At 48.7% G+C, this 576,716-nt stretch overlaps 3 protein-coding genes across 25 annotated transcripts; all 3 read left to right on the plus strand.

Annotated features, from left to right (window-relative positions):
- The first annotated feature begins 2,460 nt into the window (after positions 1-2,460).
- On the plus strand, positions 2,461-71,129 carry PLEC (plectin). 22 transcript variants are annotated; one of them, XM_029064013.2, is made up of 34 exons: positions 2,461-2,696; positions 37,240-37,301; positions 37,991-38,005; positions 38,602-38,691; positions 39,999-40,034; positions 41,364-41,441; positions 41,599-41,691; positions 43,768-43,934; positions 45,419-45,534; positions 45,689-45,795; positions 45,908-46,027; positions 46,504-46,599; positions 47,267-47,394; positions 47,835-47,928; positions 48,222-48,376; positions 49,382-49,697; positions 49,833-49,910; positions 50,406-50,567; positions 50,741-50,845; positions 51,154-51,249; positions 53,280-53,405; positions 53,718-53,870; positions 53,968-54,122; positions 54,251-54,377; positions 54,541-54,724; positions 54,809-54,966; positions 55,639-55,817; positions 56,057-56,195; positions 56,480-56,836; positions 57,107-57,190; positions 58,260-58,364; positions 58,765-58,863; positions 61,052-64,432; positions 64,849-71,129. In XM_029064013.2, the coding sequence occupies exons 1-34, from the start codon at positions 2,492-2,494 to the stop codon at positions 71,104-71,106; spliced, it is 13,824 nt and encodes a 4,607-aa protein (XP_028919846.1). In that variant the 5' UTR covers positions 2,461-2,491; the 3' UTR covers positions 71,107-71,129. The 22 variants fall into 22 exon arrangements, with proteins under 22 accessions (XP_028919846.1, XP_039767632.1, XP_028919847.1 ...); XM_029064030.2 differs by lacking the exon at positions 2,461-2,696 and adding an exon at positions 3,434-3,565; XM_039911699.1 differs by lacking the exon at positions 2,461-2,696 and adding an exon at positions 10,958-11,006.
- Positions 71,130-80,777: 9,648 nt separating this feature from the next.
- LOC103165878 (microtubule-actin cross-linking factor 1-like) lies at positions 80,778-116,503 on the plus strand. The gene is made up of 40 exons (XM_029062641.2): positions 80,778-81,104; positions 81,977-82,109; positions 86,148-86,522; positions 87,609-87,770; positions 88,538-88,698; positions 89,667-89,826; positions 90,940-91,024; positions 91,147-91,364; positions 91,445-91,564; positions 91,851-91,961; positions 92,250-92,471; positions 92,670-92,873; positions 93,763-93,994; positions 94,304-94,530; positions 94,956-95,078; positions 95,183-95,284; positions 95,411-95,512; positions 96,073-96,228; positions 96,571-96,726; positions 96,936-97,133; positions 99,024-99,152; positions 99,317-99,493; positions 99,789-99,944; positions 100,254-100,460; positions 100,555-100,674; positions 101,657-101,826; positions 102,049-102,208; positions 102,327-102,527; positions 102,998-103,123; positions 103,431-103,574; positions 104,570-104,758; positions 106,003-106,114; positions 106,925-107,091; positions 109,520-109,682; positions 109,941-110,095; positions 110,803-110,877; positions 111,916-112,033; positions 112,907-113,058; positions 113,439-114,269; positions 116,420-116,503. The coding sequence occupies exons 1-40, from the start codon at positions 81,028-81,030 to the stop codon at positions 116,501-116,503; spliced, it is 6,960 nt and encodes a 2,319-aa protein (XP_028918474.2). The 5' UTR covers positions 80,778-81,027.
- Positions 116,504-123,995: 7,492 nt separating this feature from the next.
- SUGCT (succinyl-CoA:glutarate-CoA transferase) lies at positions 123,996-449,089 on the plus strand. Of its 2 annotated transcripts, XM_029062275.2 has the most exons (14): positions 123,996-124,080; positions 129,053-129,104; positions 129,217-129,290; positions 130,403-130,488; positions 131,096-131,146; positions 135,495-135,615; positions 153,837-153,928; positions 163,862-164,005; positions 181,359-181,454; positions 209,638-209,709; positions 212,461-212,558; positions 231,783-231,885; positions 388,789-388,852; positions 446,740-449,089. In XM_029062275.2, the coding sequence occupies exons 1-14, from the start codon at positions 124,002-124,004 to the stop codon at positions 446,901-446,903; spliced, it is 1,296 nt and encodes a 431-aa protein (XP_028918108.1). In that variant the 5' UTR covers positions 123,996-124,001; the 3' UTR covers positions 446,904-449,089. The 2 variants fall into 2 exon arrangements, with proteins under 2 accessions (XP_028918108.1, XP_028918109.1); XM_029062276.2 differs by lacking the exon at positions 163,862-164,005.
- The last annotated feature ends 127,627 nt before the right edge of the window (positions 449,090-576,716 follow it).

Raw genomic sequence — 576,716 nt, forward strand, 5'->3', positions numbered from 1 at the left:
GTGGCGCGCCCGCCCCCCTGGACCCGTCGGGCTGCAGCCGCCCGCAGCGCACCGCGCAGCACCCGGGAGCCGCGCCAGGCACGTACCGTGGCCCGAGGAGGGCTGGTGGGGGGGGGGGACGGAACCGACCGGGGGTCGGGGGGGGGGTCCAGGATGCGGGCCCGGCCGCGGGGAGTGGGCAGGAAGCCGGTGGCCCCGGAGGCAGCCCCTGCCCGCCCCTTTCCTGGCACTGCGGACACTGCGGGACTCGGCGGGCGGGGCCGGGGGGCGGACAGGCCACAGGGGGAGGAGGCCACGGCGGGGCCGCACCGGGGGGGGGGGGGGGGGAGAGCGGGGGGACACGGGGGGGGGAGAGCGGGGGACATGGAGGGGGAGAGCAGGGGGACATGGAGGGGGAGAGCAGGGGGACACGGGGGGGAAGGAGGGGAGAGCAAGGGGACACGGGAGGGGGAGGAGGAGGGGAGAGCAGGGGGACACGGGGGGGGAGAGTGGGGGACATGGAGGGGGAGAGCAGGGGGACACGGGGGGGGGAGGAGGGGAGAGCAGGGGCACACGGGGGGGGAGAAGAGGAGAACGGGGGACACAGGAGGGGGAGGAGGAGGGGAGAGCAGGGGGACACGGGGGGGGAGGAGGAGGGGAGAGCAGAGGGACACGGGGGCGGGAGGAGGGGAGGAGAGAGGGGGACCACGCGGGGAGGAAGGGTGAGAGATGGGGGGAGAGAACAGGGCGAGGGAGAGCAAGGGGACACAGGGGGGAGGGAGGGGAGAGCGGGGGGGACACGGGAGGGGGGACAGCAGAGGGACCCGGGGGGAAGGAGAGCAGTGGGACGTGGGGGTAGGGGAGGGCAGAGGGACAGTCGGAGAAGGGGGACGGCAGGCCGCTCCCTCCAGGGCCGGGGGCAGTCCCGGGGGCTTTGCTCCCCGGCTGGACTCCGCACGCTACGGGCCCCGCCGGCCCCCGAAACACAGCTGCCATTGTGACGGGCCTCTGCCCCGTTCCCCTCTGCCCCCCGCTCCTCCCCCGCGGACAATTCGCCCATTGAGGTCCCCCGGGGTCTGGCCGGGCCCGGCCACCGGGCACACGGGCGGGCAGGCCGGGCCAGGGAGGCCGGCGGGGCCCGGCGACCCGAGGGCCGGGACGCGGGCCCGGTGGCGGCGGCCCGGGCCTCGGTGGGTCGGTTTCCATCCGGCCCCTCCCGGGTCGGGGCTCCGTCGAGGGCAGGGGGTCCGCGTCCCGGGGCCCGGGGGTGCGAGCGTGTCCCTGACGGTGCTGGGTTGAGGGCCTCGTCCCCGGACCTCCGCTCGGGCCTCTTTCCGGAGGATCCCCTCCACCCCCTCCTGGGCCTACTGCGCTCTTATGTAAGGAGGTGGGCACAGCTATGTGCCGCCCGCTCCGTGCCTAGGCCTCAGATGATGTCTGTGTGCCTGCCTGGTTGAGGTGACGAGGACGTGTGTGCGTGCGTGCGTGCGTGTTCTTCTGAGGTGATGGCTGTCTGTGTCTGAGGTGATGTGTGTGTGTGCATGCCGTGATGGCCGTCCGTACGAATCATAGCATTTGTTAAGTGCTTACTAGGTGCCGAGCACTGTTGTATATGTGTGTGTGTGTGTGTGTGCGCCCATCTTAAGGTGACGGGGGTGTGTGTGCGCGCCTGAGATGTGTGTTTGGATGTCCCTGGGGTGATGTGTGTGTGCGCCTGAGGTGATGGGTGTGCGCATGTGTGTACCTGGGGTGATGTGTGTCTGCGCCCCTGAGGGGATGGGTGTGTCACGTGTGTACCTGGGGTGATGTGTGTGTGCGCGCCCTTGAGGGGATGATGGCTGTGTGCAAGGTGATGAGGCGGGGTGTGGGGGTGTGTGTACGTCCCTGAGATGATGGGTGTGGATGTGTGTGTCCCTGACGTGATGGGTGCGTATGTGTGGGTACTTGGGGTGACGTGTGTGTGCCCCTGAGGTGATGGGGTGGGGGTGTGTGTGTACGTGTGTGTTCCTGAGGTGATGGGGGGGGGGGGGTGTGTCCCTGAGGTGATGTGTGTGTGTGTGCCCTGGTGTGGGGGTGTGTACATGTGTGTGCCTCTGACGTGATGGTGTGTGTGTCCCTGAGGTGATGGGTGTGTGTGTGTGTGTCCCTGGGGTGATGTGTGTGTGCCCTGGGGCGGGGGGTGTGTACGTGTGTGTGTGTGTGTGTCCCTAAGGTGTTGGGGGGGGTGTGTGTACTTGGGGTGATGTGTGTGTGTGCCCCCGAGGTGATGGGGTGGGGTGTGTGTACGTGTGTGTGTGCCCCTGAGGTGATGTGGGTGTGTGTGGGCCCCGGGGCGGGGGTGTGTACGTGTGTGTGTCCCTGAGGTGATGGGTGTGTGTGTGGGCCCCGGGGCGGGGGTGTGTACTTGTGTGCGGCCCTGAGGTGATGGGGTGCGGGCGGGCGGGGGGGGCCCGGAATGACGGCCTCCCCCGCTGTCCTCCCCCGCCCCGGTCCGGTGCCGGCAGGGTGGGCCATGTCCGGGGAAGAGGCGGAGCGGCGGGGATCGCCGGACGACAGCTCGAGCAGCGGCGGGGGCGGCGGCGGCGGCGGCTCCCCGACCCCCGGGGACACCCTGCCCTGGAACCTGGGCAAGACGCAGCGCAGCCTTCGCACCCGGGGCCCCGGGGCCAACGGCGGCGTCCTGGATCCCGCCGACCGCGCCGTCATCCGCATCGCAGGTACCGGGGACGGCCCGGGCCGGGGGGGCGGGGGGGGGGGGGGGGGGGGGGCGTCTGAGGCGAGGACGGGCGCGCGCGGCACGAGCGAGGAGCGCGCGCCGGCCGGGCCAGGGGCGCGCGCCGGCCGCCCTGTGCGCAGGCGCCGAGGGGCGGGACGGGGACTCCCCCCCCCGCGGCGTCCCGCGGGCCCCGCCCCCTTCCCGCTCGGCCCCGCCCACCTGGCGCCGGCCCCGCCCCTTCGCGGCTGGCCCCGCCCCCCGGGCTCGACCGCGCCCCCTGGCGCCGGCCCCCGTCGCGTCGGACCCCGCCTCTCCCGTGCTCGACCACGCCCCCTGGTGCCCGGCCCGCTCCGCTCCTTACCTGGCTGCGGGGCGGGGGCGGGCGATGCCCCCTCCCCCGTCCCCTCCCCTGTCCCCTCCCCTGTCCCCTGCCCCCCTCCCCCCGGCTCCGTTGTTGGACACCCCGAGGGCACGGCCCGGGCCGGGGGTCGCCGCCCCCTGCTCCCTCCGCCCGCCGGGCCCGTGGGGCATCCCGGGCTGGGGGCGGGGCCGGTCCCGGCCCCCCACGGTGGCCGGACACCGGATCCCCCTCCGGCCCTCCGCCCCCCGACCCGGCCCGGCCCGGCCCGTCCCCCCTCCTCCTCCCCCGGCCGGTCCCTCCCTCCCTCCCTCCGTCCCCCGCCGCGGCCGGCCGATCCTTTAAGGAGCGGACGAGGCCGGGCCCGAGGGCCAGACGGAGCGGAGGCCGGGCCCGGGCCGCCATGGAGGCCTGGGGGCCGCCCCCGCAGCGCCCCCGGCCCCCCCAGCCCCCCCAGCCCCAGGAGCAGGACTTCATCCAGGCTTATGAGGAGGTGCGGGAGAAGTACAAAGGTACCGGCGCTCGGGGCCGCCCGACCCCCCCCTCCCTCGCCCCGGCCTGGCCCGGGCTCGCCGAGGGCCCGGGAAGGGGATTCCCCGGGCTCCTGCCCCCGGACATCTCCTCTCCCCGGTGACCCCCTCGGGCCCGGGCTCGCCCCTTCCCCTCTCTGGCCCCCCACTACTATCCCAGGACTCTGTCCTCTCCCCTACACCTCTTTCCCCCCTCTGACCCCCCACTACTATCCCAGGATCGTGTCCTCTCCCCAACGCCCCTCTCCTCCCCCCATGTCCCCCCACTTCTAGCCAGGACCGTGTCCCCTCCCCTACACCCCCTCTCCTCCCCCTCTGTCCCCCCACTTCTAGCCCAGGACCGTGTCCCCTCCCCTACACCCCTCTCCTCCCCCCCTGTCCCCCCACTTCTAGCCCAGGACCGTGTCCTCTCCCCTACACCCCCTCCCTCCCCTCTGTCCCCCCACTTCTAGCCAGGTCCGTGTCCTCTCCCCTACACCCCCTCTCCTCCCCCTCTGTCCCCCCACTTCTAGCCCAGGACCGTGTCCCCTCCCCTACACCCCCTCTCCTCCCCCTCTGTCCCCCCACTTCTAGCCCAGGACCGTGTCCCCGTTCCCACATTCCCCACCTCGGGACTGGTTCCTCCCCCTGCTCCCTGACCGGTGCCCCCTTCCCCGCGACCCCTTCGGGACTGTCCCCCTCCCCTCTTCTATCTCTGGACTGTGTCTCCTCCCCCTCCCCCTCCATTGGGACTGGGACCACCCCCTGCCCCCCACTTCTGTCCCCGGACAACCGCCCCGAGTCCCACTGCGTCCGTCTCCCTCCCCCACCCCTTCCCTTCATGTCCACCCTCTCTCCCGGACCTTCGTCCTCACGAGTGCCCCTCGGGGACCCACCATATGGAGCCGGAAGGGAGATGATCCCACACCCTCTCCCCCCACCTCCCTTCTCCTCTGCCCTGTTGTGGGTCTGTGCGGGGGCGGGAGCGTGGAGAGGGGGGCTCTGGGCTTAGGGAGGCCGCGGACCGGTCATTCCCATAATAGGACATCGGCGGCGCGGGGAGGAGAGGAGGGCGGCGGGGCGGGAGGAAACGGGGCGTCGCGGGGCCTTGGGGTCGCGGGTTTGGGGAAGCGAGGCCCGGGGCCCCGGTGGCGGGCCCGGCGGCCAGGAAGCCGCCGTGTCCGGCGTCCTTGCCCACGTGGGACCCGGAGTTCGGCCGGAGGCGGGGACGCTGCGGCCTGGATGGGGAGGTCAGGCAGCCGGGGTGTCCGGCTGGGCCAGGCCCAGCCTCCTGGGGAACTCCGGGGTCAGAGGTCAGCGCCCGGGACGGCCGCGGCGTCGCCTCGAAAACTAGGGGAGAGGGTCCGGGAGCCTTCCCTCCTCCCCCGGGCCGGAAAGCAGAGGGCACCGGATCGCCCTCTGAGAGCGGGCCCTTGCCCTCGCCTCCAACCACAATTCCTGGGTGGAGCCCCGCCCCTCGGCCGTTTGCGTATCACACATAGTTGCCGCGTACGCTCACCTCCCAAACGGGCTCTCGCCTGCTTCCCTCCTGCCTGTCTCAGATGCTTCTGACCCCCTGGCGCCCACCACCGAGTTCCCCTCCCTTGTCGGCCCAAAGCCCCTCTCAGCTGTTCGGGGTGCCGGAGCCTCCCCCCACTCACTCATTCCCTCAGCCTACCCGCTTTTCGATGGTCTTCGTTAAGCGCTTACCGTGTGGCAGACGCCGTACCGGGCACTGGGGTAGATACTGGTTAATCGGGTTGGGTACGGTTGCTGCCCCACGTGACGTTCACAGTCTCAATCCCTCGTTTTACGGATGAGGTAATCGAGGCACGGAGAAGTTAAGGGATTTGTCCAAGGTCGGACGGCGGACGGGCGGTAGAGTTGGGATTAGAACCCAGGTCTTTCTGACTTCCAGGCCTCTGCGCAATCCACTGGGCCACGCCGCCTCTCGGTGTTGGGGACAGGGTGGAGCCCTTCGTAAAACTGGGGTCCAGTCCAGCTCTCTGCTCAGCCCAGTGCCATCGTCTCTCATGCTCTCCCCACCTCCGTTGCCGATCCACATCCCGCTCGCCTCCAGCGACCGTCTTAGAAAGATTTCCCTTCCGAGGAGCCTTCCTTGCTTATGTCCTCTCCAGCCCACTCCAGCTGTCTGCTCAGCCCAGTGCTTAGTTGAGGCAAAGACCGCGAGCTCAAGATGTCCCCCCCCCGCCCCCCCGCCCCTGTCCTGTTCCTTCCCTGGGCCCGAGGGAAGACCCGGCAGGTGAGGGGCAACGGACTCCTCTCAGCCAGGTGCCGGAAGGGGCGGAGGGACTCCGAGTTTCCGAAGAAACCTCTAGGCCCAAAGTTCTGTCCGCTGCCCGGGCTTTGGGCTGGCCTCCGTCTCCCACTCGAAGGGCACCGGATAGGTGTGAACTTGAAGCCTGGCCCTGTCTTCCTTTGGAGTCAGGGCTCATGAGTTCGAATCCCAGCTCTGCCACTTGTCGGCTGTGTGACTGTGGGCGAGTCACTTAACTTCTCTGTGCCTCAGTTCCCTCAACTGTAAAATGGGGATGAAGACTGTGAGCCCCATGTGGGACAACCTGATTACCTTGTGTCTACCCCAGCGCTTAGAACAGTGCTCGGCACATAGTAAGCGCTTAACAAATACCAACATTAAGTGGTAGAGCCTGAGATTAGAACCCAGGTCCTCGTGGCTTCCAGGCCTGTGCTCCTCAGCGCTGGGGGCAGGGTGGAACCCTTCACGAAAGGGGAAGAGGATGATTTCTGGGCTCCAGTCCAGCTGTCTGCTCGGCCCAATGCCCTCATCTCTCATGCTTTCCCCACCTCCTTTACCAATCCACATCCCGCTCACCTCCCGTGACCATCTTAAAACATTTCTCTTCCAGGAAGCCTTCCCTGCTTGTGCCCTTCTCAGTCTTGAGAATGCCAGATTCTCTAAATCCACTCCAAATGCCCTAGTCCTCGTTGATTCCCCTCCTGTCTCGTTCTGTGGACTGGCACCTGTGTTTCTCCTCTGCACTCCACCTCTGGAGTTGTGGTGTGAGCTTCACACCTGGAGATGGCACCAAACTCTTTATCCTTTAAGGATCGAGTCCTATAAATCCTGTTTTTCCCCTTCGTGTGTGTAGGTGGGTGCGTATGCTTGTGTGTGTATGCGTGGCCTATTTAGTGGAGCCCAGTCCTGGGAGTCAGATCTGGCACAGACCTGGAGGTCAGAAGATTCGGGGATTTAATCCCGACTTCACCGCTTGTCTGCCGGGTGACCTTGGACGAGTCATTTCACTTCTCGGGGCGGGGGGGGCCTCAGTTACCTCCTCGGTGAACAACGGGCATTAAGACCGTGAGCCCCGTACGGGGCAGGCACTGTGTCCAACCCGATTTGCTTGTAATAATAATTGAGAGATAATTACGGTGCTCGTGAAGCGCTCACTACGTGCCTGGCAGTGTTTTAATCGCCGGGGTAGATAGACATTATCCAGGATGGACACGGTCCTCGTCCCACATGGGGCTCACGCTCTTATCCCCGTTTTACAGCTGAGGTAACTGAGCCACAGAGAAGTGAAGTGACTTGCCCAAGGTCACGCAGCAGGCGTGTGGCGGAGCCGGGATTAGAGCCCGGGTCCTCTGACTCCCAGGCCCCTGCATTGTCCACTAAACTACGCTGCTTCCCGCCCCAGGGCTTAGAACGGTGCCTGATACGCAGTGAGCGTTGACCAAATAAGACAACGATTACTTGTCCTTCTCCATCAGACTGTCAGCCCCTTGAGGGCAGGAAGCCTATCTCTATTTTCTCCCTCGCGTGGTGGACTCTCAGGTCCCCTGTGTTGAGGCAAACACTGTGATCTCAAGTTCCCCACTGCCCTGTTCCTTCCCTGAGACTGAGGGAAGACCCGACAGGTGAAGAGCAAGGAACTCCTCTCAGCCAGGTGCCATAATGGGCGGAGGAACTCTGAGTTTCCAAAGAAACCTCCAGGCCCGAAGTTTTATCTGCTGCCAGGGCTTCGAGCTGGCCTCCGTCTCTCGCTAGGAGGGCACCGGACGGTTGTGAACTTGAAGTCCGGCCCTGTCTCCTTTCGATCTTTTCTTGGGTGGGCCCCCCTCCCTGTCGCCATTCTCTGTGTCTCCGGGGTCTCTTTGGTGTGCGTGTATGTGTTTCTCCAACTGCATGTTTCTTTGCGGGCCTCTATGCCAGTGCCCCTCTGCCAGTATTTCTCTTCCTGGGTGAGGTTGTCCTTGTGCGCGTTTCTCCCGTTCTTGTGTATGAGCGACGGTGCCTTTCCGCCTATGCGTGTCTCTGCCAGCGTTGTGCTCGATCATCTGGGTCTGCAGCCCGGTGCCAGCTCAGCTTCGCCTTTGCGCACGGGAGTTTTCACGCCCGCCTGTATGTGCCCGGCTCTGGGGCTATGCTAGAGTCTCCGTCTCTTGGCCCGCCTGTGGGTTTCTATGTGCCTGTGGCCCAGGCACAGAGACACGCATGCAAAGAGATGCTGGCACACGGAGTCCCCGCAGATTGTTGCATCCACTGCCCCCGAGGGAATGTAACCGGCGGGGACGAGAGAGTGCGAGGGTCAGGCCGAACCACTAGCGCCATATTGAATTCCTCCACGCGGGCCCTGGGTGGCAAAGTTTCTGTCACCGGACCCGGGCTCGTCCCGGGGACGGGCGACTCCGTCGTCATCATCAGTCACCATCGTCAGTCTGTGAGCTCTTCGAGGGCAGGGATTGCGGGTCGTTCCCGTGCTCTCCGAAGATCTAGTTCAATGCTTAGCACACAGTAGGTGCTCAATAAATGCCAATGACTGATGGACAGATTTGCCTGTGTGTTTCTGTGCCGGTGTCTCGTGTCTTTGTGTGTGTGATGCGCTGCGTGTCCTTCCGTGTGCTCGTCTCCCGTGCGTATGCCCCCGTGCCTTTTTGTGCATATGTGTGTGTGTGTCTCTGTGTCCGTGTCCCTGTCTCTGGCCGGTGACCCCCTCCTTCCTCTGGCTCCTGATCGATCCGCCGAAGCCCCTCCCCGGGGTCGCTGCGGCCAAAGATCCGCCCCCTTCCTTTTCCTCCCGCCTCCGGCCCGGACTGCGGCGCAGTCGGAGCGGGGCGGCCGGTGCAAGCTGCGGGGGAGACCCGGGCTGCGGCCCCCCAGCCCCCCGCCCCCCGAGGCCATGGATCCCTCCAGGGCCAGCACCGACCCCTCCAGGGCCATCCAGCATGAGATCAGCTCCCTCAAAGGTGCGGAGTGTGCGTGTGTGAGGTGTATCTGTGTGTGTGTCTGTGTATGTATATAGGGGGCTGGGGGAGTGGGAAGAGGGAAGGGCTGGAGCCGGGGTGTGGTGTGAGAGACCCCCCCGGGCCCCCCCCGGGAGTCGCCCTTCCCTCTCCCACCCCCCCATTCAGGAGGCCAGAGCTCCGCAGTGCAGCGACCCGATCTGGGCTCCCCACAGCTGGGTCTCCTCAGCTCCCGGGCCCTCGGCCGGGCATCGGCAGCTCTAACCGTGTTCGCCCCCCATTTCTCGCGCTGGAGCCGGTGTGCGGGGAGGTGGAGCGGGGACTGCAGAGGAGGTGGCTCCCGCAGCCCTCGTGGGGGGCGGAACCTTAGCAGGCGTGTGGGGTCTTGAGCCGGTGGGGCCTGGAGATCTGTAGACTTCCTCCAAATCGACCTGGAAGTCGGTGGGGTCGGGGCTGGAAAAGGGGGGACCAGAAGAGCCGGACCGGGGCAGAGTCTGGAGGTCCCCGTTTTGGGAGCTCGGACTGGCCCCTCTTTCCCTTCTCCCCGACCCGGGAGTGACATTGGGAGATGCCGCGCCTTTCCTCCCGTCCCCCAACCTCCAACGAGATAGGCTGGGGGGGGGATCTCCGTGTCGGCCCCGCGGGATGTCCGATGCTCAGGTGGGCTGCCGCAGCAGGGAAGTGGGTGCGGCGTGCTGGCACGCCGCCCTCGGGTAGGGGCTGAGAAAGCTTCTGTGTCCGCCCCGGACCCTCGAGGCCCCTCCTTCCCGTTTCTCCTCAACTGGGGGGAGAGGAGGGCGGGATTTCTGGCGGGCCGGGACACCTTCCTGAGCTAGGTGCTGAGGCCGGGCAGTGCCCGTTGGTCCCTGAACCGACACCTGCCCGGACTGTCTGGGGTGGAGGGATTCTGAGGCTCCTCCTCCGGCCCCACCTGCTCCCCGCTCCCCCCGGGTGGGAGCGAGTAGGGACCCCTGCAAGTGCTCGGCCCGACCTCCTCCCCTGGCTCAGACCTCTCGAGTTTCCCCTCTCTCACCCGGAAAGCCGTGGGTAGGGCCGGGCTCACACCCCCTCGGGCGGATGGGGAAAAAGAGGCACAGAGTTGCGGTTGTGAGAGAAGGTTGGGAGGGGTCGGGGGGGGGGGGCTGTGACCGGCAGGGTCATGGGAAGGGGATGACTGTGCTTTTGTTTCCTCCCCACGATTCTAGGACCCTGGGGAAGGACCACGGGGCCGAGGGCCGGTCTCTCGCTCGGACGGAGGGCGGGCGGGCCCGGGACTCCTGACCCAAATGCGTCCGGACCGCAGGGCCCCAGGGAGGCGCGTGGGGTCCCCACCCGGAACGCCGGGCCCTCTGCAGAGCCACCGGGGGCCGAGTGGGAGCTGATGGGTCTAGGTGCTGAGGTAGCAGCGCGGGAGGGGAGGGGAGGGGAGGGGAAGAAGAGGTCGAGGCTTTGTGGGCCACATGCCAGCGCCCAGGGTGCCTGCCGCTCACCGGGAGGGGGCGCTGAGGGAGGGCCCTGTCCACTGGGCAGGGGCACCTGGCTCCCTGTGAGTAAGTGCCACGCTCACCCTGTGAGGAAGGTGCTGCCCCCGGCTGCCGCCGACGCCCCAACCTCCCGTGGGCACCGCTCCGTCGGCTCCGGAGCTGGCCGCAGGGAAGGGTGGGGGCGGGGGGGGGTCCCCGAGGCGACGGTGACAGAGGCGCCACCGGATTGATGGGAATTGCTGCAGTGTCTCTCCTCTCCCGCCTCCCACCCCCCCCTCCCCTCCCAGCCGATTAACGATTCCGTACAGTAGCTCATTGTCTCGGCTGGGGGATGGGGGGGGCCTTCCAGAGTGCCGGTGCCGGTCACCCAGGAGACCCGGCGTGGATACGCGGGGGGCGGTGTGCCTGGCGGAGGGGGGCGGCCTTGCCGTACGGAGGCGGGGTTCCCGCTGGCCCACCCGGCCCGGGCCGGGGCCCGCGACGGGGCCCCTCCGAAAGAGAGGGCGTCCCGGGGCTCTCGTGAGGATCCCCCGGCGGGGCCGCGTCGTCGTCGTCGCCGCCTCGCACGGGGGACCGGCGGGCGCCGATACGTGCGGCGGACGCGTCCGCTCTACGACGCCAGTGACCGGGTTCGGTCTCTCGGGCCGCCGGGGGCCGGGCTCGGACGACCTGCCTCTTTGACCGCCATTCCTCTTTGACTGCCCCCCAACCTTGCCCCGTGGTCGTCGGACCCCGTAAGTGCCGTCTCCGTGGGGGCCAGGCGGACCGTGGGCTTCCGGCTTCGGGAGGGGAAGCCCGGTTTCCCCCGGCCCTGCATCTTTTTGGGCCGGACTCCCAGTTCTCCAACAAGACTGGAGCGGGACTGAAAAGAGCGTATAGTTTCCAAGAGGGGTTGAGAAGACTCAAAAATCAGATCTTTATGACCTATAAGGCTTTTGAAGCCGGCCGCTCCCAAGCCTCAGACCGCCTTCTTCCCTCGTTAAAAGTCCTTCCCCCTCAAATAGAAAATCTGGCACGCCGGACAGACTCTGGCGCCCGTTGCCCGCAGGGTGGGCCGGGGCGGGGGGCCTGACTCTTCGCGTCTCCTCCCCCCGGTCTTTCCCGGGCTACTTGGCGTGGCTGACTTGCCCTCTGATGGCCGCTGCCCTCGCTGCGAGATGGGGGTGCCCCTGCCCCGCCCCAACATCTTTTCTAGTCGCCCTTCCGACGGGGCGGCGAGCTCCCAGGGTCCCCCGAAACCGGGCGCTCCCCTGCCCGCTCCCTGCCCTAGGGCAGGGCAGCATCGGGGAAGTCGTTGGCACCGAGGGGTGGGGAGAGCTCGTAACCCCAGCCGTCGACTCTCACCTACACCCTTCCCCCAGCCTCTCCCGGGCCCCTGTCCTTCCTGCTCTGCCTGACCGGGCCCAGCCTCCAGGATGTAGGGGGTCAGAGAGCGAGTGGCAGGAGGAAAGGGACAGGAAGGGCTTCCCACTCGGTGGAACGTTAGGCTGGAAGGCGCCCCAGGAGAGAACCCCAGTCGACCCGCCCGATTTTCGTAGCGACCGACCCTGCTTAACCGCCAGGGGAGGTGGGGGTGGGGGCCGGGGAGATTGGGGAGCATCGCCCCCGGGGTGGCTGGGAGCCGGCGTCCCCGGGGACTCCCAGCTTGGTTCCCACAAGTGGAAAGTTGGGGAGCAGGTTCCCCTAAGTCTACCCTCCCGAGGTGACCTGAGAGGCCCGGGGGCGGGGGGGAGGGAGGGGGGAGGGCACGGGTGCGGCACCGGCGGCTTCCAGCACTTGGGCAGGCCTCTAGTCCGCTGCAGAAGGAGCGGGTGGGGGGCACTCTAGAAGGCAGGGTCCCCCACGCCCCCCGGGTAGGAGGAAGCAAAATCATAGATCTGCCACCCCAGTGACATTTCTGCCGCCGCCGCCCCCTCCTCCCCTCGCCCTCCTGAGCTGGGCATCATGGCTGATGCTTCCTGAACCCCCCCACCCCACCCCACCCCACTCTCCCCCACCCACCCCAACCCTGTGGTTGTGGGAACCAGCCAGGCTCTGACTTCAAAGTTTCCACGTCAGGGCTGGGGGCTGTTTGCGTGTCTGCTCCAGGCGGCGCCATGGTTACCGACTCATAAACTGACTCTCAGCTCCCCCCCCTCCCTATTTATAACTGGGCGGGGAGGGGCGGGGGAGGGTTGGGGGGGGGAGGAGGAGGAGGATTGGCCCGAATCCGTCCGTCTCTGAGCATGGCGTAGTAGACCCTGGTCATGAGTTCCAATCCCGGCTCCGCCGCTTGCCTGCTGCGGGACTTTAGGCCGGTCGCTTTACTTCTCTGTGCCTCAGTTCCCTCATCTGTAGTGAAGCAGCGTGGCTCAGTGGAAAGAGCACGGGCTTTGGAGTCAGAGGTCATGAGTTTGAATCCCAGCTCTGCCACTTGTCAGCTGTGTGACTACGGGCAAGTCACTTAACTTCTCTGTGCCTCAGTTACCTCATCTGTAAAATGGAGATTAAGACTGTGAGCCCCACGTGGGACGTCCTGATTCCCCTGTGTCTACCCCAGTGCTTAGAACAGTGCTCGGCACATAGTAAGCGCTTAACAAATACCAACATTATTATTATTATTATTAAAATGGAGATTGAGACTGTGAGCCCCACGTGGGACAGGGACGGCGTCCAACCCACTTTGCTTGTATCCACCCCGGGGCTTAGTACGGTGCCTGGCACACGGTAAGCGCTTAACAGACACCGCAATTATTATCATTATTCTTATTCGACCCGACTCCTCTCCACTGCACCCTCTCCAGCCGTGGGGGCGGCTGTGTCCTGGAGAGGGGAGGGGGCTGGTCTGGGGGTCCCCGACATCGTGTCGTGGTTGCCGAATTGGGGATGGGGGGACTAGAGAGGAGTGAAGTAGAGAGGAGTGAAGTAGAGAGGAGTGAAGTAGACAGTCAGGACCTGGAGGAGGGGGATGTGTCTAGCCAGCGGTCCCGGTCTGTTATGCCCCTGAATCCCCCAGCCCCCCGAAAGTGCACCCGCCATCCACGTGCTGCTCCGTTCGTGCCAACCCCCCACCCCCCTCCTCCAGCACCCCTTGGCCCAGGCCGGATCCGGGTTGACTTTCCTGGAGGATCCGGGCCCGGGGGAGCTTCCTCCCGCCGCCCCTGACAACCTCCTTCTCGTGGGGGCCCTGCCGGGGCAGCCGGGGGCTGGCACTGCCAGGGCGGCCGGCTTTAGGGGAGCACGGAGGACTTGGGCGGGTGTGGAAGGGTACCGGGGGAGGGGGGGCACGAGCGGGACAGCCGGCGGGGGGCAGGGACAGCCGGCAAGGGGCATGGCCGACCGGGCCGGCCGCCTTCCGGGGAGACTTTGACGCCCGGTTGGCAGCTGCTCGCACAACTTCCTCGGCCTGCCCGGGGGTGGGGGGGCGCGCGCGTGTGTGTGCGCGGGGGCGCAGCCCGTCCGCGGCGCCGTCCTGCAGCTCGGGCACAGGTGGTAGCTATTTGGCACCTCGGGGCCGGCGGAGGGGGAGGACGCGGCGTCCCCGTTCCGCTCCTAATATGGGCTGGCGCTGAAAAGGTTAAAGAGTGGCGCCCCCCGGCCCCCCGGGCCCTGGCCCGGGGCCAGGAATGCGGGAGAGGCTTCGGGGCGTCCACCCGGCTCCGGGGGGCTGCGGGTGGGACGGCAGAAAAAGGCCAAAGAGTGACGCCCCCGTGCGGGCCTCGGCGGAGCAAGGACCGGACGGGGAAAGTGATGCAATTTCTGTGGGGCCCGGGCCGGGAGGGGCCCCTCCCGCCCCTTTCCCGCCCCCGGGAAGGCCCCCCATTGGCTGCCCGGCCAGAAGGGGCAGGGCCTCGGGGCGGGGCCACCCGGAGAGCCAGCGGCCCGGCCCCCGCTCAGTGCAGGGCATGTGCCTCCCTCTCCTCGGACCGACTCGGCTCGCCGCTCCCCGCCGCCCGGCTCCAGCACGCCCCGGGGCGAAGCCGGTCCTCCCGCCGCCGCTCCATCCGCGCCCCCCGGCCCCGGGCTCCCGGCCCTCCCCGCCGCCGCCATGGTGGCCGGCATGCTGATGCCCCTCGACCGGCTTCGCGCCATCTACGAGCTTCTGTTCCGGGAGGGCGTCATGGTGGCCAAGAAGGACCCGCGACCCCAGAGCCTGCATCCGCAGGTGCCCGGGGCCACCAACCTGCAGGTCATCCGGGTCATGGGCTCCCTCAAGTCGCGGGGCCTGGTGAGGGAGACCTTCGCCTGGCGCCACTTCTACTGGTACCTGACCAACGAAGGCATCGCCCACCTGCGCCAGTACCTGCACCTGCCGCCCGAGATCGTGCCCGTGTCCCTGCAGCGCGCCCGCCGCCCCGCGCCCGTGACGGCGCCCCCCCGGCGGGGGCCCCGGGTGCAGGCCGTGCAGGGTCCCCTGAGCTGCCCCCCGAAAGGACCCCCGCCGGACGTGGCGGGGGGCGCCCAGGAGGAGCGGCGGGCCTACCGCCGAAAGGAGGAGGAGGTGCCCGAGCCGCGGGTGGCGCCCGCCTCCGCGGGCGCGCTGGCGCGGCCGGCCCCGGAGCCCACCCCCGCCCCAGGTCAGCGGCTGCCGTGGCTGTCGGGGAGGGCGGGACGGGAGCGGGGCCGCCGGAATCGGGGAGAGGGGTGTGAGTCCGGGCTGCGACGCCCCGAGAGGGAGAGGCGGGGACCCGGGCCCGGCGGGGCGGGGGCAGAAGGCACCTAGGTGGACGGAGGCGGGGGTTGCGGGTGGAGGCTAGGGGAGAGGGAGGAGGAGGAGGAGGTGAGGCGACGGAGGGGGAAGGACTCTGCCAAGGAAGATGGTAATGGCGTGAAGGCGGGGTGCCAGGCCCGAGGGGGGCAACTCCCACCAGCAGGGGGCATTCTGGCTCAGCTCTGAGCGGCCACCAATCCCGATGCTGGTTGGGGGGGCCTCTCTGGGGCCCGGCTGCGAATTGCACCTCCGGGCATCGGTGGCATTGCCCTCCGTCCCGCCCTCCCCCATCACACCTACTCCAACTCCAAGTCTGGACCGGCAGCGGATCCAGCTTGGCCCCGAGGGACAGAGCAGCCTCGGGTGCCGGCTCGCCCTTTGGCAGCGGGGGCGGGGCGGCACCGGGCCCCCTCGCCGAGGGTTGGCTACCCGTTGGGCTCCGTGGGGCAGGACCTCGGCACGGCCGCCGGCCGAGGCTTGAGTCTCGGGCTCGGCCAGGTGAGAGGCCCGGAGGCCGCCGGGACTGGAGCGGGTCCCGGGAGTGCGGTAGACCTCAACCCCACACACGGGAGTGCGTGTGTCCGAATGCCCCGCCCTGCCCCACCCTGCCCTACTTCACCCCCAGTCCTCTCTCCCTCGCTTCCCCGCCTCTGCCCGCGGTCCTGAGCCCTGCCTGACCTGAGCCTGCTCAGGATTATTTTCTGCTTCAGGGCACCCAGAGTGGAAGTTCAGAGTGGAGCCGGGAGTCTGGTTTTGAGGAGTCTGAGCTTGAAGATTTTGCTCACCTCTCGTTCCCCCGGGGCCCTGGCCCTGCTCCTGCCCCGCACTTGGGATCTCAGGGTGGGCAGTGCTCAGACCTAGTATTTGGGGGGTGCCCCGATCTCTGGAGCCTAGATCTCACCCCCCACCTCCAGCCCCCAGGGTGAGGGTCCTGAGTTGGGTCTCATTGTGAGTTTAGAAACCCCACGTGTCACTCCCACCCTTCCCGGGGTTCTCCCCCACTCATGGACCCCCCCCGCCTCTTCTGTCCCACACGTGGCTCCCGCAAGCCCCACCCCCAACCCCTCTCGAGACCGAGGGTTGGTTGTTCCTCGGTGGCGACAGCAGCGTCGTCAGATTTTGGCGGCAGCTTCATCTGGTTTTGGCGGGAACGGTAGCTTGGCAGGGCGGGGTGGGGCGGATCGGGTCATGGGGACCGGTCTGGGGACTGAGATGAGAGGAATAGTAGGAATCGGCGCAGCCGGGGGTTGGTGGGTCCATCTTGATTTTGGGGGTTTGGTTAGAGGATGTGATAGCGACTGTGGAGAGGAGAAAAGAGATGTGTTTGGGGGGTGTGGTTGGTTGGGAGATTCATAGTCAGCGAGGGAGAGGGGGCTCTTCCCCTCCCCCGACCCTCGTCCCCTCACCCTCTACTCCTTTGCAGCAGGGTCCCTTGGGACGGCTTGTGGGGCCTGATCAGGCTGGACCATCTCCGCCCTGGAAAATATTGGGGTCTGTGGTGGGGAATCGAGGCTCGGCCCCCAAACCGCCCCCCCCCGCCCCGCTCTCCGTTCCCGAGAGGAGTGCGCCGGCTTTAGTGGCAGATGCTCGTCCGTCCCGGGACGGCACCGCGACCCCTTCCTCCCACCCCCCTCGCCGTCCCCAGCAGACGTGGGGGCCGAGGGCTGAGCTAGAACTGCGGGATGCTCCGGGGAGAAGGAAGTGGTTGGGGTGTCAAACTCACAGGGCACGGGGAGATCCGCTTGGCTCCGATCCTGTCTTTTTCCTTTCAGCTTCCCCCTTCCTCCTCTTTCCACTCTTGCTCCGGGCCGCCGATGCGAAACTGGGGCTGGCCAGGCCCGGGTTGAGCCTGTGGGGGATGGGATTAAGAGGAAAATGTGGGGGCAGGGAGGATGCCGGGAGAGCGGGTCTTGGCTCTCTTCCCTTCCCTTGCCCCTCCGGCCTCTCCCAAAGTTTTGCTGGTGACTCAGCCCTGCGGCCGCCCCTGGAGCATGCTGTCGGCTCAGAGTTTCCAAAAGGAAATGAGCAGCCGGCGCTCTGGGGCTGAGTCAGGGCCCGAGACCGGCCTGGGGCATTGGCCCCAGCCTCCTGCTCCACCAGCCACACCCTGCCTGAGGCTGTCTGCCTGGGGGACATGTGCCCCACCCCCCCAGATGGCCAAGAGGGTCTGAACGATCCCACCCTGTGGGCTCCCCGCCCTTCGTCCCTCCTGTGGTACCCCCTCCCGTCCCCCTCTCTCCCATCTCCTTCCCTCCCATCCCCTCTCTCTCTTCCCTCAGCCCTTGGGCCCCTCTGCCAGGCCGCAGCCCAGATGTCCTCTTCCAAGCCCTTAGAACGGTGCTCCGCACACAGTAAGCACTCGGTAGATACGACCGATCGACGAAGCGTGCTGGGTCGGGCGAGGCATAACCACCGAGGAGCCCACTGGCCGGGGAGATGCCGGCGGGGGTGGGCCCTGGGGTCGGTGATCCCCAGGGCCGGGCCCGAGAGGGGTTATTGGCCAGAGAGACGCCTCTCCTGGCCGGGCCGGCCTCGGGCCCGATCTGTGGTGTGGTCTGCAAGCCGACGAATCTTCCTGCTCTCCAGAGAGAGTTGGGGGAGTGTTAGGGGCGGGGCAGGAAAGAGGGAGAGGGATGGACTGGATGGGGACCCCCTGTGGGAGCCGGGAAGGAGGAGGAGGAGGAGCCCCGTATAGGGGTGGAGGCCAAGGGAACCCCGGCCTGGGTGCCTGCCGTGGGTAGGGCTGGGAGCGGCCTGGGAGGCGGGAGCCGCCCCGGCTGGTCAGACTCGTCCCGAGGGCCCGCGGGACCGGACGGGGGGCTGAGCTGCCGGCAGGAAGGGCCGTGAGGAGCTGGAACCCGCCGCTGCTGTCTCTGCCGCCCCCATCCCGGCCGCCACTCCTCCCCTCTGAGGCACGGCTGTCTTTAGGCTCTCCCGCCTGCTCCTTCCCTCCTTCCCTCCTTCCCTCCCCTTCCTCTCTGCCGCCCCTCACCCCATCCCCGTGCTCTCCCTGCCCCTGCCTCGAGAGGGCTTTCCCCACCATGTCTTGGGAGGACCGCAGGTACTGCATGGAAGAGTTAATCCAGCAAGGCCAAGGTAGGGAAAGGGTCCAAGGCTCCACCCATCTGTCTGCTGGGGCTGAGCCCAGCGGCTTCTGCATCTTCCTCGGGGGGTAGCCCGTTGTGGGCAGGGATTTTCTCTCTCTCTTTCCGCATTGGACTTTCCAAGTGCTTAGTAGAGTGCTCTGCACACTGCAAGTGCCCAATCAATAGGATTGAATGAATGAATGAATGAATGCAGGAGTTGCAGGGGCCCGGCGGGCGGGGGTTTCCACTTTTGACTTGTTGTGCGAGTTTGTGGGGGTTCGCGAACGGGCCCCGGCTGCCTTGCTTTGCCCGGGGTTTCCAGAGATGCAGAAAATCCTTGGGGAGAGCTGCTTTCCCTGAAGCTCTCCGACAACCCCCCCACCATCTCCCCCCAACAGAAAATGCTCTGGGAGCACCCAGATGTTGCAGAAACCCAGAATTCTGGGTGGTCGTGTGGCGGGGTGGGAGAAGAGGAGCTTCTCAGTGGGAGGGGCCCAGGGGTGGGGAAGTTCGGGGTGTCGCAGAAGGAACAGGCCCCGGGAGGACTTGCTCTTAGGTTTATCCTTGCCTGGCCCCAGTCCGGGATATTCTGCAGAACAGAGGGTGTGGACGGAGTTTTGTGCCCCCAGGCGCCCCGCCCAACACTCTGCCCCTCCGTGGGGGCAACTGGACGGCAAGGTTGGACTCCCCCGTGGTTTCTGCTGAGGCTGAGACCCCTCCTCTGTGATCCATCTCCCCCGGCTGACCGAGGAGGGAAACCCGTCAACCATCCCTCCTCCTGTGCTTCCTCTTAGTCACCGGGCATGGGCCCTCGAAGGAACCCCTTCCTGTTCTCCAGCAGAACCGTCCCCCCCGCCGCCGTCCAGCCCCTCCCTGGGGCTGGTCTGGGCTAGGATAGGCTCCTCCCTGGCCATGGCCCCACGCTAGGTGGTTTTGCTGGAAGAGACTGGATCTGGCCAGTTGCGGGGGGAGCCCTTGGCTGCAGTTCTAATGAGGTCCAAGCTGATTTCCCGGCATTCGGAGCCTGGCTGGTCCTCTGAGCATCAACGGCGCTGTGGGCTGTCTGGCGCCTGGGAGGAGCTGGACTGCACTGCAGTGTGTGTGTGTGTGTGTGTGTGTGTGTGTGTGTGTGTGTGTTTGTGCGAGTACACGCAGGCTTGGGGGTCTGCCTGGGAGCTGGGAAAGAGGACTCGGAGTCTGAGCCCATCCCCATAGGGAAAAGGCGCAGTTTCCTCTCTCTCGTCCAGTCCCATCTCATTTCACATTTGGGGACTCGCCCCAGCACGGACCTGTCAGAGACTGGGGTTGGACTTTGGCTTTGGGGGTGTTTCAGTAACGGGTTGGTCTGTGATTGGCCAGTGGAGCCATGGAGTGCGGTGGATGAGTGGCGGCATCCGGTGAACTCCCCAGTTAATATTGGCCGAACGTCTGCAGCGGGCGTCGTCCAGGGTCCCCGCAACTTTTCCCGGGCAGGGCCCTGTGGGTCCTTACTCTGCAGGAGCTCTGGGGGACGGGGGGAGCGGGGCGGGGGACAACGAGAGCCTGGGAATGGTGCCCCGCCGAAACGGGCAGCTAAGTGGATTTGGGGAGGGGGCTTCTGGAGGGCTCAAGCCACCCTCGTGGTCCATGTGGCCATAGCTCCACCCTGCCGCAGCCCCCCGGACCCGGTCCTGGAGATAGGGAGAGCAGGTTCCCAGGAACACGGCCTCCTGGTGGGCTTCCAGTCCCTCCATCCCCCACTTCCATCCCTCTCTCAAATCCTGGCCGGCCTCTCCTTCCCTGGGTTTCCAGCCACGAGAGTTGGGGTTTGCTTCTTCTGAGGCCCAGGGCTCTCAGCAGGGGGGAGAATGACAGGGTGGGTTAGTGGACCCCAGGCCCGGCTGGTGCCAGGGAGAGTCCTACAGGCTCTTGGCCCGGCGAAAAAGTCACAACCCTCGCCCTCTGGAGCCAGCCCCCGGCCTCCCCGGTCCTCTGGCTTACATCTCTGGGACGAGGCTAGAAAATCAGTGTCCGGAGAAGTGCTCGGAGCTCTTATGGACAGATGGATCGACAGCTGTCACTCAAGACGTACATTCGGGGAGCTATTATTAGGATCAGGTGGCAACCCGTCCCAGGCCCCAGCCCCCTCCCAGTGAGGGCCCCAGGGTGGGTTTGGATGCCCTCACTCCTGGGGCGCGTCATGTTCTAACTCGGGAGGTATGACAGCGGCCGCAGGCTCTCGCTCGATATTTATAACCTGCAAATACCCCCTCCACCCCCCGCCCGCAATGGACACGGGGGACGGTGCTGACATTTCACTGGAGCCCTTCGAACTCTCCCGCACGCCCGGCCCCTGCACTGCGCCCTCCGCCGCTGCTCCCGGGCCCTCTCTCCTGCTCGGCGGGTGCCCGGCCTGCCCCGCCCCGCCCCCGCCCCGCTCGTCCCTTCTCCTGCCCCCCGACCGGGGCCACCAACACGTCGGTCCCCAATGAAGGTTGTGCCTGGTAGGTGGGGCTGGTTGGGTGTAAGGGGCCGGGGGGGCGGGGAGGGGGGCCGCTGCCCTCACCGCCCCTGCCACCGCTGCTTTGGGTCCCGGAGAGCCGTCGGCGGCGCCGGGCTTCGGCTCTTCCGGGTCCATCCCGGGCTCGGGGGGCTATAATAAGCTCCTCGCTGACCGACGCCTGTCCGGCCCGCTGCGGACTGGCCCGGCCAACCCGCTGGTCTTCAGGGTGGAGGGGCCCCCTTCTCCCGTGCCTGTGGCCATCCTTCTGGGGATCCTCTTCTGGCTAGCCTGCCCCTCCCCGGCGGCCTCCCCCACCTCCTCGCCCCGCGGGCACCATCTGGGCCGGGCAGTGCCTAGGCTGGCCAGTTGGGGCAGGGCCTGGGCTCTCCGTGGGTGGGGGGCGAGGGGGAGGGGCGGAGGGAGGGAGGGAGAGAGGCCTTCCTCTTCAAATGTGATTCTGATTATCGAAGCAGCGGGATGGAGGGGGCAGGGCTGGGCCTAGGACACTGGGGGAGGGAAGGGCGGGGCTAGAGCTGGACACGGGGGAGGGCTCAGGGGCAGCTGGCTCTGGACAGGGGAGGGCCCGGGCTGGATTCTAGCAGGGGCAGCTTGGGGAGGATCGGGGGCAACTAGCGGGCCCGGGACTCGTCTTTACCCAGAGTCGGGGCGGTCTGTCCCGCCGGCCCTTGGGAGTCGTGGCCGGGAGGGTCCCAGCACACACGGCCTTGGCCGGGCCTCCCTTCTCAGCGTCGGGTACCGTTGGGGTGGGGAGCGTGGGGGCCGAGAGGACGGCGGACAGGGAGGAGGCCGGTTGGCCTCGTCTTCGCCTGATGAGCCCCGTCCGTGGGCCGTGGGCACCGGGGCCCGAGGCGCCCGGGATCAACCCCGCTCCGGCCGTCCCCTCCCCTCCCCCCGCGGGGCACCTCTGTGCCGGGCAGGGGGTGGTTAAAGTCGTAGCTAACCTTGAGAGTCCACTTGAGAGCTGGCAGAGGGACAGCCGAGCTGGCAGAGCGGGAGAGCAGGGAAGGAGGGGAGGGCGTGCTCGGCCCTCACGGCCACGACCCTGAGGGGACGCCCCTGCCGCCCCCCGACGGGGGGGCAGAGCTGCAGGGGAGGGAGCCGGGGAGCCTGGCAGGCGGGCGACACCTGGCCGGCCCCGTCAGGATCTGCATTGCGGGCAGCTCCCAGGGCGAAGGGGGCCGGGCCCGCTGAAGAAAACTTCCTCCCCCTCTTCTCTTGCTTCGCCCCTTCTCTCCCTCCTCCTCCGCGCCCCCCCTTCCCGGCCCCTCCCTCTCCGCCCAGCTGGGAGGGCGCCCGGCCACTCCTTCGCTCTGCCTCTCTGCGCCAGCCCTGGGGCGAAGGCTCCGGCACCACCCTGCCCGCCTGGGGCCGAGACCCCTGCCCACTGCCCACACCCCATGGACCTCTCTGGGAACTTCTTCCCCTCCCTGGTGGTGGTGGGGCACGCCGTCACCCTGGTGGCCGTGTGGCACTGGCGGAGGTGGCGGCGGCAGAGCCGGGAGGACGCAGGTAAGGCGTAGGGCGGCCGGGCGGAGGCCGGGCGACAGTGGGGCGGGCACAGGGGAGGCGGTGCTGGAGGCGGAATCTCAGCTGGAGAGGGCGGCCTTCCTCCCTCCCACCCTCCCCTCGCTTCCTCCCTCACTGGCTCCGTTCCCCTCCCCTCCGTTCCCCCCGGCTGGAGTTGAACCCAGCCACACGTGCTGGGGTTAACCCCTCCTCTCCCGGCACCCACCAGCCCCCCCTCTGCGGGAGAGCTGGGGTTTGGGGCGTCCCGTTAGGGAAGGGGGAGCGGTCACCCCGTGGGTAGTCCCTCCGTGCCCCGCCGAGCTGTCCGGCCGGCTCCGGCCCCGGAGGGGCCGCGTGCCGGACCACCTGGGACTCGGGAGTGGGTCCCGGTACGGGCGGGAGGATGCTGACCCGGAGCGCAGCCGGGAGAGGGTGAACCGGGGCCCGCCGACGGATGCGAATGGGGACGTGGGGCTGGACCAGACCGAGGGCCGGTCCGTGGGGGTGGAGCGGCGGGGCTGGGGCCGCTCTGCGGAGAGCAGACCGGGACCCGGGAGTCCGAGAGCCCGGGTGGCTAAACGATGATACGGGATGGGCCAGGTTTGGTGGTAGGTCAAGCAAATGGAAACGAACAGCAGTGGGGGCCGGGGGTGGGGTGGGGAAGGGATGTGTTTGTGTGTGTGTGTGCGTGTGTCTAGGGCAGGGAAGAGTGGGCCTCAGCCTCCCAGTCCGTCCAGCTCTGCCCCACCCAGAGCAGAGCCAAGTCATTGTGACTGCAAACTGTATGTGCTGCTACTGGAGGATGCCGAGGGCTGGGCTGGAGCGATGCTAGGCAAAAGCTGGATTTCTGGAGCTTGGCCTGGGAACCTTGGTTAGAGCAGTGAGCCGGGCCCCTGGCTGCCCCGGGCCTCGGGCGGCGGGAGGTGACCCCGGTGGTCGCCGCTGTGCTGTCTGGGTCGGGGACCGGGAGGGACGGAGATGCCATCCAGGCTCACTCGCTATCTATCCCCCCCTCAGTCCCACAGCACTTATGTCCATGTCTGGAATTTAATGTCTGTCTAAAGCGAAAGCTCCTTGTGGTCAGGGAACATGTCTAGCAACTTATACTCTCCCACAGTAAGCACTGCATAAATATCATTGATCGATTGGTTGTTGTCTGGACTCCTGGCCGTGGCAGAGAGAGTCAGAAGAGGCTCTTCTGACTCTCCCTTTGCCTGTCTCCCTGGAGGTGGGTGTGGCTTGGGGCTTCCTACAGAAGGTGCCCTTCTTTCTGTCCTTCCCGACTTCCTACTAGCGGGCGGGGGGGGGGGGGGTTGGCGCAGTGGTGTCTTCCTAACCCCCCCGCCCGTCCCTCCGACATCCCACCCCGACAGCTCTGCCTTCGGAGGGCACAGATGCCGGCCTGGCTGGGCCTCAGGCTTCCCGTCTCCTCCCGTGGCCCAGGCGGGGCAGGCGCTGGAATGATTGATTGGCTCCTTCCCGCTTTCCCAAAGTCACCCTGAGCCGGTCTTGCCAAGAAGGTACCGGGCCCACCTTCCCGGGAATGGAGGATTGGGTGTCAGACGAGAGCCACCCGATTGGCAAGTCAGATTTTTTAGGGACAGCTGGACTGCGAGGGAAAGGGCAGGGCCCACGCCAGGGCCAGCCTCTTCCCCAGGAAAGGCCGTGCTTCCTCCCAGGGGCCGGGCGAGGGGCGGAGGTACAGTGGCAGGGGAGAGTCCTGGCTCGGGGTTGCAGCACCTGGATACTTCCCGTTAGAACTAGGGATGGTGGGGGGAGCGAATGGCATCTGGTGCAGGAGGGTGGGGCTGGGAGCCAGAATAGGTTTTGATTTTTGTCAGCGGCGAAAGCTCCACCAGATCCCCGTGGGGAGCGCATCCGGGGCTGCCCAGAGGGGCTGGGGTCTTCTTCCCCTCCTCTCTCTCGTCCCTTCTTTCCCTTCCATTCCCCATTCTGTCCCTCCCATTCCCACATGCCAGCTGTTATCAGCTGCTGCCTTCTCCCTGCCTGCCTAGCTCCTCATCCACTCACATGGGGTGCCAAAATGAAGACTGTTTTGTCTCTTCGTTGTCCTGGCTTTGCCCCGGTGTCTGTCACCTGCTGCCTTCCTTCCCCCTCGGGGCAGGGCGGTGCCCCCTTCGGGGATGAGAGCCGCTTGAGGGGGCGTGGGGAAAGGGCCTGGGTAAAGGCAGTGAGTGGTGAGAAGCAGCGTAGCCCAGTGGATAGAGCCGTGGACGTGGGTTCTAGACCCGGCTCCGCCGCTTGTCCGCTATGTGACTTCAGGCAAATCACTTAACTTCTCTGGGCCTCAGTTACCTCATCTGTAAAGTGGGGATTATTACTGTGAGCCCCCCGTGGGACTTGGACTGTGTCCAACCTAGTTTGTATCTATCCCAGCTTTTAATACGGTACCTGGCACATAGTAAGCACTTAACAGATACCATGAAAAAAGTCGCGTGGGGGGAAACGTGCCCACCCTTCCCTTTCAGGGATGCCCCTGCTCCCCCTCCCCGGTGGTCGGAGCCTCGGTCCAGGTCCTGGAGGTGGAATACTCTCTGGGAAGTGCCCGTGTGAAGCAGAGAGTAGTCTCAGAAGGGGTTGGGGTTGGGGTGGGATGTACCCCTCAAGGGTTCCCGCGATGGAGTACACAGTAGGATGCGTGACTCAGCTGCTAGTTGCTAGCCTGCCCGGAACTGGAGTGGGAGATTCCATCTCTGGCTTGCGGTTTTACTTTTCGTAGAAATTATCCCAAGTGGTAAAGCACAACCCAGATTTCCCCCTACCACCCTCCTCATCTCCCCTCCCACCGCGACACCCTTTCTCCTGGCCCCCACCCCTGCCTCTCCCCTTCTCTCCCGCTCCCGCTCTCCCCTACTCGTTACTTCTATCTCCATCCTTTCCGACTCTGCCTTTTCTGGAGTTTTTCCATCTCACCCCTCAGGCGTTGTTCGCCGTCCCTTCCCACCCCTCCCCTTCTCCAGATGCCCCGTGGCCAGGCTCCCCCACTCCCGTGCCCGGGCCTTGTGGTTTCCCCAAAGTTAGCATGAAGTGAGCTAGACGGGGCTCGGCGGCCGCTGCTGTTATCCCTCTCATACCCATAGGGTGTGGCCACCAGCTGTCTTCATAGTCTGGGGCGCAGCAGAAAACCAACCACCCCCTTTCCTGACCCCCGACTCGCTCCCCCCGCGCCTGTCGTCCTGTACCCAAATACGCATCTCCGCCCCCCACTGGACTGGAATCCCTTTACCCCCTTCCGTTTCCTGCCCGCAGTGTTCCCAGATGGGCCCTTCTTCTTTATTACCTTTCTGCTGGGGGTGAGGGCACTCCCCCCAGGAAGGTGCCTAGAGGGCAGGGCCAGGCCCAGAGGCTTGGAAGACCGGGGTCCAAGGTCCCCAAGAGGGGGAGGGTGGCCCTCCCCACCGGCGTAACTTCTCCCTGACTGAATGTGGGGACCCGCTTTCCCGGCTTCTTCCCTCTACCTCACCGGCTTCTCGGGCTCCTCTTGCCAGTTGAGGGGGTGGGGGGACCCCGGTCCGTAGACTGTGCTCTCTCTCTCTCTCTCCCCCCAACTCACCCCCTCCCTCGAGCCCGAGACCCTTGGCCGCTGCCAGTCTGGGGGACCCTGCAGCTGCGGGATGGGGCCAGCGAGGGCTATCCGGGCACGGGGCCAGTGGCTGGGCCTTGGCCGTCAGCCATGGCGCCTGGCTGCAGCCCATGTGCAGCCGGGGGGGCCCTCCCAGCTGCATTGTCTGTGTCCCGGAGCGCGGGAGGAGAGTGGTGGCCCTTTAGTTTTGCAGACAGTGGGGTGTCCCCTCCCCACTCTCCCCTCCCCCTCCCCGCCGCCCCCGGGGACTCCCCTTACTGGGAAGCCCTGGGTGGGGCAGGGCCGGAGAAGTCGGCCAGTTCTCAGGCCGGGCGCCGGCGGTTGGAATTCCCACAGAATCAGAGCTTTGTTCTCCGTGTGGGTGGCTGGGGCCGGCAGGGGCGGGCAAGGCCGGAGGGGGCGAGGGAGACGGCGGGCGGGCAGCGTAGGGGGAGCCGCCGAAGACCGGGGCCACGTGCTCCCGATGGGTGGGGTGGATGTCACGCCTCCGCAGCAGGCCCCTGGAGCAGGGCCCCTCTAGGCCCTGCACGTGTGTACCGTGCGGCCTGGCGGGAACAGCCCTTCCCGCCCACTGTCCTTCCCTCCCTCCCCCTCTTTTTCCATCCCAACCCCCCCCTTCTCATCCCATTCCACTCTCCTCCCCCTCCCTCGCTCTTTCCCATCCTCCCCACCCCTCTTCTTCCCTCCCTCCTCCTTCCCTCCCCCGTCCCACCCAGCCCGTGCCCTCTTGCCCGTTTGGCCGGTTGGGCGTTTCCCCTCCCGGGCGGGAGCCCAGATTTCTGAGCTTTGATCTGGCGACGGGATCCGGGGCCAGAGCGCCGCCGGGCAGGTGACCCGAGGAGCTCCCTGGGTTCGAGGCTCGGAGCGGAGGCCGGCACGGATGGGGTGTCTCGGGGCGCCGGCTCATCTGGTCCGGGCAGTTTGCTAGCAGCGCCCGGCTGGGAGGGCGGGGAGAAACGAGGAGGGAGGAGAGGAGGAGGAGGAAGGGGATGTGGTGAGCAGGAACAGGACTGGCCCTGCACACACACAGAGTGCGGGAGGCGGCCCCGGCACAGCGCGGCCCGACCGAGCCTGGCAGTGAGGGGGCCCAAACAGGAGGGGGAGGCCCGGTCTACCCCATCGGCCATGGCTGGGGCCCAGGCCCCTTGGGCGGGCGTCTCGGGCTATTACAGCTTCAAGAGGGAGATCTTATTGGAACGATCGGGCTGGCTGGACGGTGGCTCGGAGCAGGACAGGAAGGGCTACTTGTACCAACAGCTGTGTTGTGTAGGTGGGTGTCGGCCCGGAGGAGGGGTCCGGGAGGCGGGGCTGGTGGTGGGGGGCGGGAGGCGGGCCCTGGGGGGGGCGGGCCCGGGGAGGGGGCAGGGCCTCCGGCACCGGGCACGGCCTTCGGAACCGGGCACACCCGCTCCGGGCAGGGTGGGGAGCCGGGGGACCATTTGGGCCGGATCGGGGGTCTCGTGGCTTCCTTCTTGCCCAGCCTCTTGGACACTTTCCTCCTGAGCCGTAGCTCAGAAGGAGTTAAAGGAGGCGATGTGGGTGGTAGGTGACACTAGAAGGCTCGATCTGTTCCCAGCCACACCCCTCCTCTGCTTTCTTTGGTGACCTCCTCGCCTGGAAAACGTACTTCGTCCAATGACTGATTTCTGTGCCCCTCTCCGGAGCCCCCGCTCTCTCGGCCTGCCCCACTCCCCCGCCCGGTTCATGCTCAGCCCGTGGGGTCTGGGTCCCGGCTGTTACCCCGGATTCCGGGGGTTTTGTGGGGAAACGGCAGTGAGACCCAGGCCGCCCGGAGGGCCAGAACCGGGCCAGGATTGGGAGAACACGGAGAAGGGGCCGAGCCGGGGCATGATCTGGGGGGCAGCGGGGGGATTTGAAGGCTGGCCAGGTAGAATGGAGGAGACTTCTTCAGCGTGAGCAGTGGGCTTGGGGGGCAGCGGGTAACTCCTGAGGTAGGGGAGCCGTGGGATGCACTGTGAGTGTCCAATAGATACTTGTCGATGGCTCCGTCTGGCTCTCGAAGCCAGAGAAGGTACGTTGCCCGCCGCCCTCGTCAGAGGTGAACAGGCCTAGGAGCTCCAAACTGTCCCATAGGGTCTGTCTGCTAGGTCCCTGGTCTTCTCTTCACTCTGCAGGGGCGGAGGGAGACCGAGGCCCCGAGCGGAGTTACTAGGATCAGTACGGGTCTGAGCTCTGGTGCAGGTCTGACCTCCAAACGAGGCTGCTCCTCCCCTCCCTCCCAGCCCCCAAGGGGGTCTGAGAATCAAGGAGTCCCCAACCATGGAAACTAGCCCAAGCCCACTCCAGGCCCTTCTTCCCCGTCTCAGGCTTCCCAGCCCGGAGAGGCCTCTCTGAAGCAGAGGATTTGGGGCCGGAGCCTGACACTCCATCCTTGGGCTCGGACCTGGGTGGGAAAGGAGGCTTCCGGGACCTGGCTCATCCCCTTCCCCTGATACCATCTCCCTCCCTCCCTTCTCCCACCCGCCCTTGCTTCCTGTTAGGTTCTGGGGCTGGGGGCGGCTGGGGCAGAAACGGCAGGGGTATGAGGACTAGAGAAGGGAAAGGTCATCTTTGTCCTCATCCGAAGCCTTGAGTCCAGGCCCGTCTGGGTGCAGCGCTTGGCCGTTCCCTCTGATTCCAAGCCACCGACCCAGACCCTCCCCTCCCTCTAGGGTAGGAATAGTTTTACTTTGGGTTCCGATCCGGCTGGTACATTTCTGTCCAAATCTCTAGGGGAGCCTCTTCTCTCAGGGAACCGAGCGAGCGAAGCCAGGAGGGCGTCGGGCCGCTGCCCCCGGGATCCTGCGTGACGTAGTGGATAAAGCACGGGCCTGGGAGTCAGACCGTTAAGGGTTCTAATCCCGGCTTGCCACTTGTCTGCTGTGAGACCTTGGGCAAGTCAGTTCACTTCTCGGTGCCTCAGTTACCTCCTCTGTGAAATGGAGTTGGAGACTGTGAGCCCCACGTGGGACAGGGATCGTCTCTATCCCGATTTGCTTGTGTTCAACCCCGGTCCGTTGTATGTACAGTGCCTGCACGTGGGAAGCACTTCACAAATACGATAATTATAATTATTATTATTATCACTGTGGCGGTGTCTGGAGCAGGAGAGTTCACTTGGCCGTAAGAGGATTTCCGTCCGAGGGTCTAGCACAGAATGGGCGGCCGAGGGAGGATATGGAGGAGTCTGTGATAGATGATTTCTCCCATCTGCAGTCGGCTATTGCCCGGCTGGGGTGGGAAGCCGAGACCGTAACCTGGGGCGGAGGCCACCAGCTGCCCAGGAGAGGTGGAGAGAGGGGGAAGAGGATGAGCTGCCCTAGGGCTAATTGGCCGCCTTTTGGGCCTAAGAGGAACTTCCGCCTCGGCTGCCGCTGGCCTGGGCCTGCTTCTTTCCCCCCCCCCCCGCCCCCCGGTCTGGAGTTCCCAGAAGGTGGGAAGAGGAGAAGGGGATTGAGCAGGGACTCCTCTCCCTCTCACCCGGACTGCAGCCGTTGCTTCTAGAAGTGGAATGGGACAGGCCTGAGGTTGGCAGGGGCCTGGGCCGGCCCAAGCGGGAGCCTCGGGGACCCAGGGGGCAGGGCCGGGGAGGGCAGGGTTCTCTCGGCCCTCCCCCGGGCCCGGCTCCGGGAAAGGGGACCGCAGGGCCGGGGTGAGAGAGTGTGGATCGGGTCCCGTTCCCGGTTCCGTTCCCGGTCGGACAGCGACCTCTCCCCCACCGGCGTCGGAGGGGAGCAAAGATGTCTAGGGATGATGTAGAGGGGTCGGGGCTTCTGGGAGGGGGATGATCCGCTCACTCTCGGTTTAGGAGAAGCAGCGTGGCTAAGTGGAAAGAGCCCGGGCTTGGGAGTCGGGGGTCATGGGTTCGAATCCCGGCCCTGCCACTAGCCAGCTGTGTGAGTGGGGGCAAGTCACTACGCTTTTCTGGGCCTCAGTGACCTCATCTGTAAAATGGGGATGAAGACTGTGAGCCTCACGCGGGACATGCTGAATACCCCGTATCTACCCCAGCGCTTAGAAGGGTGCTCTGCACATGGTAAACGCTTAACAAATACCAACATTATTATCATTATTATTGCTAGCCCCTTCTTGGGGGCAAAACGGGTTCGGGGGGGCTCTCCGGTGGTGCCGGGAGAGGTCCCTCCCCTGTGCCTGGTCCTCCTCCCTTCCCTGGCACCCGTCTTTCCCCGCATAGGTCCATCCGGGGTCCACAGTGATGACGATGATAATTATAATGATCGTGTTTGTGAACTGCTTACGACGTTCAGGCACTGTCCGACGCACTGGGGTTGAATACAAGCGGATCGGGATGGAGACGGTCCCTGTTCCACGTGGGGCTCACAGTCTCCAGCCCCATTTCACAGAGGGGGTCACTGAGGCCCAGAGGGCAGGTTTAGGCTTTGGGGGGGGCAGCAGCCCACTCCCTGGATCGGGGCGCCCCCTTCTGGCCGATGCGGGCATGGTAAAGAGCCAGCCCTTTCCCGGGGTAGGTCTGGAGGGAGCTCCTGGAGGCCGGCCGGGAGGAGGCATCCCAGGCGGGGTGGGAAGGGCAGGCCCGGCGCCGAGCAGTGGCCTCGGCCCGGAGGTGTCAGGGGCCGCCGGCCTCCCTCGGAGGGGCTGGCGAGAGGGTGGGACCCGCGCGTCACCCAGCTGGATCTCATCACTGCAGAAAATCCTTGCGGTTTGGGAGCAGCTACATTCTTGTCTGTGGCCGGTCCCTAAGGGAGGAGGGAGAGCGGTTGGGTGGCAGGGAGGGGAGTGACGCAGAGGGACAGTGGGGCGGACCGGTGAGCGGGACTGGGGAGCTGGGCCGGATGACCCTCGACCTGGTCCTTGGGGCTCCACGCCGCCCTCCCCGCCCCAAGGGCCGCTCTCCCACATCTCCCAGGGCAGAGCCTCACCCAGAAAACTAATACCGGTCGGGGGGAGGCCCGGGCCCCTGCCCCTCCTCCCCCCGGCCACCCTCAGGTGTGGTTTCCTTCCCCTCTGACTCACGGGTGCTTCCCACAGACCCCTTTCTGGCGTTCCCTCCACGGACTGTGACTCACGGAGCTGTGCCGATCGCCCCCCCTCCTTTCCCCTGCCCCCTGTCCGGGGCCTCTCTGACTCACGGGCGTCCCCTCCTTCCCAGCCAGGATAGCCCTGTGGAGTTCAGCACTCCGGAGTTCAGTGAGTTGGGAGTTCCTGGGCAGTGAGCTGGGATGTGTGTGGGTCAGCCTCTTTCAGTCTGGGCACAACTGGTCCCTGTCCCCGGCGCTAGGGATCCAGGCTGGGCAAACTGTTGCCTTCCCCCATTCCTGCAGTGCCCTCCTTCGGGGCCCGCTTCTCCCCTAGACTCTCTTAGAAGTATAGTAGGGCCCTGGGAGGAGCTAGCGAGGCAGATCTCCTGCCCTCTGGACCCCCCCCCCCCCCCCGCCCCACCACCCCTCTCCCTGCCCCATCCTCTCCTGCCTGGCGGCCTGCCTACCTGCCTGCTGTGCTGGGGGTTGGGCGTATCCCTGGTGCCGGGATGATTCATCCGCCAGCTATGCGGCCCAGGCCGGCAGGGCAGTGCCGGAGCCCGGCTTCAGCTGGGCCCTGCCTCCGGGCCAAGATCCGGGTGCTATGGGACACCCAGGAGGCCGGGGACGGGTAATCACTGGGACGAGGAGCCCCTGCCCAAGAGCCACCGGGCGGGGAAGGTACGAACCCCACCCCACCCTACCCCCAGGCTCCCCGGCCTTGGTTTCTCTCTGGGGTTCGTGAAGCGGTAGTAGAGGTTTCTGTTAAGTGCTTAATGTGTGCAGAGCACCCTACTAACCACTGCCCGGATGGGGCTCACCACCCTTCCCTGGTTTCCCAGGTCCTCGCTTAGCGGGACCCTCGAACTTCAGGTCCCTTCACTGTAAGATGGGGATGCAACGCCTGTTCTCCCTCCCCACTAGACTGGGAACCCCATGTGGGGTCTGGCCCGATTACCTTGGATCTACCCCAGCTCTTCGTATAGTGTTGATAGCAAATAATGAATATTATTAGATCCCCATCGGCTGGGACACTGGCCCGTTGGGGATGGTGGGGTAAACTGCTTCCTGGGGCTTTAGGGGGGCACTTAGTCCCCCACGTCCCCAGACACATAACTGGGGGGCTTTGTGGGGGATGGACTGTGGGAGGAGAGTGGTAGGGGATGGGGCTGCTTTAAAAACCTGGGACAGGAATTGGGGCTTTATGGGGCAGGGGATTGGGCTTGGGGCGGTGGCAGGGAGTTGACCGCGGTAGCACCGTTCCGCACAGATGCCGAGAGGCTGCGTGGCCTAGAGGGTAGAGCACGGGCCTGCTTCTAATCCTGGTTCCTCCCCTCGTCTTCTGTGTGACCTTAGGCAAATCACTCCACTTCTCTGTGCCGGTTACCTCAACTGTTAAATGGGGATTAAGACTGTGAGCCTCGACTGGAACGTGGACCGGGTCCACCCTCATTTGCTTGTATCTACCCCAGAGCTTAGTACAGCTCCTGGATCATAGTAAGCGCTTAACAGATACGATAAAAAAAAAAATCTGAGGCGAGGGAAGCAGGGGGGCTGGGATCAAACAGATCCTGGAGCCGAAAGAAAGGCAGTTTGGGGATGAGAGGGCAGGATCCTATAGGGAAGAGGTAGAAGGGGAAGCAAACAGCCTCCTGACCTGCCTACTAGGAGCTCAGATTAGAACTGAGGGTCTCAAGTCCCTATCCTTCAAGTAACTTGCATCCCCACCCAACCTGCCAACTTCTGGGTAATTTCAGGTCTTCTTCTCTGGAGAGGTTTGGCATCAAGATAGTAATTAATTCAAGCTGTACCTAAAACAGGCGGAGCCACAAGAATATGGTGAAGGGCGGCGGAGGCGGCAGTGGCCAGCCTTTGAGAATCCCTGGTCCAGAGGGGCCGGCGGCCGCAGGCCCCGGCCTGAGCTCTTTGAGGGAGGGATGGTGCCGAGTTCCAAGTCCCAGAGTCCCAGGACTCTGACTGAAATCATCTCCCGCTTCCAACATCCGGAGATGCCCGGAGGACGGGATGATTTCATCTGGTTCGAATGGGGAAGGAGCATGGGAGCAGGTGGTGTAGGGAAAGAGCTCCAGTCTGGCAGCCGGAGGGCCCAGGTTGGAGTGTGAGCTTCTGCCACCCGCCTGCCGAGTGACCGTGACCGAGCCCCTTCATCTCCCCGAACCTCAGTTTCTTCATCTGCCAAATGGGGGTCGTGACACCCGCCTTTCTTACGGGCCTCACAGGGGTGTTGTGAGGGAAATATCTAAGTAAGCTGAGAGCCTTTGGAAAGAAAAGTGTTTTAGGAAATCAAGGGAGGATGATGAGGAGGCAGATCTAAGGACTCCAGAGCAGAGAGGGGAGGAAGGGGGTTCCACGTCACGGCCTGGGCCCCACCAGGCTACAGAGACCCCGAGAAGCAAGGAGAGAGATGGATGGAGCTGCCGATATTGGGGTCTCTTTAGCAGACCGTGAGTTTGGTGCAGTAGTAAACTCTGCCCAGATTCCCCCGGAGCTTTCCAGGGAGTTCCTTGGCATTGCTGCACCTGGGACCCGAGGCCCGAGGAGATGAGGCTTCGAACACCCGAGAGTCGTCCCGAGCGGCGAGGGGTCGGGCTCGGCAGCTGACCCTCGCCCTGGCCGATCTCCGGTCTGACCGAGCGTGCCGCTGCTCCGAGGGGCTCCCGGCCCCCACTTTGCTGTAGGATGTGGTTGGGGGGGACGACTGCGACCGGGACCCTCTCCCTCTCTCACCCTCGCCGCCCCCGTTCCGGCGGCCGAAGGGCTGTGGCCGGGCGGCCCCGCCCCGAATGCGCCGGGCTCATCTGCCCGGCGAGGGTAGCGAGGAAACAGTTAAGTTTGGGCTGCGGCTTGGTGTGGCAGTCGGGGTTAGGAAACCGTCCGGTGGTTTCCTGTTTCTGGCAAGCCGTGCGCGCTGCAAAGGCCCAGTGTGCAGCGTGCAGTGTGCCGGAGCGCAAGGAGCGGCCCAGCCTCAAGCTCCGCCCCAGCCTGCTCTGGACACACCTAGTACGGGGATCGGCCCCCACACCTCCGGTGGGGCATGCTGGATGGCGGGCGGGCGGGAGGGGGAGGCGGGGCTTGGGTACCCGACGGGGCAGGGCAGGGCAGGGCAGGCCCGGGAAGAGCAGAGAGTGGAGGGCAGAGCCAGCCAGCAGAACTGCCGTGCTGTGGAGTCGGAGCAGGCAGAGGAAGTGTTCCTGCCGTCACTGCCGCTGCCTCAGCCCAACCCAGCCGGTCCCCCGCTCCCCGGGGTCCTTCTGCCCGAGGGAGGAAGTGGCCGTTGGAGCCGAGAGTTGGGCACCCGGGCCCGGGGTGCGAGCGCACCGGGAGCGGAGGCCGTTAGCGGGACCGGGAGTCCGTCCCGGACCCAGCCCCGGCGAGAGCCATGTCTCGGCAGAGATTGCGGAGCCGGGAGCCCGACCCCCCCTTGCAGAACAGGACAAACTCCGAGGACAACCTCTACCTGGCCGTGCTCAGGGCCTCAGAGGGCAAGAAAGGTAGCGGGCGTCGGGCCGGGCAGGATGGGGGCCGGGCAGGATGGGGGCAGGGAGCTGCTTGCGGTCTCCATTGCTTCCTGTTGGGGAAGGGCAGGGAGCTCGGGGGTGCCCCTGTAGGCGGGGTCGGAGGATACCCTGTGAGGGTTGGGGGAGAGCAGAGACCCAGGAGGAGGGGCTGGGTTGGGAGATGTGGACGTCGGCACGGACCCGTCCGGGGCCGCACTTGGGTTTCGAGAGGGCCGCTGGCAGAGGGGCGCGGCTCTCTGGCTGTGGAGGTTGATCTGCGGCTGGGGAGGGGTCGCCGGCTCTGTCGCCGGCTCACTTTGCTGCCTGGGCAGTCTGCAGTTTCACCGCACTCTGGGATGGTGGTGGAGAGGGGGTCGAGGGGGTCAGCCATTCTGCGGCTCGAGGGAATCGGGATTCCGAGTCCTCCCCGGGATCAGGGGGCAGGGGCTGCAGAGCTTCCCCCTTCTAGACTGTGAGCCCGTAGTTGGGTAGGGATTGTCTCCATCTGTTGCCGGATTGTATTTTCCAAGCGCTTAGTACAGTGCCCTGCACACAGTAAGCGCTCAATAAATACGATTGAATGAATGAAAGAGGAAGGAGGATAAGGGGTTGGGGGCATGGGAAGAGAGACACTCGGGGATGCCCTTTGCTCTTTTCAGGGAGCCCTGTGCCTCTGGGGTTGGGGGAGGGGGCTTCTTGGAAGAGGGGGCGTTAGCCGAGGAGGGAGGTTGGCAAAGAAAGCCACGCTCTGCCTGGCAGGCCCGGTGGGATACGGGGCGGCTGGACCCAGGTCCAGCGGGTGTTCATGTGGGGGACAGGGCTGTGGTTTGGATGGAGGTCCTGGGAGGGGGGCAGGGCACCCCTAGGGAAGGAGGGAGGAAGGGGGCATGAAGGGGCCTGGTTTGGGCAGATGAGGGCATTGGGTTCATCGTTAGCCATGGGCAGACCCGTTGCAGTTCTCCCTCTCCTCGTCCCTGCCTCCTCCCTCTTGCCCCTCTCCTCTCTCTCTGCCTTTTAATTCCACCTCCCTCCAGGTCAGGATTTGGGGATTCCCGGGCTCCCCTCGCTTTCCCTCAGGAAGGTTGAGGAAGGCTCCCCGCTTGGGGTCTGGGAAAGGTCTGGTGTGTATGTGTGGGGCTTGGGGGTGGAGAGGGGAGGAGAGCACGCTGTGAGGGGCGCCCCTCAGGGGAGCCGGAGGCGGGGTCTGACTCCCTGTTGGGTGGCAGAGACCCTGTCTGATGACCCTGACCCCTCTGGGGAATGTGGGTGGGGCGGAGGAGACGCCTTAGAGAGGAATGGGGCTCTTTCTTCCCTGCTCCAGTCTTTTGCCTCCCCTCCCCCCGGCCCCAGTCTTCCCACAGGGCTCTGGGCTTAAGCATCATCTGCTCCTCTCCTCTCCTTTCCTTACTCTTGCCATTTTCACCCCCTTTTTCCCACTCCCCCCATCCCCGTCCCAAATTCCCATGTCTCCTGCCCTCCAACACACACTCCCCTCCCGTCTGCCCTGCTGGTGAGACTGGGCACTGTCCTCTTTCTGGGCAAAGAGCACCCTGGGAGTTGGGAGCAGCGGGATCGGCCACTCTTCTCCCTGTTTTCCAGCTGAGAGAGCGGACACTGAGGCAGGCTCAGCTCGGGGGCCATTCCGCCCCTCCGGACGAGGGTCAGTCGGTGGCGGAGTTCCCGGCTCAGGCTCTCGGGGAGACCCAGCCGGGCGGGATCCCTGGCTCTGCCCCCCCAAATGTGGCCGGAGGGGGCCCGAGTCCTCTGTCTCCAGAGGGGAAGAGGGTGCCTGGGCGTGGTGGGGGCTGCGTCTGTTGTGGGGGCGGGGGCGGGCTGAGACTCGCTCCCCGGGCCCTGGGCGCGGCTGCCGCCCGGGGCTCAGACATGTGCGTTCCCGTCCCGGGGAGCACAATGAGGGAATTGAGAGAAGGGCACGTTGGCCGCCGCCGCCCCCCCCCTCGTTCCAGCTCCGTTTCCTGGGGAATCCCGGCCTGGCAGCCTGGGCACGGAGGGGCAGGAGTCGCTGCCCTCTGTTGCCCGGGCCCCGTCTTAGCGGACCGCGTCTCCCCTGGTGCCCGGGCCCGGGGCCCTGAGACCCACGGGCCCCGAGACCCACGGGTCAGACCTACCCATTGGCCTTCAGTCAGCTTCTCCCACGCCCCCGTTCTGTCCGACATGGAGCGAACAGGGGCGAAGAGGGGCCCAGAGTGGGCTGGAGCCCCTCAGTCTGGGCCCCCTGGGAAGGAGGCGGGCCCGGGAAGCTCCAGGTGGGAACGTCTCCTGGCAGGCTCCCCTGCTGGTGCGGGTGGAGCCCCAAATTACAGGGCACAGCTCGGTGGGGGTGGCTGGCCATTCTGCCGAGATCCCGGAGGCGGCGGGGGCTGGGGCCGGGACTGGTGTAGGGGCACCCCCTCCCCGCCCCTTACCCTGAGTCGGGCCTGTCCAGGGTGAATCCCCGGCCCCCGCTTCCCATGCCCTCATGGGAAAGAACCCTGCCCTCGCCGCCACCCGATCCTTCCTCCCTGGTCCTCTTGTCTCTGAGCTGGCCTAAGACGTGAGAGAGGAGAGGACGTGGAGACCGGGATACCGCTCTTCGCTTGTGACGTGAATAACTGCGATATTTGCTAAGTGCCTACTATGTGCCGAGCACTGTGCTGTGCTCCGGGGAAGTTACAGTGCAATCAGACCAGTCACAGCTCCCGTCCCGTGACTGGATTCACTGGGGAAGGTCGGGGGCGGGGGAGGCTGGCACGAGATTTGGGGTGAGTTGGCACCAGGGGTTTGGCCCATTGCTCTCCCTGACCTGGTCTGCCCCGCTCCATGCCGCTCCCCCCTTCCCCAACCACCCCTCCCACCCCCCCAGATAACACATTTCCTGCACCGCCCGCAGTGACTCAGTGACTCAGCCGGCGGCTCCCCGGTCTGCCCCCCGCCCGACAACCCGGACTCTGTTGCAGCTGCTCCCCGTGCTGGGAGCCCCTCGGGCCTGAACCCCCCGCTGCCCCCAAAGGATGATGGAACGGTGCCCTCAGGCCTAACACCGTGCTCTCTCCCCCACAGACGAGCGGGACCGGGTGCAGAAGAAGACCTTCACCAAGTGGGTCAACAAACACCTCATCAAGGTGAGATGGCGGGCCATGGCCAGGGAGGAGGGGCCCCAGCTCAGGAAGGGCAGAAGCCAGCAGTGCTCCTGGCATGGGATGGGGCTCTTTCCCAATCAGCGGTCCCGGTCTTTATCGAATGCTTCCTCTGGGCACAGCACTGTACTAAGCGCTTGGGAGAGTACCAGGGAATGAGAGAAGCAGCGTGACTCGGTGGAAAGAGCATGGGGTTGGGAGTCAGAGGTCATCGGTCCGAATCCCGGCTCTGCCACTCGTCAGCTGTGTGACGGTGGGCGAGTCGCTTCACTTCTCTGGGCCTCAGTTCCCTCATCTGTAAAATGGGGATTCAGACTGTGAGCCTCACGTGGGACAACCTGATCACCTTGTATCTCCCCCAGCGCTTAGAACAGTGCTTTAGAACAGTGCACACAGTAAGCGCTTAACAAATACCAACATCATCATTATTATTATTAGACACAATTCCCTGCCTTCGAGAAGCTTCCAGTTTAGCAGTCCTCTTCTGCCAAGCTAGTGGAGAGAGATGGAGCAGGGCATTCTGACTCAGCCATCCCCCTTTCCTCCTCCAGCCTGGAAATGGCCGTTCATGCTTGAACTTGACGTTTTTTCTTTCCCTTTCAACTCTCTCAAATGCTGTCTTTTCTGTTCTCTGCTCTCTCCTCCATCTTTTCCCTCTGGCTTGCCCCTTGCAGCACTGGAGAACAGAGGTAGGTGGGGACCTGGGCCTCCTGTGGGTCTCTTTCCCGGGCCTCCTGGGCTTCCTTCTCTTCACCCTGCTGGGCTGAGGCTGCCCTCTGGCCTGCCTGCCTTTCCCGGGGAGATCTAGACTCTGGCTGGAATGGGAAGGGAATAGGGAAGGAATGGGAAGTGGGTGGGAAGGGATGGGGGAGGGAGAGAGGCCCCTGAAAAGGGGCCAAAGCCCGACTCCCAGGTGACTGTAGAGTTGATAACTTGGGAGAAAGCTTCTGTACACAGCTTTTGACCGAAGCCTGGGCCCTGGGGGCAAGGGAGTGGACTGGACTGGGCGCTCTAGGGGTCAAACCCATGGTTACTCCTGCTGGACTGAGGAGGGGAGCGTGAGAAGCTGCCCTGCTCCACGTCCCGAGACATTTTTTCCTTTTGCTTTGTCTTTCCCTTGGGCCTTCTGGCCCCTTTCTCTCCTCTGGCCTGGGAATCGCGGAGGGGGCCCTGAGGCTCTGCCTACCATGTGGCTAGTAGTAGTAGTTGGCTGCGATAGGACCCTTGGGCTGGGGTCAGACCTCTTCTCCCGCCCCCGAACTCATGACTTCCGGCTTCACCGTAGGCGCAACGTCACATCAGCGACCTGTATGAAGATCTTCGTGATGGCCACAACCTCATCTCCCTGTTGGAAGTGCTCTCGGGAGACACCCTGGTAGGTGGGCCCTGGGTTCCGGCTACTCTCCCCTTCCTCGTCAGTGTCTGTCAGTGTCAGCGCGTGTCTTCTGGGTTTCTACGCTTCCTTCTGGGGACCCTTCCCCAGAGCGTCCCCATCTCTCCACCCCGCTTCCCACCGCCTAGGTCCTGAGTCTCTCTCTCCGCTCCCACTTTGCTCCTAAAATCCTGCCCTCCTCTTTCACTCCTTTCCCAACTTTGCTCTAAAAAATCTCTCTCCCCACCCAACTTGCTCCTGAATTCCTCCCTGCCCCTTCCCCGCCTCACTCCTGCACCTCTCCTCCCCTCCCCGCCACTGCCTGGCTCCTGAGTCTCCCCGACCTTGCTCCAGTGGTTTCTCACTCATTGCCAAGTAATTGTCATCCTGGTCGTCGTCGTCATGACCGCCACCACCGTCATCATCATCACCGTCGTCATCGATCGTCATTATTGGCGGTACAGAGTGGGTGACTACTGTGGGTGGAGCACTGTGCTAGGCACTGGGAGATAGTACAGAAGGAGTAGAAGACGTGATCTCTGCCCTCGAGTTGCTCACCGGCTAATGAAGGAGACAGACGGTCATAAAACGATGACTCGGCCATAGTAAAAGGGATGTGAGAGTAGAACCGCAGCCCAGGTGGATAACTGGTCTGCCCACCTCTCCCCTCCTACTGGTCTCGAGACTAGAAGGCCAACCTCTGCCACCGGCTCTGGGCCAGCTGGGTCAGTGGGTTCTGGAGGCCGGGACGAGGGGGATTGGCCTGGGGGCCCGCCGGCCCCCGGCCCAGTTGAGCACCTGAGTGGCTTCCGGCACCGGGGTTCTGAGGAGATCTTCCTGTCCTTCCTGCCCCAGGCCGCTGGAGCCTAACCTTCCAGCTGGAGCCCAGGGCCCGGTCCCCTGCCTGCCTTCTTGCATCCCCTGGATGCCCTGGCCCATCCCTCAGGCCTCACAGCTCTCCTCCTGACCTTTGGCTTGATGGCCAAGCTGGGGCCTGGAGGTCAGCCGGAGTTGGGCCCCCCTTTCTAGCCACAGGGGACCACTTGGGCCAGGTAGTAGGGAGAACACCGCTCTGCCCCTGACCTCTCTGCCTCTCTCTGAACCACCCTTCTGCCCGCCCGCCCTCAAGGGTGGAATTCTCCCACCTCTGCCCCCCGAGATCCTCTGACCACCCCTGCTCTGTGTCCCTGCCTTCTGGATGTTAACGCATTAACCTCCCTGTGCTTTGACTTCTCTGCTGCTTTGGACACTGAACCCTGACCTCTGCCCTTTGCACTTTGCCTCCTGCCCGCACTGCTCCGGCCGGGCAGCCGAGGGAGCGCGACGTAATGAGGAACTTGCGTTTGGTGAGTGGTTCTGTCCCGTGTGCTCTCGGCCGGCGCATGTTCTCCTCTGGACATTGGCTCTGCCATTGGTTGGTCCAGCTATGATGTCACTTCTTGCCCCCAAGAGGACCTGTGGCAGTGAAAGGAGGTGAAGGAGAAGCTGGGAGAGTAGACCTCTCCCCACCCCCTTGCTTCTGATGGGGGGCATGGGGAGAATGACACCGTGTCCCAAACAGCCAATCGGAGCTTTGCTCGTGTCCTCTGCTAACCGACGGTTAGCTCTCTTGATCTGGCCTGTGTGATCGGATGAAGCGTGCGTGGGACCTCCCTGCTTTCCACAACTTTTCCCCGCGGGACCAGGGGCCAGATGGAGGAGAGGGGGCCGGGGAGGCGCGCCCTTAGCCTCCCTTGCTGGTCCGTGTTGTGGGGGAGGATGGGAAGGGCTGAGGACTTCCTGGAGGACCCCAAATTACCACTCCCCGGGATCCGTTCGAAGCAGGGGCCGATCCTCTTTCGGCGGGACGGCAGAGCTCTCGAGCTGCCTTTCTAGGTGGGGTCTGAGGCCCTGGGGTGGGTGGGATGAGACGGTTCTGTCCGGGAGTCTCCAAGGCCTCTGAAGCTGAGCTTGAGATCTGCTGAGATCCCAGGTGTCTGGGAGGAAGTGGACACCGGCTGCCCGCTGGGGGAAAGTAGGAGGGGCTGCGCTGCCTGGCCAGGCCGGGGCTTCCTTGCTATTGTCTGCCTCAGACACCCCTTCCTTCCCCGCTCAGGACCGGCCCAGGCAGCAGGATTTCCTGCCCCAGCCTCCAGCCCCCGGGCCTAGAGCGCTGCTGGGCCCGGGCCCCTGGCTCCCTCCGTGGGACAGAATTGGCCGAAGCTGGGGAAGATGACCCAAGGCCTGACGGGGGTGGGCCTGGAGGGGGTGGAGAGGTGAGATAGCAGCAGTCCCGTTCTCTCCACCTCGAACACCAGCTGGGAAGGGCCGCTGCTGTCCGAGATCATCCGGGCCCCGGGTCGGCTTCCGGTTCTAGGTGTGACTAGCTCTCAGTGAGCTCAAGGCTGTCCCTGTCCCCGTGGGATGGGCCCTGCCCATGGCGGGCCCCTGCTCAACCCTCGGCCATCCGCCTAGTGCCCGCGTGGCCCATCCCCTCTTTGCCCAAAGTCTAACTGCAGCCCCTAGATGGGAGACGAGCGAGTGTGTTTGTGATCTGGGTGCCTGCTGAAGAGAGAGGCCAAAGGGCATGACAGCCACTCTGGGGCGGCTAGCCCCTCCCGTCTTGGGGCGGGGGTTCTCATTCCCCCCCATTCCGTCTGAGAGGCTCTGACTCCCCCCATCTTCTCCTGTCACAGCCTCGGGAGAAAGGGAGGATGCGTTTCCACAAGCTGCAGAATGTCCAGATCGCTCTGGACTACCTCAAGCGCCGCCAGGTGAGCGATCGAACCCCAGCCTCCTGCCACTCTGTTCTCTACCAAACCCTGCCCCCCCCGTCCCCCTGCCCCACTACCCCTCACCCCCTGCCCTGCCATCCCCGCAGAGCACTGGGGCGGAGTTGGGGGCTTCTCAGTGAAAGCGGCTCGGTTTCAGGTGAAGCTGGTGAACATCAGGAACGATGACATCGCGGACGGCAACCCCAAACTCACCCTGGGCCTCATCTGGACCATCATCCTGCACTTCCAGGTCAGGGAAGTCCCCTGCTGCAGCAGGACAGAGGAAGGGGCCGCCCTGGCCCTGCCCGGGTGCTAGCTCTGCAACTCTTCCGCCTTGGGAGACTGGAACCGGGGAGCCACTCAGGGGGACCCCTCTGACTGGGGGTAGGGGCCCCATCCTAGCTCAGAAGGGAGAGAGGACGAGCAGACCAGAGAGATCTATCGCTGCCTGGCCCTTGGGTTCTCCCTCCCCCGACCCCCGTTGCCCCCGGGCAGCTGAGCTGGCAGAGCGGGTGGGATTTTCAGAGAGAACGACGTCAGGTAACGGGGGGCTTCCTACAGGCGAGTTGACCCTCCGCCTAACCCCAGGGGCTCCTGGGCTCCCCACGTAAGATCCCGGGCCCCTAGCCAGGAGGTTCACTGCCTCAGTAGCTCCAGAGTGGGGGTTAAGGGCCTGCTGGGAATCCTGCCCTTTTCTCCCCCCCACTCTGTGTCCGTGTTCCCGGCTGGCGCCGCCTGGCCTTTCCCGGGAATGGCAGTGCCTACCCAGTCAGGAATGTGCATAGAGAGAGAAAGCAGCTGCCACCCCCGGAGGGGAAATGTTTTGGAGACGCTAAGGCCGAGAGGCTGGGGCTGACTCACCGCTAGCTGGGGCCAGCCGCTGCCAGAGCACAGGAAACACATCTGATTCCTGTGGAGGGTGGAGTCCTGTTGGCAAGAGAGAGAGAGAGAAAAGAAAGGCATAGGCATGGGAGAGAGCGAGCGAATGAGAGAGAGACGTGGGCAAAGAGAGAAAAGTAAAGAAGGAGGGGAGAGGAGCCCGGGAAGCCGAGGCTGCGGGGAGGGAACAGATGCAGGGCAGTGAAGGGCACATGGTATGACAGAGAACCAGAGGCCTGGGGAGAGGAAGGGAGGGAGAGATTGACGAGTGGGCCTGAGAGAGCCAGAACACAGAAACGAACCCCGCCGGCTCATCTTTGGGAGAGAGGGATGGCAGGTGTTCCCTGGAGCGGTGGGCGGATGCGGGAACCCCGTGAAGAGCAGCGGGCAGAGCTGCCGGGAGTTGCCCCGCGGAGGAAGAGAGAGCTCGTCCGCGGCTCCTCTTGTAGCATCAGCCTATCGTGGGCCGAGGCTGTTTGAGCTCTCCGTCCGAGCTGACCCTCTCCCCTTCCCGGGGCTGTCCCCCCACCACTGCCCCTCCTCCGTTAGTGTTTTCCATCCTTTCAGGCGGACTCCTCTCCCACGGGCCCAGCCCGGAATCAATCACAGTCAACGGACGGTATTTATTGAGTGCTTACCGTGTGCAGAGCACTGTGCTAAGCGCTTGGGAGAGTACAGTACAATGGGATCGATAGACACGCTCCCCCCCCACAACAGCTGACGGTCTAGGAGGGGAGGGAGACATTAAAATAAATAATTTACAGCTATGTACATAAGTGCTGTGGGGCTGAGGGTGGGGTGAATACCGAGTGCCCAAAGGTCACGTATTCAAGTGCTTTAGTGACACAGAAGGGAGAGGGAATTAGGAAAAAGAGATCTTAATTAGGGAAGACCTCTTGGAGGGGATGTGACCTTAGTAAGACTCCCCCCTCGGGGAACTGGGGCTGCTGCCTCCCTTCCCGGGCCCCCCACCGCCCCCTACTCCCCATTCCCAGCTGCCAGCCAGCCCCCCCAAGGAGGATGAGCCGAGACTGTGGGGAGCGGTGAAAGAGGAGGGGGCTGGCGTGGCTCGAGGCTGTGGAACTGGAGGCAGCCGAAGCAGCGAGCCCATGAGGGTGGAGCCCCCGGATGAGATCAGAAGTTGGAGGGGGCTGAGGGGATGGATGGGAGGGACCAGGGTAAAACGTTAAAACAGGGCTTTGGGTTGAGGGATCTTCCCTTCCACCCTGCTCCCTCCCTGGAGCCTCGAGGAAGAAGGCCTGGGCTGGGGTGGGGCGGAGGAAGGGGGGCAGCACCGAGGCCTCCCTCCCTCCCTCCCCGCTGGCCTGAGCCCGGCCCCCGTACTGGCTTCACGTTTTCCCCGCCGCCGCCCCGAGTGTTGGCTCGGAGAGCCAGCGACCCACCGGTGCCAGCTCTGAGCCCCGGCCGCCCCCTGTGTCCACCCCAGATCTCCGACATCCAGGTGAGCGGGCAGTCGGAGGACATGACGGCCAAGGAGAAGCTGCTGCTGTGGTCCCAGCGCATGGTGGAAGGCTACCAGGGCCTGCGCTGCGACAATTTCACAGCCAGCTGGCGGGACGGGCGCCTCTTCAACGCCATCATCCACCGGCACAAGTAAGAGCCAGAGCAGGAGCGAGGACCACCTCCCGGGCCTCGGGGGCGTCTTCCACACTCCAGCCCCTGGGCTGGCCCACGTCCCCCAGAATGCTACCATCTGAGCTGGGGTGGGGAACCCCTCTTCTGCCTCGGAATCCTGACAGGGACCGGGTCCCTCTTCGTATCTGCCGCCGCCGGTGGGGAAGGGCCGAAGACAGTTCCGTGTCTGTTCCTCTGAACCTTGGAGACCTTTTGGAGAGCCTTGTGGGCGCCCCTTCCCCCCGCCTCAGATTTCTGGGGGCCCCAACGATCTTGGTCTCCCCCAAGCATCGCCTTAGGGTTAACCACACCGCTGTTGGGCCTGTGGTAGCTAGGAGTTCAGATTCTGTGCTGGGGGTGGAAGCGGGCCAGGATCTGGTGGGGGCTGGGGAGGAGAAGAGGACCCTATTCTCCCCCCCCCCCCCAGGCCTGCACGGGCTTCTCCCATCTGACTTGTTGCCAGGCCAGCCAAGCTACAGACAAGTCACGGCTCCTAGCGTTCCTGTCCCTGGCAGGGCGGGCCGAGCCGCCGCTCGGGAGAGGGGGTAAAGGAGCCCCGTTGCGCCTGTAGGCCGCGCGGGCCAGGGCAGGTTGCTTGCGGCTTGCCCCGGGCTATGAAAGCTGCACCTCGCTCCGCTGGGGCTTGGGACGCGCCTGGGCAGGGTCTGGCGCCCCCTCCCTTCTCTCTCCCCACCCTGGCCCCACGCCACTCCCGCGGCTCCCCCGCTTCGGTGCAGAGTGAGCGGGTGCGAGCGAGTGAGCGGGCGGACGGGCGGGCACCGGGGCCACGAGTGGCGTCCTGGCGGAGGAGCAGAGAGCGGAGCCGCGGAGGAGGGGTCCCGGCTCCGCGCCCGGCGGGGAGCCCCGCGTGCCGCCGCTCTATGAGGCCGGCTCCCCGGCGGCGGAGGCCTCCGGCACGGAGGGCCCCGGCCTGCCCCGGGGGCACAGAGACCGGGCAGAGAGCGTGCTCAGAGGCTCGCTGCACTCCGTGTGCTCCACCTTGCGCCTGCAGCAAGTACAACCCCCCAGCCTGCCCGGCCCGGTCAGGGGAGGGCACAGCACCCCCAGTCCAGCCAGTCACCTCCTCTCCCCAGCGTTCTTTCTCCTTCTCCCCGTTTCCCTGGCTGGGGATCTTCCCCATCAGCCCCTCTCCCCAACCCCATGCCAAGCCAACCCATCCTTCCTCTTCCCTTCCCCTCCCGACTCTCTTCTTTCTCCCTTCCTCTCCACCTCCCCCTCATTCCCCCTCTACAGCATGGGCTGTTGGCTTCAGGGAGCCGAGGGTAGGAAATTCTGCTTTGGCTCCCCCAACCCTCACCCCAATCTCATCCTCCGCCCCCTCCCGCCCACCACTCTTACCCTCAATCTCATCCTCAACCCTATTTGCACCCTCCACCCCGGTCTCCACCCCCAACCCCTGCTCTCTACCTCACCCGCTCCCTTTCTGTCTCTATTTTCACCAGGCCCATGCTCATCGACATGAACAAGGTCTATCACCAGAGCAACCTGGAGAATCTGGACCAGGCGTTCGGCGTGGCTGAGCGAGACCTGGGGGTGACCCGCCTGTTGGACCCAGAAGGTAAGACCCCGGGACCTGGGCCCCGAGGGCGGTTCCCTGCTGTCCTTCCCCTCGTCGGCCAGGGGTCCCGGCTCCCTCGTGGTCCAGCGCTACTGGCTGGAGACCTCCCACAGATTTAGTGTCCCTGACTCGGCCCTTACTCTGACTCCCTCAGACGTGGACGTCCCTCAGCCGGATGAGAAATCCATCATCACCTACGTGTCCTCCCTGTACGATGCCATGCCCCGGGTGCCCGACGCCCAGGACGGAGTGAGGGCCAATGTGAGTCTGGGGAGGGGGCGGGGCAGGGGGTCTCCCGGACCCTGGGGGAGGGGCGAGGGAGCCGGGCCAGCGCAGAGCCCCCTCCGTACCTGGGTTTGGTCTCCCCCGGAAGGAGCTGCAGCTGCGCTGGCAAGAGTACCGGGAGCTGGTGATGCTGCTGCTGCAGTGGGTCCGGCACCACATCGTCTCCTTCGAGGAACGCAAGTTTCCGACCAGCTTCGAGGAGATCGAGGTGAGTGGCTTCCCTCGCCGCCTCTGACCCGCCTGACTCCTCCCCTCTCTCCCAGCCTGGGGGCCCGCTCCTCGTCCCTCGGCTCACCCCGGGTCCCGCTTGCGGATACCCCAGACCGACCCTCTCCCTCCCTCTTACCCCCGGGTTTTCCGGTGCCCCCGTCGCGTCGTCGCCGTTGGGCGCGGAGCTCGCCCCTGGGGTCCCTCTCCTCTTCTGCTCCCTCTCGGGTGGTGGAGGGGGTGGGGCGGTACCCCGGGGGTTTGGGCAGGATTTGCTGCCGCTCTGCCCCCGTGCTTTCCGCCCCTTCGCTCTTGAACTCCCCAAGGTGCTCCCGGAGCACCGGTAGCATCTTGCCCCTGTCAGGATGCCAGCCTCTCTGTGGCTCCCCTGAGCCCGTAGGGGCTCAGCTACGGGGCGGCGCCCGTGTCTTGACGAGTCCCCGCTAGTCGGACTCTCACCCGCGCCGCTCTCCACAGATCCTGTGGTGCCAGTTCCTGAAGTTCAAGGAGACGGAGCTTCCGGCCAAGGAGGCTGACAAGAACAGGTCGAAGGGCATCTTCCAGTCCCTGGAGGTGAGGGGCTTGGTTTTGGTGGGGTGGCCCCCTTGGTCAGGATTGTCCCGTGTTGCTGCTGCCTGGGCTACCCCGCCCCCCTCCCCATTCCCACACACCACCACCGTGTTGGCCTCAGTGGCCTCCGCCAGTCTGCATGAGCCTGGCTTGTCTCTTCTCAGGTTCGAGGGCCAGTCGGGGGCAGGCCTGGGGCATACGGCCGGCTGGGCTCTCGGGCACCACTGGGACTTAGTCGAGAGACCGTAGGACCGGAGACGGCAAGGCACGGCGGCTTGGACTCTTGTCCTTCGCCAGGGTTTCTCGGCTCATCCCCGTCGATCCCCGCTGGGATACGGGCCAGGGGCGAGCAGCTTAGCCTCACTCCCAAAACCCTCCACCCTCCCGTGTCTGGAGCAAGGAACGGACTGCTCCGTGTTGGGGCGGGAGCACGCTCTCCGGAGGCAGCAAGTCGGGTGGGCGGGAGGGAATCCCCTTGCCCCGCCCAGGGTGGTGCGGTCTGCCTCTTAATGTTGAGTTCAGCATCCTCGTTGGGCCCGGTTGGTGTGTCCTCCAAGGACCGTGTCCCGACGCCTCCCGGAGTCGCCCGCGGAGCCTCCCCCGCGTGGTGCCCCCCGGCTGGGCCCGGGGCAGGCGCTGAGACCCCGACGTCTCTCCCTCGCACCCCCAGGGGGCCGTGCAGGCCGGGCAGTTGAAGGTGCCCCCGGGATACCACCCGCTGGACGTGGAGAAAGAATGGGGGAAGTTGCACGTGGCCATCCTGGAGCGGGAGAAGCAGCTGCGCAGCGAGTTCGAGAGGTGGGTGGGGCCGGGTGGGGAAGAGTGGGGGGCCGGGAGGGTGTGGTGTGCAGACCGAGCACCGGGCTAGCCCTGCGAGGGGGAGCGGGGGTGGTGGTCTGGGGCGGGGCGGAGCGCCCACGGCGCGGTTAATGGGAACCACACGCCGGTGAGTCATCGCCCCGAAGAGGAAACGGCCCAAACCCGGCGGGGAAAACTCAGCTCTCTAGTCGGAACTCGGACAGTTGAGCCCCGGTCGGGCGGGGGATCGCGGAGTCGGCCGGGCCCGGCCGGAGGGTGGGCCGGGCGGGTCGCTCCCTGGGGTCCGACGGGGGAGCGGGGAGCCGGGGCTGAGGGACATCTGGCAGGAGGTCCTGTGCCACTTGGGGGTGGGGGGGCGTGTGCCAGCGAGCACGTGTGCATCCTGTGTGCGTGTGTCCCTGTCGATTTGGATCCCACAGGCTGGAGTGTCTCCATCGCATTGTCAGCAAACTCCAGATGGAGTCCGGCCTGTGTGAGGAGCAGCTGAACCAGGCGGATACCCTGCTGCAGTCGGTGAGCCGGGGCGGGGGGGGGGCCGGGCTGGGAGGGGTCACGCCCGGCTGGGGGTGGGGCTGGGGGTGGGACTCTGAGTCCTTCCACCCAACGCAAGAGAGCCGCCACCCGGCCACGGTGGACTCAGTGCCCGGCCAGCTGGCGCCGAGCCCCGAGGTCAGCGGGTTCTTCAGGGTGGGGCCCCGACGGGGCAGCCCTCACCGCCACCCCACTCGCCCCCCGGGCCCGACGGGGTCGCCTCCCTCCTTGGGCGGCTCTCACCCCGTCTCGCCCCGTGCCCGTTGCCCCGGCAGGATATCCGGCTGCTGAACGCGGGCAAGGCGCCCCAGCGGGCGGGAGAAGTGGAGAGGGATTTGGACAAGGCCGATGGCATGATCCGACTGCTCTTCAACGACGTGCAGGCCCTCAAGGATGGACGGCACCCTCAGGGCGAGCAGATGTACCGCAGGTAACGGGCGCTGCCTGGCCCGCGGTGCCACTGACCAAAACCCCGGCATTCCCTGCCCAGCGGCAACTACCCCTTCTCCCTGCCCTCCCCTGCCACCCCAGGGCCAGGAGTTGAGCCTTCGGGAACTCCAGTCCCCTGCCAGCCTATGTCCTTCCTACCCTGCGCTCTGGAAGCTCAGGAAGGTCTTACCTTTTCCTATTCTCCTCTCTCCCTCCCTCCCCGTTTTTTCCCCCTATCTTTTCCTCCTCTCCTCTTTCCCCCTCATCATTCATTCATTCACTCAATTGTATTTTATTGTATTTATGGTATCCGTTAAGGGCTTACTACGTGCTAGGCACCGTAGTGAGCGCCGGGATGGATACAAGCCAGTCAGGTTGGACACAGTCCCCGTCCCACGTGGGGCTCACAGTCTCAATCCCCATTTTACAGATGAGGTAACGGGCCCAGAGCAGTGAAGTGTCTTGCCCAAGGCCACGCAGCAGACAAGTGGTGGAGCTGGGATTAGAACCCATGACCTTCTGACTCCCAGGCCCGTGCTCTATCCACTGCACCATACTGCAAATCACTCTACTAAGCGCTTGTGAGAGTACAAAATAATAGATGCGTTCCCTACCCACAGAGAGCTCACGGTCTAGAGTCGAGCTCCCAGTCCCCTTTCCCCCTCATTTCTTCTCTCTCCTCTTTCCTCCTCCCTCTCCTCCCCCTTCTCTTCTGTCTCCTCTTCCTCCTCCTCCATCTTCTCCTCCTCCTCCATCTCCTCCTCTTTCATCTCCCCCTCCTCCTTCCCCGTCTTCTCTCTCCTCTCTCCTCCTCCCTCTCCTCGCCCTTCTCTTCCTCCTCCTCTTTCATCTTCTCCTCCTGCTTCATCTCCCCGTCCTCCTTCCCCGTCCCGAGGCGCGGTGACTCTCTCTCCCCGCTCCTCCTCTCCCCTCGCCCGTGGGCCGCCCCCCCGACCCCACCCCTTCCAGGTGCTCAGCTCCTCCTCTCCCTTCCTCCACCCCCCAGGGTGTACCGCCTGCACGAACGCCTGGTGGCCATCCGGACCGAGTACAACCTGCGGCTCAAGTCCGGAGCCACGATGACCAGCCAGGTGAGCCAGACGACGCTGCAGAGCGCCCAGCGGCGACCGGAGTTGGAAGACGTCACGCTCCGCTACCTGCAGGATCTGCTGGGCTGGGTCGAGGAGAACCAGCGGCGGCTGGACGCCGCCGAGTGGGGCGTGGACCTGCCCAGTGTGGAGGGCCAGCTGGGCAGCCACCGCGGGCTGCACCAGTCCATCGAGGAGTTCCGGGCCAAGATCGAGCGGGCCCGAGCCGATGAGGTGAGGGGGCCCCTCTCGCCCCGCCGCCGCCTGGACCCGGCGGGGGGCCGTCGGGCTGGGGAGTCTCGGTCTCGGGGGTCGAGGGGAGGGGCCGGGGGGAGGCAGAAGTTCTCATAGGTGTCTCTGTTTGCTCAGAGCCAACTCTCCCCGGCCACCAGGGGAGCCTACAGAGACTGTCTTGGCAAGCTGGATCTGCAGTACGCCAAGCTGCTGGTGAGGAAGGGGTTCATGGCGGGTGGCGGGGGAGGCCGGGAGGAACCCACCTCCTCATCCCGGTCGCCCCGGCATGTGGGCCGGGCCCCTTCCGATCCCTACCTCTCCCCGCTTCTGCTCCTTTCTCTTTTCATTCAGTCATATTTAGTGAGCGCTTATTGTGTACAGAGCACTGTACTAAGCGTTTGGGAGAGTACAATATAACGATGAACAGATCCATTCCCTGCCCGCAACGAGCTCACAGTCTAGAGGTGGAGACAGACATTAATATAAATAAATTACAGATGTGGATGTAAGTGCTGGGAGGTGGGGGGGGATGAATGAAGGGAGCAAGTCAGGGCAACAGAGAAGGGAGAAGGGGAAGGGGGATGGAGGGCTTAGTCAGGGAAGGCCTCTTGGAGGAGGTCCCATCCCTCCCACCCCCCTCTGAGCCCACCTCTCTCTTGATCTTTTGCCTTTCTGATCACCTCCCTCCACATCCTCTTGGGGCTGCAGAACTCATCCAAAGCTCGCCTGCGCGGCCTGGAGAACTTGCACAGCTTCGTGGCGGCTGCCACCAAGGAGCTGATGTGGCTGAACGAGAAGGAGGAGGAGGAGGTGGCCTACGACTGGAGCGAACGTAACAGCAACGTGGCCGCCAAGAAGGAGAGCTACTCGGTGCGGCTGGGCCCGGGGGCGGGGCTGGGCGGACCCGAGGGGCGGCTCTAGGGCCCCGTCACGGACGGAGCCGGGTGGGAGAGGGGGCCGGGGCGGAGAACTGGGGTGGGATCAGCCGGGAGATGGCACGTTAAGGCGGGCTCTCACCTCGCCCACCTTCTGCTGCCCTTCAGGGACTGATGCGGGAGCTGGAGTTGAAGGAGAAGAAAATAAAGGAGATTCAGAGCATGGGAGATCGACTGTTGCGGGAAGAGCACCCGGGGAAGCCCACCGTGGAGGTCCGGGGGGAAACGGGGTTTGGCGGGGACACTCGCGGGTGGGGATCTGGGGTGCGAGGCCGGGGGAGGGCCCGGGAGGTCCGGCCCCTCGGAGGTAGCGCCGGACTCCCCGTTGCTTGATCCCTCTCCTGGGCCGGCCCCGGGGCCCGTCCCAGCTGCAGGGCAGGAAGCCGCGGGTGTGGGGAGGGCCCCGGGACAGGGTAGCGTAGCTGCCAGTGAGGGGGCTGGGGGCGAGTGGGGAACGGGGACGGCGCACCGGGTCGGGGAAGGGCAGGGCAGGGGCCCACGCTCCAGCGTTGCCATTGCAGGCGTTCCAGGCTGCCCTGCAGACCCAGTGGAGTTGGATGCTGCAGCTGTGTTGCTGCATCGAGGCGCATCTGAAGGAGAACACCGCCTACTTCCAGGTAACCGCCTGGCGGCGCCGCCATCCACCCCGGGGCGCTTCGGGAGCTCCCAGAAGGCAGGGGGAGAGAGCACCGCTTCCTCCCGGCCACAGAGCCGGGACGCACGACGGGTCGAAGCCACGCCGACGGGGCCCGGACAACTTTAGGTGCCGCTCCGTCTCCCCGATCGTCCCTGCGTTTGAGGCAGCTGGGGCCCGGTGAGCCGTGGGGTGACGGCTGTGGGGTTGGCGGTGCCGGGGAGAGCGGGGTGATTTTCTCCCCCGGCCCGATTTTCGGGCCGGCAGCCCCCTCACCCATTAGACAGCTGGGTCTGGACAATAGAAAGCATCCTCTGATGGTGAGTCGCGGGGCCCACGCAGGCCAGCCTCGCATCGCGCCCGGGACTCCGCTCGGGCGGGCGAGCCCGGGGGCGGGGGGCGGCCGATTGAAAGGTCGGACCCCGCTCCCTCCCAACGGTCTGCGGTGCCTCTGCCCAGCGACTAGAAGGGTGGAGGGATGGCAGCGGAAGTGTTCTGAACAGGGGAGATTTGGGCCAGGACAACAGGTAGCTCCGGTAGTAATAATAATAATAATAATAGTGATATTTGCTAAGAGCTTATTATATGTCAAGCACCGTAGTAGGCTCTGGAGGAGATGCAGGCCTCAGTTACCTCATCTGTAAAATGGAGATTAAGAGTGTGAGCCCCATCTGGGACAGGGGCTGTGTCCAACGTCGTTCATTCAATAGTATTTATTGAGCGCTTACTATGTGCAGAACACTGTACTAAGCGCTTGGAATGTACAAATCGGTAACAGATAGAGACAGTCCCTGCCCTTTGACGGGCTTACGGTCTGATCGGGGGAGACGGACAGACGAGAACAATGGCGATAAATAGAATCGAGGGGAAGAACATCTCATTAAAACAATAGCAAATAAATAGAATCAAGGTGATGTACATCTCATTAACAAAATAAACTTGATTAACTTGTATCTATCCTGGCGCTTAGAACAGGGAGTCAGAGGTCATGAGTTCGAATCCCGGCTCTGCCACTTGTCAGCTGTGTGACTGTGGGCAAGTCACTTCACTTCTCTGTGCCTCAGTTACCTCATCTGTAAAATGGGGATTAACTGTGAGCCCCACGTGGGATGACCCGATTACCCTGTATCTACCCCAGCGCTTAGAACAGTGCTCGGCACATAGTAAGCGCTTAACAAATACCAACATTATTATTATTATTATTATTAACAGCGCTTGGCACCTACCATAATCGTCATCGTCGTTCCAGGGTAATCAGGTCCCACGTGGGGTTCAGTAGAAGGGAGAACAAGTGCTGAATCCCCATTTTGCAGGTGAGGGAACTGAGGTCCAGAGAAGTTAAGTGACTCACCCAGGGTCACACAGCAGGAGAAGTGTTGGAGGTGGGTTAGAACCCAGGTCCTCTGACTCTTTCCACTAGGCCACGCTGCCTCCCAGTTAACGGTATTTATTGAGCACCTACGGAACCCCGTGCGATCGAAGCACGAAACACATTCCCTGTCCATAAGGAGCTTCAACTCTCAGTGCGGGAGACAGACCTAAAACTATTTACAGGCAGTGGAATCAGAATAAAGAAATGGAAAGCTGAGATACATTTATCCACTCGTGCAGAGGGTGGGTAGAAATAAATGAGTACGCGAGTGCTCTACGCCGTCTGAGTGACGTAAATTTACCTGACCTGAACTGGGCCTAGTTGTTTTGGTCTGTGGGGAAATCTTCTTCTGTCTGGGTTTGGCCTGGCTCACACCAGCCGCCCTGTACCCTGCCGGGCTCTGGCCCTCTGGGTCCAGACCGAGCTTTCTCCTGCCCAGAGTTGTCTTGACCTACGTCCGGTGCTTAGGCAGTGATAATAACGAGTGCTCCCGGGCGGGCATGCCCCAGCCCGGCCCCCAGCTGTTCTCGGACAGTTCCGTAGCGGCGCTCTACGGGCACGGGAGTCCGGTCCTGACCGGGAGGGGACCCGGACAGGCAGCTGGCCCCGGGATCGCCCCTGACCCCCTCCCGTCTCCCCAGTTTTTCTCGGACGTGCGGGAGGCTGAGGAGCAGTTGCAGAAGCTGCAGGAGACGATCAGGAGGAAGTACGCGGTGGATCGCTCCATCACGGTCACCCGGCTGGAAGACCTGCTACAGGATGCCCAGGTGAGGCGGCTGACAGTGGGGGTGCCCAGAGGGCAGGAGCCTCCTGCTTGTCTGGACTGGGGGTCCTTTTCTAACCCACCAAGTCCAGGTGGGTGATCCTGCCAAGCCCCTGGCCCGTCTGCTGATCCCATGGGCGTGACGCGAGCTGCCGTCCCTTCAGCATCCTCCCCTCCTCCCGGGGTCCCTTCTGGGGTTCACCCTCTGGCCACCGAGGTCTCGGATGGGCCTGGCCTCGGCAACGCCCGGCGCCCGGCGCGGGGCCGGAGCCCTGCCCTCCCCTGGGTGCATCTCATGGCTCTGTGTCCGCCCCAGGACGAGAAGGAGCAGCTGGCCGAGTACAAGGGGCACCTCTCGGGGTTGGCCAAGCGAGCCAAAGCCATCGTCCAGCTGAAGCCACGTAGCCCGGCCCATGCCCTCCGTGGCCGGCTGCCTCTGCAGGCCGTGTGCGACTACAAGCAGGTGGAGGTGAGGTCGGGGCCGCGTCCTGGGCCGGTGGAGGGGTTGGGGGCCGGAGGGGCCGGGGGACTGGGACCCGGCACCGAGCTGTGGCCTGGCCCCTCAGATGACCGTGCACAAGGGGGACGGATGCCAGCTGGTGAGCCATGCCCAGCCGTCCCGCTGGAAGGTGGTGAGCGGCGGCGGAAGTGAAGCCGTGCTGCCTTCCGTCTGCTTCCTCATCCCCCCGCCCAACAAGGAGGCCCTGGATGCCGTCCACAGGTAGGGGGTCGCCGATCAGCTGGGGAGGGTCGGGGTGGCGGGGGTTTGGACTCTGGGGACCGGGGCAGAAGGAGCGCGCCAAGGAGGGGGATGTGGCTGCTTCACATCCTGTGGTTTCCCTGCGCCAGGCTGGAGGGGCAGCACCAGACCCTGGTGACCCTGTGGCACCAGCTGCACGTAGACATGAAGAGTCTCCTGTCCTGGCAGTGCCTGACCAGAGACATCCAGCTGATCCAATCCTGGTCCCTCGTTACGGTCAGTCCTGGGGCCCCGGGCCTGTCCGCTCCCCTCACCCCCGCTCCGTCCCCCTGCCCGGGCCTCCCTCGCCCAGTGGTCTGCTTTCCCGACGGGCCCCTGCCCCCGTGCCCCGTGACAAGGGGCCCCAACCCCCACAACCAACCCCTCTGGGTGTCCACAGTTCCGCACCCTGAAGCCGGAGGAGCAGCGCCAGGCTCTGCGCGGCCTGGACACCCACTACCAGACCTTCCTGCGGGAGAGCCAGGATGCCAGCAACTTCCTCCCCGAGGACCGGCTGCAGCTGGAGAGGGATTACAACGCCTGCTCCCGCCACTACCAGCAGCTGCAGCTCAGCCTGGAGCAGGGTCAGCGGGGGGAGGGACCGGCGGGACGGGGCGGGCGGGGCCGGGGGCGGGCCCGGGCGCTGACGCCAGCGGTCCGGCCTCCAGGTGAGCAGGACGAGTCTCTGTGCCAGCGGTACATCTCGGAGCTGAAGGACATCCGCCTGCAGCTGGAGGCCTGCGAGGCCCGGACCGTCCACCGCATCCGCACGCCGCTGGAGAAGGACCCGGCCCGCGAATGTGCCCAGCGCATCACCGAGCAGCAGGTGCGCCGCCGCCCCGGCCCCGGGGCGCACCCCCGTCGGCCCTTGGGGCCTCTCCAACCTCCGGCCCCTCCTCACTCCTGCGGGGTGGATCGTGAGCCCTCTGAGTGACGGGGACCGTGTCCGCCCCGACTAGCTTGTCTCTGTCCCAGCGCTTAGTACGGTGCCTGGCACGTGGCAGGAACTTAACGGACACCATAAAAAAAAAAGCCTCTAGCTCCAGTGGCCACCAGTCTGGCCAGCTGTGGCACGATTTACCCCACTGGCCCCTGGTGTCTTTCTCTTACTGACTGTTTCTCTGATGTTGCCTGTCTGCGACGCTGACCATCTCTCTCTCTGACTCTCTGACTCGACTCTCTCTCTGTCACCGATCGTCTGATACCGACTGTCTCTCCGACACTGACTCTTGGACGTCGACGGTCTCTCTCACCCGTTGCCTCTCTCTGCGTTTCCTCTCCGACGGCGACCGTCTCTCTGGGTCTCTCTCACTCTGACGTTGACTGTCTCTCCGACTGTCTCTCCGACACCGACTCTTCGACGTTGACCGCCTCGCTGACAATGACCGCCTTTCTCTCTCTGCATCTCTCTCTGCCGACGGTCTCTCTCTGACACCGGCTCTCTTGCTGGAGGTCCGTCTGCGTCTCTGACCGTCTATGCCTTTGTGCCCTTCTGCAGAAGGCCCAGGCGGAGCTGGAGGGGCTGGGACAGGGGGTGGCCCGGCTGGGGGTGCAGGCAGAGAAAGTACTGGCCCAGCCGGAGCCCTCCCCCGGAGCCCCTGCCCTGCGCTCGGAGCTGGAGCTCACCCTCGTCAAGTTGGAGCAGGTGCGCAGTCTGTCGGCCATCTACCTGGAGAAGTGAGTATGTGCCCCTTCCCCCTGTGCCCCGCCCCCTACGCCCCTGCCCCGAGCCTCATCCACAGACCCCTCAGCCCTTTCTGTGCCCTGCCCCCTTCAGCTCACCTGCACTTCCCTACCTGCTCCGGTTCGCCCCAGCTTTCCCGGCCCCGTCCGGCTCACCCTAGCTTCTCTGGCCCCTTCCGGCTCACCCCGACTTACCCGGGCCCTTCCGGCTCACCCCCGCTCTCCCGCCCTAGGCTCAAGACCATCAGCCTGGTGATCCGCAGCACGCAGGGGGCTGAGGAGCTGCTCAAGGGCTACGAGGAGCAGCTCAAAGATGTGCAGGTCGTGCCCGCCAACCTCCCGGACCTCGAAGCCACCAAGGCGGAGCTCAAGGTGACCGGTTGGGGCCCGGCCGGGCGGGGCGCCGGGGACGGGTGGTCCGAGCCTCCCCTCCCCCTGATTCCTACCCCCCACTGCTCCGATTCCCTTCCCCCGGCCAGCCTGAGGTTTTCCCCAAGCCCCCTTCTCCTGCGGCTTCTGACGGTGGAAACCGTGCCGGCTGGCCCTTGGGCCCCTGGGCCCCTGGGCCCCTGAGCGGGGGGTCACGGGCGGGGGTGGGAGCGAGAGATGCTGGGCGTCCCAGCTGCCCACTGACAGCCGTGTCTCCCCGGGAGCAGAAGCTGCGGGGGCAGGTGGAGGGGCAGCAGCCGCTGTTCCAGGGGCTGGAGGACGAGGTCGGGGCGGCGCGCGAGGTCGGCGAGCGCCTGCAGCAGAGCCACGGCGAGCGGGACGCGGAGCTGGAGCGCTGGCGGGAGCGGGTGGCCCAGCTGCTGGAGCGCTGGCAGGGGGTCCTCGCCCAGATCGACCTGCGCCAGCGCGAGCTGGACCAGCTGGGCCGCCAGCTGCGCTATTACCGCGAGAGCGCGGACCCGCTGAGCTCCTGGATCCAGGACGCCAAGCGGCGGCAGGAGAAGATCCAGGCCGTGCCCCTCTCCGACAGCCGGGCCGTCCGCGAGCAGCTGCAGCAGGAGAAGGTGAGGGACGGCCGGGAGGATCGCGGGAGGGGCCGGGGTCCCGCCCGAGAGGCTGTGGGGAGCTCCCCGGTCGAGGAGAGGGCCGGGCAGGGGTTCGAAGAGGTGGAGGGGAGCCTGCGGGCGGGGAGACCAGTTCCTCGGCAGGGAGGTTGGGAGCCTCTGGCCCTCAGGGGATCGGGGACGGGGCTGGGGCTGGGGTCAGAGCAGGCGGTGAGAGGAGGGGCGGGTATGAGGAGTTTGCCGCGAGGCTAACAGGCTCTGGTTGTTCAGAAACTCCTGGAGGAGATCGAGCAGAACCGCGAGAAGGTGGATGAGTGTCAGAAGTATGCCAAGCAGTACATCAACGCCATCAAGGTGAGCCGGTCTTTCCCGTCACGTGCCCCGCCATCAGCCCTGCCAACCTCAGGGAGCGCTTCCCGGCCGAGGCCTGGGAGTTCCCCCGGGGCTGGGGACCTGGTGTCGGGGAGGGGTCTGCCTCAGAGGGCTTGTGTTCTACGGGGAGATGGGGTTGGGGGTCCCAGGCCAGGCCAGGTGGGCCGGCTGGATTTTGGCAGAACGGAGGGGGAAGTTGTGGGGGAGGTGGGGGACACTTGGGGCTCGAGACAGGTCGGGCAGGAGGAGAATAAGGAGGCGCGGCGGGGAGGAGGGATTGGGGAGACTCCGGAGGGGCTGAGGAAGGGTTGGGTGCCTACCCCACCCATTAGCACGGCGCTCGGCGTAGAGTAAGCATTTAACGGATACCATTATTGTTAGTATTCTCATTTTCATTATTCCTATGATCATTATCATCATGGGCGCAGTGGAGAAATTGGGCCTGGGGGTCGAAGAGGTCACGCAAGTTGGCAGGTCAGGGGCAACTGCTGGGCAGGAGCCGGGCCGGGAGTGGGCAGAGAGGAGTCTGTGGGAGTTCGGGCGAGAGAGTGCCGAGTCTGGGCAGAGTCTGCAATGGTGAGGAAAGGGGAAGGGATGAGTCTTGGAGTTGGGACAATCATGTGGATTGGAGGGCGGGGGAGTGGGGCAGGTGACGGGGCATAGGAGACAGCGAGAACTCCGGGACCCCTCCCGGGGGAACCGGGGCGAGTGGGCCGGGACACGGGGCGTGGGCTGTGGTTGGATGCTCCTGGAATTCCCTGAGAACCCCCAGCCATAGCCCAGTGGCGAGAGCCCGGGCTTGGAAGTCAGAGGTCGTGGGTTCTAATCCCGGCTCCGCCACCTGTCTGCTCGGTGACTTTGGGCAGGTCGCCAAACTTCTCCGTGCCTCGGTTACCTCATCCGTGAAAATGGACATTAAGACTGTGAGCCCCACGTGGGACAACCTGATCACCTTGTATCTAGCCCAGTGCTTAGTGCGGTGCTTGGCGCATAGTAAGCGCCAAACAGATACCGTCGTTATTATTATAACGCTCCCCCCCTCCCTCCGCAGGACTATGAACTGCAGCTGGTGACCTACAAGGCCCAGGTGGAGCCTGTGGCTTCTCCGGCCAAGAAGCCCAAGGTCCAGTCCGCGTCTGACGGCATCATTCAGGAGGTGAGGAGGGGAGACGGGGCTCACCCGGCACCCACCCTGTCGGGGCCGAGGTCACCCCTCCGGAGGGGGAAGGGGTGGGAGGCTGGGCGGGGAGAGGGCGCGGGTTCTGCACCGGAGCCTTTGGGCGGACAAGGCTGAGCGGAGGCAGACGCTCCGCAACGCAGCCCGTCTATGCCCGCCGGGACACAGGGGCATGGATGAGGTGACCTCTGGGGGGCCGGTTCGGCCGGAAGGGGTCCCCGAGACCCATTGCTCCCGAGCAGTCGGACGGCAGAGCCCGCTCCGGTCCCGTCCGAAGGAAGCCGGGATCCCGAGGGCCGGGGGGAGCCGGGGCCGGGCGGCTGGGGGAAGGGTCCCCTTTTGGGGAGGGGAGCTGACTCCGCCCCTCTGCCGTGTCCAGTACGTGGAGCTGCGCACCCAGTACAGCGAGCTGACCACACTGACCAGTCAGTACATCAAGTTCATCACCGAGACGCTGCGGCGCCTGGAGGAGGAGGAGGTATGGGCCGGGGGGGTGCCGGCCGGAGGGGTGGGGAGAGCTCAGTCTAGTCTTCTCGCCCAGCAGTGAGGGATTTAATATTAACAATAATAGTCACAGTCACGATGATAATGGTATTTGCGAAGCGCTTGCTATGTGCCAGGCACTGTACTAGGCGTATTTAGCGGATCTGCGGGCCCGGGGCTCCCGCCCCCTCGCGTCCCCGCCTTCCTGTCTCTCCCCCGACCCCCTGCCCCCGGGCAGAGTTAAGGGACGTCAGGTAGGCACGATCCCGGGGCGGGACGGCCCGGCCGGGGGTTCCCACTCCCTAGCCCCAGCGCCTCGACTCCACGGTCCCCACCCCCGCCGCCGAGAGGGAAGAGGTGGCGCCCCCACCGCCCAGGCACTTAGTACGGCTCCTTCTGCTTCCTGTCCCACCCGCGGCCCCGTCCGCCCCCTCGGGGGAGCTCTGCCGTCTCCTTTCTCCTGTCTCTTCTCTTCCAGCGCGTCCCCCCTCCCTGTGTGGTTCCTTCTCTCTAACTGTGGGGTTTGCTCTCGGACTCGCCGCTTGGCAGCTTGGTCTTGGGGGATGTGTGTGTGGTTTGGGATCTAATGGAGGGTTAAACCTCGGGATGACTGGCATTTCTGCAGCAGGTACTCCCCCCACGCATGCTCACCCCGCCCCTCCTCTCGGGGTCCCTCCCGGGGCCGCCTCTCGCGTCGTCCCCGTCGGCATCTTGACCGCCCCCCACCTCCATCTTTCACTTCACCCGGATCAGTTCCTCCCGCCCCGTCCCCCTCCGCTCTACCTCCTCTCCTGTTTCCCCCTCGCCCTCCCCACCTTCCCCTTCTCCCCCTCGCCCCTCCTTACCTTCCGGCCCTCGGCTCCGCCTGGCACCCGACGAGCAGCCTGGGCTCCCGTCACCTACTCCCGCTACCGTCTCCCTGCCCTCCCGGCACCGGGGAGTTGGTCAGGGAGAAGGGACCGCCCCCCCCCCCCCGCCCCCTCCCCGGAGGCTCCCAGAGGGTGGGAAGGAGGGGAGGGGGCTGGGGAATGGTCCGTCGAGGAGCTGTAAGGGAGCTTCGGGCCGTTTGGCTCCAGGGAATTGAAATGGCATCCTGCCCTTCTCGCCCCTGCTCTTTCCCCTTCCTCTGCCCCACGCTGCTTCTGCCCACCTCATCCTGTCCTGGTCCCCGCCCTACCTCCGCCCCGACCCCGTCCCCGCCCTACCTCTGCCCTGTCCGAAGCTCTCCCCGACCTCATCCCGCCCCTGCTGGGCCCTGCCTCGGTCTGATCTGGCCACGCCCTGGCCTGGCCTGGCCTGGCCTGTGCCAGTTTCCCCACCCGGCCCCGCCCCTGCCGGTGCCCTGGCTGTCCGCGCCGGGGCCAGAAAGCCTCTGGAGGGCTCTCGGTGTTTATCGCCAGCAGGGCAGAACCAGGCAGCTGGCGTGCGTACTCTGGGAATCCCTGGGGGACCCCGCCCCCTCTTTGCTCCCCCCGGAGGCCCGGTCAGCAGGGGCCGGGGAAGAGGCCGGTCCCGGGGCGCCCCCCCCCCCCCCCCCCCGCCCCGCCAACGCCTCCGTCCCTCTGTCTGTCCGTCCGTCATCCCATCGGGGTCGGGCGGCCAGGGCCGGTGAGGGTGGCGCCGGGGAGCAGGCTGCTCTCGGGCTGTTCTGTGAGCATGGGCTCGGTGCACGCTGGGTCTGGGGGCGCAGAGAGGGGTCCCGTTTGGCTGGGCCTGGAGCCGCCTGCTGTCCCGGTCTCCCTTCGCCTCCCATTTCACCGCATCTTCCCTCCCCGCCCGCTCTTCCCGCCGCGTTCTGCGTTCCTCCCCCTTCCCTTCCCCTTCCCCTCCTCCTCCTCGTCGTCCTCCTCGTCGTCCTCCTCGTCGTCCTCCTCGTCCTCCTCCTCCCTCGCCCCCCCGTCTCCTTCCCCCGTCCCTGCCCTCGTCCCGCTGTACCGAGTGAACCGTTAGTAGTGCCGTGTCCCTCTCGTGTGCGCCGGGCCGGGGCCCGGCCTCCCGCCCCCATTCGTCCTCCAGCGTCCGTGTGTCCCCGTCGCCCCCGCCCCGCCCTCTGTGAGTCGTCGCTCCCCGAAGCCCCCGGTCTCTCCCGGCCCCGCCGTTCACGTTGGTCTCTCTGTGATTCTCTCCCCGTCCCCCCGACCCGACCCCCCGGCCGCCCCCGTCCGGCCCCGCCTCCCGCTCAGAGAGCGGCGGAGAAGCTGAAGGCGGAGGAGCGGCAGCGGCTGGCGGAGGTGGAGGCCCAGCTGGAGAAGCAGAGGCAGCTGGCCGAGGCCCACGCCCAGGCCAAGGCCCTGGCGGAGCACGAGGCCCAGGAGCTCCAGCGGCGCATGCAGGAGGAGGTGGCGCGGCGGCAGGTGGTGGCCGTGGACGCCGAGCACCAGAAGCTGAACATCCAGCAGGAGCTGCAGCAGCTGCGGCAGAACTCGGCCACGGAGATCCAGGCCAAGGCCCGGCAGGTGGAGGAGGCGGAGCGGAGCCGGCTGCGCATCGAGGAGGAGATCCGGGTGATCCGGCTGCAGCTGGACACGACGGAGCGGCAGCGGGCCGGGGCCGAGACGGAGCTGCAGGCCCTGCGGGGCCAGGCGGAGGAGGCGGAGCGCCAGAAGAGGCAGGCGCAGGAGGAGGCGGAGCGGCTGCGGCGCCAGGTGCAGGAGGAGAGCCAGAAGAAGCGGCAGGCGGAGGAGGAGCTGCGGCGCAAGGTGCAGGCGGAGCAGGAGGCGGCGCGCGAGAAGCAGCGGGCCGTGCGGGCCCTGGAGGAGGTGCGCCTGCAGGCGGAGGAGGCGGAGCGGCGCCTGCGGCAGGCGGAGGCGGAGAAGGAGCGGCAGGTGCAGGTGGCCCAGGAGACGGCGCAGCGCAGCGCCGAGCTGGAGCTGCAGAGCAAGCGGATGTCCTTCGCCGAGAAGACGGCCCAGCTGGAGCTGAGCCTGCAGCAGGAGCACCTGACGGTGACCCACCTGCAGGAGGAGGCGGAGCTGCTGAAGCAGCAGCAGGCGGAGGCGGCGCGCTTCCGCGAGGAGGCCGAGCGGGAGCTGGAGAAGTGGCGCCTCAAGGCCAACGAGGCCCTGCGGATGCGGCTGCAGGCGGAGGAGGTGGCCCACCAGAAGACCCTGGCCCAGGAGGAGGCGGAGAAGCAGAAGGAGGACGCGGAGCGGGAGGCCCGCCAGCGGGGCAAGGCGGAGGAGGCGGCCCTGCGGCAGAAGGAGCAGGCCGAGCAGGAGCTGGAGAAGCAGCGCCGGCTGGCCGAGGGCACGGCCCAGCAGCGGCTGTCGGCCGAGCAGGAGCTGATCCGGCTCAAGGCGGAGACCGAGACCGGGGAGCAGCAGCGGCTGCTCCTGGAGGAGGAGCTGGGCCGGCTGAAGCAGGCGGTGGGCGAGGCGGTCCGGCGCCGGCGGGAGGCGGAGGAGGAGCTGGCCCGGGTGCGGGCCGAGATGGAGGTCCTGCTGCGGAGCAAGGCCAAGACGGAGGAGGAGTCGCGCTCCACCAGCGAGAAGTCCCGGCAGCGGCTGGAGGAGGAGGCGGACCGGTTCCGGGAGCTGGCGGAGGAGGCGGCCCGCCTGCGGGCCCTGTCGGAGGAGGCCAAGCGGCAGCGGCAGCTGGCCGAGGAGGAGGGGGCCCGGCAGCGGGCCGAGGCGGAGCGCATCCTCAAGGAGAAGCTGGCGGCCGTGAACGAGGCCACGCGGCTCAAGGCGGAGGCGGAGATCGCCCTGAAGGAGAAGGAGGCGGAGAACGAGCGGCTGCGGCGGCTGGCCGAGGACGAGGCCTACCAGCGGCGCCTGCTGGAGGAGCAGGCGGCCCAGCACAAGGCCGCCATCGAGGAGAAGATCGCGCAGCTCCGCCAGGCCTCGGAGAGCGAGCTGGAGCGGCAGAAGGGCCTGGTGGAGGACACCCTGAAGCAGCGGCGGGCCGTGGAGGAGGAGATCCGCGGCCTCAAGGCCGACTTCGAGAAGGCCTCGGCCGGCAAGACGGACCTGGAGCTGGAGCTGGGGCGCATCAAGAGCAGCGCCGAGGAGAGCCAGCGCAGCCGCGAGCGGGCGGAGCGCGAGGCGGAGAAGCAGCGGCAGCTGGCCCTGGAGGAGGAGCGGCGGCGCCGCGAGGCCGAGGACCGGGTCCGCGAGAGCCTGGCGGCCGAGGAGGAGGCCGGGCGGCAGCGCCAGGCCGCCCTGGAGGAGCTGGAGCGCCTGCGGGCCAAGGTGGAGGAGGCCCGGCGCCAGAAGGAGCTGGCCGAGGAGGAGTCGGCCCGGCAGATCCAGCTGGCCCGCGAGGCGGCCCAGAAGCGGCTCCGGGCCGAGGAGAAGGCCCGCGAGGCGGCCGTGCAGCAGAAGGAGCAGGAGCTGCTGCAGACCCGGCAGCAGGAGCAGAGCGCCCTGGGCCGGCTGCGGGACGAGGCGGAGACGGCCCGGCGGGCGGCCGAAGAGGCGGAGGCGGCCCGGGAGCGGGCGGAGCGGGAGGCGGCCCTGTCGCGGCAGCAGGTGGAGGCGGCCGAGCGGCTGAAACAGCAGGCCGAGGCCCAGGCCCAGAGCCGGGCCGAGGCCCGGGAGGCCGCCGAGCGGCTGCGCAAGGAGGCGGAGGAGGAGGCGGCCCGGCGGGCCCAGGCGGAGCAGGCGGCCCTGCGGCAGAAGCAGGCGGCCGACGCGGAGATGGAGCGGCACAAGAAGTTCGCCGAGCAGACCCTGCGGCAGAAGGCGCAGGTGGAGCAGGAGCTGACCAAGGTGAGGCTCCGCCTGGAGGAGACGGACCACCAGAAGGGCATCCTGGACGAGGAGCTGCAGCGCCTCAAGGAGGAGGTCACGGACGCCGCCCGGCAGAAGGCCCAGGTGGAGGAGGAGCTCTTCAAGGTCAAGATCCAGATGGAGGAGCTGGGCAAGCTCAAGGCGCGCATCGAGGAGGAGAACAAGGCCCTGATCCTCAAGGACAAGGACAACACGCAGAAGTTCCTGCTGGAGGAGGCGGAGAAGATGAAGCAGGTGGCCGAGGAGGCCGCCCGCCTGAGCGTGGAGGCCCAGGAGGCCGCCCGCCTGCGCCAGCTGGCCGAGGACGACCTGGCCCAGCAGCGGGCCCTGGCCGAGAAGATGCTGAAGGAGAAGATGCAGGCCGTGCAGGAGGCCACGCGCCTCCAGGCCGAGGCCGAGCTGCTCCACCGGCAGAAGGAGCTGGCCCAGGAGCAGGCCGAGCGGCTCCGCGAGGACAAGGAGCAGATGCAGCAGCGGCTGGCCGAGGAGACGGAGGGCTTCCAGAAGACCCTGGAGGCCGAGCGGCGCCGCCAGCTGGAGATGAGCGCCGAGGCCGAGCGGCTCAAGCTGCGCGTCACCGAGATGAGCCTGGCGCAGGCCCGGGCCGAGGAGGACGCCAAGAAGTTCAAGAAGCAGGCCGAGGAGATCGGGGCCAAGCTGCACCGCACCGAGCTGGCGACCAGGGAGAAGATGACCCTGGTCCAGACCCTGGAGATCCAGCGCCAGCAGAGCGACCGGGACGCCGACCAGCTCAAGGAGGCCATCGCCGAGCTGGAGCGGGAGAAGGAGAAGCTCAAGCGGGAGGCCGAGCTGCTCCAGCGCAAGTCGGAAGAGGTACCCCCTCTCCTCTCCTCTCTTCTCTCCGCTCCTCTCCGCTCCTCTTCTCCTCTGTCCTTCTGGCTCGGCGCTCCGGGGCGGGGGCGGGGGCGAGTCGGTCTTTCGCATGAGTGTTTCTCCTCCCTCCCTGCCGACCCCTCCTCCCCCCGCCGCCCCCGGGGCCGCCTGCTGACAGGTTCCGCCCCCCCCCCCCCCCCCCCCCCACCGGGAGCGGCGGCCTCCCTGGCCCGGGGCTCCGGACCCGGCGGCCGCCCGGCCCCGCCGCCGACACGTCCCCCTCTGGCGCCCGGCCTCCCCGCCGGGCCCCCCGGGCCTTTCGGTCCCGTGCTCCGAAGCACGCTTCCGACCCGGGCGGGCCGGGGCCGAGCGGGGAGGCTGAGCCCTGACCTGCCGCCTGTCTCCTCCCCCTCCAGATGCAGACGGTCCAGAAGGAGCAGCTGCTCCACGAGACCCAGGTGCTCCAGCAGACCTTCCTGACGGAGAAGGACAGCCTGCTGAAGAAGGAGCGGTTCATCGAGGAGGAGAAGGCCAAGCTGGAGAAGCTGTTCGAGGACGAGGTCCGCAAGGCCCAGCAGCTGAAGGGCGAGCAGGAGCGGCAGCAGCAGCAGATGGAGCAGGAGAAGCAGCAGCTGCTGGCCAGCATGGACGAGGCCCGGCAGCGGCAGAAGGAGGCCGAGGACAGCGTCCGGCGCCAGCAGGAGGAGCTGAGGCAGCTGGAGCAGCGGCGCCAGGAGCAGGAGCGGCTCCTGGCCGACGAGAACCGGAAGCTGCGGGAGAAGCTGGAGCGGCTGGAGGAGGAGCACCGGGTGGCCCTGGCCCAGACCCGGGAGATCATGATCCAGACGGAGGAGCGGGCGGCCCCGGCCCGGGCAATGCCCAACGGGCGCCCCGCGGTGGACGGGGGCCCGGCCCAGAACGGGGAGGCGGAGCTGGCCTTCGACGGCCTCCGCCGGAAGGTCCCGGCCAAGGAGCTGGCCGAGGCCGGCGTCCTGAGCGGCGAGCAGCTGGCCCAGCTGGCCGCCGGCACCCTGACGGTGGCGGAGCTGGCCCAGCGGGAGGACGTGAGCGCCTACCTCCGGGGCCGGAGCTGCGTCGCCGGCCTGCTCCTGGAGCCCACCGGCGAGAAGCTGAGCATCTACGGGGCCATGAAGCGGCAGCTGCTCAGCCCCGGCACGGCCCTCATCCTGCTGGAGGCCCAGGCCGCCTCCGGCTTCGTCGTCGACCCCGTCGGGAACAGGAGGCTGTCGGTCAGCGAGGCCGTGAAGGAGGGCGTCGTCGGCCCCGAGCTGCACAACAAGCTGCTGTCGGCCGAGCGGGCGGTCACCGGCTACCGGGACCCCTACACCGGGGACAGGATCTCCCTGTTCCAGGCCATGACCAAGGAACTGATCGTCCGCGACCACGCGGTCCGCCTGCTGGAGGCCCAGATCGCCACGGGCGGCGTCATCGACCCCGTGCGCAGCCACCGCCTGCCCGTGGAGGCGGCCTACCGGCGCGGCTACCTGGACGAGGAGCTGGCGGCCGCCCTGGCCGACCCCGCGGATGACACCAAGGGCTTCTTCGACCCCAACACCCACGAGAACCTCACCTACCTGCAGCTGCTGGAGCGCTGCGTCTCCGACCCGGAGACGGGGCTCCGCCTCCTGCCGCTCCGGGCCGGGGCGGCCGGGGGCGGGGAGCTGGCCTACACGGACCAGGAGGCCCGGGACGTCTTCCGCAAGGCCACCGTGTCCGCCCCCTTCGGCCGCTTCCGGGGCAAGACGGTCACCATCTGGGAGATCATCAACTCCGAGTACTTCACGGAGGCCCAGAGGCGGGACCTGCTCCGGCAGTACCGGACGGGCAAGATCACCGTGGAGAAGATCATCAAGATCGTCATCACCGTGGTGGAGGAGCAGGAGAAGAAGGGCCAGCTGTGCTTCGAAGGCCTGCGGGCCCCGGTCCCGGCCGCCGAGCTGCTGGAGAGCAAGGTCATCGACCAGGCCCTCTACCGCCAGCTCTGCCAGGGCGAGCGGACGGTGCAGGAGGCGGCCGAGCTGGAGGCGGTCAGGCGGGCCCTGCGCGGGGCCGACGCCGTGGCGGGCGTGCGGCGGGAGGGGACGGGCCAGACCCTGACCTTCTACCAGGCCCTGAAGGAGAACCTGCTGAAGCCCGAGACGGCCCTGGCCCTGCTGGAGGCCCAGGCGGGCACCGGCCACCTGATCGACCCCCTGAAGAACGCCAGGCTGACGGTGGACGAGGCCGTGCGGGCCGGCCTGGTGGGGCCCGAGCTGCACGAGAGGCTGCTGTCGGCCGAGAAGGCCGTGACCGGCTACCGGGACCCCTACAGCGGGCAGACGGTCTCCCTCTTCCGGGCCCTGCAGAAGGGGCTGATCCCCAGCGACCAGGGCCGGCGGCTCCTGGCCGCCCAGCTGGCCACCGGCGGCATCGTCGACCCCACCCGCAGCCACCGGGTCCCCGCCGAGGTCGCCTGCGCGCGGGGCCACCTGGACGAGGAGACCGGCCGGGCCCTGGTGGCGCCCGACGGGGACGCCCGGGCGTTCCCGGACCCCGAAACCCAGGAGCCCCTGACCTACGGCCAGCTGCGGGAGAGGTGCCGGGTCGATCGGAAGACGGGCCTCTTCCTGCTGCCCCTGTCGGAGGCGGCCATCCGCGCCCATCAGGAGGAGCTCTACACTGACCTCCAGGCCCGGGAGTCGCTGGAGAAGGCCACCGTCCAGGTCCCGGCCGGGAGCCTGAAGGGCCGGACGGTCACGGTCTGGGAGCTGATCAACTCCGAGTACTTCTCCGAGGAGCAGCGGCGGGAGCTGGTCCGGCAGTACAAGACGGGCAAGGTCACCGTCGAGAAGATCATCAAGATCATGATCACCATCGTGGAGGAGACCGAGATCCAGAGGCAGCAGAAGCTGACCTTCAGCGGGCTGCGGGCCCCGGTGGCGGCCAGCGACCTCCTCGAGGCCCGGGTCATCAGCCGGGCCCAGTTCGAGCGGCTCGAGGAGGGGGCCGCGACCGTCGAGGAGATCGCCGAGACGGACTCGGTCAAGCGGCTCCTCCGGGGCGGCGGCGCCGTCGCCGGCGTCCTCCTGGAGGGCAGCGGGGAGAGGCTGACCTTCTACGAGGCCATGCGGCGGGAGCTCCTGCGGCCCGGCACGGCCGAGGGCCTGCTGGAGGCCCAGGCGGCCACGGGCTTCATCCTGGACCCCGTGAAGAACCAGAGGCTGTACGTGCACGAGGCGGTCAAGGCCGGCGTGGTGGGGCCGGAGCTGCACGAGAAGCTGCTGTCGGCCGAGAAGGCCGTGACGGGCTACCGGGACCCCTACTCGGGCAACACCGTCTCCCTCTTCGAAGCCATGCGCAAGGGCCTGGTCCTCCGGGAGCAGGGGCTGCGGCTCCTCGAGGCCCAGGTGGCCACCGGCGGCGTCGTGGACCCCGCGCGCAGCCACCGCCTGCCCCCGGAGGTGGCCTGCCGGCGCGGCTGCCTGGACGAGGAGCTGGCGGCCGCCCTGGCCGACCCCGCGGACGAGGCCCGGGGCTTCTTCGACCCCAACACCCGGGAGAGGCTCGCCTACCGGCGGCTGCTGGAGCGCTGCGTCTCCGACCCGGAGACCGGGCTCCGCCTCCTGCCGCTCCGGGGGCCGGAGCAGGGGCCCGAGGGGGCGGAGGGGACGGCCCCCGTCTTCACGGAAGAGGAGACCCGCAAGGCGTTCGAGGAGACGCGGATCGACCTCCCCGGGGGCGGCGGCTCCTCCTCCTCCATGTCCCTGTGGGAGGTGATGCAGTCGGACCTGATCCCCGCCGAGCAGAGGGAGCGCCTCCTCGAAGACTACCGGGCGGGGAAGGTGACCAAGGAGCGCATGATCATCATCATCATCGAGATCATCGAGAAGACCGAGATCATCCGGCAGCAGAACCTCCACTCCTACGACTACGTCCGCCGGCGCCTCACCGCCGAGGACCTGTACGAGGCCCGCGTCGTCTCCCCGGAGGCCCTCGGCCTGCTGCGGGACGGGACCAAGACCCTGCAGGAGATCCTGGAGGCGGAGGGCGCCTGGCGCTACCTCTACGGGACCGGCTGCGTGGCCGGCGTCTACCTGCCCGGCTCCAAGCAGAAGCTGAGCGTCTACCAGGCCCTGAAGAAGGGGCTGGTCAACCCCGAGGTGGCCCGCACCCTGCTGGAGGCCCAGGCGGCCACCGGCTTCCTCATCGACCCGGCCCGGGGCCAGCGGCTGACGGTGGACGAGGCGGTGCGGAAGGGCCTGGTGGGGCCCGAGATGCACGACCGGCTGCTGTCGGCCGAGCGGGCCGTGACGGGCTACCGGGACCCGTACAGCGAGCAGACGGTCTCCCTCTTCCAGGCCATGAAGAAGGAGCTGGTCCCGGAGGAGGAGGCGCTGCGGCTCCTGGACGCCCAGCTGGCCACCGGCGGCGTCGTCGACCCGCACCTGGGCTTCCACCTCCCGCTGGAGACGGCCCTCCAGCGGGGCTACCTGAACCGGGAGACGTCGGACCAGCTGGCGGAGCCCAGCGAGGTCCGCAGCTACACGGACCCCTCCACGGACGAGAAGCTCAGCTACACCCAGCTGCTGAGGCGCTGCCGGCCGGACGAGAGCGGCGGCCGGGCCCCGCCGCTGCTCCTGCTGCCCCTCTCGGACGGCCGCGGGCTGACCTTCCGGGGCCTGCGGAAGCAGATCACGGTGGAGGAGCTGGTCCGCTCGCAGGTCATGGACGAGGCCACGGCCCTGCGGCTGCAGGGGGGGCTGACCTCCGTGGAGGAGGTGACCAAGAGCCTGCAGAAGTTCCTGGAGGGCACCAGCTGCATCGCCGGCGTCCTGGTGGACGCCACCAAGGAGCGGCTCTCGGTCTACCAGGCCATGAAGAAGGGCATCATCCGGCCGGGGACGGCCTTCGAGCTGCTGGAGGCCCAGGCGGCCACGGGCTACGTCATCGACCCCATCAAGGGCCTCAAGCTGACCGTGGAGGAGGCGGTGCGCATGGGCATCGTGGGCCCCGAGTTCAAGGACAAGCTGCTGTCGGCCGAGCGGGCCGTGACCGGCTACCGGGACCCCTACTCGGGGAAGCTCATCTCCCTCTTCCAGGCCATGAAGAAGGGCCTGATCCTCAAGGACCACGGCATCCGCCTGCTGGAGGCCCAGATCGCCACGGGCGGCATCATCGACCCCGAGGAGAGCCACCGGCTGCCCGTGGAGGTGGCCTACAAGCGCGGCCTGTTCGACGAGGAGATGAACGGGATCCTGACCGACCCCTCGGACGACACCAAGGGCTTCTTCGACCCCAACACCGAGGAGAACCTCACCTACCTGCAGCTGATGGAGCACTGCGTCACCGACCCCGACACGGGCCTCTGCCTCCTGCCCCTCAAGGAGAAGAAGCGGGAGCGCAAGACCTCCTCCAAGTCCTCGGTCCGCAAGCGGCGGGTCGTCATCGTGGACCCCGAGACGGGCAAGGAGATGTCCGTGTACGAGGCCTACCGCAAGGGCCTCATCGACCACCAGACCTACCTGGAGCTGTCGGAGCAGGAGTGCGAGTGGGAGGAGATCACCATCTCCTCCTCGGACGGCGTGGTCAAGTCCATGATCATCGACCGGCGCTCGGGCCGGCAGTACGACATCGACGACGCCATCGCCAAGAGCCTGATCGACCGGTCGGCCCTGGACCAGTACCGCGCCGGCACGCTCTCCATCACCGAGTTCGCCGACATGCTCTCGGGCACCGCCGGCGGCTTCCGGTCCCGCTCGTCCTCCGTGGGCTCCTCCTCTTCCGCCGCCTCCTACCCGGCCAGCCCCGCCGTCCCCCGGGCCCCGCTCTCCTCCTGGGTGGACCCCGCCGAGGAGACGGGCCCCGTGGCGGGCATCCTGGACACGGACACCCTGGAGAAGGTCTCCGTCACCGAGGCCATGCACCGCAACCTGGTGGACAACATCACGGGCCAGCGGCTGCTGGAGGCCCAGGCCTGCACCGGGGGCATCGTGGACCCCGTCACCGGGGAGCGCTGCCCGGTCGCCGACGCCGTCGGCAAGGGCCTCGTGGACAGGATCATGGTGGACCGGATCAACCTGGCCCAGAAGGCCTTCTACGGCTTCGAGGACCCGCGGACCAAGACCAAGATGTCGGCCGCCCAGGCCCTGAAGAAGGGCTGGCTCTACTACGAGGCCGGCCAGCGCTTCCTGGAGGTGCAGTACCTGACCGGGGGGCTGGTGGAGCCCGAGACCCCCGGCCGCGTGTCCCTGGACGACGCCCTGCAGCGGGGCACCGTGGACGCCCGCACGGCCCAGAAGCTGCGCGACGTCAACGCCTACGCCAAGTACCTGACCTGCCCCAAGACCAAGCTGAAGATCTCCTACAAGGACGCCCTGGACCGCAGCATGACGGAGGAGGGCACGGGGCTGCGGCTGCTGGAGGCCTCGTCCCAGTCCAGCAAGGGCTACTACAGTCCCTACAGCGTCAGCGGCGCGGGCTCCGCCGCCGGCTCCCGGGCCGGCTCCCGCACCGGCTCCCGGGCCGGCTCCCGGCGCGGCAGCTTCGACGCCACCGGCTCCGGCTTCTCCATGACCTTCTCCTCTTCCTCCTACTCCTCCACGGGCTACGGCCGCCGCTACGCCGCTGCCGGGCCCCAGGGCGGGCTGGAGTCCGGCCGGGTCCTCGCGCCTTGAGCGGCCGGGGCGGGCGCCGCGGGGGCCGGGGGCGGGGGCCGCCCCCGCCCCCCTTCCCCCGCCCCCGCCGACGGCCCCCGCCGCGGCCCCCCCCGCCTCTCCCCCGCCCGCCCGCCCTCCCTCCCGCCCTGCATGTGGCCAGGCTACCGGCGGAGTGCCCGGTTCCTTTTTTTTTTCTTTTTCTTTTTCCTTTTTCCATTTTGAAAGACTCCTTCCAAAGCGGTGCCTCAAGTTTAACCAAAAAGACGAGACTAATATATTAATATATATCTGCCCTTCTGACAGTCTGTATGGCGAGAAGGGAGCGCGGAGGGGCGGGACGCCCCCGCCTCCCCGCCCTTCTCCCCGCCCAGGAAATTCTCCCGTCAGCCCGCCGCCCCCTCCACCGGGCCGCGGGGTCGGGCCTCTCCCGCCCCGCCGACCCGACGGCCCTTCGGACGCCGCGCCCCCGGCCCCCGGCCCCGCCCGTCGCTCCGCCCGCGCCCGGCCTCCGGTCCGAGGGAAGAGGGCAGCCCCGAGTCTTCCGCCCGGACGCCGAGACCGCCCCGCCTGGACCCCCCCCCCCAACCCGGCCCCCCCGCGCCCCTCCACGGCGGCGCCCGGACCTTCCGGCCCGGCCCCCGCCCGGGCCGTGGCGGGGGGGACCGCCCCCCGGCCCGGGGACCCGGGGGCCTCGTCACCAGGACGCCGCTGGGCCCGTAAGTGCACGTCCGGCTTTGCGCTCTGCGCCCGAGTGACCGGGCCTCAGTCTGCTGCCGCCGGCCACCCCGTGGCCCTGCCTGCCCGCTCGCCCGCCCGCCCGCCCGCCCGCCCGGCCTCCCTCCGCCGCACGGTCCGTCGGCCGGGCCCGCTCCGGCGCCGGCCGGAGGGGGTGGGGGGGGGGGCGGGCGGTGTCGCTCGCCGGGCGGGATGGTCTGGGTGTCTCCCCGGGGGGGCGGTCCCGGCCCGGCCGCGGTCTCCCCTCCCCGCGTCGTCCAGGACGGGGACGCTCCCTGCCGGAATGCTCGGCTCCGGCCCCGCCCCTCCCTCCCCCCCGCCTCTCTTTCTCCCGACTGCCGGCCCCGGGGTCTCCCCCCGCCCCCTCCTCGGGGTGGCCCCGACCCCTTGCGGGGAGTCATGAGGCTGGGTCCTCCGTCGGCTCCTCGGCGGGGCTTATTGGGAAGGGAGCTCACCCCCTACCCCGGCCCCCGGCCTTTTCCAGCTTTGTCCCTTAAAAGGCTGGGAGAGGGAGAGGTGGGGAAAGGAGACAGAGTGTGTGTGTGTGTGTGTGTGTGTGTGTGTGTGTGTGTGTGGGAGGGGGTGTGGGTGAGCCTGCGCACGGTCACGTGGGGGCCTCATGTACGTGTGCCCTTCTGTACGTGTGCGTGTGCGGGCACGAGCGCGGGAAGCCCCAGCGGCCTTGCTCTCCTCGTCCAGAATCCCTTCGGCATCTCACTGAGGGCACTCGCCTGAGCGCTTTCCTCACCCGTACTTTCCGCGTCCCGGAGTCTCCCCGGCCGGCCTTTCCACGCCTTCTTCGGCCTCCCTCTCCCGCGTCCTCCCTCCCCTTCTTTTCTCCGGTGTCTTCTATGCCCGAGGACCCCTGCGGGAGCCCCCGGGGCGCCCAGATGCCCCGAGGGGAGCAGGGCACGGCACGTCTGGGCTGTTCTGGCCTCGGGGATATCCCGGGCTCGACCGGAGCACGGCCCTGCCCCTCGCTCCCCTCCCGAGGAGCGAGCCGTCTGTCGATAATATCTACTGAGCGCCACGCACCATACTAGACGCTTGGGAGAGTTCCATACGGGGGAATCGGGAGGCGCATTCCTGTCTGCGGGGAGCTTCCGGGCTAGAGGGAGCGCCGCCCTGTCCGCCACCCCGATCTCCCTCCCCCGCCCGCCCTTCCTTGGCGTTCGGCAGTTCTCGACGGCAGCGCGAGGGAGAGCTCCCCTGCCCTCAACCACCCGCAGCCGAGGGGCCCGGAGACGGGCGAGGAGTGGGTTGGGGTTGGGGGGGGGGGGGGGTTAGGCGGGGACCGGAGCCAGGCCCGCCTCTGGGCCGAGAGAGACGGAGAACGAGGCGGGGAGAGAGAGCGGAGCGAGGGGGCCGGAGCCCGGGAGGCTCCAGCGTGGCTTCGGGTGCGCGTGCCAAGCGTCGGCCATCCCGTGTTCCCATCTCATGCCATCTCCTGTGTCTGCCTCTGTTGTAGTGTGCTCCGCTGTCCAGGCGGCCCCGGGGGACCCCCTGAGGACTCGCCTCCGGCTCGGCCCCAAACGCTGAACCTGCCTCCTCGGGCCGGGGCCTCTCCGGCGCCGGCCGCCTCCCTCGCAGCGGAACGGGCCGCGGATCCTGCCCCGGCTGCCCCTCCCCGACCGGACCCCGGACCCCAGATTGGGCGGCCGATGTCGGCCCCGCGGGGTTGGCCCGGGCTCCCGGGCGGAGGGGTGTTTCTCCGCCCCACCCTCCTGCCCCGGCCTGCATCCCGGCGCTTCCTTGGTCTGGCAGCAGGGCCCACCCTTCCCATCCCGCATCTCATTCCCCCACCACCCGTGGTTTCCGTCTCCCCTCCCCGCTGTCCGACTCCACCCCGAGTCATCTCATCCGCCCTGTCCATCCCATCGGGGCCTGTGGGCAGCTGTCGAGCCGTTCGCCGCCGCCGCCACGCCCCACCACCCCTCAACCGCCACCACCTCCGTCGGCCGCCGTGCGCTCTACCGACCTGGGCGGCCCTGCGGCTTCCCCGGCTCCTGTCCCCCGACGGCTCCAAACTCCTCGGGGGTTGAGGCGCCCGGTGCCAGCCCGGCCCCGGGCCCGGCTTGGGTGGGCAGAACACTAATCGGACTGTACATAGCCTTTGGGCCCACAGTAAAGGAGATTCCAGGCCCGGCCTGGCGTGCCGCCTCGTTCTTCACCCGCGTCTCTCATCCGGGGTCTCGTTCTCCCTCCGGAGGGAAGGCCTTGGGCTTCTCTGTCCCTCCCCCAGACCCCCGGTCTGACCCCCCTCCCCAGCTGAGGGTGCCTGAATCCAGCTGGCAAGGGGGGCGGGAAGCCTCTCCGTGCCGGCAGAGGGGACCGATAAAGTGGCATTTATTGATCAGAGCATGGCACCGAACACTCGGTGGGTACGCTGGAGTCCGTGGACACAATCCCTGTCCTCAAGGAGTTTGCAGTCTAGCAGCTTCAGGCCAGGCCTATGCCCCAGGTCACTGGTAGGAGCTAGAACCCCCTGGTATGAAACCTATAAAGAGCATCTCTTCCCAGGGGCCTGGGAAAATCAGGTTGGGTCATTTTGGTTGAGGGGCAAGAGAGGGTGGGGAGGCCGGGAACCGGATTTGTCTGTGTGTACGGTGGTCGCCGAGGCGACGGTTCCCAAGAGTTTGCGAGCGCCCCCGAACTTGTCGGACGGTCAGCCTGGGTTCCCTTCTCTCTTTATCCAGCCTTGGATGGAAGCGGCAGAATCGAAGTTCATTTGGAACCAGAGTCAGGGCATTCTGGCTGGGCCTGTCTGACGCCTCTTTTGTCCTCTTTCCCCTTGGCTTTCCCCGAGGGAGCCTTTGACTCCTGCCCTTTCTCCTCCCCTCACCCCCCTCCAACCCCGAAACCACCCCCCAGGCAGAACTGGAGCAGCTTAGGGGGTCTGCTGCCGTCATTACCGTGAGCCTTATGTGGGACAGGGACTGTGTCCAACCTGATTAACTTGTATTCGTTTATTCAATATTTCATTCATTCAGTCGTATTTATTGAGCGCTTACTGTGTGCAGAGCACTGTACTAAGCTCTTGGGAGACCGCAATACAACAATAAACAGACGCATTCCCTGCCCACAATGAGTTTACAGTCTAGAGGGACGAGCTTGTATCTACCCCAGGCTTAGTATAGTGCCTGGCACGTAGTAAGTGCTTAATAAATACCATAGTAATTATTATTACTATTATTATTACTACCAGGCTGTGGGCTCTGGTGCTTTTCAGAGGCTTTAAACCCTGGTCATCCCGGGTTACGACCTCATGGAAGACCCCCCCCCCCCCCCCCACGGCCCCCCAGTTTCCCCTGATTATAACCTTCCATGCCGCACGGCCCAGTCTGCCAGTGGTTCCGGGGTGCCATTGTCCTTAGGCAGCCCTCCGGGACACGGACTCTGGCTCATCCCTCATGACTGCCCCAGGAACCCCACCTGGTCTGCAGAGCCCACTCTCCTTCCCTAGTCAGCAGCCCGAGCAACCCAGCGAAGGCTCTTTCCTTTCGTGAATTCAGGATCGCACTTGTGGGCCAAGGCAGAACACATCAGAACTGGGCCAAGTCTGAGACGTCCCCACATCTGCCCATCACTGCAATCCCAACGGGAGGAACGCTCTGGGCAGGGGATAGAGGAAGGGGAAGACGTGGTCTCTGTCCTCAGGGTGTCGACAGACCCTATGACAGAGGGCTGCAGATTCGGAGGTTAGGTGAGTCTAGATTTGGTCCGAGAGGTGACTGATCAGTACAGTGCTCTGCATTTATTAAGTGCTCAATAAATACGATTCAACGAACGGATGGGAGCCTTCGCTGAGCGGGAGAGACGCATCAGTGCCGGACTGGGGGGAGGTGGTATATTTACTGGACACTCGTACTCGGTACTTGGGAGAACACGGTACAGGAGGTAGGCACGACCCCTGCCCGCGAGGAGCTTACAGGCAAGGAGAGAGACGGGCATTAAGATAAATTACAGATGGGCATTTGCATAAGTGCTGTGGGGCTAGGGGCGGGGTGAGTGTCCAAGTGCTCAGTAGCGTGGCCGAACGGAAAGAGCACGGGCCTCGGAGCCCAGGAGTTGGGGCCCTGGATCCTGGGAGGAGAGCCTGAGGAAGCATCGTCAGGCAAGACTTGGAGGTGAAAGAGAAGGGGACAAGAGTCAGAGGCAACGTTACGGGTAGGGAGTCGGTGGCTGAGGGGAGTAGGCCAGCGACGAGAGCGTGAGGAGGTGGCGTTGGGTTACAGGAGATCTGATGAGCTTTAGTGGCGGAGTCGCCGAGTTAAAGATGCCGCAGGACCCATAGGTGGAGATGGCCCAAGAGACGAGGAGGAGTGGACAGTATTACTGTTATTCTTTTTTATGTTATTTGGTAAGTGCAAAGTATGAGTCAAGCACTGTTCAAAGCACTGAGGAAGATCAGAGTAAACAGGGTGACACGGTCCCTACCCCTCATAGGGCTCGCAGTCTAAGTAGGAGGGAGAACAGACACTCGATCCCCATTTTACAAATGAGAAAATGAGGGAACTGAACCACAGAGAAGTTAAACGACCTGCCCAAGGCCACGCAGCAGACAACCGGCAGAGCCGAGAGTAGAAGCCAGGTCCTCTGACTCCCGGGCCCCTGCTCCGTTTGGCCTTGCTGCTCCACGCACGACAGGCAACTGGCCGATCTGGGATTGAAGCGGGTCCTCCGATTTCAGGCCTATGCTCTTTCCGCTAGACCGTGTTGCTCCTCAGAAGTGCTCGGCAGCTAGGGAGGGGCCGGCAGCCAGGGCCCGGAAAGGAGATGCTTTGTGAGATAGGAAGTTGGGGCTTGAAAGGTCGAAGAACCGGAGGTGGGATGAAGCGGGGCTGGGGAGAAAGGGGCAGGGCCGGAGGAATGATCTCAGTAAGAGATGATTCTGCAGGACAGGCTGCAGGTAGGGGACCGTGAGGACCCGGGCTGAGGGAATTTAACACTAGGCTGGAGTTGGGGCCCTGCCCTGCCAAGGCCTATACCACCTGCATGCTCAGTAGCCGAGGAGATAGACCAGAGATGGGTTTAGCAATAGGGAGAGCCGCCGGCAGGGGCCGAGGGCGGGGAGAAGGCGGAACTGAGACAGACGAGATCTGGCGGTGGTCAGAGTGAGGCCTCCGGCAATACGGGTGGGCGGTCGCCGTCGGGGAGGTTAGGGTCGGAGGAGACACGGAGGGCTGGACCAGGGGCTGAAGGGAGAAGCGGTTGGGGTTGGAGAGAGGAGTCAGAGAAGAGGTAAAATCTCGGAGAAGGGAAGGGTGAGGGAGTTGGAGCAGGGTCTTCCTGCCGTAACGGGGGCTAGGATAGGCTGAACTGGACAGATCTTACAGGGGTGGGGCGTCTGTCTGGAAGTCTAATTGCCCCGGTTTAAAACGCTGCAGAACCTTGGGGGGGGGGGGTCTCAGTACTGGCATCAGGATGGGGCAACCTTTCTCCCTTCCCATGTGGGGTTAGGGGAACCTCAGCACCGAGGCGGGTTGTCATCTAGCATATCCCATCACCCTCACGGTCCCCGGAGCCTGAACACCATTGCTGGGGGCGGGGACAAGCACCGAAGAAGACTGCCAGCTGGGCTGGTTGTCTCTGCCAGCTGGGGTTGCCCAAATCCCCATCACGATTACACAAGAAACCGATGAACTGCCCACCCCGTCCCCTGACCAACGGGGGACGTTCCCAGTCCCCTCTGCCCTTTCCACTGAAATCTTCCCAACTCCTGATCTGTCCAGCTATCCCAGGAACCTCCCCACCTGCCACAAGTGACCCCCGTGTCAAGAGGCCAGCTCCACTCTTAAAAAAAGTAAATAATGGCATTTTCTAAGTGCTTACTGCGTGCCAGACGCTGGGGTAGAAAAAAGATAATCAGGTTAGGCACAATCCATGTCCCACATGGAGCTCACGGTATTAATCCTCGTTTTACAGATGAGGTAAATGAGGCACGGAGAAGTGAAGTGACTCGCCCAAGGTCACACAGCAGACAAGTGGCAGAGCCAGGATGAGAACCGGCTCGTGCTCTATCCACTCGGCCACGCTGCTTCTCTCTTCATCAGCTCCCCTCCCCGCACCATCCCACCAGCCTCAAATCCTCTCCCCACATGAGCCCTTCAAGCCCCGAGAAATGCTCCTCTCTCCGCACTGAGAAACCACTTTCTCTGGGGACTCAATTGTTTAGGCAATAGTATTGAGCAGTTACTCCGTGTAGAGCACTTTCCTAGGCATTTGGGAGACTACCAAAAGGTAGAAGATGGGATCCTTTCCCCAAAGAGCCTACAATCCAATGGGGGAGACGGACAAAATGCTCTAAAATGTTCATACGATGGTTGGGAGGGCGTCTCCTAGGGAGAACTGGGAAATCTGGGAAAGTCTCTCGGAGGAGGTGAGATTTCAAGAAGGTTTTAGAGGTGGGGAGCATGGAAGTCTGGCTGATAATAATAATAATGTTGGTATTTGTTAAGCGTTTACTATGTGCAGAGCACTGTTCTCAGCGCTGGGGGAGTTACAGGGTCATCAGGTCGTCCCACGTGAGGCTCACGGTCTCAAGCCCCATTTTACAGATGAGGTAATGAGGCACAGAGAAGTGAAGTGACTTGCCCACAGTCACACAGCTGACAAGTGGCAGAGCCGGGATTAGAACCCATGACCTCTGACTCCCAAGCCCGCACCCTTTCCACTGAGCCACGCCGCTGCGAAAGGGGACGGAATTCCAGGTGTGAGTCGGGGGTTGGAGGGTCCCGAAAGAAGCACAGAGAGGAGGAGACCTTTCCTCTCCAGGTCCAATAGTAATAATGACGATAATAATAATAATAATAATGGTACTTGTTAAACCCTTACTATGTGCCAGGCACCGTTCCAAGCGCTGGGGTGGGTACAAGTAAATCGGAATGGACACAGTCCCTGTCCCACGTGGGGCTCACAGTCTCAATCCCCGTTTTACAGATGAGGTCACTGAGGCCCAGTCACTGCCCAAGGTCACACAGCAGACAAGTGGCGGGGGGGGGATTAGAACCCAAGACCCTCTGACTCCCAGGCCCGTCGTTTATCCGCTAGGCCGTGCTCCGGGCGTCTTGTCCCGCGGATGCCAGTCCAGGTGCTGATCGCATCTCTCCCAATCTATAAGAGGAAAAACCCTCCCTCCATCTCTCCCTCCCTCCATCTTCTTTCCTTCTGCCCTCCCTCCCTCCCTCCCTCCCTCCACCCTGCCCCGTCCCCACCCGACAAGCCGGTGCAGGCAGCCAATCGCCGCTGCTCCCGCCGCTGACGTCACGGGTTGCCAGGCGGGTTCCTCCCGTGAGGCGCCCTCCCCGCTCCTCGCGCGCCACCTGGTGGTGTCGCGTTACTCACTCAACCGGGGCGGGAAAATAATAATATTAATAATAATAATAACGATGATGTTGGTATTTGTTAAGCGCTTACTATGTGCAGAGCACTGTTCTAAGCGCTGGGGTAGATAGAGGGTAATCAGGTCGCCCCACGTGAGGCTCACAGTTAATCCCCATTTTACAGATGAGGTCACTGAGGCACAGAGAAGTGAAGTGACTTGCCCACAGTCACACAGCTGACAAGTGGCAGAGCCGGGATTCGAACCCATGACCTCTGACTCCCAAGCCCGAGCTCTTTCCACTGAGCCACGCTGCTTCTCATAATAATAGTAATAATAATGATGGCATTTGTTCACTCGATAGTATCTATTGAGGGCTTACTAGGTGCAGAGCACTGTACTAAGCGCTTGGAATGGACAATCCGGCAACAGATAGAGACCAGCCCTGCCCATTGACGGGTTTACAGTCTAAGCCCTTACTATGTGCCAAGCATTGTTCTAAGCGCTGGGGGGGAATTCAAGGTCATCAGGTTGTCCCACACGGGGCTCACAGTCTTCATCCCCATTTTCCAGATGAGGGAACTGAGGCACGGAGAAGTGAAGTGACTCACCCAAAGTCACACAGCTGACCAGCGGCGGAGCCGGGATTTGAACCCATGCCCTCCGACTCCCCAGCCCGGGCTCTTTCCCCTGAGCCCCGCTGCTTCTCAAAATAAGGGGGACGCTGAGATGAGGCCTCTCCGCCCCAGCCTGTGTTGGGCGTAGCCCTTCATGTTGGTGAAGGCGGAGGGGGAATTTTATAAATCAGAGCCCTGGGCTGGAGTGGGGAGATGGGTTAGTCAGACCCCCGGCATCTTGGGGGGGGGGGGGGGGGTTTGGATTGATCAGGGGCCTAGGATTTGTGTGGGTAGATGGGTTAGTCGGGGCCCTGGGGTCTGACAGGGGGAGATAGATTATTTAGAGATGGGTTAGGTAGGGCCCTGGGGTCTGACAGGGCTAGATAGATTATTTAGAGATGGGTTGGGTAGGGGCCTGGGGTCCAACAGGGGGAGATAGATTATTTAGAGACGGGTTAGGTAGGGCCCTGGGGTCTGACCGGGGGAGATAGATTATTTAGAGATGGGTTAGGTAGGGCCCTGGGTGGTGCAGCAGGGAGATGGTTTGGTGCAGGCAGATGGGTCAGTCAGAGCCCTGGGGTCTGACCGGGGAAGATAGATTATTTAGAGATGGGTTAGGTAGGGCCCCGGATGGTACAGGGGAGAGATGGTTTGTGTAGGGAGATGGGTTAGTCAGGGACCTGGGGTCTGACGGGGGAGATAGATTATTTAGAGATGGGTTAGGTAGGGCCCTGGATGGTACAGGGGGGAGATGGGTCGGGCCCTGGGCTTTGAGGAGGGGAAAAGTGTTAGTTAAAGCCTTGGGCTATGGATTCTTCTTCTTCTTCTGGTATTTGTTAAGGGCTTACTATGTGCCAAGCACTGTTCTAAGCACTAGGCTAGATGCAGGGTAATCAGGTTGTCCCACGTGGGTCTCACACTTTTAATCCCCATTTTCCAGATGAGGTACTGCGGTACAGAGAAGTTAAGTGACGTGCCCAAGGCCACACAGCAGACAAGTGGCGGAGGCAGGATTAGAACCCACGTCCTCTGACTCCCAAGCCCGTGCTCTTTCCACTAAACCGCGCACTTGTGTCCGACGGAGCCCCTGGCCCGGAGGGCTGTCTCACCGTATCGCTGGCAGTCAGAGCCCAGGGCTGAAAAGGCCCTGGCCTGGGCTGAGGTTATTTGTCAGTCAGAGGGCTCAGGTATCCATTAGAGCCCTCAGAAACCTGGGGAGATAAGGTGGGGCAATATGTCCAATTCAGCTTTGCGCTTCTTTTCCAGATGCTTCTTTCTGCCAACAGGAGCTCACTGGAGGGACCAAGCCCCCGGCATAGAACCCCACCTCCCCCTTCAGACAGGTAGCGTCTCTGGCCCCACAGTCCCGCAGCTCCTCCTTCCCACCGTGCCCCCGTCAGCCGTCTTTTTTCTGTGGTGTTTGTTATATGCTTAACTATGTGCCGGACGCTGTACGAAGCTCTGGGGCGGATACAGGCTAATCAGGGTAGACACGGTCCGTGTCCCCCGTGGGGATCACAGTCAATCCCTACTTGACAGGTGAGGGAACTGAGGCCCAGAAGTGATTTGCCCAATGTCACACAGCAGACAAGTGGTGGAGCTGGGATTAGAACCCAGGTCCTCCGACTCCCAGGCCCTTGCTCCAACCAAGGGGCTGGGCTGCTTCTCATTTTGGGGGCCTCTCTAGGGGTCTAGGATGCCTTGAGGGAGAGAGGGGTTCTGGGCTGTTTTCAGGGCATTGAGGGGAACTTGTCATTCTCGATGGTGATAGCAGTCGTTGGTTGGGGGGGACTCATAGGGAGGGGAGTGGTCTCTGAAGGATTTTGGAGGACTGGGAAGGAGCTTTCCAGGTTTAGGACCATGGGTCCTTTGAGGTGCAGGATCTAGAGGGGTTTGGAGGTGTGGGACTTAGGGGAAATCCTAATAATAGTAATAATGTTGGTATTTGTTGAGCGCTTACTATGTGCAGAGCACTGTTCTAAGCGCTGGGGTAGACACAAGGGAATCAGGTTGTCCCACGTGGGGCTCACAGTCTTAATCCCCATTTTACAGATGAGGTAACTGAGGCACAGAGAAGTTAAGTGACTCGCCCACAGTCACACAGCTGACAAGTGGCAGAGCTGGGATTCGAACTCATGGTCTCTGAGTTGCTGGGTTGGGGTTTGAGTCAAGGCCCTGGGGAAAGTCTAACCCCTTCCTCGTCCCGACCCCTCAGGTACTGGACCCAGAGACAGTGGAGTGCCTGGGGCCTGGAGGTCCGAGCCCAGATCCTGGCCCTCCGCCACTGGCTTGATGGCTTGGAGCAGCAGCTCCCCAGAACCTCTGGAGAGGATCTGCAAGGGCTCCAGGTGGGTCTTTTCCACAACATCCTCTGATGCTAGATATTATTATTATTATTATTGTTATTATTATTATCCTCGCTAAGTGCTCACTCTGTTCTAAATGCTGAAGTGGATATAAGTTAATCAGGTCGGACACAGTTCGTGGCTTTAATCCCCATTTTACAGATGAGGTAATTGAGGCACAAAGAAGTTAAGTAACTCGCTCACGGTCAGAGAGCGGATAAGGGGTGGAGCCGGGATTAGAACCCAGATCCTCTGGCTCCCACGCCTGTGCTCTTTCCACTAGGTCACGCTGTTTCCCTATTTACTTGTATCATTATAATTATTAACGATAATACTATTGGTAGTTAAGTGCTTACTCTGTGCCAAGCGATGGGGTAGACACAATGCAATCCGACCGGACGCAGTTCCTGTCCCGTATGAAGCTCACCATTTAAGAGGGAGGGAGACCAAGTGCTTAAACCCCATTTTACAGATGAGGAAACTGAGGCACAGAGAAGTTGAGTGCCTTGACTAAGGCCACATACCAGGGAAGTGGCTGAACCGGGGTTAGAACCCCGGTCTCCTGACTCCCAGTCCCGTGCACGTTCCCCGAGGTCACCCTGCTTCTGAACCGCCATTGATTCAGTCTTCTGCTCAACTTCAGAATCAATCACTCAATCGGCGGTATTTATCGAGTGCTTACTGTGCGCAGAGCACTGTTCTAAGGGCTGGGGAAGATGCAGTACATTAGATCGGACACAGTCCATGTTCTACATGGGGCTCACAGTCTAAAGGAAGAAGTCAGTTCTTTCGGGTCATGCGGACATAGGAAATTGTAGCGTGCAACACATCATTATAACCCTAATGTTCACTCTGACCCTTCTCGACCTTAATCCTAAACCAAGCTCTTCCCCGAACCCGAACCCTTCCCTTAACCCGAGCCCCAATTTATTACAACCCTAATCCAAAATCCAACGTGAGACTTGGCTCAGACAACCCTAGTCCTATTTCAAACCCAAACCCGTACCCTGCCCCTAACCCTCATCTCGATCCTGGCCCTAACTAAAATGGTTACCCCAACCCTCTAGATGTAGCCCAAACCTTAATTTGAGTTTCTTCTAACCCTAACTCTAGCCCTCCTGCCTGAGAAGGAGTGTGGACTAGCGGAAAGGGCACGGGACCGGGAGTCAGAAGGTCATGGGTTCTAATCCCGGCTCCCCTACTTGTCTGCTGTGTGGCCCTGAGCAAGTCACTTCACTTCTCTGTGCCTCAGTTCCCTCGTCTGTAAAATGGGAATTAATAATAATAATAGTATTTAATAACATTGGTATTTGTTAAGCGCTTACTACGTGCCGAGCACTGTTCTAAGAGCTGGGGTAGACACAGGGGAATCAGGTTGTCCCACGTGGGGCTCACAGTCTTAATCCCCAGTTTACAGATGAGGAAACTGAGGCACAGAGAAGTGAAGTGACTCGCCCAAAGTCACACAGCTGACAAGTGGCCGAGCCGGGGATGCGAACCCATGAACTCTGACTCCAAAGCCCGTGCTCTTTCCACTGAGCCACGCTGCTTCAAAGTGCTAGGCACTGTAGTAAGCGCTGGGGGGGGATACAAGCAAATCGGGTTGGACACAGTCCCTGTCCCCCATGGGGCTCACAGTCTCAATCCCCATTTTACAAATGAGGTCACTGAGGCCCCGAGAAGTGAAGCGACTTGCTCGAGGTCACACAGCGGACAAGTGGCAGAGTGGGATTAGAACCCACGACCTTCTGATTCCCAGGCCCGTGGTCCATCCGCTATGCCAAGACCGTGAGCTCCCTGTGGGGCAGGGATTGTGCTCAACTGGATTAGCTCGTATCAACCCAGCACTCAGAACGGTGCCTGGCACATAGTAAACGCTTAACAAGCTCTATAAAAAGCAACGAACCCACCCCCTCACAAAAACCCCCTCACTCATCAGAGGGTGCTGTGAGGCCCTGGCCAGGAGAGGACCAGGGCTGTGAAGGGCTGAGTGAGGAGGATTAGAACCGGGGACAATGGGGGAGCAGGGACGTGGAGGAGCTGGGCGGGAGGACGGACGGGGCCTGGAAGAGGAGGGGCTGCCGGGCACACACTTGGCAGCACAAACTCAAAGACCGATCGAGTCTGCTGCTCTGCAACAAAGGCCCCGACGTGGGACCCGTTGGGCTGGGGGAAGGGGATGGGGGACCTGGGATCTCCCTGGAAGTCGAGGCCGTCCCCTCTCGCCCCTTCAGATTCGGGCTCCTGGTCCTCTGGGCAAATTTCTTAAAGTTTCAGGAGGGGCTGGAACCTCGTCCTTCCCCCCGCTGAAGGGATCCTCCCTCCTTCCTCCTGCAGCATTCTTCTAGCGACCCCCTTTTCCCTCTCCTCTTTGCCCCTCCTAGTCTCTCCCCTTCATCCCACCCTCTCCCTTCTCTCTGATTTGGCCTCCCAGGACCCACTGGCAGCCTGGGCTCCAAACCCTCCCACCCTCCTCCCCGCCTCTTTTCCATCTCTGCTCCCCTGTGCCGTCCTCCCGCCCCCCGCTGTCCCCATCCCCGTCCCCTCCCCTCCCGCCGCCGTCCCAGCCCCGCATGGCTGAGGCTCTGTGGCGGGTTTCCCGGGAAACGGGGAGGGCTGCGGTGGAGTTGGAAAGAGTTAAAGCAACAGGCCGTTTTGTGAGGGAGTGAGCGTGAGTGGTTGGGGTCAGGGGTTCGGGGTGGGGTTAGCTGGAGCGATTCAGGCCCAGGGAGGGGGCTGGGGTCAAGGAAGGGGGGGCTCCCTCTGTCTGGCCGCAGTGGGCCCTGCCCCCGCCCGCCCCCGGCCCCTCACCCAGGCCGGCGCCCAGCGGCCGGGTCCCGACGGCGGCTTGGGGACCGGTCGGAGAGAGCCCCGGGCCAGGCCGGACAGACCAGGGAGGGCCCGGCCTGCGAGCCCTGTGGCCGGTAGAGTCCTGCAGCGGGGTCCCTGGATGGCTGCACCCTGGGCCCGGTGGAGGAGGAGGGGCTCACTGGGGAAGAGGCAAGAGGCCCCCGAGCTCTGCGACATGGCCCTCTGGGGCAGGCGGTTGGCCGCCCGGCTCCTGGCTTTACCAGCCCAGGCCAGGACCTCCCACGCTGACCGCTAGGAGGTAACAGGGAGAGACAGTGGGGGGGCGAGGGGTGGTAGGAATCCTAGAGTCTCCCCCTCACCGTCTCCCACTCTTGGTCCCCCGAGCCTCTCCTGGACCTTCTGTCTGTCCATCTGTCTGAGATGCTGTGGGCTACGGAGCTAACCTATCTGTCTGCCTGACTGCTTCTATCTGTCTGTGCCTGTGAAGCTGGATCCCCAGCCTTCTCTGTATGGCCGGTGACTTCTGTAACTGGGCAACTGTCCACGTGTGTGTCGTGGTGCTCTGGGGTCCCCGAGAACCTCGTTGCTGCCGCTGCCTTGCTGTGTCCCGCTGCTCTCCCGGGGTGGGGTCTAGGAAGTGGGAGAGTCCTGAGGTAGTTGGGAGATCTGGGCCGAGGCTGGGGAGCTCTGGGTGGTGGGGGGTCCCGTCCCCGCTCGTTAATTGGAGTGCGTTGGCCCGGCAGAAGACATGACAGGAAGGACACGGAACAGGACAGGAAGCCACAGGATCCAGACAACTGAGGGTTTACCTTTGATGGACTGATCGATTGACCTTGCCCCTCAGCTGGTTACCGTTGGTCACCTCTTTGTCCTATTGCCTGGGAGTCCGTCCTTGGGTGATTGGATGTTGGAATTTCACACTCTGGTCGTCAGTCACCCTGTTTCCATCTCTTTGAGTGGGTATCTGTGTCCCCGAGGCTCTATGACACTGTGTGGCTGTCGTGCTGCTGGGTCAGATCTGCCATGTGTCTGTCATGGTCAGTGGGAGCCTGTCAGTCATTCCTGTGCCCTGCTCGGCCCTTCCTGGTGTCCGTGCGAGCTGGAGCTCCGGTCTAGCTTTCTCTCCCGAGCTCTGTCCATCCCTCTGCCCTCTGTGTTGCCTCCAGCCCCGGTCCCGGGTGCCAGACCCGAGTTTCCTGATGCTGGGGCCACTCGTCCTATCTATTGCAGGCCGGGGCTCGGGGCCAGCCAGCGACCATCATGGGCAACTTGGCTCCCCGACCTAGCTGCCTCGGGGAGAAGGGGCACCGCTCTGAAGAGTTCCTGCGGGGTGGCCGAGGAGGAGGGGGAACCGAACCGGAGCTCGGCCCCGCCGGCCCGGCTCTCCCGGACCCCCTGCCGCCGGCCAGGCTTGGGAGCCCCGTCCTGCCAGACAAGCCGTGGGGCTGGCAGGCCCGCAGCACACGGGAAGTGACCGAGGTGACGGAGGTGACGGAGACGGTGGTGACAGAGATTGTGGAGGTGACCCGTTATCCAGGAAGCGGACGTCCCACCGTGACCCGCACCGTGACGGTGCTGACCGAGAGCGCCGCGGAGCTGCCCCTGGTGAGGAGCCCCCAAGGGACCAACCCCTGCCCTGAAGCCCCGATACTGACCGTGCTGGTGGGAATGGCCTCCGTGGCGAGCTGATTCGGGGGGCTGCCTCAGTGGGTGAGGAGGGGGCACTGTGCCTGGGAAAGGGCTCTTGGTAGAGAACTGTCTCAGTGCGGTAATCTTGATCTCAGGGTGGTGGGTTGGGTCTTAAAGGATCCGGTCCCCATGGAAGTTTGGGCTTGAATCATGCTACCTCTGAGGAGGGATGGGGCGGGGTTCCGGGCAAGATTGTCTCCCTTCCAGGAATTTTTGCATAGAGACTGGAAAGGGTCCAAATTCCTGGACCCAGGTCCTTCTGTGACCCCAGCCCCAAGCCCAAGCCCACAACCTAGCCCACACCCAAGCCCAAGCCCACCTCTAATTGGCCTGAAGTGTTCAAGTCCTGGCTTGATGGACCCCGATGGGGACGCGGGCCTCACTTCTGCCGAAAACCAACCCGCTTTATCCCATGGAATGCTGAGATTTGGAGTTTGCACACTGATGGCCACACTTCATTTTCAATGTAGGAATGAAGTTGGGGCCTGGCCTGTAGAGGGTGTGGCTTACATAAAAGGATGGTTTTGTGCGATGGATATCAAGGATGGAAGCCTCCACCCTGGCCCTCATTGGGGGACCTTAAGACTCTGCCTGGGCTGCTGAACTCATCGGGGACGAGAGCCTCTAGCGGGGTCCCGGAACCAGCCCGGCGGCTTTGGTCGGGCAGGGATAAGCAAGCTCGATCCCAACTAGCCCTGCCTGTCTGAACCCGGCCCGCTCTGCCCTACTCGGACCCTCCTGACCAAACCCTGCTGTGCCACGTCTAGCCTGCCTAACCCGACCCTGCCTTGCTCTACCCCACCTCGCCCTGTCCAACCCTGCTTGATCCTCCCCCCAGCTCAGGATCTGTGGGATTGATAGGCTGCCACGATGCCCCAGGCCGAGCTCTGCCTTGGGCTCCTGGAGCTTTCCTGAGAGAGGAAGGCTTGGGGCCTTGAAGGTGGCTGCCTTCCCCTAGTGGGGATAATTGTGACTCGGGATGGGGGGCGTTCCCGTTTCCAGGCTCCCTCGCAGGTGGTCCTTCCCGCTGCGGAGTTCTCGGAACCCCCTGAGACCCTCGTGTCGCTGCAGGCCTGGTTGGCTGACATGGAAGAGCTGCTGGCTGGCCAGAGGCCCCTGGCCGCTGAGGTCAAAGTGGCCATAGCCCAACTGCAGGAGCAGAAGGTGTGTTAGTCGGGGAGCGGGAGGAAGGTGGGGACGTATTCCCGGAGAACCCCGTCTCCCCACAGCTCTAGCCAGGGTCAGTCCACTCCAGTTCTCCCTCCTTTCCAGACTTTGCCGTCTCCTAACCCCTGGGGGCCCCGGTACCGACATCTGGCTCCCTTTCTAAATAATTAATAATAATCGTGGTATTTGTTAAGCACTTAGTGTGTGCCAGGTCCTATACTAAGTACTGGGGTAGGTACGAGATAACCGGGTTGGACACAGTCCCTGTCCCATATAGCACTCTCAGTCTTATTCCCCATTTAATAGAAGAGGCAACTGAGGCACAGAGAAGTTAAAGTGATTTATCCAGCGGACAAGGGAAAGAACTGGGACTAGAACCCAGGTCCTCTGACTCCCAGGCCCGGGCTCTTTCCACCGGGTCTCGCTGCTTCTTAGATCCCCCCCCCGCTCCCAACCGGGGGCCTTTTCCAACCTCTCTCCTGGGGCTCCAGCAGCCTCTCCATTCCAGGGCTTTGTGAGGGGGTAAGGGAGGGTCAGAAGGCGAATTTAGCTCACAGCCTCTACCCCCACAATGGGCTGGAGGCTGTGTATTTGAAGTGCTTCTGATATTTAGGTGCTCCAGGTGACAGTGTAAATTTGTAAATCCCGTGACCTTCGACCCTATCCATGTGACTTTCCCTATGCCATCTGACTCCGAGAGCTCCCCCCTCCCCCCCCCCCCCCCGATTGCCCCGGATGAGACCCTGTGGCCCCGTGTCCCTTAGCTCTTGAAGCGGCTCCTGGAGGAGTGGAGACCCCGTGTGGAGCGACTGCTGCAGGACAGATGGACATCGCCGCCCAGCCAGCCAGATGGGGAAGGGGACAGTGGGACCCTCCCCAGTCTCCAGGGCAAGTGGGAGCTGCTCGTCCAACTGGCCGAGGCCAGGTGAGGGACCGGCTTAAAACCAGGGGTGGGGGATGAGTCTGGAGAGCGAGGCACGGGGTTGGAGCAGGAAGAGGGGAACCGGGGAAGCTGAGGTGCAGGAAGGGGGATGAAGAGAGGAGTATTTGTGGTCGGTGGAACCGGAAGGCAGGATAGGAGGATGGCTGGGGCGGGGTGTCTGGGAGGGAAAATGGGCGGATTGGGATGGACAGTGGCAGTGGGTGTTGTAAAGGGGTGGGTGGGGGGTTGTCCGCTCCCACTTTCCTGTAAAGTAGATAAAGCAGCCGCCCTGCTGACCAAACGGGAGAACCCTTGACTTGGGCTCAGGCTGCAGAGCCTGGTCCAGGGCAACTTTGGGGTTCGGCTCATTGCTCTGCAGCAGCAGGGGTCTGACTGGGAACCCCAGCCCCCGTGCCCAGCCCCATCCGCACTCCCCTCTCTGCAGTCCAGCAGGAACCAGGCATTGCCCCAACTCCCACCCACCCCTGGGTCCTTGGGGTCTGGGGTGACCCTCCACGGCCACTGCCTTCAGGTGGGGATCCCCAGGTTGCTTCGGTGACCCATACCGAGCGTGAGATGTCCGCTCCCCAGCACTTCAGAAAAGTAGGAGGGAAACAGTCACGGGGCCTCAGGGGACTCCCCGTTACTGGTCTGAAGCAGGAACTGTTCATCGGTCGGTCTCCCTGGCTTGTTCTTCTTTCCCTTCCCTCCTCGCCTCTCCTTTTCTTCCCCACCCACCCCTTCCTCTCTCCACCTGTGCCCTTCTCTTTCTTCCTCTCTCTCGCCAGCCTCCCTGTCTCTCCCCCCCCCCCGCCCCCCACGCTTCTCTCTTCTTGCCGTGAGCTGCTCCTCTCTCGCCCCAGCCTAACCCCGCCGGCCCAGACCCACAGCCTGGCCTCGGGCCTCCCAGCGCTCCGTCCTTTGATCGATCGGCTCTGACTTTCTCCCCAACTCTCTGCCTTGGTCTTCAGGCAGGGACTGTTGGAGCGGATCGTACCAGCCGCACAGAGCTTTCAGGCCGACCAGGAGGGCTTCCTGGCCTGGCTGGTCCCCACCGAGCGTCTCCTGGCCAAACTCTGGTGGGAGGACCGCGGGGCCGGCCGACTGCAGGAGGCACTGAAGCAGGTCCAGGTATGGGGTCGGGTCCTGGGACGGGATGAGGGGAGGGGAGAAATGGGGGCCCACCGTTCGAGAAGGAGGTGTCAGGGTGGGGCACTGGAGCAGATCAAGGGGAAAAGAATATTGATAGGTGTGGATTTTTCAGGTTTTCATTTGGGGGTAATTCTGGGAATTCATTTTTTTAAAATTTAGGTAAAAACTGTAGTTTTTCATTTTTTAGTTCCCATTCCACAACATCTCCCTGGCAAAGTGTCTCTTTGGCGACATGAAGCGTTGGTGACATCTAAAAATAATTGTAAATGGCGAAGTGAACACTCAGTGTCTCAGCTACCTGTCAGCACGCAAGGCAATGTTAAGGCCACTTTGCTCAATTTATCCAGATTAAAAATATCTGAAGTTAACGATATCCAAGTCTTGAATTGAAGGTAGAGCACTAGAGGGGAGCAAAATGGAAAGATGACATTGGCGTGCGAGATAAACAATAACTGATCACGCGATCAATCAATCAGTGGTTTGTGTCGAGCGCTTTTAGTGTGCAAAGCACTGTATTAACCGCTTTCCCCCGGAACCTCTGGAATTCAGAATCTTTACAGAGTAGGACAGATGGGACTCCATCCAGAAAAAAAAAATCTGGCCCATTTAAAAGTGACCAGATCTTCCCAAATACCCATGAATCATGGTATATTGAAGACATAGGAGATATTGCTAGTTCATCACACTGATACCCTACTGATGTAAGGTCATTTTGACAAGGACTACGTTAAGAAAATTCGAAAAGCGAAAAAAGAATGAATTTTTCTAGATATTTTCAGATTTTAATCTAATTTTCAAAAACGATTCACAAGGATCGAAATTGGGTCGAGTCAGGTAAAACCAATCAATCAATCAGTGGTATGTATTGAGCACTTTACTGTGTACGGCGCCCCGTCTTAAACGTTGGGGAGAATACCGTCCAACAGAGTTGGTAGACACTTCCCCTCCACACAAGGAGCTTACGGTCTAGAAAAATCCATACCAGAGGCAGTCGCGGTCGGACGAAACCCGGAGGACGGGAAAGGAGTGTGGGCCTCGAGGGGAAGGGCCGGGGGCCGCCGTGGGAAGTGACGGCTTTTCCGGCACCGGCAGGGCCTGTGTGAGGAGATCCGGGCGAAAGCCGCTGAGCTGGAGCGGATCATGGGCAGCGGCCAGAAGGTCTTAGAGCTGGTGACGGGTGAGGACTTGTGGGCCCGGGGCTGGGGCCGAGGGGTGGGGTGGAGCAGGGGGCCGGGAGAAGACAATTTTGGCCAGAGGCCCTCCGCACCGGCTAAAGCCGCAGCCCGGCTGCCGCCGCAGGGGAGGAGGCCCAGGCGGTACAGGAGCAGCTGGAGGCCCTGCGGGTGCGACTCTTGCTGGCCGGGCAGAGCGGGGCCGACGTTCAGCTGCGGCTCCACCAGGCCGTAGAGGCGGCGGCTCAGCTGCAACCGGGCCCGGAGCAGCCCGGGGCCTGGCTGGACCGGCTGGAGCAGGCGCTGAGGGCCGCTGAGCCCGCGGAGGCCGAGGACGTAGAGCAGGTAACCCGGTGCGGGGGCCGGAAGGGCCGGGTCCCCGTCGAGAGGGGTAGGGGTGGCCACTCCCGCCCTCTCTTCTCCAGTGGCAGGAGGCAGTGAGGGCAGAGCTGGAGCATCTGGCGAAACTGGGGCAGCGGCTGGAGGCCCTGAGCCGGGTGACCTTGGAACCCGAGGCCCTCCGGGCTCAGCTGGCCCAGCACAAGGTAGGCACCGTGGAAGCGGTGGGGGCTAAGGGTCCAGAAGAGGGCCACTCTGGGAAGAGGGCTGCTGTCCCAACCCCTCCCTGGTGGGGTCTTTGGTCTCCAGATCTGGTCAATCCCTGCCCCGAAGCTCTTCCCGTTGCTGCCTGCCCCTGCTCCACCTCATCCTCATAGCCCCAGCCCATTCCCCCAGCCCTCTTGTCTTTACCCCACTCCCCGGGGCCTGGGGTTCTGGGCTGTGGCTCAGTCCCATCCAGCCCCGCGGACGCTCTCGTCTCTGGGCCCCCAGCTCTTGGCGGCTGAGATCCTCCAGCACCGGGAACTAGAGGATCGGCTCCTACATCTCATGGACCTCGGCCTCTTGGGCCTCTGTCCCCTGGACGAGCAGCAGCAGCTGCAGGTGAGACCGTGCCCGAGGAGGGGGGTGGGGTCTGTGCACCCATGACCCTCACTTCACCTGATGGCTCTGTCCACCTCCTCGGATCCCGAGTTGGGACTCTGTCTCCGGAGTCCAAGTCCCAACATGTTGAAGGGCTGCCGGCTGCCGGCTGTCCCGCAGCCCAATCTGTGGTCCCTGTCTTGGGCCAGCACGTCTGGGCCCCGCTGTCCACTTCCCCACATCCGGGCCCCCGCGTCCCGCGCGCCCATCCATTCTGCCGTCGCTGTGACTGTACCCCCGTGTCCTCAGCCAGAGCTCACGGCCCTGCGGGCCCGGGCGGAGGAAGTGCGGCAGGCGAGCGCGGCCGGGGTCCTGCGGCGGGAGCACGCGCTGTCCCTGTTGGCCCAGTTTGCAGAGGCGCGGGATGAGCTGGAGCCCTGGCTTGAGCAGGCCCAGGGCCCCATCTCCCAGCTGGACCCCAATGGCGTGGACAGCCCGGAGGCCTGCAAGGAGCAGCAGGAGCTACTACAGGTGCGGGCGCCCGGGAGGGTGGTGCAGCCCCGCCGGCGAAATAGCCAGCCCGGAGGAGGCAGACCTGAGATGGGACTGGTCTGGGGAGGGGCAGTGGGTCTGGGCAGAGCAAGAGTGGTCCCGGGATAGGGAACGGGAGGCCTACAGCCCGGAAAGGGCAGATGACCGCTAGGCCCGCCCCTCCGTCCCTCTCTCCAGAGCCTGCGCGAAGCCATAGCCGAGCACCGGCCCCTGGTGGGGAAGCTGCAGCGAGTGGCCGGCCAGCTGAAGGAGCTGAGCCCCACCGAAGGAGGCCCTTTCCAAGAAGCCTGGCAGGGGGCCGAGGAGTCCCTCGGGACCATCCGGGCCCACGTGAGCCGGGTGGCCGCTGCCCTGGAGGAGACCGTGCCCCGCTACAGCCAGGTCAGGGCCGGGGTTGGCGGACGGGCGCGTGGGCGGGGACGGGGGGAGAGTGGCGGCCGAGGGCTGCGGCTGGGGGTTCAGGGGGTCCCCGGGGGCCCAGGCTGCTCTGCAGCAGCGGCCCAGAGGGGTGGTTTAGATGCCCGCTGGGCCCCCAGCGAAGCTGCGAAACTGCAGGTCCGCCTCATTGAAGCCTGGTGCAAAGCTGCTCTGGTCCCTGGAATTCCCGGGGGAAGGGTTGGAGGGCCAACTGGAGGGTCACCCCTTGAAACCACCCCGGCCACTCCCGAGGTGGAGCTGTGGAGGACCAACTAGCCAATCGGGCAGACCAACCCTTGGGGCTCGAAATGGGGCCGACTCGGCTCCTCGGCCCCTGATCCGACAGCCATCGGTATGCAGGGGGGCGGGGCGCCCGGCTGTCCTGGCTGCCGGCACAGGCACCGGCACAGACGCTGGCACCGGTTGCTCCTATTGCTGCTGCTGCTGCCGAAGGACCAGTCCTTGGCTACTTCGCGGTCAACTGCGGATCAGCCCCAGGGGCTCTCCGCCCCTTATAGGAAATGACCCGCAGCTGCTCTCAGGCCTTTCCGGCCCAGCCCAACCCCCTCACTCAGCCCCCCCGACTCTACCCTGGGCTCCACTCTGCCCCGGTCCCCTCTCTACCCTGGCCTGGCCAGTTCCAGTTTGGATCGGAACCCTCCTACTGCCTCAGCACTAGGCCAAGCGGCCTTTATGTTTGTTTACGTTTATGTTTATCTGCAGGGTACCTGTTTGCCTCAGCGTGGTCTTAGATCCCTGACCGGCTGCCCCTCCCCTCCCCCCAGCTCCCCTCCACTTTCCTTCCTCTTCATCTCCTTCTTCTCTCTCCTCTTCCTCCTCCTTTTCCCTGCAGCTCTGTGAGCGTCTGAGTCGGCTGGCAGAGCAGCTGGAACAGCTGTCCCATCGGGTGCAGGCGGCGGGCACCGTGCGGGCCGAGGCCGGGCGCATCCGGGAGCAGCTCCGGGAACAGGTCCGGCTGCTGGGCGACCTGGAACCCGTGGGAGCTGCCCTGGAAGCCGCTCAGGCCCGAGCCCAGGAGCTGGGGGCCGGGACGGCGAGCAGCAAGCCGGGGGCAGCGGCTCAAGGTAGGGGGGCGGGTGAAGGGGGGCAGGCTCGGCTGGGGCTCAGCTAAGCTGCAGCTCGACCTGGGGTGGGAAGTCTCGTGGGGCCACAGAGAGCACGGGGCAGGGGGTGGGCTGGGGTGGAGCTGGGCTGGGTGGGTAGGGCAGAACAAGACTAGGCCGAGGCCCTCCTGAGCAGCCCATTCCCCCGTCCCCCTGGGGCCACCTCCAGGGTCAGGCATCGGGGACGGGTCTCTTGCCTAATGGGCTGATCCCGGCCGAAAAGCACCCGGGCCCAGCGAGGGATTGGTCCGGCCCGGTCCGGTCTGTCAGCCCTGCAGGCCCAGGTGGAGCAGCTGAGGGGCCGCTGGCTGGAGGTGAGGGCTGAGGCCCGGGAGCAGGAGCAGAGGCTGCGGGGACTCCTGGTCCTGGCGGAGCAGTTTTGGCAGGGGTTGGCGGAGTTGGCAGGCAGCTTGGGTGGCACCCAGCACCTGGTACTGCACCTGGAGGAGGCGGGGCCTGAGCCAGAGGGTCTCCGGAGCCGGCTCAGCGCCATGCAGGTGCCCGGTGGGGTGGGGGAAGGATAGGGAGGGCAGTCCCTTGGGTGGGCTTTGGTAGCTCCACTCTCCATCCTTTCTCAGTCCTTGCCCGCATCACCACTGTCTCTTCCCTTTTCCCTTCTTCCTTTTTTCTACCCGTCTTCTCCCCCCTTCCATCATCTTTTCCTTCTCCCACTAGATTATCAGCTACTCGTGGGCAGGGATCTTGTCTACCAACTCTACTGTACTCTCCCAAGCGTTTAGTACAGTGCTGTCAAATACCCCTGATGGCTTCTTCCCCTCTTCTCCCCTCCCCCATGGCTCAGGGCCCTCGCCCGCCCCGCCCCGGCATGACCGTCCAGCTCCCAGGCCCTTGCTCCAGCCCAGGTCCAGCAAGGGGCGAGGAAGCCCAGGGACCATCCCAACCCATGCCCTCTTGTACCCAGGCCCTGCGGGAGGAGGTGGACGCGCTGCAGACCGATCTGGATGCCCTGGGGGCTTTGGGCCTGGAGCTGCTGTCAGCCTGCGGTGACGTGGACCGGCCCGAGGTCACCCGCAGCCTGGACGAGGTGAAAGAGGCAGGGCAGGGCAGACTGGACGGCGGGGACGGCCCGCTAGGCGAGCTGGGCTGGGACACCAGAGTGACCCTCCTCCTGGCTTCTACCCACCACAGCTCTACGCCTCGTGGCACAACCTGAGCCGGGTGTGGACGGAGCGGAATGGCCGGCTGGAGGAGCAGCTGCAGGAGGCATTGGGCTACCAGGAGACCATGCAGGTCGGACGCAGCCCTTAGCCCCTTTCCTTCTGCTCTCCACCCCACCACCTCTGCCCCTTTGATTTGACTCCGCCCTATCGACTCCTGTCAGTAACGATATCTCTCTCTCTCTCTCTCTCTCACTAGAGGCTCCTGGACTGGCTGGAAGGGGCCGAGCTGCGGATGGGGGAGGAGTTCCTGGTTGGGGGTGACTTAGAGATGGTGAAGCAGCAGCTGGACGAGCTGAAGGTGCGGGCGAAGGGGGGCCGAGGGCAGAGAGGGAGAAGCTACTCGGGGCCAAGGGCCAGGAGTTGGCTACGGTGGGGGAAGTGGGCCCAATAGAAACTCTGGAATTGCTGGGAGGGTGAGAATCTGAAAGGACAGAAAGGGAAGGAGGGAGAGCACGGGCCAGCCCTGAGAGATCTGGGGAAGCAGCATGGCGTAGTGGATAGAGCGTGGGTCTGGGAGGCAGAAAGTCATGGATCTCATCCCAGCTCCTCCACTTGTCTGCTGGGTGACCGTGGGCAAGTCACTTCACTTCACTGGGCCTCAGTTATCTCATCTTTAAAATGCGGATTGAGGCTGCGAGCCCTTCATGGGACAGGGAATGTGTCCAACCTGATTTGCTCGTATCCACCCCGGCGCTTAGTACAGTGCCTGGCACATAGGAAGTGCTTAACAAATACCATAATTGTTATTATTATTGTTATCTGGAGGGAGCTGAGAGCAGTAAGAGGTAGGGAGGGCTGGAGAAGGGACCGGAGTTAGCCAAGGCCCCCTGATCCCCCGGCCTTGCCCCCTGGCTCCAGGGTTTCAAGCAGGAACTGTACCAGAGCCGGGTGGAGGTGGAGAGCCTGCGGCACCGCCCGGCCCCGGGGGATCCAGAGAAGCCCAGCCCCCCTCCTCTGTTGGGCGATTTTCGCCAGCGCTGGGACCACCTGGAGGAAGAGGCTGTCAGCCGGCAGGTAGAGGCTCCCCACCCCTTTTCCACCAGACAGACACACGGACAGGTTCACACACCCTCGTGGGAGCATCTGAGCTCTTTCTCCCCACATTCCATCCTGCCGATCACCCACCCAGGGATGCTGAGACATTCTACCTCTCCACATAGTTTTCCCTCACCTGAGCCTTCTGCCCTCGCCCCTACAACTTCCCCTTTTTCTCTAGCCCTCCGCAACCTCCATTCCCTACCTCCTCTTCCCTCTCTTCCTCCTTGTCTTGCTGCTCTGGGGCTCTGACCTGCCTCTCTTTCCCATCCCATCTCATCCCACCCCATCCCATCCACCGTGCTGCGCTCCATCCCACAGCACCAGCTGGAGGCTGCCCTGCTGGGTCTCGGGCAGCTGCAGCCCCAGCTGGATGAGCTGGTCCAGTGGCTGGAGCACACAGCTGACCAGCTGCAGGGAGCCCCTTCCCTCGGCCTCGACCTGCAGAGCTGCGAGATCGAGCTGGCCAAGCACCGGGTGAGCGAAGGATGGGGAAAGGGGAGAGAGCGGGGCAGGGAGAACGGGGTTTGTGGAGGGCAGAGGGAAAGACCCCTTTCCCGGAGTCAGCCCCGCTCCGCCCTTTCCCCCATCGGGAAGGCCCCCTGTCCGGGGCAGGCAGAGGGCTGGTTGGGCGTGGGCCGGGGGAGCCCCTCTCCGAGCCGCCGGGACCCGGTGTGGGGTTGCAGGTCCTGCGAAATGACGTGCTGTCCCGGGCACGGACGGTCCAGTCCGTGAGTGAGGCTGCCAGAGGGCTGCTGGCCACCGGCCTGGGAGAGGCGGAGGCCGGCTTACAGCTGGCCCTGCAGACCCTGCAGCGGCGCTGGGAGTCCGTGCGGAGCGAGACCGAGAGCCGCCAGCTGCAACTGGAGAACAATCTGGGCCAGGTAATGGCAGGATCTTCGTCCTCCGACTCGACTCATCCCTCACCTTCACCTCAGCCGGGGCCCAGAGCCGTGATCTGACCCTCTCGCTTCGGTTTCCGGGGCCTGGTTTTAAGCCTTTTCCCCCTAACCTCCCAGTTCGGTCCCTCCTCTGATCTCGGCCCCCCGAACCTGGCTTCTTCCCCTTCTCCCCTGATCGCAGCTTGGGCTCCAACCTCAGTCCCCAGTCCTCCCACCCTGAGCCTCATCTCCCTTCCCAACTCTTAAGGGTCTTTCACTACTATGCTACCCAAGCATCTGCTATAGAGCTCTATGCACGGAAGGTATTCCGTCGAAACCAGTGACGCTGCAGTTCCCGAGATTATCCTCATCCCTAATTTTTGCCTTGACCTTGGCATTAAGACGGTGCGGGGCCTGGTTGCGATTTTTAAAGGACAGAGGACCGGCTCCCTACAGCCGATCGATTGGATTTATCGAGTGCCTACGATGGACAGGGCATTGTAGTGCCCGCTTCAGATAATACAATGGAATAGTGGTGGGCAGGGAAGGTGTCCGTTTATTATTGTATCGTACTCTCCCGAGTGCTTACTATAGTGCTCTGCTCCCGGTCAGCGCTCGGTATATACGATTGAATGACTTTGTAGACATGATCACTGCCCTCCGGGGGCTAACGGTCTTGTTGGGTAAGCAGATGATAAAATAAAGATAGAAGGAAGTTACGATAGAGCATAAAAATCCATAGATGAAGTGTCCTCATTGCCCACGCTTTGCTAATTAGCCAAAACTCGGGGCCTCAGTTCACTCTGGGTTTAGAGCAGCCATCTGGTCAGCTCCCGGATTTTTCCGGCCCAGTCCTGACATTGCTGGCTGGGCCCTGTTGCCCCCCGGGCCCACGGCTCCAAGTCGTCTTTTGGACAATAGCACTGTTGTGGCAGAGCCCTCTTGTTCCCTCTGGATAGAACAGGGGCCTGGGAATCAGGAGAACCTGGGTTCTAATCCCAGTTCTGTCACTTATCTGATGTGCCTGGCCGAGTCTCTTCCCTTCTCTTTCCCTCAGTTACCTCATCTGTAAAATGGAGATTAAGACTGTGAACCCTATGTGGGACAGGGACTGTGTCCAACCCAATTACCTTGTATCTATCCCAGCACTTAGTACAGTGTTTGGCACATCGTAGGTTTCTAACAAATACCACAATTATTATTATTGATCCAGGTTCGCTTCCAGTCTGACGAACCCAGATCTCTTTGGTCATCTTGGTCCAGGGCTCTGTTCTGGCAGATTAGATCAGATCAGTGACTTTTCAGGCTGCTCACCTAAAGTAGCCCTCGTTCCTGCTTACTGATGCTTCACTCAATGAAGCAGCATGGCCTAGTGGAAAACAGCACAGGCCTGGGAGTCAGAGGACCTGGGTTCTAATTCTGGCCCTGCGTCTTGCCCAAGGTCACACGGCAGACAAGTGGCTGAGCCTAGATTGGATCCCTAGTCCTTCTGACTCCCAGGCCAGCGCTCTATCCACTTGGCCATGCTGCCTCTCGCCACTCTTCTTCTTGCTGTGTGACTTGGGACAAGTCACCCGCTTCTCGGTGCCTCAGTTTCCTCCTCCGTAAAGTGGGGATTCGATACCCGTTCTCCCTCCCCCTTAGACTGTGAGCCCCGCGTGAGACAGGGACCACGCCCAACCAGATTGTCTCGTATCTACCCCTGCGCTCAGTACAGTGCTTGGCGCCTAGTAAGCGTTTAACAAATACCACAGTTATTATTATCAGCTGGGAAAGGAGTGAAGAGTGAGAACTGGGACGTAACGGAATAAGAGAGCAGAGAGTTCGGACCACGTCCCAGGCCCCGGCCTCAGCCGTCCACATCCTAGAGTTCCCCCTCTCCATCTTCCCCAGCTGCAAGATGTGGAGCTGGAGGCCTCGGAGCTACTGGAATGGCTGGAGCAGGTGGACGTGCGGCTCTTTCTCTTCAAGCCATCGTGGGGCCCTCCGGACACCCCCCAGGAGAGGCTGGCACTACACATGGTGAGCGAGAGCGAGCGTGAGCGGTTCTGGTGCTGGAGCTTCAGGCTCCGGGCCTCCTCGCCCAGCTGCAGCCCCGGGGAGCCAGGAGCGGGTCCTGGGGAGACCAGGCCCTCCCGGCCACCCTGAGAGGCCTCCTCCGTCACCCCCACGCTCCCCCTCCCCAGGAGCTGTGCCGGGAGCTGGAGCAGAAGCGAGCAGCCTACGAGGGGCTGCGGGAGCGGCTGCAGCGACTGGTCCCCGCCGGACCCCGCCCCCTCCCCAGGCCGGTGGGCACCGAACACAGCCTGTGGCTGCTGGAACACACGTGGCAGCGGGTGGCCACTCGGGCCGGGGAACGCAAGGTCAGCATGGGGAAGGCAATCGGGGCGCGTGGCTGGGCCAGCAGCAGGAGCGGGAGGAAGAGTACAGGCAGGAATGGCTGGGGGATGGCCGGGGGTCGGAGCCGGAGGAGACTGCTGGTCCGGGTGCTGGACGGAGGGTGGGTCTCCGGGTGGACCGTGCTGGGGCGGATGGAGCTGGGGACCCGGTACGGTCCCGGGGGTGGGGGATGAGGCCGACAACCCGGCGAGTCTTCGGAGGGTCGCTGGGGGGTGGCGAGGCGGGGAGCTGGGGCTGACGGGCAGGAGCCTCCCTCAGGTCTGGCTTTCCGAGGGCCTGGCCCTCAGCACCGAGTTCCACCAGCGGGCGCAGGAGCTGGTGCGCTGGGGGGTGCAGGCAGAGGAGCGGCTCGGCGCCCTGCCTCCCCCAAGCCTCGTCCTGGACACTGTCAGTGCCCAGCTGCAGGAGCACAAGGTTCGGGGGAAGGGGCTGGGGGAAGGGGAGGGGAGGGACGGGGGGCTCCCAAGGGTGGGAAGCCAGGTTGTGAAGGGTGGGCCGGCCAAGGGTACGGGGGACTGTGGCCCCGGAGGGACCCTGGGTGACCCCAAGGATATTGGCCAGGGAGCCAGAGGAGTTGGAGGCCTGCCTCGTTCCGTTCCAGACCTCCTTCCCTCACCCTCCTGTAACCCCACTCCCACCTCCGTCGCCCCCCAAAGCACCCAGAGGCCTGAAGGAAATAGGGTAAGCCCTGCCTGCCCAGGAGTTGACTCCTGGTACCCGCAGGCGCTGGCCCAGGAGGTGGCATCTCAGGGAGAGAAGCTGGCGGGGCTGGAGTCCGTGGCCGGGCGGCTGAAGGGCTTCAGCCAAGAGCAGGACTGCACCATGATCCAGAGCCTGGTGTTCACGGCCCAGGAGTGGCTGGGCCGGGCCCGGCAACGGGTGGGCGAGAGGGGCACGGCCCTGGAGGAGGCGCGGCGGCGAGCCAAGCAGGTGCCCCGGAGGGTTGGCGGGAGGGGGCGGGAGACTGTGGGGAAGCCACTGTGGGCCTTGGCTCACACCCCTCCCTCTGCACGTTACCTCGCAGTTCACCGAGTCGCGACGGCTTCTCCTGGACTGGCTCGATGAGGTGGAACCGACCCTGGAACTGCCCAGAGACTCAGCTCTGAACCAGGGGGAGATCAAGGTCCAGCTGAGCCAGCACAAGGTACCGGAAGCCCCGGCCTCCAGCCCTGCTCCTCTTCCTCATCCACCCCCGGCCCGCCTCCGACTCCCTCCCTGACCTCGTCTCCGATCCTGCCCCGGACCCGGACCCCATCCGTCACGGGGGCCTCGGTCCTGTCCCTGTGACTCCTCAAACGTCATCATCCGTAGGATCTTAGGGGGCTGTCTGGGGCCTGGGTTTCTGCCCATGTCCACAGGGACTATCTAGGGATGGGAAATCAGAGGCCTCTATTGGATCAACCACTGGTGGCAGAGAAAGAACCCCTTCTTCCCCAGGAGCTTTGGGCTGTGTGCAGAGGTGACGGAGGGAGAGTTTGGGGTCAAAACAATAATTAAGCACATCCCAGGGGCTAAACGCTCTACTAACCGCTGGGGTAGATATAAGCTAATCAGGTCTCTGTCCCACATGGAGCATAGAGTCTAAATGGGAGTTGCAGAACTGGTGTCCACTCCCCATTTTACAGGGGAAACTGAGGCACAACTAAGTGAAGCTACTTGCCCGAAGTCATACGGCAGACAAGTGTTAGAGCCGGGGTTATAACCCAGGTCCTCTGACGCCCAGGCCCTTTCCTCTAGGCCACGCTGCTTCTCTTAATAGACCTCACTTGGGGAATTTAAAAGGGTGAAAAAGGCCAGCTGAGGGCCATGATGGCAAGAAGCAGTTCTCCAACCCCAGGCAGACCTAACCGGAAGCTGTGGGGATGGGTTGGGAGGAGGAAAGGAAGTCTCCTGACCGCTCTGGACGCCAGGGCTCAGTCGGGATGGGCCCCGCCTGGTCCAGCGCCCTGATTGTCAGGAGGGCTGGCTTCTGGCTTCCCGTGGGGGTGGCTGGGAGGGGACGGGGCTGCCCCCTCCATCAGTCAGAAGCCCTCAGACCCTGCCTCGGATCTTGCCGGTGGCCTGCTGGTTTGGGGCGTCTGGGGTTAGGTCGCGGTTGCTTTCTTCCCACCCACGCACGCACGCAGGAGTTTCAGCGGGAGCTGCGGGGCAAACGGCCCGTGTTTGAGGCGACGCTGCGAGGGGGTCGCGCGTTGCGGGAGGGAGCGCTTCTCCCCGAGGACGCCGGGCCCCTCGATCTGCTGCTGGCCGAGCTCCGGGGCCGCTGGGACGGGGTCTGCAGCAGGGCCCTTGAAAGGTGAGACCCGCCGCGGCCTCTGGGGGAGAGAGATCGGAGGCCTGAGCTCCCCTGGGCTGGGCCCCTCCTGGGTCGGCTCCCCCCTCTGCCCTCAGCTCTCAGGGGGTTGGCCCCGGGCTCCGCCGACTCCCGGAGGCTGGGCCTCCTCCTCCTCACGGGCTGTGCTCCTTTCATCCTGGATCGTGCCCCAACCCAGCTGACTACCTTGCCCCCTCCCCACAGGCAGCAGGCCCTGGAGGAAGTGCTGCTCTTCTCGGGCCGCTTTGCAGACGCCCTGCCCGCGCTCATGGACTGGCTGTACCAGGCCGAGCCGCAACTGGCGGAGGAGGGGCCCGTGGCCGGCGACCGTGACTTGGTCAACCGCCTGGTGGACAAGCATAAGGTCAGTCCGGCCTCTGCCCTCCCCTCCGAGCCCCGCCCCGCCCCCCCCACCTCTGACTCCCGTCCGAGCCCTCCCCTCGACCGCTGACCCGGGCGCTCTTGACCCCGCGGGCCCCCAGGTGTTCCAGAAGGAGCTAGGCCGCAGGGCGGGCTGCGTGCGGCTGCTGCGGCGCTCGGTGCGGGAGCTGACGGGCGGCGGCGGCGGCGGCGCAGACTCCCAGTGGCTGCAGCGGCAGGTGGAGGAGCTCGGGCAGCGATGGGAGCTCGTGTGCCGCCTCTCCCTGGCCCGGCAGGCCCGCCTCGAAGGCGCCCTGCAGCAGGTATTTGTCACGCCCTCTCTAGGTGCCAGGCTCTGTACTAAGCACCGGGGTAGGTACAGGCTCATTCAGTTGGACGCAGTCCGTGTCCCACGTGGGGCTCACAGTCATAATCCCCATCTTTCATTCATTCAGTTGGATTTATTGAGCAATTATTACGTGCAGAGCCCTGCACTAAGAGCTTGGGAGAGTATAACAGTAAGCAGATCTCACAGAAGAAGGAATGGAGGGACAGAGAAATGAAGTGTCACGCAGCAGACGTGAAATGGAATTAAGGATTAGAACCCAGGTCCTCTGATTCCCAGGCCCGTACTCTTTCCACTAGGTCACGCTGCCTCTCTCTCCCCACTAGGCCAGACGGGTTGGGGGTAGGGAGGAGGTGAAACTCCGGGTTCTGGGTGGAAGGGGAAGAGTGATGGAGTGGCGAAGGCCCAGCCGAATACACTGAGCGCAGCCGTCCGGGTCTCCCCCAGGCAGAGGAGTTCGATGGGTTGGTCCACAGTTTCCTGGAGCGTCTGACAGACGTGGAGAAAACCCTCCGCCTGGGGCCTCTCCCTGAGGAGGAGGGGGCTGTGCGGGACTGTCAGAACCGGCTCCAGGTCAGCCCCGCCCTCCCAACTCCCCTCACACCCCAAACCACCGTCATCCATCCCAGGCTCCTCCCCTGGCCCAGCCGCAGCCCCCCCTTCTGCCCAATCCTCCCGAGCCCAAATCTCAGTCCTCCCCTTGGCCCCCTTCTCCCCCCAACCCCCAATCCCAACCTCACCTTCAGCTCTAACCCCAACGCCACCCCCACTTCACCCCGACACCTCCCCATCCCTGCCGGATCCAGGCCCGTCCCTCCTCCCGCACCCCGGGAAGCCCAGACCCTGTGGCCCTGGCAGTGCCCTCTGCCCATTCTGTCAGGAGCTGCTGCGGAACCTGCAGTGCCAGCAGTTGGAGCTGGAGTGTGTTACTTCGCTGGGCGAGGAGATCCTGAACGACTGCCATCCCGACGCCGTCATCACCGTCCGCTCTTGGGTCAGCGTGGTCACCAGCCGCTTCCAGGAGGTGAGGGCGGCCCCCTCTCCGCGAGCGGACCCCAAGCGAAACCGAGAGGCCAAGCTGTGAAGGCATTCGGTCAGGGTCACGTGGAGATCCCGAGTCACAGAGGCATTATGAGGATGATGACGGTGATGAGGGAGACCGCACGCCCGGAGGCCAGAACCGTCTTGGGACCCCACAGACCCGACACACAGCCCAGGGACCTCTCGATCCATGCCCCTGCCTCCCAGATTTACCCCTCCAGGACGCGTGGGTGTCTCCAGGAATGACATCTCCATACCCTTCCTTTTTCCTGGACTTTATCCCCCTGACGGTCAGGAAGTTTTTCCTTTGGTCCAACCAAATTCTCTCCTGCCGCGATTTAGACCCGTTTGGTCCTAGTGGACACAGAAGACAACTGGTCAGCGCCCTCCCCGTAGAAATCCTTCTCTGAGTTAAACTCCCTCAATTTCTTTAAACTTTCCTCATAGGAACCGTTTTCTGCCTGTAATCATTTCTGTGCCTTTTCTCAGACCCATTTTCAATTTCTCTCCTCCTGAGTAAAGTTTGGTGACCTAAAGCAGATCAGGATTCTAATAAAATCTGACCAGGGCAGTCTGTAGTTGGAGGATTATCGCCGAGGTCTGGCTCATGGCCCAGAGGCTAGAGACAGGACTGGGAGTCAGAAGGACCTGGGTTCCAATCCAGGTCCTGCCACGTCGGCTGTGTGACCTGGGGCAGATCACTCCACTTACCTCAGTTACCTCAACTGTAAGAGGGGGGATTAAGATGTGAGTCCCATGTGGGACAGGGACTGTGTCCAACCTAATCTGTCTGTATCCACCCCAGCACTTAGTACAGTAAGTGCTTAACAAATACCACTATCATTATTAGTATTACTATCATTATTATTATTATTATCATTCAGCCTAGCCCATCCCCAGATTTCCTACCTGCTCCTTCCCCCGGCCTCTCCCTCGACCTCCGTCCCCGCCAACCCTGACTCTAGGGTTGACCTGCAGGTGCTGAGCTGGGCCCAGAAACAGGGGCAGCGGGCGCAGGAACGACTGGAGGTGCTGGAGGCCCAGCGGGCGGAGCTGACCCGCCTCCTGGACTGGATCACGGCCGCCGAAGAGGCGCTGACCCTGAGGGACCTGGAGCCGCTGCCTGAGGACATGGAGCAGCTGGAGCGACTGCGCGCTCAGCACACGGTGAGACCGTGTCAACCTCACCCTAGCCTCTTCTCCCCATCGTCAATCAATCAGTGGCATTTATGGAGTCCTTACTGTGTGCAGAGCACTGTTCTAATGCTTGGGTGAGGTGCTCGCTGTAAGGGGGGAGATGTTAAATTATGGAGGTGTATACAGGGGCTGTGGGACTGAGGGTGCGGTGAATATTCAATAGTATTTATTGAGCACTTACTATGTGCACAGCACTGTACTAAGTGCTTGGAATGTACAATTCGGCAACAGGTAGAGACAATCCCTGCCCGTCGGCGGGCTTACAGTCTAATCGGGGGAGACAGACAGACAAAAACAAGACAACTTAATTGCAATAAATAGAATCAAGGGGATGTCAAGTGCTTAAAGGACAGTAATAGTAATCATTATATTTAAGTGCTTGCTTTGTGTCAGGCACTCTACTAAGCTCTGGGATAGAAACGAGGTTATCAAGTTGGACACAATCCCTGTCCCGCATGGGATTCACAACCTTAATCCCCATTTTATAGATGAGGTAACTGAGGCACAGAGAAGTTAAGTGACTTGCCCAAGGTCACACAGCAGATAAGTGGAGGAGCCGAGATTAGAACCCAAGTCCTTCTGACTCCCGGGCCTGTGCTCTATGCACTAGGCCACGTTGCTTCTCAGTTAAGGGGTGGGAGGTAGAGGAGGAAACTGCAAAAGAGAGTGAGGAGGAGCGGGTGGAGAAGAAGGAGAACCCGTCGCCCCAGTGCCTGAGCCCTTCCATTTTCTTGGGGTTGTCCAGTGGGCCTGACCAGGTCTGCTGTCCTCTTGCCTCTTCTGACCCTCCAGAGTCCCAGGGACCTCCTGTGACTTCCTTCAAATGGGTGGTCCCGGACTGACTGCCCTCCCTGGGCTGGAGAAAGCAGGAGCCCAGAGGGCACATTTCCTCTGGGGAGAATCCCCAGGCCCTGACTCTCTCTGACCTCTCTAGTCTGTCCCAGAGGGACCCCGGCCCAGACCAGGCCTCTCTCTCAAAGGGATCAGGGCAGGGAGAGTTGGGTGGACCTGGTAGGGTGCCCTTCAGCCAGCCCTGCCGTCTCTTCCTCCTCAGGCCCGCCGGACGCACGGTGGACCCCTAGCGAGTCAACCCCTCCTCAGTCTGGCCCCCTCTTCCCTCCCATCCCAGCCCCACCCCGCTTCCCCACAGTCCTTCCTTCAGCCCTGCCTCACACAGCCCATTCAAGCACTGCCTTCCACTCTATCCCCTTCAGGAGTTCACCGAGGAACTGAATCAGAAGCAGCCGGAGGTGGAATTGGCCATGAGGAGCTGCAACAGGAGATCGAGCCTGGAGGCACCCCTTGCCCCTCAGCGGCCCCCGGCAGGTGAGGTCCCTCCATCACCCCTTCCGTACCATGAGGGACCCTCCCTCTGTCGCTGGCACCCCAGTTCCCTCAATCCCCCTCCTCCCTGTAGCTTCCCGTGACCCTCTTCCTCTCCACCCTCCCCAGCCCCATTCCCTCCCCCAGCATCCAGTTTGGCCCAGGTCCAGCTTGGGACAGGACAGGGCAGGGAGGAGACCTAGATCAGACTTACGGGTGCTGCTGGAGGTTAGGGATGCTGAGTCCCAGGACCGCCTCCTGCCCACCACCCTAACTCTCTGCCCTTGCCCAAGAGGGCCCCAGCCATCGGCCTGATCGGGCAGGTCCCCGGCCCAATCCCAGACCAAAATGGGGTGGTCCTCTAGACATGGCTGAGCCCACCCGAACCTGGCTGGATTCTTGGGGGCTCTCCACCTCTTTGTCTTCCATATATCCCCTCTCCTCCAGTCCCTCAACCTAGGTCTCCCTACCTCTCTCTCCCCTACATATATCCTCCCTCCGTTCCCTCGTGAGCCACCCCACCCCCCTATTCCGCCCAACGGGCCTACCTACTTCAACCTCCCTGCTAGAGATAATGTCTTTCCTCCAGCCCCCTGACCTGACCTAGGAGGAGGAGAAGGGCACTGATCATTTTCACTAACAGACCCCCCTGGAGCCAGATGCCTGAGCGGGAAGGGGGAGGGGGTGGGACGGGTGAAGAGCAACCCTTGTGGGATTCAGTGAGGCCCTAACTGCAGAGGTTGTGTTGAGTGGGAGGGAGGGAAGGCCCCTCGGGGACCCAAGAGTTTGAATTCGGAGCCTTCCCACCCGCAGGGCGCCGTGGAGCGGGGAAGACGGGCTCAGCCCCCAGAATGCCGCTGCTGGACCTGGAGCCCCAGAGCCCCCTGGCCGCCCAGCTCCTCGGCCGCTGGCAGCAGCTCTGGCTCATAGCCCTTGACCGGCAGTATCGGTTGCAGGCGGCCGCTCAGCGGCTAGAGGAGGTGAGAGATGGGGGGTGGGGGGAGGGAGTGTGGAGGGGTTGGGAGCCCCTCAGAGGGGGATGAGGGACTAGTTGAGAGGGCACTTAAAACTGGAAGGAATAAGAATGGTAAAGAGGGCTAGGGGAAAAGGAGGGAGGAAGATTGAGGAGCCTGAGGGGGGCAGGAGGAGGTCCTCGACCGACAGGGAGGAAACTTAGTTGATGGCAAGAAACAGAGAAACTGAGCAGAAGGGTGGAGGAAGAAGGATACAAGGCTGATGGAAAAGACAGATCCCTGGTGGGGTGGTCTCACTCCACTCCTTCCTCCTCGCCGCCCTCCACCGACCCGGGAGATTTTTTTGGACTTCAAGTCCCCAGGGGCCAGTCAGGGCAGCCATTCTGGTGGGGAAATGGAGGGCCACCAGAGTAGCAAGGCGTCTTGGTACTAGGGGATACACAAGGATGCGCACAGGTGACTACGTGTGTGCTCTTGCAAGATTCTGTGTATGTTTGTGTGTACATCTTTGGGGTTGATACTAATGGCTCAAGAATCTGGGAGGGGTGGAGGTTGACCTCCAGCCGGCCCCAGACCGGGACCCTGAAGCTGGATTTGGTAACCCTTTCCGGATGGATGGGGGGTGAGTCCCGACCTGACCACCCCGAGACTCTGGGAGGAATGTCCAGGGCCGCTCCTTGCATGGCTATGTACCACGCCTCTTTGAGTTGGCCCCCTGCCCCGACCTCTTTTTTTTTTTTTATGGAATTGGTTAAGCATTTATTATGTGTTAAGCACTGTTCTAAGCTCTGGAGTAGCTTAATCGGGTTGGACACTGCCCCTGTCCCACACTGGGCTCACGGTCTACTTATGAAGGAGAACAAGTATTGAATCCTATTTTAACAGTCGAGGAAACTGAGGCCCAGTGAAGTGAATTGCCTAAAGTCACACAGCAAGCACTCGGCAGAGCTGGGATTAGAACCTAGGTCCTCTGGCTTTTTTCCACCAGATCATGCCGGTTCCAGCTTAGAGACCTGTCTGGGAATTAAATAGAGTCCTCGGACCTGCCCCGCACCAGCCGAACACTCCCCTAAACCTGCCCCGAACCCACAAAAGGCAATCCATTTGCTCGGGCTCAGCTGCAACTTTGTTTCTGGGAACCGCAGGTCAGGCCAGGTGACCTCGGTCTGCAGACCCTATTCTCTTCCACTCGGGGGGCAGAGTGGTAAGGGCTGGGACAGGGAGGCTGGAGCAGGATGGGGAGATGATGTGCAATCGAGCCAGGAGGAAGGAGGGAGAGGAATGGGAAAAGGGAAGAGGGATGGGGCTGCCTCAGTCCCGGCCAACCTGATTCATTCATTTCCCGCCGTTGAGCTCAGCTGCACCTACCCCAGACCCGTGCCCTCACAGGAACCAGCCGACCCCACCAGCCGCGCTGGTGCGGGTAGCCAGGAGTGGGGTCGGTTAAAGTGTGGGTCCCCAGCTCCGGCCCCTCGGCTCTCCTCTGCTACAAGTCCTGCAGGCTCGCCCGGCCTTGGTGGGGCTAATACTGGCCGAAGGCCTCCTTCCCCACCAGCGCCACCCAGAGCTGCGGCCCTGGGATGCCTCGTCCTCTTGCCATTCATTCATTCATTCAATAGTATTTATTGAGCGCTTACTATGTGCAGAGCACTGTACTAAGCGCTTGGAGTGTACAAATCGGCAACAGATAGACACAATTCCTGCCCACTGACGGGTTTACAGTCTAATCGGGGGAGACAGACAGATAAAAACAATAGCAGTAAGTAGAATCAAGGGGATGAACATCTCACTGAAACAATAGCAATAAATAGAATCAAGGTGATGTACATCTCACTGACAAAATAAATAGGGTAATGAAAATATATACAATTCAGCTAACGAGCACAGGGCTGAGGGGAGGGGAAGGGAGAGGGGGAGGAGCAGAGGAAAGGGGGGAAAAGAGGGCTTAGCTGAGGGGAGGTGAAGGGGGGGGTAGAGGGGCAGCAGAGGGAAAAGGGGAAGCTCAATGTGGGAAGGCCTCTTGGAGGAGGTGAGCTCTAAGTAGGGTTTTGAAGAGGGGAAGAGAGTTAGTTTGGCGGAGGTGAGCCATTCCCGCTGCCCCCGGCCCTCCGCGGGGCACGTGGCCTCCTCGGGCTGGGCTTAGCCAGGCTGAAAGAGGACCTTCTCAGGCTGGCCGGGCTGGGATTTAGGATCGCGGCTGAGCCGCGGCAGGGAGCGGGGTGAGGATTGAACTCCGGTCGTGAGAGGTCTCTCTGGGTTCAGATACGTATCTCGCCCTTTTCCCCTGCCCCATTTCCTGGCCCCAGTCATCCTCCGTTTCCGCTACGACCCCAGTCTCTTGCCGGCCCACCTTCACCCAACCCTCCTCTCTCTCTCTCTCTGTAGCCTGACCGCTGACCTTTGACTTCCCTCTTTCCTCTCTTCCCTCCGACAGCAAGAGGCCTTTGCCCATTTTGACTTTGGGGTCTGGCGACGGCGCTACCTCCAGTGGATCGGTCACAGGAAATCCCGCCTCCTCGACATATTCCGCAGCATTGACCGTGACCAAGACGGACGGGTCAGTCACCAGGAGTTCATCGACAGCGTCATAGCCTCCAGTGAGTTAGTTCGGGGGTGGGGTTTGATCTGAGGAGGGGCTGGGGCTTGGGACTGGGCCTGGGGTCGTCGGACCAGGCTGGGGGCGAGGCTGGGACGGATGCTGCCGCTCCCAGGTGCTTAGTGCGACGCTCTGCGCCCAGTAGGCGCTCAGCAGATACCGTTGATCGATTGATTGTTGGAGAAGTTCCCCTCAGCCTCTGTCCGGTGAGCAGCTCGACCTGTCTTTTCCACTCCTCCCGTCCCTGCCCGGTCGACAGAGTTCCCCACCAGCCTCCTGGAGATGAGCGCCGTGGCCAGCATCTTCGACACCAACGGGGACGGCTTCATCGACTACTGCGAGTTTGTCAGCGCTCTGCACCCCAGCCGGGACCCCAGAGGCCGGGGGCCTGACGCCGACCGCATCCAGGATGAGGTGCCGAACTGGGGCCCTTCGGGGCGGCTCAGGGAGGAGGTGGGGACCAGGGTAGGGAGGGGGACGCGGGCGAGGTTTCAGGGAGGGGTCGGTGTGGATTATTTATTTCCCGAAGATCCAGGGCAACTTTGGGCTGCCGGGGGCTGGGAGCGCGGGTCGGTCTTCCGGTCAGCCGGCACTCCGCTTGGGGTCTCCTCCTGGCTAAGGGAGGCTCAGAGCCTGGTGGGGCCTGGCTGACGTGGAGGAACTCCGTCCTAGCCCTGATCCTAGAGCCCGACCGGCCTGAGGCCTGACATCCAGCTCCATTTCTGGGGAGAGAGACAACCCTCAGGGGCGTCCTTCACACCCGGGCCCCGGTCTGACCGCCCCGACCGCACACTGCCATTTCCTTGGGGCCGATGGGCCGGGACACGTGCCCGGAGTCACGTCAGAAAGAGGGCCAGCCAGATGGGGAACGGCACTGGGGCTTGAGGCTACGGATGGGGTGGGCCCCAAAGCAGCCGGTGATGGCTCCATATGGTGGCTACCCCATGGGCCCCAGCCAGTGGAAAGATGGAGCTCTGCCCAGGAGCCCTGAAGGCTTCATCCCAGAAAGAATGCCCCGGGACTGGCCATGAGAGGAGGAGGCGGGGCGGGGAGGAAAGGAGGGAGGATTGAGGAGCCATCAGCCCAGCCCCCTCTCCCATGAGCACACTGTGTTCGCTCAGGTGACCCGGCAGGTGTCCCAGTGTAACTGTGCTCGGCGCTTCCTGGTGGAACAGATCAGTGCCAACCGCTACAGGGTGAGCCCATGTCCCTCCCTGGCCCTTCCCTTTACCCACTGCCCCCGGGCACTGACCTAAGCCCAACCCCAAACCATCACAAGGCAAGCATGGAGGAACCAATCCCATAGCGTGCATCCACAGGAAATGGTCCTGGGCCTGGTTCGGGTCACTCTCTTTATCCAGAAGGGATTGAGAACCTGTTCACCGGAGCTGGGGTGGGGGTGGGGGGAAGAACTACCCCCCTCGCCCGCTCTTCCAAGCCCCCCACCAGCGCGGGTGGGATCGACAGGACTTTGGAAGCAGGAATAGAATTAAGAGCGACCCAAGACAAGTGGGGAAAATTGTCCTTCAAAAACGATGAAAGCGAAGAGGGCCACATTCAAGATAGGGCCTCTGGGGATGAAAACCAACCCAAATCCAGGCTGGGGAGAAGTCGGCGAGGCACAAGCACAACAGAAACAGAGCTAAAGGTCTGCATGGACCGCAGGCTCAATCCGAGCTTGCGGAGCCATTATTGAAATAGCCCACGTGGGCAGAGTCAGACGACCGTTCTCTGCCACATTCTGCCCCGGACAAGCCCTGTTGGAATTTTGGCTCGAACCTCGGTGGTCTTACTTTACTCAGAAGATGGGAACACTGGAGCTGGTCCAGAGAAGTGACCAAAGTGATGACTGGACAGATTTAGGAAGTGGATCTCATGAGAAAACGGTCAAGGAACGGTGGGTGACTGGGCCGGAGTAGAGAAAGTCGAGGTGAACTGGGCCATCTCCGAAGGTTCCCGGGGAAAGGGAGCCGGCTAGTTGTTCTCCAGGTTCACAGAGTATTTGGGCCAGACCAGAGTCCTTTCTCTCTTATTCTGGGGCCAGACTTCTTACCTCCCTTTTCGTTCTGGGGCTGGATTTGCCCCCTCCTTCTCCTCCTGGTCCCCGAGGAGTCAACAGCCCTGGCCCCGGCCCCCTGGACCTGTTTGTTGTTCCCCCTCTCGGGCTGTCTTCCATCCGAGCTTCCCTCCTTCCCCTCTCTCTTCTCCCTCCGTCGTCTTCTTTCCCGCCCCAGTTTGGAGAGTCCCAGCAGCTTCGAATGGTGCGGATTCTGCGGAGTTCACTGATGGTGCGGGTCGGAGGGGGCTGGATTGCCCTGGATGAGTTTCTGGTGAAGAACGACCCCTGCAGAGGTGAGGGCAGATCGAACGATCAGCCGGTCGATGATATTGATCGTGAGCAGGGAGCTGTACTGAGCGGATGGGAGAGGACAGTACAACAGAGTTGGTAGACACGTTCCCTCCCCGTCAGGAGCTTACATCTCTAGAGGGAGACAGATATTAAAATCAGTAACGGATATAAGTGCTGTGGGGCCGAATATCAAATGTGTAAAGGGTACAGATCCAAGGGCGTAGGTGACGCAGACGGGAGAGGGAGTAGGGGGAATTAGGGCTTAGTTTTAATGAGGCTTTGATGGGAGAGTGGCGGTCTGTCGGGGATGAAAGGGGAGGGAGTTCCAGGCTAGGAGCAGGAGGTGGGCGAGGGGTCGGCGGTGAGGTTGACGAGAATGAGGTGGAGTGAGGAGGTTGTCATTAGAGGAGCAGAGTGAGCGGGCTGGGTTGTAGTAGGAAATCAGGGAGGTAGGGCAGGAGGGGGCGAGGTGAATGAGTGCTCTGAAGCCAGTGGTGAAGAGTTTCCTTCTGAGGCGGAGATGGGTTGACGGCCATCGGAGGTTCCTGAGGAATGGGGAGACGTGGACTGAATGTCCTTTAGGAAGATGATCCGGGCGGTGGGATGAAGGATGGGGGGAAAGATGGAGCTGGGGGCCGGGTCGGCTGGGCCAGAGGTGGGGGCGCTGGGCGGTTGGGGAGCGATGTGTCTGGCGGGCAGCGGCGATCAGCCCATCACGTGGACTCTCGCTGTCCCGTCGGGGACCTAGGGTGGCCGTGGGACATTCATTCATTTAATCGAGTTTATTGAGCACTTACTGTATGCAGAGCGCTGTACTAAATGTTTGGGAGAATACACCGTAAAGATAAACAGACAGATCTGTCCGTCTCTTGCAGTGAAAGGACGGACCAACCTGAAGATCAACGAGAAATACCTGTCTTCGGAGCGGACCGCCTGTTCGGCCAAGGCCCCGTCCCCCAGCCGCTCGGCCTCCAGCCTGAGCCTCTACAGCAGCGCCTCGGCTCCCAGCAGCCCCCTGACCCGGAAGGTGAGTGCGGAGCCCGGGCGGGAGGCGGTGGGCCGGAGGTGGCGGGGGGGACCACTCACTGGGCCTAGCTCTGCAGCCCTCCCCGCTCCCTGCTGGGAACAGAGCGGGCTCCTCGCACCCGTCCCCTCTGGGACAGTCTGAGGGTGCTGGGCCCCCAAACCTCTGACAGAGCTCCTGAGGGGCAGGCCCAAGGTCTCGACCCTTGACCCCACCGGCCTCGGGGCAGCACCGACCCGCCGTGGGCTGCTGCCTTCCTGCCGCTGGGGCCGGGTCTTGCGGGGCAGGGCGGTGAGCCGTGGGGGCTGTGGACGCTGAGGAGCCCGGGGTGGGCAGCGAGCGGTCAGTCCCCGGACTGTTTGTCGTCTCCTCTCCCCCCCAAGCCTCAGTTTGTGCGGCGGCGGCCTCGCTCCGGGGACAGGGGCCCGCGGTCCCGCAGCTCCCTGCCGCTCACTGGCACCGACGCGCAAGTCAGCGCAGCCCAGCCACGGGGGGACAGAGGAGTCGCGGGGGCGGGATCTGCGCGAGACCGAAAGGAGTCGGCGCGGGCCCCGGAGGAGATGGAAGAGTCAGTGCGGGGGACGGAGGGAGAGGGGGCTGTGGTGCTGGGGATCGAGGGGGCTCGGGGACCAGTGCAGGCGACGGAGGGGACGAGAGAGATGATGCGAGAGACGGAAGAGACGGGGCGGGCGACGGAGGGGACGGAAGAGAGGGGACGGCCTACGGAGGGGACGGGAGAGACGGGGCGGGCGACGGAGGGGACGGGAGAGACGGGGCGGGCGACGGAGGGGACGGGAGAGACGCGGCGGGCGACGGAGGGGACGGGAGAGACGGGGCGGGCGACGGAGGGGACGGAAGAGACGGGGTGGGCGACGGAGGGGACGGAAGAGAAAGGATGGGTGTTGGAGCTTACGGAAGAGACGGTTTGGATGACGGAGGGGACAGAAACGTCAGCTCAGGGGACAGAAGAGGTGGTGTGGGTGACGGAGGGGACGGAAGAGGGAGCACAAGGGACAGAAGAGACGGCGTGGGAGACGGAGAGGACGGAAGAGGCATCACGAGGGACAGAAGAGCCGGTGCGGGGGACGGAAGGGACGGAAGAAACAGTCAAGGTAACGGAGGAGGTGGTTCAGGGGCCAGAGAGGACAGTGCAGGTGTTGGAGGAAAAGGACGAGACAGTCCGGGGGACCCGGGGGAAGACGGAGGCGGCCCACGTAACAGAGGGGACGGCGCGCGTGACAGAGGTCGGAGGAGAGACGGCGCGGGGGACGGAAGGGACGGCGCGGCTAGCCGAGGGGACGGGAGAGGTGGCGGAGGCGGAGGGGCCGGGCCCCGGAGAGGAGGCGGCTCCGGGCGAGGCCTGCGGAGTCGCCGAAGCCGAAGGAGCCGTTCGGGTGGAGGCTCGGGGCCCTTCTGCGGGGGAGGATGGCACCGCCGCCGGTTCCACAAGGTGAAGCCCAGCCTCTGCCCCCTCGGGGGCCTGGGGAAACCGGTGCTCGGGGACGGGGGAGGGGACGCCCTCTCTCCGAGGCCCCGTTCCCTTCCCTCCGGTCCGTGTGCCCGGAGGCCGCACGGAGACCTCTCTCCCCCGTGAAACTCCGGCTCGGCCCGACCCTTGCTCTCCACGGGGACCTGGACCTCCACCCACGAGACTCGACGGCAGCGGGGCCCCTGCCCGTGCCACAACCGGGCCCAGGTCCCCGCGACGGCCTGGGAGTCCGGGTCCGGGATCGCGGGGAGGAGTGGGAGACGGCGGGGGGTGGGTGAGCGAGGGTCCCCCGCCTCCCCCATCTCTCTCTCTTTGCTCCCGCCTCATCCTTCCCCCGGCCCCATCCGCCCTGCATCTGTAGCACCTACCCTCAGGAGTCTCACCACCACAGACAATAAAGTCAGATTTTTTAAACACAGCCTGGCTTGGGGATCGGTCATTTCCCTGGCACTCGCTCCTCTCCGCAGTGGGTGACGCCCTGCCCAGCCCTCACCGGGCACCGTCGCAGGTTTGGGTCACTGGGGAAGGGGCCTGAGGCCCACTGGACACGTGGGGAGGCACTTGCATGGTCTGTCTATCACTCACGGGAGGGATTACTCACCCGGGAGCTCGGTGATGGCCAGTAGCGAAGCACAGATTGGACGAAGGGGAGAGTGAAAAGGGTGATAAAGGGCAGGCAACGAGTATAATCGGGCGCTCGGCTCCCGTCCGCTTTCACCAACTGAACGTCGGGTCGTGACTTGTGCTCTCCGAGCGCTTAGTACAGTGCTCTGCACATGGTCAGCGCTCAGTAGTTACCATTGATTGACTTGAAGCGAATGATGATATCTAAGCGCTTACTAAGTGCCTTGCACGGTTTTAAGCGCCGCGGTAGTTACAAGGTAATCGGGTTGTCCCTCGTGGGGCTCGCAGTCTTCATCCCCGTTTTACAGATGTAGAGTTAATCCCCATTTTCCAGTAACAGAGGTAACTGAGGCACAGAGAAGTGAAGTGACCTGCCCCAAGACACACAGCTGATGAGTGGCAGAGTTGGGATTAGAACCCATGACCTCTGACTCCCAAACCCGTGTTCTTCCCATTAAACCACGCCGTTTCTCTAATTATTATGGTATTCTTTAGGGGCTTACTATGTGCTAAGCACTGTTCTAAGCACCGGGGTAGATACGTGGTAATCAAGTCGTCCCACGTGGGGCTCACACTTTCAATCCCCATTTTCCAGACGAGGTAACTGAGGCCCAGTGAAGCGACTTGTCCGAGGTCACCGGGCAGACGAGTGGCGGAGTCGGGAGGAGAGAACCCACGTCCTCTGACTCCCAAGCCCGCGCTCTTTCCACTGAGCCGTAACGTCTGTGTTAACCAGACTGATGGATCTGTAGTCTCCCAAGTGGTTAGGCCAGTGCTTCGCACATAGTAAAGGCTCAATAAATGCCAGAGGTTGAAGGATTGAGTTGGGAGTCTCTTTTGTCGGTCCAGATGAAGGACTGGGATTTCTTGTTGTTTGACGACCTCTGCTGGGCTCGGGTGGACAGATTCTGCGGGGAGCCGAGACAGGGTGGCCCGGCTGAGGTGGGTCTCCTTGGATAAAGGACCCGTTTCCTTTTTTTTTAGGCTATTGAAGGGCTTACGACGCTTCAGGCATCGCAGGAAACCCTGGGGTCGATACGAGCTAATCAGATCGGACGCAGTCCCCGTCCCTCTTGGGGCTCACAGTCCCCTTTTACAGATGAGGTGATTAAGGCCCAAAAGTTAGACGACCAGCCCCGAGGTCATACAGGAGTCGAATGGCGGGGCCGGGATTCGAATCCAGGCCCCCTGACTTCCAGGCCCGTGCTCTATCCACGCCGCATCTCTCGTTGACCCTCCCGTCCCTAAAAGGAGACGCTGGCCGGGGACCAGTGGTTCTTCTGGTTTGGGGTGAAGTTGGGGGGCTCTGAGATATCCGAGGTTGTGAACCGTTGACTCGGGATTTGCAAAAGGGTTCGGTGGGAGATTGAGCCGGGGGGTGGTATCGTGGTCCCGGTGTTCTCTTGGGAGCCCCAGAGGAGGAGGATGTTTTTGGAATTTCCATTCTGGTCCCACACCTCATTTTGGAAGTTTAATGCAGTAAGTTTAAGGGTGAATCACCAATTTTTTGCATTTTGTGTAAAAATAAAAACTGAGCTTTTATTTTAGGTCTTTGAGAGACGATTGTCTTTCTACCTGCCGAGGGGGAGGCGGACATGCTTTCTGCCTGAGGGTAGTGTGTGTGAGGGGAAGGGAGAGAAGGACAAAATGACACGTTGGATAGAGCCGGTGAAGAGGAATTTGCAGTTGGCGTACTTATGTCTCTGACTCTCCCAAGTGCTTAGTGCAGCGCTCTGCATTTGGTAAGTGCTCGATAAATGCGATTGATTTGACTTTCTGCACTTAGTCCAGGGGTCTGCCCAGGGCAAGTGCTCAATAATACAACTGCCTGCCTGTTCCATTTGAAAAAACTGACAGGTTGCCTCCGCAGGCTTTCTGGGGGGGGGGGGGGGGGGGGGGAGGGGGGCAGTCGGGACGGGCGCCGGAAAAGAAAAAGTGGCTGGGGCTGCTGGGATGGGGAGGAGGAGGAACCATGCTAGGCGCAGCTCATGTGGGGGTTTTTCTGCATTATCCCCATGAGGGACAACCTTTCTGTGTGCAAAACGGTGTCAGGACTGGGGATCCCGCATTGGCTTTTTCAGTCACCCTCGTGCTCGTAGGTGAACTTCACCGACCGTGGTGTCTTCAACAGATCGGAAAGACAGCTACATTTTTCCGGGTAGCGGAGCTGGGATTAGAACCCAGGCTCTCTGACTCCCCAAGTAAGGCATTGCAGGCTAATGGGAGAAGCCCGCCTCCCACACCACAAGTCCCTCAGCTCTTTAAAATCCACCCAAAGTCAGCACCCCTCGTTCTTCCATCCGCCCTCAGTCGCCCTCCTGGGTTTAATAACGATGGTATTTGTTAAGCGCTTACTGTGCGCAGAGCACTAAGTAGCGACCGCACGGTAAGCTTGTTGTGGGCAGGGAATGTGTCTGTTTTATTGTTATATTGCATTCTCCCAAGTGCTTCGGACAGTGCTCGGCCCACGGTCACTGCTCAATAAATACGATTAATTGTATTAAATGTACTCCAGTGGGACTCGTCTGCTTCCACCCCAGGCTTTTAGTAAGGAAAGGCCGCACTGGGTTGCCTCTTTATCCTCTCTGGAAATGGAGACAACGGCAGGTGTTTTGGAGCAGACTCGGCCGCACGCTAGATAAAAAACACGACGAGAAACGGCTCCTTCGGTCCCAGGGCACGTGTGCGTATCCGTAATTCATTTATATTAACGTCCGTCTCCCCCTCGAGACTTTAAGCTCGTCGCGGGCAGGCTACGTGTGTCAACTCTATTATATTGGACTCTCTCAAGCGCTTAGAACAGCGCTCTGCATGCAGTAAACGCTCCATAAAAATGACTTGAGTGAAAAGTCCCCTATAGGGGCAAGGCCGGGCAACAGGGCGGAAGGTAGAAATGGCGAAGAGGGCCGGGAAGATGGATAAACTCGTGCTTCTTTGTGCCCTGGGAGCCTGGGTGAGCAAGAGAACCTGCCTACCACCTTTGGGTGGGTCTCTCTGAGGGGACACAGACGTGGAAGAAGACAAGAGCCCAGATGAAAACAAGCTGGTTGCCAGAAGGGGAGATGGAACGCAGATCTAGAACGGACTGACGGCTCGAGAACCCTCACGCTCGATACTCTGGGCTAATCATGTTTATGCGGTAGCAAGATGGAATACCTGAAATCGTCTCAAGTTTTCTTTTTTTTAATCCCATTTGCTCTTTTCCAGTCCGAAGCACCAGATTTTATGGCGTTGTCCTAAAACTCGGAGACAAATAGAGGTCTGGACCTAAGTGATTGAAGTTGGACACATCTTTTAAAAATTTATTGAAAATATGCATAAAGGGTACAGTCCTAATCGCTTCCGGGCCCTGGAAATTCACTTCTACAAATCACTGATTAATAGACATCACCCCTAAAAAACCAAACCCAACATCCCCCCCGCCCACAATTGGAGGGATAAAGTTGTCCTTCGCAACCTCGCTGCTGCAGATGGACTTCATCCGGTAGGACTTTTCCACCGACTTCAGTCGACGCAGAGGTGCGATGAATGGCTGACTCCGTCACCGTCAGCAGCTGTGGAACGTGCTACCTGGAATGTTGGGTCATTTAAAAAGCCACCGCCTCCCTCCATCGTTTCTCCGAGAGTTTCTTCTGGACCGGGTGGCGACGCCATAGCCCGGAAGGTGGGCCCGGCCGGCGAGGGCACCGCGGCGGTGTCGTGGACCGGGGTCGGGGGGTTAGGCGGATTCTTTCTAAGCGACGCGCAAACTGGCCAGTTCGGGGTCCTGCCCGAACCCAAAGACCCGCCCCTACCGCAAGGGATCTATGCCTCTGACGCCCCAGACACGTGATTCTGCCTTCATTTAGCTGGCGGAGGCCTCTGTGTTTCCACGCTGTCCGATCAAAAACTATCAGGGAGGACGGGTCCGTTGTTCCAATCCATATATCTCGGGGGGGCTGGGGATACAAATTCATTTAAAATGGTCTCAAAGTGAACACAGGGGGAGAGGGCGAGAGGAGGTTTCTCACTCGGAGCTGGCTCGACAAACGAGGTTTCCAAAATCAAATGACATTCCTGAGACTTGCTAAAAGCCGTGTTTCCACTGCCCTGTGAATTTTAACCAAAGGAAATCACGGTATACAAGATTCAGGCGAGCCACGGTGCACAGGAGAGTCTATTTACAAAATGTACCCATTTTTGTAGTTCCCTTCCTGGGACACATCAAATAAAAAACCAAACCAAACCCAAACAAAACACACTACTCCGACTCAGGGTTACACCAGGACACATGAACTGTTTTTTGGTACAGTGCGGAAACTCTTAAAAAATACTCTCTGCCGAAGGAGGTGACGATAAAAGTTAGACCGACAAATTTGATCTACCACGTCCAGGTGGGAGGTAAATAGCGAAATCTGTTTTTTTCAGGCACAACTCAAATGCTGGTGATCCGAGAACACGCTGCTTCGTTCTTCAAATCCGGTAGGCGCTTCCACTTAGCCAGAAGGAGAAACCATCCTACCGTTTTGCTCCTCCTGGTTCGTCAGAAGTCCCGGATGCAATTAAAAAAGCGGAATACAATGATTGCTACTGGCTCACAGGCATCCCACTGCCATCGGCTTCAGAGGAAAGGTCACGATCTCCTGTCCTTCGGGTGTCCCAACAGATGGAGAGTGTGCTTCACCTGAGCCGGATGTTAACTGAAATACCTCCCCTTTTTACCGGTGAAGGTTGTCTGCTCGCTGCTGAACTGGTGATTTACATCGGTTACCGAGACGGGCTCCAGGCCCGCCCAGGGATCTTCAAACATCGAAGGCCTGTAATAGTTCTCCACGCTGTCTGACGATCTCTTGTGGCCCTGCATCGCACCGAAGGGCGTAGAAGTTCTGGGGGACCCCTTGGGGAGGGTTGGGGGGGAGAAAAGGGGAGGGCGGGGAAAAAAAGAAAACGGGTAAGGAAACGCTTTTTATCGTATTCCAAACGAGAGAATCTTTCTTTCCCGGTGCCGGTCTGCAATCGATGGGGTTCTAGGTGGCCCAAGAGTTCAGCGGATGGGTGTGACTTGACCAAACATCGCGAGCCTCTGATAACCTTGCCTGCGAACATCCCGGCCTCCACCCCCCTCGCTCCATTTTTGGCTCCGTTCTCTGAGGTGGTCTTCCCCCGCCGACGAGCCCGTAACCGTCGGCCTGGGGCCCGGTTCTGTTCCCTGCTCTTTCTCCTACCCTCGCTTGGGATCTTCGGGATGGGAAGATAAGGGTGAGCTGAGATGCTGTGTTACTACACTCTTGTAGAGATCGCCAACAGCCTGTTTCCTTAAAGCAGAACGCGTATTATTCCCTGGGTGTTAATATAGGCCTCCTGAGCGACTGATGCCAAGCCACAACGGTTCGCGCTCTTGCGCTGCGTCGGTATCCCTTTCTTAAATGTTCCCCGACCGGACAGGCGCCGGCCACGCAACCAGAGGTTTTCGATGAAAGCTACAACTGCTTTTGCAAGTATTTTAAAAGGATCCGACCTCGTGGGCAGTCCATTCAATCGTATTTGAGCGCTTACTGTGTGCAGAGCACTCTACTGAGCGCGTGGGAAAGTACAATACGGTAGCGGAGAGAGACACAATCCCCGCCCACGACGAGCTCACAGTCTGGGGGTGGGGAGTTTTACTTTTAAACCCCAAATCAAACACACCCACTGCCATCCAGGCCTTTCTCTTTAGGATAGGGACCGTGTCTGGCCTGATTAACTTGTATCCACTGCTTAGAATGGTGCTGGACACACAGCGAGCACTTAAATACCATTTAAAAAAGTGTTCCCGAACTGCGGAAAAAACTTTTTTTCTCAAATTCCTCAGGCTACGCATCCGCTGACCACCCCAAGTCCTTCTGATGTTGCCTTACAGTAGATAAACCACCAGAGGAGGTGGGTTTCCTTCCTACCTGTCCGGCTCGCCACTCCATGAGGCCCTTTAAAACAGATTATTATTATTATCATTGTTATTATTTCATCCTACTGCAAGGTAAAGCAGCGGCAGGCCTGCTGTCAGACCACTTCTGGAAGGTTTCGGCGGGGGGGAAGAAGCGGAACGAAAGGGAAACGGAGGCAAGACCTTTGACCCTCCGCCCCGTCCTTTGGCTCTCCTTTCGTGGGCATGGAATACGCCCGTTTCTTCTTGCACTGTACTCTCCCAAGCGCTCAGTACAGTGCTCTGCGCACGATAAACGCTCAATAAACGTGAACAGGGAGAAGCAGCGTGGCTCAGTGGCAAGAGCCCGGGCTTGGGAGTCAGAGGACGTGGGTTCTGATCCCGACTCGGCCACCTGTCTGCTGCATCACCCTGGGCAAGTCACTCCACTTCTCTGTGTCTCAGTGTCCTCATCTGCCAAATGGGGATGAAGACTGTGAGCCCCATGGGGGGAGGGGGAGCAACCTGATTACCTTGTACCCTCCCAGCGCTTAGAACAGTGCTTGGCACATAGTAAGCGCTTAACAAACATCATCATCATTATCATCATCATCCCGGCTCTGCCGCCCGTCAGCTGGGTGACTTTGGGCGAGTCGCTCGACATCCCTGGGCCTCAGTTCCCTCATCTGTCAAATGGGGATGAGGCCTGTGAGCCCCAAGTGGGACAACCTGATGACCCTGTATCTCCCCCAGCGCTTAGAACAGCGCTCAGTGCACATTAAGTGCTTAACAAATGCCACCATTATTATTATTCCTCCCCGCCACCCACCAGTGTTTAGGACAGTGCCCGGCACCTAGTGAGCGCTTAACAAATCCCACCATTCTTCTTATTCCCCCCCTCGCCCCCAGCGCTTAGAACAGTGCTTAGCACATAGTAAGCACTTAACAAATCCCACCATTCTTCTTATTCTCCCCACCCCCCCAGCGCTTAGGACAGTGCCCAGCACACAGTAAGGGCTTAACAAATCCCACCATTCTTATTTTTGCCCCCCAGTGCTTAGAACAGTGCTTGGCACATAGTAAGCGCTTAACAAATCCCACTATTCTTATCATTCTACCCCCGACCCAGTCCAGCGCTTAGCACATAGTAAGCGCTTAACAAATCCCACCCTTCTTCTCATTCTCCCCTCCGCCCCCAGCGCTTAGGACAGTGCTTCGCACAGAGTAAACGCTTAACAAATCCCACCACGCTTCTCATTCTCCCCTCCGCCCAGCGCTTAGAACAGTGCTTGGCACATACTAAGCGCCTACCAAATAATAATGTTGGTATTTGTTAAGCTCTTACTATGTGCCGAGCACTGTTCTAAGCGCTGGGGGAGACACAGGGGAATCAGGTTGTCCCACGTGGGGCTCACAGTCTTCATCCCCATTTTACAGATGAGGTAACTGAGGCACAGAGAAGTGACTTGCCCACTGTCACACAGCTGACAATCCCACCACTCATCATTCTACCCCCCGCCCCCGCCCAGCGCTTAGCACATAGTAAGTGCTTAACAAATCCCACCACTCTTCTCATTCTCCCCGTCCCCGCCCAGCGCTTGGCACATGGTAAGCGCTTAATAAATCCCACTATTCTTCTCATTCTACCCCCCTCCCTCGCCCAGCGCTTAGCACATAGTAAGCGCTTAACAAATCCCACCTTTCTTCTCATTCTCCCCCTCCCCTCCCAGCGCTTAGAACAGTGCTTGGCCCCATAGTAAGCGCCTACCAAATCCCACCACTCATCCTTCTACTCCCCCTCCCCGGCCCAGCGCTTAGCACATAGTAAGCGCTTAACAAAATCCCACTATTCTTATCATCCTACCCTCCCCGGCCCAGCGCTTAGCACATAGTAAGCGCTTAACAAAAATCCCACTATTCTTATCATCCTACCCTCCCCGGCCCAGCGCTTAGCACATAGTAAGCGCTTAACAAAAATCCCACTATTCTTATCATCCTACCCTCCCCGGTCCAGCGCTTAGCACATAGTAAGCACTTAACAAAATCCCATCCTTATCATTCTCCCCACCCCCCGTCCAGCGCTTAGCACATAGTAAGCGCTTAACAAAAATCCCACGATGTTTATCATCCTACCCTCCCCGACCCAGCGCTTAGCACATAGTAAGCGCTTAACAAAATCCCACGATGTTTATCATTCTACCCCCCCCCCCCCGGGTCCAGCGCTTAGCACATAGTAAGCGCTTAACAAAAATCCCACCCTTCTTCTCCTTGTCCCCCCCAGCGTTTAGCACAGTGCTTCGCACAGCGTCAAACCCTTCGACGATCCCCTACTGAACGTACCTGGCGGGGCCCGGGCGGGTAAGGCGGGGAGCGGGGCCCGGGGGAGGGGCGGAGCGGGGGGAGGGGGCGGGGCCCCGGGAAGCGCGGGCTCAGCGTCTGCGCCTGCGCGGCCCCCCGGCCCCCCCCCGCCGCCACCGCCGCCGCCCCCTCCCCCGCCGTAGGGCGGCGGCGGCCTCGGGGGTCCGTAGGGCGGCGAGGGCCGGGGGCCGGGCGGGGCGGCGGCGGGGAGGCGGCCCCCGCACAGGTCTCCGGGCGGCCGCGGGCCCGGGCCCGGGCCGGGCGGGGAGCGGAAAGGCGGGCGGCGCCGCATCCCGCGCCTCCGCCGCTCGGGCCGCCCAGGCGCCCGCTCCGCCCGACGCCTCTCATTGGCCGCCGGACCCAGCGCCTCGGCGGCCCATTGGACGGCGGCCCCTCGCGCCGCTTCCCACCGGCCCCGGCGGCGCGCGCGCGCGAGCGCGAGGGGGCGGGGCTCGCGCGCCGGGGGGGGGGGCGGGGCTCGCGCGCGCGGGGGAGGCGGGGCTCGCGCGCGCGGGGGAGGCGGGGCTCGCGCCTCTCGGTGTCTCTCCCTCTCTACCCTCCCCCCTTCCCCCCTCCCCCCCCCCGCCCGTGGGCATGGCGCTGTGCGGGCTGCTGCGCCGCCTCCCCGGCCGCCGCGGCGGGAGGACGCTGGCCACCGGCCGCCCGCGCCCAGGTAGCCCCCCCCCCGACCCCGTCCTCGCCCCCCGCCCCATCCCCCGTCCTCGCCCCTGCCCCTTGCTCCCTGCTCTGCCCCCTGCCCCATCCTTGCCCTTGCCCCCTGCTCTTCCCCCATCCTTGCCCTTGCCCCCTGCTCTTCCCCCATCCCTGCCCCTGCTCTTCCCCCATCCTTGCCCCTGCCCCCTGCCCCATCCTTGCCCTTACCCCCCTGCCCTTCTCCCATCCTCGCCTTTGCCCCCTGCTCTTCTCCCATCCTTGCCCCTGCCCCCTGCTCCGTCCTTGCCCCCTGCTCTTCCCCCATCCCTGCCCCTGCCCTTCCCCCATCCTTGCCCCTGCCCCCTGCCCCATCCTTGCCCTTGCCCCCTGCTCTTCCCCCATCCTTGCCCTTGCCCCCTGCTCTTCCCCCATCCTTGCCCCTGCCCCCTGCCCCATCCCTGCCCCTGCCCCCTGCCCCATCCTTGCCCTTACCCCCTGCCCTTCTCCCATCCTCGCCTTTGCCCCCTGCTCTTCTCCCATCCTTGCCCCTGCCCCCTGCTCCGTCCTTGCCCCCTGCTCTTCCCCCATCCTTGCCCCTGCCCCATCCTTGTCCTTGCCCCCTGCTCTTCCCCCATCCTTGCCCCTGCCCCCTGCCCCATCCCTGCCCCTGCCCCTGCCCCATCCTTGCCCTTGCCCCCTGCCCTTCCCCCATCCCTGCCCCTGCCCTTCACCCATCCTTGCCCCTGCCCCCTGCCCCATCCTTGCCCTTGCCCCCTGCTCTTCCCCCATCCTTGCCCCTGCCCCATCCTTGCCCTTGCCCCCTGCTCGTCCCCCATCCTTGCCCCTGCCCCCTGCTCCGTCCGTGCCCCCTGCTCTTCCCCCATCCCTGCCCCTGCCCCATCCTTGCCCTTACCCCCTGCCCTTCCCCCATCCTCGCCTTTGCCCCCTGCTCTTCCCCCATCCTTGCCCCTGCCCCTTGCCCCCTCCTCCGTCCCTTGCCCCTGCCCCCATCCTTGCCCCTTCCCCCTCCTCATTCCTTGCCCCTGCCCCCATCCTTGCCCTTGCCCCCCGCCTCCCGCCCCCTCTCCCATTCCTTGCCCCTGCCCCCATTCCTGCCCCGGGCCCTGCCCCTGCCCCCACCCCTGCTCCAGCCTCTGGCCCTGGCCTTCCGTCCGGGTTTGGGCATCAGAGGTCGTGGGTTCTAATCCCCGCCCCACCCCTCGTCAGGTGTGCCACTTTGGGCCGGCCGCTTCGCTTCTCCGTGCCTCGGTGACCTCATCTGGAAAATGGGGATTGAGACTGTGAGCCCCACCCGGGACAGCCTGATGACCCCGTGTCTATCCCAGCGCTCGGAACGGTCCTGGCACCGAGTGAGCGCTTAACATTGTTGTTATTGTTGCCTCTGCCCCCACCCCCTGCCCGGGCTCTAATAATAATAGCAATAATGGTGTCGGTTAAGCGCTTACTACGCGCCGGGCACTCCACTAGGCGCCGGGGTAGATAGAAGCAGCGTGGCTCAGTGGAAAGAGCGTGGGCTTTGGAGTCAGAGGTCATGAGTTCGAATCCCAGCTCTGCCCCTTGTCAGCTGGGTGACTGTGGGCAAGTCACTTCACTTCTCTGGGCCTCAGTTACCCCATCTGTAAAATGGGGATTAAAGACTGTGAGCCCCATGTGGGACAACCTGATTTCCCCCGTGTCTCCCCCAGCGCTTAGAACAGTGCTCTGCACATAGTAAGCGCTTAACAAATGCCAACGTTATTATTATTATTATTATAATAGGAACAAATGGGGTTGGGCCCAGTCCCTGTCCCACGTGGGGCTCACGGTTTCCACGGAGGCCCAGGGAAGTGAAGTGATCTGCCCCAGGTGGCACAGCAGACAAGTGGCGGAGCCGGGATTAGAACCCAGGACCTTCTGACTAGGCCGTGCTCCGCCCCTGCCCCTGCTACACAGATGGGAAGGCCACTGGGGGGGCACCTGGGGGCATAAACGTGGGTGCGTTTTCACCTGCGCTTGTGCCTTTGTGAGCCTGCGTGCCCACCTGCCAGTCACTCTTCCTCATCTCCCACACCTTTCTGCGTCGCCCTGACTTACGCCCTTTGCTCTCCCCCCACCACGGCTCCACGGCGTTATGACTCCAGCCGTCATTTTATTTATTTATACCCATGTCTGTTTATTTGTCCTGACCTTCCCCCCTCCCACCCCCTGCCGAACTAGACTGTGAGCCCGTTGTGGGCAGGGACTGTCGCTGTTTCTTATCGTAGTGTACTTTCCCAAGCGCTTAGTATACAGTGCTCGGCACGCGGTGAGCGCTCGATAAATGCAATCGTGTGAATGAAAAATCCATCCGAAGGGTGGCAGCGAGTCTGTTTTACCATCGTGGGAGTTCCAGAGGATGATATATTAGTTATTATTATTATTATTATTATTATCAGTGTGACTTAGTGGAAAGAGCCCCGGCTTGGGAGTCAGAGGTCACGGGTTCTAATCCCAGCTCCGCCACCTGTCAGCAGTGTGACTTTGGGCGAGTCGCTTCACTTCTCTGTGCCTCAGTGACCTCATCTGGAAAATGGGGATTAACTGTGAGCCTCATGTGGGACGACCTGATGACCCTGTATCTACCCCTGCGCTTAGAACGGTGCTTTGCACATAGTAAGTGCTTTACAAATACCAACGTTATTATTATTGCCTGGAAAATGGGGGTTAAGACTGTGAGCCCCAAGTGGGACCTGATCACCTTGTATCCCTCCAGCGCTTAGAACAGTGCTTTGCACATAGTAAACGCTTAAATGCCGTCAATATTATTATTATTAGTATAGCTGTAGGGGAGCTTTTTTTTAAATTGGTACTTGTTAACCCCTTACTGTATGCTAAGCACTGGGGTGGATACAAGGTAGTCAGGTTGGACACAGTCCCTGCCCCTTATTCATTCATTCAGTAGTATTTATTGAGTGCTTATTATGTGCAGAGTACTGTACTAAGCGCTTGGAATGGACAAATCGGCAACAGATACAGTCCCTGCCCATTGACGGGCTTACGGTCTAATCATTCAATAGTATTTATTGAGCGCTTACTATGTGCAGAGCACTGTACTAAGCGCTTGGGATGAACAAGTCGGCAACAGATAATCACTTATAAGGCTCACCGTCTCAATGCCCATTTTACAGATGAGGTAACCGAGGGACAGAGACGTCGAGTGACTTGCCCCAGGTCACACAGCAGACGAGCGGCGGAGCCGGAAATGAAGGAGTCCGCTATATTGCTCCGTTGCGCTCTCCCAAACAGTACAGTGTGCTGCACATAGTGAGCGCTCAACAAATACTACTGATTGATTTCTTGATTAGATCCCAGGTCTTCTGACTGCCGGGCCCGGGCTCTTCACACTAGGCCACGCTGTTTCTAGTGTTCATGTCACTTCCAAGCCAGATCCACTGCAGGGGGTTGGTTTTTTACAAGTTTCTAATGTGGGCACAAAGGTAGCCACCCGCAGTGGACTTCAACCCTCGTTAATTTTTCCTACTTCACCCCTAGTTCATTTTTCCTACTTCACCCCTAGTTAATTTTTCCTAAAGTGATTCCGTGACAGTCGTCGCTCTCCTTCCGTGAAAAGTCCCTCTGAAAACGTGACGAGGTCTCCGTGACTAACTTCTGTGCATTCTCACTGTTGGAGAAACTTTCCAAATGTTTCCCAGACTTTCTAAAAAGTTTACCACACTCTGTGGGGCGGTTTGTTTTGTTGACCAACCTAGGAGTGTGTACTAATACCGCTAAGAGATCCACGGGTCAGCAAGACCCGAACTGACCTTTTCGATCTCCGTCAGTGCCCCTTTCCGTCCTTCTCTAGTTCTCCGGTACGGTTTTGTGGAAATCTCACCCGTTAGGGGAAGCTCGGCCTTTTGGATTCAGAAAACTGAAGGTGAAGGTTTTAGAACAACTTCCTTTTTTCTTAAGAAATGGAAATCTTTACAAAAAGGACGGTGCAGCCGCCTGGCCTAGTGGGGAAAGCACGGGCTTGGGATTCAGGGAATCTGAGCTCCAATCCTGCCTCTGTCACTGCTGTGCGACCTTGGGCAGGTCACTTCTTATCTATGTACCTCACTTTCCTCACCTGTAAAATGGATATTTAATCTCCATTCTCCCATTTAAGACTGTGAGCTCCACCGGGGGACTGTGACTCTGTGTGACCTGATTTTCTTGTCTCCGCCCCAGCGTTTAGTACGATTGGGTTAAGCACTCTGCTAGGCACTGGGATTGATACTCTACTTTTACCCTTATCCCTAATCTATTTTAACATCCATCTCCCCTTATGGATTATAAACGTCTTGTGGGAGGAGGGATCGTGTCTGCCAGCTCTGTTGTACTCTCTCAAGCACTTAGTACAGGGCTCTGTACACAGTAAGCACTCACTAAATACCATTAGTTGATATAAGATACAGACAGAGTCCTAGTCCCACTCCTTAGCTGGGGGATTGTTAAAAAAAAAAAAAGCTGAGAGAAAATATTTAGACCCGATTTTGACCTAAATATTGAAGAATTGACAATTATCCCTGAACTAAGCACACATCTCCTCTTGTTTAAATTAGAAGTTTTGGTAGCTGCTTGTTTTTAAATACCACTTCTTTGAGAGCTGAGTTTTTAAAATTCTTCAAAGTGTGGCCCATTGCTAATTAGCCTGGGAGTCAGAAGGACCGGGGTTCGAATGCCGGCTTTGTAGCTTCACTTCTCTGTGCCTCGGTTACCTCATCTGTAAAATGGGGATTAAGACGGTGAGCCCTATGCAGGACAGAGGCTGCGTCCAACCCGATTTGCTTCTATCTACCCCAGAGCTCAGTACAGTGTCTGGCATAAAGTAACCACTTAAGAAACACCATTATTATTATTACTATGATTATTATTATCACCCCAGCATTTAGTCCGGTGCCTGACATTAGTAAGTGCCTCCTTACTCTTCATAGATTGGAGAATAAAATGTGATTTTTCTGTTTCGTTAGGTCCCGCTAATGTGAAGCCCCTGGAAGATGTGAAAATTCTAGATCTAACAAGGTTTGTATTTAGGAATCTGGGTTCCAGGGCAGCCGCTGATTTTTAGGCTGAATAATCCAGTGTACGTCTGGTGAAAGAATAATGAATGCGGGCATCGCTGTTCACCTTGCAGAGTGCTGGCTGGACCTTTTGCCACTATGAATCTAGGAGACCTCGGAGCGGAAGTTATTAAAGTGGAAAGACCAGGTAAATCGTGAGTTTTTCTCTGGGAAAAGAAATGGTAATTCCGCCGTGGTACTTCCCAAGCATTTAAGGCAGACCCTTCCTCAATGCATACCTTTACTCAGTGCTTTGTACGGTGTCTGGCACCTAATAAGTGCTTAACAAATACCATTATTGTTATTATTGTTATTGCAATGGCACTACTGTTATGGCAGTTTAAAGATCTGGGTATGTTTGTAGTTCTCTTTTCCCACCAAGATTTTTTAGCCCTTAATCAATCAGGGGTATTTAGTGAGCTTTTACTCTATGCAGAATACTGTTCTAAACCCTTGGGAAGACACAACACAACAGGGTCGGTAAATGCATGATCCCTCCCCACGAGGAGCTTACGGTCTACAGGGGGACACAGACATTCAAGTGGATTAGGGATAGGGGAAATAGTAAAATGTAAGAATATTTATGGCCCCGTACCCTTTCCACTAGGACTCGCTGCTTCCCAACCTGGCCAATTGAGCTTCGTTCAATCAATAGTATGTATCAAATGCTACTCTGTGCAGAGCACTGGCTTGGGAGAATACAGTGTAGTAGACACCCTCCCTCCCCACAATATAGCAGGGAAGACAGACACCTAAGATAAATGATAGGGAAGAGAAGTAACAGGGTATAAGGATATATCTATATCTGATATTGCTCTTGTGCGTCCGCTCTCTCTCTCTCTCTATATATATATATAAACAGAGAGAGAGAGAGAGAGAGAGAAAGTACTATAGGGGGTGGGCTGAATCCCTAATCGCTTAGGGGGTGCAGACTCAAGTGCATTAGTGATGCAGTAGAAAGGAAAATACTGTGCGACATGAGAGATTGGTCAGAATAGCTTCATTCATTCATTCATTCAATCATATTTATTTAGCACTTATTATGTGCAGAGCACTGTACTTGGTACTTGAGAAAGGCAATAAAGAGAGACAATCCCTGCCCACAACAGAGATGTGATTTAAATAGGGCTTTGAAGATGGGGACAGGGAAGATCTGCTGGATAACAAGGGGGAGGGAGTTCCAGGCTGGGGTCGGAGGGTCGGGGGTGGAGGGGCTTCGTCATTTTGCAGAGACCCTGAAGGGAACCACTCTGTTTCCAGGATCTGGAGATGACACGCGGACCTGGGGACCCCCCTTCGTGGGGACAGAAAGCACTTATTTTCTCAGCGTCAACCGCAATAAAAAGGTAGGAAGATGACGGAGTCAGTATTTCCCCTCCGAAAGACACGATGAGCCTAGGTTTTCCTGAATCGCTCTATAGGTACAGTCGGGGTTCCGTAAAAGAACGGGCCACCCAGGGATATCCCTTGGAGAATCACCATCTCCTGCATTAGTAATCCTTAGCTCTCCCATAATGCAGATTTTTCACCGATCAGTTTGGCTGGGAGGCCATGGCGGGAATTAAGAGACGGTCTTCCGACCACGTGGGTGAGTCTACATAGAACGCGATGTCACCTTGGAAGAACCGGTTGTGACCACACACGTGGTGACTAGTTTAGGGGTCCGTGTGACACCACAGACTTTCCTTCTCTTGGGCTTTGCAGGAATAGGCCCCCCTCGGACCCTTTGCCGAGAACTGACTGTGCCTTTTAATTTGAAGGGTGCACTTGGTCAGGATCCAACTTTGTCCCAAAAGATGCCTGACGAAGGCTTTGCTCTGTCTTGACATTATATTTGTCGAATATTGCTGGAGAGAATTTAAAATGATTCTGGGAGGAAAAAGAATTAGTTTGAAGAGTGAATGAATCAGTGATCCTGGAAAACTCTAACTTAAAAACCCTTTTTGTCTTCAGAGTATAGCCATCGATATTAAAGATCCAAGTGGAGTGAAGATTGTCAAAGAGGTACAGTATACTTTTTATACAGGTAATTTCTTAGACTAGTTGCATGCAGGAGAATAACAGTGAGAAAACCCTTGGATAATTGGTTGAAGAGTCTCTGAGCCATAAGCGGGATGGCTTTTCCCCATGTAAAACACGAAGAAGGTCAGATTTCCTGCCCTGGCCAAAAAGAGCAAAGGAGGCAATTAGCATGGAATAAAAATAGAACAAACCATGTCAGTTGAGAAGCTGGCCTAGTGGATAGGGCACAGGCCTAGAATTCCCATCCTGGCCCCGCCGCTTGTCTGCTGGGCGACCTCGGTCAAGTCATTTCACTTTTCAGTGCCTCAGTTACCTCATCCATAAAAATGGGGATTAAGACTGTGAGCCCCATGTGGGACAGGGACTGTGTCCGACCTGGTCAGCTTGCATCTACACCAGCGTTTAGTACGGTGCCTGGCACATAGTAAGTGGTTAACAAATACCATAAAAAAGGAAGTCAGTGGCATTGAGTGCTTACTGAGCGCAAAGCTTGTACTAAGCGCTTGGAAGAGAACAATACAACAGAGTTGGTAGATACGGGCCCTGCCCCCCACCCGACTCTGGCTGCCTTCCTGCCCAGCTGAGGAGTCGAGCGGCGAGCGGAAGAAAAAGGGTTCGATGGGACCCTTGAAGGAAGAACTTATGTAACGTTATTTATTTGTATTGATGTCTGTCTCCCCCGCTCTAGACTGTAAGCTTGTCGTGGGTAGAGAACGTGCCTGTTTATTGTTGTATTGTACTCTCCCAAGCTCTTAATACAGTGCTCTGCACACAGTAAACGCTCAATAAATACGACTGAATGAATGAATGAATGAATGAATGAACTCGCCTCTGTGGGAGGAAGGTGACGGGGAGAAGTGAGAGAAAAACTCTCAGAGCCACCCCCACCCAGAGATAACGCAAAAGTGGGCAGAAGGGTGACAGAAAGATCAAGCCACATGAGAGAGATACCCAGACAGAGACTCTCTTTCTCTTTGCACAGTGTAAGGAGAGAAAGGCTGATCGGGGCAAAGGCAAACCCGGTGAGACAGATGGAAAATGGCTAAGGTAATCAAAGGCTCAATCATCAGCCGTAGAGAGAGAGAGAGGGAAAAAAAGAAGTCTCAGTAGTATTTACTGAACACCTTCTATGTGTAGAGTGCTGTACTAAACACTAGGGAGAGTAAATTAAAAAAAAAAAAGATGGTGTTTGTTAAGCGCTTACTATATGCCAAGCACTGTTCCAAGCGCTGCTATAGATACAAGGTAATCAGGTGTCCCAGGTGGGGCTCTCAGTCTTCACCCTCATTTTACAGATGAGATAACGGAGGCACAGAGAAGTTAAGTGACTTGCCCAGAGTCACACAGCAGAGAGGTGGCCGAGCCGGGATTAGAACCCACGACCTCTGACTCCCAAGCCCGGGCTCTTGCCAATAAGCCAGACGTTATCACTTCCCTTGGACTTCTCCAAGTGCTCAGGGACGTCTATTGCCTTCCAGAGAATAGTAGAATAGTCAGCCTCAGTTGACGGTTTCTGAATGTCTGTTTCAAGGGTACGCGAGGGTGATGGCATCTCGTTGAGCTGGAAGGAGCTCCCAGTGTATTGGATATGTGTGTGTGTGTGTATATGCGTGAGAGAGAGAGAGAGGAAATTTGGGAGGATCGGCCTGAGGAGAAAGTTCCGTTCTGGCTCGTGGCGGAGCTGTGGGTAATTTTGGTTCAAGCCTGGTGAAGGTGTCCCAGCAGAAATGGTCTTTTGCTTGGCCTGGATCCCTTTCCCACTCCCCTTCCTACAAGCAGGAACCTGGCCCGTCTTAGGAGAAGTAAGATTGGAGCCGAAATGCAAGTTTTAAAGGAAACTTGGCTATTGGTGCCCCCGGGATGTTTAGGCCTTGATTTTGTTGTCTCGTCTCCTTTTTATACCCCCATTATCCTCCAAAATTACAATAGATTTTTGTATGGGGATGAATAAGTCCCCCTGAGAGGGCTGTTCACATCTCTTCAGTAAGTAGTTTGAAAGGAAAGGGAAAAAAAAGGGTCCCATCAGCTAGTGCAGGGCCAATCGGAATACGTTTGAGTCTGGGAAGGAAATTTAGGAACTGCTGCTTAAGCGACACCAGAGGGTGCCCAAACATTATGCCTGGGAGTGTAGCTTGTACCAAAACAAGAGGTGATTTAGTTCTTTTTTTATTTTCTCAATACCAGAGGGAACAGTGGATGTTAAAAAAAAAAAAGAAAAAGAAAAAAGAAAAAAGAACAGCAACAACAACAGAAAAACCCAACAAAAGTCCCAAATGTTGGATTCCGATGGTTTTCTCAGCCAGATTGTGATAATTTGAGGTTCACATCACAGGGCCGATTTGCCTTTGAGTCTGATTCATGAGTTGAAACCACATTTTCACCTCATGTTGAACTGCGTCGTTTGTCTGTGAACATTATTCACGTCTCCTGCTCCCAGCCAGTTATGCCATTCATAAGTTATGTGCCGGGACTGTCTGAATGAGAATTTGTTTCTGTCTCCCCTGTGGAATACTTCCTGGCTTATATTCTTTCTTTGGCTCAAAGCGTTGCAAAACAAACTCTTCGCTAAGACTGGTGGTGGTGGCGATTGCTGATATAATGAGTCTAGTTCGTAGAACCCGTTCCAAATATTATGCCTTGCAATCAGCCGGACATCTGATCACTCCAGAAAAAGACTTCTCCTTCATCAGCTAGGCCAACTAGGGACAGGTCCCTTTAGAGGAGTTTATTAAATACGCCTCTACATCTTAATATTGTCACACCTATGGCACGATTGGAGATGTAGGTAGCGCTTTTCATCTTACCTTTCAAAGACGCCCCCCCCCCCCCCCCCCCCCCCGCTGCGTCAACTTGTTAATCCTCACGGCATCCCTGGGGGATAGGTTGACAGTAGACAGAGTGATTTCTTTAAATTCTGTTTCAGTTCACTTTTAAGTCCCCTTATGGTTTGCATTAAATGGCTATTTTTCTTTACTTATAGTTAAATTAGAATTCTTTCCTCCTTAATTTGTTGTACAAGAAACATCGTCAAGTGGAAAAAGCACTGAAGTGGAAGTCAAGTGATCCGATTCTGGTCTGAGATCAGACAAGGTGATTAACCTTTTTCCTGGCAGAGAAACCTCAAGTTCAAAGTAGGGAATCTGACCTAACGCTTTTCTGTCGAGTGCTTTCAGTCCCTTGTCATTGAATATGAGCTACAGTTCAGTGCTTTAGAAAAAACTTCGTGAAGTCATTTTCAAAGACTTCAATTTCTCAGGGTCAGAGAACTCCGAAGAGCAAAAGCACTTTGGGGTCAGAATTGGCATTTATTAAGGTTCCGTGTGTATTTTATGGCTGATGTACAAAATCTAAGCTAAACAAGACCTGGCCTGAATCCCTAGAAGTTTACAGTCAAAGTTACGGACAACAGAGAAGAGAATTATTCTTTATAATGAGAGACAAGATGTGGGCAAAGGACAGGGGAACATTACAATGAAATAGCGTTTACCAATTTTGTTAAATCGCATGTGCCTCGCTGACTCTCTCCTGACTCTGATTTTTCTGTTTCCACTCCTCCAAAAACCATTTGGACAGTTAAGTATAATTTAGGAGTTTGCATTGTTTAAGGTAAATGGCAGGGGTCGAGAGCCTTCATTCTTTTACTATCCTAACATTTGATTAATGACGAATTCGACTAGGTTACGTTCACCTGGTAATATCACATCTAAGAGGAACTTGAAATAATAATGACGATGGTGATGATAATAGAGGTATTCGTTAGGCATTAGGCCCCAAATACTGTATTAAGATATTCGGGTTCGGTCCAGTCCCTTTCCCCTGTGGGGTTCACAGTCAAAGGAGGAGGGAGAACAGGTATTTTATAAATGAGGAAACTGAGGCATGGTATTTGTTAAGTGCTGACTGTGTACCAGGCACTGTTCTCAGCCCTGAGGTAGATACAAGGTGATCGGGATGGACACAGTCAGTGTCCCACATGGGGCTCACGGTCCTAATCCCCACTTTACAGATGAAGGAACTGAGGCACAGAGAAGCAAAGTGACTTGCCCCAGGTCACACAGCAGACAAGTGGCAGAGCCGGGTTGAGAACGCAGGTCCCCCGACTCCCAGGCCCGTGCTCTTTCCACTAGGCCAGCTGCTTCCACAGATCTAGGGTTATAGAAATCATTTGAGCCCAGTTATCTACTGAAACACTTTCCTGGACGTCTGCGTTGAAACGAAGCCAGGGCCCGCATTGTTGACTGAAATTTCTAGCTCTATCATGTGAGGAACTTGCTTAACTTCTGGAAGTCCGGTAAACCAAAATCTGACTCATCTTTGCTTATCCTTTCAGCTTGCAGCTGCCTGTGATGTATTGGTGGAAAACTACGTCCCTGGCAAGCTGCTTGAAATGGGCCTGGGATATGAAGATATCAACAAGGTGGCTCCTCATATCGTCTACTGTTCCATAACAGGTATTCCTACCTTAATGCTATGCCGGATCTCAGGTCCCTGCAGCGAAACCGACTTCCCGTTCTCTCCTGGCTTTACCAGGAGAAAAAAACAACAAAAAACCAAACCTGGGCATGTAACATCAGATGGTCATGAATATTTCACCTAAAATAAGGCGATGATTGTCTTTGTAGACAGAGACCCGTGTCTAATTCCCACCTGGGTCTCTCTCCCAGTGCTTAGTACAGTATTCTGCCCGCAGTAAGTAGTTACTGCGGAGGTCCCCACAGTCTGAGAGGAAAGACAACTGTAGGCACAGAGATACATTTATTGGCACTAGGATGTTTTTGGAGCAAACCCCGTGCTCACGTTACCGGAAGACCTGGAAAGGGCCGGAAAGTTTTTCCAAAATGAACGGCACGTCTCCTGCGTAGGGAATCGTTCACAGAAGTTGCTATTTCTTTTCTACTTCCCTTCCGGTAGAAGTGCCAAGGAGCAGGGAAGTGGTCAAGCGGTGGCCTCCAGGAGAAAGTCGGAAAAGAAATAAAATTGAGAAATTGAGAGTTGGTAGTGTCCGCTTCTTGCCTTCTGGTCAGGTTGCAGAAGCAGCGTGGCCTAGTGGTAAGAACACAGGGCTGGCAGTCAGAGGACTTGGGTTCTAAACCTGACTCTGCCCAGTGCTCTCTGTGTGACCTTGGGCACGGCCCTTAATTTCTTTGGGCCTCAGTTCTCCTGTTCTCCCTTGCACTTATCCTGAGAGCACCATGCGGGACAGGGACTGTGTCCAACCCAGTTCGCTTGATCTTCCTCAGTGCTTAGAACAGTGTTTGACACATAGTAAGCGCTTATCATATACCATTAAAGAAAAAAAGGGTCATCCTTCTTTTTGTTCACCTAGCCCACCTTGGCCTCTGGCATGCTCTGGGCCTGTTCTCCACCCAGCCCCTGGTTCTAAAGGACCACCCCTCTCCTTAAAGGTAACTTTATCTCTGCCTTCTAAACCCACCTTAAAAATCCCGCCTCCTCCACGAAACCAAGTGAATGGAAGCAGACACAGATCCCAGCCGCCCAAAAACAACCAAATGATCATCCAGCCCTGACCTCCACCTCTTCCCTTCAGGGAAATAAAACGTAATATAAAATGGTTCTCATCAACGGAGACACAGAAAGAAAAGCAGAATCCCCTTTTTACATCCTCTCGGACAAAAGCTTCCCAGAGAAAAGGCTCGGGCCTCTGTTCTACTGTGCGGTATAATGCCCGGGGAATACAGTTCATAAGAACTGATGATGAGATGATGCCTGATGGCCTGCCGAAATGACAGCTGGCACAGTAGGGGTATCTCTAAGAGGTAGGATGAGAATTCAGCGTTCTCTTTGCTGTTCTTCTGTGCATTGGAAATTGACCCTCGATGAAGGGCAGCGGCCTTACGAGACCTCTAGAAGGGGTTGTGCATGGTTTTGGCCCCGAGCTGCTACATACCCAAGGGCTGAGAGAATATCCGTTCGCTATGCTGCTAATTCAGTCGTGAGCATTTTTGGCAAGGGGGATGATTGGCGGACTTCGGAGCCATTAACTAGGACAGGCATTTCAAACTCATTCCTGTGGAGGGGTTACTTACGTCGTTTATACATTCATACGTGGGCTGTGTTTTTTTGAACAAGCTGCAAATCATTAAAACGCTCAGTTGTGCCAGAAGGTGTGTTTTTTCCCTGTGCATTTTTGGATGGAAAACAATGGCAGAATTAAGGAACATTCTTTCGACAACTGGCCTCTGTGGGGTTACGGCGCAGTGTGGCGTATGAAGAAGCAGACGCACTCGTGCATACTGCTTTGGACCCTGTCAGTTTTCCTAGGCGCGAGGTTTCTCGAGGACACACAGTCCCCGCGTTGTAGGAGAAGAGCATGCGTGTTCATCGTCGACCTAGTGCGTTGCTATCTAAAGGAAGCCCACGGTTGGAGAAGGTCTTGTGGAGGGACGAAAAGGCAAGAGAGGGAGAGAGGGAGAAATAAAGGGAAAGACCGATGCACACACTCACCCATACTCTTTCATTTCACACCCTCACTCATGCAAACGTATACACTTTCTCGCTCTCCTTCACACATACACACGCAGTCACAGTTTCTTTCTGGCTCACACCCAGTCACTTGGAAGATCTCCTCTCAGCCAGCAGCAGTAGCAAGAGAAGCAGTATGGTGTAATGAATAGAGCACGGGCCCGGGAGTCAGAAAGTCATGGGTTCTAATCCCCGCTCCGTCACTTGTCCGCTCTGTGGCCATTACTTTCCTTCTCTGTGCCTCAGTTACCTCAACTGTAAAATGAGGTTTGAGACTGTGAGCCCCACGTGGGACAGGGACTGCGTCCAACCCAGTTTGCTTGTATCCACCCCAGCGCTTAGTACAGGGCCTGGCACACAGTAAGGGCTTAAATGCTGCAATTATTATTATTATTATCGAGAGATGCAGTTAAGGCTCTGTCTTTGTCACATGTGCCATCAGTCTCCAGCTCCTTGGTCTGGACGGGAAGGGTCCCTAACACTTCTGCTGCTGGGAGCGGCTCACCAGGGTCCCTGGATTGGGGTAACTTCAAAGGAGCCTCTCAGAAATCCAGGGAGTGGCCCCCGTAAACACCACCACAACGATAATAATAACGGTATTTGTTTGTTAAGTGCTTACTAGGTGCCAGGCACTGTACTAAGCGCTGGGGTGGATACAAGCAAATCAAGTTGGACACCATCCCTGTCCCACATGGGGCTCACAGTCTCAATCCCTATTTTACAGATGAGGGAACTGAGGCCCACAGAAGTGAAGTGACTTGCCCAAAGTCACACAGCTGATAAGTGGCGGAGCCGGGATTAGAACCCACGACCTCTGACTTCCAAGCCCGGGCTTATTCCACTAAGCCACGATGCCACCTGAGTCTGGAGCAGGAAGCATTCTGCCGGCCGGGGAGCTGAAGCGTCCGTCCGCTTGTCTGCAATCTCTAAGCTGTCCTCAGCCGGCCATACAGAACCGAGCCACAACCCACAGACTCTGGATTTTGCCGGCCTGACCTCGGCTCTCATCTAGAGAAGAAACTTTAAAGGTGGAATAGGTGAATTAAATGGATGCTTTAACAGACGAACGTGTCTGTTGTGTTGTTACGTTGTACTGCCACACACAGTAAGCGCTCAGTAAATATGATTCATTGACTGACTGAAACTCAGTTCCTCTATTTGGCAGATGACATAAAAATTGGGCTTTAGGAAAAAAGTTCGGTGTGCCCTAGCGGATTGGAAAATGAGCTCTACAAAGTTTAAGTAAATTCGATAGGAACCGGGCCAAGGAAGAAGTTAGGGATAAAAACAAGTCAAAACAAACTTACCACTATTGGATGGGAAAAACTTGGCTAGACCAATATTAATAATAACCATAATAATAATGGTGTTTGTTAAGCACTTACTATGTGCCAAGCACTGTTCTAAACACTGGGGGTGGATACAAGGTTATCAGGTTGTCCCAGATGGGGCTCACATTCTTAATCCCCATTTTACAGATGAGATAACTGAGGACCAGAGAAGTGAAGTGACTGGCCCAAAGTCACACAGCTGACAAGTGGCGGAGCCGGGATTAGAACCCACGACCTCTGGCTCCCAAGCCCGTGCTCTTGCCTTTAAGCCACGCTACTTGCCGGAAGGCTAGCCGAGGAGCTTGGGACTTTCCTTTTCTGAACTTTCTGTATTTCCTAACTACATATCATATATCATATCATAACTTTATAAAGTGGTTTATAGTTTGATTTTATATTTCGTTGGGTTTTTCTATTCCTTTCCTGATGATGCTCGGTATTCATATGGCCAGTCTGGTCAATTTGAGTCAGAATCGAGGACAGATGATCTCAAAGAACAGTTAATCCCGACGCCAAGGTCAGTCTTCTGGGATGTGACTGATAGCTCTGTGCCCAACGTCGTGGAGTTGTAATTTGGATTATTTTCCCCAAGGTGTAGCTCCTCCTCCTTGCTCCCAGTGAAGTTCATCTGCCATGTTTTGTTCCACTTAGCTTTCGGAGGTCTTTCTGCAGGGCATTTCCTGATAATTTATAGGGTTCTGTAAAGTAAAACCGGTCCTGGCATTGATCTCCATTCTTTAAACTTCTCCATCCTGAAAAGGGGCCATTTAACCAAAGCTACCTGCTTTGTTTCCTCTCTTTTGGCCAACTTTCTGTCAATGGCAGATCAACAGGAGTGTGGTATGTAAGAGAGTCAGGAAGTAATCCTAGGAGTCTACACTAGTCACTCTTACCAGGCCAAAATGCCGGAAGGCAGACAGGATCTTGGCAGCAGGACAGATATAAGAGAACTATAGGGAGACAAACTAAAACCTCGTTGCTCTATTTTTAGAACATACAAAAACACTTGACATCGACAGACCTGAGCTCAGACAGCTACTGAGGAGAAGCAGCGTGGCCTAATGGATAGAGCCCGGGCCTGGGAGTCAGACGGTCTTGCGTTCTAATCCCGGCTCTGCTCCTTTTCTGCTCTCTGGCCTTGGGCGAGTCACTTCACTTCTCTGTGCCTCAGTTACCTCATCTCTAAAATGGGGATGAAGACCGTGAGCCCCATGTGGGACAGGGACTGTGTATAGTGCCTGGCACATAGTAAGCGTTTAACAAATACCACAGTTATTATTACTATTATTATTAGTGACTCTACCCCAACTTGCTAGCCGAATCTACTGAATTGAACGGATTTTCAGCTCCTTCTCACAATGGCCATACACTGTGTTCTTCCTCCTTGCCTAAATTCCTTTGCTCCTCCCGGCCACCTTCTCCACCCTCCCCTCCCAAGTCTTTAGGATCCTTTCCCTCAACACCACCATTATTTACTACCGTCAGCTCCCTGGCCGCTTGGTAAGACGACAGTCGCTCTCGTTGAAATCTCGGCCCGGGGAACAGAGGTAATGCAATTTACGACAGAAACACATGCTCCCGAAAGGTGGAAATTTGCAGAACTTATCCTGGGCATTTTGAAATAGAAATTCTAGACATAGAGGTGTCTACTTTCTTGGTTTTGGCCTGGAGACGGATCCGGTGAATATCAGGCCGTTGGCTATAAAATGGCATGATTGACGACTCTCCTCGTGATTCTACTGAGTCTGTGCTCCCCAAGATTTCCGGTGGCCCCTTGAGAAGCAGTGTGGCCTAGTGGATAGGGCGTGGGCCTCAAAGTCAGAGGGACCTGGGTTCTGATCCCGGCTCTGCCACTTGTCTGTTGTGTGACCTTGGGCAAGTCGCTTAATTTCTGCATGCCTCAGTTACCTCATCAGTTAAATGAGGATTAAGAATGTGAGCCCCGTAGGGGAGAGGGACGGTATCCCACCCAATTATCTTGTATCTACCCCAGCGCTTAGTTCAGAATCTGGCACATAGTAAGTACTTTACAATACCATTAAAGAAAAAGAAATCTAATGGTCTCTTCTCTGTCTTTTCCCCTTGACCTTCCAATCACTTTCGAGATGAAAGACGTCCTCTTTTCATAGAAGCTTTCTCTGCATCCTTTGTCATTACAAGCTCTGTACTTGTGGTTTTCGGCCTACTTCGCAGACTGTTCCTTCTCAGTTTCTTTTCCTGGCTCTTTCTCTCCTCCCCCTTCAGTTTTGATTAACCCCCAAGACTCAGTTCTGGGTCCTCTCCTCTTCTTGCTCTCCAATCCCTATCTCCAGGAACCGTGGGGTTTCAACTACCACTTTTATGCAGATGCTTCCCAAATCTCCATCTCCAGCCCAGACCTCTCACCCACTGTGCAGTGTGCTATTTCATTGATGGTATTTGTTAAGCCCTTGCTATGTGCCAAGCACTGTTCTAAGCACTAGGGGTAGATACAAGGTTATCAGATTGGACACAATCCCTGTCCCGCAGAGAGCTCACAGTCATTCATTTATTCAGTCATATTTACTGAGCACTTATTGTGTGTAGAGCACTGTACTAAGCGCTTGAAAAGTACAATTCAGCAACAAGTAGAGCCAATCCCTGCCTATCAATGGGCGGTCTAGGTAGGAGGGAGTAGAGGCGTCTTTGGGGCATTTCTTTCTGGATGACTTACCTGCCCCTCGTGGTTAGTATGCCCCAAACTTACCACCTCACTTTCACTCCTATCTCTATCTTTTTAACTTTCTAGGAACATATCTACCAACTCTGTTTTATTATACTCTCCCAAACGCTTAGTACAGTGTTCTGCATGCAGTAAGCACTCGATAAATACTACTGATTGTTTGATTGGTAGAATTTTCTGGGAAAACCTGGTATTATCTTGGACCCCTCTCTTTCATTTTCCTTCCGTATTCAGCTTATCTCTACTTCCTGACAGTTGTTCTTCTTCCTATTTAATGGATCCATATCTATCCTTTCACCCTTATGACTTCAGCCTGGTTCACACTCTCTTCACTTGTGGTATTTGTCTCCTCCACTAGATTGAAATCTCTTTGAGAGCGGGGATTGTATCTATTAATTCTACTGTATGCTCCCAAAGGCTCAGAGTAAGTACTACTGATTGGTTGCCTTCTTCCTGGTCTCCTGGCATTCAGTCTTTCCCCTCTTCATTCAATTTCAAGTGTCAACTTTAAAAAATGCCTGTCAACATTTCTCTCTCCTCAAAATTCCCCAGTTGTTCTCCATCGAATCTCACAGGAAATATTATCATCATCCTCATCATCACCAATGGCATTTATTGAGTGCTTACCGTGAGCTTATTGAGCATTGTACTAAGTGCTTGGGAAAGTACAATCCAGAACTCCTAACCACTGGTTTTGGTGTTCTCCAGTGGGCTGGCTACTTATCTGGCTTTTCTTCTCTCCTGCTCCACTCCAGTTCATACAGTTCACTCCTCCCAAAATCACCTTGTAAGTATTCCATGTCTGTGAAGGCAAAATGTGTCATTTCTGTTCCATGACAAGATGGAATCCCTTACAGCCCTCGAGAATGGTGGCAAGGTGAATGGACAATGTGAGAGCAGAGGAAGAGGTGCAAGCTTTTCAGTAGTCGTGTAGGTGAGGATTTTAAAAAGAACTTGCCCTTTTCTCAAGTGACTCTTTTTTTTCCAAAGGGGGCAATCATGGGCACATTTCCTAGGCAGCTTGGTAAAGTGACTTATGTTTCTGAAAAGAGAGTCGTGTAGAAGTGAAAGGTTTGCATTTGAAAACCAAGTTCAACTCCTCTTTAGAATTCTCCAGGTTTCTTATATTTAATAATAAGGCTAATTTAATCAGTCAAGCATTATATATGATCTGACTGGGGTTCTAGAATTTCTGTGACATTTCTAGACATTAACGCTGCCGTCCAACTAATGTCAACCCCCCAAATTGTCTGTTCTCACTCACATGCAGGCTTTGTAGTAGATGAGAGTAACCTTAGAACTGTTAGGAGTTTTACGTGTAATGTATTTTGACAGCTCCAGGTTTGGGATTGGTTAAGTCTCTATGAAATTTGGCCTGTTGACAAAATGCTCTACTAGTCACAAGGGAGTTTCCAGTTGTTTAGGTTGGAGTGGTCCTGTTTAACCGTGGACTCAAACAATGAACAAATACGGGTTATGTGTATCAGCAGTAAAAGACAACATTGGCAAAGAGGTTCCACCAACCTCTGGGAATTTTTTTTTTTGGGGGGGGAAGGAGGAAAATTTATTTTCGCCGCATAGAAAGCAAAAGATGAAAACACTTTCTTTGAGGGGGAGAATTTAGATTTCACTAGCAGGATCGCTTGCCTTTACCTTGGGTTAATGAGAGAAGATTATACCCTACTCCTGCTCTTTACTATAAGCTGGTTGTGGGCAGGGGGAATGTTTCCCAACTCTGCTGTATTATAGTCTCCAAAGTGGTTAGTACAGTGCTCTGCACACACACAGTAAGCACTCAATAAATGTCACTGATTAATTAATTAACTAGACCCTCAACTCTTACCAACCATATCCCCTCTGATTCACTCACCATCAAAATTACTCTGAACTTGTTGAGCCGAAAGAGTTTTCTACTCAACCACTTTTCATTGCTTCCAGAGTCCTTTATTTGTTGTAAAGCATGGCTGAATGAGATAGGTTAAACAAGATGGGATCTAATGCATATTGACTTCACGTCATCGGTGGTAGGGAAGGGATTGGTCGTAACCCTACCACTTCTGATTCAGGCAGCTACATGAACCTGAGAACCTTTATTTAAAAAAGAAAAAAAATTGTCTTTAAGTGCTTACTCTATGCCAGGGACTGTACTAAATGCTGAGGTAGACACAGAGTAATGAGGTTGTCCCACTTGGGGCTCACTGTCTTAATCCCCATTTTATAGATGAGGTAACTGAGGCATAGAGAACTTACGAGACCTGCCCAAGGTCACACACAGACGAATGGCAGAGCCGGGCTTAGTACCTTGGTCGTTCTGATTCCCAGGCTCATGCTCTAGCCCCTAGACCACCCTGCTTCTCTGTTTCTCTTGAGAAACTCTGCATAGCCCAACTTGTTTAGTATTTGTTAGAGCCCAGGTCTGCTGAGGGTATCATTATTATTATAATAACGATAATAATAGCATTTGTCAAGTGCTTACTATTGTAAAGCGCTGTACTAAACCTTGGATTAGGTACAAGGTAATCAGATTGGACACAGTCCCTGTCCCTCACTGGGTTCCTTGTCTAAGTAAGAGGGAGACTAGGTATCGAATCTCCATTTCACAGATGAGGAAACTGAAGCCCAGGGAGGTGAAGTGACTTTCCCAAGGTCACACAGCAGGCAAGTGGCAGAGCTGGAATTAAAATCCGGGTCCTCTGCCTCCCGGCCCATGCCCTATCCACTAGGCCATTCGGCTTCTCATTGCTTTTGTAAGGCATACACACTGTGGCAAGAGGTCTCGGTGAGGTTCCTGGCAATTTTCTGGTGTATGATGTACACTTTTCTTGTATATGTATCTGCTCTGCCCCCTTTTAATCCAACATTGTGATTTAGTGAGTACATAGATTTTGGTGTTCACCAGTACCCAATTCAGGAGGTCCCTGGCTAGGATCTGGTAAGCAACAAGAGCAGTAAGATCAATCAGTCGTATTTACTGAGAGCTTACTGTGTTCAGAGCACTGTAAATGAGCTCTTGGGAGAGTACAGCACAACAATATGTCACCCACAATTCCTGCCTACAGCAAGCTTACAGCCGCAAGGACGAGTTCACAGTCTAAGATTCCTCAGTTAGCTTTCTGGACAATATTGAAAATGATGGTGTCTTTGAAATCCTGTGACATTTCCCCATTATTTTGTGTGGCGATGAGCCAATGCAAGCTTTGCTCTTTACTCTTGAATGATTGAGATTAAAAAGCTGGAGTTGTTGGCGAAGTTGGGCATATTGTGTGCATTTATGAAGGGCTTTCTATGTGCCCAGCATTGGGATATTTACGAGGTTGTAAGAATGGACTATTAGGGTGGATTTTAGGAAGACTCGCCATTTTCAAGTTTTTCAAATACCCCACAGAATCCTGGGTTAGATGGATCATCAATCTGACCCAGGAAGGTCTTTGCTTCTGGCTGTTATAAAATGGGGCTAGTTCATAATGCAAGTCAGCAAATGCCTCGAGTGAAAAAATGTCTTTGTTTCACCTTTCTGTTTCTTCTAAGCGATATAGAATTGAGAAGCCTCTGCTGTAGAGCAGAAAAAGTGAATAAGAGCCCATATGGGGGCAAGATTAGAAGTGTCCACTGGGTTTTTCCTCAGGAAAGGCTTTTTTAGTGAGCAGTTGAGCATTTTAGATACTACTAGTTTTTACTGGGAGGCATTGCTTTTGCTGAGCGACTATTGCTTAAATACTACTGAAATATTATTGAACGAATGAATGAGTCTTTTTCCTCCCGCTGCTTCACTTTTCCACTCTATTGCCTCGAGGGTCTCTCAAATAGACTGTATCAGGGAACCCCCAAAAAACCCAACATCTGAGACAAAACTGATGAGATAGGTTGGGTTGATACGTGAGAGAGATCTATTTAAAGACGTGAGACTAACAGCCTGTTTAAAAGGGCCAACGAGAAAAATGATTCAATAAATATTTATAGCTGTAGAAAATGCTCCCAAATGAATGAAAAGAAAATTCCCTTTATGGCTATGCGACATGGTAATTTAAGCTTCTTTTTGTTGTCCTTTCTGTGGTTTAGACCAGTCGTTCTCATGACCAGTTCTATTCAGCAGTGCTATTTTTCTTCAGAACTTCATTTTCTCTTGCAAAATCTGTCCAGCTTGCGTGTCCTTCTGGAAATCAGATTTTGTCAATCGAACCGTTTGGGGTTCTAACTCCTTGCCCTTAGGAGTGTGACTGTCTTCCGACACCACATGCTTTCGATTTTTTTTTTGTGATTCATCTTGGTATGCTCCCCAGAAAGGGATGGAAATACTTGGTATTGCATTAACACAGGTTCATTCTTCCTCTTTTTCCTTTTGGTTTCCCAGGAAGAGCAAACTTTATTACATTTTTAGGAGTGCCTTGCCCTGTTCCTTCAAATCATGAGCTATTGAAATCCATCAACTAACAGATGTGTAGTCAAGAGACTTGAACATATCATGGAGAGGTGTGTGGGAGAGCAAATTCTTGTCTTTGTGTATCTGGGGGGTGTGTGCAGACGAGGGATTTTGTTTCCTTTTGAAAAGGAAGCAGGATTCTCTTGAGGGAATCAAAGGGCTAGGTCATCCAGAGGGGAAATGATTCTCATTTCTATTCATGTAATGAATGTGTTACGTGCTGTGGTTTTATCCTTTATTTCTCTGAAATTCAGCTAAGGCATTCATCTGCTTTATCTTAGCTAATGCAAAATCTGTTTACATTTAGTATTGCTTTTGTAGTATTATTTTTATTAAGCACCGATACATTTTTTTTGCCGTGCTCTATGACCACATGGGGAAACCACGCCACTCCAACGATAAGCCTTTTGGATGGTGTATGGATCTTGGCAAACTTCTCTGGTGCAATCCGGGATCCATTCAGTGTGTGACAGCTTTTTTCTAATTATTGATTTGAGGTTTACTTGTCTTGCCATATGTCGTCCTCTTGCCAACTTCTCCTTCACGATGTTCCTTCTCATCTAGGGCCACTAGGATCATTTATTGCAATCGGGAGGCAAAGAAAGTTGGCCGATTAATTTCGTTCTAACCTAGATTCACCTCTTGCTTCAACCCGGCCTGACTCTTCGCCTCCTTCATCGGAAGGCAGTGAACCTGCCATTGTGGTCGGGGATTTTCTCCCAGAGATTGCGAAGGGGGAAGAAAAATGGTAGAGCGAATGGTAGTGGAGTAAATGGAAGGCAGTAGGGCTACTGACCTTTCATCTCCTGGGTAAGAACTTAAGAAATGTCATTCTGGGTTCACATCAATGATGATGTTAATAACGATGGTATTTGTTAAACACTTATTTTGTGCCAAACACTCTTCTAAGTGCTGGGTTAGATACAAGATAATCAGGTTGGACACAGTCCCACATGGGACTCACAGTGGCCGGGGGAACAGGTATGGCACTCTCATTTTACAAAGGAGAAGACTGAGGCACAGAGAAGTTAAGTGACTTGCCCCAGGTCACACAGCCCCTGTGGTAGAGCTGGGATTAGAACACAGGTCCTCTGGCTCCCAGGCCTGTGTTCTTTCCCCTAGGCCAAAATGTTTCCCCCTACTCTACGCAGCTCAGTATTCTCTCTCTTAGGTGGGGAACAGGATATTTAGAGGAAGTGTTTGAATGCTGCCCTCCTTACTATCCCTTCTAGTGGCTTGGGATTTGCCTTCCATGATGAATAACTTTTCCTTTCACATCTCTAACTTTGTCTGCAGTGACCCATTTTTGGGGCAGTCTGTCATGAATTTATCCTAATCTTTTTAGAGCCCATAGATATTTGTGGTTGAAATAACTTGCTGTTAATGTGTTCTACGAGTTTACCACCTTCCTATTGAAGATTTGGAGGGTACCACCTTCAGGGTTCACATGGTGGCCCTCGCATTTTGCATTTTGTTGAAAAATAATTCTTTTTTCTACCATCTGTTCCCTTCATGGCTTATGCAAATTTTAATCATGTCTTCCATTAGCATCCACCATTCCAGAGTGAAGAATCCCAACCTTTTCATAATATCCATTCACGTCGCCCTTTCAATGACAGATTGGTTTTCTAGATGGACGGTTTGTGCCCATCGGATCAGATATGAACCCTATTTCTCTTCGCCTCGGCAAAATACTCGTAGCCTCCCTCTTCCCTTTCCACTTTATGACTTCATCCTCTTTTAAATCACTACTCAGCCTCACCTCCTCCACGAAACCACCCCAGTGAATTCCACTAGCACAAACCCTCTTTTTATGTTGTATCTTATTTGCATATATGTACGTGGGTTGTACGGTTGTCTCTCCTGACTCCAATAAAGATTGTAAGCGTCTTTAAGACACAGGTATTCCGAGAACCTAATAGATGGAAATGAACACTAAGGGGGCTTAAAAAATAGCAATAATGGTATTTGAGCATCTGCAGTGCGCTAAACACTGTGTTAAGAGCTGGGCTGAATGCAAATTAAGGCAGTTCAATAAATAATAAATTCAAACACACTCCCTATCCCATAAAGAGCCCACAATCTTGGTGGGGAAGGACAGTCACGTAAAAAAGAAAAATAAATTATAGGCAAAGAGCCATAGACAGTGGGAGCAGTTAAAATGCAAGAAATGCAAGAATCTTAAAATGCAAGGAAAGCAGCATGGCCTTGTAGATAGGATATGGGCCTGGGAATCAGAAGGACCTGGGTTCTAATCCAAGCTCAGCTGCTTGTCTGCTGTGTGACCTTGGGCAAGTCAGTTAACATCTCTGTGCCTCAGTTATCTCATCTGTAAAATGGGGATTGACTGTGAGCCTCATGTGAGGGATGGACGTTGTCCAACCTGATTTGCAAGTATCTACCTCAGCGCTTAGTTTAGGGCCTGGCACATAGTAAGTGCTTAGCAAATGCCATGAAAGCATCAATATTGTCATCATCATCGATGTTTTTTATTGAGCGCTGATTGTGTGCATAGCACTTTACTGCGCACTTGGGAAAGTACAATGCAACAGAGTTGGTAAACACGTTCTCTGTCCTCAACAAGCTTACAGTGTAAAGGGGGAGACAGTCACTGATAAAAATAATTTATAATATAAAATTTATAGATATTCATTCAGTCGTCTTTATTGAGGGCTTACTGTGTGCAGAGCACTGTATTAAGCGCTTGGAAAGTAGAATTCGGCAACAAATAATGACAATCCCTACCCATCAAGAGGCTTGTGTATATAAGTGCTTAGGGGCTGAAGGTGGGATGAATATTACATCCTATCATTATTAAGGTCACATCTCCTCCAAGAGGTCTTTTCTGATTAAAGCCTTTTTTCCCCTACCTCACTCTCCCTTCTGCGTCATCTGTGCACTTGAATCTGTGACCTTTGGATATTCGATGTTCACCCCACTCCCCCAACCCCACAGCCCATCAGTGGGCAGGGATTGTCTCTATCTGTTGCCGAATTGTACATTCCAAGCGCTTAGTACAGTGCTCTGCATATATTAAGCGTTCAACAAATTCTATTGAATGAATGACATAGCTTTAATTTATATATTATAAATTACTTATTCATATTAATGGCTCTCTCCCCCTCTAGGCTATAAGCTCATTATGGGCCGGGGACAAATCCGCTAATTCTGTTGTACTCTCCCAAGTGCTTAGTTCAGCGCTTTGCACATAGTAAGCGCTCGATAAATACCATTGATTGGTCAGTTGATCTCAAATGGCCAAAGGTCAGAAATCCAAGTGCGTAGATGAGTCGATTGGTCAGTAGATCAATAAACATATAATCAGACCCCAGGGAGGGCCATCCTGATGTTCTTTCCTGCTCTAGGGTTCAAACCACTGGGGGTTTGAAGTGCTTATTGACTGTTGAGAAAAGCTATCCTAGTTTCCATTCTGGAAGTTGCCCCTTTAAGGACCCCCTTCTCCAGGCCGCTTGTAATTAAAATGTCCGAGTTATAGAGATAAGCCGGTATTGATATCTCTAGAGAAAGAGTCACCCACGGCTCCTCCTTCTTGTAGATAGCTGTGGCATAAAGATACCTTGAGAAGGTAAGATTATGTTCAGAAGCCAAACTTCGTCCTCAGGCCCAACCTCTGATTGTTCTGGGGAATACAAATGAATACAAATACACATGAAAATAATACAAATTAAGATCATCATAATAATTTGAATTTTTAGAGCATTTGTGTCTTTACATGGCTTTTCTCTCTTTTCCTCAACAACATTACTGTGAGGCGGAGAGGGCATTATAAAGAGGGGCATTGTAAGACTTCTGTGTGTGGAGCGCTTCCTCAGAATATCTACAAATTAGAGATAATTTGTGTTGATAATCACTGTGGATAGGGAATAATAATGTTGGTATTTGTTAAGCGCTTACTATGTGCAGAGCACTGTTCTAAGCGCTGGGGGTGATACAGGGTAATCAGATTGTCCCACGTGAGGCTCACAGTTAATCCCCATTTTACAGATGAGGTAACGGAGGCCCAGAGAAGTTAAGTGACTTGCCCAAGGTCACACAGCTGACAAGTGGCAGAGCCGGGAGTCGAACCCATAACCTCTGACTCCGAAGCCCAGGCTCTTTCCACTGAGCCACGCTGCTTCCGACTCTGTATCTGCCAACTCTGTTGCATTACACTCTCCCAAGCTCTGTACCCAATAAGCGCTCAATATTTACCATTGATTCATCAATTGATAATGAGAACAAGGAGAGCCAGAAATCAAGAGGTCTTTCCCCAGTAAGCCCTCATTTTCTCTTCTCCCCCTTCCTTCTGTGTTGCCTTTGCACTTAGATTGGCATCCTTTATTCATCACCCTTCCCTCAGATCACAGAACTTATGTACATATCCATAATTTATTTCTATTACCGTTTCCCCCTCTAGACCATAAACTCATGGTGGGCAGGGAACATGTCTGCCAACTCCGTTATATTGTGCTCTCTCAAGCGCTTAGTGTTCTGCACACCGTAATTGCTCAGCATATACAACTGATTGAGTTTTGTAAGTTTATTTTGGCTTTAGAAGCTTTATATCGGGTTTATAGATGTGACCTGAGAGAATGAGGTGAAGTGCACCGTTAGCATTGATTCATTTAATAGTGTTTATTTCAGATTGATTCGCTGTGAAACAATCCAAATATGACATTGTTTTGTATTTTTGTTGTCATATGAACTCTATGCTTTGGAAACAGTTGCTAGATGGATTGTCATATTCATTTAAACTTTCAGTTATCCACTGCTGATTCTGATGTGCTGGCTTTTTTTTGTTGTTGTTGTTTGTTTTATTTGAATACCCAAAATCTCAGCTTCCACATTGAGAATTTCTTTTCTTTCTGAAACCTGGACATCGGTTCATGCTTAGAGCCACAAACTTCAGTCGGTCAATTGAAATCTAGTTACCAGTTTTTCAGAATCCCATCCTAGCTGATTTGGTCACAGTTCCATTTCCAAGGTCATTGTGCCCAGTTGTTACTCTTGTCTCTTCAGGGAGAAATTCTGTCTCCCATTACCGATCGTGTCAATCAGGCAGTCATATTCATTGAGTGCTTTTTGTGTGCAGAGCACAGTACTAAGCGTCGGAGAGAGTATAGTGTAGGAGAGTCGGTAGACAAATTCCCTGCCCACAATGACTTTACAGTCTAGAGGGGAAGGCAGACATTAATTAAAAAAAAATTATGGATATGTACATAAGTGTTGAGGAGTTGAGGGAGGAGCAAATAAGGGACGTAAATATAAGCACAAGGGCGATGCCGAAGGGAGTGGGAGAAGAGGAAATGAGGGCCTGGTGGGGAAGGCCTCTAGGAGGAGATGGGACTTCAGTAATGCTCTGAAGGAGGTCGTCAGTCAAACGTGAATAGTGCCCTTCATTCCAATTTGTCCGAAGCGACATTCATGTTCCGTTCAGCACATTGTTAGCTCCCCGCAATGTTGATGCAAAAGCAAAGAAATGAAATGAGGAATTAAAAAGTCTAGCGTGTCCTTCGGGAGATTTCTCAGCAGCAGCGTATGGTGACAGCGGGGCAACGGAGTACACTCAGAGAGGTTTTCGCTCTGCGGTTGGATCGCCGAAGACAGGGCGGCGGGGCTTGTTTTTATTTCTGAGGTCGCTGAGTCTCAGGATCTGTGGAGACCTTCTTCTTGGCCGTCGGTCATCCGGAACACTGTCGTGGAGGAGAAGTGTTGGGCTGACTTCTGTTCCTTTGAAGCAGATGTCGTTTCCTTTTTTTTCATGGTATTTATTAAGTGCTGACTATGTGCCAGGCACTGCTCTAAGCACTGGGTTAGATAGAAGGTAATCAGGTTGGACACAGTGTCCCACATGGGGTTCCCAGGCTTAATCCTCATTTCACAGATGAGGCGACTGAGGCGCAGAGAAGGGAAGTGACTTGCCAAAGGTCACACAGCAGTCAGGTGGTGAAGTTAGGATTAGAACCCAGGTCCGCCTGACTCCCAGGCCCCTGCTGTATACACTAGGACCACACCACTTCCTTTGAGAAGATAGCTCAGGAAGGCATCCTCTTCCAAGAGAGGGCTGCCTCGTTGGGGGCTTAGTCTAAATGGCAGGGGAGGAGAGTTATTTAATCCCCATTTTTGAGGAGATGGAGGCACAGAAAAATTAAGTGACATACTCCAGCTCATAGAAGACAAGTAGTGGAGGCAGGATTAGAACACAGGTTCCCTGACTCGCAGGCCTGGGTTCTTTCCATTAAGCCATGCTTCTGACACATTCACAATAAATTCTTGAAAAAAAAACCCCACCAGAAAAGGGAAAACTATCATTACTGAATATCCTGTCTAATCAGCAGTATGATATAATTTGAAATGTCAGAAACATAAAACTTTCCATTTGCTAGGAAAGAAAATAAAACCTCAGCCAGACTCTTAGAGAGACCAATTCCCTCCTTATAGCTGGGTTCCCACACTCCAAATAGCAACAGTACATCGGCCTGTGAATAAAAAAATGCTCGGGACAAAGCTGCAAAAATGTGTTCAATATAGACTGCTATACAAATAGGGGCTAAAAGATTATCTAAAATTCAATCCAGATAAGTGAATTTCCCCACCGAGTAACAAGAAACACCTTTAGCTTCAGTCTCTCACCAAGAGGGAAGTGTTCAATTAAGCTCAGCCCACATCTTTATGTAATGAAGATTAATGAGACTCATTAAAGAATAGAAGCAGTCCTCTTTGAGAAAAGCCTAAATTAAAAAGACATAGCACGTGAATCCTTGCAGCATTTGAACTGCTGGGCATGTGTGCAAAACAAAACATGAAGAAATTTTTACCGCGTGTTAGTTGGAAGTAAAGGAAGTGTAGTTTTTTAGGGCGACATATAACGAAGTATTAATGAGGAGTAGCGTGGCCTTGCGAAAATGGCTTGGACCCGGGAGTCGGATGAACTGGGTTCTAATCCTCCTTCTGCCAGTCACCTGCTCTGTGACTGTGAGCGAGTTGCTTCGTTTCTCTGTGGTTCAGTTTCCTCATCGTTAAAATGGGGATTCGAGGTCAGTTCCTCCCCTGTTTTGACCATGAGCCCCATATGGGACGGGGACCGTGTCTGACCTGATGACCTTGAAGCTACCCCAGTGCTTCGAACGGTACTTGACCGATAGTAAGCGCTTAACAAATACCATCATGATAATTATCATAACAATCCTGGAAACAAAGGTGAAAGCAGAATATAGATGGGAAAGAAAGAATGAAAACCCGAGATAATGAAGTAAAAGAGAAGTGGACCATTTTTTTCATTCTCTCTTTGGTATCTATTTTGTCCTGGTGAAGGATCCAGGAGGGAAATGCCATTACTCCATTTTGCAGGTAGGGATGAGCAGGGGAGCAGAGGTGGCCGGGTGGAAGAGCCCTGTGACCTCCAGTCTGTAAACTCCTGGTGGACAGGGATCATGTCTACTTACTCTATCGTATTGTTCTTTCCCAAGCACTTAAGGTAATACTCTGCCCATAGTGGGTGCCCGATAAATACCACTGATTGCTCTCCCCCACTAAATTGTAAGCTCATCCTGGGTCGGGAACGTGTCAGTAATAGTGCTTTACCCACAGAAAGTGCTCAATAAATCCAACTTACTGACTGATCGATTTGATTGATTGCCCCGCGGCCTGGTCTCTTTTCTGAACAGGATCACGACTACGTCTGCGTGAATTGGATTGAGTATTCCAACTCAGACTTTTTATTTCTTTCCGTTTCAGGCTACGGTCAGACCGGTCCAATGTCTCAGCGGGCCGGTTACGATGCCGTCGCATCTGCTGTTTCTGGCCTGATGCACATCACGGGGCCCGAGGTAGATGCGGTCTTTTGTTGTATAATTACTAATGGGGGGTGTGTGTGTTCCCAAAGAAAAGGTAGTGGGTCTTCATTTCCCCTTGCTAACTCCTCCTTCCCACATCCCAAGAATTCAATCAGTCGTGTTTATTAGTAATAGTAACATCAGTGATCATAATGATGGTATTTGTTAAGCGCTTACTACGTATCAAACACTGTTCTAAATGCTGGGATAGATACAAGCCTAATCAGGTTGGGTACAGTGCCTGTCCCACATGGGGCTCACAGATTTAATCCCCATTTTACAGAAGAGGTAACCGAGGCACAGAGAAGTTAAGCGACATGTCCACGGTCACACAGCAGACAAGTGGCAGAGCCGGGTTTAGAACCCTAATCTTTCTGACTCCCAGGCCCGTGCTCTATCCGCTAAGTCACGCTGCTTCCCTACTGAGTGCTTACTACGTGCAGAGCGTTGTTCTAAGCACTTTGGGTGAGTACAATACAACAAGAGTAAAAGAAACGTTCCCTGCCCATACCAGCTTACAGTCTAGAGGAGTTAATCTATTCATTTGAATAGATAAATAATTTTTAATATATAATTTAAATATATGTACGTAAGTGCTGTGGTGTTGGGGGTGGAGCGAAGGCATAAGCACTGAAATATTTTCTGTTTTTGCCTTCATTGCAAAGCACTGTGGGACTTGTTCCTGAAAGAAAAATTAACGCCACTGGGGGAATCATTGATAAGTTCATGGTTTTCAACAATTTATTGCGTATTAAGTCATTATTGGGATATTTGTAAGAGAAAGTCAAAATATCCCTAAACTATACAAACGTGTTTGAAGCAAGGCATCTGAGGTAGGTTTGGCTCTGAATAAGTAAGACAACTTGTTTATAAGTAAATTAGACATTTTTGAAGGTCCTGGAGAAGTTTGCTTGGTAAGAGTAAACTGCCCTCCTTCTTTCAGGTAGGAGAGTGGAATGTTTACCTTTGATGTTTACTCGAAATACAAATTTCTGGATAGTACAAGTTTAGGGTCAGATTGTCACCTCGTGGTAGAGTTCTTAGTCTTCATAGCCTATGACAGATGGGGGTAGTAATTTTAAGAACAATCAGGTAGATGCTTTTCTACTTGTGGTTATTTAGGTGCCAAGCAAACTCCAAACTCCATAGCCTTTCTGAAAAGGTCTGCCCACATAGCAGTTTTTGGTGGCGTGGTTAAACGAAAAAGCATCATTAATCATCTCTCACTGAAAATAAACCACCGGAATTCTTTTTCCTGGGCTTTGTTGATTTGGGGTTAATGTGTTGGTAAACTGTCCACATAGCTCAAAGGGGTGTCAAGAGCTAATGATGAAATCCTGTTTATGGGTTTAGCAGTGTTAGTTTACTCCTGCTAACATGAGGTAATAAGAGCCTTTCAGGGTGAAGACACCCACTCAGAGGCCTTTACCCCTCACCTCTGGGTGAATAGCACCGAGATCTCCATTCCTTGGTGAAGCCTGTATGTTCAGAGGGAGAACAGCGAGTTCATGACACATCCTGAGAAGCAGCATGGCCTAGTGGAAAGAGCCCGGGCCGGGGAGTCAGAGGACTTGAGTTTTAAGCCCAGCTCTGCCATTTGTCCGTTGGGTGACCTTGGGTAAATCACTTAAACTTCTCTGGGCCTCAGTTTCCTCATCTGTAAAATGGAGACTCAACGCCCCTTCTTCCTTATGCTAAAACTGTGAGTCCAGTTTGGGATAGGGACTGCTTCTGACCTGATTAACTTGTATCTAACCCAGTGCTCAGAATAATGCTTGACACAGTAAATGCTTAACAAATACCCTAATTACTATTATTATTATTAGAGGAGAGGAGACAAGGCCCTGGCTTTTGCTCCATTTGGTGCCATCCTAGAGGTGGCCCAGCCCCCTAGACCTGAACATTTGGGCAATTTTCCTGAATTTAGTGGCTGCCCATTTTAGAAGCTGGAGAAAAGCTGGTGATCTTAAGGTTTAATGTCCTTCTCTATGGGCTAGATTGAGATTTAGACCTTCCACTGTCACCGGGACCCATGTTTAAATTGTTTTTCCCAGTCGTCTTCCCTGTCAGTGCTCTTTCAAATTAATTTAAAGACCGACTCTTATTCTCATCGTTTGTATTCTATTCTGTTACTCCTTTATGTCCTACAGACATATCCCCAATCCAACCGGGTTATGATCCTTGGAAATGAGATTGTGTTGCAGGGTACCATTACCCAGACACTCTTGTGTTGTAGTAGCTATTAAGTATTTATTAACTGCCTACTGTGTGCAAAGCACGGTAGTAAGCCCTGGGAAAAAAGTACATGGATGAGATATGGGCACAGTTCCCTGGCCCCCAAGGACCTCACACGCCGAAATTCTTGGTTAGAATTTCACTCCACTGGGCCACGCAACTTCTCTTAACCTTTTGGCTTCAAGTCTGAGGTTTGAAAAACAAAAGCGCCAGCTGGGAACCATTTATTAGAATTCAGCAGACTTGAGTGCTTGATATCCAAATAAGATGATGAGGATGAGAGCAGTATTTTTCCTTTCAATGACAGTGACAGCTTTATTTGCATCTTACCATTCAGTCAGTCGTATTTATTGAGTGCTTACTATGTGCAAAGCACTACCTCCCCCACCCCCCGATACTCCCGCTTTCAGCAGAATCCTCTACTTCTGGGAGGGTTGGCTTGGAGGTGTTTTTCGTGAAGTTGGGCTTTAGAAACAGATCAGTTCCACCTCCGGGTTGTTTTCCCTAAGGAAGGCAGGGAAAGCGAGTGTTGTATTGTTGTGTCGTACCCTCCCAAGCGCTTAGTACAGTCCCCTGCATCCCAGTAGGTGGTCAATAAATGCAACTGAATGACTGATAAGACTATTACAAATGCAGTTCAAATGCAGTCAGGCGTTTTTGACAACCACCAGCTTTCAGTCTTCCTTTGGAAACTCAGGGATGTCCGGGAACCCTCTTTGTCCAGTAAAAGAGTAAACAGAATGACTCCGCTTAGAACCCCCCGGAGAAGATTTGCAATGACTGAAAGACAGGCAAAGGTGCGATAAATAGGATCGGCGAAGGAGATCCGGAAGAAAATGAGCAAAAGAGTTAAGGACAAACGGAAGGGTACATTGAAGCCTCTCGAGGTATTAAATTCGAAAAGAAGCGTAGTTTGTGAGAAAGAATTCTGATAATTTTCCTAGACCTCCAGAGAGCGCTGTTGCCCAATAAAAAAATTGAGGACTAGGCTGTGTAAGAAAAAGAAAGTGAATTTCAGGGTTCAGAGTGTAGGCAGATGGGGACAAGAGAATGGGGACTGTATTTTTTTCTGAAAAACAGACCACATTTTAGACATTTCTATTTTCATATACATTGCAAAGATACACATTTTTGAAAACTGTGATCAAATAAAATTTTTTCCTTCTGCTTTATTACTGCAACTTTTGACTTGGTTAATCTCTTCGGTTACATTTATAAATTTAGGGCTGTAATGTCAGGTCGCTTTTTGCCACTTAGGGGTTTGCCGAAGAGTAATAGTATAATGTTGGCTTGAGCTTCTTGGAAGAAATATAAATGGCAAATTCAATTGGCAGCGACTAGCGTTCTGATTTTTATAATCAGACCCTCTCCCCATCATCACTGAAGTAAAATTGAGCTTCGTATAAGGACTTTTAGATTGTGAGGATTTTGAGGTCAGGCACCAGCTCTCTTTCTCTGTGGTGCTATCAATCAATCGGTTGATATTTATTGTGCGATTACTGTGTGGAGAGCACTGTGTTAAGCACTTGGGGGAGTATAGTACAGTCCGTCAAAGGGCAGGGACTGTCTCTATCTGTTACCGATTTGTACATTCCAAGCGCTTAGTACAGTGCTCTGCACATAGTAAGCGCTCAATAAACACTATTGAATGAATGAGTAGAGTTGGTGGACACGTTCCCTGCCCACGGTGAGTTCTCCCGTGCCCCCCTTTTTTTCAATGGTATCTGTTAAGCTCTTACTATGTGTCGAGCACGATTCTAAATGCTGGGGTAGATGCAAGTTAATCAGGCTGGATACCTATTCCACATAAGGCTCACAGTCAAGTAGGAAGGAGAACAGGAATTGAATCTCCAATTTGCAGTTGAGAAAACTGAGGCACAGAGAAGTTAAGTGACTTATGCATGGTCAGACAGCAGGTACGGGTACAATACTGTGTTTCCAGTGGATACTCAGTAAGTACTAATTGTACAATACTGTGTTTCCAGTGGTTACTCAGTAAGTACTAATTGTTGAGGTCCAGTCATGCTCAATCCATTTGACGCAGGGGGACATGGACTCCTGAATAAATTATAGGTGGAGGAAAGCCACAGAGTTTAAAGATATGTTCATAGAATGCAATGGGGGCCATAGGGGAGGGTTGAGTATCCAGGTGCTTAGGAGTTTCCCCGCCTTTCCTTGCTCACCTGTTTCCTCATTTTCTTTATCTTTTCCCCTCTTCCTCACTCTCATCTCTCCCCTCCCCTTTTCTACTCCTCCCCTCTCATCTCCCTTCTCCCCCACCCCCGTGTCCCTCTCACCTCCAGCTCCCTCACCCCTCCACCTTCCACACCCATCACGATTTTAGAGGTTTCAGTCCTGTTCCCGCTTGGTTTTGTCTCTCTGGACTGGGTGCTCCACCTCCCTGATCAGGTTGGTTTTCTCTCTGTTCTCCAGCTCTATCGTGTCTTTCCTAGGATGCGACAAGCAGATTGAGCTCTCTAGGTGCATCTATGCAACGGTTGTACATAGTGGCAGTCCTGTGACTTTTATAAATTGTTTTTTATATCCTTCCTGATGATGTTGTAAGAAAACAGTTGACAATGACTCCAAAATCTCTTTCTCGAGTCCATCTCATGCTCAGGGCCCATAGTCGCCTCTAGGGTTATTTTTTCCTAGCTGCAGTTTTGCATTTCCCCACGTTGAAACGCATTTATCCCTCTCCTGCCCACTTAGCTCTGTGAGATTTTTTTTTTTTGCAGTTGCTCCCCATCTGCACAGCACTTCACCATGCAGAAGAGCTGAGCGTCATCTGCAGACTTGAAGATTCCACCGCACACTCCCTCTTCCAGATGGTTTATAAAAATGTTAAATAGAACCGGTCCCAGCTCCAGTCTCCGGGGGAACCCCACTATTTACATTTCTCCATCCAGAAAAGTGACCGTTTATCCCTGCCCTTTGTTTCCTATGTTTTAGCCAGTTTCCTATCCATGACAGCGCATTCCATTCAGCCCTACAATGACTCACTTTTTTTTTTTTAAAGCCCCCAGTGCCAAACTTATTCGAAGGCCTTCTGAAAATCGAAATGTATTATGTCCACCGATTCCCTCGACCCACATGTTTACTGACCCCTTGAAAAAACTCAGTAATGATTGATTTCTCCTTACAGAAACTATATTTTCTTTTCTCCAGTAGGTTGTGTTTTTCCAAGTGTTCACTGAGCCCGAGCTTAATTTTAGATCTATCGAAAGACTCGGGGGTCTCTAATTCCTAGAGTCTGTTCCGGGATCCTTCTTCTTTATGGCAGTTATGGTGGCTATCCACTAGGCCCTAGAACAGTGGTTTTTATATGCATTATTGAAATGATAGGAGACATTCAAACTTCTGCTCTTGAGGTTCTGCAGACTCAATCAGTCAGTCCACGGTTTTTATTGTGAACTTTAAGTGCTGTGGGAGGGTCCAATATAACAGAGTCGGTAGACACGTTTCCTGTCCGTAACGAACTTGCAGTCTAGAGGAAGTGTCAGGAAGATAGCATCCGGTCCTGATGTCTGTTTATGGCTGTACCAAGTCAGCCCCCCCACTTCCCTTCCTTTTACTCCATTATGCCTTCACTCGTTCCCAACTTTTACTCTTCCCTTGTAGCCTCCTAAATCCCCGTTCTCTAGATTCTTTCGCTGGCCCTCCAGGTGTCTCCTCAATGGTCAAACATCAATCAATCAGTCCTATTTATTGAGCACTTTCTATATGCAGAGCACAGTACTAAGAGTGCACTATAGCAATATCACAGGCACATGGGGTTGAAAACTCAGGCTAGGTGAGGATTATAAGAGAAAGAGATCATGAGGGAGTAGTGGAAAGCATTTGTTTACTAGGAAAATGGTGAGTGGCAACAGGAAATAATAAATTTTCGGTAGCAGAGGTGAGGATGGTCTGCAGGGGGTGTGGGTCTCCAGCAGAGTCAGGCGAGGAGGAGAAAGAGGCATTTGTTTACTAGGAAAATGGTGAGTGGCAACAGGAAATAATAAATTTTCGGTAGCAGAGGTGAGGATGGTCCGCAGGGGGTGTGGGTCTCCAGCAGAGTCAGGCGAGGAGGAGAAAGAGTGGATAGACAGACCCAGGAGTTGGTTCACAATGCTGGAGGAGTTCCAAAGAGAACAGCCGATGAACGTAATTGTGGGAAGGGAGGAGGGTAGGTGGTTGGAAAAGTCTGGGCCCAGTGGTGATGGAAAAGGGTTGGTTTGGGGCGGAAGAGGAGAAAAGGAATATGAGCCATGTCTGCTCACCTCGGTAGCACCTGCTTTACAGACAACTCATTCGTACTCCCAATCTCCCAGTGTTTCTATCTTTCTCTCCCTCTCCTCTCCACCTGCCCGGCGGGAAGTAATAGTCCCAGCTAGAGTTCCTATAGAAGGTTGCTGAGGTGGTTTTGTGCTCTCTTCCTTGTGAGCTCACAAAATGGTGGACACTGGACACAGTACGTCACGAGACTGAGAGCCGGATGGCTTATCTAGAAGCAGGAAAGGAAGGAGCCTGGTCTGTTAGGACGGCTTCCGTTGGGACCGGTCTAAACGTTTGGTAATGCGGGGCCCAGGGAAAGCCCTATTGATCCATTCCGGTCAGTCAGCCCAGCCCTCATTTAGACCAGGTTGGTACTTCCGCCTGGTACGGTGACCCCCTAGAGTGAGCTTGTTATCCTGGGAGAGCCCCAATTAGGGAGCCCCACTTATGTGGGTCCAAGTCTAATACTGGGCATCGTCCCCCTTCACCCCATGGCCTACCCAGAGCTCCAAAGACTTTCGCCCAAGGCCGGCAGCCTTAGCTAACATGCCCCACCCCTGGGAGCCGGAAAGGGGCCAGAAACGAAGCGAAGATGACACTTGCGTCGTTTGTTCCCTGTCGGCACACGCAGCTCCCCGAACCTGGCCTACCCGTGGGATTCTGGTTGCCTTCACTTGGTCAGGGGACAGGGCCAGAGGTCCCTCTCGTTACCAACTTTGGAGCCCAGTGAAGACAAATTGCATTTCCCCCGCAGCTGCTGTCTGCCCAGGCAGCCGGACTGAGGCAACTGTGGGGCTGATATGCCTGACCGCCTTGTTGTAACCTCTTTCCTGGGCTGGGACAGGGACAAATGGAGTCCCAGTGGCATGGAGGTCAGTCAGTCAGTTGAGCACTTACTATGTGCAGAGCACCGTACTGACCACCTGGGAGACTACGGTACAACAGAATTAGCAGACGCCTTCCCTGTCAATAATGAACCTACCTCTGATATTGCTCTGGCTACTGGGCTATAGCTGACAGAGTCTAAACATTTTGACATTTCTCTCTCCGTTGTCCCCCGAGACAAATGACAGTCTGCTTCTCCCAGGCAGGCGTAAATATAACCAACTAGCCCGAGTCTGAGTCCCCTTCAGTGGGAAATACCCACAGGAGTCAGGAGAGTTTAATTTGTGACTTACCCGGCTCTGAAGAGATTCTCCTCAGAGTTGTCCAGACAGATGGAGTTTTAACAATCATTTGGAGAAACAATTTAAATTTCAAAAATTAAACCTTCGATTTTTTTTTTTTTAGATGTTTTGATTTTTAGAAAGCCCATTTTAGATTGCTCGGTATAACTCTGTCCCCAGTTGTCTTGAACATTATCGGTGGTTTAAATAAGTGCTTTCTGTCGAGTGTTTCGTTTACCGACACTATTTCTGTCAGCTGGTTCTTCTGACATCACCGATGCCATTTAGGGCTGTGTATGCCGAAGGTTCCCACTGCAGAGTAGAAGTGATAATACATCCCATCTTTAAATAGCTTATCTCTATATAGCACAACCACATCTTTGCATCTGGAATACTATTTCGGTTTCTTGGCATCCACACGCCAGAAAAAGGTCGACCGATTGGAGTGATTTCACAGAAGGGCAGCGAATGATTAAAGGAGTGAAAGATTGATTTAAGAGGAAAGATTAGGGTTGGTTAAATGATGGATGACTGATATGAAAGTATGGGATATTTTGGAAGGGCAGGAATCGAATATGGTATGGTGACATGGAAATGTTATCCACGTGCGTGGTGTGCTCACAATATTTTTTTAAATGGTGTTTAAGTGCTTACTAAGTGCCAGACACTCTAGTAAGCGATCAGGCTGGACATAGTTCATGTTCAACGTGGGGCTCACGGTCTTAATCCACATTTTACAGTTGCAGTTAACTGAGGCCCAGAGACGTGAAGTGCCTCACCTGAGGTCACCCAGGAGACAAGTGGTGGATCCGGGATTAGAACCCGGATCCTTCTGACTCCCAGGTTCGTGCTCTATCCAATAGGCCATGCTGCAAAATTGCCATCTTTTATCTACAGACCTGGGATGGATCTCTCTTGTCATGATTGGATCATGGGCTGGAAATTGAGGCTGCATGTGTGAGTTCCCTGTGGGCAGGGAGCGTGTCTGATGCTTCTTTTATCTTCCCCGAGTGTTTAGTGCAGTGCATCGCACCCATTTGGCCCGGCCTAAGTACCATTACTATTGTCAGTACAACTAGTAATAGCTGGAAAAGAAAAAAAAAAGATTTCCTGTAGCAGCCTAGTTTATCTAAGCCAAATATTCAGAAAAAGATTGATGGGGAATTTCTAGGTTGGTGAGAAGTTTGAATTTGTTGTTTGATAGATTCAGGTTCAGATTAAACACTTAGTTTCACTTCCTCCAAGAGGAAGATAAATCTGACCGTGTTGCATTCCTTCTCTTTCCTGTAAAAAATGGGAGAGACAGAAATCCCTAGAGAGCTTTGGAGTGCAGGGAAGTTCGTCGAGAGTCAGATGGAAAGTGAATACCTCCTTCGATTCAGGCTTCCCCTCTGGTGGAAATCTTTGGCTCTTTCTATTGATGAGGGGATCAGCTTTGGCCGTGACAAAAAGCACAATCAAGAGATTATTAGAGGAGTAACAAATCTGGGTGTGTTTAAGGCCACAAGGCTTTCAAGTGTCTTCTCAAGCATGACTCCGTTAACCTTGGGTGGCTGGGTCCCATTTTATAGGAAATTCCTCTAGATCTCGTGTTTATGTGGAGTCCTGGGGTTTCATTAGGGTGGGGGGAGGGAAGGATTTTTGTTCCTGGATCCTTTCCTTCTCCCTCTTTCCCCTCTCTGTAGCACGAGAGAGGGGAAGTAAACTGGGGGTTTAGGGAGAGGGGAAGCTGGATGGCCTAGTGGATAGAGCACAGTCTTGGGAGTCAGAAAGACCTAGGTTCTAATTCCGGCTCTGCCACGTGTCAGCTGTGTGACCTTGGGCAAGTCGCTTCACTTCTCTGTGCCTCAAGTTACCTCATCCGTAAAATGGAGATTAAGACTATGAGCCCCATGTGGGACAGGGACTGTATCCAACCTGATTAACTTGTATCTACCCCGGTCCTTAGAAGAATGCCCGACACATAGGAAGTGCTTAACGAATATCATCTTTACTGTTATTATTACGGTGATGAAGTTGGATGTATTACAGCTCTCCAAGTGGGAAAATGATCCTTGGGGTACCACTGCTGGAGGAAGGATGGGAGGTATTCGTATCTTCATCTACTCTTGTTTGAGTTCCTGTGTTAAACCAATTTGGCGTCGGAGATCACAAGGAGCTGACAGTCTAATAATCAGAACTCTCAGAAAGAAGCCCGATGCAAGTGAATCCATTTACTAAAGAGATGATTAATTGCCTGCTTTTTATTCCGCTCCTCCCCCCCAACCAGGATGGCGATCCAGTTCGGCCAGGGGTAGCTATGACAGATCTTGCTACTGGGCTGTATGCTTACGGAGCCATCATGGCAGGGTTGCTGCAAAAATATAAGACCGGGAAAGGCCTGCATATTGATTGCAATCTGCTGTCATCTCAGGTAAGGGTCGAAGAAGAATTTAAGTGGAGGCTTAAAGTGAGACTGGTGTGAGAAGGAGAGAGAGATTTGCGTGTGTAGCCGTTGGAAAATTTTCTTTGAAATCCTCTGTTTTTGTAAGTGCTTCATCAGTACAATATCTGTGAATCCAGGTTCCCATTCGATTGATTCAAGAATAGCCTGAGAGAGGAGTTTTTGCAGACCGCTTGCTCCTCGAGTCTCAGATAGGACCTGGAACAGAAAATGACCTTAAAAGATTTGCATTGCTCACAACATTTATTTGTTTATCCGTATCAATGTCTGTCTCCCCCTCCAGACTGTAAGCTCGTTTTGGGCAGGGACATGTCCGCTTATTCTGTCGTATCGTACCCTCTCAAGCGCTTAGTACGGTGTACATAGTAAGTGTTCAATAAATACCACTGATTGACTGATCGATCCTTTAGACTGTAAGCTCATCGCGGGCAGGGAACGTGTCTCCCAACTCTGTCGTGTGGTACTCTCCCAAGCACTTAGTACAGGGAGTTTGCAGGCAGTAAGTGCTCAATTGATGCTGCTGATGCTGGAGATGAGGTGAAGAACACCACCACAACTGCAATAGAAATCCAACGAGGCAGCGGAGCCCAGCTCAGGCCCAAGCGCCAGTCCTCCCTGAAGCTGCCCGGACCCTCTCTTGAGCACCCCTCCGAGATCCCGCCTGACCCGAGGAAGCAGGAGGGCCATTGTCGGCAGCCTTTTCTCACTCCGTTTCCCCCCCCCCCCCGTCCCCAGTCCCTCCTTGCCCAGCTCTTCCCTGTCTCGTGCTTCCAGTGCCTACCCTGGGACTTCAGCTTTTATTCATTTGTTTACTTATTTATGTAGTTATTTGTTTATTATATTAAGCGCTTACTTTGCTCCAGGCACTGTAGTAAGTGCTGGAGTAGATACAAGCTAATCAGGTCAGACATAGTCCTTGTCCCACATGGGGTTCACAGTGTTAATCCCCATTTTACAGATGAGGGAACTGAGGCCCAGAGAACTCAAGTGACTCAAGGTCACCTAGCAGCCAAGCGGTGGAGCCGGGATGAGAACCCAGGTCCTCCTGACTCCCAGGCCCGGGCTCTATCCACAGGGCTGTGCTACCTCTCAGCACTTAACAGCACTAATTTTAATTTGCTCCGCAACACCCCTGAAAGGTATGGTTCAGGTCTTATTGTCCCCATTTTCAGCTGGGGAAACAGAGGCACGGAGAGATTAAGCGACCTGCCCAAGGCCACACAGTAGACAGGTGACAGAGCCTAGACCGCAGCCCGGGAACTCCGACTTCCAGGGGTTCCGCTCTCCCATCTCTGCCACGCTGCCTCCGCTCGGCCCCGTTGTACTACGGTTGGGATTCCAGCCGGCCCGTGATCCAACCATCCAACGGAGAGTCTGATTTATCCCAAAGGGTCCCACTGATCAGAGTTTCCCCATCTCACTGGCTGGAATGTTACCTGACTCGACCTTGGGCTTGGTCAGTGATCAAAATTTTGACATTTGCCAATTGGTGGTTGGATCATTAGATTTCAGCAGCTTTGTTTTTGACCGTCTTTTCTGACTCTAGGACCTGAAGGCTCAGGTGCCCTGGAGTCCCAAGGCAAATCCGGGAGGTTACAAAGCCAGTGTGTCACAGCACACCAGCGAGGAAGAAGCACTGACCTAGAAAATAGGGCTCCGACAGAAAAGCCCTTGATCGCCATTCCTCGCTAATCGTAGCCATTTCTCTTGAGATAAAAAATTTACCTGATGGCACGATGAAACGAGCCAAGACATGTCCGCAGTGCTAAATGGGGAATTCCCTGCCAAGATTTATGCTTCTTTAAGATTATCTTTTCGGGACACCCAAGCAATTTGTGGCCAACATTGGAGACATTATACCGGGCTGGATGGATCTTTCTAGCTGAAACAGTAAAAGCGTGTCTTATTTCCACCATGGTTCCTAAGAAAACTTGAGCTGAAATGGATTCTAAATAGAAAGTAGGATCTGGAAAGATAGCCAGGGTAAAAGACGATTGAAAAAGAAGGGAGGAAGAGAAGGATAAAATAATCAAAGGGTTCAGTGGGATAATTAAAAAATTGAGGCCCTCCCGCCTGCAGTCGACTACAAAGAATGGGATCCCATCTGAGGGTAGCAAGGACGGGCAGTGCCGATGGCTGTCACTCCTGTGCTCTGAGCACTCTCCAAAGCACACAGGAGTATCAGAAATTCCCTACTGGGTGAAGGCAGGTGTCCATTCAGCTCCGGATTCTGTCTCTCACAATGCTTGGGATAACGGTATGATGGGTTTCTGCCTCTGAATTTCCTTCCTCGTGGTTAGGGATATGCACTCTCTAGCCCCCAAATGGTCTATTATGGGCCCCGTGGTCCGGAAATATTTTTAATCCCTTCTTGTACCTCCTAGCAACACTTTCAATTCTCCCCCCTGCATCACTCCCTCTCATAACACATAATAGTCTTTTCCTCTACAAAGTGGTCCAAGCCCTCTTGAGTCTCTTGGTATTTTCTGGCCGGTAGATAAGTTCTGCCAACATTTACCGTATCGGACTCTATGTTGTTACTGCCTGCAGAGTGAAAAAGTTCTTACTTTCATTTGACTAGAAACTCACACTTTAAGAGTTTCAGTCAAGCCTCTCCCCTACAGAATGTGGTGGGGTTTGCTACACAACAATTCTGTGCGTATCCTTTCCTCCTTCCCCCAGATTTTGTAAGCTTCGATTATATAAGCGATTATATAAGCTTCGATTATATAGAAGCAGCGTGGCTCAGTGGAAAGAGCCTGGGCTTCGGAGTCAGAGGTCATGGGTTCGACTCCCAACTCTGCCATTTGTCAGCTGTGTGACTGTGGGCAAGTCACTTAACATCTCTGTGCCTCAGTTACCTCATCTGTAAAATGGGGATTAACTGTGAGCCTCACGTGGGACAACCTGATGACCCTGTATCTACCCCAGTGCTTAGAACAGTGCTCTGCACATAGTAAGCGCTTAACAAATACCAACATTATTAACATTATTATATACCCTCTCAGCTTTGCGGACGGAAGGGGCCTGACTTTTTTCAGTCACTCCTCGTACAACTGCATCGTGCAGAATGGTCAATTTTGGTTACAGGCGGGACTAACGGTTGCATGACAAAGACGATTCAAGGCAAGGACAGAAGGAGGACAATACAAGATGCTTGGACCGTTTTTACTCTTCCACTATCCTTCTAGGTAAATTGCTTTTCCAGGAAATTGAAGCTACTTAAAAATACAGTGAAATCCCATTAATCATTCTGGGTTTTTGTAAATGACTCTCTAAGCTTCTCAGCTTCCAGGCTGCTTGCCTGATCAGGCATAAAACAGCAATTCCAAATGCCTTAGCAATTTCCCCCCACCCCCGGCCCCCAACTTTACAGCCTTCTTTTTTTGGCCTGTATTTATTTGAGAGGTGCCTTTAAATGTATCCTTGACTCACAAACTTCCTGAAACCTTTGGCCACCTGTGTTCTCTTCATCTGGGTAGAAATGGCCAGATGTGCTTGCGATGCACTCACAGTAGCAGGTAACTGGGGAAACACATTTGAGAAGCGCTTGGTTTCGCAAACCACGACGAGAAGAAATGCGCTCTTGGCTGTCTGGGAAATGTGTATAGAGCAGTTCTGGCAGCTTAGGTTGGAGTTTGTTCAAGAGAACTTTATAAATCTTTTGCAACCTTGCTCTCTGACTTTTTGTAACATTAGCTAGATTTAGTGGTATCAGAACTGAGCCAGGCCAACCCAGCAACACGACAGAAATTCACTTGGCATTAACTATCCAATATGTAACATTAATAACCAGCTTTCTCTGCATGAATACGTACGTAATTTTCAAACCGTTACGCTCGACAGTTTATTCAGCAAAGAAAGCACCTAGAGATCGATCATTACCTATGCTAAGTAGCTCTGTCTAATGCTAAATTGAAATGGGCTTTAATCTCTTTAAGTCGGTCAAAATACTTCAGAAGTTGAGAGGGAGGGAAAGGGAAGTTTAAGCCAAGGTAAATTCTGCAGCATGGAGGGAGAGCCATTAAGAAATGTGGGCATTCCAAAAAGAAGGTTTGAACAGGTGCTAAATTCACGTTATTTTCCCCTGAGTGATGATGGTATTTATTAAGCGCTTACCATATACCAGGCACCGTACTAAGTGCTGGAGTGGCTACAAGATAGTAGGGTGGACACAGTCCCTGTCCCACATGGAGCCTCATGGTCTTAATCTCCATTTTACATATGAGGTAACTGAGGCGCAGAGAATTGAAGTGACTCACTAACGGTCACACAGTAGGCAAGTGGCGGAGTCGGGATTAGAACCCAGGTCCTCTGACTCCCAGGCCCGTGCCGTATCTACTAGGTCATGCTGCGTGTGCCCGAAGATGGACGGCGATTTTCTAAGCGGAGCCGCTCGACACGGAAAGGGCTTCCGAAAGGGGCTGTTATCTGCCCAGCGACCAGAGCATCGGTATGGGGCCGGCGACTTGGGGTTAGGCTTGGGGAAAGAGGTCAGGAGTAGGCAAAGGGTTAGGGGGAGGAGAAAGAAGTCGTTTGTTATCAGATGGCTCAATCAGCCATCCCATCTGATTTCCTTGTATCTACCCTGCTTTTCGAACCATGCCTGACACACAGCGGGCAGGGAATGCCTCCGTTATATTGTTTTAGTGTACTCTCCCAAGCGCGTAGCACAGGGCTCAGTAAGTGCTCAGTAAATACAATTGACTGACTGGTATAATAAGCGCTCAATAGTACCATAGAAATAATCAATCAGTTGTATTTATCGAGCGCTTACTGTACCCGTTCTAAGCACTTGGGAGAGTGCTGTAGAATAGAGTTGGTAGACCCGTTCCCGTCCCACAGATGAGCTTTCAGTCTAGAGGGGGAGGCAGACGTATATAAATACGTAAATTAGGATTATGTACATAAGTGCCGTGGGGCTAGTAGGGGTCCCGTTGGATTGCACTGAGCCGACGAGACTCTCTTGCCATGGGGAATGGGAAGACAGGTGGCCGAGATATCACTGGCAGCTTTGGCCTGCCAAATTGAGAAGCAGGATGGCCTAGTGGATAGAGCCCACGCCTGGGAATCGGAAAGACCTGGGTTCTAACCCCGGCCCCGCCGCTCGTGTGCTGGGTGACCTTGGGCGAGTCACTTCACTTCCTCTGTGGCTCAGTTACCTCAACTGTAAAATCGGGTGCGCCCAACCCGATTAGCCTGTGTCTACACCAAAGCCTAGGACGGTCCCTGGCACATCATAACTACCACGAAGCAAACGAACAAAAAAATTGGAAGACCACTCTAAGCTGTCCTCTGCTAGAGGCCCCGAAGTGCCCTCGTCCATTCCGTGTCATCGCGTGTGGCATTTACATTGTTGGCCTCGGCGTCGGGATACGCTCGTCCCTTGCCGGGCCCCGTGGAACTTGTGGCTGGCATTGTCAGATGGGTCCGTCACACCTGAGAGAGACCGAGCTGGGCTTTTGGTGGACTTGAAAGCTTGAAAGGTGGATGAAAGAACAAAGTAAACAAAGGAAGGAAAAAATACGGCACAAAGCGACAGAAAGGCCGCCCCTCCTCCCTCTCCCAAACCTCTCTGCCCTCCACCTCCCTGTCTCATCCCAGCCGTATTAAATACAATCTTTCCGGGAAGCCGAGTTTCAGAAAAAGCTCATCGCCAGTGCTGTTCAACCCACAGAGGCACCAGATGCCGCGCCCCCTCTTCCCACATATACACATAATTACACCCACTACCCCGCTTACACATAATTACACATAATTACAGCCGCTACCGCCGTCCATCTTGAAGCGCACGTTCTTGGCCGCATGGGGACTGAATGAGAGAGGGTGTCCGAGTTAGTGCGACCCACTACTGGAGAAACAAATTCAGCCCGCGTCCCTCCACTCCCATTCTAAATTAAAATCTTACGGAGTATGTAGCCTAGAATTGCTCCCTTGGTCCCTGAGGAGGGAGCGTCACCCCCGCTCCGCCCCCCTTTTCCCCTAAAAAAAACCCTGTTGAAGATGGGATGATGATAATGACCGGTGGAGTCTCTTGTTGGGAGTGACAGATGAACCTAGGCAACAGAATTGATAAATACCTGTTCTCCTTCCGACTGGTGGGACGGGGACTGTGTCCGACCTGATGATGATGTTCTACCTCAGCGCTACCTCAAGAAGCAGCGTGGCCTAGTGGAAAGAACACGGGCCTGAGAGTCAGAGGACTTGGGTTCTGATCCCAACTCTTCCACTCATCTGCTGTGCGATCTTGCGCTAGTCACAACTTCCCTCATCTGCAAAATGGGGATTCAATATGCGTTCTCCCTCCTACCCTAATCTGTGAGTCCCAAGTGGGACTTGATGATCTTGTACCAATCTCAGTGCTTGGTACAGTGCTTGGCATATAGTAAGTGCTTTACAAGTACCACAATTATTATTATTGTTCGTAGTAAAATGTGTGACACACATAACACAATTATTAGTACTATTGTTATTATTATCATTATTATGACAGAAATTTGTCCAGAGACCCTTGTACTCTGTCATCCCTGCTGGGTCATAAAATACAACCAGTGAGTAGACTCATTCTTCCCCCTTTATCATTCATATCCTCTCACTCAGCTCCAACGTTTCCTCGGTCAAAGCCTCCCTAAAAATCACGTCCTCCAGAAAGTACTGTCAGTCAGCAGTATTTATCGAGCACTTACTGGGTGCAGAGCACTGTACTAAGTCCTTGAGAGAGTACAATATAACAATACAGCAGACACATTCCCTGCCCACAGTGAGCTTACAGTCTAGAAGAAGAGCAAATAACCCCCCTACCTTTCTCACTGCTGCAAGTTGCACAGATTTTTCACATGTAAGACCTATTTATGGCTGTAAGCTCGCTGCGGAAGGGCCTTGTTTCTATCAACTCTATCGTACTGCCCCTTCCCAATGCTTAGTACAGTGCTCTGTACTCAGCAAGTGCACAATAAATGCCACTGATTGATTGATTGGCCAAGGCGAACCCTGAATAAGGCTGACGACGTGTCGAAGGACTGCAGACCGGCCTGCAGCTGCCTTGGTGGCCCCTGCGATCTTCATTCTCCTACTTGCGAGGCTGGAATTAGAACCCAGGTCTCCCGATTCCCAGAGCCACCCTCTTTCCCGCTGGACCAGCGGCGGTTTAAGGTGGGGCGAAGGGTAGAAAATACAACACTCCGTTGATGTGTGCAGGATGTGGAAAAGGTTGGCTTTTCTGCCTCACTCACATACATGGATCAGTCAGTCAGAAAGCTCTCTGTAATTTGCTGCATTTTCAAATGCAAATCACAGCTGAGCAAACTCCAAAAAATTTGAATGGGGCACAATCTATTAAGTTGTATAAGAATCAAATTTTATATCTTTGGCTCTCCTGCTTCCAATCCACCATTTATCCTTTTCCCTTTGCCCACAGCATGAGACCTCCACAAAACCATGGGCTACAAGTGTGTCCCGAACTGGGAAGCAGTTTGGCCCAGTGCATAAAGCACAGACCTGGGAGCCCAAAGACCTGGGTTCTAAGTCCGGCTCTGCCGCTTCCCCGCTGCGTGACGTTGGGCAAGTGACCTCGTCTCCGTACCTCCGTTTCCACACCTGCAAAATGGGGATTCAATACCTGTTCTTCCTTCTTAGACTGTGAGCCCCATGTGGGACAGGTACTGTATCTGGCCTGATGAATTTGTATCTACTCCAGCGATTAGAACAGTGCTTCGCACATAATAAGCGCTTAAAAAATACCATTAAGAAAACAACAACAAAAAACTCCAGAGGAATGGGAATTTTTGCATCTCTAACCATAACACCCTATAGATTTGGCTTTTATTTCATGTTTGGCTGTGTTGCGTTTTCATTTTCCCTCATGCCTGATTTCTGTGTCTTCAGCCCCTTTTCCTTAGGATCTTAGATTGTGAACTCCCCAAGGGACAGGGACTATGTCTAATTTCCACAGGTGAATTCTCTCCCAGAGCACACAGTAAGCACTTAAGAAGTACTGTTACTATTTCTACTAATGTCCTCTTGTTCAGCCTCATCAGAACCTCTTTGAAAGCCTTCTAAAAATCCCCCCTCTTCCAGGAAACATCCTGGGGATAATCCCCCCACCTGTCTCAGCAGGCTGTCTGGTCATCCCCCTTAGTTCTTTTTGTATTTATCTATTTATTTATGAATTAATTTCCTCATGTCTATTTGTCCCAGATGTATTTATTTATTTACTGGAACAGTTTGGACTAATGGAAAGAGCATGAGCCTGAGAGTCAGAGGATCTGGGTTTTAATCCCGGCTCCGCCGGTTGCCCGCTGTGTGACCTGGGGCACGTGACTTAACTTCTCCGTGCCTCGGTTTGCTCCTCTGCAAAATGGGGATTCAGTGCTCGTTCTCCCTCCTACTTAGACTTGTGAGCCCCATGTGGGGTAGGGACTGTGTCCGGCCTAATTAATTTGAATAGTAAATAAATAATTATATTTACGGTGTCTGTGAGACCCTTACTATGTGTCAGGCACTGTACTAAGCACCGAGGTGGATACAACCAAATTGGGTTGGACACAGTCCCTGTCCCACTTGGGGCTCACAGTTTCAACCCCCATTTTACAGATGAGAGAACTGAGGCACAGAGAGGTAAAGTGACTTGCCCAAGGTCACACAGCAGACAAGTGGCGGAGCCGGGATTAGAACTCATGACCCTCTGACTCCCAGGCCCGGGCTCAATCCTTATGTACCCCAGCGCTTAGAACAACGCTTAACGTGCAGCAAGTGCTTAACAAATGCCATAAAAATAACAATACTTTATGGTTTGCATCTATTCTTTCGCTTGCTTAATTACTGATCCGTACATCAGTTTGGGCCTAGCTCCTAGAAGACAGGAATCGGATCATTTCGGTCTTGTTCCCCAAGACCCTAATTTAGGGCTCTGCACCCAACAGGCCCTCAATTAATATCGTCGGTGATGGTGATAAAAGTGAAGGTATCGAAGCTATATTTGCCTTTGGTATGTGATGCATCAACAAATGGGTTAGCTTTAACTACCATTTGGCACTCTGAAGGAAAAAAGTAAACAATCTGAATAAGCTCAGAAATACCACATTTTTCACAAGCCTAAATTATTTAGATTGGCCTTCAAAACACCTTTCTCCACAGGCGGGCCATATTTTATGTCCTCGTAAGATTTACTTTCCCATTTGAATTGTGTGTCATTTGTTAAGTTGCGTATAAACATAATTCGAGCTCACAGGATAAATTTGAAATGTTCCGCGACTTCTTGTGCTGGGTAACGAAATATTTGTCTTTCCTTAGTAATGGTAGTGTTCAGAGAGTGAAAAAAAAATGGTGATTGGTAAAACCAATTCCTTTACTAAGCCAATTAATATCTTTTTACAAAGGAAAGGTGTTGTCTTGCCTAACTTGTCGTTCAGTTGAATGTAAAATGTAAGAACTCTAAAGCCAAACTCTTCCAAAAGTAATCAGTGAACTCTGAACTATATAAGCATGGAATTTCAAGTGTGTGTGTGTGTGTGGGGGGGGGGGGGGGCGGGGAGAAGCTTAAGAAAAATACTAATGCTATTTTAAGTACCCATTAACAAACTTAATAACTTCACCCCCATTATCCTCGCTAATTTACACATTCATTTTCTTTTATGCAAAATTGTTCACCTGCCTGCGGCAAATTGCAATGAACTTCACTTCAGCTGCCAGTGGAAAGGGAATAAGACCCAATATAGTTGTAAAGAAACATTTTTTCCCCTCCTTTTAATTGCATTATGCAGAGATGAGAAGTGCATGATGATCAAATTGAATGTCAGTTTCATAAAACTGCAATTTTGAGCTCCCAACCTTAAAAGTGACTTTTTTTTCCTCCAGTGCACATTTGATAAATTACTCTCAATCTGAATACTCGTTGATCATTAACTCCGAGGTGATTGCCTGTGCCACAACAAAATGGCTCCAAGAAGTTTGTTGAGGAGAGAGATCATTCTTTCCTGGATGTGGTTTGCTTTGGGCACCGACTTTGTTTAACTTCAAGACTAGAAGCCTTTAACCCTTGACATGAAATTCTTTGGACTTTTTTTTCTACTCTGAAGATGATGTATGGTTGTCAACTTGAGGCCTTCCAATGTCAGCATAGAAACAGTTCCCTTTAGATGATACTGGTAAATAAGGGGGAAGTGGGTTTTGGATGTGGTTCTAATTATGCAATTGCTCATATTCTTCTGTTGTGGCTTGAAAAAATATATCTTGGAAGTTTTAATATCCTTCCTGTATTAAATTGCAACCAGGCTCCCACAATTACTTTGACAATGAGTTAAGTTTCCTCAGCACTGAACTTCTGCAAGAATTCTCACACGTACAGAGCATTTTGCCGCCGATTTTATTTTTCTACCTATGAACTGTGAATAATTTAGGGCAGTTAAGCTCTAATTCTCCTTTCAAATGTGGCTGTCTTTGTTTATTCAATAACCTTTGAAAAGGATGGTAAGCTAACAATGCATTCATTTTTTTCAGACCAAGTTATGCATACCCACACACAATTCCCTCTGTGGCCAGGAAGACATTACCTCTGTACTCCAGTCTTTTTGGTCAAGCAATCAGTGATGTTGATTGAGCACTTATTGTGTGCCAAGCACTGTATTAAATGCTTTGGAGAATGCAGTGCGACAGAGTTGGTAGATCCCTTCCCTGCCCTCCGGGAGCTTACAGTCTTTCGAGGACTCAAGTTAGTAAGTGGCACTTGATCTGAAGAATGCCAGGAAAAAATCACCGCAGAGTTGTGCTGGGAAGCACAAACTGTCTTTACATCTTGGGAATGAACTGAGAAGTCACAGGGAGAACAGGCAGAAAGGCCCACGCTTTGCACAGGGATGAAAGAAGCAAAACGGGTGTAATAATAATAATTATAGTATTTTTAAAGCGCTTCCCGTGTGCCAGGCACTGTACTAAGCGCTCAGCGTGGCTTAGTGGAAAGAGCCTGGGCTTGGGAGTCAGAGGTCATGAGTTCGAATCCCAGCTCTGCCACTTGTCAGCTGTGTGACTGTGGGCAAGTCACTTAACTTCTCTGTGCCTCAGTTCCCAAATCTGTAAAATTGGGATTAACTGTGAGCCTCACGTGGGACCACCTGATTCCCCTGTATCTACCCCAGCACTTAGAACAGTGCTCTGCACGGAGTAATCGCTTAACAAATACCAACATTATTAATATTATTATTACAAGCAAATCCGGATGGACACTGTCCCTCTCCACAAATGGGGCTCACAGTCTCAGTATGGTACTTGTTAGCGCTTACTGTGTGCCAAGCACTGTTTGAGTCCTGGGGTAGATACAAGTTAATCAGGTTGAACACCATCCCTGTCCCACATGGGGCTCACACTCTTAATCCCCACTTTACAGATGTGCGTGGGCATGGGAATATCTCCCGAGATTATTCTCCAGTGATGTGGCTGGACTCAGAGCTTTTGGATTCTTTCCCCATTGCCAAAGGAGAGAAGCGTGACTGTAGTGGTCCTGTCCTATTCAGCCCAAATCATAGATACCGATGGTATTTGTTAAACACCTATGATGTGTCAAGCACTGTTGTAAGCGTTGGAGTAGATTCAAGCTAAGCAGGTCGGACACAGTCCCTGTCCCACATGGGGCCCACAGTCTTAAACCCCGTTCACAGATGAGGTAACTGAGTCAAAAAGAAGTGAAGTGACTTGCCTAAGGTCACACAGCAGACAAGTGATGGAGCCAGGATTAGAACCCAGGTCCTTCTGACTCCCAGGCCCGTGCCTTGTCCACTAGGCCAAGCTGCTTCTTGTTCCTGGTAACCCCGACAGAGTGACCGTTTCCCCACTCCAGTCACAGTAGAGGAATTTCCAGCAGTACACGTAGGGCTCCATTCTCTACTCCACAAATACCCACTGTAGCAGAAATGCTTCTTTGTCTACATTTCTTCTCTGGCAAAGGGCTCCAACATCCTCGATGATGACGAGTGCTTTTGGATCGATTGACAGCACTACCATTCCACCCCGTTAATGCGGTCATTTTTAAAGCTTACGGTTTTCACTGAAGCCATATGGGCCTCCACTTTCTTTCCATTTTGATTAGGCAGAAATTCCAGCCTGATAACCGTTTTGCCCATAAACAATCAGAAAGTAAACATATTGCAATGACATGATGACAATCTCCGCCTTGATTTGCTTGTAGAGACAGCTATATCCACAGTAAATGTATATTATCAACTCCATCTCTCTAGAACCTTTTTTTTCCAAGTTAATGAAAGGAACCCACGCAATCACATTCTTTTACTTTATTACTAATGATGGTCAAATCACATTAATGTTTATTTGGCTGACTAAATCAAAGAAAAACAGATCTGCATTATGCTCAGAATAATTCGGCTCCATCTGAATGAATTAGAATCAGACAGATGAGGAAATTGGATACTAAGTGCCAGAAGGTAGGACCAGAGAGTGAAGAGGGGAAGAGTTTCAAAAGCATGTTCAAGATAGCACTTCAAACGTAATTTCTTTCAAGGGAACCACTGAGTTGATCAGTCATTTGATTCAACAAGTGGGCGAGGAGAACCAAAAATATGTGATGACTAAGTGAAAAGATTTCTTTATTTTATCCCTGTTATAGCTTGGTTTTAGTTTCAAGCAACCTTATCAAACTTGGGTTCACCAGCTAACTTGACTCCCTCTCAGATTTTCTCTCAGTGGAGCAAGAATGAACTGTGCTTTAGAAAAACTGACCAAAGGCAGTCTGCCCTCCTTTGAATTTTCGAGTTAGGTAGGTTGTGCCGTTCGTTTTTACAGTGCCAATTAAAGAGCAGAGGAAATCAGTTTTTGTGAACTCGTATGTAGGAAAAAGCTTTTTATCATGAATCAAAAATCCCAGGCAATTTCAGTGCATGGCCTACTATAGTTCTAGTCCTCTTGATGCTTTTCATTGAGCAAAATTGTTCTGTAGCGAAACATAACTTCTCAATGAGACAGGATTTTCAATAGCTTAATATTAAAGAAATAAGGATGCTCGATTCCAAGAGCAGCATGTTAAAATGTTTGCCACTCACCGTATCTGCTCTACTGACTGACGAATCATTGTAATTCAAGTGCTGGCCAATTTACCATTAGGCACAGAGATACCAAATTGAATGCTGAATGACGACAGTACTGACAGAGAAGGGAAGATGGGAATTATGGAGGGAGAACTGGAGATTTTAGCACGGGTCCACAGTTATGATGCATTTGGAAAAAAATGAGATGAGGAGAGATTACACTCCCAACTGGAATGCCAGATGACATTCATATCTCCAAGAGAGAAAGGCAGGAAGAAAAAAGGTGGTGTTACTAGAATGTCAGGCCTCTTTTGTATACTCCCTGCCCAGGAAGCAGAAGGTGAGGCACAGGTAGAAAGAACCTGAATAACTCTGAGAGATGAAAACAGTTAGAGTGAGAAGTAGATCTCCAAGCCAAGAAGAGAAAGTTCGAAATGATAACTTCTTTGGTAAATCCACTGAAGTGAATGGGTTGGTGCGGTGATTTACACTGAGTTAAAAACGAAGTCGTCCTCTGCATATGTGATGGCGACGCTCTGGGAGCAAAGTTGCTTCCGAGACCTGTCGTGGTGAGTTACTGCTTTGAAGTGTGCTTTTCTGGTTTGGGCCCCGAGGATTGTTGCAATGTGCTTCTGTCGTTTTTGCCGTTTTGATTACTGCGCTACAGTGTGCCTCTGTAGTTTATGGAGCGCAGATCGCAATAAAAAACTATGTAGAGGGTGATATATTACCAATATAAACACTTTTAGGGTTTGGATTATTTTTTCCCCTTTGACAAACTACCACTTCCTCTTTCCTCCCCATTCTCTCCCAATCTTCAGCCAGAGGCTGAGCTTTTAGGGCCTGTTGGGAAATCCACCATTAGATCCCTCATAACAAACTAAAAGCTCACGATGATTATCGACATTTACTGCTCTGGAGCTCCCCCTGAACAAATCTCAACCCTTTTCTTTGTCTCCCAACTCTACCTTGCTCTCAACCCTTTTACCTCCATCTCTCACTCACGCTTTTGTCCGGGCCTGTAACTCCCTCCCGATCCTAATCTGAGTGCACGGAAGCCCTTCCCATCTTCACAGCCCTCCTAAAATCGCATCTCTTCCAACGAGTCATCAACCAAAGGCTCAATCAGTGGTATTTATTGAGTGTTTACCTTCTGCAGGGCACTGGATTAAGTGCTTGGGAGAGTACAGTGCAACGGAGTTGGTAAACGTGTTCCCTGTCCACCAGGAGTTTACAGTTTAGAAGGGGAGACAGACATTAAAATAAATGATGACTATGTACATAAGTGCTGAGGGGGTGAGGTGGGGTGACTATCAAGTGTTTAAAGGGTCCAGGTCCAGGTGCCGCATAGATGACTCAGAAGGGAGAGGGAGAAGGAGAAATGAGGGCTTAATAGGGAAGGCCTCTTGGAGGAAGAGTGATTTTAATAAGCCTTTGAAGGTGGGGAGAGTGATAGACGGTCGTATCCGAAGCCTGAGGGAGTTCCAAAACAGGAAAAGGACGTGGGATCATGTCAGTGAGTTAGACGAGATCGAGGTACAGTGAGTAGTTCGGTGTTGGGGGAGTGAAACGTGTGAGCCGGGTTGCAGTAGGAAATGAGTGAGGTAAGATAGGAGGGGACGAGTGGATGCGGTGCTTCAAAGCCAGCGGTAGGTGGTTTCTTTTTGATGCAGAGGTGGATGGGCAACCACTGGAGGTTCTTGAGATGTGGACTGAACTTTATTTTTGTTAGAAAAGTCATCTGGACAGCATAGGGTTCTTGCCCGCAGGACTGTAGCTGAAGCGGCATGACACCATCTCGTTATGAGCTGGGCACGTGACTGCTCATTTCATTTTATTGTACTCTCCCAAATGCTTAGTATATAAGAAGCGCTCAATAAATGCCACTGATCGATTGATTACTGATGCCGATGCTGAGCCGTAATCCACCAAGCGTTTGCTCGGGTATCACCGCTGTCTTTGCACTGCTCATTAGCCAGAATTCCTACACGGTTAGCCAGCCCTAGCAGTATTTTGGAGTACCCAGATCTCGTAGGTTATCGTTACAGGTTGCCAAAGCCTTTTTAAATCTGTGAATTGGATTTGCTGGGGTGGCTCTCTGGGATCGAAGGCCATTTAACTGTCACCATTTCAAGCTTTCTGGGTTGGGTTTCAGATCCTTCTCTCTGACAACCCGTTGGCCCCCTGAACACACATAAAGGACATTAAGCCCGATTCCGTAGTCTAAAATAATAGTTTGGATGCAAAACAATTATTATTAAACCAATATTTTTAGACCATATGGTAAATGCGATGTTCTGAGCTAATAATATAGTATCATTTGACAGCCTAATGAGTAACTTCGGGGAATAAAAGTAATCATATAATGCAATATTTAGAATGGGAATACACAGTGTATAGTTATTAAACCAACATTGACATCTGTGTTCTCATTGTAGGAGAACCTCTGGTCTCATCCGTAATCTCATACTATTGATTCTCTCTTCCTGTCCCTCTTCAAAACACGTCTTTCGAAGCGGTAGATTACTCACCGATTTGCAATGTACCCTTAAAACATTGGGGTGCTAAATTTAGAAGTGCCTGTTTTTACAGTGTTAACCTTTTTCTCGTTTGCCCCTCCGAACAACAGTGAACATGTCTCTCTTTGATTTTGGATGGCAATTGATTTTGAGTATTAGAGAACTGGAATGTGATTAACATTGGTGCATGAGAACTCTGAAATGTTCTGTCCTTTTGGCATAGAAAGGATGTAGGGAAAGGATTCTGCATCCCTTTCAGATGGCTGGGGAGAATCAGTGTGAATTTGTTGTAGAAGTGGAAAAATGAAGAAGGAGCAGGTACTCAGAGATTGGAGCCCAAGTATCTCATTTTTACCCGGAGATTTTAGTGAATATTGATTTTGGGTCTCACTGCAGTGCTCAGCAAAGGTAGCTGATAATGGTGCTGACTCCGCAAGGATGCCCCCCTGAAAGAGTTGAGCTGAAAGGTAGGTGGGCCTCAGTGGGAAGATGGCTGAAGCGATGCCCTCTGTCTTATAGAGAGGAAGCTGGGAGTCAAAAGGGCTTACTCTCTCTACTGGTTGTGTCTGTTACATTGTTATAACATAAACTCCCAAGCGCTTAGTACAGTGCTCTGCACTTAGTAAGTGCCCTGACAATATGATCGGCTGCATTGGAAAAAATGTCCACCGGAAAAGTGGTGCGCTCTAGTGGTCAGAGCACAGGCCTGGGAGTCGGAAGGACCTGGGTCTAATCCAGGCTCTCCCACTTGTCTGTTGGGTGGTCTTTTCTGGGCCTCAGTTCCCTCAGCTCTATATAGGGGATTAAGACTGTGAGCCCCACGTGGGATGATCTGATTACCTTCTATCTACCCCAGCGCTTAGAACAGTGATTGGCACATAGTAAGTGCTTCACAAATACCAACATTATTTATTATCATTATTATTAATAAATACCATCGGTTGATTGATTGGCTAGCAGTGGATTGGATCGAAAAGGACCGCATCGAGATGTAGAAGCAGGTGCTGTGGGTGGACCTCCTCCCCCCATGTGAACTTACACAACCACAAGCTTCAACCCACCATCTTTATCAAAATGAGGTGAAGAAGTGGGAAAAGGAGAGTCCTGCCCTGGAGGGAAGGAGAAGAGCACCGTCGGCTCTGGCGCGGAGGACTTGACCGGAGCTTTTCAGATGGTTGATTGAGGGACTCGGACTAGATCCCAGTTCCGCTAATCTGTCACCTGGCATTCTGTTAACTCAAACTGCGACTTCCGTTTTAATTCATCTCCAGAGCAGTTAGATGTGGCCCTGTACAAGTAGTTTACGGGCCACCCGCACATGTTGTTAATCATCTTCAAGCCAATGAAATGGGGATTTCCAACTAGGGATTTTTGTCACGTTATCCAGAGCAGCGGGAAGCCTCCGATTCCACCGCTTGTAAATATTTTTTTTGTGTGTCTTCCTCTCCCCTGTTAGAGAGCAGGCTCCTTGTAGGCAAGTAATGAGTCTTGTGCTTCTCCTGAGCATTTACACTGGGCACTGCACTCGGTGAGCCCTCAGTAAATACCGTGACTGTCACCCTGAGCTGCCGATTCCGATTTCCCTTTACTCCCCTTGAAGGTACAGTTTTAACGCATGTGGAATTCTAATGCACCGTATTTGCTGTGCTGCCTTTTCTCCCTAGTGAAATGAAGTGAAAGAAGATTAGAAGTGGTCAGCTGGGGGTGAAAGCAAATGAACAGGCAGAAGAGACCTGATTTCCCTGAGTGTCCGTCTTTCTCTCTCTCTGCCAGGTGGCATGTCTGACCCAGGTAGCAGCTAATTACCTCATTGCAAGGAAGGAAGCGAGGCGCTGGGGCACTGCTCATGGAAGTATTGTTCCTTACCAGGTAAGCATACACACACACACACAAGCAGGCTAGGTAAGAGAACCAGCATGGCCGAGTGGCAAGAGCCCGGGCTTGGGAGTCAGAGGTCCTGGGTTCTAATCCTTGGCTCCGCCACTTGTCTTCCGGTCACTTCACTTCTCTGGGCCACAGTTACTAAAATGGGAACTGAGACCGTGAGCCCCACGTGGGACAACTTGGATTACTTTGTATCTACCCTAGGGCTTGGAGCGGTGCTCGGCACATAGTCAGCGCTTAACAAATGCTATCGTTATTATTATTACCAGTGCTTAGAACAGTGCTTGGCACATAATAAGCGCTTAACAAATACCATAATAATAATGATAATATTATTATTATTTTTTGCTAGTCAGTCGATCGTATTTTCTAAGCACTTACCGTATGCAGAGCGCTGTGCTAAGCACTTGGGAAAGTACAATATAAGAGACACATTCCCTGCCCACTACGAGCTCTGTGATTTGGGATTGGGAGATAATTGCTTCGGCTTTGGAGCGCCAGAGTATTCCGTAACGAATCTTGTTCTGGGGAGAACCAAAGTTCTCTTGTTCACTTTAGATTTCACTCTGGACATTTTTCATCGGAAGAAAGATTAATGACAAGGCACTTACATAGATCTCATTATGGGCAGGGAACGTGTCTGCTAACTGGTGTATTGTACTCTCCCAAGCGCTTAGTACAGTGCTCTGCACACGATAAGTGCTCAGTAAATACCACTGGTTGATTGATCCAAAGTACTTGCTGAAAAAGAATGACTTCCAAGTCTGCATGCTGGCCTGATCTTTTTTCACCCGAGGGAGGCACTGACTATAATAATGATGACGATGATAATAATCATAGCATCTGTGAAGCATTAACTATGTGCCGAGGACTGTACAAAGTAGATTTAAGATAACACAGTTGAACACAGTGCCTGCCCCAAATGAGTCCGACACCAGTGTATAAGGGAAGAACAGGTGTTTATTCCTCCTTTTTTCAGATGAGGAAGCTGATGCACAGAGAAGTTAAGAGACTTGCCCAAGGTCACAGAGGAAGCAGGTTGTGGAGCCGGAATTAGGATCCAGGTTCTCTGACTCCCCGGCCTGTGTTCTTTCCAACCAGACCACACTGCTGTATCCGTAAGGGTCGGGCTATTTGGATTTAAACGGGAGATGTACAATTTGTAGGCTAATGATCAGATTTCTTTATTTTTAACTGGAGTAAAAGTTAGTTTTACGTTTCAAAACCTTCATGGATTTTAGCTTTTGGTAGGATTCCCTTCTGCTTGCCAATTGCTTTTACAGGATTATTCGGTGATGCTAAAGCGGCTAAACAACCGTTCAACATGACAGCTACCTGTTGACATCCAGACCAGGGTTAAGGCGGCGATGCTTAGGGAGGTGGACCCCAGCACTAAGTCACTGTGGTGGAGCGGGATGGGAATCCAGGTCCTCTGACTCCCGGGCCTGTTGTCTTTCCACTAGGCCACACAGCTTCACAACTATAGGGAGGACAGACACCCCAGCAGCCTTGGAGACCAGCAACTCGATATAGGGTTTGCTGCCCTGTTGTGGCCTCAGTCTACCTTCCAGTCTGCATTAAGCCATGATGGACTTTTGGCATTTGATTGCAAGCAAATGCCCCTGTTGGAATTTACTTGGGTATTTGCAAGAGAAGGTTCGCTAGCGTCTTGTTTGTTTAGTGGTATTTGTTTAGCCCTTACTGTGCCAGACACTGCACTAAGCGCTGGGGTAGATACAATCTAATCGGGTTGGATAAGTCCGTGTCTCCCATGGGGCTCACAGTCTTAATCTCCATTTTATAGATGAGGTAACTGAGACACAGACAAGTTAAGAGACTTGTCCAAGGTCACACAGCAGACAAGTGGAGGAGCCGGGACAAGAACCCAGCTCCTTCAGACTCCCAGACCTGTACTCTGTCCACGGGGCCACACCGCTTAGGAGGGTTTCTCAAATGAGAATTGTTGAGGGAGGCATTTGTTCATAAATGAATAGAAATTGAATGAATTAGCAAGTCAAGATGGGCCCATGATAACCTGTGACCTTTGGTCCACTTCCAATTTTAAAAATAGATTTGGAGAACATTTTTATGGGGGAATGCCAAGCTAATTTTAACTCTAATTTCAATAATAGAAATACTCTTGAATTTGGGTTTTCTGATTTTTGAACTTGAGGAATTACTGTCAAACTAGGGTCTTCTGCCTACCAACTGAACCTTTTCCCTGCTCCTCTCCATACTTTTCTTAGTCTTGTTAAGAGCCAAGAATGTATACCAGTTGTAAGGATTTTTGTGGGGTGAATAAAATGCTCCTCGAGGGCGAGGATAATTTTAACTTGCCGAGAAAAAACAGTTACTCTTCATTATTCAGAGTTGGATGATCCCGGAGTCAGAGGTCATGGGTTTGACTCCTGGCTCTGCCACTTGTCAGCTGACTGTGGGCAAGTCACTTAACTTCTCTGTGCCTCAGTTACCTCATCTGTAAAATGGGGATTAACTGTGAGCCTCACGTGGGACAACCTGATGACCCTGTATCTACCCCAGCGCTTAGAAGAGTGCTCTGCACAGAGTAAGTGCTCAACAAATACCAACATTATTTTTATTATTAGTATCCACTGTCCTTTGCTTTTCTTTCTATCTCTTCGTTCAGCTGTCCTTTGCTTCTCTTTCTGTCTCTGGCCATTTCTCTTCACGTTAGCCCACCTCCAGAAGGTGGATAGGGAAGAGGAAAAATCTGAAAGTCGAGCCAGTCGAGTTTTATACCTGCTTGCTGCAGTGGTTAGGTAGCTCCATGGGAGAGGAGAGTGACAGTAATGGGTTTCTGGAGCAGAAGAAGGATGCTTAATAAGTCCTCTTTGACAGTGGGCATATTTATGGTGAAATTTGAATATGGTGGTTTTTCTCTATAACAGTTCCATCAGTGCTGCCCTTGTTTTGCCTTTGCAGGCTGGGTCTCCTCAAGGCTAAGCTCTATAGAATATCAGGCCCGTTACCCAGAGCCCATACACATCCATCTTCCTGTAGAACATTTTCCTTCAGAGCAGCTACCTTCAGCTGAAATGACCCGCTATGGCAAGGAGTTTTCTTTTCAGGGTTTTCTTCTCCAACTCTTGTGTATCAGAGACAAATAGGAAATGAAAATCGTCCAACGAGGCAGTGAAATGGGGTTCTCTCTCTAGCTTCAGAGTCAGCACATGACAATTCAAGAGAAACAGAACAGGAAGCTTTGCTGTTTGATTTCTGGTAGGGACATTATATGGAATATTTAATTTGGCATGGTTAGGACTTCAGTCAGGCAATAAATTCCGAGTTTGAAGAGACCCAGCATTTTGCTATCGTTCTTTAGAAAATGTCAAAATGCTGTTAAATCATGGCTGATTAGCTAACCTTGGAAATCTTTTTCTTCAACAGATGTTGAGGATTTAAAAAAAAGGCAAAATGTAAACAATTTACAACATCTGCATCTCTTTGCGTGACAGTTTCTGACCACAGTCTCACCAGAGCACTGACCAAAATGGTCAGAAATCAGTTAGGGCCCAATGTGTATGCAATTAACACACGTACTTGGTGACCGGGTATGGTCAGTCAGTCTTCGAAAATATTCATTGCATCCGAATAATAAAATGATAGATCTCAATAATCCTCAGGGGATTATCTGGTCCAGTCCCCTGCCTCCAGGCAGGTGAATGCTATTCATCCAGGACAGATGGTTATCTTTTCTGTCTTTAAAGATCTCCAAAGATGGAGACTTTCCAACATCTTTCTTTTTAAAAAAATGTCTCCCAGGGTTACATCACTTAAACTGTTAAGGTGTTCTTTTTAACGTTCAGTCAGAATCGCTCCCGTTTGAAGCTAAGTCTTTGCCTCTTATGTAGACATGGGGAACAAGAGATCATTACCTTCCCCCCGAAACTGACCACATTGTATACGTATTTACTTGCATGGTTACCTCCACCATGTAATTTCCCCACCCTGATTTTTGAGGAGGAAGTGAAAGATTATTTTTTCTACCTCATAATTGGAAGCAAGTGCCAGGGTGAGAGGAGGTACAGAAGGGTGAGACAGTGACAACACAGCCGGTGCCTATTTTATGTAGCCCTCGAAGAAGCAAAAGATGCAGTCTAAATTACCCTCATGCTTTTCTCTTTCTTCTCCCTTCCTGTCCTCCTTTTCCTCCTCCCTGATCCCTTAGTGTTACACTTCATTTTTATAGGACCTCCGTAATAGTCTCACCCCGTTTAAATGTTGCAAAAAATAATAAAAAATTGGGACAGTTATCAGTCAATCAGTCAGTGGTACTGAGCGCTTCCGGTATGTGGAGCACCGTACCGAGAGCTTGGGAGAGTACGATATAACAGAGCTGGTAGGTATGTTCCCTGCCCAGAATGAACTTACAGTCTTAGAGGGATAATGAGAATAAATATGGTGTACTCCAAGATGGTTATCGAGGCACCCCTTAGACTTTTCTCCAGGTGAAACAACTCCAATTCCTTTGCACTTTCCTCTTAGGACCAGTCAAAGAACTGTAGATGTTGGTCTTTGGGTTCCTTTTTCAATAAATGCAATTATGTGATGGTAAAACTTCACAGAACACAACTTCACAAATTGGCCAAAGCAGCAACATGTGCATCTATCCACCAAACCCCAGGTGACACTGTAGTCAAACCCTTGGTGTGCCCCATCTCTAAATTCCCTCTTTTCCAATCAATCAATCAATCAATCAATCGAATTAAATGCTTACTGTGTGCAGAGCACTGTGCTAAGCGCTTGAGAGAGCAGTATGACAGAGTTGGTAGACATGTTACCTGCTCACAACAAGCTCTTACAGTCTAGGGGGAGACAGACATTAATATTAAACAAATTACAGATATGTACATAAGTGTTATGGGGCTAATGGTGGGGAGTTTTCATGGACCTCTCACCCAAGAATTTGCTCAAAACTCTCTTAAACCTATTGATATTTTCAGTTCAACTTCCCCTCGTTGAAAAATCTGTCCTTTGGTAAATTTTTTTTGAGTCCTCAAGCTTCCAAGGGTATTCTCTAGTTCTGGAATCATGGGATTTAGTGAAAAGCAGTTCCATGTTGGCCAGGTGAGAGGCTGTAAAGTGGATGTGTATGTGTGGGAGTGTCCGATTGGGGATTTGGGCTGTGAAATCCTTTCAGTTGTATTTTCTTCCCCCTTTCTGACTATGTGCTATCGTTTACTGACCATTTTTGGATGCTACCATTCAATGGGCCAACGACATGTGGGACAAGCTGACAGTAACACCGAGATCTTCTTCCTGATGCAAGACTGATAGCTCAGCCCGCCTCTCCGTGGAGTTGGACGAGTTTTCCTTAGATGCCATGACACGTGTTCACACTGAAGATCATCTGCCACTTTCCTACCCATTCTCTCCACATTATGAGGTCTTCTTACAGTCTATCCCCATCAACCCAGCATTTCACCATCTGGAAGAGCTTAGTGTCATCCTGCAAACTTGAAGATTTCACTGCACATTCCCTCTTTTAGATCATTTATGAAAATGTTAACTGAAACCATTCCTAGCAGCAATACCTGGGGGACCCCACTATTTACACTTCTCCATCCTGAAAAGTGGCTGTTTGTCCCTACCCTTCGTTTACTAACTTTTAGTCAGTTTTCAACTCATGACATTTTCTCCAACCCCACCTTTCCCTGGGTTATTGTTTCCGTCTCTTGTTCGGAAACTCGTTGAAGGCTTTTTAAACCTCTAAATAGATTGTGTCTACTTGTTCCCTTCAATCCGCACATTTATTGACCCCTTCAGAGAACTCTTATGGATAAATAAACTATTTGCCTGCTGTGTGTCCTTGGGCAAGTCACTTCACTTCTCTGTGCCAGGCACTATACTCCACACCGGGATAGGTACAAGTTAATCAGATTGGACACAGTCCCTGTCCCAAATGGGGCTCGCAGCCTTAATCCCTATTTTCCAGATGAGGGAATGGAGGCACAGAGAAGTGAAGTGACTTCCCCAAGGTTATCCAGCAGATCAGTGGCAGAGCCGGGATTAGAACGCAGGTCCTTCTGGCTCCCAAGCCCTAGCTCTAATGTTGGTATTTGTTAAGCGCTTACTATGTGCAGAGCACTGTTCTAAGCACTGGGGTAGACACAGGGGAATCAGGTTGTCCCACGTAGGGCTCACAGTCTTCATCCCCATTTTACAGATGAGGTAACTGAGGCCCAGAGAAGTGAAGTGACTTGCCCAAGGTCACACAGCAGACAAGTGGCAGAGCTGGGATTCGAACTCATGACCTCTGACTCCAAAGCCCGTGCTCTTTCCACTGAGCCACGCTGCGTCTCTACTAGCCCATGCTCCTTCCTGCTCCACTTTCCTCCACTCCCCCATCCCTAAACACACACACACACACACACACACACACACATTTCCTGCTGCAGTAGCTCCCAAAATCGCAATTCCAGTCTCACAGGGGGAAGGAACTGTCAGTCAGCAGCCAGCTGTGGACTGGTATGGATGCTTTGGGAAAATCCAGGTGGTGACTTCGCTCAGGGCCTCAGTGCCTAAAACAGTCTTTGAGCGGGACTTGTAGAAACCCAGCACGGTGGCTTGTCGTGATAATGCCGGGCCGGGGGCCTGTTGGCTCCGACCAAGGCCACACTGACCCGTATCCCGGAAAGAGTGCAGCTTGGACGGGTGTACACATCCTGTCTTGGTCCGAGAGGGTGTCCAGGAGAAATCTTGCTGAAAGTCAGAGCATGTGTGTTTAGATTTTTCAGAATTCCTTAATGGATTCTTGTTCAGGTGCACATAACCCGGGGGACTAGGAGTTGAGTTCAGACATGGTACAGATTTTTGATGTAGAATTCAATATTTAGTGAATCAAATCACAACGATGAAATAAACCTGCAGGCCGTTAAGTGCTGAAACGAAGCAGGAATGGAGAATTGTAGGGATGGGGAAATGAACACATTTGATTGGAGAAACTTTTCTCTTTCTTTAAATTCCCTTTCTTGATCCCGATCTGGGAAGGCGGTAACTCGGGGCCGACACCGTCTACGCTGGGGGCTCTCTTCCCGGGAGGAGCTGTGGGGAATTTGCATGCGGTGCTTTGTGGTTTTGAGCTGGAGAAATGTTTGCAAGGAAGAGGGAGATTCGATCTGACCGTAGTTTATTCAGAAAACGGTATTCGGGTGCCTGATTTCTTAGGGTGAAGGATGTGTGAAACCGTTTTTCGTAGTGTGATGTGTGAGACCCGTCTTAGAATTAGAGGGCGAGTCCACTAGATGTCACTCTTGGAATCTAGTAAGGAAGCCACCAGCCCTACCCCGACTGGAAACTGAAAAGTTTTAGTGTGGAATCCAGATATTGAAGAAAGCCCCTGCCGATTAACTCCGCCTTTACTTCCAGACCCAGATTCGGAGCTTTTCGTCTTTTTTTTTTTTTTTTTAATAAAAATGGTAGCTGTTGAGAGCTTACTATGCACCAGGCACTGCACTAAGCGATAGGGTAGATACAAGCAAATCAAGTTGGTCACAGTCCCTGTCCCACACGGAGCTCGCAGTCTTAGTCCCCGTTTTACCGACGAGGTAACTGAGGCGCGGAGAAGTGAAGTGATTTGCCCGAGGTCACGCAGGAGACCAGTGGCAGAGCTGGGATTAGAACCCAGGTCCTTCAGAGTCCCAGGCCCGGGCTCTCTCCGCTAGGCCGTGCTGCTTCTCACAGCAGTAGCAGAGCCGGGGTTTGCCTACGTGGATTGTATTTTCGACCCTGGGCTGGATACCAGGGACTCCACCTGCCCTCTCCGCATTTCAAATGGGACCCAGAAGCTACCCTGGGGCCCAGGGGCCCAGAACAGCCTGCTTTCCTCCCTCCCCGGGCCTAGGCCTTGGGCTTGCCGAGTCCACCTCAGAGTCCAAAGGGTGCGGGAGTCCTGGTAAGACAAGCCATCCTCTGTGTTTTTTGCATAAATACTCAGTGTAAATCATTATCCGGGCTTGAATCGGATTCTTTTTTTCTTATATGAAGCTGTGCCGTATCGGGTTGGTTTCGATTGCAAAATCGCCCTCGTGCACGGTTTCAAAATGAGATTTTCGTTTTTAGTTTTAAGCAACACTCGGGTGGTTTTCCAGTGCAGTTTTGCACGAGAAACTGCCCTGGTTTGCCCCGGCTAACCTGCCGTTATATAACTCTACCACAGAGCCCACTGCAGATGCTCTGAGTTGTTTACCAGAGAGCGGCATACTGGGCCCAGCAGTGGAGTAACGCTGGATGAGAACGCGAGCCTGAGCTTCGCAGGAATGAGCGAGTTCACTGGGGAAGCCAAGCTGTATCCTGAAATTAGCATCAACCTGACGGCGATCGCTGAGGGAAGCAGAGTGCTTTCGGGTTTCCCGCAGCGTCTCGAGGGTGGTTTGGAAAAGTGGGTGGAGTTCCCGTCTACTTAGAAATCTCCCAAGCGCCATCTTTCCGGGGACTTTTGGCTCTTTCGATGAACGGAAGGAGCGGAACGGGTCTGTTTTTTTTTTAATGGTATTCACTAAGCGCTTGCTCTACGTCCGACGCTGTTCTGAACACTGGGGTTGATACAAGTTAATTAGGTTGGGCACAGTCCCTGTCCCCCATGGTGCTTACCATCTTAGTAGGAGGGAGAACAGGAGAACTGAGGCGAAGTAAAGTGACTTGCCCGAGGTCTCGAAGCAGGCAGTTGGCAGAGCCGGGATTAGAATCCAGATCCTCTGACTCCCAGTTGCTCTTTCCAGTAGGTCATGCTGCTTCTCAATATGATCCCAACGGGGAGGGATGCTCTGTCTGGAACTATCTGAGCCGTTAATGGAAGTGAGGGCTCACGCCCGTCCTGTGAACAAACAAACAGATGGAAACATGAGCAGAGGGGTTGAAAAGGTTGAGGGATATGATTGAGAGACTCCAGGCTTTTAGCGATGTCCGGGCAGCCTGGGAGAACTGGTGAAGTTTAGGAATAAGCCGAGTTGCTTATTTCTCTGGAACACTTTTACCATGTAATTGGACGTAGACCCAAAATATGCGTTGGAAATTTTCCCCGTTTCTTAGGCCATCTCGTAAAGTTTAAGGACTGAATTCCTACAACAAAGAAGTATTTTTTTTTTTTTTAGACCAAATGTTCGTCATAATCCAAAAGATTTAATTTGCTTATTTATCTGTTGAAGATTTCCCATGTCTGTAAACGGGGGACAGCCTGGTCATTTATTTTGAGGTATTTTAAAGAGACAATGCCTACGCTTGAACAGGCTATCTTTGCATTTTACTATGGTTTGGTGACGGGATGGGTGAGGCAGGAGTTTTCTGAGGATGTGGTTTGCTTTAAAATTTCGCAACTATACTCAGATTTTATTTCTCGTTCCCTGGCTCAGAATTTTCTTTTTGGGGCAACGGAGCCGCACTTCAGAGACTTCTAGCTTTTTCCATTATGTCCTAATCCTCTAGCTCTCCATTCTGCCACCACCTCAGAGTGAGTTTACAAGAGGACTTGAGGGAATGCTCACTGTGGGCAGGGAACGTGTCCTTTTATTATTGTATTGTAGTCTCCCAACCGCTCAGTCCAGTGATCCGCACAAGGTAAGCGCTCGATAAATATGATTGAATTAATGAACGAATGGGCTCACCGTAGTGAGATTTATTGCAGTTCCACATGGGATATCGTCTTCAACACCCAAACCATCTAATTAGCAACGGAGACTTCAAAGGAACATTTCTCCACCCTATTCACCCTCCCTTCTGCATCGCCTTTGCAGTTGAGCCTGTACCCCTTAAAACACTTGGGTATTCCCCCCACCTTCAGCACCACAGCGCTTGTGTGCGTATCCTGATACACTATTGCTTCCCCCCTCTTTAATTTATTTTAATGTCCCTCTCCCCCACTGTATTGTAACATACTCTCCCAAGTGCTTAATACAGGGCCGCTGTATACAGTAAGCGCTCAATAATTACCACAGATTGATGGATTGACCGATTGAGGGGCAACCACACAGCTTTACTGTTTTTCCTCAAGGAGCTTCGAGTTCTCTCAGAGGTGGGTGTAGATCTTTTCCGCCCATCGACTGAAGCAGCGTGGCGTTGTGGATAGAGCACGGGCCTGAGAGTCAGAAGATCGCGGGTTCCGATCCTGGCTCTGTCGCTTGTCAGCTTTGTGACCTTGGGCAAGTCACTTCACCTCTCAGTGCCTCAGTTGCCTCATCTGTAAAATGGAGGTTGAGAAGGCGAGCCCCACGTGGGCCAGGGATTGTGTCTAACCCGATTTGCTCGTATGCACCCCACAGCATAGGACCGTGCCTGGCACATAGTAAGCGCTAAACAAATACCATAATTAATTAATCAGTTAGGTTTCCTTCCAGGGTGTCCACAGGGTTAGAGCTGCCAACCTGTCCCAAAGGACAACTGGCATCCGCCCAAGTGGGTCCAGGGCCTGCCCCTCCATAGAGAGGGTAAGAAATTGTAAGCCCAAGTCTCCCTTGTACATTCTATACTTAACGATCCGCAGGAACTTTCCTTTCGAACCCTATCGATTTTGACTAGTTGCAGATTTCTGAACTTGATCTATAATTACAAGAGAAATAGCCAAGTGAGCTCTGCATATGATATATATAATACATATACATACATACATATTCACACATACTTATCTACTTACATGTATGTGCATTTATATGTGTTATTTTTCTATAAGTTACAGAATTGCTTTCCAGAGCTCAACAGAGGTTTGAACGGTCATGGTATGAGCTGTATCTTTTTGTGTTCTTTTTCAAGAAGAGAAATGAGTGAAAGCGCAGTTCCTTTTTGAAAGCAAACTGGAGGCGGGGAATGAAAAAATGATAATAGTGTTACTGTGTGGATCACGGAAGAAGAAGCTGAGATTTGTTCGGGGCTTATAATGGCACATTGAGGTGTTAGTCGTGTGAGGCTTGGGGCAGAATTTCGTGTACGCTGAAGCTGTCCGGTAGTTTCGCAGAGTTATTGCGTTGGCAACCCCTTTGCCTAGTCAGAACCCATGGAGGGCTGTGGACCCAGGCGGTTTCAAATGGCACTATAATTTAGAGGCTTTATCAGCCAGGCTTCTATTCTTTACGGCTTTTTTTTTTTTAAAGCTCAAACGCATTCCACTTCCCCCTCAAAATGGGCTGTTCCCGCTAGTTGGAAATCAGCATAATAAGCTAATAATAGTACACTGTTTTTATCCACCCCTTTCTTCCAAGAAGCTGTAAGCCCTTTACAAACATTATCTTATTAATCCTCACAACTCCCTCCTGAGTTAGGAAATAATTGTGATCAAGGTTGCACGTGCTGTTTTTAGCAAACCTCTGGAATAAATAGGGCTTAATCTTGTAAACCAAACATTTGCAAACAGTCTTTAAAGACCTGCTGACACCGAACGCGGGATTTGGGAAGGAACAATTTGGATTTGGTGGCAGCTTTTGACTTTCTCTTCCCCACCCCACCCCCCCGACCGTTCTTCACTATTGCTGAAAAGTGTTTGCTTCCGTTCCATTCGTCACCGGCATCGGAGTTGGGTGCAGGGCGGGTCCTACGCAACGTCAAGGGGCAAGACGTGATCACAGTCCACAGAGCGGTGGGATAGCAGTAGTCTCCTAGCACTGGAGCAGTTCTCATCTCAGCACAGCTTTGCTGAGTATGACTCGAGAAGGGGTCGGTAGAATGCCTAAATGGTGGATCTACGGTGAGCGGAGATTGGGCAACTGAAAATGAGAAGTACAGGGGAAAAGATTTAAGGCACAGTTAAACAAAACCGTCGATGACACGGCATCGCTTCTAGACTGTAAGCTCACTGTGAGCAGGGGAATGTGTTTATTGTTGTATGGTCCTCTCCCAAGTGCTTAGTTCAGTGTTATGCACCCAGTAAGCACCCGGTAAATTCGATTGACTGACAACAGAAAACTGGGTGGGAGACAAGTGACCATAACAGCACGCCCCAATCAAAAAAGAGCAGAAGTTCCAAGAGATGCGGGAGCCACAGAGGCAGAAGTGAAGAAGGTAACGGGCAGGTGTGGTAAACAATGTACGTGACAGCACAGTCTAGGGCAAAATTTTGTGTGTGTTCATTCCAAACTGGCTGTTGAGCCCGATGCATCTATATGGAAACTTTACTCTCTGTGGAGGTGTCTCTTCAATCCATCAATCGGTGGTTCTTATGGAGTTCCTGCTGAGTGGTAGGCACTGTACTGAGCCCTTGGGAGAGAACAACTGTAGCAAGACATACGTTCCCTGCCATCTGGAAGCTTATGATTTAATGGGGGAGACAGACAGTAATCACTTACAGGTAGCGAAAGCAGGAGGAAGGACAGTGGGAAAGCAGGAAGCAGCATAAACACATCTGGATGAAACGGCTCAACAAATAACGGAATGTACAGATCAATAAAAATAAAAAATGCCTAGGAGAAGCAGCGTGTTCCGGGGAAGCCGCACGGCCTAGTGGATAGAGCACCGTCCTGGGAGTCAGAAGGACCTGGGTTCTATTTCCGGCTCTGCCACTTGTTTGCTGGGTGACCCTGGGTACGTCAATTCACTTCTCTGGACCTCAGTTACCTCATCCGTAAAATGGGGATCGAGACTGTGAGCCCCATGCGGGACAGGGTCTGTATCCGATCCGATTTGCTTGAGTCCACACCGGCGCCGAGTACAGTGCCATGCACATAGAACGCGCTTGAGAAGTGCCATAATTGTTATTATGTGAGCGCTGAAGATAGGCATAAAATACACAAGTGCCGAGGGTCAGCGTTGGTCTGACGCGACTGGAGGCATTGTGGCATAATCCGAGAAGGCCTCTTGGAGGAATGGGATTTTAGATGGGCTTTGAAGTTAGGGAGAGCAGTGGTCCGTCAAATATTTAGGGGAGAGGGAGTTCCAGGCCGGGAGAACAGTGGGAGCAAGTGGCTGGAGGCAGAACAGTAGAGAGTTTGGAGGATTGAAGAGCGTGAGCTGGGAAGCAGTCGGTCAATCAATCAGTTGTATTTATTGAGTGCTTTCTGTGTGTAGAGCGCTCTAGGAAATCCTTGGGAGAGTACAATGTAATGATATTTGTGAACGTTACCTGCCCATAATGAGCTTAAAGTCTAGAGAGAGAGAGAGACAAACATTAATATAAGTGGCTGAATTCTGGATATAGATGTAAGTGCAGTGGGGCTGAGGGAGGGGAGAATCGAGGGTGCAAATCCAGTACAAGGGCATCGCAGAAGGGAGTGGGAGAAGAGGAAACGAGGGCTTAGTCGGGGAAGGCCTCTTAGTAAATATCAATAAAATGCCCCCCCAAAACTATAACTTTGAAATGTTCTTTCTTCTCGGCTTGGCGTGCCAATTTACCGAACGGCACTCCTTTTCTGATAGCGGTATACCCTGTTGGTCTGTCCCCCGCAATTGATTCCCAGTTTTTAGTAGATCCTTGCTGTTCTACTGGATTTTTCTGTTGCAAGGCTAGTCTCTGTTTTTGAGACTGCCTCTTAGTATCTTGGAGAAGCAGGTGGCCTGGTGGAAAGGGCGTGGGGCTGGGAGTCAGAGTACCCGGATTGTAATCTCAGCTCTGCCAACTGCTTGCTGTGTGACCTTGGACAAGTCACTTAATTTCTCTGGGTCTCAGTTTCCTCATCTGTGAAAATGGGGATTAAATCGTACTCCCTGGTATCTAGACTGATGACCTTCTAAATCATCCCAGCACTTAGTACAGTGCTTGACACATAGTGAGCACTTAACAAATACCATAATTATTATTATTTTTCTTCTTCTTCTCCTCTTCCCTCCTCACTCTCTTTAGAAGCATGGCCTAGTAGATAGAGCATGGGCCTGGGAGTCAGAAGGACCTGGGTTCTAATCCCAGCTCCTCCACTTGTCTGCTGTGTGACCTTGGGCAAGTCACTTCACTTCTCTGTGCCTCAGTTACCTCATCTGTAAAATGGGGATAAGAGTGTGAACTCCATGTGAGACAGGGTCCGTGTCCAACCTCATAATCGTATAGGCGATTGGACAACCCACAACTTTTCCTCCATTCATTCATTCATTCATTCAATAGTATTTATTGAGCGCTTACTATGTGCAGAGCACTGTACTAAGCGCTTGGAATGTACAAATCGGCAACAGGTAGAGACAGTCCCTGCCCTTTGATGGACTTACAGTCTAATCGGGGGAGACAGGCAGACAAGAACGATGGCAATAAATAGAGTCAAGGGGAAGAACATCTCATAAAAACAATGGCAAATAAATAGAATCAGGGTGATGTACATCTCATTAAACAAAATAAATAGGGTGATGAAGAGATATACAGTTGAGTGCCAACTAAATATGCAGTATTCTTTACTTTCAGTCACCTGTTGATGAAGCTAAGTGGATCCCAGGGTGACTCAGGAAATTCTGCTTTCCTGATTTTGGAATCCAGTTGATTATTTGTTTTTCCTTTATTTTGCTTCCTCTCTCCCAGCTGCTCAGCACATGCATGGAAACTGATTAGGCCAGGAAAGGGCAGATATGGAAAGCTTCGATAGACCCACAGGGGAATCCGTATTTACTTTCTGGAATGGAGCCATGAAGTAAAGTTAACGCAGAGAATGATTTCCTGTATCCTTAAAGTTCCTTAAGTAAACGGGGGAAAAAAAAGACAATAAATTCCTTTTATAGCTTTTCTTTCTCTCTCCTACTGCTTTATGAGCAGGCTTGGGAACTTGCCAAAATATTACACGTAGCTTAAGAAAATGACAAGGAAATCTCAGCCGTGCATCAGAGAGTTATTAAATCCAACATTTCGAGAAGATATTTTCAGTGATTAAGTCCTCATTTTAATATTGTTTTGCTCGGCATCTTAATTGTCAGAATCGAATCACAGATAACACTCAGAACTTTTAATATTTAAAATGAGTGTAAAAATCGAAATCCGTTCCATTTCCCGAGGTAAAGGAAGCAGAGAATCTTCAGATTTTTTTTCCTTCTAATTTGAAAATTATGTTCACAGGAAATCCTGCATAATTTCTTTAAATAAACAGGAAAAGTAATTATTTGCTTGGGGGTATGTGTGTGTGTGTGTGTGTGTGTGTGTTAAAAATAGTGCAGGTTGAGGAACTTGATGTGTTGAAAAAATAAAAATAGGTTGGCATAATGAAACACATGTTTCAAATAAGATGCAGACTCGTGTTTTTTTTTTTTGGTCGTGATCTAATTGGTTTGATATTTTTTTCGAGTATTGTTTTTGGGTATTTTTTTTCTGATGTTCTTCCTGTTTTCTTCCAAGTCTAGTAATGGAGCAAGAGAGGAAAAGATGACAGCTTCCCACTGAAACAGCCTTTATTAGTATCATCTGTCAGGTGTCTGCTTCTCTGGGTTAACTTACTATTAGTGATCTGGAATTTCACTGACTGGACAAAAGCATCGCGAAATGCACTGCAGGATCTCAGTCCTTACAACTTAAATGAACTCATGTTTGTAAAGCACATTGAAATCCTTAAATGGAAATGTCTGTTGAAGTCTTGAGGTTGTTCTATTAATCCTCTCTCTTTCATGTTGTTTCCCTACCTATGGTGACCATTTTTTCAGAAACTCTTGATAGTGTGGGGACAATACTTTTTCCATTTCCCTTATTGGTTTTATAAGACATAGTAATCATAATAATTGTGTGTTATTTGTTAAGTGCTTACTATGTGCCAGGCATTGTACTAAGCGCTGGGGTGGGGGGAATACAAGCAAATCAAATTGTACATACCCTCCGCCCCTCATCAGGCTGACAGTCTTAATCCCCATTTTACAGACGAGATAACTGAGGCTCAGAGAAGTGAAGTGACTAGCTCAAGGTCACTCAGTAGACGAGTGACTGAGCCGGGATTAGAACACATGACCCTCTGACTCCCAGACCCGGGTTCTATCCACTAGGCCATGCTGCTTCTCCTGAGACTTCTTAAATCGCTTTGTTTTTTCTGGGAGTTCATGTGAAATGCATATTCCTACATATCGTCGATTTGTTTTTGGTTTGGAAAGCATCATCGAAATGTTTGTTTTAAGACTAAAAGGTTCAGAATGGAGGCCTACTTTGGGGGAAAAAAACATGTTGGAGGAAAGAAATAACTGAAGTCATTCTGGCAAATAAACCCCGTTCAGTTATAAACCTTCAAAAGGGTCCTTCGTTAAACCGTATTGATGTAGGAATCACTGCTCAAGGAACAAAGCAAGTCGAGAGATAGGGGCCTTAGAGTTTAGGAAGTCCCCTCTTCAAATGGATAGCACTGTTGTGTGAACAATACGAAGGTAAGCCAACACTTAGAAACTGTAGCTCAAAACCCAAGAAGATACCACAGTTAGAGGCACACAGGAAAAAATAGATATTTAACACTCTGTCCAGAGTATAGAGTTCCTGCCCCCTCATATTTGCTTTGGGCCAGATCAAAGTTTTCAGTCCACACTCCTAACCTGTTCACTAGATCATTCGAACAATTAAGTCGCCACAAAAATATAGCTGAGGGGAAACTCGCAATTGCTAAGGTGGTCAGAAGATAGTTTAAAAATGAAAATCAAGCTATGGATTTTGGAAGGGAAAATACATTCGAAGTGTTGCTTTGTGAAGCTAGGGGCTGAGATTAAAATGCTTTTGACAAATTTAATTTGACTAGAATAGTCCCACGATATTTCATTTATGTCATAAACATAAATGTACTGGCTCCTTTTTACACTGTAGAGTTGAATACATTTTCATGCCTTGAATGGGAGGATACCTTTACCGAAGAGGGAATACCGTCTGAGGCGTAAGGATGATGAAGTTATTCAAATTAGCTAAGCGGTACATTTACGCCTGAGTAGCTGAATTCTGTTCTCACATAGTATAGAATTACCATAGGTATTGATGGAGGACTTGTAAAAATAATAATAATTATGGTATTGGTTAAGCGCTGCCTATGTGCCAGGCACTTTACTAAATAGAAGGTAATCGGGTTGGACGCAGTCCCTGTCCCACTTGGTGCTCACAGACGTAATCCCCGTTTTACAGATGAGGAAACTGAGGCACAGAGAAGTGAAGTGACCTACCCAAGGTGACATAACAGACATGTGGTGGAGCCGGGATTAGAACCCAGGTCCTCCAACTCCCAGACCCGGGCTCTTTCCACTAGGTCACGCTGCTTCTCCATTGTACCCATTGTAACACTGGGATAAACGGGTGGCTTTACCCCAGAATGATTCATGTTCTGTTGATATCAACTCAAAGTATTTGCCGAAGTTTTGACAAGGTGCCTCAGTTTTTAGTGAGGTGAGTCAGTGACAGCACTGATAGAAATCTGTGGGAAAACTGAACATTGAAACTATATGCAAATTGAAGCTCATTATTATAGAAAATTCACCACACCAATTTCATACGCGGAACAGTACCAGGGAGGAGAGAGAAAACACAACCAAAGCACAGTTTTGTTACTATAAATACTGCGGTTCCTTTGCACAGGGAAAACCGTGTGCTCTTTCGATCATTGTATCTCGAGGTAGAGCGGGAGAAAATACAGAAGAAGGCCTCCAAGATACTCAGGGGGATGAAAAAACAAAGATTTAGGTGGGGACACGATTGCACTCTACATGGTCATGAAGGGTGCAGATTATACTTCACAAAAGAGAAAGAAACAGATGATTTTGAACCACTTCTTAGAATCATCCAGGAACTATCAACTGACAGTCATATTTAATGAGCATTTACTCTGTGTAGAGCACCGTACTAAGCACTTGGGAGAGTACAGTATATTAACAGACACGTTTCCTCCCAATGACCAGTTTACAACCTGTGGAAGACCAAGTTTCCATCCCGCTCCACTTCGCGGCAACCTTCCCACACAATCAAGTCTCAACATTGGTAACACGGAGTGTACCTCTGCCTCGGATTTCTAGGAAGTACATGGGAAGTTCCTTGAGGGCCAAGATCACACGCACTTTATCGTACTCTCCCAAGGCTTCGTTCGAGCGCTCACTACATAGTACGAATGCAATAAGTGCCAGATAAAGATTGATTTAATGATGCAAAGATACTCCAGGAGGTCGATACCGAGTCAAGAAATCTGGTTGTTCTTTGGGAGACTCAAAGGCAACGTGGTATGGAATGGCAGTGGGCGGGTGGTCCGGAGGAGACCACGGAAGGCAGTTTTGCCTGGTGAGCAGCGCTCAGAAATGGAGAGACTGCCTTGGGGCAGAGGCTTTGGGGCCTATCGTGACACCAGAAGGGAGAAATGGAAGTCGTGCCGGGCACTGTATGAGATGCAGCAATATAGCTAACGGCAATCTTTACGTACACACGATTCAGATAGGATTGTCGGTCACGCGTTGGACTCATCAGCCACAGTCACACACACTGTCAGTAGTATCTTCCTCCATCCCGGCACATCGCCTGTATTAAAAAGAAAAACAAGGGCTGATGTGTACAGGGAGGGCTTCTATTCCACTATTCCTTTTTTTTTTCCTCTAATGGTATTTGATAAGCGCTTACTATGTGCCAGGCACTGTACTAAGCACTGGGGTAGATACAAGATAATCAGGTTGGACACAGACGGGACCCATATGGGGCTCACAGTCTTAATCCCCATTTTACAAATGAGGTTACTGAGGCCCAAAGAACTGAAGTGACTTGCCGAAGGTCACACAGCAGGTAAAACGCCAAATCTGACGGTGGAGGTTCTGACTGTCACACCCGGATTCTAGCCACTTCAATCTTTGCTGGCACTGGGCTTCTTCCATTTATGTATTCATTTATACCCCACTTCAGTACAGATATATCACGGATATTTCTTGTGTCACTGGACTATATCCCCTCTTAAAGGAATGCTTTCCTATTACTTTTCAGGCTGGCTCTTGAGGATGGCGAAATTTGGTAGAATAAGCTATACTTACTGTTCTCATCCTCTTTGTCGGTTACATTTTTCTAAAGAAAACTGAGACCGGAGGATTAGACCGCATTGTTTTTGCCTTTGCAACCCAAAAAGATCTGTAACTGCATTAAGGTTTTGGAAAATGACTCTAAACGTTTGAGATGCTGAGTAAGGTTTCTCTAATTCCATTCTCTCCTCTTGTGGGTTTTATTTCTGAAGAGCTGTTATGATAAGTCTTCTTTTAGAATAATGAGTTATTTTCTGCGTCAGATTTTGTGCAACAGCTGAGCAAAGACCAAGGTAACTTGTAACGTCGGTGATGGTTCAGCATTGGCAAAGAAACAGAATACTAGATCTTTTTATTCCATTTGAATTTGTCTTTTATGAAAATGCTCCAGTATGCTTTTGAAATAAGAAACATCCAGCGTCTTCAAATGGTCTTGCCCCTGAAGTTTGTATGTTTGTGGGTGTTTAAAGGTGAAGGTAATCAAGGGTGCCTGCAAATATGGAGAAGATATATTTTTCTTTAAAAAATCAAAAACCGAAACAGCACCCCAAATTCATCTCGGTTATCAGATTAAAAATGAAATTCAGTAACACAAAGCTTTCCTGGAAGCCATGAGTCTTAATGTGGGTTTGTTTTTTTTTTAAAGTAGTGAGTTTTGTTTTCCGGATCTCTTACTGTCACCTCCGTGGTTTTTCTTTTTCACTGTTGTAGTCCCATTTCATTAGTGCCTATGGCTCTTTTCTTGTTACTTTTGAAGAGATCACCTATATCTTCAATTTATTAATAGCTACATGGAGCATTTTTGGAAACAGAGAAGGGATTTGGGAAGAGTAAGCCTTCTCTTTTTATTAAAAAAAAAGCTCTCAAGCCTCTCAAATCTCCTCTTTGCTGATTGACCCTCATCAGAGTTGACCCACCCTCTTCAGTTTCCAAACATGATCATCATCAATGGTATTTACTGAGTGCTTTTCTCTCCAGGGCAAGGATGGTCAACTTTCTGAATCGTGTGTGGTTTTAGTGATGAGGACTACTGTTCGAATCCCGGCTCTGCCACTTGTCAGCTGTGTGACTTTGGGCAAGTCAGTTAACTTCTCTGTGCCTCAGTTACCTCATCTGTAAAATGGGGATTAACTGTGAGCCTCACGTGGGGCAACCTGATTACCCTGTATCTCCCCCAGTGCTTAGAACAGTGGTCTGCACATAGTAAGTGCTTAACAAATACTAACATTATTATTATTTTCTGGGGATTGAGGTGAGAACACCAGTCCTTTTCACTGGACACCTCTCCTTAGACTTTGTCCACTACCAGTAGATCAGAAGCAGTTGTAACCCAAGAAATAATTGTGTTCAAGGAGCATTTATTAATGTCTGTGTTACATATTAGATTTGAAAAGGAATTCATGTTCTCTTCTCTTGTGTTCAGTCTTACAAGTATTTTTCCATTTTCATTTTTTCCCCCCTTTTGGGCTGTGATGGATTATTAGCTACATTTTACAGGCATTCATTTTTCTTTGCTTTTAATTTCCATAATTTTGTTTCATATTGTTCAAAAATGCAATTCCGCTAGCTGCAGACCTGGCACAGAATGTAAGGATGTGGATAGGCAAAGCACCATTAAAGTCCTTCTGCCCCAAATTAAAGAGTCCCAGGCAAGTTTTGTTCTGTAATAAATAAAATAGGATTTGTCAGTTTTAATGAAATGAAGTAGTTTTTATCCAGAGCATATTACAGAAAGGGGCAATTTATTCTCCTCTCTGGATCAGAAACAATGATAACCGAATGAGTACCTTCAGTTTTGGAGAGCTAGAGAGGTTTCATGAATGAAGGAACAAGAATGGCATAATAGCTGGGACTGCTAGTCTTTGTCTGTGGTGGATTAATACAATCTACTATTTGGACTCTAAAATTTGCAACAGGATGCCTGAACATGCTGTGAGGTGGTTGCCTGCCACAACTAGCCGATCCTAACATTTAAGAAGGCACTTCCTAGCATTCCCAGATTTCCCTCTACCTCCCAAACGTGCCCTCCATTAATCCGTTATTGGCCACTTGATCATTAAGTTATCAGAATCCCTTCTGATCTTATTGCTATTCTCAGCCCACACAACTTCCTGTGGTAATGAATCCCAGATGCTTTACCACCCGCTGCCCAAAGAAGTGTTTCATTTTGTTTGTTTTGAAGCTTCCACCTTCCTGCTTTAGTGGGTGCTCATATTCCTATTTTTATGGGATTTGGTGAAGATCAATTCCGTTTTCATCCCGTCACCCCCTTTGTGATTGGAGAGAGGACTTGGGTCACATCCACTCTCAGCTTTTGTTCTTCCAGCCCAAAGACACCTAATCTTTTCAGTCTGCCCTCATGAGGAAACTTCTCCATTCACCTGATCACCTCGGTTGCCCTTCTCTGTGACTTCTCCAGCTCTGCTTTGACTTCTCCCTGGAGAAGAGAACCTCGGTCTTTTGCGGTTGTATCTGTGGCATTTTACTTCAGTGTTTTCCAAATCCCACCTGCAAAATTGGGCTCCAACTCTAAGATTGTGGATCCCTTTGAGACCTCACCTAAACTTTATCCTTTGGAATGTCACTCGATTCAGGTATTTTGCAGGATTAATAGAAGCTTTCCAAATGCTTATTTTTTCCCGTCTTTAGGCTATCCCCTTGCGGGGGGACTCAAATTTAATATGGCCAAAGCGCAGCTATGATCAATCAGTTGTATTTACCGAGCACTTACTTTGTGCAGAACGCTGTGCCAAGTGCTCGGGAGAGTAGTCCTCTTCTCCTAACTCCCCTCTTCCTACCTTTCCCATCACTGACAGCATCCACCTCCTCCCTGGTCCACAAATTCACATCTTTATTATCATTTTTGGTTCCTCTATCACAGATTCCCCCGTCACACAGCCAAGACCGTGCGGTTCTTTTATAATAGTTCGTGGATGGATTAGATCTATCATAGCGAGCACTTTAACAAATCCCCGATTATCGTCATCTGTTATTTATAGCACTTCCGCCTCTGGGTGGCCACAGTGTCATCTGACGGTACCGTTGATGTCCGATCAATCCCGATTGTCAAGGGCCCAGGAGAGGTACCTTGCTATATTTTCACGGGCCCGGCGCGTTTTTTGAAGACAGGGATCACGTTTCCTGAGCCCCTCGTTCAGTGCTCTGCTCAACTGCAGTAGCTCAAAGAGTCCTGTTGATGTTTCTTCACACAGCAGGTGGTAAGCATATGGAATTTATTACCACAGGGAGTTGTGCAGCAGAAAATATTAGCGTGTTCAAGAGAGGGTTGAACACATTCAAGGCAATAGATCCTTAATATGTTATGAGGGGGAAATGTAGGATAGATCGATCGAGGGTGTTTATTGATCTTGTACCATGTGCAGAGCACTGTCCTAAGCGCTTTGGGGAGTACAGTACAGCAGAGTCGGTTGGCACATCCCATTCTCACAAGGAGCTTGCAGTCACGAGGGGGAGACGGATGTACTTGAAGCGCTGGGGGCCGAGGATGGGGTGAACATCAAGTGCTCAAAGGGTACGGATCCAAATGCATAGGTGATGCAGAAGGGAGAGGGTGTCGGAGAAAAGAAGGCTCAATCGGGGCAGTTCTCTTGGAGGACGTGTGATTTTAATAAGGCCTTGAAGGTGGGGAGAGTGGTGGTCTGGCGGATATAGAGGGGAAGCATTAGGTATCTTAGGTGTTACATCCCTAAACATTACAGTGCGTGTTAAGGAGGGCAGTCTTCAAACAGTGTTTTTAAGGTGGCTGTTTCAGAAATGGGCTTATCGTTGGTCCAGCATAGTAATGTCATTTCGTACTTTCTTCGGTGTCTGCCCTTGCACCTCGTTACCTCTTCATACTCCGCCGCTACCCAGCTACCTTTTCCTAACTCGTCCCACCTTTGTCCGTTTCATTGCCTAGCCTTTCCCCATCCTGCCTGGTTCACGTCACCGCCAACCCATCCTGACACTTTCTACATCCCCTCCTCCTCTCCCCATCTCCCTGACACCCTGTCGCCCCTCTCAACCCTCACTCCTTCTTCATTAGATGTTGTTATGATCCAGTTTAGCGGTGGTTGTTTCTCCAGCTGCTTCGAGCCGTGGGTCATCGATTTTACGGATGCAAAGATGATAATGGATGGATTGTGTAACTTTTTTATTATTATTATTGGTATTTGTTAAGGGCTTACTATGTGCCAGGTACCATACTAACAGCTGGGCTGGGGCTCCTAGTACATTTCAAGACTATAAGCTGGGCTTTAGAGGACAAGCGTCCTGTGAGCAGGGAACGTGTCAACCAACTCTTGTATTGTACTCTCCCAAGTGCTTAGTATCGTGCTCCGCACACAGTAGACCCTCAGTAAATGCCATTGATTGATTGCTTGATCCATTACTTATTTCAGCTCCTCTTATTCACCATGCTTTTCCCACTGCTGCGACAGAATCAGTTTTCCTTTCTTTCAGGATTTCCTAAAAACCCACTTGAGACCTTCCCAGATGAGCTACCCTTATTATGACAATACTCGCCACCACAACAGTCATGCATTCAGCCGTTACTAGATACCCCAGCCTCTTCAATCGTGCTGGGAGGTTGCATTCTAGAAGAACCCACCTTAAGGAATACTCAAGTTGTAGTACCTGCCCTGTATTAGATGCTGAATCCATATGCACAGCTGTTTCTTCAACACCATAGCGTGCTGTATCCAGAGAGAAGTTTCTGCAACACCACACCTTGTTGTATGTCTTTGGAAGAACATCCCCTATCCTGCCATCGTGTTCCATCCCGACCTCAGTGTGAAAACATGAGTAATAGTAATAATGATGATAGTGATATTTAAGTGCTTATTATGTGCCAAGTTCTGGGTGGATACGGTGGAATCAAATCATATAAGGACCTGGCCACATTATGCTCCCAGTCTTAATCCCCATCTTATAGATGAGGGTAACAGGCACAGAGAAGCGAAGTCACTTGCCCAAGGTCATCCAGCAGACGAGTGGCAGAGCCGGGATTAGACCCAGGTCCTTCTGACTCCCAGGCCCGTGCTTTAACCATTAGGACATTCTGCTTCTCTATTGTTCTTCTTAATTTGCTTCTCAATTCTCAATAATTGATTGATTAATTTGGATTGGCACATTGGCATAAGATTCTGGACGCCCTTCTCATTTCCCTGGCTAGAATTTCTAGGAACTGGGAATTTTTAACTAAGCAAAATTGAATTTTAATGAATTCAACCAACCGGTGGTATTTATGGGGTGCTTACTGTGTGTAGAGGCCTGAATTCATTGCTTGGGAAAGGACAGTCCAGTAGATTTGGTGGACATGATTCCTGCCCACAAGAAGCTTACAGTCTCCCTTAACTCAACTGGGGGCTTATTCAAGGTGCAGGATGAGTGACCACCCACTGACCAATATCAACAATCATATCATACCAGTTATTCATTTCACTAGCATGCTTGCTTTTTTCTTTCCTTCCTCATTATAAACCATAAACCACTGAGAATGCCAAATAAATAAGGGACACATGGAGAGCTTCTTAGCTTTCTTGAAATGACTTATGCCAAGAGTCTATTTGTTTTCATCCCTGTCCATTCTGATGCAATCTTACAGGCCCTGGGGGAAAGGGAAGCAATCCTCATCTAATAGCGATCGTTAAGAAAATGGATCACTCACACCAGCTAGCAAGCAAACTTCAGAAAAACAATTAAAATCACCTCCAAAATGTAGTAATGTCCTTCAGCTACTCTCAAGTTAACAGGGGACAGTTCAGTTGGGCTTGGAACCGTGTCTCGCCTTCATACTTGAAGTTTGGATTCTGACCTTCAGATTTCCAATTCACGTTTTGATTTTAATCCAGTCTTTTTTGAATTTCCTGGGGATTAAATGATTACACAAAATTGTTCAGTACTAAATAAGATGCAGAATAGCATAATACCCAACAATTCCAGCTCACTTCTAGGAACGATCATCAGGTTTTCTACGGAAGGACAATGGAGAATTCACAGCGATTAAGTGAAATTTGAGAAAATTATGAAATTACAGGTCAACATCAACATCAAATGATAATGCATGAAAACCTTTAAGGCCAAAATTACAAATGGCAAGGCTTCTCTCGTTTATTTTAATTGTTTCAAAATGGGGCAAATTAACCCAACCACGAAATGGACTAACTCCTTGCCAGCTCTGATTCCCTCCTCTCTCCCCCAGCTAACAGGGTCTTTAAGTTATGAAATTAGTGAAAGAAAACACGAAGAAAAACATTTAACCCTCTCATAAAAGTTTGTTTATTTGCTCTTTTCCACTTTGGGGAAAAACCTCCCCAAATAGAAACAGTATTCTAAGCTTTAACCTCGAAGGAATTTAGTATTGCAAGAAGTAGAACTTTGAAAATAAAGTTTAATAGTAGCCTGGAAAAACAAACCATTATCTACAATTGAGCAAATGCAAGGCATAAAAGAATCTCTATTTTTAGTATATAGAGTAAGTGTTTCTTATCTGTTCTCTGTGTTGCTCATAAGGTATGATGGATGAGATTGCGAATGTAATTATTGTTAACAAAGGCAGCCTAAAATGTGGTTTGGGGAACATATTTCAAGTGGTCTTAAAACCAACTCAGGGGTTTTCGTAGTTGCAAGGACTTCCAGTTAAACCGACTGAATTCTTAGTTTGGGCTCGCCAGCTCTTCTACAGTTCTGGGCCAAACAACCTCCGCTACAATTAAGAACATAAGCAGTTTTGACCCGCGTTAGACCGGTGGTTCATCCAGCCCAGCGGTCTTTGGTCTATGGTAAGCCTCTGTGGGCAGGGATCGCATCTACCAACTCTATTGTATTGTAGCTTCCCAAGAGCTCAGCATAGAGCCCTGCACACAGTCAGCGTTCAGTATATAGCCATGATTGATTGAGCTACGGCATCGGGAAGGTTGGAAGAACTTGCGTGGTGTTTGCCCTTTCGATGTCTCCAGTCACGATCGGAGAAGCAGTGAGGCCTAACGGAAGGAGCGCGGGCCTGGGAGCCAGAAGACCTGGGTCCTAATCCCGGCTCTGCCACTTGCTTGCTGTGTGACCTTGGGCAAGTTACATAACTTCTCTGTGCTTCGGTTCCCTCATCTGTAAAGTGGGGGTGCAATGCCTGTTCTCCCTTCGGCTTAGATTGCGAGCCCCATGGGGAACAGGGACTGTACCCGACCTGATTGTCTTGTATCTACCCCAGCGTTTAGAACAGCGCTTGGCATATAGTAAGCACATAACAAATGCCATGATTATCACTGGGGATAAGCATTCTGACATCCCTACATTCTCTTTGCTAATTACGTGCTCTGAACCTCTTATCCATTAAATTATCCGAGTCCCTCTTGAGTTTAGGGATATTTTCAGCCTGCATAATTTCCTTTGATAATGACTGTCATGAGCGTGAGTCTTTTGCTACGGCTTCAAGGGGCAAGACTTCTTCAGCGGCAGAGTCGCTGGGTTGGCAAGGCCGCTGTCTGCCCTCTGATGAATGTGTCCGGAGAAAAGAGTGCATCTGGCGGGACGTGGTGATCAATCAGTCAATCGATTAATGGTATTTGTTGAGTACTTACTGTGTGCAGAGCACTATTCTAAGCACTTGGAAGAGTAAGCTATAACAGATTCCATTACTTAGCATTGGGGTAGATATAAGCTTATCAGGTTGGACACAGTCCCTTTCTCACATGGGGCTCACGGTCTCAATCCCCATTTTACAGATGAGGTAACTGAGGCACAGAGAGGTGAAGTAACCGCCGAGGTCACGTGGCAGACAGGTGGAGGGGCCGTGATTAGAACAGAGGAGGGGCTGGGATTAGAACCCAGATCCTTCTGACTCCCGGCCCCTTGCTCTAACCACTAGACCAAGCAGCTTCTTCTTTGCGAAATTATGCATGAATGAGTGTCCAGGTACCTGGCTGTTGTTGCTGGGCACATCATCCTATCTGTCTACAGCTTTATTCTCTGGGAAGGGGAGGGTATCTGGTTAACCTTTGTCTGAGTTGGGACTGAAAATTCCTTCTTTAATTTCAATCACTCAATCGACCGTATTTATCGAGTCCTTACTGTGTACAGAGCACTGTTTACCAAGCGCTTGGGAGCGTACAACAAAACAGAGTCGGTAGACACGTTCCCTGCCCGCTTGTGGAACTGAAACGGGGGGGGGGGGGGAAAGAAGCGAGAGCACACGCTGTAGATTCTTGTGGTGGGCAGCAGGCCAGTGCTCCTGCCTAGGGCAGCCAATTCCCGAGGACATCACCTTCTTCTTAATTGCTGCCTGGAAGCCAAACTGTGTGGGGAGGACCTCTGTCCTCAAATGACCCTCTTCTGGGTCCCAGAGCTTTAGTGGTAACCTGAAAGAGCAGTTTGGAGAGAGCTATTAAGCTGGAGAAGGTGTGCTTTTCCTCCTCGGCTCTCCTGGGTAAGATGCCCAGTGAACTTGAATGAAATGCGGTCCAAGGGGCCATGAACACCCCAAATCCTCCAAACGAGCGTCTGTGTTTGTGTGGGTGTGTGTGATTGTATATGTGCATGTGTAGCACCTGATTATTCCTAAAAGAAAATGTAATACTCTCATTTAATTTCTCACAAGCCATGCGTTGTAAGTTGATTGCATGGGGCGGGTCACTGGAGTCAGTCAATCCTTCTGTCATATCTATTGAGCGCTTACCGTGTGCAGAGCACTATATTGAGCGCTTGGGAGGGTACAATATAACAATATAACGGATGTGTTCCCTGCCCCGGAGAGCTTACAGTCCGGAGGGGAGACAGACATCACTATAAATGAATAAATTAGAAATAAGGATATAAGTGCTGTGGGGCTGGGGGGAGAGGTGAATAAAGGGAGCAAGTCAGGGCGTCGCACGAGGGAGCTGAAGGAAAGCAAAAGAGGACTCAGGGGAGGGCTTTCACGAAGGCCCAAGTCCGTTCTGGCGTTTTTGAGGAGAGCAGAGACTCCTTCTTGGACATGCTCTGACAACCAAAGCGGGGGTGTAGCTGCTTCCCTCGCACGTTTGTGGAAGGAGCGGACGGGAAGCTTTGCCCTCAGAGACCGTTGCCCTCCCGGAGCTGAACTCAGGAGAAACAGGGTCAGAATCGACCCAGTGCTCCGGGGCCCTTGAAAGAAACGGCACCAATACAAAATAGAATTGTATTGTGCTGTTAGTGCTGAATAAAAAGGTGGAAGTCACTTCCCTACAACTGTTCGTTAAAAACCTCTGCAAGGCAAAGAGAGAACTTTGAAGTTATTCCATGTGCTGTTCATATTTGGTTATAAATATTTGGTTATTTGGTTATAAAAAGGCGTTTTTCTCTCTTCTAGGCCTTCAGGACTAAGGACGGCTACCTTGTGGTGGGAGCAGGGAATGACCAACAGTTCGCCGTCGTGTGCAAGGTAATGAATGTCCAGTTTGAAAATGGGAAGCCACTAGCCTTTCGCATAAGGTTAAACTCAGCTAGGTGGGAGAGAAGACGGAGGGCACAACTTGGAATTACTTAATTTGTGGGAAGCCAAGGACATTAAAAAGAGGATGCCATTAAATTGCATAGCCCCCCTGGACTGAGTTCTTATGGGGACACTTCCCAGAGGGAATATCTCCGTATAGAAAGAGCTTGTCGTACCTAGTGTTAATCACACTGGGGTCCCAGGAATTAATGACATCCTCCATAGCGTAGTGTGAAGCAACATGGCGTAGTGGATAGAGCGTGGGCCTGGGAGTCAGAAGGTCGTGGGTTCTAATCCTGCCCCCGGCACTTGTCTGCTGTGTGACCTTCGGCAAGTCACTTCACTTCTCTGGGCCTTGGTTATCTCACTCCGTAAAATGGCGATTATGACTTTGAGCCCCATGTGGGACAACCTGATTACCTTGTTTCTACCCCAGTGCTTAGAACGGTGCTTGACACGTAGTAAGCGCTTAACAAATTCCATCATTATTCAGCGCTCAGTACAGTGCCTGGCACATAGTAAGCGCTTAACAAATACCACAATTATTATTATTATTATTATCCAAATCAGCCCCGTGACTGTGTTTTGTAATTAGGGCTTCAAATAGTAAATTTAGATCCCATCCAAAAGAGGGCCACTAATCCAGAGGAAAAGAGAAAGTGGACTCTCCCAGGAGAAGAGTGGACAAATCTTAATGCATGTTCTTTCCTCTAGACCACTTAACTTTGAAACAGCATGGCCTAGTGGATAAAGTGGACCTGGGAGTCAGAAGGACCTGGGTACTAGTCCCGGCTTCACCATTAGTCTGCTGTGTGACCCTGGGCAAGTCCCTCTACTTCTCTTTGCCTCAGTTCTCTCATCTGTAAAATGGGGATTAAGACTGTGAGCCCCATGTGGGACAGGGACTGCGTCTAACCTGATTTGCTTGTGTCCATCCCAGCACCGGGCACAGAATAAGCATTTAACATGTACCACAGTTATTATTATTATTACTCTGAATCCCAAGGTTTCGGTTGATGATGGGGCAACTAGAGAAGCAGGGTGGTCTAGTGGAATAGAGCACAGGCCTGGGAGTCCGAAGGACCTGACTGTGAGCCCGTCATTGGGCAGGGATTGTCTCTATCTGTTGCCGAATTGTACATTCCAAGCGCTTTGTACAGTTCTCTGCACATAGTAAGTGCTCAATAAATACTATTGAATGACTGAATGAATGACCTGAGTTCTAATCCCGGCTCTGCCACTCAACTGCCGTGTGCCCTTGGGCAAGTCATTTAACTTCTCTGTGCTTCAGTTTCCTCGTCTGTGTCCAATCTGATCAGCTCGTATCTCCCCCAGTGCTTATTACAGTCCCTGGCACATAGTAAGACCTTAACAAATATCATAAAAACCAAAAAGTGAACCAAAAGACGATGGAATCTTTCACTGATTTTGGTTAGTTGAGGTCTGAGGAGACCCACGTTGTATCTTGTATCTACCCCAGCATTTAGAACAGTGCTTGACACGTGATAATAATAATTATGGTATTTGTTAAGCACTTACTATGTTCCAGGCACTGTAATGAGCGCTTAACAGATACCATAATTCTGAATGGGGATTATTCTGGTGGCAGGAAGACTCAGAACATCTAAGGTGGGAAAGGGGACATTTTTGTAATGGGGACTCTGAGTACGTGTAGCGAAAATTGGTTCAAACGCTTGAACTGGGATCAAAGAATCTTTATGAGTTAAGAGCCGGTGTTAAAAATATGAAACATACGGAAGCTATTGCCTGTGAAGTCATTTTCCTACTGTAGCTACGGAGATGTAATAGCCAGCTTATTGCTGTAAATGATTGCAGATTTTCTGCCTGGGCCATATGTTTTCAAGCTTGCTCCCTCCGAAAGAGGAAAAAAAAAGAATCAAATTACTGGTTGACACTGTTGAAAATAATTGTAGTGAATCCTCTTTATGTTTGATTAATTGCTGAGGATCAATGTGCAACTTTTGAACTTCCTCATAAATAATGATAAGGAAATTTTTTTTCTCTTTCAGGGCAGCACTGTTTGCTATTATTTTTATTTCTGTGAGAAAATATTACTAATCGGGGCACACAAATTTATCTGAAAATGAGAAATGCCAGCCACTCGGATGACTTTGGAAAAGAATACTTCCTGGCTTCTCAGTCTTTGCTTGAGTTTCTTTGCTTGTGCAATGGGAATGCGAGAACACAGTAGACTTCAAACAGTAGCCTTCATCTCCCGTAGGTGCCACGTGAGATTGGAAAGCCAAGTCGTAATAGTCTACTTCTGTTCAGCGAATGTGCCAAACCTCAGCTCATAATTCCCAACACCATTGTCTGCCTACCAAATAAGGGAAAGGAAAAATAGAGACACCCAAGTCTAAACAAGGACATATTGTTCTAGAATTATCCAGCAGTGGGCTCTGGGAGAAGAACAACTCACTACAGCCACGGAGTGCTGGAATTACTGCCTTCTCGTAAACTCCCAGTGTAATAAATGCATCGGATATTGGTCGCAAACCTTTGAAATGCCTCAATGCCAAGGAAATCTAGTTGTAATTATAATTCTGTTTATCACCCCTCGTAATGTATATGCTCTCTATGGGCAGGGAACATGGCAGTTCTTTCTTCTGTACTTCCCACGTGCCTAGTACGGTGAATCAACTTAATCAAAAGGTTCTGTTTCTCTTCTTTTTCTTTTAGATCCTGAGTTTACCTGAATTGATTGATGATGCCAGATTCAAAACTAACCAACTTCGGGTCCAGAATAGGAAAGAGCTTATTGGAATATTATCAGCACGGTAAGCCATTCGATCCTGCAGTTTAGCCTAAAGACCTTATGAGTCAGTGTGGGAGATATTGATATGATATTTTGGAGAATTCCTTTGGCTTATTTGTGTCCTTCTGAAAACTATCTCCGGGGCTGTTTTTCATGCCGTATTTTAATGAGAGAAACCTATCTAATAGAATTTTTGCTCTTGGAGAAAAAATTACCATATCTTAGTAAACACCATTATCATAAAAATAAGTACTGAGAAAAGCTTTATAAATAGCTGGTGTTCACAGCTGCCTGTAGATTATAGCTTCCAACATCCCCCACGGTTTGCATTACTTTTGAGATTTTCCAGGTCTAAAGGGCAAGAAAATGAAGAGACTCCAATTTAATCGGACCTGAATTCATTTTTCCGATTTACCTTAAAGCAAAATTCTGATTTCCATCTGTCATATATAGTTGACCTTTATATTGGAAAAAAATTCACCCCCGAGGGTGAAATTCACCAATGAGTGTATGTGTGACTGGAATGTCTGATGCGGGACCCACAGTCCCGGCCACAATGTGACCGTGGATAGGCAGAGTTCTGCACAGCATAAAAGGCTCAGTAAATACCATTTACTGATTGATAGTTCGATTGACATTTTGTGCACAAAATGGAAGTCCCATGTTGTGTTGGCATGTTTGATGTTTGCAATGCCTAGCATTGTTTTCTCTTTTGCCTCCTTGTTTCTCTCCCCCCTACCTAGCCCCCAACCACCCTTACCAAACTTCTGTTCCAAAAGAGCTGCATCCTGTCATATATTTTCCCATAATCAGAGAATCCTCATGCTCTCTCTTTCCTTCAAAAAAAAAAAAGCCCTTTCTGATTATTCAAGATTCAGGAGTCATTATTAAGTGGGACTTAAACACCAACTTTTTTCTCCACTTCTACAGCTCTAACGTCTAGACTTCGTAGGTATATAAAGTAATCATCCTGCTTCTCAGGATATTCCGATTTAGCTGAACCTACCCCCTAGAGAGAGCCTTTCCCACAGTTTTGGTAAACCAGATAGCTCCATTCTAAGTGCAATTTCTTGCGATAATAAAATTATGCTCATCTCTAGAGATAAAACCTCTCCAAAGGAATCATTTTGTCCGACCCCAGCGGGATCCACACTCTGCACCAAAAGCGATTCTGCCATCCCATCCTTTCCTCCTGGATGGCTTTTCATTCACTTTCTCCTCCCGCACATCTCTTCCCTGTGCTAAATTCCCTTGAAATCAATGGGTGCTCTATGTGTGGAGCAGATATGCAGGGTGTAGAAGAGAATGAGAATCAGTCCCCACTTTTCCCGATTGTTTATTGAATACAACCCTAGCCCCATTTCTAATCCTTTGGTGCCCTGAACCGTTAACCTCCATCTTCCCTCAGAATTGGCCATTTATTCCTCTCCTTTGCTTTTCCTTCTCCCTGCCAGTTTTTAATTCATTGATATGATTTGGATCCCACTCCAATTGAAATAATAGCCTCTTGTGAGGGACTCTATCAAAAGCCCTTTGAAAGTCTAAAATGCATTATATCCACACTGTGGGAGAGACCCAGGAAAAAGAACTGGACCTGACCAGAAGCAAATGTTATCTTGTTATTGTCTTCAGCAGTTTTACCTTCTGCAGAGCTACTGTGTCTATTCATGGCTTTGCCTCTTGCTGGCTTCTGGGACTCACTCTTCCGTATCAGCACTTTGAATATCTGTGGGTTCACTAAGACAATAGTCAGGGCGATGGGCAGCTTATCGCCACCTTTTCCCACCCTTGTGTTCTCTCGAACAAAAGTCTCAGCTGGGGTAGGTATAAGGCAATTAGGTCAGACCCAGTTTGTGCCTCACCATCTAAGTAGGAGGAAGAGCAGGTGTTGGATCCCCATTTTTCAGATGAGGAAACTGAGGCCCAGAGAAGTGAAGTGACTTGCCCAAGGTCACACAGCAGACAAGTGGTGGAGCCAGGATTAGAACCCAGGTCCTCTGACCCCAGGCCTGTGTTCTGTCCATTAGACCATGCTTCTTCCCTTATTAGAGATTTATTTTGTCCATTTCTCTCCATGCTCACATCTTTTAACCATTGTATTCTTGTTGATTTATTTTGGTTTGTCTTTCCTATTGGATTGTAAACTCTGAGAGCAAGGGATCATATTTTGTATTTCTTCTGACTTTCCCCCACGCGCTTAGTACAGTGCTCTAAATGCTCAATAAAGACCGTCGTTAATGATGACGAAATAGAGCAAAAACCTTTCATTCCTTTAACCTTTCCTCACACGCCCTTTTTTCATCGCTTTAATTCCTGCTGGGATCTGACCCTGAAACTCCGAGAGGCTTAAGTACATTGTGAGTGTTAATGGCAAACCTCCACCAGTCCCAGCTCCACCACTTGTCTGCTGCGTGACCCTGGGCAAGTCCCGTCACTTCTCTGTGCTTCAGTTACCTCATCTGTGAAATGGGGACTGAGACTGTGAGCCCTGCATGGGACAGGGACTGTGTCCAATCCGATTTGGTTGTATCCACCGCAGTGGTTAGCACAGCGCCTGGCACATAGTAAACACTTAATAAATGCCACGGTAATTAATTAAACCTCAGGTCAAGGACAAGAGCCGATCTCATTAATGTGTCCATATTGTGTGTAATTTGCCCTTTTGGTCATATGCTCCTTGTGGATAGGAACTCTTTCTTTTGTTTCTGGGGCACTCTACCAGGTGCCTAGCGCAATGCTCTGCACTCGGGAGACCCTCAACAAATATCGTGGATTGACTGATTGTCAATTGATGACCATCTTCCAAATCAAGCTCTGGACATCTTTGACGCTGCCTCACACTTCTCAGGAAATCAACATTTTCTCAGAGGACAAATTGTCTGGTTTGCTTATGCCTCTGACAAATGTGCATTTGGGCAGGTGAGGGAAAGAAGCCTGCTGGGTATTAATGGCTTAGTGAACGAATACATTCGCTTTAAAAAAAAAACCTAGTGAGGTTGAGCACTTCTTTCTGCTCTGGTCAGAAGTGACTGATTTATTGCTTTTCGGGCCTCTTTCTGGTCTCCGGTTTCTTGGCGTGCGGCCAGTTGACCATTCACTAGCGTATCCCTAGGTGGTGCCCGATCCCCATGGATCCCTTTGAGGTAAAGCAATATGGTTCCTTAGCAGCTGCTTGATGTCTGCTTTGTCGTGGAGCGACCCTGCCTTTGGGCGAGGGAATTTATCTTCCTGAAAACCAACAGGTGATGAATTTATGCTTTGAAACGTGAGGATTTCTTACCCGTAGCGTGCGTACATCACTGTCCTCTAGTGAATGGAATTAGTTCTCTAATTGAGTGGCCACCAGAATATCATTCCGGGATCTGCCACAGATGAGAGGGGCACCTGGAACCTTTCAAAACCCCCCGCAGCTAAAATTAGTCAAGGCTCCCCTTCCCCCCGCCTCCAAATTCCATCCTGATCCAGGGTTCACCCTTCTACGGTGAGGTCTCCGGAGTCCAGGCCAGCCCTCTCCAGTTTCCCCGTCCACCGTGGGAGCCGGAAACAATTCAGAACTCTCATCAAAGGTTTCTCCTCAGAAACTCCTCGCTTCCGCTTCGACCAACGCCAGGGAGAGGAAGAGATGGCCCTCTCCACAGCCACACGGAGAATCCCGGCTGGACTCTCTCCTTCATTGGAGATCGCGGGAGGTTGAGGACTGAGGGAGGATGCTGTACCTCCCCTCAGTCAGAGGAAGTAAAGAGAGGAGCCAGACAGAGAGACCAAAGCCGGTCAGTGGTTGAGATGGAGGCGGGTGAGCCTTGGCCCCCTTACTCTCTCGCCACCACCTGGGGAAACACCTGCTCTCCCAGTCCTGTAGGGAGAGGGGTGAAATACCAAGGAACTTAGCTTCCGATTTGGTTTGGAACATCGGCATTCAGTGGGCATCTTGAAGTCTTACCCAGGCTTGCCCAGAAAGGCTGGTCACCGTTCGAACGGTTCCTTGAAAGGATAGTCTACACTCCCTGCTTCATTTCTTCCCACTTCTCTTCTTAAACTACTCTTGTCAGGTTTTCACCCCCTTTACTCGATTGAGACCGCACTCTCCACAGTCAACAGTGAGCTCTTTGGAGTCAGGTCCAGTAGGCTCTACTCTGTCCCAAGCCTTGTTTACGACTCAGCCTCCTTTGACCCTGTGGACCACCCCCTTCTCCTTGGAACACAGTCTGAACTTGATTTTGCCATCTTGGTACTCTCTTGGTTCTCCTCTTACCACTCCAACGTCTCCTCCATTTGCTTTGCTGCCTCCTCTTCCACCTCTCACCCCTAACTGCGGGTGTCTCGCACAGCTCTGTGAGGGGAACCTAGCTCCCTCAACACTCACTCATTGGAGAAGCAGCGTGGCTCAGTGGCAAGAGCACGGGCTTGGAGAAGTCAGAAGTCGTGGGTTTTAATGCCGACTCCGCCACTTGTCAGCTGTGTGACTTTGGGCAAGTCATTTCACTTCTCTGGGCCTCAGTTATCTCATCTGTTAAATGGAGATTAAGACTGTGAGCCCCACGTGGGACAACCTGATTTCCTTGTACCTACCCCAGCTCTTAGAACAGTGATTGGCACATAATAAGCATTTAATAAATGCCATTATTATTATTCACTCACAAATGTGGAAGACTCACAAATCTACTTCCCTTCCCCTGACCCTTCACCCACTATTCCATCTTTTTAATGCCTCCAAGAGGTCGACATTTTGGTTGCCCCACTGAGATTTCAACTCAACATTTCCAAAATGGAACTTCATATCTTCCCTCCTAAACCCTTCCTGTCAACATCTCCATCTCTTTTGACAACTCCACCTTCCTTACCATGACTCCAGCTCACAGCTTTGGTATCACCCGTGACTCCTCACCTGTTGTGATGACAGGAAATAAAGGTCAGGAAAACCTGGTCATTTTGTGGGATGGAGATGTGGATCAGTGCTGGGACAGGTTTTGCTTCCATTTTCACAAATGTCCTCTCAAATGGTCTGGCAGAGGAATTGTTCACTGAAATCTCCAGATTTTCAGTATCCTTTGGAGAGTGAAAACCACAGGAGGTAAAAATCACAGGACTGGTGTCATGGAGAAGCAGCACGGCTTAGTGGATAGAGCACAGGTCTGAGAAGGACCTGGGTTCTAATATTGGCTCCGCACTTGTCTGCTGTGAGACCTCGGACAAGTCATTTAACTTTTCTGTATCTCAGTTACCTCGTTTGTAAAGTGGGGATTACGACTGTAAGCTCCATGTGGGATATGGACTGCGTCCAACCTGATTAGCTTGGCACGTAGTAAGCACTTAATAAAAACCATTAAAAAAGGAGTGTAATTTATCATAAAGTTCATGTCCTTGGCCATTATTGGAGACAGAGTGCTGGGCCAGGCGGATCATTTATCTTGACTCAGATAGCATTTCTTATATTCGTACATTTTCGTGAGAACATTTTCCAACTCTGTCTGCTGTGGAATTTGGGTCACTTAACTTCTCCATGCCTCGGTGTCCCCATCTGTAAAATGGGGATAATACGTGGTCCTACTTCACAGGGTGCTGTGAGGGTTAAATTAAAGTAAGTATTGTAAGATGCTTTGGAAATAAAAAACACTAAATAGAACTCCCTCTAAAACTGTAAGCTCATTGTGGGCAGGGAAAGTGCCTACCGATTCTGTTGTGTTGTACTTTCTGAAGTACTTAGTACAGTGCTCTGCACACAGTAAGCACACAATAAATACCATTGATTGAGTGATTGATCGTTTGTCAGAAGTCAGCATATTCCTGGTTCTGTCCAGTTTTAGCAACCTCCCACCATTTTTTGTTTCCGCAGTTTTGAATCTCTGAATTCCAGAGTCAGTTTTGGCAATCTCCTTCCCTAAAGATCACCTCGATTTCTGCCATGTAGTAACTTGGAGCAGCGCCCATCCTCTAATTACATTGGTACTCGAAGATGGAGTCCTTTGTTCCAGTTAGATGCTGTGATATTGTGGCCGGGCACCTGTCTTAATTCTCTTGAGGTTGGAAATTAGGATCCTTCTTTTTAAAACTTTGACTCGATTGCTAGCCCCCCTCTAAAACATATGAGGAAATGGTCAGACCAGTCTGTGATCTCTTTCATTGCTATTGTGATCTGTACATTATTCAAGTCCTGTACTCAAGTCCCATCATTTAAGCCTCAGGCGCATTCACGATGTCTTTGTCTTGAGAAACAGCATGGCCTAGTGGATAGAGCCTGGGCCTGAGAGCCAGAGGACCATGGTTCTAATCCTGGCTCCGCCCCTTGTCTGCTGTGCGACCTTGGGCAAGACGCTTAACTTCTCTGTGACTCAGATACCTCATCTGTAAAATGACGGTTAAGACTGTGAGCCCCATGTGGGACATTGATTGTGTCCAACCTGATCGGCTTGTATCTAACCCAGCGCTTAATACGGTGTCTGGCGCGTACCGTTAAAATAATAAACAGAGGCACTTTCCTCATCAGCAGACACGGTTTTGCCCTCATCTGCTTCATATGTCCTGGAGAGTTGTTTCTCCTTAGCGGAAGGGAGGTCTTTAGACCACCCTACCCCTCTTCCTTCCCAAACGAACAAAGTACCCAAAGTTGTGGTCAAGGAACCCAGACCTCTGACTGTTGGACTGTCTCCCCTTGAGACTGAGATCCCCATGTGGGACAGGGACTGTGTCCAACCTGATTTGCTTGTATTTCCCCCCAGCACTTTAATTTATACAGTGCCTGGCCGCATAGTAAGCACTTACCAACTCTCACAGTTAATAATTATCATTATTATTTCCGTGAGCAACCGTACCCGGCCGGAGTCACTCTTGGGCAACGGCTCCCTGGCTACTCTTATTTTTCTTCCTTTTCTCTGAGAGAAGGGGCAAGCTTGCTAGTCACTCTTGATTTCTCTTTCAAAAAGGAGTTTGTGGGACCCCAGTCATCTGTGGGATGTAGAGGGGTTTTCTTCCATACCGTGGATTCCCGACTCAGCGGGTTGGTTCTTTTCAGGTGAAAGATTTCTTTGGTTTCTCGGTTGTACAGCTGCTGATCTACTCTCCTCGGTCTAGCCTTTGTAATCAGGGCTAGAGGGAAGGCCTCACTTTGCACCGGGAATGGGAGAAGGAGGAGGGTCATTGGGTACCCAAACAAATTGCCTGTTATTCCTCAACAGGGGGTGCCCCTTGTCCCTGGCTCCTGCCAGAATTCCCATTAGTTCTCCCAAATCTCAGATCTCTCCATGGGTTTAAAAGGCACAAATGAGAATGAATTTCTTTCTTTATCTGTGAGCTGCAAAATGGGAAACAGATCCAGCCGCTGCTTTTGTTTCACTAGCTTGGGTGGAGGTGGAGAGGCCCCCTGCAGCCCTCTGCACAGAGCAGAAAAAAGACATTTTGCCCTCGTGGTCCTAAATGGCATTGACCCCCCACAAAATTTACCATTCCTTGGATTTGGGTGACTGGGTACCACCATCTTTTCCCCACCAGTGCAGCAGCTGGGTGTATATTGGCTGGGGATGGGGAGGGCAGGACTGGGGGAGATGGGAGGTCAGGGTTGGGAACGAGAGGGGCCTGAAAGACGGTCAATGAAAATGCAGGTGTTGACGTCACGGTTCCCCGGGGAGGCTTTGAGAGGAGACCCAGGTCTCGTGACTCTGTCTGGCGCAATTCCTGTTGAAGGGAGCGAGGCACCTTACAGTAGGGTCGTCCTGTGCACATATGGGCCAAAAAATGAATTTCCCACCCAAAAATCCCATTCAAAAAATACGCCTCATCTACGCGGACATGCCAACGACGATCTTGTGACTCAAAAGCCCGTTTAAGTTGTTTTTCTTTCTCTTCAGCTATTTGTTTCTCCAGTTTCCTCTTTCTTGCAATCACGTTTTTGCATCTTTCCTGCCAAAGTTTATGTTCTGTTCCATTAACATCATTTGGGCTAGCTTTCCGTGTAATTTACGTGAAATTACAGATGCTTTGCCTGCTTATTCAATTTTATTGTAAATTCTCCCAGTAGTGCTTTGTGTCACATCATTGTAGATTCATCCAACATTCGGTGCGGAAGCACTGATTATAATGAATGTGTTTGGCATTCCTGTTGAGGTCACATTTGTTTCCGTATGCATTCCGAGGCATCTGAGCTAGTGTTAGCGAATGGTCAGTTTCTGGCAGAATACCTGCAGCTTCTAAATGGCGAGTATTGAAGAGGTCACCTGAGGAGCTGTGGCGACCACTCCACTGGCCTCTGGCAGGGAAAACCTGGGAGGAATTCATTCAGTTGTCTTTACTGAGCTCTTTCTTTGTGCAAAGCGCTGTGGGAGGAGTCTTCTGGGGAGGAGCCATCATGTAAAGTGATGAAGCGACTCTCTGAAATTCATGTCAACAATTAAACAGAATTCTCTGGGATTTTCTCAGTGGAACCACTGCCCTGGGAAAATCCTGGAGAAGAAAATGGCCCCGTGGGGAGAGTCCCTGAGCATTAACTGTAAATTTAGAGGAAAAAAACTGCAGAAAGTTTGGCTCCCACCCCTGCCCCCCAAATTGACTTTGTTGGCATCCTGGGAATTGTTGAGTATGTTTCTCGGCACCTTGGGCGGTGACGTGTCATGGGTTCTCTCAGTTACCTGGGGACATATATCCGGAATTTGACCCATTGGTGCATAGCGTGCAGAAGAAATCCATGCAGACACCAAGTACAAATGTTATGTCCGTGTTCTTTCCACTTCATTAAAGAATTCTCCACGACAGGGAATGCAACAGGATGAATACTTAGCATAATCCTGGCTGAAAAAACAAACAAACCTATAAGAGGTCATTTAGTCGACCCCTCTGCTTCATGTGTTCTTTTCAAAATATTTAAAATAAAAGAAAATGTAATCACTTGATTTGCAAATTTACAATCCCTTTTCTTGTGGATTCTTCTGTCCTCTATTGTGAATTGTTTTTCATTTTTTTCTAACTTAGGGGGCAAAAAAAAAATCCAGACATTGGAATGTCTGAGTTTATTTAAGTCTAAAGACTCAGTTCGATTTAATGGAGGGAATAAAAAGAAAGAAAATCAAAATGGTCTGGAAGAGAGTGGTTTGTGGTGATTGGCACAATTTGGTGGCTTCTCCCCCATTCTCTGTATTTGGAGGGGGAGCGGAGCCGGATGTGCTAAGGGTTCTTTTTACACCTTCAGAAATGATTTTGGATTTCGGGGCCGTTGGATAAGAATGCTTGCTACATGATGGACAGGCCCATACCAAAAGAACAGAGGCTTTATTCATCATGGAGCTGTGCAAAGACAGGAAGCTCCTGGAGGGCAAGGATCTCGTCTACCGACTATGTGGCGTTATATTCTTCCAAGCGCTTTGTGCTCTCCTCACAGCAAGTGCTCAAATACCATTGATTGATTGATGGATTGATTGGACTAGATGCAACAGCTTCCCTTTAGTTCTGCTCTTTTCTGTGGATGCAGAAAACATCTTTGACTTATTTTGTTAGGATCCTTGAATTACTCATCCCCCAAAATTTTGAAATTGCTTATTTTTGCAGCATTTCTTCTGTTCTTCTTCCCATATTCACTACATTCACAGTCATCTTTCGTTTACATTTTCCGTTGCATTGTTTCATTTGGGAGGGAAGGGGTAAACCCAGATGAGGGAAAGAGAGTATGTCTCTTTTTTGTAGGCAGTGAAACTGCATTTGCTTTTTAGAAGGAGACCATTTTGATGAAACACAGTTCACCAATTATTTCTGCCCCAAGTAGCAGGATACAATAACAATTTATGCATGCTTCTCATGATTGTTTACTGTGTTGTTCAATAAAATGTACATAATTATTGTAACAATAACCATATGAAGCATCTTAAAGTAGCACGCACTTCCAAATCACTCTTGACGGTTCATTTTTCCTTTGAAAATATCAATTTTAATTTAAAATGCAGCTTTGTCCAAATGACATCAAGACTGAAGATTGTTTGATCTCATTTTCAATGGACAATAAATGGAAAGCCCTAGCGCTAGAACTAATCCTAGAATTAGATCAATGATCCTGTTTGAGGCTTTTTTTTACCGTTCGGGGCGTTACATGGAGGCTCCTTTTTCTGTGAGCTACCTCTCCCTTCTAGTGCTCCTGGGCATTAGAGATTCCCCCCCGTAGTGAGGAACAGTCTCACCCAGTGCTGTGGACAGTCGAGAGATAAGAGCAGAAAGATGATTCAGGCTCACTTTGAGGAGAGGTTTTGAAAGAAACTTATCAACAGACAGTCTTGAAAGTAGCAAATATAATCAAGCATTGCATCAGTAATATTTATTGAGTGTTTGCTCTGCAAAGCATTGTACTGAGCGTTTTGGAGAGTGCAGTAGAATTAGTAGACCTGATTCCTACCCTCCAGGAGCTTACCGTCCAGTGGATTGTAATATATACTGGCAGGAATAATTGTGATATTTGTTAAACGCTATGTGATGTGGAGTAGATTGTCATTGGGCATCATCTGGAAAAGACAAACAGAAATGGATGGGATTTCATAATCAGTAGCATCATCCTCTCTCTAGAATGAAAACTTTCCATAATTTTCAAAGATGGTGAAATCCCATCCATGCTTGGGACTCTTTCTCCCTTTTCCTCTCTCTTTCCCTTCCCCCCTTTCTGCTCTCAGAGAGACTAAAAGGGTTTGAGAGAGGGAAATGTAATTTAATGTAGTCAAATTTTCAAGGAAGTTTTAAGGAAACTGCTAGGGGTAATCGTCTAGGCTACATTAGCAAAACTAAACCCAATTGGAAAATTGTAAAAAAAAAAAAAAAAAAAAAGGAGGACGATAAGTCGTTACTGAAGTGCATTAGTTATAAATGTTTTTATGTTTGCCTCCTCCTTTAGAGTGTAAGCTTCTTGTGGTCAAGAAATGTGACCCTTCTTTATTTTGTACCTCACAAATGCCTAGTTCAGTGACCTGAACCAAGGGGGTGCTTAAATAAATTCTATTATTGCTGCTATATATTCTTATTCATATTCATCAAAGACACTTGAATGAACAGGAAGCATGACAGTTGTTTGTATCTTAATATACGGTAAGACTTATTTCCCCACAGAGATCTGAAATGACTCCCCTCCTTTAGGAACTTACTGAAGGTAGACTTTTGAGCTTATCCTTGCCCACAACTAGCGCTTTAGAGGCCCAGCAGGAAAGACTGCAATGACTTCACACACTCACAGTTGCCCAGGCAATGGGGAAACGCCATTTATGTCTAACGATCAAACAATGGTATTTACTAAGCTCTTACTGTGTGCAGAGCACTGTACTAAGCCCTTGGGAGAGTGCAATACAACCGAGTTAGTAGAAAACGTTCCCTGCCCTCAGGATTAATGGCGCCCCACTGTGACGGGTGTCCTGACATTAAGAGAATAGTTATTCCTGCTGTTTTTCAAAGGTGTGGGTTTTAACCTTTTGGAGTCACCTGTCTTACTGGCAAGCTGTAGTATTCTACATTTAAGGCAGAGCAGAAGAGGTCGTTAGAGCCAGGGTGGGGCAGGGTGCTTAGTACAGAGCACAATAAATACCAGAAGCAGCACGTCTTATTGGAAAGAACACGGGCCTGGGCATCAGATCCTAATCCTGGCTCTGCAACCTCCCGGCTGTGTGACCTTGGGAAGGTCATTTAACTTCCATGTGCCTCAGTTTCTTCCCCTGTAAATTGGGGATTCAATACTTGTTCTCCTTCCTTCTTGGTCTATGAGCTCCAGGAGGGACAGGGACTGTGTCAACCTGACTGTCTCGCATTCAGTCTTTCAATTGTGTTAACTGAGCACTCACCGTGCGCAGAGCACCGTACTAAATGCTTGGGAGAGTGTAGTACAACAATAAACAGAAACATTCTCTGCTCAAAATGAGCTCACGTCTACTCCAAGGTTTAGTAAAGTGCTTGGCACGTAGTAACCTCTTAACAAATACACCCAACTTTACTTATTATCAATTAATTGGTGCAAAACCAATAAGAAAAATGATTTTCGAAAACTTAAACGTGCACCTATGTAGACATCCCGTAACTAATTAGAAAAACCGGTAGCGGTCACAAGTTTTCTTTCTTGTTCCCAGCACTAAAATGCCTAGTCACCCTGACGTTACCTTCTACTCATAAACAGCTTTGGAATATCTGGTAATTGTTTACTTCTGTGGATGTGGCTACTGGTTGTCTTTAGGATGAAGGTAAACAGAATTGCAGTTCCGGCTTCTCGTCCAAGCCTAATCTCTTTCTCCACAGTGTCTTAACCATTCCTGGAGAGAAGGTTAGCTGCCTGCGGACACGCTGCTAAAGGACCGCTTCCTGCATTCCTGTGGCAGCTGCCGTCTTCTCTAGGAAAACGGGACACTTCCCTGGGGCGTTGGAAGAGCGAATGAGCTCCCACAGACGTTACCTGAGATGGCCTTGGGGTTTATGGTTCGAGCTTAAATAATGCTGGGCAAACCAAAGTAATTCCGTTGCTTAGACTCTTAGAGTTCTGACCACAGGATGAGAATTTAAAAATATACTTTGGGGGCAAGTTCCGGAGTGTCAGGTACCATTCCTCTCTCTCTTCCCATTCTTACTATCTTGGTGTCATAGCGTCCGTTAGCCGGTCACCGGTCCTTGGTCAGGGCCAGAAAAGATCCCACTAGATGGGGCTGGAATCAGGCAGCTTGGTTGGACTGTGAGACCACAGTGGGGCAGTTGCAGTGCTGCTCTGCACGGGGAATTCTTTCATTCCTGAACGGTGGTTCCCATGAGCTGCTGGGACTCCTCCCCGAAGGGCCTGAGTTCTAATGCCGCCTCTGCCTCTTAATGGCTGTGTGACCTTCGGGAAGTCACTTAAATCCTCTGTGCCTCAGTAACCTCATCTGTAAAATGGGGATTAATGCCGTGAGCCCCATGTGGAACGTGGACTGCGTCCAACCTGATGAGCTTGTATCTCTCACAGCGCTTAGAACGCTGCTCAACACATAGTAAGTGCTTAACAAATACCATCATTATCATTATTACTACAAGTGACAACTCTCATAAGGGAGTCCCGGACTCCTTTTTAATCCCAAACTGACTCTTCCCAGGCTGGAACCAGGATAGGGCTGGTCCAGGTTGGACAGGGGGTGAAGCAATCTGGCTTATGCAGGACCCTAGTACTTGCCTCCATGTAGCACGAACCTGTGTCACGCTCTGATTTCTCTTAAGGCGATTCAGGCTCAAACTGCACCAGATGAGAAAGTGGTTAAATTTGTGAAGCAATGATTTTCATACTTCATTTAGAAATTTCCTTTTTTAATGAGTTTAAATCCAATTCAATGGAGAATTTATATTAGAAACAGGCTTTTATTGTTTGTTTTGGGTTTTTTTTGTCAGAGAGAGGTTTAGTGTATGTATTTGGATATACAGGGCCTTATCCTGTATGAGAAATGAATGAAGGAGAAAAGAAATGGAGTATCTTGTCCACTTTTCTTCTAAGCTTAACTTGGGGCACATTTCCCTTTCTGTGCACATTAGAATAGGCTATTCAGTATATAAACACATCAGTAAATGAATAAATACAACTGGTAAATCAGAGTTATATATTGCCATGTATAGTTATTATTTATTTTTATTTATTTATATTAGTGTTTGTATTAATGTCTGTCCCCTCCTCTAAACTGTAAGTTCGTTGTGGGCAAGGAATGTGTCTGTTTATTTGTGTACTCTCCCAAGCACTTAGAACAGTGCTTTGCACACAGTAAGTGCTCAATAAATACAGTTGAATAAATGAATGAATGAAAAGCTACTTGATTAAAACAGTCCCTTAAAAACAGGTGGCTTAGCTTCTAATGGGATGTGGTTTTCACTGGGCTATCTTTTAACTAGGCCATCGGCAATGAACCGTTCAAGGCAGCAAGCACAACTGGGAACAATGCAAAATGTTTCTAGAGTCGCCTCCCCCTCTCAACCACTCGAAACATTTTGATAAATCCTGGTTTTCAGCCCGAGTTGGCCAAAGAATGCATTTTTAATAAAAGTTGAGGGGAAAGAAACCCCTCTTCCGCTATCATTGAATTAAGACAGTGTTCTTACCAGAAGACTCTTCATGTCCATATCCATTCATTCATTTATTCAGTTGTATTGAGCGCTTACTGTTTCAGAGCACGGTACTGAGCGCTTGGGAGAGTACATGTCTGTATTCACTTGCAACCCTGATACAGCCACGAAGTCCAGGGGCAGGGGGTATCCAGGGCAGGGTGTCAGAGAGGGAACCTGCTGCTCAATCCCTCAGTGGTTTCTCCAGATCTTGAGTTTAAGATTCAAGGATTGGGCTCAGGGAATTCTTTTTATTGCACTGCATACTCATTTTGTGAATTTGTAAATACTTAGGTTGTAGGCAGCATGCCAAATGGTGAGGCAAAGCTTTAAAAAACAACAACTGTACTCTCCCCTACCTTTGTACCCAATAGCTGTCATCCTTCAGACTCGCACTTCATTTACATTCTGTGCCAGATGGTGTTGCTTGTGCTAATTTACACTGAGAGGGTGTTTCCCCCCTCAAAATCAAGGAAAAGAAGTAATAAGTAGAGAGGGCCAGAATGCCTTGCTTGAAATATGTGACTTGATACGGTAGCTGTGACTTGATACGGTAGCTCCTTGTGTGGAGGGCGGAGAGGTAGTGCAGCCCATTAACTTTTAGTGTATGGACAACTTCAAAAACTAATCATTTCTTTTTATTTTCTGTTCCCCCCTCTAGACTGTGAGTTCAGTGTGGGCAGGGAACGTGTCTACCAACTCTTTTGTGTTGTTATCTCCCCAGCGCAGAGTACAGTGCTCCGTCCCCAGTAAGTGCCCAATAAATACCATTGTTCGATTAAGACCAGGCTCTCAATCTTCCTCATGTGGAGCTGTGTTTGGTCTCAAAGCATCGAGAATGGAAGGAGAGGTGTGATGGAAACTAGGGAGAAATGAGAATGTGACCTACATTTAACAATTAGTTGGGACCATTCTGGAATAAATACCAGGCAGGAATTCCTATTGAAAGAGCATGGCACTGTAGACCCATGCCCAGTCTCACCTCTCCCGACACATGCCATCTTTTCAGTCAGTCTTCCTTCACCACAGGGCCATAAGCATGACTTCTTAGTGCAAAAGCAAAACTAAACAGAAACCATTCGCTCACCAAGGGAATAACAATTGTTGTACGAAACAGAAGGACACTATCTGCCAAAGAGAGCAGCAGGCATCTCATTGGGAGTGTGACAATTTCTGTCCACAAGCTAGGCAGATATTAAACAGTCAGTGTAGCACTTTTTGTCGGAAGGCAGTTCCAGCGGTGGAAATTAGCTGGCATTGTTGTGTTACCCCATGCCCACCAAACAGTCAACGCTAGTGTGGCCATTCCAGAGGAATTGTGTCAGAGGAAATGTTTTTTCTTTTTTTTTTCCCCCTAAAGTGCCAAGTCCCTCTGTGGTGAAGGAGGATGGCTGGCTCGTCTGATGCAGGAGTTTTTTGATGTTGGGGACTGAGGACCAGGGACTGCCCCTGGCTTGTGAGAGGCACTTTAGAGGGGAACTTCAGGGAAGCATCTTGGCCTAGTGGGAAGAGCATGGGCCTGGAAGTTAGAGGACCCAGCTTCTAATACGGGCCCTATCATTTGCCGGCTGGGTGATCCTGGGTAAATCACTTGTTTGTGCCTCAGTTCCCTGATCTGTAAAAATGGGTATAAAACACTCATTCTCCCTCCTCCTTTAATTGTGAACTCTATGTGGGACAGGGATTGGGACTGATCTGATTAACACATAGCCAGCGCTTAAAAAATGCCACAGATTATTATTATTATTATTAGTATTATTATTACAATATTTGAGGTGGAAAGAGAATCAGCTAGTTGGTCAATATATTTGGTCACTTCCACACACTATTAAAATCCTATCATCAGTAGAGTTGTTTTGAACTTGAACTGCTCTCTGACTCTCTCTCTCGCTCTTTCCCTCCCTTCCTTCTTATCACAGCCTATCATTTGCATCACACACAAATGGTTTCCCCAGTGCGTTTCAAGAAAGTAACACCCAACGGAGAAGGCAAATATACATTTTTGGAACCGTCCAAAATCCTGCTCTATAGTATATGACACACCCTAGCTCCTTAACTCTAGCCTGGCCGTGGCTTTGCCTTTTTGTCCCGTCATTTCAACTCCTTCCATCCTGGAGGGTGGTCTTTCCTGGTTGTTGGCTCCTTCAGGATCACTCCCCTCACCTAGTTTCAGCTCTGCCTCTTACAGTCACTCTCTGACCTGTATTCTGTTCTCTATAAATCCATCCAATATTTCTCTGGGGGTGGCGAGGCAGGGAGGAGAATTTAATTCCCACGTGCGTCTGATAGTGTTATTTTATCTACTCAATCCTAGAGTTGGCGATGGCCATCCCTAGCGCTCCCTTAATTCAATAAAACAATTAAGAGAATCAGAACTGTGGTCATCAGTCTATTCATAATGTTCCTGAGAGTTCTTGAACAGTCTTCTAGTGAGCTTCAGCTCCCAGGAGCCCTGGGATCAGCCCGAAGACCCCATTCTCATCTTAACCTCCAGATTCTGTGGCTCTGGGGATGTGGCCTGACCTTTTCTCTTTCGCGGGGAGGGGGGTAAAGCTGAATTTTTTCAGTTAATAAAAACATACTCTTACAGCTTTTCAGTATAGATAAAGGAAATGATTCCACATCAGCTTTAGATCAAGAGATAGAGTTTCAGGGGAAAATGATTTATGTCTCCGTAGGGAGCGGTGGAATGTGGAGATGCGCCGTCTCTGACTAATTGAATTTATGGGGTTTAAGAAGGTTGGCCTTCCCACCTCCTTTTTCCCGTCCCCCGACCCCTCCCAAACCGCATAAACAGGGGTCACTGGCAGCTTGAGATTCTTTTTTTTTTTTCCCTTTTTCAGGCACATCTTTTGGTTTCCAGAATATGAAATAAATTCCTTTGTATGGCCCAATGGGGAAAAGCTTATACAAATACAAAAACTTTTCCTATTCCCCTCTGCAAACTGCTGAAGCACCCTCAGCTGATGGGTTGATTTTGATCGACGTGCATTTGCTGCACAGAGATTTCAGGGCCACTTGTGTAATTCCACTGATGATAAATGGACTCGTCTCGAAAATTAATCAGATTTACCATGAGAACATACCGTGTATGTAATTGACACCCTAGATGAAAGCCTCTGGTTTCAGATTATCTCTTACTCTTTTCAGTAGTCATCCTGTGCTGCACATCTATATTCACATTAAAAAAAAAATAAAAGACATAACCCCCTAGAAAACCTCTGCTAGAAGACTTTAGCATTCACTGGAAATAAAAAATGTTTCCGAAGAGATGATTAGAGGCAAAAAGTTGAATCCCTTGGTAGGGGGAATTGGACAAAGTGTTTCTATGAAGGTGACTTCTGAGTCTAATAATGCTTCAAATTGGCATTTATGTCTGTTTTGCTGATAGAAATCAAATGTTTCTGGGCACTGGAAAATCTTCATTCAATTGAAGTGAGGGAGAGAGGGAAGAAGGATAAAAGAAAGCCATATCTTCAAGGGCAAAGATCCTCCAAGGTGCAATAAACCCCCTTTTGTTGAACAACATCATTTGTGGGAAAATGTTATTTTTCCTTCGGTTACAGTTCATGCATGCAGTTGAGTGGGGATCATTTTTAGCCATTTCAAAACCAGTACCTCTAGTTTCCTGAAACATGACTCAAGGTCTACTAGATATCAGCTGCAGACTCTTTCCCCAAAATGATACTTAACGTTCATATCAGGCCCAGAAGACCTGTTTCTAGTAGTGAGTGTCTTGAAGAATCTGAAGAAGTGAGATTGCAGACTGTAAACTTCTTGTAGGCAGGGATTGTGTCTGACAACTCTATTGTTTTATCCTCTCCCAAATACTTAGTTAAGTGCTCAGCACTGAGTCAGAGCTCAATAAATGCCATCGATTGATTAATTTATAATAGCATATATGTAGGGGAACCAAATGGGGAATGCATGGGCCGAATGGAAAGAACATAGGTCTGGGAGTCAGAAAACCAGAGTTTTATTCCCAGCTTTGTCAGTGGCTTGCTGAGTGACCTCGGGCAAGTCATTTAGCCCCTCTGTGCCTCAGTTTCATCATCTGTAAAATGGGGCTTTAATACTTGTTCTCCTTCCTACTTAGACTGTGAGCCCCATGTGGGACAGGGACTGTGTCCAACCTTATAAACTTGTACCTAACCCAGCCTTTAGAACAGTCGTCGATACATAGTTAGTGCTTAACAAATACCATAGTTAGTTAATTGGTTGATTAAATGAATTTTTTTCGCGTTTGCCATTACCTCTCGCACCCATTTTCCAGTTGAAGAAGAAGTTTTTATTCTTGTCTTTGAGACTTTTGTCTCTGGAAAGACGTATTAAACTGATAAGAACTCAAAATAGTTTTGCCGTTCTGAATTCCCAAACTTCAAAGGGCCATAGAACTTGTAAATTTTAGAGGTCTTCATCGACCTGACTGTGTGGTTGTCTCTGCTGTGGCTGAAGTGGTCATTCTGTCCAACTTTGATAACAAGATAAAGAGAGAATAAGTACACAGTCCTTCTCGTGAGCGAACGATCCCACCCATTTATTTACCCGAGGTTTAGTAGAGGAAGTGGATGTGATGAAGTAGTTTGTAAACTGAAGGTCTCCCTTTGTAGCCATGTCCAGAAACTGGAAAGGCAGATCGAGTTTAAATTACATAGTACAGTTTAGTTCATGTCTAAATGACCTTAATCCAGATTGGGAAATACCGGGTCTAATAAATCATGTATTTAATGCCTGTATCAGTCCAGCGGCCGTGGCTTTTAATTCCGACATATGATTCAGATGTGATGGAAAGAAAAAGGCATTCCTAGTAGCACTTATTTGAGATAAAACATAGGATCACGGAGTATGTTGGGGTAGACCACATAATGTCAATCCTTTTGTTTAGAGGAAAAAAAAGGGAAGATCATTTCTATAATTAAGGGCCGGAGGGACTCCATTGGTCCGTGTTTGAAATTGCTGATAATTTTGGTTTGCCTCATGTTCAGACAATCAGATTGAATTGTAAATGGGCCTAACCATGTTCTTTCCCCTAAGGCTTGTCCTGTGCATTTCCCAAGGAACACATGCAGCATATTTTGATTATATTATCTACTACCAAGAAAGGAATCAGTGTGGAGTGGGGAGGGGAGGAGTGCTATACATTCTTTAGAAACTGAAACCTAGAGTTCAAACCACAGGCTCTCTTGTTTGTTCCTAGGTTTGCGGAAGGAATGACCACCAAATGGCTCCATCTCTTTGAAGGGAGCGGGATTCCATATGGTCCAATTAACAGCATGCAGAGTGTGTTCGCCGAGCCCCAGGTTAGTGCTCACATACTTCAAAACTGAAATCTGTTTTATCCGGAGTAGTGATTTTCCTTTTTTCTGTCAAAATCACAGTCCATATTAACAAGTAGTGGTATTTAGCCTCGAGCTCAGGGCAGATTGCTCGGGGGATTCATTCTAGGTAATATCTGGATCCCAGCCTCATGGAAAAATGTAGTCTGCTGGATTTGCCGTAACAGATAAGATTCCTGTGGAATCTTGCCTTGCCAGCAGTGCAAGTTCATGGATGACATTTTCAAGATGGGGGCTCACTGCTTCTCAGGAGTTTTTAAATTTAGAGCTCAGGTCAGGAATATAGGGAGAAATCCCAGCTGCAGGATTTTGGGGATATCGGAGCCCTTCGTTAAGCCAGGCCTCTTATTCACTGGTCCAGAAAACACCTGACTCCTTTAGAATTTAGTAAAGTAAATGGGCTTTGACCTTGCTTGGCAACAAATTCCACAGGTAGGGGTACTGGCTTTCACACGTTTTTCATTCATTCATTAATTCAATCATATTTCTTGAGTGCTTACTGTGTGCAAAGCACTGTATTAAACGCTTGGAAAACTACAATACCACAATAAACAGACACATTACCTGCCCACATCGAGCTTAGAGGGAAGAGTGCTTGTGCATGAGATTGGGAGAGGCCAAAGATTCCTCAACGGGCTTCTTCCACAAGGAAAAAAACCCTGGAGCAGAAGGCACCAGGAATATTTGGATGAAGCCCAAGCAATGGGTCTTGGTTCTCTTACGTCCCAAAGTCAAAGCAGGCACACACCTTGAGCCGCAACACACCTCGAACACACCAGTGCGAGTGTCACCAGAGAGTGCGACGTGACGCTTCCTGTCCCTGCAACCTTTTGTCTGCTCAGTTGATTGTTCTACGACCGAGAGGTTAGACCGCAGGGACCTGAGATCTTCCGACGCTGTAATCCCCGTTCACTATCGTGGGGTCGGGCTGACAGTGGTGAGAAAAGCCCTGGAATCTGGGCCCCCTCAGCATTACACATCTCTAAAATATCCATTTTTATTCAAATTTCCAACACGGCACACTCTCTCTCACACGCACAAATCATACAACTTCTCAATAATCAGCAAAACAACAAACATGAAGAATGATAGGGGTTATCCAAGCATTTTTAGGGTCCATTATCCTTAATGAGATTCTGAATACTTAGGCCATTGCATCATAGTTCTTTCCTTCAGATATGCTGTTCCTCGACTAAGTTAGGCAGACAATATGCTTCTAATTCTCTTTCCCTTTTTTGGTCTCCCTTCCTCTTTCTCTCTTTTCTACCTTTACTCTCTACTCTCCTCCTCTAGCCTCCATTTACCTGTGTGTACGTGGGAGATAGCTGTGTGTACGTGGGAGATAGCTATGTGTACGTGGGGGATAGCTGTTTGTCTGTGGGAGATAACTGCAGAAAACCAGTTTGGTCTACAGCAATCAGAACGGGGGTAAGCGCCGTACAATAGAGGCTTTGGGAAAACCATGACACCAAGAGGGAGAAGAGAAAAGAGAACCAGACACCGTGGATAATAAACATGACAGAAGAACAATGGAGAATCTTTACGTTCGCGGGATGCAGACGGGATTGTCCTTCACTCAGCCTCACCACTTACACTGATATAATCTCACCCTCAATAGGATAATCAGCAAAGCCAAAGGATGAGCGCTTATGTGTATATTCATATGTGTGGGTGTCTGTATTCTAGTAGATGTGTCCACTGTAGAAATTGTTCTTATTATTTTTTACTAAATGCGCTTGCCTTTCCTCATTCAAATTGAGCCCCTTATAGAGCAGCAGAACCAAGCCTGAATTTTTCATTTTGTGACTGCTAGCTACACAGTTCGTGCTCGTTAAATGCAATGATAAGAACAATTCAAGATTCAAATCAGAAAGCAAAGGACCAATGCAGAAAATAATACTCTTTGTTTTAATATAGAAGGCTTTAAAAAAACAGGTCTCCATAATGCCAATTTCACATCTGAACGATTTACTTTTTTAATCTCCCACATTTGCAAATATCAAGGAGGATTTACATGTGAATAGTTTTTTCCCTCTATCTTTCCGAAGGATCCACCAGAAAAAAATGGGTTTCAATTGCAGCATGAGACAAAGGAAAAACATGTGTTGACTGTCAGGATAGAAACTGGAAAAGGCTATGAGAGAGGTTGTGGAATCACCATCAGTGGAAATTTTTGAAATTAGGGTAGACAGTCCTCTCAGCCGAATGATTTATGTATTCACCCTCTTGGAAGCAAGAGCTTGGACCAGATGACTGGTTGAGGACCCATCCAAGTATGTGATTCCATGATTCTCCCTATCTTTAACTGTTGGGTGCTCGACGGAAAATGAGTTAGAAAGCTAGAAGGACATATCCAATAAGATTCTCAGTTAATTGCCAGTTAGGGTTTCCTTCCTCAGTGGTTAAATAGAGGTGGCTGTCTAAATTGTAGTGGGTGGCCGTCGAAAAAAGCAAGTGCAGAAAGCCGCCATGCAGTACCAGTCAGGCAATACTAGGGAAGCAGCATGTCCTAGTGGGAAGGGCACGGGTTTGGGAGTTAGAGGACCTGGGTTCTAATTCCAACTTCACCACTTGTCGTGTGACGTTAGGCAGACTCTTAAATTCTCTGTACCTCAGTTAGCTCATTAACTCTCTCTTTGTCCCATTTGAACTGCGAGCCTCATGTGGGACAGGGAGTATGTCCAACATGATTACCTTGTGTCTTGTATCTATCCTGGTGCTTAGAACAGTGCGTAGCTCATAGTAAGTGCTTAACGAGTACCATTAAAAAAATGTTACCAGTCCAAATCCTGTCCGTAAGGACTTACTGAAGCAAAGCCTCAAACGATGTAGCATTGTAATGGACAGTCAAATGGACATACAACAATTAGAAGTGGAGTAACAGTCTGCAGAAATTTAAGAAAGATTATGATGCCAAGAGGAAGAAATGAAGTCTGTGCCTGGAGTATTTTTCTTAGTATTTTTTTTGAGGCACAGAGAAGTGAAGTGACTTGCATTATCACACAGCAGGCAAGTGGCAGTGCCGGGATTAGAACCCAGGTCCTTCTGACTCTCAGGCCTTTGTTCTATCCATTAGACTGCACTGCTTCACTGGTGCTGTTTTATGCTGGTTCAGCAAGGTGATAGGGGATAATTTTTGTATGCATGTAGTACATGATAATTCATGTACTTTATTTTGGATCCCACAGCAGAAGGGATCAAGACTCTTCTTTTACCTAAATTGGATATTTGTGGAGATGTTGCCATTGCAAGTCAATCAATCAGTCAATCAGTCAATCAGTTAATCAAATAAGAGTATTTCTTGAGCAACTACTTTGTGCAGATCGTTGTACTAGGGACTTGGGAGAGTTTAATAGAGTTGATAGACGTGAATCCTGCTCTCTGGAAGCGTACGATCCAGCGTAGGGAGATAGCCACTGAAAGAATAGACTGTAAGCTCATTCAGTAATCAGTCAGCCATATTTAGTGAGCGCTTACTGTGTGCAGAACACTGTACTAAGCACTTGGGAGGGTACAGTATAGCAATAAACAGACGTTTCTTGCCCACGATGAGTCCAGAACTCATTGTGGGTAGGGAACGTGTTGACCTACTCTATGAAGCGTACCCTCCCCAGAGCTTAGCACAGTACTCTGCACACAGTAAGCACTCAATAAATGTGATAGATTGATTTAGGAGAAAGAGAAGTGGGTATGTATATGAGTAATAGGTTAAGCAATTTATATATATGTGTCGAAGTGGCAGTTGGGGGCTTCCATAAGAACTCATTGGATAAATGGAAGCTTTCATTTTGCTGGGCTGTCACAAGTGCTCAAGGAATACAAGGGCTGGGATTCTCCTGATTTGTTGTGAAACGGGACTAATGGCCTCTGCCTCGGTGACTGGGAGTTTGTGAGGAGCCATGAGTTAATGCCTGGAAAGAGTGTTGAGGTCATCCACGGGAAAGGCAACATGTGCATTTTTGGTTTTGGTTTTGTCGAGCCATCTCCACAAGGGACTTAACAAGAGGAAGTGGATTGAAATAGCAGTAAGATTCTCTTCCACAAGCTCTAAATTCACTTTTAAAATGTCAAAATATGAATTGAAGGATAAATTGAAGTTCAGGAAGTGGTTGGAAATTTTGAAAATAATACTGCTTGCAGAGGTCTGTAAACCGATACTCTGATAAATTCACCTCAGCCTTCAATAGCCGGTAGAGCTTAACGTTTTTCTCATATTTTTTACTAAGCCGCCGTTCTTTGTTGTACTTTTAATTCCATCTCCTTCTACCTGTTTAAGTTCCATGCCACATATCTAGGGGTGATTCCCCAGACTGCTCAACTCACATCCAGTTTCCCAGGCCCAGCGCAGACGCGTCTTCTACGTCGTATTTATTGCTGAAACAAGTCAGAAAACCACAAAGTTGAGAGATCGGGACATTAGTCCCTTAGCTGTGAGGAGGATTGAGTTGTGTGTGCAGATTGAGGTAATAAAGACGATGCATCTTCACCGTGTGGGGGGTAATGGTGTCTGACATTGTTCCCAGCAGACATTCTTTGAATGACTGACCCTGCTCTGGGTTACAGACAGGCTCTTTCCGTAAACCAAACCAGAAAGTCATTTCTATCCTAGTTGAGTAGCTGCCAGATTAATGGATCGGGCTCTTATTGGGCACCGTGCAATAGTGAACTGCCCTATGGCCGGATACTGTCTTTTCTAACATTGGAAAGAACATAAGCCATGACACCTGTGGATTGGACTAAAGGACGGAAGCCCAGGATTCTGTCTCCTGCAGTGGCACCTAATGATAATAATTGATAATTGTGGTTTTTTTTAAGTGCTTACTGCGGGCCAGGCACTGTACTAAGCACTGGGGTAGATATGCATTAAAAAGTCTGGACACAGTCCCTGCCCCACAGAGAGCTCACGGTCTCAATTCCTGTTTTCCACATGAGGTAACTGAGGCCCAGAGAAGTGATGTGACTTCCCAAGGTCACACAGCAGACAAGTGGCGGAGCCGGGATTAGAACCCAGGTCCTTCTGACTCTCAAGCCCGTGCTCCACCCACACCTAAGAAGCCTTGGAAAAAAAAAGCCATTGTCTTCTTGACATCCATCTGGATGATAGGGTGTACTGCCCACAAAGATTAGAAAACACTTTCTTGCTGTTCCTCCTTAGCGGCTTCTGAAGGGGTGCCTTGGTTGAAGAAAGCAAGATAAATTAGGGCTGTGGTACAGTAGGCTGCAATGAATCGACCTATGTGCCAAAAGGCGAACTGTCCCACTGGGAGGATTATCTGAAGTCCTGGTCGGGGGCTATCGAGGGCCTTTGTGACTACCGCAAACTAGACACTGGCCAGGCTCTTTCTTCCGCTCCTCTTCCTTATAGGGCAAAGGCCTAAGATTCCACATAAGCCAGGTGAGGGAAGCTACAGTAAAAACAATTAGAGATTCTCCCCTCGTCACTTCTAGCAAAACTTTCTTGTACTTTAAGAAAAAAGGAAGGTTTTTTAATTTTATTTTCATCAACCTGACTGATGTAGTTCAGGATGTCAATGCTGGTTTCCCCCGGCCTGCCCTGTTCTCCTTCCGATGAGCTGTGGGATCTCTTGGCATTGGGTCTAAAGCCGTGGTCCTGTTCGGATGTGGGATCACACCATGGGTACCCGAGGATTTGGACAAGGCGCACGCAAATGGCTCTCTGCGCACAGTGTCAACTCATCTGCACATTATACTGTGCATCGCTCTTCTCGGAAGCCCGGGGCTGTTGAGTGTGGGAAGGTGATGAAGGGAAAGGGACGGGATGGGGGTACAAGGAGATCTATCTCTGGTTGGGAGCTCCGAAAGAAGAGAGGATTATCTTTAGGACCCAACTTGTAGCCCTGAGGGCCAGGTGGTCCATTTTAATATCATCTGTCGAATGAACTTGGATGACAGCACAAATCGCCCAACCCCGGGACCTTTTGCTAACATAATTAATGACCACAATCACACTTTAATTGAGCTGCCAGAAAATGTGAAGCTTTTACTCAACCCCAGAGCCAGGTGATAAGTTTTTTCCATAGATGGATGGAAAGTCATCTACCTTTTCCCCACTGATTTTGCACTTATGGTCATTTGCAGTGTTAAAATGAATCCTACAGGCATCTTCGCTGTTAAGTCAATCAAGAGGGGATAGGAGGGAGTGGTGGGAAGAGACGATGAAGGATTTTTTTTTTTTTGTCCAGGGGTCACCGGTAGTTAAGGAAAGCTCTCAGAGTCACAGTTTTTCCCCCAGTTATATATTGTTGCAAAAGGTTCTGTGAACTCAGATGATGCAGTATAGCCTATCTGCAAGAAGATTTTAATAGCCAAGCTATTTCCAAACTCCAAAAAATATGTTCTTTTAATCAAGCCAAGATCATAGAGTACATTAAAAGAATTCTTAAAAAGTTTTAAAAACTTACTAGATGACCTCAGTATGGTCCTATTTAACATACCCTTGGGAACATGTGTATGAAATACATTGTGGTTTGAGGTTTTCCAATCTAAACAAACTTAAAAGAGAGTAGTTTTTAATAGAAACTCTTCAGATTCCTGCAGGAGACAAAATAAAAACAGGTACGTGCCTCATCTTGGGGGAAGGTTTTGAAAACATCATTGTCTTTGTCTGTGAATGCCCAGCCTGCGTTTTTCCTGCTTGGCGGTTTGGGATGGGATTCTTTGATTTGAATTTGCAGTGAATGTAATGCGGTCCCCCTAGCCGAGCAGGCAGGCCCAGAAGACCCCCAAAATCTACACCTGGGACCCGAGAACAGGCAGACTTATTGTTCACACTTGACTTTTCCCAAGGGCTAGGAGCTAGCGGGGAAGGAGATGCACGTCACCAAATGGCATCATTAGGCGAGCAGTTACTTTTGAACCACCCAAGTTGAGTCCATCAGGTGTGAGACATCCACCCTGATGCATCACTTCTGAGAAATATTGGGAGGGAAATATCAGAACTGAAATATCACAGCTGGCCCTGATTTTAACTTGGGCCAAACACCTGCAAGCTCTAAAAGGATACCAAACCAAAACTCCACCCTGGGGCAGTGGGCCAACCCTCTACAACCCTTCCCTGACTTTGCATCACCATAAAAATTAATTTAACATTTCTACAGAAACCTTATTCTTCCTGTCCCAGAAGGCCATTACAGTTCCTTTAGCAGATCTTCCGAATGGGATAAATATGCCCCAGAAATAAACATAGAGTGAAGTACTGAAATATTTGATTGCTGGAAATTATCTGTTGTTTTCATCTCATTATTTGTGGAAGCTTGTGAAATCGGACGTTTTATTAATCTCTAGGCTCTCTCGGATTCTATAAGCAATTTCGCTGCAACACATTCTGGCAAAATGTTTGTAGCATCTGGAAAGACTCCAATATTCATAGAGCGAGGAGGAAAATCACCATACGCACCAAAAGTGACCGAGCTGTTTTTCAAGCGTTTTCGACGTAGAAGCGGTTTCTTGATGCACCTTAAGGATTGTCTTCTGAGTGCGTTTAGTTAATGTTTGTTGATATGTAAAATGTTGGATTCCACTGAGGGTTTTTCAAATCAAACAAAAGTATATTCTTGTCTATAATGCTGTGGGGATTTACAGGGGATGATGGCCTTAGGTAATGTAGTAATTCGTAACAGACAAGGCAGAGAGGAATTAAATTTTCTGTGCACCTCTCATTGTATGGACCTGTTTATATTATGATGATGATGGTATTTGTTAAGTGCTTACTATGTGCCAGGCATTGTGCTAAGCACTGGGGCGAATGCAAGCAAATCAAGTTGGACACAGTCCTTGTCCCCTGTGGGGCTCACAGGCTCAGTCCCCCTTTTACAGATGAGGTAACTGAGGTACAGAGAAGTGAAGTGACTTGCCTAAGGTCACACAGCTGACAAGTGGTGGAGCCAGGATTAGAACCAACGACCTTCTGACTCCGAGGCCCGTGCTCCACCCACTATGCCATGTTGCTTCTCGTATGTAATATACCTTAGATAAATAAACAATATCAGTGTTCCCTGTGCATGTGTTTAGATAGACACAGTGTCATAGTTGAGATTATTGTGATCAAATCATATAAAGATGAAATGTTAGCTCTTCATTCTTATTTAAAATTTAACAATTGCCTCAATAGTTTTCAATCATTTTTCTCCATGTGGCTGTATTGAAAGTATGAAAAGATCCTGTTAAATTAGTGTTCTAAAGGAAAATCACTGAACTGTCCCAAATTAGAAAACCGAAATCATCAGACTATTTTCTACAGGGTACATTGATCTCTACATTGAAGAGTTGAAGTGGAATAGGAAACAGTTGCTTGCATTTCTCTCCTTCCTGGCTGTGGTCCCCCTCCTCAGCCCCCTTCAGTTCACTAGGTAGTAACTGTTTGAGTAGCCCATGGCTGTCCGTTCCCTTTGCCGGTTCCACCCCGGGAAGGTGAGCAGCAGCGACGTTGCTTCAGTACCGTTAAGCTGACTGTGATGCTTGACTTTTAAAAATATGGGTATTTTAGTGACATCTGAAAGACCTCTGCTAGAAATCACTGTGGCATCTGTGGAAAGTTCAGGGCTCACGGCCATATAGAATGAGGTTGAACTCTTCAGTTCCTCAATAGTTTTTCAGTTTGGTCTGAATTTTGATGTTTGGTTGGTGCCAGATTACGTCTTTTGGTTTCTTCTCCTGTTTCAAAGGCTTTTGATAATGCTTTTAGCCACTTCAAGCCAGCATCAGCTTCCAGATTCATTTCCGTGTTGACAAGTAGCATGGCCTAGTGGAAAGAGCACAGGTCTGGGAGTCAGAAAGCCTGGATTCTAATCCTGGCTCCGCCACTTGCCTGCTGTGTGATCTTGGCACTTAACTTCTCTGGGCCTCAGTTTCCTCTGGTGCAAAATGGGGATGAAATACCTCTTCTCCCTCCCCCTTAGACTATGAGACTGTGCTGGTATAGTGCCCCGTGGGCAATCGAAAATATCACTACTGCTAATGGTTTTATGATGAAATTTTGCTTTCGTTTGCCCAATGGCCTTTTGTTATTTGTATTTGACCTCCCCCACTTAGACTGTTAGCCAGAAACAAGGCCTTAATATCTTGCAGTTTTCCCATACAAAGTCCAGTGCTATATTTATTATAGTACTTTATTAGCAGAGACCAGTACAAAACTCAGGGCATTTTGGCCTGAAGCAATCAGGAGCAGGGTAACTTAGTGACCCTGCCATCCAGGAAGGTGCAGTGGCTGGGATGAATCTAAACTGCCAAGACTTGGAAAGACAGTAGTGTTTGATTGCCTTAATGACTCCTGACATCAAGCCTGCGAAGAGATTCTCATTCTCTAAGGACTAGCAAAGTGAGAATGACTTGAATGACCGAGGACTAATTTCCCGTAGCTTGCAATGAGAAATATGTAGCAAGCTACAGCTGAGAACCAAAGAGAGCCTTTTGATATGAATATTAAGTGTGATAGAAAGATCAGGCAAAGGAGATTCATCATTTTTTGCTGACATTCATTACATGTGCGGCTTTTTTCAGAGTTACTACAGTCCTCTGTAACTGAAGAACCCAAGGACTTTAGAGATCAAAGTTTGGAGGACCCTTTGGAGAAAACTCAATCTAATTTTAATGCCTATTGAAAATAGCATTTGGAAAACCTTCCTCTCTGTGATCTTTACATCGATGACAGTATATTGAACTCGACACCCCAAATCTCCTTGAAAAAATGAGGACAACTATCCAGCTGGTGAAGAAGGGTAGAATGTTTGGAGCAGTTGGAAACCCCACTGAAATCTTTAAGTGAAATAGTAGGTGGGAGGGGGTCTTGCGTCCTGCCACCGATGATCCGAAGTAATGAGGAAATCTCAGCAGACCCTAGGGATGTTATGGTTGTGATAATATTAAAACAGGAGATGGTTCTGACTGGGTCGGCTGAGGAATTACTTCGCTCTGGCGTCATGGAATCAATCAACCAATCAGTGGTACTAATCGATTAGACTGTAAGCCCGTCAAACGGCAGGGACTGTCTCTATCTGTTGCCGACTTGTTCATTCCAAGCGCTTAGTACAGTGCTCTGCACATAGTAAGCGCTCAATAAATACTATTGAACTGAGCATTTACTGTGTGCAGAGTGCTGTACTAAGTACTTGAACTGGAGAGTACCATACAGTAGAGTTGGTAGACATGACCCCTGCCCTCAAGGCATTTATAATCTAGAGGGAGAGACAGACATTTAAAATAAATTACAGATAGGGAAAGCAACAGAGCATAAGGAGATGTAAATAAGTGCTGTAGGACTAGGTGGCCCGAGTATCAAAATGCTTTTAGGAAATCTACTGAACCAGTTTCTTCTACAGGTTGAAGAGAGTCTGTCGGTATTTCCCCGTGGGCTTAGAGCTATATGGGATACGTCGATGTGATCGCTAATGCTTACCCAAAAATGTCAGGACCAACGTAATGACCTGCTTCTATATTAGGAAAGTCTTAGACCTTGCTAATCATGAATCAAGGTGGAGAATTCTTTTGATGTTCAGAGGACCACTGAAATTCATTTACCATTTTGTATGTCCCCTGTGGTGATATGCGAGCAATAATTCTCAATAATGGATCTATTATAGATCCCTTTGAGACTAAGGAAGGAGTTATGCAAGGCTGCATAATCACTCCAACACGTTTTTTGTTACTTCTTTCTAAATTACTTCATCTAACTACCGATCAACTCCCACCCTGAATAGAATTAAATTACAAAACAGATGGAAATCTGCTCAACTGCAGCTGGCTTTGCTTTAAAACTATCAATCAGTCATTAGTATCTATTTAACACCTACTGTGTGCTGAGCACTCTGCTAAGCAAGCACTTGGGAGAGCACAATAGAATAGATTAGCATAATCCCTGACCTCAAGGAGTTTCCATTTCAGCAGGGTAGATGGACACTAAACCATTTACACACAGAAGAGGGAAAAGAGGATCTGTATGCAAGTAAGTACTTAAATAGGAGGGTAAGGTAAAGCACATTTGACATGTACATAAAACTAAGACTGCCTCAGTCTCGATCCCTGAACTTCAGTTGACTGAGAGAAGCCTTATTTGAACGATGGGATTATTGAATATCATCCAACAGACTCAGGTATTTCAGCCAACCCTCCTAAGGAGCAACCCATTCAAATTCCTGGGGGGATGTTGCAGAATATCCTCCTATGAAAGAAGCCATCCCGCCCAGAAAACTGACGGTGGAGAAGAAATGTAACACTTCTTCCAAATGGGTCACTCCAGCTTTAGATTCCCAAGTGTTCAAGAACTGTGATGCTAGCACCCGGGGCTTAGAAGGGTGCTTGGCGCATAGTAAGTGCTTAACAAATACCATCATCATTATTATTAGCACTGAAGACAAACTTGTGCTTTACCAGGTGTCCCTATTGTGTTGCGTGGAGCTGAGAGGTGTCCAGCATATATAAATAAATATAATGTATATTTAAAAAAATTTGTAATAGTTGTTAAGCGCTTACTATGTGCCAGGCACTGTACTAAGTGCTGGGTAGATACCAACTCATCAGATTGGACGTAGTCCATGTCCCACATGGGGGTCATAGTCTTTGCCCCCACAGAGAAGTCAAGTGACTTGCCCAAAGTCACACAGCAGACATGTGGGGAAGCCAGAATTAGAACCCAGGTCCTCTTACTCCCAGGCCTGTGCTCTTTCCACGAGGTCACGCTGCTCTTAAGATGGATGACGTCTCACCATCCATACTGCCTGAATAAAATCTCAGTCAGAGAGCAGAGCACATAATAACACGGGCAAGGGTAATAGTAGGATAGAGAAAACATTCTCTGCATCAGTCAGTCCTATTTATTGAATGCTTACTATGTGCAGAGCACTGTACTAAGTGCTTGGGATATTACAGTGTTTAGACATGTTGGTATAGACATGTTCCCTGCCCACAAGGAGTTTACAGTCTAGCATGTCCTCAAGGCTCCCCTCAAAGTGCAAAATAAAACAAAGTACCATGGAAGACTTTGGCTCCGAATCCCTCCATAAGGAGGAGTGATACTATTCGAGGTCAGATTTTTGGAGCCTTAAACTGTCAAAGGGAAAAGGAGAGAAGAGAGCACAGCGCTCAATAGCTCTGAACTCCCTTCCCTCTACAGAGACATTTGCCCCAGTAGTAGGGAACGAGACTGGCTTCAGGATATAATATAATGTAGTAGTTATTTTGAAATGGGATTTCTTACGTACTTACTGTGTACCAGGCACTGACTAAGCTCTGAGGTAGATACCAGCTAGTCAGTTTGGACACAGTCCCTGTCCCACAAGGGGCTCACAGTCTTAATCCACATTTTACAGATGCGACAACTGAGGCACAGAGAAGTTAAGTCATCTGCCCAAGTCACACAGCGGACAAGTGGCGGGGTCAGGATTGGAACCCAGGTCCTTCTGACTCCCAGGTCCATGCTCTCTCCACTAGGCCACGCTGCTTCTCAATATTAACTCGTGTAATAGTCCCATGCAAGCACACAAATACTATCCATGGAAAGAAAAGTGAGTGTTACTCCTGCTGCTGAAACATTTATTATTGAGCACCAATTATGTGCTCAGCACTGCTTTGAAAAGCTCTGCTTGCAAGACATCTCCGGGATAAAGGGATTACCTGACAAGGGGGAGTTCTTTGTTATTTATGAAGCTGGGAGGGAATCCCCAGAGGTTTAATAATGGGGCATTTTACCACCTGAGAAATTGGTTTAGAATCCTGCCTAAGAAAGGCTTTTCTCCAGCTGGGAAAAAATGGAAGAGAAAGGAGCCCTGATAACTTAGCCGAAAACCTTGATTCATTCATTCATTCAACCGTATTTATTGAGCGCTGATGATTTTCATCTCTGCCCTTCCTTTCTGGACGAGAAAGTCAAAACCAGGCATCTTGACCAAGGAAATGGTGCTACATTTTGAGGGAATTCAAAGTAAATAAAATGCGGTAGGAATGACATGTCTCCATTCAGTGCGCAGATAAAGCTCCTTGTACTTAGGAAAGAGGCACTTAAACCCCAATTTGATCAAAAGATTGCCTGGCATGTGATCACACAAATATCAGACTTTGAACAGATATTAGATCGGATATCTTCCGCTTGCTTATTCGACCTGAAACCCCCGCATAGTTAGTGTTCACTATTTTCTCTGGTGGACAAGACCACAGACCCCATGCAAATCTGGACAAAACTACTCTGACCTTAAGTACCTTCCACTTCATAAGTTATGGCAGGCAGTTAATTGTTTTTTTCATTATCTGTATCTCCCTCTTGCGAAGGAGGAGTAGAGTCGGGAGGGAAGAGATCTGGACAGATGATGCCAAATAAATGAGCCAACTTTGTCTGCCATTTGTCAGGTTTCCAAATACTGGCATCCAATACTCCAGGAAGACTTTGTGTCATTACTATCTTCGCTCTTGTCCCAGAAGTGATTGAATGTAATCATGCTCCCATTTACCGTTCCAACAAATGATCAGATGAGAAACACCAATGGGAAAGGAAGCATCTAGAAATATCATTATTAATGTTTCCGGGACACATTCATATAGATGCGTGCATATGACACTCATTAAGATATCAACTCTCAGGCACATTCTCAAATATTCTCCCTCTCTCTAAAGTTGGACTCTTGACAAGTTAGATTAGGGATACCTTGGAAATGATACTGCAGTGAGCTTTGAGGATAGTATGTGCATTTAAGTATCCTGGTAGTAGGGGCTATATTAAATAGACCGTGGTGTTTATATTTTTCCAAAGGTTTGCAAACTAAGCCAGATGAATGTAATGGTAATAGCCGTTAATTATCTTTATGATTATGATGCTATTTATTAAACTCTCCTATTTGCTAAAGGATAGAGTAGGTTCAGGTTTCTGAGATCGGATACTATACTTGTCTCTCATGGGAGACACAATTGATCTTAACTCCATTTTACAGATGAGGAAACTGAGGCCCAGAGAGATTAATAATAATAACAATAATGTCGGTATTTGTTAAGCGCTTACTATGTGCAGAGCACTGTTCTAAGCGGTGGGGTAGAAACGGGGTAATCAGGTTGTCCCACGTGAGGCTCACAGTTAATCCCCATTTTACAGATGAGGGAACTGAGGCACAGAGAAGGGAAGTGACTTGCCCACAGTCACACAGCTGACAAGTGACAGAGCCGGGAATCAAACTCATGACTTCCGACTCCCAAGCCCGGGCTCTTTCCACTGAGTCACGCTGCTTCTCCAAGTGACTTACCCATGGTCATTCACCAGGCCAGTGGCCTGGGTTTCCTGACTCTTAGCCCTGGGCTCTTTCTATAAGCCACTGCCTCCCCGATATAATCCATTAGTCCTGGGGTGAGCAGGTCTCAAGAACCAAAGAGCTGTGAACCAAAAGCCTCATAGGGTTGGGGGCTGCAGGTCAGGAAACTGAAACATTGCTGCAAAAATGTTTACTTGTGTTTATTCTTCATCTTTCTCTGCCTGCAGTTACACTTAGCTCTTGTATCGTAACTTGTATCGGATGAGAAGCAGTGTGGTCTAATGGATAGAGCACGGACCTGGGAGTCTGAGGGACCTGGGCCCTAATGCAGACTCCTCCACTTGTCTGCTGTGTGACCTTGGGCAAATCATTTAGCTTCTCTGTGCCTCAGTCACCTCATCTGCAAAATGGGGATTAAGGCGGTGAGCCCTATGGGGGACAGGGACTGTGTCCAACCCGATTAACTGTATCTACCCCAGTGCTTAGTACAGTGCCTGGCACATAATAAACACTTAACAAATACCACAATCATCATTATTATCATTACTATTATATTGTACTCTCTCAAGCATCTGATCTGATGCTCTGCACATAGTGAGTGCTCAATGGGTACTATTGATTGATTGATTGATTGATTGAGGCCAAGGGTGAAAGTGAAAAAAAAATTCCTTTAGCTGGGGAAGCGAGCTGGTGTTTCTGGGCTTGGGATGTGGCAGCAGGCAGGGGTGAGCAGCTCTTCCTGGGGGGCATTGAGCAGAGAGTGGGTCTACTGCCGGGGGCAGGGAGGGTGGAGGCAAGCAAAAGATGTCAGCGGCCGGTGCTGGGGTTCAGGCCGGGGGATGGTCTGGGCCTACGCCCACTATTGTTATATCGTCTTCTCCCAAGACCTTAGTACAACACTCTGCACGCGGTAAGTGTTCGATAAATACGATCGCCTGATCGTATCAAACAGTGTGTCTGCTTATTGTTGTACTGTACTCTCCCAAGCGGTTAGGATAGTGCTCTTCGCACAGTAAGCGTTCAATAAATATGATTGATTGACTGCAACCCGCTGCCACCGCCGGGGCAGAATCATTTTAATACCAGCGCGACCCTTCCTGCAAATTTTTTTCCCAGTCCGTGATTATTTTCACTCTTCCTCGAGCCACAGAGCATAAACTGGCTTGGGTTTACACCGAGAGACGCGTGGCAAGAGAAGAAGAGATGTGTACGGATCATGGTTAAGAACACGAATCTTCTTCTCGTATCTACCCTCCTGGGGGAGGTCAGCAGTTCATAAATATTGCCAACTCCAATCCAGCGCTAGAGAAACAGTCCCTACCGCTGCATCTGCCCTGGACGATTGTGTTTTGGGGAGATCATTTTTCAGTAGGAAGTAGCGCGGTATCTGAACTCTGCATAGACGGGCCAAACACTGATCTCCTAATTAATGGCAGTGGTGATCGAGCTGGGTGGACAAGGAACATTAGGGGACCGTTTACCCTTCGAAACCTGCCTTCAAGCTCAATTCCGGGCCCTGTTAGCACGGCGTCTGCCTGACCGATAGGAAGCATCTCAGGGATTTCCACCTTCGGAGTCCGAAGGAGCGGGAGGAGGGAGGGCCGAAGGGGAAGAGAACGGGAGAACGCCCTGAGACGGGAATCGCCAACTGATGCAGAATCCCTGAGCCAATCAGGAGGCACACATAAGGAAGCAATTCCATGGGCTGCTGCCTCGTCCGCCTCAACCCAACTTAGCGATTTCCAGGCCAACCAGGCTGAATTGCGACAATGATTCCCAGTTACTCAACTCCCTTTTGTTAACTTGAAAACAAGGCTGTTAACTTTAATGCCATTAAGAAGCAGGTGGCATCCATTAACTTTCTTTTCATTCTCTTCAACCTGCCGTCATAGTTGCCCTATTCAGACACATGCAAAGAGTTACTTGTCCAGAGTCCTTCTGAGTCAGTGAGAGAGCAGTTAAAAAAAAATAATATGACTCCTGGCATCCAGTCGAGTGTTTTCTTGCTAGGAAACTGAAAAGGAGAGCTCAAGTCCCCGGTGGAAGAAAATCCTGACCAAGAAGAGGGTGAACAATAAGACGCAGCAACCACTGGAAAGTGATGTCTTAAGAAAGCATATTAAGGGGAGTGTGGAGAGGGATACGAAGCCAGAGAAAGATGAGAATTGGAAATTTGATCATTTGAGCATATAAAATGTTAAATAAAAACTGAATCATATTGCATTCCAAAGAAAAAAAACCATAGCAAACTTGTGACCAGCACTCTTTAAACCTCAGCTCTTGGGTTCGGAGGTAAGCTGGAATGGATCTAATTAGTCGATTCACCTGTGGATGGAAGAGATGGGGTGGGTAACGCAGCTGTCGGGAGGATTCTAAGATCTCCCTAAAATGGCCAGGAGGAGTCAGCTGGGGGCTTGTGAACCCTTAGTAGTACATCAAAGCGTGGATGAGGGGGATGGCCCTGTCACAGTGGGGTCGGACAGTGGGAACTCGGTAATTAGTAGCTGGAACAGGTAGGTGGTAAGAGAGTGTCTTGCCTAGAGGCCCCAAACTGGTGAGAGAGAGAGAGAGAAAGCTGAGTGGGAGGGCGTTCCAGTTGTGAAGAAGGGAAGTACAGGTAAGGCAGTTACATTTCCTTGGCCAAGTTGGAAGGGAGGATCTTCCAGTGAGACCTCGGGACCGAAGCGGCGCGGATTCTAAAGATGATATAAAAGCCCCAGAACATAGGCCATCAAGAGCTATACCGTGAGTCCTCAACCATAAGCCTGAGCTTATTTGGAACCAACGCATCTCTACTGCCGGTGTCGTGAGTTGCCCATCCCGGGGGCCAAGTGACCTCAGAGTTGACAGGAAATTCTCTCGGTGCAGCGTATTATCATCCGACCGGTGAAGGGGGGGTGAGGGAGGGAGGTTGCGGGGGGTGGGGGCAGCCTCCTCTTCTGGGAGGTATGTCTCAATATTGGGGATCAGGGAACAAAGAGGAATGAAGTGTGCATTCCTGCTACGAGCAGATGCTTTTTAATGAAGAATTCTATCCCCTTTTGGCTGTACATTCTGATCCTTGTTCTGTTGCACTCCACTTTTTTGAAATTAGCAGTGACCAGTCAGCAGGTGGCAGTTTTCATTACTCTATTTTCTTTGACTATTCCCAGGGCTGGCCGCGCACACACTGTTAGTACTGGCCCTTCCCTGTTATTTTAAGAACTTGTTGGTTTTTCCAAGTTGATTTTTTCCTTGGCACCAGTAGCTAGGCAAGTTTTTGATAATACTTGAGCCCCATATTTAGGTATGTGATCCGTTTCAAAATTTATGCTTTTGATTTTATTAATTTTTTCAAACCATGGCGTTCTTTCCCACATTCTCCTAAATTCCCGTTTAATTAGTCCGTTACAATTGACATCAGTTATAAACATACTGCTTGTAATCACAGCAATGTGGCATTCAGCATACCCGGCAATGAAAGTTTAAAGTCCTTGGAACCCTAGCTAGCATTCCTCTAAGTCTGTATGATCTAAATAGTCTTTCCTACGATGCCAAAAATTAGAGCGTAATCATCTAAAGTTGGAAATTCTTTGTCAAATCACTGGCACGGCCAAACTCAGAAGCAACTGTGTGAAGAAACTGTGTGGCAACACCATTTATTACAGGTCGGTTTATAAAAAGAGCTGCGGATTGAAAAGTCTTAGAAGACTATTTGGCGACATAAAGCTCTTTCAATCAGTTCAAATCTGGTAACTCTCTTGTGGTATTAGAATTTCTCTCCTCTTTCCCCTTTCCTCTCTCTCTCTAATCCACACACAGATGCATCCCTTTCCCCATGTCATATTTTAGTTGACTGATGGGAAAGTAAACACCAAATATGAGCATGTGGGGATGGTTTATTTCTTTAGAACGTTGACTAGGAGTCAGTGTTGAAAAGGAGACATTGCTGTCATGTCACAATGCAGAAAATGTAGAAAAGGTGTTAGAGCTGTTTTAAATAACTTCTATTTTTAGGTTGTGCCATTCATGAGAATATCAGGCCTCTCCTTTAGAAGAAGGGTTTGTCTTAATTGAAACTGCAATCCATTTAGTGACAAATAAACAGTGTTCGGAAGCAAACTCTGCAATTTTTTCCACTTTAGTTAGTCTAAAAGAATTTTGAAGAGTATGAAATGATTGAAAATTAAAGATCCACAAGCTATGACCATGAAAAGCCATTGGTTCTGGGGGATGGCGGGAGTTCCGGCTCTCGCTAAGGCAGAAGACTGTATCTGACGTCTCCTGATGAAGTAGAGAGAGAGAGCGCGCCTGGCGATGCTGCTGCTTCCACGTGCCGAGCCCATGAGATAGGCAGAGTTTCAGGGTCTAGACGAGACGACAGTGAAGAGTGGAGGGGTTTAGGTTTCTGTAGAGGATCAGCATAGGCTTGTGGAAAGAGCACGGGCCTGGGAGTCAGAGGACCTGTGTCCTAATCCGGATATCACCCACTTGTCTACTCTGTGACCTTGGGAAAGTTCCCTTACTTCTCTGTGCCTTGGTTTCCTCATCTGGAAAATAGGAATTATATGCCCATCCTCTCTCCTACTTAGTCTGAGTCCCATGATAGCAAGGACTGTGTCCAACCTGATTGTTTTTTAATCTATCCCGGTGCTTAGTACAGTATTTGGCAAGCGCTTAACAAATATCACCGTTGTTATTGCTGTTGCCATTAGGACTATCCGAATTACAGTCTCGAAAGTAAAGTGGACAATTTAGAAGCCAGAGAGTATCCGCTTAGAGTTGGCACCCCTGAGATCTGGTGGAGTAGAAAACCACTGGGATCCAATATCGCCAAACTATAAACTGTATACGGAAGCCAGGGTGGTTGCTCAGAAGGGGATATGGTTTCATGTATTAGCATGCAGAGGTAGGAATGAGCATATGTATTTGTTCTTTGGGTATGAAGATGATGTCAGCGATCAAATTAGGTGTGGTTCCTTTTGAGCAGGTGGTTAAATATATATAATCAATAGTATTTATTGAGCACTTACCATGTGCAGACCACTGTACGAAGCGCTTGGGAGAGTACAGTACGACAGACTAAGCAGACCCGTTCCCTGCCCGTAAGTGCATGTGTGACTGAAAAGGGCCCTGTTGGGTTGTTTTCTGTTGGACTCAGGTCTGCTGTTTGCAGGGCTGACCGTATTTCACTGTCCCCCCTTGTCTTGACTGTGAAACCAGCCCCCGCCAGCTGCTGTTCCGATTGAGGGAAGGTCCTCTCCAAACAGGGTGTATCTATTCCAACAAATCTCAGAGGTGCCAAGTGGCATCTACTTTCAGGGTTCGATGGAACTCGGGAAAATGGCCATTGTACCGAGGGGCTGGCACCTCTTCAGTGGCGCTTCATCCATTCATCTGGTCAAAGTGTTCCAGAGGAGACCGAGTGAAGACTAGAACGGTGACCTCTCACCTCTCCTAGGAAGGTTTTCCCTGATTGATTTTTTTTTTTCTCCCCAAGGCACATCCTCCCAACTCTCATCTTAACACATTTGCCCTTCTAGCCTGTCTCACTTTTCTACAGACTGATTTACTTATCTGGGATTTAAGCACTTCTTCCTTATATATGTAGCATAGGCTCTTTGTGGACAGGAATTGTGTCTTCTGTCTGTATTGCTTCTTCTAAGCACTTAATACAATAGTCTGCGTACAGTAAAGCAGCTTGGTCTAGTGGCTAGATCCCGGATCTGAGAGTCAGAAGGACCTGGGTTCTAATCCTGGGGCTGCCACTTGTCTGCTGTGTGACTTTGGGCCAGTCACTTCACTTCTCTGGGCCTCACTTGCCTCCTCTGGAAAAAAGGGGATTATGACTGTGAGTTCCATGTGGGACAGGGACTGTGTCCAACCTGATTAGCTTCTATCTACCCCAACATTTTTAACAGCACCTGGCATATCAATAAGCACCTAACAAATATCATAAAAAGAGGTAGCCAATCATTAGATGCCACTGATTGAGAGAGACTCACTTTCATATAGAGTAAATTGGTAGGCTCAGTATTTAAGTTTAGGTGAGAACTTCTTCTCGGGACTTGAATAAATCAATGCTATTTAATTGAGTGCTTAATTGTGTGCAGAGCAGTGCACTTTAGGAGAGTACAACAGAATTGGTATCGTTGGAGAAGAGACACCACAGTTTCAAAGGGGAAATCATTCTTCACACGACTGCTTGAGTTTTTTGGGACTCAGTAAGCACGTCCATGGAGGAGACATAATAGATTTAGATTTTTAAATGGCCTTTGACAAAGTTCTACTGGAAAGACTAATAAAAGAATTTCAAAGTCTGAATAATCAGGGATCGGAGGCATTATTCCATAATGAACTGGCTAACAGAAAAGGAACAAAGGGGAGGGATAAATGGCCTTTTTTGGGATGGAGAAGTGAAAATACCGGGGCTCCCCAGGGATCAGTGCTAGGACCAGTTTTGTTTAACTGTGATCTGGAAGCAAGAGTGCACAGTGAAATCTCCAAGCCTGCAGATGACACTAAGCTATTCCAGATGGTAAAATGTGCACAGGTGGGGATACGCTACAGGAAGATCTCATCAAACTGACTGAATGGGTGAAAAGGTGGCAGATGAGCTTCAGGGTGAGCAAGCAGCAGATCTGTATCTAAGGAACAGTATTCCCAAGTAAAATTACATGATAAGGGGCTCTCAGATATCGTGGCTTAGGAAAGTGATCGTGGAGTTCTTGTAGACTGAAGATATTAGGACATTTTAGTTGGGAAAGAAAGGCTGATCAGGGATATGGTTTACAGAAATCATAAAGACCAGGCGATCATAAGGCAAAAATAAAATTGGGATTAACCAGTCTATAACACCAGGATGACAGGGACATAAAGATAAAAAAAAAGAATTTCTTTGTTACCTAACTGGTTGTAAACATACCGAATTTGTTACTGTGGGAAATTGTACAAGCTGAAAATATCAGTAGATTTAAGTGGTGTTTGGGTAAATTAGTGGAAGAGAGAATCACTATGGGCATTAATTAGCATTTCAAAGAGAACCAATCTCATCTATTGACAATCCATTAATAATAATAGTAATAATGGTATTTGTTAAGCATTTGCTATGTGTAAATCACTCTACTAAGCACTGGGGTAGATACAAGATAATCAGGTCATTCACAGTCCTGTCCCCCCTCAGTCTAAGAGGGGGCTGAGAAAAGATATTTAATCCCCATTTTACAGATGAGGAAACTGAGGCAGAAAAAAATTATGTGACTTGCCCAAAGTAACATAGCAAGCAAATAACAGACTTGGGGTAAGAAACCATATATCCTGACTCAACAGAGCACATGCACCACTACGGTTGAAATTGAGGGAGAAACTCAAAAAAAACCAACCAACTTAAACCTCTGGAAGAACTAGATCGACTCATTTCTGTAATGCTAATATCTGACAAGTTGATTGTCAAAGGAGATTTCATACAGATTGAAGCAACGGAAGGTGAAATGCATAGGGAATTCAGACCACGCAAGATTGGAAAGCTAACGTTTATTTGGCGAATGTCCTTAGCATCAGTAGGAGGTCACCAACACAATATTTTCTCTAGCAGGTAATCCTGGCTGCTTCCCAGATCTAAGCAATGACCCATTATTGACTGCATCACTGTCCAGTAGCACTGCCTGGAAAAACCATTATTTGATTCAGCCTAATTTTTCATTAATGATAAAAGTAGTGTATTGCAAAATGTCTATACCATTTTAGGCACCTGAACGTTAAAATCGTGGAGTGTGAAGTCAGCGAACTCCACCATAATCTTGGGGTACAGTTAGGTCAATCCTGGGAAATTTGGGTGAGAGTGACTTAGATCAAAGAGCTACTTGGAGGAAAGCAAACCAACACATTTTGCTAATTAATCACTTATAGCTCTTCAGGATCCTGCTGGTAAGAATCCCTGTCGAAACCCAAAGAAGAGAACAAGCCACACAGTGTAGAGCTGGGATGCAAGGCGGAAAAGGAAAAGGTCTGAAGTCATATTGCTTGAAACCAAATCATGGGTTTCTATGCACCTCTGAAAAGTGTATGGGTCTAGGGAACTCTCAGATGTGGCGGAGACGATCGGGAAACCCTAGGCAAGGGCAGCGTTGTTGCCTGGGACAGATGAAGTCTGAACCCCTCGGTCTTATGGCTGTTGCAGAGCTGGTGGGGGACAATCATCGGATGAGCAGGGAAGAAAAGTAGGCCTTTTAGTAGCAACATCATCGTGTTTCGATGGCCGTTGCGGCTCAGTTTTTGTTTCTTACCAACCAGTGTTAGGGAGAAGGCCGAGGTAGGTGCGGTCCTCTAGGCCGTAAGCTCACTGTGGGCAGGGAACGTGTCAACCGACTCTGTTGTATTCTACTCTTCCCAGCGCCGAGTACACTGCTCTGCACACAGTAAGCACTCAGTAAATACCACTGGTTGGTTGATATTTGGTTTTTTGAAGGGAGGTAGAATGATGATGTCCTAATGTATGGTTCCATAATGCTTTTCCAACTGTTTGACTTGAAGATCCTCAGCCTGCTACTGATGCACACAAAGTGTAAAGTGACACCAGCCAATTACTAGTCTTAGGCACTTTTTCACTCCCTGAAAAAAAAAATCTCACTCTGAGTAATCACGTTTGCACTCTAAAGAGGATAGCCCTCTCTCTTTTTATCTATCTATCTATCTATCTATCTATCTATCTATCTATCTATCTATCTATATCTATATTTGAATACATACATGTGGATTATCCCCCCCAACACATACATATATACACGCACAAAAAGAAATTGGAGATGCAGAGTCATTGGGTAGATTAGCAGCCCAGCAGGAGGAGATATTGGTGGAGTAAGCAGCTGGCCCCGGGACTGCCTGCATTTCCTGCTCCAGTTTGCCACTTGGAGAGAAGTTGAGGCTCTGACCCTGTGCCAGAAGCTGTCTGAAGCGGAAAATGGTTGGGGAGCAGCCTAAATTCCGATCGTCAATGATCGAGTGTGCTGATGGACAACTTTCAGTATTCAGAGCCATAAGCGATTTGGGGTTTTTTTGGGGCTTTCAGGATCCTACAAGAGAAACAGTGTGGCCTAGTGGAAAGAGCCCAGCACTGAGAGCCTGGAGATCTAGGTCCTAATCCCTGGTAGAGCCTGCTGTGGGACCTTGGGCAAGTGACTTCATTTCTCTGGACCCCAGTTACCTCAGCTGTATAATAGGGGTTAAGACTGTGAGCTCACTGTAGGACAGGAACTATGTCCATCCTGAATATCTACCCCAGCACATAATACAGTGCCTGGCACATAATAAGCACTTAATGAATACCATAAAACAAACAAAAAAACTCTGTTCTCCCTCCTCCTTACTCTGTGATCACCATGTGGGACAGGGATTGTGTCCAAACTAATAATCTTGTATCTACCTCAGTGCTTAGTACCTACAGTGCTTAAATGCCACATTTTTATGATTATGATGATAATGAACAATGAGTTTTTTATTTCATTGAATTAATGTGTCTTACCCAGCTCTTGAAAGGGTCTCTACTGCTGGGCTGCAGCCTCCGACTCCCAAGATGTCGGCCCATCGAGTGCTGCAGTCCCCAACCCTAAATTTGGCTGCGCTGGGTCACTTCTCCCTGCTGGACTGTGGAGGAGAGCAGGCGCAGAAGCAGAGAACTGGGATCGGAGCTGAGTAGGGCTGGGCCTCAGGTAACTTTTGTCCCGGGGAATAGCACTGCTGTAGCATCAATCATGAACTTCAGCAGAGTTGAAATGGGATTTTTCTTTTAGAGAGCTCAGGGGTTCAGCAGGTCATCTTTAACCATTTCCATTCTGGCAAACACCACCTGGCCGGGGCTAGCAGTCACACGGGAAGGCCGGGAAGTGGGGAGAAAGGGCTTTTAATAAAGGGGGTACAACTGGCCCTTTCTGTTTGTGCTCCAGTGGCAATTAGATCCGAAGAAATAGCTTCATTTATTTTAATACAGAGAAGCAGCATAGCCTAGTGGATAGACCACAGCCTTGGGAGTCAGAAGGACCTGGGTACGAATGCCAGCTCTGCCACTTATCTGCTGTGTGACCTTAGGGAAGTCACTTCATTTCTCTGTAACCCCTGCTACTCTGCTGCTTCCCCTATCTGTAATTTACTACCTGTCTCCCCCACTAGCTCATAAGCTCCCCCAAAGCAGTAATTGTGTCTACCAACTTTATTGTATTCTCCCGAGCTCTTCTTTTAAGTGCTCTGCGAACAGTAAGTACTTAGCAAATTCCACTGATCGATAGATGGATAGGAGGAGGAAGGTTAGGAGGGATTTGAAGATGGGCAGAGCTGTTGTCAGGCAGAATTTCATGGGGAGGGAGTGGGAGAACAGCATGAGAGAAGAGTCAGAGGCAGGATGGTTGAGAGCGTGATACAGTTAGATGACTTGAAGTCGCCCACCATGGATACCGGCGCCCTGAGTTTCCCCGAATTCTCCGTGGGTCAATCTGGTTCTCTCTATGAGGTAGATGTCCTGGAATCTTGACCTGTATAGCAGCCATGTTTCTGAGGAAGCCTCTGTCTGTCATTGCGTCCAAAAGACATGTTTCCCCCCAGGTCTGCCCTCCTACCAAAGTGGGTTTAGGAAACCCAAGCCCCGATGGGAAGTACGGAAGTGTCTATCAGACCTCCATTTCCGCATTAGAGCCAACACAATCCTCCATTGACTCTTATCTGAGAGCCAGTCCCCATATCTGATGGGAAGGTCTGTGCCTTCAGGCTGTAGCCAAGATGAAGTATTTGATTGCTATTAAGGTTCGGGTATGGTGGCTCAGCCTGTAGTTAAAAAAACATATGTGGTGTATCGATTTTTAGAATAAACGATCTGAGTGCAGAGGAAAAAAAATAAATGATTTAGATTTGATTCACACCTCTAGAACTCAGAAAACCACAGCGGTATTAAAGTATAACTTTTAATCTTCTCAATAAAATTATAAGAATGAACTATGTATGGGTCAGTGTAGAAAATAAGTAATGCCCTTTAAGCGGCTGAAAACATGAATATGGCTTAAATTCAGAGGCCGATTAAACCGTCCTATTTGGTAAATGATGCATGCTTTTGAAAAACAGAATTCAGTAGTTCCAGAGTCTGGGCTAGGTATTTCAGTTCAAAACCTCTCCTTTAAGATGATAAACACGTATGTGTGTATATGAATGTACAGGCATATCAAGATGTCTTCCTTTGAGAATACTGAAGCTAATATAATCCAAATGACCGAGAAATAATTTATTTTAATAGGGTATAATCCAAACAGGAAACCATCAGATAGTGATAATTTGTATAACCCAAATGAGAGGCAGTCCTTTTCTAATAGCCATTCAAATGGTAGGAAGCCTGGGGTTAATTCTGAACTATTTGGGTAATAATAAACATTGGATGGATTTTTTTTTTTCAGTGTATAGGCACCCCATAGTAAAATGCTGCAAGCAGTTTTGCTTAAATCATTGTTGATTTGGAAAATGTCTAATACTTTTTACAAGATTCTCTTAGAGAGGAATAATGAACGGGGATTCTAAGAAGCAAATAAGTATTCCGGGGTAGACCTCTGTTGCCTTCTCCAGACCTCTTACTTTCTCCTAGCACTTCCCACTCCAATTCTTCCATATGAGGCTAATTGAGTGTTATTGTTGAGCCTGAGTCTATGTGAGCCAGAGCTATTCTCTGGGAATGAAGTACACCGGGGTATATTTGGGGTCCTGGAAGGGGAAATTGGCCAGATCACTCTCCTTTACTTTGAAAGACTTCATTTACCTCCCACTTAGTTCTTACCTCAGAGCACATTTTTATCAATAGTAATTATGGTGTTTATTAAGTACTTACCGTGAGCCAAAGCTCTGTGTAAAGCAGAGTCGGATACAAGATAATCAGATCAGACACAGTCCCTCTCCCGTGATGGAAAGTCCTAGGAAGATAAAATATTCTTCATAGTGCTATAGAAAATAGAGGAAGCCGTAAACTATGGAAATCTAAGCTACTCCCACCCAGTTTCATGACTAAACCGTGTCACTTGCTGTGGACTGTGCCTATTGGACCAGACCATTTTGCCTGCAGCCCGCCTCGACCTCTGCCCGATTACCCGTGCCAGTGTATCCTTGTTCTGGTTCTCTGCCTGGGCAGCTCCCTTCTTTTGCAATGGGCACTGGGCTCTGCCGGTGCCTTCGCATTTTGGCTCCCGTTCATCAAACCTGTGAGACCTGATGAAAGTACAGGCTCAAAAAGGAATGGAGTAGGCCTTCTCAGTAGGCTGAGAAGCGGCATGGTGAAATGAATAGAGCATGGGCCTGGGAGTCAGAAGCTCAAGGGTTCTAATCCCAGCTCCGCCACTTGTCTGGGCCTTAGTGACCTCGTCTGTAAAATGGGGATTGAGACTGTGAGCCCCATGTGGGAGAGGGACTGTGTCCAACCCGATTTGCTTGTATCCACCCCAGTGCTTAGTACAGTGCCTGGCACATAGTAAGCGCTTAAGAAATACCACAATTATTAATATTAAGTCAAGCCTTTACAGTGGGATCTCTGAGAGGTTCACGGGATGATGTTGATTTACTGCTTGTTTTACTGCCAGTTGCCCTTTAATCTGTGAGTCATGTGATCAAGCTAGTCTTGGTGGCATCGACTAGAAATGCCTAGTGTTCTGAAGGCTCCTGGTAAACCATAATATGAGGTAACATTGATGGTTAACTGTGGAGATTTTTTTTAAATTGAATTTGGGTTTTTTTATGGTATTTATTAAACTCTTACTATGTGCCAGGCACTGTACTAAAACCTAAAACAAGCTAATCAGGTTGGACAGTCCATGTCCCACGTGAAGCTCACAGTCCTGATCCCCATTTTACAGATGAGACCCAGGGAAGTGAAGAGACTTGCCCAAGGACGCACAGCAGATAAGTGGCAGAGCTGGGATTAGAACTCAGGTCCTGTGACTCCTAGGCCTGTGCTTCTTCCACCAGGCCACGCTGCTTCTCCCGTTTATCGCTGCCCCCTTGAGCATTTGCAGCTCCGTTGACATCAGCTTGTTGGCCTTTGGTATCCCCGTGATGTCTCTACCCCAAACTTTGGAAAGTGTTTATTTTCTGTATCAGAGTTCACCGCTGTAAGGATTTCTGTGCAGGTGATGGTGGCGGCGAATCGCTTCTGTGTCAGGGTTAGACAGGTGGTCCCAGAAGACCAACTCTGCCTCTGGACAGGACCCGAGGCTAGCAATGACCTAGTTGCAAAGCCCGGAGAAAGCCGTCACTCTGAAATAAGAAGCTCTTTCCAGAAAAAGAAACTGGCACCTGTCTCTGTGAGTGGTTTTCTGGCTGGTAGTGGAATTTCACCTAGTCCTGTGTTGCCAACTCTGAATTTGGCCAGCTCATATACCCCAAGTGCTGTTCTCCTGTAGGGGACGTTGACTGTCCTCTGTGCCACTTCACACCCTGTTGTTCTGTTTTGCAGTTTTGTGTGTCACTACGTGCTGCCCTTATACTCTCTTATGCTCACCTACCATGCAGAGGGAGCCCTATACGTTGATCAACCAATCAATGGTATTTATTGGACACTGACTACGTGCAGAGCACTGTACTTAGCACATGGGAGAGTATAGTACATCCGAGTTATCAGGCACAATCCCTGCCCATAACGAACTTAAATAATAATAATGATAATTAAGGTACTTGTTAAGTGCTTACTATGTGCCTAACGCTGTTCAAAGCTCTGGGCTGGCTGCATATGCACGGCATTTACAGGGAAGGAGCTGGGGAATGCCTTCAATTAAACCGGTACGGGGTGGGTATTTGCATTTGAGAACATCTACTGATATTCCTCCATTCCTCCTTCCCTCTTTACTTTTCCCCATCCCTCCCCTTCACCCATCTCTTGCAGCACTCCCTCACGTTGTTGAGGTCAGTGGTCTCGTCCGCTCTGCCTTTTAGCCGAAGCCAACTGGGTGGGTTTCGGGAGCTCCCGCAGGTCTTCCCGCGACGAGGTTCCATTTTCCCTCCACCCTGGTGGAACCGGGCAACGAAGCAGTTAACCACATCGGGACTCCTCACTTCGAGTTCCTCACCACATCTGGTTTGAGTTATCAACAATTCGGCTGATTATCTTAATAGCGGCACAGATATTCAAGAAGGAAGCTACCCATTTTATAAGGGCCCCGATCTCTCTGCCTTTCTTGTCACATGTCTCCCATTAAGGCCTTGGAGAGCGCTGCCGGCATCAGGCCTAGAGAACCGGATCCGAGCTCTCTGTAGGGAGAAGGAGACAAACTATTCAGAGCTGTTTTTTACGGACCCCCTTCGGGTGACAAATGGGAGGGGGCCAAGGGACGTAGCTGGAATGTGGATCCGGGACGGCCGTGGAAGCGACGCGGTGGATCTGCATCCCCGGAAGGGCCCCGTCATTCACCTTCCCGATCTAAGGGAACATTGTCTATCCCTTTTCCCGACCCGTAAATGCTTGAGGCCGACGGTGGGCCGGGCGAATGGGGTTCAGCCACAGCCGCCCGGTGCTCTACCTGGAGCCAGAACGGGAACTAGGGAGGTAAAACCCACCCTCTTGGTCAGTGCCGGAAAAGGGGATGGGGCCACGGAAAAGCAGGAGTCGCGTGCTGGGAAGTCGGGCCAACCGTTGGAGGTCCTTTCACAGTTCAGTCGGGGAGCTTGGGAAGCGCTCAGGAAATAGTTCACGGCGGAAGCCCGTCAATGGGAAACTTAGGCCGAAGAGCTTTATATGTATTGTACTCCTAGAGCTGGGGTGGCTAAGGTTTCAACAAGCCTGTTTACATTTAGGCCTTGCCTCTCTCTTCCATCCCTGCCCATTTCTCAAATTCTTCCTCGGCTGTTTACTCCTCTGAACATCTGGGATTGGCCTGCCAGCACCTGCTAGAGAAGGCGGAAGGAGATTTTCCTGCCTGAAATCCTTTTTGCGATGGCACAGTGGAGATGAAGATCCCATATTGACTTCAGAAAAAGAGCGTTATTTAAGAAGCGGGGTCCGTCCAACCAAGTTGGTCGCTGAAAACTTCAAGAAATAAAGGATCCAAGCTGAAGATCTTGATAAAAGAAAAAAAAATGGAAAGGACAGAACACACAGACTGAAAACAGACTCCTCATAGTTTAAACCTGGAAGACTCTGCAGTACATCTGTTTAACATCTTGCAGCTTCAAGAATTCTGCCTTGAAAAACCTTCTGTACCAATGAGACACAGAATAAAAGGTTATGTTATGACTTTCAGATGGAAACCTGCAAAAGTTTATCTATGAGACTGGGCCATTAACCCCTTTGCCGCCACTGACCCCAGCTGAAGCCTGAGGTTTACTCTCCCGCTTTTCCATACGTGTCTGCTTTAAAACTTACAGCACCAGGCAATACCAGAAGGGAGGTTTTCTTGGGCCAAGCTGGTCTGTGCTGAGGCCTGCAGAAAATGCCACAGAAGCGGGACTGAAAATCCCTAATAGGGTCTTCCTATTGCCCATTGCAACTGCTTTCTCTAGAAGACCATTTTCCAAGCCTCTTTAAAGGAAATTTCAAATAGCTATAGTTTCTTTTGTTGGAAGAATCCACCCCGCATGACAGTAACGCTAGGTCCTCACTGCCAACAGTAATAAAACTTCTGGAGAGAGAACTAAGAAGCACTTGCATGCTGTTTACTTGAGGAGACTTGGGCACTTAATAAGGAATTCAGGCTCACTGCTGGCGAGGCGCTATCTAGGCCGAAAATGAAGTTGCCGAAGGGTTACGGATTACTGACCGGTTCAGGCGGAAGTGTCCGTGGACTTTTCTGAGGTGTTGCTTTGCTATCGGTTATGCCATCTGTAATATTTTAGGTCTAGGAACGTCGTGATAGCGTGCCTTACTTACGTCTGTTTAGATAGGGATGGTCCGTAGCCGTTTTCAGACATTGTCACATAGGTATACGTGTGATAGAAAATGGATTGGGATGGTTATGGATGTTCCTACCTCAAATTTATTTGTGAGTTCAGAGAAGAAAGGGTTATTGTTTGACTCACTACTTGTGAATCCCTTGATTGAATGGGAAAACGGCAGTACCTCCTGGGTCCTCCTTTGCTCTCTGGTACCTTCCTTCTGCCAGTGGGTCTCTAAACTGTAAGCTCAATGTGGGCAGGAAACATTTCTGTCACCACTGTGGTTTTGTACTCTCCCAAGCACTTTGTATAGTGCTCTGCACACAGTAAGCACTCAGTAAATACCATTAATTGATTATACCTTCCCCTGGCCTCTGCTGCCCTCATGGCCGCCCTGTCCCCTGTGAAGAGGAGAGCACATGGATTTCCCTTCCCTCTGTCCTCCATAATAATAACGTTGGTATTTGTTAAGCGCTTACTATGTGCAGAGCACTGTTCTAAGCGCTGGGGTAGATACAGGGGAATGAGGTTGTCCCACGTGAGGTTCACAGTCTTCATCCCCATTTTACAGATGAGGGAACTGGGGCATAGAGAAGTGAAGTGACTTGCCCACAGTCACATAGCTGACAAGGGGCAGAGTCGGGATTCGAACCCACGACCTCTGACTCCCAAGCCCGGGCTCTTTCCACTGAGCCACGCTGCTTCTCCATGCTATTCCTCAGCTTCCCTAGCCACCATGACCACAGCAACCACCCTGATAGAGCACGGGCCCGGGAGTCCGAAGGTCGTGGGTTCTGATCCCGCCTCTGCCACTTGTCTGCTGTGTGATCTCAGGCATGTTACTTCACTTCTCTGTGCCTCATTTACCTCATCTGTAAAATGGAGATTGAAGCTGTGAGCCCCACATGGGACAGGGATTGTGTCCAACTTGATTTGGTTGCATCCACCCCAGTGCTCAGTACAGTGCCTGGCACATAGTCACGACTTAACAAATACCATTATTATTATAATAAGTATATGTAATAATAATAATAAGGGTGGTTGGGTCTATTTTTAATGAGTAGAAGAGGGTGGGGGATAAGCTTGTCTCTATTCCCTTTTCCCTGATCCTGGGAGAAACCAGGCAATTCCACCCATCTGTGAGATTTTTTATTCATTATTAGGCATCCTCTTCTTTTGCTATTAGATTGTAAGCTCGTAATGGGCAAGGAACGTTCCTGCTAGTTCTGTTGCATCGTCCTCTCCCAGGCGCTCTAGTACAGTGCTCTGCACAGAGTAAGAACTCAGTAAATACCATGGATCGATTGATTGATTACATTCCATGTCTCTCACGTTCTTAAATAGTAATTACTGCATATACCGACTCTGGAGGGCAGCCCCAGGATTGTATTGCTTTGACTTGTTTGGCTCTGGAAAAATGATTTCACTTTCTACAGTCGTAGATATTCCCCTATGTTTAACCGTGGAAAAGAGTGAGTACCGTTGAAAAGGAGAAGCATTCTAACCCATTGACTTTTCCCCAAAACCAACATTGAGCCTCATCGACTGCCTCTCCTGTCTGAATTGCCACGCGAAAAACCATCACATCACGGAAATGCTATTTGAAGATTGGTGTGCAGCGAGGGGGCGTGCGAAGGAGGGAAAGATAGCATTTCCTTCAGAGACGTACACACCCTCTGACCCAGACTGGAGAAGAATCTGCTCTGCGGAAGGTTTGCTGCTAAGGATTTTCCACGTCCATCCGATCGGGCCTAAGCTAATAATGGTGACAAGTTTCCCATTAAATGGCTATTTGCCTGTTCTCAAATTCCGCATCCTCTTTTTTTTTTTTTTTTGGAGGGAGAGTGAGGCGGTACTGGATAGAGTGGGCAGACCATATCATTTGAAGTTGAAGGCGTCAGGTTTTCGTTGCAAATCTCGGAGCCCTAGTCGTCTTTCTGACAGTGATTACCTGCAGTTTTGGGGACAATGACTAAGTTAGTAGCCAACAGATTTCACTAGGGTAATGTTTTGAGTACACTGTTATTAATTTGGTTTAGAAAATAGCTGCATAGTCCTCAAGCAAATAAAACACGGCAAAACACATGGTCTTAGTTATTCACAAACCAGGAGACATGGTCTATTTCCTATTTCAGATGGAACTTACAACAGACTAGTAAATACGGAAAGAGGTTTACATGTGTATTAGACTTTTATTATACAAAACAGCAAGCAGCGTGGCTCAGTGGAAAAAGCACGGGCTTTGGAGTCAGAGGTCATGAGTTCGAATCCAAGCTCTGCCACTTGTCAACTGTGTGACTGTGGGCAAGTCACTTAACTTCTCTGGGCCTCAGTTACCTCATCTGTAAAATGGGGATTAAGACTGTGAGCCCCACGTGGGACAACCCGATTCCCCTGGGTCTACCCCAGCGCTTAGAACAGTGCTCTGCACATAGTAAGCGCTTAACAAATACCAAATATTGAGAAGCAGTGTGGCTCAGTGGAAAGAGCATGGGCTTTGGAGTCAGAGTTCATGGGTTCGAATTCCGACTCGGCCACTTGTCAGCTGTGTGACTTTGGGCAAGTCACTTAACTTCTCTGTGCCTCAGTTAACTCATCTGTAAAATGGGGATTAAGACTGTGAGCCCCACGTGGGACAACCTGATTCCCCTGTGTCTACCCCAGCGCTTAGAACAGTGCTCGGCACATAGTAAGCGCTTAACAAATACCAACATTATTATATGTGCATATATATAGCTGTCCTTCAGGTCCTACAATGATGCTACCCAAAGTGTGTTCAAGTCTGCCACTTATCTGCTGTGTGACCTTGGGCAAGTCACTTCACTTCTCTGTGCCTCAGTTACCTCATCTGCAAAATGTGGATTAAGACTGTCCCGCCTGATTAGCTTCTATCTACTCGAGCGTTTAACACAGCGCCTGACACATAGTAAGCACATAACAAGTACCATAAAAATAAAGTATGACTGATGAAACGGATGCTTGACTGACAATCACTTCCACATTGAGAGTGTATAAAGATTACCTCTTGCTTGCTGCACTTGACCCTGTTCTCTCTATCCTTTTTAGTATCGCAACCTTCCCACGGCCTCAGTTCTAAAGAAGTCACCCCATTTCTAATTGCGGAATGCCTGGCTAATCTGGTTTTTTTTTTTTTTTTGCCGCCGCCTCCCAGTTGCACACTGCTCTGCCACTTTGTTTTGAAGTCTTGCTTCATTGTATCCTTAAAATGTTTCTTTTTTATACTCGATTTAGCAGCCGCTCCTTTTCAACTCTTTGTAGAGTAGCTGGTTGGGTGTTCTGCTGTCTTGTCTTTCCTTCTCATGTCCCACCAGGAAAGATGTGATGAGACGAACTGAAGTAAAATGGGACTGTGAGGCAGGGCCAGTTCTCTCTAACTTTGCTGTGCTTGTGGCCGCAGGAAGGGGTCTGGACATAGAGTGAGGACACGATTTCTGTGCACCAGGAAGCTTTTCCGACTCAACCAGCTGTAAGCATCATCCAAAGTTTTGGAGACAATCAACCGAAAATTGCTGAACCCAGCGAGGAAGCAGCGAGGCCTAGTGGATGAAGCACGGGCCTGGAAACCAGGGGACCTGGATTCTAATCCTGGCTCTGTCACTTGCCCGCTGCGTGACCTTGGGCTAGTTGCTTAACTTCTCTGGGCCTCAGTTTCCTCAACTGCAAAATACCTGCTGTCCTTCCTATTTAGACTGTGAGAAAGAGACTGTCCCAGCCTGATGAACTTGTATCTACCCCAGCTCTCAGCAAAGTGCTCAGCACTTTGTTAACTAAGTGCTTAACAAATATCGTAAAACAAACTCTGCTCTCAGGGCCAGTAAACAAGGCATTATGGATCGCGTCATAAGAGTTGCTGTGAAATGACATGGCGAAATCTGGGGTCATGTACTAGTCTAGACCCAGGAAATTCTTTGCAGAACTGAAGGTTTTCATTGGCCACACGGACGTAATTTTGACACCAGATTCTCCTACCTACCAAAGTAAAAATGGAGAAACCTGAATTTAAAAGGCCAACATGGTTTTCTGGGAAATGGACAGAGTGTAGTGACACTGGGGCATCGAGCTTTAGGATTTTGGCAAACTTTATCGGGCGGACAAAACTTTAATTAAGCCTTTGCCAGAGTCGAAGCCTACTGATCTCCCCTTGAAGACCGTTAGCTCCTTGTGGGCAGGGATTTGTCTACCAACTCTATTATATTATACTTTCTCAAGCGCTTAGTACAGTGCTCTACACACCATAAGGGCTTAATAAATGCCGTTGGTTAACTGATGGTATCAAATGCTTTTCTAAGGCCTTTGGGTCAACTAAAACCATCTAGTGGTCCTGACATTGCTCCCTCCACTTTTCATGCATTGGATCAATCAGTAGTATTTATTGAGCACTTACTGTTTGTTGTTCACTGTACTCAGTGCTTGGGAGAATATAATATAGTAGGCCCGGCAGAAGCCATGTTTGCTGTGTCCTACTTTGGTCTGAAGGAACGCTCCTCCGGAGTTGGTTCGGAAGGACTGGCTAGGATTTTGTCAGCAGAGGCAAGAGGTGACTCCAACTCTCTTCTCTGACTTCTTGAAGATGGTGATCATAGTGCCGACATTGAGATCATTACGGTCGTAATTGTACTTTTAAGCGCTTACTATGTATCGGGTACTTTTCTAAGCGCTGTGGTAGCTATAAGTTAATAAGGTTGAGCAAAGCTCCTGTCCCACATGGGGCTCACATTCTGGGTAGGAGGGAGAACAGATATTGAATCCCCATTTTACAGCTGAGGAAACTGAGGGAGAGAGAAGTGGGGACTTCCTGCAGGTCACACAGCAAGCAATTAGTAGAGGCGGGATTAGAACCCAGGATCTCTGACTGTGAGGCCTGAGCTCTTTCCATTAGGCCATGCTGCTCCTATGCCTTTTCTCCTGTGCTTTACAGGATGGACTTGTGCAGGCAACTGATTAGCTTTCTCATCTTACAGGCTTGGGCAGGTGTTGCGTTACGCAACTACTTTATCCGGGTTCATGGCTCCATCGGTAGTGCTGAATTCATTAAATGACGCAGAAGCCATAAATTCACAGGGTTGTAAATGGACCAGTTTTCACACGGAAGTGGACTAGGGAGATTGTTGAAATGACATCGCCAGCTCTTTCAGATTTCTTCTTTTCCGCCAGTGTGGGGGGAGCCAGCTTTACTCTTCATTGGTTCTGTGACAGTGTCCACAGAGTCCGTAGAAATTCTCGGTTTTTTTTTTAGCCGTGAAACCTTGTACCCCTGCAGTCTCAGCGTCCCACTGCTTATCACGCACCATTTTTGACATGTTCTGTATTCCCCAAGAAGGGCTTTGGTAAGTATCCCTTTAGTGGAACCTCTGAGGATCTGAAAGGTGTTGATGATTCATCACTTGTTTCATCTCCTTGGATTCACCTCCTCCATGAGGCCTTCCCTGATTAAGCCTTCATTTTCCCTATGCCCTTTCCCTTTTGTCTTGCCTGTGCATTTGGATCTGAACCCTTTAAGCACTCAATATTCATCCTACCCTCAGCCCCACAGCACTTCCGTATGTACCCTTAATACATATTAATGCCCGTCTCCCCTTCTAGACAGTGAGTTCCTGGTGGGTTTGGAGACTGTCAACCAATTCTGTTGTATTGTACTCTCCCAATAGCTTAGTACAGTGCTCTGCACAAAGCAAGTGCTCAATAAATGCCATTAATTGATTGATTCACACAATGTAATTGCTTGATTTCCAAGTCATTCTCAACAGACAAGTTATGGTTTTGTCATCTGGCAGCACTCATGCTCTGAGAAAGAGCTAGGGCCCGGGGAGTCAGAGCATCTGAGTTTTAATTCCAGCTCCACCATGTGCCTGCTGTGAGGTCTTGGGCAAGTCACTTAACTTCTTTGGGCCTCAGTCTTCTCTTTGGTAAAATATAATCCCTGAGCTCCCTCGTCCTTAAACTGTGAGCCCCATGTTGGACAGGGACTTGTAACTATGCCAGTGATTAGTACAGAGCTTTGCACATAGTAAGCACTTAAAAATACTTGTTATTATGCCTATTATTAAAGGCCACTTGATAGAGAGTATCTGGCTGATTGTCATTGATCTGGGAGATGTGTTATTGTTCACTTGGGTAGAGGTGATGGAGATTTTTGCTCTAGTATGCCTGCATAAATGTTCCATGTGTCATCTGTCTCTATTAGTTTGACCCTGTGTGTTTCGGGTTCACTTGGTGATGCATTGGCTGGTTTTATCGCTAGGGAAGGTTTGTAAAGTTCGGGCGATGGGTAGTCTAGCAGTAATTCCTATTCTAGCAGTAAGTACCAGGCATTGCCTCAGTAATATAAACAGACACACCTTCACAAAAACCAGATCTCACCCACCCAATGCACAATTTATTCGTCACGTGTGTGTATATATATATATATATATATACACACACAAGTATTATCAACAAATAGACTTCTGAATCAGGTCTGTTGGAGTAGTGCATCATTTTTAAAAGCAAATTATTAAAAAGGACCTTCCAATTTGAAGAACAGATATTTCTGCAGATGTTTTCTGATTTATAAATCATAGGCCAGCACTCAAAAGCCTAAATTGATGGTATGGATTAAAAGCTACAGCTGCATATTATCTTTAGATTTGTAGGTATAAAGCCTGAAATCCTAGAGAGAATCACCTGACTTCCACCATCTTGGAAATCAAAATTCCAACACCCGAGGCCACTACTGAGAATTGGCTGTAACATTTTTTGTCAAAATATGGCCAGTGCGAGGCTGAGTGTTAGTCAATGTCAAAAGAAAAGATCAAAGGAGAGGGGTTTCCCACTACACCAGAGCTATGGGAATATGATCCTCAACTTTTTAAAAATGGCATGGACAATGAGACCTGTGAATGAATTCGAAACCCCTAAAGCCGTTTTTATACGACCTCTCTCGCTTTACATTTTACATTTAATTTTACATGGTTTGCTTCCTAGGGAGCTCGGTGTTCTCACAGGATGACTCTCTCCATGGCTGTGACAAACCTATTTAAAAAAAAGACCTTTTAGAACTATATTTTAAAGCTTTGTATTGGGAGCTGCCTCCTGAGGCCAACCAAGGAGAGACCTGTGAGATTGAGAGGCTGAAGGTGGTGCTTTCTGTCGTTGCTCGATTGATCCATTTCCAAACAGGGAGATGACCCCTTTGGCAGCATCAGGTTGGGGGATTTAAGGACTTTCAGCCACTCTGGCTACCTTATTCTCATATCTAAAGGCCTCTTTGTCCCTAACTTCATTGGTTTCTGACCCCTGCTCCCCTGCTTTTCTGTCCCATTCCTGATTTCACCAGATCCACTCGATACCAGCCTGGTGTGCTCCCAGCCTTAGCTTTCCCGGCCAATTCCACTGTAGATCCAGCTCTGTCTGTGATTAATCTGGTGTGCTCTTCACCCAACCTATATTCGAGAGAAATCTCAGGCCATTATTCAGTGACCCATACTGACTGGGTATCAAGTTCAGTCACCTCATTGTGGAAGGGAGTAGAGGGAGGTTCAGATCTCCTAAGTAGCTCCTAGTGGGATATAGTTGCTCTAGGGAAGACTGGAGTGCAGTGATACCTGGCACTGCTAAGCAACCTTTTTGCCATGGGAGACCATTCAATCAATCAGCAGTATTTACTGAGCGCTTACTGGGTGCAGAACACTAAACTACTCTCTTGAAAGAGTAATGTACAACAGAGTTTTAAAAAATGGTATTTGTTAAGCATTTACTATATGTCAAGCACTGTTTTAAGCACTGGGGTAGATACAAGGTAATCAGGTTGGACACAGTCCCTGTCCCACGTGGGGCTCACCATCATAACCCCCATTTTACAGATGAGGTAACTGAGACGTGCCCAAGGTCACACAGCAGGCAAGTGGCGGAGCCGGCATTAGAACCTGGGTCTCTCTGACTCCCAGACCCGTGCTCTAACCACCAGGCCATGCAGCTTCTCTAGTAGGAAGGCACATTCCCTGTCCAAAACGAGTTTACGGTCTAGGGGCGGTGACGGACATTGATGCGAACAATTAATTTATACAGCGGTGCCACAGTAGTGCCGGAGGGACAAGGGCAGAATGTAAGATATAAAGAGAAGAATCGCTAAGTCGCCCCTGAGATGACACGTGATGGAATTGTAACCGCAGCTGGTAAGGGGAGCCGTGGCCAACTGGGGGAGCAGGAACTAGCCGCGGATCTCATGCGGAGATGAATTCGCCTCTATTGTTTGGAAATCGAGAGAAAAGCGTGCTGGGCATTCGCAATGTACATTACTTGAGTGAGTTCTATTATGCCCGAAGCAGTTAACGGAGGGGGCCGGCTCTCCGAGAGACTGGAACCGAGTCTCAGCACCTGGGAGCTTTCTAATAGATCACACAAGGCTGAGATGGTCCTTCAGTCCAGATGGAACTGTTCAATCTGTTGTTCATCCATCATGATTAGAAAGCGTCGTGGGGTTTGCCTGGCCCGAGCCATCCGTTCCTGTGTCAGCATGACTAAGATCAAAGTGTGGAAAGATGCATAAATGATAATCTAGAACTTTGCCCTACAACTGAGGCTACTATCTGGGCAAACACCTTTCCTCACACTTTATTTCTTCTTTATTGGCGCCAAAGGAAGAGGGAGAGTCATGTTTACATATTGTCTTTCTACCTCCGTTTTTGCTCTCGCTGACACTTTCAGCCGCTTCCATTATTTGCTTCCTGAATCCATCGGAGTGTATTAATCAGTTGGTCAGGGAAGTTGAGATTTCCTGAATTAATCATAGGGTTTCAATTGGGTCCTAACCCACTGTTTATAGGAAAATGTGACTGTGATTGCAGAACGCGTACCTGGGGATACTCACATTTTCATAGTATTTGAGGTTGTTCTGGTTCACCTCTTTGACGGTCTGAACGAATGATTTCTTCTCGCCCTAGAAAGCTTTAGATGACTCAGTTTCTTGATCGGATTTAGTCAAACTGCTAAAAAATGGTATTTCAGAAATAGAGAAATAATATTTCATGGTACAGAACAGACTTCTCCTTGTGGCCAAGTCTGCCCGGAACAAAACCAACTCTCGATGGAAAGGGAAAATCCTGCGCCCATATGTTTTTTAATGGAACAAATGAAAGGCTTGATTTCAATCCAATAAAAAGAGGATATGTGATTCATCTTTTTTGCGATACTTCTTTTAGGTTCTCTGAAAGCCATTTGTTTGAGGCCGGGCAGACGTGAATGTTTGGCCATGTGATTGCGTGGTTACGATTGGTCGGGCAACCTCTTCAGTGGGACTTGAGCAGCTGGTACCCTGGCTTCTCCCCCTCCCTTCTGCATCATCCTTGCACCTTTTTTCGCCTCCTTTATTCACCCCTCCCTCAGCCCCACAGGACTTATGTACATAACCATCATTTATTTATGTATTTATGTTACTATCTGTCTGCCCCTCTAAACTGTAAGCTCGTTGTGGGCAGGGAACATGCCTACCGACTCCGTTACATTGTACTCTCCCAAATGCTTAGAACAGCGTTCTACACACAGTAAGCGCTCAGTAAATATGATTGATTAAATGATTGACTGAGTGAGAGGGTGCCATTTCCCTCCCTTTGCTGTCTACCAGCCTGGATTTTGGGGATTAATTGGAGCTCTTTCAGGCAGGCTGAGAGGGGAAAGACTGGGGTTGGAAGAATCTCTGTTCAACCCAGGTCCACGAAAGGAGACATTTCCTTCTCCACTACATCTTTAGTTGTGCTTCAGGAGCCATGCAAGCAGCAGATGCCACTTGGTACAAGCCATCTCATTTCTCAGGGAGTCTGTCCTCCGTTGCCTTAAAGGATGGCAATGCTGGCTGTGTAGTTAGGAAGCATCGAGCAGGCCTGCCTGTCCTAATCTCGGGCTGAATCGGTCATAAGGGAGAGGGTACGGGGAAATAACGTTGCACAAAATAGTTGAAAACACAGGAAACATTGTTATAAAGCGAATGGACCTTCCGCCTCTCTCCTCTACTAGCTCTCATGTCCCCCGCGTCAGCAACGCCACCATCTCGGCAACACTAGAGGCGCGTCTCTGCTCCCAGGAGACGTAACCCGGAGAGTCAAGTGTATTGGACGTAAGTGAAGCTATAGAGTTTCATTCCCTGAAAAGAAAATCTTGTAACGGAAATGTTTATGGAACCTTATCATTAGGGACATCATTTCCTAATGTGCTGTTAATGAGGATTTTCCCAGCTGTGCTGGGACAGCCGCCCCATCGCTGCGCCTCCTCCCCGACGCTACACGTGGCGGGATGGCCGGATTGGCAGAACTGCTCTGAGCAGTTCTAGAAACTCAGTCTGCCACTGGTTTTAAAGTCTTCAAACGTCTCACCCCCTCCTACCTCACCTCGCAACTCTCCTACTACAACCCAGCCGGGACACTTCACTCCTCTAATGCTAACCTTCTCGCTGTACCTCCATCTTGTCTAGCTCGCCGCCGTCCTCTTGCCCATGTCCCGCCCCTGGCCTGGAACACCCTCCCTCTTCATATCCGACGGACAATGACTCTCCCCCACTTCAAAGCCTTACTGAAGGCACAGCTCCTCCAAGAGGCCTTCCCCGACTAAGATCTCTCTTCCTTTCCTTTAACTCCCTTCTGCATCACCCTGACTTACTCGCTTTATTCATCCCCCAACCCAGCCCAAAAGCACTTATGTACATATCTGTAATTTATGTATTTATATGAATGTCTGTCTCCCCTTCTAGGCTGTAAGCTCACAGTGGGCGGGGTTTATGTCTATTATGTTGTTATGTGGTACTCTCCCAAGCCTTAATACAGTGCTCTGCACACAGTAAGCGCTCAATAAATACGACTGACTGACTGACTCCGAGGCATTTCCAGGGAACCCAGCTACCCACCCGGAGGCATGGCCTCTGTTGTATGACTTGACGTCCCCTTCCCCACCAAAGGCTCCCAAGGCCCCCTGGTTGTTTCCCCAAAATGTTGCCCTGCCAAACGGATGCAGGAGGGGCTGGTTAATGTTCATGAGCAGTGAGTGGGGGCAGTTGATTCTCCACTCTGGACAAACTCTCCGGTTGGAACTGCCTTGGTATCTACGTGACTAGGACAAGGGGAATCTCTGAGTATTCATTTTGCTAACAAGAGCACAGGAAATATCGTGATCAGGTCAGGCTCATGATACAGTCAGCCCAGGATTCCGTATCCAGTGACGGTAACAGTGATTCAAAAGCCAAAGACAGTCATTTCTGTCTTTGAGTGTATATTGTTTTAGGCTCCAAAATAGCGTAGTGAAGCTCAAACTCTAATTGTACACATTTGTCCAGACAACATCTGGAATGATTTCATTGTCAGTACATAAGAAGACTTGCCGAGAACAGCTGAGATGTCTAATAAGGGCTCCAGTGTCGAGGCATAATCAATGCATAATCAATAACTCAGGGCTAGTATTATATTGGGTTCCTCTGGGCTGTAAGCTCGTCCTCTAGGATGTAAGCTTGTTGTGGGCAGGGAACGTGTCCACCAACTCATATTGTACTCTCTCAAGTGCTTAGTACAGTGCTCTGCAAACAGTATGTGCTCAATAAGTACATTTGATTGATTATTACACCATTAGCTTCTGTGGACGGTGAAGCCTGTGGCATGTTTTTCATTCATTCAGTCGTATTTATTGAGTTCTTACTGTGTGCAGAGCACTGCACCAGGTCCTTGGGAAAGTACAATACAGCTGCATCCTCCACATTGCATCCTCATTTCCAACAATCCCAATTAGCCATCAGATGGACGCTTTGGAATTAATTTATTCATTCACTTGGGTTTACTGAGTGCTTACTGTTTGCAGAACAGTAAGCTTGGATAAGTACACTACAACAATTAAGTGACATTCCTTGCCCACGATGAGCTCACACTTTAAAGTCAGGGAGACAGACAGCGGTGCAAATAAAGCAAATTACAGATATGTACATAAGTGCTTTGGGGCTGGGGGGGCGGGGAAGGAAGAGCAGCGAGAGCTTGTGCTCTTTCTCCTCAGAAGGAGAATCTATGTGAGTTACTTGGGGTCCTCGTTACGGTTTCTGAACAGCTCGGAGTGTATTTCAGAGCCACCAGCTTCCAGCTGAAAGCGAAGTGGGGACGGTAGGAGAACGGGTGGGAGGAGTAACTGGAAAAAGAACATAAAGAACATGAATAAATAGTTTAGGTTCCAGCGAAATATACTGTGATCTAACGTCAGTGAGTCTGGTTTAATTGTTCATGCCGAAAACGTAGGCCTAGCAGGAGCATTTTCTTCAGGCTTTGCCATTTGTGATTTTATAGAAGGCGTCCTGATGGGCCCTCTCCTTCTGGGCTCAGGCAAATTAGTCTCCTGCCAGATGCTACCTCTTTGCAAGGCTCACACCTCTCTGTACGGATATAATGGCCCCTCTAGGAGTAGCCCCTTTTGTAAAATGCTCTGATTTAGATTTGGCAATTGCAGGACTATGGTGATCCGAGTGTTTAGAGAACCGGCAATAAATAAAGCTTTAAAAACTCCATTGTTTCATCTCCTAGTTGCTGTGCTATGTAGTTGCGTAAGCATTTGTAGAAAGTCAGATCCGATTACATAGGCTAATGTCAGCCTTGGTTAAGATTTTCTTCCCTTTCAACTCAGAAGCCTCCATTTGGGTCCTAGGTTGCAAAAAATAAAGGAGGATGCTCTTGTTTTGCGAGTCAGTGTCCAACAAGGAATTGTTTCTTGTAAGAATGTAAAGTTTGACTAATCTGAATAGCACGTTTATACCGAAACAGTGTTGTTGGGTTTTTTTCTTCCCCAGTTATCATTTTTTCTATTCTTCTGTTCCTTAACCTCTGGCATTCTCAAGGTGTGGGGCAAAGAGGTGGACCAGGAGAATACCTGTGAGCTCACTGTGGGCAGGGAATGTGTCTGGTTATTGTTACATTGTACTCTCCCAAGCGCTTAGTACAGTTCTCTGCACACAGTAAGCACTTAATGAATATGATTAAATGAATGAATACCTATGTGTAACCCTCTGAACTCTCTACCGCTTTCAAGCCATAGATACTCTGTTTTTAGGTGAGGTTTTGCAACCTTGTTCAGAACGTGATGGTGCTTTTGGATCTTTAGGTTGATGAAGGTGGCGTGGGGCAGAGTCACATATAATTCACCCATTTACTTCACATGTACTTTAAATCCCTTTGTCCCCACTGGAAAACTGTCCAAACTTTTTGTTGTGTACTGTGGTTAGGGAGACATGAGGGTCGGATAATCAATGAATGCCGATTGCGTTACGGACAGTCTGGGAGAATGAGGAAAATCTGTGAATCTCTTGAGCCCCTTTCCTCATTGGCTCCTACAGAATGGAGATGGAACACATTTCTTCCAATCTTGGCTGCTTGAAAATACTCTTTCCTTTCTATCTCTTCCTCAGCACTTAGAACAGTGTTTGACATGTAGTAAGTGCTTAACAAATACTATATAAGGAAACAAGGGTCATTCATTCACCAAATATTGAAAATATGTCACTCCCTCCACCCAAGATCGAAGGTTCGGTAGCTGCTAATTAACCATCCAAAGGGAATATCTGGAGTTCATTGCTGGCAGCTCAGTGTGAAGGTGGCTTAAGCAAAGCCCTATCAATAATTGGAAAGTTTGCGTTTTGCTTAACAAAATCATAGCATCCAAACGATTTTGCTATAACTGCAGGATTCCTGTTCTTTAATATGCCTGATCATCATGATCGTCACTCCAAACCAGACTGTGTTCCAGCATGATGAACCCTATAGTTGGCAGAGAAAAGGAGCAAATAGCAAGACTTTCATTTTCTTCTGCAGGCGAGGATGTTAAAACAACATATTCTCAATGATCACTTTTGAAAATACTTAGGCGTGGTAGTACTTTAGCAGGTTCAGAAGCACAAGGTTTTTTTCAGCAAATTCAGACGTGTTGGGTGGATTTGAAACTGGATCTGAAATAATAATGAGGGTATTTGCTAAGCGCTTACTATGTGCCAAGCACTTTTCTAAACACCGGGGTAGATACAAGGTAATCAGGTTGTCCCATATGGGGCTCACAGTCTTAATCCCCATTTTTACAGATGAGGAAACTGAGGCAAAGAGAAGTTAAGTGACTTGCCCAAAGTCACACAGTTGACAAGTGGTGGGGCCGGGTTTAGAACCCACAACCTCTGACTTTCAAGCCCGTACTCTTGCCACGAAGCCACGTTGCTTCTGCTTCTCTAAAATGTAAAATGTCCGTCTCCTCTACGTTCCTTGAGGGCAGGGATCATGTCTACCGACTCTGTTGTAGTGTTCTCTCCCAAGGGTTAAATACAGTGCTTTACACACAGTAGATCCTCAGTAAATAGCATTGATTGACTGACGTCCTTCCACAAGTGAAAACGTAGAGCGCAGACTGGCCGATGACACGTAGCTTTTTCTGTTTTACCCGACTGATTCAGCTTAGACCCAAGGAAGGATTTCCAGGCCATAAGGGTTATGAAGTATTTTACCTATCTGCTCTCTGTGCTCACTGTGTCCCAACTCACTGTTTTTGTTCCTCCCAATTCATTCTCGACTCTGCCGCCTCCTCCCCCTCGCTCCTGCTATTCCCCTAAAGTGGGACTCCCACCCTGCCCACATCAGGCAGATTACAGCTCTTCCCACATTCAAATTCCCTCCTCCTCCAACAAGCCTTTCCCGGCTCCTTGAGCCAAATTATCCCCTCAGCTAATTTTAGCACCTAATGAACTTCTTTATACCCTCCTCAGCCCCTTTATCGGTGTCGATTATTTATTTCGACCATTCTAATTGTAAATGTTTTATGTGTTTGTTTCCCCTGATGCGGTGTAAACTCCTTGTGGGCAGGGAACATATCGCTTCTCTACTCTGATCTTCCCAAGTGCTTAGGACAGTGAATCTCACCAAATGGGGGCTCAATAAATACAATTACTCCTGCTACTATTATCACTTGTAGGAACCAACCAGAATGGTTTGGAACCTTCTCCTCAGGAGAGTTTTGAGAATAGGCAGATGTATTTTGGGGATAGTTTGGAAGTCTGGAGGCAAGGTGATGGATTAATTGAGATCTTGAGGTACCTTCCAGCTCCTTGAGTCAGTTTTTTTTCTTTCTCTCAAGTTCAGACTTCCCTGAAGCAAAGCCAAATGGAGTTGCTTATGATTCTGAAGAACTAATCTTATGGTTTCACCCAAGTTATTTAATAGTGGGGCTGAGTGTGAGGAAAAGCACATATAGAGACGTGTGTATGAATGAAATTCACAGAGCACCGTTCTAGATGATTGGGAGAGCACATCAAGGTAAAAGAAATGGTTCCTGCCCGAAACCATCTTTATAATGGGTGAGAGAGTTAGGCGTAAATTATATGACTACAGAAGGAGGAGGAAGAAAACTGTAGCTGGAGTCAGTAGAAGTAGGAAATCAACACATGACTAAATAAGTGGTATATATAAATCAATATATACACAAGGGCTAAGGGTTGCTGTGAATATATATAAACACACAAACACATATATGTACACACAGTACCTACACATAGATAATGCGCACACACACACACACACACTAATAGTAATGATATTTAGACTGTAAGCCCGTCAAAGGGCAGGGACTGTCTCTATCTGTCACCGATTTGTACATTCCAAGCGCTTAGTACAGTGCTCTGCACAGAGTAAGCTCTCAATAAATACTATTGAATGAATGAATATTTGTTAAGCTCTTACTATGTGCCAGATACTGTACTAAGCGCTAGAGGGGATCCAAGCAAATCGGGTCATACATAATCCCTCTCCCACGTGGGGCTCAAAGTCTTAATCCCCACTTCACAGATGAGGTAACTGAGGCACAGAGAAGTGAAGCGGCGCACCCAAGGTCACACAGCAGACAAGTAGCGGAGCCATTATTAGAACCCAGGTCCTCCTGACTTCCAGGCTATATGGATTTTTCTTCTTTTAAAAGATATATAGATAACAGTTCAGGTTCAGATGTGATGCCACGAGTACTTTAAGGATATTGTGTTGTAGGTCGATAGGCTTTTCCTCCTCTCCCCAAACCCTAAATTAATATCCTGTCAGAGTGGGCAGCTGAAGAGATAGCAGCTCCATTCAGCAGTACTTTTCCTATCTGAGCAGTCCAACTACAGGATATATCTTTAATCCCGACTCTGACACTTGTTTGCTGTGTAACCTTGGGCAAGTCGCTTCACTTCTCTGTGCCTCAGTTCCCTCATCTGTAAAACGGGGATTGAGTCTGTGAGCCCCATGTCAGGCTGGGACTGTGTCCAACCCAATCAGTTCATTTCTACCCCGGGGCCTGGCGCATAGTAAGTGCTTAACGAATATCATAAAAAAATAAACTAAAGCATAATAATCCAAAAACTGGAGTTCCGTATGTTGTTGAATTGAACATGTTTGGATTTTTTTTCCTTAGAAGCTCACTTTAGCCTCGTAAAAATATTTTGAAATTTATTTAAACATATTTGATACTGATAAATAGTGTCTCTGCATTTTTGAAAAGGTCCCATGTGATCCCTGCCTCTGATCTCACTAATAAAGCAACCACTAAACACTTTGTCCTCCAGAACGTCTTGCTCCTGAATGGGAGAAGTGCTAAGTTTCAGAGAGATCGGGTCAGGATGGCAGAATTTCACCGGGAGATCAGCTGGAGGCAGAGGAGTGCGATGCTGGCATCGGGCCTGCAATGTTAAAGCCATGGAACTCAGAGACCAAGGGGAACACAGACGGAGGGGAGAGGGGGAAGCTCAGGGGGCTCACGGAGGTTGTAAATTTATTTTTGAGTGGTTTGGGTCCTAAATCCCACACGTGTGACAGGAGAAGCAGAGTGGCTTAGTGGATAGAGTGACGTAGAAGCAGCCTGGCATTATAGATAGAGCAAGGGCCTGGGAATCAGAAGGGCCTGGCTTCTAATTCCGGCTCCGCCGTATGTCTGCTGTCTGACCTTGGGCAAGTTCCCTAACTTCCCTGGGCCTCAGTTACCTCTTCTGTAAACTGAGGGTTAAGAGTGTGAGCCCCATGTGAGACAATAACTGTCTTCGACCTGATTAACTTGTATCTACCTTAGCGCTTAGAACAGTGATTGGCAAATAGTAAGTTGCTTAATAAGTACTGTTGTTATTATTATTATTTTGAGCTTCTTGCTTCTGGAGAAGTGGAAGTTCTGATATGTTACAGTTGTGAGTAGGGTGCAGACTTTTAGGTTTTAAAAATTAGAAGTAATTCAGGGGATGATGGTAGGATTTTTTAAAAAAACCTGTTGGAAATGGGGTGTATATTTTCAAACTTGTGGATTTTACTTTAGCTTTCATTTTTCTCTATAGCTACATTAAAAGTTATTCTTCAGCAATATTCCTTTTGAATATATGCAGGTGATGCAGTAGCAAAAAAAAAAAGCTCAACATCATCTAGTCTGTCAGCTCACCTAGCGATGTTAAGGTAACCAGAGGTGCTTAATTTAGGGTACTGGACTCCAGCGTCCGTTATGTCGATGGAACGTCCAAGTGGAGATATTCTGGTGGCAAGAGGAGATGTGGGATTGCGGGTCAGATGAGAGGTCAGGTATAAGAAGGTAAATTTGAGAATTGTTCACATAGGGGTAGTGGCTGGAGCCATTTGAGATGAGTTCCCTGAGAGAGAAGGTGTAGAGTGGGAAGCGTAGGAGACCCCAGCACAGACCACTGTTTGATACCCACAGGTAAGGGCTGGAAGGCAGAAGAGGAGCCACTGAACCAAACTGAGAAGGAGCAGTCAGAGGGGTAGGAGGACATACAAGTTAGTACCAGATCAGGAAAACTGAGGCCTAGTAGTGTTTTAGGAAGGAGGAAATAGTCCTCAATGTTGCCTAGTGGATAGAGCCTGGTCCTAGAATAATAATAATAATAATAATAATGTTGGTACTTGTTAAGCGCTTACTAAGTGCCAAGCACTGTTCTAAGCACTGGGGTAGATACAAGGTCATCAGGTTGTGAGGCTCACACTCTTCATCCCCATTTTACAGATGAGGTAACTGAGGCACAGAGAAGTTAAGTGACTTGCCCAAGGTCACACAGCTGACAGGCGGCAGAGACGGGATTAGAACCCATGACCTCTGACTCCCAAGCCTGGACTCTTTCCAGTGAGCCACCTGGAAGTCAGAAGGACCTGGGTTCTAATCCTGGCCCCGTCACATGTCTGCTCTGTGATCTTGCGTAAGTCACTTAGCTTCTCTGTGCCCCGGTTACCTCATCTGTAAAATGGGGATTGACCGTGAGCTTCATGGGGACGGGGACTCTGCCCAAGCCGATTTGCTTCTATCTACCTCAGTGCTTAGTACAGTGCCTGGCACATAATAAGAGCTTAACAAATACCACAACTATTATTATTGTTATAGCTCAAGAGGTCCAGGAGGCTAAGACCGAGTAGAGCCCATTGGAATGAGTGGAGAGGAGGTCATTGGCGATGTGAGAGAGGACGGTCTCAGGGACTGCGGGAGTCGGAAAGCCTGCCTGTGGTGGGTCCGGGCGAGAGTTGGCGGACAGGAAGAGAAAGCAAGGGATGTAAATGATCCATCCCAGGAGTTTGGGTAGGAATGTCTGTCTCCCCTTCTAGAGTGGAAGCAGGCAGGGACTGTGTCTATCAATTTTATTATATGGTACTATCCCAAGGGCTTAGTACAATGCTCTGCACACAGTCAGTGTTCAATTAAATACCACTGACTGATAGTTTGTTTCAGTGGGAGCACGAAGGTGGGATGGTAGCCGAGGAGGGCAAAGTGATCGAGAGAGTACCGTAACGCATAGGGAGACCTGGGCAGTTTGAAGGTGGATGGGAAGGAGCCCGCAGAGAGAGAGAGTTTACAAAGTAATGATTGTAGGGGAAAACATTACATTTTAGGCATTTTCTCATGTCTAATACAAATAGATAAGGCCCTTTTGCACTTCACACCAAAAGCTACACAAAACTTTGGGGGCGAAGCAGAACCCCCTTTCCTTAGTACACTAAGAAATGGTAGTTCGGACAAAAAAAGTTTGTATTTCAGCCAAACCCTTCAGGTATCGCATAAGAATAGGTAGAACTTCCTTTCAAAAGTATGCGTAAGATCTTACCCAAATCTTTTGGACTCCATTTTGCCCCAGATTTAATGACATTCTAATTACCTAGCATTTTATACATCAGGCTCCTGTCTTAAATGGGCTTTTTAAAGACAGACTTTCAAAAAGGGAAAACGTTAATTTTACTTCTCTGTTTACCGTCTATGGCAAACAGGGACCGAGGATTGTCTGTAGGCTTTTTAAAACCTTTCCTTGTCTTAAGTATAATGATGCATGTTAAACTAAACTACATTATATTTGCTTACGTCTTAAGGTTAATTTCATAGGGGAAGTGCTATAATCCACTAGCAAGTTATGATTGCCTTTTTAGAATGTGATTATTGCTCGTAAAAAGAGTTTAATTGAAAATTTTATGTCATGCGTAGCCTCTAGCAATCGTCCCGCTACATACCTATATTTATGTGACTATAATTTATTTTTTAAGATTCCCCGTGCAACAGTATTGGGAAATTTTTTTTTTTACTTATTCATCTGGGTGACTTTAAAAGATATTGCCGTTTTGTTCAACTCTAGGCAGCGAGACAGGCAGCCCAACTTAAGAAAATGACTCCCCTCCCCCTAAAAAGCCACATCTAAAAAGGTCACAAAAGGAAACATACAATTCAAATGATCTTCAAGCTGTATCTGAGATTAACTTGAACACAGATGTTTCAACTTACAGTTTGATCTAGCATAATATATACATTTAGCAAAATCCTGTTTTGTATTGCTTCTATAAACACTGAAGTCTGATAAAAGCATATTGATTTTTCTGCCATTTAAGAGCTTTTGAACTAGTACTTAAAGCAGGCTTTCTCCAAGGTCTAAATTAACTCTTTCAGCTTTTGACTAGAGAGATGTGTGTGTGTGTGTGTGTATGTGAGTGAGAGAGAGAGAGAGAGAGAGAGAGAGAGAGAGAGAATGTACCCAAATCTGTTTGTTTATGCTTGTAATAGTTTGAAATGGTAAACCATTTTGTGGTCTGCAATATTTTAGTTACTACGGACCATTGATGGGCTTTGTTCCTGACTGTTTTTCAGAAGATGAAATGATTCAACACCGTTCATTACTGCTCATTTCCTGACCACGCTGGAATCATTAAGTGCTTTCGATACCATCTGAAAAGTTATAGAAAATATTGATACCACTTGAATGGGGCTGTCTTCCCCTCCGCACCCAGGGGAAGACACACATCCCAATTTGGAAACCACTTTTCTCCCTCTTTTCATCCCTCAGCCTAGGGTCCACTTGATAATAAAATAACGGACCCCAAGGAAAGGGTCCAGGAGGCATCAGTCTGTTTTAAATGATTGGATGAATCATCCTCGCGTTCTCTGCCTCTTTGGCTACTGTCACTCTCCGTCCCCAAAATGTGCTTCTCTCCCATGTGTACCAGTATCTGCATCTCTCCCTCTAGACCGTAAGCTCGTTGAGGGCAGGGAGCGTGTCTACCGACCGACTTGTACTCTCCCTAGCGCGTAGTGGTCTCTTACACGAACAACCCCTGAATGATTAAAGTGGTAAGGGAGATTTGGTCCCAGGAACTGGGGAAAATCCAGGGACTTAAGCTTAAATGAAAATAATGTTTTGATAATCAAAATGCATTGCTCTGCAGTCTCACGATGGAGGGATGATGGGGGGATGTCAGCCCCATTGAGTAAAGAACGCGTGGCCCTGGGAGTTGAAGTTGGAATGGATGGTTAAGACACACTTGCCTGTCTAAGCACCTGTTCTCTCTCCCACTTAGACTGTGAGCGCCTCGTGAGAAAAGGACTGGGTCTACTCTGATTACATTTTCTGAACCGCGGTGCTTAGAACAGTGCTTGGCACATAGTAAGCATTTTACAAATGCCCTAGAAGCAGCACCAGCACGGTTTAGTAGAAAGAGCACGTGCCTGGGAGTCAGAGGACCCGGGTTCTAATCCCAGCTCCATCACACGTCTGCTGTGTGACCTCGGACAAGTCACTTCGCTTCTCTGTGCCACAGTTACCTCACCTGTAAAATGGGAAGAAGTACCGTGAGCCCTAGGTAGGACAGGGACTGTGCCCGACCTGATAACCTTGTATCTCCCCCAGTGCTTAGTACCATGCCTGGATGTAGTAAGCACTTAGCAAATGCCATTAAAGTAAAAATTATTATTATTATTACTAATAATCGTATCATGCCTCTTTTCACTGCCGAGCTTAGTGCAGATCAATTCCAAGGGATCTGAAAATCGGCCGCTACCATCCTCAAAATGTCTTCCGATAGGTTTTTGGGTCAGAGCCGCATACTTCATTGACAAAACTAGCGTGTATCTCTAGATGGTAAGTTATTTCCTGGACAGGGAAGGTGTCAACCAATTCTGTTGTATTGCACCAAGTGCTCAATCCAGTGCTCTGCATACAGTTAGCGCTTAACAAACATCCCTGATGACGACGACCTGAAGTCCTTTCGGCTGGCCAGCCTGTCTCTTCAGGAGGAGGCCGGATCTTATTCCGCTTCCCCCGTCGCCAACGGAACCACTGCCCAAGCCTCCGTTGTAAACTCTCCGTTGGGGCGGATTTGTCAAAAATCGATTTGTTCCAGCCCTCCGTCGAGGCTGGGATCCAGAGCGATGGTCTTGGGCCTTATTTCCCGAAGAGGCTTGACTGACAAATGGATGGGAAGAAATAGTAAACCTGAGGTAATTGAAAACTGCAGGTAATGAACGCACTGGATTTGGCGTTTGGGGTTGGAGCAGGTGGGTTTGTAAGGGGTTTTTTGCTGCCACCTAGTGACTAAACTCCATCTTAGACTCGACTCTTCCACCCCTGCTGATTTTCGTGCTAGACTTTGGGTAACACAGTTGGGCCCCCACATTGATTTAGAGGACCGAAGAAGGCAAGGCCCGGGCCAGAGGTGGACCCTTTTCCAAAGGGCAGTGGCCCCTGCAAAGGGGGATCCAGAGAACCTTAAAGGAGGGGGCAGAGGAAGTCACCCCAAATGAACGAAGATTGGCGGCTGACCGCCCAGGCTGGGAAGACCCAGAGAGGCTGCCCGAGGAGTGTTTGGCTGAAGGTGGTGTGATTCCCATCGATAACGCTAACCTGAGCCTGCGCCGCACGGAGAAACAAGAAGATAGAGTTCCGAGGGGCTTCCCGTCATCTCATAGGAAGTCCTGGCAGTTTTTCCTTCTGCGGACACCTGTTAGAAGGGTAGGTGATGGCGTGCTGTCTCGAAGGGATGTCCCCTCCCCTGGGGTCCTAGGGTGAATGTCTGAGGAGTTCTACTAAGACCGAATAAATTGCCCTTCTCAAGAGTGGGCTTGTCCCCCATGCACATTCTGGACCATCGCTGCCCCAGGGTCTGTCTTTCCCATTAGATTGCAAGCTCATCAGAGGGCCGGGACCCGGGCATTTTCCTTTGTTTGTTCCCAAGCACTTCATACAGTGCTCTCCGCGTAGAAGGGGCTCTGAAAATGATGATGATAAAATGATGGTGTGTTCATTCCTGACGATCCTAGGGGTATCTCCCAAAAGGTAAGTAGAAAAATCACATTACTACTTCTGTGCTTTTTATGTTGGAGGAATGAGTCCTGTGAAGAGTTGGAGGGATTGGGATGGAGGAGGAGAGAATGCTGAGGGGTGACGTAACTGTTTTCAAGTAGATAAAAGGGTTTTTACAGGGAAGTTGCTGTCTAGTTGTTCTCTCTGGCCTCTCGGGACCGAACGAAAGGAAAAGAGTTAAAGCAGAAGGTACTTTTGTTGGCTATCAAGAAGTATTTGGGGGTATCAGAGTGTCGATGCCCTGAGCTAGGCTATCGACGGAGAGTGTCTTGATTTGGGGTGGGGTGGGAGGGGCGGTTATTCTATCTGTCCAGAGGAGATGGGACTGGACCAATTACTCTTTCAAGGGCCTTTATAGATCTTAGCTTCTATGGTTCTTTGAGGGTTGCAAATTCTTTTCAGTTTGTAGTGAAACCCATCCTTTTCTTAGGGCTATGTTTCATAACTTGTTTTATTTTCCAGTCCATCTCCATTCCTAAAACAAGTGTTTGAGAAACAAGTGTCATCCTGCATGTGAAACCCAACCCACTTCCACAGTGGCTAATTTTACATTTCAGCAGAGCCAAGGCCTGAAACTCTAGCAACATCATTTCTGAGCCATTAGGCATTTTGGATAACTCAGGAAGGAATCGGGCACCTAAATAGTAATAATAGTAATAATAGAATTTATTAAGCACTTACTATGAAATAAGTGCAGGGGTGGATAAAATCAAGTACAACACAATCCCACATGGGATTAACAGTATAAATAGGAGGGAGAACCGAATACGGATGAAGAAACTAAGGCCCGGAGAAGTGAAGTGATTTGCCTAAAGTCACACAGCAGGCAAGTGGCAGAACTAGGATTACAACCCAGGTTCTCTGACCCACAGGCCTATGCTCTTTCCACTGGGCCACAGTTCTATTGGCCTCGTTGTCCCTTTTTCTTATAGTGCCTCTACCTTCACGATTTTAGGTATGCAGTCCTCAAACGCAAATCTGAAAAGCACATGGAAATTGGGATTTTCTAACCAGACCACTGACTGGAATAGTACTGTCAGAAAGGGACAAAAAATTACCAAGCAACATGACCATTCTAGGCTCTGGTTGCCATTTTCCTCTGGATCTGAAGCCACGGTAGAAGTGAGAGAAGGGGCTCTTCAGGTTGATTTGTCATAAAGAATGGTTGGTTTGGTTCTTGAGTGTTTTCTAGGTTAATGAGGTTTGCTAGGTTAGCTAGTGTGTGCTGGGCTTGTCTGTGGAATAAGTTTCCTTGGCTCTGGTCAGTAGGGTTCACTCATTTGTACAGAAGTTCTAAAACTCCTAAATACGAATGGCAGGGACCTGCTTGGATTCAGTTTGGCAAATGAAACACTCGCACCACCAAGTGAATCGACTAACGCGTACTTGATTTACGATTATGGCTTGCTTTGTTTTTTTTTTCCATCATGCAATTTTATCCATTACCCTGAGTAATACAATAGCAATAAAATGTCTGTGACTTTCCTGGGAGGGGTGTTTGGGGGCAGTGTCTCTATTTTGTGTGGTGGGTGTTTTGCTCCAGAGTAATAGGTGTCAGGTGTCAAGAGGTAAAGAAAAAATTGGGGAAGCCTGCAAAGGGCAGGTGTTTTGGGAAATCTCAATTTCTCTTTCAAATCCGTGCAAGGAAAACTATCTGCCGGCACCAAGCAGGTGACTGGTGGACTTGTCATCTGCCAATAAAGAGGATGTTTTCAGAGGCCCATGACACCCTTCCTTTCTAGTAACCACCTCGGGATCACTAATTGTAGCACGTCTGCCTGACTGACATGTATCAAGTGAGGCTTTTTTTAATGGTATTTCTTAAGCGCATATTATGTGCCAGACACTATACTAAGCACTGGGGTAGATACAAAATAATCGGGTTGGACACAGGTCCTGTCCCACAAAGAGCTCACTGTCTTAATCCTCGGTTTACAGATGAGATAACTGAGGGACAGACTGACTCCCAGGCCCGGGCTCTTTCCACTAAGCCGTGCCACTTCTCCGCTCCGGACGTGTCCTCTTGCTCTGCGGCCCTCAAAAGTCTTAGCCGACTGGTTACGCAGATTCCTAGCACTCCCAGACAGTAGCTATCAATTGAATGGGCTACTGGACCAAAAAAAGGCTTGCAGGAGAAGGGGCCCATCATCAGCTACAGTCTAGAGGAGATAAAATAGAGTGAGAATCCTGTGTGGGGCAGGGAATGTGTCTGATTTGAGAACTTTATTCCTAGTCCAGGGCTTAGCGCTGGCATCATTGATGCCATTATTGTTGTTTTCATGATTATCCTTCTTATTATTGTAGAAACCGTGATTGAAGGTTTCCTTTCTGTTGCACTGAAAGCCAGGCTGCGGGCGTTTCGGCCACTAAGGAATAGGATTGCAGGAATTTTCCTTCAAACGGTCATTTGTTTGGCCCTAGCGGAGTCAGTCAATGTTTGTTTTGAAAAGGATTTTGCCATTTTATTTCCCATGGTTTTCTTTCCATTCAGTAGTGAAAGAGAGGTTAGCTATCCTATTCCAGCCATTTATCTGATTTTTCCCCCGCCTCTAAAATAATGGTAATATGATCTTGATCCATTTGCTTGAAAGCCCACCTTAAAGCAGAGCTTTCACTATCCCAAACCAGATGCTCCACACCTCTTCTCCCTTCCAGACTAGGCAGTTTTAGGTCCCGGTGCGCCTGAGGTTGAAAAAGGCTTTGAGGATTCTTGGAGCGGTGACCACCCTTTCCTGCTCATTTTCAGAGCGTGTTTGTGCCCTTTCCTTTACCAAAGCACTCTTTGACCCCAAATTGTCATGGTCGCCTTAAACCCTGAAGGCAGGGTCAAGGGATCCTGTCAGGAAGATCACCCCGGGTCCTCTGAAGAGGACGGCCTTGAGTTGGCTGTGCCAATCAATAAACCCTTGATAAAGTGGCTCTCCCTCCCAGGGTTCCCAGGAGCCGAGTGATCCCGTTCTTCTGGAGGTAAAATGAAACCACGCCTTGCCCCTGGAAGCGTGAGGGATTTACGGGGATTGATGATGCCTTGAGACACATGGAAGGCAGCTACTTGGGAAGAATTGAGATGTATATAGGACGTGAAACTTCTTTACCGCAACCATGGCAAGAGTTTGCAAGGAGATACTGGCCAACCACAAAATGGTGCAACAGTACTTTGGAAATTGAAAGCGATCCCTCTCCCTTTCAACTTGACCACTGCCTAATCCCAACCGAAGAATGAGTAAAGAATAGTATTAGCAGGGGTTCAGAAAGTACCCAGGGTTTGTGGCCATGTGTTTTAGACAGTTCAGTGTCTGTTTAGCATTATGCAGCACTTAGCCTCTGCCAGGAAGTGGTCAAGCATTTTGTCAGAAGGTGCATGAGAAATTGGCTTCCCAGGAGTGAAACTGCCGAAAATACACACCAAGCATGCAAATTTCAGCGTCGGAAAAGACGGCTTTTGTGAAAATTCATGGGTATGGCAGCAGGGAAATTATTTCTTGTTTTTCTTATACTCCTTGGGGCCCCGCCCTTAAGGGTCTATCCTGAAAGGAAGAGTAATCATTTCTGGGAAGTTGGTTGAAAGGTCGCTCAGACTCTTAGGCTCAGTATCTATCACCCAGGAAAGACTATGTTCCAGTCGTGGGTCCTGGAAATCTGTCAGACACAACCCAACATGTGAGACTGTGAGGAAGAATTTTTTAGTGTGATAGATGGCACTTCAGGAGAAGCAACTTTCAGGTGGTGACAACAAGAAAATCAGCTAGGAAAAACAGTAGGTCACCTCAAGGACCTAGAAGCAGCATGGCAAGTGCATGGACCATGGGCCGGGGAGTCAGAAGGTCATGGATTCTAATCCCTCCTTTGCCGATTGCTGCGTGACCTTGGGCAAGTCATTTGCTTCTGTGCCTCAGCTACCTCATCTGTAAAATGGGGATTGAGAGTGTGAGCCCCACGTGGGACAGGGACTGTGTCCAATTTGATTTGCTTCTATCTACCCCAGCACTTAGTACAGAGTCTGGCGCATAGTAAGTCCTTAACAAATGCGATCATTATTATTATCATTATTGTTATTATTATTGTAATGAGAGGAATTTGATTAGACAAGGCTATTTAGCCTCCATGGCCTTACGGCTGAACAGCCGAGGTGATTTATGAAGTATGCCGGGACCCTACTGAGAAAGACCTTGTAATTTTTAGCTTCCCTAATAAAATCCCCTGAGTTGGAAACATCCAATATCCCTTCATCGATGACAATAGGAGAAGAAAGGAATTACGTTTCTGTAGAACTCGGTTTTGCAACACAAGCTCAAGGGCTGTCGGGAACAAAGACTGGATCGACACCCACTGAAACAAAGGAATTGTTCTTGTGACATCTGCTTTCCATCATAATGTGAAAATGTAAAGATTAAAGGTCAACGTTCTCTTTAGTTCCAACTGTGATCTCGAAAACTCTTCTTCAGCTTTGCTCGGTGCCATAACAATTGATGACAAAATTGAGCAAAACTCCTCAAGACGGTTTCCTTCGCATCTTCTGCTCTCACAGGGTTGTTGTGAAATGGACTAGTACAGTAGAAACTGAGAAGCGAGTTTGTTACTTTTACAACTGATGAAACACACAAGATTTTCCAGAATCCAGCTGTGGATCTCTGTGGATTGTCGTCATGTGCAGAATGGGACGAGTGTTTGAGCCAAAGCCAAAGATAGCCTTGAATCATTTGGTATCAGGGTACTAATGAGCTCTGCAGACATTTCAAATTCCTTTCTCCCATTCCCTCCTCCCTCCTCCTGTTCCCCCCCCCACCAGGTGTGGCTTAATCCAGTGTATTTTTCCCATAAGAAATAGGCTGTACAATATTCAACTTTACTCAGTATTGACAAGTTTCCAAAAAGTTAACCAAACTGTTGACCAAGGGGTTTTGTTGATACTACTTCCGTGTTAAAAAAAAAAAAAAGAAAAAAAAATCTAATTCCCATTAATTTTTCCTCTGAAAAGCAGATGGTTGAGTACCTATTTTTCTTACAAGTTACCTGTTGGGCTACCGCGATTTGAGAGATTTAGCCTCCTTTCGTCATTATTCCCTTTTCCCTTTTTGTCCTGTAAGCTGTTTGCTTGATTCTATAGGGTTATTTTCAAGGTTATTTGCCAAAGTTTATTTTACCAAATGTTAACGTCTTTAATGAAAATAAACAACCCTCCATGCTAATGATGATCGTCGTCAACATCATTATCGTATTTTTTAAGTGCTGTATAAGCACTGGGATAGAGACAGGATATTTAGATCAGATGCAATTCGGGACCCATATGGAGCTCGCGGTCTAAGGGAGAAGGAGAACGGGTGTTTCATCCTCATTTTACAGATAAGGAAACTGAGGCACTGACTTGCTCAAGGTTACACAGCTGGCAAGTGGCAGAGCCATGTTTAGAACCCAGCTCGGTCCCACATAGGGCTCACAGTCTTAATCCCCATTTTACAGATGAGGTAACTGAGGCCCAGAGAACTGAAGTGACTTGTCCAAGGTCACCCAGCAACCGGGAAAAGAACCCAGATCCAATGACTCCCAGGACCATGCTCTTTCCACTAGGCCATGCTGCTTCTTAACCAGGGACCTGTTAACTAGTGCAGGCATTAGGTTTTGCTCAATGACCCAGCATAGAATAGGTTGGACCTGTTAGGGATGGGGCAAAAACCAGTCAGACCCCTCAGAGAGCAATCACTCTTTCAGTCGTATTTAGTGAGCACTTACTGCACCCAAAACACTGTACTAAGCACTTGGGAAAGTACAATACAGCAATAAAGAGACAATCCCTGCCCACAACAAGCTCACGGTCTAGGGCGGGGAGACAGACATCGATACAAGTGAACGGGCATCACTATAAATAAATAAAATTACAGCTATATTCCTAAGTGCTGCAGGGTGGGGAGAGGGGGAAAGATATGGAAGGGTGACATGGAAGGGAGTGGGAGATGAGGAAAAGTGGGGCTTAGTCTGGGAAGGCCTCTTGGAGGAGAGTTGCCTTCAGTAAGGCTTTGAATGGGGGGAGAGTAATTGCCTGGCGGATTTGAGGAGGGAGGGCATTCCAGGCCAGAAGTAGGATGTGGGTCAGGGGTTGGCGGTGAGAACGGTTGAGGTGGAGGCACGGAGAAGGTTAGCACCAGAGGAGTGAAGTGTGCAGACTGGATTGTAGAAGGATAGAAGCGCGGTGAGCTTTAAAGCCAATGCCGAGGAGTTTTTGTTTGATACGGAGGTAACTGACTCCAGCAACCAACACAGTCTGCTACAGGTGTTTGTACTGGAGTAGGTTATTTTAAAGACTCCCTTATTTCAACCAGACAAATGAACTTAGGTCCCCGGGTAGACTTTAGGTTTGGCTCGAAGAAATCAAACTCAACGAGCAAGAATCGAATAAGCACTGAGCCTGATTCTCCTGTTAGTGGTTGCAGAGGGGTGATTGGAAGAAGGTACCCGTCTGGGGCATCCCTGCTTTAGTGCAGAAATCATCGCCAACCTTTGGAGGGGTGAGCAGTGCTATGCCACACACTCCTTAGAATCGAACTGTCGATCGGTACGTGGTGTTTTTTTGAGCACTTACTGCGTGCAGAACACTGTACTGAGAATTTGGGAAAGTACAACGCACCCCCTGCCCACAAGAAGCTTACAGTCGAGGGGATTTCTGCCAGCGATATTCCACGGCTCAAGCACAAGAGCGGAGGAAGTGGAGGTGATACAGGGTTGTGAGTCACTGGTGTGAGATCGATGATGATAATGATAATTGTGGTATTTGTTAAACGCTTACTATGTAAGCTCATTATGGTCAGGGAATGTGTCTGTTTACTGTTATAGTGTACTCTCCCAAGCGCTTAGTACAGTGCTCTGCACCCTGAGCTCGAAATAAATATGACTGAATGAATGAATGTGCCAAGCCCCGTACCAAGCACTGGGATGGATACCAGCAAATCGGGTTGGACACGGTCCTTGTCCCACGAGACTCGCAGTCTCAATCCCCGTTTTACAGGTGAGGTAACTGAGGCACAAAGAAGTGAAGTGACTTGCCCAAGGTCACACAGCAGACAAGTGCCAAATCCTTCTGATTCCCAGGCCCATGCTCTGTCCGCTAGACCACTCTGCCTCTTTACATGGAGTAGCTTGCAAGACCTCTTGGCCAAGCAAGCTATGAGGTGAAAATGGGCAGAGATTGGAGTGGAGAGAAATGGAGGAAGTGGAAAGATTTTCGAAGAAGAAGAAACTCTTTAACGGCTTTCTGGACTCTGAGCTCAGTGGGCTCAGGCTGGCTTGGCCTCCCCAGGGTGTCCTGTGCAGAATCAGGACTGATGAGTTCAATTGGCTGCATGAATAAACAAAAGCAACTGAGTCGTGCACGCGCGCACACACACACACACACACACACACACACGCCTTAGGGAGACTTTGGGCCCAGTCAAATCTGTGTATATAATAAATATCCAATCTTCAACAGGAGCTCCTCAGGGAACACGAAGCACACCAGTCAGCACACCAATCCAAAGAGCTAAACAAAGCTCATTGTTTAAAGGCCCGTTACCTTTTCTTAAATGACCAGTTGGGTGGTGTGTATCTGGAGAGAGGAGAACAGAACTGTAGTTGTGCCCTACATATAGTGACCCTCATTTTCCCTCCACTAACTCCCCAGGCCATTTACCTCACACTCTCAGGGACAATAGAGAAGGGCTGTTTTCCCTAATCTTCTCCCATGTTACCTCAGAAATGCAGTGAAGAAGCACTGCAGGGGTCTGTGCCTCTGTACCACTCCACCCTCTACTTCCTCACCTCAGCTCCTCTTGAGGAGATGTTTTAAAGATCCAGATACTGGAAGATTAAAAGCGGTTAGGTGTGCCACAGATTAAGCAATAATTCATTCATTCGATAGTATTTATTGAGCACTTACTATGTGCAGAGCACTGTACTAAGCGCTTGGAATGGACAATTCGGCAACAGATAGAGACGATCCCTGCCCACTGGGCTTACAGTCTAATCGGGGGAGACAAAGGCAAAATAGCAATAAACAGAATCAAGGGGATGTACATCTCATCCATCAGTAACACTGGATAAAAAGTGTTGGTCGCTCCCTATTTCAGACTGTGGTGTGAATTGAATTACTGGTAAGAATTCCAAGGGGAATAAAGCTTTTTGGGAAGTTTAAGTTGGCTGGAATTTAAGCAGGACTCCACGGAGTTTAAACGATTGAGAGACACCCCTGCTACTTTTCCCGGCACTCCAGGACTCTGTCTTTTCCAGTCATAACCAGAATATCTTTCATAATTCACGTTGGCTTTATTTCAGCCCCTTTCAGGCTTTGGTTTCATCTAGTGCTTTAGACCCCACCTTTTCCTAGAGAAGTGATTTACAAGAGAACTTCATTGATCCTCAAGAAGTCCTCATTTGGCCATCTTTTGCCGTTAATGATTTCAGATTTTCACTTTCACAGCAAAGGACTCAGAGAAAATACGAAAGTTCCTCTGAAACTTACACAGATCTTGTCAAGACAGCATTCATAGTCAGTCTCGGACTCTTCTTCGCATGCCCCGCGTATTTAAATCTTTCCCTCTCACCGACCACTGTGCAGTTTCAGCAGGAATGGGCAGAGTAGCAGATGAGATAAAACGGCCTCGGCGGTTCTGAGGTCGGAGTTGCCACTCTGGTGTGAGCCATTTTCCTCTTCTCCTGCCGTGCACCTGGTCCGTTGTGCAATGCTAACCAATGAACAGCTGCTAGCAATAAGGACATTACGCTTATGTAACCCAGCTCAGGATCTGATGGTTATTCTCTTGATAAAAGCCCGAAACACTGGGGAGTTTCCTGTTGCCAGGATGCCTGTTTCGCTTGCAAATACTATCTTTGCATCGAGTTGAATACTTCTGACTTATCTGCGCGTGAGTTTGTGAAGTTGGAAACTAATGTTAAGGGGTCACGTCACTTCCCCGCTTGCTTTCGTCGGGATATGGCTTCTCCCAGTCAAGAAATAGCTGTGCCGGGCAGAATGCCCCTAATGCCCATTAGGTAATACTTTAAGGGAGATTTATTTCCCACTCTGTGAGGATTAGCTATTATGTTTCTGCCCATAGGTGTGGGCGAGTGTATGTTTATGTGAGCGCATGAGTCTTCTGTTTGGTAAGCGGTCTTCATACAAACATCTTGGAGTGCTTTACAAAAGAATTTAAAAAATCAAACCAAACAGGATATGAAGCTGCACTGCCAAACAAGTAAGTCTTTAGGCATGATTTAAATTTAGCTAATGACATAAAGAGCTTAGTCTGTGAGAGGAAGTAAGTTCCTTGGTGTACAGAAAAATGAGCAGAATCCTGGAGACTCAAATTTGAGGAGGCTTAATTTGAGAGAGAGTCTGGTCATCCCTACCAGCCCGAGGAAAGAACACGCCTCTGGACGAAGCAGGCAAAGACTCAGAAGTAAACACATGCAAGCTGGAGAGGGGAGCTTTTTGGCATGCTGAACGAATCCCGTGTCTGCTCCTCTGATCCGCCGTACATTTTCCCAGCTCTGAAGCAGTGGTCCTGGGCAATCCTGTGGCTTTGCTTTGGACTCCGGCAGCAGGGAGTCCAAACCGTCGTACTGGAAACCATCTCCCAGCATTTGCCATGGCTCTGGGAGAAATGCAAACATGGAGTCAGAAGGAGATTTTGAAAAAAATGCTATTTGTTAAGCACTTTGTTATGTGCCGGGCACTGTACTAAGCGCTGGGGTAGATACAAGCTAATCGGGTTGAACACAGTCTATGTCCCATATGGGGCACCCAGTCTTTATCCTCATTTTACATAGGACTTACCTAAGGCACGGAGAAGTTAAATGACTTGCCCAAGGCCACGCAGAAGAGAGGTGTGTTTATTGTTATATTGAACACTCCCAAGCGCTTATCACTGTGATTTGCGCACAGTAAGCGCTCAATAGATATGACTGAATGAAGGAATGAACGAATGAAAGTGGTGGAGCCGGGATTAGGACCTTGGTCCTCTGACTCCATCATTTCAAATGACCCTTTTGTGGGTTTGTTTGCCTCTCAGATGGTCTTTTCTGCCTCCCACAGAATGATGTCCACTAAAAGTACAGTGTGGATCAGTCAATAGATTTGGCTCCTGGGAGGATGGATGAAGAGTTCAGAGTGGTGGGGGAAATCATGGGTTCTTAAATGTGGACAAAGAGCAAGTACAATTGAACTAAGAAGTTTTTGTTTGGAGGACTCTGGTAATTGCCTTTTTTAAGCTTTATGGTTAATGTAGTTCTTCTCAAGCATGAATAGCAATTCTTTAAAAAAAGAGAGACTTAGAGAATTCTAAAGATGATTGAGGAAAGCTTGAACTTCCAGAAGTTAATTGATGAACAAACCTCGAGCAGCAGGAGCTTGACTTCTGGCAGCCCTTTTTTGGTATTTCTGGTTCTGACTCTCCCCACCCACTGCCAACTCCCTTTATTCCCCTGCTCCCGCTCGACCGTAAGCCCCTTGAGGGCAGTGGTCATTTTACCAACTGTATTGTATTGTTCTCTCCCAGTGTTTAATAAAGTGCTCTGCCCACAGTAAGTGCTCAATAAATGCGATAGATATATCCTCTGGTGCCCTTCATCTCCTGACTTTTCCCCACATCCCTGGTTTCCTCACTTCCCCTTGATCTTCCCAACTCCCCTGGCTCTCCAGTCCTCTAGTTCTAAGCAGCGAGGCTCAGTGGAAAGAGCACGGGCTTTGGAGTCAGAGGTCATGGGTTCGAATCCCTGCTCCGCCACTCAGCTGCGTGACTGTGGGCAAGTCACTTAACTTCTCTGTGCCTCAGTTACCGCATCCGTAAAATGGGGATTAAGACCGTGAGCCCCACGTGGGACAACCCGATTCCCCTGTGTCTACCCCAGCGCTTAGAACAGTGCTCTGCACATAGTAAGCGCTTAACAAATACCAACATTATTACCTCTTCCCACTCTTGGTCGGCTTGAATCATTCCCCACTTTCTCCGTGATTCTCAAATTGTCTCCACCTCCCACCGACCTGCCTCACCTCTGCCATTTCTCTGTCCCCTGCTGCTATCTCACCTTTACTCTCTATATACTCGTGCCAAATCCCATCACCCTTATATCTCACCTCACTGCCTGCCAGGGCCAAGTCTTCTCCACTTGCTTCTCCCAATACCTCGTAGCTTCCTGTCCTTTTATCTCTTTCTCTCCTTTTCAATCAATTGTATTTATTGAGTGCTTACTCTGAGAAGAACCCTGTAGTAAACTCTTGGAAGAGTACAGTATAACAGAGTTGGTAGACGTGTGCCCTGCCCACAGTGAGCTTATAGTTTAGAGTCCTCCTTTGAGGTCTGCGTTCTTTATGGCTGATTTTTTCCCTCCTCCTTTCGTCAGTTTATGCTGTGGCGCACACTCCTCTTCTTTCCACTTCTCTCCATCTTCTACTTTCTCCTTGAGCTCTGGGGGCTCCTGGCCTTCCTCTTGAGGCTCGATTATCTTCTGCGTGAACTGCCCAACCAAGCTGACAGAGCCGTTCAGGTCTTCAGGAAAATCAAAGTGTCAATGTGCCTGAAGAGCTGGACAGCTCCTCTAGCTCTACAAACTGTCAGGCAAAATTGCCCAACAATGATATAGAAAACGCTATATAGAGAGGTCATTTCCCAGGTAGCCTTTAATATTGCATATCCACCACCTCTGGCAACAGGAAGCAGTCAATTCCTAGCAAATTAAAAAGGAGTTGAAACCTCAACCTACAGCATTCTAGGACAGGTTGGTTCACGTTTTCAGCTGCTGGTGGGGTGGGGTTTCCATTTCCTTATCTGCCGTAGTTTCTCCCATCTTGTCCCCAGCTATGAAGGTCTGTTAGCTCTTATGGTTAGGTCATTCCTGAAGTCGTTATTGTTTCACCAAAACTGGGCTAGTGGTTCTTTCAACGCGATTTAACCGAGAATTATTTTACGTAAATTGTTGCTGTGTCAACGTGACTTCCTCTCCTGCAAGATTTTACCAAGGCTAATAGTCAGTGGTCTTGGGCCTTGCCTGCGTGCCGAGCACCGAACTAAGCACTTGAGAAGAGGGCTGTGAGTTGTAGAGATCGCACTGGAGGTTTCCTTGTTAATTCCACCCAACCTCTCTGTTTCCCGGGCACGTTTGGGCCACGACATTCACACTTGAGTTGTCTACGGAGCTTCCAGACCCACATCTTGTCTGGGGATCTTTATTGCCCAGCACATCCCGATGGATTATTAGAGGGAAAGTTGGGAGGGGAAAATTAGATGAAAGGTGGTGAAGCACATCTCCTCCAAGAGGTCTTTCCCAACTAAGTCATCAGTTCCTTCTCCCACTCCCTTCTGCATCACTGTGGCACTTGGCTTTGCACCCTTTATTCACCCAACCCTCAGCCCCCCTGTATTTATGTCCATATCCAAAATGTATTTTTCTATTTTAATGCATGTCTCTCTCGACTATAAACTCATTGTGGGAAGGGAACGTATCTACCAACTCTGTACCGTACTCTCCCGAGCACTTAGAACAGCGTTCTGCATACAGTAAACCCTCAGAACGATTGAGTGATTGGTAAAGATTACCGAGTGGCTTGCTGTCATCTCTGCTCCTCACAGATCCCCACCCGGTTCAGGTTATGTTGTGATGAGCATAGCTTCAATCCTAGGAGATGAACTTCATTCTAAGGCTTTTTTGTCTGTGCTCCTGCCCTGTCATTTGATCTTGACTTGAGCCAGTGAATGATGCTGATGGAGCTGCCCAAGCAGTTGGATGTGTGACAGGGAGAGGCAGTGCGGCCTTGTGGATAGAACACAGGCCTGGGAGTCAGAAGTGTGGCCTTGTGGATAGAACACAGGACCTGAGACTTGTCGGCTGTGTGATCTTGGGCAAGTCGCTTCACTTCTCTGTGCCTCAGTTACCTCGTCTGTAAAATGGGGATCAAGATTGCGAGCCGTATGTGGGACAGGGACTGTGTCCGATCCAATTCTCTTATAATAATATGATAATTATGGTATTTGTTAAGTACTTGCTACATGGCAGGCACCATACTAAGCTCTCCGCTGGATACGAACAAATCAGGTTGGACACAGTCCCTGTCCCGTGTGGGGCTCGCACTCTCAATCCTCATTTTACAGATGAGGTAACTGAGGCACGAACAAGTGAAGTGACTCCCCCGAGGACACACAGCAGACAAATGGAAGAGCCAGGATTAGAACCCATGACCTTCCGAGTCCCAGGCCTGTGCTCTATCCACTACGCCATGCTGCTTCTCATTTGTATCTACCCCAGCACTTAGTACAGGTCTGGCACATAGTAAGCGCTTAACAAATACCACGATTATTATTTATTATTATTATTATTATGATCGGAGAGTCCAGTTCTCACAGCCGTAGAGGAGATGTGTTTGTCTCCTGTTGTACTGTACTCTCCCAAGGGCTTAGTACAGCGCTCTGCACACAGTAAGCTCTCAATAAATACGACTGAATGAATGAATGAATGAATGAAAAGCCTTTAGTCCAGCTCCCATATCAAGGGCGCCTCCCCTCAAAAACTGGAAATTGGCTTTTATTTGCTGTTCAACATAATCCCAGCCCCCGGAAACCACAGTTTAGTGGGGGAGGATTCAGAAAAAAAATTGTGGATAGCCCCATTAATTAGGAGATTAGAGTGCTCGGAGTAAATGGAAGAAAGTGGAATGTTCACATTTGAAGTAGAGGAAATAAAGCGTAGGAGGGTGGATGATAGACATGCCATTTGCCCTAAATTGCAGTGGTTTCTTTGCTCTTTCTTTAGAGGTTAGAGTAACTTCAGCAACCAAAGTGGGCCACACTACTCTGTAGCAAGACCTGGTTTCTAATTTCCTGAGCGGGAACAATCCCACAAATAATATAGCCCTATCAATTACACGCCCTCCCTCCCTTTCTAAAAACAAGAGGTCTGATATTATTTAGGAAAAAAAAAATACATGGACAACTAACCCTTTTTAAAACTGCAGGAAACCGTTCCCCTTAGATCACTTTTTGAAACTGCATGATTTAAACCAAAAGAAAAAAAATCACAATGCAGTTGTTGAAAAATCCCCCCACCTGTGTCCCATGGATCACTGTCGTTAGATGGATGTAAGATCGGGGATGGTTTTCACCGCGGTGTTTGTCGAATGGTGTCCAAGGTATTAATTTTGCTAGCTGCGGTGGGCTGCATGAGAGAATGTCTGTGCAAGCTTCATCTCTGGAGCTTTCACTTGATTTGGAAGGATAAAGTTGGAGTGATGGATGTTCATTCTTCGCTTTGAGGAAGCATAAGAGATTTTAGTACTTTACTTCCTAATGTTTTTCTAAACCTTAAGCCTCGGTAACACTCCCCTAACCTTTCCCCCCTCTTCTTCCCCACCTGGGAGGAAGCAGCATTTAGATACCTACCCCCTGGGAGCGTGGAGGGGAACTATGCCGCATTCCCCCGGCTCTCCTCCCCCAGAATAGGTCTTTGAGATAGGCCCGTCTCTAGCCTGCATCTGCTTCAAGGCAAGGAGAACTGGACAGCGGGAATGCCTACTCTGTCTCCCCCAAATACCACGTTAAAAAGAGTAATAATTATTAAGGGTTTTAAGTGCCTGCTTTGTGACAAGCACCGGGTGGATACAAGACATTCATACTGGACCCAGACCCCGTCTGTCCTGTAGGGCTCAGTCTCAGTAGGAAGGAGAACAGGTATTACCTCAGCTCTTTTTTATTGTGTCAAAGCACCTTGCTCTTGACTGGGAAAATGGAGGCTCAGTCACCCCAAACACAAACACCCCAAGAAAAAGCAGAGGTCCCAGTCCCCCCAACTTACCTATTATAGAGTTCTCCTTGGTGCTTGCAGAGGAGGCCACTGATGATGAAATTCCCTTTTCAGTAGGTGTATGGCTGGAAAGCCCAGTGAGGGATTCACAGCCCCAACAACACACACTGCACGTGCAAAGACTTTCCTCTGTTGCGTTGACAGGTTTGTTGTTGGCAGCGCCTGGCACTGTTTTGGCTTTTGCTTCCTCGTCTCAATCTCTGCTAACTTTTCGCACCACAAAAGTCCCGCCTTTCTTCATTGCGGTGAGGGCCGTTCTGGGTTATCCATGGGAATCGACTCTCAGTTTGCAGCCGAGTTGGGAGCACTGGCTGAAGATTTGTGTTGCCGTATCCTTAAAACATTTTCTCTGTCTTCGTCCACCTTGCCCCTTGGCTTTGCACCCTTTATTCCCCCCTCCCTCAGCCCCTCAGCACGTGTGCGCAAGCGTACATGAGAAGCAGGGTCTCTAACGGATAGGGCACGGGCCTTGGAGTCATAAGGAGCCGAGTTCTAATCCGGGCTCCACCATTTGTCTGCTGTGTGGTCTTGGGCACACACTTCACTTCTCCATGCTGCAGTTACCTCATTTGTAAAATGGGGATTAAGACTGTGAGCCCTTTATGGCACGAGGACTGTGTCTAACCCGATGTGCTTGTATCCACTCCACCCTTAGTATAGTGTCTAGCCCATAGTAAGCACTTAACAAGGCCCACTGTTATTATTATAGCTGTAATTTATTTACGTTAATGACCGACTCTCTCTTTAGACCGTTAACTTGTAGAGGGCAGGGAACTTATCGACCCAATCTATTACGCTGTACTCTCCCGAGCGCTTAGTACAGTGCTCTGCACACAGTAAGTGCTCGGTAAATATAATTGATTATTTGCCCATAGGTTTTGAATTCAGATCACCGTAAAGCAGCTGCTCGGGCATCATCCGTCATCCATCCTCCTCCCGTATGCCATTCGGGGCAGTTGGTTGTGATGTGCATAGGTTAATTTCCGTGAAACTGACTACTCTGACGTGCTATTTCATCTCGAGTATATCAATCGGTGGTTTTGATAGAATGCTTACTTTGTGCAGGACACTCTGCTAAAAGCTTGGGGACAGCACAATACAACAGAGTCGGTAGGCACCACCCCGCCGACAAAGAGCTTACAGTCTACGGTCTTTATTGAGCACTTACTGTGTGGAGAGCACCGTGCTAAGCAATGACACACCACTGCCTCGATGGTGGTGACTTCCTCAAGAGTCGGGACAGAGTATATTGTCCTTGACTGTTGAAAGGTTATCTGTGTTCAGAAGGGCATCATCTTCAGTAGGAGAAAGTGGGTGGAGGAGAAGAGTGAAATTTGGTTTTCATCTCTTCGAAAGCCACCCCATCTAGATGACAGACATCATCGCTCTTCAGAGCGGCTGTGACCACGTGTACCGGGCCAGATAAACCCTCTAATGAGGTGTAGATCTTGTGGCAAGGAAGATGTCTGTGGTGGTTATGAGCAAGAGAATGAGAGCGTGGCCTAGTGGAAAAAGCACGGGCTTGGGAGTCAGAGGACCTGGGTTCTAATCCCGTCTTTGCCACTTGCCTGTTATGTGACCTTGGGCAAGTCACGTGACTTCTCTGGGCCTCCGTTTCCTCATCTGTAAACTGGGGATTAAATCCAACTCCCTCCTACCTGGACTGTGAGCCCCATGTGGGACAAGGACTGCGTCCAACCCAGTTACCTTGTATCCACCCCAATGCTTAGACCAGTGCTTGACATGTAAGTCGCTTCACTTCTCTGTGCCTCAGTTCCCTCATCTGTAAAATTGGGATCGGGACTGGGACTGTGTCAACGCAATTTGCTTCTATCACCCCAGTGCTCAGTACAGTGTCTGGGACACAGTAAGCGCTTAACAAATACCACGATTATCATTACAGTAAGCACTTAACAAGTATCATCATCATTATTATTAGAACTGCGAGTGAGTCTGCCACTTTATGATGTATTTTCAACCGCCTCCCCCGGCCCCCCCTTCTCTGACTGGAGGAGACGCTTAACTTGGCTTTTTTCTGGGATCAAGATACAGTAAAAACTCCTCATTCTGCACTTCAGAAGGCGATGAAATCGGATACACTGTGGTCTAACCGCAGCCCCCAGAAGATTCCCGGCATTTTTCAATTAGGATGTTCACACCTGCCACCCCCGTGGCAGAGCTGCCCTGCAGTGGTTTCTGGATGTCCCAACAGGCTGGCAAAAGCCACTAAAACAGTTCTTGGCTGCTCTCGGACCAGGAACTGGGCTGAACCATTTCCCGGCTGAGCTCAAGACTGCCAAGGGGCTGCTGCTTGTGCTTTCTGGGCCGCTAGAGCAGCAGCTTCATTTAACCTCTGTCGACCTTGAGCACTTGGTGGTCCTGCTCTCCTCCCCCACCCCCCACCACCCCGCTTGGGGAAGCGCTTTCACCGGACGGTCCCCGGAGAATTCCGAGAAGGCTCCCGCTCTGCCCTCCACCGCAGAAACCCGCCGAGGACCCTTCTCAGTTGTCCTTTCTGGACCCACTGGCCAATGCCTTTGAATGCAAGGCAGTGGTATTCTCTGGCATTCATTCATCTGCTAGTTTGAAAGTCTTTCCCAATGATTAATCTCCGAAATGTCCCCGTGAGAGCGCTGAATGCTAACCTCGCCCGAACTCCAGAGAAGAGAAAACGGGGGAGCGGGGAGGTGAATTATCCCGGTGGGGCAATTACGTTGCTCAGGTCACGCAGCTGGGGTTAAACAAGGATAGAGACGGACTTCTAGGGCCACCAAGGGACAATCCTGAGGCTCCCTAGGCAACAACCTGTTCCCTCGCCTCACCCACGTGCCAGCCTGGGAACTATCCACCAAAAATCTGTCCTTCTTTGCTCCTTTTATGCCAAGCTCCTGTAGACCGAGTCCCACAAGCCGTTCACCTCTGAAACACAAGCGACCAGAAGGGTTTCCCCTCTAGACTGTAAGCTCCTTGTGGGCAGTCTCATAACTGATGGAGTGTGCCCGCCCAAACGCTTAATACAGTGCTCCGTAGTCAGTACGTGCTCATCAAATGCCACTGATCCACTGAGAAGCCCTGAGAACCGCAGCTTCCCATTTCTGCAGAATGCCTTCGTGTCGCAGCTTTTCTTGTGATCTGAAGTTCTCTGTGCGCAGAAGGATTTCAGGTTTCTGGGCTACTGCAGCACCAATTGCATTAAGCCTCTCAGCCCAGGACATTGGAACTTGCTTTCTGCACCCTCGCCACTGATGGTCCCGGAAGCGCTCTCGAAAGCAAAATTGCCTTCTGCAGCCTCAGAAAACGCTCTTTTCCTCCTATCTTCGTGACTGTTTCATTGCTCACACTGGGAGAAGCGATCCAAAAGCGGAGGGGAAGGAGCGTGGCCTAGAAGAAGGAGCACAGTCCTGGAGTTCTGATCCCAGCTCTGTCAATTGCTATGGGGTCTTGGGGAAATCACCTAACTTCTCTGTGCCTCAGTTTCCTCAACTGTTAAATGGGAATTAAATTTCTCCCTTGGACTGTGAGCCCCACGAGGGACCGGTACTGTGTACGACCTAATTAGAACATGTACCTACTCCAGTGCTTAGAACAGTGTTTGACACGTAGTGATTGCATAGCAAATGCCACAAAAATAGCAAATAAGCGAAAGGAGCCATCGCCTCCTCCTGAGAGAGGGATGGATGTTTTCAGTGGGTAGAGGTGCTCTCGACTGGGTCTAAGTGGAGTTGAGTAGCAAGAGGAGGTACTCATCTCGGAAACTCCCCCGGCCAGAATTGCAGGGGTTGAGAGAATTCCTGGGACCCGTTTCAGGCCCTGGAGGGATTTGGCCCCGGGATTTGGACCTGGGTTCTAATCCCGGCACCGCCACATGTCTGCTGTGTGAACTTGGGCAAGTCGCTTAACTCCTCAGTGCCTCAGTTCCCTCATCTGTAAAATGGGGATGAAGAATGTGAACCCCGTGTGGGACAGGGACTGTGTCCAACCTAATCAGCTCATATCTACCCGGTGTTCAGAACCGTGCTTGGCACACAGTGAGTGCTTAACAAATACCATTATTGTTATTATTTGGAGGGGGGACTCCATCCGAGCCCCTACAAAGAACCGGAAGTAATGCGTCAGGAAAGGAACACTACGGCCGTGCCTCCTTGGGAGTCTGTCTCCCCTGGTGCGGGCCCGGACAGGACAGAGAGGCAGCCTTAGAACTCGACTGACCTCTTTAAATAGAGAGGAGGGATTGACCCAGTCCATTTTTCAACCACCCACCCTGTTGACTTTAGCAGCTAGCTGCCGAGGCAGATGCCTATTAATTAAAAAATCGAAGCGTCGAAGAGTTTTCCCACCGACGCCACAGAAGCCGTGTTGTTTGAATGCCTCTGCCATTTCCACCTCCTCCTTTTCACTACTGGGAGGAGGCGGAGGGGGCGGTGTACTGGAGCTGGGGGTGGAAGGGAAGAGGTTGAATTGCTGACACTGGTCTCTTAGGGATGAGTGGGTTAAAGTTTCCTCTCCCTAGGAGCAACCAGGCTCCTAAATGAATAAACTCCCCCCCTTGCCTGCCCCATTCATCCAAAGAGCTGGTGTGAGGCAGCACTGCAAGTTGACTGAAGCTTCATTGTTCTCCAGAATCCCACAGCAAAGAAGCAGGGAGCATTGAAGGACAGAAGGTTAGCGCAGTGACCCGGATTAAGACGTATTAGTTTGTTGAACTTGTGCATCGACGCAGCCAGGTTTGCTTTTCATAGAGCGGCTTGTACGGTGTCAGTGTGAAACTCCCTCTGCTGGAGGACAGCACGGGAGGCCCCCGCCCCCACCCCCCTCGACCCCCAACCGGGGGGCCTGCCCCGATTAATCCAATTTTTCCCAGAATGAGTCGACCCTGGCCTTTACAGATGATGAAGAGGGTTCTTGTTAATAACACTTGCACGCTTGTTAAACTTCTGCCCTTAACCTAATCGTTCTCAGGGAAAGGGGGTTACAGGCGTAGATAGATGAACCTGAGTAAAGAAGATATGGATCCGTAGCAGTTTTCCCTCAACCGTCACTGGGGCTAGGTTCTCGAAATGCCTCCGTGGTTTGTAAAACCGGGGTTAGTGAGCCCGTGGGCTCTCGTTCATTTACTCGTTCCGTCATTCGAACCTATTTATTTATTACTCGTATTATTAAGCTGCGTGCAGAGCACTGTACTGAGCACTTGAGAAAGTACAATGCGACAATAAACGGTGACATTCCCCACCCACGAGGAGCTCACAGTCTAGAGTGGGGGAGGCGGACGTCAATACAAATTAATAAAATTACAGATAAGTACGTAAGTGCTGTGGGGCTCGGAGGAGGGGAAGAGCAAAGGGAGCGAGTCAGGGCGATGCAGAAGTGAATGGGAGTTGAGGAAAAGCGGGGTTTAGTCTGGGAAGGCCTCGTGGAGGAGATGTGTCTTGAATAAGGCTTTGAGGGGGCTTTGGCACTAAGGGAACTGGTGACTCTGTAGTTCAAGTCACAAAGGGCAGAATCACCTTTTAAATGGTTCTGACAGTGGACTCCTTTCCAAAATGCCTTCTCAGCGCTGCCATCCTCTCTCCCCAGGCTAGACAACCCAATCACTCCACTTTGGTGCCCCAGGACATCACTCTCCTTTTCCCTCTTCTCCCAAATTTGCTCCCTCACTTTTCTCTGAGAGGCTCGGGTCGAGAGCAATCCAGTCAGGGCGAAAGACGCAGATCGCGGCGGATGGGTCGTAATGGTCTGGAGCGCCGAGTGATGGGAACTGGGGTGCCGCCGAGAGGGACCGTGGGCAATTCGAACTGGCAAGAGGCGGGCTCTCGGGTGGCCGCGAAACCGTGGTTACTGGAAACTGTATGCTGCGGTAGCCAAAACGGCATTCGGAATACGAAGTGGTTCCTGGGACAGTTAGTTTGGCCTGTTCCTCGGGGGATTTCTAAACTGAAATCCTCAAAACCTTCAACTGAGGCTGTGCCAACCATTTCTGCAGCTAACCACAAGTCAGGACTTTGCCCTCAGAAACCACTGGGGTTTGGTTGCCCCCAGAACCCAGGTTTTCCATGCTCTTTGGGGGGACATTTCTCAGCTAGGGCAATCAATCTAGCAGTCAAACAATGGTATCTACTGAGCGCTTACAGTGTGCAGAGCACTATACTAAACGTTTGGGAGAATATGATACAGTAGCATTGGTAGGCACGATTCCCCCCCTTAAGGAGCTTACAGCCTAATGGATCTCAACGGTGCTTGGTAAAGAGCGCCTCTGTCCCATCTCTTAGGTTTCAGATCCCTGAGCCAGCCTGAGAATTAGTTGACGTTCTTGAGCTTAAATGGCTGGGTAGGGCACTGCTTTGAGGGATTTTTTGATCCTCTCCCCTAATAGCGGGCTCCAGAGAGAGACTCTCCTGGATTTAGGACCTAGAATTATTTTGTTTTCTAGAAGAATAGCAGAAACTTTTTACTAAAGCTATAGATTGGTTCAAGCCAGAATTAGATGAAAGCACTCACTGTCAATACCACTGAATAAGCTCACATCAGGTAGCAATATTAGGGGGTTCTTTGTGGATCGATCATATCGATGGGATTTTTTATTATTGGTTTCAAAAGAGCATAAAAGTCAATCCAGTCACAAGGCATCCTTCCAGGAGTCACAGTTTGTATCTGTATGGACCTAAGTCATCACAGTTTTCAGAGGTTAAAAAGCCATCTGTGCATTTTCCCCTTTAGCTTGGCAGACTCGTCCCCTGCCCTCGGGGAGCTTATGGGCAGTCCTATACCTGGCCTAACCAGAAGTCTCATCCCCTCCCCCGGCAGTTCCGAAAGCCCTGTGACACGCTTTTGCCAGCCACAGAGCAATCAGGCTTCACCTCTTCGCTCATTCCCCATTGGTAGCAGCAGGCGTGACCCTGTTTGAAGTGGAAAATAAGGTGGAAAATAAGTCTTCCCACAGCAGCTGCATGCACCACGGCTCTCTTTGCTACTCCCCTAAGGGTGGACTAAGGAGGTGTGATGGAAGGGGACAGAATGGAAGCAGCCCTTTTGATGGGGGAATTGTTGGGAACAGGTACTCTGTCCCCATGCCTCTAAGTGGCACCAGTTGGCATCCGGAGCAGACTGTGAAAAACTGCCAAGCAGCACCCAGCTGTGGCCGCCACTGGGAGAGGGCATATTCTCCACCCACCACAGCTAGGCATCTGTATGGACCTAAGTTCTAGTCTTTCCGGGGGGGGTCTGGCTTTTCCATAAAAATACGCTGTAGCAGAGTCACATTGCAGTAGATCAGTAGATTGCCTTTTTGCAAGTAAATGGTTTCGAAGGCTATCGAGGAGGAAGTAATACTAATACTAATAGTGTTGGTATTTGTTAAGCGCTTACTATGTGCAGAGCACTGTTCTAAGCGCTGGGGTAGACACAGGGGAATCAGGTTGTCCCACGTGGGGCTCACAGTCTTAATCCCCATTTTACAGATGAGGTAACTGAGGCCCAGAGAAGTTAAGTGACTTGCCCACAGCCACAGAGCTGACAAGTGGCAGGCAAGATTCAAACCCATGACCTCTGACTCCAAAGCCCGTGCTCTTTCCACCGAGCCACGATCTACGAGATTCAAAAGTAGAGGGAATCAGCATGGTCTACTGGAAAGAGCACAGGCCTGGGAGTCAGAGGAACTGGGTTCTCATCCCACCTCCTCCACTTGTCTGTTGTGTGACCTTGGGTAAGCCATTTAACTTCTCTGTGCCTCAGTTTCCTTCCTCATCTGTAAAATGGGGATTCAATAAGTGATCTCCCTCCTACTTAGACTGTGAGTCCCATGTGGGACAGGGACTGTGTCTGATCTGATTAACTTGCATCTACCTGAGTGTTTAGTGCTTGACACATAGTAAGTGCCTAACGAAAATAATAATAATAGTAATGAAGCCTCAAAGGACATTATGATTGAAGAGAGTGGGTGCAGAGCCAGGAGAATTGTCTCCTCCTCCTTCCCCTACGAGTAGAATCTCATGCTGCCTTGAGAGAGGGTAGAGTTACAAGCTAATGGTCGGTAAACTAATATCTGTAAGAACTTCACAAGAGGTGTCTAGGAATTTTGCCTTTAGGATGTTTTACTGACGGCATATTCATTCATTCATTAACTCATGCTCCACTGCCCTTTTGTGAAAAGATTGATTCATTGCTCTCCTCTTTCAGTTCTCCAGGAAATATTAGCTCCACTTGATTCTAAATAACATTGATATTTGTTATTTCCAAACCAATTTTAATGGAGAGAATTCCCACTGGCATTGAGTGTTTCGTTTCTTCCACATGACATAATGTAGCATTTATGAAGTAGATCAGGGTATAGCTAGGAATTTTCCTGCATCTCTCTTTCTGTCCTCAGCCCATTTTAAGTAAGAAAAATGAACAATATGCTTAAAATATTCCTTTGCATCCTGTAAGCTACACTTAAACATTTAGCTCTCGGTAATTTGTGTTTTTAATGGAATAAGAGTTTTCCTTTTGGGTCGTTTACATAGAGTCACTTTGGTTTTCCAAACATATTCGAAAATGCATTGGGGATTATGGTTTCAACACATGCAAGCCTAGGGCCAAAGTATGAGTAACACATGATATTTTGTTCCATTTCATGAACAAACCACTGTTTTATGGCAATAATACAAAACATATCTAAGTCATTTAGATCACTATCAAGCATTACCACTTTAGGTTTTTCACTATATGTGATTATCCAAAGTTCATTAGAAGTCTATCCTTTGGCTCTAGGGAATGTCGCTTAAAAAAAAAAACAACCACCCTGTGGTTTCCTTGAGAAAAATGGGATATTTTTAGTGCATTTTCTATGCTTTTAATTTATCTCATTTATATCTCTTTGAACTTTCCATGGGCAGCGTGCACTGCTCTCTTACAATGGCTGAATTCTGAGATTTATTTCCGTGGATTAGTAAAGACCGTCTTACTATCTGCAAGCCACGACAAGTAAAAATTCCAAACTCTGATTTCGCCGTTCAGGTTGGGGCTTTGAGCTCCGTCTTCAGAGCGTCCCCCATCTGCTGCCCCCTGTGATCCCCCCTGGGCCGACCTGTGTCCCAACTGTTCTGTGGTGCTTACACCAATGCGTTATTTAATTTTATTGTGCTGATACAGAAATCTGGTCAGAAAAGCAGTGTGCAGATACTTAATGCTTTTAAAAAACGTTTCAACTCTTAAATTCAAAATGAGTGGGAAAGAGCTTTTTTCGAAATAAATGTCCCAACCCAGTGTGGCATTTCCTCCAAGAAGCCTTCCCTGACTAAACCCTCATTTCCCTTACTCCCTCTCCTTTCTGTGTCTCCCTTGCACTTGGATTTGTGTCCTTCATTCACCCCACCCTCGGCCCCACAGCACTTAGATACATATCTATAATTTATTTTTTGTCCCCCTCCCCCTTCTTTCCCCCACCCCCAGACTGTAATCTCCTTGTGGGCGGGGAATCTGTCTACCAACTCGGTTGTATTGTTCTTGGCTAAGTCCTTAGTACAGTGCTCTGCACACAGATTGATTAACTGATCTCTCTGAGATCCTTCGATCAGGAATTGACCCAATCTAACTTGGAGAAATGGTGAGGGTGTCAGGTGACTATTAATCTTGCTCAATTCTTTTCCTGAAATGTCTTTTCACATTCTTTTGGGCCAGAGCTGATCTGGGGCTGAGCCAGACCTTATGGGGATGCAGAAGATCCGGAGCATCTCCTGTCTGTCCCAACCCTGATCTGGAAACACACCCTGAAGCCAGCCCAGTATCAGAATAGTATCTGGGGATGGGGCGGGGAGAGCTGGTGGGGGAAGAGTGGGAGGAGAAGAATTGCTAGGCAAATAGCCATGTGTTTGAGCAAATTCCATTCAATGTCAGATTACCTAAGAATTACTCCTTTCTATTCCAAAGCTCCTGTAACAAAACTATGATCGCTCTCTTTAAATCTGACTGTTATGCAGCAAGCTATAAATTCCTTGGCTTCCAAGCTCAATTTTATGGGCATGGTGTGCTGTGTTTAAAAATAAAAATTCTGATCACCCATATGTTTTGAGGTACAACTCTTTTCCTCAGAGCGTATATAACATATAAAACAAAAAGCCGGTTTTGTTCCATAAATCTGAAAACAATCAGCCAGCCCCCGGTTCAAAGCAAAACTGGGTTAGCTTTAATTTATCAACAAATTCAATTTTCTTTAAAGTGCCATTTATATTCCCTCTCTGTATCATAATGGTTACTAGTAGTAATTTATTGAAGACATTACCCGAAGAATTCTTTCATCTTTTACCTTTGACTCTTGGGATGTGTTTGAAACGGGACCAAAAATGTACTGTAAGTCACATCATCATCTTGGGAAATGGAACCGTTTTGTCCATGTTAGGAATAGACATCTTTAAAGCTCTGTTATCTCCTCTGGTTTGTGTTCTTAATTTGTTAGTGCTATTCAAATTATTTTCCTCCGATCCTTTACCCTGGCATGTATTTCTTTATATTTCCCTTTGCGCAGCAAGCTCGGGGAAGGGGGATTGTGACGGCCTGATCCAGCCCCAGTTCCCAATGCTGAAGATCATCACGGTCAGCTGGCATAGCATTTACTGGGCCATATTCACCACCTACCTAGAAAAAGACAAGACTCAACAGTAACAGGAGGTGCAGAATCACAATAATTTCTATTTTTCTTTCTTCTCTCAATTTTGCTGTTGTGGTGATGAACGCTTTCCCTGCTTCTTGTATTTTTTTTTCCAGTGGTGTTTGTTAAGTGCATCCTCTGTGCCAGGCACTCTACCAAGCCCCGAGGTAGATACAGAAGCAGCTTGGCTTAGTGGAAGCACCACGGGCTTGGGAGTCAGAGGACATGGGTCCTAATCCTGGCTCTGCCACTTATCTGCTGTGTGATCTTGGGCAAGCCGCATCACTTTTCTGTGCCTCATTTACTCCGTCTGTAAAATGGGGATTAAGACTGTGAGTCCCACATGGGACAACCTGATTATCATGTATCTACCCCAGTGCTTAGAATCGTGCTTGGCACATAGTAAGCACTTAAATACCATCATTATTATTACTATTTTACAAGTTAATCAGGTTGGATACAGTTCCTGTCCCACATGGGGCTCGCAGTATTAATCCCTATTTTACAGATGAGATAACTGAGACAACGAGAAATGAAGTGACTTGCCAAGGTCGCACAGCAGACAAGTGGCAGAGCTCACAATCTAGTGGAGGAGCTTACAACTTCCTTTATATCAAATTGCTCCCAGAAGGCCTGTTTTCTAACTGAGGTTGAGATACTTTTGTTGTATAAACTACATCCAGTTCTGGCAGAATTGGTGTTTTCAAGATGGGCTGTGGCTGGAACGTTGTTAGCGAGTGTTTTTGTGACAACGGAAGCCAGTTCCGATAAGGCAGGCAAGTGGAATCAGAAGAAATGGCTTGTGCACCAGCACCCGGCATCAAAAAAGAGTTTGCCTTAGTCAGATTTATTGAGCAGAGCACTATATTAAGCATTTGGAAGAGTGCAGTGTAACAGAGTTGGTAGACATGTTTCCTGTCCACAACCTTAATTTGGTTCTTGCAAGAGCACAATCCTTGCATTATAGGTGAACTAGGTGTATTCTCTCCTTTTTTTTTCAGTTAACCTCTATTTGATTTTACTAGTGCCTGTTTGTACTTTCACTGTATATCTTAGTCTTGGTTGAGCCATGGTTTTATAGATTTCTATTTCAATTCATTTGAGAATTCGTTACAACACTTCTTATTTTGAAAGATCTTGACACCTGGTGCATGAGTCTTAAGCTCATTTCCATCACTTGAGACTTCTGTTCCTCACAAATGGCCTGCTCAGTTGCCATACCTCCAATTCTAATTTCCATCTTCAAGGGCCTCTTAGTGTAGAGAGGCATACCATATTTTTCTATTCATATTTTCCTGTTGTACTTTGCAGTTATGGGAAATTTATGATTCTGACCCATTTCTTTGCTCTCATTTTAGCATAGCAAATGACATTAGTTCCGTATATCTCTATTTTATAACCAGTCAGTCCTTAAAGGCTCTCTACCCACTATCAATCAATCAGTAACATTTATTGAATGCCTACTGTGTGAGGAGCACCAGGCCTCCCATCTTTAAAGAGCACTGGCCTCAGAGAGCCTTGACCTCAAAGTGTCGTTTTCCGTTACATATGCATGAATAAATTGCTATTTTATCTTGCAGTTGATGACCTGCTTTTATCCTTGTTTTACGGTTGTTGATATATTTTATTCATTATTTTAGTACTGTGATTTTTCTTATTCAATCGGCCTAGTCAAAAGCTTTAATTGAATTATGAAATCGACTACTGAATTCTAATTAACGCTCTACTATTTACTGAAAATAGCCTTAGAAATAGAATGTTTCCTATAGAATCACTGTTTTCAACCTCTAACATTACTTACTGAGTACAGTTTTTCCAGGACTTTTAAAAAAATGTTTCACTGTAAAACTGAGTGTAATTCCCTCATAGTTTTCTCGTTGACTTTTCCCGCTCACAGAATATTGGTTTAGAAGACTGTTTTTTCCATCTCTTGGGAGTCTTCTCTTTAAAAAAACATGTTCAAAAAGCTTATGAAGTTGGGCAAGAAAATGACAGTCGTCTAGATGCAATCAGTCCATTATGAAGCTTTTTCAAGTGAATAGTTTTATTGTGGTAGAAGATCTAAAATTCACATATTCAAAATTCACAGTCCAACACAGAGATAGTGGGCAGTGGTGGTATTTTTTAAGCTTTTGCTTTATGTCAAGCACTTTACTTAGAAATGGGGTAGATATTAAGATAATTAGGTTGGACACCATCCCTGTCCCACATGACAGGGATGGAGAACAGATATTGAATCCCCATTTTACAGATGAGTAAACTAAGGTACAGAGGAGTTACATGACATGTCCACGGTCACATAGTAGGCAGATGACAGAGCCTGGGTTAGAACCCAGGTCTCTTGACTCCCAGGCCTGTGCTCTTCCCATTAAGCAACACTGTTACTTCAGTAGTAATGTTGCTCCCTTCTCCCTCTCTTTGCTGTGCTGTAAAGATGTTTATTAAGCAGGTTTTTGGTCTGAAGCCTCATTGCTAACTGGGGAGGTCATGTCTAATGATTTCCTTCAGTAGTCTATCCTAAAGAACTCTGCTTGAGGCTCTCTGGATAGACATCAGTAAAACAGTGCCTTGGGAGTTTTCACAATTAGTGTTCTCACCTTTCTTCAGGAAATAAGGTGATAATGGTGGAAATTTTAAGTCCTGTGGCATTTCTTTACTGTTCTATATTTTGAGGAAAAACCTACATAGGCATCCAAGTATTAAGTCCCTAACTTGCTTATAAATCTCACTAGGGAACTGTGTCATTCTTCGTAGGGTCTAGCTGCAATCGATGGCTTCCCTTTCTCCCTCTCCAGTCCATCACACTAAATGTGGCTCACCTCATTTTAATCTGCTGGAGCTGGAAAAAAAATGCACAGGGAAGGAAAGGACTCTTATGTTTCGAAAAAACAGCTCCATCTTTTCTCCTCTTTCCTTCCCAGATGTTGTTTTCTTAAATCAAACTCTCTAGAGGGCTTGTGCCGGTCATAATTTCAATCTTGTAAATTCTTGATTGTATAAAGTTCTACCCATGAGAAAATAAAGAGCACTCTCCTGCTCAGGGAGAGAGCGGCTCTGCCTAAAATAGTTGAACCTGCAGAGGCTGCTCTCCCTGGATTTCAGGCCTCTTCCCAGCTAGGGTGGACGTCTGTCCTCTGGGCCTAGCTGCATTTTGGACACGCACACTGATCCAGGCTTGGTACTCGTCTTCTCAGCTCTGGCATCTGCAGTTTTATCTCGGGGTCAGACCGGGAGCGGGTTCAGTGGCGGGGCTTCTGTCCCTTTTTTTAAAAAAAATGGTATTCGTTAAATGATTACTATGTGCCCAACACTGTACCAAGCTCTAGGGTAGATACAAGCTGGTTGGGCCCAGTCCATGTCCCACATGGGACTCACATTCGTCCCCATTTTACAGATGAGGTAACAAAAGCACAGAGAAGTGAAGTGACTTACTCAAGGTCACACAGCAGATGAGTGGTGGAGCTGGGATTGGAACCCAGCTCCTTGTGACTGCCAGGCCCGTGCTTTATCCACTAGGCCATGCTGCTTCTCTTCCTAAGCTCCTTCCAGGATGTGTTTGTAGGCACCTGTAGGGAATACAACTCCCCTTTCCCCACACACTGTTTCTTGGAATTTCCAAGAGGTAAGAGATTGGAGAGAGTGAACCACACCATCCCCCCCATCCTCTCCTCTCTGAAGAGAATCACGCCCCTCACAGCATCCCCTCACAGCATCCCCTCAGGCTAAGGAATTCCAGCAGGACTGGCCTGAGCCATGTCCATTTAGACTGGACCTAGGAGAGCTTAGCTAGAGCTTTGGGTTCTCCTGCCCGGTTGTGAGTCTGCCGTTAAAGAAGGCTTGTGCCGGGGAGGGGAGCCACTGATATGGTTTTCAGCTATTCTGCCCTCTTTGTGAGAGCGTTCACGTTTATGGAGAGGAACAGGGTCAGCAAAGGGCTATCTGATATTCTTGACTACCACTAGTGGCTTCCCCATGTCAGTCTCCCATTTCAGTGGCTGAATCGGGACTAGAGGATGTCTATCTGCTATGATTCCTCTCTGATTTTATGGATTTCTGCAGAAAATTTAGTCAGGAAGGAATTGTGTTTATGGTGACATTGCTGACTTGGAATGGAAACAGAATTGAATAAAGAAAGCCCCCAAACTTCTGACAGGAATTTCTCAGTTGCTCAAAGAAACATATATGATTACATTTTTCTTCAGTTCTGTTTTCCTTCAGAGAGGTAAAGACACAGAATCCCTTCACCAAGGAGGTAGAGATAGGGATCTGCACTCTGAGTTACTCAAGGCCCACCTGGATTATTGTGAAGCAAAATATGGCATCTTTTCAGTTTCTCACCTATAATTATAGCATTATCGAAAGTATGAGGCGGTGTAATTTCCCAAGTTAAATAGTCTTCTCAGCACCATTTCAGATTTTCAACTTTACCTTGTCAGGCTCCAAGCAATGGATTCAAATTTTATTTTCATATTATTTACGTCTACTACCGTATTTTCAATTAATCGTCAGAACATCAGTGCTGCACTTGTTTTATGCAGTGATTTGTAACCATCTCCATAAGGTCCCGCAAGAACACGGTATTTAGCAGCTCATAATTCCTGAATGACTGTCTCCAAAATTTTTGATGATCCTTGTTGATGGTCAGATGGCAAATCTTACACCGCCCGATGCTGGTATGGAGGACCTCTTCCTAAATGAAGGACAGTGCTAGGCTTTTGGTAATTCTGTGGTCCCATAACCATCTACATCCATTGGGGCATGTTTTCCAGCTAGAGGTCCTTGAGATATCTTAGGGAAACCTCTGCTGCCACTCAGGATGTATCATTTAAACCCCCCTAGATTCAACCGGCACCTCTCAGTGTCGCACCTGGAGAGTTTCCAGTCCTCTAGCAGTGTCGACTGTGGGAGGGAGAGTCAAGCAGAGGCCTACCCATTCCATTCCTAGCCTGGGCAGCGGCTAGTGAGTGGAAGCAGTCCTCTACAGGTCAAAACTCACCTGCGCTGGGCAGCAGCGACATGGGAGGGAGTGTGGGTGGAGACTCGGGTTTACTGCGCGGAAGGAGGCAATGGTAAACCGCTTCCAAATTTTTACCAAGAAAATTCCATGGATCCACTACCAGAACGATTGCAGATGGAGGTGGGGTGTTCTGGGAGAGATGCGTCCATGGTATTGCTATAGGTTGGACAAGACTCGACAGCATAAGATAACCACAGATTCAACCAGGCTTCTCTATTGGGGAAGCAGCGTGGCTCAGTGGAAAAGAGCCTGGGCTTCGGAGTCAGAGGTCATGAGTTTGACTCCCGGCTCTGCCACTTGTCAGCTGTGTGACTGTGGGCAAGTCACTTAACTTCTCTGTGCCTCAGTTACCTCATCTGTAAAATGGGGATTAACTGTGAGCCTCACGTGGGACGACCTGATTACCCTGTCTCTCCCCCAGAGCTTAGAACAGTGCTCTGCACATAGTAAGCACTTAACAAATACCAACATTATTATTATTATTATTATTATGTGGCTGGCACTAGCTACTCTATAAAGGTTTTTATGGTCTCCTGTTTGGACAAAGGTGTGTTTTAATCCCCCAACAGCCAGTATGTACTCTGTACACAATAGGTGCTCAGTAAATACTGGTGTTGGCTTTGAGATATTATTTCATTCAGTCACCTTTTTGTTTAGCTCTGACTACATGTCGGCCTTGTCTTTGGCACAGGAGGGTTTTTTTTATGATATTTGTTAAGCACTTACTACATGCCAGTCACTGTAAATGCTAGGATAGATACAAGATAATCAGGTTGGACAGAGTTCCTGTCCCACACTGGGCTCACACTCTTAATCCCCATTTTACAGATGAGATAACGGAGGCACAGAGAAGTGAAATGACTTGCCCAAGCTCACACAGCAGACAGGTGGCGGGGCCGGGATTAGAACCCAGGTCCTTCTGAATCACAGACCCGTGCCCTGTCCGCTAGATCATGCTGCTTCCCTAAGGAAGGGGATACTATACTTTAACACTGTTTTTTCTTTTTGGTTTCTTCTCCTCCCCCTCATAGCTTCATCCCTTTAATATTTTTAGGTCCTATTTTTGTTTTGCTCTCTCATCTAAGCATTGGTTTTTTTTGTCTTATTTTTTAATCTCCACTGCAGTGGATTAAGTATAATTTGTTAGTTTCTATACGCCATACCCAAGGCTATTCAGTTCTCTTTCCTAAAAGATTGAATTCATGGAGGCTGTCTTATTTGGCAACTGTGAATCAAGCCAAATCATTTCTTCATTCTTCATCCCATCCCTTCATTCTTTATCCCATTCCCCTTGGCTTTAGAAGTCCAAGTCCTGGCACGGACATCATGTATGACATTCTTGTGCAAAGATAGAATAACACATGGGTCATGGATGGTCACTTCAAAAAATGCCCCCATCAGATAGTTATGTTTTATTCATAGAACCTAATCCCCTTGATTTCACAGGCCAGAAAATATTCCAGCAGCTGCATTAAAAATGTTAATGCTTTTTCAAGAAGGAAATCTGTTCTTTCCAATCCATAGATCCCAGGGTCATGGCCCAGGTTGAGAATCACTTTTATAAGCCTTCAATGGCTTGCATGATTAGATTATATAGAATAGGCTTTTGAGGGAACAGGGGAGTAAAAAAGGATAAGAGATTGTCATAAGGAGTGCTTTCCTACCAAAAACCAAGCTCTGTCTGGAATTATGCTCCAGCAGCAGTCTAAGAATTCTGGATTTTATGTCCTGGCTTTTCCTTATTATTTTTTTTTTCTTCTTCTCTTTCCTCTGGGTGTATGAGGTATGCCTGTCATATGTGGACATAGACTGTTACCAAACGCTGTCCAGAAATGGAGAAAACATTACCTTCAAATAGGGCTTCCTGGAAGACTGGATTCAGCTGTACAGTGAGGTTGATCCATTGGCCCCAGAGCAGAAAAAGCAAATATTTGGCTAGATCGGTGACTAGAGAAGCAGCTTTTTAAGACAGATGATTTGAAATGTCTTTCTCCCCTTATGGATTCTTCCTTAATGCCAGTGTCAAAACAAAGCAGTATCTCTCAACTAGGAAAGGCCGCCTCGCTTCTGCTCAGGGGACTGCGGTAGCCCGAAGGTAACAAGAGGGAAGGGAACGTAAAGGTCTGCCTAAATATGTGTGTAATTATTATTAGTAGTAATAATAATGATAACTGTGGCATTTGTTAAGTACTTATTATGTGCCAGGCACTGTTCTAAGTGCTGGGGTGGATACAGGTAAATCGGGTTGGACACAGTCCCTTTCGCACATAGGGCTCACCATCTTAATCCCCATTTTACAGCCGTGGTAAATGAGGCACAGAAAAGTTAAGTGACTTGCTCAAGTTAAGTCATGCAGCATACAGCATCCAATTTGGGGTCCACGTTGGCCTTTACGTAAGCTGCAGCTCTGCCCCACAATGAATGGAGGGCAGACCCCATGGCATTCTGGAAGAAATTTCACGGAATCCAGCAAGCCTTTATGACGACGAATCTCTGGTTTGTATGCTAGCTAATGATAAAAAGGCCTGCTACATCCAGTGGTATTTTTCGTTGCAATTCAGCACAGCTGGTTCAAAAAATGTTAGGTTGGGTTTGTGCAGAAAGGTAATTTGTTTTCTAAGTTTCTCCACCTTCAAATAGCTCCTGGATGCCCTGAGAGTCTCTTAGCCTGATTGACAGCTGCTCTTTGCTCTCCCCTGTCAATGGCCTCATTAGCTTCATCAGCGTGGCCTCATCATTTGCCTCATCTCTGTCAATCAGTCAGTGGTATCTATTCAGTACTTGTGGTGTGCTGAACACCATACTTAGCAGTTGGGAAAGTCCAGATGATAAGTAGGTTAGATGGGATCCCTGCTCAGAAGGAGCATACGGTCTAGTCTCTGAGTGCTCAAAATGTTTGTATAACTACTCAGTGCTTTGGGCTATATATAAAAAAATGGAATAAAAGACAGTTTTGTCCAGTAGGAACCCAACATTTCCTAAGGGAAGGCCAACATAGAAATAATTATCACTTGAAACATTTAAAAAATGAAAACAAATGCTGTTTGGCAATATCACCCTTATACTCCACATATGAAATCTTGTGGAAATGCCTCCAGGTTTCAAAGATGCCATCATTATCATCATCTTGCAGATAGGCAAAGGAAAGAGCAGACTGCTGAATGGACTGTGATTCTCACTTCTCTCTCTTGCTGACAAGATTTTAGTTAGAGTCCTCCTGGTCCACTGTGTACAGAAGACCATCCCTAAACATGCACCTCCAAAACTTCGCTATGGCTTCACACCATAGTTGGGCACAACAGACAGACATAATCTCTGCTGCATTTCAGACCTGCAGAAAAGATGGAAGTAGAGAAGTGTCATGATTGAAGTTTACAAAATACTGAATGGGGTGGCCAGGGTGAACGCTAAGGAGTACTCTTCACCAAATCCCACAATGAAGAACGAAAGCAGCATCAATTGAGGCTTGCGGGTAGATTCAAACTAAACAAAAGGAAAGTTTCTTCACGAAGTAGAGAGAGCATACAGGAAGTTGTACGGGCCAAAAACATCAAAAGGGATAAATGAATGGATAATGGGAAGAATCTTTGTTTATTATATCCACTGACCTAGGCACCGCCCTGTTTTTTTTCCATTTGGGTGAGTTTTCTGTTGTTTTTTTTTAAAAAAATGACCTTTCCCCTTTGAAGACCACATTTACTCAGTCACTTAGTCATGCAGAGGTTCTAGCAGATCACCTGACTCTTTTGTTCTGTGATACCCATTTTACTTGGGCCACTAAAATGTTTAACAGCCTCCAGGCTTATAGTCGCTCATTTGCTGTCTCAGCTATTCACTTGCCCTAATGAATGGTCTGCAGTATTTCACAGTTTCCTTGAATAAAATTAAATATCTTTGAGTAGGAAATCTTGGGCCCTCCTTCTCCTTCCCCAATTCCCTTTCCCTTTCCCTGCACTTCCTCAGAAAGAATCTTGAATTTAATAGCATGGTGGTCACTGTTGCAAAGTGTATCTGATCCTATCCCATATCAAGGGTTATATCCAGCCTATTTTCTTTCATTTGGGGATCCAGAACTAACTGTTCCAATAAACATTCATCTACACTACTCCAAACGCTTACCTCCACTTCTGTGGTGAATGAAGTCAATCGGTGAAAGGATATTTGAAGTCTCTCACTATGACTGCATCTTTTACAGCCTCCCCAACCTCATCTCACCTTTCCTATGGACTTTACAGGTCATGGGCAGATGGGCTATAAAATAACCCTACTGAAATATTATGGTTTAGGTGTGAAACCTCTGAGGCAATTTGATGGCAGCCTTTTTATTCCTCACCTACACCTCTGGCAGCACCCTCATATCTGTCTTCCCTGTAATGTTCATATCTCTTTGACATTGCTATCCTACCAAGTGCCAGAATTGCCCATTATAACCGGCCCATTCTGATCATCAAACCTTTCAAATCTCCCTTTCAATTTTTCTACTTCCAGTATCATTGTGGAAGCCTTTGTTTATCTTGGCGGTGCTTTGCTGCCAGGTTTGTAACCGCAGTTCTAATAAGAGGAGAAGCTATGAGATCCCTCTCCCCACAAGCAGGTGGGGGCCATTTCCCACCCGTTTTCCCACATCACCATTGAAAGCAGGTCGTGGATCGGAGATCTTGTGAGATGCTGTGCAGTTTAAACCTGAGACTGATCATTTCCAGCTAGGTTTACTTCTCTGCTATGATGACTTCTACCTCGATGAAGCACTGTCTCAGGGAGCAGAGTGATACTCTGAAAACTTTGGGGTGGTGAGGTTTAAATCCACGTGAACCCCAGACCTGGGGTCTGACTTTAGACAATTCATTTGATCTCTGTCCAGATTTCCAGTTGCTTAATATTGGGTTTCTTTTACCCTCATGTCACTGTCAGTGAAGGCATATGGAACCACTCGTTGGCTCTTCGAGGGCAACGAGTACATTTCATTTTCCCTCTCTGTAATTTTCAAGCTCCCTTTGCTTATTCAGGAATCCTTAGCACTCAGATGGCCCATAGCATCCAAGTCCAAATGGTAAAGTGACCTTCCCCAAGTTGCCAAAATGATGGTTTAATTCTTGGAGGGTGGGGGGATTTCCAGAAAAAAGCAATGTGTATTTGTTGGGGCTTTTGTTTTCCCAAAGTGCTTTCACAATACTGACCTAATTTTATCTTCACATCCCCTCTATGAGGAAGGGAGAGAAACATGGGACTTCCCCCATTTTTTCTGATGAAAACACCAAGATGTAGAAGAGTAAAGTGACTTACTTGAGGTCACATGGCAAGCCCGTAGCAGATAGTAATAGGAATAGTGTTTTTTAAGCTTTCATTTATGGTAAAGCACTGTTCTAAATCCTGGGAAAGATTACAAAGGAGGGAATTAGGCAAGGTCTCTGCTCTTGGGGGAGCTCATAGTCTGTGCCTCAGTTACCTCATCTGTAAAATGGGGATTAAGACTGTGAGCCCCACGTGGGACAACCTGATTCCCTTGTGTCTACCCCAGCGCTTAGTACAGTGCTCTGCACATAGTAAGTGCTTAACAAATGCCAACATTATTATTAAGACTGTAAATAGGGGAGAGGGGACTAGAGGCAGACCCATCAGGAATGATGAAACAGTAAAGCACCAAAACAGCATTTAAGTTAACACTAAAACAGATCAGTCAGGCACTCATTTATTGAGCTCTTACTTTGTGTAAAACACTGTACTAAGCGCTTGGGAGAGTACAACATAACAGAGTTGGTAGACAGGTTTCCTGCTCACAAGGAGCTTAATCCCCATTTTACAGGTGTAGAAACTGAGGCGGAGAAAAGTTAACTGACTTGCCAAGGTCATGTAGCTAACAATTGGCAGAGTGACCGGCAGATCCGGGATTAGAACCCAGTTCTTCTGCTTCACAGGCCCATACTTTTCCACTAGGGCATGCTGTTTCTCAGCGAGCGACACAGAAGGGAGAGGGAGAAGAGGACATGAGGGCTTAGTTGGGGAAGGCTTCTAAAGATATGGAATGCTTCACAAATTTGTGTGTCTAGGTCTGTGCATAGTAAGTGCTCAATAAATTTGTGTGTACTATTTCTGTGCATGGTAAGTGCTCAATCAATCCTACGGATTGATTGATTGACTGATCTACACATGATCTGTGCTGGCTGCTGATCACTGAAAGCAGAGGGCCTCTTGTCGATTTTCCTAATCTGCAGCTGGCAGGAAGGAGGGGGCAGGGTGATGGAGAGCTTTGAAGCCGAGAGAGGAGACTATTTTCGCATTAGTGCCGTACCCCAGATGCCACTCAAGGCTCTGAATGCCCTGTTCTAGACTCCGGTGGATTAGATTCACGTTCCTTCTAAAGCAGGGGCTTTTTCCATTCTTCTGGCTCTCAGAAGTGCCAATTGCCTGGAGGTGGAATTCCGAAGATTTTAGGAAGAATATAAATTCAGAAGGGTGCTCACCTTTGGTAAAGCGAAAGGCGAAACAAAACCAAACCACCTGAAAATAGTCCTGCTGACACAGGACGTTAGTGTTTTGAAACCACTTGGATTATAAGCAAATGATTTATGTCAGGGTAAATTACTGAATGTTACCTGCCTGGGCATCATCATAGTCATTTCCAGTTATCATCAGGAACTGCGAGTTAATGGGAAACCGATGTCTGCTAGGGACACTTTCTCCTTTCTGTTATAAAACCACCCCAGTGAGGTCCCCGGTAGTAAGTGATTTACGGCTGGCTGGCTTTACTGTTTTGGCATGCAGATTCAGTGATGCCGCCGGTAAGGGGCAACCTTTCGTGCAGAAGAATATTTCTGGGAGGTAAAAAAAGTCCCATCTTTGTCCCCATTTGGCAGGGAGCCGGTTAACATTAGCAGAGATTGTGCCACGCAGACAAGATGATCATTCTGGGAGCCAGGTACCTCCAGGCTCACCTCTGAGCTCCTCTGGAAACATGAGGGCAGCCTGCTTGGAAGACCACTGCTCTCCTTTTCCACCTCATTTTCTCTGGCCCCCTGGGTCTCCTCAGGGCCATCCTAGAATCCTGAGGTCCGGGAAAAAGTGGGGAGAGCAAGTGGAAAGCTGCTGGGACTCCAGTCTGTAGCTGACAATCAAGGAGTGCTGTGCACCAGGATCTGATCTCAAAGAAAAAATACCTTGCTTTGAAACCCTCCGCCTAATGATCTCTATGTTCCGGGCAGTATACTAAGCGCTGGGGTGTAGACAAGCAAATCAGGATGGACACAGTCCCTGTCTCGTGGGCTCACAACCACCCGTAACATTTATGTAGATATTGTAGACACCCTGTTAAACACTAACTCCCCCTTTCCTTCTTCCTCCAGTCAGTAAATTGTTAATCTCTCTTCCCTGGTAGATGGCAAGTTTCTTGAGGGCAGGAATCATACCCACACCTGCTGTCGTTCTATCACAAATGCCTAGTTCAGTACCCCATCCCTAGTAGATGCTCAGTAAATACTACTGATTGATGAGCAAGAGCAGTGCTTCAGAGGAAGGTAGAGGAGAGTCTAGAGGTGTTTAGCAAAATGGACCTTCCAATACTAAATGGACGTTCTCTGCACGTTTCACCCCTGGTTCTGATTCTTCAGGCAAGGGGAATTCTAGCCAGTACCTTTCCCCAGAAACAAGAGCCCGCCTCAGCCTTCAGCGAACGCTCCTTTTGATTTATGCATTAACCGCCTCTTTATATTGTGTGGTCATGCAATGAACACTGTATTTTACACCATTTTCACAGTGAAACAGAGTTAAAGTTTCTCTAAGTGCTTTACCTCTGACCTTCTGAACAAACCATAATTCAAAATAGAAAAGTCAATGAAAAACCGATGACATATTTTTGGTCTTTTCAGTACCCCGAAAGAGCGAAAGGAAAGACCTATCTATGTATATGCTTTTAGTAAATGAGAAGGCCTCCTCTGTTTTCTTCCCATATTTAATTAACTAGCAGAAATACCTCTCCTTCTGAGTTATAAAGGGAATATTCCCTCTTCTTTCTCTCATTACTTCATCTCTGCCCCTTGGCTTGGCCCCATCTCTCCGTCTCCCTTCTGCTTCCCCTCTTTTTCCTCTCCTCCTCTTCTTCGGTCCCTGATGTTCTATGCTTATGCCTATTGTTCAACCAGGACTGTTCTTATTTTCCTGCCAATTCTTCCCTTTTAGAGTTCTTTTGTAGTAGACAGGGCATAGGCCTGGAAGTCAGAAGGTAATGGGTTCAAATCCTGACTCTGCCACTTGTCTGTTGTGTGACCTTGGGCAAGTCACTTCACTTCTCTGTGCCTCAGTTACCTCATCTGTAAAATGGGGATTGAGACTGTGAGCCCCACGTGAGGCTCAAAAAACCCTATTTACTCATATCCACCCCAGCATTTAGTACAATGCCTAGCATAGAGTAAGAGCTTAATGAGTGCCATTATTATTATTATTCTCTCTGTTTACCTTCAACTGGTCCACCCCCCAACACACATTTTGCCCCTCTTCCTCTCCCTTCTCTTTTCTTCCCATCTTGATCTCATTTCTTTCCCTGTCCACTGTTTCCTTTTTCCCATTTCTCTCTTTTCTTCCTTTTTCCTCCCCTTTCACTCCTCTTCCTGTTCCTGCACTTCTTATGCTGCCCTCCCCCCATCTGTCTCTCTCTCGCGCTCTGTCTGTAGCTCTACCTTGCTCTTTCATTCATTCATTCATTCAGTCGTATTTATTGAGCACTTACTGTGTGGAGAGCACCGTATTAAGTGCTTGGAAACTACAATTCAGCAGTAAAGACAATCCCTGCCCACACTGGGCTTCAGGCTCCTTGGTGCGTGACTCAAACTCAGTTAACTTTTCCAATGATTTTATAAACCTGAACGTTGTGCTGGTTAAATTGGATTGGTTTCAGGAAAGCAGACCCGACTGCATTATGACCTTACTGAAATTTGCACAGACTCTTGGTGTAGGCTTTGCACATATCATAAAGAAGGCAAAATCATCAATCCACTCTCAAAGATAGATGATTTTTCTAAAGTAATGTTAGGCATCATGTTCTTTTCCAGGGTGTGGAAGTACTGTGTAGCAAAAGAGGTGGCCCCTGAATAAAAATGATAATACTAATGATAATAATCATGGTATTCGTTGAGCATTCACTATGCGCTAAGCACAGTACTAAGTGCTGGGGTAGAGTAGACATGGTCTCTGTCTCTCGAAGGGTCACAGTATCTTAGGATGACTGGGCTAAAGCACTTCTTCAGTCACTTTTTCCTCAAAGATTCCTGATGATACTTGGGGGAATTGTAAATTAGTTGCCATCTCTGTGTACTTTCTAACATTCCAAACTTTCCCCTCTAATAACCCACCAGAGAAAAGTAATCCATGAGTTTAGCCAAACCCTTCTTGAAGCTACTGTATCATTCACCATAAACAACTTCCTGTGGTAGCCAAGTTTGTTTGTTACCACCCACTGTGGGAAAAGGGAATTTCCCTATACTTCCCACCCTTTCAGTGTTTGTAAATATTTTGAATAATATCTTATCTTTAGAAAATCTAAGAATGCTAACAACATTGAAACCAAAAATTCAAATGAGATGAGACAAGAAGTAGTACATTAAACAGACCATGGGCAGCGTCATCCTATATTATTCCAATAGCTTAGCTAGACTGTAGCCTATCCCTAACAGTGGCACAAAGATGTTTGCAGCATAATAATATTGATAATTTTGGTATTTAAGTGCTTACTATGCACTATGCTGTGCTAAGTGCTGGGTTAGAGATGAAATAATCAGATCTGACCTTGTTCTTGTGCCGTATGGGGTTCTCAGTCTAAAGAGGAGGGCGAATAGGTATTTCATCCTCATTTAATAGATGAGGAAACTGAGACACAGAGCTGTTGAGTGACTAGCCCAAAGTCACACAGCAAGCAAGTGGCAGAGCTGGGATTAGGACCCGACTCTCCTGAGCTCTAGCCATTGTACTGCTTTACAGTGAGATGGCTACCATCTTTGATATCCATCCCCCTTTTCCATGTACCATCCACAATTCCTAACGTTTTCTCTTTAACAACCCTTCTTGTACATGTTGTCCATGAATCTGATTCTTCTTGAGCCTTTTAGCATCCTTAACCTGCCCACAAATAACCCATTTTGAACCTCTCACAATAGATCTATCTAACTCCTCCTTGAATCTATTGATATCTTCTCCCTACCCTCAGACTCCATCTGCTTAACACCTGCCAAGCAAAAATAATTTTTTTATTTGTTTTTTGGGGGTTTTGGTGGTACAGAATGACTCAGACAAGAGGGCATGGAAGAAGAGGTTCGTGGAGTGGGAGAAAAGAAGGGAGTGAAAAAAGGAAGCGGTCTGACTAGGTGGAAGAATGCATAAGTAGGAGAGTTATTTATGGTGAGACATAGGGAGTGTTTGGGGTCATGGAGGTTTCATGAAGTGTGGAGTGTATGCCCTGTTCTAAACTTTATCTCCCCTCAGGGATCCTCACAGTGTTTTTCTGCATGCCACTATCTAAATCAGGCATCACAGGAGAGTTGTTTTGAGGAGATGGGCCCGAGGGTGAATGGCTGGGATGTTGTCTTAGAAAAATGTATGTATAGGGGTTAGAAATCATTTACTCTCCTAAAAGGGTACCTTTTCTATAGCACTTCCTGTAAGGTCGAAGAGCTGCCAAATACAGAACTTGTACTATTAGAAAACAGTCTTAAGGACTGCCAGAGGAGAGAAATCCACCTTCTTGGGAGATCTGAGTTTGTCTTTTTGGTCCTTGAGAAAACCACAAGAATTTTAGTAAAGTAAATATAGTGTAATTATGTAGAGGGTCTCAAAGTTTCAGTCGTCAGGTTGCTTCTGATGACTGGAAATCCCAGTCTGGGCAACGGGAAAGAATTGAGACAGGGTTCTCCATTATGAGCTGAAATTCTTTGTGTATTTTTGGTTCTTGGTGAAGAGAGCAGCTGGGAGCTGGACCTCGTATGGTGGTCTTAGAGGCAGAACTGAACCAGATGTGAGGCCAAAGTTGAGCGAGGAGGTGAGTGTGGGAACAGTGGGCTGGAGCCACCGAGTTTTCCTCTTCCCTTGGAACACTACCAGCTAACGACCAGCTTTTGGAATTGGTGACAAAAAGAAAACAAATTTTCATCCAGAGATGTAAAATCCTTGCATATTTGTCCTCACGCAACTGCCCAGCCACATCGCTCTGGACTCGCCTCTGAGGTCTTCTTTCCCTGTAGTTCTCGGTGTCTAGTAATTGCCTTTCTCTACATGTTTTAACCAGATCTGCAGGGCGGGCATAGCCCAAGGATACCAGGAATATCCCAGAGGTCCAGTGCCTCGGTGCGTGGACTTGGGGGATGTCGTCTAGCCAAGGGGAATGAGTTGGTGTGTTGAAACAGTCAGCACAGCACCACACTGGGAATCAGTGGGGCCTGATGGAAATAACACAGGCGTGGGAATCAGGAAACCCGGGTCCAAATTTGGCTCCGCCACTTGCCTGATGTATGACCTTGGGAAAGTCATTTAACTTCTCTGTCCCTCAGTTTCCTCACCTGTAAAATGGGGATAAAATACCAGTTCCTCTTCCCTCGCACACTGTGAGCCCTATGTGGACTAGGGACTGTGTCCGATCTGTTTATCCTGCGTCTACCTAAGTGCTTAGTGGAGTGCTTGGCATTTAACAAATGCCACAATTACTGCTATTATTATTTATTAATAGCTCAAAGTTTCAGAGAGCTCTCTAGCCCATTAGGAATGGCATACGAACAGTGACCAAGGACACTTGAGGGGCTTCTGCACCTCAAACCCTTCTTTCTTTATCCTTTACACTCACAAGTCTTCATGCCAAAGAGTTGCCGGGAAGCCCAAATTGGGAGAGTGGTAGATTCAGTGGTTTCTTGCTCCATCCTGGGTTTGGGCAGGTAATAGCCAGCCTATCCCGGAAGTTACTAGTGTGCTGTGCACATGATGAGTGCTTAGTAAATACCATTGATCGATTGATTGCAAAGCATAAGCAGAATTTCTAAAACCGCATGTAGTTCTGTGCTGCTTATATGTGGAGCGAATAACCAGTAAGTCGTACCAGTGCTCCTTCCCCTGAGAATGAAAACCTCCAGAGGGCAGGGATTCAGTTCCACGTGTGTTCTGAACGGTACCTGCCTTTCATAAGGGCACAATAAGGCTAAAAAAAACCCCCGACAATAAATACAGGAGACACTCTATAGGAGTGTATCGAGTGTGGAGATTTACGTGTCATCTCGGGAACCCTTGGTTCAAGAATGAAATTTTTCCTTAGATGAAATTTTGAGGTTTTGATTTGCTGCTGTTTCGGTAGGCCGGATTGCTCTGTTACAGCTGCCCTGAGAGGCTGCCTATGAACCCGCAGGTGTTCAGCGTTAGCAAATAGTTCTTATTATATGGATGGACTTTTGGCAACTAGTAACAATGTTTCCTGAGATTGAAAAATGATTTTCTACCTTAAACAGTGGTTTTACGTTACTGGAATGTTGAAGAAGAAAACCATACCAAATTCCTCTCATCAAGTAGTACTGAAACTGTTTTTGTTAGTTGTATACATTTCATGATTTGTATATTTTATAGTAGAATGTAGGCCGTTCTTTTAACTGTTGTGGTTAGATTTAGGTTCTTTGCCAAACGAAACAAACTATGAAGAATTAGGAAGCATAAAGCAACTCAAGGTCCTGTTCCTGTTAAACGGAACCAGCCTCTGGCCCCGTGCCAAGTTGGGAACTGGCGCTGTGGAGGTTTTAGAGGCTTTGAAAATATCAGGGCAGTTCCATGTCCTACTGCTTAGGACTTGTTTTTGCATCATTGCTTAATGGCAAATCGCCTTTCCTGCTCTTTGCAAAGAGATCAAAAGCCTTTTGTGGTTTTATTTTTTAACAAACGCCTGTAACTCTTTGTGCACCATGATGGAGAGACCCACCTGGGCAGGGTTTGGTGCCATCCAGAACCGGTGCCCTGGGCAGACCTCATCAGGAGGCAGCCTTTTTAACCAGAGGACTGCAGTGCTTTACTTTTTGAGAAGCAGCTTGGCTCGGTGGACTGGGACTCAGAGGACCTGCGTTCCCCTTCTCTGCCGCTTAACCGTGTGACCTGTGTGACCTTGGGAAAATCATGTAACTTCTCTGGGGCTCAGTTTCCAAATGGGGATTAGATACATCTTCTCCCTCCCTCTTAGACTGGGATTCCCATGTGGGACAGAGGCCATGTCCAATCTGATTGAAATGTATCTACCCCAACACTTAGTACAGTGCTTGGCACACAGAAATAAACAAATATCACAATTATTATTATTGTCATTATTATGTTGATTCTGTAGATTTCTCAGGGAATGATAAATCCGAGGATTTTAAGCATCAGTAGATTACTTCACTTTAAGCAGTGGCTCAGAACTCATCTGAAGACCAAATATTGAGGGAACACAGAAAACAGGGACCTTGATACACCATGAGGTCTCAGAAGCCTCCTGAGACCCCGGCAAGAAATCAGTCTGGCCCAGTGAACGAACGATAAGGAAGACCATGTCGTAAATCAAATGGATGGAGAGGGAAGGAGTGTTTATTGGTTAAGTAGATAAGGAGTCACCTCTGCAAATCAGGATACTGATTTGCTTCACACTAGGCCTGCCAGTAACAAGACAGAAGTCAATACTCGAAGTCTTTCTGATGCAGAGGAGGGCCAGGAAGAAGGACAGTCAAGTGGCATCTTGCATGAAACAAATCTAAATTGTAACAGCCGCGAGTCGGTCGATGGTCCTCCACGCCAGAGATGTTTGGTGTCAGGATGTCTCCTGTCTCCCCTTTACGTTCCTCGCACCTATTTGCACAGAGATCTCCAGATTGTTTTCATCATATAAAAGGCTTTGGCCCTCACCCTCATGCCAGTATCACAGATTGAAACTTGAGACCAATACCTGGTTACATTCTTTCTTTAAACCCGAGACGGTAATACTGCAAAGCATTAGCAGAGGGCCCCTTTCATCTCCTACTTTAAAGTGGAAAGTTTGTTGATATAATCCAATTTCCAGTCCAGAGACGTCACCCCGCTAATGCAGTGCCCTGAAGACAAGCCCCTCGATCTGACTTGATGCTAGCGTTGCCGCCACTCTGCCTGTTGTGATGGTTGTTGGCTTTTTAAAAATGCTTTTGTTTGAATAAGTTTGGTATTTCTACAATAAGTTTGGTATTTCTACTCTGTATTGCCCCTGCGAGATGATAGAAATCCCCAGGATACCTGGAGAATGGCTTTTTAACTGTACTGTTATCTTCTGGGATACGGGTCAAGTTTAGGACAGGCTTCAGAAGTACATATGTCTTGAGATTTTTGACATTAGCAACTTGTGATTGCTTTCTGGAGAAGGGTAAGGGATTTCATTCAGTGACTGTAGCCTCTGGTTTCTCAGTAGACTTTGACTGGAAGTTTTTACTCTCCAGTGGATGTTTGTGACCAGCTTGAAGTGGTAAGCTCATCTCTAGACTGTAAGTCCACTGCGGGCATGGAATGCGTCTGTTAATTGTTATATTGTTCTCTCCCGAGCGCTTAGTGGAGTGCTCTGCGCACAGTAAGTGCTCAATGAATACGACTGAATGAATAAATGGTCTCTTCCTAGGCGTGGGAGCCCAGAAATCCACCCACACAGTCATCAGGGAGGTGGGGCAAATGAGGTGATGTTTCCGAAGCTCTGGGAGATGCTTGCAAATAGAAGATGTTGGGAGTGTTCTTGGCCCTTGCTTGATGATGAGAGGCAAGATGTACAATCTCAGTGGGAATATGTTGTCTTGCGGAAGGTCGTTGCGTTCTCTACCTTAACACTTGCAGTTAACACCGTCCACACAGTAAGTGCTCAATTAATACCATCGATTGATTGACGGTATCATCGGTAGCAGTTGGCAAGATCCTTTTGTACTTCCAAGAACGTCAGACTTCTGCCAGAGTAAGACTTTCGTCTGAGACTTTTGACTCAGACCCGAGGTTATTACATTGGGTTATTTCAGCAAAAAGTCTGGTCAGCAGCAGAGAAATGAATTCAATTGGAAATACTTGAAGGGCGTACGTGACTGTAAAGCATCTCAGCCTAGTGGAAAGAGTACGTAACTGGATTCTATTCCTGCCTTGGTCACTTGCCTGCTGTGTGACCTTGGGAAAGTTAGTTATCTTTTCCGTTCCTCAGGTAAGAGGATTCAATACCTGTTCTCCCTCTTACTTAGACTGTGAGTCCTGACTGGTGCAGGGACTGTGTCCAAACTGATAATGTTATTTATATCCCAGCACTTAGTTCAATGCTTGGCACATAGTAAACATTTATCAAGTACCACAATTACTACCCTAAGGCAGTTTCCTGACCCAAAGAAATACCTCATTTCTCATTTAATGTCCTTAGTTGTCAAGAATAAGAGCAAACAAATGCCCATCCTATATTTCCCCTGAGCAACTGTTTTAGAAAAGATTTCCCTTAGATCTTAAAGTACTTGAGGCCCCTGCCACTGTCATTCTGGAATCCTTGGATTCTTATCCTGGCTCAGTTGCTTACCTGCTGTGTGACCTTGGGTGAATCACTTCACTTCTCTGTGCCTCAGTTCCCTCATCTGCAAAATGGTGAGTCTCCCTCCTACTTAGACTGTGAGCCCCACATGGATTATCTGATTATCTTGTAGCAGTCGCAGAGCTTAGTACAGTGCTTGGCACATAGCCGGTTTTTAACAAATACCATGATTGTGAGTACTGGGCAATCACTTCACTGTTCAGTTGTACCAATGAGGAGTTATAATACTGATCCCACAAAGTGGTCAGTAATGGAAAGAATCCTGCAATGGACACAGATGAGGAGCTATAGTAGAGAAAAGTAGAGATGGTATTAAAGATATGCCTTAGTTATCACTCTACTCTCATGGACTCCGGCATGACGCAGCAGGAAGAACATGTAAACTGCTAAAAAACAAAGATTGTATTTTTCTGTTAAGACATGTTTAAAATCATAACAGCAAGGGAAGAGAAATATCAAAATATATGTTGTCAAGAGTTATTTCTAAATAATATATCACTCAGTTTTCCTTGAAATACCAGAATCTCATTAACGCACAAGGGTAGTGTTAAATTGATGTTAAAATCAATTTTAAATTAAAATGCTAGGTCTTTTTTTTTAGCAAGAGGAGCATAATGTGATGTTGTCTTTTTTCCAAAGTGTACAAAATATTGGAGACTAAGAATCGGTTCTGGGCTGAAGTCATTTATGAAATTGAAAAATTGAAGAAAACGGCCCTCAGAGAAAATTTCCATTTAAAATGGAAGTGCTATCCCCAAATTGCACATTGTGTGAGTTCTTTGTCAGCTGCTCAAAACTGCCATCTGATCAGTCCAGTAGTTGAAGTCAGTATTACATTTTGATATGCTCTTGACAAGTGTTAGTTTATTCTTTGTTGTTTTAAAAAATTTAAAGTCATCAGAAAGATGATGGAGAATGACAAGACAACTGTGCAGAGTTTCTATATTCACACAGCTGGAATGTTTATTAACAGAACAGAGTGTAACAGGAGAAAATGTGGAACCACATCAAGCAGTTCCCCTGTCGTACATGTCACTTAAATATCAAATCCAACAGAGCGACTGCTATATGCCCTGCACACAGACCACAACTGAGAGCGTTAAGAGAATCTCAAGAGTTTTTTTTTCAAGTGGACAAATAACCCTTTTCTTTTGATCATTTCAGTTCCCCGTTTCACTCTGTCAGGTTTGCCACATCTGTTGTTTTTAAAACTATTTTACAATGTCATCCTGTCTTCCACAACCGCCACACTCTCCTCTCTGCTCCTTCACCCCACCTTTAGTGAGCACATGCAGTGGGTAGCCTGACTTCAGGAAAGCAGGCAGTTAAGCGAAACCGACTTTTGTACTGCCCAGATGATTCTTTTTATATTTAAAGGAATGAAGAGAGATATTAATAAATGAAAGACATTATAAACAGAAACTGAAGCTAAGTTTACAGAGATGACGCAGTGGAAAAACGCATCACCACGATGCTTTTGCAAAGCGGTTGTGCCTTTTCTTTCCTTTCATTCTTTGGTGCTAACTGACTATAAATATCCTGGCTGACTTTTCTTTCTGAATAGTCACAATCGAGCTTCTCAGGGGTGAAATGTTGCCTTCGGCGTCAGTAACGCCGGGTGGCACTCAACCACTCAAGTGCAATCCGGGATTCTTTCTTGCCTGTGGGACGCAGCACTACGCATTATAATCTGTTAGGCCTGAGGACGAGCTAGCAGGTTAGAAATCGGGTGAATCAGTCAATGCTGTTTTTGGAGCGCTTACTGTGTGCACAACCTCATACTAAGCGCTTGGGAGAGTCTCCTAAACGGCCAGCCCGTTGTTGCCTAGGGATTGTCTCTATCTGTTGCCGTATTATACTTTCCAAGCGCTTACTGTGTGCAATAAATACGATTGAAAGAATGAATGAATAGAATACCATAGAGTCGGTAGACGTGTTCCACTCCCACGACTAGCTTACAGTTCTAGAGTGGGATAGAGACAGTCATATAAAAAAAAAATACAGATGTGTACATACCTGCTAAGGGGCTGAGGGAAGGCAAATAAAGGGTCCAAATCCAAATCAAATGCCAACTAATGGTATTTACTGAATACCTACAGGGTACAGAGCACTATACTACGTGCTTGACATAGTTCACCAGAAGGAGAAGACACAATCTGTGCCCTTAAGGGGCTTACAATCTTGGGGATTTTGAAGATTGTCGAGATTTCTGCCCCAGTAATGTTTGCAACATTGGCATAGTGCTTTAGATCGGCACGCCATCTTTATTAAAAACAAACAAACAAAGAAAACTCCAGTGACTCCAGTGTCTGTAACCTTTTTAGACTCTGGTTTCTAGACTGAAATCAAAATCGGGCTCTGAGTTGGGCTGTCTGGAGGCTGGAAATACTATTTACCTTACACGCTAGATTGCAGTAACACAAGAAGTCCCAGAGAAAGGGAGGGGTGGTGAGCTCTGAGACCACGGAGCCAGCTACGCTATTTTGTATTCTCACATGCTTAGTCCCTTCTTCCACTCAAGACCCTCATCTAGGACTTTATTGGCTCTTAGTCATTTTCCTCCAGTTAACATTTAGTTCACACATCATTAGGTGAAGCGTTGGTTATGAGGATACTCTGCTCTTGTCATGGTCAAACTATGCCGTGTGCACCTGCAGTTTGAAGTATTTGTTGAGGGAATAAAGTGAAATGAATAAAAAAAAGTGGAAATAATTTACTTTTTTGTGACTCCACCTGCTGTAGTGTATTTTTGTTGGACATAACAATTGGAGGTGTGTTTATGGCTTTAGGGAAAAGGTACTATAGGGGTTACATGCTTTAAGACTATTAAAAAAAAGCCCTGTGTCAGGCCGCAGGCTGAAAATACACCATGGATTTTCAGTGTAATTTTTCCCCCTTTGGCGAGGGAAGCACTCCCTTTGGAGTTCTTAGACTAGGCGCAATCTAAATGCAAGACGTGAGAGAGGGTCACGTGACGTCCAAACTCGTGCTCAGTGGAAAGAACCCGGCCTTGGGAGTCAGAGGTCATGGGTTCGAATTCCGACTCTGCCCCTTGTCAGCTGTGTGACTGTGGGCAAGTCACTTCACTTCTCTGTGCCTCAGTTCCCTCATCTGTAAAATGGGGATTAAGACTGGGAGCCTCATGTGGGACAACTTGATTACCCTGTATCTCCCCCAGTGCTTAGAACAGTGCTCTGCACATAGTAAGCGCTTAACAAATACCAACATTATTATTATTATTATCATCCTGGAATTAGATGGACTTTTCAGGTTTAAATCTATGTGGACTCATGGCCCTCCGTTAACACATGGGTACAAATCTGTGCTGCCTCAGAGTGCCAGTTATATTTTGACATTTATTCCATAAGGGATTTTAGGGATTGTGCTCTACCTAAAATGTACCTACTCTAGTGCATAGAACAGTGTTTGACGCATAGTAAGTGCTTAACAGATACCATTTTTTAAAAATGAGGCTACTACTTTTAGGAAGCCATTTACAAGTGAGCGTGTCATTAGCTGGTTTTTATAAGGTCCTTTCAAGGACGCCAAGCTGCAGTCTGAAAATGCCGTTCGACCCTCACAGAAATAATGGTGAGATGTGAGGAGCCTGGAAGCGGGGGAAGGAGAAGGGGAGGGGAGAAGATGGCCTGTCACTTTTGGGCTGCAGGATATTTCTTTAATCAGCAGCAAAGTAAACACTAGCGGATGGTGATTTTGAAAGACTTCTCACAGTTGTTTCTGTTGAAAACTGAGGGTGGGGAAGACTCTCGATTTGCATTATAAGGCCCCTCCTGCTTCAAGGTGAGGTGTGTTCCCACCCTGTCCTGAAAGCCTCCTCTTAAGTAACACTTATTCTAAGGAGCTCATTCTTTCCAGACAGAAATGGCATTTTGTTCTCTAGACAGATAATTACAAACTCACCCCTTAAAAAAAAATCACAACATAAAAGCTTTTAAACCTTGTGCCAACTTAATCTAGTTTAATCTTTTGCATGGGAGTCTCCTTTTAACATGTAAAAGAATGCTTTACTTTTTTGAAACTTCATTTCTTTGTGAGAGAGGAGAGTTGAGGGGAGTGCGTCAGGGTCCTTTGGAGGATGGCAAACTCTACTGAATCCTGTCCGCCACTAAAATGAACTTACCGAGTGTCAGACATCAGTCCCTTTCAGCTCTGAGATCTCTGACATTGCAAGGGGCAGAGTGGGGGCTTCCTCCCCGACCTTGGGAATTCAGTGCCATTTAGGCAGAGCCAAAGTTAAATTCCATTCTTTTAATTATGTAATAGGTGATTGCAAAAAAAATAAAAATCACAAAATTTGCATCCTTCATCTGTGCGGTACTTCTTCACTGTAAACTTTATATGGGTGGTTATGTAATACTCAGGTCTACGGTGTGGATTTAGGAAGGATAACCGAAACTCCTTTCAAAATCTCCTTCGTAAATGAAAGAGGAAAAAGGGGCTTTAAAGGGAGGTTTCTGTAGGGGAAGGGACCAAGAGGTCCCAAGAAGGTGGAACGGCGAAAAAAGAACGGGAGAACGGGAAAAGGCATGAGGTTTAGAGGAGGCCAGGATTCGGCCGTGGAGCTGGCAAGTAGGTGAAAAGGAAGTTAAAGAGTTAGGGTGAAGTGGGCCCCTGGAGGATTTTGAAAACGAAGAAACCAGGTTTGAGTGGAATTCCAGGGATGATTAGGAAGTCAGTAAAGGTGCTGCAGGGTGGGGGTGGATGTGATCCTATTTCCTGGAGTTGGACAAAGCTGGGCTTAGATGCCTTGTTAGACAATGATTTATTGGGAATTGTGTGCACTTACAAAGGTTTATACTTAGTGTTCCATGAGCGTTTCTATGGAAAAAATGTGGTTATGCCATTCATCATAAGCCCTCCCTTTCCATTTTGCCCTCGTAACAGGTAAACTTAACTCCACAACTCTTACAAAAGAAGCAACTTCAATATATTTTTGAGGAAAGAAAATGACAAAGTAGCAAGGGAATAAAACACTGGCTGTCAAAAATAGATGGAATCACCTGATACCTAAATACACCTCAGGGTATTAAGGAACTTTTCCTTTTCCGTACTCAGACTTGCTAAAAAAAATAGATCAATCGGCAATCTGAACTGGGGACTGAAGGACTAAGCCATGGTTTTACAGGCACTCCCGCTGTCGCTGTACTTTTGTGGCTGTGGGATTTCGGCAAAGTCCACTATTCTTAAGGAACGGAGCACTGCTCTAAAAGTTCAGAGGTGAGGGCTTTATTGCTAGCTCTTCTATGGAATATTCTTGGGAATCTTTCCATTCCTTCTATACAGACATCTCCATGATGAAACAGAACTGAAGGACATCACCACAACTGGGTTCTCTTCCTTGAAAATGCGGTTGTATCATGAGGTCCATTTTCCCATAGATTTCCATGTTGCAATTTAGGATCCTTCCAGAACCCCTGGAAAAATAATATGAAATGCCTTTGTGCGGTATATTAGGACAAACATCATGAAACATTGTTTAATCTTTATTATAGCGATTCGAGTGTTGTGATATGATTGAGTCTCTGCAGGAGGTTGCAGAAGGAGAAACTTGTTCTGCTGAATGAAGTAGTGGTTTTCCTACTTTAGTGAAGAGTTTTCTGATGTAAGTTGAACAGCAGCCATCTCATTTTCTTCCTAAAGTCTCTTGTAGGAGATTAACTGCTTCTAAACCTCTCTGTGTATCTTTGAATGCTTCTCCCCAACAGGTACTTATTTTCAAAAATTCATATATGTTTAAATTATTGCAGGATGTTTTAATCCCTAGAAGTAGTGTGACCTTGTGGAGAGAACACAGAGAGTCCAAAGGGCCTGGGTTCTAACTCTGGCTCTGTCAGTTGCTTGCTCTGTGACCTTTGGCAAGCCACGTAATTACTCTGTGCCTCAGTTTCCTCAACTGTAAAATGGGTACACTTGTTCTCCCTCCTCCTTAGTGAGCCCCGTGAGGGACAGGGACTGTGTCCAACCAAATTAACTTGCACCTATCCCAGCACTTAGAACAGTGTCTGACATTTAGTAAATGCTTAACAATTACCATATTTAAAAAAAGATTTTAGCTGGTGGTCCAGAGACCATAACCTCTTCATCATTTCATCATTTTGCAGTGATGAATTGGGTAGGCAAAATTAGGTGAGTTCTCACTGGGTAACAGTTCTTCTGAGATGGTAGTCACTCATCGATATCCACATCATCCGTTTATTTTTAAATGAAGTTACCTCCCCAGTTCAACAGCTTGTTTTGTTTTCAGCTCAGGGTTTCTCTTCAACATCTTGAAAACCGGATGATGGACAGAGCTTCCTCCACACTGATTGCTTAATCCCAGTTTGGGAGGTGGGGGAAGGAGTTGGGAAGGAATTACAGGCCTGTAGCCCTCAGCCAGAATCTCAGGGCCGGTTGGCTGATTTCTGCCATTTCAGATTTACCCCTCCTTTCATCCTTTTGTTTGCTCAACAGCACGAGTAAATAACTCTTCAACTTCCGTGCCCACAACCCTCACTGAGAATCTCGGGCCTTTTAAATTTCTCCCAAAACATCCTGTGCCCTTTCCTCCATGTTTAATCTCAGATCACCTCACTAACTACTTTGTTGGCAGACAGAGGCCACCAGGTGGGAATTTTCCCAAAGGCTCCCCTCACCTCTTCAACACTCTCCTGCTCCCACATCCACATTCCCCTTCCCACCTTCCTCAGGAGAGGGGATTTACTGCGTGCTCTGGAAGTCCCACCGTGTACCGTGCCATACACCGACCTCATCCCCTCTCACCTCTTAAAAATATTTGCTCCCACCTTCCTTTATTGCTATCTTTAGGCTCCCACACTCCCATCATCATTTAAACATGTTTAAGCCTCCCCCTTCCTCAAAAAGGCTTGTCTCGATTCCACCACACTCTCCAGCTATCATTCCATATCCCTGCTCTCTTTCCTGTCCCGACTCTTTAAGAGCGCTCTCTGCAGCTATATCATTCACTTCCTCATCACTAACACTCTCCTTAATCCGCAGTAAATCTGGTCTTCACCTTCACTCCAGCGAGACCACCCTCTTCAAGGTCACCAGTGTCTGCCTAAGTCTAATAGGGTCTGGCTCCATCCTAACTCTCTGTAATTTCTCTGCTGATTTTGACCAGTCCTTACTCCTGGTCCCCTAACCGAGCTTAGTTTCATTGACAGGATATTCACCTGGTTCTCCTCCTATCTCTTTGAACCCTTGTCAGTCTTTTCCGCAGACTGTTTTCCCACCTCTCATTCCCTAACTGTGAATGTCTTACAGCCACACCCTGGTGAAGTCCTTCCACTCACAAGACTTCAGCTGCCATCTCTTTGCCGATGACTTCCAAATCTCTCTTTGTCTAGAGCTGAACTCTCAGCTGTCTTCAATCTCACATTTCCTCTGTCCTTCAGAACATCTCCACCTGAATGCCCCTGCAGCTCCTTAAACTCAATATAGGAACAAAGATGAAATGCCTCACATTCCCTACTAAACCTATTTGTGCTTTTACCTTTCCCATCGTGGTGAACAATATCACCATGCTCCCTCAGAAGCTTGGAAACATGATATCATAGTTGACTTTTCTCTATCTTTGAATGAGCACATTCAATTTGTTTCTGATTCCTGCTGGTTTTTCCTCGGCAGTATTTTCAGGGTCTTCCCCTTTCTCTCTACCTTTATGGCCACCACCCAGGTTCAAGCAGTGTATTAGAGAAGCAGCGTGGCTCAGTGGAAAGAACCCGGGCTTGGGAGTCAGAGGTTACTGGTTCGAATCCCGGCTCTGCCACTTGTCAGCTGTGTGACTATGGGCAAGTCACTTAACTTCTCTGTGCCTCAGTTACCTCATCTGTAAAATGGGGATTAACTGTGAGCCTCACGTGGGACAACCTGATTACCCTGTATCTACCCCAGTGCTTAGAACAGTACTCTGCACATAGTAAGCGCTTAACAAATACCAACATTATTATTGCCCTCCTTAGTAGTCTCCCTGGCTCTCCCCTTTTCAGTCTACACTGCAGTCTACTGCCTGGGTCGTCGTCCAAAACTACCACTCAGAATATATCACTTCACTCCTCAAAACCCCGCAATAGCTCCCTATGTCTCCTCTGCATTAAACGGAAACTCATGACCACTGGCATCAAGGCTGGCCAACAGCTCACAAGAGATGGAATCAGAATAAATAAAATGGAAAATCCAAATGAATACATATATATACTCAAGAGTTGCTGAAGATGGACACACAGAAATACATTATAATGCAAGAGTTGTCTATAGGGTTGAGACGATGTAGGATATTGATGATTAGTCAGGGAAGGCTTGTGGGAGGAAGCGGGATTTGTAGGAGGACTTTGAGTTGGGAGGATTGTAGTCTTGTGGCTTTGGAAGGACGGGAGTTCCAGGGATCACATGAGCAAGGAGTGAAATGAGAGTTGGGTATGAAAGGAAGTGTGCTTTGGAGGAATGAAGAGGGCACAAGGGAGTAGCAGGTAAGATGAGCCCCTAAAATAATAATAATGATAATAGTTGTGGTATTGGTTAAGCGCCAATAGTGCCAGGCACTGTACTAAGATCTGGGGTGGATACAAGCAAATCGGCTTGGACATAATCCCTGTCCCTCATGCGGCTCACCGTCTTAATCCCCATTTTACAGATGAGGTAACTGAGGGCCCAGAGAAGTGAAGTGACTTGCCCAAGGTAACCCAACAGACAAGTGGCGGGGCTGGGATTAGGACCCAGGTCCTTCCGACTCCCAGGCCTGTGCTCTATCCACCAAGCCATGCTGCTTCTCCTAATCTTATGCAAGTTACTCCAAGTGAGCTGCATACCGGAGGTCTCCTCGAGAAGCTTTTCTGCTCCTGTGATTGATTCCCCCCTCCTACCTTCCTGCTGTGTTCTTCTCTCAGGATGCGAATTTCATTTCCCAGCTGGACAATGCTTTACCTTCAACCTTCTCTCCGTTGCGTGATGCATAACCCTAGATGAGACACTACCATTTTGATTTGAATTCCAAATTGCTAAAATGAACCTCTGCAGGGTGGGGGGCGGGGGGAAGGGAGGGTTTGTATGTGCGTGCGTGCGTGCGTGCGTGTGCATCATCTCAGCTGGGAAAGGAGGTAAAGGAAAAAGGATGGATCGTGGCTGGGCCCACTGAAGAAAAACCCTAATGAGCTCCTAATTTTTCAATTTCCTTCCTATCCAGCTGCTTTTCAGAGGGCCATAGCAGATCTCATTTCTAGGGATATACAGATCCCGTGAGGGATCAAATTAACTTTAGGGTCCAAGACTCAGCATATTTTAATTGGATGCTTCAAGAGGATTGTGAGACAGAGGGTCAAATGGGAAAAGGACCAGGTGTCGCAAACAGCCCAAACCCCAGGACAACTTAGGGGTGTTTGTAGGTCTGTGAGGTGATCCTTTCTTCTCCCACTTATCCAGCTTCCCTTAGATAGACAGGTAGATTTTACCGTCGGTGGTGTCATCTTCAAGTTCAGAGGACAGCAACAGCTAGGGGTCCTCCAGGTTTGAAGATGTGACCACTCGCAGTGTTATTTTCAGTGCCTGTGGGTGGAGCTGAAAATACATACTAATTGGGAAGTGAATTGTTTCCTCGGGGGGGCTGGTTGTGTTTGATTAGCGAAGGCGTATATCCTCGCTGAACCCTCAGTGAGAGACTCAGGAGGTATTGCATTTCCCAAATGCTAATTTAGCGAAAGACAAACGGCATCTCCGAGAGTCTGTAAGAAAAGCCGGGGAGGCCCGCCAGCATTCCAAAGGCTGGGCTGGGCCCATTCATGGGTGTGTGGAAGAGGCCTGGCTGGTGTGTGTTAGTCCATTGGACGTAGCAGCTCGGTCCATGTGCAGACCAAATGTTTAAGCAAAAATCGCAGAGCCTCCGATGTCCCCTAAAAAACACAGTAAAAAGTTCCTTGTCAACTCTGCCTTGACGTTCCAAAGGCCCAGCCTAGTGGCAAGGGCTATTTTTTTTCGGAGGGGACGTACTTTTTTTCCCATCCTTTCTTCATAATTCTGCATTAGAAAAACATTCCATTTTGGTTTGCTGAATTTAAGGACTGGTTGGTCTTATTCTCAATGGTTCCTTTCCTGACCCAGATGCAATAAGGCCGACTTGGGTGTTCCGTGGCCCGGAGCAGGCAAAATTCTCAGTTCAACTTCCTATAACAGAGCAGATGCCTTCCTGCTCTTGGGTAGTTACATCCCAACGGCAGCACTGCCTAGTGGAAAGATCACGGCCTGGAAGGCAGAAGCTCACGGGTACTGATCCTGGCTCCGCCACTTGTCTGCTCTGTGACCTTGGATGAGGCACTTCACCTCTCTGTGCCTCAGTTACCTCATCTGCAAAATGGGGGTTGAGACTTGAGCCCCACGTGAGACAGGGACTGTGTCCGACGCGATATGCTTGTATCCATCCCAGCGCTTAGGACGGTGTCTGGCGTACAGTAAGTGCTTGACAAATACCATGTTATTATTATTACTATTACTAATAATAAATTCTCTGTGCCTTAGTCTTCGCATCTGTAAAAGTGGAGCAGGTACCTCTTATCCCTTCCTTGCAGGCTGTGATTCCTCATGTGGGTCAGGGACTGCATCTGATTACTTTGCATCTACCCAGCTGCTTAGCTCACTGCTTGGCACCTAGTAAATGCTTAATAAATACCATCATGGTTATAGAGGCTTCTCATTTTTCTCAGTGCTCCTGTGAAGCTGTAAGGAAAGAATATCAGTGTGATGGCCAAGCCTCCCCTCCCTAGCAAATGAAGCCAATTACTCATGCAGTAATCCAGATGGTGGAGACAGCATGGTCTAGTGGGAAGCACATGGGAGCCCTGAGACTGGGGTTCTAGTCCCAGTTCTACCTCTGGTTTCTTGTGTTACCGGGCAAGCCACTTAACTCATCTGTAAATTGGGGATGTTGTGACCGTAAGCAGGGAACGCATCTATAAATGGGGCTCACGGGCCGGCCTACTCCTTTCTCCCTCCTCGTTCCTTTCACTGTGCCATTAAAATGGTTCTCTCTACCATATCGATGGTATCTCCTATGTAAGCAGATGCGTTTCTCAGGCGTGAGTTTTTAAGTAAATTTCAGTTCTCTCAAATTCTTCCTGCAGAAGCCTACTTTTTCTTTGCTAAACAGTAGTTGAAACACCCTCTGCCTCTGTAGTTATTGGTAAAGTGGCCAAAAATATGCTCCCTCTGTAGCATCTGAACCTATGAATAGGAATAGTGCTTATTTATAAGCAGGATACTGTACTAAGTGCTTGGGAGCTACAAAACTTAGAAGTGACAGGTTCTCTGCCTATAAATTGGGAAGCAGGGAAGCAGGATGGCCTAGTGGATAGAGCTCAGGCCAGGGAGTCAGGAAGACCTGGGTTCTAATCCTGCCTCCGCCACTTGTCTGATGTTTGATTTTTGGCAACTCAGTTCACTCCTCTTTGCTTCATTTACTTCGTCTGTAAAGTGGGGCTTAAGACTGTGAGCCCCATGTGGGACAGGGATTGTGTCCAACAGGATTTGGATTGAATCTGCCCTAGTGCTTAGTACAGTGCCTGGCACATAGTAAATGCTTAACAAATACCACTAAAAAATTGTGTACAATTTATCAGGGGAGACAGACCTCCTAAACTTATATCAGAGAACAAAAGACGCTGTTCTACCTGGAGGCAAAATGGGAAGGTCTTGGATTGTGTTTTCCACAGGCAGACACTGTAGTTTCTTGAGATAAATCCTGCTCTTTGGCAATGATTGCTTCATATTCCAGGTCAGTGTGTTCTTGGAGAGTAAACCAGACCCCGGATTGGTGTCATTTCCTGTGGCCCCAGAATGAATGCTGGCTTCTACATGGTGTTTTTATACTTGATCTTGGCCAGGCATCTTCCTTTCATTGATATTTTTGCTTCTGACCAGTCTGATTTTTTTTTATTTTATAGGAGAAGTTTGATTTCACTATCGGTTCTTCATAAAAATCTTGCACTGATCCAATTGTTAATGAACCTGAACCCCAGTATCCACGTTCACTGAACACTCACGGACACAGTCAGAATCCATTTGAGTTTTTGATGGTTTACAAAATAGAGGTCCTGGCCCCAGCTGTGGGAGTTTCCCAGTTTCACCATACTTCTTTTGTTGATCTGTTTTGCCTCTTCCCCTTGACAATTTTTTTATGGTATGTGTTAAGCACATACTTTGTGTCAGACACTGTACTAAGCACTGGGGTAGATACAAGCAAATCAGATTGGACACAGTTCATGTCCCTTATGTGCCATTTAATCAGACCCTTTGAGTTGGGTTTTTTCCTGTCTAATTTCTGTTTTGCTTAGGGGTTAGACAGTCCTGTCAGATATATTTAGCTCACTGACCAGGTCCTTTGTAGATCCCATAATCTTCTGTGGTCCTGGAGAGCTTTATCTAGGGTTATGTCCCTTTCCCAAAATAACCTTTCTCACAGTCCATTGTCTGTGATCCTTAGTTAATCCCGTTGCTCATCGGAAGATCTGTTCAATCCTTGAAAGCACGGGCGTTTCTCAGCATTTTCAATTCTCTGACATCTTGCTCTGTGCTTTCATTTAACTTTAACCCTGATGAAAAAATTAATACCTGTAGAACTTTCATCCTTTTTTCATTTACATTATTCCCCAAATTTTATTATTTTTTTTTAAAATCCAGATTTGAAGTTCTACATTTCCAGTCACCCTCTTCCCCATACTTCAGTGCACAAGAAATTTGAGATTTTATTTTCCTAATGACTCCTGAAAACTTCAACCATTGTAGCTGCTAAGTACCATTCAGATCTTTCCCTGAATTTTCTCCAGTTTCCTGCAAGGTTGCCTGAAAAATGAAGGTTGGGAGGGGACTTAAGGCTTCCATAGTTAACTTCCTTGTCCTGTCCCAACCTGGGAATATCGTTTATGTCTGGAACATTCATGAATTTTCTTCTCCACTGTGACTCTGTGGGTTCCAATTTGCAGCTTCTTTTGCAGGGATCATTCTGCCTTCTATGCCCTTCCCATTCATCACTTTTGACACCTTATAATGAGTTCAGGGTTCAATAAATAAAAATACACCTGACTATGAGAACAACCTGAATATGACACCCAGCATGGATTTAAACTCTGTTGCTTTCCCCTACCTCTAAATTATCCGGGAAGTAGTGTAACTTAGTGGAGAGAGCATGGGCTTGGGAATCAGAGGACATGGGTTCTAATTCCGACTCTGCCACTTGCCTGCTGTGTGACCTCGGGCAAGCCACGTAACTTCTCTGTGGCTCAGTTACCTCATCTGTAAAATGGGGATTAAAACTGTGAGCCACCCGTGGGACAACCTATTACCTTGTATCTACCCAAGTGCTTCGAACAGTGTTCAGCACATAGTAAGTGCTTAATAAATACCTTAATTATTATTATTATTTTACTCTCTCCTCTGTTAGATTGTAAATTCTATGAGGGAGGCGATTGTGTCTACTTGCCTCGCTTTTCAATCCCAAGGGCTGTACAGTGCTCTTTGTAAGTGCTCAAAAAATACAGTAGATTGACTGACTGTGTCCTCCCTTATGGGGAGAGCTGAGCTTCTCTAGTTAGGGACTGTCTCCCAACACCTCTTTTACTAGTCCAAACCCATATAAGGAAATGTCTTGAAACATTAACTTCACTTCAGCAGACAGTTACTAAATCATCCCTCAGCTTTCTCTTCTCTAGGTTAAACAAAATTAATTCTTTAAAACTTTCCTCATAGGACCTATTTTCCAACTCTTTAATCACTTCTGTTGCTCTCTTGTTTCTCTTCACCTCTAGTTTGTCCAGGAATCGAGTTGGGATCAAAAACTCTATCAGATGTCTGGCCAGGGCCTACGAGAATAGAATGGTCTGGTGGAAAGAGCAAGGGCCCGGGAGTAGGAGGACCTGGGGGTTTTTTTATGGTGTTTGTTAAGCACTTACTATGTTCCAGGCACTGTTCTAAGTGCGGGGGTAGATACAAGGTAATCAGGTTAGCACAGACCAGGTCCCACATGGGGCTTGCAATCTTAATCCCTATTTTGCAGTTGAGGGACCCGAGGCCCAGATAACTTAAATGACTTGTCCAGTAATCAAGTAAGCACTCAGTAAATACGATTGATTGACTGATGGGAATCTAGCTCTCATAGCTATTTGTCGAAGTAGAAAGGAATTGATTAAATAGCAAGCGGTCCTTTCGGAAAGGAGAAGGTCTGCCACTCTTTATGCAATGATTTCCTTTCAATCGCATTTCCTTCTGACTTAAGAAAATGCACTCTTTTTCTGTGGTATTCGTTTAGCGCTTACTATGTGCCAGGTACTGTACTAAGTGCTGGGTGAGATCTATAGAGCTGACATGGAGTTTTGAACACTGACTTTGCTTTCCCCAGCTTTGGCAACCAGGAAAGGAAAGAAGATCATTTTCATTCCATTGGACTGAGATTCAAATTCACATTTTCTTTAAAACTCATTTTGAGTAGGACATTTTGAGGAGGACATTTCTTCTTTTGTGTTTATTCACTTTCAGTCTACCCATTAATTGAAAATACAGATCTGTAGAGTAGGGACCACATGGTTGTTGAAAAAGCCAAAGGCTGACCGTAAGTCGCAAGTGGTGTTCCCTCCCTCTTCTGAATGATAGAAGGGGAAGTTTGTAGTGGGAAGGAAGTTACATTCCTTCATATGTGCACTCTGTCTGTATTTAGGAGTTCCAGGCACAGAGAGAATGATATGTATTTTCTATAAAGGTTACTTTCATGGGAAAGGGAAAATTAGCTTCAATTTCATTATTGCTTAATGGAATAGCTTAATGGAAAATCTTAATGGAATAGCTTTCCCTCAGACTCTATCTGGAGCCTTCTTGTTGCCATGGCCTTTTGGTCTTTAGCAAAGATGGAGTTTTCCAGAATCAGTGAAAAAGCAGCATGCCTCCTGGAAAGAGCTTGGACTTGGGAGTCAGAGGACCTGGGTTCTAATCTTGGCTCCGCCACTTGTCTGCTGTGTGACCTTGGACAGGTCACTTCACTTCTCTGTACCTCAGTTACCTCATCTGTTAAATGGGAATTAAGACTGTAAGCCCTTCGTTGGACAGGGCTGCGTCCAACCTGGTTGTTTCGTATCTCACCCAGCACTTAGTACAGTGCCTGGCACATAGTAAGTGCTTAACAGATATCATAGAAAAATAGTTCATTTTCTTATACCACAAGGAAATCATTGCATAAATAGAGGCAGGCCTTCTCCTTTCTGAAATGAATTATGCCAAACTAGAACACTGTCTGTTTAAAGGATAATGATAATCGTAAAATGGTATATTTTTAAACACTTACTACGAGCCAAGCACCATATCAAACATTGGGACATATACAACATAGTTCAAACCGAGGTTGGACACAGAACTTGGGATACATGGGGCTCACAGCCTGAGTGGGAGTGAGGTCAGTGTTCTTGAGTTCTCACTTTACAAATTAGGAAATTGAGGTACAGAAAGTTCAAGTGACTTTCCCAAGGCCACACAGCAAGCATGTTGCAGAGCTGGGATTAGGACCCAGTTTCATCTGAGTCCCAGGCTTGTGCTCTTTTCACTAGGCCATTCTGCTCCACATTTGGGTGTAATGCAGCAATTGAGAAAAGAAATCTCAGAAATCTTTTGACTATACAAAATATTTTACTCAGGGCTTTATTTTTCTTATTTCATACTTTGTTCCTGTGGATTTTCCATAGAGAAGCAGCATGGCTCAGTGGAAAGAGCATGGGCTTGGGAGTCAGAGGTCATGGGTTTGAATACTGGCTCTGCCACTTGTCACCTGGGTGACTGTGGGCAAATCACTTCACTTCTCGGTGCCTCAGTTACCTCATCTGCAAAATGGGGATTAAGACTGTGAGCCTCACGTGGGACAACCTGATTACCCTGTATCTACCCCAGCGCTTAGAACAGTGCTCTGCACTTAGTAAGCGCTTAACAAATACCAACATTATTATTTTCCACTTTCAACCAAAAAATAGCCCTGTGAAATACCACATAATAGATGGCAATGTCCCTTGTTGGAAATCCAAAATATTCCAACCAAAAACGAGAACTGAATGTGGTTTATGTTTCTGAGGATTGATGGTAATCACCAAGTTCCAAATTCTGGTTGGAATGAGTGGGTGCGTAGTTTTGCTTGTTTGAATTAGAGATGGAAAAGGTACACGGTATGTCCTCTCTCACTGTTGAGTCAGTGGGAGAAGCCAGGAACGTAATGTTTGGCAATGGAAGCCAAGTCTGTTATGCTTGTTGACTTTTGTTGTGGTTTTATCTTACCCACTGAGCTTTCTTCAACTCATTTACACATGAACACACACACATATTCAGTTCGTGACAGAAATGGACTTTTATAAAAAGAATTAAAATTAAGGAAGAATTTCAGACCCTAGAATAGACTAGCAACAAACTGTCTTTGGATATGAATAACTTTACAACTTTGTAAAGAAGTTTTCCAATTCCAACTTTATTTTGGTGTTATTAGGTGGAGAATTCAGTTTTCTTGGCCAGGGCTTGTAAATCCCGGGTATGGAAGGGATTTTTTGATCGCACCCTGCTGTGTTTGTGAAACCCTCTTTATACGGTCATTAGCTTCTCAGACCCGCACAAGCATGATCCTTCAACTGCGATCCCTTGCCCGGTGTGTGAAACTCCCCAGGAAGTTTGGTTCTGTGGGGCCTACGGACAGTTAAAATTAGCACAGGAGACATCAGTATATTCCATTCTGTAATCTAATCCAGTTGCAGGGTGCTTTTCGGTAACATTGGTGTGGCTGAAAAGCCGTGATCATTCAGCACAGAGTGAGATTAATAAATTCTGTTGACCGATTGAATAAGCAGGATGACCCCCTAACCACAAATCTAAGAGAGATTTCTCAATCATATAGGTCATGAAATGGTCGCTTTATGTGAGGATGTGTGTGTCTGTGAATGGGCAGCGAGGAGCAGTAGGTTAGAAAAAGAAAATACGATGCAAGTTTTACCGTCAGCATTTCTCACTGTATAGTCTAGGTTTTTAGTTTCCAAGGCATTGAGAACATTAATCATTTGGGTTTCTCTGTGCCTTCAAAGTGGTCTCTTTTTGCTACCAGTTGTAAAAGCAGAAGTGTCACTCCAGAATTTCCAAAACACGATATATTAAATACCATAATCCTCAAAGATAGGACAAGCATTTTTTTTAACCTCATTTAATTACCAATTGATTCAGTTATAGTTCAAAGAATATTGCTGTGGACTCTGGGTCACGGCGATGATGTTGATCATGTTTGCTCCTCCAAAACCAACGTACTCACTTCGTCCATCTCATCGCCGACCCCTTACCCGCATGTGTATGATTTTAATATGGCTTTGAAAGTGGGGAGAGTGGTGGTCTGTTGGAACTCCGTCTCCCTTCATATCCAGCAGACCACTACTCACCCCACCTTCAAAGCTGTATTAAAATAATACTTCTTCCAAGAGGTCTTCTCCGACTAAGCCCTCATTTCCCTTACTCTCTCACCCTTCTGTGTCACCTATGCACTTTGATCTGTATTAATGATAATGATAATTGTGGTATTTGTTAATCACTTACTATGTGCCAAGCATTGTACTAAGCGCTGGGAGACAAACAAGATCATCAGGTCCTCTATGGGGCTCGCAGTGTAAGTAGGAGGGAGAACAGGTATTGAATTTCCATTTTGCAGATGAGGGAACTGAGGCACAGAGAAATAAAATGACTTGCCCATGGTCACACAGCGGGTGAGTGGCGGAGCCAGGTTTAGAACCCAGGTCCTCTGACTCCCCGACCCATGCTCTTTCTACTAGGCCATGTTGTTGTGCCCTTTAAGCACTTGATATCCACCCCACCTTCACTTATATACATATCTGTAATTTATTTTCTTGTTGGTCCCTCTAAATTGAGCTCATGGTGAGCAGAGAATGCGCCTACCAATTCTGTCGTATCGTACTCTCCTAAGCGCTTAATATAGTGCTCTGGACACAGTAAGCACTCAATAAATCCCACTGATCGATTGATGCCGAGAAGAGGAAAATAATGTCGATATTATTGGGAAAGAACTGCAGCAGGCAGGCTAGCCTGAGGCAGGGCAGTCATCAGGAGTGGGATTGCTGTCTCTGAGCAGAAGTGTTGGAAAGATCAAGATTGCAAGGAAGTTTTGCTAAGAATAATAGCAATAGTAATAGCATTTTCTGAGCACCCACTTGGTGGAGCACACTGTACTAGGTGCTGGGAAGTGTAGAATAAAGTGTGACTTGTACCCAGCCCACAAACAAGATTTGCACACTGGGGTGGGCGGGGGGAACCTAAAAATATTTACGAGATGCAAATCCAGCAGCACAGTGAAGGATTGTTACTAGATTTTAAGCTCCGTGAGGACAGGAATCTTCTCTGTTGTATGCTCCCCAGTGCTTAGCACAGTGCTCTGGGTATTGTAAGTGCTCTGTAAATAACACTGATTGAATGATTGATTGACACGGTCATAGGATGGAGTGGATTGTTAGCCATACCTAGAACTTCTCAGCCTCACCTACTCTTAAGGATAGGATCTCATTGCCAGTGGCATCATGCTTTAAAATGGAGGACGCCAAGCTATACAAAAAGTAACCTGGGAAACAATTAGGTTTTTTCAAAGACCTTCCCCCGCCCAGCATAGAAGGGGTTATCATTGTTAGTATTAGTATCAGTCAGTTGCAGAAGAAAGGGTCCAGATCCGACTGACTCTAATTGTGATTTTTTAATTGAAAGCGTGACATATAGTATTGAAACACATGAAAAAAGAGGATTTCAGCTTTTCACACACCCAATCATACATGAGTTCAATCTGCCTCTAAGAGCTGCCAGCCCTATGGGCTCAAAGGCACAGAAACAATTTTCCTACACTATCAAACAAACAATTTCATTCCCACCTCCTGGACATGAAGCAAACAAACAAACTTCCTCTTCAGGCATTCTCTTGCCTTTGTCCCATCCCGTTCCCTGAAAGAATTCACACAGCTCTAATGAACTAAAGATGTCAATATGTGCTGCAGAGCTGACCTAGGTTTCCAGAAGATATATTATCCAATGTTTCAAACATTTGCTGTAGAGATTCTCACACAAGTTCCTGCAGCTGAGCCTCTATCAGCTGTGGTTCTCAGGAGGGGTCTCCAGATGTTGTAAAATTCCAAGTCTTCCTTTTTTTCCATTTTTAAGGTTTAATTAGGGTTCAAAGGTTTAAACAATTTCCAGCCTGAAGTAGGGATTTCTGTCCACAACCAACAGAGACCACACATTTGCGTGCTGCAAAATTTGAAGACTGTGTAAGTTCACTAGGAACTTCCAGCGGTGCTGATTCCCCTTCCGTATTTTTTATCGAGTTTCAGGAATCAGTCAATCAGTGGTATTTACTGAGTTCTTACTATGTGGATAACACTGTACTAAGTGCTTGGGAGGGTACAATATAACAGAATTAGCAGACACGTTCCTTGCCCTTTGAGGAACTTGAAGTCCCTGCCCATAATGAGCTCTCAGTCTAGATCCATGGATTCACGAAGCCAATATTAGGGTCATTGTGAAAATCCTAACTTAGGACTTGCCAATTTGCAGAGGGAAGGAAACTTCACTAGCCAAGAGGTTCATCCACTGTCCCATTACTGAACTTGGTGCTTTATGAAAAAGTCATTAGAGGATTTATACCTAATTTATGTCAGAAGACATGGATGCAAGTCCCAGCAACACCATATGCCTGCTGTGTGATTTTATGTAACTCACTGACTCTCTCTGTTCCTCAGCCTCCTCATCTGTAAAATGGGGATAAAATGCTTCTTCTCCCTCACTTTTAGACTGTCAGCATCATGTGGGAAGGAGACGGTGGCTAATTTGATGATTTTATATCAATCCCAGTGTTTAGCACATATTAAATGCTTAAAAAAACCTATTATTTTAGTATCCCTGGAAAATGTGTTCTCCCTCCTACTTTAGACCGTGAGCCCCATGTGTGACAGAGACTGTGCTCAACCTAATTAACTTGTATCTAGCCCAGTGCTTAGAACAGACTTTGACACACAGAGAGCGCTTAAAAAATACCATAAAAATTTTTCAATCACACCACTTCTTCCCTTGCAATTGAAACTTTATTAACTTTCATTAATAACGTTTTTGCAACCATCTAATTTTGCCCAGATTTTCTGGGGTTTGTTCTTAATTTTTTCCTCGTACAATTTTTATATGGTGGAGATCCTATCTTCATTAGATTCATGCCCATTACTAGATATTGTGTTTTCACAACTCAGTTTTCTCTTCTCACAGAGAAAGCTGAGTGTGTCATACACATTAATGACGTAGCTAAAGAAAATTTAAATATTTTCCGGAATTTTTTAAAATTTTGGAATGTATTGGCATGACACCAAGTTTCTCTCTCAAAGGTGGATGAAGAAGCTCTAGATAATTTATCTGAGATGTTCTATGAGATCACGAAGGCTATCGCCTGATTTCCAATCAATCCATCTGTGGTATTTAATTGAGCACTGACTGTGTGCAATTTCCCATCTCAATTATTTGAATAAAAGTAAAGATCAAAGCTCTTAAGTCCTTAAAATTCTTGGTGAAAACTCCATGCCTGCTTCAAGTGGAGAATTTCCCCATGGACAGTAGGAACATGTGCTGCTCTGTCAGCTGCTCTGAGGTGATAATGCAGGGTAACAAAGCTGCAGTGAAGGTCGAATGATGGGAACACCCACAGTACATGCTTTCTGCCCAACACACAACCTGGCTCACAACCTGACCTTATCCAGTGGCATTTTGGGACCCTCGAGTGTGAGACCCCAGCAAAAGCATGGCCTAATGTCCGTGAGGTCTGATATAGCCCCAGAGATGTCATTATGGTGACCAGGAATTTTCTATCCTCCCTTATTGGGGGATTAAAATGAGCTCATGATAAGGATCAAGCCTGAGACTATTCCTGAAATCTAGACTTGTTTCACAAAGGATGTCAATTAATCAGATAGCACACAAACACAATTTTCACACGGCGGCTGACTGGAGCTACTCCATGTAAGCCAGTGAAATTATGGTGTAGGCTGATACTTTTTTCTCAATTCCTTGAGTTATCCTCCCCAACCCTAATTATAGTAATATAATTTGTTAAGTGCTTTCTACGTGCCAGGCACTGTACTAAGTGCTGGGATGTATACAAGCAAATCAGGTTGGGTACAGCCCATCCCACATGGGGCTCACAGTCCTAATCCCCATTTTACAGATGAGGTAACTGAGGCTCAGGGAGGTTAAGTGACTTGTCCAAGGTCTCAGAGCAGGCAGGTGGCAGAGCCCAGATTAGAACCTGGTCCTTCTGATTCCCGTGCTCTATCCACTAGCATCAGCCTTTGTGAAGTCTTACTAGCTAGGAAATGGCCAACCAGTAATTTTATGATAGTTGTTAAACATTTACTATGTGCCAAACCCTGCGGTAGATACCACATAATCAGGTCAGACTCACTCCCTGTTCCATGCGGGAGCTCACAGTCTGTGGAGAAGCCATGTTGCTTCTCCAAGAATCAGAAGCCAGGTTGGTGTTCGGCTAGCGGCGTGCCTTCGGTGGATGTCCGAGTGCTAAAGTCTAAATGGAATTCAAGAGTAGGTATCCACCCAAGGCCTGCCCTCCTATCTCTGGTGAGACAGAGCAGGGGGTGGAAATTTGAACCTTCCCTTTCAGACCATGCATTGTATTCTGGCTAAATGGGGCTCAGTGTCTCAAAGGGATGAATAAATGATGTGAAAAGACCCCGAGTGGTTCTGACCCAGGTGCTGGAGTGTAATAAAAATGAGAAATGTAACTCCCCGCCGCTAAAGAATATCTGTCTTTTCCTAGCCCTAGTTGTAGCCATTATCAGAATCCCAGAAAGGAAGATTCCATCCATTCCTAGCCGTCACAGTGGAGGGAAGTATGAAAATGTTCATAGATTTTCAGGAGTTTGTTTTCTTTTTATCAGACAATTGGCGCCCCCCTCCCCCTTTTCATGTTCAGTAGATTTCCTTAGTCACTCCTTAAATATGTGAATATTTATTAGTTTGAAGGGGGAAAAAAAAAGACTGCTGACTTGGAGCCATGCAGGCCATTCACAATGTCTTCAAATGAAAAAACAAATGACCATAAAGATGAGAGATTAACCAGGAGCAAGAGAGCAAGCAGTGTAGGAGGTGAGAATTGGGATCTGGGGAATGTGACAACAGTCATTGGAGCCAGAGGAGGTTTGAAGACACCGGAAGGCCAAAACGATGGCAGAAAAGCAACACACGGAGAGAATTATCACTGTTCTTATGAGAACCTCTCTCTCCCCGGAGGCAGTGAACCAGCTCCACTCGAGGCCGGGTGACGCATTCCACTCCATTTTGCCCAGGGCCAGTGAACACTGGGGCAGAGAAGGGGGTGGGAGGGAATGGTGCTTCAGCTATCCATGGTTTGATGACGAAGAAGAATCATCAAAAATGAAGTTTAAACTCAAACACAAACCTTAGTAAGACAAGGGTCCCTTCCCCTTACTCCTTTCAGCCCAAGTTTGGCACCCTGGGGACAACTAGATTTTGACTCCTCCACCGAAAATATCGATTGTGGTGTTTGTTAAGAACTTACTATGTGCCAAACAGCTTGCTAAGCGCTGGGGTAGAGGCAGTCCAATCAGATCAGACACGGTCCCCGTCCCTTCCTGGGGCTTCCAGTCTAAGGGAGAGGGAGAATGTATTTTCCACCCCCATTTTACAGATGAGGAAACTGGGATCTGGAGAATTCCAGTGATTTGCCCAAGGTCACACAGCAGGCAACCGATGGAGCTGGGATTTTAACCTGAGTCTCCTGAATCCCAGTCCTGTGCATTTTCCCATTAGTCCATGCTACTTCTCCTAAATTGTAATCAATTATTCTGTAGAGAGGAGGCTACACTCCTGAATAATTTTTTGTTACTGAAAACTGGCATTGCTCCAACTCGTTATAGCCAATTTATAGTAAAAAGGATGGCTCCCACTTTTCAGCAATCAATCAATCGTATTTCTTGAGGGCTTACTTTTTTAAAACTTTTATGATATTTCTTAAACACTTACCATGTGCCAGGCACTGTTCTAAGTGCTGGGGTACATTCACTAGTCAGGTTGGACACAGTCCCTATTCCACAGGGAGCTCACAGTCTAAATCCCCTTTTTACAGATGAGGTAACTGAGGCACAGAGAAGGGTGACTGAGACCCGGCCAGAAATATGTGATAATTACAAGTTTAGGCAACAGTGTGATGAAAGTCCCCTAATACCTGCATTCACATAGGAAATGAAATTCTAGCATCTTCCCAGTACCTAGGTGATTCATGATGGATATTTCTTCTTATAAAGAAGTAAAATGATGCTCAGAGAGGGAGAAGGAATCTCCCAGAGCCACAGTTTGTTTTATTAAAGGCGCTGGGAAGGGAATGGAGGACTCCTAGTTTCCTGACAATATGCACAGGACATCACACCCGGAACTGAGGGGATTTTAGAGGTCCTCTAGTCTGTCCCTTTTTTTTTTAAGGTATTTTCTTAACTGCTTACTATGTGTCAAGCATTCTCCTAAGCACTGGGGTAGTTATAAGCTAATCAGGTTGGGCACAGTCCATGTCTCATGTGGGGCTCACAGTTTTAATTCCCATTTTACAGATGAGGTAACTGAGGCTCAGAGAAGTCAGTAATTTGCCCAAAGTCAAATAGCAGACAAGTGGCAGAGCCGGGATTAGAACCGATGTCCTTCTGACTCCCAGGCCTGTGCTCTGTCCACTAGGCCACACAGCTTCTCTGCCTCTTTCTGCCTCCAGGCAGTGCTGCCCTAAAACCATTCTGGGAAGAGGATCATCACTCATATCCCCAAATCCTCTAGACAAGAAGCATCTGCATTCTCTTTTGGGAACAAGTTCTAGAAATTGCATATACTTGGGGTATTTTCCACTGTCTCTCCTGGCATTTTGGCCAGCGTTGTCTGATGCATTGTGAAGACCCGGAATCAGCTAGTGTTTAGCTGAAATATCTTACTATAAAAAGATATGTGGATTGAAAATTCTGAAGACTCTTGACTCACAATTTTTGACTCGTAGATAAGTAAACTCAGCAGAAAGGAAGGTGGGTGTATATCACTTCATTTGAATCCTAAGCAGTAGCAACAGAACAGTGCCTGGAATCTTGAAAATTCCCTCAGTGCTGTCAGGAAATGAGAAGTAGCCCCATAGCCGTGACTTGAAAAAAATCAGGCCATGATTCTAGGTGATAGGAACTCTGCTTGTCTTTTGATTCCGGTTTGGGCTCGGTGTTCTTGAGAATCCATGATTAGCAGAATAGTTTTGATCTAATAATGACAATAATAATATTAATTGTGGTATTCATTAAGCGCCTACTATGTGCCAAGCACTGTACTAAGTGCTGGCATAGAAACAAGATAATCAGGTCCCACGTGGGACTCACAGTATAAGTAGGAGAGAGGACAAGTTTTGAATCCTCATTTTACAGATGAGGAAACTGAGGCGGAGAAGTGAAGTGACTTGCTTAAGGTCACACAGCAGGCAAATGGCAGAGCAGGGATTAGAACCCAGGTCCTCTGACTCCCCGGCCCAGGGCTCTTTCCACAAGGCCATGCTGCTTCTCTTCTGTATTTGCTGAATGGTCAATATAGGAAGTGGGAGGGAGAGGAGGAAGGAGAAAGCTGTGGGGAAGACAGGGAGGAGGAAGAAATGGGGCATTGTTGAATTTGGATAGGGTCAATGTAGATTCTGTGAGTGGATGGAATCTTTGGAGCCTAATGCCTTTAAATAGTTTGCAAGATCGTTCCAGATGCATTGCTTATAAATTCCGATAGATTTCTAATCCCCTAGATCAGTAATCAATAAATAGATTTTACTGAGCACCCATTATGTGCAGAGCATTGACTTATGTGCTTGGGAGAATACACTAGAATTAGAAGACATGATCTCTGCCCTCAAAGAGTTTACGCTCAAGTGGGACAGACAGGAAAATAAAATTACAGATAATGAATGACAGATCACTTCTGATCCTGACTAAGAAAAATCAGCATTCGGTCGGTTTCTAAAATAAGAGTGCCATCTTTTCGGATCAGGCTCTCTACTGGTCAGATATAACCTGGGTTAAGACTTACAGGGTTTCAGAATTATTTGGTTGTTGGGTTTTATTGTATTTGAAGCAAGTCTATGTACAGGGGAGAAAACAGAGGGGAACCGGGAATTTTTCAGTCACCTTTAATAATCTTTCTATCCATTGAAACTTTTTATCTGTAAATCACCAATTCCTCCATTCAACTGCATTGATTTTACTCATTGGCTGAGTTGGTGATCTTAGTGGAATTCCGTAGAGCAGAGGGAGAAATCTGGGTCTTGTTTGAAGCCCAAAGTCCAGATGCCAGAATGGGATCCTTGATATGGCTTGGCATTCATTCATTCCAGGAGCTTAACAAACATATAAAACAGTAACCACTTGAAAAATCAAGTTCTCAAAGCCTTCTCAATTAGCTTCCCGAGTCTTCCCTGAGCTACAGATGACCAGTAAAAGTTTGTACTGGGCATTTGATAGCTGGGCATTTATTCCCCTTTATTGATTTCTTGGTCAGTGTCCCACTAAAACGCTACCTCATTGTCATTCTTTCCTGTTAGTGATAGATTCAAGAAGGCTCAGGCCTCTGGGACTGGGATCTCCTGTGTCTCTTGCCTTTTGTGAGGTAGGCTTTTTTTCCTCTACCACATCATTTTTGAACCCAGATCCCCACTCCCTCTTCCTGACCCTCCTGTTCCTCCCGGGACCACTGTAAAACCACCCTTGAACTGTGACTGGTTTCTCCTCCAAGGAGAGCGCACAGCAGAATACATTCATTCACTCATGCTTATTGAGCGCTTACTGTGTACAGAGCACAGAGAAAAGCAGCATGGTAGAGTGGATAGAGCTTAGACCTGGGAGTCAGAAGGTCATGGGTTTCAATCCTGGCTCCGCCACTTGTCTGCTGTGTGACCTTGGACAAGTCACTTTGCTGTGCCTCAGTTCCCTCACCTGTAAAATGGGGATTGAGACTGTGAGCCTCACATGGACAGGGACTGTGTCCAACCTGATTTCCTTTTATCCACCCCAGGGTTTAGTACACTGCCTGGGATATAGTAAGTGCTTAACAAATACCATATTTCTTTTTATTTCTTTTATTTTTTTACTAAGGGGTTGGGAGAGTACAATATAACAGTATAATAGACACATTCCCTTCCTGCATCAAACACTGGGGAAGCAGCGTGGCTCAGTGGAAAGAGCCCGGGCTTTGGAGTCAGAGGTCATGAGTTCAAATCCCGGCTCTGCCACTTGCCAGCTGTGTGACTGTGGGCAAGTCGCTTCACTTCTCTGTGCCTCAGTTACCTCATCTGTAAAATGGGGATGAAGACTGTGAGCCCCACGTGGGACGACCTGATTCCCTTGTGTCTACCCCAGCGCTTAGAACAGTGCTCGGCACATAGTAAGCGCTTAACAAATACCGTCATTATTATTATCATTATTAACATTAAAGATAAAGTTCAGAGTCCAATATGTCTGGGGGTAGAAGGGGCCTGCAGAGTGCCCCGAGGTGTAGCCACCTCAAGTCATTGAGAATTTAGTCACAATCCAAGCTTGCCATATTGTACCCCACCCCAGCACTTAGTACAGTGCTTTGCACAAAGTAGGAATTAGATTGAATGAAGCAAAAGCTGCCCAGCCTGACCCGACTGATACCTTTGTCCAGCTCAATATCAGGCTGTTGCTTGCTAATTTAGAGAAATTTGAACTCTCTCTGAAAATTGTGACATGCTTTTCACTTGTAACATATCGTACACATGGCCATTCCAAATCATTACCTACAGTTACCTTTTTCTTTTAAATTCAGAAGGTTGTGTTTGGGTAAATAGAGAAAGAGGCAGTCATGAAATGGAATGCCAAAGTCAGCCTGTCAGCAGTGCTCCTAAGGGCAAAATTTCCAGAATTTCTGGCTCATAATTTGTCATTATTGAATATTATTATTCTTTCATGTATGTTCCCTTAAGCACTCTGAAGGGTTTTTTTGTCATCCTTTTCAGCAGCCCTGTGAGGAAACTGAGTCACAGAGATATAATGTAACTCATCTCAAGCCTTACGGCAAGTCGGTGACACAATCGAGAGGGTCTGAGTGGGAACCTTAACCACTAAGTTACGTCTCCCCCCCCTCCTTGCTAATCGACTTAGGCAAGGGCTAAGTAATTGAATTAGAGGAGTCAGGTCTTGTCACTCCCAGTCATTTGAGAGATCCATTTAAGTCCCCCGATCACAAGACACAACGCTCTGCCCAAACCTTTTTGAATGGTGAACCGAGGATCGGCTTCCAAAAGTAACTCCCATCTCCCAAGGATCTTAGGACCCAGCTGGTGGGCAAAGATTAAAAGTGGGTGGTATCCTGCCCGAGGCGCACATATTCACATATTCTAGGAGCTTGGGAGGTGCTTTAGAAATATCTATATAGTGAAAGATATAATTAGACAATGATCAGGTTACTCTGGCATATTACAGTTGCACTGCGTTACCAGGCAAGCTGTTGGAACAAGTTTAGAAGACATTTGAAAAGTTTCCAGGCTTTCACTGTTGAGATATATGTCATCATGTGAAAGAAACTTGGCACCACCAAAGACAAGGCAAATGATAAAAAGTAGAAAATACTCGTTTTCATGTGACTGTTTCTGTGAAAACTTCAAAGACAAGATAACAAGATAAATCATTATTCATCATTCTTAACAGTCATAAATTGCCTTCTCTGCTTCTTGGATGGCTGGTATCCACCTTCTTTTTTCTGTCTCATAATTTAGTAATCCTCATGTTACCTGTGAAGATCTGAGTATCCGATAGCTGTCCGCTTGATTTTAAATTTTCCGAGAGCCAAAGATCCTCATCACTCTAAACCTTGCGGTTCCATGCTCAGCCTCCTCCATAGCCAATTTGAATTTCACTTGAACTCATTAGTTGAGTGGTCTCCATTTCATTACACACTCCACTGTCATCTCTATGATTTGGGAAGTTTGAGGGAATAGCATCAAGAGATGTGCTCTAGTTTGTCTTTGAAGCATTGATTTCCCACCTAAAAGTAATCATCCTATTTCATTAGTATTTATTGAGCGCTTACTATGTGTAGAGCACTGTACTAAGTACTTAGAATGTATAAATCGGTAACAGATAGAGACAGTCCCTGCCCTTTGCCGGGCTTACAGTCTAATCAACAGATGGCCACTATGGTAGCACCTTTTGAAATGTTCTGGCATTTTCTCGGTGCTTCATATGTCACCTGAAGTGACCTATAGGCCTTACGTGATAAAATCCTTGTGAGCGTATGTGTCCCTCGGGTACTTAGTTCTAGTCCTGGCTCTGCCTGCTGTATCGGAAGTATAGCGTTCTGCTCCCAGCAGTTTCTCAGCGGGTACTATCGATTAAGATCCCTCCCTCCGCCACCTCCTTTCCTCATGAGTGCCATCAGATTCAGCTGCTTCATCATTTTCATAGAGGTAGTAACTTCCTCAAAAGTTATAGCCAAAGCCATGCTGTCAGAGACCTCCTCCTCAGTGTTGGAAGGCGTGTTCAGAAGATCACTTTAGTGTTCTTGTCATCTGCCAAGATTCCCTCTTTGTCTTTTATGAGGGTGGTTCCAGCTGTCCTCTTCAGTGTGTCACAGGGCACAGGGCCACGGAGCTGTAGTGATGAGTCAAAGTCCTCGGTTCCGTGGCAGTTCCTCATATTCCCGGATATCGTCGGCTTTGACATCCCACCATTGGTTTTACACGGTTTTTAGGCTTACCTGCCGGATTCTTTGAAAGTTTTTGAAGATCTCCCTTTTGTAATACTAAAGGATGGTGATTTCTTGAGAGCTCTTTGTTTTTTATTTTGCTGCAAGTCTTTTTTTATTCTTGTAGTCCCTTTTATATTAATAATAATAATCTTGGAATTTTTAAGCTCTCTATCACAAGTCCTATGCTAAGCGCTGGAATAGTTACAATATAATGAGATCAGACACAGTCCTTGTTCCACATGGGGTTCACAGTCTAAGAGGAAGGGAGAACAGGTATTGAACTTTTAAAAATGGTATTTATTAAGTGCTTAATATGTGCCAGGCACTGTGCTGAGTACCGGGATAGATACAAGACAATCACATTGGACACAACCCCTGTCCTACATGAGGCTCACAGTCTAAATTGGAAGGAGGAGGATTTACATCCCTATTTTGCGGAGGAGGTAACTGAGGCCCAGGGACATTTAGTGAATGGCCCAAGGTCCCCCAACAGGCAAGTGGCAGAGTTGGAATTAGAAGCCAGGACTTCTGATTCCCAGTCTCGTGCCCTTTCCACTAGGCTATAGTGTTTTTCTTTTCTTCAAACCTACAGTGATGGAAACTCCTTGCCACATTGCTAGCTGCCTGGAAGTCAGTGACTCAGGGAGGCACCTGTTCACTACTCCTGCTAGTATTTGGGGGTAGAGTTCCCAGTTTCCATAGGACTGCAAGGTAGTGTCACAGAACATCTTATCTGTTGTGTGATCTTGCATGGTGGAGTGGATAGAGCACGGGCCTGGGAGTCAGAAAGACGTGGATTCTTATGCCGACTCTGCCGCTTGTCTCCTCTTTGACCTTGGGCAAGTCACTTCACTGCTCTGTGCCTCAATTACCTCATTCGTAAAATGGGGATTGAGACTGTGAGCCCCACATGGGACAGGGTCTGCGTCCAACCCGATTTACTTCTATCCACCCCGGAGCTTAAAGGAAGCCCTTAACCAATACCATGAGTATTACTATTATTATTCTTCACTTCTCTGTGCCCCAGGTTCCTCATCTGTAAAATGAGGATTAAATACCTATGTTCTCTCTCCACCCTGCTTCGGACTGTGAGGTCCATTTGGGACAGGGAACACTTTTATTGTATCTACCCCCAGTGCTTAGTACAGTGCTCGGCAAATAGTAAGCGCTAAACAGAGTTATTATTATTTTGTCAGAATGACTTTCAGAGAGTACCCTGATTTCCTGGGATGTCCTCTCAGGACTTGGTAAGAACAGAAGGGAGGAAAGACTGCTTTAAGATCTTGCCTCGAGAAGGAAATTTTAGCACGACTTTTGACACAGAGCAAGTGCTTAATAAATACCAAAATGATAAAAGAGGAACCAGGTTTTTCCTGTTCCATTTAGGAGTTGCCTGGGAGGGAATGGATTCTGAAATGATCCAATTCCATCCATTCTTTATTCAGAAGAACAGATGAAGTCATGATCAATTAATCCCACAAGTCAGGAATGCCGGGAAGGGGAGGGAATGTGCGTAATTAATGGAAGAAAATTTCCTGTTAGGGAGGTTTGTTTGGAAAAGCGCCTTAGGAACTTGATTCAGAGCTTCGTGGAGGTCTCAGTTCTCACCCTGGCACGCGCACTAACTGCTAAGGGGTAGGTTGCTGACAGTGATATGAGGGAAGAGCAATTGGTTTGCAATCCTTCTTTCAGAGTTTTGGAAATCTTTCTCTGAGTCCTCTGGTCAAGATTGCTGTTTTTCCAACAAATTGAGGCTTTTACAAGTTATTTATCGCCCTCCCTACACCTCCCTCTCAGATTGATCCGGACCTTGGAAGGAATCTTCGCTCCAGTTGCAACAGAGAGATCTGAGACAATGGAGAAACCGGTAGTGGTAGAGGCTGTATCAGCTGGCCCATCCCTTTCTCCCACAAATAATTGCACTGGAATGGATATTTGTTCAGACATACAGGGTTCAGCAGCATCCTCCAGCAAATATCAGCCAGATTCAGGCTCCAGCACATTAATAGGGCATCAGGCTCTGTTGATTACCACCCGAAAATCTCACATTTTATTTCTATTGTTGTCGTAGATAGATTTTTTTCACTTTTCATTACAGGTGTTTGCTGGAAGTATTCCCAACTGTGGTGTGGAGCCATAGGAAAATGTCTAAATTCTTACAGTGGGAGAAAAAAAAGGCATTTTAAGTTCAAACACCAAGTTGGTTGTAGTTTACAACTCTTAATTAGCGAATGCAATTCCATAATCTCAAATGGGATTTTTTTCTGAGGATTTTTTTTTTTTTGGAGATTTATTGAAACAAAAATGACATAATTATCTCTGGATCCGGAAAGGTCTTCAAAGGACAACCTCTAACAGGCTGCTTCTCTACTATTTCCCCTCTCCATAATTTATTTTAATGTTTGTAATGCCCTTTGTAAGCTCCCCGTGGGCAGGGATCCCTTCCACCAACTCTGTATTTTACTTTCCCAAGCACTTAGTATAGTGCTCTGCAAACAGTAAGTGCTAAATAAATGCCATTGATTGATTAATGTATTGATTGACACCCCTCACCATTATGGTTTACTTGCTAAAAATTTATGTGGGAGGAAGCCAAACATTATTTTCGGTGCAACCTCCGTTCAATGATAATAATAATAATTACTCTTTTAATTGTGGTATTTGTTAAGCACCTGTTATATACCAAACCCAGTGCTAAGCCCTGGGGTAAATACGAGCAGCCAGATCAGATCAGCCAGTTGCTGTCTCACAGGGATCTCAGTTTCCAAGAGGGCGGTCGAACATGCATTTCACTATCATTTTCCAGATGAGGAAACCGAGGCACAGAGAAGTGAAATGACTTGCCCAAGGTCATTGAGTTGGGATTACAATCCAGGTTGTCGTGATTTGTGACCCTGAGTCCTTTGCACTTGGCCAAGCTGCTTCTATATGTAAATAGCATTTATTGCACCCTAGAGTAAGAGTTTAGGAGAATACAATAGAGTTAGGGCACCCAATCCCTCAAGGAGGTCAAAATGAGGTAGAGACACAGGTAAGGAACTGCAACAGAGATCGCAGATAGGTACACAGGAGCTGTTGGGGGTGAGGATGGTGAGGTCTTATGTGCTTAGTGGGTGGGGACTTAATCCGTGGTATTTACTTAGGTGACATTTTAGCCAGTGGTAACCCTTCACCTGTATTAATGCAGGTGAAACGTTCCAACGTGGCATATGGGGCATTCTCACTTCTCATGAGGATCACAACTTCCCGAGGCCCGCCAGTCAGTAGTAGATCAGGGCACGGACTCGGTAGCCTTTAATCGTAAATCCAGTGTAATACAATATCCCCCAGGCCAGCTGATAATACATGTGATTCTCTGTTGGGAAATTTAGAGGGAGAACCTAACATCATACTGTTTCTGGGATGCTTTCATCTTAATTTAGAAAATCAGGAGTGTGGATAACTTAATGCCTACTGGTATGTGTATCTCTATCTTGAAGGTTTCTATACTAATTTCCTTAAGAGCTTAAGAGTGAGGAAAGGGATTTAAAGTCATCAAAACAAGATGTATGAAGTATCTTGAATGTATACACTGGAAGCTAAGGCTCAACTAGGGTTTTTCTGGACTTTCCCTGGTTTGCTTGAAGTGAACTGAATTGAAATGCCAAAAACAAAGACCAGGGGCCTGGGGGTGGAGGGAATTCTTTGAATCTTTTCAGTTTGCCTTTCCCGAAACAAAGATAATAATAATAATTGTGGTATTTGTTAAGAGCTTACTATGTGCCAGGCACTCTACTAAGCGCTGGGATAGATACAAGGTAATCGGGTTGGGCACAGTCCCTATCCCACATTGGCCTCATAGGCTTAATCCCCATTTTACAGATGAGGTAACCGAGGCATAAAGAAGTAAAGTGACTTACCTGAGGTCATACAACAGACAAATGGAGGTGTGGGATTAGAACCCAGGACCTTTTGAAACAAACCTGGACTCATGGAAATTTAGAAAGTCACCAGACAGTGGTGTTGGCCCTTCACCTCTCCCTATTCCTGCCTGGAATTCTCCCAAACACTTGGAACAGTGCTCTGCACACAGTAAGTGCTCAGTAAATATGATTGATTGATGGTTAACCTTTTTGGGAGGATCGAAACATCCTCCCAGAAGATTACCCAGGTGTAAGTTCTCAGGATAACATGAGCTGGCTTTTCCATCCGATATATTTGCTTTCTTTGGGGGGAATTTTCGAAGAATGTTCTCTCTAAGAGCAAGGCTCACGATGCTCACCGATATCCAATCAATCAATTGTGTTTACGGAGTGCTTAATGCGCATTAAGCGTTTGGGAGAGTACAATACAATGGAGTTGGGAGAAAAGTTCGACAGCAAGAATCAATAGCATTGGGTATGATCACTATCTTCTATTATTTAATCTTTGTAATTATAATAATGAGGGTATTGATTAAGCGCTTGCTTGGCTAAGCGGTGGAGCAGGTACAATACAATCAAATGAGACATTGTCCCTGTCGTGGTCTGAGGGGATGGCGAACAGATATTGTGTCACCATGATATTGTGTCACCATTTTACAGATGAGAACACTGAGGCCCAGAGAAGCTAAATGACTTGCCCAAGGTCAAACAGCGGGCAAGTGGTGGAGTCGTCTCTGGAACCCAGGCCTCTTGACTGTAAGACCTGTAGTCTTTCCACCAGCCCATGCTGCTTCTCATCTTGAATGATGCAGTAGTCAGATAATGCAAATGAATCTTAATTTCCCAAACTTCAAATTCTTAACCTGCCAGACCACCCTGCCTTTCTGGCTATTAATGAGAATTTTAAGTATTTCTAAGCACTATTAAAGGTCTTGGCCAGGATGTTTAAAGCATTCTGAAGAAGTAACGAAACATCAGCTTAAATGCTATTGTGGGGTTTCTTCACTCCTTTTCAAACGTTTTGAATATTTATTCTACAATCATTAGACCACAGTAGCCTCCTCTCACTGAAAAGTACTCCTCGGAGTGCAATCAATTTCTTAGATCATAACAGTTGTCAAGTAGCAAGTTTCTTAACCGGACACTTCAGTTCCATTTATAACTGTTCGAAGCTTTTGAGAGGCAGCCGAAAAGGACCGTCTAATGGCCGAACTCGTTTGCCCCTCCCGATGGATCTCACGTAGACAGATATTCCAGAAGGGTCTGAGGTGATTCATGTGAGACCCCCCTCCTGCCCCACCGAAGAATGGCCGAGCGGCTCTGTGGTTTTTTCCATCATGATTACGAGTTCCCCGTGATGGCCTGGCTAAAAATTTGGTCCAATTTCATGGCTCTGGAGTAGTCAGTGAGCCATTGCAGAGGCCAGGATATGGCACTGTTCTCCTCTCCCGGGGCAGCATCGCTCACATTGTCCGGGGTCATTGCGGGAGGTTGGACGGGGGGACGGCTCCCTGCCTCCGATAAACCAGGCCCCGGCCATCGCTGGAGACGGGATCCCGGACCAGGACGAGTTATAGCTCGGCCTGCCAGACTGCCATTGCTGCCAGAGCTGAGGGAGACACAGAGAGCTGAATCAGCAAGAGCGGAACCGAACTACCTTTGCCATGGGGTGTCAGTGTAGGCCACGGAAAAGCCTGCAAGAGGCTCTGGGTGTTCTACGGATAATTCAGTCGGCACGCCTCGGTTCCGGGAGAGAACGATGAGGTGCAGGGGAGCGCCGTCGAGGACTGCGCCCCTTCCCGCTCTGGCCCTTGGCGCGTGTCCTTGCTCCGTGTCCAGGATTTCTGGGCAGAGGGGGTGTCTCTGTTATCCTAACCCCGGGTTCCCGTTCCCACTCGGCCACCTGCCTGCTGGGAGCCTTCCGGCAAGCCACTTGTCTGTACCTCAGTTTCCTCTTCTGTAGAATGGGGGTTCAATTCCTGTTCTCCCTCTTACCTGGGCCGTGAACAGTCTCAGGGACTGACTAGCTTTAATCCACCCCAGAGCTCAGTTCAGCGCTTGACGCATAGTAAAGCGCTTAACAAATACCGATTATAAGAGGATGCCGCCTCCCTCCGGATGATGATGAGGAAACAGCCACTCCAGTCTGGATGCCCTGATCTTTCTGGAGACATCTGGAATTTCTCCCTCAGCTCCCTGTGGTGGGTCTGGGTGGTTGGGGCCCTCAGCCGTTTGCCCATCAAAGAAGTGCTTGATCAGGTGCTTAAAGGCCCAGCTAGGAAGTCCCACCTTCTAGATATATCCCTGACTCAGTCTTTCCCTACCCCGCCCCTAAATATTCTGCACATTTTGGGGTAGCTCAGCCCTCTAGAACGGCATCCACATCACCCCACTCGGCTATAATCCCGGGGAGCCATTCCCTTCCATTTCTTTCACCCCCGTTTCAAACCGCAGAGGGTAGCTTGCATGGTTTGAAATTGCCCATTGTCCCTCTACCCAGTGGGGAGACTAAGAGAATAAGACTCAAAGCTCTAACTTGGCTCTTGCTCATACGTGTTCTAATCGAGATGAATGGATGAAATCTGCCCTATATTTTGGGATCCATGGCGTGAAATAAATAGTATTGCCTTCAAAGCTTCAGACTCTCTAGAACTGATTTTCTCCCTTTGGTTGTTAAGTCCGATGTCCAGATAGACTCCTGAGTGCATATTTATTAAGACGTTTCTTAAACCCTGTGACAAGTTTGGGAAACCAGTTTTAGGAAGTAACGGGAAACTTTGAAATCAACACGTGTGTAATGTAATCTGACCACGGGTGTTGTAGTTTCACATCTGTTTTTCATGTTGTCATATTCATTTGAGAGTTGGCATTATTTAATAACAAGGGAAAACCCCATAATGTCACAGGTAACAGTACAATAATACTAGGTTGATAAATTACCTTGCTTTGTCTATAGACGCTAATTCAAATAAAATATTTTGGCTATCCATGATCCATTAAGCATTTCTATATATTTTTCTCTGATAAATGAGCTGTTAAAATTTATGGTTTGTTAATAACTGTCTTATACAGAAGGAAGAAAATAGATTTTGATTTTCAATTTAAAATCGACGTAGCAGCAGTTTGAAAGGTAGAGTTTTGAGAAGCAGCATGACCGAGTGGATAAAGCACCGGCTTGGGAGTCAGAAGGACCTGTGTTCCAGTTCCGGCTCCAACACTTGTCTGCTGTGTTACCTTGGGCAAGTCACTTAACTTCTCTGCGCCTCGGTTACCTCATCTGTAAAATGGGGAACTTGGAGTCAGGCCGAGAGAGAGTTTTGTCCTCGGATGTGCCTCCTGATGGATTCAGGGGCTTCTCTGATTGGTAGCTGCTGCATGAAGGGTGAGGAGACCTAGGTTCTACCCCCCCGACATCAGACCGTTGGCTTGCCCAGATCAGGAGGACTGTCAGCAGTGGACCCTGAAAAACTCTCTGCCAAGCACGCTTCGGTCTAACGTCAGGATACCTGGAGCAGGCCCACGTGGGGCAAGGGCAGTGTGGCTGCAAAAGTATTGAGAAGCAGCATGGGCTAGTGGAAAGAGCACGAGCCTGGGAGTCAGAGGATCTGGGTTCTAATCTTCCACTTCTCTGCTGTGTGACCCTGGGCAAGCACTTCACATCTGTGTGCCTCAATTACCTCACCTGTAAAATGGGGATTAAGACTGTCCAACTCGATTATCTTTTTTTTAATGGTATTCGTTAAGCACCTACGTTATGTTAAGCACCTAAGTTATGCCAGGCACTGTACTAAGCGCTGGATTAGGTACAGGTTAATCAGGTTGGTCACAGTCCATGTCCCATTAGGTGCTCACAGTCTTAATCCCCATTTTACAGATGAGGTAACTGAAGCCCAGAGAAGTTGTGACTTGCCCAAGGTCACACAGCTGGCAAGTGGAAGAACTGGAATTAGAACCCAGGTCTTTCTGACTCCCAGGTCCATGATTTATGTACTTCCCCAGCACTTAGTACAGTGCCTGGCTCATAGTAAGCGCATAACAAACACCACTGTCATTACTACTATTATTATATTGGTCTTGTTTGCAGAGGACTCTGTGATACTGACTCTGGGCTCTTTCAGGCCAGATCCAGATGTTTGAAAGCCATCTTTCCCGCTGACAGTGAAAACCTGGAGGGCCCATGGGAAACACATTTCTTCGCCATAAACATTGGGGAATTATCTAGATTTAATGTAAAGGTGAAACACGCTCAGATTTAGTGAACTGGAACTTTTTGGCAAATCTCATGTGTCGTTGGGTGCAAGTGGATGGTTCCCAGTCCCCTGGGACAGTATTGTATAGGGCAAGTAGAGTTTTAGAAAATAATTTTCCAGTGGAAAATTCTATTTTTTCCCCTGTTTTTTGGGGGGGAGCAGAACAGCTAGAGTCATTAAGGTTTGGGGGGCTCAAAGTTCCCTGACCTGCCAAAGGGTTTATGATGGTTTCAGTGCCTATTTCAGGCTGAACTAAGAGAAGGTGACCCTGATCCTGCTCACCCAAAGAGGGATTTTTTTTGACATGCCAAAAAAAAAATAGTTGCTGTGAACTGAAGCCTCGATGCATTATTAATTCTGGGAGTTTAGTCTTCATTCATTCATTCATCATTCATTATTCATTCATTCATTCATATATAAGAGTATTTATTGTATGCAGATCACTCATGGAAAGGAATGAGATGCCATGATTATTTGAAATCTTGCATTTCTTTTTAAAGTACTAATAGTAATAGCAATAGAACTGGTCTTTGAGCTAATTCTGGGGTTTTTTAAAAATAATATTTGTTAAGCGCTTACTATGTGCTGGATGCTCTACTGAGTGCTGGGGTAGACACGGGCTGACCAGGTTGAACTCAGTCCATGTTTCACATGAGGCTCACAGTATTAATCCCCATTTTACAGATGAGGCAACTGAGGCACAGAGAAGTGAAATGGCTTGCCTGAAGACACACAGCAGACAGTGGCAGAGTTGGGATTAGAACGCAGATCCTCCAACTCTGTGGCCCGTGCTCTTTCCCCTGGCCTTGTTGCTTCTCATCTCTCTTGAGCTATGCTCTCCCAGCCCCCTGCACATAGTAATTGCTCAAAAAATACCAGTGATTGATTTGAACTGCCACTAAATGAAATGCACCCTACTAAATGCTTGGGAAGTATCAGAGAAGAAAGTGACACATTCCCAGCCCACAAGGAGTTTACACTCCATTGGGAGAAATGGACATAAATGTGTTTGCAAGCGGAATATTCAAAATAAATGATTCAGTGTGCAAATGAATACACTTGCAGATACACACTTCAAAGTTTGGCGGTGTCTCCTAAAAGCCCTCCCACCTGAAAGGCTGCTTGGTAGACATCCAGTAAACTCCTATTCATGGTTGTTCTATAGGCGCAGATGGGATTTCTTGCACGAATAATTTGCTCTGACATTTTGTGGAGCTTTTTGCCAATGTCTTTATGCTCCAGCAGTTTGATGCCAAGTTGCCTTAACGTTGTTTTTTAAAATTATTATTATTATTAGTAGTAGCATGGTTCTTGTTAAGCGCTTACCATGTGTCAAGCACTGTTCTAAGTGCTGGGGCAGATACAAGTTAATCAGGTCAGACAGAGTCCCTGTCCCACATGGGGCTCACAATTTTGTAGGCATTTTACGTCCAAGGAAAGTTAAAAAAGAGTCAAGTGGTGATCGGTGCCATGTAGATTTGGCTGTTGAACAGCGATATAACTAATAAATTGCCATCTCATTGATTCATCTAGTTGAATACTGCTTTGTATCTTCCATTATGCATCCAATTTCTTACGCTCCCATACATTTTATTTTAAAATGCCTTTGATTATTTTCCTTCAACGCTTCATGCTGCTACCAGATTTATAGATGGGGATTTTGTCAGCTTAATGAGGCTTACCTGCATAACGGGGAACAAAAGTTAATTGCCTTAAATGCCCGAACAATAAGAAGCCACAGCTTGTGAATGCTATTAGGCTTTTGATGTGCTTTGCTTCAGTGATATATTTATGCAAGAAATAAGTAGTCTCTTCTGTGATCTCTGGGTGAAAAAGCTTCAGGTTTTTTATTGGAGACAGTCTGCAGCAGATCTGTTCACTTTGAGTATGTGTTGATGGATCAAAGCAGAGCCCAAGCAGTCACTAATTGTCAGTTGTTTTGTAAATGAGAGCGCTTTGATAAGAAGGGTAGGCATCCTCCCCGTTTTGAAGAAAAATGCAGATTAGGACCCCTTCAAGATCCCATTTTTCACTGCATTGTGTGGTTAACACATTGCAATCATAATTTCCCATCTCTTATTTTGAAGTTCCTTTACCAAGTGTGATGTTTAAGCCTCTGGACATTTGGCTGTGGGCAGAAAGGATGGTGAGACCATAGTGAAATGTTATGATATGTGGAACTTAATTTGATGTTGCAAGTAGTAATTTAGAAGCGATGTGGCCTAATAGGACCAGTGTGGTCTAATGGAAAGGGTACGTACGGCCTGAGAGTCAGAGGATCTGGATTCTAATGTTGACCCCACTGTTTGTATGCTGTGTGGCCTTGGGCAAGTCACTTACCTTCTCTGTGCCTCAGTTGCCTCATCTGTAAAATGAAGATTAAATCCTCCTCCCTCCAATTTAGGCTGAAAACCCCATGTGGGGCAGGAATCGTGTCCAACCTGATTATCTTATATCTACTCCAGCGCGTAGTACAGTGCCTGGCAAACAGTAAGCACTTAACCAGTGCCGTTAAAAAAAGTACATTATTTAGTATGTCGAGGTCAAATCTACTCTTGATCTTTCCCTGACACCTGCCCCAATATATTTCCCGAGCTGGAGGCCCCTACTGTGAAATACAGTAGTGGTTTGAGCCGGAAGCATCGTGGCTTAGTGCATAGAGCACGGGCCTGGGAATCAGAAGGACCTGGGTTCTAATCTCTGCTCTACCAAGTGACTGCTGTGTATATTTGGGCAAGTGACTTAACTTCTCTGGCCCTCAGTTCCCCCATCTGTAAAATGGGCATTAAGACTATGAGCCTCATGTGGGACAGGGGCTGTGTCCAACCTGATTAAATTGTATCTACCTCAGTGCTTAGAACAGTGCTTGGCACATAGTAAGTAGTTAAGTACCATTGCTAGTATTACGATTATTATTATTCTTTCTCAAGTGACAGCCATCCATGCTGCGTTAGTGCCGTCAGACCAGGAGATGGAAGAGTTCTTAGCACATTCAGGATAGCTTTGCAGCCTGGGCTCTCTTTGACCCCAACAAATACCTCCTCTAGTTTGAGCTAGAAACAGCAGGAGGGGAGTTGACTTGCCCATTGTGCAAAAAAATATGGATGGAGTTGTGGAAAGATTGCAGTGACAGGTGACCCCGAATCATTTCAGAATTCCATTCTGGTGAATAATCAGAGAGAGTCATTGCCAGCGTGTGGCTAGACATCTTTGGTTTCTAGATTTGGCTGGGAAGTTCACCCAAGAAAACGAGATTCCCAGCCAACACTTCCGAGGTTGGAAGTGTTGTAAGAACGATCTTTCCTGTAGTTCCCAAGACTGCATACATTGGACCCCAGCTGAAGGCAGAACATGTGGAATGTGGTGAAAAGAGGAAGAGGGGCTAAGGATTTGCACAGTAGACAAGCTAACCTGCCTTTTGGGCCAATTTCTCCGTCAGTTCTTTTATCTGAACAATTCCTTCCATCTCTAACAGAGGAGGCAACTTCCTCTTCCTGAACTGTCAAACCAGCACGTTTTGCCACCAGCCAATTCCCTTAAATAACGTGTATAATGAACAAGCATCGGTTGGAAACCAAAAAACTGAAAGAGGCAAGCAGCTGTAAAAACAAAACAAATACATAACTGTGGAAATTAAAGAAATTCTATCTCGTACTTTTGGCCTTCTCTGGCCATCTGAAACTCTTACCAGAGTACATTTTTGCTTGATTTTTTTCATTTCCCAACACATCGTATGAAAAGGGAGGTTGCCTCAAGAAGTGCCGTGCAATTTTTTTGTATCGGGAGATGGAGAGGCTGAAGCGTTCACTTTCTTTAGGCTGACCTAAAGAATATGAATATATATTCCAAATTCTATTTCTGTCCGAGCATTGTGCTCAGCCCTTAGGAGAGTATATATAATGGGTACAAGAAAATCAGGTCAGACCCAGTTCCTGTCTCACGGGGTTCAGGGTGGGTAGTTTATTATTCCTCAAGTTCACACTGATTGTATAGTAACTGCATCGAAAAATGGGCTCCAACCTAAATGTTAGATGTTGGGAGAATGAAGAACCTGCGAGGGGCTCTCCCAGCGGCACTGTCAGAACCCCAGCCGCAATCCCCACCATCAATCGTAAATGGACGCTTCTTCGAGATACTGCCTCCCTGGCAGTTATTGAGAAGTGGACGTGGCCAGTCAGAGCCACCGAAATCATCACCAGCTTTACTCAATCATTAGTTTTTATTTATGGAGCACCAACTGTGTGTGTATATTGTGGGAGAGCACAGTACAGTCGAGTTGAGAAGCAGCGTGGCTCAGTGGAAAGAGCCCGGGCCTGGTAGTCAGAGGATGTGGGTTCTAATCCCAGCTCCACTACTTGTTTGCTCTATGACCTCTCCCCCGATTAGACTGTTCTCCCCCGATTAGACTGTTCTCCCCCGATTAGACTGTAAGCCCGTCAAAGAGCAGGGACTGTCTCTATCTGTTACCGATTTGTCCATTCCAAGCGCTTAGTACAGTGCTCTGCACGTAGTAAACACTCAATAAATACTATTGAATGAATGACCTTGGATAAGTCACTTCACTTCCCTGAGCCTCAGTTACCTCATCTTTATGTAGGGATGAAGACTGTGAGCCCCACGTGGGACATCTCGATTACCTTGTATCTACCCCAGTGCTTAGAACAGTGCTTGGCACATAGTAAATGCTTAATAAATGCCATAGTAATTGTTATTATTATTGTCTGATCCTTGCTCTCGAGGAGCTTACAGTCTTGTGGAAAGGTGAGAAATCAAACGGTGGCATCTATCGAAGTATCTCCATATCCTTCACTATTGGCAAGAGACTAGCTAGAACCCAGTCCTAAAATCATAATAAAATAAATGGTGGTATTTGTTAAGCGCTTACTATGTGCAAATCACTGTTCTAAGCGCTGGGGGATACAAGGTGATCAGGTTGTCCCACGTGGGGCTCACAGTTTTAATCCCCATTTTACAGATGAGGGAACTGAGGCACAGAGAAGTTAAGTGACTTGCCCACAGTCACACAGCTGACAAGTGGGAGAGTCAGGATTCGAATCCATGACCCCTGACCCCCAAGACCGGGCTCTTATAATGTCACTTCACAACACAATATGGACAAGCCAAAGTGCCTGGGTCCTCATCCTCATCACCCCCTGGAACACTATGGACATATCTTTATAATCTATTGATTTCCCCTATATGTGATTTAATTTACTGTCTGATTCCCCAGCGAGACCTTAAGCTCCTCGAGGGCAGGGATCCTGTCTACTAACTCCATTGTACTCTCTTAAGGGCTAAGCACAATGCTCTGCACTGAGTAAGCACTCAATAAAATCTACTGACTGATGGATGTAAAGTGTGATAGGGAAAACAGACACTAAAATATATTACAGAGACTAGGGAGTGATAAAGATATGTGGGGTGGTGGAGTGGGGCTAATAGTCATCTCATCTGTCACAGTGAGAGTGGTTGGCTCCAGATTGAATTAATATTCAAACTAATAATAATAATAGATATTTCAAAGTGTTTACTATGTGCTGAGCACTGTCCTAAACACTGGGGTAGATCTAATCTGGTCCCACATGGGGCTCACAGAGTAAATAGGAAGGCAGAACAAGTATTGAATACCCATTTTTCAGATAAGGGAATTGAGGCAGAGAAGTCAAGTGACTTGTCCAAGGTCCATGCTCTTTTCCTTCATAGACCAGTGGATCTATATTTCAGTCCTTTCCTGTGTCCCCCAAACCAATTCATCTACCTAATGGGTCAGTGTTATAGGCGCTGTGGCCTGACAGATAATAAATAATGAATAAAATAATAATCAAATTTAGTCTTTTCATTCCATAAGTCAGCCTGAGGAAAGTAACTGCTTACAGTCTAGAGGAGGTTCTCCATACCTACACTGGAGAGCTTAATTTATGCCCTGCCCCAGACCCGAAGTGTTAGAAATAGGAGACCAGATTCCTCTTAACCTTTGCTCCAGCTCACTTCTAAGAAATGGTCATTATTAGTAATTTTGTATTTATTGAGCATCCAATGGGTGCAACACATACAGCAACAGAGGTAAGAGATATATTCCCTGCTGACAAGAAACTAACAGGGGGAAGGAGGGAGATATGCAGACAAAAAATATTGACAAATAGAGGGATTCTTTCTTTTTGTTTTAAAGCTTAAAGGTTAGTAGTCTGATATGGAGACTGTGAGCCCGTCATTGGGCAGGGATTGTCTCTATCTGTTGCCGAATTGTACATTCCAAGTGCTTAGTACAGTGCTCTGTATATACAGTGCTCAATAAATACTATTGAATGAATATGGAAAAGGCGTTTACTCTTCTGCATTACTTGTTTCCTTCTGCTACTGCACCCCTTTCACCTAGTTTGAAATTCCCCTCCAGTAATATCCATTGTCCAGAACTGACAGTCCTTTTGCCTAAACTCCTGGTTTTGCTTGAATAGGCAGTTGGGTTATTATTTACCTGTAGGAAAGTTTGTCAGCTTCTTGCATGCAAAACAAAGGTGATGCTAAATACTTTTGAAATACAATTTGTTTGGATAAAACAACTCCATGGAGGCCTTGAATGGAGCTAGCATTTTTTCATTTCTAAAATGATTATGACGATCACTGTAAGCAAACTGTGATATTTTGACAAAATATTCAGCAGCTACCTCTTCCTTTATACTGACCCTGTGGTAATCAATCAATCCATTAAAGCTGTGTTGCCAGCCTGACTTTCAACCCAATAAAGGGTGATTGGTAATTAGCCTTTCTTTGGTTGCAATTGACTTGTACTCACCTGGAAAATCTCAGGTAAAGCAGGACTTCCTGGCCCATTGTTTAAGAGTGTCCTGAAGGTTAATGTAATAGTTTGTCAAAGGCTTTGTTTTCTGTATAAGGTATTAATGTAATAGTATGATATTGTGAACTATGTGAGACCACAAAGGGCCTTCCTTTTCTTTTTCCCCTCTGCATATCTTTCCTCTAAAATCTCAACTTCTCCCTTGTCTTCCCTGTCTTTTACATGTTCTCCTACAGTTTTCTGTGCAGTTCTTTTCTTGTCTGATCTCCCGTTTTCGAGTGTGAGTAAAGACACTTTTATCTATCTATTACTTTGTCAGTGTCATTGTGTGGGTCCCATTGTTTGACTCCCCATGTATTGTATCTGTATCTGAATGTGCCCATGTATTTCCATGAATAATCTCTTTTCCTTTGTACTTTTGCCATGTGTGTGTGTGTGTGTGCATGTGACCCAGCTATCATAGGACAGTAATATTGCAGTTTTTGCATTGTTTCCCCCCCAAACACACACACACATCTTTCCCCATTGGTCTCCCCGCCTCCTGCCCTGTCCTCCAACCCAACCCACCACAGCCTTCCCCATTCTCAAACCTCCAAAAATCCCAGCTTCCCCAGTGAACTCTGAACAACTCTGCGGCCACCCCCAGCACTTTTTACTTATCCCCCACACTCCTGTTGTGATATTCAGTTGTACACCTCATTATTATATCACATTACTCATTCCGATCCCTCTATTTGTCAATATTTTTTACGTCTGTGTGTGTCCCTTGTCGGCAGGGAATATATCTCTTGCTTCCGTTGTACTCTACACTGCACCCGTCGGATGCTCAATAAATACAATTACTACTATGGCCGTTTCTTAGAAGTGATCTGGAGCAAAGGTTGAGAGGAAACTGGTCTCCTGTTTCTCACACCCTGGGTCTGGGTCAGGGCATGAGTTAAGCTCACCAGCGTGCACATGGAGAACCTCTTCTAGACTGTAAGCTCTCTGTGGGCAGGGAATCTGTCGGTTATTTTGTTATATTGTACTCTCCCAAGTGCTTAGTACAGTGCTCTGCACATAGTAAGAACTCAAGTACAATTGACTGACACCCCAATGCTTAATGCGGTGTGTGGGTGCAACTCACACTCCCTACTTGGTGTCCAAATGGCAACTCCTCCTTTCAGTGAGCTGTGAAGAATCCTTTCGCAGGGCTGTGGGGAAAGCTAAAAACCTGGAGCTACCATTTCAGTATCCCCAGAAAAAGTTGTTCTGCAGGACGGGGGCTATGAAGAGCAGAACTGGATGCTTCTATAATTACCCTGCCTCCTTAAACTGCACCTTCCTCGGAAACAAGCCCGGGGAGCCTTGGTTACAGTGCTCCGCACACAGTAAGAGCTCAGTAAATACAATCGATTGATTTCCAGCACCTCGTACTGGTAGCTGTCGTGCCTCCTTCTACATATTTGGCAGGCTGGGAAGATGAACTGTTTGAAGTTGCTCTGCTTTACCGTTAATGCGAAAAGCTGTAACTACTAAGAACTTGTAAAAAATCATCTTCTCTTTTTAGTTCTTTTTAAACTAAACTAAGAGGCAAAATCATAAACAGTGCCAAGCGCAGCAAATAGCAAAAGCAACAACACAGAAAGGACAATATTTACATGCACGTACGCAGCATAGAAGACGCTGCCATTCGCACGTCGTTCTTTTTAGCTACATTTGCAGGCACGGATAAAATCTCACTGAATGTAGAGTCATATTTAAGCTTGAAGGGTAAATGATATTTAAAATACCAAGAGAAACACGGAACCATCGAAGGGGGTGCGAGTGGTTATAGAAGGCAGTTCGGTCACTGCCGTCAAAGACTCATTTCATACCCGTTTGTTTCATACTATTGCCCAACCAAGATCTCTTTTCCATGTGAATATTTGTGTAAGATGCCATATAGCTCCTCTGTCTAGAGGACCAATTTACATGTCTGAACTTTGTCCCTCTGAAAGGGATTTGGAATCAGTGAAATAACAAAACGCTGTGAGTCTCCGCTCCAGGTTATTTTGCCATTGAAAACCGTCACATGGCTAATTTGATTATTAAAAGAAATACAGCAGAGATTTTACCGCAAGCCCAGAAGACCAAATTCTCAGTGGATATAACGACTCCACTTTTCCCTCTTGTGAAATACCAATTTGGAAATCATTATGGACTAGATTCCCTAGGGAATTGGGACTAGGGATTTTACCACCTGGCAGTAATAATAATAACTGTGGTATTCGTTAAGTGCTTATCAAGAACATCATCAATTGGACACCTTTTGTGTACTGAGCACTGTACTAGGCCAATGGAAACATTCAACAGAAGTCCAAGACATGGTCCCTGACCTTGAAGAACGCGGGGCTGTGTCCGACTTGATTATTTCGTATCAACCGCTGCGCTTAGTACACGGCTCGGCATGTAGTAAGTATGTAACAAATACCACAGGTATTGTTTTTAGAGGAGGGTGAGGAGAGGCTATAGATCTGTAGCGGGATAACAATAACTGCAGAAAATCCTATCCAGGACAAACAGCAAGAGAATATCCAAATTGGAACCACTCAATACTTGTTTTGATGTCTGTCTCCCCCCTTCTAGACTATAAGCCCACTGTGGGCAGGGATTGTCTCTCTTTATTGCTGAAACTGTACTTTCCAAGTGCTTAGTACAGTGCTCTGCACATTGTAAGCGCTCAAAGCGCTCAACCGATGAACGGACGAATGAATGAATGAGTTCTTCCATCTGGTTTCACTTCGTGACTGGCAACAGAGGTGCCAGTGTGGAAGGGTTTTCTCATGTGGGTGAGTTTTATCATCAGGGGAGGGTCAAGCCTAAGCATCAGGTTCTGACCAAACAAATGCCGATAGATCAACAAACTGCAACCAGTACCTGGCAGGTGAAAGATGGATTAGGGGTACTTAGGCAAGGCTCTTGGGAACTCGGTGTGGTGTGCGAGATCGAAAAAACCTTTGCCGATTGTGTATTTTGTGACTGTAGAAACAGGTGAGGCCTCCGTGGTCTGTCAAATACTGAATGAAATATTAGTTTGAACGGTTCTGTTAATGGTTCCTTGGCTTTCCGCGAGCCAAGGCAGTAACGTTTTCTCTGTTCGAGGACTCCTATGACTTTGGAGAAAGTTTAGCCATTGCCAAATAGCCCTTTTTCCATGATAAACAAAAAGCGGTCTGTGATTTCTTTAACAGAAAATCTGCTAGTGCAGTCCACTAGCGTGGTTATTTTTTAGCTTATCCAAGAGATATAAATCTAGTTTTGCATTTCCAAGTCATAATCATCTGTGCCCTGATCCCATTAAAGTAAGCCATAGTGCACAAAACACTTCCCCAGCCTGTGTCTTCTCCATAAGTTATGGGGCTGGGAGACTTCAGCCTTCTCCTCGACTAAGGCCATTTCCAAATGAGATTGCACTGAGCTCTGAAAGCAGCCCCATTTGCCCTAAGATGAAATCTGTTTCACAGAAAAAATTCAGTTTTGGGCTCTGCGTCTCATTTTTCTGCTGTGACTCCAGAAGAAACAGACATTTCTGTACTTGGGAAAACACACACACATATACCACACACATAAATATACACACCCCCATATACATACCCACCCACCCACACCATCCCCAAGAGGTGCAGTTCCAAATATTCTGGTCCTGCTGATCTGGTCATTACCGAGTTTTAAACCTTTAGTTTTGATTTGAACTGTTTATTTAGCAAGCTTTTAATCCTTTGGTCATTATGGGTAGGGAACACCTCTGCTAATTCGGTCATATTGTACTCTCCCAAACACTTAGTACAGTTCTCTGCACAAAGTAAGCACTCAATAAATACCATAGATTGATTGATTGTGGTCAAATAAAACTGTTTGCTAGGTTTGACGTTCCCCAATTCTTTTTGTTGTATTTCTTAGAAACGTTCTATGGACCAGCCAATGTATTAAGCAATGGTGTAGATACAGGCTAATTAATTTGGACACAGTCTCTGTCCCACCTGGGACTCACAGTATTAATCCCCTTTTTACAGATGAGGTAACTAAGGCACGGAGCAGTGAAGTGACTTTCCCAAGGTCACACAGCAGAGGAGTGGCAGAGCCAGGCTTGGAACTCAGGTCCTTCTGTCGCCCCCAGGCCCATGATCTATCCATTCTTGTGAGTGAACTGACACTCTTTAAATGAATGTCCAACTCTGATTCACTGTTCCCACTGCCCTCACCTTCTAGGGAACTGGACTCTGACCTCTTAAGTCAGATAAAGGAACATAGCCTTATTCAAGCTGATGGGCTTGACTTCAGCGTTCAGAGATGATGTTACTGATGGTATGTCACTAAATAATAATAATAACAATCGTGGCATTAAGCTCTTCTTCATGTGCCGAGCATTGTACTAAGCGCTGGTATAGATAAAAGATAATCAGGTCAGACGCTGTCTGTCTCTCATGGGCGTCATAGTCCAAGTTGGGAGGAGAACGGGTATTGAATCCCATTTTGTAGATTAGGAAACTGAGGCACAGAGAAGTTAGGTGACTTACCCCAGGTCACACAGCAGACAAGTGGCAGAGTCAGGATGTGAACTCAGGGCTTCTGATTCCCAGGCCCCGCTCTTTCCACTAGGACAAGGTGCTTCTCCGTGTATGTGACTGCACCTGGTAAGACTGAGAGAACCAATAATCTCTCCTTCATGATGTGCACACAAAGATCACTCTCTTGCAGTTGTATTTGCTCCTTGCAGTCGGTCAGTCAGTCCGTCGATCATATTTATTGAGCGCTTACTGTGTACAGAGCGCTGGGCTAAACACTTGGGAGAGTATAGTATAACAACATAACGGACACATCCCCCTCCCACTACGAGTTTACAGCGCCTTCACCTGGTTTTGTTCCTGCATTTATGCATCATGATCTTCTCAGAGGCCCTGCTCTGAAGTTCACCCCATTTCTAATCACTGCATGCTGAGGTCACTCCAGCCATAAATGGGTTCTACATCGGTAAAGTTTGTCTGCTCTTGGCAATATGGTTCACTCTTGCCTGCCTTTTCACTGGTCGTACCCAATGTCTCAGCAGGACCACTATGGGTAGGGATGAGACTGTGAATGTAACGGGGCAAATCACTAGCACTCTAATCAGTTCCTTCACTGAAGTTCTCAGTCCAGCATTCTGGACGTGAAATTTCATCACCGCTGGTCACTGCATGACAAGGTGGAGGCTCCTTTTCCGCTCTAACCCAGTTATCCATGTCTATGCCTCATCATCCCTAGCTTGCTTTATTGTGTCAAAAATGTTTCTTCTTTCATATTTGCCTGTGCGTCCCCCCTCCCACATACATACACACTTCAGTTCACCCTTCAGCAGCTGCTGGGTATCGGGCTGCTATCCACTTAGTAATTGGGGTATTTTGTTAATACCCAACGTACTAAGTGCTGGGGTAGATACAAGACAATCCAGTCTGAAACAATCCCTGTTCCACATGTGGTTCCCAGTCTGAGGGGGAGGCCTTTAATCCCCATTTTATAGATGGGGAGGCTAAAGCACAGTCAGTCAATCAATCGAATTTATTGAGTGCTCTCCGTGTGCCGGGCACTTTACAGAAGCAGCGTGGCGCAGTGGAAAGAGCACGGGCTTTGGAGTCAGGGCTCATGAGTTCGAGTCCCAGCTCTGCCACTTGTCAGCTGTGTGACTGTGGGCAAGTCACTTAACTTCTCTGTGCCTCAATTCCCTCATCTGTAAAATGGGGATTAAGACTGTGAGCCCCACGTGGGACAACCTGATTCCCCTGTGTTTACCCCAGCGCTTAGAACAGTGCTCTGCACATAGTAAGCGCCTAACAAATACCAACATTATTATTATTATTATTATTACCACGTTCTTCGGAGAGTACAGTATAACTGACACATTCCCTGCCCACAACTAGATTACATTCTAGAGAAGTTAATGACTTGCCCACGTTCACAGAGCAAGCAGAGCCAGGAATTCCTAGTTTAGGCCGCTCACTTGAACTCTGTCTCGTAGGTAAACTAAAACAATGTAATGGTTTGCAAAATATTTATCAATTTCACTTTTGCTTCTCGCCAGTGCCTTAGTCTATTCAATTCATAGACCCTCACTAGGGTGAAAGAACATATGCATATGCCAGCCATAACTCCAAGGGAAGTTACCTCATCGACTTAGGTTCTCTGGAATGCCAAGGAAAGTCTGGGGAAAAAAGAAAATGGAAGCAGAGAATAGTCGGTTCTTTCCTATCACACCTTCTTATTTCTCTTAGGCCTGTGTATAGGCACCCGGGGAAATTTGTATGGCTGGGCCAGCCTTCTGTAAACCCGGATTTTTAGAAATCAGTAGCCTGTAGACTGTGGTCATGGTCTCCATACTGCCTGCGTGAGGGAAAAACTATAGGTTCCACGGTTCCCTTCTGGGTGGCGATGGCTCTCCAGCATAACCCATAAAAAGTAAACAAATAATATTGCTTCCTTATGGTTTAAAACTATGAGTAATCATCACATTTATCAAGAGCCCCACTATCTTTGTGGCTGTCCAGATATGGAGTGGGCTGCTACATCATTTCCTTTGTGGTTTTCCTGACACTGAATATCTCTTCTGGTTAAACTTCAGATAGTACTGGACGAGGAGTGATAAAGGGCTTTAAACATATCTGGCATGCGTGACTTTATTAAAGACGGGATTGTTATAGGAGCAGATGTTGGGGGGGGAGGTTTCTGCTGGGTTACATCCTGCAGTCTTGCAGATTTCCGTTGACTGCTGGTACGTGAGGGCCTTGCTTTATCAAGTCACAGCCCTCCAAAACGGGCTTAATTCCTGGAGACTTAAGAATTCTCTCTGGCCAAAGAGGCTGGATGAGCGCCTTAAGCCAAGCCGTGGTATTCGCTTCATCGCCCGCTGACTTTGCAACCTCCACAGCTGAGTGTATTCGTGGAAAACACAAAGGGCTGGTGGCTGCCCTTCCGAACATCCAGCTGCCCAAGAGCTCGGTTGTTTAGTCGAAGAACAGCTGCCCAAAGATTCTTCCTTCCTCACATCTGAGATTCAGGAAGTCTTCTATTGCACTGGGGAGATTCTGCCTGGAACTCTCAGATGCTCTGGTAATGCACTGATCCGTTTGAATGAAGATAGGTCTGGGTGAAATTAGGAAGGAGTGCAGCGTGGCTTAATGGAAAGAGCACTCAGACCTGAGAGTCAGAGGCCCTGGGTTCTAATCCCGGGTCCGCCACTGCCTGTTGTTTGACCTTGGGCAAGTCACATAACTTCTCTGTACCTCAGCTTCCTCCAAAATGTACATTCAATAGCCATTCTTCCTCCTCTTGAGACTGTGAGCCCTGTGAAGGACGGGAACTGTGTCTGACCTGATTATCTTGCATCCTCCCCAGAGCTTAGAACAGTATCTGACCCATAGTAAGCCCTTAACAAATACCACAGTGATTATTATCATTATTACGACTGCCTTCACCTTTCAAATTCTTCATAAAAGACACAGGCAGGTGGATTTTACTGTTGTGAAAAGACTCATAATGACAATTATAATTATGGTATTTGTTAAATACTGTGTGTCAAGCCCTGTTTTAAGCACTAGGGTTGATACAGTTAATTAGGTCAGACACAGTAACTGTCCTAAATGGGGCTGACAGTCTAAACAGGAAGGGGAACAGGTATAAAATCTCCATTTTACAGTTGAGGAAACTGAGTCACAGAGACATTAAATGATTTGCCCAAGGTCAAACAGCAAGAAAGTGGCAGATCTGGGAATAGAACCCAGGTCTCTTTAGTTCCAGGCTCGAGCTCTAACCACTAGACCACGCTGCTCTGTATTAACCAATTCTGTTAACCAACTGCAGGGTGTAGACTTCACTGAAATTCTTATTGGCAAGAGAATGTTGATTCAGTAACTGAATGATGCAGCGCACACCAAACTGGCCATTATTTGGAATACTCCCTTTGAATTCATTCATCATCCTTACCAAATCTCTGAGCAACTACTGTGCTCCCCTCTTATATTGGTGGAAAAGAAAGCGTCTTCATTCATTCAGTCAGTAATATTTATTGAGAGCCTCCTTTATGCAAGGCACTGTACTAAGCACTTCATTTTAATAAAAGATTTAATGACTATCCATTTAAAAAGAGGATTAAATATCCGATCTGCCTTCTGTCTTAGACTCTAAGCCCCATGTGGGAAAAGGGACTGTGTCTGATTTGATTATCTTGTATCTACCCTAGTGCTTAGCACAGGGCTTGGAATGTAGTAAGCATCCGACTAACCCCAATTATTAACTTTATTATTATAAATTATGATAGCAACCTATTATTGCTGTTATTATTAGAGAAGCAACATGGCTTAGTGGTTAGGGCATGGGTCTGGGAGTCAGAAGGACCTGTATTCTAATCCCAGCTCTACCACTTGTCTGTTGGGTGACCTTTGGGCAAGTCATTTAATTTCTCTGTGCCTCAGTTACCCATCCATAAAATGGGAATTAAAACTGTGAGCATCATGTGGGACATGGGCCGTGTCCAACCTGATTACCTTGTAATTGCCTGGCCACATAGTAAGCACTTAACAGATGCCATAAAATAATAATAATGACGATGATAACTAAGCATCCTCATTTAGAGCACAAGCATAAGAAAATGTACTACGGTGCTGAGAATGTCTGCCCTCAGATCCTGATTTCATGTTCACATATCCGCCTTTACTTTTCACTAACTTTAGTTTTTTTCCTCCACTGAGTATTGGTTACTTCTCTCTAACTGATGCCAATTAATTCTGAAAGTGGTTGGAATTTGCAATTAGGGCTCAGAGAGCAACTACCAAAGGAAACAACCCATTTTGAGTCCATGTCATGTACATTAGTACTAAAAAGAAGTTTAGTTAAAATAATTGGTTTAAATGAGGTAAGAAAACAGGAAAATAGGAGTTTACATTTGATTTCCATTATCCAAGTTCAGCGAGGGACATATGGGATTATGATTCAATTTCTCCTGTGAAATTATAGGTAGTTTTTAGTTTTTTAAACATGGTCATTAACAGTGCCCGGAAAAGAGCTAAATTAACCTTTCACATTCGAATGCTTGAGTTCTACCATTAGTTTCATAACCGTTGAAGCTGTATCAACAGTTGAACAGTTGAAGTAGTGTCCCCCAAAATTGTTTTCATGACTTGCTGAGAGGAGCTGATGAAACAAGAGATAAAATGCATTCTGAACTGTATAAAATTACCTCCCAGCTTACAGTTTGTATAAATAACATATTCAGTTTCTGCTTAAGGTATTTTGGGTGGAAAGGCATGTCAGATTTTCTGGGAAAAATGGATTAAGGAAAAAGGACTGTCGATCTAGCTTCCCATGGCGAGGAAGGGGAGGGGTGTGAGCGGGTGTGCATGTCTGTGTTACAAAGTGGAAACCGTCCCCCCCTCAGAGCATCTGCACCCCAAAAGAGAGCCCCCATTGACTGCTTAGGGCCCCTGATACATACAGGCCTGCTCAAGCAGTCCCAGCCCCTCTAACAATTACTGCCTCCTCCCAACGCACCCCCTGAAGGATCTGGACATTATTGGGTCTAAGGTGTTGTGATTTCTTTACTTTGCTTTGTTCACACAATTTAACGACTGCAACCTTGGATACCGATTATTTATAAATATTTAGCCCAATTCCCACGACTGTGTTGAAGGAGATTGAGTCGGTAAAATCTCCAGAGAAGATAAACGGCTTAGTGGAGAGGGCACAGGACTGGGTGGCAGAAGGACCTGCGTTCTAATCCCGGCTCCGCCACTTTTCTGCTGGGGGACCTTGGGCAAGTCACGTCACTTTTCTGGTTCTCAGTTACCTCTTCTGTAAAACGGGGAGTAAGATTGTGAGCCTCATGAGAGACTTAGACTGTGTCCAACCTGATTAGCTTGTATTTACTTAGTGCTTAGAACAGTGCCTGGCAGGTAGAGAGTGCAACAACAAAAATGTGGACTGGTGGGAAGAGCACGGGCCTGGGCTTCAGAGGATCTGAGTTCGAATCCCTTTTCTGCCACTTTCCTGCTCTGTGACCTTAGACAAGTCTATTAATTTCTCTGTGCCTCAGTTCCCTCAGCTGTCAAATGGGGATTCAATACCTCTCTTCCCGTTGCCTTAGACCCTGTGTGTGTTGGTTCAGTTCTGGGGAACCGTATCAGGTATTTTTAAGCCATTCAGTGCCCTACCTTGGAACAGACACTGGAGGCTGACCTGGGACCTTAGCCTGTCCCCAGTCAGTCTCCTCCGACTACACTCTGAGTTGGCCGTAACGATAGTAAGTATGCTATTTAAGCGCTTACTATATGCCAAGTCCCGTACTAAGCGCTGGTGTAGATACGATACAAGCAAGTCAGGCACAGTCTTCGTCCCACATGGGACTCACAGTTTAAGGGGGATGGAGAACAGGTTTTTAATTCTCATTTTCTAGCTAAGGAAACTGAGTCAGGAGCAGATAAGTGACTTGCCCAAGGTCTCCCAGCAGGCAAGCGGAGCCAGGACTAGAACCGAGATCCCCAACTCCCAGACCTATTCTATTTCCCCTAGACCATGCCTTTCCTGGTAATGTTCGAGGCAAGGAAGAGAACACAGAGACCCCTCTGATCACCTCCTCCCCTGTCAGCAATATTCTGATTTAAGCAGGCTCCTGCCTGCCTTCAACGAACAGTTGAAGAAGGGGCACAGGCTTTAACCAAGGATGCGTCGCTGCCCGCTCTGGAGCCAGGCTCTTTGGACTCTGAATGGAGTTAATGCCACTGGAATTCCAAGATTATCTTTTTGACATTTTAAAAGGTGAATAACCAGAGTTCTGGGATAATTTCACAGTGTCATTTTTGCAACGTCTTAAGACGTGTGCAATGTCTTACGATTGCCCTCAGGCGCTAAAGGACCTGCAAGGAAATATCAGCCCCTTAAAATTATGCATTTTAAGGCAGTCATAAATCTAATTCTGGGATCCCAAGGGCAACCAGGCCTATAGATCTGGTTCTGAACTTGCCTTTTTTTGTGTTGCTAAATTACTTTTCTAACAGGGGCAGGTAATTTCTATGGGCTGTAGGTCACGTGTCTGTTGTGTGAGCTTGGGTAAGTCACTTAACTTCTCTGTGCCCCGGTTTCCGCACCTGTAAAATGGAGATGAAATACCTGTTTTCCCTCCCTCTTAGACTGTGAGTCCCATCTGAAGCATGAGAAGCAACATGGCTTAGTGGATAGAGCACAGGTCTGGGATTCAGAAAGACCTGGGTTCTAGTCCCAGCTCTGCCACTTCTCTGCTGTGTGACCTTGGGCAACTCACTTAATTTCTCTGTGTCTCAGTTACTTCATCTGTAAAATGGGGACTAAGACTGTGATCCCCACATGGGACACGGACTGTGTCCATCTTGATTAGTTTATATCTCCTCCCAGCACTTAGAACAGTGCTTGACACACTTAAATACCATCATTATCATCATATGGGACAAGGACTATGTCTAACTTGATTATCTTGGATTTTCCATAGCATTTAGTACAGTGCTTGATACATAGTAAGCACTTAAGAAATACCATCATTATTGTTAGTAATAATAATAATAATGATATTTAAGCGCTGAATATGTGCCAGGCACTGTACTGAGCACTGAGGTGGATACAAGCAAATCGCGTTGGACGAAGTCCCTGTCCCATGTGGGGCTCACCATCTCAATCCCATTTTACAGATGAGGTAACTGAGGCACAGAGAAATAAAGTGACTTGCCCAAGGTCACAAAGCAGACAAGTGGCAGAGCAATCATTATTATTATTATTACAGTCTTTCTGAAACCTCTGTTTGAAAAATCCCAGCATTCCTGACTGAGCAAGCAGCAAGCCGGTCTCTCAGCTGTTATAGTTTCCCAGTATTCTGCCATTCTAACTCATTATTATTTGCTTGGCACATAGTACGCGCTTAAGACATACCACCTCGGTTATTTCAGTTGCTCGAGAGTGAAAGGGGAAGGATGGGAGGGTTAAACTCTGGAGATGCAACCATTTCCTACTGCAGCTGCTCCTTCCTGGCTCTGAGGCAGACACAGATGCTGTTGCTTACACAGCAGGGTGGCGTCGACTCTTGGGGTTGCGAGGTGTCGGACGACCAATGAAGGCATCTGCCCCCGAATGGAGTGAGGCCACGAGCTGTGTACGCTGGCCACCCCTGCCCCAAGAGCGTAAAATATTACGTGGAGTGGGAGAGAGGCAATGTGAAGAAATCAACTTTCCATTACATGCTGTCAAGTTTTCAGGTCTCGATTAGAAAACTGTTTTCCGTTTCGGGCCCACACAATTGAAGTGAGCTGTGAAGCATTTGGGAGGGTCCAGTGGAGATTAAAGGATTGGACCAAAGGCTCCCTGAGAAACGACTAAGACGATCGGTTATATTTAGCTTAAAGAAGGGCATGTTGAAGGGGGTCTTAATAACAGTCTTCAAGTGCATAAAAGGATATTTTAAGATTAAAGGGGAGTAGCTTTTCTCTGTTTCCACTAAGGATAGGAAAAGAAGGATAATGGAAGCAGATGGGATTAGAGGTAGATATTAGCAAGATCTTCTGGTTTGAACTGGATACTGGAATGAACTGAGGGAAGAGTAGAGTGTCACCTATTCTGGAGATTTTTAAGGGAAGAAGAGATAGGTGTCATTTTACGATAAGGCAAATTTAGTCTTGATGGAGGGGAAGCGGCCACTGATGGTTCTCAAAAATACCAGAACGGAGCTGTGTGTGATGGATGGTCTGATAATAATAATAATGATAATAATAATGGCATTTGTAAAGCGCTTACTATTTGCAAAGTACTGTTCTAAGCACCGGAGGGGATACAAGGTGATCAGGTTGTCCCACGTGGGGTTCACAGTCTTAATACCCATTTTACAGATGAGGTAACTGAGGCACAGAGAAGTTAAGTGACTCGCCCAAAGTCACACAGCTAAGTGGTGGAGTCGGGATTTGAGCCCATGACCTTCGATTCCCCAGCCCGTGCTCTTTCCACTGAATCATGCATCATCGGCACCATTTATCGACAGTCTGACCAAATGCATTTCTCCAGGGCAGACCCCTGTTACCCTTTCCCCATTTGCCCCAGAATTTTCGTTTCCCATCCGCTCCACTGCCCAACACAGATTCCACTTCCGAACTGTGGGATTCCGTTGCAGGAGTTGTGGCGAAGCAAGGCTGAATGCTTAAAATAAAAATGTCAGACCTAATCAAGTGATCATATTTATTAAGCATTTACTGTGTGCTTGTTAAGGGTACTTGTTAAGCACTTACTATGCATCAAACACTGTTCTAAATGCTAGGGTAGGTACAAGTCATTTAGACTTGTCCCGCATGGGGCTTACGGTCCTAAGTAGGAGGGAGAACAGGTATTGAATCTCCATTTTACAGTTGAGGAAACTGAGGCACAGAGACTAAGTTAAGTGACTTGCCCAAGGTCACACTGCTAGCAATTGGCAGAGTAATTGGTAGAGCCGGGATTAGAACCCAGGTCCTCTGTCTCCTGTGCTCTTTCCACTTGACCACGTTGCTTCCCTACAGTGTGCAGAGCACTGTACTAAGCGTTTGGACTAAAGATCTTAGGTTCCATATCAGACAAGGCATTCACGAGCTGAAAACCGGACGGTCTCTTATAAAAGTGGACAACTGGCCACTCTAGCCAGAGTTGGAGAGGATAAATTAGGTGATCATTTACACGGCCTCTTAGAATCATAAGATACTGGGATTCCAGTTAGACTATTAAAAGAGAATATGCTCTCTATAAAGGAGACTAAATGATTTTCAACTTGCTTTCAACCCCATGCCTAGATCCCAGGTCACTAATTTGGTTGGCAATAGACTCAACTTCCAGTTTAAGCCCCACAGCTTTAGAATACTTTGAACACCTTTCACTTGAGCATCTAATAAGACTCAATTATTTTTACAATGCAGCTGTGAAATAGGTAGGGCCTAATTTAGAATCTTTGGGGATGGAAAAAGCATCAGGGGAAGTTGGGTAATTTACCAAAGGTCAGACAGTAACCCGCAAGAGGTTGGGGGAGGTGACATTCCAAACTACTCCAATGTGTTCTTTATTATCCCTAGAGCTTTCTCCTCTTCCTCATTGCCACTACCAATTGTTTGGGACATGAATGTTGCCATGAGAAACTTGAATGCTAAATTCTTTTCTTGGGTTCCTGAAGAAATGTATTGTTTTTTAAAAAAATAATATTTATCATAAAATTGCAAATGCTTTAAATGTCATCATCTCTTCTAGCACCTCAGAGTCCCAGAGAGGAAGAATTCACCACATTTCCAATCAGAAGTATTTATTGAGCATCTGTTCTCTGTTTTTTTTTAAGGTATTGCATAATGGACTGGTAATGGAAATGGATCATCCAACTGTGGGGAAGATAGCGGTCCCAGGTTTGAGATGATTTTCCTCTATCTTACTATTTTGATTCTTTCCTGCCTTTCATGGTCAGTGCGAGCCAAGTACTTCGGTTGAACAACTGCATGTTTTAGCCCAGGATTTCAATTACAAGCTCATTTCCCTTGACAGCATCCTCCAAACACAAGTGTTCCTTTACTGGGGAAAGGAATATTAGAACTTATTATTTTCCGTTTAGGTGGGTGCATGCTTCTAAACAGTATTGTAATAGTCGCAAAGCATCCATCTGCTTTGTGTTAAGAAACAAAAATGGTGAATGCAAGCATAGCAAGCTCTTTTCTTTAAAGGGATAAAAAACACTCCTTGTCATCCACCTTTCTCATCATCAGTGAAGGTTTATTCAACCCACTACTGTATGCTCTGCGGTGAATGTGTCGTTAGACAGTAGTTTGCAGAGTGGGGCTAATTACATCTATCCATTACGCTTTCCAACTTTGACTTCTTAAAATCCTTGACTGGCTAGTAAAGTCATTATGAGATTTGTCTGGGATAAGGGAAGATTCCAAAGGGACAGAGGGAAACTAAGAGAAGAGAACCAACAAGAGCAGAACATCCAGAGAAGAAGGACAAAGACGATAAAAAAGATGGAAAGTCTTGGTCCTTTGAGAAAATGTTGAAGGGATTGGGGAACTGTCTACCCTGGAGAAAGGAAGACTAAGGAGTGACTTAAAAACTGTTTTCAAGGTTATGAAGGGTTTTTAAGAGGAGAATGATAAACAGTTGTTCTCTAGAGCCATAGAAGATGAAATAAATACAATTAATGTGATTTTAACTAGAATCAAAGCATATAAATTTGGGTTGGACGTGAGGAGTAACTTTTTGATTCTCTGGGACAAAATCCTGGAGAGGGCTCTGATGGACAAATCTCTCTCTTTCTCTTTCCCTCTTCCTCTCACTTAGATTTTAAAGCAATACTATTGGGACACCTATCTATACTGTGCGGCTTAAACAGTAGGAGGACCTGGATACTTTTACCAGGTGTCTCCAGCCCTAGGAGTCTAAAAGCTTAGGGTTCTCGAGCAACTTTCTTTTCCTATCTAGTCTTGAAAGTAGATCAGTTTGGTAAGGGATGGAAAGCAAGAAATCTCCAAATCATAAACCTTAAGGTTAGGTAGAAGTCTACCATGACATTAATAGAATAATCTAATGTGGCCTACATTATTTTTTTAATTCTTCTTTCATGTAGCTTAGGTTCCTATAAGGATTTTGTATTTTGTGGGGGAAACTTGTAGCACATATTGATATTAATGATAATCATATTTGTAATGTATGTTAAAGTACTACCTTTGTGCCAGGCACATGGTGGGGTAGATCTTGGCTATTTCACTTTTTATTTTGTTCCCATTTAATAATTATTTTGTAAAATTTTGTTTTTATTAGGTGGGACAGAATGAATGATTTAAATTTGAACCGAGTAATGCCAGGTTATTATTATTATGGTATTCAAGCGCTATATGCCAGGGACTGTAGTCAGATCATCAGCCATCTTAAAACTTTTGCTTATTTCTCAATTTCCTCCTTTCATTTTTATTGATAGTACTTGAAGGCTTATCTTTTTATCTGGTGAATACTTATTGCCTCCTCCATTAGACTACACCCACCTTGAGATCCAGACGTGGTCTTTTACTTATACTGTATTTTTCCTAGTGCCTAGGACAGTGCTATGCCTATAATGTACATTTAATAAATGCTACTGGGGAAGCAAAGGAACATTTCACTCTAGAGGGTATCTGGATTTATGGACAACCTTAATTTCAAGTAGGAAAAATAAGGTTAAGTAATCTTTAATTATGGCCAGAGAGGCTCAGGCAGGAGGACTCAAAGCACAACTGCTCAGCACCCTTATAAAATAACCTTCTTTTGCAAAAGCAGCCAAGTCACCCCATAGCCTTCTGATTGGCTAATTTCATCTAAGAAATTGAAATTGTGGATTCAGCTTCAGGAGGAGGTTCTTGAAACTGCGGCACGAGAGGGAAAGCACAATGAAGCAAAGGGAATTTACGTGCAGGATTGCTACTTCTTGCTGTGCCGTGTCCACAAACTCATTTGGGGCCAAGGTTTTGCCCAGTCAGAATGTGGGGGACCTCCATGTTGGTGATACCTGGAGCCACTGGAGATGGTGCTGTTGGAGAACTCTAGTGCGGCTCTCTGGGACAAAAATTCAAGGATGATTTAGGTCAAAAGCATTAGCCTTAATAGTAACGATGATAATGGTATTTGAGAAGCGCTTACTATGTCTCAAGCACTGTTCTATGTGCTGGAGTAGATACAAGCTCATCAGGTTGGGCACAGTCCCTGTCCCTCATGGAGCTCCCAGTCTTAATCCCCATTTTACAGATGAGGTAACTGAGGCACAGAGAAGTAACGTGACTTGCCCAAGGTCACATAGCAGACAAGTGACAGAGTCGGAATTAGAACCCAGATCCTCTGTTTCCCGGACCTGTGCTCTTTTCACTAGTCTATGCTACTTCTCAAGGCAAAATAGCAGAAACGATGAAGGGGATATCCTACAGAGAATGGTTCTTTACTGTGGTGATTTATTTTTAAAAAGAAGCGTTTGCTCTCTGCTTAGGTCCTGAACATTAATACTTCTCGCTAGTGAGGTACCCATCTTTTTGACACCTACCCCCCCACCAATTCCTCATCATTCCCCGCCCCACCATTTTCAGCACCTCATTTTACCCTTTCCATTTTGTTTTGATTGTTTTTCACATTTTCTTTAGAGAAAAAGGTTTTCTGAAATTACATATCCTGAAACTCCCATAATAGAAATCAACAGGGCCGAATCTGATAGACTGTCAGTAGACTTACGTGAAAAGTAGAAAAATCAAAAGGAAAGGTCATTTCCCAAAACCACAGTTGAAATCCCTTCCATGGGATTTTAGAACATTGGACTTGAAAGTTGTTCATTGGGTTTGAAAGAGAAAAGGGAGATAGGTTTGTTTGGGTTTGTTTCCAGGTAGAAAGTTGGTTAGAAAAGCATGTGGCTCTCGCATCTCATGAGATGCACCATCTTTCTTTCTGGAAAGGGGATTCCCTCTCAGTGGTTAGGCCACCCAACAAAGAAAAGAGCAAGATGAAAGGAGCAGGCCAGTTTTAGCAGGCTAAGCCGGGAGGGAGTTGGGTGTGCATCTAGGAGAGCAATAGCACGTCTAAAATCTCTCATCATCTGGAACCTAAGTCCCAACCCTGTGATAAATGTATTGAAAGTGAATTGCAATGCTTTATTTTCTGAAGGTTTGCTCTTCAGGTGAAGATTTCGAAGGTTTTGTTCTACTGAAGCATAGTGAGTTAAAGGGATGGGAGTGAAGGCGGTCTTCCGTGGGCAGATGGGAAGAAGCAGAGGTGTGAATAGACTAGTCATGGTTGGCTTTACTGCTCACCAAGAACACTGTAACCCTTGGAGGTCTCATTCAACTAAACTTACCTGTGATTTTTAAGCGGCTCTGAACTGAATGATTGTTTGAAGTGATTTCCCTTTTGGACTTCGCTGTATCCATGGCACTTGTGTTTCATCATACAGATGAACCAGTGAAAGTCATGGGGTTCTTGAGCACTTGGACACTACCATGGAGACATTAGGGAGGAAATATAGGTCATCCCATTTAGGTGCTAAATAGCAACTGGGCTCATTTCTTCCCCTCTTCAGGGCCAAGTTCTGTTGTGGTGGTAAGAAATCAAATGCAAAGATCATTGGCATACTTCCAGTCTAGAGTTTTAGCAGCATGACCTAGTGGAAGACCACGGGCCTGGGAGTCAGAAGGATCTGGGTTCAAATTCCATCTCCGCCATTTCTCTGCTGGGTGACCTTGGGCAAGTCACTTTACTTCTCTGTGCCTCAGTTACCTCATCTGAAAAGTGGGGATTAAGACTGTAGGACAAGGACTGTATCCAACCTGATTACCTTGTATCTAGCCCAGCACTTAGAACAGTGCCTGGCACATAGTAAGCACTTAACACATACCATAAAATATATATATATATATATGTGTGTGTGTGCATATATATATATATTTATATATATAATATGTATGTGCATAAATATATAGATATATAGGTCACCTCGTTTAGATGTTAAATAGCAATTGGGTTCATTTTTTCACCTCCCCAATACCAGGTTCTGTAGTGGTGGTGGTAAGAAATCAAATGCAAAGATCATCTCTATACTTCCAGTCCAGAGTTTTAGGTTCTAGTTGGAAGGTTGTTCATTCAAATAGAATATACCAGAAGGAGGGAACACAAGTAGCCCAGACCCACTTTTATTGGTGTGAGTCTAGAGTTTTAGCAGCATGACCCAGTGGAAGACCACGGGCCTGGGAGTCAGAAGGCCATCAGTTCCTTCCGTCTGGCGAGGTGGGTAATGTTAGAGTTAGTCCCTTTGGTATTTCTTACTATAGAAGATTGAGCTATCTTTGCTTCTGAAGAGAGGGAGGAAGAGTGGGGGAGAGAGAAAGAGAGAGAGAGAAAAGAGGGAGAGAGAGAGGTGACATCATGGGTGGCTTAAAGTTTGATCCTTAAATTTTAAAAAAAATTCTGCAGCTGTCTCAACATAACCATAGCAACAGATTTAGTCATATAAAGTGTCTCATTTATCACATCAGCTTAAAGCCTTAGGGTTTTCTTTATTCAGCAGAGATGGTTCTGCAGCCCCAGAACCTGGAGAAGTCTAGTAGCCGCCACAGCTGGACAGATTGTTACCTCCCGGAGGGTACTGGGAGACTGGTCCTCTTGCATCAGTTCCTTAAGAAGCTGGTTAGTATGCCGACGGTCCCCCTCTCCGGGTAGATCGCCCCCGGGCACACCTAGAGCCTGGGGTCAACACTTCTCCAGGCTCTTTCTTCTTGAGGCAGCCTGGAGCCTAGGATGAGAGGGTGGGGGGCGGCTGCAGGCCTTGCAGCTGTTACAATCTGCACTTCTGCTGAATAATAATAATGATGATGATGGTGGTATATGTTAAGGGCTTACTATATAATAATAATGTTGGTATTTGTTAAGCGCTTACTATGTGCCGAGCACTGTTCTAAGCGCTGGGGTAGATACAGGGTAATCAGGTTGTCCCACGTGAGGCTCACAGTTAATCCCCATTTTACAGATGAGGTAACTGAGGCACAGAGAAGTTAAGTGATTTGCCCACAGTCACACAGCTGACAAGTGGCAGAGCTGGGATTCGAACTCGTGACCTCTGACTCCCAAGCCCGTGCTCTTCAAGCACTGTTCTACATGCTGGAGTAGGTACAAGGTAATCAGTTTGGACATAGTCCCTTTCCCACACGGGGCTCAAATTCTGAAAGGATCATTGCATTAGCAAGACCCACTAGTGAGCATGTGCCTGGCAACCTCAGCGTTAGCTGCTCCACCCATCAGGCACCACCACATCAGACCGAAGCTGGAAGCTCTTATAATGACTCTAAATCCTCCAGGGAAGTGAAGCCCCCTTTCAATGCTCTTTGGGTACCAGTGGTTCAGAAATGGCCATATTGGAGAGCCCCCAACCCCCCACAATGAGAAAATATTTCAGTAAGGAACTTGAGAGTGTAGGAAGAGGAATGGAAATTCCTTTGCCCCTCCCTAATTGGCTCTGACCCTCTCCTTGGCCAAAGTAAAGCAGCGAGTCCTAAAGGTCAGAGCGCACCGGGCTGGGAGTCAGAAGGACCTGGGCTCTAATCCCAGCTCTGTCCCTTGTCTGCTATGCGACCTAGGGCAAGTCGTTTGTAAAAGGGGGGTTAAGATTGTGAGCTCCATGTGGGACGGGAACTGTGGCCAATCTGATTAGCTTGTATCTACCCCAGTACTTAGTACAGTGTCCAGCTCACAGTAAGCACTTAACAAATACCATAGTAAAAACCTCCAGGAAGCAGTTGGCCCAACGGGGCTGACACGAGTGCCCTTGAACAACTACCTAGGGGCCTTTGGAGATGCAGGGGCCAATGGAGATGCTTTCTTGGCCCGTCATCTTGGGAGGACCCGAGAGAGAACGTTTGGCAACTTATCCACCTAGACAACCATGTTGAATTAACCCTCGGCATTAAAGATGGTATATAAAATAGAAATATTTCAATGGAGGAGCCCCACTTTTGGGTAGGGGTGACCAGGCCTGCCCCTTCCTCTGTCTCCAAAGGGTACCTGGCCTTGAATAATTCACTCCTTCTATATATGCCTCAGCATCCCCACATAGAGGAACTGATGCAATCCACACTCAGCTCCACAGATTATTGTGGGATTCACTAAGGCATTTCTGCATTTTGGTTAACTTTTGAATGGGATATAAGCCAAAACAATGGCAAAGCTTATTCCATCTTGCCACTTTGGACTCTACTGGGAGGGTGGTTTGGTGTTTGAGAGCAAAGTGCTTTGGTTTAGAAGTAGGATGCATATTTGAAATTGGGGTTGGAATGGTTTAAGGAATTAAATTTAGAAATTCAACTTATGCCTCTTTTGGCATGTAAGCAAACTGCATCATCTTGTTTTAAGGTGGAGAAAAGGCCCTCAGAAAGTCAATTAGAAAGACTTCCTGGGCATCAAGTAACTTGGCAACAAAACAATTTAAGTATAAATGAATCAAAAACATATGGATTAAATTTCTCTCTCAAGTAATACGAACATTTACATAATAAAGGAGAAACCTTTGGAGAAAAATATGTTTAGGAATTTTATGGAGCCCAGGACAGTTCAATGAGATATTTAATACTCCAGTACATAGCTCAGATGACCTCTCCATAGTTGAGTGACATTAGAGTAACAGTGAACACAGTGATATTTCTTAAAAGAAAAGAAGGATCATCTGGGCCCTCATGAGATTTAGAGCTAAAGAAAAGTGTGAAGAAATTGCCCGGGATCTATTCTTGGAAGTTCATCTTTAACAAGAAGCCGTTTTTCAATCGTTATTCCCCTCTTCTATCAGTGCATTCCAGCCTGGATTTTTTTTTCTTTTTTTCCATTGGGATGTTTCCAGGGAACCCAATAAAAAGAAATATCCATTTATAATGCTCTTTAATCTGAAAAAAAAAAGGAAAAACAGAGACCCCAAACTGGAGGCAGATATTTTGGTTGAAAGGCCACGCTAAAGTTGACCTTTATAGTAGCCATAACAATTTCTTTGGAATTTGGTTCTTTTCACAAACATAACTACTTTTTTTCCTGTGGAAAAAATGTTATTTGACTTCGCAGTCGATGATCCAAATAATCTGGTGGAAATGCATGTCAGGGTCCGTGATTACAAAATCCTGCCACAGCCCACAAGATCAATGACTTTGTTTCACTTTACAGTAGTAAATCACTTTCGTTATTCCATTGTGTGCATACCCCCGGAAATAGAAAAATGAATCGTCATCAATTCAAAACAAAGAGTTGAAACTAGACCTTTTCTTGTGATACTTGATTATATTTGACAATGCATGGTTCCCATCCTCATCCCTTAAAAAGCAAAGGGGTAATTAAGCCTTTGCCATGATCATAGTACATGAAGAAAACCGAAAAAGCTACAGTGAATGGGAAATGCTAGTAGGTCTCAGCAAATATGCCCTGGTAGCTGGAACTTTGCCATTCTTTATGGCTGTACTTGTAATTGTGACTTCATTAAATGTTGGAGTGATTTCAAACCATATTGGAAGGTTAACTGTTCTTCCTCATCCCATCATCTTCAGTGGTGAAGGGTGATTTTTAAGCGCTGAAATAGTATAAGAAAGCCTATTTCTGGGTCAGACCAATAGTCCACCTAGCCCAAGTAGAATTCCTTAAGTACTAGCCCAGTACCTCTGGCAGTACAATGTGTTCTTTGATGTCACTGACATCTTTCTTAATGGTTATGGATGTACAAGGCAACATCCCTAATATTTTCTTCTACATTTCTCCTTTTCCTCCTTTAATATGGACCTTTCAACTATTAATTTATCTAAGCCCATGTACCTATTGCTCTTTTTTTCCTGGACAGTGGCCTGAAGTTACAAATTCCCTATGCTTTCCACCCACTGTGTGATAAAGTGTTTCTTCTTGTTTTTTTGGAACCTACCACTTTTGAGATCGAACCTCACCCCTCATCCTGTTATTTTGAACTTGATGAACAGCTGCACCACCTAGACCCTTCATGATTTTCTAGACATCAATCACGTTTTCTTTCAGCCTTCATCTTTCCAAAGCTGGAGAGTCTTAACCTTTTCCGTCTATCCTCGTGCGGGGATGATTCCATTTCACTTTCTATGTGAGTTGCTCCATACTGTAACTTTGCCCACATTATTATGCCCTTCTGAGTTTTGGGGACAAGAAATGTGCTATTCCAGATTAGGATGTCCTATAGATTTATATAGTGGTAGCCCATGCTTTATGTTTCCATGTAAAAACTGGCATTTTATCTGTTTTCACTCCTGCGATACGTTGTATTAAAATTAATTTCCGAATGTTTTTCCTGAGTTAACTGATAAGCTCAGAGCCTGACAACACTCAATCAACACTCAACACTCAATTGAGCATTTACTATGTGCAGAGCACCGTACTAAGTGCTTGGGAGAGCACAAGAGAGTTGGTAGACACGCTCTTTGCCCACAGCGTGCCTATAGTCTAGAGGGATGAACTGATGATTTGGAAGAAACTTAGTCTAGACAACGGACATATTTATTGACCCCTTATTGTTTGCAGAGCACTGTACTAAGCACTTGGGAGAGTACAATATAAAAGAGTTGGGAGACACGTTCCCTGCCCACAGTGAGCTTACAGTCTAGAGACTGTAAACTAGAGCAACAGGCTGTCGTAACTTGGATTCTATTTACTTTGATGCATTTCCTTGCCCTTGCTCATTTTGAAATGGAAATGGCACTTTTCTGCCGTCTTCCTGCAGTTTATCCATAAGAACTTATTGTAATTTGAAAACATGGAGAATCCAGTACACATTTTCCTTTCCAACCCTGACAGCAGCCTCTTTCCTTTCCCCCCTTTATCCTATCTTATAGTTAGTTTTCTTTCCATGACATAATATTCCCCCTAATCTCATGATTACTCAGTTTTTGGAAGGTCTTTGGTGTGGAACCTTGTCAAAAGCCTTTAGAAAATCTAAATATACTCACTCCCTCCTCTAGCCACTTGCCTGTTAACCCCTTCAAGGTTTTCTTGTAGCTCAATCTCCTCTTATAGCCCTAAAAGGCCTAAAGATTGTGTTTGCCCAATTCAATCAATATTTAAATTCCAGAGCACCACCGTTTGCCAGAAATAGTTTCACTAATCTCCAATTCTTGAGGTCCCCTCTGGAGCCCTTCTTAACCCCCCCTCTAAATTGAGAGCTCATTGTGGGCAGGGAACCTAATGTCCACCTCTGGTATACTGTGCTCTCCCAAAGGCTTAGTACAGTGCTCTGCACATTTTAAGCACTCAATACATATGATTGATTGATTGATTGATTGAAGACTTTCCCTGGTGATGCATCCAGCCCCCTGCGGAGGGTGATCATGATGATCAACTTCAGACCGTGCCCAGGATTTCCATCTCTTCTTCCTCTGAGCCAATTCAGAACTCCCCAATAGAGAGAGTTCCAGTGATTTTTGTATCCAAATTGCTAGTATCCTGATTGGTTACCCCAGTCTGATTTGGTCCCTCTAACCTGTCTTCCTACAAGAAGTCATTTCAGGAATGGTGATATAGATATCGTATTTCCTGGTAAAGACCAAACTCATAAGTTGATTGAACCTGCTGTTTTATCATATTCATCTCAGAGTTCACCTTGTAAGCCATAATCAACACATAGCCCCTCAGATTCCCTGCCAAGATGCTTGCTTTGTGTATTCTTCATTAGCTCTGATACTTTTGCAAGATATTCATCAAAATCCATTTGGCCTGCTTGGTTCACTGTCTACACCCTCCATGCTTGGAGATGTTGGCAAAGAACTACAATTCTCCATGACTCTAAACTTGGAGAAGAACAGGTAAACTATTTTTTGGCACATTTATGTTCTAAGTCTCTTGCTTTCTGTTCTGCAGAATATCCTTTTCAAATTAATGGAAATTCAGAGTAGGCATAAAAATCCTACTGCCTGCTGAAGGATATGAACAACTTATTTTGCCTATGATAAAGCTGAGTTAAAATAGGTGGGAAAAGCCATAAAAACAATTATTGTCCATAAATTCCCTTAATCTGGATTAGCCCCATAAAATAATTTTCACCTTTCTTCTCGGACTCCCTCATACTATTGGCTCTTGGAGAATTTTGGGCTGCATTATATCAATCATATCAATTTGTTGAGTGCTTACTGTGTGCATACACTGTACTAAGCACTTGGGAGAGTATAGTATGAGTTGGTTGGCACATTCCCTACTTTACAGTCTAGAGAATACTGATTTTAAAATAAATTTGCGGATATCTTTGTAGATCTACTTCATGAAAAAGGGAATCTTCCAGGAAACATAATGAAGATATGGCTTAAGTTGCAACATTAAAACACAATTTTCTAGTGTTTTACACAATTTTACTAGAATAAAAGCTACGGGAATGACGGATATTTGGTTATTTGAAAATAAACAAAAGAGGAAGGCCACCAGCAAGTCCAAACACACATAGAACTGTGGTTAGTCTATACAGACCGAAATGTCTAGAGTACACGCTAACCTCAACACTGAAGAGTTCCAGACATCCATATCCTGAGCATTTAGTCTATCATTTCCTCAATTCCCATTTCAGAAATGAGAAGTCATTGTGGTATATATATATAGAACAGAGCTCAGCATTTAGAACAGTGTCCAGCACTTAGAACAGTGCTTGATACATAGTGTGCCTTTAACAAATGCCGTCAAAATATATTCTAATCCCGACTCTGTCACTTATCAGCTGTGTGACTTGGGACAAGTCCCTAAACTTCTCTGTGCCTCAGTTACCTCATTTGTAAAATGGGGATGAAGACTGTGAGCCTCACATGGGACAACTTGATTACCTTGTATCTACCCCAGCAGTTAATATGCTTGGTACATAGTAAGCACTTAATACCATCATCATCATCATCATTATTATTATTATATAGGAGCAAAGGACATTTGGGGCTCCATTTTGGTTTTCAGTGACTGATCCAATAGTGATGAGCAAAACCTCCAAGACACCAAAGGGTGAATGCAGTTTTATTTCCTGCAGCAGTCATTTCTGAGAACAGATACATTTCTGTCTGCTGCTCATCAAGCCTTGAAAAGACTTTTGAATTTTGATTATATGCTGGTTTACTCTGTCAGTTTTGTAGTTCCCATCTCTCCTCGACACTGCAACTGTGAAACATAATGACTGAGCCCAGTTGGCAGTAAGCACAAATTTGCCCTAAACATCAAGCCCATCATAGCTATGATGGGCCTAGAGATTTACTTGCCAGCACCATTCTCCCTCTAGTAACATTTCACCAGTATTAAAAGTTGACTGAAATGATTCACATCTTTGTAACTGCATAAATCTTTCAAACTGGAAAGAATGCAGCTTATTGAAATAGTGAACCCGTTCAGTTTTTACCACTTTTTTTTGTGTGACCACTCGCCATACAGTGAAATTTCGTCTGTGGCATTAATGGGATTTCGGAGAACAACAGGCACACAGCAGCGATAAAGCCGTACACTTGGATCCCATCAAGGCTTAGTTTCCTCCTACTCCTCGGAATGCTTTAATGCTTCGAAAGATAAATCTGCTTCACCATCTGCATCTACTGGGGTGGCTCAGGCTATAAGGAGAAAGTGGAGCAATGGTGAAAAAAATGCTGTTAAGTTCCACCTTTATTTAGAAGAAGCAGTATGGCCTTCTGGACAGAGCACGGGCCTGGGTGTCAGAAGGACCTGGGTTCTAATCCAGGCTCTGCCACTTTTCTGGTCTGTGCTCCTACTTAAGTTAGTTACTTAACTTCTCTGGGCCTCAGTTCCCTCATCTGTATAATGGGGATTAAGAGCATGAGCCCCATTTGGAACAGGGACTGTGTCCAACCCCATTAGCTTGTATCTAACCCTGCACTTAGAACAGTGCCTGGTACATAGAAAGCATTTAACAAATACCACAATTATTATTATTATTATTATTATTATTAATTATTAGGCTGTGCCCTTGGACAAATCAACCTATCCTTGCTGAGCCTCATTCTCTCCACCTGTAAAACTAGAACAATCATTTTCCACTTTCTCCTTGCTTTCCTGGGGTGTCAAAAAGATAAGTGAGAGGAAGGACAAGCAGCCTTCAAATTTCTTAAATGAACTTCTTAAAGAAAAATATAATATAAAAATGAGGTATGCAGTGTGGACTCGTGGAAAGAGCATAGGATTGGGAGTGAGGAGGCCTGGGTTAAAATCCCAGTTCCGCCAATTGCCTGCTGGGTGACCTTGGGCGAGTAACTTAACTTCTCTGTACCTCAATTCTTGCATCTGCAAAATGGTGATTAGACACTTCTTTTCCCTCCTCCTTAAAGTGTGAATTCCACATGGGACAGGAACTTTATTGGACCTGATTGAATGGTATCTGCCCCACGGTTTAGTGCAATGCTTGACACATAGTAGGAACCTAGCAAGCTATCATTATTATTATTTCAAATTAAATAAACATTTTAAACATAAACTCAACTTCCAGTCCAGCTACTTAGATGAATTAGCTTTATTTTTCTATTCCAGGAAGCTTTTGGGGCAGGCTAATTGTCTTATTGGACAGGGACTCTGTTCACCCTGATCAACTTGTTTCTACCCAAGTGCTTAGAACAGTACTAGGCATATAGTTAAGCGTTTAACAAAGACCATCACATCACAATTGCCTTTGGCATCGGTATTATTTTTGGGGAGGAAAACTTCAAATAATTATCCTATGAAATTTTCCTCAGGAAAATTCCTGAGGAATTTCCTCAGGCATATGAGTTCAATACTGCCCCTTAAACCTCAATTCACAAAATACTAAGCGCTGGGGTGGATACTGGATTTGCTTGTAGTCCCTGTCCCATGTGGGGCTAACAGTCTCAATCCCCATTTTAGAGATGAGGTAACTGAGACACAGAGAAGTAGAGTGACTTGCCCAGGGTCACACAGCAGACAAGTAGCGGAACCCATGACTTTCTGGCTCCCAGGCCCATGTCCTATCAACTACCCCATGCTGCTTCTCATCCAGATTGCCAAAGATATGTCACATATCTGAGAGCAACAGAAATCCCTGGGACAGTGGTTTAGCTTTTAAGTCTTCCTCCTCAGCCACCTCAGGAAAATCAGTGAGTTTGTTGCCCAACAACACCCAGCCGGGTGTCGGTATTCCAGGTACCGAGACTCCCAGCCAACCTCTTGGGTGTGGGTTGAAGTGGCCCAGCTCAGAGGACTGCGAACGAGAGGGCGCGTCAGGAACTTGGAATACAATTCTGGCTCTGGCCCTTACTTTGTGTGTGGCCTTGCGAAAGTCACATAACCTCTTTTACAGGGCTCGGTTTTTTCATCTGCAAAATGGGAATGAATTATCCCGCTGACCTCAGGGGGGATGTAGTGGGGTTTGACTATTAATGATATTAAGAATGCTTGGAACCTCTAAATACTTCACAAGAAGAACTGGTATCTTTCCCCTCGCTAGCCGTTTGTAGGAAGTAAGCAGTGTCTCTTCTGTTCATCTGTAATTTAGTCAGTTTGTGTATATACTGCATTGCATTAAATGCTGAACTTTGATCCTAATGTTTAAACGTATTAAATACAAAATATGAGCAGTATAAATAGTATGAAACCCTTTTGTCTTTTGCTTGGAGACTTAACAGCGTTTTGATGTACAATCACCATAAACAGACATTGTTAAGGATAAGTGAAAGTCTGTTAGACTGAGGAGTGGGGAATATAGTCGTATGATGAAAGGAGTGGAAGTCTGTCCTTTGGGTGTGTCTAAGCAGATACATTCAAATTTTGGGAAAATGTAGTGTGACACCAGTTCTGCCCTGGCCAGGCAAGGAGCAGATATATGTGTTCACTGGATTTATCATTTTCTTTCAGAATGTTTTCCCTCTTACGAATGGCAATAGCTTTATGGATAATAGCAGGTCCAAACCTTGAAACTCCTCAGTTTCACAGAAGCCTTTGTGAAAATTCACTGCAGCAATTAATCAAAAGGGACATCCAGCCTCTTCCTTCCATTAGGAAAAAGAAAACCATATAGAAATGTAGTCTGCCTTTAACTCATTGGTTGTGAAGTAGAATTGACCCATCTTGTATTTCTGGGCTCTTACTTCCCATTTTTTCTTTCTATCACTCCTCTCATAACACATGGAAATAAAATGCAAAAGTAATTCCATATGTAATGAAAGAAATTAAGAAAGTGTATTACCTTTCATTGGTAAATAGAATTCCTTCTGCTAAAGTGTTTTCCATGCAGTCTCAAAATTGCGCTTTATCGATGATTAAATTCACTTCTTGAAAAGGGGGATACTTTCCTAATGAGCTAGTCCACATCTCAGTCTTGCCAAGATGGCTCAGGAGACACAACGAATATAAATCAGGCCCCAAATTCTTAGGTGTGTCCTGAAGGGAGTTTCAAGATTTTGTACATTTTCCCTCTCTCCATCATTTTGATTTTGGCTTGGTGGTGTGGGGCTTGCCCTTCTTTCAAGTGACTCCAGATTTTTAACATAATCTTCAGTGGAACGATCTGGGGGAAGGCCAAGCTTGAAAGAGGGATTTAGCGATAGACCCATTTGTCGATGGAGATTTGCATACATTTACATAAAAGCAACTTGCCGCACGGCCAACAATGCATTGTCCACACTTTCTTATTGTTATCATTATTATTATTATTATGATATTTGAGCACTTGAGTATCAAGCACTGTTCTAAGCACTGGGGTATATAAAAGTTAACCAGGCTGGACCCAGTTCCAGTCTCATATAGGGCTCACAGTCTAAATAGGAGAGAGAAGGACTCGATCCCCCCTTTACATTTGAGGAAGCTGAAGCACAGAGAAGTTAAGTGACTTGCCTGAGGTCACACAGCAAGCAATTGGCAGAGGCAGAAGTAGAACCCAGGTCCTTCTGCCTCCCTAGGTCCTGTTGTGTATCCACTAGGCCATGCTGCTTCCCAATTCGGAAGATCAACCACTGTCCATGTAAGGGATGCTATCAGTCAATCAGTTATATTTACTGAACCCTTACTTTGTGCAGAGCACTAAGCTCTTGGGAGAGTACAGTGTAACAGAGTTGGCAGACCACAGCAAGCTTACTGTTTAGAGGGGGTGAAAGATATTAATATAATATAATTATGGATATGTACATAAGTGCTATGGAGCTGAGGGAGGAGTGACATCAGTCCTACTTTGTATGCTTTAAATTAGTACACAGCTTGACACTTTCCGAATTCTCTTATTTCATCTCTCACTTAATAATAATGTTGGTATTTGTTAAGCGCTTACTATGTGCCGAGCACTGTTCTAAGCGCTGGGGTAGATACAGGGTAATGAGGTTGTCCCACGTGAGGCTCACAGTTAATCCCCATTTTACAGATGAGGTAACTGAGGCACAGAGAAGTTAAGTGACTTGCCCACAGTCATACAGCTGACAAGTGGCAGAGCTGGGATTCGAACTCATGACCCCTGACTCCCAAGCCCCGTGCTCTTTCCGCTGTGCCGCGCACTTCTCCACTCTATTCCCCCACTACTGCCCCTTCTTCACTTGTGTCACCTAAGCCCTTCCGCTTCACTCGGTTTCACCTTCAAACATAAAGGCCAGGTAGCCAACTCATTAAATATGATTGAATGACTAGCTAATTTGTTGGCTATTGATCTATACAGCCATAGCTAAACATGCCATAGCTCCCATCTACCTATCTCATATACATCCTGTATATAAAATACAACCCCGGAACATAGGGCATTCGTCTCCATAAATATCTCATAGCTGTAAGTGACTTTTGGGATCTGAAAATGATGCTACTAATGATGATTTTTTTAATCAGTGTGCTTGAAATGGGCTGATAAACCTGGCATGTGACTGATAATCCCCCCCACATCATGAGCATATAAAAACTGCTCCTTGCCTCCCCGTCATATTTATAGTCCTCTGTGTCTGGATTTCTCTTCCTTCCTTTGAAACGTCTACCCTGAGAAAATCCCCCCATTTCGAGATGCCGGTCAGATTTCCTCTATTGTCTCAGATATTTACATCCAAACCATGTCATTGCAGTGCTCACGTATTTCTTCTCTCTTCCTTACTTCCGTCCCTTACGCGAAAGCTCTTTGGGTATTCTGTTGACATTCATTCTCCTCCAGCGTCCTGCCCAGTGGAAGTACAGTATAAATAAGACATCTTGTACCTATCAGGAATTCCTTGCTGCCAGTGGCCACTCACAGATGTTCACAGATTGTACGTAGCCAATACACGATGCCAACGACGTATATTATACAGACCATGCAGCTTCCTCCCAGGAAAAGATGAGGCAGATTTATGGAAACGAATAGGGTTGGTAGGCCACAAAACAGAGCTTGAGTAAGGAGCAGCTTGTCCCTTTGTGCCAAGTACATGTTGGAAATGATTCTCCTTTGCTGACAGCTCCCTCATTACTGATTTTGGAGAGTAATTTATCAGGCATTTCTTAAAATAAACCGTTCATTTATGCTAATAGAACTTGGCAGGAAGGAAAAATTGGCAGGACTTGAAGTTCCTAGTTTTCTTGGTTTTTTTTTGTTTTTTTTTTTGTTTTTTTTAGACCAACATTATAAAGTTCTAAGCATTTTGAAAAAACAATTATCAGGGACCAGCATGGAGTTTATTAAAGCACAACTAATTGCATGATAAATCTTCAAAATTAGAAGAAAGGAAATATTTTCTATGATTAAATTCCCAAGAGCAAATAGTCTGATAGGGCTGATAAGGATATGGCATTCATTTCATTCCTCTTTGCTCTTCAGTCATAAGGTTCCCGGCATCGTGATGCCGTTACCTATTTTCTAAACTACCCCAGATTTTGAAGGGAGTTAACTTTGTTTTTGCTTCACTATTTTTCTGAACCCCAGCCTTCCCACGCAGAGCTCGAGAGCCATCATGCACATAATGATTATTATTATTATTATTACTATTATGTGCAGGATGGCTCTCGAGCTCTGCGTAGGAAGGCTGAGGCTCAGACAGGAGCCTTTTTCTTCTTTCTCTTTCTCTTCTGATCTCTGTTTCCTAACCTGCACTGTTTTATAATAATGATAATAATAATAATAATAATGGTATTTTTTAAGTGCTTACTTGGTGCCAAGCACTGTCCTAAGTGCTGGGGTAGATACTAGGTAATCAGGTTGGATTAACTAATCAAGTAATCAGTTATCTGCCCCTACCGAGTGGATGAATATCTCATGAAAAAGAGAAGAGGTAGTGTTTTAGGATAAAATAGATGGTCTTTCTGGAGCAGTTAATGCTAGAACCACAAGGGAAGATGATAGATTGGCTTTTATTGTGACAGGATCTGATGTGAGAGGTCTATTCTGCAATAATAGTTCCACTAAATGTAACGTTCTTGCTGGGGAGGAAGGGGTGGAAGCAAAGAGAAAATGAATGGATATTCAATTTTTAGAAAGCAGAGTTAAGAGAAAAATGCAGACTGTTGTTCGGAAAAATTGAAAGGAGTGGCTTTAAAAAAATCTACTAGACCCTGGGAGGTTGTAAAAAACCTATTTTTGAGATCCCCATAAAATATGTGCCTTAGAAACAAAAAATAAAGCACACACTCAAAGAGAAATCCTATAGGGCTAACTGGCTGGATAAAAGAGGTCATCAGAGGGATGCAACACCTTCTAAATAAGATACATAGGAGAGTCTCTTTAAAGTGGCAGGTCAGGGACAAACAGGAAATTAGACCAGCCAGAGAGAAGTTTGAAGAGCACCTTGCTAAGGATGCCAAAGCTAATAATAAACAATTCTTCTCCCAGCACATTATAATAACATCTGTCTTCCCCTCTTGACTGAGAGCTCATTGCGGATCGGGAACGTGTCTATCAATTCTGTTGTATTGTACTCTCCCAAGCGCTCAGTAAGTGCTCTGCACACAGTAAGTGCTCAAATGCCATTGACTGATTCATCCATAATGCAGGTATTCCCAATGTGCTTGGAATAGAACACTATTAGGGAATGTCTCCTGACAATATCGGGATAGAGCCCGGTGTGATGTCAGAAGAAACAGTGGTGTGCTTGTAGGAGGCATAAATCAGAGGATGCCTATTGTAAGATGATTTTTCTTTTATGTTGGGTTTTTCAATGATGTAGCTCCCGCGTTATAGTAAACCTGGCTGAATATTAAAAAAAAACAGGAGGCCATTTAGGTGATCAGTGGGAGATACCTGACAATAATAATGATAATTACAATACTTATTAAGTGGTTACTATGGTCCAAGTACTGTCTAAGCGCTGGGATAGATTACAAGTTAATCAGGTTCTACACAGTCCCTGTCCCACATGGGGCTAACACTCTTAATCCCCATTTTACAGATGAGGGATCTGAGGCCCAGAGAAGTTATGTGACTTGCCAAAAGTCACTCAGCAGACATGTGGCAGAGCCGGGATTAGAACCTTCTGACTCCCAGGCCCGTGCTCTATCCATTAGGCCATGCTGCTTGCTTCTAATGTATTTCCCAAGGGTATTGTATTCAGTAGACTCTCAATAAATTAATACCATAACTAAATGAAGATAGAAAGAGTTCAGGATGAAGCCTTTAGGTTCGTCTTTCTTGAGGAAGATCATAGGGAGAGTCCCACAGTCAAATTACTTTTGTAACAGTCCAAACAGAGGGACTAGGCTTAATTGTGGTGATCACAAAGGATGTTTTAGAATCTGTTTGCAAAACAAGTATTAAATAAGTCTCCAGACCAGGGCGACATCCACCCTTGAGCTCTCATGGAACTTGTAGAGGGGTTACAGAACTCTTGTCAAGTGTAACATATTTTTACCAGTGGCCACCAGAAGACTGGAGAAATTCCAGTATAATTCCATTTATACAAAAGTTTACAGGTGAGATCCTGGGAAAGATAGACCAGTGAGTTCCACCTCCAAACCTGGCAGCTCAGTCAAAATTATAATAAAGTTTAGAATTGGAAAGTACTTAGAAAACAACAGTCTCTTCAAAGAAGCACACATCACATCAAATCTAAAAGCACTGATAAGCATGTGTATAGAGAGGAGACTGTGGACACAATATATTAAGATTTTCAAAGAGCCTGACTAGGATCCACACCAGAAGTGTAATCGTAAGATTGGATGGAATGCTTTGTCCATTGATAGGTAACTGACTAAAGGCTAAGAACCAAAGGAATAAATTGGCACTTTTCTGGATTGGGAAGTATAAATAACAGGGTTCCCAACAATCAGTTGTATTTAATGTATTCATAAATGCGGAAAAGGGAGTGTGCAGAGAAATATCCAAGTCTGCAGATGACACTAATCTCTTCCAAGTGGCAGAATGCCATGCAGATGAGAATTAACTGCAAGAGGATCTTAGAAGGCGGAGAGTTGGCCAAAGGGTGGCAGATGAGCATAAGGCAATTCACCTTTAAGTAAACACTACATATCGGTGCGGGAGGGAGTTTCAGCTGGTGGTCCTGACTCAGGAAGAAGATCTGAGACGATTTAAATCACTGGCTTAATGCGTGTCTCTGCCAATAAACCCAAATGAATGCTGGGGACAGTAGGATGGAGACACAAAACCAAAAACAATGTGACCTAGTGGAAAGAGGAAGGATCTGGGTTCTAATCCTAGCTCTGCCTCTTATCTGCTGTGTGACCTTGGGCAAGTCACTTAACTTCTCTGTGTCACAGTTATCTCATCTGTAAAATGGGGATTAAGACAGTGAGCTCCAAGTGGGACAGGGACTGTGTCCAACCTGATTAGCTTGTATCAACCTCCGTACTTAGTACAGTGCCTAGCACAGAGTGAGTGTTTAGCAAATAGCATTCAAAAAAAGGCCTAGTTACAATTATCTAAAACAATGATTCCCTCATAACTGGAATATTGCTTGTAGTTCAGACCCACCACATTTTAAGAGACATGATAGATCTAGAGAAGATACAGAGAAAGTTTTCCAAGATAATCAAGGAGAAGGATTTAGGAAAGGTTATGGTTTTTCAGTCTGGAAAGATGAAGATGCACTTAATTTGCTTTACTTTCTCATTTCGCAAATTCTCACAGTTCAGAGTTAAAATCTGTTTCATGACATTCCTTTTTTGGAATAAGTATGTCAAGACAAGGTCCTGGAACCCAGTTAGTTCACCAGCTTTGAGGCAATGCTTACTGTAACCAAACTTAACTGAGTGAGTCATGTGGGGAGAGCAGAAGATAGAATAAAAACCAAGCTGCTGCTCTACAGTGAACTGAAGGAGGACACGTGCGAGCAAGGAAGGCCGAACAAGTGATTTAAAAGCATATGGCCTAGTGGATAGAGCACGGACCTGGGACTCGGAAGCACCTGAGTTCTAATCACAACTCTGCCAATTGTCTGTTGTGTGACCTTGGGCAAGGCACTTCACTTCTCTGTGCCTCATTCACCTCATCTGCAAAATGGGGATGAACACTGCGAGCCCCATGTGGGACATGGACTTTGTCCAAACCTGATGATCTTGTATCTACACCAGCATTTGGTACAGTGCCTGGTATGTAGAAAACTCTTAACAAGTATCACAAAAAAAAGGCACAGTGAAGCCTGAGGTCAAGCTGTGTGATACAGCTGGGGATTATCTGCAGACCGGTCTGGTGGAGAGCAGTCAGGAAAGAGGTTGCTCTCCTTGAGTTGAGGTTTTACAAAGATTTACAAGTATTTGTCCCAGAGACGGAGAGAAGAAACTCCATTTGGAGCAAATGCATCAGCTCAGCAAGGAGCAAGGGAAGCAGCATGGTCGGAGAGTCAGAGGGCCTGGGTTCTAATCCCAGCTTTGCCACTTGCCTGCTGTGTGACCTTGGGCAAATCACTTAACTTCTCGGTGCCTTAGTTTCCTTATCTGAGAATGGGAGTTAAATCTCCCTCCCTCCTACTTAGTCAATCATATTCATGGAGTGCTTACTATGTGGAGAGTACAATATAAAGAGTCGGTAGATCCATTTCCTCCCCACAATGAACAGGGGAACAGGGACTGTGTCCAACGTGACTATTATCCCCAGTATCTACACTCCAGGGTTTAGTACAGTGTTTGGCACACTGTGCTTAACAAATACCAGAGTAACAGAAAACAAAAAGAAAACGGTCTTTTCATAAACGCTCAGAAAAGAGAGCGTTGATCAGATTCTTTTCAACCCCCGTCCCATCTCACGGATAGGATTTCACTGTCGCTACTGTCTTCAGATGAGGGCAACTTTCTTCGTAAGTAATCCTGTATTATGTAAACCTCTTTCCAAGTTGGAAGATCATTTCACACTCAGTGATTGTATGGATCATTATCATTAGGACTGATTATTTGCAGAGCACTGCACTAATAGCTCGGGAGCATACGATAAAAGCAAACGATACGGTCCTTGCTCTCCAAGATCTTACAGTATAACAGAGGAGCTGGCAGACAAGGAGAAAGCAGTTTCTCTTGCCGAGCAGGGCACCCAGTGGGAGCGGCTCATAACACTGAGGCTTGTTCACCTCAACCCATCATCAGCCCTGGAAAGACAAGTCAAGCACTAAGTCTTATGCAAGTAAGTGACCCAATCCATCAGTGGCTAAAGAAGGTGCAGCTGCCATCCAGATTGAATTAGGAAAAAGCCAGTTGTTGGGTTGATAGGGAGTTCCCTACTCTCTCGAATGCCAAGCCACTGGTTTCAGATGTGGTCATGAACTTGGACAAGCCCCAGGGGTATATTTAGGGTACAGACAGTTCTTCCACAGTGTGTGTTTTCATCATGTGTTTCAGTTAAATGCTGTTAAAGAATTCAAGTAACATGCTTCTATCGCAATAGAACTTGATGGGCTGGAAGAAGATAGTTTTCTTCCTACTTTTGGTCCCCGTCAACACGTATGTACTACCACACAATTGCTCTTTTATGCAAAATTCTTCAAGAAATCAACTCCTGCAATATATGATTGTATATAGAGGACATGTTATTGCATATCCCCTTGCACAGTCAGTAATAATAACTGTGGTATTTGTTAAGCACTTACTATGTGCCAGGCACTCTGCTAAGCGCTGGGGTGGATACAAGCAAATGGGGCTGGACACACTCCCTGTCCCACATGGGTCTCACAGCCTCAATACACTTCAATGTGCCTCAGTTACCTCATCTGTAAACTGGGAATGTTATCCCTCCCCCATAGACTGTGATCCCCATGAGGGACAGAGGCCCTATCTGTTCTGATTGTATTATGTCCACACCAACACTTAGTACAGTGCTTGGCACATAGTAAGCACTTAAACCCCACAATTATCATCAGCAGCTTTGAGGACCAAACTCTACTTACTTGTTGGTCTCCTTTCCGTCTTCTGCTAGGTTCGCCTACACTGACACAACCTCACATTAGTAGCATCAACTTCAAACTCAGAGGGATATATTTATAGATAGTTATCTATCTAATATCTCAGAATATTTAAACATGCCAGAATATTTATATAAAGTCCAGTATATTTATTCCCTTGGACTTTCAGATTATCCCAGCTTTTTCTCAGCCCTGGATTTTTTACAGCAGATTTTCTTCTTGTGATCCCCTGCACGTAAAAGGACGGTATTAAAATGGACAAGTTTCATTTCAAAAACAAATACAAACAACCACCATGCGTTGACGGAACACAGTTCTCCAGGTTTGGAAAAACCCCATCAGTCCTCTAAAACAAACGACTGTAAGAATCTACATGATAAATGTCCCACTGAGTAATCGAACGTCAGCAAAACTGGAAACATGGGTTCTTCAAGAACAGAGTGTTTTCACATCTTTCGTATATTTATAAAATGCAGGAGGCATGTAGCATAGCAAGACAGCGGGGCATTTATTGAAAATCCCATCAATTCCGGCATAATGAATAAGGGTTCACTTACGCTTGGGAAAATGCTCGGTTGGTCCTGTAGGCCTCAGTTGTTGGGATTGTTTATCAGCTGGTTTAGCAAGGCCGCAACCTCTCCAGATGATTTTAAAAAATGAATGTGACCTTTCTATTCTATCCTGCTCCTCCATATTGGGGATTTTTCAACTCACTTTAAAACTTCTGAATCTAAATTTCCCTGTCGTTTTTACTTTCATGATTGTCCTTTAATGGTATTTGTTAAGTGCTTACTATGTGCCAGGCACTGTTCTAAGTGCTGGGGTAGGTATAAGGTAAGTGGGTTGGGCACAGCCCCTGTCCCACGTAGGCTCACAGTCTTAATCCCCATTTTACAGATGAGATAACTGAAGCACAGAGAAGTTAAGTGACTTGCTCCAGGTCGCTCAGTAGACAAGTGGCAGCGCCTGGATTAGAACCCAAGTCCTTCTGACTCCCGGGCCGGTGTTCTATCCATTAGGCCACACTGCTTCCCCTTGATCTTCTCATTAAGCTGAAGGGACTCCCCGTGGAGAGCACTACTTTAGAAGCTTTGGAGCTGAGCAGCCTCAGTTGCCGAAGGCAAGTTTTAGTTTCCAAGTGAGGAACTATGGAAATTCCCCACTTATGATCTTTTCCCTCTCCACCTGAGAGTAATCCAGCGGACCAGCTGGAGATCTGCTGGCTCTGGAAATTAACCAAACCTGTTTCAACTGTACATTTCTCTGAAGGGTCTTACTGGAATGGTTTGGTTCGCTTCTAGGAAAGTGCTGGCTTTGCCTAATTGCGGTGCTGTGCTTCTCCCCAAAATGGAGGTTTGCCCACAGATAAACACAGGCTTAGTGTCATTAGCTGTTGTTCACTTGGGCTTTGTGGTCAAAAAAATGACTCTTTCTCTCAATCTGGGCCTTTTCCAATGTTAGGCTCCTCCAGGATGTGCAGCAGGGAGTTAAGCAGCAGGTCTTTCTTTGGAGAGGATGGTTGCATGGTGAATGGTTGACAGGTTGATCAGAGAACGTGTTTTCTCTCCCTTGTTGTGCACATCCATTCATCATCTATCGCCCTTGACTCCTCCAGCTATGATAATAATTGTGATATTTATTAAGTGCTTACTATGTGCCTGGCACTGAACTAAGCCCTGGGGTAGATACAAGCGAATGGGGTTGGACACAGTGCCTGTCCCTTGTGGGGCTCACGATCTTAATCCCCAGTTTATAGGTGAGGTAACTGAGCCCTAGAGAAGTAAAGTGACTTGCCCACAAGCTCACACTGCAGACAAGTGGCAGAGTCAGAAGTAGAACCCAGGTCCTTCTGAGTCCCAAGGCCGGTACTCTGTCCGCTAGGCCACGCTGCTTCTCTGCCTAACAAGGGACAATATGCCAATAAGCTTTCTCCAGTCCAGTTCATTCTAATGTCTTTCCTTGAGCTTCCGGAAAGGTGAGAGGTGATCACAGTGGAGATGGCAACCCCCTCCCAACTGGTTGAATTTGGGGGGCAGAATGGCTGTCCTATTCTGTTGCAGTCGTCTGCCCTGATACACTGAGCCAGACTCAGCCAGAGTGGATCACCAGTTCCCTGGATTGAGAGGTGGCCACACACTGAGCTGACCCTAGTGAGTTACTAGCGTGTAGTGTGGCTGTCACCGTCATATTAATAATTCCCATGTTAATAACTCTGGTATTTGTTCAGTGCTCACTATGTTTCAAGCACTGTACTCAACGCTGGGCTAGATACGGGATAATCAGGTTGAGCACACCTGTCCCACTTGGGGCCCCCAGTTTAAAGGGGAGGGCGAATAGGCATTTCATTCCCATTTTACAGAGGAGGAAACTGAGGCACCAAGAAGTTAAGTGACCTGTCACAGAGCATATAAGTAGCAAAGCCAGAATTAGAACCCAGGTTCTCTGACTCCCAGGCCTGTCCTCTTTCCACTAGGCCACGCTGCTCTGCAATCTCCTCCTCTTCCTGGTACAAACAATGACCTTTGCAGGGATATCAAGTTACATCACATAATGATCGGGCCCCATCATTATGATAGAATGCTTTCAAGGTGACACGATGTCCAAACGGTCCACAATACCAAAAGTATCTTCACTTCAGCATTCCACAAATCCTGAGCACTCAAGATACCATTCAAAATCATGCTTTGTAACTGAAGGGAGATGCCATGTGTAGGCAACGTACGACCCGACTCCACAATTCTGCTCCATTCACCTCCTGATTCCAACACGTAAGGGATATCAGATGGCCCTCACATTTTTGCTGCTAAAGCAGGGGAAAATTTGATTTACCAGTCCACCATCAAACAGGTCGATTCGATCAGTCAATCGTATTTGAGTGCTTGCTGTGGGTGGACCACTTTACTATGCCCTTGGGAGAGTACAGTGTAACAGAGTTGGGAGACGTGACCTGCCCACAAGGAGCTTACGGTCTAGATGAAGGAGCCGACACTTACGTCAGGCCGCACCGTAAGGGTCCTTGTAGGGGAAGACTCACTGCAGTGAAGACTATCAAACATGGTCTTCTGCATTTTCAGGGCCCGGAACCCTAGCTTGTTCCAACCCAAACAATAGGGGGAGGCTATTATTTTCCAACTATCCCTTGTGTCCTATTGCTCAGAGCCAGATGCAAACCCTATTACATTGTATCGACCTTTCAATTCACATGAAGTCAATGGACATACCATCTTCCATATCTCTCCCCACCCACCCCAAAACTCACAGTCCATTCAGGCTAATCTCCGTGATCTCCTTCTCCCCAAACAGTGTCTGGATATTCTCCATTTAGCTCCATCCCCATCTGAAGGGTATTCAGACCGAAGTTTCTCCCATGCTGTAACAAAATTTACTAAACAGATACTAATTCCGTAGAGATTACAAATACAGGAAATCCCAGATTGTGTTTTGTTTCTTCTTTTGTAACATAGAATAGAGACTGGTCCAATTTAACACCTGTATCAGGGTGTCCCTCACCCTGAATTCCAAGTCAAGATTCAAATACAGGCTTCTCTTTCTCTTCCTACCTTTAGCAAATGAGGGTTTTTTGGAAAGCCTCTACTTAGCCAAACGAAACCTGCTCCCAGATTCACCTCTTCCCTGTTTCGGTCATTCAAATACACAAGAACATCCAATACATAAAAGAAGAAAAGAAGTTATACAACTCATCCCATTTACTGCACTAAGGAGCCATTCACCAGATTTATGTTTATTATCCAGCCAGAGTAAAAGTGATAGTCATTTGTTTAGAACCTAAATTATTGCCTTTTCATCACCCAAACTATTAGACCTCCCCAACGGCAGTTCATTTAATACCCAGATCGCAATTCTTAATTTTAAACACGACCCAGTTTACGGCTCCTTAGGTTGCTAAATTACCAGCATTAGTCAGCCCCTACGTCTCTGTTCTCCAAGTCTGTCAACAAAGTTCCAGACCCAGATTAACCCTTGGTTCAGTAGCATTGTTGAATAAACAGGCCTTAGAACTACATAAACAACAGCCTGGGATAAAAGACCATGCTGAATTCTAAATCACAAACGTTAGAGTTGATAGCCAGAGAAAAGCAGCCTGATGTAGTGGATAGAGCACGGATCTGGGAGTCAGAAGGGCAGGGCTTCTAATCCTGGCTCTGCCACTTGTCTGCTGTACGACCTTAGGCAGGTCACGTCACTTCTCTGTGTCTCAGTTACCTCAGTTACCTCTCATCTGTGAGATGGGGATTAAATTCCCCTTCCTTCAATTTTGACTGTGAGCCCTAGGCGGGAACAGGGACTGTGTCCAACCTGATTACCTTGTATCTACTCCAGTGCTTAGAACAGTACTTGGCACATAGCAAGCACTTAACAAACATTATAAGTGAAAACGTTCAGTTCACCTCTCCCTGCACCTCAAGAACCTCCAGTGGCTGCCCATCTACCTTCGCATCAAACAGAAACTCCATACCATTTGCTTTAAAGCACTCGATCAGCTTGCCCCATCCTACCTCACCTCGCTAATCTACTACGGCCACATACTCTGCTCCTCTAGCACCAGCTTACTCACTCTGCCCTGATCGTGCCCATCTCATCGCTGACCCCTTTCCCACCTTCCTCCCCCTAGCCTGGAACTCCCTCCTCCTCCATATTTGCCAGACCACCACTCTCTCCACCTTCAAAGCATTACTGAGGTTATCTCCTCCAAAAGGCCTTCCCCGATTAAGCCCTCCTTCCCCCTTCTGCGTCACCTATGCACATCAACCTGTGACCTTCGGACATTTGATATTTGCCCATCCCCCAATCCCACAGTACTTATGTACATATCTTTAGATTATATATCGTCGATTATTTGTATTAATATCTGTCTCCCCCGTCTAAGCTGTAAGGTCATTATGGGCAGGGAATGTGTCTGTTAATTCTGTTGTACTCTCCCATGCACTTAGTACAGTGCTCTGCACATAGTAAATGCTCAATGAATATGATTGATTGATATTATTATATTACATCCTTGCATTATGCATGCAGTGGGACAAAACCTCATCTGCCAACTTCAGTGGCACCTTTCAGTGACAGCTCCCGTTAGACAATTTCCATTAGGGAAACTGCCCAATTCCTGACTCACACTTCTGTCACTCCTTTTTCCCCTTGCAACAACCCTCCCCTGTATTCTCCACTCGAACCAAATTTATCCCTGCTTATCCCCTTCTATAGATCTAGCAGCCTCTGTCTCCTCGCCACTCAAGGGGGGAAGGTGGCCTGCATTTGATGGCCTGAGGTTCAGCGTTTTGGTCCTAGACTATCACCTTAGCTTGTTTTATCAATTCTTTGGAGTTTTTTGGGGTTTTTTTTAACTTCTGCTTACTTTTGCTTGTAAAGCTGAATGCTTTTTACTGCTTATATCATGGATCCTGCCACACGGATTGGTCACGGACTGGATTTTCTCAAAATATGTCCCCAGGGTGGGTGAGACTGACTGTAGCAAGTCCTATAAGTTCCATCACAGAAACGACTGGCTCTGTAGGCCAATTCCCCATCCTGTGCTCCCCTCGGCCAGGTGGTCTTGCCTGAGTGTTAATCGAGTTGTTAATGTACACCCTCCTGTTACAGGAAAAAAGGCACATCCCCCCATCTTCCCCCACCCACCTCCATTTTAGACAAGGGAAAGAGAACATCCAGTTAGCTGGTTTTAATATGTGGCCAAGTTTTTCTTCAGACTCAATTCTTCTAGGACATCAGTAGAGAAATCCTCTGTTGACGTGGTGCATTGGAGTCCCCATTTCTGCAAATCTTGCTAGAGTCTTTAGTTGGGGCTTGAAATATTTTGAAGATTCAATAGGGATTTGGAGTGAACCTTTTTAACACTCCAGTCAAGCAGTGTTTGCCCAACTGACTGAATTTGGTTGACTTTCTTTTGCACCTCCCAATTAGATGATAATTACAGTAATTATGGTACTTGTAAAGAGCTTACTATGTGCCATACTATGTGCCAAGCATTGTTCTAAGCGCTGGGGTACATATAAGCTAATCAGGTTGGACACAGTCTCTATCTCACATGGGGCTCACAGTCTTATCCCTATTTTACAGATGAGGTGATGGAGGCAGAGAGAAATGAACTGACTTGCCCCAAGTCACACAGCAGACAGGTGGTGGAGTCAGGATTAGAACCCATGTCCTTCTGATTCCTAGACCCGGGCTCCATCTATTAAGCCATGCTGCTTCTTGTATTAGAGCAACATACAACTCAGTTATGGTACTTGAAAAGTCAACCAAATGACTTTACTCTCAGAACTAAGAGTAGGGAAGCAGTGTGTCCTAATGGGTAGAGCACGGGCCTAGGAGTCAGAAGGACCTGGGTTCTAATGCTGACTCTGCCATTAGTCAGGTGTGTGACACTGGGCATATCACTTCACTTCTCTGGGCCTTGGTTACCTCATCTGTAAAATGGGGGTGAAGACTGCGAGCCCCACGTGGGACATGGACTGTGTCCAACCTGATTAGCTTGCATGTCCCCCAGCATTTAGTACAGTGCCTGGCACATACTAAGCCCTTAACAAATACCATGAAAGAAAAAGTCCCCCCCTCCAAAATTGGTCAGATGGATGGTCATAGGATATCAAGTTCAAAATTGTAAAAATTATGGGACAGGCAACATTTCAGCTTGGAGATACCTGTAGCTTCATTCCATAGTCTTTAGATTTTCCTGGGGGCCTAGAGTTCATTCCAAGGGCGTATTGGGACACTGCATCCCAGACCTTATCCGAACACTGCTGCTGACTTGAATTTCTCCTGGCCAGAAGGTTGAAACAGGAATGGGAGTTTGAAGAGAAGAAGCCGCTTTCTTTCCAGGCCTGATGGCAGACAGGGCCAGAAGAGACCCTCAGTTCCAGAAAATATGCACTGCTCTGAGCCCTGGTGCAAATTCAGCCTTAAAGAGGGGTCCCGGTCCCCAGGGCAACCCATCAGAGTGGAGGCCTCATTGTCAGAGAGGCGTTTAGCTAGGTGAAGAGGAAAACATTGGAAAACAGTTAAGGACAAACCGAATGCATGTCAATGACCAATGTGATCATTTACAACCATTACAGGTACTTGAGCTTCCAGAGAAATTCAGCCATTCCATCTCCCTTTCTATTTGCATTTAAAAAAATGAGAATCCTTCCATTCTAAAATTTTTATTCTGATCCATTTAATTGGAAAATTCCAATGGGAGGAAGCATTCCTTCACCTCTTTAAGTCCATGAAAACCTTTTCTTATGTAATCTGGTTTGGGTAAAGCATTGTATCCTGATATGTAGACAGTGACTGTTGTTAATTATTCCCATATGAAAGTAATGAATTCAATTGCTTTTTGATGCAGGCCTTTCAATTGCACGTCAAAATATTACCAGAGATTGAAGGGCTTTGAAAAATGAGGTGGCTGAGATTTGTTCTTATTAACTGCCAACCCAAAGCTTAATACAGTTCATGTTGGAGAAGATGGAAGGGAAGCAGGGAAAGCTACTTTCAAAAGGCCTAGGCAGCTTGCCTCGCTCCCTTCTGCTGTCTGGACAACTTGATTCTATTCATAACAAAATATATTAGCTTTTAACTCTTCTATCCTGTAATCAAGGCAAAGTACATGACAGAGTTTAGGAAACTGGACCAAACCTTTGACTCCCTCCAAAATCATAGCTTTATTTCTACCACAGAGCTACTACGGTGTGATGAATGCCCACTGTTAATCTCTTACAAAGCTTAGGAATGAATATCGTACACCGAGAGTAGACGGCACAGTCTAACAAAATTTGGGGGATATTTTCACTCATTTCAACTAAAAATGGGTGGCCCAGGTTTCCTAGGGTTCTTAAATTTGGAGAATATATAATCTGGAAGCTTTGTCCATTTGACACATCCTGGAGTCATGGTTTGATTTGACCTCAGCCTTGTCTGACAAGGCTGCAGACACTGAACCTGTCCTCATTGAAATCCCACACACTAACACTGACCCTGCTCGGAGTTAATGAAATAGTTCTGTTCACCAGTTTCGTCTTCTTTTGGTCTGGGTAGTAAGGATACATTAGATTGTTAGTAATTTAATGAGGAATTACAGTTACCTTCCAGCAGTGTGGTCTACCTAGCACCGTATACAACTGTGTGACTGCGGGCAAGTCACTTAACTTCTCTGTGACTCAGTTACCTCATCTGTAAAATGGGGATGAAGACTGTGAGCCTCACGTGGGTCAACCTGATTACCCTCTATCTACCCCAGTGCTTAGAACAGTGCTCTGCACATAGTAAGCGCTTCACAAATACCAACATTATTATTTTTATTATTACTGTGCCTATTTGTACATATTTCTGCCCGCCATTTTCATAGATGAAGCTTCTGATGCTGAGATTCTAACCACGTGAACATGAAAAGGCTGCTATACGACCGGCAAGCCATTCCAAAATATAGGAACCATAATTTCATTGTTTGCTGCACTGAAAAGTTTGCTGCTTATAGGGCTTAGTGCTGTTTTAATACAACTCATTAGATTGGGAGCTTTTTTAGGGCAGGGGATTGTGTCTTTTAGATGCAGCAGGGACTCAGTAAATATCGATGGATGGAATGATTGATATCACTGCTGCCACTGGAGATTTCTTTTCTCCTGAAACCTCTGCTCAAGTAGAATATTAAACCCTGTTCCTGACTGCTGCTTGCATGTCTGAACTTTTCCTTGCCGTCACCCCCTCAGTAATCCCATTTGTTCCCCAGTATCACTTTGCTCGACGTGGAGCTCCAGTGCATCTCTAAAATGTTTGTCCTGCTTGCATATGCCCTTTTCCAGTTCATTCATTCATTCAATCATATTTATTAAGTGCTTACCGTGTGAAGAGCACTGTAGACACGGGTATCCTCCCTCTTACATAGCAATGTAGGATTACTCATGCAGTCAATCAATCAATCGTAGATATTGAGCACTTACTATGTGCAGAGCACACAGTAGAAGAGAAGCAGTGTGGTCTGTTGGATAGGTCACGGGCTCGGGAGTAAGAGGGACCGGGGTTCTAATCCTGCCTCCGCCAGTTGTCTGCTAAGTGAGGTTGGGCAAGTCACTTAACTTCCCTGTGCCTCAGTTCCATCATCTGTGAAATGGGGATTAAGACCGTGAGCCCTAAATAGGACAGGGACTACGTCCAACCTGATTATCTTGTATCTACCCCAGTGCTTAGAACTGTTCCTGGCACATAATAAGTGCTTAACAAAAGCCACAATGATTATTATTATTTCAACAATCTAACATTTCCTGTCCACAAAAAGCTTACAGTCTAGAGGGTGTTGATATAGTCAGGGTGTTGATTATGATTACCCCATTTGTAAATATTTTATGTCTGTCTCCCTGTTATAGCTTCTCCTCCTTTTGGGCAGGAAATAAGCCTCATGCTTCTATTGTACACTCCTAAGTATTTAGTACAGTGAGCACATTGCACTCAGCTCTTAACAGGTAAGTTTACTCTGGCTTTTCCTACTGTCTGCTAACGGCTCTGGTCACAGGTTTAGCTGCAGCGGGCACTGTCTCAATGCTGGTGAACTTACTGCATTCCAAGAATCCTTTAATACTAATCTTACCTCTCTACTTGATATTGACTAGAGTTTGCAGGGGAAATTGACATAACTGTTCAATAGCAGGAGATGACATCCCTGGCAGATTCAGGTATCACATTTGTTATAGAGTTTAGACACTATGTCAGCATTTAAGTGGTCTAGCCACTAGAACGAGTTGGAAATTTCTGCCGTAATTGATATACCTGTTTTCTAATTGGTTGGGCCAGAAGCAGGTCAGTCTGGTGAACTATCTTTGGGCAACCAGTTGAGGTTGTAAAATACAATTCTCACACCATGCCTGGAGAATTGAAGTGATGTAAAAGGAGGCAAACTCCTCCTCCCAAACATGTCATGAGAAGCATCATGGTCTAGAAAAAGAGTCTGGGAATCAGGGGACTTGCATTCTAATCCCGCTCCACTGATTGCCTAACATGTGACTTTGAGCAAGTCACTTAACATTTCGGGGCGTCGGTTTCATCGTCTGAAAAGTGAGGAACTGAATCTCTCTCCCCCACTAACCTTGAGCCCCAGGTAGGACAGGGACTGGGTCAGATGTGATTGTATTGGATCTACTTCAGCACTTAGTGCAATACTTGACACAGAGTGTTTAACAAAAGGCAAAATTGTTATTACTATCATTATCATTATTATTATTATGACTTCCCAGCAAGAGACAACCTTTGTATGTGCACAGTGCAGCCAGAACTCTGAGTCCTGCATTAGACTTTTCAGTCATCCACCCACCCAGAAATAAATTTCACCATCAGTGGCATCTTTTTCCACTAAGAGGCAATTGAGAGAACCGACATGGCCTAGTGGATAGAGAGAGGGCCAGTGAATCACAAGGACCCGAGTTCTAATTCATTCATTCAGTAGTATTTATTGAGCGCCTACTATGTGCAGAGCACTTTACTAATCGTTTGGAATGTACAATTCGGGAACAGATAGAGACAATCCCTGCCCATTGACGGGCTTACAGTCTAATCGGGGGAGACAGACGGACAGAAAACAAGACAACTTAATCACGATAAATAGAATCAAGGGGATGTACACCTCAATCCTAATCCCTGTCAGCCACTTTTCTGCTGTGTGACCTTGAGCAAGTCACTTAACTTCTCTGTGCCTCAGTTACCTCAACTTTAAAATGGGGATTAAGACTGTGTCCAGCCTGATTTAGTGGGTATCCACCCCAGTGCTTAGTACAATGCCTAACACACAGTAAGCACTTAACACATACCTTAAAAAAAAACCCCAAGTCAAAACTGTATATTGTGATGTATATAGTTATGAAAGAAATGCCAAGGGGGACGAGAGGAGAAAGGGGAGGGTCTGTAAGTGGAGAGGTAGGCTTGTAGGGGTTCTAAATGTGTTGCCTCGGTGCTTAGTACAGTGTCTGGCTCGTAGTAAGCGCTTAACAAATACCATCATTATTAGATTACAAGTTATGAGAAAGGTAAACCTAATGTCAGCTGTGTTGTGATCTGAGGTAAGTCTGCCCGTCTTCCCCGAATCACTCAAGGAAAAACACTTTGGGTGATCTGTCATTGTCAAGACCTTGTTAGTTTTTCTGTTGTGGCTGTTCAGGTGGTTGTTGGAGTCTGTAAGCTGAGCGGTCAGCATGGTTGAAGGTGATTCCCTTTAGAGCCTGTGGATCCCCTTGAAGCAGGATCAAGTGCAGCCAGAGCCTGCTTCATGGTTAGGATCACCAGCTGGGCAAAGGGAACGTTTTCACTGCCGCTTCTCTGGGGGTGAGGAGAACCCTACCCGACATCACCCTTCCTCTCTCCCCTCCCACCTCCAGCAAGCCTGTGGAACTGAAGGTTCAGGGAAACCTCGGAGGGGATAAGAGAAGGGAGTGGAAGAGCTGAAAAAACAAAAAAAGGAAATACTTGTGGCGGGGGAAATGAAAAACAGGGACAACATGAAGAGGGGGCCAAACTGAGGCAAATTATTCTATTCATTTCAATTCAGGATTTTTTCCTTCCTAGCAATTAGAGTTATCTGAATGTTTTCATTCACTGCCAGGGCATCTTTTGAATATTATTCTTTTCCAGGTGAGCAACAGTGTCTAATATAGATGGGTTTGGGTAGTTTTGAATAAGGAGAGTTAGAGGCCTGTTAAAAGACTTGCATTAAAAACATATATATATATTCTAGAGATGTACTTCTTCAACAAATGACCTGGACCACAAGGGGGTGAGGAAGGAAAAATGGTTTTTTAACATGTGAAACCCTTTACCGTTCATAAGATATTTGAGAAAAAGAGGAAATTGCTAAGATTAGGTTTATAGCACTTGAACACGTCGCAGAAGTGCTACTCTGTAAAACTTGTCAGGGAAAAAAAAGGAAAGAATGCCCAAAAGAAATCCATGGTTTTGCACTGTGGAGTTTATTCAATTTGTCAGTTGAAGCAGTGAGGATTATGGCATCAGATTTATTAATTTTCAGAAAACTTGGCATCAAGGGATTTCATTCCTGGCACTGTTCTGGAAAATGCAGTGAAGGAATTCTGCAGAACAAGCAGAATGTTGAGTGTCTGCAGTGAAATGCTGCTACCAAGCCAAACCTGTTCCCAGCCCAGCCAGGTCACGAAGCCCTGGCTTTCCATAACAACTGGCAGGGTCAGATTCTGTGTCTCCTTGCACAGGGGAAAAAAAAATTCTCTATTGGAACAAGAACTGAATCAACTCCATGGCCATTTGTATTCCGGTTAGTGAAAGGAGACCTGAAAAGACTCATTTTCTGGGCTGGTGTTCAACAATTAGCATAATGAATGTCAAAAGAATCACCCCTGACTGTTTTTCACAAACCAGCTTCGACTTTTGCATCTTTAAATGGTGATGTAGGGCAGAGGTCCATGCACACCGAAGGTGGTTGTAAAAGAACAGGCCAGGTTTATGGTGACTGCCACTGTGACCTGCCTCTTTAATCCACTGGGATCCTGTTGATTATGCAGAAAAACTACAAGGAGTCTAGAGACCAAGGGAAATTGGAAGTGGGGTTGGAGAGCTGAGGCCCGCCAAGCTGAGGAAGATGCTTTCTGCTGCCGGGTCAGAGGGGCCCTCTGCAGGGAGGTGGAATGAAGCAGTCGCCGCCCATCCTCCGCCAACTGGCCTCCCCTTCAGTGATGGTCTTCCCTGCTGTCTCCTCCACACCACCACTGCAGCTGAACTGCCCGCATTCAAGGGCTTCCAGGGCCCTCTTTAAAGACCCGTGCAGAGGTTCTAATCTCAGATCTGGCACGTGTCTGCTGTGGGGCCTTGACCAAGTCACCAACTTCTTTCTGCCTCATTTACCTCATCTGTAAAGTGGGGATTAAGACTGTGAGCCCAATATGGGACTGGGACTGTGTAGCTTGTATTTACTCCCAGCGCTTAGAACAGTGGTTGACACATATCAAGCACCTAAGAAATACCACCATTATTATTATAATTATTGGGACCTCCGTGACCAGGTCAACCTCTTCCTCGTCAGTTGCTGTTGTCATCACACTCCCTGTTCCCCCAGCTGTCTCATTTATCATTTTATTTTATTCATGGTACGGGTTGAGACTTGGTATGCGTCAAACACCATTCTAAGCTCTGAGATAGATACAAGTTAATAAGGTTGGACACCCCTGTCCCACATGAGGCTCACAGTCTAAGTAGGAGGGGGAACGGGTTTCGAATGACCATTTTACAGTTGAAGAAACTGAGGTACAGAGAGGCTGAGTGGCTTGACCAGGGTCACACAGCAGACAACTGGTAGACCAGGGATTAGAACCCAGGTCCTCTGACTACCAAGCCCCTGCTCTTTCCACTAGGCCATGATGCTTCGCATGGGAAATTTTTTTTTATTCCCAGTGGTATTTGTTAAGTGCTTACAGTGCACCAGGCTCTGTACTAAGCACTGGGGTAGATGCACATTAATCAGGTTGGACCCAGTCCCTGTCTCACTTAGGGCTCACAGTCTCAATTCCCATTTTACCGAAGTCTTATGGGAAATGACTTAGAGTTTTGCTTGTGAAAAGACAGGTCTGTCGGTTCAACCCTACCTGGTAGTTGGTGGAGCTGCAGGACTTTTGTTGGCACTGGTGAAGGAAGAGACCCATGTTGGTTGGTGAAAGAGGAGAACAGCAGCAGCAGGGAAGGGATGCAATTGAGTAAGGCTGTTCTCATTTCTCCTTTCACACTTGTCTTTTTTTCCCCCTCATTCTTTACTGTATTAACTTTGCTTCTTCCTTTTCTGTCTTCCTCTCACTGTCCTCCTTTTCTGCTTCTCCCTATCTCTTTCTCTCTCATCCATCCGAATCTCCATTTCTCTTTCCCTTCTCTGTCCTCTCTCTCTCTCTCTACCGTCTTTCTGTCTCCCTCCTTTTCTCTCCTCTTTTTTTCTTTCCCTGTTTCTCCTCTTCTCCCTTTCTTTCCCCCCTCAGCCATTCCTCTAGAGTCCATATCCTGTCCCACTCTGTTCCAGGTCAGTCAATTAATCAGTGGCATTTTTTGATTGTTCCACGGTGGACCTCGGGGAAGCCGATCATCTTTAATTAAACCCCAGAAACCAAACCTCTTGGAAAGAGGCCCTCTCATTCTGTGCCTGGCAATGTCTCTGAACTCCATTTGAATGAGTCTAAATTTAAATTAAAACTCGGGCATAGTTAGAACAGGAAGGGAAGCTGCATTACTACACTGAATATGCACTTCTGGCTCACTATATCGGGAGATTTCACCAGATCTTTTTTTTATAGCGTTTGTTAAGCACTTACTACGTGCCAGTCACTGTATTAAGTGCTATGGTAGATACAAACTAATCAGGCTGGACACATTCCAGGTCTCACGTGAAGCTCACAGTCTTTATCCCCATTTTAGAGATGAGGTAACTGAGGCCCGGAGAAGCGAAGTAACTTGCCCAAAGTCACACAGCAGCAGTCCCAGGCCCATCCTCTGTTCGTGAGGCCACACTGCTTTTCCCCATTTAATTCTCTGACTCACTAGTAGGTTCTTGTCCCGCTTTTGGATATACTGGGAAAGGGTTTCTAGTGGTTGGTGGGAGTGATTTAGACGACGATTGGAAATTCCTGTCACAAAGTCGTAAGTTCAGTTGCGGGAGGGCATGGTGTCCCCCTCTCCAGCAGGTTCAGCAATTGAAGCTGTACACTTTAGAGGAAAAGCAAAGGATTCAGTCCTGTGGGTGTGATGTCTGGCTGGCCAGTATTTTGAACTAATCCATACCCAGCCTGGAATAGGCTGAGTGGGAAATAACTCCATAACCACAATGGGTAAAATAAAACTTATCTGATTAATTTCAGTTCAGCACGGCCCAGATTCACAAGATATACAACCGGGTTAGAATTCCCTCGGAGTCAGGTCGGATGGTTATTTGACACTCTAGCCCAAGCTGTAAAATTATGTTGACAAGGAAAAGGAACATAGTCAGCCTTGGAATTCATTTCTGCAAATGAAGAACAGCCATAGGACTTAATTCACCTGTAAAGGAAAAATAGCATTTCTAAAAGCATCAAATAGGAGAAGGAAGGGTTTTCTGTTGTTATTGTTTTGTTTTTTCCATAAGGGTAGCATTAAGGACAGTGATTCTGAGCAAAGGAAAATTAACTTAAATAAGAGGAAACAGTGAAGTTTAATAGACAGTGGAATAGTCTCACTGGGAAAATTTGGGAAGCCCCATCACTTAGTCATTTAAAATTAGATGAGACAAATGACTCGAAGATATACTGCAACCGGTTGGAGTAGAGACTAGATTTAATGAGTCTTTTCTATTTCCTGTGGAAATATACTCAATTTCCTCCACACTAAAATAAATAAATATATACATTTTTAAGTTGGCTGGTTTCTAAATTTTCCATTTGATCTATATTTCAGCTTAATCCTTCCAAACAAAGCCACTCAGATAGCCTTTTTACATATGTGGTTCTCAGAAAAGAGCAGGCAGCTTAGATTGAAAATGTATTATGACCTTCTTTTTCCTTCATTAAGGAAAATATTTTTCTGTTAAAGTAATAAGTCCCTTATAGTTTCCTTTTAGTAATTTTAAGCCTTGTGAACACCTTATTCAGATAATCTTAGTGATCGCAAGTTTAATAATGCCTCTTTTTTTTTTTTGAAAAGAGAAATTTTTTAAAGTGGAATTTAACTCCGGTTCACTAGGAATGAGGAGAAATTGTTTAGAAAATGAGGTAAAAGACGAAAAGTGCAATTCTTGGACCCCAACAACGTAAGCTCCCACACCTGAAGTCGTGTAGCTGGTTGCAAAATGCTTCACAGAATCAGCAAGCACTTTGGATGGACAATTAGGAAGACGATGAAATCAACCATCCTGTACCAGGAAAACTCTAGTCACATCCCCAGAACTTCATCAGATATGCAGAGCTGAATGGTGTCACTGAATTCTGCTACCTAAGCATTCCACCATCCAATGTTGTCAGTAGATAAGAGCTAGAAAAACAAATTAAAAAGAAGCTAGTATGTCCTGTGGAGACTCACGGACCCAGTGTGGCAAAGATGAGGTATCAAGAGAAGCAGTGTTGCCTAGTGGATTAGACCGCAGTCTGGAGGACCAGGGTTCTAATCCTCTCTCCTGTCTGCTCTGTGACCTTGGGCAAATCACTTAACTTCTCTGTGACTCAATTACCTCATCTGTAAAATGGGGATTAAGACTCTGAGCCCTGTGAGGGACAGGGACTGCGTTCAACCTCATTAACTTGTATCTACCCCAGCGCTTAGTATAGTACCTGGCACATAGTTAGCACTTAACAAATACCATAGAAAAAAGCTCCAGGTCAAATTCAAGATTTATGGACAAGGCTGATGAGAAAATTGTCCCTCCATGACTCATTCAGTATGAAATTGTTATGCTCTGCTCTGCCTGATCGATCAACCAATCGAGGGTATTGAGTGCTTACTCTGTGTAGAGCACTGTACTGAGTGCTTGAACACTGTACTATGAGCTTGATCTGAGCCTAGATTGAGGCCTAAGAGAATTGGCTCTTTTTGAGACAGATAGGAAGTTCAGTGTTCAAAACATTTTGGCTAACAATAGTTTGCTGTAGTTGGATGAGAGAACCCGGAGAAGCAATGGGGAGCTGAAAGACATGGAGGAGAGAGGCCTGCACTAAACTTGAGGGCCCTGAGTAAATCTTTCAGTAGTCCTAAAATCAATGAAGCCTATTTAGGCCAAAATCTGGGAAATAGGGAGATGGTCTGTACAAAGAAATTTTATCTAATGCCTTGTTGACCTAGTACTAATGCGGCATTAGTTAATATGAAAGGAACCTGTAATGTTTCTTAATTTCTAATTGCATCCCAATTTGGCTTGCTCTTGTCCTTGACCTCTGCCTGTAAGTCTTGAATTAAGAATTTTCTCCATTGTCTGCTCTTCTGTATTAGAACCTGCCACCTGCATACTTATTTGCACCTTTACTCAGCCCTTGTTATGAAAGTAGAATCAATTATAACTCATTTATTCCAGTTACTCTGTTAGTGAATGTTTTTGCTTGTCTTCCCCATTAGAGTTTAGGCTGTTTTTGGGCAGGGAATGTGTGTAGTGCTTCTGTGAGAATTTCCCAAGCATTGTGCTTACAATGCATTGCCCTCAGTGGGTGCTCAATAAATATCATTATCCTACTACTCCCCCCTACTTAGACTGTGAGCCCCATATGGAGCAGGGACTGTTTTCAATCTGTGTCTACCCCAGTCCTAAATTAGAACAGTGCTTGACACCTAGTAAGTGCTTAACAAATACCATATTAATCGTAATAATAATAGGAATCGTAATAATTGTAGCAACTTGAATTCATTCATTCAGTAGTATTTATTGAGCGCTTACTATGTGCAGAACACTGTATTAAGTGCTTGGAATGTACCATTTGGCAACAGATATAGACAATCCCTGCCCAATGACGGGCTCACTCGAATGCATAAAGAAAAACAATTGAGGGTGTTTGATGTTTATTTGCTACTCAGTCTCTATTCAGCTGCAGTGGAATTGTTAGCATGCTTCAGGAGGCAAAGGGACCTTTTTCGTTTATGGCATTTGTTAAGCCTTTACTGGGTTCCAGGCACTGTATTAAGCAGTGGGGTAGGTACAGGCAAATCAGGGTGAACACAGTCCATGTCCCACATGGGGTTCACAGTCTGAATCCCCATTTTACAGATGAGGTAGCTGAGGCCCAGAGAAGTGAAGAGCCTGGTCACTCAGCAAACAGAGCAGGGTTTAGAACCCAGGTCCTTCTGACTCTTGGGCCTGTGCTCTATCTATTAGGCAATGCTGCCTCTCGTTCCGAAATCCCAATAGGAGAATGCCCTGATTGCCTGCCAAAGCCACATAAAATTCTTCCTCACCACTAGGCAGAACTGGACTGCTGTTCCTGATCTGGGGCGTGATCGGGGGCCTGGTTTAGCCCACCATCCCCAGAACAAGCCCCGGGGTAAGATGGCAAGCTACACCACGTCATTCAGACATGGCGAGGTTCATGCCGTTCCCCATTAAAACGTGGATGGGATCTGTGCTTTTGTACAAGCCACTTCACTACTCCGGCCCTCTGTTTCCAATTCATATCACATAGAAACTGTGGCATGGTCCACTTCCCTTCTCACAAGAATACTATTGTATAAGCCTTTGAGCCCTCAAAGGAAAGAAGTGGTCTGTAAATGCAAAGCATTATCATTCACATGTGTGCTAAGTCCGTAGACTGAACTAAAAACAGGGAGATGGTTCTAGAATAATGTCATTTTCAGGAAGGGTTTTTAGACTTTGGGGTCCTTGAGGACAGGCACTGGATCTGTTCTGTATCGTGAACAGCACCCGCTTCCTTATTGGTACTCCGGAAGTACTAAGAGCAGTAAAACTGAGTCCATTCTCAAGGAAGGGTCATATGTTGCTCCCATCTCCAGGGTGAAAAACAAACTCCTGGCATCACAGGACTGTTTCTCCACCCATGTGGAATAATTTAATTCCATTAATAACACCAGAAATGGTAAGAAAACATTTGGAAAAAGAGAAAGAAAATGGGGGCGTACAAACCCCATCTAGTTACATCTGAAATTAGGTGCCAATTTGTTTCCCATTATTTTCCATTCTTATTCCGAATCTGTTTTCACTTTTATCTGTGGTCAGACCCAGACATGGCTGCACAAAAGAACATTTCAGAAGACGAGTAGTGCTTGCCTCTTTGCAGTATAGCTTCAGATGACTCTACCACTTTCAGGCTTTTTTAGACGGATTTTCCCAGACTGGCTTGGAGGGTGCAAGTTACATACCGGGGAAGGAAAAGCGATTACTTTTAGATGTACCCAGATCCACCCCATGCAGTTGTGGGGCTGGGCCTTAGATATCCTGGCGAAACTCTGGGCCTGACTCCATCTCCTAGAATCTCCCAGGCGACTGTCATTAACTGCAGTGGATGCTGCATGGGTGTGCCCTGGGGCATGGGCTGGCTGGGTGTGTGAAACATTCTGGCTGGGATGAAACCAAGAGCCAAGAAAGATTAACTATTTATTCGGGTCTTCACCGAATTCTGGAGGCCAGAAGGATGAACACAGCCGCGCCTGAATAACTCATTCATCCACCGGACACGGAAACTTTTTGTGTTGTTGGTTGGACAGCAAACAGCTTACCAGTGTGCTGGTGTCTACACCCCAAACTGTCCCCCTGTTCCTAACCCACTGGCATCACACTCTCTCTCTCTCCCCCTCCTCCCTCACAACCCACTCCCCTTCCCCGCCCACGACTAGAGCTTCGGCCAGAGATGTGTATGTGTGTGTGTGTTTACTGTTTGATTTGAGACTCCCTGGAGTTTGCCCTCTGAAGTTCAGGTTGCAGTAAAACATGTGGAGAGGGAGAACTCTGGTTATAGGCCAAACGTGAATCCAACCTCGGAAACTGTTAATGCTTCCACTGTCAAGAATCAATATTTCTTCGTGATAGTTGACTTTATGGCAGTGTCATTTGTTTTATGTCCCTGTGAAAAGAGCGCATATTCCTTTGGGGTATTTTTTTAATAAAAAAAAAATTGCTCGTGCTTTGCTTTAGAACATATTAAATGGTTCCATGTGTATTATCAGCCTATTGTAGCAGCAGGGGAACAAGAATATGCTCTAGCTATGACCAAGAAGCATCTCTTACGAACCATAGCCTGGGAATCTTTGGGTACAAAGAGTGGGGAAGAATCGACACAAAAGAGCAACGCAGGAGTCTCGAAAACCACCTGGGGGATATCTAAGTAGGTGGCTGACAAGCTGAGTAGCATTGGAGGATGCGCCGCGGATCCCTCGAGGAGAGTGGCATTAAATGGAAAACCTTGGCGTAATTAGTTCTTTGATCTGTAAGAGAAGCCCAGTGTGTTTTAATAAGGTTCCTCCAATAAGCAGGGCCAGTTCTCCAGCCAGGAGTCATCATACCGTGTATCATGGCAATAACATTTGTCTAGAATTGGGCTCTCCTTGATATGTCTCAATACAGAGAGCATCGCTTTGTGGTATCTCCTAATATTTCCTGCAGGCCTTGGAAAACTTCCATAGGCCTAGTCCGGTTTAGACCCAGGGGCTTCCTGAGCCACGAATCAGATGGCCGAAATAGAACAGAATGGAGAGATGCGAATGACCAGTCAGCTTGTCTCCACCTTCCTATCCCCAGATGGCAGTTCGGCCCTGGAGGAGGGGGCCTTGACCGTGGTGAGCTAGATTGTTAGCCTCAACTGTCAGCAGCCCTAAGAGTAGTTCTGGTTGACCTGGGCATCTTACCTTGCAGTGTTCCAAGAGAGCCCTGGGAGTAGAGCATTTTCTAATTTGAGAGTAGGAAGCAGCATGGTATAGTGGAAAGAGTACGGGCCTGGGAGTCAGTGGACCTGGGTTCTGATTCTGACTCCACCAAGTATCTGGTGTGTGAACTTGGACAAGTCACTTAACTTCAGTGTGGCTAAGTTCTGTCATCTTCAAAATAGGGATTAAGTAACTTTTCTCCCTCCTACTTAGACTGTGAACCCCATGTAGGCCTGATTACCTTATATCTACCCCAGTGCTCTGAACAGTGTTCGACACATAGAAAGAGCTTAACAAATACCGCAATTATTATAATTATTATTTGGATGCTCACTTGTACCGTGCACTATATTTAGCACTTGGGAAATCCAAAGACGTGGCATATTCCTTCTCCACAAGGAGCTTACCCTCTAAAGAGGGAGACAGACATAAAAATTTTTACAATTAGCTTAGGATAAGTAATCGAATGTTCAGTGGAATCATTCAGGGGTATTCATTCGTGGCTCAGTGGAAAGAGCACGGGCTTGGGAGTCAGAGGTCATGAGTTGGAATCCCAGCTCTGCCACTTGTCAGCTGTGTGACTGTGGTCAAGTTACTTAACTTCTCTGTGCCTCAGTTACCTCATCTGTAAAATGGGGATTAAGACTGTGAGCCCCATGTGGGACAACCTGATTCCCCAGTGCTTAGAACAGTGCTCTGCACATAGTAAGCGCTTAACAAATACCAACATTATTATTATTAAGTGCTTACTTTGGGCAAAGCACTGTGCCCAACACTTGGGGGAGTACGATACTAATGACGCGCATGATCCCTACTCTCAAGGAGCTCACAGTCCAACTTAGCAGCGAGAATGGAGTAGGGATGATGAAGCAGAAAAAAAATGAGTGCCTGAGTGAGATCGGTACAGAAGAAAAGTCTAATGTCATGAGCTGGAAATGACGAGAAAGCCTCTTGGTTTAAAATAATTCCGGTAATTGCTCCTTCCTGGAACCCTTGAATGAAACTGGCGTCAAGGGGATGAAAATCAGCCTCTCTTTTCTGTTCGATGGCTTGGTCGCCCCAACCTCGCCCCTTGAAGCAGGACGTGGCTATGTCTGTCTTAGATGTAGCCCCGACCGAAAGTGAGGAGCCGGGACTAGGTGACCGCTTAAGGACCTTTTAAACCATTGGGTTTTATGAGAGGGAAGGTGAGGCTGCGGACTGAAGCCTCTTCCAGGAAATCTCCTTCAGTGTAACTGCCCTTCATATTGAGAGCTGATGCTGCTGACAGTGGGATTCTATCCACGTGTGCGATGGAGACAGAAAAGATCCATGCACTATCACCACTCCAGTCCATGCTGTGAATCCATAAAGATGGTTCCGTGCCGAGCTTCCGTGCTTGCCTTTTGCAGCACCTGTGGCTATTTTTCTGATCTGTTTCTTATCATCCCAATTTTCTGAAAGCCTCGACTCTAGGAGAGCAACCACTCTCCCAATCACTGCACGCCCCGGGGGTCTGTCTCGGCTGCCTCACTTTGTTGGAGATTGGGCTTCGTTTGAATGTTTGTTCTGCCATCCCTACTCCTGTGCGTCGTCTTTTAATCCATATCCCTGCAGCTTGCATTGAGGAATCTACTATCTTCCACTTTGGTCTCATGCCCTTCCCAGTGGAGCTGGGTGTCAAGGACCAGTGTTTTGAAACTGGTTAATTGACTGCATCCCAGAGCCTTGCTTATTGCTCCAAACACGAGGCAAACAAGTAGCGCCCATCCCCGAATTGTTCATATAATCAATAATATCTGTCGAATGCCTTTTGGGTGTAGAACACTGGACTGAGTGCTGAGGGAGCCCAACTGATGAAGAAGACACAGACCCTTCCCACAAGGATCTTACAATCTAGCCGAGTTACTCTGCTATTTTTTCTTTTAAGCAATCCAGGATATTGGCTCTTCCACTGCTATTGAGGGAGTGACGGATTTTGGTGACCGCCCTGTGTGTCTGAATGGGATCTGAATAGAGTCTTACCAACAGTAGTGTCCAGTAGAGTCTTCTCCCACTCCCTTCTGCATCACCCTGACTTGCTCCCTCTTTTCTTTCCCCCCTCCCAGCCCCACAGCATTTATGGACAAATCTGTAATTTATTTATTTATGTTCCTCTCCCACCACCTGCCCCATCCTCCCAGATGGTAAGCTCATTGTGGGCCGGGAATGTGTCTGTTTATTGTTGTATTCTTCCAAATACTTTACAATGCTCTGCACACAATAAGTGCTCAATAAATAAGATCGATTGAATGAATATCAACCCCGCAAGCACTTATGTCCTTACTTAAAAATCACCTCCTCCAAGAGGCCTTCCCAGACTGAGCTCCTCTTCCCCCTCTACTCCCTCTGCCATCCCCCCTTTACCTCTCCGCAGCTAAAGCCTCATTTTCCCCTTTTCCCTCTGCTCCTCCACCTCTCCCTTCCCATCCCCACAGCACTGTACCCGTCCGCTCAACTGTATATATTTTCGTTACCCTATTTATTTTGTTAATGAATTGTACATCGCCTTGATTCTATTTAGTTGCCATTGTTTTTACGAGATGTTCTTCCCCTTGACGCTGTTTAGTGCCATTGTTCTTGTCTGTCCGTCTCCCCCGATTAGACTGTAAGCCCGTCAAACGGCAGGGACTGTCTCTATCTGTTGCCGACTTGTTCATCCCAAGCGCTTAGTACAGTGCTCTGCACATAGTAAGCGCTCAATAAATACTATTGAATGAATGAATGAATGAAAGCTGTAATTTATTTATTTATATAAATATCTTCCCATCTAGACTGTAAGATCGTTGTAGGCAGGAAATGTGTCTATCAAATCTGTTATACTGTACACTCCCAAGCGTCTAGGACAGTGCTCTGGACACAGTAATTACTCAGTAAATGCGATTGATTAATTCATTAGTCAACTTTGAAAACCAAGGAACTATATATATATCGTTCCTTTATATATATATATATATGTATATAAAACGGTCCCTGTTATAGCATTCTTCTTTTAGTGCTCTTTCACTGCAAAGATCACTTTGGCTTAAATACTTCCCTTTCTATCCTCCCCAAATTTTGAAGTATTTTGACAGACTTCATTAGAGTGTTTAAAGTTCATTTCAATTTAGCATTAGAAGATGGCAGATCTGTTTAGCACCAGATGCCTTTTTGCCGAGTAGGATGATAAAAATAACCGGAAAATGGGGATTAAGACTGTGAGCCCTATTTGGGACGTGGACTGTGTCCAACCTGATTATCTTGTGTCTATCCCAACACTTAGTACAGTGCCTGGCACATAGCAAGCCCTCAACAGATACCATTTTGAAAAAAATATACATACATATATACACATAAAAAGTATCTAAATCAAAACGTTATACTTTTACATATTCTTTGAATTGCTATTTGATCATGTAAACATATTGTGTTTTATAGCTGTTATTTATTTTGGGGATATGAAGAATGCATGCCTGCATGCAGTTTACATAAATTTCTTATATGAGACTTTGTTTAGCACTTTTGTACTGAATGGTCTATTTTCAAAGACTTAATTAAGAACACTAAGTGGGCTATAGCTGCATTTATAGGGGTGGAGGAAGAGAGTGTTTGAATATGTGTTTGTCCAGTTGGCTCTGTGTCACAGTGTCAATTTGTTATCTGGCCAGTTCATAACCCAGCTGAACGTTCCCAAACCCGACGAACAACCTCTCCATATGAATAAAGCTGGGTGAAGGGATAGCTTTGCAATTTGAAAATGAATAAACACCAGGAACAAGTAGAAACAGCGTGAGAAGCAGCATGGCTTAGTGGGGTGTAGCGATGGTTTTGAAATTTAATAATGATGATGAAAATGAATATATTTTACAAGAGGAACAAGAAGAAACAGTGTGAGAAGCAGCTTGGCTTGGTGGATAGGGCATGGGCCTGGGAGTCAGAAAGACCTGGGTTCTTGGGCTTGGGAGTCAGAGGTCATGGGTTCGAATCCTGGCCCTGCCACTTGTCAGCTGTGTGACTGTGGGCAAGTCAGTTCACTTCTCTGTGCCTCAGTTACCTCATCTGTAAAATGGGGATTAACTGTGAGCCTCACGTGGGACAACCTGATGACCCTGTATCTACCCCAGCACTTAGAACAGTGCTCTGCACATAGTAAGCGCTTCACAAATACCAACATTATTTCACTTCTCTGGGCCTCAGTTACCTCATCTGTAAAATGGGGATTAAGAGTGTGAGCCCCATATGGGACAGGAACTTTGTCCAACCTGATGAACTTGTATCTACCCCAGTGTTTAGAACAGTTCTTGGCATATAGCAAGCGCTTTACCAATGCCATAATTATTATTATTACTGGTGAACGGGGAGAGGGCTGTCCTGTGACATATAGTGATCAGGTGGGTAATTAATCGATAGTACTGGTGCAACACCTTCACTGTGCAGAGCACTGGACAAAGAGCTAGGGAGAGTACAATAGGGTCAGAAGCCATGATCCCTCTCTGAAGCACAGATGGTCTCTAGAGGTAGCCAGCATTGGACATTGGTCATCGGACACCGGTCTGACACTGGTCAGACGTAGGATGCTAGAGCAGACAGTCCATCAACCTGTTCCAGCTTAGCAGTTCCTGGGAATTTCTGAGACTTTGGGACTGGATCCTACTGACTGGATACCTGAACTTCAACAGAAAAACAGCCGTGGAAAATAAAGCTCAGTGAGTCTCAGCATTACGTCTATTTTTCCCCTTTCTAAAAGAATGTAACTTTAAGTGCCCGCAGAGAGTATTATTAAGGAGGCGAACGAAGATGGAAATGTAAAACCACAGCAGATAAATATTCTGAGTGCTGTATATTTAAATACTTACGTAGCTCAGCATGCCGTCTCTCTTCAAGATTTAGAGCGGGGGGTGGGGGGGGGGTGTTGACTACTATCAAGGATAAAGCTGAGCAAAAATAACAGATGGCCTTGAAATTAATTGGAAAATGAATATAATCTATACCAGGTACATATACACGGAGTGAAGTAACTCCTGGCATCCTTCAATTGATACGGAATCTTCAAGTTCCGGGAAAAACGTTCGAATCCAGGGAAACTACCCAAAGTATTGTATTTTATGATTTTTTTTCCCCGTGAGTGACTGAACAAGCTTTATAAACATGCCCTACACCTGTAATAGCCAGCATTATGGTAGGTAACTAGGGAATATTCACTGCATTAGGAAGAAATCTGCACATCAGATCAGGCAAGGAACAGCTGGTGGAGACATCAGTCTGAGAATCAGACTAATCTACGAAAGGTATTTGAGTTAGCATTAAACATTTCTGCATCCGCTGGGTGAAGAAGCTAGACCTGGGGCCTCCTGGCTGAATAAAGTGGTTGTCACTGGCTCGTTGGATGTCTTTCAGGAACTGTGCAGCTCTTGATTAGACATGCTGCTGAGCTAATATTTACCGGGTAAAGTGTTTGTTCCTCTGCTCGGAGCTGATGCTGTAGAGGTTTTGAAATGGTAGCGGCCTCCAAGTTCATATCAATGTCAGGAGGTTCTCAGAGCTGGGTGTCCTTGTTCCTTTGGTACTGAGAGGAGTGTGCCAGTAGAAGTACGCATGGAGAAGCAACAGAATAAGTAAGTTTCTCTTGGAAAGCGGATAAGCCCAGAAAAAGCAAAGAACTTCTCCTCTGGCCCAAGGCAAATTGTTTGGCAGCTCGGGAGAAATAGCGCTCGGTTCTGCTCTGGGGTAAACAACTGGAAACTTGGGAAAAGCGGTAAGCACTCTTGAGCCTAGTGAGAATAGGCTCCCCTCACCCCCAAGTTTGGCTTCCCCAAATGCACTGGAGTTTGGAGTTTAATATTTTTCTGGGCACTTTTCAGTTCCCATTCTTCTGTCAGGAATGATGAAAAATTGCATTAATCTAGTTTACGTTTTTAATAAGCTGGCCCCCAAACGTACAAACAAACTCAATAATCCCAGGGCTCAGAGACCACAGTGAGAGGAAGGGGGGCGGGGGGGAGAGAAGATTGAAAGGAAAACCACAGATTCTGGAGAAGGCCCAGCAAGCCCAGTAAAATGAAAACCCACAAGTGCACATGGCAAAGGATCAAAGGTGATGGGGTGTGTGGGCGGAAGGTGGTGCTGATTTGCCCAGACAGTCGGCAATGGAAAAATTCCATTAGAACCAAGCACCTGCTGCTTTGCGATTAGAGTAAGGGAACAGCACTTTGTCTTGAAGTTAAGGGGATTAAGGGAAATGGCCAGAAGGTGGAAAAAAAGCACGGGCGAAAGGATGGGGAATTGGTTAAGGAAACTGATCGTTGCGCATTTCGAGGCGGAGGCACCGCTGCTCCATGTTGCTGGTTTCAATCTGATTTTAATTTGGAGCTCCAGGCTTTTTAGCTTTCTTCTGAAATGTAAAAGGCCTCTCTTAATGCCAGTAAGTGGGCGGGCAAAGGAGCTTTGGATGATTTCCGAAAGTTGTGGCTCAGTCCCGTGGATGGGTGTGTCCGGCTTGTCTCCCTGTCTTCCCTGGTTGTGGAGGTCAGGGGAGACCATCACTGCCTCCTGCTCCCTCCCCGATTTAGTCTTTACCGCTGAAGTCTCTGCCCTCTCTCAGCCAGACTGCCAAAGCCTCTGAAAGCCACAGAGGAACGCAGATGGAACGGCAGCCCTAGCCGAACGACGACAGCAAAAACAACAGAGACTCAAGCCCAACCCGGGTCTCCCCAACTTGCCCTGCAGCATTTTGACGTGCTTTATGGCTTAGATATTTTCAGTCCCCGTGATTTACACGGCCTTTCGGAGTTCGGCATCAAGTTCCCAAACACCCACCCTGTCCTCTGTCCTGTGGCTTTGGGGGAGGTATTGATCGAGCACCCCTTCTAAACTGACGTGAGGGGAAATCTGGATTGTATTCGAGACTTTTGCCCAGTTCCCTGGAGCTCCAATCTAAATGCTGCCTATCCTGCTAAATATTTGAAATTAAAATAAAACAGATGATTGAAATGTGAGATAGCAGAAGAACAGAAGTAACTCGAGAGAGAACAGTTTATGTTCTATTTCATTTTGCTTGTTGAAGTGAATAACCTTGTCAGCTTGATAGTGATGGGAGACTTTAATTACCCAGTTATCTACTGTAAAAGCAACTCAATGGCCCATAGATCATCACACAGGTTTGGCTGGATTGCACTGGGGACAATTTGCAAGTGTAGAAAGTGGGGGAATCATCTCGCAAACATGACCTTTTTGATTTGATCCTTACTAACGGGGAAGAATCGAGGGATTTACGGGTGGCTGGACTTCTCGGTGGGAGCGCGCGCAAGATGATTGATTTTAAAACTTGAAAGTAAGGGAGGAAAGAAGTCAGAAAGATAAAGAAAATGAACTTTAAGAAAGCAAATATGAACAAGCTTGGGCACTAGGAGGAAGAACCCTTGGAAGGGAAGCCTAAGTAAGGCAAGAGAGTCCAAAGTAGCCAGCTGTACTTCAGAAAGCCAATTCTACCGGCTCAGGAACAAACTAGATTTAATCACCATGTTGAGGAAAGGGACTGTACCTATACTTCTGCATCTATAGTTCCCTGGAGAACTTAAAGCGGGTAGCCTAACGGTCCACTGCTCTGAGACTCAGGATACCTGAGTTCTAGTCCTGTTCTACCTGCTGAGGCTCTGCCACTGATGGTGGAATTTTCTGAACGAAAAACCACTAAGGGCATTCAACAGGAATCCTGCAAGATAGCGGGCAAAAATGTGGATGGCGAAGACTTGGGCATCATGGCACAGCACGAGCATTGGGCTGTGGTCACTTTAGCCATAAATGGGTCCTTTGTGTTTACTTCTCAATGTTCTCCGTGGCCTGGGGGGAAATGTAAGAGGGGGGATGAGAGACCACACTTGGCACTGCACAAGTAACTAGGACTATAACCAATTTCTTCGTGCAGGCTCTTAAGTCCTGAAGTCCCAGGACTGAGGCTTACCCTGATATTCCTTAGTGGCAGACTCCATTAACATTTAGGCCAGCTTGTTTGGGCGTGGGAAAGGGTGTTCTTTTTTCTTCGGTTTCTCTTTGGGCCTAATTCAATCTCTTCTACCAGATCTTTAGTTCTCTTTCCTGACACTTCCTCCCAGCATAGTGCCATTCTTCAAGAGAAAAAAATTTATAGTTTATATCAAGCGTAAAGGCCAGCTAGTTGATGACGGCTCATACTGAAGATCCCTCCATGAATGCAGAGATGACTGACGATCCATTCTGTAATGTGTGCATAGAGATGGGGCCTCACTGCACTTCAGTGTTTGCTACTTTGATTGCCCATTTCAGGTTATTAATCAGGCATTTGGTTTTCCAATCTTCCTGAGGAGCATTGTTGTCTAGTGTAATGAACATGGACCTGGGGCTCAGAGGAACTGGCTTTTGATCCCAGCTCTATCACTTGTCTGCTGTGTGACCAGGGGCAAGTCACTTTACTTCTCTGTGCCTCAGTTCCCTCATCGGTAATATGGGGATTGAGACTGTGAGCCCTATGTGGGACAGGGACTGTGTCCAACCTGATTATCTTGTATCTACCTCAGTGCTTAGTACAGTGCCTGGCACAGAGTAAGTGCTTAACAAACTCCATTATTACTAGTAATATTAGTAATATACTAATAACGAATTAGAAGCAATACTAATACTACTATTAATAATACCAATACGGCTATTATTATTAATAGTAGTATTAGTATCATCTTGAAGCTTCTTCTCAAGAGTAGCAATCTTAATCCTGACAGCCAGGCTGGTCTGCCTACTGTGACTTGGCCGTCTCTTCTCCCAGCAATGTTATTTCTCCTCCTTCATCGACTTCCATGCCCATTATCCCCCCCCAGACCCTCAATTTCCTCCCCAAACTCTCTGTGACCCACCACTTCCTCTTCTTCTCATCCCTGATGATCTTCCCAACTACTCAGTTGACCAAACTGAAACCATTCAGTGTGTGCTCACCAAAGTCTCTTCTTCACCTCTCTATCTCCCTCATCTTTACCCTATTTATTAAGTTAATGAGATGTATATCACCTTGATTCTATTTATTTGCTATTGTCTTTGTCTGTCCGTCTCCCCCCATTAGACTGTAAGCCCGTCAAAGGGCAGGGACTGTTTCTATCTGTTACCGATTTGTACATTCCAAGTACAGTGCTCTGCACATAGTAAGCGCTCAATAAATACTATTGAATGAATGAATGAATGAATCTCCACACCTCCCCGTATCCACTCTCATATTCTGTTTGGCCATCTCTCAAGAGGGGATCTGCTTGCTTTCGAAACCCACCTCCTCTACCTGGGCCTTGAAACCCCATCCCTACTCACCTTCTAAAAATGTTTGCACCCACTCTTCTTTCCTTCCTGAATGCTGTCTTAAAATACTGCCTTCACACTTGCCCATAGCTCGCCTATCCTTAGAAACAACAACAAACAAAAGCCAATTCTATCTGGATGATGCTTCACCCTCCAGTTTTTGCCCCATCTCTCTTCTCTTCCTGTTCAAACTCCTCAAAGAGGTTATATACAGCCATTGTCTCCTCTTCCTCTCTTTGAGCTCCTTTCTTGACCCTCTGCAGTTAGGTTTCTTCCCTCTTCAGTCCACTGAGGCCACTCTCTTCAAGGTCAGGAATGGCTTCCTTCCACCTACTGCATTCTGCCTTCGTACATCCAAAAGGACCTTCTGTGGACCTCGAGTTCCTCATAAAAATTGTTTTATTAATCTTTGTTTCATTCTTGTCAGAGAATGAGAGAACACAAATACTGCTATTTCTGTTTTACTGATGCAGTAATCAGTGAACTACAGACAGGCAGGCTGTCTCGCAAGATATTTTATCAAATCCTTGGACGATCTAGGAGAATTCTGTACTTCGTGCTTTCTGGCCTTTAGGAGATCCTTGAGACTCTCCTTCGATTGTGTCTGTGTAAGCTTGAACTCACAGACTTCGCCACTGGAACCAGGCCCAGCTGGACATTTGGCTGCTGCCTGTCGGTCTGAATGTAAATCTTGGGCCAGAGTCACAGCCTGATCTGAGCTTCAGCTATTCAGTAACTGGAGGGCAATTGAAGCAATTATCCAGAGGATTCAAGCAAAAACACCCACAGTCCCCTCTATTTTGTAGGAACTACGTTACAGATGAAAAATTATATTTTTGTGCTTTGGGGTTTTTTTTTTTTGCTTCGGTTGTCGGATTAGTTAACTTTCTCAATCCTCCACTTCAGGTGAAAACCTAACATAAGCCCGATTTTAGAGTATTTGTCTTAATAAATAAAGTGTTTATTTTTTCTCCAACATGTCACTGAGGGAATCATTTCTATTTTCTAGGTAAAATAGAAATCCTCTGCAGAATAAATGTGTTTGTAAATCACTGTAGCTATAGCAGCAGTGAAAATCTCTCACAAAAGACTTTTTTTAAGGTATTTGTTAAGCACCTACACTACGTGCCAGGCATTGTACTAAACACTGCGGTAGATTCAGGCTAATCAGGTTGGTCACGTTTCTTGTCCCAGGTGAGGCTCGCAGTATTAATCCCCATTTTACAAATGAGGTAACTGAGGCCCAGAGAAATTAAGTGACTTGTCCAAGGTCAACAGCAGACAAGTGGCGGAGCTGGGACTAAGCCATGCTACTTCTCAGAGGGCGTCTAACCAAGTGGGAATTAGCTTGGAAGATGGTTGGTCTGAATCCTAGATCTGTATTGCTATTATTTGTCTGTTATCTGATGACTTTACATCAGTGCCCCGCCACGGGGCTGCCTAGTTCAAATCTATCACATCTCACTAGTTGTCTGGAGGCCTAGTATTTGGTGAATACTCTGAGATTTGGGGATGAGAGGACCCTTTTATATGTTTTTTTAAAAATAGCATTTTTTAAGTGCTTACTATGTACCAAGCACATTCTAAGCACTGGGGTAGATATAAGTTTATCAGGTTGGATATATTCCTTGCCACGCATGAGGCTCACAGTCTAAATTGGAGGGAGGAAGATTTAATCTCCATTTTACAGATGAGGTAACTGAGGCGCAGAACAATTAAATGACTTGCCCAAGGTCACCCAGCAGGCAAGTGGTAGAGCTGGTATTAGAACCCAGGTCCTCTGACTCCCAGGCCCGTACTCTATCCATTAGGCCATGCTGCTTCTTATCTCTGTAAGTTCTCTCACTCTCTCTCTCATTTTCCTGTTATTTTCACTCCTTTAATTTTGGGTTACTGCCCTATCCTTCCTCTATGGAAGCCCTGTTCATTAACATAGCTAGTTCTATGGACCCGTTTAATTTCCTTTTATTTTTTTAATAACATTTTCCTAAGTTGATGATAATTTTATAAACACTATGTTAGTGATTTAAAGCTTTTTAACCATGTAGGCCTGAACAAATATGGAAGCGTGTAACTGAGCCATCCATATGAATGAGTTTGACATGCCTAGAATGGAGCTTTTTATTAGCCCTGACATAAATAAAACTGGAAAAGGCCAAATATATAAATGTGATACTGCTTACCTATCACAACAACCGAAGACCACTAAAATGTAAAGTTCAGAAAACCAGCAAAAAAGAAACATGGGAAAGAATTAAATGTAAAACCTAAGTGCAATTCTCAAAACTATTGGGCTATATGAAAAAAAGAAGTCTTAATGTCTTTCCAGAAAGCAAAGAGCTGAATGTCATTAAATATCTGAAAGTCCTTATGGCTTTCCAAGAAAAAAGGAGCATTATTAAATGCCTGGGAGATTCAAATTAAAACTCCCCCTTTCTTTTTTCTCAGTTTTCTCTTATTTGAGCCACAGAAAGATCTGAGTGTTACTCTAATCATAAAATAAAAGACCTCCTGATCATTAAAAGTCACAGTGTAATGTAGCTCCACAGGACTGAAATCCAGGTAGGCTAGCCAAGTGTTTTAATGGCAAAAGTGCTCCCATGCTGTCTTGTTTGTCTAGGCAACGTCAGAAAGCAGAGGAGCCCTTTGCCTTTGAAAGCTGGATTCTTTCTCCCCCCACCCCGAGAAACGCTGTAGCCTCAATTCCCTCTGACTCCAGGGTCACGGTTAGGGTTTCCTCTAGCTGTTGGAAATAGAGCAGCCAAGAAACCATCTCAGGGAGTGAGAAACATGAAGGTTGACTTGTTTGAAAAGACCGGTCCGATGGAAGCAGCGGCAGTTCTTTAACCTATAGGCATTTTGGATCCAGAATTTAACAGAGTTAGGAAGCTTGTGTGCCAGTTTTCATTGGTGAAGCATCACTTGGTGGGTCTTGGGAGGTTGGATTCATGTGAGTTTGACTCTGAGGCTTTAGGATCCAAAGAATCCAAACAAGTCAAAGCAGAAACCAGCTAAGCCTGCCATTGCCTGGCTGTGAGTTTAAATTTGGAGAGCCTGAAACTTAGCTCCAGTCTTCAGAATCTCATATATTGTAGTAGGCCTCAGTTCAGATTTTGCTGCCGCCTTTTCTCAAGGCTTAAGCTGATTGAAACCATATCTCTAGCCTGTGAGTACATGAGCAAATTGAGATGGAGAACTATGAAGGCAAATGATATCATTCAAGGCAAAAGACACCATTCCTCCTTTTCTCCACTCCGGATTATTCTGCTTTAAGAATTGAGACCAATTTAGTGAGCATGGCTATTTCGCCCTCCCTCTCCCCCCCCCCGACACAATAGATACATTTTCTGTCACTACATTTATGTAGCATTCTCCTTTAACTGTAGACATGGCCAGATACATCGATTGACCCATATAATTGGGACATCCAAGTAGGGCTTTCTTGAAATCTGGTATGGTGTGAACCACCCATTTACTCACCTTAAATCAGCACATTTTAAGATAATTTAATCAAATAGGCTCCAGTATCTGGATCTTGAATAAGGGTCTATTTTGGTTATTCTGTGGAAATTCATTCAGTCGTACTTATTGAGCACTCACTGTGTATTTACTGTTCTCTCCCTGACGCTAAGAATTTTAGAGAATCTTAATAAAGACCGAGAGAAATGGGCTAAGATCTGTGAAAACAGCTAAACTAAACAAAAGGAATGAACCCTGACAGTCCCAGAATGCTATCTCATTGCCTTCAGAACCTTGGTTTTCTAGGCATCTTATAACATGACCCAAGTTGTGCCGTGCATTTTGTCTCTTAGAAAAGATGTCTGAAGGCACATTTCTTCTCATTGACCTCTCTCACTGTGTCATGCTAATAATTTTAATAGTTTTATCTGCTCCTATCTCGTATATAACGGGTTTAATGTGTTCTAACTGTATTCCTTTGTTTTGAGTCTTGGGAAGCTATGGAAGATTGGTGCCATGCTAAAAAAAATTGTTATTATTATTGCTATGATGAGGAATTCAAATGCTGAAGGAAAATTGTGAAATTCCTTGTTCGTGGAACCATCATAATTTAAGTAAAGTGAAGTTTGGCTTCTTGTTACACCAGTAAGCCTTGAAGATTAAATAGTATCTACAGAATGTATCTTAGAACTATGCTAGGGAAGTCAAAATAAAAATATTTTGGTATTGAATTTCATATATTGTAAAACAGATGTTTGGTTTTTCATTTGCTTGATTTTCGGAAACGAGGAGCCTAAATAATAAATTAAAAGAGACGTAATCCAACTAGCTGTCTTTTTTCCATTCCTCTAATAATGGGGCCGGACTGTAGAGGAAGAGTCTTGAATTCATTTAACCACTTACATGCTGATCAGTTACCACTGAGCTGACGTTGGTAACTGGATTTGTTTTTAAATGGTATCTGTTAGACGTTTACTATCTGTCAGTTACCTTACTAAACACTGGGGTAGATATAAACTAATCAGGTTGGCCACAGTCCAGGTTCCATGTGGAGTTCACAATCTTAAATCCCCTTTTTGCAGTGAGGTAAGTGAAACACAGAGAAGTCAAATGACTTGCCCAAGGTCACACAGCAGACAGGGGGTGGAGCCGGGATTAGAACCTGGGTCCTCTGACTCCCAGGCCCATGCTTTATCCACTAGGCAGTAATGCTTTCCATAGTCGTATGGATATTATTCCAAAGGCCTGGGGAAATGGTTCTATGGCAGTAGTGGATCTGGGAATCAGGGCGACTGCCGACCAGCCAGAAGAAGGAAACCTCTAATTGTCCTCAGGAGTCCCACCCAGTGAGGTTGGAATGCAACAAGCCCGTAAACTCATTCTGGGCAGGGAATGAGTCTCTTTGTTGTTGTACTGAACTCTCCCAAGCACTCAGTGCAGTGTTCTGCACACAGTTAAGCACTCGGTAAATATGATTGAGTGAACAAGCTTCATCTTCAGCATGACTCTGCCTTGTCTTTCAGTGTAATTCATGATTGAGTAGGGCTTATAGGTGATAGAATTGAAATCTGCCCAAGAAGACAGAGATAGCATTAAGGTCAATATCATATTGTACTCCTCCAAGCATGTAGTTCAGTGCTCTGCACACAGTAAGTGCTCAGTAAACTCTGTCGATAGATTGACTGATTGATGCAGGGAGACATGATGAACCAGTGGAGGATTTTGAAGAGGAACAGTCCTCTAGACTGTAAGCTCACTGTTGGAAGGGAAAATATCTACCACCTTCATTGTACTGTACTCTCCCAAGTGTTTAGTTCACTGGTCTGCACACTGTAAGAGCTCAAGATATGACTGATGAATTGTTTGAGATGGGCACCAAGCAGCCCTTCAGGAAAACGATCCAGTCAGCACCTTGCAGTATCGACTGGAACAAACTCCTTGAGGGCGGGGATCTTTTCCGCCAACCGTATCACACTGTACAGTCCCAATCGCTTAGTACAGTGCTCTTCACGCAGGACGAGCTCAATAAATACCATTGACTGATTGGAGAGGGGAGAGGCTGGAGGCAGGGAGCCTGATAGGTGGCTTGCAGCTGGTAAGGGGAATTCTTGTCAAGGTGCCAATCAGTGTGTGACGTGAGGGAATACCCCAGGTGAAACATTGAGTCACAGAGAATCCTCACTACAATACGGAAGTTCACGACCTGGGACACGGTTGAAAGGCCCCGTGTTTCCCGAAACACCGTGGAGTCACAAGGAGTTATCGTCAGCGAGGACATAAATGCAAGTCCTTGGCTTCCCTTTCAACCACCCCCAACCATTTGGAAAATAATAAAATCCCTTTCCTGGGATTAGCCGGTGACAAGCTCCCTCGACAAGCTCCCTCCCGCCTCTCTTGTTTTGCAGGGCCAGCTGTCCGATACAGCCAGTTCCCGATGTCGGAGCCGAGACCTCCTCCTCTCCTGGGGCAGCACACCGAGGAGATCCTGAGGAATACCCTCGGCTATGACGACAGCGCCGTGGCCGACCTCCTCCGCCGCGGGGTAGTGGAGCAGCACGAGGTTAAGTGAGGAGCCGTCATTTCCGCTGCTCCTCATGACGGCCGGCTGCACGTTCGTGGCGGGAGGCGGTCTTCCGTGCCCTTTGACCCACATGCCGATCCCCGATTTGAGGGGGAAGGAATCGGGGCTCCCGTTTTTAAACGCCAACATTTCAAAGACTGGAAGCGTCTAAAAGCAGATTCCCATATGTGTAATGATTTATTTTTTTCTTTTCCTGGTAAATGTACTGCTCGTACTAATTATGTTAATTGCTTGAATGTTTGTCTCCACGAAGGCGCACGCTGAATGAAAAAGAGCAGAGCCCTGTGACACTTGTTCGCGGTGCTGTCCATATGCTCATAAAGCCCTTGTTTAAGCCATTGTTATGAAATCAAAGCAATAAGCAAAATGACAGTGTTTGTGATTGATTTTAAACAGAATAACTTAATTTTAAGCTCATGAACCCTTTGTTAATCCACAATTTCAACCGTGAACTTTACCGTTGTCCAGTGTAAAACCGAGTTCCATTCTCATGCTTCACTGTGTAAATATTTGCTTTACATTACATTAGAGGGATGATCCAGGAGTGGCTCGTGGAGAGTAGATGCCTTCGGTCACACTTCTTTTCTGCAGGATCAAACGGAGGCAGGGTTCAGAGTCAAGTGCAGAGGGAACATTTTCAACCTGATCGAATGGATCCAGCTGTTGTAGTCAAGGTGACCTCAGGTACTCAGTGGTATGTAGAAATGGCCCGGGAATTGGGGGAGAGAGGGGTGGGGAGGTGTGAAGAAAATACCCCTCTTCTCCACCAGTGCGTTCGGTGGCCCCCAGCCTCAGCTGGTTCGAAAAGCGTCATGCCGTAAACTTCGAGCACATTATCTACGAGGAAAGTAAACACAGTCTTGGAAGGCTCAAAAATGCCATCTGTGTGCCTTTGGAGGGAAGCGGTTTCCCACTGTTGAAGAGTAATAACAAGAAGCAACGTGGCTCAGTGGAAAGAGCCCGGGCCTGGGAGCGGGGAGACTTGCGTTCTAATCCCAGTTCTGCCACTTGCCTACTGTGTGACCTTGGGCAAGACACTTATCCTCTCAGGGCCTCAGTTTTGTCTTCTGTAACAGCAGGGATAAGATACTTATTCCTCTTTCCCTCTTAGTCGGCGAGCCCAAGCAGGATTGGGACTCTGTCCTATCGACTTGTATTCTTAGTACCCTTAGTACAATGTTTGGCACATAGTAAGCACTGGATAAGTGCCACCGTTGTCATTTAAGGTAGTGATGGTGCTTTTGGAGGACCTGTTCGGTGTAATGTATTCTACAAAGCGCTTGGGACTCTAGACTCTGAGCTCGTTGAGGACAGGGAATGTGTCTATTTATTGTTATAATGTACAAGTGTTTAATATGGTGCTTTGCACACAGTAAGGGCTCAAAAAATATGATTGAATGAATGAATAAATTGGAAAGGACAACAAGAGGCATAGAACACGTCCCTTCCCCCCAGGAGGTTACACTCTAAAGGAGGAGTTCCATTACACAATAAAACTGTTGCGAGAAGCGAGTCCGACTTGGTTCCGACTGATGTCCAGCCATCTCCAATGTTTCTCCTGAGTTTGGATCCCGGGCTAGTGATCTTTAACCTTATTCCCAGTTGAGCAGACCACATTTGCTGTAGTTAAGCCTCAATTCACTACTCTCCGTTACCTTATGAAAAAATAGATGTTATCACGTAATAAAGCTGCCGAGGGTATTTTTATATCAGATTTTCACATTTCAGATTCAGTGGTTTGGGTTCAGCTGTTTTGTTGTTTTGGGCAAATTTTTTTTACACTAATGATTTTTTTCCCTGGGGTTAGAGCTCAACAGCGACCATGCTAAAGGCCTAATAAAAACTGATAAATCCCTAATGGCAGCTAGAGTGGATGAGAATTGCCTCCAGATTTCACTAGTGTTTGTAATGTTTAATCAGTCTCCACTGTGTGCGGAACCTTGAAAAAGCGTTTGGGAAATACACTGCCAGTAAGAGACTGCTTTTGCTCTGAAATAATTTGCAATAGCTTATGTAGTTATGTATGACCCTAAATTGTAAATGTGTCTCTAGACTGTAAACTCACTGTGGGCAGGGAATGTATCTACCAATTCTGTTGTATTGTACTCTCCCAAGTGCTTAATACAGTATTCTGTACATAATAAGTGCTTAATAAATGCTATTGATTGATAGATGTATTTCCTACACACCACTGGGGGATACAGACAGGCATAACTTAAGCTCATTTGCACTTACATTCAGGGGAAGGAGCATGGAACTAGAAGTCAGAGGATGTGCGTTCTAATTCCGCTTCGTCACTTGTCCGTTGTGTGAACTTAGGCAACTGCCTTCCCTTCTCCGTGCCTCAGTTCTGCAAAATGGGGACTAAATACCTATTACCCCTAATACTCAGAATGTGAGCTCCATGTGGGACCTGATTATCTTGTACGTACAGTGCTTGGTTTAACAAATACTACAGCTATTATTATCTGACACTGGCCTACTGTGTGACCTGGGGCAAGTTACTTAATATCTCTGGACCTCAGTTTCCTCATCTGTAAAAATGGGATAAAATGCATGCTGAGCCCTTTGTGGGATGAGGTCTATGTCTGATTGCATAATTTTGATTCTGCCCCAAAGCTCAGCACGTAGTAAATGAATGCCATGAGGATAATGATAATAATCATAACAATAACGCTGATAATATACTGGGAGCAGAGAAAAGATAGAGATAAAATTGGTGTGGAAAAATGAAATGAATGAATGACTGGAGTATGTACGTTCAGATGTACATAAGTGCTGAGCGTGGTTGTTGGATGACAACACCAGGGGAAGTGGAAATTAGCTGGGGAAAGCCTGCTAGAGCAGATGGGTTTTCAGGAGGGCTTTGACATTTTTAACTCACTTGTCAACCATTAGTTATTAGCTTGAAGAAAATAAAAGTCCCCTTGAAACATTCACATCTCCATAACCCATTCATGAAATCTGGAAGGCTGCTGCCCATCAGAAGTCAGGTAGGATGCTGCAGATGGGGGATGCTGGTGCGTTAATGTACAATGTAGACATGTATTCATGCCCTCGTGTTAGAAGGAGGTGAGACTGAAGGTTCAATCCTCTCCAGGTGAGGATAGAGAACTGAAAAGATCAAGCTATCGCCAAGCCATTCCACACAGTTGCCTTAAAGAACTTCCTTTGCTGTACTGGTACATTTGCTGTTACTCCTTTCAATTCTCCCTCTTCCTTCCTTTCCTGAATTCTTGGCTCAGGGACAGTAGTCCTTTTGCTAATTTAGGCCGGCCTATCTGCTGCGGTGTTCCCCGTCCCGAATCCACAACTACTTTGAGACCGGGCTTCTCAGCGCTTAGAACAGTGCTCAACGCTTAGAACAGTGCTCTGCACGTAGTAAGCGCTTAACAAATACCAACATTATTATCTTTAAAAATGTTTATTCTCCATCCTCTCTATTTGCATATGTCTAATATAAGTACATCATCCTACAGCTGAACGGGGGTCCTGTTTTCATTGCTTGTCTTTACACGTCCCACTTTAATTCACCCTTCTTCAACGTCCCGTTTAACCAAGCTGTGTGGAGATGAGCGTTATCTCAATGCCTGTCAGCTGATTGACTCTCATGACCTCAGTGCGGGTGATTTTGTCTTGCCGTTGGATGTGGTTGATGTCGATGAAACTGCCGAGAGGCCAGATGGGGGGGGACTCTGCGGAAGGTCCAAGTGGCCTACGAGGAGGAGGACATTATTAAAGCTTTGAGGATGACCAGTATGTTCTGAACCTCGGTGTCCTGTTGTCGCCGGACCGTCAATCTCCCGAAAGCCACGCTGGCCCTCTCAAATGTGCTGTCTCTTCGTTTGTCTCTTTGTTCATCCTTGGGAGAGGTGTTCCTTCAGTAACAGAATTTGGAGGTAGCCTGTAGCTCTGAGGGGTTCCTTATAGGAATTCCTGGGGTTATAGGAGCACTGAGAACTGGTTCCTCTCCCAGGTTCTCCACTATCTACTCAGGGTTGGAAAGCTTGAGACTCAGGGAGACTTGGAAAGGAGGCAGGGTTTTAGGCTTTGAGGAGCAGAAACTTGACTACTTCCACCTTGTTGGGGTCCCACCAGCTCTAGAGCTTCTGGCTCATAATGGATTTGACTCTTGCTGGACTCGGCAGACACCCCTCCTAGAGTCCGAAAGGTGGTCCCCCAAAGGTCGGGTCTCTGGAACGAGTTCAAGAGTTGAGTTCCTCATGTCCATCCCTCTGCTCCCTGCATTGAGCCACCAGCTTGTAGACTGAAGTGTTTTCTCTGTCTTCATTGGGTTTATAGCTGTTCTGCAGTGATTAATATTGTTAATATTGTTACTGTTAATAATATCATCATCAATTGTATTTATTGAGCTCTTCTTGTGTGCAGAGCACTGTACTAGGTGCCTGGGAGAGTACAAGAAGCGGCATGGTGTAGTGGATAGAGCATGGGCCTGGGAGTCAGACCTTGGGCCAGTCACTTCACTTACCTGTGCCTCAGTGACCTCACCTGTAAAATGGGGATTGAGATTGTGAGCCCCACATGGGGCAGGGATTTGTTTGTATCCACTTCAGTGCTTACTACAGTGCCTGGCACATAGGAAGCGCTTAACAGATATCATAATTCTTATTACAATACAACAGGACCGGTAGACATGTTCCCCGCTCTCAATGAACTCACAGTGTAGAGGTGGAGAGAAATTAAAATACATAATTTATTTTATATATTATATAAAATTAATAGATTATAATCTTCTAGATGGCTTCTACAGCATGTGCTTCCTGAGTACAAGCATTAGCCCTTTTGAGTATCTCAGGTAACTGTCTTCAAAGCTTTCAGTGATACTCTCAACATTTTGATTAGGAAGAATTTCCCAGCGGGGATTTCCCGATAAACCAGAGAATTGGTTTCTCCCCGGAAGATGGCACAGTCCATCCAGGACCCTTCAGTTCAGAGTCAACAGTCTCAGCCACTCTGCCCGAACTTCAGGAACCGGGGTCTGCTGGGAGCTGGTGACTCTCTGAGGTGGAGAACTCTGGCCTTGTTTTGCTTTGATTGGGTGCAATGAGGGCCAGCTCACCAGTCCCACCAAACGCCAAGTAGCCCCAAAGCCCTAGTCAAGTAAGCAGATCAGGCCATTGGATTTTGGGCAGTGGAGAAGAAAAAACCCTTGGCCCACCTCGACCCTTACTGTGTTACTCTATATGTCACACTCAGTGATGACCTCACAAGAGATGAAGGCGCAGAGATGTCTGCTGCTGTTATATTTTGGGATCTCTTCTCCCTAGTACCTGACTCACAATTTGTGCACAAGATGGAGCGCAAACCATCACTAGTGCAAAAGCCACTCAGGCTCTACCACTCATCTGCTGTGTGACCCTGGACAAGTCACTCAACTTCTCTGTGCCTCAGTTCCCTCATTTGTAAAATGGGGATTAAGATCATGAGTCCCACATGGGATGGAGACTGCGTCCAACCCAGTTAGCTTGTATCTCCCCCAGTGCTTAGAACAGTGCTGGACACATAGTAAGTGCTGAACAAAGACTTATTATTACTAAATTTAGAAATGCACTGTTTGCCTTGGATTGGAAAGGAACTAGAAAAGATTCTAGAGGTACTGCCTGCTTCAACAGTCATCAGCAGAGACTTCTCTGAAAATGAAGGATGACTATATATTCATCTCTTTCTCTGTCACACATATAAGTTATTTATAGACTACAGTTCAACCCAGAAGAGAGATGGCACCGAAATCTCTTAGATACAATCTCCTTTTCATCCAAGAGGAACCCTGGTGTTTATAACCATGCCTTGAGTTAAATATAGTTTGAGGATAAAATAGATGATTGGGTATTAAATGGAATACTGTTGATTTCTGAAACGGCTTGGTAACTGAGCTGTGTTTACAAATGGAACGTTCTGTTTTTACTTATTGAGGGCCATTTCCTTCCTGATCCTAAGAGTGAAAGCGTAAATAAGATTCTGCACAACCGAGCCCCGTTGAGCCGAAAGCCCCCGTAAAGATTTGGGGTGGAGGGTTGTTGACGAGACGGTTATTAAAATAAAGTCAGTTTTCAGCTCTTTCTGAATTGGATCCAGTGTGTACACTCGGACACCTGGCCCATCCTCCCCTCCCTCGGCAGTCTTTCTGCTTCCTTCGGTTTCCTGTTAAAGAGCCGGTGATGTTTCCCAGTGGAGAGGTAGCCTGTGGCCCAAGAAAGTGGGTTATTTCCTTCTCAGACAAGAAATTAATATTGACAGACAAGATTCCAAAGATACCCTGGTTTCTCTCTCTGTCGGTCACAGATTCCTAGAGTTTCTACTCCTAGAGTTTGGAAACAAATCCGGAGCCAGCCAGGGCTGTCTTTCAGGGGCAGCAGGGTTCCAGACCCTGGAGTTGGAGTTAATCCTGTCAGCTTGCAGTTACCCTGGTCTCTCAGTGCTTAATACAGTGCTTTGCGTAAGGTAAGCGCTTAATAAATACTACTACTAGAACGACTATATTACTAGTGTGACCTGACATCCCGTGTACTGGGACAGTCCACAAATTTCAACTCAGTCCGGCTGCCCGTTTCAGGTTCCTTGGAACATAATGATGTCCCAAAAAATCCAGAGAGATGCCTGTGAACCTTGGTTGATTAATTCAGTCATATTTATTGAGCACTTACTGTGTGTAGGGCACTGTATTGCTTGGGAGAGTACAGTACAACAGTAAACAGACACGTTCCCTGCCCACAGTGAGCTTACAGTCTAGAGGGGGACAGACAGATGTCAACGTAAATAAATAAATAACAGATATGAACATAAGTACTGTGGGGCTGGGAGGGGGGAAGAACAATGGGAGCAAGTTGGGGGTGACGCAGAAGGAAGTGGGAGAAGAGGAATGGAGGGGTCTAGTCTGAGAAGGCCTCTTGGAGGAGATGTGCCTTCAATAAGACTTTGAAGGAGGGGGAATAATTGTCTGTTGGATTTGAGGAGGGAGGGCGCGCCGATGGAATGGGAAGATGCTGACGTGAAACTCCTTCCCCGGGCTTGGAGGGTGGTGTAGAGGGAAGAAAGTGTGGTTAGGAGCTGCCCTGAAATGGAGGCCCACGGCTCCATGGCAGAGTCTCCAGCACTGAGAGGGGCCCGGCTAGACCTTGGAACCTGAAAGGAGGGAGTCTGTGAGGCAGGGGGGCAGACTGTCTTTCTTTTACTTTATTTTATGGTATCTGTTAAGCACTTACTCTGTGCCAGGCACTTTTCTAAGCACTGGGGTAGATACAAGATAGTTTGAACACAGTCCCTGTCCCGCATGGGGCTCACAGTCTTCATCTCCATTTCACGGAGCTGGCTGAGAGGGGCTGGAACTGTGAGGACCCTGGAAGTTAAGCCAGAATCATGGTAAGATAATTGATTGAACCTATTTATTGAGCACTTACTGTATGCAGAGACTGTACTAAGCACTCAGGAGAGTACAATATAACAGACTTGGTAGGCTTATACTCTAGCGGGGGAGATAGACGTTAATCAGTCAATTAATCAATGGTGTTTATTGAGTGCCTCCTCTTTGCAGAGAACTTTACTAAGCTCTTGAGAGCGTAGAGAACAACAGGGACCATAGATATGACTCTGTTAATCTGAAATTTTGTTTTATCGAAAGTTCTCATGTTAGTTTAGTACAAGAAAAGAACAGCATAGAAACACGCTTTGGAAAACGCTCTTAAAAATGGAACCTTTGATAAAGTTTTGTTTGCTGCAGTGAGAGAAGAGTGATGCCGCTGCTTACGGGGGGGGGGGGGGGGGGGGGGCGGGAGGAGATCGGGCGGGAGGGCTCGGGGGACCCCCCCCCATCTCGCCACCCCAGTTCTCTAGGCTCCGCCACCTGGCAGCCGGGGGACTTGGGGCGAGTCACTTCACTTCTCTGGGCCTCGGTTCCCTCATCTGTAGAACGGGGGTGAAGACTGGGAGCCTCACGTGGGACCGCCTGATGACCCCCCCCAAGCGCTTAGGACGGTGCTCGACACGTAGTAAGCGCTTAACAGATACCAGCGTTAATTCCAGTGTGGCTCAGTGGAAAGAGCACGGGCTTTGGAGTCAGAGGTCATGAGTTCACATCCCAGCTCTGCCACTTGTCAGCTGTGTGACTGGACAAGTCACTTAACTTCTCTCTGCCTCAGTTCCCTCATCTGTAAAATGGGGATGAAGACTGTGAGCCCCACGTGGGACAACCTGATTCCCCTGTGTCTACCCCAGCGCTTAGAACAGTGCTCTGCACATAGTAAGCGCTTAACAAATACCAACATTATTATTATTAAAATGATAGAATTCTAGACTGCCCACCTTTGGCCTTTACCTCGGCCTGAAGCGACACTGGCCTGCTGATGCTGTCCACTGTGGGAGGAGTGGGCGGAGTTTCTGCTCATTCTCAGCATGCTACGGTTGTCCCGGACACCTCCAGTTACTTCTGAATTTTGATGCCATGACAGTACCGCACTGTCTTTGAGTCTCCCAGAGGACACTGGCCTTCTGGGTTGGCTTTTTTATCTGCTTGTCTGTCCTTGGCTCGCGGATGGCACGCAATAGGATAGCACAGATTCATGAAGTATTCCATATTATAAGTCATTAAAATCCCGTTCCCTCCAAGAGGCTTTCTCTGACTAAACCCTCATTTCCTCTTCTTCAGCTCCTTTCTACATCACTCTCACACTTGGATTTGCATCCTTTATTCACCTCACTACACTTATGTACATAACTGTGATTCATTTGTTTATTTCAGTTCTGTCTATCTAGACTGTAAAGAACCTGTCTACCAATTTTATTGTATTGTACTCTCCCAAGTGGGCAGTATAGGGCTCTGCCCAAAATAAGCATTCAATAAATATGAGTGCTTTATTGATTGATCCTTATATCATTGCATGATGATGGTATGAGAAGCAGTTTGGCTCTGTGGAAAGAGCACGGGCTTTGGAGTCAGAGGTCATGGTCATGGGTTCGAATCCCGACCCGGCCACTTGTCAGCTGTGTGACTTTGGGCAAGTCACTTTACTTCTCGGTGCCTCAGTTCCCTCATCTGTAAAATGGGAATTAAGACTGTGAGCCCCACGTGGGACAACCTGATGACCCTGTGTCTACCCCAGCGCTTAGAACAGTGCTTGGCACATAGTAAGCACTTAACAAATACCAACATTATTATTATTATTATTATTATTACTGTACGCAAACCACTGGACTAAGTGTTTATGTCCTGATGTACTGCTAGAGTGGCAGAATTCAGAAACAACATCCCACTCTGTGGCATCGATATTGATCCTTGATTGTGAGGCGGGTCTGTCGGGTTTGGGTTATTATACAGTTGCGGTCCTCTCCAGACCTCTCGGTAGTCCATAATGCTTTGTTGGTGCCAAGCCATGGTTCACTATCTGTTATCTGTGTGAAAAAAGTTATCCATTTCTGGCAGCTCCTACTACAAGCGATTCGAAGGATGACTCTGTACAGTGGGTTGTTAAATCTCCGCTCCCATACCGGGAGACAGATTGGAGCAGTTGATGCTCAGAGCAGGGAGGAAGCTTGGCTGCAGTGTCCCAGGAATCAACAGTAGCTCCTGGGTGGGGGGAGACCCCACCATAGGGCTCCTCGTTCCTAAACTGGGGCCTCTCCGGCTCCCTGTTGCCCTGCTCGGTCATCAGTAATAATCATCCGTGGGATTTGTTAAGTCCTTAAGGTGTTCCAAGGACTGAACTTAGTGCTGGAGCATGGCTTAGTGGATAGAGCCCGGGTTCTGATCCCGGCTCTGCCGCGTCTGCTGTGTGACCTTGGGCAAGTCACTTAACTTCTCTGGCCCTCAGTTACCCTCATCTGTAAAATAGTGTTGGTATTTGTTAAGCGCTTACTATGTGCCGAGCACTGTCCTAAGCGCTGGGGTAGATACAGGGTAATCAGGTTGTCCCCCGTGAGGCTCACAGTTAATCCCCATTTTACAGATGAGGTAAGTGAGGCACAGAGAAGTGAAGTGACTTGCCCACAGTCACACAACTGACAAGTGGCAGATCTGGGATTCGAACTCATGACCTCTGACTCCCAAGCCCGTGCTCTTTCCACTGAGCCACGCTGCTTCTCTAGGGATTAAGAGTGTGAGCCACATGTAGGACAGGCACTGTTTAAATTGTATACACTCCAACATTGTATACAGTGCCTGCTACATAATAAGCACTTAACAGATGCCACAATTATTATTATTATTATGGATAATCAGGTCATATGCAATCCCTGTCCCACACGGGGCTTGCAGGAATTGAATCCCCCCTTTTACAGATGAGAAAAACTGAGGGACAGAAGTGCTTGTCCAAGGTCATGCAGGAGGCAAGTGGCAGAACAGAGATTAGAACCCAGGTCCTCTGACTCCCAGGCCTCTGCTCTTTCCACTAGACCACAGTGCTTTCTTGGTTTCCCTGCTCCGCTGCTGGGGTGGAACGCTGTCCCCCTCCTGCCTTCCCCACTCACGGTGCTGCCGCAACTCCCGTGACTAAGCCAGGTGACATGAGGTAAGATAAATAGTGCAGTGGGTGCCCTTTGGGGGAATGTTGATGAAGTCAGCAGAGATATCTGTCAGATTTAGAACAGGGTAAAACCTTATTATGCTCACTGGGGGAGGAGGAGGAGGAGCTGACAGCTGCAGGAGCAAAGCACTCCCGGTTATTACCTTTAATTACCTGCTTGACACGGTAGAGTCGATTCTCTGACCTGTGGGACTCCAGAACCTCCTACTGGAACAAGTGTGTGGAACGTGTTTGCTACAGAATGTGGGCAGGGCAAGAACTTTGAAAGTTCAAGAATGCTGCCACTTCCCTCTGGAGCAATAATGCCCAAGTGCTTCACGTGGGTTACCTCATCCCGTCCGCCGTACGTTCCTGTGAGATAGGGAAAAGCAGGCGTTAGGAGGGCACCGAGGCACAGAGAAGTCAAGTGACTTGTCTAAGGTCACAAACAGCAGGCTCAGACCCTGAGGCCTAGAGAGGTCAAGTGACTTGTCCAAGGTTTTATCCTCAGGTCCCCTCTCTCCCAGACCCATGTCCATCCAGGGGACTATCCTACCTCCCTAGTTCCCGGGAGCCTTATTCTTAGTTACAGTCGATCCTAAATCCATCAGGGGTGGATAGACTGGTCCTGGAGAAACCAAAGTTTCAACTAGAGACGTCCAGGTCTTCCTGGTTGTCCAGTTCCTGAAGGTAGTGTGCTCTGGGTTTATGGAGGTTAATCAATCAGCTCTCTCCCTCCTATCTAACCTCACTTGTCTCTCACTACAACCCAGCCCATAGATTTCATTCTTCTAACGCCGACCTACTTACTATACCGTGATCTCCTCTCTCTCGCCTCACTTCCTCCTTCTGGCCTGGGATTCCCTCCCCATTCGTATCAATCAATCAATGGTATTTATTGAGCACTTACTGTATGTAGAGCACTGTGTTAAGTGCTTGGGGGAGTACAATACAATAATCAACAGACACATTCCTTGCCCACTATGAGCCGAATCCCTCTGAAAGCAGCTTTTTTTTTTTTTTTTTTTGGAAAATCAATGTGCTCAGTTGGACAATATGAGACGCAAAGCAAGCCAGAGTTTCCTTTCCAGTGGTCCGGCCTCCTTTGGCGAATGTAGTTTCCTTTCTATGGAGGACTAGGTTCCGTCAAACTGGTCACTTAGCTTTTTTTAGGGAATCTGTTAAGTGCTTACTAGGTGTCAAACATTGATCTAAGTGCTGGAGTAGAATCCAGTTAACTAGCTTGCACACAATCCCTGTTCTGATGGAGCTTCCAATCTAAGAGTGGGCTATCACTTGTGTTGGCTGAGGTCATGGGGAGACAGAATTGGGTTCCACTGGTGGTAAACACGTCATGGAGAATGGTGTATGAAGCGTACAAGGGTGCATCTCCTCCAAGAGGCCTTCCCTCACCAAGCCCCCCTTTCCTCTTCTCCCACTCCCTCCTGCATCACCCTGACTTGCTCCCTTTGTTCAACTCCCCTCCCAGCCCCACAGGACTTATGTACATATCGCAATTTATTTATTTACATTAATATCTGTCTCCCTCCCTCTAGACCGTAAGCTTGTTGTGGTTAGGAAACGTGTCTGTTTATTGTTGTATTATACTCTCCCAAGCGCTTCGTACAGTGCTTTGCACCCAGTAAGCGCTCGTTATATTTGATTGAATGAATGAATGAACGATAAGAAGCTTGCCTGCCCAATCCAACCATCTGTTCCCTCCCCAATCCCTACATGCCTCCATAGCTGCTCTCCAGAGTCCCCTGGCTTGGAGGGGTGGGGAGGTAAGACTCAGGCACCATGCTGCACAGCCTTGAATGAGCTAGAGTTAGAAGGTAGAGCTTCAGTGATCATGAATAGAAGACCACTGGCCTTTGGTTTCTGGTAACCCAAAACTGGAGGGAAGAAAAACTTCTGGATAAACTTTTGGATATTCCTCAGAAGAGATGATTTGCTCATTTGCTTTGAGATGCAATTTTAGGGAAGAGGGTGGAGTGGCAGGAGGAAGGGAACTCATCGACATCATCCTCGAAGGAATTCCCCGATGCTCAGGGGATACACTGGGGACACAGTCCCCGCCCCCAGGAGAACCATGCCACTGATGATCGGTCTGGAAGCTCCTTGAAGGCAGGGATCATGTCTACTACCTGTATTGTACTCTCCTAAGTGCTTAGTACAGTGTTCTGCTCCCAGTAAGTGCTCAATAATGCCCTTGATGAACTGATTTCCATTTTAGAAAAGAGGCGATGGGGAACCATGTGAAGGATGTTGAGGAAGGGATTGATTTGCTCTGAACAGAAAAAGGTAGGTCAAGCTTCTACGTGGTTGAGAAGGGGAGAAGCTAGAGGCAGGAAAGTCGGGAAGGAAGCTATTACAGTGACCCAACCAGAGACGATTCGGGCTTGAATTAGGGTGGTGGTCTTGAGGGTAGAGGGGAAGGGGTGAACCTCCAAACTACTGCTGAAGGAGAAATGGCAGGACCTCCAGCAGACTACACGAGAGCCAGCCTGCACTGTAATGTTTTCTTCATTTCTCAGCTCGCTAGCCTATCTAGCAGCGGAAGCCCAAGGGTGAGCAGAATCATTGGGCCAGAGCCCATGGCATGAATGGAACAAATGACCAAAGCAAAGGAAACTATCACTCGAGGATATTGAATGCATCAGGAAGTGCTAACCTCCATGGACCCCACTTAACGATGATGACCTTTTCCTGTCCTGAATCACCAGCTCCACCGCTGTCCGCGGAAGCACATCCGCCCAGCCATATTTCATTGAGCTACCAACGGGGGGCGCTGAGCGGGATACTGGCAACGTGCCTGGAATTCGGAAACATTGTAACACGGAAGATCGGCAGAGGCCCCCCCGGGATTTCGATGGCTGGAAGTTATTTTTGGCATTTTTTTGCAGGGGTGGGAGTCATAAATCCTACCCAGGTGATGGAGATGGGTCTCATGTGGAGCGGTGGTCAGGCAGTGGTGACATCTCTTGCCCTTAATGAGTTACACCTAGCAGACACAGGAAAAGGGTCCCCCAAGAGCAACTGCTCACGCTCGGCCATTTCTGGCCTTTTGGGTGTCCTTTGTAAATTTAACATGTCTTCTCAGAGCCCTCCCACCGAACTACTGCCTTCAGGGAAATCACTGAGCAGAAACTTGAAATTTAGGGGAAGTCCTTAGCCAGTGTCAGCCTCCCCGAATGTTCGTCATAGCCCAGGGAAGACCGTGCCCTGTCATTCCTCCCCGGGTGACGGATTGGCAGCATTTCCGGGAAATGACCTCAGGACCTCAGCACTGAATCCGTTGGCCTGACACATCCGTAGAGCTGGAATCTAGCAGGCTTGCTTCGCGAACCTCACGTCGGAGCCAAAGAGCCCCATCATCACCAAGTGGGTGGTTGTCGGCGACCTTCAAGGCATCTCTTATTGTATCTACCCCAGCGCTTAGGTCAGGGCTTGGCCCTTAGCAGGAACAAGATTGTAAACCCTCTGGACTGCGAGATCCTTGAAGGCAGGAGACCTGTCTACCAACTCTGTTGTATTGTACTCTTCCAAGTGCTTAGTACAGTGTTCTGCACACATTAAGATCTCAATAAATAGCACTGAGTGATTATTTTCACAATTATTATTATGGTCTTGGAATGCCCTAGTGTTCTACGAAGAAAAATCTTCTCCATTGATGGCACACCCCAGCAAGCAAATTTAAGATGAGGACCCAGGCCTCTCGATTCCCAGAACAGCGCTTTTTCCAGCAGACTGATTGAGGCAGCTGAGATAGTAATCGGCATAATCCCAGTCACGTGTGTGAGTGGGAAAATAATGCAAAGTGTCTCCAGTGGCAGTTGAGTGAGGGATAGAAGATGTATCTGTGGTAATGTCTTGGGGTAGCGGTTAGAGTAGAAGCATCTTGAAGGCAGCTACTGTGTTATATTGTTATTTCTGTACTCCCTAAATACCTCGTTCCGTGCACCTCTCCAGTTGAATGCTCAATAAGTGATACTACTACTAGAAATACTTTTCAAAATGGGTCATAGGGAAGAGCAGAATGTAGAATGACTCCCCAAAGGGAAGAGGCCATGATCTCTTCATGGGAAGTGTCCCTACATTTAGTTTCACCAATCTGCAGTGTAATCTGGGGAAAGAGCATTAGCCTCATATGGTACCTGATGCTCTTAAATCTACAGTACTTGACACATAGTAAGCACTTAACAAATACCAGTTATATCCAAGGGGCACCGAGAGTGGGGTTGGCGCCAAAGAATGGTTTGCGGAAGCACGCAGACGTCGAAGCATCAAGCTGGGGGATCGGTCCCTGAAAAAGGGGAGAGTTCGCTGAGGCCCTTTGGGGGATGAGAAAGGGAACTCATCCAGTTCATCAAATGATGACCAGACAGCAGTTGGAGGGCCTGGCTCTGGTCACGCTGGAACAATCCGTCCACGTGAAATGTTTAACTTGGCTGCTGACCGAATGCTGGGCTGGAGCGGTGGTCGAGGAAGAAAGTCATTTCCCCCATAAATCTCGGGCCTCTCCGCGAGCTTCTCCTATGTGGTCTGAGGCCGGCTACAGGTGCGGATGGTAAAGCACTTTGGGGTGGGTCACCGAAACCTGGCGCTGAATGAATCCTTGTCCGTGTTGCTACCAACCAGAGACCACCGGCGACAAATATTTCTCCATTCCTCATCTCCCACTCATAACCTGTGCAGAGCCCCACCTTTATCAGCGGCTGTCTCCCCGGGGGAGACCATGCGTCCGAGAGCCGGCCTTCATCACTCTCGATCCCCCCTGAGGTTTAGCCATTTTGGGCCAGATGATAACCCCCTCCTGAAAATCTTCAAAGCTTTTCCCTTTCCCCATATTTTATGTCATCCCTGGAGGTGTAAGAGGTTGAGAAGTAGTTCAGATTGAGGTCTTGCTCTTGCAGTTTTAAATGGAAAACTTCCTCGGCAGATTTATCACCTTGGAAAAATAAAGGGGCCTCTTCAAATGCAGAGACGAAAGTTAGCTCTACCACATTTCAGCGAAGGACGGTTGGTGAAAAACGCTGCTTGTGGTCATGAGCCCTGGATGAGAAAAATCATAATTTAGGAAGAGGATTTTTACAGATAGGCTTGCTTGTGGAATGGGAGGCGGTTAATTATGTTTGTGGGAAACTAACGTGTGATTTCAGGGTTCTGCCCTGGATTTCTCTATGAGCCGATTCCCGATGGATTCCAAGCACTTAGAAAGAAAGTGAGACGATGAACATTTTGCAGACTGGAGGAGGCCAATCTGGGGCCGTTTTGTGATGACCTGCATCCCAGTGATGATAGTGTGTTTCAGAGATGGAGTGGGGGTGTGTGGGGATTGTTTCTCAACATGTGGACATTTCTTCTTTTTTTCTACAACTCACGTCAGAAAACCACAGTCTCTAAACTGTTAATTTACCGAAACAGAATGCGGGTACTCCCCCCTTCCCCTCACCCACGGGGTTCTGTTCATTGTGAAATAACCCTTTATAGGGGTGAGATAGCATCTTCTCACACCAGTCAGTTTGCAGGGAGATAGTTGACCTCAGCCAAATGGTATGGGGACCTTGTCTGTTGCTTGGTTCCCTGATTTTGGATTTTTCAAATGTGCCCATTACATTGAATGTTTTCAATCCATGCTCATTCAAGGAGCCCTGTAAGGTGATAAACTATTGGAGAAGTGGTAGCAGAAAACAATCAGTGGTATTTATTGAGCTCTTACTGTGTACACACTGTACTGAACGTTTAAGAGATCACAATAGAATTGGCAAACATGATCCTGGTCTTCTAGGAGCTTACAACCACACAAGACCCTTGAACATGATACCTCTGCACCATGGTTCCAGGCTTGGAAAATGGATTAGTAATTCTACTAGTTTCGTTAGACTCTCCAGGAAAAGGAGTTCCAGAATTCTAGCTTCAAGGCCTGAGAAAACATCCTTTGTCCTGCTTTAATCCTCCAGACACACCCAACTTCTTTCTTGAGACGGAGTCTATATCCTGACTCACGCTCCCAGGGACCTGCACCTAATCCAGACTCTGAGGCGAAAGGAATGAACAACTTTGGACCGTCCACCACTTCAGCTCCTCGGTAGAATCTTGAAGAAAAAGAGCAGATCCACAATTCCAGGGTGATGTCTCTACATGCTTCACGATGTCGCAGATTCCAATCTTGTCCCATCTCTATCCTCATTTTTCTAGAATGAAGAGTTGTGGTCCCTTTCCCCCAAACCTCAAGTCATAACAACTTAACAGCCACTTCAAAAATGTATGCATTTATGCCCATCTTTCGAATTTATGTATGCGTATGCATTCTACTGCCTTCAATTATTCTGATTTCTTTGGAGACGTCAACCTGCCATAAACATTTCACTTCCTATCCGATACTTGTTCTTCTTAAGGGTCCCACTGTTTATAAATATTTTATACATCTCTCTCTACCATTAGATGATGAGATTCTTGTGGGCAGGTATTTTGTTACTTCTGTTGTACTTCCCCAAATGCTTGGCATAATGCATCGTACTCTATAGTCACTCAATAAATTCTATGACAGTTCCTACCATCAACAGGTTTGGCAGGATCAGGCATTGAGTTCCTGGAGGGCAATAGTTTATCGGCATCGTATACAGCTAATCTGAACTTTTGGTTTCATTTTACTGTCATTTTTTTCTTACGTCTGCCTTCGGCTTGTTCCCAAACTCCCTCTTATCTTTTATACCGTGAGGACAGGGACCAGATCTGACCAGCCCCTCAGTGCCTAGTACAGGACTTTGCACAAAGTGGGCTCTCAAAAGAATACTGTAAATAATAATTAATAGTAGCAATTATTATACAAAATCATGGTCCATTCGCTCCTTTAATAATGCATGTCATCTGGTTATCTCATCTTAGGTAGATCAAACAGAGTCAAAAGGTAAAGAGGAGGAGGGTAATTAAATCAGCCAGATTGAGAAGAGACTGAAAAGATGAGGATAATTCAGACTGGAAAGAGGAAGGCTGAGTGGAAACTTGAGAATAATGACGATAATAATAATAGTAATAATAATTGTGGCATCTGTTAAACCCTTATTCTGTGCCAAGCACTGTACTTAGTGCTGGGATAGATACCGGATAATCACACTGGACACATTCCCTGTCCCACATGGGGCTTATGGTCTAAGGAGAATGGAGAACAGGTCAGTCAGTCAGTCGTATCTATTGAGCACTTACTGTGTGCTGAGCACTGTACTAGTCGCTTGGGGAAAGTACAATATAAGAATACAACAGGCACATTCCCTACCCACAGTGAGCTTACAGTCTAGAGGACTGTAGAGGTATTTTAAATCTCCATTCTACAGATGAGGAAACGGAGGCAATGGGAATTTAGGTGAATTTCCCGAGGTCACATGGCAGGCAGTGGTGGAGCTGGGATTCGAACGAAGATCCCCTGACTCCCGGGCCTTTGATTGAAGGGTGTACGGCCATGAAGGATGTGGCTAGGGTGAACTCGGAATTGTTGTTCACCACATCCTATAACGCAAGGGCGACGGGCCAACCATGGACACTTGAAGATGACGGGTTCTAGACAAACCAAAGGAAACACTTTTTCACACAGCGGGAGGTAAGCATATGGAACTCATTTACCTCTGGAGGTTGTGTCGGCAGAAAATATTAAGAGGTTAAGGAAAGGTTTAGATAAATTCATGGGCAGTGAGTCCCTGACAGGCTATTGGAAAGAAAACCCAGGGATGTTAGAGGAAAGAATTAGGGATGTTAGAAGGCTCAAGGTGGCTTAAAGTCGATTCGTGATGGATGGTTGGTCCGCGATGGGTTATTAGAGGGGAGAAGTCTGGGTTGTTAGCTGCATCCCTAACTGTGAACCTGAAGGCCGAGAGCGCATCCATTTCCTGTAGGTACATCACCTTGCCCTTTTTCACACTGAAGCTCGTCCTTCATTTTCTAGGCCCTCCTACTACTCCCGGAGGTGATTTTTGTATGGTACTTGTAAAGTGCTTACTCTGTGTCAACCACTGTACAAGCACTGAGCTAGATGCAAGATAATCCATTTGGAAACAGTCCCTGTCCCACAATGAAGCTCACAGTCGAAGTCAGAGGAAGGAGGAAACTGAGGCCCAAGAAAGTTAAGTGATTTATCCAAGGTCATACAGCAAAGCGACAGAGCTGGGATTAGAACCCAGATCCTCTGACTCCCAGGCCCGGGCTCTTTCCACGAGTTGTTGCTGCAGTTTATCTCCATCTGCATGACTTTTTTTGCCACCCAGAAGGATTAATCCCTCCTGTGGATCTGCAGATTTCACTGTGCACTCCCACTCGCCGATTATTTATGAAAATGTTAAATAAACCCAGCCCTAGCACCATTCCCTGCGGGACCTGACTCTCTACACTTCTCCATCCAAAAAGTGGCCATTTATCCCTAGACTTTTTCTTTTTTTCCCCTTTTAGCCAGTTTTCTACTTTGGACAGTACATTCCCTCCAATCCCACGATTATTGTTTTTTAGAGTCTTTGGTGTGAAATGCTGACAGAGGTCATCTGAAAAACATTTGAAAATCTAAACATAATAAGTCCACTAGTTCCCCTCTATCCACATGGTTTTTGATTCTTTCAAAGAGTTCCAGTAAATCAGTGGTACATCACTTCCCCTCTCATAAGCCATGTTTCTTTTCTCTTAAAAGTTGTGTTTCTCTAAAAGCCCATTGATCTTAAACTTAAACTAAACTCATTGGTAGAGCAGGGGAGGGTCTACCAACTCTTCTGTAATTGTACTCTCTCAAGTGGTGAGTACAGTGCTCCGCACACAGTAGGTGCTCAATGAATACATTTGTTGTTGATGATATTATTTTAGCTTCTTTTTTTTTGCCTCCTTTTCTTTTTCTTTCTCCTTTTGCTTCTCTCTCACTCTCCCTCTCCCTCCCACCGTCCTCTGTGCTTCTTTCCTGCTCTCCTTCTCTTCTTCCCCTTTTTATCTTTCAGTCCCTCTCCTCCTATGTGTGTCTGTCCAACCCCCATTTTAGGATGTGAACTCTCTGTGGCTAAAGGCCATGTCTGATTTCACGTTCTTGAATTCTCCTCATTTTTTAGTATAATGCTTCACTTATTGTGCATGCTTAATATATGTAGCTATTGATGGATGGATCTTATCAATTTTTCCAGATAAAGAAGTGAGATTCCCTGGTCTGATTCACTGGATCACTTCTGGAACCCTTTATGTAGATGTAACTTCCACTGGAGAACTTCTAGACCTCTGTATAATGACAAATTGTAATGATACACAATGACCTGCATCAAAAATCCGTTTGCACCTATTGAATCTTCGGATTCTTAGAATCTGCGCTACTTCAAATATGGAGAATAGAGTATGTAACTTCTGACACATAAAGTGATGGTCAACATGGCCCCTGCCCTCAAGAAACTTGCAATCTAGTGAGGGAGTCAGGCACCTAAATGATTTTCTGATATGAAGGACAAGAAAAAGGAAATACGTTGATCGGTTAATGCTCAAGTCATAAGGCTTGTTAAGTATGTACCTAAGTGCTACAGGAGGTTGTGAGGTCCCAAGTGTTATGGTTAGAATTCACCCCAATGGGGTACTGTAAAATTTAAAAACACCCAGGTCATTCTGAAAATAGTTTTTTAGCTTTTGGGGGAGTTTGGCAGTTATTGATTTAATATGAGGATAACTTCACTTTTCAATCAAGTCAGTTGACGTTTGGTGACTCAGGCTAGTTAACATATTTTCAAGGGAACACTTAGGAATTGATCATTTACCTTTGCTAAAGAGACGCATTTACTGATTTTAAAAATGGGGAGAAGCTGGATTTCGGCACTAAATCCAGTTCAGTTTTGGCGAGGGGAGACCGGAAACGATTCTGATGTCTAGGACCGGAGACACCATGTTCAGAGTCTCTGCTGTGGTTCAACTCCACCGATTCCCTTAGCACAAATTGTTCTTGGAGACTTTTGATTTGGTTTCTTCACTCTGTGATGGGGTCTGATGAGCCTCTGAGCTTAGCAAAAGCCCTCCCCTGAACCGGGATACATCGCTGAAGTCCTTTTCTCCATTTTAATTTCGGTGCATTCTGCTTCTCTTCACTCACTTCCTTTATTCTGCTCTCTTCCCTCTCACTCTGTCCTCGCTAAGCCTCGGCTCTGACAAGCTAATTCTTGATGTTTTATTGTTGTCGCTACAATTCACTTTTCCTCTCCACCTGCAGGCTGATTTTTCCCCGGGTCCTGCCTCTCTGACCAGGAGCCCTTGTTCTAAGCAGTGGGAACGCACAGTTCTTGGCCCAGAGGCGGGGCCCGAGGGAGGATGCCGGCGGCCCAGAGCAGAGCGGGACTGGGGCCCCCGGGACCGACTGACTACTTGAAAGAGGAAAGAAACCGTCGGGGGAGGCTTGGGGAACGGAAGTTCCTCTATTTCCGCCCGGCCCTCCTCCCTGGCTCGACCCCGCGCCTTGGTTTACAGCCAGTTTCAGCGGCACGGTCGATGGACGGGAACTTCCGGGGGTTGCTCAGCCCGTCGTGGCCTGCCCGGCCATGCTCTCTCTGGGATTTTCTAGTCTGGCCTTGGGGTCCCGAGAGATGCAGGGTCCTGAGCCGCTGCTCCATGCCCCGGGGATAATCCGACCCCGCCCGGCAGGATACCGATTAGGGCTGCCTGTATCGCTCTTAAATAAAATGGAATAGCATGGATTAGCTGATGTATTTGGCAGGATTCCACCACAGCAATGGCTAGATGGACAGATGGATGGATGGATGACTGGACAGACAGGTGGATAGATACGTAGATGGATGAGCATGGACCTGGGAGTCAGGGGACTTGGGTTCTAACCCCGCCTCTCTACCACTTGTCAGATGCTTGACCGCGAGCAGGTCACTTAAACTCTCTGTGCCTCAGTTACCTCATCTGTAAAATGGGGACTAAGACTCTTAGCTCCATGTGGGGAAGGGACTGTGTCCAATCTGATAATCTTGTTTCTACCCCAGTGCCTAGTTCAGTGCCTGGCACATACTAAGCACTTAACAAATACCATTTGCTACTATTATCATTATCATTATTATTATCATCTTTATTATTATTATCATTGCTATTATTATTTTTATCATACGGGCAGGCTGAAGAGTGTCCAGCTTGCCCCCAGTTGCTTCCAAGCTTTCTTTTTAAGATACCTGTACCCTCAACTAGTGAGCCTCCTGATTGTTGTCCAGGGGCAGTTCTTCCTGGACGTGGCTTCACTCCTACCCTTGCAGAGGGAGCCTTAATCGGGCTCCAGGCTCCATGCTGCCACGTATTTCCGCGGGAAACGTCTTCTGGAAAATATATTTTCCTGAAGCCAAGTTAGCAGTACCAGTCTGCAAAGGAAAAGAATGACGGAGCAGAAAGTATGTAACCTGGGTGAAAATTCCAGCTGACCTTTGCTTCATCGTTCCTTTATTAATTAATTAATTCATTCATTCATTCATTCAATAGTATTTATTGAGCGCTTACTATGTGCAGAGCACTTTTACTAAGCGCTTGGAATGGACAGTGCAACAACAGATAGAGACAATCCTTGCCCAGTGACGGGCTTATAGTCTAATTGGGGAGATGGACAAAAACGAGACAACATAATCGCGATAGTCTGTCCGCTTGAAGATTACTTTGTTCCATTGAAGGGAAGAACTCTACAAATAGCCTTCTTTGCCACGAAAGACTTACATTCTCTTTTCCTGATGCTTTGGGCTTGCACCTGGTTCATTCTTACTCCTGATGTAATTTATGCCTCAATAGCCGGTTTGAAAGTAGCTAAACCAACTCAGCAGAATCTCACCAGGTTGCACTTGCTGGCGTTGGTAGAGGCCGAGGCCAAGACCTGGGGACTGCACAGACAAACGATAAAACCTTCAGGTTGGGCAAGGGGTCCTTCGGCTGAGCTCCTCAAGGGATTTCTTCAGAAACAGACTCGCCTAGCTTCGAAGTCCTCTGCTGAGTTCTTCCTCACCAGGAAGGGAGAAAACAGCTTGCAATGCCAGGAGTGTGAGCTCTAGACTGTAAGCTCATTATGGACAGGGCCTGTGCCTGCTAATTCTGCTGTATTGTACTCTCCCAAGTGCTTAGTACTATGCTCTGCACTTAGTAAGTGCTCAATATCAATACCACTGATTGATTAATTGAGAGATCTGCCCTCTTGGTTCATCACTTTGTTGAGTAGAGATTCTTTTAGGGGTTTTCTCTGCAACTAAGCATTCAGCTCCCGACCCTTCTGACCATTAGATTTGGATTTCCTTTATGAGTGCTCTCTGGAGAAGTATGGAAGGAGGGTTCTCAGAGCGAGTTTTTCTCCAGGACCTGTGTCTGGCTGGACGTTCAGGGATGGGGCCTGGGGAAGGACAACAGGGGATTGAGGGAACCTGCTCCACCCCAGGGTTAAACACAGGGTGATTTAGTCATCAATCAATCGATAGATGGTGCTTTATGAGTGCTTACTCTGGGCAGAACACTGTACTAACTGCCTAGGAGAGTAAAATATAACAGAGTCGGTAGACATTTTCCATGCCATCAAGTAGCTTACAGTCTACAGGAGAGAAGGCACTGGTGGAAATGGTAAATCTGAGGTCTGGGGAGAGAGGGATAGGTCTGAGTTCCTGGATTCAAAGGAGCATAACTCTCGGCACACAGACACCCGCTGACATCCTGAGTCCTACAACCCATTTTCCCAGGGCTTTTAGAATGCTGTCTACAGGCTGACTTCTTGGGTTGGAAATCTCCCGCAGTGGATGATGGAATGGTTCAGACTATTCTGAGATTCACAGAGGGGTAGGTCAGGCTTTATTTCTCCTTGATTTCTGGCCCTGCTTCCAGAGGACACTTTAGCGATTGGGTTTTATGGGAGAACCATATACAGGTTTATTATCTTTGCTCTGGGAGACTCTTGGAGGAGAATTGTGAACTGAAAGGTCAAAGGTCCACTAGCTCTGCTTTCCTGACTCACCTGCGGTTTAAGGTTAGAATCGGTACCCGGCCCCACTGCCCCATGGCAGCAGAGATGAATTCCCGAGGCCCAGATCTGGGCCCGTACAGAAGGGAAGAATTGGAATGGCTCTTCGAGGTCCCTCAGTCTAGAGGCTCATGACCCTGGCGGTGAGCACAGTTGCAGGGTGATTCTCTTTCTCTCAGAGGTCCAGACCGTCATCACGTAGTCATCCGGACAGGGAGGTAGCGGACACCTGTGGAGGGAAGAGGACACCGTCTTCCCACGACTTTGGAGCTGGGCGGGATTCACTTCAATGGCGGTGACAAATGATTCCTGAGCCAACTGTCTGCCTTGGGCCTGGCTTTCTCCCAGGGCGGGGCATGGATCCCAGAGATTGGCCCGAAACCGACCCTTGACGACTTCCTGAGTCGGAGTGAGAGAGGGAAGGAAGGTGAAAATGAAGTCATCCTAGAATAGTGGCAGCCAAATGCTTCACTTCCACTGTTAATCTACCCTGAGGGTCGAGGGGAAGAGTCACGGTGTGAGCATCATACAGCAGTGGGTGGGGTGGGAGTTGGAGCCAAAGTGGGTGTTGGAATATTTCGTTGCCAATTTCCCATCCTATTTTCTTTAATAGTACTGTTTGGAAATGATGACAACTTCAACCTTTCTTCCTAGTCCACCCAGCTTTCCCTGCGGAATTAAAAAAAGCACCCTTGTGAAATCAGGGCTGGGTACAAGTTGAGGTTATTTATTAGTCAATCGATAGTATTTATTGAGCACTTATTCATTCATTCATTCAATAGTATTCATTGAATGCTTACTATGTGCAGAGCACTGTACTAAGCGCTTGGAATGTACAAATCGGTAACAGAGACGGTCCCTGCCCTTTGATGGGCTCTCAGTCTAGTCGGGGGACACGGACAGACAAGAACAATAGCAATAACTTACTGTGTGCTGAGCTTTGGACTAAGCTTGGGAAAGTAAAATAGAGAACGGGACATGATCCCTGGCCTCAAGTTGCTTAGCACCAGGATAGGTGAGGAATTTTGTTAGCCACTCCTTAGACCTGCACAAGTCCTCACCAGATCAAGTGCAACATGGGAAGTCAGAGGGCCATCAGTGGATTATTTGGATATAAAGGATAATGGCACGGATAAGTATGGACAAATGACAAATTGAAGGGATTTGGCTCTGCCTGGCAAATAACAAATAACCAGACATACAGCCCACAATCCGCTCTCAAGCCGTCCTGGTTTTCAATCAATCCATCAGTTGTATTTTTAAGAGCTTACTCTGTAAAGGGCACTGTACTCAGTACTTGGGCAAGTACAGTAGAGTTCAAGGACACAGCCCCTGCCCTGAAGAAGCTTACAATTTAGGAGGGGAGACAGATATTAAAATAAATTACAGGTAAGGGGAAGTTACAGAGTTTCAAGATGTGCATCTAAAAGTGCTGAGGGTGGGAGGGGTGGAGAAGAGTAAGTACCTAAATTCTTAGGGGTATGAATCTCAAGTGCAGGTGTGAGGGTACTGTGTTGTTATTCTTCGGGCTTCCTACTGGAGAGGACTGGTTGTCAGGAGAAATGCAGAGATATGAGAAGCAGCCTAGAGGAAAGGGCATAGGTCTGGGCCTGGGCGTCTGGAGATTTGGGCAATAATCTTGAAGGCAGCATGTGCCTAGTGGATAGAACCCGGTCCTGGTAGTCAGAGGACCTGAATTCTAATCCCAGTTCTGCCACTTGCCTGCTGTGTGACCTTGGGAAAGTCACTTAACTTCTCTGTGTCTCAGTTTCCTCATCTGTAAAATGGGGATTCAATACCTGGTCTCCCTCCCTCTTAGACTGTGAGCCCCATGTGGAATAGGGACTGGGTCCAACATAATTACCTTGTATCTACCCCAATGCTTAGTACAGTGCTTGGTGCAAAGTAATTGCTTGAGAAATATTATCATCATTATTACTATTATTATTATTGTTGTTATTCCAGGATCCAGAGGCAGGCACTTCCCTGCAGCTCATCCTTTTTTAAAAAAATGATGTTTGTTAATTGCTTACTATGTGCCAGAAACAGTGTGGCTTAGTGTATAACGTATGGGCCTGGGAGTCAGAAGAACCTGGGTTCTAATCCTAGCTCTGCGACACGTCTGCTGTGCGGCCTTGGGTAATGCACTTAACTTTACTGGGCCTCAGTTATCTCAGCTGTAATTTAGTATTATTACTGAATCGTGGGGTAGATTCAAGTTAATCGGATTGGCCACAGACAGTGTCCCAAATTCAGTCTGAATCCCATTTTACAGATGAGGTAGATGAAGCACAGAGAAGCTAAGTGACTAGCCCACGGTCCCATAGCCGACAAGTGGCACAACTGGGATTAGAATTCAGGTCCTCTGCCTCCCAGGCCTGGGCTCCATCCACTAGGCCTTGCTGCTTTTCAGTAGCTCGGGTCTCAGAGGCTCCAGACCAGCAGCTGACAGGGGAGTGAGGAGGCGAAGAGAAGGGTTAGTCCCCAGAAGGGTTGCCAGTCTGGCAAGGGGCGGGTGAAAAGAGGCAGCAGGCACCGGTCCCCGAGGAGGAGTCCCTCGGGGGTCTCCGGGCTCGATCCGAGCTTGTTCGCAGGTCGCTGCAGCCATGGCCACCGCCGGCCCGTTTGGCTCAGCTAGGCCCCGCTCTCGTCAAGGAGCCGTCACGCTCGGTTAGGGTGAGACAAGCAGCCTGCTGCCTGCTGCCGGGCGGCTTGCTTTCATTTGACTGATTTTATTCTGGCACACGGGCAGCGAGGGAAAAAACAGATGCACTGGAGCCTGACCGGGTCTGATAGAAAAAGAGCGAGTCCAGGCGCAGGGAAGGCGATTCCGGCCTTCCGGGAGGCCCCGGGCACTGCCTGTTCCCTCGGTTGAGCTGCTCGCGGTGGTGATGGGTTAGAGCCGTGGCACCAGCGACAGCGGTCGTGGAGTCGTCTGGAGGTGGTGCGACTCCTCTCCGCGGCTGCCGAAGGAAGCCAGTGACCTGGGATGAGCTTTTTTTAACCATCTTTGTTATACCCTTACTGTGTTGCTAGGCACTGTTCTAAACGCTGGGGTGCACACAAGCAAATCGGGGTGGACACAGTCCCTGTCCCACACTGGGCTCACAGTCTCAATCCCCATTTTACAGATGAGGTAACAGAAGTAAAGTGACTAGCCCAAGGTCACGCAGCAGAAGAGTGATACCGCTACCCTCCAGCCCTTCCTGCCCGGTTCTTTGGGCGGTGCCAAGGACACATTACTGGCGAGTGGAGCAGTGAGGCAGAATTTCCGTCAGAGCACGATTCCTGCTCATCCCTTCCGGGGTAAGATCTCCACACTCGTGGTATTCCGAGGGACCACTTCCCCTCCCACGTCAGTCTGCAGGGCATCCCTGTGATTAATAGGGATAAGTCCTTCTGAAGGGACCGGAATTGGACTGAATATCACAATTAACCTCACCCTAAAATTAGTGGGGGCAGAGCTATATCCTACCACATGAATGCTGGTGGCCTCAATTCACACACCTGATTTTTTTATAGTATTTGTTAAGCCCTTTACAACGGGTCTGCCACTCTTCTAAGCATAGATGCAAGTTAATCATGAGATGAACTTGTGTGATGACAATGAAGATAACAACGAAGATAAAAGGGGAAACCTGGGCTCCTTCTCTCCAGGTCCCTCATTTATGGAGATTTCAAACTTGCCTATAACACACTGCCTGGCTGCGGCATGATTGCTCAGTGACTCTGTTGGACAAGCACGTTAATTACATATTTTTGAAAATTGTTTGGGGTACTTGAAATGAATGACCAAAAAGAAGCACACAATTGTTTTCAGATGGATTCTTGAGTTTCCTTCGACACTGCGAGAATTGCAGGAGAACAAAAGGACTACGGCATCTACTCTTAATAATAATAATTATTATTATTAAGAGAAGCAACGTGGCTCAGTGGAAAGAGCACGGGCTTGGGAGTCAGAGGTCATGAGTTTGACTCCCGGCTCTGCCACTTGTCAGCTGTGTGACTGTGGGCAAGTCACTTAACTTCTCTGTGCCTCAGTGACCTCATTTGTAAAATGGGGAACTGTGAGCCTCACGTGGGACAACCTGATTACCCTGTATCTACCCCAGCGCTTAGAACAGTGCTCGGCACATAGTAAGCGCTTAACAAATACCAACAAAATAATAATAGCAATTATGATATTTGTTAAGTGTTTACTATGTGCCAGGCACTGTTCTAAGTGCTGGGGTGGATACAAGCAAATCAGTTTGGACACAGTCGCACATAGGGCTCACAGTCTTAATCCCCATTTTACAGATGAATAAACTGGGACCCAGAGAAGTGAAGTGACTTTCCCAAGGCCACACAGCAGACAAGTGGCAGAGCTGGGATTAGAACCCCCGACCTTCTGACTCCCAGGCCAGTGCCTTATCCACTAAGCCACATAGTAAACGTTTAACAAATACCATTTTTTTAAAAAAAGCTGAGCTGCAGAAAGTGAACATTCCTTAGATCCTCCAGTTCTGGTCTTCCAGTTCCAGAATAATCGTACCATGTAGGGGGCCTCATCCCCACATTAGGGAACTCTTCCTGTGTCCTCAAATAAGTGCTTGTCTGAGCCAGAGCATCCCGAGGGGCCAGGGGACAGGAGAATGGACATTCAGCCTCACAGCCTCTCCATTTCTCTCTCCTGCCCAGTCTTGGGGTGAGGCCACAGAAGTTCCCCCGGGAATCTCCTTTCCTGGAAGCTATCAGTAAGAGTGAAGGCCCGGTGCCGGGGCTGGGCAGAGCGACAAGGGGAGAACCAGATGAACTGTGATTCAAAGCGAGAGACAGAGAAACACAAATACACGGACACAAACCATAAGCAAACACAAGTGGCAGAGCCATGAAAACATACAGACATTGGAGAGCGCACAGAAAAGTTGCCTGTTGAATTTTATCCATCAAATGGATACAGTTAAGGCTTCCCACACATCCCCTTACCCTGGTTTCAATGTGAGAGTAATTCCCTGAGTGGCTAGTCTGTCTGGCCCCTCCATTCTGTTCCTCTCCAACCTGAGAGGTAGGAAAAGTAGCTCCAATGACTGAATTGTCAAAAATTAATCCCACCCCCTAACCCTGCTTGGAAGTTCCTCCTTCCCAAATCATAAAGACCACTGTTTTTCCCACATTCAAAGCCTTTCTAAAATCCCACTGCCTCCGACGAGCTTTCCCTGATGGAGTTCCTGGTAATAATAATGATAACAATAATAATAATTGTGGTATTTGTTAAGTGCCTACTAAGTGCCAGGCACTCTACTAAGTGCTGAGGTGGATAGAAGCAAATCAGGTTGGACACAGTCCCTGTCTCACATCAGGCTCACAGTCTCAATCCCCATTTTAGAGATGAGGTCACTGAGGCCCTGAGAAGTGAAGTGACTTGTCCAAGGTCACACAACAGAAAAGTGGTGGAGCTGGGATTAGATCCCATGACCTTCTGACTCCCAGGCCCGTGCTCTATCCACTACACCATGGTACCCTGAGCCATAGTATCCCATCAGCCAGCTCTAGCACTTATGAACTTATTTGCACTCTCCTCTGCACTTAGGCAATATATGTGTGTTCAGTTCTTTATTGTGACCCTCTAGTGAATTATCACCAATGGCATTTATTGAGTGCTTAAAGTGTGTAGAGCACTTAATGTGTGCAGACTACTGTACTGAGCGCTTGGGAAAGTACAATATAATAGAGATGGTAGATGTGATCCCTGCCAATAAGCAGTTTACAGCCTACAGAGAGAGGCAGACATTAAAGTAGATCAGGGATATGCGTTTTCTATCTCCCCATTTAAGATTTTAAACTCCTTATGGGCAGAGAATGGGCCACTTGATATCGTACTTAATCCAAAACCTAGTAAGTGCAAGCAAGTGCATGCTCAGATACTACTACTATCAGTTAATCAATGGATCAATGGTATTGACTGAGCGCTTATTATGTACAGAGTACTGTACTAAGGACTTGGGAGAGATTAATAGAGCCAAATTAGCAGACCACTTCATATCCTCTAGACTGTTAGCTCATTGTGGGCAGGGCATATGTCTGTTTATTGTTACAGTGTGCTCTCCCTTGGGCTTAGTATAGTACTTTGCACACAGTAAGCACTCAATAAATATGATTGAATGAATGAATGAATGAAGCTCCATGCCCTCAGTGAGTTTATATTCTACAGGGGGAGACCGATATCAGTATTACTATTATTACTATTACTATTACTATACAGTTCTAGGGACGAGTGAACCTGCCCAAGAATGTTGCATTTTGTACCCGAGTACAAGACGCAGAAGAGAGAGGGTCATGTTTCTCCTTTTCTCTCTCATGGCAGAGATGAAAATTGGACTTATTCGTAGCACCATGCACGCGCCAAGGGATGAATGGGTTTCAGAGTGGCCAGAGTCAGGAGGAGTTCGTAGAGCACCGTTCCGGGGTCCTGGCCGAACAACGCTCACTGGCGGAACGGTCTTCCCAAAGTCTAACCTAAATCCCTTCCTCTACTGCTTATACCTGTTTCTTCTTGCTCCGTCCTCAGCGGAGATGGAGAGAAAACTGGTCATATCCTTGGTCCTAATGTCCCGGACCACAAGAAGTAGCGATTGGCTAAATGCTACCGTCACCTCAGTCCGTCTCTTACACGACTGGACGAGTATTTCCAATATTTCAGTACCTCTCCAACCTCTGCAAAGCCTCGCTGGATAGCAGAAAGACTTATATCATTCTTGGGCATGAAATCTGCTCTTCACTCTCTGGTCCACTATTGTGCATGTACGTTATTGGCTATAAAGACCCTAAAGAATGCAATTATGCGACACAAGCAAAATGACTCCAAAGACTTGGCTCGGGGCTATTGTGCCAGCAATACGGCTTTGAGAAACACATATAAAGCCTTGTAATTCAGGCCATAACACACATGCTAAAAAGAAAACTTGCTTCATTGGAGTTTTCTCAAGAGACCAAAAAGGCTCCGTAAAGGTCCTTCCAGTCGCTTGAGTGAACAACGTGGGTTTTATAACCTTCCATGGCTTTCTTCTATTCTTACTCCCCTCCACCCATTTTTTTTAAAGGTAAGGAAATGAAAGACAAAACACCTACTGTACTTTTCATTTAAAGTACAAACCAGAATGCTGAAAAAAACGTTGAGATGACGCAAGCCCGGAGGAGCCAGGAAATTGAGTGTTTGGGCCGCCACTCCATCTTTAACAGGTATCACTTGTTCTCCAATCGGCATCCTGTGAAATCTGACCCTACAAATAAGAGACAGTTCGCTTTGGGGGAGTAAGAAGGGGACAGGGAACCAGGGGCTGAGGGCTTTAATCTTGGCTTTATCACGCTTACGCTGTGGGAGCTGGGGGTGGCTCTCACCTTGCCTCAAGGACCTCACTGGTGAAACCTGTCTAATCGCTCTGATCGGATAGGACTTTAGAGTAGGGAGTGCTAGAGAAAATGAGAAAATTCCCACCACTGGGCTTCCAAGATGGCGCTACAGATAGCAAGACTTGTGTATCATTAGTATTAGTGTAGTGTATTAGAGAAGCTGGCCTAGTGGAAAGAGAACAGGCCTGGGAGTCAGAGGACCTGGGTTCTAATCCCGGCTCCGCCATTCGCCTGCTGTATGGCCTCGGGCATGTCACTTAACTTCTCTGTGACTCAATTTCCTCCTACATAGACTGTGAGCCCCATGTAGGACTTGGTGATTGTGTATCTCCCCCAGGGCTTAGTACAGTGCTTGGCACAAAGTTGGCACTTACTAAGCACTTAAGTCACTTAACTTCTTTGTGCCTCAGTTTCCTCAATTGTAAAATGGGGATTAAATAGCTGTTCTCCCTCTTACTTAAGACTATGAGCCTCCATGGGTGGTGGGGAGGGGGGACTGTGTCCAACCTAATTAACTTGGACCTACCCCAATGCCTAAAACAGTGTTTGACACATAGTAAGTGCTTACCAAGTACCATAAAGGAAACAAAAATTATTATTATTATTATCACTGTTACTATTATCAAGTGTGTCTGAGGGTGGTTGGCGTTGATGATGATGTTGATGATGGACAGGCTCCGGAGCTTGAGTCTAGACTAGGCTCTTTTCAGTTCTAGGCCTGAAGTCTTTCAAGAGCATGGACTTGGGAATCAGAAAGCCCTGAGTTCTGATCCAGTTTCAGTCACTTCTCTGCCGTGTGACCTTGGGCAAGTCACTTAACTTCTCTGTGCCTCAATTGCCTCATTTGTAATAAGAGTAAAAAGACTGTCAGCCCCGTGTGGGATGTGGACTGTGTTCAATGAGAGTATCTTGTATCTACCCCATACTTAGTACAGTACCGGGTATATAGTAAGCACTCAACAGGTACCATAAAATAATAAATAAAATGAAAGCACAATGAGACAGCCTTCCACCAACTCTGAGTGGGCAGTGGGTTTGGAGTTGGATTTTCACCCTTAGCGTGAAAATACCTGTGAATGGAGATAGGTTTACTTAGATGGTCCAGGGCAAGCTTGATATTTGGGATCTCAAAGAACCCCCTGGGGAGCAGGATAGGGCCCCCAAGACTTTTTTTCCCCCAAACTAGGGTCGTCATTTGTTCTTTACCATAATAGTTTTCTCCCAGCATCCTGGAGCAGTCAATCCTCTTCCTCAAATATCCAAAGAGGATCCGAGCTAGCAGGCAACAGGAAACAGATAAATCATTTGGACCATTTGAGTCTGACATGTTTTCCTCCCCAAACTGAGTATCTCCCTAAATTAGCGTCCCCCAGCAGGAAATTTCTCCAGTCCTGGTTTTTTGCCAGAGCTGAACACATGTCCTTTATTTGGTACAGTAGTCAAAATGACATCGACCTTTCTGTAGCATTCAATAGTCTTACTGATGATGGATGGTGTAGAATCACTGCTGGAAACTGGTCACGTAGTTTAGAATCTGATTCGGGAGACTAGGAACAGGCAATCGGGATGAGAAGAATTGGAAAGACAAAGTGTGCGTGTGTGGGGTTTTTTGTTTGTGTGTGTGTATGTGTGTTTGCATCCCTGTAAAGGGTAGTGATTTTCCAGACCTTCTGCTAGGTGAAACATCTGCCTAAATCAAGCCCTTCTCTGTTTCATTTCTCTGGAAGTCAAGTGAAGTCTCTGAGTAGACCAAACTCCTGGAAAACTGAAAGCCCTTTCTCAGCTCAGCCTCCAGATGACCTGGACTAAATCACCAAACCTGGTTTTGCCCTAGGCTGTCCCCGCTGAAGAGGGCTGTGAGGGTGACTGAGATCCTCTGTGCGAAGCTAATTGAGTGCCTTAGATGAAAGGGCATAGAAATGAGGCCTCCCCTAATCCCCCTCTCCCAACCCTGTGGGGCAAGGGGGTGGGCCATCCCACTGCTCCATTGGAAACTGCGCTTGTGAGAGGGGGTGGAGAAGCTACCACTGCAGAGAGGTTCTAGCTTTTGGGGTCAATGGGGCTGCAGGGACATGTGATGGAGGAGAAGACTGGGTTGGGGAGCCTGCTATTGTCACCCCAAGCACTTCTGGGATGAATTTGCCCCCAAATGCTGGGGCCACAGGGATCCTGGGGAAGCAGCGTGGCTCAGTGTAAAGAGCCTGGGCTTCGGAGTCAGAGGTCATGGGTTCGACTCCAGGCTCTGCTACTTGTCAGCTGTGTGACTGTGGGCAAGTCACTTAACTTCTCTGTGCCTCAGTTACCTCATCTGTAAAATGGGGATTAACTGTGAGCCTCACGTGGGATGACCTGATTACCCTGTATCTCCCAGCGCTTAGAACAGTGCTCTGCACATAGTAAGTGCTTAATAAATACCAACATTATTATCCTTCCTTCCCCCTGAACCTTTCTTACCGGTCCTGTGACCTCCTCCTCCTCCTCCCCCGGCACCCGCAACGGCAGTCCTTCAGAAACCCAAACGGATGATGTTTCTGTGCCCCGTTGGAGGGCTGTCGTGATTATGATCTCCGGCGACTGATTCGAATAGCAAATGTCTTACGTTCTCTTCTGAAATAATAATAATTGTACTCTTTGTTAAGCATTTTCTATGAGTCAAAGCCTGTGCTAAGCACTGGGGCAGAGAGAATGCAATCAGGATCTATGATTCTGTCCCGATCCCTGTTATTGAAAACTAAGGGGGAGGGAGTACAGGCATGTAATCCCCATTTTTACAAATGAGGAAACTGAGGCAGAGAGAAGCGAAGTGAAGTGAGCAAGGTAAGTGGAAGAGCCGGGATTAAATCCCAGGTCTTCTGATTCTCAGTCCTGTGCTCATTCCACCAGGCCCCGCTGCTTCCCTTCGGTACACAGTGCACAGTGAATACGCTGTGATCGGGCAAGCGTGATTCTGCCTCTGTGAGTGTTTGCCAAAGAGCACTACAACTTTTATACCCACTTTCAGCAGGTAGTGAATTTTTACGGCCATATTACAAGTCTATTTACAGCTACGACATAGCAAGTCCTTTTACAAGTATTATATTCTATATAGTTTTACAGCTAAACTTGTCCCACCAGAAAACAGAAGCATACAGACAAAACTTGAACTACCCCTGCTCAGAGGGGTTATTATAAGGTTTAGGGTTTGGTCTCATAGAGAAGCCTTTGTGTCTTCCAGAGGGAAAAGTGTCCCCGTTCGATCCCTGGCCATTTACTTGTTGCGTATGTGGCGATGATGAGTTAATTGCGTAGGGGAGGGCTGCACATTATTAACCTTGAGGTAACTGTAGTGGAGACGATGATAATTACGTTGCAGTTTTCCAACTCCAGAGTACCCAGGAATATATTTTATTGGAGTTGCGGGACCAAGACATGACTGTTGATGCTGATTTCTCCCTCTTGTAACCCCTGCCCCTCTGTTTTTTAAAGGCCACAACGCTCCATCTTTAGTCTTAGCTCCAGTGTGTGTCTGAGTAGACCAGTTCATAGGACATGAGTTCTAATCTGGGCTCTGCCTGCTGTATGACCTTGGACAAGTCTGTGCCTCAGTTTCCTCTTCGGTAAAATGGAAATGAAATACCTGTTGTCCTCCCTACTTAGACGGTGAGCCCCATGGGGGCAAGGACTATGTCTGTTCTGATTATCTTGTGCCTATCCAAGCACTAAGAACAATGCTTGGCTCATAGTGCTTTCAAAGTACCAAAGTAAGTTATTGTTAGTTTTATCATCATCTTTATCACCCAGGCTTCATACCTTAGTTGGATTCACACTTGGGGTCCAATCTCATGACCTTTCGAGGGGCAAAGATGCCTTTCGAAACAAGAACAGGCTTTTTTTGTGGGGGAGGCGGGGTGATTTGTCCTTGGGCGGTGGAGTTTCGCAGCAGCCTCAAAGCTTTTATTTTGCAACTGGCTCAAGTAATCCCGTTGTTTTCCTTGCACCCACACATAAACCTATTAGCAAATTGGCCCCCTCTTTAGATGCAGTGGTCTGTCAACCAGTCAGTGGTATTTATCGAGCACTTACTATGTGCAGAGCACAGTATTAAGTGCTTGGGAGAGTCCCATACAAAAGAGCTGTCACGGGCTGCATTGAGCTACCTATCAGTGTGGACAGGACTATGATTCTCACAATGACCATTTTAGGTGCCCATACACCCATAAGTAAGCCTCACTGTCAGTGGCATCTTCTTCAAGTATACGGGACTCTCTCTTCCTTACTCTTTCTGCCTAGTATTTTTGTAGCCTCCTTGAAAACAGAACCTCGGGGGTTCTCAGCATTTCATTCGAAGTTTCGGAACAGGTCGGGTAATTAAGGAGGGCAAGAAGCATGATCTAGTGGAAAGGGGATGGAAGCAGCAAGGTTAGTGGAAAGGGCATGGGCTTGGGAGTCAGAGGACCTGAGTTCTAATCCCGATTCTGCCTGTTGCTTGCTGAGTGACTTTGGGCAAGTCGCTTAACTTTTCTGAGCCTCGGTTTTCTCAACTGTAAATTGGGGATTAAATCCTACTCTCCCTTACATGGACTGTGATCCCTATGTAGGATAGGGACTGTGTCCAACCTGATAAACTTGCATCTGCCCCAGAGCTTCGAACGGTACTTGACACATAGTAAGTGCTTAACAAATATAAGAAAAAAAGTACAGAACCAATAAAAAAAAATCTGGGAATCAGGAGACTCATATTCTAGTCCCAGCTCTGCCACCTATCTGCTGTGTGGTTTGGGCAAGTCTTTTAACCTCTCTGTGCCTCAGTTGCCTCATCTAAAAAATTAAGATAAGCTACCTGCCTTCTCCATCTCTTAAATTAGGAGCTGCTCCCTATTCAACTACCATTGCAGGAGTCAGATGGTGTCCTTGAACCATGAAAGTGTTTAGACACAGATCAAATTTGGCGCTTAATTTGGAAGACTTGGGCATTTCTCAGGATCCTGCCCATGATTAGCTTAGAAAAGTGACTAGGTTCTTTGGTGAGCCTCCCAGTTTTTTTGCACCAGGGCTGTATACCTGGAGACTCTTGAGTTGTTAAATTGGGGCCTGTAGCTGAACTCCTACATTGTGAAAAATTGATTTTGCAATAAGGGACCATGACCATAAAGGAGGATTATTCATTTAATTGCACTCCTCTATGGAACAGGACAATGCTCAGATTAATTCAGGAGACAGAATGTACAGTAATTATTATTTATGGAACATTTAATAGTCAGCATATGATATAATAGCAATAATTTAAGTAAAGTATCACAGATGTTAGAGGGACAGAAAAATGAAATAGATCATACGGGGACTACAGGGGAATATCTCACTGACGACAATAAAGCCTTATATTCCATAAATCTTAAAGGTAAAATCTTACAGATGTTCTAATGGCAGGAAAATGATACATCATCCGGATTCCTTAGGTAAAGCCTCACCACAATAGGAAAGTGCTGGTCTCACAGCTCTGGCCTCACAGCTCTGGTTCTGATGAAAGGAGCAGTTCCACCTCTCTTCCTGGATAATTTGTGAATTTCTTCCAAAAATAGTATTAGACCAGCCCCAGGCTCATCCTGAAAAGATGCTAAGATTATCTCGGGACAATGATTGCTTCGCATAGACTGGGATTTTTATGGGGCCATTTAGTATAGTCCTTTGGTTGGAAACCTTTCATAATTGTCCTTAGTATCAAGTATGCTACATTCCTGAAGAGGGGCCTTGCTCATAAGATAGCGGTTTGTTTGGGTAAGTTATCTCCACATAACCTCTCTGCTTCCAGGGCGTCTCCACCCGGTCCTACATGTACCAAAATACAGCCATAACGTTCGCTTCGTATGACCTCCCCGGTCCACGTCGTGTCCCTGGAATGTTCATGTACGTTTCGGATGGGGATGTGTTGTGGGCTTTGATAAATCCGTCCAACAGGGTCAGGGGGCTGGTGGTTTCCTTCAGGTCCCTGCATCTGCAGCAAACCTATTGAACAAATAGTCAACTGGTCAATCAATCAATCAATCAATCAATCAATCAATCGGACAATTGAATTTATTGAGCTTTTACTGAGTTCAGAGCACTGTAGTAGGTGCTTGAGCAAGGCCCAAACCTCCACCATATCATAGCATCTTCTCATGAGGTGATCAGCCTGATTTTGAGACCATTTCCAAGTTTATTGCAAAATGTATCTACCACAGAGGAACCAGATGCGGTCAGCAGTATTGCCACTTGTTTGGCAGGAATTGAAGGGCTTTTTCCAGGCCATCAGAAGAGCTTTCATTTGGGAATTGGGTGAAGCAGCTAAGAAACAGATCCGAGTGAAGCGGGTTAGGGTGTTTCGTCCGCATCCGTGGGTCCTGCAGTTTTCACGGTGGACGTGAGCCAGAGGACTACCTTGCTTGTTCCCCGCAACTTTGCACTGTAGCAAGTCCTTTTCCACCCTGGATGAAAGCTCTGTTCGCACAGTCGGGCTACTCCCAACTCTCTGCTCCTTGCTGTTGCAGTGTTTGACTAGCTGTAAAAATTGGCTCACCAGAGGCAATGAAACTTAGAGGAAGCTGGTGTGCATGCCAAAAGACTTACTTGCATGTTGTGAAATAGGGACTTTCACACCAGGGCAGGTATTCTCAAACTGGATGTCAAGACACCTTGAGGGCTGGGGAGATTGTTGGGAGTGGGTATCGGAGACTGGAACAGCTTGGAAACAGCATGGAAACAGCATGCCCTAGTGGGTAGAGCACAGGCCTGGGAGTCAGAAGTACCTGAGTTAATAATAATGATAATAATAATGATGTTGGTATTTGTTAAGCGCTTACTACATGCAGAGCACCATTCTAAGCCCTGGAGTAGATACAGGGGAATGAGGTTGTCCCACGTGAGGCTCACAGTCTTCACCCCCATTTTACAGATGAGGGAACTGAGGCACAGAGAAGTGAAGTGACTTGCTCACAGTCACACAGCTGACAAGGGGCAGAGTCAGGATGCGAACCCATGACCTCTGACTCCCAAGCCCGGGCTCTTTCCACTGAGCCACGCTGCTTCTCTGAGTTCTACAGGGATGAGCCTAGCGATTAGCCTTTCCTCTTTGGGGCATATAAGTAGGTGTCCTCCATTAGGGTAACTGTCACCTAGAGAAGTGAAGTGACTTGCCCAAGGTCACACAGCAGACATGTGACAGAGCTGGGACTAGAACCCATGACCTTCTGAGGCCCAAGCCCGTATTCTATCCACTAAGCCTTGCTGCTACTTTGGGGAAGTAGAGAGGTGAAGGGGAAACCTGTGGAGGCTGGGAGTGTCCTGGAGTTGAGTAGTAATTATTTCCCCTGCTGAAAATGTTTGTAAACTACTTCCCCTGGGAAATTTTGGAGTGTGCCCTTGCAAATCCTCCCCCTCCAGAATTCTTCTTCTCCGCTTCAACAGATGCCTAAGGCTCACTTTGCAACTTATCTTCCTGGGTTCATTATTATTATTATCATTGCTAATAATGAAAATAATAATGACATTTATTGAACACTCACTGTTTGCTAATTGCAAGGGTAGTTACAAGGTTATGAAATCAGACACGGTCCCTGTCCCACACGGGGCTCACAGTAGTTTCCGTTTTACGGATGAAGAAACTGGGGACCGGGGAGGTTAAGTGACTGGCCCAAGGTCACCCATCAGGCCACCGATGGAGCTGACGCCAAGCCCGGTCTCTTTGACTCCCTCTTCCAGGCTGTCTTCCATTTCCACAGGTTCCGTCTGCCAATCCATCAGCCCGGAATAATAATGTTGGTATTTGGTAAGCGCTTACTATGTGCAGAGCACTGTTCTAAGCGCTGGGGTAGATATGTTCTAAGCGCTGGGGTAGAGACAGTGTCATCAGGTTTGTCCCACACGAGGCTCACAGTCTTCATCCCCATTTTGCAGATGAGGTCACTGAGGGCCAGAGAAGTTAAGTGACTTGCCCAAGGTCACACAGCTGACATGTGGCAGAGCCGGGTTTCGAACCCATGACCTTTGACTCCCAAGCCCTTTCCACTGAGCCACGCTGCTTCTCTAAGGGTAGGTTCCAACTCTAGCAATCATCTTGAAAGCTTGTACCTAAATCCCAGGGTGATCTGGACTCTGTCAGGAGGAGTTCCAGCATTCGGTAGATGGCAGAGCCTCTAGACGGTCTTTGAGTTCAAACATCAGCTAACTGCTCTTGTCTGAAATCCATTGGCTAATTCACCTTCTGTCAGTGGTCAGGGCTCCCAGAACTGCAGGGATCTCAGTGTTCTCTCTCCACTTGTGATTACCAATTTATGGGCCCTCACCCTGAGTCTTCAAAAGCAGATGTCTTCTCGGCTCCACGGGCCTTTAAACGAGTAGGTGTGTATTTTTTTAAAGGACAGGTTCTTCCTCTCGCCCTGTTTCTCCGGTGTATCCTCTCCTCCCTGCTTCCCTCATCCCCGAAGGGAACATTTAAGAAGGAAAGCCTAGAAAGCTGTTTTCTGGCTCTGGCCAGAAGGCTTGGCTCTCGGTTCTCCTTCACACTCTCTCCGTGGCCCAGGGCATCTCATGATCCAGCAGTGAAAATACCGGGCTGGGACAAAGAGCATTCCAGTCCAGGCATCTGAAATGCTGTCCTGGCCGAGAAAATCTAGAAAACAGCTGGCCAGGCCGTCGTGTAAGTTTCTCTCTTCGTGATTTAAAGGGTGGCTATAGAGTGAAAGCTCCTCAGCCTGTTTTTAAAGAAAGTGACCGGATATCCAGTTTTGAGTGGGACTGTCATTGCTGGCTGCCCCGCCACCCAAATCTGGACCACCCAAAGTCTGGACAGTGGTACCCATTCATATTCTACTTTCAGCAGGCATTGTGGTGGTCGTGGCTGTGGTTGTGGGGGGTCCTTGCCCCTGGTATTTGTTAAGCGCTTACTATATTCCGGGCACCATGCTAACCGCAGGGGCAGATACAGGTTAATCAGGATGGACACGGTCCAGGGAGGTTAAGTGACGGGCCCAAAGTCACCCATCAGGCCCCTGCTGCAGTTGACACCAAGCCTGAACTCTGACTGCCACTTCCAACCTGCCTTTCGTCTGCCAATCCATCTTGAAAGGATTCAGCCCGGTCGGGTAGGTTCCAACCCTAGCGATCATCTTGTCTCAATCCCCCTTTTACAGATGAGGGAACTGAGGCACAGAGAAGTGATTTGCCCAAGGTCACACAGCCGAAAAGCAGCAGAGCTGGGTTAAGAAGCCATGAACTTCCGACTCGCAGACCTGTGCTCTATCCACTACGCCATGCTGCTTTTTCCAGTAGTTCAGAGCAGTGGAGGGGTCGGTAACCAGAGAAACTGTAGCTGCAGTACAGAATTCCTTCCTGCTTGACCACCACCGGCACAATCTCCGCCAAAAACCATGACTTCCGAGGTTATTTCTGCCATGCTGATCTCGTTACGGGCAGGACACGTGTCTGCTAACTCTGTTGTACTGTACTCTTCTAGGTACTTAGTACAGTGCTCCGCACACAGTGAGTGCTCAATAAATACCACTGAATGAATTTCAGGTGCTGATGCTGTTGCTGTCTTGGTTGCGACTCAAGCTGACGTACTGAGTGCCAGAAGGTGAGGAGAATGGGAATGATGGGAAGAGGTCACTCAATCAATCAACCAATTATCGGGATTTATGGAGCACTTGCTAGGTGCTGAACACTGTACTAAGCACGTGGGGGAGTACAGTATAACAGACATTGTAAGGTCACTGTGGGCCGGGAACCTGTCTTCTAATTCTGTTGTATTGTACTCCCCCACGTGCTTAGTACAGTGTTCTGCACACAGTAAGTGCTCAATAAACATGATTGATTGACTGACTAGATGGGGAGACAGACATTAAAATGTATAAGTAATTTAGAATTTAAAACTTAAATTTTAAATTGGAAAATTTGCTGTTTCCCTGCCTTGACATATACTAATAATAGTGATGATACTGATAATAATAATAATGATATTTGTTAAGGGCTTACTATGTGCTGAGCACCGTGCTGACCCTGGGGAATATACAGAATAATCAGATCAGACCTAATCACTATCCCATATGAGGCTCACAGTCTAATGGGGAGGGAGAGCAGGTATTCAATCTTTATATGGGAGCAGAGAGAAGTTAGGTGACAAGGGTTTTGGTGGGTGTTAGCTCTTTAGGAGGAAGATTCCATGTTTGCTATGTCCCCTCGGGCAGTACAAGTTATTAATGGGAAAAGTTGGGAAAACCAGACTGACTTTCAGAACCTTTGAGAGAGGCCCAGCACAACCCCAGAAAGGTCTGATCTTAGAGAGGATATAGGCTCCATTCAGTGATGGGAAGTGTCCAAATGCATAAGAGATTGCTACAAATCGTGCTGACCATTTCCACCTGTTCGCCGCTAATGGCTGTGGGCTCAGCAAACTGGACCCAAGAGCATTGTCTGCTGGCAGAAAGAGAAAAAGGCGGGAGGAAGAAGAAAAGCCTTATTCAACTCCTTCAGTAAGTCCATCCACCATAAAATTGAAATCTATAGTCCAGGCTCCATTAGTTCGCCTGCTAACCTCATCGTGAGGCTGATTTATGTCGGTGGGCTGTTTGGAGGCTAGGAATGGAGCAGTACGAGAGGCGAAAGACCTGACACTATGAAGAAGCCAGCATATTGGGAATTTTGCAGATCCTACCTTAGAGAAAGGGTCTATAATGGAAGAATGCTGACCGCAGACGCTAGATGATACGCTCCTTTGTGAGCAGGGACCATGTCTACCAACTTGTTACATTGTACCAGAGCAATTGGTATAGCGCTCTGCAAAAAGTAAACTCTCAATAAATATGATTGATTGATTAGTAGAAGGGGCATGGGAGCAAAGTGTACAATAACCTGTGCCCCAAATTGCAGTGTTTATCCCGCAGTAAGTGTTTCATAAATAACATTATTAGCATAATTGATTTTATCACTATTTTTCTAAACCTGTGAAACTAGGGAACTGAGAATTAGTCTACTAGTGAGTTGGGGATTGCTGCCCCTTGGTTGCATGAGTCTTGTCTAATGGACTGGACAATTTTGCCAGTCATGATTTAGATGCTCGGCCATTCCCAGTGATTTTGAGTTTTCCCTTTACAGTTCTTGACACCAGGAGCACTGATCCAATAGCAATCCAGCAAGGGGCAGGCTTCTCAGCATAGGTCCCCCTGGGCAAGATGCTTTTTAAGACAATCAGGATCTTGCGTTTCTGACTGGGCAGCTTGAATCAGCTTGGGCATTCAGCTTTGTTTACCCCCTTTGCTTTTCAAAACCGGATGTCAAGTATCAACTGGGGAGAATTGGTGCAATTCTTGAAAGAAGCCCCCTATCCCTAAGCAAGCCAGACTCCAAAAAGTTAGATTTAGGAGAGACTATGGCTCTGGAGTTCTTTCCGAACTTTGGCAGTTTTTGAGTAACACTGTCAGGGTCTATGGGAGTTTAGAGACTTAAAAACTGAGAACAAGGAAAGCATAGCAGAACATACACTCAGTATGGTCAGGGAACTTGTCTACCAACTCTGTAATATTGTACTCTCCCGAGTTCAGTGCTCTGCACAAATAAGTGCTCAATGAATATGATTGATTGATATGCTCGCCTTACAACAGCTTTCTGGGGTGGGATACGTGGGGAGAATGAGTGAATCAGGATACCTGCATGGAGTGCTGGAATTGGGAAATGGAAAGCAAGTAGGGCAAAGGAAGTGTTTCAAAGGAAAGGTCAAGAAAAGCCTCTGACAACACTGCGTCCCAGGGGAAACCCGTGTGGCACACAGTTAAAGAAGCCATTCTCTTTGAGCAAAAGCTTGGGTGAGGGAAGAGAGACAAGGAAGTTTAAGACAAAACAGTGTCAGACACTGCAGACATTAAGCATGACAACACAAGGAGAGGCCTTTTTGTGAGTCAGATTTCCCTGGGACGTTCGGTCCCACAATGCCCTTTCCAATCACACCTGCACTCATACTCATACCTGGTTCTATCCTGCCTCTGGTACTTGCCTGCTGTCACAAGGTCTCTGAGCCTCAGTTTCCTCAACTGCAATATGAGAATTCAATATCTGTTCTCCCTCCTACTTAGAATGTGAGCCCTGTGTGGGACTGGGGCTATATCCGGCTTGCTTAACTTGTACCTACCAGAACTTGGAACAATGTTTGACAGATAATAAGCACTGAACAAATGCCATAAAAAAGAATGACAGCTAATTTTATATGCATGTTTATGCACATACATATGTGTACATATATATACAGTCATACAAATGTATGCACATGACTATATGCAATGAAAATAAATGAAAAAAGAAAGCATTATTAAGGTGCCTTAATAATGAGTGGCATTTGTTAAGCACTTAAAATGAGCCAAGCACTTTACTGGGATAGATACAAGTTAATAAGATTAGACACAATCCCTGACCCACATGGGCCTTGCAGTCAAAGTAGGTTGAAGAAGGATTTAATACTTATTTTATAGATGGGGAAACTGAGGCCCAGAAAAGTTAAGTGACTTTATCCAAAGTTGCACAGCAGGCAAATGGCAGAGCCAGAATCCAGGTCAGAGCTCTTTCTTTTTTCCTTTGTCTTTTTTAAAAATGGTATTTGTGAAGCGCTTACTGTGTGCCAGGGACAGTAAGGAGCACTGAGGTAGATATAGGGTAATCAGATTGGACACAGTCCATCCAGTGCTTAGAACAGTGCTTTGCACATAGTAAGTGCTTAACCAATACCATCATTATTATTATTATGTCCCACATGGGGCTACCAGTCTGAATCCCCATTTTAAAGATGCGGTATCTGAGGAAAGGAGAAATTATGTACCTTGCCCAAGGTCACACAGCAGATAAGCATCTGAGTTGCAATTAGAACCCAGGTCTTCTGCTTTCCACTAGACCATGCTGCTTTTCATCAAGTCTCAAATGAGAAGCTGGGAAGGAAGGCTGGATTAGATTAGTTTCTGCGTGGCTCTCCTGAAGTTGATCCTGTGGCATTCCTAATTGCCTCCTGCTCTAAGTCAACCCATGAGACAGGCAAAGGAGGCCAAATGCAATTTTAAAGAATAGTGGCTCCCTCCTTGCATATTAAGGTTATGTAATGACAACCATACTGGAGTGCAGAAAGAAGCCATATTCCGCAGGAAGTCATTAAGATAGATTGCCTCAAAAGATGTATGGATAGGAAAGAGCTGTGCTATTCCTTCACCTTTTGTCAGGTCCCTTTTTCTTCTTGAGTCCAGGAACTAGGAGGGCAACTCAAGACTGCACTGATCTTTCTGTGTCCTGAGTAGAGGTGATAATGCTATAAAAAGTCTTTCTCCCCCTGTAGGCCGCCAGCTCTTTGTGGGCAGGGATCACATCTGCCAACTGTCACGTTGTACTTTCCCAAGCGCTCAGTACGGTGCTCTGCACAGTAAGCAATAAGTAATAATGGTAATAATGATGGCATTTGTTAAGCACTTACTATGGGCCAAGCATTGGTCGAAGCGCTGATTACAAAGTAATCAGGTTGTCCCATATGAGGCTCACAGTCTTAATCCCCAATTTCCAGATAAGGTAACTGAAGCCCAGAGAAGTTAAGTGACTTGCCCAAAGGCTCACAGTTGATAAGGGCAGAGCCGGGATTAGAATCCACTACCTGTCTCAAAACCAATTCCCCAGGAGCTTCTAACTACAGACTCTTAAATTTGAGGAAACTTGCATTCCAGCCTCTCTGGATCTCGGGCATATTTCTTCCTTCCTTCATTCATTCAATCGTATCTATTGAGTGCTTACTGTTTGCAAAGCATTGTATTAAGTGCTTGGGGGAGCTGACAGTCTAGAGGGGGTGACAGACATTAATATACATAGATAAATAAATTACAGATATATACATACGTGCTGTGGGTTGGAAGGGGAGATTAATGAAGGGAGTAAGTCAGGGCGACGCAGAAGGGAGCGGGAGAAGAGGAGAGGAAGGTTTAGTCAGGGAAGGCTTCTTGGAGGACTTGGGCCTTCAATAAGGCTTTGAAGTCGGGGAGAGATAAGGCTTTGAAGTAGGGGAGAGAGTCTGTCTTCTGCGGGCAAAGCAGGCTCTGAGGTAGGTACTGGATAAGAACCACAGTAACTGTGGTATCGAGTACTTACTATGTGCCAAGCCCTGTACTAAATGCTGGGTTGAATACAAGATAAGATCAGTCACAGTCCAGGTCTCACATAGGGCTCATGGTCTAAAAGGGATGGAGAATGGGTATTTTATCTAGATTTTACAGATGAGGAAAAGGACGTACGGAAAAATTTGGTTACTCGATCGGTCACAAAGCGGGCAAGCTTGTTTCTGGTAGTGTGGCCATGGTGACTCTCTTTTCTAGTTCCCATATCCCCAATGCAGTATCCGCTCTGGGGACAACTGCTGTTATTGTCCCAAAAGTGCCCTGATGTTCCTTCACATAATTGTTATTGTCCTTTCCTTCATAAGTTTTCTAATTGTGATAGCGTTGCCCGATTAAAGCTCTCCCGCCAGTCGCAGTCCTCCGGAGAGCTTATTTAGAGGAAGGGAGGAAGACTTAAGGGCTGCCAATAACAAAATGGCAAAGCACAGCAGACAGAAGACTGATTTCCCAAACCTATGCTTCGTCACTTTGTCTTTGTAATCAACCCCTTTGCTAAAGGTCTGTCGGCATTCCGTGCACGACGTAATGTGGCATAAGTAGGCTTGCTCCAAATCAAAGAGGGCTTTCAACAGATCAGGGTCATTAGAGTTTCCTTCTCCTTTTGTTTCAGTCATGCAATGTCTGGAAATTCCAGGGTGGCTGTCCCTTTAAAAAGCCCTCCAGCTGTTGGTGACGTTCCAAGATAGCGCCAAGATGCTCGCGAAACCACCCTTTAATTGGTAACTTTCTCAGCCGTTCCATGATTCACATCCCCGTTACCGGAATCCAACCCACAGACAGATTTGGTGTTGAAGACTGCAGCTCGCTTGCTCCCTCAAGGTCCTTGAACATCTTATGGCTGCCCCTACGGGCCTCCACGAAATGGGAAAAAGCGAGAAGCCACAAAGACCCAGAGCTCTTATATCCCTTTTCCGATGATACCCATTTTGCCTCATGGAAGGGTCTCCCCAACTCAGTCGAGACCTACGTCTGGGAATACGCAAGCCTTGTGTCCTTGGCAGTTCCTAACTTGGTTTCCTATGTTGGTTTGCCTTTCATTGCCTGGGCAGGAGTCATGGTTCACAGATGACATCAGAACTTACAATAAGAGCCTCATTAGTGCCATTAGAAATCATTATCCTCTTGTCTCAGCTAAAAACAATCATGTTTGTAACCAGAGTAGACCTTACGCAACACACAAGCATCTCGGATACTGTAAACAGTCTTCAACTGTTCCATGTGTCTAAATGATGCAGGGAAGTCCGATGGCCTTTTTCAAAAAAGAAAACAATGGAAATGGATGGCGTATTCACTCGGAGAAGTTTGGAAAGTCTCTTCACTTAGTTCACAGTCAAATGCACCGCTCCCAACTCTTGAGCGAACATTGCAGTGTAAGCCTGATGAAGTGAGACTTTCTTTGAAGGTTTCTGCTATTATCTGTTTGCACTGGGCTGAAATACAGAGCATTCAAGCCCGATCTTCCAGAATTCCAGTGCTTTATAAGCTGTCTACAGCCAGAACTACAGATGTCAGTAAGCAAACAGGCAAAATAGGTCCTTCCTCATTTACTGAAGAGATGAAAGAGCTCCCAAGAGTGTCTGAATTTGAACAATTACTCTTGGCAGAGTGCGACTGTCCCTCAAAGGGGAAAAATGGTAACCCACACCTTTCAGAGAACCAACAGTAATTTTATTTACTTTCGGTAAATGAATGTAAATGTTTCCCTATATGTGTGTGCTGCTCTCAGAGACGGAAGGAGCCTCAAATTGGAATTGCGCTACCTCATTCTGGACTTTGAAGCTCTCCTTTGTTTTCCGCTTTGTCCATTCTGCGTTTTCTGCTTTGTCCATTCTGCCTGGATTGTGTGTCATAGTGGAAAGGGCACATGAGTGGGGGTCAGGAGACCTAGGTTCTAATCCTGGTTACTCCACTTACTTAATTTCTCTGGCCTCAATTTCCTTATCTGTATAACTGATATTTTTCTCCCTTGCCCTAAGAATATGACTTCCATGTAGGACTGGGTGGCTTTATTGAATCTGAGAGGTTAGCACAACAGTTAGCAAATAGTAAGTGCTTAACAAATACCACTGTTATTATTTTCTGGAGCAGAGAGCAGATTTTGAAGGGTGGGGAATTTTAGCCCTGTCGGACTGCACTGGGTAAAGGTTCTTTCCATCACAAGAAATTGCTTCTTGATTCTCATGTAATTCCTTGTTCCCAAGCAAATCCAGGTACCAAACTTTCACGCTCTTCCGATTCAAGGAATTCTAGCAGATTATTAAAGTGGAAGCACACTCACAGATACAAATAAAGCAAATCAAAAGTTCCAACTGTAAAAACGGTAATTGTTCCTATGCCAGAAAGGATGTTTAGGTTGTACTTCACTGGCACACTTGAGTGTGAGATTTTATCTTTTTTTTTAAGGTGATTGCTAAGCACTTACTATATGCCAGGCAGTGTTCTAAGCCATGAGGTAAATACAGGCTAATCACTTTGGACACAGTCCATGTCCCACATGGGCTCACGGTCCTAATCCCCATTTTACAGATGAGGAAAGTGAAGTGATTTCTCTATGGTCAAGTGGTGGAGCTGGGATATTTTCGTTACCCTATTTATTTTGTTAATGAATTGTACATCGCCTTGATTCTATTTAGTTGCCATTGTTTTTACGAGATGTTCTTCCCCTTGACGGTGTTTAGTGCCATTGTTCTTGTCTGTCCGTCTCCCCCGATTAGACTGTAAGCCCGTCAAACGGCAGGGACTGTCTCTATCTGTTGCCGACTTGTTCATCCCAAGCGCTTAGTACAGTGCTCTGCACATAGTAAGCGCTCAATAAATACTATTGAATGAATGAATGAATGAATGGATTAGAACCCAGGTCCTTCTGACTCTCAGGCCTGTGCCCTATACACTAGGTCCAGCTGCTTCTCTATTTTACAAATGAGGAAATTGAGGCCTAGAGAGGTTAAATCACCTGCCCAAGGTAGCACTATAGGCCAGTGGGTTTGGGGCTCAAACCTGATTTCCGGACTCCTAGTCTCTATTTCTCCTAGGCCATGTTACTCCGTTTTGCCATTTCCCATCTACTCTATTATACCATCTCTGTTCTGCTGCACTACTTTCCCGAGAGTGTAGTACAGAGTTCTACACCCCGCAGATGCTCAGCAAATGCTACTGAATAATTGATTGATCTCTATTCATTAGCCACCATCTCCTCAATATCCTAAATGCTTTTTTTAGTGATATTTGTTAAGTGCTTACTAAGTATCAGGCACTGTACTAAGAGCTGGAGTAGTTACAGGTTAATCAGGTTGGACACAGTCCTTGTCCCACATCAATCAATCATATTTATTGAGCACTTATTGTGTGCAGAGCACTGTACTGAGCACTTGGGAGAGTTCAGTATACATTCCCTGCCCACAGCGAGCTCACAGTCTAAGGGAGAGACAGCTCACAGTCTTAATCCCCGTTTTACAGATGAGGTAACAGGCACAGAGAAGTTAAGTGACTCGCCCAAGGTCACACAGCAGATAAGTGGCAGAACCGGGATTAGGACTCAGGTCCTTGTGTCTTCCAGGCCCGTGTTCTATCCAATAGGCCATGCTCCTTCTCTAGCAACTGGAGTTCTTGCTGCTCTCCTACCGAGGCCAAAAATACTACCCAAAATGAAGGGGAGAATGCTTGCATAACTCCCCAAAGGATAGGGTGTTTTCCTTACTGAAATAGGAAGAGTTGAGACTTGATACTGAGGAATTATTGCAAGCCTTGATCTTTTAATGTAAATGATAAGAAAACCTGAGTTGCGAGAGAGCTGTTCAAGACTTCAATGGGAGTTAACTTCATAGGAAACTGATAACCAGATTCTTCCACACCCGAGCAATTAAAACAAAATTATTTCTTTCCTCTATAAAATCAAGACATGGTGAACATGCCTGAGGTAAATTTTGACCCTAGAGCTCAGAGTGATTTTTCCCATACTCTCAGACGGTCCAGAATTAGGGTGTCATTGTCATTTCTTTTACACGAGTTCATGAAAAAGTAACTAAGAAAAGTCTCCACACCCAGGTTCATTGCACATATCCTGTGGAGGAAGCTAATTGAATATAAGAAAAACAGAGTAAAATGTCTCTTTCCTCCTCTGTAGAGCTGCAGTTCAAAAACGGACAATATTGAACTCGTTTGTACCTGTCCCACCCATGGTCCTAACCCTAACTCCATCCCTAACCCTCTCCCACCCACCTCTTACTTAAAAGAACATTCAAAAAAAAATTCTGCCTGGCAGAGACTCATTCCAAACCTAAGCCCATGATGCCAAACTCGTAGCTGACTTTACGAATAAAGATCTGTTGGGCAAGTAAAGTTTGTGACAAAGAGCTTCTGAGGTTATTTGCATATAGAACTACCATAATGAATGTGCTAAACGAAGGAACTAAATCAGTCAATCTTCCTCACTGTAGACCATAAACTCTTGGTGGGCAGGGATCCTGTTTCCCAACTCTGTGCTATTGTACTTTCCCAAGCACTTAATACAGTGCTCTGCATCCAGTAAGAGCTCAATAAATACCACTGATTGTTTGATTCACAGATCTGAAGAACATTGACACTATTTCCACACAGGCCTCTTTGATTCCCGTTTCCAAGGCCAACTGCTTTGCGTTTGGCTCACATTTGGTCAGGACGATTCTTCCCTGTCTCAGATTTTTCCCTTCCCCACGTCTCCAGTTCGGAAGAAGTGGAGATGGAGTCAGCTCCTCCCTTGAGCCAGACTTCCAGCAAGCTGTGCTCAGTGTGAATATAGAGGTGCTGGCTGGTGTGTGTATGACCTTGGCCTAGGAAATGGTCAACAAAGTGACCGGCGTGGAAAATAGTGTCAGCAATCTTCACTGTTGGTAAGATTGGTTTCTAGACTGTAAGCTCTTTGTGGTTAGAGATTGGGTCAACCAACCTTATTGTATTGAACTTTTCCAAGTTCATAGTACAGAGCTCTGCACTCAGTAAGTGCTCAATAAATACCACTGATTGATTTAATTAGTTTCTTCTTTTAATGGTATTTGTAAAGTGCTTATTATGTGCCAGGCACTGTACTAAGCACTCAGGTAGATACAAGTTAATCAGGTTGAACACAGTTCCTGTCCCACATAGGACTCACGGGCTTAATCCCCATTTTACAGATGAGGTAACTGAGGCACAGAGGAGTTAAGTGACTTGCCCAGTGTCACACAGCAGACAGGTGCTGGAGCTGGGATTAGAACACAGGTCCTTCTGACTCCCAGGCCCCTCCTCTATCCACTAGGCTACGTTACTTCTCTTCGAGCACATCATGAGAGTTCGGCTCATGAGTAACTTCACTCCCAAACGTCCAAAGCACTTCTAGATATAGGGTCGCACATCTAACTATTTAAGAACTTAACTCACCCACATATCCATTTTTCCACACTCTTTTCCCTCCTATTTGTATTTACTAAGATAATGGGCATTTAGTAGACACTACCATTTCACTGGTTGCATCGGGGTGATTTAGAGAATCAAGTGCTTAGGATAGTGCCTTGCATAAAGTAAACGTCAATAAATTCCACTGACTAATATGAGCCTAAGAAATCATCATCATCCCCAGTGGTATTTGAGTGCTTAATGTGGGCAGAGTATTGTACTCTCGCTTAGGAGAGAACAAAACGATAGAGTTGGTAGACACGGTCGATTTACTGGGTCAGGGGAAGTGGTTTGTTTGGAAAGGCAGTTCATTTCCAGCAGAGGCAACAAGATACTTGAAGAAACAGTAGGATAGTTACCTTAGTTGACATCCATCCTTATTATTAGCGATGGACCATTTACCCACTTTAATTTCCACTAATTTCCCTAATTTTCCCTGTAATACCCTTACTTAAGCTGCGAGCTATATCATGGGCAGGGTCCAGCTTGGTTATCTTGTATCTGCTCCACTCAACGACTTCTCAGGGTGGCCTAGAGGAAAGAGCACAGACCTAGGAGTCGGAGGATCTGGGTCCTAATCCCAGCTCCGCCACCTGTATGCCGTGTGACCTCGGGCAAATCATTTAACTTCTCTGTGCCTCTGTTCCCTCATCTGCAAAATGAGGTTTCGATACCTCTCTCGCTCTTAGACAGTGAGGCCCATGAGGGACCGGATTATCTTGCATCTACCCCAGGACTTAATATACTGCTTGACACATAGTAAGCACTTTATAGATAGCATCATTGTTATTATTATTATTACTACTCCAGCATTTAGTACAGTGTTTGGCACATGCTTAGTGCTTAACAACTGTAACAATTCTTGTCATTTCTAATAACATTCTTATTTCCTTTTAGAGACCTTTCATCCATGACTGTATCGAAACCCACTTTGATTCTCTTTCATTTTTGAAGTGCTCAACTTCATATGCTCACCAACCTCTATGGACGGAAGTGTTTACTTTTGTTTGTGGTGGAATTTGATGAATAGTGATTCTGTGCAGACACCACCCACACCTTTCGTGATCTTGTAAACTGCAATCATTTCCTCTCTCAACCTTCATCTCTCCTTTGGGAAAAAGCCTAATATTTTCAGTGTCCTCTCATATGCAATAATAATAATAATTAGGGTACTTGTTAAGTGCTTACTATGCTCCAAGTACCGTTCTAACCACTGGCGTAGATACAAGTTAATCAGATTGGACACAGTCCCCGACTCACATGGGGCTCACACTCTTAATCCTCATTTTACAGATGAGGTAACTGAGGCACAGAGAAGTTAAGTGACTTGTCCAATGTCACACAGCAGACAAGGGGCAGAACCAGGATTAGAACCCTTCCGACTCCCAGGCCTCTGCTCTAACCATTAGGCCACACCGAAGCCCCTCCTGTCACCTGATCATCTCGGTTGCATTTCTGTGTCCTTTCTGCAGGCTACCCAAGGCGAGAGGTTCTATGACCACTGCTATCCAGCACACTCATTCACCATTTGAGGGAGGAAGCGATCAACCAGCAGCTCTTCTTGTATGCTTGAGCGCAGGTGAAAAGGAACCTTTATCACCCATATAACACTAGGCCATTTCTGTCACTGTACTAGGCATGGTGGGTTGAGAGTTTAATCGACTGATCAGTTGTTTTTATTGATCATGTACTGTGTGCAGAACACTGCATTAAGTGCTTGGGAGACTACAGCAGAGTTGTATTCAATCACTGGTATTTATTGAGCACTTACTCTGTGCTCAGCACTGTATGAAGTGCTTAGATGAGTTAGAAGATATGATCCCTACCCTCAAGGAGCTTACCGTCTGGTTGTTACAAATGCTGCTGTCTTACTTTTATTGTTGTTTTACTCCTTGTTCCTGTGTTTGTCTTTGCCACTAGGTAGGGAGTGCCTCATGAGGAGAGACTTGCCACAGTGTATATCTTCTTTCTCTATTTTGTCTTGATTCATTCTCTTTTAGAAAGCAGGGCCTGGTTTTCTAGAAATGAAAATGTCAGCCAATTATTCCAGGAACCCCTTCCCGAGGTTCCCCATCCTATCTACTGCCATCACAGCAAGATTAGATGGCACTGAAAAAAAAACACAAAATGCATTTTGTTTGGCAGAAGCCAAGAATCCCCTTCTCTCCCCTGAAGTGGACAGAATAACTGCTAGAATTCCATTTTGCCACATCTGCTTTCAGTTATACTTACGTCAAGTACTTTATTATTTGGCCAAACCCATTCAAAGAATTATGCTTTGTCTGATGCCTTGAAATATCATTAAATGTTCATGCACAACGCTATTTATGCACACATGCATAAATATACACATACACATACAAATATAATATATTGCCATCTTTGGGGTTCAAAGATGATGCTACTGACGGTGAGATTTTTACCGAGTGTTAAATGACAAGGCCGACGAGTGAGTGACAATCCCCTTTCTACATCATTTACTGAAAAGACCGTTCCTTGTCGTGTCACTGACTCTGCTAGACACTTTCCAGGACATGGTTTTAGTTCCTCCTTCCCTGTGTCCTGATGTTCTGGAAGCCTCAGTATTAAGACTGTCTCTGCACATCCAACTGCAGTATGCAGAGGTCCTGGGGGCGGTCCAATTGGTCCCAGTGTCTCTAGGCTGAAAGCTCATTATGGGAAGGGAACATGTCTGCTAATTCTCTTGTACTCTCCCAAGCGCTTAGTACAGCGCTCTGTACACAGTAAACACCCAATAAATCCCATTGATTATAGTGGGCGGGAGAACATGGGAGACTGATTCTGGACACCTAGCAAGCTTCAGGTCCCAACTGCCTGGTCAGCTGGGGAACCGCCAGATTCCAGGATTGTTGGAGGATGCCCGAACCATCCTAGTTTAGTCACAGGACTCAGCCCAGGATCAATCTATCAATGGTATTTATTGAACGCCTTCTGTGAGCAGAGCCAATTCACCCCGGACGAACACAGGTGCCACAGATGCAAATACATCAGGTGAAACCTAGGCTATGAGCTAGGGGCAGGGGACATTTTTACATATTCTGGTGGATGTACTCCCCCAAGAGTACATCCACCAGAACAGTGCTCTGCACAGAGTAAGTGCTCAATAAATACCAATGATGGATAACAGTGGAGAAGGGAAGATTCTTTCCCCACTGCTCTCCTTTGTCCTCCGCCCCCATCTCCTCTCCTTTCCTTCTTCACCTTTTCCTCCTTCTTCCCTTGTCTCTCTCTTTCCCCCTACCCCTTTTCAACCCAACTCCTTCCTACCTCATGTTTGTGGCAGGTCCTGGTGACCTGGGAGTTGAGCCAGGGAAGAAACCTAGGTCTTTGGAGTAACATCAGGGCATAGCCTCCATCCTGGGCCATGCAGCTTTATGTTTATTAGTGTCTACTGCCTGCAGAGTCACAACTGTAAATCATTTCTCTCAGGTCTCTCACTTAGCCAGTGGGACCTGGCACAAGTGATGCTAGGGCCAAATGGAAATTTCCTACTTCTCGGTACTCTGTGCCTCTGTTCTCTGACTTTCCCAAGTTTCCACACCATTTTCTTCACTCAGTTCACTGTTCTAAATGTTCTGATCGTTATTTGGTCCTTGAGAGTTTCATTATTCTATCTGATAAATCATCAAAACTCCACACTCCATTTATTCCCTCAGGAGTGATCCAATGAAAGCATCCTGGATATGAGAGAGACCTCGAGGAAGTAGCAAGCAGCTGGGGCTGGCTACCGTGGACTCCTGGGAGATTTTCCCACCTTCCTCCCCATTTGGAACAACTACTAGGGGGAGCTTATGAGACATCATGGACACAAGGATGAAGGACACCAAAGTACCATTTCTGTCTAACTCTGTATTCTCCACCTCAGCTTCCCTATTTTCCTGAGAGTCTGAAGATGGGAACTTGGGACAAGGCAGGTCAAGCTGTGAAGAAAGGTTAAATATCATTTGGCGACAGCCCCAAGAAAACTCTGGGGAGAATCAAAATAGCAAGTGGGGAACAAATAGCAGGATAAAGGCATTACAACATTACAGTGTTACATATGTGCAATGCGGAATACGTCCTATATCGTTTGCTGACTTACCTGAGCATTCATCCATCCTGCCTCCAATATTCTGTCCAATCACTGCAGGCACAATCCTTCCCCATTCCCTTCTCCTCTCGCCCCTCTTCCTTCCTGCTTTCCCCTGTTCCCAGTACATTTTCTGTCCCCCTTTCTTCCCTGAAACTATCCTCCTGTGCCCTAGAATTCTTTTTCTTTTTTTTAAAAACTAAACTATCAATGGCCACTGGGTAGAGGAGACTGAGGAGATGGGGGGAGGAGAAGTTTGTTTTTTACCATGTGTGGGGTGTCAGAAAAACCCCTAGGAAAGCAAGGGGTGGGGCAGGGCGGTGAGGAGTTGGGTGAGATGAGGAAGGATTTATAGCATAAATTTTACTTACTGTAGGGCTTGACAATCATATAGGGACTGGTTCTCCAGTGGAAATGAACTAATTGCAGGTAAATCTGTGAGAAAAATTACTCCGTAACATACCCATTCATGATGCAGCCACTTTTGTGAGGCACATAACCTGGCTGAATCGTTGGGGGCCCTATATTGTTAAACATGTCCTATGCGTGGTGTCAGATGGACACAGTCTAAGCAGGCATCTCTGCACCACCCCCAGAGGGAACGCTCTGAAGCTGCTGTGTTCCTCTGAGATGAGATTGAGATCACGGTATTGGCTCAGTACTGTTCAGGCCTCTGACTTTTGTCAGCTTGCCACACATGCCTGGAGGAAAAATACCAAGAATTCTAATGATGCTCCCAGCATCTTTATTTCCCAGAGAAGAAAATCACCCCAGCAGGATTTATGGGATTAGCTCTGGCGGCACAGTTCCAGCAAGCAAGTTTGAAAGAATTAAAAATGAGCCCATCTCCCCTTTTCTGTCCCATCTATGGACTAGGCTTGGGCTTGAAGAACTTGGAATCCTTTGACAGCCAGTCTGGCTGGCCCCCACACTTTTCTAAGTGTGGAAGTGTGAAGGAGTAAGCCAGGACCGTCTACCTTAAGGAAGTGTAAATACCTAGCTGAGCCAACCAGACAGACTGGAGAGGAAATGGAGGGGCCAAGTAGTTGGGCAAGAAGACCTTCAGCCATCTTGAGGTGAGGGGGTGCGAGCTATGTACCGGGGGAGCAGGATGTGAGGAAAGTTTATTCTGTAGACCCTGGATGGACACAGGGTACAGAGAGGGATCAAGAAGATCCCAGAATAGGGTAGAGATACCTTTGGAGATTCAGGGTCAGAATTCCAGAGGTGGGAGGCTCCTGCCCCTAATGGAGAGAATGGGCATCCTGCATCTGAAGGACTTGGAGAGGGTGAGACTGGAATTTGGGATGCCCCAAGAGAAGAAATGAAAGGACCAGAGGAAGGCGAGCACTGAGACGTCTACAGCGAAGTACAGAGGGTCCTGGGGAAAAGAGTCTTAGATCTAGAGAAAGGTGGTTTGAACCAGCATTGTCTTCATTGTTACAGAAGTAAAGGACTGTTAAACGGTGTTGAGATGTCACATCTTGGTGTGGTAGGCATTGGGAGAGAGGCTCCAGGTGCTGGGGAGATGCGTGGAACTGGGAAGGTGCAGAAGGAGGAAGGAGGGCTTCTCCATTAGCATCTTGTAGCCAGGTTGTGATGTGGGTCTGTCTGCTTGATATACATCATCACAGTCAGAATTTTAAAATGAAAGTTTGGTGCATGAATGAATTTCCTCTGTTATCATTATTTATCATTTGTTTAGGTCTGTATTGGGAACTGGGAAAAATAGTAATAGTAATAACATTATTTGTTAAGCACTTACTATGTGTCTAGCACTGTTCTAAGCACTGAGATAGATACGAACTAAGGTTGGACACAGTCCTTGTCCCACATCGGGCTCACAGTTTTAATTCTCATTTTCCAGATGAGGGAACTGAGGAACAGAGAAGTTAAGTGATTTGTCCAAGGTCACACAGCAGACAAGCGGCACAGCCGCTTAGAACCCAGGTCCTTCTGACTCCTAGGCCCATAGTATGTAGCATATTTCGAGTGCCTACTTTGTGCGGTGCTCTGAACTTGGCACTTGGAATGCAGAATAATGAAGTTGACCCATTTCTCTTCCCTGTCCACAAGGAAGACAAGCGTAATGGATCCAGAGCTTTCCATTCAGGGCACTCGCAGTCTAAAAGAGGAAAGGGAGTCGTGAGAGGTACCCAAGGAAAGAAATAACAAGGTAAATACCAGAGTACTGAGAACTTTAGAAGAACACCAGTAAGAAGCAGCGAGGCCTAGTGGATAGAGAGCACAGACCTAGGAGTCAAAAAGACTTTGGGTTCTAATCCTGGTTCTGCCACTTATCTGCTCTGTGAGTTTAGGCAAGTCACTTCACTTCTCTGTGCCTCAGTGACTTCATTTGTAAAATGGAGAGTAGGACCATGAGTCCCACATGGGACATGGACTGTGCCCAACCTAATTAGCTTTTATTTACCCTAGAGCTTTGTTAAGCGTCTGGCACATAGTGAGTACCTAACAAATGCCATAAAAAATAAAAATTAAATAAAAGGTAATGGACATCATCACCGAAACAAAGTTTGCAGGCTGAACTCTCGGCTGAGCCGTCTCCAGTCTGACCACCACATTTTTTCCAAAGCTTTCTGGGTGGGGAGACCAGTTTGGACTCCCCCCACTCCTGCTGGAGGAGGGGGAGGCCCAATCAGGGAATTGCACCTCCGGCTTCTGCCTGCCCCATCCACATGTGCTTAGTACAGTGCTTAACAACGAGTGGGTGCTCAATAAATACCATCTCTACTGTCCTGTCATAGTTACGGAGTTGTGCAGGTCGATGGTTGCCTTGCTCTGCAGACCCCAGAAGAGGGGTGTAGGGCAACAGAGTTGCAGTGGTCAGCAGGCCTACTAGAGGAGGAGTTTTTTCGGAGTCCTGGCCTCTTTAATAGTGTGGAAGAGACGCTCCCCTGTGTATCTGATTAGGATAAAATAGATAAGATGAGAATCCGATTCAGAAAATTTGTAGTATTTAAGCTTTGACTTGGACAGTGTTTTGGTTTTCTTCCATTTATGAATCAGATAATAATAATAATAATAAATAACTAACTCACTTAAAAAAACTAATGAAATGCATACCATTCCGGGCAAATTGCTCTGCTCGTGGACCGGCACTGTAAACTTCAGAAGTAAACACAAATCCTCCTGCTTTTGAACATATCCTGCCGACCCTATGCAAAGCCATATTCAAGAGTGATTCTTGCACGTTATTTCAGCTCCTGTTCAGATATAGAGAAGAAGCAGAGAGTACAGACCACTGTTTAAATAAGGAATGAATCAGCGCTTTGGGAAGTTGTTGCATCTCCAAGTCAGGCCAAAGAAAAAACAATGACCAAACCTTCAGGGTCAGGGTGGGAAAATGCTAAAACTGTCCCACACTACACCACTCCTCATCATGGTTTCATAATCTATTACATAATAAAACAAACAAAGCATGGAGCATAAGCTTTAATGAGTATATATGACTCCGATAATAGTTTACGATCGTGTTTATGTGAAGCTACGTGAAACTAAAACATGTGGGTCACTTGTCTAGCATGACAGTGAGTTGTAATTCAGATGAAAAACATTAAAGCCTATTTTTAGCAAGTACCTTCACCCACTGATTCAATGTAGCCCCAGGAGAAAACCTGGCGCTGGGAATCGGGAACTCCTAGGATTAGTCTCTATTACGCTGCTATTGATATTTGTGTGAATCTGGGGGTCCTGGGCAACCCCTCTTGCGCCTCCCCTTCCTCATCCTCAAAGCAATTAGTACAGTCTCTGCACAAAGTCAGTGTTCAGTAAATGCCTAGGGTTGGTGGATCGACACTGCCAAAAATGATTAACGAAACTCGATGGACTGCGCCAGGACCCCCTTTTTTTATGGTATTCGTTAAGTGCAGGGGTAGGTAGAAGCTAATCAAGTTGGGTACAGTCCATGACCCACTTGGGGCTCACAGTCTTAATCCCATTTTACAGAGAAGAGATCTGCAGTTAAGTGACTTGCCCAAGGACACAGTGTAGACATGTGGCAGAGGAGGGATTAGAACCCAGATCCTTCTGACTCCAAGGCCCATGCTCTATCCACTAGACCACACTGCTGGGAATTTTTCATGAAATGGAGAAGTTAATGGAATTCCCCTTCTCCAGGAGCTTATGTCCAAAGGTACCCATGGAGGTGGGAGCAGTGGTATTTATTAGGTGTCCATTAAGTGCAAATTTCTGGCTAAGTTCTTGCTGGCAGTGGAGAACAACAAGTTACTCCAGTTGTATTTAGAGTATCTAGTTACTATGGTTACTAATTAGTAGTTACTATATAGTCCATAAGAAAATGTCTGTGTAAATGTTGAAATAGTAAATACCCATCCTTGCTTGAGGATTTCTGGAGGTAGGTAGAGCTGCATTCATGATTTTGATCATATCAGCGTTTTCTCCCAACTTAGAGCTATGGCCACACATTCACAGGTTGGCAGCTTCCCTAAAAAGACACGCTCAGAAAATCATCAAACTGCCATTTAAACTCACTGCAGGATTCGTGCCGTTTCTCTAATGAAGGCAGAGTTCTCAACACTCTAATTTGGTGCTGTAGAATTGGGTTTGTGGAAATGTAACTGTGTTATGGATGAGTATAACAGGTCCTTAGTAGGTTAGGAGAGTGGTTAGAAGAATGCAACAGAGTTGGAAGATATGTTTTCTGCCCACAAGAAGCTTACCGTCAAGAGAGAGAGACAGGACGGTCATTAAAATAAATTACGATGAGTGCATAAATTCCGTGGGGCTGAGGCTGGGGTGAATATCAAGTGCTTGAAAGGTACAGATCCAAGTGCATGGAAGATGCAGACGAATGCAGTCATGGGAGAATCACTTTCTTTACTGTTCTTTTCTTTTATGGCATTTGTCAAGTGCTTACTATGTGCCAGACACTATTCTTAGCGCTGCGGTAGATACAACTTAATCAGGTTGGACACAGTCTCTGTCTCATGTGTGGCTCACAGTATTAATCTTCATTTTATAGATGAATTAACTGAGGCCCGGAGAAGCGAAGTGGCTTGCCCAAGGTCACACAGCAGACAAGTGGAGGAGCTGGGACTAGAACCCAGGTCTTTCTGTGTTTTAAGAAGAAGGAATGCAGATAGAGAGAGGGAGCTGGGGAGACATATCAACACGGGAAATAAGTGGCAAGCCTCGGGGAAGCGCATTCATCTATTCATTCATTCAAATGTATTTATTGAGTGCTTACTGAGTGCAGAGCACTGTCCTAAGCACTTGGGAGAGTACAATATAACAATAAGCACAACAAGTTTACAGTCCAGAGGACGAGATTACAGTCCAGAGGAGTGAACGAAGATATGTTTGAGGCTGCCCAGAAAGTCATGATTCCTTTCCCTCTCAAGGATTTCCTCCCCACCCCCTGCCCGGCACGCTGAACCCCATTCTTGATCCCCTGGCCTCTCCGTAGCAGTAGTCCCACACTGATGTCGAGGGTCAAGAGGCTGGAGGGAGAGGGGAGCACCTGCCCTTCTTTCCATCTCGTCTAAATAACTTCCAGAGCCAGTCTGGTTTCCCCGTCAGCTCCATGGCTACCCGTATTAATTGGAAGGGACAGTTCTCATTTTGTAGGACTGGGTTTGTTGGGCATTTGGGAATCCAGAAATGCCTCTGCTGAGGTCAGACAACAGTAGAGTTGAGTGATGATGTGCTAGGACCCCACTCCAGCATTTTGCAACGCGACGTCGAGAAAGCATGATGACAATTTCATATGGCAATAAGTCTGTCCCAGAGGAAGCATTTCTGAAGACTCCATGTCTGCTTACTTTCCTCCTTTGTTGGTGGTTTTCCACTAGAAGCGTTTGCGCTGGTGTTGGTTGTGCTCAAAGGCCGAAGTTTGTCCCGGCCACCGATGTGTCCCCCGTTCAGCTGACTTCCCCTCTGCGTGGAACTGACTGTGCACATTCAGAAAATCCAGGAAAAAGGCAGCTCGAGTCACACGTGAGCCCGGCACCGCTCTCATTCCGCACCTGTGAATCGGGGGAGATCTGGAAAACATTCGCATCTCCCGGTCGCAGCATGGCGTAGTGGTCAAGGGTTCTAATCCCTACTCTGCCACTTGTCTGCTGTGTGACCTTGGGCAAGTCACTTCACTTCTCTGGGCCTCAGTTACCTCATCTGTAAAATGGTGATTAAGAGTGTGAGCCCATGTAGAACAGGGACTGAGTCCAACCTGATTAACTTGTATCTACCCCTGCACTTAGACCAGTCTATTATTATTATTATTATGTGGGACAGGGACTGTGTCCAACCCGATTATGTTGTGTCTATTCTAAGCACTGTGTCTACCCCAGTGCTTAGAACAGTGCTTGGTTCATAGTAAGCACTTAAAAAGTACCCTAATTATTATTAATTATTATCATAGTTAGGCAGCAGTGTGATATGACCTTCAGCAGGAGGCAGTTGGGTGACAGAAACGGCTAGGCTACGTTTCTTTCAAAATCAGGCAGAGTGCAAGTCTGAAACGTCTGCCTACCGGAGGCAGGAGGAATGTCCCAGGAAGCCAAATCTGGATGAGATTACAAGGCCGGGGAGCCAATGGGGACAAGAGGACTCATCGCTGTGGCCAGGCCAACTTTCTGTCTTGTAATTTCACCATTTTCTTGTTTCCGTCTTCCAGCCGGGACGGAGGGCCTTCTTGCCAAGAACAGCCATAACAAGTGGGTTGGGGTTCCCACTGGAGGTTAATTTAAACGTTTCAACTTCCATCAGCTCCTCAGTTAGATTACATAAATTTCCCCAGGCAGAGAAAGCTTTTCCCAGCTCCACTTCAGGCTCCCTGTAAAAGAGCAGCCCGGGGAGGGGACGGCGGGGATCATCGTGAGGCCAATCTCTCCCTTGCCATGCTCTCTCTTGTAGACATTAATAATCCATCACAGAATGAAGGGTGCTTCCATTCCAAATTAGGGAAGGGCTGGTCTCGACCTACAAATCTGGGAGCTCTTTACGCTGACCAAAAGAAGCTTGACAAATCTACTGTCTAGATTGGGCTTCTAGTATTTAGAGGACGGGTCTGGGAATCAGAAGGACCTGAGTTCTAATCCTACCTCCACCACACGTCTGCTTGGTGACCTTGGGCAAGTCACTTAACTTCTCTGTGCCTCAGTTACCTCATCTGCAAGATTGTGAGCCCCATGTGGGACGTGGACTGTGTCCATCCTCTTTACCTTGTATCTGTCCAAGTGCTTAGAGCAGTGCCTGGCACATAGAAACTGCTTAATAAATACCATAAAAAAGTAGGTTTTTTTTTTTTTTTTTCACTCTCTGTGTCTTGGGGGCTTCTCGTAGCTTACGGAGCTTGATGCCAGGATGATTAAATAGGACCTCATTCAACATGCAGAAGTTCCTACGTGGCTCTGAATCAGTCCTGGCCTTAGCTAGTCACCATCTTGAAGCACTTTGACCCCGGGAAGAAAAAGCGTATGGACCTTGCTAATTATATGTGTGACTGGCTCCGAGTCAGCTAGAAGTCACTCTGGGTACTTTCCAGCTGAGCCTTCCATCCCTTCCCTGCTCGTTGCTGAAGACCTGAGGCCCATGGCAACCTCATTAATTTGACCCAAATGATCCAAGGGCTGAAATGACAGCTCACCCCTGCTTTAAACTCTCACACACCTGACGTCCTACATTACGGACACCAAGAAAGAAACGATCCATCAACTTGAGGGTGAGGTTGTCCCTGTGGGCTTTGGGGTTCAGACATGGGGCATGTTTACTATTGTCATTATTATTACTATAGTAATAATAATCAATTCCCAATAATTGCAGTATTTATTCAACTACAACTGTGCAACTAATAATTGTAGTATTTAAGAGCTTACTGTGCATCAAGCACTGTACTAAGTGTTGAGGTAGCTACAGAATAATCAGATCCCATGTGGGGCTCACAGTCTAAGTAGGAGGTAGAATGAGTATTGAATCCCCATTTGCAGATGAAGGAACCGAGGCATAGAGAAGTTAAGTGACTTCCCCAAGGTCCCACAGAAGGTAAATGGCAGAGCCGGGATTAGGCCACCAGTGCTCTCTCCCCCAGGTCTGTGTTCTTTCCAGTAGATCGTGTTGCCTCTCAAGAAAGGAAGAAAACCCTGCCCATTTTTTTAGTGCTTTTCTTTTCATTGTTACTAGAAACACTGCTGACCATGAAAAAATATGTTGCTCCAGTCAGGGGTCTGTCTCTGGCCTTTTAGGAAACCCTCTAGATCATCAGCTCCTTGAGGACAGGGATTGTACCTACTAACTCTACTGCATTTCTCTAGTGCTTACTATAGGTTCTGCACAGCTTAGCACTCAATAAATGCCACTGATTAATTGATGGATTGATTGAAATCCAACCCAAAGGGTCATGCCTCCCAATCACAACCCTCCAAAGGACAATCTCTGAGTGAGAAGGGAACAATCGAGTAGTATTATTTAACCCCTGTCTTCCACTGGCACTTATAGAACCCAGCTTTTCTTCATCCCCAACAAAGGCCACTGATTCTGCCTGGGAGGCTACAGGTAATAATAATAATATATAATAATAACTGTGGTGTCTGTTATGTGCTTACTATGTGCCAGGCACTGTATTAAGCGCTGGAGTGAATACAAGCAAATCGGGTTGGACACGGTCCCTGTCTCGCATGGGGCTCACAGACTCAATCCCCATTCTACAGATGAGGTAACTGCGGCCCAGAGAAGTGAATTGACTTACCCAAGGCCGCACAGCCGACAAGTGGGGGGAGTCAGGACTAGAACCCATGACCTTCTGACCCCCAGGTCCATGCTCTGTCCTCTACGCCATGCTCCTTCCCAAGGTCATAGGGAGATCGCATCAAAAGTAAGAGGCGGATCTGCTTGGGAAGGCCCTCCTTTTGTGCACGGCCGCGACTCATTCCCAGCCTCCAGTTGGGGTCTCGTTAGAAGGGATGCTAGAGGGTGAATCAACTCTTGGGTCAGATGTCCTTGCAGCTCTTCATTCTTCATATTTTCCTTCCTTCCCCTTTCATTTTGTTTGGGAATCCATTCTGGTCAGGGGCTGATTCAGCTCCTCGGGTTTTCCAGGAGCAAGGAAGGTAAAACGCATCAGTGACTCTGGACTCACCTGGTCTGAATCATGGTTTGGACAACTTGTTTTGTTCTGTTTTACTTGGCCGTCCGTCTCCCCCGTTTAGACTGTGAGTCAGTTACTGGGCAAGGATCGTCTCTATCTGTTGCCGAATTGTACATTCCAAGCGCTTAGTACAGTGCTCTGCACAGAGTAAGCGCTCAATAAATACTATTGAATGAACGAATGAGTTCCAAGAAGCAGCGTGGCTCAGTAGAAAGAGCCCGGGCTTGGGAGTCAGAGGACGTGGGTTCGAATGCCGGCTCTGCTGCTCGTCAACTGTGTGCCTGTGGGCAAGTTACTTCACTTCTCTGGGCCTCAGTTCCCTCATCTGGAAAATGGGGATTAACTGAGAGCCTCACGTGGGACAAACCGATGACCCTGTATCTCCCCCAGCGCTTAGAACAGTGCTCTGCACATAGTAGGCGCTTAACAAATACCAACATTATTATTATTCCGACCATCTGCTGGCTGCTCGTCGGCCGAGTGGGTTGCACTGCTAGGTCAGGGCCACCAGGTGGCACCACTCGAGGTGAGGCGACGCATCCACTTGGAACATTTCAAGCCGAGGCCGGGGGCGAAATCAAAGTAGCCACGAATGACTTTGGGACCTCGAAGTACAAAGTCAAAGTCATGAGCAAAAAGCCCCAGTTAGAAAACTCTACAGGCCGAGCAAGTTTAACGAAAAGGTTGGGTTTGGGTGTGGAGAAATATTCCAGAAGACAGTGACTCTTTTGTTACAGAGCTGGGAGATTGCAAGCGAAGCCCCGGCTTGGAAAATAGTTTGAGAAACTTTCTTTTTCTTTTTTTTCCCTCTTGCTTTCTATTCCTCCCCGCACATAAGACTAGACTCCAGGATTGGCGCCGGTGACCCCGGGGGAGAGTTTCAAAGTTTAGACAGTGTGGTGATTTCCCCATCTTGAGTGACTCCTAAATAGAAATTTTGGATAAACCGAGGAAGACGTTATGCCTCCTTGCTTGACTCTCTGCTTGGATAACTATCTCTCTTATTGAACCGTCCATAGCAGGCCAACGAGAAAAACATCATAGGCAATTCAAACTGAGCCGTTTGAAGAAATGAGGCCGTTTTAGGTATGTCGAAGAAATAGGGGACAACCACAGATTCCCTTTGCCTCAAGATGCTAATTGCGGCCCTCAGACACAATGCGAGGTGGATCCGGCAAACGACAACTTGACTCTATTTTTCTTCCTTTCTTGTCCAGTGACCTCTGGGTCCAGATACAATGCGATTAGAAGCCTGTGAGTCCCATAATTTAGCACAGTGACAAATCGGCTATTTAGAATATAAAGCCTGCCAATAAACTATCTACCGAAAACACGTGTCTTGTCAAGGATCACGGCGCTCATTTGCGTTAGAGTGGTGTGTGACGTCTAACGTTCTCAATAATAAAAAACAGCCTTGCCAATCATTTCAAAAATCATCTGGTCGGCAGCGGTTCTCTTTGCCCCACAGCAGTTTCAATCATCAGTGCTTTTTATTGCGTGCTTACTGCGTGCAGAGCACTACTAAGCTCTCAGGAGAGTACAATACAACAAAGTCAGCAATCACAGTCCCTGCCTACCACAAGCTCATACTCTAAACTCAGTTGACCTGACGCCCTTCCCTCTTTCTAGCCACTCTCACCTCTTTCTCCTCCTGTTCCAAGCAAGCACTATGAGAACCCAGGAGCATCAATTCCTGTGAAAACCAAAGCAGAAAGGAATGGAGAAGAGAGACAGAGACTATTCAAGTTCCCCTGGCACCCATTTCCTGATTCTCCTAGGTCTCTCAAGACAGAATACACCCAGAAATTGGTTTTGTATGTGAGTAAAGGGAATGTGGCCTTTGACAGAGCCAGGCAAATGTTTGTGGTGGTACATCAAGGAATGTGTGCTGCATGAAAGAAAGGCAGAAATCCACATTTTTAGCTGATCCGACCGGGTAAATCACGTTCTAAATCTTCTTATGCACAGTTTCTGGGCTTTTGTTTACTGACTTTTTTTTATTCTATGGTGAAAAACAATCGCCGAACCTAGAAGTTAAGGGTAGACAAGAATATTAGGGAAATGAACCCGTCATTTGGTGGTTGTTGGGTAAGAGGAAGGGATGGGGATAATCAGAATCTCCTTGGGAATGCTAATTTCCTGTATGGTCAAGTTCTAAGAAAACAATCTGCCAATCAATAGAAGAGAAACATTGTAAGCTGTTTTTCGGGCTGCATTTGTGTGGAACTGACAAGGGAGATTATACAGCCCAAGAGAAACATTTGTGAAATTGGATGTCAATATGGATTTTGAAACAATCTCTCCACCCACCCGCCCTGAGAAGCAAAAGAAATCTCTCCATATAAAGTCATTCTCCTCAACCAGGAAGTGAGGCTGGTATTCCCCAAGAGAAGAAGACAGTGCTGACTCACTGGAGATGCAGCAGGGTGTGGTCTAGGACAGACAAGTTCCAGCTGCCTCGACGAGATGCTGATTTCTCCTTGATGATTTTCATGCACGAGTCTTTTAGGGCCAGATTCTGAGGTCAGGGTGGAGTCCAGCTGTGTTCTAAGGTCAGAAGATTCTGGGCTGAAGTCTTTGATCCTCTGTGGGGGGTAGGGGCGGCGGCCTCAGCAAAGTGGCATTTCTCCTCGTGGTTTGAATTATGGCTTTGACTTGTGGTTGGACCCAAGAAGGACCTGCTTGAGGAGAGAAGTACTTGGCAGGGAATGACTGGGAGTATTTCAGAGATCCCAACTCATATTATACATTTTTTATTTATGTAAATGTGTCTCCCCCTCTATGCGGACGGGGAACGTACCTACTCTGTTGTACTCTCCCTACCGCCTAGTACAGTGTTCTGTACGCAGGGCTCAATAAATGCCACTGATGATGATGATGATGAAATTTTAATGTGCTGAACGTCAAAGACAGTTACCTCATCATAACTTGTGTTTGGAAGATACGTTTAGGCTAGGGCATTGTTGGGAAATTAGGGAACGACCTTCCAAAAACATGGCTCTATTGGGATGCAGCGGGCTGTGGCATCAGAAGAATTGTTTGTGAGCTTGTCTGCCTGTGCCTGTGCCCAGAAGTGAGTATTACAATGTGAGTTCTAAATGTGAGGTGTTCAAGAACACCACTCCTATGTTATAGCAAGTCAAGGTAGTTAGTCGTGATTGTATTAGTAACGTGTACTGAGCATCTGTTTGGTTCAGTGCACTGGACTAGATGTTTGGGAAGTAGAGAATGAATGAAGTCATACAGTCCCTGTCCACAGAACCTCACATAGAACTAGGGGCACTTGTTCAAGCATAGAAATTATGGGAAATCAAAGGAAGGATGACCAAGCTGCTCAAGATCACGGATCCTTTTCACCCCTTCCCTTTTCCCAGCTCAGACCTGCGTCAGGTGCACCCACTTTCAGGACTGGACAACCTAATTGCCCATTTCTTCTGTGGTCCATGAAATATTTCTCCAGTCAAAATACATTAACCCATTTTATTTATTCTACGGTCAGTGGATTACAGAAGGCATCCATACGGATTACAGCACCCGTCTCTCCCTGAGGTATCGTGGTTCAGTGTTTTCCTTCTATTTCCTTCTATATGTGAGGACCTAAGAGGGAGTAGCCTACCAGGCCTCAGGATCAAGACCTTAGAGTCTGAAAAGGATATTTACAAGACCCTAAAACCCTGAATTGTAAAGACTAAAGGAAACATTTGGTTGACTGATTTTATGGATCCAAGTCTCCAGAACTTCAATGAACCTGTCACTCAATCAGTCATATTTATTGAGCACTTACTGTGTGCAGAGCCCCGTACTAAGCTTTTGGGAGAGTACAATATAACATAGTTGGTAGACACATTTCCTGGCCACAACGAGCTTACAGACTAGAGGGGGAGACAGGCATTACTATGAAGAAATAAATTACGGATTCGTACGTAAGTGCTGTGGGGTTGAGGGAAAGGGTGAATAAAGGGTGCACATCTAAGTGCAGAGATCCAGCCTACCGAGACGCCTTAGAAAGAGGAACTGAAAATTACTTCAGACTTTTGAGAGCTTCCTGGTGTCCAAAGTTTCCATCTAAGAATGAAATCTAGAAATTAATTAGTGGATGGCTGTCATGGGGAACTCCTGAGAGAATGAATTACAGAATTTGAAACTTATTATAGACTTTGTCGGACTCACAACCAGGTTTTGGAGGGAGTGAGGCCAAACCAAGTAAAGACAGAAATAGACAGTGTCTCGTGGAGGTAGTTATGAGGAATGTGCCCAGGAGCCAGCCCTTCGAATGAGGAGATTGAAGGGGAAAAAATCCGGGTAACTGAGGCTGCTAGGCAGGCTGTCAGCTGAGGCTGAGCTCTGTATCATCTACTGCTGTTGATGCTCCCAAGAGCCTACTACAGAGTTCTGCATGCAGTAGGCGCCCAATAAATATGGATGGAAGTGAACTGCATTCATTTATTGCTATTATGTTGTCGGTTTTTGAATGTTAGACTTTTCCAACGTGCCTGTTGTCTCCTCGCTCCATTTTAGCTCGTGAGCTCAGAAAGCCAAGATCTCTGTCTGCTAATTTTCATCCCGTTGTTCCCCAGAGCCTAGTACAGGGCTTGGCACCTGGCAACGCGCGGAGTAAATCACTGCGCCGATGAGAGGCCAGAATGGAGTTTCTGAAAGTTCCTCCTTCGCTTTATCCTCTCCCATTCCTCATACTGGTCTCAGGAGCTGACCCGTTTCACAGAGGACTCGTGCTCCGCTACAATTTAGTGGCTGTACAAAGGGGTTCCCCTCCCAAATGTCTTCCTGTTTCCTGCTCCAGACGGCCGTGGGGAGGACAGTCCTGATCCTCAGACATCACAGATGATCCATAAAGATTTCCAGACTTGGGTGGAAATCAGCACTTTCCATTGGTTGTGCACACAGTGAGAATTCGTGTGTGTGTGTGTGTGTGTGTGTGTGTGTGTGTGTAAGATATCAGGAGTCTTCAGAGAGGAGAGATCAGTGAACTGGCAGAAGCCGGGTGGAGACCGTGTCAGGACAGAAACAAGATGCAGAGAGCGGACCACAGGTCCAAAGGACGTCACGCCATGGAGCGAATGGAAAGGCGAGTCTGAGCACCAACTCAGTGTGCCTTCACTTTCACAGCTGGGGAACAGCCATTTCTGTTTAGTTATTTATTTTAGTTATTTAGCTGTTTAGTTAGTTTCAAATGTGTTTTCATGAGGTTATGAGATTGTGTATTTTGGCATTTCATGCTTGCCATTCCTGGGAGTGTTCAGAGGAGAATGTCAGTTATTGATCTAACTACCTTTTTTGGCTGAACTATTTGGGGAGTCTATTATGCAGAGGTCTTTATTCACTGGGCTTGGGTCCCTTACCTTAACCCTAAATTATGGACAGTGGAGACAGAGGGAAGAACAAGGATAAAATAGGTAGTAGCAGGCTGGAAAATGTTTTAGTAATTGAATAGGGAACTGGTTATACAGACGTGTAAATGCTGAGGTTGGGTATGAAAACAGAAGGGCTCTTTGGTTTTCATGATTTGGCGTATTGGAGATGGCTTCTTGGAGATGGAGGAATGTTAAGGCGGCTTTTGAATATGGGCAGTTCTGTGATCTGGAATATTAACAAGGGAAGAAGTTGAAGGAGAGATCTCCTGGAGGCTGAAGAACAGGTGAGAGGTCAGGGCTAGAACCATGTGGTCGTGGGAACAAAAGATGTGAAACCAATGGGGTCCTTGAGAAAGTAAATGTAGAGTGAGGAAAGTAGAGTGAGAGTGAAGAGCGAGAAGCGTAGGGGGCCCCAGACAGAGTCTGGCAGAACACTCTCGGTGAGGGAATGAGAGGTGGAAGAGGATCTAGAATTGAGAATGGAACTGAGAGAACCAGTCAAGGACTGTATTAGTGAAACGAGGATCTGGTAACATTTCAAGGAGGAGGAAGCTGTCAGCAATGTCTGAAATAAAAGCATTTATTAAGCACTTACTGCACGCAGAGTATTGTGTTCAAACCTAGGAAAGAATACTCGGATGAAAACTGGACAAGGTCTCTGGGCTTTCAGGAGCTCACAAACTGAGAATAAAAGGGGACAGACACAAGGAAAACAGAAAATGCCTAATGCATACACAGCACTGTATTAACTGCTGGGAAAATTGCAAGTTTAAAACTTAGGTATGATTCCTGGCCCCAAAGGGCTCATAATCTAAGAATAAGGATGGGGAGAGGGGACCGATGACAGATAGGTAAGGAAAGATAAACCAAAACAACGTACTAGACAAGGATGATGATAAATGCAGAAACATATATACGAAAAGAGCAGTAGGTTCTGTGACTAGAGAAGCCAAGAGGTCAAAGGGGACAGGGTCGCTGTCAGATGATGCCACGTTTTGGTCTGTGCTGCCGGAAGAGGCAGGTTGGGAAGATCAGTAGGTAAAGCATGGAATGGGCAAAGATGGAACCCATCATCTTGGAACTGTTTGTGGTGGTGACAGGGGATGCGGATGCTGGGTTATGGAGTCTAAGATAACCGCCTCCGTGCAGTGATTCTGAGAAATGAAAAAGCAAATCTTTGCTTCAAGATGGAGATAAAACCTTCCTATTTACTACTGGTCTGGAGTTTGGAAAATCAACTGCTTTAACATCATGTGGTTCCAAATAGAATGGCTTTGCACATTTGTCTACGGAGAACTGTGCAGAACTCTGGTTTCCTTATTCCTGTAGTTAAAAGGGGAATTACTGGAAGGCTTTTGGGTAGGCCTCCAAACGACAATTAATTCTGGTCACTAAGGAATCAAATTCTCCACCGAAAACCAGAGCAAAGCAACTGGAGAGATTCCCAAACCATAAGTATGCTTCACGCCACGTACCAGAACATCAGATCTAAATGATTGAAGTTAAATCTGAGTCTCATCAGGGCCTGGGCTTTTCTGGTAATTGCCTGGAAGCAAAGGAACTTGAGGCTCTCCTCAGTGTATCAATAAATCCATTAATCATATTATTGAATGTGTCTCAACGTGTCTTCTGGGGTATGGAAAAGAACTGAATATTCTTGTTGCTCTTCCTCCTTCATCCCTTCTTCAAGATTGTACTGGGCTAAAGAGCGAACATCTCAGTTCCTGGCAGGCTTCTGGGGCAACAGATTAACACCTCTCTGGAGGGCTGGAGAAAATCCAGGTGCTCTAAGGCTGAATGACCGTGTAACACATCAGGCACCTCCTCTTCCGCTGCTCCAAGCAGTGCCTACTTTGGGTCCCTAAGAATTCAGATGCCCCCTGCCACTATACCTGCATTTTTTGGGGTATTAAATGCTTTCTATGTGTCAAACACTATTCTAAGCATTGGGGTAGGTAGAAGTTAATTAGGTCCGACACAGTTCCTGTCCTGCATGAGGTTCACAGTCTAAGGAAGAGGGAGAACGGGTATCTCCATTTTGCAATTGAGGAAATTGAGGCGGAGAGAAGTAAAATGACTTGCCCAAGGTCACACCACAAGCAACTGGCAGACCTGGCATTAGAACCCAGGTTCTTCTGACTCCCAGGCCCATGCTCTCTCCACTAGGCCACGCTGCTTCTCCCATTGAAAAAGAGAACCCTCTCCTTTCACTGACTTAACACTTTATGTTAAGGGCTTCATTACTCCATCTCCCCACCATTCCAACCTCTCACTTTATTCAAGGGAGGGTAGGGCCAGATATGTTCAATCACAGGTAGGAAGAAGACATTATCTGGTTATCTTGTATCTACCCTAGTGTTTAGTACAGTGTTTGGCACATTGTAAGAACTTTAAAAATCCCACAATTATTATTATTTTTACTATTATCATTATTATAATTATTGAGCCGGCCGTGTAAGTCTTCGGGAGTTATGTTCTAGCATGGATTAGTGTGTGTCATCCATACCTTTGTCAGATCAATGTGTGTGTTTCTAAAATCAGTATCAGCTTTATAACACATCTTATTTTCCATCTGACCTATTAAGGATATTCCTGAGTATTCCCTGTCCACTGACCCCCCAATCCACTATTTTAGTTTAGGGAGATAAATTAAGGAAGAGATAGAGCTGTATGGGACACGAAAAACGATAGGCAGTCATGGACTAAGTGTGCTAAATTGGCTCGTTTGACACTAAGCCAGATTAGAAGAAAGTGACGGAGAGCTGCCTGGAACCTGAACTTCGATTGGCTCATGGTTAATATTTGAGAGAAGAGGAGGTAGAGATCTGGCTGAATGTAAAGTTGAAAGTAACTGACAGGAACTCATTAAGAGACGAGGATGTGGCGTTGGTAAGGAGGAAAACATTGGTTGAACTAATTGTGAAAGAAGCAGCTGTTTTTAGTTGAATTCTCTAAGGAAAAGGAAAGAAGCCAGAGATCCAGCTGTTATCCGGGAGCTGAAGAGGATTCAAGGAGATAAAGGACTAACAGGCCTTGGAAAAGGGGCCAGTAGGCCAGGGATTTCTTAAAGCACCAACTGGCCGTCCTGTGTCCTCACCATTTCACCGACAAGGCATCCTACTCTTCTTGTCGCCTCCTCGGTCAGCCAACCAATCAATCAGTGGTGCTTACTGAGCACTTACTCTGTTCAGAACACTGTCAGAACACCTGGAAAAAGGAATGGTTGTAAGCTCAGTGGGGAATCTGAGGCAGACATAAGGGCATAGGGCCTAAGGAGAAGATTGGATTTAGGGAAAACTAAAATTGTTGCCTCTCAGGTTTTGCGGGGATAGATTTAGGGTGTGATATCCTGCTAAAATGTACGGCAATCTTTATTTTCAAAGAGGGAGAATTAGCATGGCTTAGTGGAAAGGGCAGAGGACTGGGAGTTACAAGACCTGGGTTGTAACTCAGGTTCTATCACTTGTCTGCTGCATGACCTTGGGCAAGCCATTTAGCTTCTCTCTGCCTCAGCTTCCTCATCTGTGTTTATTAAGTGCCATTGAGTCATTTTCGATTCATAGTGACTCCATGGATATACTTTCTCTAGAACGTCCTCTCCTCTGCCATAATCTGCAACCTTTCTAACGGTTCTTCCGTTATCGCAGTTATGGTCTCTAGCTATCTATCCAGCTGCTGTTCTGTCCCTTCCACGTTTTCCTTGAAATGGGGGTTGAGTATCTGTCCTCTCTCCCACTTAGGCTGTGAGACCCATGTAGGTCAGGGACTAGGTTTCACCTGATTGTATTTTATCTACCCTGGCACTTTATACAGAGCTTGCTATATAGAAAGTGCTTAACAAATGCCACAATTATTATTATAACTATAATTAACAAACAAGGAGAAAATGAAAGGGAAAGAAAATACAGAGTGTGGAGAGAATGATGAAAGGGTGTTGGCAAACCCCTTCCTTTGGTTCTTGTTCTATTCCCTCTAGACTGTAAGCTCACTGTGGGCAGGGAATGTGTCTGCCAATGATGTTGTTCTGTACTCTTCCAAGTACTTAGCACAGTGCTCAGCACACAGTAAGCACTCAGTAAATACCAGTGATTGATTGACTGACTCCATGTGGAAGGGGAAGCAGCAGGCTGTAGTGGTTAGAGCACAGACCTCGGGGTCAGGAAGTCATGGGTTCTAATCCCAGCTCTGCCACTTGTCTGCTGTGTGGCTTTGGGAAAGTCCCTTCACTTCTCTGTGCCTCAGTTACCTCATCTGTAAATTGGAGATTAAGACTATGAGCCCCATGCGTAACAGGGACCGTGTCCAACCCGATTTGCTTGTATCCACTCTAGGGTTTAGTACCGTGCATGGAACACAGTAAGTGCTGAATAAATACCAGAATTATTATTATTATTTTTTGTCTTCAGGACACAAACACACAGACACACACACTCAGTGAAACCAGCATGTCACTCATCAGCACAAACACACACGAACACTTGAATTCACCAGTGTTTCAATAAGTAACATCTAAATGATCTAGCCAGGAGCCATGCCAGTGAAGCTCAATGTATTTGACTGAATCCGACCAGTTAAAAGGAAAACAATGGAGACAGGAAATGGAACTCCCTAGTACAGGGAGGGAATGGAGTGGCCTTCAACTCCTGGGCCCCAGGGATCTGGCATTAAAGTACTAAAAGAAAATCGAGAGAGCTTGACCTCCCCCAGTTTTCCACACCCGACGGCTTCCACCCATTCTTCCTGGGGTGTGAATTGCATGGTCGTTAGGGCAATAATACAACTTGCGCGTCATTTTCGGTAACCGGAGCAAAGGATGTCCTGATAAAGTTCTAGCACTGACTTCATCGGAGGTGCTAACCTATTAAACGTTGGCAAGCCCAGTTGGGCACAATATCATGGTTTTGTCATTTAAGAAATATGCAAATGCCAGAGGGATTTAACTTCCAACAGATAAAATAATTCTCTATTTCTGTGACTTGGACTGACCAGTGGCTGAACGCAGATTGGTCATAACATCTTCAAATGTGTTGATAAGTGAATCCTAACTCCTTGATGTGGTGCTCAGTTCTCCTGAGAACAGCACACAAAATTGGATCACTGATTGCAGGTCCAGGTCCCAGCTGCTCCTCCAGACATCTTGCTGAGCCCAACAGCTAGGGTCTTAATGGGAAAATCCTAAGGGTTGACCTATAGGCCATGTGACTCATGGTTTGAGGGCGAGTCCTAGGGATAGACCAATAAGCAGTATGGTCTTTTGGAAAGAACCCTGACCTGAGAGTCAAGGGACCTAGGTTCTAATCCTGGCTCTGTTACTAGCCGGCTCTGTGACCTTGGGCAAATCATTTAGCTTCTCTGTGCCTCAGTTTCCTCATCTGTAAATACCCATTCTCCCTCCCCCTAAAATAGTGATCCCTGTGTGAGCCAGGGATTGTGTTTGACCTAATTATCTTCTAACTGCTCTGATGCTTAGTACAGTATTTAGCACATAGTAGGTGTTTTAAAATTTTTTATTATTATTACTGGGGTTCAAGTACTTGTTATAAATGCCCAGCAATTTGCCTGTTTTTTTAGCACTGAAGTGTTGGTCTTGTGAAGAATTTGTTACGTAATGGGTAGGGGGAGACTGTTCTGGAGACAGAGGGAATGGTTGCATTTTGTCTGTCTTTAATCACTGAATCAAATGGACTGTGGTATATTAGTCACTTTTGGTCCCTTTTTTAGGGAGAACACATTCAACTAAGTATTTCATTTTCCCCAACAAGAATCTTGCCTCTGTGGGAATGATTAGGTTATTTTTACATGTGGAGAAACTGGATTGAGATTGGGTAATGGCCAAGAAGAGCTTCAATTTATTTGACTGTCAAAGAGTGAGCCCAACTCTAGGCCTGACCCAAGCCAACTGAGGGAACAGTTAAGATGAATGAAGTCTTAGGAAAAAAAAGCTATTTCACAACCATTATATTTTGAGGTGCTGTCTGCATCTGAGGTCAAGACAGCTGCTTGCAGCATCTAATTGTTCCAATTTTGTGCCCAGATGGACCCGTGGCTCCTAAATGGATGGGCTGATGGATGGATGGATGATCCCAACTGGGAACAAAGGATCTGCAGTGAATCCCTCCATAGGAGAGATCAATTAAAGGCATTGACCACTGGGCAAGATGCCTACTTTGCCCCATATGGAAGCAGTTGGAAGCATTCCAGGATGAAGTCAGTTAGCTCCAGAGCATGCAAATTATCCGGAGAGTTCAGAGGACAACAAGGGTTACTGACAGGTGGAAGGAGGGCTTGCCCTCCAGGAGGGTGCTGGCTGAGATCCATCATGGGCCTCACCCAGAGTTCCACTCTTGTAGAATTCAGGAATTGGGGTGGTACTTGGCCCTTTGGGAAGAAGAGGAAACAGAAGAGGAAGAAAAGAAGACATTGTTCAGTGGGGCGAAGGGAGCAGCGCCCAGGAAGAAAAGGGAGGTGAGGGCGACTGTTTTCTGAAAGGGATAAAGGTGCCAATCTGCTGGCTGACTTCTGAAAAGTGGGAAAAGGTCTGTCTGCCAGAGGGTTGTACCCAAGACATCATGGACGATAGGAACGACTGTTCAGATATGGTGATCCCCTATCCCACCCTGCTTATCTCTGTGGAAAAGAATGAAATTAATCATAAAGCATCTCTGTAGTGATCTGAGAGTCCGGGAAAGGAGTTTTTTTTTAATGGCATTGGTTAAGCACTTACTGTGTGTCAGACTGTTCTAAGAATTGGGGTATATATAATTTAACTGGGTGGAACACGGTCCCTGTCCCGCACTGGGCTCACATTCTAAGTAGAAGGGAAAGCAGGTATTTAATCCCCATTTTACAGTTGAGGAAATTTTTTTTAACGGTATTTGTTAAGGGATTATTATGTGCCAAGCAGAGAAGTTAAATGACTTGCCCAAGGCTACAAGCAAGCAATTGGCAGCTCAAATGATTGGCAAGATGGAGCAAATGATGACAGAGGGCTGCGAGAAGGCAGAAACTTTCATATTTCTGTCAATCCTGTTTTTATAAAGAAGTGGAAAAGTGAAGTGTTGACTAGGGCAGGTCTCACTTGGTCATCAGACTTTACTGAAAGGACATAGTGAGATTCGAGAGGGTCTGGATAAAAGTGACAAAATTGATTAAAAGTGAGAAAAATAGATACCATGAGGTAAAGTTAAAGGGTTTGGGGAAGAGGAGACTGTAGACTGAATTAATTACTATTTTCAAGGACATGAAGGGTTTTTAAAAGGAGGTGCTGACTATTTCCTCCATGTCCACTGAGGTTTGGACAAAAAGGAATAGGTTTAAATGAAAGCAGGGAAGATTTTGGTTGGGTAGCAGGAAGATGTTCTTAAGTATTTGGGAGATAAAATGCTGGTCTTTTTTTTTTCTCCTGGGATTTGTGAAGATCTTTAACAAAAGAAGAAACACCATCTGTCCTGGAGGGTTTAGTCATTGGCCAGCCTGGAGAGAGGAATGGGGTCTCCCCAAGTCCCCCCCACCCCATTCTGCGTGTTGTGATTAAGATTCAGGATTTTATTAAGTTTGGGGGCCTGCTGCTTGGTAGGCCATACTGAGTCAGTGCTTCTCTGGAAATAAATACTAATCTGTTGGAGAAAAATGAAAACTTTCAGAATTGGAAAACCTAATTAACCCAGGGATATTAGGCCATATGCCACAAACAAGTTAACTTTTCTCCCAGAGAATAATTTAATCCACCTTGCTCTTCTACAATAATCATTTACTAAAGAATAAAAATTCTAATCCTGGCATCTTGCGTCCAGTGGGAAGTCTTATGCCCTTCGACAAATATTTGGCAGCTGTTTAATTCATATTTAAAAGAAAATTATACATGTAGAGAGAACCTTCTGTCAGTGGGTGTCGATGTGATTCACAAACAGATGATGTTATTTGTCTTTTAGATGGGGAAAGCAGGCCCGGTGGTATAAACCACGGGAAGAGTTGGTGGGGGAAATCAGGAATGAGGTGTCACTGAATCAGTTCGGTGTTGCGCGCTAAAGTAGAATGATTTGGCAGCAGCTCTCTGAATGGGAAGTGAAATACTGCTTGGGAAGTCAAGTGTGAGTAAGTTGGTTGCTCTCCTTTGAGAAAGCCGGGCATATTTTCTCTCTGCCGGTACACTAAGCAGAGGGTATATGTGAGTGAGCGGGGGCATGCAGAGGCAGGAACCCAAGTGAAGTCTCATATTCACCTATCATTTTCTTGGAAAGTTCTGCCGCTTGTCTGCTGTGTGACCTTGGGCAAGTCACTTAACTTCTCTTAGCCTCAATTACCTCATCTGTAAAAAAGAGTTTAAGACTGTGAGCCCCATGTGGGACAGGGACTGTGTCCAATCTGATTAGCCTGAATCTGAATCTTAGTTCAGTGGCTGACTCATAGTGAGCACCTAACAGATGCTATTAACAACAACAAGCATGTACAACCGGGTTTTATGACTAGCTGGTACTACTGGAATTAGGGGAATTACTAGTAATAATGCAGTTTAGTAAGCTCTTACTTCCGGTGTTCTCTGCCCTGAGAAAAAGTGCCCAGATGAGAATTAGACACTGTCCCTGTCCCCCAAGGGACTCACGATCTAGGAGTGAAGGGGCGAAGGGTTGGCGATAGTTTAGGAGAGGAGAGGTCATGATAAACACCATTAAAAGACAAGGGCAAGAAAGAATAAACCTGAGGAACAGTGGAACATTCTGAATCAGGAGCAGCTTCTTGGTCCTCACTGCCCAAGCAGACTACTCAGAATTCAACTGTCACAAAGCCCAGCTGAGAAGCAGCGTCCGTCTGTCTCCCCCGATTAGACTGTGAGCCCGTCAGTGGGCAGGGATTGTCTCTCTCTGTTGCCAAATTGTACATTCCAAGCGCTTAGTACAGTGTTCTGCACATAGCGCTCAATAAATACGATTGAATGAAAGGGCACGGGCTTAAGAGTCAGAGGACGTCTGATCCCAGCTCTGCCATTTGCCTGCTGTGTGACCTTGGGTAAGCCACTAAACTTCTCTGTGCCTCAGTGACCTCATCTGTAAAATGGGGTTGAAGACTTTGCGCCCCACGGGGGACAACCTGATTATCTTGTATCTACCCCAGCGCTTAGAACAATGTTTGGCACATAGTAAGCGCTTAACAAATACCATAATTATAAATTATCATTATTTTTAGCCCCAGAGTTCTAAAAGCATGGATGGCATCTTTGGTTTGTCCTCAGCGTGCCACGGAGGAGAGAGCAGGATGGGTCCTGGCGTTGACGGGGATTCTATCATCACCGTGGCCACTAGCCTATGGTTAGGAGGGAGGGACCACCTGAATCGGAGCGAGCCAAGGCTATAAAGATGGCAAGCAATTCCCTGAGGGCACAGGACTGGGGGCAAAGACCAGGGCAGGACCTATCAGACTGTGGCTGCCAATATGATGTCAGGCCATGGTGCCGAGGGGCAAACCAAGGGTGGGAAACATTGGTCTGTGGTGTCTGGCTACCAAGACTCTCAGCCACTGGGCAAATCCCCAAACATCTGTTGGGTTAGTTTAACACCAGTTATGGAAATATGGGTAGAGTAAACTGCTCCAGGCTCTCAGGGAAAATGTGAATTTTGAGATGTTCTCCCCTCTGGAGGTCTGGAGGACAGGCCACAGCGATTTTAGAAACTCCCTGGGCGGATCCTGTTGAACACCCTGAATTCACTCTAAACATCTGTGGAATGGGACAGTCCTAAAAATAAACAGATGATTGCGAATCTGTGGATTGCGTTTAGAAAGATGTTTGGTATGTTTGTGGGGGCAATTTTTAATTTAACCTAAGTATCCAATAACAGACTCCTTTCTCTCCAATCCAACCTTATAAGCCCTGATGACTAATTGCCTAATTGCTCAATCAAACTGACTAAAACCAGATCACTGGAGGATCCAAATGTAAAAGTCGGTTGAAAGATTGAAAAATTTAAAGACAACACAACTGAATACCTTTGGTTGAAAATTTTGGTGTTGATATACTAATCAATGAAGCTGTGGGGTGATTAAAGGCTGTGGACAGTGGGACACAACAGACAAACTCCTCTTTCCTTTGAAATCCTATTCTTGGTTGGTGAATTCTTAGCGTGGCCATCTCCAGTGCATAAAGCATTTGTCCTTGATATAATAATTATGACATTTATTATGCATTTACTATGTACTAAGCACTGGGGGACTTACAAGGCTCTAAGATCTGATATCTCATTCCCACCTTCTCCCCCCACTCCTGCCTCACTAGGCACTTGAGTCCTCAATCAATCAATCAATCACTGGTATTTACCGAGCGCCTACTACATGCAGAGCACTGTACTAAACACTTGGGAGAGTAAATACAATACAATTCCATGTCCATAATGAGGTTTACAGTCTAATGACGGAGTCCTCACCCCCTAAACACTTAGGACCAGGCTCCAACAGGGCTTTCTCTTTAAACTCTATTTCTTCACCTTGTCGGTGGATTATTACGGTATCTGCCTCCCCCATTGAATTGTAAAATCCTCAGGGACAGGAATCATGTCTACTAACTCTATTGTACTCTCCCAAGTGCTTAGAATAATAATAATAATGATAATAATGATAATTTCTTTCTATGTATCAAGCACTCTATTAAATGCTGGGGATAGGTATTAGATAATTAGAGCAGTTACCGTCCCTGTCTCACATGGAGCTCACAGTCCACGATGGAGGGTGAACAGGTTTTTTTATACCCATTTGACAGATGATGAAACTAAGGCCCAAAGAAGTTAAGTGACCTGTCCAAGCTGCCACTATCAAAGTCTGTATTATATTCCGGGGTAGACACCAGATAGGTTGGACATAGTCGCTGTTCCACATGGGGCTCAAGGTCTTAATCCCCATTTTACATATGAGGTAACTGAAGCAGAGAGGAGTTAAGTGCCTTGCCCAAGGTCACACAGCAAGAAAGTGGTGAAACCCCAGGTCTTGAATTCTTATAGAAAATGACATTTAATTCAACTTATTTAATTCTCCACCGCTCTCCGGCAAATTTTATTTTGACTTCTGCAAGGCAGTGGGGTGTGGCAAAGAGACTAAAAAGAGGGTTGAATCGATTAATCAAAGATGTTTATTGGGCGTTTACTGTGTGCAGAGCACTGTACTAAGCTCATGAGAGAGAACAATACAAAGAGTTAGTGGACATATTCCCTAACCCACCAGGCGCTTACAATCTAGAGTGGGAGACAGACATTAAAATAAATTATTATATATACATGAGTGCTGTGGGGCTCAGGGTGGGTGAATATCAAGTACTTAAAGGGTACAGACCCAAGTGCATAGGTGATGCAGAAGGGAGAGGGAATAGAGGAAATGAGGGCTTCATAGGGGAAGGTCTCTTGGAGGAGATATGATTTTAATGAGGATTTGACGGTGGGGAGAGTGGTGAGCTGTTGTGTATGAAGCGGGAGGGAGTTCCAGGCCAGGGGATGAATGAATGATCTTTGTAGAGAGGGCTGCTTCATGGATGAATTTGATCATGGTTTTCCAGAAGAGTAGAAAAAAATAAGGCGACATTTCAAAATAGAGTTTGAATGGCCTGTAATCCCTCCTGGTATGCTTGGCTACCAGGCTCTTCCCATGAACTGTGATTCCTGGATAAACTGTCACATTATTTGCTCAGGGTTCCAAATTCGCCAACAGAAAGGCCCTGTTTTACCAGCTTATTCCACTTCGTTTTCCTTCCCATTCACTTCACCATTACTCTTAATGTGAAAACAACACTCATTTGTCAGAGGACTTCAATCCATTGTAAATTTTAAAACATTGTTGTCCTCCCCTCTGGAACTCATCTCCTGATGCTTTATGGTTTTTCCAGTCCTTAAGAACTTTCAAACATGAATTATAAAGGGGAAAGACTATACAGGAGTATATGAAAAAATTCCTGAAATCCAGAAGGGAAAAGGCCCAGATGGAGGTTTTTGGGGGAGAGGGGGTGGGGTGTGTGTGTGTGTGTGTGTGTGTGTGTGTGTGTGTGAGAGAGAGAGAGAGAGAGAGTGTGTATGTGTGTGTGCGCTTTTGCACATGAGATTTTTGTGCTGCATTTTCTTGGCTCCAGAAGGGAACACATTTCCCAACAAGAGCTGTTGCTTTAGTGAGCAGATGATAGTAAACTCAACCTAGAGGTAAAATGGAAAAGTAGGGACTTAGCAAATGCAAATTTCACATAGTAATTCTGAAGAGCTCTATTCCCAAAATGTTTTGGAAAAGTACGGATTCTCAGGCTGAATTTTCTGAAGAGATGGAATATGAGAATTTTTTTCTTGATCTGTGTGAGTAGCAATCAAGCTCATTGAACCCTCTTTCCGCATCCTCAATTGGGCAGGTGAGTTCAGGTATGTAGGATTGTGTTGGAGAAAGGCATTGCAGATATAAACTGGGGATTGGGTTTCTATGTGTATTAGGCAGGGATCATGATGTAACAAGGGATTTATAGTGCCTAATTCTTTATGACTTGGATATAGATTTTGAGGGTCCAACCAGATTTAATTCCCTTTCTTCTTCCTCCCCTCCTATCCCGCACCAAATCTTATTTTATTAAGACAGAATCCTTCAAAATTGATTTACCCTTTAAAAATGTGTTTTTCTTAACATTTTGCCTGTCTAAAGGACTTATGTCAATGCACAAATTTATCCTAAGTTGCCACGACTGATTTTGCCACGTTAGTGCTTTTGTGGATGAATTGTTAATCTCTTCACTGTTGTCAGTGGCATCACCACTGTTTTTGGAATGTAATATCTGGGACATTTGGTCAGTTTTACAAGTTTTACAAATGTGATGCATATTTTTTAGCTCTCCCTCTGGTTTGGCATCGACACTTCTGAGGGTGAGATTTTGGTCAACGGCACTGGGTGACTGTTGGATGGCTGAGTGCATGTCCGTTGTTGCTCCGTTACTGCATTTGTGCACGGTGACTGGTGTCACGATCTTTCTGAAGTCTCTGTTCCAAGACAGTGTCCCCTTTTCTGAGTGCTGCACACTGGACTGACCTTCCTTTTGTTGCCTCTTCCCACTGTCTACAGCTATGCTACGACATTTGAGGTTTCAATTCATTGTGACTTTAGTGTGTTTGTTTTTGTGTTCATCCTGGATTGTTACCCCCATTACATCCCATCCTACAGCAACTCTTTTGGTGTAGAACTTATGTCCATTCTCTTAGCATGCTTTGTTCAGTTAAGGTGAGCTAAGACTTTCTGTGACTTCAGTAATGCATGATATATAGTAATATGCTCTAACTAGAGGCAGTCCCCAATTTAAGGATCCTCTTTTTTTATAAATTAGACCATCTCAGAAATGGAAAGGGAACAGTACCCTTTCCCCCAACCCACATCGTAGGGCAGGACTGGAAGAGTATATGTGAAACAATGGGGAAAGGTTATGTATATATCTTGATATTGGACAAATCTGAGGTAGAAGCCAAGTGACAGAGAAATTTGACTAATGTCGAGAGGAAAAAAAAAGGGCAGTTTAGTGTCAGTTGCAGCACAATAATGAGCAGCCAGTATACCCAGGTGTTTCTGGGAAGGGCCATTTCAGAAGGGTCTCCAGAAGACATCTTAGACACAATTCTCAGGCATTTTTGCAGGAAACCAAGATGACTGCCAGAAATAGACAAAGGTGGCTGCCAGTTGATTCTAGTCTGGATAAACTTCCAAATATTACTTTCCTCAGTATAGTTGTGGGATTACAGAAGCCTATCATTCTCTTTGTTGAAAGCAGGAATATGAAGACACTCTCCCAAGTTTGTGTCTTTTCTTTTCCCTTTTAGCTACCTGGCTAGAATCATAAATAGCACCAGAAAATTATCAGTGATAGAGCCTTTAATCACTTTAAATGTGCTCCCCACTCCTGTCCACATTTAACTCTGCTGCCCAGACCATTTTTCTACAAAACTGTTCAGGTCATGTTTCCCCATTCCTCAAGAACCTGCAGTGGTTGCCTATTCATCTCCGCATCAAATGGAAACTCCTTACAAGCAGCTTTAAAGCACTCAATCACCTTGGCCCCTCCTACCTCACCTTGCTGATCTCCTACTACAACCCTACCCCTTCCCTTACTCCTCTAATGCCGACCTATTCACTGTCCCTCTATCTCATCTATCTCACTGCCAACTCCTTGCCCACATCCTGCTTCTGGCCTAAAATGCCCTCCCTCTTCACATCCGACAGACAATTACTCTCCCCACTGTCAAATCCTTATTGAAGGCAGATCTCCAAGAAGTCTTCCCTGACTAAGCCCTCATTCAATAATAATAATAGTAATAATAATAATAATAATGATAATGATATTTGTTAAGCACTTACTATATAGCAGGAGCTGTTCTACGCGCCGGGGTGGGTACTCCCACTTCATTCGGCATCATCCCGATTTATTCCTTTTATTCACCCTCCCTCAGCCCCTCAGCAATTATGTACACATCCGTAATTTATTTATATTAATGTCTGTCACCCCCTCTAGACTGTAAGCTTGCGAGCAGGGAATGTGTCTACCAACTGTTATTTTGTTATATTGTATTCTTCTGAGTGGTTAGTACAGTGCTCTGCTCAAAGTAAGCACTCAGTGAATGCAACCAAGTGATTCACAGATGATAGCAAGAGCCCTTGGGAGTACTGTGGGAAGATACAACAAGCCCTTGATACTAAGAATTCAGAGACATGTTAATAGCCCTTAGACTTGTTTCTCTCAAAGACAAGAGTAGCAAAGTACCCACTTTTTTAATAGTACTTAATAAGCACTTGCCATATGCACAGCACAGGGCTAAGCGCCGGAATAGACACAAGATATTCTGGTTGGACACAGTCCCCTGTTCCACATGGGGCTCCCAGTAACAGGATACATGCCCCCTTTTACAGATATGGAAATTGAGGCACAGAGAAGTTAAGTGACTTGCTCATGGTCATACAGCAGACAAATGGTGGAGTTGGGATTAGAACCCAGGTCCTCTGGCTCCCAGGCCTGTGCTCTTTCCACTAGGCTACTCACAGCCCACCAATCCTGGAGATAAGTAGAATATGAAACTAGTGTTCAGGAAAAAAAAGTGTGTTTTTTTTTCTCTGCATCTGAAACATTATTTACTGGATTTCAGAAAGGGCCATGTCTGGAATGACTGAGCCCACAGGAAGTTGAAAGCTCATTTTATATACACTGTTATCTGTGGTTATGTGAGAATTAGAGGTATTCTCCGCTATGACATTTTCATTAATGACTCTCAACTTTGCCCATAAGGGAATATAAACCAGTTGTCTCCCATTGATGTGTTTCATATTGTAATCAGGAAAACATCAGTAACAAATAGACATAGCTGGAATATATTTAATTTGAAAAAAAAATCTGAAGACCGCAGATATTCCCTGATACAGGAGGCTATTAGAGAAAAATAGTTTCTGGTTTCCTGTCTGATCTACTTGAACTCAAAATCACACCATAATTGAAGCTGAATTATCGAAAGGAATAAAGCCAGTAGTTCAGTAGTTGTGATGAAAACAGAGTGTGATTTGAGCATGTTCTGGTGTTGATAATAACAATAATAATTGTAATGATAATGATGGTGTTTGTTAACCTTTTACTAGGTGTCAAGCACTGTACTAAGTGCTGGTGTAGCTACAAGATAATCGGGTAGGATCCAGTCAAGCTTATCAAGGCAGATACCCGTGAATATAAACACACACAGGGATCAACTAATAATAATAATGATTGTGGTATTTGTTAACCTCCTAGCATGTGCCATGCACTGCACTGAGCACTGGGGTAGATATAAAATAATCTGGTTAGACATAGTTCCTGTCCCACATGGAACTCATAGTCTGAATAGGAGGAAGACCAGGTATTTAATCCCCATTATATAGGTGAGGAAAATGAAGCACAGAGAAATTAATTGAATTGCCCCAAATCACACAGGAGGCAAGTGGTGGGGGTGGGATTAGAACCCAGGTACTCAGACTACCAAGCCTGTGCTTTTTCCATCTGCTTCTCAGCTGTTTTTAGCAAATGGGAAAGAGAGATGGAGTCAGTGCCCCAGACTGTAACCAGAGATGCACGCCAAGACCTAGTGACAGAGAGAGAGAGGGAGGAGAGAGAGAGACAGGTCTATAGAGAACAGAGACAGAAAAAGGGAAAGAAGAGAGCCAGAGACAGGTCTAAAGTCAGTTGAGAAGGCGTGCTGTGAGAAGCAGCATGTCCCAGAAGATAGAGCATGGGCCTGGGAGTCAGAGGGACCTGAGTTCTAATCTTGCCTCCACCACATGTCTGCTCTGTGACTGGGTCAAGTCACTTAACTTATCTGTGCCTCAGTTACCTCATCTGTAAAATGGGGGTTAAGACTGTGAGCCCCAAGTGGGAGATGGATTGCATCCAACTTGATTAGCTTGTATCCACTCCAGTGCTTAGTACAGTGCATGGCATATAGTAAGTGCTTAACACATCCCATAAACAAGTCATCCCAAACCGAAGCGACAATATTTAATTTTAAGAAAGGAAATGAGAAAACATGGATCTTGGATAGAAATTGAAAGGGGAACTTAGCATGGAATCTGTTTAAAATGTCTGACTTGATTTTCTTGCATTTACCTCAGTGCTTAGTACATAGCGCTTAACTAATACCACTAAGATTAATATTAAAGAGGACATGATTTACCTGCAGGAATTGCCTGCTCTAATAAAGATTGCCTCCGGCCTTTCACGAGGTTAGGTTTTTCAGACAGACTGACAGGAAATGTGCCACCCATTAGAGTTCTTTCCTCTGGCCAACCTGGTGTCCTTTAATGACTTTACTGGATTTGGGAGCGTGAGAGCTTAGAGGCATCAAACAAGGTGACCGGAAGGCAAAGGAATCCTGAACTGTTATTAGTGATACATTAGTCAAGCAACTTTCTAAAAATGGCACAATGCTACTGTTCCATGATTGCGGAGACAATGGGGCCTCATCTGCTTACTATCATTTCTCCCTTATAAAACTGAGTCACATATTAGTCAAACCACCCCCAAATTAGAAGGAAGAGCCTGCCTCCAGATTTCTCATGGGCTTTACACATTTGCCCGAACACGTAGTTGAGAGTTCATGCATCTTCTAGTCCTCCTCAGTCAGTAGCTCAGGCCTTTTCCTTCCCAGGTATTCCCTGGATAGGGTCCTTGTCCAAGAGCCAGGCAAAAATCAGGTGACAGAGCAAGCCTGGAATTCCCTCAATTAATATGGTGAAACCAAATATACTCTGCAGGGTTGTTTTTTCAAGCAGTAGGAAACTGCTTCAGATATTCTAGTAATTTTTGAAGAAATATTTTTGAGGGTGCATCACAAAGAAAGCAGCACAGTCGACCTCTCCTGACTCACCACTTCTATCGCGAGATTTCACTGTCTACGCTCCAGATACTACTCTCAGCTGCCTCGATTCCTTTAATGTCTTTCCCATCTAAAGAAGCTCTCTTCTCTCATTTTTCGGTATCTTGTAGTTAGAGCTTCTTTCAGATGAGTTCACAGTTGTGTCACTGTGCTCATCTTCCTGAGCTCCTCTTGGTGTTTGTTACGATGCAGTTGGTGGGAATGCCCATCAGTAGGCTAAAAAAATGAGTGTAGGTCAGAGTGGTAATGTTCGTAGTTTTGCTGAAATTCTCCCTTACCAATAGCCTGCTTCCTTTTGGTCTCAGGTTTGTAGGAGTGGCAAAATGGGGTTTCCAACCCCGTTCCCGAATCTTTCAGTGACTCAGTGAATGACTTGGGATAGACTGGTCATCAATATATTAATGATATTTACTGAGCACTTACTGTATGCAGAGCACTGTACTAACCGCTTAGGAGAGTACGATATAAAAGAGTTGACAGACACGTTCCCTGCCCACAGGGAACTTGTGCATATGTTCCAAAATGCCGTGTGACTGAGGGTGGGGTAAATAAAGGGTACAAATCCAGGTGCAAGGACAACACAGAAGAGAGAGGGAGTAGGGCAGATGAGGGCTTAGTAGAGGGAAGGCCCCTTGGAGGAGAGGTGATTTTCATAAGGCACTGAAGGTGAGGAGAGTGAACGTCTGTTGTTTGTAAATGGGGAGGGAGTTTCAGGCCAGAGGCAAGAATAGTCAGTGATGAGATTGATAAGATTGAGGTACTCACTGTAGGTTGGCGTTAGAGGAGTGAAGTTTATGTGCTGGGTTAGAGTAAGGATTCCATCTTCCTAGCAATAGGTAGCAATAACTAGCAATAGTGTGCTGGTTAGCTACCTCACAAGTGCTTAGTACAGCGCTTTGCATGCAGTGACCGCTCAGTAAATACGATTGAATGAATGAATAAGGGAGCCTCAAATATGAGTGAGAGAGCCTTGGTGAAGCTTCTCCGATTATGTGTGTGTACTGGGGGAGAGGGTGGCAAGAGGACTGGTCTGGAAGATTTTTTTTTAGAGGACCTGGGTTCTATTCTGGGGTAGGTAGAAAATGATCAGGTCAGACACAATCCCCATCCCACAGGGAATTCACTGCCTAGGGGAGAGGGAGAATCCCCATTTTTCAGATGAGAAAGTGGAAGCTCAAAGAACTTAACTGGTGCAGAGGATTCCCAGCAGATAAGTGGCAGAGCTGAGATTAGAACCCAAGTCCTCTGACCCCCAAGCTTGTGGTCTTTCCACTAAGCCATGCTGTCCCATGGTTAAAAGGTAGTAGTATACTATTCTGAGTGGTGAAGTCTGAATCCCCCTGCACTCCTTTTGATTTTTCTTAAGATCTACATCTGAGTTTCTCTAGACTGTAAGCTCACTGTGGGCAGGGAGCATGTCTACCAACTCTGTAAGATTGTTATATGGTACTCTCCCAAGCCCCTCACAGGAATGCACCTGGAGCGTTTCCAGTAGTCTACCAGTCTCGACTACGGAAGGGAGGGACAAGCAGAGGCCTACCCATTCCATTCCTAGCTTGGGCAGTGGCTAGCGAGTGGAAGGCAATCTGCTACAATTCAAAACTCACTTGTGCTGACCAACAGCAGCATGGAAGAGAGTCAAGTTGAATCTCAAGGGCGGAGATTCAAGTTTACTGCACGGAAGAAGGCCACTTTCACAGTAAGCAGTGAATAAATACGACTCCCTGACTGACTCTGCACACACAGTAAGTGCTAAATAAATATGATTGATTTTAAACTGCTCTCTGCAGAAGTCTCCTTGGTTGAGATAGTCTGAAACTTGTTTCACTTGCTTCAGATTCCACCATTATATTAACCTGATGTACTTTGCCTCTTTTTTACTCGCCTCCTGACTACCTGTTTTTTGTCTCATCCATTTAGAGAACTCACTTCCGGGAGACCAAGAAAAGAGTTTGGAGAAGTTCAAGGGATTTTCCAGCTCATCTCTCTCAACTGAAAGTCCGGTTGTTACCTGGGAAGGTTGTGGGTGGAATTTAGAGATGGAAGCAGAGGAAAAGAAGTGGAGGAGGGTAGGGGGAGGAAGGGGAGCGCGCGCGCGAGAGAGAAGGTTTGAGAGAGACAAAAGAGTGGGAGGAGGCAATGAATGCCAATGAAAATAAACTAGGTACGGGGGAGAAGATGCTGTAACTATTAATCATAGACTGTTGATCTAATGGCTCTTTTAAAACTATGCTTGGTATGAAAAAATATACCTGCTTGAACTAAGTCCATAATGAAGGAAGCTTTTAACACTGACTGTCACCCTCTGTTAACGATGTGATGGTTTGGTTGGAGACTCCTCCACTGATTTCATCTTCATCTGTACATTTCCACTTCTTCTTCATAACAGAGCTCCCGAAAGAATGGCTATTATTAGGAATCTTTTTTGATATTTCAAGCAAAAATCTGAGGGGGTAAATAGTTGGGATAGCTTGCTGGTTGTGGGCAAGGAATGTGTCAGTAATATTGTTATGTGGTACTCTCCCAAGTGCTTAGTATAGTGCTCTATGCCCTGAAAGAATTCAGTAAATATGATTTGATGGATAGATTGATTTTTCATGCTTGCCGGTGGATTTTGTGGGAGATTCTTGAAAGATGGCTAGAAATTTGGTAGATGTATAATGGTAGCTTTGGTGGCTGGTTGTCGATTGCCTTAATCAGATCTTGGAAACTGAGCAGGGCTAAATTATTCCAAGGACTGACCAAGCTGAGAAGCTCAGTATCATTACCCTGCCTGGTGACAGAAGGCTAGACTAAATGACTTCTCAAGGTTCCTTCTAACTCTGAGATACTAAGAAAGTTGTGTCTCCAAGATGTTTCTCAAGGATGTAATGGTTAAAAAATGAAACACTGACTCTCCTTTTGCACATACCAACTGAGGGTGTGATTCTGAGCCAAGCTGTACCTTGCTTCTGATTCTCCTGGCTCCTCCCCTTGCTCCCACTGACCCCCTGGATTAGAACCCCTTCGTTCTCCATGTCCGACAGACCACAGCTCCCCTCAGGTTCAAAGCCTCCCTAAAATCCCAACTCCTCTAAAAAGCTTTCCCCAATTAATTTCCCAGTCACTGAGTCATATCACCTCATCAGTGAACTCTGGCACTTAGGAGCTTATTTATACCCTCCTTAGCACTCATTATAGATGGATGCTCAATTATTTACTGTGACCCCTTAAATTGTAAATGTTTTCATGTTTGTCTCCCTGTTAAACTATGTATGCCTTGTGGGCAGGTTACTTGTCAGTTATTCTGCACTTCCCAAGTGACTAGTGTGTAGTGCTTTGCACCAAGAATGCCCTTAATAAATGCTCTTGCTGCTACTACTTTTTTCTTTGGTATTTGTTAAGCGCTTACTATATGACAGGCACTGTACTAACTGTTGGGGTAGATACAAGCTAATTAGGTTGGACACAGTCCATATGCCATGTGGGGCTCACAGCCATAGTCCCCATTTTGCAGATGAGATAGCTGAGGCCCAGAGAAGTTAGATGACTTGCCAAAGGTCGCACAGAGTCAGGATTAGAACTCAGGCCCTTCTGTCTCCCAGGCCGGTGCTCCAAACACTAAGTATGCGGCTTCAACGACAACAACGACAAACAACAACTCCGAGGCTTGTGGCTGCTACTCTGATATCCAGTCTGGTTTGGCAGGCTCTTACTTGACAGAGACCTTCTGTATCTAGAGATAAAATGATCATTATCATTCAGATTAAAATTTCAGTTTGTCATTTCACATTAACTGTGGAACCTTGTCTTTAGCACTGCTATCACCCACTAGGATCAGTTTTAAAAATCAGTCAATCCAAGTTATTGATTCAGCACTTTTTTATGGGATTTGTTAAGCTTTTCCTGTGTGCCAGGCACTGTATCAAGTCCTTGAAAGAGTATGCGACCTAATTATCTTGTATCTATCTCAGTGCTCACGATAGTGCTTGACACCTAGTAAGTGCTTAACAAACACCACAGTTATTATTCTTACTTATTACCATTATTATTACAGCAGTAGAAAAGCACATGAAGGCATATTCCTGTTCCTCAAGGAATTTATCAATCTCACAGGGGAGACAAACGTAAAAGTATTTATGAGAAAGAACAAGAATGAAGCAGGAAGCAGAACAAACACAACAGGATGCAATAGTTGAACAAATGATTCATTGTGCAAATAAATATATGAATAAATAGCAGTGTACATACACAAACTTAGGGTATATTTGTAAAATCTCTCCTTCTCCCTACCGAATCCGATAGCCATAAACATGTCCAGAGTTGAAGCCATTTTAATTAGGCCGTATCAACTAATTAACTTGTGTTCAGATGTTGAGGCAGTCTCTTGATCTGATTAAAAAAAATACATATGAATGAGGAAGCCCTTTTGGGGGGCTGGATCCTGATTTTGGAAGACAAACCGGTTTCTTCTGGGCTACTGCATTGTGTTCCTGGGACCAGTTCAGGAAGCACTTACAGCTGAGTCACAGACCCTTGAAAAACAAGTTCAATAATTGAGCGTTTGGACCCTTGAACACAACCTTAGCTGTAGTGGCAGGAGCCAGGGCTGCTCTCACATAGTCTTGCAGAATCTGAACTAATGAGGATTAATTGGACCTTCCCTTGCCCCAGTCTGGTGATAATTGGTCCCTGAATACACTGACCTTTTCATTTCCTTGCAATTTAACACAAATTCTTGGCTGCAGCGATTGGACCGGAGTGTTGGGAGATGAAATACAGTAGCACATTTATAGCTACCACCGTGTTCTTTTCCCCCATCCATCCTTTCTCTCACAGGATGAAATGGTGGGCCTGGAATCACCACACCAGCCTGATCGTTTCTCCGGTAATATCTGGGCCCTAGCTGCTGGTCTTCTCCAGTTCTCCAGTGTGGAAATGAAGAAAGACAGTGAACCACACTTTCTCCGTCCTCACTAAGGACCAGTTTTGAGTTTGAATCTTGTCCCAAGCCTGTTGCCTATGTGTGGAGAGGTGAAGGGAGAACTTGGAATATACTGAGTCCTAAAGCCATCGTTAGTCTGGTAGGAGTGAAGATTTGGGCACCTAACTGGGAGTGAGAGGCCTTTTGTGCTACTCCATTTCCTCCTTCGTTTGCTCTTCTGTTCTTTTTTCCTTTGCTTCAGTAGATCAGTCAGTTTCTAAATAATCCTCTCACCAAACTCCGATTTGCTCCCCATGTCCTTACATTACTGTCTGGACTCAGGCATGGGCAAAGGGTAAAAGCCTTGAACTTTAAAAAAAAACTTTTGTCCAAATTCAGGGCTCTCTGCTTGCTGTCACTTTATTGGAGAGCGAAGTGTCAGTGGAACAGGCTTTTTTCTGACTCAAGGTACAGATGTGCACTGCTGAGAACCAGTCCTGACTGTAGCAAAAGGGAATTGCGTATGAAACTCGTATTGCCAAGAAATTAGCACCATATCACTTAGGGATTGTTCCAAGCTGTTGATACTGTAGCAGCAAAAATAGGCCAGTGCTGGGATGTGAAGAGTTCCCAGATCAGCTTGGTTAAACATGTTGTTTTTAAGTGGCCTACCATGAATTATTTGGGTTCACCCCGTGCTCGATATCTCCTTGGGTACAGGTCCTTTGTTTCTTCTGATTCAGTGATGCACTCATTTCTACCAAAACGTATACTTTCACTGTACATTTAGGCCAGGATGCTGTAGGGGAATTGGGGAACGTTCTTGTGTCATTCTTGTGTTTAGATACAACACACCATCGTGTCATAAGAAACTGCTGTTCACCTGTGCATGATGTTGGGAGGTGCACGACGGTTTGAGATTTTTGTGGAGTTTGGCAAGAACACAACACTCCCACTAGAGGAAAATTGGGCGAACTCTATTTTCAAATCCCTTTGGTGGATGTCTACTCCAAGGATTGACAAAGGGAAGGCAGACTTCACCTTGTGCAATGGAGGGTAGATCTGTTTGTGGGGCAGATTGGCTCCTTTATAGCACTTATATTGGTTCACACAGTTGGCATTGGCTGCTCACTTTAGGAATGTCATTCATCTTCTTGAACTTAGGCAGTCCTAACTCCCTGAAAATTAGCTCTCTGCCCCGAGAGCACCTGACCCTGGCAAAGTCATTCAGACTGTCAGTCAGTGGTACTTATTAAGCATTTACTGCGTGCAGAGAGCACTCTACTAAACACCTGGGAGAGTACAGTATAACAATAATCAGACACATTCCCTGCCCACATCGAGCTTAGAGTCTAGAGGGAGCTTTCAGTCTAAAGCAAAGAAGGAGCTGATCTCAGCACCTTAGGCAAAGGGGGATTCAGAATGTCCTACAGTGATAGGTGTAGAGAACTTTCAGATGAGACAGGATTAAACTCTCCCAACCAGCAGGTGGGCTTCCGAGGGAAGATGAGCTTGTAAAATTATGACCTGGAGTCTTTTCTCAATCAGTGCTTGGACACTGAATAGCTGAGTGACCCTGGGCTCTTCATTTTACTCCCAAACTGACCCTTGCTATTGGCTCCTGAGGTGTGCTTTGGATATAATTTAGGGAGGAAACACTCTTTTGGTTTAGGGCAGGTAGACAAGCCAATTCAGTGACATATCTTTTGAATACTTTCCTTCACACTACATGTGACCCATGCTCCACATGTAAAGCAATCATGATAATAATCTCTCCCAAACACTAAGTACAGTGTTCTGCACACAAGTTCTTGACCAATACCACTGGTCAACTGATTGACTGAATAGTCATTGTGTATAAGTGTTTACTATGTATCAAACACTATACTAAGCTCTGGAATAGTATAGAATGATCAGGTTGGAAACAGTCCCTGTCACACATGGGGCTCACAGTCTAAGGATCAGGGAGAACAGCTCTTTGAGCTCCCATTTTACAGTTGAAGAAATTGAGGCACAAGAGAAGTTAACTGAATTGCCCACGTGATTTTCTGAAGGCTACGGCAGGCAAGGATTCTATTTTGCTTCCCACAGAAATGAGGAAGGTCATTGAGGACCAGGTTGAAGGAAAGGCATTATTTCTAAACAACATGGCCCCAGAGGCAGGAATGTCAGAATTCAGGACAACGCTACATGAGCATTACTGGGGGATTGTACTGATTGGAAGAGAGGACATTAGGGCCATTTTGCTCTCACATTGTTTTTCAGAAAACGCGTCTGGTCGTTTTAAATCAGCTGGGGGACAGCTGTTGCGAGTATAAACTCTCCTTCTGAGACATGGTGGGACCAGGGCCGAGAGCCAAGGCCCGATAAGGCCCTAAAGTTTCATATGGGGAGGGCTGTGTTCCCACCCTGACATATGATTACAAGCAAATTGAGTCTGATGTCATTCCCTGTCTGGGGGAACATCTGTCCATAACCCAACACTGACATGGAAGTTGGAGCGTTTGGTAGCCTCGGCTCAAGAGCGGCCCCCAGCCTGGAGCAAGATGTGGCTCCGCAGGGCCCGACAACGGTGTCCGGCCAAGCCGAGGGGGGACGTTGGCAGAGTCCGAGGAGCCCCGTTGGCTGCTCGCCTTCACTTTGACGGGCACCCGTTTGACGTAGACACTGAGGTAGCAGAGAGAGAAAACAAACGAAAAAACTCCGGCGTGTCCTTGCCCAGGATAAAGTGAGGAGGCTTTAATCCCCTAATTTCAGAGGCATCAGACACGTAATCCTCTCCCCACCAGAACTGGAGAAAACTGATACGGGAGGATCGCGAGTGGCTCTGTGTCAGGCGGCCCCTGAAATGAATTCACATGGGTGTACAATCCTCCTTGTCCCTGAAGGGCTGATTAGGACATTTGAGTCTTCCAAGAATCCAGTGAAGGAAATTTATACATTGGCTCGACCTTCAGCCTGGTCTCTGGGTGCTAAATCCAGCAGGAGGCAGCACTCACATGCCTAAGGACACCCTGGCCACCTCCTCCTCCAGCCACAGCCTTGTAGGAGGCCAGGCGTGGGGTGGATTGTAGAGGGGAGTGGATTGTAGGGGGGAGCAGGAGAGATCCCAAGAGGAAAGGAGGAGGAGGAGCAGAGGAGGAGCATTTTTTGAGCATCCACCTGATGCGGTGCGCTCTACTAGACACTCGGAAGGACAGAATAAAGAAATGCTATTTTCCCTGCCCCCAAGGAGCTTAGGCTCTGATGGCCCCTCCAGTCGCTCTTCAGGTAGTCCTTGCCGGCTCTCTCCATCCTCTGGAAAATCAGGAAGAGAGCATAAGAGTAATAATAATTATGGTACTTGTTAAGCCCATGTGGCAAGCACTAGTCTAAGCATTGGGATAGACACAAGTTAAACAACTTGGGCACAGTACCTGTCCCACTCACAGTCTCAATCCCCATTTTACAGAAGCGGTAACTGAGGCCCAGAGAAGCAAAGTGACTTGCTCAAGGTAATACAGCAGAGAAGTTGCAGAACTGGGATTAGAACCCACATCCTTCTGACTCCCAGGCCCGTGCTCTATCCTCTAACCAATGCTGCTCATCATGAAAATACCACATATGAATCACCCCGGTGGACCCAATCTAGCTGCAAGAAGAGAACGACTGCTCATTTGATGAAGAGGTTGATGTCCAAGAAAAATCAGCACTCCTCCAGAATGTGAGCAGTGGCCTTCTCTCCCCCTTTAACATCAAGCTAGGGCTAAAAGGAGAGGCACAGAACTGAGAAAGATTGATTCTTCTCACATCAGGTTGTTCCCAGCCACCCATGCCACGAGTTTAACTTGTTGAGTTTATCTCGTTGACCTCTCTGCACGCCCGCCCCGGAGCTCACCCCTTGGGTCACAGGTCATAGATCAGAGCCGTCTTCCCCGTTTCCCACATTTGGTGGTTTCCTTTTGTGACCGTTCACAGTGGGAAGTGCAGGTCAAGGGCCCCCCAGACCCATTTTCTCAGCATTTGATGGTCTGCTCCTCCTGTAACCTTATCTGCTCTCAGCCCCGTGGAACGAGGGACTAAAGTTTTCCCGGCATCTAATTAATGATGGGGAAAACTTTTTTGTCAGGGGTCTCCTGTAATAATGAAGTGCCTACTCTGTGCTAAGCACTGTGCTAATTTCTGAGGTAGATTCAAAACGATCAGATCAGGCACTGTCCCTCTCTCACACGGAGCTCACAGCTTAAGGGGGAGGGAGAACAGATATTAAATCCCTATTTTATGAGGCATAGAGAAGTTAAGTGACTTGCCCAAGGTCACACAGCAGGCAAGTTCATTCATTCAATCATATTTGAGTTCTTACTGCGTGCAAAGCACTGTACTAAGCGCTTGGAAGAATACAACAACAACAACAAACAGACACATTCCCTGCCCACAGTCTAGAGGACAGGTGACAGCCAGTGGATTAGAATCTAGGTCCTCTCTCTCTCTGTGTTCTTTCCACGAGACCCCGCAGTTTCAGATCAGCTTGGGGTAATATTCATCATGTTGCTAATCAGCTGGTTAAAACAGGGACCTGGGGATCACCGAAGAGGTGACCAAAGAGGTGATTTCACTGGTTCTTCGGCTCAGGGTAGAGGTTTTTAACTTGTGAGCTCTTGGATAGCTTCCGGGCCATTCAGTATCCAGTAGGATTCTTGGCCAAAGCATCTCAGACCTGTAGAACCGTGATGGGGGAGCAATTTCTTAAAGATTCGGGCTTCAGATTTCAGAGGTCTTAGCCAGCACCTTAGATGTCTTGCCCATCTCTGTGCAGTCCCTGGTGAGCCAAGAGCTTCTCACGGCCAGCATTGTCTGGGGCTACTCAACGGCCTAATATAATTAGCATGGACACCTCATCTCCTCCTATTGCAAGGGGGAGATCATTATCCAGGGATACCTGCCCAGTCTCTGTGTCATTTTCCAGGCTCAAGGCCAGTCCGATAGCAATCTAAGAAACCTATTGATGGCTTGTGTGATTGGAAGGGTTTCATCACCCCTTTCTCAAGAAGATTTCTCAGGAAGGGGGAGTGGGTGATAACTGGCAAGGAACTTCATGCCAGAGGATTCTTTTTCTACAGGTCAGGCATCATTTTGAAATTAAGCCACGGTATTCATTTCTGGGATGTTACGTACAATGAATTCTGAAGGCAGAAATATTTTTCTTTCCCTTCTTTTTTGTTTCTAAATTCAGGGCATTGCGTACACTTCTGTTTTGGACCCTCAAGAGCAACAAAGAGTAATTGTAACTCAGTTCATGCAAGTCCTTTCTTCTTTTTAATCCTCTGGTGAGGGTAAGGTTTCTTCTTTCTAACCCTGTGCCTGAGAGGCTCTCACTGGCTCTCCCAATTTTGGCTTGAAGGGAGAAAAAATTGCAGTGAGACGGCCAATGCGTCTGTTCAGGTGGAGAAATAAGGGCAGGCCCAGCGAGAAAGGAGATGTTCCCAACCCTTCGTCCTGCTTTCCACTGCCCTCTGCAAGCCCATCCCACTCCAGCTTCTGTGAGATGCTGCTTCTCTTGCCACAAACATATCACCACGTGTCTAATAATAATACCTGTGGTATTTGTTAAGCACATACTATGTGCTAGGCACTGTACTAAACGCTGGAGTGAATACAAGCAGATCTTGTTGGACACGGTCCCTGTCCCACAAGGGGCTCACAGTCTCAAACCCCATTTTAAAGCTGAGGTAACTGAGGCCCAGAGAAGTGAAATAACTGGCCCAAGGTCGCACAGCAGACAAGTGGTGGAGCCGGGATTAGAACCCAAATACCTTCTGACTCCTAGGTCCCCCCGCTCTACCCACTACACCGTGCTGCTTCTCTAACTGAGGGGTCTGTGGGGCAGAAGCCCCCAGGGCCTTTGATACAGTGGAGCCTTGGACATCCCCAAATGTGGCTCTCGCCAACTCAGCCGGCATCACCGCTGCATCCCTCGCCTCGTCGTAGTTGTGCTGAGGCCCAGGCAGATGGAGCTTGACATGGCCCCCACCCCAAACACTCCTGTTCCCATGGCAGAATTCTTTCCCCTCCCTGAGACTCTGGTTTGTGATCAACAGTGAACAAGGAGAAGCAGCGTGGCTCAGTGGAAAGAGCACGGGCTTTGGAGTCAGGGCTCATGAGTTCGAATCCCAGCTCTGCTACTTGTCAGCTGTGTGACTATGGGCAAGTCACTTAACTTCTCTGTGCTTCAGTTCCCTCGTCTGTAAAATGGGGATTAAGACTGTGAGCTCCACGTGGGACAACCTGATTCCCGTGTGTCTACCCCAGCACTTAGAATAGTGCTCGGCACATAGTAAGCGCTTAACAAATACCAACATTAGCATTATTATTATTATTAGCTGGGAAACTGTTCACTTTTTCCTCCAGACAGGAATCTGGAGATGCTCTCTGAGAAGCAGAGGCTGACGGGGCAGCAGCATAGAGTCTCCATGAAGGACAACCTTTTTTGGGAAAAATATATGCAGAGTCTAACCTGGAACCTGGAAGGAAGGAGTTTCTTACTCAGGTCCCCCAGATCTCGAATCCTTTACCTTTTACTCTTCCCACACTTTAGAAACCTGGAATAGGAAAGGAAGTGAGAAGCAGCATGGCCTAGTGGAAAGAGCATGGGCCTGGGAGACAGAGGACCTGGTTTATAATTCTGGCTCTGACAATTGGTCTGCCAATTGCTTGCTGTGTGACCTTGGTCAAGTCACTTGCCTTCTCTGAGCCTCAGTTTCCTCACCTGTAAAATGGGGATTTGATACCTGTTCTACCTCCTACTTCAGACTGTGAGCTTCGGACCGTGAGTCCCATGACAGCGTCAGACCTGTCTTGTTCCCACCCCGGTGCTTAGAACAGTGTTTGACACATAGTAAGTGCTTAACAAGTACCATAAAAAAAAGACACAAACAAGAAAGGTCATTATATTTTAGGTATTCTTTTCTAAAGTGATCTCTTAAAGCTCTTTATGGTCCCAGAGGTAAATTAAAACAATCATGGAGGAAGAGGGGAGGAGAACTCACTCCAGAGCAGGCTTCTAGGACCCTGACAGAAGCAGCATCATTCCTTGTCTCCACCCTCTGGTCTTGGTGTATTGAAGGGAAGGTACTGAATTAGCCTGAGAAGTGAGTCATTTCCTCCCTTGGGCTCCCTGTGTAAACAGGCCAGGAGACTGGCCCCGGAGACGATGGGCTAGAATGAGATCACGTAGATGTTCCTGGGCTCCCACCTTATGAAGCAGCTGCCTTTTCCCTTTTTTTTGCACCTAATACTGGACGGGAGTGGAATGTCACCAAGTGCTGTGTTTTGGAGTAGACCGGGAGACCCTCTTAACAGAGAGAAAAGGAGAAACGCTGTGAGGAAGGGAGCAAGGGGTGTTAGGAATGGGGCATATTCAAACCTCAGGCTAAGGGAGAAGGCATTAGAAGAGTCACTGCCTCCGTTAAACTTTGGCTGGACTGGTGGATGAGGCTGAATCCACGTGTGACACACTGGAATCTTACAACGGAGAAGCAGTGTGGCCCAGTGGAAAGAGCCGGGCCTGCGTGACTGGATTCTAATCTCTATTCTGCCCTTTGCCTGTTGTGTGACCTTAAGTAAGACACTTGACTTCTCTGGCCTCAGTTTCCTCATCTAGAAAATGAGGATGAAATGCCTCTTCTTTCCACTTAGACTGTGAGTCCCATATGGGTCAGAGACTGTATCCAAACCAATCACCTTGTATCCACCACAGCGTTTAGTACAGTGCTGAATAGTAAGCACTTAAAAAATTACCACAGACCCACACCATAATGCTCCAAAACTGTAATATGGCCCAGTTATTGTGACAGTCCCAGGCCATCATCACTTGATAAGACTTGCCACTGAGATGTGTAGGGTCACAATTATAGAAAGGCCCCGGCCTTGAAATGCATTTGTTTGGCAAAACAACTCCCCGAAGGTGGACATAAATCATGCTCGATTGCCTTTGCCAGTGTGGTGGATCAGGCTATACGTTAGAAAAAGTGATGAAGGGGAGGGAGGGGGAACACAAAGGAGGAAAGTGGTATAAAGAGAACAAACTCAACTAGAGGAGAAATTCAATTTCAAATCTCTGGAAGAAAATGTGAAAAAAAAACTACCAAGTAGTCCCCAATTCCTAAATCATTTCAAAATGGCAAAGATATTAGTTTCCAGCTAGGATGGATTGGTATACCTGTTAACTTTGTTCTGATTGGTTGGAGGTGGGGAGGTGGGGAAGGTGAAGATGTAGCAGCCTCACTTCCTCTACCCTGCCTGATTGGACCTCAGCTCCATTTTCTCGGGACCTGAGAAATTCTTGAGAACCGGGTAAGTCGTCTAAACCCTGGACTGATATGTTGTGCCATCTTTTGTGCAGCTGTAATTCTGACAAGGGAAGCCAATTTGAATATCTATAATTCTCAGTTCTGGACACCTCCAGTGCCTGAATCCAGTGAGTGTGTCTGTGTGTGTGTACGTAAGGGTTTTCCAGCTGTGCTGCTGAGAAAGTTCCTTGGTCCAAAATGGAAAAAAAAAAAACCCCGACACATCTGTCTGACTCTGACCAAGAGATTGTTTCTGTAGCTGGAGTACTTATAAAATTAAAAAAAAAATATTATTATAAGATGGTCTACCCATGTTTTCGATTCTTGGCCCTTTGTTACGTTCACATAATAGACACCATTTCCCGTCCATTAGAATTTGGACCACAGAGGAACTAACCCTGGATTAAAAGGGTGTGGAGCTTGGGGGTGGGGGTCAGGGAGAAGGCTTGGAAATCAATTGAAACTAATCTCGGAATTGCACAACAAACTTCATTTTTTTCCCAAGACTTATATTTTGGGAGGGAGCCGTTTTATGAATGGATAGAAGACTGACACATGAAACGCGTGGGACCCGTAGGAGTGCCTCGTCTGGGTCAGCTGTGACATCTGGCTCTTATGAATCTGGCATATTGTGACTCATTAATACACAAATAGTAATCCTTGATAGCATCCACTTGTGAGCCCTGGTGGGTCACAATGTCAAATGCCAGTGAAATGCCGCCGCCCGGCACTGTGTCGCTGCTGGACTGCTGCTTCCCTGACTGCTGCTGGAGGGGAAGAAGGGTCTTGGGATCGTGGTCCCAAGGCATCTTACATCCCCAACATTTCCAACCTTCCAACCAACTTGGTGCAGATGGGGTAGTTCAGGTCAACCCAGGTAGGATCCTGCTCAGCTGACTGAATGCACCCGACATCCTTGTTTCCAAACCGCCACCTGGGTGAGATTGGTCTCAAATGGGATGGGAGGCTTCTTCAGCCCAGTTTCTGTCATCTGTATGGATCAAATGTGAGGCTATCACGTGACAGAGAGTGTGGTCGCAACTGGCAGGGTCATTTTCCTGCAGGGGCAGGGGTGGAAGAGGGTGGAACGGAAGTGTTGTTTCCAAACAGGATTGGAAGCCTTGTCCATCATTACTGCCATCTTGGAATGGCTTCGTGGCCAGAGGTAACTCTGTGCAGCGGCCTTGATCTAAGACTTCCTAGACTTCCTAGTGACTGTTTTGGACCTAATCGATGCAAGGTCACTGTTTATCCAACTCCCTCTGATGGCCCAGAGTGGGTTATTCAGGAAGCTATTTGACCTCCCTGTGGAAAAAGACTGTTACAATCAACTGACCTAGAATTTAGAAAATGGTAGGAATCTTCCACGCAGATGTTAAAGAGGAAATAATAATAGTAATACAAATACCACTATAGTATAATAATAATTGTAGCATTTGTTAAGTGCTTTCTATATGCCAGGCATTGTACTAAGCGCTGGGGTAGATACAACATAATCAGATTGCCTCAATCCTAGTTTCACAGTCTAAGAAGGAGGGAGAAAATATCAATCAATGAATGGCATTTATTGAGCGCTTACTGTGTGCAAAACACTGTAGTGCTTAGAACTGTGCGGGCCCATAGTAAGTCCTTAACAAATACCATTATTATTATTATTACTAAGGGCTTAATATATTGAATTCCCACTTTACAGATGAGGAAACTGAGGCATAGAAAAGTAGCGACTAGCAGTACAACCTAGTAGAAAGAACATGGGATGGTGGATGAGGAGACTTGGGTTCTAACCCTGGCTCTGACACTTGCGTGCTGTGTGGCCTTAGAAAATCACTTAACCTCTTTGTGCCTCAGTTGCCTCATCTGTAAAATGAGGGTAATGTACCCATTCTTCCCTCCTCTTAGATTGTAAGCTCCATGTGAGACGGGGACTGTATCCCTTCTGTTCATCTTCTATCTACCCCAGGACTTAGCACAGTGCTTGGCATATTGTAAGCACTGAATAAATACTGTCATTCTTAATACAGTAGTGGAAAGAGTATGTCAGGATGAAATAACTGTAAAAAAAAATTGAATATACAAATAAATATATACATGTACATAAATGCTAAGGACAGGAATAAGATACCCCAGCACCGAGAGGGCTATTTCTTCTCCCTCTCCCTCTCCTCTTTTCCTTTCCCATTTCTCTCTCTTCTTTTCACCTTCTCTTCCCTCTCTCCTCCCTCCTCCATCCCCTCTCCTCTTCACTGTCTTTCCCCTCCCTCCCCACTTCATCTCCTCTCCCACCTCTCCCTCCCTAATACCCCTCCTTCTGCCCCCTGGGGCAGTTTGCTTGGTGGAGAGGGGCTATCCAGCTGCTGCTGCTGAGCTCAATGGTGAGAGGGTGGCAAACACCCAGGAAGGAAGAGAGGGAGGAGCTGGGGTGTCTATATAATTTCTAGTTGCCCCAGTGATGCAAAGCACTTAACCAAACGCTGAGAAAGAACACATTTGAGAATTAGACATGGTCCCTGTTCCCTGCCAGGGCGTGGGTGGGGGGACCGTGGGGCTCACAGTACGGAAATATGAATGTTATGTAAATATATTTAAATGGCGAATTATAAATTATTTATTCATATTAATGTGTTCCTCCCCCTCTAGACTGTAAGCTCATTACAGACAGGGAACGTATCTGTTAACTGTATTCTCTCAAACACTTAGTACGGTGCTCTGCACATAGTAAGCACTCAATAAATATGACTGATTGATTGAATGACTGAGAGAGGGACCTGGTAGGCATTTGGCATACCTATGAACTAAATCGACATCCCAACCCATATCTTTTAAGTATGTAAATTATCCCTGTAAAAAAGTTTGAAAGGCAGGAATGTTTTTCATGCTGTTTGTAATTTTCAGCAATTGGCAAGCCTGTGCAGTGGAAAAGGAGGAGGGATGAAAGGAGAGGGGAAAACGGGGAGAAACAGAGGGAGAGGGAATTGAGGAAGGTGGAGTGTGAGGGAAACAGGGATGGAAGTGGGACTGGAAGCAGGGTGAATTGGTCAAGTTTAATTCGTGACCCGACAGACTTGATCTGTGGAGATAGCTGGCATTAAAGATGGTTGGTTTGAGAAATGACTTAAATTTCAACTATCGAACCTTGAACGATCAGTTTACAGATTATTTGACTTTCAAAAGCTCCAGTTTGTGACTGTGCTACAGATTTGGCCTTGGGCATTTCCCTAATCTTTATGAAAATTGGAAAATTTATGAAGAAGAAAAATTAGTCACATATACATTATTCTCTCTCTCATCTATCTGCCTCCTTCAATAGGGAGAACCTGAGAAAATAAAATGTTCAGTAGATATCACAGCCAGTGACATGTTCTTTGTTTCCAGGAAGGAGAGCACCAGCATAAATGCTTTGGAGGTGAGAGAGTGGGTGATCGGGAGAATATGGGTGATTGTTTTTGGGTGAGAAAAGTGAATGCATTGTAGAAGCAAAATATTGGTGAGTGGTGTTTTTTGCCCTTTTAGATGAAAAACAAAAATCAACCTGACGGAGCCAAGAAGACTGTAATGGATGAAATGCTTTACACATATGTGGTGGAAAATCATGCTCTGTTAAGTCAAAAAGCAGCTTCTGAAGACCTTAATGTGGCTGCCGAGTCACAGGTGCCTGACCTTCTGGCCCTGTGACATCATTTCTGCATATGCTTGGACCTCTTTCAGTGCTCCAATCTGCCATATGGGGAGATCATATTCTGTGCACCAGAAACTCCCAGAACTGCTAAGTGTCCTCATGTGCCAGAGAAGATCCCCTCCTTCTCAGCCTTTTATCCTCACACAGGAGCATTAAAGAACTAAACAGCTCTCATTTCAACTTCCTCCCAACCTCTTTTTTTTTTTTGGCTCGTGCATTATATCTTTTAGGAGCAGCTGTTTTTCAGCTGATGTTTAGACCTAAGTTCACATTCTTGAGGTTTAAATTCTAATATTCCTCCCTAGGATGGAAAAGAAAACTCTTCAGAAAGGATTTTGATCAGCTCTAGGGTTTTCTAGGTAGTTCTGGTTGGATCGCCGAATCACCCAATAGCTGTTCGGGGGTGGCAGAGGGGAACACCTGCTATTTGCCATGCTGGTGTCTCCCTTTTTTAAAAATGGTACTTGTTAAGTACTTATGGTGTGCCAAACACTTTACCAAGTACTGGGGCAGATACTAGGTAATCAGGTTAAACACAGTTTCTGTCCCACATGGAGCTCAGAGTCTAAGCCTCCTGTCTCATATGACCTTCACAATTCCCACTGACCTTAGCTATCAAGTTGAGAGTTGCTTTTGTTGCAAATAAAAGAAGCCACCTTTCTAACAGGCAACTGTAAAGGTAAAATAAGCACCCACCCAGCAAGCAACTGAAAGCAATAGCAGTCTGAACTTTGACCCATGCAAATCATACCAAAAAAAATATCAGAAAGTTTTTCAGAGAAGAAAATGCTTTGCTCCCATCCTGTCTAGAGGTCCAGTTGGGTGGAATCTCCCAGGAGCTGAGATCTGGAGAGAGCCAGAGATTTTTTTTCTTTTAATGATATTTGTTAAGTGCTCACCATGTGCCAGACATTGTATTAAGCGCTGGGGTGGATACATAATAGTTGGGTTGGACACAGTCCCTGTTCCACATGGGGCTCACAGTCTTAATTCCGATTATATAGATGAGGTAATTGAGACACAGTGAAGTGACTTGCCCAAAGTCGGAAAGTAGACAAATGGTGGAGTTGCCATTAGAACCCAGGTCCTTTGACTCCCAGCTCTTTCTACTGGGCCACCCAGAGATTGCTGAGAAATGTTCCTCTGGTGAGAAAGGAGGAATTGGGATGAAGGGCCGGGCTGTAATATTCAGGAGTATAAATTTGGAGGTCAGAGGCCCACAACTTCAGTCTCCATAGTAAACTGACTCCTTTTGCAACAGCAATCTGAGAAGTTACCATCATTACCTTGGTACCTGAAGTTTAGACCCAGTCTGGGAATGACGTTACCTGGACTTTCAGAGCGGTGATAGAAACTACCCACCACAAACACGATAAAACTGATGCCGGTCCTTACGTTTAATTAAATGCAAGCTTCACTTTCTAGTCCCTGCAGAGTCTAAGAGCCTTGTAAATTTCCCTGACAAATCCCCTTGTGCCTCAACATGTGCATTCTGGTCTGATGGAATCGGGGAACCAGGGCCAGTTTATACCGTTGCCTTCGCCCAAGCAGCTTTGCCTTGGAAGTCTCCACAGGGTCTGGAGGCCCACGTGTGGGAGGGCCGAGGTGGAGGTGAGCCGGGAGTTCAACCGTCCCTCTCTCATGGCACTGTAATCATCGAACTAAGTATTAATTCTTTTTTCTAATTGTTTTTTTTTCATGTTTATAGAGGGGAAAAAACAGCTGGGATGGTTTGACATCAGAAACAGGAGAGGCTGATAGTTATTATTGCAGCAGATGGGCTTGGGTAATGAATAAGCAGCAAATGTGAAAAAGAAAAATCATGGTTCGGCTGGGTTTGCTTCGTGCAAAACCATTTAACTCTTGCGAAGCGTCCAGACTCTTCCATGCAGCCCTCTGGGTGAGGGCCTCTTTGTCTACTTGAGGGTTTGGATTCTGCTGCTTCTGTTTTCCAAGTCGGTCACTTTGAGCCGCTGTCTGCTGCAAGGAATGAATTAAAACTTTGGAAAGAGTTGGAGATGAGATGGAGTTCAGAAACACACAAATAAAAACCCACCGCTCCCCAGTTGCCAGTCAGTAACAAAGCCACTGTTGCAGCGCTTACGTCCACACGCCAGTTTGTCCTCCCAGACGGGACTGTTGTCCCCTCAGTGACATCAGGACCAGGAGAGATTGTCTTGGGTTCCCAGGGGGCTGAGACAAAGGCTGAGCACAGCTATTCCCAGAAACCACTAGCGACCTGTGATTCAGTTTCAATCATGTGAATCTGTGTTAGATTGAAGCTTTTTCTCTCTTCCTGACTTTGTCACACAAAGGGAGTCAGTTTACTGTTCAGACTGTGGTTTGGGGGTTTGGGGGTTTGACAACCTTACAGCTTATGAAAGCCCACCCCCTTGAGTTTGACATCGGATTTCAGAGTCAAACCTCTCCCTGTTTACACCTCCGATGTCAAGTTGGCCAGATTTCACCAAGGATCCCATTTGGGTTTGCTTGGTCCCCAGCCCGGGCTGGGAAACTTGTGTTTGGCTGAGCTGTCCAGAGACCTGAATTTGTAGTAAAAAAAAAAAAAAAAAAGTGGCTCTCAGTTTCAGATTTCCACGAAGGAAGTTTGGGCTGGTTTGAGGGAGGATAAGATATCAGTAATGCCAGTGGATTTCTTGGAAGAGTAGAGGTTGAAACTAAAGACAGACCTACTGCAAATCACCAAAATCATTCTTCCCTCACAGGATTCCTTCTCCAATGGCCCTACTCTGTCATTCACCTCTCGAAACCCTGCTGCCTTATCCATCCCTGAGTCAATCAATCGATTGTATTTATCAAATGTTTCCTTTGTGCAGAACACTGTACTAAGCACTTGGGAGAATACAATATAACAGAATTGGTAGGCACGTTCCTTCCCCCGAAAGAGCTTACAGTCTAGAGAGTGAGGCAGACATTAAATAAATAAATAGATTACACATATGTACATGAATACTGTGGGGCTGAGGCCAGGAAAAGGCCAAGGAGCTCAAAAGATTGTAAGCCACTTGAAAGGTCCAGCTCTGTGTCTTTCCCGGTGTTTTACACACTGTTCTGCACACAGCAAGTGCTTAATAAATACTATTACTACTATGTGTCCCCATTCTGAAGTCCCAAACATGAAGGGCAAGTTTGGTTCAAGTCTGACTAGTTTTCCATCCAAAGCCCCTTGAGACAAGTAGTTAGTACAGAGAGAAGGGTTTCAGATATTCTTTATGTAAAACATGGGTTATGAAGGGGTTGCTTCTGTGCTGCACATGTGGGTGAAATTCCTACCCAAACCAGGAAGCCAAAATGTTGATTACCTTCTGATCCCAAAGGGAAAGAAGCAATCCTTCAGACATCATGCTACTCAGCCTCCAACCTCATTTAAACAAGTCCCCATAGCACAGGCTATTAAAAGAAAGGAAAAGGAAAGTATCTTTCCACCACACCAGTCACAGTTCACAGTAAGTTCTCTACAGAAGTGTGTCACTCACACTCACCGAAGCCTGCCCAATCAAGAGTTCCCTCGATGGGCAAGCCCGGTGGTTGAAGCTTTGAACACAAGGCAGCAGGCAAATAAGGTCCCCACCCGCCAGCCTAATTCCTTCCCCGTCCTTCTCTTCCTACTGGCTTTTCCCTGTCCTCCCACCTTCTACTAGCCACCTCCCCATTTGCCCATCCAGCAACAACCTCCCCACCCTCTTTCACCACTTTCCCACACCTCTGCCAGATCTCTCCTCAATGCTTGCCCACACCTCTCCTCCTTCTCTGATCCTTTCTCTGTCCCCTCCCATCCACTCTCAAGAGTTTCTTGGAATAAATGTCTTAACTAAATCGAAAATCTAATGACAATGGCCAAGTCACAATTACGTGGGAACCACCTTGAGTATAGTGTTTGTCACATCACAGTGTGTTTATTAGATCACTGCGGAAATTGAGGACTAGGTCCCTGACCAGGGTGTAGAACCATCTTGAATAGCTATTAGAGAAGAGCTGGGGTAAAGTGTTCATCTAAATGAGCCTTCCTAAATCCCGCTCTGAGCTTAGAAGCAAAAGTTTTTCAGTGCTTTATACCTGGGAATACCTGAGCTTTCCCTGCTTCACATATATTCCCTTCTCTGTTCACTCTTTTCTTGCATCAAAAAAAGGAGGGAAGTTTTGTGGTTCTTCAAATGGTAATATTCCTTGCCCAGTTCTCTTTCTTTTTTCTTTGATTCCTCTTCAGTGTTCACTCTCTCTTCTGCTCTATCTCACTGTCTCTCTTCCTCACAAGCACGCATTGTGAAGTTCTTTTAGATGAAGAAGAAGATGTGGAGTTGCTAAAGTTGCCTTGCCTTGGTTACTAAGCAGTAGGCTGATTTTTGTCCATTTAAGCAATCAATCAAAGGTAGGTAGTGAGTTCTTCCTGTGTGCAGAGCACAGTACTAAGCACTTGGGAAATGCACAGTGGAGCGAGTAGACCTAATCCCAATCCTCTAGGAGTTTAAAATCTAATGGAGGAGAAATAACGATAATAGTAATGATAACAATGATAAATGATAATAGTAATTGTGGTATTTGTTAAGTACTTACTTTGTGCCAGGTATTGTATCAAGAGCTGGAGTAGATACAAGATAATCAGGTGGGACACAGTCCCTGATCCATACGGGGCTCACAATCTAAGTGGGAGGGAGAACAGCTATGGAATCTCCACTTTACTGATGAGGAAATTGAGGCTCAAATAAGTAACTTGCCTAGCGTCAAACAGCAAGCAAGTAGCAGAGTGACATTAGAACCCAAGTCCTCTTGTCTCCCAGGTCTGTGCTCTTTCCACAGCATTGGAATGTGAATGTTCTACACCCATTATGAATAGAGGAAGCAACTGAGTATAAGGATATATACTTAAGTTCTGTGGTGGTGGGTGTGGAGTGAATACCTAAATGGTACTGTCTTTGACTAAATCCTCTTTTCCCCTACCTGCCTATATGCCCTGCATCACCTATACACCCATTTCTGTACCCCTATTCACTCTATCCTCAGCCTACAGCATTTATGGACAGATCTTCATACTCTGCCATTTCCTATTTCTGTCATTTATTTTAATATCTGACTCCCCCTCAAGACTACAAGCTCTTGTGTTCAGAGATCATGTTTATCAAGTCTATTGAATATTATTATTATTATTGTTATTATGTGCTTACTATGTGCCAAGCACTGTAATAGGCACTGGGGTAGATACCACTGTTGGACTGCTAGGTTGATTAAATGCTTAGGAGATGTGGACTAAAATGCAGAGGTAGCACAGTTTGGGGTGGGGAGATGAGAGACTAATCTGGGAAGACTTCCTGGAGAAGACTTTTTTTAGTAGGGCTTTGAAGATGGAGAGTGTCCAGCCTTCGTTACTTAATGGCTGGGGACCATACATGTCTTTGGATCTCAATGATCTCTATTCCAACATGTGGACAAGAAAGGTGGCACCCTGTCTTTATGGTTTTTAATGAACTTTGGTCCCACTGATGATTTAGAAAGGGGTCTCCCTTCCTGACTGACCCAGAATGGTATACTCAGAAGATACAGTTGGCTAACAAGGAAGGAGAAGAGTTATGATGCTACTTTCTTTTATCTAAAATCCTATTAAAATGCCAAACACTCTGTAAGTTTCTTATGCATTCTGGATGACTGGTAAAGGTGAAAAAGGTTCTGTGCCTCGACACTATTATACATTGAATTATACATTGAAAATCAGATTGATGTTGTTTTGAAGGACAATATGACATCATGGTCGTTACTGGTTTTCAATCGGATGGGAGTTAACAGATTCAAATCCAGCACTTCCTCCCAGAATAAAACAAAGTAATCACTTTGCAGCAGAAGATATGGCCAGTGATCATTTTCTGTAAAAGACAGCCCCCCGCCTCCCAGACCTGCCCACATCTCCCTCTTCTCTTGCCCTCATTGGAGCTAAAAGAAATTGGGATGCAGGAAAAGCAGAGGAAGAATAATGATAACTATGGTATTTGTTAAGCACTTATTATGTGCCAAGCATTGTACTTAGCACTGGGGTAGATACAAGATAATCAGATCAGACACAATCTCAGTCCCACATGGGGCACACAGTCTAAATAGGAGGGAGAACAGATATGTAATACCCATTTTATGGATGAGGAAACTGAGGCATAGATAAATTAAGTGGCTTATCCAAAGTCACACAGCAGACAAATTGCAGAGCCAGAATTAGAACCCACGATTGAGAGCGAGGGAAGTGGCTGCCTGGGTTGGAAATTAGCAATCCAGCACTGATTTCCAAAACTGTGACCTAGTAGGTCTGTTCATTCCATTGTTAAATTGGCCGTGGGGCTAGTGGAAAGGATCAGGTGTTGTGAGCTCTCTCTCTAAAACAGTTTGTATGACCTAGAGGCCCGGCCTTGGACTTGAATGGAAAGGATTTTATAGACTCCGTATATGACTACATGTGTGTTTTCCACATTCATAACATCATAAATTGTTTTTGTTACCATAGTAACTTTTCAGGGTGAACTTTCTGCTTTCTGATTATCTGTATTCAATATGAATTGCACTTGAAATGGTTTTCTACTCTGAGCGTAATCCACTGGAAATCAAGCTTCGTCAGTCTGGGCTCTAGTGTCAGGAAACTACTTGTTTTTAGTGGACGAGGGGCTGTGTCAGTCCCCGATGAAGCATATTCATGAGTTAAGTCCAAATGAATCAGAAACATATGGATTAAATTTCCCTCAAAATTCCCAAATTAAAGAGGAAAGTACTTGGAAGAATACATTTGGGATCTGCTGATCTGCTGATCCCAAAATCAGTTGAAAAAGAGTTTGATCTGTTTTTCCACACTCAAAATACCCCCAGGATGGCCCACCCTTCATGGTGATGGTTTTTTCTTAGCAGTTTCTTTTCTGTCCTCATCTCATATCCAGAGATTTCAGCCACGGGCCCCTCTGGATTGTCCCAACCGTGACCTTAACACAGAGCCAGGAGGCCACGCTACAAGCTAAACATAGAAGTCTTTATTTAGCCATACAATATAACATCTCTTGTGAGTTCCCGCCTCTTCCAAAACCTTAAGCACAATTAATGCCAAATGTATAGAAAAGAAAATAAAGTCAAAAGGCCATCCAGAATGCATTTATAGGCAGAACAAGAATCAAATTGGCTTTCTCGGAGGACAAAGACATGTTGGAGAGAGCTAAATCTAAAGTAAAAAATAGCAACCCGAGGTATTCAGTCATCTCGAATTGCCTTATTCACAGGAGGGATATTCTCTTTTGGAGTTTGGAACAGTTTGATTGCTAAAAGCAGTCGGAGTTTTCTCCCTTCACACACTTCTGAATTTTGAATGGAAGTTTAACAGTTCCGTCAAATCAAATAGACTTAACCGAGGCAGAACAAAAAAGCAACCCAAAGCAGTAAAATGCTTTGCTGACCATGTCCACCATTACATTTCTACGATCGCTGAATTGTACACTGATTTGAAATGCTGGAGTCCTCAATATTTTCAGTTTTTAGATGATTCGGCTTTCGTCGATTTAGACAACTTGGGGTGAGGGTATGTGCATTCTGAGCAAGTTTACTGGAGGGTCAGACTTGTATACTGATACCAATGTCCAGGTCCCTTATCTGTGGGTCTGGGCTTGGCTGTCTCGAATAGGCTGAACAAAACTGAATTTAATATGCTGCCCAGCTTGACTCTTTTGGTGATGTGGAAAGGATTGAAGATGGATACTCAAATTCTGATTCGGTCAACCATAGGTTTTAGAAAGCTCATGCGTCCCCTTGTCAGGATTGCCAAGGCTTTTTAGTAGTTGCAAGATTGAAGGTCTACAAATATGGTGCTCATAGAGTTTTAGGTAGAACTTTACGTAGAGGTTTAGATGCTGTTATTTACACTTCTTCAGGAACAAATTCACAGCAAAGTTCATGTCCACTTTGTCCCTCTCTGGTCTTTTTTTCTTCTTTCTTTACAGTATTTGTTATGCACTCACTATGCGTCAGGACTCTACTAAGCACAAGGGTAGATACAAGATAATCAGTTTGGACACAGTCCATGTCCCATATGGGGCTCACAGACTTAATCCCCATTTTACAGATAAGATAAATGAGACACAGAGAAGTGAAGTGACTTGTCCAAGGTCACACAACTGAAAGTGGCGGAGCCAGGATTAGAACCCAGGTCCTCTGCTTCTCAGGCCAGTGGGCTTTCCACTAGTCCATGCCTCTTCCCTGCGATCATGTTGCTTACCCTGCAGTCCCAGAATCACAGTGTCCTTCAGGAGAAGAGAACTCTGGCTAGCATTTTGCCGTGAAAGGAGAGCAGTGAAATCCCATTACTGTTTTTTGTCGAGATCTCTTTCATCTTTCATTTGATAACAGTGGCATCTTGGAAATTCTGTGGCATTTCCACAGTATTCTTTATTTTGGTAGAGCCCGTGGAGGTGGCTGAGCAGAATAGCCTCTTCCTGCTTGCAGATTTCAGCAGGTGCAATCCAACTTTGGGAGGTTGGCCGATCTTTATGGCTTCAGCTGAAACTGTGGCCATAGTAACTGTTGGGTTAAAACATCTTCCAGAACTTTCACAGACATCATCATCCTTTAGATTCTGATTCTGTGATTAAGGTAGCATCATCTTGCAGTCAGTCAGTCATATTTATTCAATGCTTACTATGTGCAGAGCACTGTACCAAGCACCTGGAACTGTCTCTATCTGTTGCCGACTTGTTCATCCCAAGCGCTTAGTACAGTGCTCTGCACATAGTAAGCACTCAATAAATACTATTGAATGAATGAAGAGTGCAATATCACAATAAACAGACACATTCCCTGCACACAATGAGCTCAGCCCTCCTATGCTGTGTGTTAATTCCACGTAAAGTCCTCTCAGGGAGGCATAGACTTATTTCTTCTCTCATGTCTCTTTTATGTTCAGTAATTTTTTTAAAAAAATTCCAGTAGGTTCAGTCATTTCATAAAAAGCTGACTTCTAGGTCATCATGTCCCTCATCATAAACTAGCCAAGTCCCCCTCTTCTCTGTTTGCTCATCAAACTATGGACATTCTTCCTGACCTTCAAGGTTCTAAGCAATCCACAGCCATCTAAAATTCTGCTCTTGTTCTCCTCCATCCTCAGACCTCTACCTCTCCTTCTTCCAGTCCCTAATTGTTCATTTTACTCTTTCCTCTGCCTCAAATGGAATCGATTTGATCTGTGAACACTGCTTACATTGCTATCAATTAAATGCTGTCAGAGCGATGGGACTGGGACATCCCAGAATGTGTTTTGAAGCATGTCCCTTGTTTCCTGCTCTGTTCGTAATGCTCTCCTACCCTACTATCCCTCTCTTGATCGCGTGCAAAGTCTTCCACACACTTTGGAGCCTTTTCCCCAGCCCTCCTCTTTCCAGCAATTTTCCCGATATGATCCCTTTTGATCCACCTCTTTGTTTTGCATTTAGAAAGGTTTCTTCATCGTTCCAACATAGAAGTGTGGTGAGACCACAAAATCCATGTCATCCTGCATGGCTTCACTTCATTTCAGGGTTTGCCCTGTGACTATGGAACCAAGCCCTTGGGGTGAGCTCCAGTCGGCAGGTTCATTCCACCACCTCTAGGTGTGGCCTGGTTCTCCACCCAAAAGCCCCCAGAGCAGGGGATTTAGCTGGGTTTTCCCCAGTGTGGAAGAAGGTCTTATGTTTTTCAGCTACCCACATCACAGCGATGGTGGGAGGACAAACCCATCTGGTTAATGCTTTCTGGCCTGGGCTTCCTTGTATTAAATCATCCAATCATCTTCCTTTGTCATTTCATTCCAGATAAGTGCATCCGTTTAGAGAATTTCCTTCACATCACTATCTTCTCTGCTCAGAGCGTCATTAGTACTGGTGGCCAGGATCGTTCTAACCCCATGCACCTCTTCCCTCTGAGTAAAGCTTGGATCCCTGACTCTATGACAGCGAGCGACCTTAGGCTGCACTACGTAAGGAACCAAACATTGGCACAGCTAAAATAATTGTAATGGGTTTCCAGACACCCCAGTAACAGTTCACGCCTTGGTCAAGTCCAAAGCAATGCCTCAGGGACCCCTGAAGTCCTCTGGAAGGTTTCCTCTTTTTAATAATGAGAATCCATCCCAAATCGGGATCCTAGAAGTTGAATGGTTTATTTTTTTGGGTGTATCTGTTCTGAGCAGATATTTCCGCTCTCCTGTCATCATCCACTAGCCATTCTAGGCCAGACCTCCCGGTGTTGTGACCTGCTGACTGTCTCCTGCAGGCTCCAAATCTGGCTTGCGCTCTTTCTTGCTGGCCGGGCCTCTTCAATTCCCCATTATTCATTAGGGATGAGACATCTGGCTCTGTTTCCCCTGTTGCTCCAATTTGGCTGCCAGAACCCAACCCTCTGTGGGTTCCCTGGTGAGATCAGTGGCTCTGCCTCCCTTATCACCCATTGCACTTGAGTTCTCCTGGAGAAGCAGCATGGTCTAGTGGGTAGAGCATCGTCCTGGGAGTCAAAAGGACCTGGGTCTAATCCCGGCTCTGCCACTTGTCTGCTTTGTGACCTTGGGCAAGTCACTTAACTTCTCTGTACCTCAGTTACCTCATCTGTAAAATGGGGATTAAGAGTGTGAGCCCAATGAGGGACAGGGACTGTGTCCAACCTGTCTGACTTGAATCTACCCCAGTGCTTAGAACAGTGCTTGGCACATCGTAAGTGCTTAACAAGTACCATAATTATTATTAATTCTTCCTCCTATTTGGAAGCACATTGACTCTCAGGTCCATTGAGTTGGATAGGGCAAGGGAATCGTAAAACATAAGCAGCATCAACATCCTCATCAAGGGTTGTACGAAGGGTCCACCCAATCCTGAGTTTTCTACTAGGTCTTTAGGAAACACAGAGTCAATCAGTCAATCAATAGTATTTACTGAGTGCTTAACTGTATGCAGAGTACCACACTAAACACTTGGGAGAGTACAATAAAGTTAGTAAGCACAATCCCTGCCCTCCAGGTGTTTACAATCTAGTAGGGAAGACAGTCATTAGAATTAAATAATACTTTTGGGGGAAGTGGTAGAGTCCCGAGGATATGTATAGTAAGCACGGGAGTGAGAGTGGAATGGGAGTGGAATGAGTACTAAAGTGTTTAGTAGGGAGGGGGCTCAAGTGCACAAGTTACAGAGTAGGGGAAAAAAACAGGATAGGGAGATGAGAGATTAGTCATGGAAGGCTTCTTGGAGGAAAATGTGATTTTTAATTGGACTCTTTCTTAATTGGTATTTGTTAAATACTATGTTTTAAGTACTGTTCTAAGCACTGAGATACAAGTTAATAAGGTCGGACAGAGTCCCTGTCCTATGTGGAGCTCACAGTGTGAGTAGGAGGGAAGACGGGTATTGAATCCCCATTATGCAGATAAGGAAACTGAGACACAGAGAAGTGACTTGCCCATGGTCACACAGCAGGCCAGTAATGGAGCCGGGATTAGAACCCAGGTCCTCTGACTCCCAGGCCCGTCCTCTTTTCACTAGGGTATGCTGCTTCGGTCTTTGAAGGATGGGAGAAGAGTGGTCTGGTGATGTGAAGAGGGAGGGTGTTCCGAGGACTCCAGTTCACTGAAGAAGTAAGTGCAATCCCTATCCTCAAGCAATTTACAATCTAATAAGGAAGAAAAGCTGACACAAATGGGTGAATAGTCCATACCTGAATAATTATAAACATAAATAAATGAATAAAATGGATAAATAAATTTGTGAGTGTTAAGGAAGCAGTGGTGTTGGTATCACAAGGAGTATGAGGCCATCAACTGGGAAATAATTCCTATTGGAAGTGGTTTTTTAGAAGGATTTTGAAAGGCTAATTATGGTTGGGTAAAACTGAATGGGAAGGGCATTCCAGTTTGGGGAAACGTTTCTCTGGATCCCTCCACCACGATGTCTCTTCTCTGCATCTTATCTCTCTGTGCCTTGTCTCTTGTCTTTGGGTCTTGCCTCTGTGTGTGGTTTTTCTTCAATAGCTGGCTCTCAATTCTGGCTTGAATCTCGTTGGTACTGGGAAGTGGTGTGGCCTAGCAATAAGAGCACGGGTCTGGGAATCAGAGAACCTGGCTTCTAATCCCGGCTCCACCAGTTGCCTGCGTGACCTTGGGCAAGTCACGTTACTTCTCTGTACCTCAGTTTCCGCATCTGTAAAACCAGAGAGAGTCCCTGTCGCACACGGGGCTCACAGTCAAGAGGTGGGAGAACAAGTAATTGAATCCCTATTTTGCAGTTGAGGAAACTGAGGTAAAGAGCAGTTAAGTGACTTGTCTGAGGTCACAGAGCAGGCAAGTGGTGGAGCCAGAATTAGAACCTAGATCCTCTGGCTCATAGGCCTATGCTCTTCCCACTAAACCACACTGCCTCCCAATAGGCCTCTCTGTTGCCCATCCTCATAGACTGTGAGCCCCAGGTGGGACAGGGACTGTGTGTGATCTGACTGACTTGACTCTACCTCCAGTGCTTAGAAAAGTGCAAGACACATAGTAAGGGCTTAACAAACACCTTTCTTTTTTTTTAAAAAAAAGGAAGTAGAGTAATGCATTGGTAATTTCCAGTCAGTTCTCTCACCTTTCCTCTTTGAGAAGGTTTTTAAAATGGCATCCTTGATGACCTGTGGCATTTTATCAGGCTCCCATTGTTTGAGAAATAGCTTAGGAGCTCTAGATACTAAGTCTCTCATTAAATGAAGATTTACAGACGTATTTCTATTTTTCATGACTTTGTGTTAATGATGTCCTTAAAAATCGGAGTGGAGGAAGTCCCTGCCTTCACATTTTGGCCAGTTTTCCAGAGGCCTCCTCCTCAGTGGTGGAAGACGGGTTCGATTGATGACTGTAGTGCTCTAACCATCTGCTAAGATTCCCTCTCTGCCTGTCATGAGAGCGCTTCCATCTGTACTTTTCAGCAGAGCTGTGGTAGTGTCTACAGGACCACAGCACTTCTTTAGAGCTCATTAAAAATCCTTCATTTGTTAATAACCAACGTCTATCCCTACTGCCCCACTGTTGGTCACCCATGATATTTACTGAGCACTTACTGAGTGCAGAGCACCGTACTAAACTCTCCTGGGAGAGTCCAATGCAATAGAGTCGGTAGACCTGATTCCTGTCCTCAAGGAGCTTGCCCACATTCTTTATCTTGATCTGAATGTTCCCTCACTGGTTTCTAAAATAGGGAATCAACATGGCATAGTGGATAGAGTGTGGGTCTGGGAGTCAGATGCTCATGGGTCCTAATCCAGACTCTGCCACTTGTCTGCTGTGTGACCTTGGGCAAGTCACTTCACTTCTCTGGGCCTCAGTTCCCTCATCTGTTAAATGGGGAATGAGACTGTGAGCTCCTTGTGGGATAGGGACTGTGTCCAACCTGATTTGCTTGTATCCACCCCAGCACTTACTACAGTGCCTGGCACATAATGAGCACTTAACAAATACCCAAATTACTATTGTTAATATTATTAATAAAGTCCTCCCTTTTGTTATAATCATGAAGGCACCAGAGTCAGTCAAGCTGACTTTTCTTTAAGTGACCTATGAGAAAGATTAATTGAAAGGAAATACAGTTCACTTGAAATGCAAATAGCTATAAGGTACTGTTCATGTGTCTGATTTTATATCTTTTTATACATTTAAAAAGTAGTATTATTTATTTTATATGCCTTTGTTGTGATGTGTCTTTGGTGGAAGCAGAATCCTTTTGCTATAGAAAAGCAGGTGCAGGGTCACTGTTTGGTTGCTTACACCTCTGAGCAGTTTCGGGAGGCTGGTTGTCAATCCAACATCTGAGAGATGTCACTTTGGAAAGGAGAATCCTCTCTAGAAGAAGGGCTATCCAGCACCAACTTCTGAGCTGTCATCGGGAAGTCCAATTTCACTTGTGATGTCGAATTCATATCTGGTCATTTATTGTTCAAATCCACCCATCCTTGGGTGCAGCTGCAGTAATCATTGTCAGTATCCTGATGTAATCAATCAATCATATTTATCGAGTGCTTACTGTGTGCAGAGTACTGCTTGAGAGAGCGCAATATAATAGAATTGGTAGACACATTCCCTGCCCACAAAATGTTTACAGCCTAGAGGGGAAAAGAGACATTAAAATAAAATATGGATGTGTATATAAGTGATGTGAGCTCAAGTGGGATGAATCAAGGGTAGAAATCCATTTGCAAGGGCCAAGTAGAAGGGAGAGAGAGAGAGAAAGGGGGATGAGGGCTTAGTCGGAGGAGATGTGCTTTCAATAAGGCTTTCAAAACATGGAAAGCTTTATGAATTTGTGTGTGATGCACTATGTCCTATGGTTATTTTCTTCCCATCAGTTAGTTTTCCATTTGTTCAAGTGCTCGGCACCCAGTAGCTGCTTAATAAATACCAGTGATTGATTACAGCACTGCAAGACTGAGGTTCACCAGGTGCAGTCCCCTGGGGAAACTGTTTGGCATTGGTAAAGCAGACTGTTTTTAGAGCATTTTTCCTTGTGCCTTCCTTTTCGGGGAGAAGAGGGTGTTTCCGTACAGAGCTGCATGGACTAGTGGAAAGAACACAGGACTGGAGACCAGGAGACCTGGGTTCTGATCCCAGCTCTACACCTGGACTTCTGTGTGTCCTTGGGCAAATCACTTGACTTCTTTCTGCCTCAGTTTCCTCATTTTTAAAATGAAGATTCAAGGCTCATTTTCCCTCCTACTTCGACTGTTCACTCCATATGGGGCAAGGACCGTGTTTGATATAATTGTCTTTTATCTACCTCACTGCCTGACATATAGAAAATGCTTAACGAACACCACAATTATTATTATTACTAGCTTGCAGGTCAACCCAGAATGCCATTGCTGCCTCTTCAGCAATCAAATAACCAGTATCTGGGCCACCTACATGTTTTAATATTAGATGGTGAACCCCTTCTGAGGCAGGAACTGATTGTCTTGTAATTGCCCCCAATATCCAGCATAGCGTTCAGCACATAGTAAACATTTAATAAATACTCTAACTCTCCTCATTTAGGATAAAGGAGGGGGTATCAGGCCTTCAGTAGGACAGGTTTTTCAGTTTTTTTTCCATTGGAGGTGGTGGGTTGGGTTGAACTTTCCACATTCTCTCTCTCAGGTTCTCCCGTGGTTAGCCGAAAGATGACAGGTTTGAGATTAAGGACATAAGAAATACGATTACTGGGAAAGACCAATGATCCACCCATGTCTTGAATTCTGTCTCCAACTATGTGATTGGAGGGATGTTGTGAGATGGTGGCTTTAATTGAGTTTTGAGTTAGGGGTGTGCTCTCTGGCCGTGGAATAGAACATCTCAGCAGGCATTCAGCAGTAGGTCCTAGTTGTTTCACAAGCTTGTAAAACATTTACTTGATTTATTCATGCTGGGTGGGTAAGATGACAGTAAGTGGAATGTCATCATAGGATAAGAGTGAAACAAAGAACAAAAATCCTAATATGAAAATGTACTCCTTAGATCAGACCTAATGAACCTACTCAGGGCAAACATATTCTCTATTAGAATGACTTCAAGCTAAGTGGAATTTCCCTCGGTTCAATGTTCACGTTCCGGTTTCGTTGGACTGGAAGCAAGTCTTGAGGTTTGTCACCGGTAACCAAGATTCCCCTTCCCTTGGCTCACTAACACTGAGCTGTCATGACTTCTGCAAATAATAAAATGTAAAGTCTGCATGGGGCCGGAATCATTTGTCCCCCAAGAAGAGGGGCATGGCTTTCCTTGTTTTTTTTGGCCAGGTCGAAGTTGTTTCTTGGGGATTTTACAAATGCAGAAACCTCAAACTCCTCAACCCTCCCACCCCAACCCAGAGTTTTCCCCCACTCGGGGACAGTGGAGAACAGGTTGATGGTCTCTGTGCAACTGATTGTCAGGAATTTGTCTACATCGACCTCACTTACTGTCGAACATGTGGTAATGTAATATGTGGTGCCATATTCCCTCTGGTGTCATGGGGTGGGGGGAGAGGGAATAGGAAAGCAGACGATTTCTCTGGGCAGTCATACTGGGGAAGAGTGACATTGGGTTCCCCCCTTCCCCTCTGCCCCATACAGCGATACTAAGCCCTGCCTTTCGAACACAGGGCACTGCCACTCACACCAAAAATGCACAAGAATTTATCGAGTTAAGGTGGGGGTGCACCAGGGATGGGATGTGTTCTGGTGGAGATTTTGTACTCCACTACCCATTAAGCCCCTTTCTGCACAATCCACAGTGAGCCTTTCTGATGGCATTGTTGGTGATGAGCAAGACCCCTTAGGCCTTAAGGCCCCCATGACATCTTGCAGCACCATTAGTAACCAGTGCTATCACCTGTCTCAGGGGCCTACCCAAGGGAGCAGGTGTCCCTGGAAGAAGTGGGCCCAAGCTGGGCTGATTCCCTATTTTAGGGCATGTCTCTTGGGGTGTAAAGGATCTCCAGGGAGCCCCACATGGGGAAATGATCTAGCACAGGATAGATCCTGGGGGGCTAGGGGTAGAAACAGGAAACAGCCCCTGTCAGGGTCTAAATAGGAGAGAGAATGGGTATTGGATCCCCATTTTACAGGTGAGGAAACTGAGGTGAAGAGCAGTTTTTTATGATATTTGTTAAACACTTATTATGTGCCAGGCACTGTACTAAGCGCTGGGGTAGACACAAGCTAATCAGGTTGGAAACAGTCCCTGTCCCACAAAGGGCTTAGAGTCTCAATCTCCATTTTACAGATGAGGTAAATGAGGCACAGAGAAGTGAAATGATTTGTCTATGGTCACGCAGCAGAGAAGTGGCATAACCAGAATTAGAACTCGGGGCCTTCTGATTCCCAGGCTCATGCTTTATCCTCTAGGCTACACTGCGACTTGACCATGGTAGGCAAGTGGTGGAGCTGGGATTAGAACTCAAGTCGTCTTTCCACTGGGCCACGCTGCTTACTGATGCAACACATAGTCCTTGGTATAGCATAACTGGAGCAACATACGTACTTTCGATCCACAGAAGTTTACACTCAAATGGGTAGCATTAATACTGTCATCACGTATGCATTACATTAGGTATACTATTTACCTATCATTCCTGTCCACTTCTATCATGTTCATCACCATGAAAGCAAGGAGTTGAAGCGATACAGACTGTAGCACAAACAATAATGTACGGGAGAAAATCTCTGTTGCCTTCCCAAAGGAGGGAAGGTTTTGGAATGGGTCATAGTTGGCCAAGTGTTTGGCATGTGGTGTTGGTTTCTTTGGCAGGGAAGAGAATGCCATATGTTTTAGGGAACTAGCTATTTTGACGGAGGAGCTCATAATGTCCATTACTTTGGGATGCAGGTGTCAAATATTATGTCAGACTGTTTACTGCAGTTACTTGATAACTCAAGAATTCTGCAGAGTTCCTTTCTAATGATGGGAAGAAGGAACAGAGGGAGGACCTGGCAGTTATCATTAGAGCTGAGAGAGAGAAAATCAACCATTCTGTAACTCAGAGTCGGTGCGGTGAGAACCTCTAAAGTTTCTGGTGTAAAGGAAAAAGAAAGCTGGTCTGAAACTGGTCCTTGAAATGATTCCCCAAATGACACAGATCCATGGAGTCATTCATGTTTCAGGAATGAAAACTAAGCCCCAAAATCTTAGTTTGTGTGCGTGTTTGCTTGTGAGTGGACAAGAAGAGTGGTTAGACTTGGGTAAACTGTAGGAAAGAGACTTGCGTCTCTGTCTGTAAGCTCCTTGAGAGGAAGGACTTTTAAATTTTTACCACTACTGTACCCTCCCAAGTGCTCAGTCCGATGTTTTGCACACGGAAGATGCTTAATAAATACCACTGATAGATAGATTAGTAGAGACTCTAGGGCTCTGTCAAAAACAGGGGATGGGGTTGAATTCCTGAAAGCCCAGGTACAATTCAGTCCCTAGAGTCAAAAACTTTCAGAGATGCCTATCACTGCCAGAGGAAGTGGTAACTGAGAACAGAAGTATGAACAATCAGTACTAACAAGCAGGCTGGATTGGTATTATTGCTATTTTAAATAGAAACCATTATAAACCTGCAGCAGACCAATTACACTTTTAGTTAATGCGTATGCGATCTCCTATGAGGGTGGGCAAGGTTGAAGCAGCATCACCTAGTGGAAAGATCACAGGCCTGGGACCCAGAGAGCCTGGGTTCTAATTCCTGCTGTGTGACCTTGGGCAAGCCATTTAACTCTCTGTGTCTCCATTTCCTCATCTGTAACGGGGATGAAATACCCGTTAGTCTGTGAGCCCCATGTGGGATGGGGACCAGGTCTGATTTATCTACTCCAGTGCTTAGTGCAGCGCTTGGCACATAGTCAGTACTTAACAAATATGATCATTATTTTTAATATAATAATGACATATAATAATAGTACTACTACTACTACTACTAACAACCAGAGTAGGAAACTGGTCAGGAAAGTATAGGGATCAGAAGAAGGAGTTGGCCTGCTCACTCTATTACCAAATCCTGTGGTCCCACATCGAAGCTTAGGTCAGTGGATCTGATTAATGAGGGGTACAAGGAGACCATGGTGAGTGTTCTCACGGAGAGTCTCTCCCAGTTTTATCTGGCAGCACAACCTGACTGTTCCCTAAAGGTGAACTTGCAAACTGGCTCAGGATTGACCTTCCCCGTTCTCTTTTCTTGAATGTTCTCTGGGTCAAGGCCAAGTCGAGAGAGCTGGTTTGCTCATTTCTCCCAACCTTTGGCCTCGGCTGTCGTCAAGAGAAGCTGGAAGCCAGGTTCAAAGAGAGGATGAATGGGTAGCCTGACCTTTTAAATGGAGATTCCCGTAATCTTTCAGCCCGGGTTCTACCTGCAAGGCTGAACTCGGGTCACAGAATCTCCCTAAGATCAAAATCTCAAAGTATGTTTCTCTAGGTCAACCAGGGGACCCAGATGGTTTGGTTTGGGCCTCCCTGCAACATTCTGGGGCTAAAAGCAGCAATTTTAAATGTGTTGCTCTTCTCTCAGCCTGCTGGTTGCTCTCATTCTTCAACTCTATAGACCTCCTGCTTCACCTTACTTCACCCCTTCACTAATTTGGACACGGACTGGATCTCATCATCACCAGTCACCGTATCATTTCTCACCACTCCCACTCTGATATCCTTCTCTCTGGACTCAGACTCATAACCTGCCCTCTGTCAATTAATTAATTGATTAATAATAGTATCCATTAAGCACTTACTATGTGTCAAGCGCTGTTTTAAGCACAGGGATAGATGCAAGCTAATCAGGTCGGACACAGTCTCCCCATCACCTCCATAGCTCCCTCCAACTTCCACATCTACTCTTGAATCTTTCTCACCCCCTCTCAGAAAATCTCCTGCCTGCTTTCAAATTATATTCCCTCCACTTGTATCATCTCATCCCTCTATCTCATCTCCACTTCTAAAAGCCTGTGTGCCCAATCTTCTTCCCTCCCTGACTGCTACCTTCAGCAGCTCACTCTCTGATGCGTTTCTTGCTTTCTCCCTCCAAACATAACTCCTCATCCAAAACAAACCTCCTCTGGTTGCCACTATACCCCTCCCATTTCCATCCTCCCATTCTCATCCAAATCCCTCGAAGAGGGTGAATATACTTACTACCACCACTTCCTCATTTCCACTTCCCTTCTTGACCCTCTACAATCTGGTTTCTCGCTCCCTTCATGCTAATTACAGTGGCCTCTTTCTTGCCATTTTTAACGGATTCTTTCTTAATTCTCCTCAAGTCCTTTGATGTGTTCAACTAGACTGTAAGCTCATTGTGGACAGGGAATGTGTCCGTTTATGGTTATATTGCAATCTCTCAAGCACTAGTACAGTGCTTTGCACAGAATAAGTGCTCAATAAATACGAGTATGACTGACATTCCCTTCTCTTGGACATACTCTCTAACTTCATTTGGTGACAGAGCACTCTCTCAGTTCTGCCTGAGCCTTCTCAGCCTCTTTTACTGGAGTTAAAGAGTGGGGGAGTTACTTGAGCATATGATGGCCATCAGCTCAGCAGCTGCTGGAATGTACATGAGTCCTCTATCAATCAGTTAATGGTATTTATTGAGCTCTTACTACATGCAGAGCACGGTGTAAAGTGCTTGGAAGACTATGATATAATAGAGTTAATAGGCATGATTCCTGTCATCCAGAAGTTTTCAGCCTCAGGAGTCTATTCGGTGCTAGACTCTAAGCTCGTTCTCTAGATTATAGGCTTTTTGTGGGCAGGGAATGTGTCTGTTTATTGTTAAATTGTACTCTCCCAACTGCTTAGTACAGTGCTCTCTACACAATAAGCTTTCAATAAATACGATGGAATGAAAATAAATATGATTTGAACTGAATGAATGAATCAATGCTAAGTTACCAATGTTCCTACCAGTCAGAGGAGCAAAATGAGCTGCTTTCTGGAATCCTCAGTAGTTATAGATGTTACCCCTTTCATATGTATAGAAAGCTATTGCTGCCCCTACCTAGTAGGTACATTAATTAGCCTCCTATGTCCCCTTCTTCACGTTTAATAAATTACCGCCACCCCCCCGCCCCAAATATACCCCACTAACTCCCTGTTCACCGCAGGGTGTCCTCTGTTCCATATTTTTGTAACTTTTATTCAATTTTTTACCTCCAATGTAATGCATCCTACTGAAATTGCTGCTTCTGCCACTGGGTTACTTTAGCCCTTTGTGCACAAAGAATCCCCACTTCTGGGGCTGCAGGGTCTGGGAGTTGGGGCAAAAATAGGGAGGAATATGGTTAGAAGAGGTGGTGTTGGTGGAGGTGGTGGTGATGGTGGAAAAGTGAGGAGAAAAAGGAATGAGAAGACGTGTGGGAGAGTGTCAGAGGATCGAGGAGACAGGCACATTTGGGGTGTCAGGAGGATTGCCAAGAAAGCCACAGGAAAAAAAGAAGGGGCTGAAGTTACTTTCTTGGTGATTCACAAAAGAACACACAATCGGCTATCATTTTGAAAGGAAATTATTCCACCGGGATGACGTGGAGCCTTGGCTGCTGCTGGTCCCAGCCAGACAAGAAGATCTTTCCATAAAACCTTTGCCCTTCATTTGGGTGAAAGTGCAGTCTTTGCATTACTGACCAATTTCAATCCATCTCAAACAGGTCTCGGCATCCTATCTGAGAGAGGGAAGATGGAATCTAAAATGGGTTAATTGAAGTTCAGGAATTTGATTGAAGAGTCAGAGGAGAAGAGCCCTCTGGGAACTATTGAAGGAAGATAATGCTGGGACGAAGCCAGAACAGAAGGTTGCCAGGAGAAATAAGGCACTGTCAGAGAGATTGATGAGGAAGAAGGGAATGATCCAAATATAAACAACAGTTCAAGTGATGTGTGTGAAATATAAGTGAAATTGGGTCAAGGCAAATGAGACTTAATGATCACTTTCCTCCTGCTGTACTTGTTTTTAGTACAGAGGTTAAAGACTCAGGTTTATTTTTTTGTCTCACAAACTAGGTTGAACTGCCTCTGAGGTGTTGTTCTCACTATTTCATCCTGTCTCGAATGCCCTTCCTCCCCACTAATGCTTCTAATGCTTCTTCAAACCTGTCTCTCCTCTTCATCATCATTGTTGTTGTCATCATCATGACAATGTGTACAAGGAGATGGTAAATGGCTGAAACTTAGCAGCCATGGGCCCACGATCTCATGGAGTTCACAATCTAAAATGGCAGTCAGAAAAAGCCCAACTCTTAAAGTCCATAATGAAGGGAAGTGATTTTGTAAGGTATTTCAGGAAGCCCTGAAGTAGTCAACAGGTTTTCTAGGGCATTTACCCTGTCCAGAACCTCACAAAGTCCAATTCTATTAATGTCTCCTGTAGTTGCGATTAGTGCAACTCCTTCCCTTTATGTTGATGGCAAGAGGCTGGAATTGGTTGGGGGTGGGGTGTGTCTCAGGCTTCCCCTACCACGGTGAGGTACCCAAGAGAATAATGATAATGTTGGTATTTGTTAAGCGCTTACTATGTGCAGAGCACTGTTCTAAGCGCTGGGGGATACAAGGTGATCAGGTTGTCCCACGTGGGGCTCACAGTTTTCATCCCCATTTTACAGATGAGGTCACTGAGGCACAGAGAAGTTAAGTGACTTGCCCAAAGTCACACAGCTGGCAAGCGGCGGAGCCGGGATTCGAACCCATGAACTCTGACTCCCAAGCCCGGGCTCTTTCCACTGTGCCATCTCCAATAGGGGTAGATCCCAAATAGTTTGGTCTTCAAAATCCTACTAAAATCATTTCTTCAAGAAACCCTCCACTGCTAATCCTCCACTAACCAGGTCGCCTAATCCACCACAACTTCCCCGGTGCTTATTATTATCGCTATTAATGCTACTATTGCTATTATTATTACTAATAGTAGTAATGATAGTTATTAAGCATTAAGTTCCTGTTAAGCACAGGAGCTGCAGACACAGATCTGACTCCATCCCAGATAGAAGGAATAGTAGTAGAGGTATGTATTAAATGCTTACTGTACTGTACTATGAGCTGGGACACAATACAGATCAGGGAATTAGACACCTCTCCCACAGGTGACTCACAATCTATCAGTCCATCACCAATTAATCAGCACTCTATGCAGAGTGCTGTACTAAGTGCTTGGCCTCCCCTCAGCTGAGCACCCTTTCCCTCTGCTCCCCCCTCCCCTCGCCCCCAACCCTCTGATCCTCCCTCTCCCCCCTTCCCCTCCCCTCGGCACTGTGCTCATTTGTATATATTTTTTATTACCCTATTAATTTTGTTAATGAGGTGTACATCCCCTTGATTCTATTTATCTTGATAATGCTGTCTTTTTGTTTTGTTCTGTTTTGCTCTGCTGTCTGTCTCCCCTGTTTAGACTGGGAGCCCGTCATTGGGCAGGGATTGTCTCTATCTGTCACTGAATTGTACATTCCAAGCGCTTAGTACAGTGCTCGGCACATAGTAAGCACTCAATAAATACTATTGAATGAATGAATGAATGAATACAATAGAGTTAGTAGACATCCCAGCCTTACCATCGAGTATAGAGAACAGGTATTTTAACCTCATTTTACAGATGAGATCTGGACCCGGTTCCAAAAAGGGCATTCTGTAACTTTTGTATCCAGGCTGAGCTCTCAAGCGATACATCTTCAGTACTGTGACACTACTGTTCACTAGTATCAGTGCTCCAGGTAACCTGTGAATAATAAGTCTGCAACCAAATAGGGACTTAAGAAATGCCACTCCTGTCAATGTCCCTGTGCAATCCAGTATTCTGTCTCTGGCAACAGTGTGCTTGGAAGAACTCTGTGATGGCTACTCCCCTTGACATCCACCCGAATGATTAAAGAGGCATCATTAAACATTCTTAACGTTTCCCTTTACATTCCTAAATTTCCGTCTCGAAATCTATCGTCCATGAATATTTCCAGGGTGTTCTTTCATCTATGGATATTTCCTCTCTGCCCAACTTTCTGTGGAAATGAATTCCTTATGCTTACCACCCACTGCGTGAAGAAGTGCTTCCTCCTGTTGGTTTTGAATGGGCCACCTTCAAGCTTCAACTCGCATTTCCCTGTCCAACTGTGGTGGTATTTGGTGATCAGTAATTTCACGTTTGCCCTGACCATAGCCTTCATGACTCTGAAAGCTTAAATCAAGTTCCCTCTCAGTCTTCATCTTTTCGATCGGAAGAATACTCGTCTTTTCAGTGTCTCCTAACATGTTTTACCTCCCAATTTACAGTGTCAACTGTCAACCCTTGAGGGTAGGGATTGAGCCCTCTACTTCTATCATATGTTCTCGAGGACCTAGCACAGTGTCCTACTCCTAGTATGAACTTGATGATGATGATAAAGATCAATGCCTTCTCTAGCACTATTATGTTCTTCCTAGAATGAGGCAAGCAGAACTATAGGCAGTATTCCAGATGTGGACATACCATGGTTTTATATAGTGGCAAAACTATGTCTTTTGTTTGGTTTTCTATGCCCTTCCCAGTGATGGTTTATACAGTGTTTTCATGAATAAGGAAAATCGGTCCCCAGTGAACCACAAAATAAGCCATTAAGGACTTAAAAAATAGCTAGCCTCTACCATTTTGAGGCTATAATTTGTTAAGTAAGGATAATTGCTTTTAGTTTCCTTAATGTTGCCGGTTTGGTATTCCTGTTAAGTTCCTCTTCTGGTTTCCCAGGTTGAGCAGATGAAACCCATTAGCACTGGATTTGGAACCTGGGACCAAAGCCCATGAGCCTGAATGGGTTTTTGTTTCGTACACAAGCTATGCCATGTTTTGTTGCATAAAATCTCTGATGGAATTCTTTTCGTTTACATTGAGGGTATTGGGTTCAGCAGCCATCGGCCTCAGATTTCCATCCCCTCCCTTCCCCCATGCTCAGAACATGCAAATCCTTGAAGGAATCAGGTAAATAAAGTCTTGGGATGCGATAAATACTCTGAATTAGATAGGAATCGAATCTCCAGGAACACTAACTACAGTAGGAGGCAGTTATGAGGGCTATCAATCCTTATGCACTAGGGTACATTGCTAATTCAGCCTCTGGGGTCAGAAAAAATTTTTCCCATGGCACAGTACTGCACATGGAAACTGCAATTTATGATGTGGACAGCTGTTTAATCCAAAGACCAACAATGGGAAGCCTACTGATGACAAAGAAAAAATGTATAATTTATTGGTGAATTTTTCTCTTTATATGTCATGATTTTAGAATAAACCCTAGTAGAGTCTGTACTGAATAACCCGAAACTCATCGCTGTAGGGTGCAGAGCAGTGACAGTGGGCTTTACATACTGAATTTTCTTTAATTTGGGGTTTAAATTGGGGCGGTGCCCTAAGTCAGGGAAGCCCAGGGTGAGATTTGGGAAAGACTGCCAGCTCAGTCAGGAATATGCTTTGGGATGAACTGACTCAGGTTACACGGGGAGAGAGAAAGTCATGCAGGGCAGCCTGGTCCCCAAATTGGATAGGGTAGCAGAGGGCATAGATCTACACAGCCAGAGGCAGGCCAAGGTCAAGAGGCAGTCAAAGGACAAGTCTATAGGTGCTCTTGGCTCTTGTCTTTGAAGTCACGCAGTGTTACTGTTGGTGGCTAATACTTTTATTCTCCTATCCAACCAGATAATCCTTTTGTCTCCTGTCCCCTTCAAACTTAATTGTGTACGTTGCTCGTCCCCTTCTGGGAGAAAATTGATAGCCTGTTGTACTTAATGTGACTAAAATTTGTCATAATGCTTATTATTATTATTATATTTGTTAAGTGCTTACTATGTGTCAAGTACTGTTCTAAGTGCTGGGGTAGATAGAAATTAATCTGATCAAACACAGTCCCTGTCCCACAATGGGGTTCAAGTCTAAGTATGAGGGAGAAGAGACGTTGAACAGTTTATCCTTTTCTTCCACATTCAAGAGGGTCAGGACAATTTTAAGGGAGGATTTGGGTGAATTTTACTGTTTCACTCAAACAAGTAAAGGTGAGACTTAAACAGTGTGTTTGCCACTTTTTGAAAGCTACCATGTTTCCCCTGACTCTTCACATATGAAGGACAACTGGGTACACACAGGTGGATCCATTCTCATCACAGGTAAAGAGGGATTCTTGAGCACATGACAAGAATGCTACAGTGATTTTCTGAAAACACCTTTCACTTCTGAAAAGAAGTCCTTAGAGAAAAATGACCCATATCATTTTAGCTCCAACATCTGAGGAAATCACTACTCTACCAAAATAGTATAGCCCATGGACCTGAAGAAAAATCCATAAACAGGGGAAAACAGTGGTTGGATGGCTCCTAGGGCTACTCCTCAACATAGAGAACACTGAAACCATGCCATAAGACCTTAAAGACAGCGACAAAATTATGATCTTCAAAAAGAGAGATGAAAGAGTGAATTGTGGAAACTTCTGGGGTATCTCAGTGCCCACCATTGCTGGCAAGATTCTAGCCAGAATCCTTCTGCACAGGCTTCTGTGGAATATAATTAACCATGGACTACTGAATTGCAGACCAAACGTGGAACAGCAGATATTTGTATCTGTCAGTGAAATTTCTCTACTGTATTCATAGGTCTTATAAAAATATTTGACATCATTAACAAGCATAGACTCTGACAACAACTGAGCAAATTTGACTACAATGAGAAGTTCCCCAAGATTTTAAAGCCCCTCCACAGTGGTACGATCAATCGATTGATCTGGGAAGTGCCCTGTCTTGTTCTGTTGAGAAGCAGTATGGCCTAGTGGAAAGCGAATGGGACTGGGAATCAGGAAACCCAGATTATAGGCCAACCTCTGCCATTTGCCTGCTGTGTTACACTGACAAGTGATTTGAATATTCTGGGCTCTCAATTTTCTCATCTGTAAAAGGGGGATTAAAATACCTGTTCTCCCTTCTTCTTTAGCTGTGAGCTCCCTAATGGGCAGGGAGTGTGTCAGATCTGATTGAATTGCATCTACCCCAGCACTTAGCTCAGTGCT

Source organism: Ornithorhynchus anatinus, chromosome 4 (assembly GCF_004115215.2).
Source record: "Ornithorhynchus anatinus isolate Pmale09 chromosome 4, mOrnAna1.pri.v4, whole genome shotgun sequence".
Lineage (NCBI taxonomy): Eukaryota > Metazoa > Chordata > Mammalia > Monotremata > Ornithorhynchidae > Ornithorhynchus > Ornithorhynchus anatinus.

What these genes read in the sequence shown, in the direction of transcription:
- PLEC (XM_029064010.2), top strand. Translation starts at nt 14,300, where the DNA reads ATGGTGGCCGGCATGCTGATGCCCCTCGACCGGCTTCGCGCCATCTAC. An exon ending in CCGCCTGTTGGACCCAGAAG is followed by an intron (nt 45,535 to 45,688) that starts GTAAGACCCCGG and finishes TGACTCCCTCAG; the next exon opens with ACGTGGACGTCCCTCAGCCG. An exon ending in AGCGGGCCCGAGCCGATGAG is followed by an intron (nt 49,698 to 49,832) that starts GTGAGGGGGCCC and finishes CTGTTTGCTCAG; the next exon opens with AGCCAACTCTCCCCGGCCAC.
- LOC103165878 (XM_029062641.2), top strand. Translation starts at nt 81,028, where the DNA reads ATGCTTCTTTCTGCCAACAGGAGCTCACTGGAGGGACCAAGCCCCCGG. An exon ending in GAAGAACGACCCCTGCAGAG is followed by an intron (nt 112,034 to 112,906) that starts GTGAGGGCAGAT and finishes CGTCTCTTGCAG; the next exon opens with TGAAAGGACGGACCAACCTG. An exon ending in GGAAGACGGAGGCGGCCCAC is followed by an intron (nt 114,270 to 116,419) that starts GTAACAGAGGGG and finishes CGTCCCTAAAAG; the next exon opens with GAGACGCTGGCCGGGGACCA.
- SUGCT (XM_029062275.2), top strand. Translation starts at nt 124,002, where the DNA reads ATGGCGCTGTGCGGGCTGCTGCGCCGCCTCCCCGGCCGCCGCGGCGGG. An exon ending in GCGTCAACCGCAATAAAAAG is followed by an intron (nt 130,489 to 131,095) that starts GTAGGAAGATGA and finishes TTTTGTCTTCAG; the next exon opens with AGTATAGCCATCGATATTAA. An exon ending in GTGTGTTCGCCGAGCCCCAG is followed by an intron (nt 231,886 to 388,788) that starts GTTAGTGCTCAC and finishes TTTTTTTTTAAG; the next exon opens with GTATTGCATAATGGACTGGT.